Here is a 551,784-nt window from a genome sequence, read left to right on the forward strand (position 1 = left end):
CCAATGATGAAAATTCTGTCTTGGAACATCAGGGGACTTGGGCACCCCTCTAAGGTAGCAGCCCTAAGGGATCTTATCCTATCTGAGAAACCTGGAATTATTCTGTTACAAGAAACCAAGCAAGGCCAGCAGGAAATGAGTAGAATTATTGAGCAGCAGAGACAGTATAAAGGCAGCATCAGTGAAGCAAGAGGAGCTTCAGGAGGAGTAGCGACAATCTGGAACCAAAGCATATGGAATTGCACTTCGGAAACAGTAAATCAACATTGGATCAAAACAACCTTGGAAAATAAAGTAGATAAGCAAATCATAATCATCTACAATATCTACGTGCCTAATCATTTCAGAGACAAGGAGTGTTGTTGGCATGATCTAAAAGACAGTATAGATGCAGAAGAAAACTTTAATATTATTTTGGGAGGCGACTTCAATCTAATTCTTCATGCCAACGAAAAAAGAGGAGGCAGTTTTACTCCTGATCCATACAGAACACAATTGGAAAATATCATGCAGGATCATGATCTTATGGACATTCCTCCAAAAAACCGTAGATACACATGGAATAACCGCAGGATGGGTACAGGTAACATCATGGAACGGTTGGACAGAATTCTCATTAATGTCTCGCTTCTCTCTGCTTTCTCCGTTGGATATGCCAGCATACTGACGTGTTCAGCCTCTGACCATTACCCAATAACACTCACGCTAGAAAATCACAGCCTCCTTGGACCCATTCCTTTCAGGTACAGTTCCCTCTGGAACGATATGCCAGCAGTTGCAGGAATAGTCTACAGTTATTGGATCCAGCATGTGGAAGGGTCCCCCAGTTTCATCTGGGAAACCAAATTAAGAAAAACAAAACAGGCTATAAAAGAATGGGCCAAAACCAATTATCAAGAACCAGAGAAGGTTAAAAAAGAGATTAAGAATAATCTTGACAGTATTCAAAGAGCAATAGAGGAAAACGGCCTTTCCCAAGAGAACAAACAGCAGGAAAGTGACCTCTACCTACAGGTGTACCAAGCAAATAGAGAAGAGGAATTAAAATGGAGGCTAAAATCGAGGCAACTTTGGTTGCAAGGGGGAGACAAGAACTCAGCTTTTTTTCACAAACAAACTACAGCTAGAAAGATAAGGAATAATGTAAGCTCCATCCTAGATGCCGAGGGTAATCGACAAAGCACTCAGGAGGCCATTCGAAGAGTTGCTACAAAGCATTATCGAGATCTCCTAACTGAAACAAAAGAAGAAGAGGATTACACAGATCTGTTGCAGCACCTTCCTACAGGGATAAGTAAGGAGATGAATGATAGTCTAAATAAGGAGATTGATGAGGAGGAAATCAGAAGATCGATCTGGACTCTACAACCTGATAAAGCCCCAGGCCCAGACGGCTTCCCCATTTGCTTCTATCGAGCATTCTGGGGAATTATAAAAAAGGACTTGACAAAAATGCTCAATTGGATCCAACGAAAGGGTAAAATAGGGGGATACACCAATGCTACTCATCTAGCACTCATCCCCAAAGAAAACCGGCCCTCTTCTTTTGCTCGATTCCGGCCCATATCACTTTGTAACTCATCTTATAAAATCCTGACCAAAGTTATTGCAACACGCCTAAAGCCCTTGCTTCCTTTTCTCATTTCTAAAAATCAAGGGGGGTTCTTGGCCAATAGACAAATAACTGATTCCATTCTTCTTGTGCAAGAAGCCATTCACTCGAGTCAATCCAGAAATGAGAAAGGGTTTATTCTCAAACTTGATCTGGCCAATGCATTTGATAGAGTAAGACACTCCTTCCTCTTGGCCGTTTTGAAGAAGATGGGATTTGATGTAGGCTTTATCAATCTCATCAAAGCTTGCATTTCCAGGCCCTGGATCTCCCCTCTTGTTAATGGCAGACCAGGAGAAGCTTTCCAATCCTCCCGTGTCTAAGACAAGGTTTCCCTCTTTCACCTTATCTTTTTATTTTGATGGTTGAGTCCTTTAGCAGAGCGTTGGATTTCAATCGGAGGGTTGGCCTCATTACAGGAATAAAATTTAAGAACATAGTCAAAAATATAAATCACTCACAATTTGCCGATGACACCCTATTGATTAGAGGGGCATCCATTACAATAGCCAAACGCTTCAAGTCTCTCCTTGACAAATACATCAGATATTCTAGTGGTTTGGTAAATCAGCTGAAAAGATGCATTTATGGTTGGAACACAGCAACACAAGTTCTCCACAATATTGCTAGCGTTTTTGGAGTCTCATGCAAGTATGATTGGACCCATTTCTCTTACTTGGGCATGCTTGTAAGTGCAAGTCCTTTGAGGGAAGAAGTCTGGGACACAATAATCGACAAGATGAAAAGAAAAGTGCAGCAGTGGGGCTCCATTTGGCTCAACCCAGCTGGTTGCCTCATTCTTCTTAAGTCAGGTATATCTTCTCTGCCCCTATACCAATTTTCTCTTCTACAAGCTCTGGCCCCCTTCCACTATAAAATGGAAGTCATCCTCCACCAATTCCTGTGGCAAGGAGGAAAAAATGACAAAAAGAAATTCAACTTGATTAATTGGAAGCAGGTTATCCAGTCCCAAGACCGAGGAGGTCTTGGAATTAGATCTCCCAAATTTCTCAATTTAGCCTTCGGAGGCAAAATTTTTTGGAGACTCATTACTGGCCTTCCTGCCTGGTGGAAAAAGGTACTGGAAATTAAATATTTAAATTTTCCAAGGCAGCAACTTCTTGATCAAGATGTTCCCAATAGAGATTCCTCCAAAATTTGGCGATTATGCAAAAGAGAAATTCCTCTAATCGCTCAAAATACTTCAAAAATTCCCAAGGGAGGTGCAAGCATCAATATTGGAGCTGACAGAATCATGGGTCAGCAACCAATAAACAGACAAGGTGGAGTCAATCCTATCCTCTCCTTCTTTGAAAGAATAGGCATACACTTCCTGGACCAGATCTCCCAGTGGGATCCTCACACCCTTCTTTGGTCTGGTTGGTCCTTCCCAGCCATACCCAGTGGCCTCAATGTAAGCCTCTCTGCCCTCCAATGTCATTTGCATAATATAGCCCCTGTTAAAAAGAACGATTTAGATGGGTTTCGTTGGGATCCATCTGGATCCATTTACACCATCCAAGCTGCCCACCAGTACATTTGCAATATTAACTATCCCATGCCAAGCTGGAATCACTGGAAGACGGTTTGGAAATCTGAGGCCCTTCCAAAAATCAATTTTTTTCTCTGGACCCTTCTTAAAGGGAAAATTCTCACGACCGAAAATTTGCAAAATAGGGGAATCATTGGTCCTTCTCACTGCCCCAACTGTCTAGCTGCTGAAGAATCCATGCATCATCTCTTTATAGATTGTCCCTTTGCCATCGACTACTAGAGAAACTTATCTCATAACAATCAAATTCTGTGGAGCAACCAAAACACCATAGGAGAAATTATTCATAAATGGAAAAAGAACTATCCCTGGCAACAAAGGAAGAATAACATAGTGAAGAGAGTCTGGGATATTCTACCCTACAATATGTTATGGAACATTTGGCTGGCTCAAAATCGAAAAGTTTTTAAGGACAAGGATTCGACTGTTAGAAGTCTTTGCAACAAGGCAAGGGGTCTTGCCCTCGAAACTATCTCAGTTAAGAATCAGAGAAGCATAGACATCACTGAACTCAACGTTGAAGAACGAAGCTTCATTGGATACCTGTTAGATAAAAACACCAGCAATCAGATGGGCAGTGCTGCTAGTAACAGACATAATAATGTTCCCCCTAACTAGAAAATTAGGCTAAAGGAAGAAGAGTTTGCAGTTTGGATTAAAAACTGCAACAGGTATTATCTTTTCTTCGATGGGGCCTCAAAGTCGAATCCTGGGGCTGCAGGGGCAGGAGGAGTTATATTCAATGCTAATGGGGACAACATTCTGTCTTATGAGTGGGGTCTTGGCCACATCTCCAACAACAGGGCAAAAGCCTTGGCCCTTTACCAAGGCCTTATACAGCTTAGAAAGCTTGGTATAGACTCAGCCATGATATTTGGAGACTCGGCAGTTGTTATCAGTACAATGGTCCAAAACAGAGAACTCTCCAACGCCCTACTGCAGCAGATTATCAGACGGTGTCAAATTTTAGGACATTCTATGTCAGACTTGCACTATCACCATATTTTGCGCTCTCTCAACAAAAATGTTGACAATCAAGCCAACAAAGCTTGTGCCAGGCCATTGGGTTGCCTTGTCTGCAACGACGTGGAATCTCTTCAATACTTACCATGATGATGACCCTTTATGTCACCAATCAGATCCTCAGCATATCTAAAATTCCTGATATGATGGCTTGGTCAAAGATCGGTCTTATCCTCCTTGTGACTAAGATCCACATAGGGATTTGGCACCCTCTTGAAATTATCACTTTCTCGCCCCTCATCAGACGATCGACCGTCCTTCTTCCCACCAGCCATCCCCCCTGCACCTCCGAATCGCCTCATCGATTCTCTCTGTCCCTTCTTGGTTCTCCCCTCATGCCCCGCGAACACCCTTCCACTTTCTTTATATGCCCCTTCTCTTATCCCATTCTGCACCCCTCCAGTTCCCTGTTTTGTTACTCTGTATCCTAGGCCCGCTTCTTTTCTTTTGAGCTTTCTGTGGCCCTTTCTTCCTTTGTTTCAGGTCTCTCATCACTTCCTAGAACCTCTAGAACAGATAGTGATCCTGCCTTCCAGCAACATCTCCTGCTCGTACCTTCAAGAGCAGCGTTACAAGCCTGTATTTGGTTTTTTTCTTCTTTTTCAAGTCTCCCACCGCTTTCTGAAGCCTCTGGATCTTTTAGTGAACCTGCCTTCCAGCAGCAACTCCTGTCTGTGCCCTCAAAAGTAGCGCTTCAAGCCCGTCCTCTGTTCTCAAGCTCAACAATCTTCACCTATGGCGAGGAGCGAAGATTGCCTTCACTGCGCCGATCTCCAAGCAGAGTTAGAGCAGTTAAGAGCCCAACAAAGGATTTTGGACAGCAAGATGGATAGTCAACAGGCGATCATGGAAGCAAAGATTGATAACCAAAGAAGGATTATAAAAGAAAAATACGAAGCTGACATAAATCTGTTCCTGCACAGACTTTCTTCATTGCGTGAATAGTTCCGGCAACTCTCCAACATATGTGCTCATGCTGAAGAATTCATAGAAATACTAAGATACATGATGGAAGAGAAAAATGCCATACCGACAAGCTCTTCAAGTGCTAAGCAAGATAGAGAAGAGGATAAGCCTGAAGAATCGACCGCGAGGCATATCAACCACATAAACATAGATTGACGATGTTTTGCAAATGTTGTTTCTTAGTGTTTCAGTTTGTTAGGATTTATTTCTATTTAATCTTTACCTCAAAGCCTAGAAGGTAGGAACAAGGAGGATTTTGTTATTGTAACTCCTACTCTCCTCGCATCTCATGGCAACCCATTATGTATCTCAGGGGAACAACTCTCTCCTCTTTTTTTCGAAATATAATATAGCAACCGATGATGTTTAAAAAAAAAACAATAGTGGGCTTCTATGGGGCACAATAATAACAGTATGGGGACAACATGGGCGCAACAATAACAATAAGGGGTACAATGGCAATAATAATAAGGGAATATAGTAGCATTATGGGGACCTAACATTGATCGACAATGCTTTGTTGTCCCCTTTACAAAATGTGTTCCTTGATCGTTGATGATATTTAATGGACAACAAAATCTTGTAATAATATTTTAATAAATTATTTTTACATCTATTTCTTTGGCCATGGCTCAACTAGCTCTAATTCTACCCACTTTGTCAAGTATTCAAAAATTATAATAATATGCTTTGCTCCAATTCTTTTAGCAAGTTGAGGAAATGAATCAACAAAATCAAATTATCAAATTTCAAATGGAAAACATGAATTTATTGATTATATGGGAATCTCGTATTTCCATAACATTTGTTCCATTCATTGACAAATATCACATATTTTTTTATATAATATCAACAATCAAAATGTGATGTCAACCACCAAATTCTAGTATAAAGAATCTTTCAAGTCATTGTATCTACTTGGTAGCTCCCTCCTACTAGTATTGCATGTGCTTAATCTATTATCCCTTATCCTTCATGTTCTAGAACACATCATCGAAGGAAATCATCTGGTCCTATCTTGTATAAATATTCATTCATTAATGTGAATGGTGAGACTTTTCATGGCTAGGACTTTCTTTTTCTTATCTAGAAGCTCCTCAAGATCCTTTCCTTCTAGGAATTGTGTTATTTCACCTAAGTCATTTGTACTACCATTATTCGAAATAATGTGCATTAGGTAAATCATCATTAATTCCCATTTTCTCTTCCCCTGTATTAAGTTGGGACGGGTGATTTATTCCAACATTCTTTTTACCCAATTGAACAATAATGTAATATTCAAATTATTGGAAAGCAACAACCACTAGAAAGCTCTTCATTGGTGAATTGGTTTATTCACTAATATTTTAAGATCCTAATGATATGTAAAGAATGTGAATAGATTTTCAAATAAATAGTGTTGAAACTTCTGTAGAGTGAAGACCATTTCTAAGCATAAGTTTTTTATTATAGAGTAGTTTATTTATACTTTACTAAATTTTCTACTAGCCTATGCATTTGGGTGGTTGATTGTATCATCACTTGGTTGAGCCAAAATAACCCCAACTGCAACATTTAAAGCATCAACGTGAACATGAAACTTTTTCGTCCAATCGAAAAATCTTAATATCAAAGCTTTAACCAATTTTTATTTAAGTAACTCAAATGACATGTTGCATTCATGAGTCCATATGAATTCAATATCTTCCTGAAGTAGCTCGTTGATGGGGAATGTTATGTTTGAGCAGTGGTGAATTGAAGGTTTTAACCCTATCCAAATAATACCTACAAATGAATTCTTAAAATAACAGAAAATATACAATGATGAGAATAGAAAATACACGTAGATATTTTTCTCTTGGAACCCAAAACCGGGAATACCATATTGATTTTTCATTAAACTCATTTCAATGTTATAATACATGTTATACATGTTGAAGCATTCATAAACTGGAAATCCATTAACTCTGAATTAGAACATAATTGTAGTTCCTTTAACCAAATCTACAAAACCATGGGCAAAACCACCATACACAAAACCATAACACATACCAAACATTCTCCCAGTTTTTGTTTTCTTTGCACATAGGGGGAACAAGAGTACATAGTTACAGATCCAGGGCCGCAATGCCCATTATTTATCTACACAAGGAAAACTTCTCAATTCTCATAGACTTTATTAATGCATCTGCAACTTTCTTCAAAGTGTCCACCTTTACGATAACTTTTTTTTACGATGATATGTACTTTATTATACCTTGAAAACACATCAGTAAAATAATAGCATTCATGTTTCATGACTTCATTTATTATCTTGTTGGCAAAAGGTGTTGGGAATGGGTCGGTTACTATTACTTTATTTATACCGAAGTCAACACAAATTCTTAGCCTTTTTGTCATGCTCCTTTTCCTAAATGACCATTGGACCAACCCATTCTATTTTATCAATGGGATATATTATTCCTGTGGATAAAATCTATTTTATATATTCTAAAAAATGGTCTTACATTTTTGTGCTAGCTTATATCATTGTTTCTTTAATAACTTAGCACCTAGGATGAGGTCATTATTCATCTCCCCTATCTCCTTTACCAATCCTTTCAAGTATTTATAATCAAATGAAAATATGCCTTGATACTCAAGAAGAAGGTTACCTATTTTTGTTTTTTTCTTATCATAATAGTAGTCTCCTATCTAATCCATTTTTGGGTGGTCATCTATGGAGATATAAAATTCTTTTATTTTTATCATCTATTATGGTGGTTTTAATTCATCTTTTTTTCTTTTGCCTTCAATACTAGGATTATAAGTTGATGGCAAGTCAAGTATTTTCGATTTTCCAATCTCTTCACTAGATATTATCAATACAATTTTTTATTAGTTTATTCAAATCTGGATTATCTTTCCTCTATTTAAAGTTGATGTCAGAAAACTTACATGTTCAATATCAATCCAAAGTCCAATAGGCTTTTCCTTGCATGAGATTAGATTACAAGTCAAAGTTAACCCTATATTGACTTTTGACTTGCCTCTTTTCGATATTTCCTTGGGATCTGGTTTTCCTAAAAAGTCCTTTATTTCTTGTACAACCTTGAATCCTTTTGCCTCACTCAATGCAAATTTGAAGTCATTGATAAAAAAAAAAAAAAATTTATGTTGGACCAAATGAAAGTGTCTCCCCTGGCTTCTTCAATTTTATACAATTTGTATGGTATAATCTCTAAAGGGTTTGGAAACATTGGGGGATACACATGCTCGTCCTTGTAACTCCATTCCTTTTCATACTGGTTAATATGGACTATAGGATCATGTCCGATTTTGAATATTGGGATGTTAGCCCGGATAAACATTTACAACTACGAAATCTTTCTATAAAATATGTGGTTGCATTTTTCCAAGTTTACAGCCGCATGGCATGCACGTCTCGTCATCTTGTTGCTTGACTATTGAATGATTGGACCATGCTTTGCATCCAACTAGTCTCCCTAAGTTTTTTGAAACATCATTAACATGGGCCAATGAATACCTTCATTCCTTCAATTGGAGTAGTTGAGATGATGCCTCTTTTGAGTCCATTGGTAATAGGGTGGGCATTTTTCTACCTTTCTTCTTATATACAATCAACATTGCATTTGCAAAGAAACATGAGCAAGGTTTTTTGATGGGAATGGCCTTAATAAACCAACATGCCTTTGCACTCAATCATAGTTTTATGATTTTCATTCATATAGTACAGTGTCAAAATTGTGGCCTATTGATAATGAAGAACCTTGTAAAATTTATCTAGTTGCATTTGATTTAGCTATATCTTCATTTTGATGCATAAATTTATATAATTTTCTAATTTAATTTTCTTCATCCCAATATTCTACCCACGGCTTGCCATATTTAGGATCAAAGGGATTACTATCTTTCGATCTTTACCTTTTAGTTTAATAGTGGCCTTCATTTTCCTTCCCTGAGGTTAATGACCAATGTTGTATAGGTTGGGATTCCTTTGACTAATTTGATTACCTCAATGTTGAATTCAGTTGGGATTCCCATTATAACCATTTGCATATGTTGTAAAGTACCAATGTGTTCAACAAAACATAGATCTTATATCTTAAGATAATTTGTTTTTCTATGCAATTGCGGTCTTCCCAATTTCATCCAAGTCACCCTTGAGATAGTGTTCACCTTCGAGCTAAAGTCGACAACAACCCGATTTATCATGTATACTATAATTTCTAAGTTGACTTGTGGGATCATTTTCATCTTGCATCGTATTTTGTGACCATTTTATAAGGTTTAGGTGTGGTCTTTGTTATTCCTTATAGTCCTTTAGAATGTTTATTCTATAAATTGACCAATTAATTATTTATCTTGAAGTAATTGCAAGAGTGAGGCACCTCGAACTATTTTCCACACACACAAGTTTACATCTCTTGGATTCAATCTAAAGTTGGTAGAAGGGTGCAAAAGCCTTGAAAAATAAGGAGAAGGATAGTGAAGCAAATAAGAAGCCTTAGAAATTTCATAAGTTTGAAATCTGTCCATTTTCTAGTCACACGTGTGAGTACCCTTAGGATTTATAGGGTTACCTCAAGTTCAAAGTTGCAGGAGGTGTTGTAGGTTGCATTGACAATATCGAATGGCTAGAAGAAGCCCTAATCATGAAGAGATCTTGTTTCACTATTCTTGGAGATTGGTTGGTTGACTTGGTGGGAGGCCTAGTCTAGGTTTTTGGTCATGGAAGTATCCTTTGAAATTGATTCTATAAGAAGAGAAGTTCTTTCTAGATTTTTCCCTTGGAGGGGTTTTTCCCTGGCTTGGAGCCTATATCTTGTGTTCATGTGATCTGTTATTGTTTTGTAATTTATTTGATGATAAGAACATAAGCATAATTAAGAAGAAGAACATAATGTTGCAAATAAATGTCAAGTAAGGAAAAGATAAATTAAATGTTTCCTTAATCCAATTTTCTAACATGGGGTGAGAGCTAAGGACAAAGGAATTGGCAACTGGAAGATCACTATTGTTTGGAGACAAAGGGTTTCAAGTCTAGAAAAAAGGGTCTGGTTACATTAGTCTCCAAGATCGAGCCATCTTGAGGTCAAGCCAAGAAAGAAAAGGTCATTTTTAAATAGGAAAAACCTATGAAAAGTAGGTTGAATCCCTATATAATTATGTGAATGAAACCAAGGTTTTTGCGAAGGCCGAAAAGGTTCATCTCATGCATCATTCTCATCACTTTAAGAGATTTGAAAAGCAAGGTAATAAGGTCGAAGGTTTTGTAATATTAGAAGAGGTCAAAGATCACTCCTGAAGAAATCCTTTAAGTCATTGAAAGAGTCACCTTAAAGAGGATGGAAGAGCGTAGTTGGTAGAAGGATCCTTGCCCTATTTTGGAAAGTTTTTATAGTGAATATGAACCTCTAGAAATAGTCGAAATTCCTATGCAAGAGTTTATGGGTTCTGAGAACTAAGGTGCCTAGTGAAGGAGGCAGATAACACTATTTAGGCTTGTTTTCTTCATGATTGTCTAGGTCGAATAGGACGCAAATAGCCCGAGCTAGAAAAGGAGTTGTTCTATGCTTAGATTTGTGTGGTTTATCTTCCTTGAACATGTTGAAAAGGTAATATACCTATGGTGACTAGGCTGAGCTTCTAAAGTGACTATTAGGAGGGTCAAATATGCCGAAAGAGGGTGCTGAAGAAGTCTCTTTGGGAAACGAGTTAATAGGCTAATAAAAGGAAGAAGACTACGACTTTATGGAGGAGGTTTAACCAAGATGATGGGTTGACATGGGCAACAAGTGTGCCCTAACTAGTGATCAAGACTTTAGAAGGTATGTACAATACTTTTTAAGGTATGTATAATTATGCTTGTTTAGATAAAAACGAATAAAGGGTTGCATGCAGTAGGACTTAGGGTTTTTGGATTTCAATTTGTTGAAGGATTTTGGTGTCTAGGGATTGAAAACCGTATATGGAACTTGGAATAGAAAACCATAGTGAAAAACCCTAACCCTAATTTGTTTGTTCCCTTATAGAAGCCATAACTTTTATTATCTAGGATTTTGCAAGAAAAATCTAGGACATTGTAATCTTTAAGAAAGGGAAGTATTGAATTGAAATCTAGGATATGATATCTAAACCACAAGGTTGATGTTTCCAAAATAAATATCAAAGGAATTTAGGGTTTGTATCCAAGAATCCTAGGAGAATACCCTCTATGAAAACCATGGAAATCCTAGATCATCATCACTCGTGTACTTATATATATTTCGTTTGGTTGCACTTGTTGGTAAATGTTGCGGGAACATAATGAAAGAAGAAAACATGAGAAGGATGGATAAGAAAATAAGTCCTTGTGCTTATTAATGATGAGCATGATGGAAGATGTGATCTAGGGGATCAAAAATACGCTCAGAAATGAAAGTGTTCAAAATATCTCGAAACCAATGCCAAATCATAGAGCTCATCATTTAGATTCCAACGACGCTTGAATCGCCTCAAACTGACACCGTATGTGAAATTTACCACGTTCTGAAGTTTTTCGCAAACAACTAAAAAATCAGCTTGCAGGGTTGACTGGACTGCTGATTTGGCAAGCCGTATGGTGACGTAGTGCTGACATTGGCAGGCTAACTATGCAAGTATAATGGTCAAACAGGCCAATCCCGTGCTAACATGTGGTAGGATTGTATAGGTCAGGTTGGCGGATTTTGATTAGTTGGACCAATCGAGAGGGTTTCGCGCAAAATTTTGTTAAGGGTCTGACAGACCTTGCTGGGGTTCAACCCTGCGACCTCAGACAACATAACACAATGACTTAGTGCTAGACCGCATGTTACTTCTTCACATATAATGTGGTCGACTTATATTTAATGTGTAATGGGTGGCAGTTTGGGGGGAGGGCCACATATCACTTATCGTGATATGTGATATCACATATCATGATATGAGGGGGCAGGGAGTTGGCCCCAATCATTGGTTCCAACTGTTAACCGAAACCAACAAGGAAGCTGCAGAGGAGGGTTGGCACGTAGCGCCTAACCCATGGCCACATGGCCCATCACATGGCTAGGAGCACAAAAGTTGGAGGGCGTGTGGCCTCTAGCTCCGACCCCTTGCCACATTGAGCACCACATGACTATTAAAAGGGGCAGATGTTTAGGGTGTAGGAGTCAAGTTAACGACCCGACATTTTGCACCTATTTTGGTAGAATTTTGACCGCTCCTGCGCTTGTTTTTCACCTAGTGGTTTCACCAAAGGAAATTTCATTGCCAGTTTGCCAATTTGATCATTTTACAGGGCATATAGCATAGAAATTAACAAGGAGGCCTAACTTTGCCATTTTTCAACCTTTTTGAGCCCAAGAAGAGCCTACACAGTGGTTTTTGGGTGTTTTGGACACAATGGAAGCATTATTTGTGTGATTTTAGCATTGCATGTTGACATAACTGACATTTTGAGCATATAATTTAAAGGGCCAACATTGGAAGCTAGACCCGGAGACGTAGTCCGGGAGGGGTGAACTCCACCAATTGTTGTTTTGTGATGCCACATGTTGTCTATTTTTCTCTAGTTAAATCTACACAACTTAACTAAAATTACTAAGTTTATGTGCTTTTACAATTTCAGTCCATTTCCCACAAGACTCTTGGTAAATGAGTTGTTAAGATAAATCTATGCTGATAGAGTTCACCATTGACATTAATGATTTGTAAGTACATTAACCATATAGATATATTGTCACAAAACTTTATTCCAATTTAACCTCCTTCTAATATTGAGTGTATAAGGGTTTAAAAGTTATTTAAAGATCAACATTCCAATCATTATTTAACAAATTTGCAATTCTATTTTTATTTATCTTGATCTTTAATCTTTAAAAAAAAAAATAATAATCACAAATGTATTCAAACTTTAAATATTATTTTAATTTTTCAAAAAATATATCTCAAATATAATGCTAAATTAATGTAACCTTGGAAAAGCTAAACATCTTGATTACATCTTCAATCAAATTTTAAATATTATCCTTCAATGAAATTTTAAATATTATTTCAATTTTTGAAAAATATCTTGCAAAATTAATATAACATTGGAAAAGCTAAACATCTTGGTGAAATTTTAAATATTATTTTAAATTTTAAAAGGTATCTTTTAAATACAATGCTAAATTAATACAACATGTAAAAAGGCTAAACATCTTGCTTATATGATTGAGTAAACCTCAAATAACTCAATTTTCAATAATAAATGATAATATATTAAATATTATTTCAATTTTCTAAAATATATCTCTCAATTACACTATTAAATTAATATAACGGAATAATAAATTAAAATATATAATTTATTGAATTTAGGCGTTTGTGATCCATATCAAGTTTATAGAGAAGGTTTTCCGTTTAATTTCTCTAAAATTTGGCAAGAATTTATTAGAATCACAAACTTGATGGGTAACCTGTGCACATTCGAAGTGCCCTAGAAACTAAACATCTTGCATACATCATTAACTAAACCTCAGAGTAACTCAATTTTTTATAATAAATAATAATATATTAAATATTATATCAACTTGTTGAATTGAGGCTTCTATGAAAGAAATAAAGAAATTATTTTAACGTCCACGAGGCTAAAGATAGCCTATGGGACATATTGCTTCTTCATCTGCTTGATGTATTCAACCCTGTTTGTGTGAAGCTTCACAATAAATGCTCCTAGCTTCTCGACAAACCCCTCGCTAAATAGATTATCCCAAGAGCTTGCTGCCAGCATATCTGCATAACTTTCCCTGTTGTCTTTGAAGGCATCACATTCTAAAATGAAATGTTTTCCTGTTTCCACTTTTCAGGAAGAACAAAAAATGCATACCCTTTCCTCCCACACTTCCTTTGGCCTTTTCCAGCGCCCTGTTTCACAACGGAGTTGATGAGAATTAGTCCTTAACTGAGCAATAAGAATTTTGGCTCTCCAAGAGATATTGGCCTCTACGTATGCTTTTGGTTGATGATTATGAGTGGGATTAAACACTTCAATATAGTAATTTTTCTTTCTTCCTAGCTCCTTATCCCAAGTACGTTTGTGGAACATTTCCATAACAAAAGCTTTTATCTCTTTGTTGTTTATGAGACACGCGTTCAAGCAAATACCCCATTTAGTAAACCATTTGTTAGTTTTTTGCATCCAAGTTTTTTTGCTCTTGCATAATCTATCATTAAAGACAACCTTAGGCCATCTACCATCTTCCATTTGCTCAAATTTTTTTAAATATCTTATGACTCGCACCATAACAATTGCTTCAATAGGAGCAGTCCCTGTTTCACTTAACAAGATATCATAAGGAACTACACTTTTCATCTTAAATTTGTTTGTAATCAAACGCTTCTGAATTTTCTCAATTTGTCTCCACTACATGTCGGAGGTGCTGCTAGCCCACAATTCACAACCATAGATAATCACCGGAATCACTAGAAGCCCAAAAAGAGTTTGAGTGGTCTTCCAATCCCATAAATCTACCTCTCTACACCTATTTTGAAAAGCATAAAATGCTTTCCGACCCCCCAAAATTCTTTTCTTTCTACAACCATTCCAGCTTAGATTTTTGTTGAAGTCAATCCCGAGGTATTTGTAATCTGCAACTTCTTCCAAAATGTTGCCTTCAAAGCATAACTAATGTTGATTATGTTTTCTTTTCTTAGAGAAGACCACTACTTTCGTTTAGCTGATATTGACTTGCATCCCCACACTTCTACAAAAATTCTCAAGGGATAGTAAGTGCTCTTGCAAACCAAGAGCTGATTTAGCAATCAGAATAAGGTCATCTGCATATAAAAGAAGCCTTATAACAAACTAGCACAAATAGATACCATCACCCCCTTGTGAATTTAACCACTCCTCAAGCTTGTTGATATATAAACCAAAAAGGGTAGGAGACAGTGGGAAACCTTGCTTGACCCCGATATCGCTTCTAAAACTTTTAGAAATGCCTGTTGAAGTTCTAATTTTGACTTTCACATCTTCATACAACCTATGCACAACTGCTCTCAAATGTTTAGGAACCCCAAGTTCCTCCATTCTCTGCCGAAGTTTATCCCTAGGAACCGAGTCAAACGCTTTTCTGAAATCAACAAAGCAACAAAATGCTTCTTCCATTTTCTCCCAAACTTTTCAATGATGTGCCTTAAAGTTATGCAATGATCAACTATGGAATGTTTAGGTCTAAAACCTGCTTGGCCTTTAGCACGCTTATCTCTTTCTTCTGCCCACTTGCTAATTTTGTTTTCTAGCATGCTTCCAAATAGCCTTGCAAACAAAGGGTTTATCATGATGGTCCTATAATTGGAGGGATTATGGACGTCACCGCTCTTGAAAAGAGGTATTTCCAGACTAGTTGACCAATCTGTGGGGAGCCCTTGTTGTATGATGTTGTTGAAGATTTTTGCAATGTGAGGTGCAAGAATCTTTGAGCCCCACTTTAGATATTCTACTTGGAGTTCAACTCAGTCTTTTGATTTTCCAACACCCAACTTCTTGATACCCATCTCTACCTCTTGTACCGTGAAGAGTTCAGTATTAGTGTTGACCAAGGGGGGAGGGTCAACCTTGGGAACCTGCTCATAGAGTTGTCATGCATAATCAAACCATTTAGAACTGTAATATTATTTCCAATTTGTATCAATTTCGGTTGGAGCTCCTTCCAAAATAATTTGGGATTATTTTTCCCAAGGAAGATTAGTTCTTCCCTCCTTCAAACCATGAAATCGACCTTTTTCTTGCTTAATAACTGTTTGTACGATTTGAGTTTTATGTTATCCTTGTTTGACTCTTTCCACATTCTCCTTGCCTTTATGCATTCCTCATCAAACCAAGCATTAACCACAAAGCAATTTGTTTCAGACTTCTTAATTTTTTTTCTTTTGCACTTTACAAGTGCGTATTGAATTAAATGTGTTAATTCATGACTATGAAGGCTGTGAATTGTAATTTTCACAAAGAGCCTCTCTAGTGTCATTTTGAAGGTATTACAATTTTCTAGTGTCAAAAGAATTATGCCCTGTGGGAGATTTTGTTGGACATGCTGAATTTTTTACTCTAATTGTTTTTTTCCAATCTAAGAGAAACATAAATAAATTGGCTTGTGATCTGATTTCAAATCCCATAGCTGATCTCCAACCAAAACTTCTTCCATTTTCTCACACAAACCATGCAAGCAAATTACATAATCTACCACACTTGCTCCATTGTAAGTATTGCAAGCGAAATTACCAGACTTTTCCCATCTAGTCAAGCCATTACAAATGACTAAATCAAAGGCCCCACATAGAGAAAGCAATTGTTCAGCAAAGAGATTGCAACCCTTGTCCTCTGGAATTCTTTCCCACTGATGATTACTTTCTTCTGTAAGCCAAATAGGGTCACAATCATCTTTACAACAAAGAATGTTAGCTTGCTCACTTGCAGTCCTAGCATTGTCACCCACTATAAGGACTTCACCTAGCTGCGAATATGTTAAAATATCCGCTTTTAAGCTGCAAATGGATCTTTGTGGTCAAGCCCTCTACCTTTGTAGTTTGTTGAAACCTGTGGCGCAAAATAGCATGTTGCAATTATGATGTGGTTTCCATTTTCTGATATTTTAAACCAAATGAATTGCTTATTTGAGTCTTCTTTTTCTAACTGAATAAGACGACCTTCTTTCTCCCTTACTAAAACAATGATACCCTCGTTCCCTTTGCCATTCCCTGCTGCCTTGTTCCACACTGCCATATTCCAGTATCCTTCAAACAAAGGTGTCTTGCACCCTTCATGCTCATGTGTTTCTATGAGGCAAATTATGTCTCTATTTTCCGTAATAGGCCCTAACCCAGGTCCTCGTCTCCATGGATAACCTCTGCAGTTCCAACAAACTAATCTTAAGGAAACCTAGGTATGACTTGATTGCTATTTATTTTAACACGCAAGACTCTGATCCAGGTGGATATTGGTGGCCACCTGCCAAGTCCACCTGGACCCCCACCATTGTCTTTCTCAGCATTTTCAGTTTCCTTAATTGTAGCACAACTTACTATTTTTAGCAGTTTTTCGGGTCCTGAACTTCCGGAGCCGTTTTGAGGCCCTAAACGACGTTTTTTGGGAAATCTGGGGGCAACATGGGTCCATGGACCGATGTTGCCCTTCCCAAAGTGGTAGTGCTCGGATAGATCTTTCTAACGAGCTATTGTACGCGTCAAACAGAGATCGTATGCCAAAGTTACGACCCCGGGAAATTGATGTACCAATTTACCCAAACGGGGCCCACAGTTTGGCGTTTCATCTCCTAGGGTTAGGTTTTGGAATGTTAAGGGTTGTCCATTGTTTCTCAACAATAAATAGGCCTTCGAGCCTCATTGTAACACAGTTCAGAGGCATGTAGCCATCACATCTCTTCTCAGAGATAAGCTACCATCGCCCTAGCTAGTTTATTGCCATTTCTGTTTGTAAGCATATTTCAGTATTTTCCATTAATGAAATGAAGTATTATTTCCGCTGCATCTTTGTGTATATGGTTATCTCTGTAATTTGTTGCGTTCCTGTTTAAATCCGGATCAGTGGTATCAGAGCGGTCTGCTTTTTCTCTGTTTTTCTTTGCATGTCCCCAACAAGGTCGGGATATAAGGAGTTAGGGCTTGAACTGGTTGAACCTTTGCAAGACCAGCCTCGCAAATCCCGACGGCCTCCCATGGCGGACGAGAAGAAAGACGAGGGGGCAGGAGATCCCATCAAAATCTTGCTCGAAGAAGCGCTCGAGCGACAACGGAACGCGATGATGGACAGCTTTGCGCAGATCCTTCAGCGGCTACCCAGAAGCGGCGCATCGGCTTCCAGTAGCTCCTCTGGAAACACCACACCCTTTAAGGTACAAGTTAATTTTGAAATCCCCATATTCGAGGGTCAGATAGACGCCGATGCCGTAGATAAATGGTTAAATCTGCTGGAGGGTTATTTTTCTGTTCATGAATTTTCGAGTCGGGAAAAGATTGTTTTTGCTCTTCTCAAAGCAGCCCCCCACGTCAAGGACTGGTGGGAAACCTACTGCGAGCAGAAGGATGAAAGTACTGGCTCACTATTTTCAGCCGCACCCACCTGGGATTCGTTCCGGGATGCCATCAAGGAGCAGTACTACCCTGTCGGAAGCTATGAGGATGAATACATAAAGTGGACCACGCTGCGGCAGGGAAGGGACCAAGACGTGCCGGAGTTCACCAATCTTTTCCATACCCTTCGCACAAAGTTGGGTATCAAGGATTCGGAGCAACATTTGATACTCAAATACCGTGGCTGCCTGCACAAGTACATCCAGGAAGAAATACAGTTCTTAAACATCCCCTCGCTCGGCGCAGCATACCGGTATGCCGTCAAGGTCGAGCAGAAGTTTAAACAAAAGAAGCGAGACTTTGGATCTGCGAATCCAAAGCAGGGGAAAGGTGCCCCTAAACCACAGAACAAAGGACAAAGCCAAGGCGGGACAGCCCAAGACAACCAGCCGAAGCTGCAAGCAAAGAGCAACGCCGCGAAGCCGAGAAAGGACACTGGAAAATGGTGCGAGTTCCATAAGAGCTCCACTCACAACACAAGTGAGTGTCGGGCCAAGCAGTCACTGGTGGCTGAGCTAAAGGTTTCAGAATCAGATGCATGTTCCGACTCTGAGTCAGAACCCGATAAGGGGTATGAAAAAGGGAAGCAGATCATTGATGCGGATCCCAGCGCCACTGTTGCTACCGCAAAGATCCAGAAAAATGAACCCGAAGATCCAGAGGAGGAGGAGCGTCTCTTCCACTCCCAGATGTGGGTAAAGGGCTCCCCGATACAGTTCATTGTTGATAGCGGGAGTCAAAAGAACCTCATTTCGGCAGAGGTCGTGAAGCGGTTGGGCTTACCGACCACAGCACATCCACAACCATACACCATTGGGTGGCTTCACCAAGGGCGAGATCTTCGCGTGAGCCAGCAGTGTCGCCTTCCATACAACATCAAGCCCTTCACGGATGAGGTATTGTGTGACATTGCTCCCCTTGAAGTTTGTGATGTATTACTAGGACAACCATACTTGTGGAAGCGACATGCTGTGTATGAATCAAGGCCCCGTGCTGTTATTATTACATTGGGAAATAAGTTGTTCAGGATACCAGAGGTAGCACCACCTGCCGCCATCTCTTTGATTACTGCAAAACAATGCAGTAAGATCATTTCCAAAACCAGGAAATTTGTTTTCCTGATGATACGCCCTCAAGGGAAGAAGAAGACAGTGGCCGCGGCCTCCAAACGGGGTCCCTCTGCACGGCAGCTACAGATGGACAAGATTGTGGAGGAGTACGAAGACATCTTCACCTCCCCGGCAGGGGTTCCTCTGCACTGTCAAGTCAAGCACTCCATCGATCTGACCCCAGGTGCGCCGCTACCCAATGGACCAATTTATCGGCGCTCCGTTCTGGAGAACAATGAAATCAAGAGGCAGATTCAGGAGCTCCTGCAGAAAGGTCACATCCGTCCGAGTTCTTCGCCCTGTGGGAGCCCGATAGTGTTGGTACAGAAGAAGGATGGGACGTGGAGACTCTGTATTGACTATCGGGCGCTGAACAAGATCACTGTCCGTAATAGGTACCCGATCCCGCGGATTGATGACCTCCTAGACCAACTAAAGGGGGCGAAATATTTCAGCAAGATCGATCTGAAGTCAGGATATCACCAGGTACCAATTGAACCCTCAGATGTGTGGAAGACTGCCTTCAAATCCAAGGAGGGCCTCTTCGAATGGTTGGTCATGCCTTTCGGATTGACGAATGCTCCTGCAACCTTTATGAGGCTAATGGATGACATCTTGCGGCCATTCACCAACTCCTTTGTAGTAGTATACTTGGATGACATTCTGATCTTCAGCCAGAGTTGGGAAGAGCACCTCCACCACATCCGACAGGTTCTCCAAACACTGCGGCAACACAAGCTATGTGCCAATTTGGAGAAATGCACTTTTGGCATGACCGAGGTTCAGTATCTGGGATACATCATTGATGAACAGGGGGTGCATGTCGATCCAGCCAAGGTCCAAGTCATTCGGGATTGGCCCTCTCCAACCACTCTAACAGAGCTCCGCAGCTTTCTAGGTCTTGCCAACTTCTACCGCAGGTTTGTGTTGGGATTTTCTCATATTTCTTGGCCCTTGAGTCAAGTCACCAAGGGCGGGGCGAAAGCAAAATTCTTTTGGTCTGAATCTCAACAGAAGGCATTCAGGGAGTTGAAGGATCGCCTCTGCACGGCACCAGTGCTCGCGTTACCAGATTTACAACAACCATTTGAGGTCGAGACAGATGCCTCTGACTATGCTATTGGGGCAGTCCTTACTCAACATGGACATCCAGTGGCATATCACAGTGAAACACTTTCAGACACAGTCCGGAAGTACCCCACTTATGATAAAGAGATGTATTCCATTGTACAGGCCTGCCGACAATGGAAGCATTACATTTTGGGGAAGGAAACGGTCATCCACACAGACCACCGACCTCTGCAGTTCATACAGACCCAAGGGAAATTGCAGAATGATCGCCATCAGAAGTGGTCTACATACCTGCAACAGTTTCACTTGAATATCAAGTATAAAAAGGGCAGCACCAATAATGTTGCAGATTGCCTCAGTCGACCACCGATCATGGCGCTAACCACCGTGCTCAACTCTTGCGGGCACGAGACTTCTGATTGGCCACTTCTCTACAAAAGCGACCCAGAATTCGGCCACACATACCAGACACTCTTGGAGGGTCGGCAAGTTGCAGATTTTCACCTCCAGGATGCCCTATTATGCCACCTCGGTCACCTCTGTGTTCCTTCAAGCGAGCGTGCCAAGATGATTTGGGAAGCACACTACAGTCGGGCTGCTGGGCATTTCGGGGTCGAGAAAACAGTGGCAGTACTGCAAAACTATTTCTATTGGCCGAATCTTCGACAGGATGTTGGGAAGTACATCCGATCATGTACTGCCTGTGCCATTGCCAAACCGACCATTAAGAAGCAAGGCCTCTATACCCCGTTGCCTACCCCTAGTCGACCTTGGGAATCCATCTCCATGGATTACATGTCAGGCCTTCCTTCCACTAAGCATGGAAATGACTGTGTTTTTGTGGTCGTCGACAGGTTCTCAAAGATGGCCATTATGATGGCCTGCAAGAAGAATATCACAGCAGAAGCCACTGCTAAACTCTTCTTTGAACGAGTGTGGGTGCACTTTGGGATCCCACAGTCTATCATCTCAGATCGGGACAGTCGGTTTCTCAGCACCTTTTGGTCCAGTCTCTGGTCAATGCTGGACACCAAACTCACGAAGTCCACAGCCTTCCATCCTCAAACTGATGGCCAGACAGAGGTTGTCAATAGGATGATTGTGCACATTCTGCGCATGTATAACTCAAAGCATCCACGCACATGGGACGAGAGCCTCCCCTACGTTCAGCACAGCTACAACCGAGCTCTTCACAGCTCCACTGGCCATAGCCCTTTTCAGGTGGGTTTGGGATTCCAGCCACTATGCCCCATTGATGTGGCCATGCCACTTGCAGCTACTCACATGAATTCAGCTCATGTCCAGTCCGAAACAGATAAGGCCACCAGCTTCATTGAGCGAATCCAACATATTCGCCAGCAGGTCCATGACATTCTTGAGAAATCAAATGCCAAGTACAAGCAGCGACATGATCAACATCGGGTGCCACACAAGTTTCAGGTGGGCGACAAAGTCTGGTTGCATTTGCAAAAGGAACGCCTTACTGGAGCCTATCGAAAATTGAGACCACTCCGATATGGTCCTTACACCATTACTAAGGCTATGGGAGACAATGCATTTGAGCTCAGCATTCCCCCATTCCTTGGCCTGCACCCAGTATTTAATGTGGACCGCCTTCGGCCATACTTTCCACCATTGTTAGACACATCCGACATTGCAGAACAGCTCAAACCCACAGAATTAAATCCAGATTGCATGGAACAAGCTGCAACTGATCGGATCATGGACACACAGATCAAGAACACTCGCCAACAGAATATCCAACTGTATCGAGTTGTCAAAGCGGGCCAACTCCTTCAGCAGGGCAAGTGGCTCACCAGGGAACAAGTTCAGCAGAAGTTTCCTCATCTCATGGAGGAGCTCAACGCAATGGGGACCATTGCTTCCTAAGGGGGGAGGAATGATCCAGGTGGATATTGGTGGCCACCTGCCAAGTCCACCTGGACCCCCACCATTGTCTTTCTCAGCATTTTCAGTTTCCTTAATTGTAGCACAACTTACTATTTTTAGCAGTTTTTCGGGTCCTGAACTTCCGGAGCCGTTTTGAGGCCCTAAACGACGTTTTTTGGGAAATCTGGGGGCAACATGGGTCCATGGACCGATGTTGCCCTTCCAAAGTGGTAGTGCTCGGATAGATCTTTCTAACGAGCTATTGTACGCGTCAAACAGAGATCGTATGCCAAAGTTACGACCCCGGGAAATTGATGTACCAATTTACCCAAACGGGGCCCACAGTTTGGCGTTTCATCTCCTAGGGTTAGGTTTTGGAATGTTAAGGGTTGTCCATTGTTTCTCAACAATAAATAGGCCTTCGAGCCTCATTGTAACACAGTTCAGAGGCATGTAGCCATCACATCTCTTCTCAGAGATAAGCTACCATCGCCCTAGCTAGTTTATTGCCATTTCTGTTTGTAAGCATATTTCAGTATTTTCCATTAATGAAATGAAGTATTATTTCCGCTGCATCTTTGTGTATATGGTTATCTCTGTAATTTGTTGCGTTCCTGTTTAAATCCGGATCAGACTCACATTTGAGTCTTTGTCCCTTTTTCCCATACCGACCTTGCTTTTTGATTTCCTGTTGAAGAGTTTGTTGCCTCTTCTTTATTACCATCTTGCTGCTCTGTTCTGGAAGAAGGTCCAAATTGCGCTATCACAGCTTTGCCTTTATAAATCCATGCTCTCTTTCCTTCATCTCTTGCTACCCTAACCTTTAAAATTTCCTCCCTTCTTTCCTCCCGTTGTTTTACAGTTAAATCTTCTTCTAGGAAAAAACGAGAACCCCTCAAGAGATGTTTCTTGCTTAGAATAATATATTTATCACGCAAGCTAGGCATAATGACTTTTATGGGCCTAGCTCTCTCCCTGTTAAACTTACCCACCCTCCATGCTTGACATATTTGCCCTTGCCATAACAACTTGTCTTTCAAGAAGTCTCTTGCAAGGTCAATATTACATTCATTTTTCCCATAGTCTTTCACCCCTTTAATAATTATGTTTGCTGCCTTATTTTGTCTTTCCTTGCCTTCACTATATTGCATGTTGTCAACCTGAATATTTGTTTCTCCTTCCTTATTAGCAGAATTGCTAATAACTTGAGCCTAAGTTTTGGAAACTTTGGTGGAATCTCCTTTCATTTCTTCTCTTGCGTTCTCTTCATGGTTGTTTATTTGGGCAATCATTTTCCCTTTATCCCGGGATGATTTCACATTCACCACCTCTGTACTTTCCACTACAGATTTCTTTATGTTTTGCACATCCGCCTTCATGCGTTGACATTCTGTCTTCCCTATCAAGAGAGCTTCCTGTAGCAATGCCACTTGTTCTTTTAAAATTTTATTACTTTTTGTTAATGCATTGTTCTCAGCCGTTATAATATGAATTTTATGATCTCTTTCCCGCCCTTTAGCTTCTAAAACCTCCAACCTTTGTTTTGCATTTAACAATTCTTTCACATAAAGATTAGATGACCAGGTGAGAGGTGTGGATGTGGGACTATATAAGACAAAATCATCAATGAATTTTCCTTTGGACTTCTTGTTTCCACGTGCTTGTGGAGGAGACTTGTTTGAGTGCTTTTTGAGAAGGGCTCGATTACTTTTCTTTTGAGACCGCTTCTTCCTTGCTTGCTCCCATGTTAGACGGGCTATTATTCGTTTTAAAATGCCGCGATATTGTTTGGCATTGACCCAAACCCACTACTCAGCTTTGGCGGATGAGGCAATTTTCACTTGTCCTTAATCATTTGTCTCCACATGTTCTGAAATTTCTGGTTCCTTTGTCATGTTTGAATGCATTTGCTGCTGCTTGCTTGCTGCTCGATACTTCTGCTGCACAAAAACTCCCTGCTGTCACACTGCTCACTGCTCTCATTGTTGCCCACATTGCTGCTGCAAAATGCTTAATTGCGGCAAAATGCTTAAGCACATATACACACGCGAACTTTATCAAGTTTATGAAAATAATTTTTCGACATAAATCACATGAAGATACATTTGTCGACGTGTTTCGAACCAACGAGTGTGGTTCATCATCCAGACAAGTTGAAGAATTAGACCAAACTTGTCTTGACAATGAACCACACTCGTTGATTCGAAACACGTCAACAAATGTATCTTCATGTAATTTACGTCGAAAAATTCTTTTCATAAAATTATTTCAACTTCCTAAAGAATATCTCAATTACAATATTAAATTAATAAAAATAAAAAATAATAATACATTAAATATTATTTCTAACTTTTTAAAATATATCTTACAAATATAATATTAAATTAATATGGGAAAACGTCAAATATCTTAATTAGATTCCCATTAAATTTTAAATATTATTTTGATTTAAAAAAAACATCTTCCAAATACAATACTAAATTAATGTAATCTTGGGAAATACTAAATTAATGCAAACATGACTCAATTTTCAATCCTAAATAATAATATATTAAATATTGTTTTAACTTTTTAAAATATATTTCTTAAATACAATACTAAAAACTAAGCATCTAAAATTTTAGATATTACTTCGACATTTAAAACAAAATCTTTCAAATACAATACTAAATTAATGTAACATGTGGAATTTGGAAAGACTAAACATATTACTTCGATATTTAAAACAAAATCTTTCATATACAATATTAAATTAATGCAACATTGAGAAATATTAAATTAGTGTAACATGTGGAATTTGGAAAGATTAAACATTCGATATATTATTGAGATCAATTAAAAAAAAAAAAAATTGAGTCGAAAGGTTCATTCTATAGATCAATATGAGAGACTTCGTAAATTTATCTATCCGTTTCTTTTAAAATAAAAATAAATTTATGTTGTAAATAGAAAAATAATATTCGTTGTAATAAAAAATGAATATGTTGTAAAGTAATTAGAAATAAAAAATGTGTGAGTAAAGAATTAATATTAACATATACTTAAAAATACATTAATAATAAAAATAACTATTTTAATTTGGATGTACATGCTATATAAAATATTTTAATGTCAATTATGTATATATTATATATCATTAAAAAATAATAATATACATATCATGAAAAAAATGAAAAAAATCAGTTTTATGATTAAAACTTTTACTTGCTCCTATATGTTCTTTATTTAGCTTTTAAAAATACAATTTATTGAGCCTAGATGCTCATTCTACAACCGTAAGGGAATGTGTAAGCTTATCTGTTCATCAGTTCCCTTTAAAATAGAAATAATAATTATGTTGTAAATAGAAAAATAATGTCCACTATAATAAAAAATTTGAATATGCTCTAAAGTAATTAGAAGTTAAAAAAATGTGTCCGTGATGAATTAATATTTACATATACTTAAAAATACATTTTTTTTAACAAGATCGAATAGTTGTTATATTATCAAAAAAGTTTTTGGAGCAAGCTCCATTTACATTTCGTTGTTCTGATATGATAGACTGAGTGGTTAAATATGCACACAAACCTTTCTTCTGTGCTTGGTATCAAAACTTCAGAAGTTTTTTTAGCTATTCTAGAGTACTGTTTTACATATTGACCTGCTAAGAAAACAAATTTACATAGCATATTTCACATAAATTTATGGTTTGTAAATTGGAAGAGTATATTCTGTGGCCTTTTCCATATGTTTTGCATTTTGTTGTTCCTTAAGTTTGTTGTTCCTTGTGTTGTTATTCATTCTGCTTGCTGTCCCTTGCTGCTGTTCCATTGACCTGCTGTTCCTTTGGTCTGTTTTTCTTTTGTCTGTTTTTCCTTATGCTTCTGTTCCTTTTTCTGGTTGTTGTTCCTTCTTCTGTTGTTTGTTTTGCTTGTTGTTCCTCTGGCCTATTGTTCCTTTGTTCTGGTGTTCCTTCGACCTGCTATTCCATCGGCTACTGTTCTTTCTGTTGTTGTTCTTTTTGGTTGTTGTTCCTTCTAGCGTTGTTCCTTCTACTGTTGTTCTTTCTGGTTGTTGTTCCTTCTATTGTTGTTCCTTCGTCTTCTTCCTGTTCCTTTTGCCGTTGTTCCTTCGGCCTGCTATTCCTTCGACCTGCTATTCCTTCGACCTATTGTTCCTTCAGCCTGTTGTTCCTTCAGTTGTTATTCCTTTTGGTTGTTGTTCCTTCTGGTTGTTGTTCCTTCTATTGTTGTTCCTTCGTCTTTTTGTTGTTCCTTCTTTTGTTGTTCCTTCAATCTGCCCCGATTTTCCCCAGTGCCTCTGCTTTTCTCCTAAAATTTTTGATCCGAGCTGCCATCACTGACATCTTTCATGTGCTATTCCTCGCTGTCATGATTTTTCCATTGACTATCCAAGTTTTTTGAATTTCCCGATGGCTGCGGATTTCTTGTTGCGTTGTACATTCTCTTCCTTGATGTTTCTCTCTACTTCTTCTGCGCTATCCTATTGTATACCAAAACTTCATTCTTATCATTTTTCGATGGGAGTTATGACACAATGAGATAGTATTCCTCCCGATTCTCTCTGACAATTCTTTCCTCCTTCTTCACAGCATGATTTGCATGATGATCTGCTTGCTTATTATTCATCCTCAAGACGTGTTTGAAGGTTGCATTTCTGAATCCTGCTAAATTCCTTCTAGTTCTTTGAATGATTCGACACATAAACTTGTTGTTGGGGTTCCTGTTTCGAGCCATAATCTCGATGATGATGACTGAGTCTCCTATGATGATAGGATTTTGAATTCCTTTTTTTTTAATCAGCCTTGTTCCCATCAGTAAATTGTATGCTTCCGCATGATTATTTGACATTTGTCCCAATCCCCACTCATAGGTGGTTATTTTTTCGCCATTTGGATCATAAATTATTCCACCCGCTCCTGCTTTTCCGGGATTATTCTTTAAGGCTCCATCAAAATACATACAGTGTCTATTTTGAGTTTTCTTCCAACTTTCCAACTCCTCTTCTGTCATTCTTAATTTCCATTTTCCTTTTGTATTTTCTTTTCTCTGACCTTTCTGCCCATTATTGTCTATTATGGCCTTGCTAAGCCAATCCCTTTCCTCTTGTTGGAGATTGCTATAGTTCGTTGGTGCAGTTGCTTTTGCGTTGAGAATTTTGGTCATTCCCCAAGTTTTGGATAGTGTTTTCCCAATTCTTGGGTTTTGATTTTTGAAAATGCTCTTGTTTCGAGCCAACCAGATTTGCCAACATAACATTGTTGGTATACATTTCCATATTCTTATAATCGTGGCTTTCTTCTTTGTTTCATAAGGGTAAGCTTTCTCAAAGTTTCCGAGAAATTCCGGCAATGATTTTTCAAAGCTTAAGTTAATTTCCAATGCTTGTATTAGCTACTTCCAGCATTCCTTTGAGAATTCACACTCTTGGAATAAATGTTGTATGTTTTCTTTCACTTGCGTGCATAAAGGACATCTTGATGGCCCTTGAATGCCCCTTTTTTTTAATTTTTCTGTAGTCAAAATCTTCCCTTTTAACAAGTTCCATATGAAAATTTTTATTTTTGGCAGGCTTTCTGACTTCCAGGCTAGTTTTCAGGGTCCCATTCCTGATGATCAATCTGCTCTTGGAGGATATTATATCCAGATTTTACTGTGTACTGCCCATTGTTTGGATCCCATAGGTAGTTGTCTTCCTCATCATAGTGGGTAGGAGCTGCCCCTTTTAAATTTTGTTTGATTTTTTTCCATTGTCCTTCTAGGTTTACTAGAACGGCTAGAATTTTCCACTCCTGCCACTCCTTCTGGTTCCATAAAGAGATTGAATGGATAGTGTTGTATCCATTTTCTTTTAGCCATTCTTGAATGCCTTCAACTTTCGGGTATTTTGGATTTGATCTTTCCCCATGACCATGTCCTCCCATATCAAAGTGGTTTTCCCGTTACCTGGAATTTTTGAGATGTGGCTTCTCATTAATGGAATTACTTTTTTGACTAGCTTCCATACTTGGGAACTTTGTTTGATTGGGTTGGTTCCTTTCAACAACTTTTCTTTGGATCCATCCATGTATTTGTTAATTAGGATTTTTTTCTGCCAGCTTTCTTTGCCTGTTATGAGTCTCCACAGTATTTTCATACCCAAAGCTACATTCATTAGTCCAGGCAGTCGAATAGATAGCCCTCCTTTTTCATATGGTAACACTACTTGATCCCACTTGACCAGGCTGAACTTCTTGTTTTCCTGCTTCCCACCTTGCCATAGAAAGCTTCTTATAATTAACTCCATCCATTTATGGGCGCTTGCTGGTGCCATGATTATAGCATATTGATAAATCAATAGTGTTGCAAGAAGAGCTTTAATTAGAGTCACCCTTCCAACCATATTTAACCACATCATTCCCCAATTTTTTTTATCTTAGCTTGCATTTTTTCGATCCGTTTTGTCCATATTTCGGCTTTCATGCTCTTTTTGGAGATTGGGAGTCCCAAGTAGAGGAAATGCTCCATCTTTCTTGTGTTGGGATATCCTTTACATAATTCTAGGTGGAACATTCCAACCATAAATCCTGCATTTAGTGTTGTTCAATAGCCCACCTGACACCTGCAGGAATTTATCCCATGTTTTTTAAATCTTTTGGCTATTATTGTTGATGCTCCTCCCAGTAGTAGAGTATCATCCGCAAACAAGGAGTGATTTATGGTTTTTATTCCCTTTGCTATTCTTATCCCTGTTATAGCTCTTTCTTTCCTCTAGGCTTCCAGAGCTCTACTTAAAGTCTCTTGCCATTATTATGTAAAGAAAAGGGGAAAGAGGGCAGCCTTGTCTGAGGCCTCTTGTGCTTTGGAAGAAATTGTTGGGTCTTCCATTTATGAGAGGGGCTATCCATGGAGTGGAGATGCATGCTTGAATCGCACCTGTTATTTCTTCTGAGAAGCCAAGTTTCTGGAGGATAGCCATGACATAAGGGTGGCTGACCCTATCAAAGGCATTTGCCATGTCTAGTTTAACTATCATGCCTTTCTCTTGCTTCCGGATACTAGAATGGACAGCTTCCTAGACAATTATGACATTATCAATGATTTGCTGGTTTGGCACAAACCCTCCTTGGTTTTCAGATATGATTTGAGGCAACACTTTCTTGATTATGTTTGCCACTAATTTGGTTATTATCTTATAAGATGAATTACATAGAGAGATGGGCCTGAATCTATTGAAAGTAATGGGATTTGCCTCTTTTGGGACAAGCGCCAGATAGGAGGATTTTGTATTGCCTCCCATCCCTTTTTTTTGAAGGTGTTTTTCACCATTCTTATGAAGTCTTTTCTTACTGCACACTAGTGATTTCTGAAGAAAGCTATGGTGAAACCGTCTAGTCTTGGTGCTTTATCCGGGTGTAAACTCCATATGGCCTCCACTATCTCTTCCTCTGTTGGCTCTTTACACAAATCTGCGTTTCGTTCTCTCTTTATTTTCTTTTTTGTGTGCTGCAAAATTTCTTCATACTCAGCCGTTTCATCTGTGGCTGACAGAAGATCTTTAAAATGCTTGTGGGCTGCTTTTTTTATTTCTTTCGCTCCTTTAATTTCTTGATTTTCCACTTAGATCTTTTCTATCTGATTTTTGGCTCTTCTAATCTTCATAGAATTATGGAAAAAGACGTGTTTCTATCACCTGCCTTGAGCCATAAACTCTTGGACTTCAATCTGGCCTCTTCTTCGTCTTTCCTATTTTCCCTATAGATTTCCCAAAAGATTTCTCTCTCTTTTAAATAGTCCTGCCTGCTTTCCTCTTTGCCCTCTTTCTCCATTTGCATGTTGTCCATTTTCTGTTGGAGCTCTTTTTTCTTTTTTTGTTCCTCTGTTCTTGCCCATTCTTTTAACTTGGCTCTTAAATTTTTAATTTTTGTCTCCTATATGTAGTGGGGTGAACCTTTTACTCTTGGTTCCCAAACTATTTTAACTAACTTGCTTATTTTTATGTTGCTGTCCCAGGTTGAGTTGTATCTGAAGGAGAGCAGGCCCTGGTTCTCCAGCTTATCCAGAGCTATTAAAACTGGTTTATGATCTGAAGCAGAGGTGTGGATGATTTTTGATTTTATAGAGTTGTACTCTGTTGCTATACTTTCTTGAATTAATATCCTATTCAACATTTCTTTGATATTACTTTTACCTACTCTTTTGTTGTTCCAGGTGTATTTCCTGTTATTTGGGGGAATGTCAAGAAGGTTATGCTGTTCCATAATTTCTTCTAGAGAGTTCCTAGAGGGGTCCGTTTGATAATTTCCTCCAAATTTTTCCTCAATACTTCTTACCAGATTTAAATCTCCTCCTAAAATCACCTTCCCTGCTTGATTTTCCTGTAAGATTTCCTTCAAAGAAGCCCAACACTGTTCTTTGTCCTTATAGTGATTGGGGGCATAGATGTTTATGACCTTTGTACCTCTCTCTTGTATTGATTTTCTTAAGGTTTGTTATTATCCAATGCTGATTTGTTTTCTTTTGAATCAATTCCATATTCCTTTTTTCCATATTGTGCATATGCCTCCGGATGCTCCTACTGCCTGCATGGCTTCCCCTTCATACTTCCTAAACTTTTTTTTTGAGATTTTAGGTGTCTTGATTACCTGCCTTTGTCTCCTGGATCATTAGAATATCTGGGTTTTCATTTATTAATATATCTCTTGTTGCATTTTCCTTAATGGTTGACCCCATTCCTCTACAATTCTAGGAGACTATTAACATTATTTAACTGTTTGGTGGTACACGGTGCCCTTCCCCTTGGGTTGACTTCTCTCATTGTTCCCTGTGCTCTTCCCTAGGAAAGTGTCCATCAGTTGCTGTGTTCCTAGAGCCATTTCTTTTACTGCTACTTCGTCCCTTAGTTCATTGTTTGTCTTCCTTCCCACTTTTTTTTTATTTCCAGTATTAGGGAGTGCTTCCTTTGCTTGCTTTCTCGTTAAGATTTTGTCTATTGAGGGGGGCAGAGAGAGGTGGGGATTTGAGATTCTAGGGGAGTGGGGAGAAGGGTTAGGGGAATAAGGAGATATAGATCTAGATTTGGAACGAGGAGATGGGGGAGCAGAGAAATCCAATGGATCGAATGGGTTTGCAATTGCAAGGTCTACATTCGGCGAGATAGGCTGGGCTTTTGTGGATGTTGAGGGCTGCAAAGAAGAGTGGTTTGGATGTTTGTCTGCAGTTTTTTTCTTATTAACTTGTTCCCATTTATTTTCCAGATCCTCCTTTTTTTCACTTTATTTTTTGTGTACATCTATTTGCGAAATGACCGTATTCATGATATACCTTGCATTTGAAGGGAATCTGCTCGTAGTCCAGCTGTTGTATGTGCGTCCACTCGTCCACTTTGATTTTGATAGCTTCCGGGAGGCCTCTCCCTAGATCCGCTTCGACACATATTCGGGCACATGCATGCATATTTTCCTTTGGCTCGCATCGGTCGATGTACTTCCCCACTGCATTTCCTATGGCTTTAACTGAGTCGTCTCCCCAGCAGTGGAGAGGGAGGTGTGACAATCTAATCCAGACAGGTACAACGCTTGGGATATCCATTTTTGGATCAAAGTACGGGGTCCATTTGTTCAGATACAGCCCCCTCGTATCCATGAAATACAGACCATTCCTAAAAATCAAGTCTCGATCCTCCTTGGTCTCGAAGTGAAAGGTATAATATCCTCTGCCACAAAACATAATCGAGATCTTCTTGTTTATTGAAGTTGACCAGTTTCTTTCTACCCATTTTTGGACAGTCCTCGGTGATGGCCACAGCCCCGTGAACTGCCCTACTAATCCTCGTTCTGCCAGGGAAAGAGCTGCTTTTCATGGGAGGGCCAGAGGAAGAGATATCTCTGGTATTTCTTCCATTCTTTTAACAAACTTTGAGACTGCTGGTCTGTTCTTTGCCGGTCCCATTGCCGAAATGAGGGAGGCAAATGCTTTGGTTGTTTCTTCTGATTCCTGATGGAGGACTGAATGATGATCTTCCTTCTCTGGTGGATCCATTTTCTCGGCAGCAACGAATTGCTTGCTGCAGGGAGGTGCGCTATCTCTCTAGTCCAGAAGAGGTCGATCCTCAGCAGCTGGAGGCCGCTGAGGAGAAGCAGGCCTGTGTCTCTGAGAGCTGTAATAGCAGCTAGGGCTGCGCGCGGGCGGCCTCAGGAGCTCTCATCTCTTCCCCATACATGCACATTTACTCAGTGGTGAATGTAGAGAATATGAAACTCTATGAACCTTATATACTTAACAATACATTAATAATAGTAAAAAAAACTATTTTAATTTGGACGCACATTCTATATAAAATATTTTAATGTCAATTATTTATATATTATGTATCATTTAAAAAAATGATGTATATATGATGAAAAAATTAAGTTTTATGATTAAATTTTTTTATTTGGTCCTATATATACTTTATTTAGCTTTTAAAAATACAATTTAAACAATGAAAAATAACATTGTATTTTGCACTTTAAAGAAGTTTCCGCCTGAAAAAATTTGATCCCTCTTGGCTCATGTTAAATCACTTAAGATGAATTTATGCTGGTATATTAAAATCTTCCACCAAACTCCTTACCAGAAATTTTAATTCTTTCATTCCCATTATTTCCCATATCAAAAGTTCTAGTTGCCGAGTGATGTCTAGAGAAAATTTTAAGGGTGGTAATTTATTTTAAGGTTTAGAAACATTAGCAAATCTTAATAGTCTCTAATATGCAAACTACAAAATGTTTGTAAAAATATTTAAATTTATAATAATTTCATATAATCTCTATAAAAATTTCACTTTTTAAAATAAAATAATATTATACTATAAATTTTGAGCAAATCATTTAAAAAAAATACAAATTTACAATTATTATTATTATTTTTTTTAATTTAATTTTTATTTAAAAAAACACATGAAAAATTAACCAAAATGTAAATATTAACCACTAACATGTCTATATCAAATAATTCAAACTCCATGTCACTCCTTTTATCAAATAATTCAAACTCCATGTCACTCCTTTCATCTCCATGTCGTTCAAAATCCATGTATGGGAGGTGGCAGAATTTGACGTGTACACCTTTGGGAAGAGTACACGTTTCTAATTATATTATCTGATTCGATTGGGCCTACATGAATTTGTGTGATTATTAAATCATGTCTATATCAAATGATTCCAACTCCATGTCGCTCATACTCCATGTCTTTCAAAATCCATGTATGGGAGGTGGCAGAATTTGTCGTTACACGTATTGGAAGAGTAACGTTTCTAATTACGTTATCTGATTCGATTGGGCGCACGTGAATTTGTTTCGAGGAATTCACAATAATTATTAAATTATGTGGTTCTATTGGACTCCGATAGCTTGTTTCGAGGAATTCACAGTAATTATTAAATTATGTGGTTCTATTGGACTCCGATAGCTTGTTTCGAGGAATTCACTCTATCCATTTAAGTAAAACCATCAACTGAGAATCCCAAGACTGATAATTAGATATCTTTACTAATAATTTTTTCCATACGAGACAGACCTCCGAAAGTCGTGCCCAAGGAGCTCTAAAAGAACTTGAGGGCATAATACCCGTTCTAACTATTACCCCATTCCAGTGCTTTCGGCCCTTTGATCGGCAAAATGTTTTCTTCATGCGCTCGTCGATGGCTTATCTCAGCATCAGCCAAAAGAACACACGAATGCTGTTGTTTTCCGATTAAAATTCAGCCGGCCAGCCTTTCGTCGTCTGCGGAGGAATCAACTCCATTATCGCAGTCGCAGGAATGTCCTAAGGGAAAACTTCTTGAATGGGACAAACATAGACTCACCCCTGATCAACTCAATTTTCGAACTCTAGCATCTGTAATTCTCTAACTCCATTCTCTTTTATTTATCACTCTCGATCGTCATTTACCTGCCAAAACCCTGTAGAGAAAGCACCGATCATAATATGGACTTAACATGGCAGATTTTCGAATGTCTGCAAAAGATAGGTTTCGTACATTTTCTGTTAAAGAGGATAAAGGTTTTTCCATTTTTTTTTCGGGGAGGGGGGCGGCCCCGCTGAAGAAGCTATTGTCAAATACATTCTGTACATAGTACATACATCACTTGGCAGCGCAGCTCTGCAGGACTCATTACTGGCCGGGGGATTTACTTCCATGGAAAGAGCTAACCAGCCATATATTAGGTATTTAATGCCCTCAGAGCAGCACCCGACTTAAAGCGATAACATGGGAGTAGGCAAATTCGGCATTAAATAATATTTGCCCGCTCCCGTGTTATCGGGCTAAGTGGCGTGCTGCTCTGAAGGCATTAAATACTCAATATATGGCTGGTTAGCTCCAGCCAACTTCCATGGGCAACGAAATGATTCATACATTTTTTGATTTAATTTAATAATCTGTAGCTCCATCACTAGCTGTTAAAATCACTTTGGACCTTAATAGCTATATTCTGCCCAAAAAAATCGAGAGTACTAGCTAAGTCAATTACTGTCAATGGGTCATAGTTAAACGGTGAAGAAACCTGTATGTCAGGTTACTCATCAAGGTTTAATTTTTGGGAGACACGAATAAGTGGTTAGTGGTTAGGGTCACGAGCATGTGTCGGGTGACTTTCGATTAATATTGCTTGTATTCAATGGTTGGCAGATGCTCAACACCCCGCGCTTGTGTTTAATGGTTGGCCCCTAAACTTTCAGAAAACAAAATAGTTCTTAAATTATCCTTGGAGATATATTCAAAGGGGCTCAACACCCCTAGCCTCTCTCAAATGCAGTTACAAGCCCTGGAAATGAGTGGATAACTATAATGGATCTGGCAATGGAAAATAAGCCTTGTGATTTCGTTGCAATTAATCTTGAATTAGGCCAGAGAAAGTCTGTATCCACATGACTCACATGTTTTATGCGAGTAGCTACGAGCAAGGATATAAGCACACAATTACTTTTGTCTTTCTGGTTCAGGAATTTTGAATAAGACCCCAGGATATAGATTACTGGGACACTGCTCCTTTTCACTGAAGACAAGCATAAAGTCCTGCAGTTAAGACTAGAAGGGTGTGGAAATTTTGAAATCCATGCTTAATGCAAATTCAAAAATTTTACTTCATTTACTTGGGGGTTCGTGGATCTATTTTTTGTGAACTTTTCAACCTTATGGCTGAATTACAGTAGCGTGTATTCCAGCAGTCCAACCAAACACATAAGGCAGCCTGAGAAAATAAACACCGAACACATGTACTTCAAGGAAACTTTGTTTCCATGCCTAAGGACACAATCCCCAACATACAACAGATCTGAAAATGACATATATGCATCAAATTTGTTAAAGCTGTAAATCCGCCTTCATGCTTTTGTTTACTTGTCAAATTACTTAATGGAATCTGCTTACTGTTATGTTAAATCAACTAACCAGCACTAGAAACTAGGTCAATCACCAGGAGAACATCAACTGAAAATCAGATCTGCATTTAGACAAAGTTTGGACAACAAAGTATTCATATATACATAAGAATGAAGTTAGAAGTGCATACCAACATCATACCACAAGTTGGTACAAGATAGCCCTTCAAACTTATCACAAGCTAGGACTCTCCATTGCATCCAAACCCAAGCTAGGGCATCCACATGTCCTCTCTTGTACCTGATGCTACTCTCATGTGTGGCAATATGGTCAGTAAATTCCAATGTTTCTCGTCAACATTTGTGTTCGGTTCCATTACCAACCTCCATAAAGCATGCTCCCCAACCCAAGCTTTTTGAAGTCAAGTGTCCAATGTCCAAGGTGTATATCACATGTGTTATTTTTGAAGGATCGGATGGTGTTCTAGCCTCAAACTTTGTGGAGATTGTAAAACACATGAGTTCTGTAGAACCTAGATATCGTTTATAAAAATTCCACCTAGAGATAGTTCAATTAAATTAATTAGTCGATAATTAATTATTTCCTAAGTTTAACTTGATTTTTGAGTAGTTTGGGAGGTGCTCCAAGCCCTAGGGTTCAGGGTTTGGAGGGTGAAGCACCACAAAAGTTGTTTGTGGGCTTGGAACCCAAGGTTGGGGTTTTGTATCCAAAGGAGTTGGGCCAAAACCATGAGACGTATGGGCATGAGAAAATTTGAGGTGATAGAGGATGGCGTGGCGAATCCAATGCTTCGAAAATCACTCAAATTGGCGCTGTAGACTTGAGATATTAATTTTTGAATGTCACTGTTGGGTTTTTCACAAGTCGACTTAGTGGATGAAGGCTTGTTGACAGGTTGTCAAGCCCATTTGGGCGACCAAATGAAGCCCTTCTATTGTGTATAATTAGAAAGTGAGGTTGGAGGCTAATTCATCATCCACAAGTGCACATTTCATAGAGAAATAACATCTGAAGCTAAGCCACAGCCAAAGAAGGAGAAACAGGGCCGAGTTTAGGTTACAATTGTGACTATTTGTAGGGCCGAGGACTAGGGCAAGGGAGCCACAACTTCAAGGAGGAAATCTGGGTGGTTTAGCATGGGTTTGAGGCTGTAGTCTCTTGTGAAAATAAGCCGCAGGTACGTTATGGAGATTAGGGTATGCCACAACCCTAAATCATAGCTTGTGAGGAGGCCGCATGTCATACTAGAGGGCTGGAAATAAGCTTAAATATCAGTGCAGAACAATAGTGACACAAGTGAAGTATGTCGTTGTTGTAGGAGGCTGTTAGTGTTGATTTTTGGGTAGCATCAGATGTGCTCTAGCTCCAAAACTTTGTGGAGGGGCTAGAACACATGAGATCTCCAAGACCCTAAAATTGTTTGGAGACATTCCACCCGGAGTGCATGTTATTCAAATAATTAATTATTTTTAATGGTGCCTATGTTAAAACTTTGGAAATTAAAATAATTAAAGTGAATTAATGTAAATATGGGTGAGAAGTTTCTAAGAGACGAGGATCAAGTTTAATTTAATCTTAGCTATTGATTAGAGATTAGATCACGACTATTGATATCTCAACAGAAAAGTATAAATGAACACTTGAGAGTCTTAGGAAAATAAAAATATTAATGTGTATTAATATAAAATGGTTGAGAAAGTTCTAAGTGACGAGGATCAAGCCAGTTCTAATCTTAGCCATTGATTAGGGACTTAATCTCGGCCGTTGAATCGTCAACAGGAAAAGTATAAGAGGAAGCTTGAGGGTCAGTTGGAGATACACCAAGAGAGATCAATCAGTTCGATTTTTTGGGGTGAGGTTTGTTGAGGAAATCGAGCAAGTGATTAGTGGCAATGAGGGGCAGTTCAGCAAAGGGATTTTCATCCAAGGCTGAAGAATGCATAACAGAGAGGCAGCACAGTGCTGGGAGAGACAGCGCAGGCCCTAGAAGGGTTGACGCAGAGGTCGAAGAGCTGACGCAGAGGCCGAAGAGCTGACGCAAAGGACACAAAAGGCTAACACAGGTGACGCAAAAGTCATAGAGGCTAACGCTGGGACTCAGAGGCAGCATTGGGGAGATTCTGTGGGGCAGGTTGGGAGCAGATCAACAGATTCTGACTCGGGAGAGGGTGATGCAACTCCTGAAGGAGTGACGTAGTTCCTGAGCAGTGCTTGGAGCAGCTTTCGCTATCCAGAATAGGGAACAGCGAGAGTCACTATGGGGTTTGATCATTCGGTTGCTGATTTGCCGAAATATCTGTCTCCGAATAGAGGTACTATTGCCGAGGATATTCTTTGTTGGGTGAGCCATTTCTGGCACCCTAGTTGTATTCACGAATCTGCTTAATAATACAAACCCTCTACATGCTGCACCGGTTATCATGAATTGGGTTTTTCGGGGACGATTGTTCAAAAATAATGGTGTCCCTTGTGTTATTGTCTCAGTTTATTTCAGTGCATGTTCTGTATATTTGTGAAGGCTGCAATAATGTTTACTGCGATGTTTATGCAATTAAATAACTTGTTAATGTAAAGAACAAGTAGGAGACTGTACACCAGTAATTGCAGTAGGGGTTTCTGATGTGTTAGATTCATGAATTTTCACACAACACAATGATCAAAATCTTCATCAGCCAAAGAGGGTCAAGTTTCATCAAGGGACATTTGATAAGCAACCCATTGATCTATTTGCCAGCAAGTAGACGTCTCAGATTGTGCCACACCGATGACATTTGATGCCATTAGGCGTCCTTTGTATAGTATCTCTAACCCTACTTCTTTTCATTTATGTCGTTAATTAGTTTTATTTTATACACTTATGTTTCATACCTTTATATTTTAGTTTCTTAGAGTAGACCTTTTCTATTCCAGTGAATTTTCTATGTATGCATGATGATTTGGATTTGAATGGATATCTATTTGATGGACTTTTATTTTTTTGGATGCAGGATTTTGGGATATCTATTTGATGGACTTCATGAAAGCAACGTGTTTCCATATGGAGCCAGATGTTGCACACATTTTATCAAAGTTCCAAGGAAGCAGTTGTACCAAATATTTCAAGGGATCAAGATCATCAACCATCAGCATTTTGAGTCATTGTAAACCCATTTTGCAAAATTGTTAATGTAAATGATGCTAGTAAGACCATGTATGTATGTAATAACCTAGGTAAGCCTATTATTTTGGCGAGGAATTTCATCTTAGGAGGTTTTTCTTCTCACAAATTCATTTATGTTTCTAAACATAGATGATCGACATAGTTTTTCCCTCCAACCTCACCCCAAATCTAGGATGGAATTTATTGTGAAAGTCTTAGGTGAGTCTTAGTATTTTAGTCGAGTCTTCTGTAAATTGATTTTAGAAAAATTTAAGCTAATTGGATAAATTATTTTATGACAAATCACTTGGTCTAGTAGATCATATTGTGTCGCAGAATTGGGTATGTCTTTTGAGGGTCTATAATAAATGAGTATTCCCCCTTTTAGGGTTGAATTTTGTAAATTTTATGTAAAAAATATTTTAGTGCATGGTCCTTCATACTTAGACACCATCGCTAAAATATTTGAGGGTGGAAAAAATAATTAATATCCTCATGTGTCAATTAATTATTTTTTTTGAAAAAATAAAATTAATCCTAAGCTAGAATATTAATTAATTTGAGTCAAAAATTAAATTGCCGGAGAAATTAAATTTTCCAAGTCGAAAAATTCGTGGGTTTTAAAGAAATTAATTTTAGAGGTGCCCCACCAAGGGAATATTGGAAATTTTAAGAAAATTTGGACCCCTAGGCCTTGGTGGTCAAGTCAAAGTCAATTTTTTTGAGGAAATTAGCTCAAAATAATTATTTTTGAGCTAATAAAAAGGTGTTTAATGAGAAAGTCGAAAATTCCTCAACAATAATTATTTCAATGACAGAGATTAAAAGATCATCAAAGATTTATTAACGACCGAGATTATTTTGACAGGGATCAAGCCAATTTGCCGTAATTTTCCACTTAGAGGATTTATATATAAATTAGAGATCATTTGTGTCTCAAGCCATCAGATTTTGCCTAATGTAACTCTGAAAAGCTGATGTAAATTACTGCCCCGCTGGGAACATTGGATTAATCATAATAAAGACTTTGGGGTACATTTCATTGTGTCTCTGATCTATTGATTTATGGTATGTGTTGGGTATGAAGATTCCTATATTGTGCTTTGTAATTATTATTAATCGTTATTTCATTGTAGGTGATAGAAGCATTCTGTTGGTACACCGTGGGCTTATCTTAGGTGATCCGATTCACTTTGTGTTCTAACGGTTATCTTTCATAAATATATAGTGTTTGCGGGTTCCCTAGCCCTTGGACTCCAAGTTCACAAACCATGGACAAACACTGACTTTGTTTGGATCCCAATAATTTTTATGGTTCTTTAACTTCGCTAAGGCTGTGGTTTCTACATTTATCTTTCGAAATACATTTAGCCATTATCAAAGATTTATAAAAATTTAATCTTTCAATATTCCTTCAAGCATTTTTCACATGTATATTTTGTAAATATATTCGTAAAATAGAGTTTTGTAAATAATTTATTTTCTAACATTTGTTTTGCAACTAGGATTTTTGGGGTTTTGAATTATTTTGAAATTTTTGTATATATTGGTGTTTTGGGTTATTATAAAATCATTTGTGCAGGTGAGATCAAGGGAAAAAAGCTAGATTAGAGCTAGATCTAGGCCCTTGAGGGTAATATCTAGCCTGTGCAATTTTTGCAGGGCCAACCATTGAAGATTCTAGCCTCCTTGGCACCCTACGTCAGTCTTCCCCCCCCTACGTTATCCATTCTTGGCATTTTAAGGTTGGCCATAAGCCCCTAAAGGCCTCGACCTCCCTTATTCCCCTTGCCATGGTATTTTTAGGGCCTTTTAGGCCTGGCCGTGAGGCCTAGGGCCTTCGACCCCCTTCCTTTCCCCTTCTTCCCTTAGGCCGCAACCAATTTGGGCTTGCGACAACCTCTTAGAGGCTTCCCTTAGGGTGCTGCAGACCTTGGAGCCTCAAAACCCTATGCCGCAATCCTTTGGGGCCTCTTGGCCCTCCTTTGGGGCTAAGTTGCACGAAACTGGGAAACGGGGAAGCGACACGAAACGCGGAAGCGAAACGAAACGCGACCTCCCCGAATTTTGGAAACGGGGAAACGCGAATATATATATATATATATATATATATATTAAAAACATTTAAAAATTATTAATATATATATGTGCAAGACTGCAATCATAAAGCATTAATGATACATTTACTTAAACATTTTAACATTAAGATTAAATTTACATCACAATGATCACATTTACTCATGAGTCATCACATAATGAAAATAAAAATATAGGAACTGGAAAATCCAAAATCAGCCTTTATTTATATTAGTATATGAGGCTACAAGTACAATAAAGACTATAAGGCTGCAAGAACTATAGAGACAAGTCACAAAAGACTAATCCTCATCATAACAATCCTCATCAAAAATAGAAGCAACAGAATGCTCAACAGTGGATGGTGGTGCTGAAGAAGATGATGCACCAATTCCACTTCCAGAATCCTCCTCAATATTCAGGGCAGCAAGAGAGAGATCCAAATCAGGATTTTCTGCATCCACATCCCATTCTTTAGAAGGACCACTGTTGTATTCTGGACCCCTACGAGATGCAAGGCGAAGGTTGGAGTGCACATAAACAAGATCCTCTGCTTTCTGTGAGCCCAACCTATTGCGCTTCACAGAATGAATAAAACCATAAGTGCTCCAATTCCTTTCTGCTGATGAAGAGCTTGCCACTTGTGAAAGAATACGAATGGCAAGGCTTTGCAAATGTACACCATTTGCTCCATGACAAATCCACTGTTGGCATTATGATTCAGGTGTTGTCCTTGATGGCAAACCCATTCAGGAGATAAATCAAGAAGGACGCAGGAAATATGTTCAGCAAGTGCGTCCCCGCAGGTATACCATACAGAACCCGCGTCCAGGGACGCAGGCCAGCCGTTCAGGAGGTGCGTCCGCCCAGTGCACACATTTCAAGGCAGAGAAAAGCACGTGGGGGTTTCTTGTGTGGTATCTAGCCGACGGTTTTGTGTTTCTATGGTGTCGGCTCGTGGTTTTGTTCCATGTTTTGGGGAGAAGCTTGCCTATATAAAGCAAAGGAGTTCATTTGGATTATGTATCATCTTGGTCGAATATCTTTTGGTGAGATCTAGTCCAGATCTATGAAGGCGAATCTTCTAATGGACTGTGATCTCTATGGCGCATGATCAGATCTGTGGATCTGAGTGTTTGGGTTGGTTCTGAAGTCCTCATATCTTTTATATCTGAAGGGACGCAGGTTCAGTGAAGGGAAAGTGCGCCGGGACGCAGTACAGTAAAGGCTCAGGTGCGTCTCTGAGGTAAAGGACGCGGCGCGACTGTGTTATTGGGTGCGTCTCTGAAGCAAAAGACGCGGCGCGATAGTGTTTCTGGGTGCGCCGGTCGCAGCAAAGCATAGAGGAACAGTGCGTCGGCACGCAGAACTGTGGAAGGTAGACTGCGTCCAGTCGCAGGTCACAGAAAGAAAATATGCGTCCCTGTCTTGAGATGATCTGTTGACTGTATATTTCTATTCGTAAGGTGTTCTGGGTTATTTCTGTAATTACTGATCTGATATCTGTAGTGGACTGTATCTGTTGTATACTTGTTGATCATTTGATTCTTCATGAAAAGAAGTAGGGGGTTGTAGCTCCCTTCCAGGAGAGACTGGAAAACGAGAGAGAGTTGTAGCTCTCTGCAGGTTGCAGCCTGCGTGCTGGTAAAGGACTGCACCAGTACAAAATCATTGTAAAAAGATTTTCTTGAAAGAAGATAGAGACATATTGCAGCAGGTGGTTTTCTCCCGCATTGGGTTTCCACCTTACATCTTGTGTTCTTTGGTGTGACTGTCTATTTTCTTTATTCATGCTCATTGTTTTATGGTACTGATATGCAAGAATAATTCAAAAGATCAAATAAGGAAGATTTGGTAAATTGCTAGATAATACTGATTCACCCCCCCTCTCAGTATTATTTTCAACAATTGGTATCAGAGCCAGGTCCTTCAGAAAAGCTTGATCGCTTGAAGGTAGATCGTTCATCATGAGCAACTACGAGAGAGAAGCATCAATCAGGCCACCCGTCTTCGATGGGACAAACTTCAATTATTGGAAGGTAAGAATTACTGCATATCTTCAATCTCTTGGTACAGAAGTTTGGAACATTGTAGAAACAGGCTATGCCTTTCCTTCAGTTACTCCTACAGATCCAGCTGAGAAAAAGCAGTATGAAACAAATGCAAAAGCAGTCAGTACTCTATTAGGAAGTATATCCCAAACAGAGTTCATGAAGGTCATGCACTTCAAATCAGCAAAAGAGATATGGGACAAAATGATCACTAGCTATGAAGGAGATGAACAGGTAAAAGAAGCTAAACTTCAAACTCTTAGGATTCAATATGAGACTCTCAAGATGTACAATGATGAAAGTGTGGCTAATTATTTTCTTCGGGTAGATGAGATTGTTAATTGTATGAAAAATTTGGGTGAAGAAATAAAAGAGACTATAGTAGTTCAAAAGATTCTAAGATCATTATCCCCCAAGTTTGAATCTAAAGTATCTGCAGTAGAAGAAAAGGAAAATCTCCGTGTTCTCACTATGTCTCAGCTGCATGGAATTCTAACTGCTTATGAAATGAGAAAGGGAGGTCCATCAGACAGAAGGGAAGCTGCTTTTAAAGCATCAGGCAAAGAAGATCACTATGAAGCAAGTCATGTTCCAGAAGAAGAGGAAGAAGAATCAAATTTTGTCAGAAATCTTCAAAGGGGTTCTGGAAGGTTCAGAGGTAAGCTACCTTTCAAATGCTTTGCTTGTGGAAGAGTAGGTCATTATGCTGCAAAATGCTCTTATAAGGATAAAGGAAAGGAACCAGTTAGATGGAATAAGAAACAGAGTGCAAATAAGAAAAGCTACTACACCCATGAAGATAGTGATGGCTTATCAAACAGTGATGAAGATGAACAAGGTAATAAATATAGGTTGTTAATGGCATTTGAAGATGATGATTATGAGGATGCTGTAGATGTGGATAACCTTTATGATGAAATTACTAGACTCAAGAGATGCATAGAAGAAAAGAACATGATTATTGATACTCTACAATTCCAAATTGATGAAAAGAAAAACATCTTGAAAAATTAGAAGGTGAAATTGTTGGTCTTAGAAAAGAAATTGAGAAAACAAAAACTATTAATCTCAAGTTTGTCAAAGGATCTGAAACTTTGGATGAGATTATCAGTGTGCAGCGGTCTCCACTAAATAAGACAGGTTTGGGCTATAATGGAGAAACTTCTCAAGCATCCACTTCAAAAAGTTATCTTGATGCAGCAAGAAGAAATGAGCAAGAGCACAAGGAAGATCATCAGGTAAAGCAGGGACAAATGTCAAACAGAAACTATCAAGGGCAATCCAGCTCAAGGGTGAACAAAAGCCACAACCAGCCACAGGTAAAATCTTCTCAATTTGGTTCAAGAATAGATGAAAATAGAAATTACAATCAGTTGGCTGGTAGATCCAATAATCGCAGAAGCTTCTTCAATGGACAATGCTTTTCTTGCCATAACTTTGGTCACAAAGCAGCTCAATGTGTTGCGTATAAAACAATCATGACTAGGGAAGCTCAAAAACAAAGAAGTATGACAGGGATTACAAAAAGGACCTATAACAACTTTTCAGCTCTTGAAAATGAAGTTGAATGTTCTATTTGCAATAATTTTGGACATAAAGACTTTGAATGCAGAAGCAGGTTTCCGGAAAGAAAGGTACAAGAGCAGAAAAAGGAACAAGCCTCAGGCGCCAAAACATGGAGAATAATGGAACCTCAAACAGAAAGATGTGGGATAGCATTTTATGCAGAAGGACAAGAAAATCTATGGTACATTGACAGTGGATGTTCGAAGCATATGACAGGTGATAAAGAAAAACTTGAGTCTTATTCTAATTTAGAAAAGGGAAAGAAAGTCTCTTTTGGAAATGATACTCCTGCAACTATAAAAGGAAAAGGTATTGCTCCTTTAAAAGAAGATGTTAAGGCTGGAAATGTTTTATTTGTTGATGGATTGAAGCATAATCTACTAAGTGTCAGCCAGATGTGTGATCAAAGAACCGAGGTTATATTCAGATCAAATGGATGTCTTGTTCATGATCTTGATACAGGGAAAACAGTTCTCAAAGGGAAAAGAACTCCAAATAATCTGTACATATTTGAAGAAGGACAACAACAATGCTATCTAAGCAAGGATGAAGAGCACTGGTTATGGCATCGAAGGTTGGGACATCTAAGCTTCTCACAAATAAGGAAAGCATGTAAATATCAGGCAGTTCGCGATCTTCCAGATATCAAAATTCCTGACAACACCATATGCAGATCATGTCAGTTTGGAAAACAAACCAGGACTAACTTTCCAGAGAAAGAAGGATCAGCTAGCATGCCTCTTGAGCTAGTACATACAGATGTATGTGGGCCATTCAGAAAAAGAACACCTAGAGGAGAGGAATACTTGATATTATTTATTGACGATTTCTCCAGGTTTGTTTGGTTAGGACTTATGAAGCACAAAGATGAAGCATTCGAAAAATTCAAAATCTTCAAAGCCTTGGCTGAAAATGAATCAGGTCACAAAATTAAGTGCCTCAGATCTGACAGAGGTGGGGAATTTACTTCAAATGAATTTTTCGATTTCTGTGATGAACATGGGATAAGGAGAGAATTCTCTACAGCTAGAACGCCTCAGCAAAATGGAGTTGTTGAAAGAATGAACAGAACAATCCAACAAATGGCTCGTGCTATGCTTGATGAATCAGGAACCCCCGCAACCTTCTGGGGTGAGGCTGCACATACTGCGGTTATTATTCTCAACAAGACAAATGTCCGGGTGAACAGCACTCAAACCCCTCATGAGCTCTGGAGTGGTAAAACTCCTTCGGTAAAGCACTTCAAAATCTTTGGGAGCAAATGCTATATCAAGAATACTGAGGAGCAGCTTGGCAAACTTGATCCTAGAGCAGATGAAGGCATTCTTCTTGGCTATTCTCCACATAGCAAAGCATACAAATGCTACAATAAAAGACTTGGCAGAATTGTTGACAGCATTGATGTAGTGGTTGATGAGAAGGGATACATTCCTAGGCAAATACATCGTGAAGACATCGAAGAAGATGAAAGCTACCCTCAAAGACAGAATGATGAAGAAGAAGAACCGCAAGAAGAATCTCAAGAAGAACCTCACGAAGAAGCAGAAGAACGAACAAGAATAGAAGAAAAGACTCCATCCAGATATGTTCAAAAGAACCATCCAGAATCTCAGATCATGGGACAAAAAGAAGCAGGTATACAAACTAGAAGAACAGTTGCAGAAGCTTCAAGTTATTTGGCATTACTCTCCTCTACTGAACCACAAAATGTGAAAGAGGCATGCAAAGATGAATGTTGGGTGAAAGCAATGGATGAAGAACTCGAGCAAATCGAAAAGAACAACACTTGGGAGCTGGTTCCTAGACCAAAGGATAAGAATGTTATCGGAACAAAATGGGTCTTCAAAAATAAATTGAATGAAAATGGAGAAGTAATTAGAAACAAAGCCAGACTTGTTTGTAAAGGGTATGCACAGCAAGAAGGAATAGACTTTGAAGAAACTTTTGCTCCTGTTGCAAGACTTGAGGCCATCCGAATGTTCCTTGCTCTCTCAAGTTCTCAGAACTTCAAAGTATTTCAAATGGACGTAAAATCAACCTTTCTGAATGGAGACTTGGAAGAAGAAGTGTACATTGAACAGCCAGATGGGTTCATTCTTGGAAATGATCCAAATCTTGTATGCCGATTGAAAAAGGCTCTCTATGGTCTCAAACAAGCCCCAAGGGCTTGGTACTACCGGTTGGACAAATATCTTCATCAACAAGGTTTTTCAAAAGGTTCAGCAGATAGCAATCTATATATAAAAATTGAAAATGACAAATTGCTAATACTTGTTGTGTATGTAGATGACATTCTTTTTGGCAGCAATGAAGAAGCTATGAGCCAAAGCTTTGCCTCAGTCATGCAGAAAGAATTTGAAATGTCCTTGCTAGGAGAACTGACATACTTCCTTGGTTTGCAAATCCAACAAAAGAAAGGAGGAATCCTTTTATCTCAAACCAAGTATCTCAAGCAGATTTTGAAGAAATATGGCATGGAAAATGCAAAACCAGTATGTACACCCATGGTCACAGGATGTAGTCTCAGTGCAAATGATGATTCTGCAGCAGTACATCAACCAACCTACAGATCTATGATTGGAAGTTTACTATATTTGACAGGTACCCGACCAGACATCATGCATGCAGTTGGAATAGTTGGAAGATTTCAGGCAAATCCGAAGGAGACTCATCTTCAAGCAGTGAAGAGAATTTTCAAATATCTTCAAGGGACTCAAAATTATGGCTTATGGTATCCTAGAGATACAGATCTTACTCTTCATGCCTATACAGATGCAGATTGGGCCGGAAGCGTGGATGACAGGAAAAGCACAAGTGGTGGTGCGTTCTTTATGGGTCCCAGACTGGTCTCTTGGTTCAGCAAGAAACAAAGTTCAATTGCCTTGTCTACAGCTGAAGCAGAATATGTTGCTGCTGCATCTTGTTGCACCCAACTCCTTTGGATGATGCAGAATTTGCAGGATTATCAAATCACTTGTACTCCTCCAATCCCTATCTTATGTGACAACACAAGTGCAATCAGCATCTCAAAGAATCCGGTTATGCATTCAAAAACCAAGCACATACCAATCAAGTACCATTTTCTCCGGGAACAAGTACTTGAACAGAAGGTCAAGTTGGAGTATGTTCCTTCTAAGGAACAAGTTGCTGATATTTTCACCAAACCGTTGTCCAGGGACACTTTTGAATACCTCAGGCAAAAGCTGGGGGTTGTTGATGCATCATCTTACTGTTGATCATCTTCCTATTGGTGGTATAGGCTCAGGGGGAGCACATAATGCATTGTTGGCATTATGGAAAAGAAGATCTTGGAAATAGCTGCAATATGTCTCTATCTCCTTCATGATGGATTTCTGGTTACAGATCTGGAGATGCATGAGCATAGGGGGAGCATACCCTTTGCCCTTGATGTCAAAGGGGGAGAATGAAGCTGAAGATTATGTGGTTGCCATCAAGTCCAAAGGGGGAGATTGTTGGCATTATGATTCAGGTGTTGTCCTTGATGGCAAACCCATTCAGGAGATAAATCAAGAAGGACGCAGGAAATATGTTCAGCAAGTGCGTCCCCGCAGGTATACCATACAGAACCCGCGTCCAGGGACGCAGGCCAGCCGTTCAGGAGGTGCGTCCGCCCAGTGCACACATTTCAAGGCAGAGAAAAGCACGTGGGGGTTTCTTGTGTGGTATCTAGCCGACGGTTTTGTGTTTCTATGGTGTCGGCTCGTGGTTTTGTTCCATGTTTTGGGGAGAAGCTTGCCTATATAAAGCAAAGGAGTTCATTTGGATTATGTATCATCTTGGTCGAATATCTTTTGGTGAGATCTAGTCCAGATCTATGAAGGCGAATCTTCTAATGGACTGTGATCTCTATGGCGCATGATCAGATCTGTGGATCTGAGTGTTTGGGTTGGTTCTGAAGTCCTCATATCTTTTATATCTGAAGGGACGCAGGTTCAGTGAAGGGAAAGTGCGCCGGGACGCAGTACAGTAAAGGCTCAGGTGCGTCTCTGAGGTAAAGGACGCGGCGCGACTTTGTTATTGGGTGCGTCTCTGAAGCAAAAGACGCGGCGCGATAGTGTTTCTGGGTGCGCCGGTCGCAGCAAAGCATAGAGGAACAGTGCGTCGGCACGCAGAACTGTGGAAGGTAGACTGCGTCCAGTCGCAGGTCACAGAAAGAAAATATGCGTCCCTGTCTTGAGATGATCTGTTGACTGTATATTTCTATTCGTAAGGTGTTCTGGGTTATTTCTGTAATTACTGATCTGATATCTGTAGTGGACTGTATCTGTTGTATACTTGTTGATCATTTGATTCTTCATGAAAAGAAGTAGGGGGTTGTAGCTCCCTTCCAGGAGAGACTGGAAAACGAGAGAGAGTTGTAGCTCTCTGCAGGTTGCAGCCTGCGTGCTGGTAAAGGACTGCACCAGTACAAAATCATTGTAAAAAGATTTTCTTGAAAGAAGATAGAGACATATTGCAGCAGGTGGTTTTCTCCCGCATTGGGTTTCCACCTTACATCTTGTGTTCTTTGGTGTGACTGTCTATTTTCTTTATTCATGCTCATTGTTTTATGGTACTGATATGCAAGAATAATTCAAAAGATCAAATAAGGAAGATTTGGTAAATTGCTAGATAATACTGATTCACCCCCCCCTCTCAGTATTATTTTCAACATCCACCACCTAACTGGATTCATGGTGCTTCTCTCCTCCAAAGCTGATATATCTGCATAATCATCTATTCCTGCAGCAAAACTGGCAAATTCCTCCTTTACCTCCCTATGTAGGTGAGAAGGAAACATTCTCATTAGTGCTTTTTTCACCCCAGTAGCCACCTCTCTATCCTTATGGGGTGCCTTCCTCTTCCCATTGCTTTTAGCAATAAGCTCCTCATCATAAAATTTGGGGTTCAAAGCATGTGCTAAAGTGTGCAATGGTGTATTGAAATTGTTCCACCGGTCAACAATGATTTTCTTGATCAAACCAGCAAAATGATCATCAACAAACAGAAGTTGTGGAGACTCCTGCGAAATGATTTCCATAGTTTTCTCAACCATGGAATCCATGCCATCATATACCTCTCCCAAGAAAGGTTGGTCAGTGTCAGCACTCCGGAGAAGCTCAAATGCAGGGGTTGTGAACTTTAGCAAGAAATCTACCTTGCTCCACCAATCCTCATCAAGGCACAATCTACGCACCATAGATCCCCGCTCTGAATCTGCTTGTCTCCACTCAATCCACAGTTGACTCACCACCATAGAAACTAATGCATGCTTAACCTCAACAAGGCGGCGCAACATCACGAAGTTTGAGGCATATCTTGTCTCAGCAACTTTTAACAACTCCAATTTGGAGTACTCTCGAAATATGGCCTGAGACTGGTGGTGGTTGGTGATGAATTTGATAATCTCCCTTGCATCCCCTGTGACTTCCTTTATCCAGGAAACTTTGTTGTCGATCTCCTCTAAGATCAGATTCAGATTATGGACAATGCATGGTGTCCAAAATATGTTGTCATACCTCCCCTCAATAATCAAACCTGCAGCTTTGCAAACTGGTGCATTATCCGTGATAACTTGCACCACCCTGTTAGCCCCTATTTGTTCAATAGCTTTTATAATAATATCAGCAATGAACTGTGCATCTTTCACCTCTCCTGAGCAGTCTTCTGCCTTGATAAACATTGCTCCTTTGGGGGAAGTGGCAATGATATTTATCAATGGTCTGCGCCTCATATCTGTCCAACCATCTGAGACTATGGTAACCCCAGAGCTACTCCAGGAAGAACGAATTGGAGCTAAAACGTCCTCCACAAGTTCCTTCTCATTTTTGAGAAGCTGGGTTCTGACTTTCTCATAGTTGGGCCCCTTGTACCCTTGAGGAGCTTTGTTAACTGCCCTCAACATATCTTGCCAGTAAGGAGAGCGAACAACATTGAATGGGATACCACATGCATAAATGCACCTGGCAACTCTGGAATCAGCTTCTTCTCTTGCTTGCACATTCACCAATCTAGCAATTCTGCTATCCTGAACTGATTGGGATGCCCCTGAGCCTTTGGTATGTTTGGGTGCTGCTTGTTCATGTTCTTGACTGTGACCCAGACCACCTCTCCTCTTTCTTGCTTCAACTACAATCCTTGGCTCAACGTTAGATGTAGCCTGAGTATGCTCATCATGCCTCCTCTTAGTACCATCCGCCTCATCTTGCTCTCTTTGATATGCCCTCCTTACCAACGGATCTGCTGTTTTTGTGCAACCCACAATCCCCTGTCCTCCTCCATGCAACAGATGCGCCTTCACTCTTGGGTAGGAGCCCTTGTACGTAATATTGCAAAGAGTGCATCGCCATTCCCATGAGCCACCACCTCCACATTTTTGAAGCTTCACGACATGCCTCCAAAGAGGATAATATTCAGCCCTTGGGTTGGCCCTAGGGTTTGAATTTGCAGCTGCACTTTGGCTGGAAGCCATTGCTGCAAAAATAAATTAAAAAAACAAATCTGTAAATAATAAATTTATAAAAACGTTTTTCATATTTTTGGCTGTATAAACCCTAGAAAAATTAAAGAAATAGTAAGGAAAAAACTAAGAAATAAATGTGGCTTACCCAAATGAATTATCTGTGGCTGAATCTACCCTAAAATGCCAGAAAAGAGGAGAAATATGGCTGTAGCTGAGCCAAATCTGCTGCAAAAATAAATTTAAAAAACAAATCTATAAATAAAAAACGTTTTTCAGCAATTTAGCTGCTTAAACCCTAGAAAATTTGAAGAAATAGTAAGAAAAAACTAACAAAATGAATGTGGCTTACCCAAATTAATTTTCTGTGGTTGAAACTACTCGGAAATGCCAGAAAAGAGAAGATAAATATGGCTGTAGCTGAGCCAAATCTGCTGCTACAGAAATCTCTTGCTGAAATCTCCTTCTCTTGCTGCTGAAATCTCTTTCTCCCGCTGCTGAAATCTACTTTGCTCAATGCTCAAAACACCAGCTACTGAAACAACTGCCAATCTCCAAGAGAAACTCCTTGCTGAATAGTGTGATGAGAGAATGAGAGGCACAGCTCTTTTATAACTTTAGAAACGCTTTCTAGAAGTGATTAGAAACCCTAAGCTAAACCCTAAACTAATTAGGAATTTTTTTTTTTTTAAAAAACAAGTGCTTTTTTACAGGAAACGGGGCCCGTACGGCGTGGAAACGAGTTTCCGTCCGTACGGGCGCGTTTCCATCTCGGGAAACGCGCCCGTACGGATGGAAACTCGTTTCCACGCCGTACGGTACGGGGAAACCCGTTTCCGTTTCGTTTCCGTACGGAAACGGACCCCTGCCCAGCGTTTCCTGCTACTTAGCTTTGGGGCATTTTGAGGCCTTTTGACCGCAGCCATTACCTTACTTACCCTTGTTTCTTTCCCCTTTGGCCTTCTTCCTTGCCCTCATTGGCCCTAACCTACCTCTATAATTTTTGGACTGAATATTGGTGATTTTTGCAGGAAGAAATTGGTTCAAGATTGGTGTTTTTAGGGGCCAAGTGCATTGGAATAATTTTGGCAACTTGGGCAAGTGATCTACAAGGCCTTGGGTCTAGGGTTTGATCTCGAAACTCTCATTTTCTCTCACTGTTTGCTACAACTTTGATAAATCTTTCATAATAGTGATAAAATTTATGCTTAAGTGCCCTAAAAATCACATCTAAGTGGTCTAAACACACTAAGAAACTCATGGTAAAAATTTGCTAGTGTTTTGGTAAATTGGACTTTGATTATTGGGCATAGATCTACTTGTTTGTTGACTGAAATATCTTTGCATAATCAGTAGATCAGATCTAATATAAATCTGAAATAACATCTTAACAGGGCTAAAATCTCATAATTTCATATTGGCAAACTTGTCTTTGGCATTCAAAAATTGTTGGACACCTTTTGGCACACACCCTCACATTGATAGCTCATTGTTTTCATGATTTTAATACTTCTGTAATAAGTGATTTCAGATCTGATATAACAATGAATAACACATCATAAGAGGATTAGTTAGCTTGTGTTTTCACTTGGCAAGTCACTTAACATTTCATTGATCATAATTGGTTTTTCCATGCTTGATAATTTCTTGATCTAGAGTAATTTTTCTTGCTGCTGTCCGATAGGTCTAATGATTGCTCATCTGAATGTGATTTGGCTATAAGTAACACAAGATCTCTCTTTGTTCATGGTTCATGGTTTTATAGCAGATTGGATTCTAATTATTGCAATTACGCTAACACGTTTGTTGTTGTGAGTTGATCCATAAGTTCACATCTAATAAACACTTACTAAAACACTCCAATCTTAATAACTCTTGGTATCGAATATCTTAAGTCTCTTTGGGCATATTGATATCTAATGATCTAATTCTTGTTGTTTCTTGATATCTAATTGTGTTGTGTTGGCAAGTGATAAATTGGCATCTTAATTGTGATCCAAAGCATTGAAGAATCTATTTGGTTGTTTTGACATTTAAATTTAATCAAGTATCTCTTAAATAAGTGGCATTGTCTAAAGAACATAATTTCTGGCATTATCTTTGGCATAAGATTGTTGATAATCATCATTGGAATATCTTGAGCAATTGTGATTGGTAATCATTGGCTAATTGTTAAGTAATTCATTTATATTCTTTTAATTGCTATCATTGGTTAAGCATGTTGTGGATTGGTATATTGTTTACATTGGCACTAAGAAAATCGACACATTCTTGGTTGTAAGATTGTTTTATAATTCATCATTAAGTACTCTTGTCATAAGAAGTAATCATAACTTAAGTACTTAAATGATTAAACAATCTCAACTCAAGGTTCACTCACATCCTTTGCATAAGCATTCTAGGCCTAGTTGCATTAATAATTTACCTCCAAGCATAAGCTTGGTTGATAGACTTCTAGGGCCACCCTTCTCATCTAGCTTGAGGGGCTTAGCAACTCTTCAGTGGTTAACACGGTGACCTTGCAGTTGTCAGAGCCACAGTCTCTGCAGCGTCGGAGGCATCGGGTGATAGGAGCCTAACAAAAGGTATCGTTAATCAAGCCTTTGCTTGTTTGCTGTTGGCCTCCTTTCCACAACCTACCTTGAAGCCTAGCTTCAAAACAGTTAAGGGAAGGTCATACTTAGATTAGGCATATAACTAAAAGTAACCAGGATCTTTGCATCACACCTAGGTTTTAGGATTTGCATCGCATATAGGTTAGTGAAGGATCTAAGCAATGATTTTCTATTTGGTTAGTTGGTCTTAATTTAATAATAAGCAAGTGTTTTGACTCCATAAGGCACTGGTCTCATATTTGAATTTAATCTAATCCTTAAGATCTTGCTACATATAACCAAGTAGCTAGGCCACTCAACTGTGTCTCCCTTACTTGTTGGTTAGCAACTTGTCCCTCGCCTTCACATTTCCATAGGGACTACCCCCAATAGACTGCTGTTGGGAGACAACTAGAATAGAGAGGTCGGGGACCAAGGTGATAGCCCCCGACTTGAGTCATTGTCGCAGTGCTTGTGCAATCTAAGTGACAATACGTCCAACATTATTCATCACTGTAGTGTACTTTTACTAGTTGTTATTGCATTGACATGCACGTGGAAATAAATTTCGAGCACATGCAATCAAATATGAACTTTGTATCTCATCATATTCTTGCTATAAAATCACAAGGATGATAGACATGATTGGAAACTAGAAAGATAAGTCACTTTCAGCTTACTATTAGTATTTGGTCAACATGTATTACCAAGCTCCTCTCTATTGTGTCAAACTGGCTGAAAAACATGTTAAACATAAAAAATGCAAACCTGGTGAAGTTCCTCCCCTTCTAGAGTTAGTTTGTGACATTCCGGAATTTTGAGACAACCAAAAGCCCCCTGTTTCTGTAGATTGCTGGACTTGCATACAGGCCTAAGGTTTTGTATGCAAGTTGTCGTATTCCAATCAGAAGATGAGGAATAAATGCAAAATTCTGTAGTATATACCCTTCCTAGCCCAGCTGCTGTATTCTCTGTCAGGCTGTTACCTTCTACTCACAAATTCTAGTAGGATAATGATGAAAAACCAAAATAATTTCCTCCACCAAAAGCTGCTACACAAATTAAGTAGGTTGTTGTTCTCGAAGATAGTACTTCTTCTAAGCCAAAATAATGGAACAAATAGGATGTGATAATGATATGAGAAGAGGATATGGATATCTATGAAATTCTGTGCATTCTAGTCAGCATGCATGATGTTTAGCCAGTACCCTCACCTCATGGACACCCTCAACTGTGCTATACACTAATGACACTTGTAGAAAATCCAATACCTTTTACCACATGACACCTATAACTTTTTCTAGTCATATGTGGATCCTATCTTGTTGCTAATTTGTCATCTTGATTAAGATTTTAAGTCTTATTAATTAAACTAAAGACTATGGATTTCACTTGGGCATTTATGATACATTTTATTTGTACAGAATCTGGGCTGTAATGAATGTCCTGAAATTTTTATTCTGAGATAAGCTTGAAACTTCGCTGAGACAGTGTAAATGGATTTGATAAGGGAAACCATTTAATGAAATAATGGCTCTTAAGGTTGCTGCAGTCGTTGGATTTTATAAAGAGGTAAATTATTTATGCATTCATGTGTAGGGAGAAAATCATGTGCCAATTCTATAGAACTCTGTTACTGTAAATATAAATCAACAACATGGTTGACTGCACTCTGCACAGCATACTAAGACTCAATAAGGTGATTCCGAGACACTGGGCAAAGATTATGTGTTTTTCCAAAATGCACGAAGTCTTTCTAATATTATCTTTTATAATTTTGAAATTTGAAAATTCAAATGCCAAATTCACATTTCTAGAAATTTTGTATTTGGATGAATGTTCTTTATCATAGACACGTACAATGTACATTGTCTCTTGCAGGATTTTTCCAAGCGTGAATTTGTGCCATTTGCATCTGAATGGGATAAGCGGGAATATTTTCCAGTTGAAGTGCTTCGGAAGGCAGCATCCTTGGGTTTTGGTGGACTCTTCTGCAGTCAAGATGTTGGTGGTTCTGAGTAATGTCTACAAACGCTTTTTATCTTTTACCATTCCAATTTGGTATTGTTAAAACTATCAGCTTTCAAAGTTTCAAGTACAACTAGCAGTTTTCTCAAACTTCATTTTTTCAGTTTTCAATTCTTGTCCATTTGGATGCCCTTCACACTTCTTATTTTACTCAACTAGTTTCAATTGGATTTCATTTTAAGCCTGTTAACTCTTGAAACCGTCTAGTTCCAAGGTAACTACGAATAGTACACTGTCACCACATACTCTTTCCCTGTACTTTGGGTTAGTAATTGCTAACCACAGGGGGGATCTCTAGATGACTCTAGGAGTCAACTACAATGCAATAAACAATTAGTGATACTTGTTACCCACCATGTTGTGGGTGATATCCCTAGGAGAATTTTTTTTTCCGAGATGGTCCTTAGCCGGCAGCCAGCAGCCCCTTGCAGCGACCAACTAGCTCGTTGTGTCACTTCTTTGCTACCTGAGTCAGCCATGTGGTCCCTCACCCATCTGCCATGATTGTATGTTTGAAGGTGGGCCTCCCGAACCTAAAGGTATGCCTTGTAATTTGGTAATTGAGTATTGTAGTTTGCTTATCATGGACACTTCTGGGCATGGATTAATGGGGAGATTCAGCAGAAAGAATGGTCCAGGTTTGTGCTCTTGTCCCTTAGACCCCTTTTGGATGTTAACCTTGGATTCTAGTCCTGTGGGATCTCTTTTATTGACCCTTTGGCTTTAGGGATGATGCTTCATGGGAAGCCCTGATTTTGGTTGTGGTCTCGCTCCCCCATCTACATAAATTGCCCCCTTTCCACTCATTATAACACCATTCATCATTTTTCCCACCTGGGTCCACATTCCTCCACTAGGTCCACATGGGGCTAGTTTTCCCCTTCCCCTTGCCCACACCTTGGGTTAGGTCTGGAATGATGCCCCGGAGGTTGATGTAGCTAAAAAGAAAAGCAAAAGCATAATTGGCCATATCCGACAGGAAAATGTTCCACGAAATGCAAATGATGGCCGGGACAAACACATTTAGCACATGGGCAAAAGCCAATACATGAGCTCTACCCCATCATCATGGGTATCACCCTGGTTCCTATAGGCCCTAGATGAGCCTCCTTTATCATTTAAGAACCCATGATTGTCCCAACCTTTGGTGGGAAATGAACCACCCTATCTTAAAAGGGGTATCCACTGCTATATCTCACACATCATGCTCTTACCCTTTGAGCTACGAGCAGTTAATTAAAGAAAAATCATAAAAGAAAAAAGGCATATGAAGAAGGGTGGAAAAATCAAGGCGGGGGCACCTCATGTACCACGATTGCTCCCTCTTACACATTACATACCCAAGTGTGGGCTTCCCTTTTTCTAGCTACCTTTGTACCCCAACATGTGGCCTAGGGCTACCCCTTTTCATTCCCTACTTCATTCATCTCTTTATCACATGCTACCACCTTTTAAAGGGTGTACCTTGGACATACTATCCCCTTTAGAAGTAGAAACCACCTAATAGGATACTTGGTTAACCCCATTTGGAGCTTGGAGACATTAGCACATGCCAAATCCCATTATGGAAGGGCATGCCATTATGAAGTCCCCACCTGTTGTCCATGGTTTGTAAGCTCTTTTACTCGATTTCCTTGATGACTTGTTGTACTGGAAAGCTAGGGGACGCATTGGATCTTATGCAGGATTGTAGGTGGTCTCCATCTTGGGTTTGGTCTTCCTATACGAGGTCCTAACCCTCCATAGGGCTACATTGGCATGTGTAAGGTATGTGTTGAGAGCCATGGGCCAACATAGCAGTAGGAAACACTCCATGGATCCTCAGAGATGTTCAAAGATTGCTCGATATTCACCTATTGGACGAGGAAAATGCACATGGTTCACCTTTGCCCAGACAGCCCTACAGTTGTACCATGCACTTGGCAGATGACCCAAGACTTGTATGTTGATGTGGCATCACTTACACCATCATCTGAGCCCTTACGGATGGTCTATAGGCTTCTTCGACTTACGTGGAGACCCATGAGGTCACTTGTGTGCCCTCACACCCATTGGGAGCACTACAGGTTTATTATGTGGAGAACAAGAGGCAATGTTAGTTTTTGTAGCATCGGATGTGTTCTAGCCTTGAAATTTTGTGGGGAGGCTAGAATACAGGTGATTTCCAAAACCCAGAAATCGTTTCAGGAAATTCTGCCTAGAAATGACTTAATTAGATTAATAGTCAGTTTTTAAATATTTCTAAGTCTAAACTTAGGGAATATGGTTAATTAATCATAATTAATTAAGTCAAGGCGTGAATGATCTAGAAATTCGCACGGATCGACTTCAAGTTAATCCTAGCCATCGATTAAGATCTAATCTTAGTCGTTGGAGTCCCAACAGAAGATTATAAGAAGAAGTTGATGGACACTTGGAGAATACACTTGAGAGGTTCGATTTCATGATCAGATCGATTTCCAGAGTAGTAGCAGTCAGTTGCTGGAGAGAGAGTTAGTGAGATCGAAGCAGTGAGAGAGGGGCAGGGACAGTGAAGCCGGAGGAAGGATTCCAAATCCGGTGAGTGCATTTGCAGAGAGGCAAATGAGCCACAGAGAGGCTGATGCAGAGCTGCGCAGTAGCCTCTAGAGGCAAAGTCGATTTGTTGGGAGAGACTGACGTTTTTAGTTCCAGAGGTCAGGAAGGAGTCGTAGAGTGTTGGAGAAGCATCTTTCTGGTCAGCAGAAGGCATAACGACTTCATCAGAATCCAGCAAAAGGCAAGCCGTCCAGCCAGCTACACAGAGCAGCGCAAAGGCTGAAATAGTGCCTCAGAAGGCCAAAATTCTGAAGGCAGGTTGTGTCGGGAGATTGCTTGTGGGGTGAGGGAAATTCCTCTCCAGATTCTTTCCAGTATTTCTCTGTAGGATTGTCAGTTTCGGCATCTAGTTGTACTCAGATTATTTCACTGTTGCTTAATATTAAAACCCTCAACTGCTGCACAGGTTTTCCCAAGTTGGGTTTTTCTAGGGACTTTTGTCCAAAAATAACTGTGTTATTCTATGTGTGTGTGCAAGCATTTCTTCCAACATTTATTCTTCCGCAGTTTTATTTATGTAGGTTGCAGTGTGATTTCCTAAGTATTTGTTGTAGAAAACAACAAATAAATTGTTAAATTAAATTAACAATTAGGAGAATAACTTCCAGTCACTACAATAGGGTTCCAGTTTGGAATTTTCACAGGCCAACCCCTTGTCCATTACTTTTGGAAGTCCTATTCATCATTATGGCACTTATAGACTTCATCAAGTTTCTTAGAGAGGCCAACGATATGTATTATTGATCACTCGACCTCTTGAGAGGCTTGTTATTTTGTTTATGAGTTAGTTTGGTGGGATTGTCACCAAAATTTAGTTATTTGCACATTATTTCTATTTTAGGGGCTAATGTAAGCTCAAATAGCTAAATCGAACTCCTTAGAGCTGTATAAATACAAATGATGAGAGTTCATTTCTCACCATCACTTGGTTTGGACTTGTATCTTTCTTGAGATTTTCGCTATTCCTTCTTGGTGGACGAAATTTTGGAGTATGGATGAATTTTGATGTATGGATTATCTTTTCTTAACTTGGAGCTTCTTGATTGACAAGTTTATTGGTGGTTGGATATATTCTCTTACATGTAAGTACACATTTAATGCTATTTATTCTTTTACTTTGTCACATACATTGATGATGAAATTTTCGCTATATGAGGGCTAGTTTCTATAGGCATTTACTGCGAAATTGTGGAATTATTTTTCTATGTGGCATATCTCTATGTATGGGCCATGTATGTTGAACGAATTCTCCTAGGGATAATTCTATGGTTGAATTTATCTTGATAAGCCTCTTCACCTTGCAAAAAGAAGTATAAAAGCCTTTAAGGTCACTTTCCTTTGCCCTAATGACAAGCGAAGTTGATCTTAGAGCCTCCTTGACCTAGAAACAAAGTCTATCTTCATATTCTTCCTGACTCCAATCTCCCCAAAGGATTAGGCACTGGTTTACCATAAGATGATCACTTAAAGAAACATTTTTCTTCACCTCTCCTTCTTTAGTCTAGCTCTAGCCGCATTAGGGCTCCTAGGGAATCATTTTCCCGACAAACCACCTATAGAAAAACTTCTATCTCTTGGCATCTACTGCGATAGTGTGTCTCCTAGGTCTCCTCCAAATTTGAGGGAACTCCAACAGTGGGGTTGTGAGATATCCTAAGCCCTAGCCGCGAGATTGGATTTTTCCCTAAGGTTCCCTAGGGTAGTTCCTCATAGGGATCATTTTGCACCTTTAACTGAAAATCAATTCTTTGATCCCCTTCTCGTCCTTGTTTAGGTCAAGTCTATCATTGGTTGCTAAACTCCTTCCTCTTGACCTAACCTGGGTCCACTTGGTCCCGTGTGGTTCCATACCTTTGAACAGTCAACTCTTCGAAAACCACTTGGGAAACCAATTTCAACAAGGATTTTAGGGTTTTGGAAGCTCTTTTACAATTCCCACTCCTAAAGCCTAGCCCTTAAATCCTCATCCCCTTATCCTAGAAAGCCTTGTACCTTGCTTAAGAAGCAAGCAAGTCCCATTTTTGACCCTCCCCTAGGAAAGGGTCTCTGAGATCACATTACATCCATCTTAGTTGATTTATCCTTCATAAGTGATTTTCTATATATCGAGCCTCCTCCAATCAGTGAAAGTCTGTAAAGAGTAGGAAGCTTTAGCTGTGCTGACAGTGGGCTTTAGCTTCATTGTTGCTCTTGACCTAGCAAGTGCCCCTCTAGGACCCCCTGCTAGTTTGAGCGGTAACAATACTTGAACCAAACCTACAACTTGCTGCTATAACAAAATCTGTGCATAAATATGTAAAAACAACTATAAATGATTGGAAGACTGAAAATTCACATGGTAAACGATGCAACCTTTACCGATGATTTTGACAATAAATCTAATGCAATTTATGCTATGAAAAAAACACTGATAAGGCCACAAAACAGAGTTTACAACAAACTGTAGGTGACTGTTTTGAGGCTAAAAATGGTGTGGAAATCTAAGTAAATAAATCAATACGAAGCTAGGTATGCAACCCAAGGTAATTTTATGAAAAACACATTTTTTTATTTATTGTTAAGCTTGGTAGATCCTTCTTTTTCATTATAAAACAAGCAAGTTACAACCACATAGAATCAGGTTAGGTGGTCTCAACTTGCCTGGCAGGAAACCAAGTTTGTTGACCACCTACCCGCATGATAAGCCATCCAGTAACAAAAAATACTGAGTCTATCTATCCAAGCTAGATAAGTTTGATTGTCATGTCCACATCCATATTCTATTTGCCTATATATATGTATAACTGTAAACTGGAAATTAAAAGCTATTCGCATGAAAACTAATAAAAAAATAACTGAAAATCAATGTTCTATCCATCCTTCTCAGCGAAGGCCGATGCAACCATGGCTGGGTCTTTAGCACTGGAGCTAGGTAGCGTAGTCTGCGCGAACTTGCAGGGGAAGTGTCTCTCCATGCGGCTAAGGCGACTGTCCTATTTCTGCAATTGAAATTGCAGCTTCTGAAACTCTTGCTTATAATCTGGGAAATCCTGGATGGCGGTCATCCAAATTTGCTCCATAGCCTTGCCAAGGAGGCATTTCATTAGCCAATAAAGATGCAGGGTTTGTTTAAATTGAGTCCCTCTTCCTCTCGTGTTGCCCAGATCTAGAACCAGGAGCTTCTAGTCCTCCAGCTCAGCTTCATCCATGCTCGCTTGTTGATTTATGTCTTCCTCCCATTCTGCTATCAGCCGCCTGATCTCCTCCTTGGTGCCTTCCTTGTATGTAGCGGTCGCTTCACTTATCAGGTTGGCCATAGGTTTTCTACCTTGGCGTTTACCCGAGGTGCTTGGTTCAGTCTCGGCCTTGGTCACCCGTGGCCTCTTTCCTCAACCCTTACCTTTCGCCATTCTGCCCAGTGTCACCTTGTCACAGTACTTGCTGGCCAAATCCTTAGGATGGCTCGAAGCTAGCCTCTGTGCTCTTCGCGTTCGAGAATGATTATCGTTTTGCGGACCTGCTAAGGGGACAAGAAACCAAGATTGCCATAACATTATGATTTGAATTTCCAACACCCAAAGGCTCTGCCTTTTCACAAAATTCGCCACCCTTGGTTCATTTGTATGACCCCCGAAATGTAGGATCCCCCACCCAGCATGACCATGACCCGCACCCTGGTAGCTTTGCCCCAACAGACGCCCCAGCATGCCCATTACTTTGCAAATGCTTCGGCCTCGACCTTGGGAGTGAGGTGCCAGCAGCTGGCCAACTACAGATCCTGTAGCCTGGTAGCCAAGTTGACGGTTCCAAGTCCCGCACCTCCCTTACCCACCTCTGTATGACCATACCCCCATCCCCCCTGACTCATCACCATTTTAGCCTTGCCCTAACCAGCACTACAGCGCGAAATCTGACCCTGGGCTCCAAGGTGCCCCCAGCCCAAACTCTGCGTACCTCCCGACTTCCCCTCATGCCAATTCCCAGACTTCATAATACCCCTACCCATGACGACCTCCCCACTACTAGCTTTCCTCAGGTAATTGGTGCCGACCCTCAAGAGTTATTCCTGCCAATTATCCTCAGCACCCATGGAGAAGACTAGGAAACAGAGCTTCACCAAGACATAGGCAATGACAACATCCTGTTGGAATTTCTAAGCCTAACTGTTAGAAACCCTTCATATACTTTACTGATTTATTCCTGCCTACTTGTTCTGTTAATTAACAAGTTGTTTACCATGTAAATACTAGAAATAAATACAAGTACATGCTCAACATATTACAGATCCTCAACTGAAGGAAAAACAAGCACACAAGTGAGTTATTTTTGGACCATTGTCTCCGGAAAAACCCAATGCGGGAAAATCGGTGCAGCTATCTGAGGGTTTTATTATTATGCAGTTTCTGAATACAATTTGGGTGCCAAAACTGGCTCACCCAACAAAGAATAATCCCGGCAGTAGTACCTCTTGACTTGGAAGCCGACTAAAACCCTAGATGACCAATCCAGCAGCTCTCAGCTCCAATCTGCCCCACAAAAATCCTAGTGTCTGCCTCTAGGGATTGCGTCAGCCTCTCTCTGGCTCAGCGTCACCCCTCCTTGCCCTGCGTCAGCCTCTGGAGGCACTGCGTCACCTATGCTGGCTCTTTCAAGCACTGCACAGCTCCTGGCTGCCTCTGCGTGGGCCCTGGCTGGCTCTGCGTCCCTTTGTCTCGGCTTCTACGCTGCTACTCTGGTACTCTCTCTGCCTCTCTGCTTCTGTATTCACTGCCCCTCAGCTGCAACTTAGATCACTTCACTCAATTTCCTCAACAAACCTTGCCCCATAAAATTGATTTCTTGATCTCTCTCTGTGTGTTCTCCAAGTGACCCTCAAGTCTCCTCTTATACTTTTCTCGTTGACAATTCAACGGCCAAGATTAAGTCCCTAATCAATGACTAAGATTAATTCTGGCTTGATGCATGACTTTTGGACCTTTCTAACACAGTTTTATATTAATTCACATTAATATTTTATTTTCCCTAAGTTTAGACTTAGGGATTCCATTAAAATATTAATTATTTTAATATCTCCCAAACTGTTTAGAATCTGCCCAAACCATTTCTAGTTATTGGAGATCTCATGTGCTTTAGCCTCTCCACCAATTTTCGTGGCTAGAGCACATCCGATGCTACCGCAAATCAACACATCCTAGCCCCCAACCCCTAGGATTTCCATGCAGACAAGACAGAGGTATTCCCCCGGACTGTCACCCTCGTCACCAAGCCCGATAGGCCCCATGCGAGAAAGGTAAATCCCATAACGGATTGACACTAGGGAGGAACCCATGGAGTTGGGATTATTCCAACAGATGCCTGACACCATGCATCTCTCCCAGCTCGAATTACTTTCACCCACAAACCCATTGCCCCCATACATACCCCAATTATCAAACCAGATGTAGGGAATCATGGTGTAGTGGAGGAGAAGCCAATTTACATACCCGGTAGACAACGTTTGGAGCTGATGGAGCCCCCATTCCTTCCGAAGCCTCTACTCCACTCTCGCCTTTGGAACCTCTGCTCTTCCAAACCCCATCTTTCTATCCTTCACCGCAGTTGGTAAACTTGCCCAAATGTTTTTGCCACCTTCCCGCATTCCTGTTGCCTTAAGCATGCCGAAGGCCACCGCACCCTTCGCTTCAAGCGCGTGAGGGGCAATGGGAACATTCCTCTGCATCCTTATCATAATTATTAATCACTGCCTTAATGGCTCTGTCCAACAGTTCACACCCCAATCGGGGGGAAAAACATGCATTTTTAAATATGCAAAACAAAAATAATAAAATTAGAGTGAGGAATTATGACTGTCTTTATGAATTAAGTGCTTTCGTTTTGTTTTTTTTGTTGTTGAGTTTTTTAATGTTTTTTTAATGCATGGAAATTGAGAAAAAGGAAGTTTTTCTCTGTTTCTACAATAAAATCAAAATTATGGCCAGCTTGTCTTGCTTTAAAACAAAATGAAAACAACCTAAATGCCTACTTAAATGTGGTTGAGATGCATTTTATCCAATGTTGTGATGTGAAAATCTGTTTTAAGTGAGAAATCAAGAGCTAAGAAGCAGTAAACCAATTCCTTTACATGGAGTTAAAAAACATAGAAAGAAGAGAGTGAATATGGTGGAAGACAATCCAAAGCCTATCACTCAAACCCTATTGAGATAGAGATTAAAGACAAGTGAAAACCTAAGAAAATAGAAGTTTCTCACACAAAATATTTTTGGTAGTCGTCAATGAAACTGTGTATTTTTATCATAAAAAAATGTAGATTGAACAAAGCACTGAAAAGTTTGGATAGCGAGGCTCCAAGGTACAGACCAGCTCCGTGAAATGGGACAGTACTAGTCATGATCCAGCGAAACAAATCCATCACCATAGGTACCTCCTTGTTAGCAGTTACTCTCAATCTCTCTAGGGGGACTAAACAAAGTAGAAGTGGAAGAAAAAAAGCACGAGCACGAATGCCCAAGGTTTCACACAAGAAAGTTGACCCTTTCTTCTCCTTGAGTCCTTGCAAAGTAAAATATATAGGAAAAGGAATGAGGGATGGAATGGATAAGTATAATCCACTTCAAGTATATCATCCTCCTGTCTAGTAATAGCTGCATGCAATAATAACCATGAAAAAATCTCCACTATACAATAGTCAAACGTCCTTGTCTACCACACACTGAAACCAGGGATAAGGCACGAGTGAATCATGTAATGTGCAAACTCCTCCAGTGATCCAAGGACAAGGTGAATCTTCAAGAGAGAGTCAATTACAAGAAAAACTTAAATCTGTGGCTCATACAATTCTTCTAAGATCAGGCCAAAGGTAAAGCTTTAAATTACAAGAGAGGAACCTTAAAAATAGGAAAGAAGATTCCTCACCTAGGGGTAACTAGAGGATATTTTTTCGATGATCCACATTGTAGACAGTGGTCCAGTGATGACTTTTAGTATTCTCCACAAGAGAATGGCTAGCAGATGCCTCATATATCATGCTCAGCTCACTCATTCGATCACCACAAAGCAGGCTTCCCAGTGACCACATAAAGGTTATTCTAGATTATATGGCTCAAGGTGACGTAGATATAGACTAGGTGAAGACACTTTTTAATGGACAAAGACACAATTCTTCTTGTAAAAGTAGCAACATATCACACACCAAGCATAGAGATGACACATATAGGGTAGGGTTTCATGACATGTAACAACAAAGGGGTTTCCTAGGCATACAAGCAACAAAGAAAGGGTTTATAAAAGATATAATCAACAAAGTGTTGATTTCTGGTAGCATCGGATGTGCTCTAGCCTCAAGATTTTGCAGGGAGGCTAGGACACATGTGTTGGAATTTCTAAGTCTAACCCGTTAGAAACCCTTCATGCACTTTACTGATTTATTCCTACCTACTTGTCTGTTAATTAACAAGTTATTTACCATGTAAATACTGGAAATAAATACAAGTGCATGCTCAACACATTACAGATCATCAACTGAAGGAAACAGAAACAAGCACACAAGTGACACCATTGTTTTTGGAGTAATGTCCCCGGAAAAACCCAATGCGGGAAAACCGATGCAACTGTCTAAGGGTTTGATTTATTAAGTAGTTTCAGAATACAATCTGGGTGCCAAATCCGGCTCACCCAATAGAGAAAAATTTTGGCAGTAGTACCTCTCTACTCGGAAGCAGATATTCTGGCTGAAACCCCGAATAAACACTCCGGCAGCTTCACAGCTCCAATTTGCCCCGACGAAACCCCAGCGTCAGCCTCTCTTTGGCCCAACGTTAGCCCAACGTTGCTCTGGCTTAGCCTGCATTAGCCTCTGGAGGCACTGCATCAGTCTTCTAGCCCTCTCTGTCCCCCACGCTGGCCTTCTGAGGCACTGCGCAGCACCTGGGTGCCTCTACGTGAGCCCTGGATGGCTCTGCGTGAACCCTTGGATGCTTCTGTGTCCCTCTTTCCCGCTGCTGTGCTGATCCTCCCGGTGCTATCTTTGCCTCTCTGCTTCTGTATTCATCGCCCCTCAGCTGCAACTCTAATCACTCTTTCGACTTCCTCAACAAACCCTGCCCCAGAAAATCGAAATCTTGATCAACTCGGTGTGTTTTCCAAGTGACCCTCGAGCCTCCTCTTATATTTTTCTCGTTGACAAATCAATGACCGAGATTAAGTCCCTAATCACCAGTTAAGATTATATCTGGCTTGATCCATGACTTTTGGACCATTCTAACACAGTTTTATATTAATTCACATTAATATTTTATTTTCCCTAAAATTAGACTTAGGGACTCCATTAAAAATATTAATTATTTTAATATCTCCCAAACTGTTGAGAATCTGCCCAAACCCTTTTTGGGTATTGGATATCTCATGTGCCTTAGCCTCTCGACCAATTTTCGTGGCTAGAGCACATTTGATGCTACCCCAAATCAACACTCCCTCTTAGTGAGGTCTGTGCTCTAGCAATACTCACTGATCATCGGTCCCTGTGCTGATGCTAGGCCTGCTGCCCATCATCTGCACTGCTGCATCCTGTATTGCTACCCGTGACCCTGCCATTGCCACTGCTGCATCCATAGTGCAACTCCCTCTCATCCTGTTACATCGTGCTACCCATAGCACTGTCACTGCTAACTGCTGCACTGCAACCCAGTTACTGAGAAGTAAGTAATTGATCTCCCAACTCTGACATCTCCATCAGGCTAGAGACACCCATGATGCTGAAGCTCCCTCTGTCGTTGACAAGTGCTCCCTCTCTGACCTGTGCGTTGTTGCAACTATTCCATGCATCTCGCACCGTTGCACACCTCTCTATGCCATCTTGCACTGGTGCAACACTCCCGTGCTTCTCGTACTGTTGCCTCACGCTGTCTTGAGAATCTTGCACTCTAGCTCCCTCTGTCGCTCCATTCACATCCATCTCTATTGACATCCGCTAGTACTACTATTTCTCTTCGGGGCTCTCGTAGCAAGGTCTAATCCAAGAGGCTGGGTACCTCGAAGACCCTGCCCCTTATCGCTTCTAGTCCGTCTGACTACAGCTTGATGTCTCCCCACTTCCGCTCAAGTGGTGTGTGTGCACTCATGGCACAATCATCATCTGTCTATACTTCCTTCTTTGCCCTTGCTAGCGCAGCCTTGGTCTCGGAGGCCTCTCTTTTGCTCTTCTTCCTCGGACACTGGCTCGCATAGTGACCCAGTTCCCCACAGTGGAAGCATTTGACCTTGGAGAGGTCCTTCTTCTTCTGTTTCTCCTGCTTTCCCTCAGATGCTAGGGCAGCATCCACCTCCTCCTTCTTGATTCTGATCCCCTTGCCGCTGCTTCCCGCCTTGCTCAGCCTTCTGATCTCTTCTTGGCGAAGAGCAACCCACATTTCCTCCCAATCTGGAAGGGTCGCCCTGCCTAGTATGCTCTAGACAAACACCTCCCAGTCTTCTGAGACTGCGTTCAGGGCTGTTCTCACCATCAATTCTTGATCCGGCGTGGCTCCTATGGAAGTCAGCTGATCTCGGATCTCCTTCAATCGACTGAGGAAGGGGTCGATCTGTTCTCCCTTCTGCATCTGGTATGATTGCAACTGATTTTCTAGTAACATCCTTCTCTGCACAGAAGTATGCTGGTACAATTTATTTAGGGCCTCCCACATCTCATTTGCTGTTTCCTTTTCAGCAATATGTGGTACCACATGGTCCTTTAACCCGTTAAGAATGATGCTCTTGGCCCTCGCCATTGCCTCCTCGTACTTGTCGTTATCAGCTAGGTCAACTCGGATAACTATCGTCCTCAAGGCGAAGTGCTATTACACGATTCCTGTCTAGAACAGATAAGATTCTGGCCTTCCAGACTGCGAAGTTTGAGGCTTCGTCTAGTCTGTCCTGGTCTCTTACCCCATTCACTGCCATCTTGCTGCTCCTTTATTTCCCTCCTGGAAGTTCTCGGTGTGACTCCCTTTGAGCCTCGATTTCCCTCCTGGAAACCCTTCTGCCAATGTCGAGATGCCCCCACTCTTATCGCTAGTGCAGCTGCACCACTGATCCGGATTTCTTGGCTAGAAACCCTCAATAGCAACTCCCTCCACCTTGATCTTGCCCTGTTAGGTACTGTTCTGACTATAGTACCCCACCAACTCCATTTGCAACTTATCCACCTCCTCCTAAGCTTCAGCAAACTGAAGGTTAGAGCTCTTAGGCTTTGCGCAATCCCGGCACTGGCAAATCAACCTCCTCAGCTAACTGTGTCAGCCCTCCTGACCTCTGCGTGGCTCTGCATGAGCCTATCTTTGCCTCCCTCAGCCTCTGCGCTGCCTCTTCCTGGCTCAATCTTGATGACGCAGGCACTGCGTCACCCCTTGCTGCTACTCTGCTAGGAACAAAATCTGTCACTCGGGACAACTGTTTTCTGCTGCTGCTGCTCTGCTCGGCTGATCTCCTCAGTTCTCCTGTGATCTGCAACCACGCTCCGATACCATGTTGGAATTTCTAAGTCTAACCCGTTAGACACCCTTCATGCACTTTACTGATTTATTCCTACCTACTTGTTCTGTTAATTAACAAGTTATTTACCATGTAGATACTGGAAATAAATACAAGTGCATGCTAAACACATTACAGATCATCAATTGAAGGAAACAAAAACAAGCACACAAGTGACACCGTTGTTTTTGGACTAATGTCCCTAGAAAAACCCAATGCGGGAAAATCGGTGCAGCTATCTGAGGGTTTGATTTATTAAGTAGTTTCAGAATACAATCTGGGTGCCAAATCCGGCTCACCCAACAGAGTAAAATCTCGGCAGTAGTACCTCTCTGCTCGGAAGTAGAGATTCTGGCTGAAACCCCGAATAAACACTCCGGCAGATTCATAGCTCCAATTTGCCCCACGAAACCCCAGTGTCAGCGTCTCTTTGGCCCAGCGTTAGTCCAACATCATTTTGGCTTGGCCTGCGTCAGCCTCTGGAGGCACTGCGTCAGTCTTCTGGCCCTCTCTGTCCCCCACGCTGGCCCTTTGAGGCACTGCGCAGCTCCTGGGTGCCTCTACGTGGGCCCTGGATGGCTCTGCGTGAACCTAAGTTGCACTGAAACGGATACGGGAACGGATACGGATACGGGGTTTGAAACGGATACGATAAATTTTCAAAATATGAGGATACGATACGGCAAGGAAACGGCATGCATATATATATATATATATATATATATATATATTTCATATTACCATTCATCTTTTAGAATCTAGAATCTAGAATCTATATCTAAAAATGCATAGTCATCGTCATGAATTCAACATAAACAAATCATCATCATCAATTCAGCATAAAAATTGTCATCATCATTAGTGATTATTATAACATTCAACATATTATCATCATCGTTAATAATGTAATCAGAAATGCAACAGCCTTTGTGCTTTCGGGTCCAACTCCTTCAAAGAACGTGTCATGCATGGCAGATGATATCTATCTTCCTTGCATGACAATTAAAAGGCCCATGGGATCATTGGGATATTCCATCAAGACCTATCTGATCATTTCAATCTTCTCAATGTCAGCTTGGTCTTGTGACTATATGCAGGCACAAGATTGGCTAGAGAAGATTTGTTATATTGGAGGGATTTATGAAATCAAAAGCAAAATCAATGACAATTAACAAAACCTTAACCAAAATGAAAATTAATCGCTCAAATAAATCTCTTTACGAAGACATTCATCAACCCCTTTATTTGCATTTTTGAACATCTATCTTTTTCTTAGTAAGAATTTTTGATAAATATATGGAGTGTTGTTGTTTTTAAAGATTTAGAAAAGATTTTATGAGACTCTGTTTATAGTGAGTTTATTTGCAAATCTGATTTCTTCATTTTTATTATTTATTTATGGCTATGCAAATTTTCAAGCTTTTTAACATTTTAAGGGTGGATTCTGATCAAAATTTTCATGGATCCGTTTTACTGGAAACGGATCCAAAAAAATTTAAATCCCTTGGAAACGTATCCAATTCCAAATCTAAAGTTTCCGATTTTTTGAAACGGCACAAAAACGTTTTTATAGTGTTTCGGACAAGAATCGTATCCGTTTATGTATCGGAAACGGGGATCCGCGTTTCTGGGAAATTCTTCAGGAGTTTCCGGTAACTTAGGCGTGAACCCTTGGATGCTTCTGCGTCCCTCTTTCCCGCTGCTGTGCTGATCCTCCTGGTGCTATCTTTGCCTCTCTGCTTCTGTATTCACCGCCCCTCCGCTGCAACTCTAATTACTCTTTCGACTTCCTCAGCAAACCCTGCCCCAGAAAATCGAAATCTTGATCAACTCTCTGTGTTTTCCACGTGACCCTCAAGCCTCCTCTTATACTTTTTTCGTTGACAAATCAAGGGCCAAGATTAAGTCCCTAATCAACGGCTAAGATTAGATCTGGCTTGATCCTTGACTTTTGGACCATTCTAACAGAGTTTTATATTAATTCACATTAATATTTTATTTTCCCTAAGTTTAGACATAGGGACTCCATTAAAAATATTAATTATTTTAATATCTCCCAAACTGTTTAGAATCTGCCCAAACCCTTTATGGGTATTGGAGATCTCATGTGCCTTAGCCTCTCCACCAATTTTCGTGGTTAGAGCACATTCGATGCTACCCCAAATCAACAACATGCATTCCATAATACCCATAAATCGTTTGGGAAATTCCACCCAGAAGAGGTTTAATTAAAATTATTAATTATTTTTAATGGATGTCTAAGTCTAAACTTAGGAAATTAAAATAATTAAAGTGTATTAATTAAACTAGGTGTGAATCATCTAGAAGAAGACGAAGATCAAGCCAAGATTATTTAAGCCATTGATTAGAATCTAATCTGGGTCGTTGATTGATCAACGAGAAGATTATAAGAAGAGGCTTGATGGGCATTCGGGAAACACATCGAGTGAGATCAAGAGATTGATTTCTCAAGAGAGCAGCGCAGCAGTTGCAGGAAACTTCATCGAGGAGATTTCTTGCAGTGAGGGGTAAGGATAGTTTTCTGGTTGGAGAGTTTCCTGATCCGGGGACACATTTTAGAGGAGGCAGAGAGAGATCCAGAAGAGGCAGCGTAGAGCCATGTTGGGCAGCGTAAAACACGCTGAGGCAGTGCAAAGGCCTTGAGGAGATTCACAAATTTGTTGAGCAGATCCAATCCAGTGCCAGGAACCGGGTTGTGAGAACGAAGGGCCAGAGGATAGAGCATCCAACCAGTAGATCAATCAGCCAGAGGGAGTGACGCAACCCCTATCAGTTGTGACGCAGAGCAGTGTAGTGACTGCACAGAGGCAGCTTGGGGCTAGCCATTTGGTGGCTAGATTAGTGTGGGATCTCCAATGATAGTGTGAGGTATTTCTCACTAATTTTCTGCCAGTCAGATTCTCTGTATCGGATAGCCAGTAAGGCATCCAAAGATTGTATTCAGAAACTACTGCATAATAATTAAAACCCTCAGCTGCTGCACCGATTTTCCCACATTGGGTTTTTCCGGGGACATTGTCCAAAAACAACGGTGTCAATTGTGTGTGTGCTATTTCCTTCTTGCTCAGTACTTGTTTCCACAATATTTTATGTTGTGAAGGCTGTAGTAGATTTTATTTCGATGTTTACTGTGTAACACTGTAAATAACTTGATTAAGAAATTAACAAGTAGGATAAATCTAATTAGTTGTTGCAGTAGGGAATCGGGTAATCGATTCTTCACATCGTATAAGAGCGCAGGTGAAATAGGAGAGTAGAGCCAGAAGAGCTCAATGCTAAGCTAAAGAGGGAGGTCGAAGAGCTGCGTAGGCAACAGATTGAATCCCTAGAAGGATTGCACAGTCCAGTGCTAGGAGGGCAAGATTCTCAAGGAAAATTCTCTCTCTGAGTGAGTCAACAGAGAGAGATTTTCTAGACCGAGATTGGTCAGCGGAAGAAGGAGTAGGTAGCAACAGCTTCATCAAAGAGCAGTCTTCAGGTGAGAGACAATTTATTTTATTTTATTTTATTTTATTTGTTTTTCTGCAACAGATGCTGGGTAGATAAGAGTCAGAAAAAGAAGGCACACTGAGGGAATTTCTTTCTCAAAGGACTTCCAGCCAAGAAGTCCGAATTTTCCAAGCGGAGCAGTAGTAGTTGTGTGCGGGATTTCTCACTCCAGAAGGGAGTGTGGATAGTTGGGCAGTAGCTGCGCAGAGGAGAAGAGGGAGCAGTTCGACTTTTTCAGGAGAAATGGTAGCAGCAGGATTGAGAGATCAATATCCGTTGGACGGAGCCCACAACTATGTAATCTAGAAGGCTAGGATCTCCTGCCTTCTAGATGAGCATGATCTCAAGATGTATGTCAATAGTGTGGTAGTTGTGCCCACTGATGCAGATCCACTCAAGAAGTACAAGGCTGATATGGCAAAGACTAAGAGGATCATTCTCGATGGAGTTCGAGATCATGTAGTATCCCATATAGCCGACAAGGACACTGCGCGACAAATGTGGGAAGCCTTAGCCACACTATACGAAGGCTCTTTTGGGCAACAAAAGATGTACTTAGAAGAGAAGTTGAGATGCACGAGGATGCAGAAAGGGGAGTGAATAGACCCCTTCCTTAAGAGGCTTCAGGAAGTCCGAGATCAGCTGGCTTTAGTAGGATCAAGGCCCCAACCTACAAAGTTTGTTCGATTAGTGCTGAATATCGTTTCTGAAGATTGGCAAGTGTTTGTCCAAAGCATCCTGGGCAGAGAAAACCTCCCTGTTAAATTGGAAACTAAGGCCAAACTCCATGTGGGTTAGCTTATTTCTCGCAGCTGATATTTTTATTGGATCCCTCTCGTCGAGAGGTGTAGGATTGATCCAAAGATCATCCGATTCCGATAAGTATTTATGGAGATATGAATTTATTTTGTTTATGTAATTATTATCAAGCCGACCAGCTCTTATGTAGGCTCTAGAAGCCCAATCGACGTGTCTATTCATCATCCTCGTTGTGGTATAAATAGATGAGGATTTGATATCATTTACACACAACTCTTGAGTGATCTCCTCCTCTCCACATCTTGGGTTTTGGGAGGAGGAGTGAGACATCAAGAGAAACACACGCTGGCCCTATGACTCTCCATATCGAGGGTTTCCCATCATCCACAGCAACAGTAGAAGTGGATCGCGTCTTGCACTAAGAAAACCTCAGGCATTCTCTGCCCTTTGGCCCTTTGCAACATATATTGATCTCGTCTGCAATTTAATCATCCGTGCGGAGCTGTGGCTAATACTAAAGAGAAGAAGAGCAGAAGAAACGAGGGTTTAATCCGTAGGATAGGATGGTCGGTGTGATTGGCTCAGTAGAGACGCGTCAAATTACTGAGTTATGGGTTGGGCCAAAACTGCCTGGCGCGTTAAGTAACTGTGCGCATAGAGGTAAAGCCGCTGACAGTCTGGGTCAAACTTGACATCGATGGAGTGTTACCTAGTGCGCAGAGGCTACGAATATGGTGCGAGAGTTATAAACATCGTTGTAGTTGCAAGGTATTAATGAAGGAAAATGTTGCGCTGCTGGGCGGAACTCATTGTCACGATAGGGGCCGAGCTTCTGAATGACCAACTGGGGCGGAGGCATTCTTGAGCTAGGATCGAATTTATGATCGCATTCATTTTATCGAAGCAGGGACGAGTTTCTCCAGGCGGCAACACCGATTGACTGAAGTCGCAGTCGGCGGAGTTATAACTAGATCTGGGAGAAGCATTTCTACTTCGAGTGGACGAAGCGACTTGCATGCGGTGACGGCAGAATCGTTATTGGATGAATGTCCGTCCACTATAATAATCAGTCAAAGGTATGACGCTGCAGAGAACCGCAGTCAAATCAAAGCCACAGTCAAGATCACGTATATGTTGGGTTAGCCACAGTTAGGTATATATAGAATTGCTGAAGAGGTCTATACGTAGTCAATGAAGACTCGTATACACAGTTAATAAAGATAGTTACACGAAATCTCCATACGAAGTCAATGAAGACTCGTATACACAAGATAGTTACACGAAGTCTCCATACGAAGTTAATAAAGACAATTACACGCAGTCTCTATACGCAGTCAATGAGGACTCGCATACACAGTTAATGAAGACAGTTACACAGTATTGGCCTCCTCATTATTTTGTTATAGTTTCAGCCTCCTCCCAGTCTCAATGATCTCCGAAGCACAAGTACAATCTTGGCATACCATTTATGAAGTAGATTCAGGTGGTATTCCTGTAGCTGTCTCAGCGTAATAGACAACAGTGGTTAGGGTTTGAAACAGAAGGGCCACGTTAATGGTGGTCTCACAAACTTGATCTAGATGGCACTAATGTGAATGTGCATCATCAATGATCTCAGTGACAAGGATCACATTAATTATAGATCATCATCATATATATGTATATGAGCATGATTAGTAATGGGACTGCATAAAGATGTAAAGGGCAGCATGATCAAGGAGCAGCATGATGATGCATGGGCAACATGAAGCATGATGATGCATGAGCAGCGTGAACTATGAAGTCATGGACAACTTGATGTATGCGCCGCATAGTGATGTATGAGCAGCATAAGGATGGCATGATGGTGCTACATAGCAAGGTGCAACAAATGGGCGAGATGTAGCTCTAAGATAGGTGAAGAAGTCACCGTAGAGAATCAGTTGAAGCAATATGTCTTCAATTGATCTCTATAGATATCAAAAGTCAAAGTGTTGACTTCTATTGTAATTGTACTCTCTCTCTCTCTCTCTGCTGAACTTTGAAGATAAAAGAAGATTTGATCAAAGGGTTTCCCCACACATTGTGGGGTTTGTCCCTGGCTCGCGCCATATCTTGTGTCCTCTTGCCTTGGCATGTCTTCTGTGTTTTATATTTATGTTCTATCTGCAGTTTATCATAATGCTGATGTGATTGCTAACTGTGAAAATATAAATAAATTGCTCTAGCATAGAACATACCTAATCTTAACATGGTATCGGAGCTGAGGTGAAGACAATGCCCAAGCAAGAGTGAAATAGCAATCATCGAAGACAGTTGGGACAAGACAGAAGGATCAATGGGTTCCTCATAATTCACCGAGGGTGAATTCAAAGCAAAGAATGTTATCAGAATGGCGCAACGGAAGATTTTGATGGTCCATCTTAAGATCACTTCATTGGGAAGTTCGGATCTAAGGGTGGAAGGAAAGGCGGATGCCTTGTTGAAATAAGTTTGGCCCTTATGCGAAGGAGTGTCCGAATGGCAGAGACACATCTCTTGATGAAGATAACAATCATTCCTGGGACATCTTCAATGATCAAAAGAATGACTGGTAACGCAGGTCATCAAGAAAATGGTCGACTCTTCCACGAAAGCAAGGAACCCCAAAATCTCTTTTATGTACCTGATCGAACCTGATGGAAGTCAAAGGTTGCAGGGTGGCACTTATCGATGGAAAGGTACGTGTTTGAAAATAGATTTTTTAAAGATGTTTTTGAGTTCAGGGTTGTATCAAGTTGCAGGAAGTCCACTGGGGACCATGTCCATTGACTCAGCTCTAGAGGTCTGTGAGTCAAATGGTGACTAGGATGCCTGAATTCAAAAAGAAGCATGAAGGTACATGTCTGAAATGTACTGAAGGAAAATATTATAAGAGGACCTTTCCCCTCATGCAGCAGGTTCACAGGTTTGGAACAACCCGAGGAGTTTGATGGAAGAAAGCCCTCTATGGCTTGAAGAAAAAACACCTCGGGCATAGTATGAGAGGATTGATAGCTGTCTAATGCAGCTGAGATTCACTAGGAGTGAAACCGATCCAAACCATTACTCGAAGGTTGTGGATGATAAACCTCTCGTACCGGCACCTATCTCTGACAGGTGCAGACCCTCTCATTTATAGGAGACAGAGGGAGTTGGATTCTGAATGTGAGAAGATAAGCTGCAAGCTTGTGACTGCCTCGAGGATCTTAACTTTCAGAAGTTATATGGTAATGATGTCGGACCAGATTTGGGAAATGCCTTTGAGTTTCATAAACTCATTCACTTTGATGTACTTGGAGAACCTCCGTCTGGACATATGGGATGCAGTTAGCATGGTGAGCTCATATTTGAGCCTCACTGGATTGGTGCCAAGAATCTTCTGAGATATCTTCAGGGCACAATCTCTCATGGATTGAGATACATTGCCGGAAAGATGAAATTGCATTATTATTCGAAAGCTGAATGGGCAGGCAGTGTGGAGGATCACTAGAGCACTTTTCAGTGTTGATTCTCTTTGGATTCTGCTTCGATGCAGGAAGCAGAAGTCGGTCGCTATAAGCATCGCCAAGACCGAATACATGGCTATGAGTATGATCTCGTATGAAGCTGCATGGTTGTGGAAGCTCTTAAGTGAGCTGTTTATCTCTGTGACAACCAGAGATGGGATTCGATTATTAAGGAATCCCGTATTTGACAATTGCTCCAGCAGATAGACATCAATTACTGCCTTATCTGGGATATGGTAAGTCGATGATCAAGGAGGCTCCATCACACTGAGATGATGTACAGGACAGAGCCCTGAGGAAAGATCAAATTTGTGATTTTCCCGAACGACTTGGAGTCGTCGAGAGACCTTTGTAAAAGGGTCCTGCATGCTACAGGAGCTTTGGGGGGGCTTGCAGTTCTATTGGAGCAACATATGACCACAGGGTGACTCACCCTCCCTTGGTGGTGCGCACTGAAACAAGATGATTCGCTCTCTTGTGCGACAAGATGATTCGCTCTCTTGTGGGAACGTGTATAAATTGCTCTAGCATAGAACATACCTAATCTTAACACTCCCAGATTGGGAACGTGTATGGGCTGATCTGCAGCAAAAGGAGATGAGGCATGACCTGGTGAAGGCCACAATCAGTGGTACTAGCGGCATTGGGGCGAAGACTGTGAAGGAATAGGAGGACGTGGCCCTTGCATCAAAAGGGCAACAGGAGCAGTGTAGGAGGAAAAAGGACATTTCGAAAATCAAGTGCTTCAAGTGTGCCGAGATGGGCCACAACAACACTCAATGTCCTCTCAGAAAGAGCGACAAGGAGGAGAAGCACGCTGCATCCGCATGTTGATAGGATTTCCTCGAGGCTGGAGGAAGAGTTTGCCATTATTGTTGAGATGCCTCTAGGGGTGAGGTGGGGTGATATAGAGTTGTAGCCTCAGAGAGATACATGATTGGCAGGATCCTTGAGGAGTCGACCTCTTGGATCAAGACCTTGCTACGGGAGCCCATAGTCAGCAGTAGCAGGATGGACCAGTGTCAAGTGGTGCAGTAAGGTGCCAGAGTGATAGATGTAGTGGCTAGTAGCGGTCAGATACTGAGCAGCGTAGAGCTAGTGTTGGCAGCAGTGTAGTTGGCACAAAGCAGAGCCAGCAACAACACAAAAGCTTCAGTGACAGCGCAAAATCTAGCAGCAGTCAGAACTCAGACGATAGATGCATCATACTGAACACTGTTAGTTCCGTATTTTGGATGTTTTGCAGCAACAAAAGAGTTGCAGTGGCAATAACAAAAGAGTTGCAGTAGTTGACAGCAGTTCATCGGAGTCAGCAGCAACATGGATGCAACACATATCAAAGTTGCACAGTAGTTGGTGGGCAGTAGAGCCAGACATCAACAACGCAATAGGAGGTGTTGCAGAATCAGAGCAATGCTTCAGTGGGTTGCAGCACTATAGCACATTCCTCGCTAAGAGGGAGTTTTGATTTTTGGTAGCATCGGATGTCCTCTAGCCTCAAGATTTTGTAGGGAGGCTAGGACACATGCATTCCACAATACCTAGAAATCGTTTTGGGAAATTCCACCTAGAAGAGGTTTAATTAAAATTATTAATTATTTTTAATGGATGCCTAAGTCTAAACTTAGGAAATTAAAATAATTAAAGTGTATTAATTAAACTAGATGTGAATCTTCTAGAAGAAGACAAAGATCAAGCCAAGATGATATGAGCTAGTGATTAGAATCTAATTTGGGCCGTTGATTGATCAACGAGAAGATTATAAGAAGAGGCTTGATGGGCATTTGGAAAACACATAGAGTGAGATCAAGAGATCGATTTCTCAAGAGAGCAGCGCAACAGTTGCAGGAGAAGTCATTGAGGAGATTTCTTGCAGTGAGGGGCAGGGATAGTTTTCCGGTTGGAGAGTTTCCTGATCTGGGGATACATTTCAAAGGAGGCAGAGAGAGATCCAGAAAAGGTAGCGTAGAGCCACGTTGGGCAGCGTAAAACCACGCTGAGGCAGTGCAGAGGCCTTGAGGAGATTCGCAAATTTGTTGAGGAGAAGATGCGATCCAGTGCTAGGTACTGGGGTGTGAGACCGGAGGACCAGAGGATAGGGCATCTAGCCAGCAGATCGATCAGCCAGAGGGAGTTACGCAGTCCCTATCAGTTGTGACTGAAAGCAGTGCAGTGGCTGTGCAAAGGCAGATTGGGGCTAGCCATTCATTGGCTGGATCAGTGTCGGATCTCCAGTGATAGTGTGAGGTATTTCTCACTAGTTCTTTGACAGACAGATTCTCTATATCGAATTTCCAGTAAGGCATCCAAAGATTGTATTCATAAACTACTACATAATAATTAAAACCCTCAGCAGCTGCACCAATTTTCCCACATTGGGTTTTTCTGGGGACATTGTCCAAAAACAACAGTGTCAATTGTGTGTGTGCTATTTCCTTCTTGCTCAGTACTTGTTTCCACAGTATTTTATGTTGTGAAGGCTACAATAGATTTTATTTCGATGTTTACTGTGTAACACTGTAAATAACTTGATTCAGAAATTAACAAGTAGGAGAAATCTAATCAGTTGCTGTAGTAGGGAATCGGGTAACTGATTCTTCACACAAAGGAGTAAGGCTAGCCCTCAAATTAAGCCTTGGCTAGGGTCAAGGTTTTCTAGGGCACAAAATGCTTAGAGAAGGAAGACATCAACCTTCCTAGGGTAAATTTAACCATGCAAAAGGTTAGACTATGAGTTAAATGGATCACCATGGTTAATTACCTCCAGCGTTCACCAACAAAAGCACTAATTGAATTTGGCCCTACAAAAATGCCCTAGTGGCTTGCGTTGAAAGTCTTCAAAAATAAAAGAAAAGGAAAATGTAAAGTTTTTGAAGTTTTTGATCAACACCAAGGTTGCTAGTGCCTATTCCTACTTGGGTGATGGACTCCTTAGGGCTAATTCAAGAGATAATGGGTAGATGCTTGGAGTAAGGGGGAAAACCTCTTGTTTTCACTTGTACAAATCCTAATTACCTTTTTTGTGAGGGGAGAAATTAAATAGGGGAAGCTCTCTAGGAAGTCCCTTATGGATTTCAAGGAGAGATTTAACATGCAATGATCAACCAAAATTTTCCATAAATAATATGCATTTAGACATGGAACAATTATAAACCCCAGCAATAATTAATTACTTGAAAAACAATAAAAATATGCAATAAAACTTACAATTCTTCCATGAAATAGCCTTCTTTCAATCCCAAAAAGACATCTCCAAGACAAAAATCAATCTCCAATAGCAATAGCACCATAAAGATCACATCTCCACAGGTAGTGAGTAACAAAAGGCTAAGTCGAGCTCTCAAGAAGAGGCTGAAATCCAAGAGTGATGATGAAAAGTACAAATGAGTGATCCTCAATATATGTGAGGTCTATCACTCATAGTAATTAGCCTAAAAGCCCTATGACAAATTTGCTTTTAGTATACATGAAAAAAATGGGTTACAAGCCTATGAATAGCTCAACATAACAAAAATAAGCCACAAATTCCCACACATGTAGATCGAAATTTTCCTCTAGTGTGACGTCATGCCCTTTTTGGGCAATAAATGGTCTAAAAATGCATGGAGTGGGCAAGGTGGATGTTGAATCACCATAATCAACTCAATCCTTGAGGGGAAGTCCTCAAGTCATGCCTCAAAATCCCTCCATGTGTCAAAACCTTGCTTTGTGTGACCTGCGTCATCTCCAAGGGGGCTAGAAGGATGACGTGGCACACTTCCTCTCAAGTGTTGGGATCCAAGTTGTAGTACAAGCCCTCCCTTTTCATCCTGGTGATGACCATCATCATCTGGACTCCAGATCAACTCATGCTTATCAAACAACGTCAAGGCCAACCTAAGAGCATGTTAGGTCCACTAGGTACATCATCAAGAATCTCCAACACCAAGAAAAGTGAGCTCAACATTTCAACATCTGGGCATGCTTTAAAGTGTCGTGGGTTCATTAAAGTGCCCAACACTATACTATAGAGGTACAACACTGCATCTGCAAGGTCATCACTACTCTTTAGAAGTGTGGTACATGTTAATTTGGCATCTTAGTGACAAATTGCAACCATGGGACGAGATTCCTCTTTTTAAGAGGTCCAATTTTGACTATTGAAGCACTCAATTTGGACAAGGGAAAATGTATTTTTGAATTAAATCGCACACGTGCATATTTGATCAAGTCAGCCTAAAAGGTAATTGGACATTGTTGGAAGCCTATAAATGTTAGTTTTTGTAGCATCGAATGTCTTCTAGTGACGAAATTTGGTGGAGAGGCTAGAATGCATGAGATCTCCAAAACCCATAAGTCGTTTCTAGAAATTCCACCTAGAGATGACTTAATTAAATTATTAACCCATTTTTTAATGTTTCCTAAGTCTAAACTTAGGAAAACTGGTTAATTAATCATAATTAATTAAGTCAAGGTGAGAATAGTTTAGAAACTCACACAGATCGACTTCAAGATGATCCTAGCCCTTGATTAAGACTTAATCCTGGCCATTGGAGTCCCAACAGAGGATTATAAGAAAGTCGATGGTCGCATGGAGAAGACACACCAAAAGTTTGATTTCTAGAGAGCAACAACAGTTGCCGGAGAGCCAAAGATTGAAGGAGAGACAGTGAGGGGCAGAGACAATAATGATTGAGTAATATTTCCAGATCCAGCGAGTGCATTTGCAGAGAGGCAAAAGTACCACAGTGAGGTTGACACAGGGGCTGTGCAGAAGCCTCTAGAGGGAAGTTCGATTTAGCTGGAGAGAAGTCGAGATTTAGTTCCAGAGGTCGGGAAAGTGTTCTAGAAGGTCAGAGAGACAATATCTCAGCTAGTGGCAAATAGGACGACTACAGGAGCCGCTGATTTAGGATGAGCATGGAAGATACTGTGCTAGGGTGACGCAGGCCAGCACAGAGGCAGTTTGGACGACTCACTTGGAGTTGTAGTCAGAGCCTGGATTTTCCTATGGGGCGAGGAAAATTCCTCACTAGAATTTTGCTAGTATTTTTCTCTGTAGGATTGCCAGATTCAACATCTAGATTATTGTACTATGAATTTCTCACTGTTGCATAATAATAAAATCCTCAGCTGCTACACTGGTTATCCCAAGTTGGATTTTTCCGGGGACCATTGTCCAAAAATAACGAAGTCATTTTTATTGTGTGTGTGCTAGAATTCCACAGAATTTTATTTGTGAAGGTGGCAATGTGATTTATTTGATATTTGTCGTAGCAGATGAATTGTTAAAATAATTAACAATTAGAAAAATAAATTCCAGTAGCTGGAATAGGATTCTAGTTTTGGAATTTTCACATGGTATTAGAGCGTGAGTGATCAATGAGGAAGCTCAGAAGCGGAGGAGAAAATTTCGTTGTTAAGAGGAAGCAGTAGGCCGAAATTTTCAGAGGCAACGCAATTCCCAGACAAGCAGGCCGAATTGCTGGGGCAAGAATTTGATTTTCAATTGCAGGGTTTTAGAAAAATTGAGTTCCCTGGGTTAGTGATTCCAGTAGTCAGAGGGAGCAACTACAGCTCAGATTTTCCCTGAGCAATTTCCTTGGTTGGACACAGAGGGTTTTGCAGCAGCAGAACCAACGTCAGGTGGAAGAGAAAAACACACACAACAAAGGGAAAATTTCTCTCAAGGGATCTCGAGTTTTAGAGATCTAATTTTTCTAGTTGCAGATTGGCAGTAGTTGTGAGCAGATCTTCTCACTCCAGAAGGGAGTGCGAGTAACAGATCCAACAACCGAACAATGGGAAACAGGGAGATTTTCGGGTTTATTTTCTCTAGTTTTGAGTTTCACAGTATTATAGCTTTGCAGGGGTGACTGTACGAGATTTCCAGAGGAGGCTGTGCGAGTTAGCCAGAATGCAGATTTGGGCAACAATTTGATTTCTAGTTGTTGGAAATAAGTGACGGAGGAAGTGCGAGTTGTTTAGTGCGAGTTGCAAAGAAAGGAAGGGTGCCTGAGATAGTGGGGTACTAGATCTAGGAGGAGGAGCATGAAACTGTAGTGTGCCAGATGGGTAGGGTCCTTGAGGAGTCCACCTCATGGATCAATATCTGGCTACAAGGGCCCACAATATTCAGTAGCAAGATGGATTAGTGGCAGATGATGCAGTCAGTACCCGAGTGACAATTGCAGACTAGTAACAGTCGGGTGTTGGGGAGCACAGTGCAGAGTGGCATAGTGTAGAGTTAGAAGCAGCACTGGTTCTTTAGAGGCAGTGCAAAGGCTAGTAGCAGTCAAGACTCGGGAGATAGATGCATCATACTGAACACAATTGATTCAGTGTTTTGGATGCTTCTCAATTGCAGTAGTTACAGTTGCAACAACAACAAATGAGAGGGAGTTGCAGTGCCGATGCAGTGTTGGTAGCAGTAAAGCAGGGTCAGTAGCAGCACAGATGCAACATCAGAGTTGCGTAGTGGTTGGTGGGCAGCAGCAATAGACATCAATACAAAGACAATGTTGTGGCGAGATGTGTGGCATTAGAGAGAACACAATCCTCACTAAGAGGGAGTGTCATTTTCTGTAGCATCGGATGTGTTCTAGCCACGAAATTTGGTGGATAGGCTAGAATGCATGAGATCTCCAAACCCCAGAAATCGTTTCTGGAAATTCCACCTAGAGATGACTTAATTAGATTATTAACCCATTTTCTAATGTTTCCTAAGTCCAAACTTAGGAAAACTGGTTAATTAATTAGAATTAATTAAGTAAAGGTGAGAATAGTCTAGAAACTCACACAGATCGACTTCAAGATGATCCTATCCCTTGATTAAGATTTAATCTTGGTTGTTGGATTCCCAATAGAGGATTATAAGAAAAAGTCGATGGGCACATGGAGAAGACACACCAACTATTCGATTTCCTTGGCAGATTGATTTCCAGAGAGCAGCAACAGTTGCCAGAGAGACAGAGATCGAAACAGAGATAGTGAGGGGCAGAGACAATGAGGCTGGAGGAATATTTCCAGATCCAGCGAGTGCATTTGCAGAGAGGTAGAAGTACCACAATGAGGCTGACGCAGGGGCTGTGCAACAACTTCTAGAGGGTAGTTCGATTTAGCTGGAGAGGAGCTGAGTTTCAATTCCAGAGGTCGGGAAAGGGTTCCAGAACGCCAAAGAGACAATTTCTCAGCTAGTGGCTGACAAGATGACTACAAGGGCAACTGATTTAGGCCGAACATGGCAAATACTGCGTTAGGGTGACATAGGGCAGCGCAAAGGTGTTGATTTTTGGTAGCATCAGATGTGCTCTAAGTCTCAAATTTTGCAGAGAGGGTTCGACACATGCATTCTCCAATACGCAGAAATCATTTTGGGAAATTCCACCCAGAGATAGTTTTAATAAAATAATTAATTATTTTTAATGGGACCCTAAGTCTAAACTTAGGAAATTAAAATAATTAATGGGTATAAATCTAAACTGTGGGTGAAATTTATAGAAGAAGGCGACGATCAAGTCAATATGATCCTAGCCATTAATTAGGATCTAATCTAGGCAGTTGATTGATCAACGAGAGGATTATAAGAGGAGGCCTGATGGGCACTTGGAGAACACACTACAGGCAGATACTCAGTTGTTTGAGTAAGATCGATTTTCTCACTGGTAGAAGTTCGACAAGAGAAAATCAAATCAGAGGGAGAGTTGTAGGTGGAAAAGAGAGTGAGGGTAATCAACATTAGTCGAGAGTGCAAGGGAAGAATACATAGAGTAGAGGGAGGACATCACAGAAGCTGTGACGCAGGGAGAGGGAGAGACAGGGCAAGGGCAGTTTGACGCTAGGAGAGATAGCGCAGGGGCAATTTGACGCTGGGAGAGATAGCGCAGGGGCAGTTTGACGCTGGGACTGCGTAGGGTAGTTTAGACGCTGGGACAACGTGGGAAAGTTGACACTGGGACATAGAGGGAGACGCAGAGGGAAGAGGAGCACTTCTCCTAGATGAAAAACTTGTCAGAAAGCGTTTGTAAATTCTCTCACAAAGAATCCTATTCTATTCTGCTGGTTGTAACTATTACATGAGATTTTCGCTGAAGAATAATAAAGAAACCCTAATCTATTGCACCTTTTTTCCTACATTGGGTTTTTCTAAGGACGATTGTCCAAAAATAACTGTCATTGTGATTGTATTTGTGCCAGTGTTTTCTTTGCATTTAATTTACGCAGTATTTTAATTGTGAAGGCTGCAGTAGAATTTATTTCGATAATTGTTGTAAGAACACAGTGAATAACTTATTTATGAGTTAATAAGTAGAAGAAATAATATTAATCACTGTAGTTGGATTTATATTTAGAAATTTTCACAAGGTATTAGAGCTGAGGTAAAGAAAGAAGAAAGGAAACAGAAGACCCACTGTTGAAAGGAATTCGAAATTCCTGCAGGGGCAGTAATTCGAAGCCCCCAGGGGGTTTGCGCAGTTCAAGCCAGGACGACTAGATTTTCATGGTAAAGCTTTCTCTAAGTGAGTCGACAAAGAGGTAAGATTTCTTGATCGAAATCTGTCAGTGGTAGAAGGAACAACGCAACAGAAGATTCAGCGAAGAGGGGTTTCTTAGGTGGGACGCAGTTTTTCCTGCAATAGTTGTTGGGACAGGGTAGCACCAGAAATCAGTTAAAAATAGGACAAAGATGGATACTCAAAGTGTCTCATAATTGTCTACCATATTAGAAGAAGAATTTGCATGCCTAGCAAATTTAGCGTCAACAGATGTTTGGTACATTGATAGTGGGGCTTCAACTCATATGACTAGAGTACGAGAACATTTCTCCAGCTATCAAGAAGAACAAATGGACTTCTAGATTACTATGGGACTAGGTTGCATGAAACGGGTAAACGGGTACGAGTTTCCGAAAAGGGAAGCGATACGAAATGCGACCTCCCCAAATTTTGGAAACGGGGAAACGCGAATATATATATATATATATATATATATATATATATAGATATAAGGACATTTAAGAAATATGTGCAATCATAAAGCATATATGATACATTCTAATTTATTACATTATGATAAAATTGTCAATTGTCAATGCATAAACTACAAGTCTCTAAATTTACATCACATTTACTCATGAATGATCACGTAATGAAAATAGAAATATCCAAAATCAGCCACGAGAAATTTCTAATTTCTGTAAAAATCTCTGTTTTCCCACCCCGGTTTTCAGTTTCTCCTTATTTCTCCCATGTAGTTAAATGCCCATTCCCATAACCATACATTTAACAGACTGAAAAAAATAAATATTGCTGAAAACACAAATTCTGGAAATTTTTCAGAATGCTGGAAATTGCAGAATTAAAAATCAGCAATCAAAAACAGCCATTAAAACACATTAAAACACTGATATTTTTGGTCAACTTGACCCTGGAAAAACCCCCTACAACTCTTGGGGAAAACTAGTTTGAGAGCTCTTCTTTATTTCTGAAAATTGCCTTTTTACAATGAGAATTATTCAGCAAAAATCAGCAAGCAAATTCACAACTTATCTCCTTTCCCGTGCCTCACAGCAATCTGGAAATTACAGCAAACAGGACAGCAATAAATGCTGTACGGCCTCCATTTTGTGTGCAGAAAAATCAGCAAACTGCTCCTCGATTTTTGTGCAAAAATCTGCCTTTCACTATGTGCTGAATCAGCTGTACAAATCTGCTCAACTGCTGCCTTGGAATGTGTGCCAAGCTGCTGTCTCCTTCTCCTCCCTGCTCAGAAATCTCTCTTGCTCTCCTTCTCCCAATCTGCTCATGAAAGAATGAATGACCTTTTCCTCCTTTTCCTCCTTTAATATAACTCCAAGTGACTTTTGGGTGATCCAAGTGACTTTTGGGTGATTTCTAAATCCAATGGCTGAAATATATTTAGATCAATGGTTGAGATTAAATGCTCATTTAAATCTCACTTTCTATTTTTTTAATTCACCCCACTTTAATAAAGACTCACTTAGTCATTTATTTCCAAAGTCACTTTTCCTTTCTAATTTTTCATTTACTTTATAAAAGTTACTTTAAAATTAGACTTAGTAACTTTATCATTTAAAGTCACTTTTAAATTAGATTTAACTTTATGAAATTATAAAGTCACTTTAGGAGAAAAATTAAATTCTTTTGGACACTTTTCCCTAGGCCAAAGATCAAAGCCTAAGGGAACCACCTGTCCTCCGGTACCAAATTTCAACACTCCCTCTTACCAAGGAAGGTGTTCCTCACCACACCCATCTTGTCTCTGAAGTAGACATGCTTGCCCCGTGGTAAGGCTTTGGTAAGGATATCTGCAACCTGCTCATCAGTGGAAATATACTCAAGCTTCACAGCTCCCTTCTGAACATAGTCTCTGATGAAATGATATCTGATCCTGATATGCTTTGACCTGTCATGAAATATTGGATTCTCCGTGAGTTTAATGCAACTCTGATTATCACAGTAAATCACTGAAGGTCTCAACGGCTGACCAAATAAGCCAAACAACATCTTGCGAAGCCAGATGGCCTCACAACTAGATAGACTGGCTGCCATATACTCTGCTTCCGCTGAACTCAGTGCTACTGACTGCTGCTTCCGGCTGAACCATGACACTACTGCTGAACCCAACCCAAAACAACACCCTGAAGTGCTCTTCCTATCAGAAGCACAACCTGCCCAATCAGAATCAGTGTATCCTGCCAATCTCACTCCATCTCCCTGCCTGTAGTCCAGACCATAATCCACTGTCCCCTGCAAGTACCGCAAAATGTGTTTTGCAGCCACCCAGTGAACCTTCCTAGGCTCACACATAAACTGACTCATCGTGTTGACTGCAAAACAGATATCTGGTCTAGTGTTGACCAAATACATCAAGGAACCAATCAGCTGCCTGTACAATGTGGGATCCACCAACTCGGAATCCGAAGCATGAAGCTTCTTCCAGTTGGTGATCATCGGTGTCGACATGGGTCTACTATCCTCCATGTGGAATCTGCTAAGGATGTCCACAATATACTTCCCCTGCCCCAGGAAGAAATGCCCCTCCTCCTGCCACACCTCCAAACCCAAAAAGTAATGCATCAAGCCGATGTCCTTCATCTCAAACTCCGCCGCAAGATCTCTCTTGCAGTGCTCTATGAGTCTCTCTGCACCTGTAATGATCAAGTCATCCACATACAGCACCAGAATGAGAGGCTCCTCACCAATCACAATAAAGTAAAGGTTCGGATCTGCCTCACTCTTTGTGAAACCCATCCCCTGCAAATATGTATCTATCCTGGAGTACCAAGCTCTGGGAGCTTGCTTCAGGCCATAAAGGGCCTTCTTCAGTCTGCACACATGGGACTCCTTCCCATGCACCTCAAAGCCCTGTGGCTGCTCAATGTACACCTCCTCCTGTATGAAGCCATTGAGAAATGCGGTCTTCACATCCATCTGGTGGATCTTCCAACCCATCTCTGCTGCTATCGATATAATGGAGCGGATCGAAGTATATCGAGCCACGGGAGCGAAGGTCTCCTCATAATCAACTCCCTCTACCTGTGAGAACCCTCTAGCCACAAACCTCGCTTTGAATTTCTCAATGCTGCCATTTGCAGCATGCTTTACCTTGTAAAGCCATCTGGAAGTAACCACGGATTTGCCCTCAGGCCTCGGCACCACCTCCCAAACATCATTCTTCATGATAGAGAATACTCCTCCTGCATGGCCTCTCTCCAGACCTGCTGGCTAGCTGCCTCCTCATAGCTAGAAGGCTCAGAGTCAGGATGCTGGTAACCATCGCCATATAGCTACAAAACCTCTCAGGTGGTCTACTCTCTCTGACCGGCCTCTTCGGCTCAGCAACAGATGTGGCATCTCTCAAGGTGTCCTGAAGCCACTTGGGCTTCCTCTTCCCTGAGCATGCTTCTCCCATAGGAGAATGAAACTCCTCCTCCTCATCACCATCAGTAGCCTGAACTCCTGACTGTCTGTCTGCTGTCCTCCTGCCTGCACCTGAACCTGTAGAAGCTGAGGTACCGTGTGAACTGTCCATCAGTGGACTCCCTAGTGAACTGCTCTGTGAACTGCTCTGCATGCTGCCCGGAGCACCACCCCTCTGGCTCGGCGAGCCACTGCTCACTGATGGACCTGACATCCTCATGGATGTACCTCCTGATCCCTGCCCACTGGATCCCTGTGACTGACTCAACTGCTGCTGAGGGTCTGGCTGATCCAGATACTCTAACTCCCGTGACCTCCTAAAGGCCCTGTCCTCCTCGAACTTCACATCCCATTTGACAACAACTCTCCTCTGTGCAGGAATGTAAATCCGAAAGGCCTTTGAGGTCTCACTGTAGCCCAAAAAGATACCCTTTTCTGCGATGGGCTCTAGTTTGGTCCTCTTCTCCTTGGGTATATAGGAGTATGTAATGCATCCAAAGATATGAAGATGACCAATATCAGGCTTCTTCCCAGAGAAAGCCTCCTCCGGAGTCATGTGCCCCAAGGCACGATGCGGACTCCTGTTCTGCAAGTAAACAGCTGTGTTGCAGGCTTCTGCCCACAAGAACAATGGCAACCCCTGATCATGTAACATGGCTTTGGCAGCCCCTATGATGGATCTGTTCTTCCTCTTCGCAACCCCGTTCTGCTGGGGGTTGTAAGGAACAGTGAACTCCCTCCTAATGCCTGCCTCCGCACAATAGTCAACAAACTCTCCAAGGGTGTACTCTCCTCCATTGTCCGACCTCAAGGACTTGATCTTTCGACCTGTCTGAGTCTCCACAAGAGCTCTGAACTCCTGAAACCGCTTGAAGACCTGAGACGACAGACACTGAGGGACGTAGAGGAGTTTGTTGGAGCTCCTAGAATTGAGAAAAGACAACATAGACAACCTGAAAGATACTAGACATTGGTAGCTCAGGTTGAAGAACCCTCTAGCTTACAAGAAGTTGTTCAACACCAATTTTGGGTGGATGCCATGGTAGAAGAATACAACTCTATCATGACGAATGATGTCTGGGGAGTAGTACCTAGACTAGAGGATAGATCAGTTGTAGGATCAAGATGGATCTACAAGATCAAGTATGCTGCAGATGGCAGTATAGAGAAGTACAAGGCTAGGTTTGTGGCAAAGGGGTAAGCTTAGAAATAAGGTATAGACTATGAAGAGACCTTCGCCCCAGTTGCCCGTTAGGCCTCTATCACATCTGTTATATCCCTAGTAGCTCAAATGGGATGGGAGATTCACCAGATGGATGTCAAGACAACATTCTTGAATGGGGTGATAGAAGAGGAGGTGTATATAGAACAACTCGAAGGCTTTGGAACTCATGAGAAGAGAACTCGTGTGCAGATTAAAGAAAGCCTTGTATGGGCTCAAGCAGGCACCCAGAGCATGGTATGGTCGGATTGGTAGTTACTTGCAGTAGTTGGGATTTGTCAAAAGTGATGCTAATCCCAATCTCTACTATTTGATGGTAGAGAATGAGCCACTTATTCTGGTATTTTATGTGGATGACTTGTTTTTAACAGATTCATCCAGGTTCATATAGGATTGCAAGAAGAATCTTGAAGCTGAATTCGACATGAAGGACATGGGGTTGATGCATTATTTTCTAGGGTCTGAAGTTTGGCAGAAGAATGGGGAGATCTTCCTTTGGCAAGGAAGATATACTACAGAGATTCAGAATACAGAATTGTCGACCCATGGTTACTCCCATGATCACCAACTGGAAGAAAACAGATGCATCAGGAGACATGGAAGTAAACCCCACTTGTATAGACAGTTCATTGGGTCGCTCATGTATCTGGTCAACACTAGGCCAAACATTTCCTTTGCTGTTAACACTCTTAGTCAGTTCATGGTGGAACCGAAAATGGTGCATTGGGCTGCAACTAGACACATTCTTAGGTATGTGCGTGGAACAGTCAGATATGGGTTGAAATACTCCCGATGGGAGGACAACAGATTGAATGGGTTAATAGATGCAGATTGGGCAGGTAGTTCAGTAGACCGAAAAAGTACCTCGGGGTACTGCTTCAGTGTTGGATTAGGGATGATATCTTGGTGCAGTAGGAAGTAGAAGTCGGTAGCTTTGAGCTCAGTAGAAATAGAATATATGGCAGCCAGCACAGCTACGTGTGAAGATATATGGCTTAGAAAACTGCTTGTGAGATTGTTCAGAAAACGATGGAAGCGACTAGGGTTTACTGTGATAATCAGTGTTGTATCAAACTCTATGAGAATATAGTATTTCATGATTGGTCGAAACACATTGATATAAGATGTCTCTTTATCGAAGACTGTGTTCAGCGTGGGGCAGTACAGCTACAGTATGTCCCCACAGGATATCAGGTAGCAAACATACTCACAAAAGGCTCTAGAAAGAGCTAAGTTCATTCAGTTCAGAGAGGAGATGGGTATGGTAAATAATCCATTTCAGTAGCAGAAACAAGTGATTTCTCAGTTACAGTGGTAGAGGGAGTTGCAGTACGGATGCAATGCTGACAAGTGGTAGGGTTAGCAGTAGTACAAATGCAACATTTGAGCAGTAGTTGGTGGGCAGGATGTCAGACGTCAACAAATGAGAGGGAGATGTTACAAAATAGGGTGATGCTTCAGCAGGTTGCATTACTAGAGTACATTCCTTGCTAAGAGGGAGTGTTGATTTCTGGTAGCATCAAATGTGCTCTAAGTTTCAAATTTTGCAGGGAGGCTTAGACACATGCATTCTCCAATACCTAGAAATTGTTTTGGGAAATTCCACTCGGAGACATTTTTATTAAAATAATGAATTCTTTTTATTGGGACCCTAAGTCTAAACTTAGGAAATTAAAATAATTAATGGGTATTAATCTAAATTGTGGGTGAAACTTCTAGAAGAAGGTGGAGATCAAGTCAATATGATCCTAGCCATTGATTAGGATCTAATCTAGGCCATTGATTGATCAACAAGAGGATTATAAGAGGAGGCTTGATAGGCACTTGGAGAACACATTAGAGGCAGATACTCAGTTGCCTGAGTAAGATCGATTTTCTCATTGGTCGAATTTCGACAAGAGAATTGAATTAGAGAGTTGTAGGTGGAAAAGAGAGTGAGGGTAATCAACATCAATCGGGAGTGCAAGGGAAGAAGATGCAGATCAAAGGGAGGACAACGCAGAAGCTGTGACGTAGGGAGAGACAGCACAGGGGCAGTTTGACGCTGTGATTGCGTAGGGTACTTTTGACGCTGAGACAACGTGGGAAAGTTGATGTTGGGACACAGAGGGAGACGCAAAGGGAAGAAGAACACTTCTCCTGGATCAAAAACTTGTCAGGAAGCGTCTGTAAATTTTCTCACAGGGAATCCTATTCTATTATGTTGGCTGTAACTTGTACATGAGATTTTTGCTGAAGAATAATAAAGAAACCCTCATCTGCTACATAGGTTTTCCCACATTGGGTTTTTCCGGGGATGATTGTCCAAAACTAACTGTCATTGTGATTGTATTTGTGCCAGTATTTTTCTTTGCATTTACTTTCCGCAGTATTTTAATTGTGAAGGCTGCAGTAGAATTTATTTCGATATTTGCCGTAAGAACACTGTGAATAACTTATTTCTGAGTTAATAAGTAGAAGAAATAATATTAATCACTGCAGTTGGATTTCTATTTAGAAATTTTCACAAGAGGCAGTTTGGATGGCTCACTTGGAGCTGCAGTCAGAGCCCAAATTGCCTGTGCAGTGAGGAAAATTCCTCACTAGAATTTTGCCAATATTTTTCTCTATAGGATTGCTAGATTCGGCATCCAAATTATTGTACTCTGAATTTCTCACTGCTACATAATAATAAAACCCTCAGCTGCTGCACCGGTTATCCCAAGTTGGGTTTTTCCGGGGACAATTGTCCAAAAATAACGGTGTCATTTTTATTGTGTGTGTGCTAGAATGTTCTAAGTGCATAGTTTTATTTGTGAAGGTTGCAGTGTGATTTATTTGATATTTTTCATAGCAAATAAATTGTTAAAATAATTAACAATTAGAAAAATAAATTCCAGTTGTTGCAATAGGATTCCAGTTTTGGAAATCTCACAATAAATACAAGTGACCTCAACCTCATTTGGACATCGTCATGGGATCATTCTTTTATTCTCTTCTTTGGTTTGGCTTGCACAGGTCCGAGGCATGTTTGTGGAGATTGGTTGTTATAGCTCCGAAATTGTAGGGTTCGGAGCTTGCATCTCTATTTTTAGGGTTTTGAGTCTCAGCCGTAGGGATGTCATGGAGAAATTTCGATTGCAGTCGCACACATGTCATGGAGAAATTTTCACTGAAGCCTTTCAGTCGCATGCATGACACGTCTTCCCTGCGAGTAGGACCTAAAGGTTGAATTTTTAGTTGACCGAAGTTTTCGCCTATTGACCGCAGATTTCGGTAGTTGACTACAGACAATGACAGTTGACTACAGGTTCTTGAATTAGGGTTTTGATTATTGGCATTGTTGGGTTCATCTCATGAATGTTGTTTAGCTGTTTTTGTTGGATAGATTTATGGTTGAAGATATGGATCATTGTACTCTCTCCTTGCTGAATCATTCAATGACAATCTAATAAGAAGAAGAATTTGAAAGGGTTTTCCCCATAGTGGGTTTTGCCCTGGTCTCCGACCAATCCTGGTGTCTTTATGTGTGAATTCTTTTCTTCTATTGTTCTTTTATGTTCTGCTGCATTGATGATGATATTGTTCTTTCTATATAGTTGCATATGCTGCTGAATAATGATGTAAATATGAATAATGTTATGATGCTATGGGGTGAATTTAATATGGAAATAATGAAATGCAATTATCAAAGCAAAGAACAATATAGCCATAAGAAAAATTAACAGTACAACCTAGACATCATGTGTAGTGAAGGCATGGAGTGTGTGCCCTCAAGGCCTTAGTTGCTCTGTGGCAGATCACCTAGCAAAACCATCTCAAACTCGAGTGAAACTTACTAATCATTAGAGACAATGACCACAAATGCATCATAGTGGACCATATTTAATTGTTAATGGCATAACAGGACTTCAAACTAGGATCAATTTCAAATATCTAATTAGATAAAGTCCCATAAAAGTGTTCCCTATCTTGTTAGGGATGGCTAGATGATCAACCCTATTAGGTGCTTCTAGCCCCTAATGTGAGGAGACATGTCCAAGGTCAACCCTTCATTCATAGGTGTTTATGATAGTGTGGCAACGAAGGGGGAAATGCTTCATGGCAAGGTGCCATGGTCACAGGACTAGCTGATGGAGGTCCATCATCCTGAGTGTATAGATGTATGGAGGGAGCAATTGTGGAGGCATGAGTTATCACTTTCTTCGACTTTCTTTTTCCACCCCTCTGGTGTGACTTTTTACTTATTTTTGATAATGCTTTGATGAGGAACATAATACAGATGTCCAAGCTTGCTTTGGTATAACATTGATTTACCCCTTAATGATGAGTCAACTTCTCGCTCATCAGGGTTGGGACATGCAAGGTTTCCTTATTATGTGGTGGAGCATCAAGTGCTCAGGAATCGGGCGATGGCTAATGAGGTGGGTAAAGCTCATGCTAGGTTTTTTCCCATGCACTAATTAATGTCTCAGCCATCTTCTGTATTTTGATGCAGGAGCATCATTTAAATTTTATTTCCCTAATTAAGATCTAAAGTTCTCTAGAATAATCTATGTAGGATGTGTCAGTTTCATGTAATGTAACAAATGTATAATGTAAGCATATAGTTGTGGGGAGTTGAGTACTTTTAGGGATAGTAGAGATATTCATGGGATTGGATTTGATATTTTCTAAGAATGGGGGAAATGAATCATTCTTTCATGGTTCAACCTATTCCTTAATATTTGTCGAGATATGATTGTTGAGGAATGAATGGACATGCAAAATTCAAGAAGAATTGGTTGTGATAGTTTTTGGAGTTTGGGTCTATATCATGTGGTATTAGAGCCACATAGACGATATACATAGTAGATTCATGAATGAGAAGACAAATTGATGATTTCGAGCCAAATTAAAGTGCCGAATCATGTTCTGGTGGGTCAATCAGAGCGTTGAGATCTCTTGTTGATTCTTAGAAAACAATTGGTAAAAGAGAGTCTCCAAATCCAACCATCAAGGGAGAGATCAATGGCCACATGGAGAAGTAAGCAACATATTATATTGTGCTGTAAAGTATGAACGCATGGAGAAGTAAGCAACATATTCTATTGTGCTGTAAAGTATGAACGCATGGAGAAGTAAGCAACATATTCTATTGTGCTGTAAAGTATGAACGCATGGAGAAGTAAGCACCAAATTATTTACTTGTTGTAAAGTATAGCCTCCATGCTTATTTTTCGGCTAAAAGAAACAATTGCAGCCACCATTTTTATGTTTGCATATTTTAAGAAAGGAGTTGCCATATCAAATTGGAAGAGCCTCCATGAGAATCGACTATGCAGTGGAGGTGGAGCTTGGAAAACATTGCTATGAATCTAAGACCCGCATAGATTAGTTGGGTTGAGCAAATTGAAAAAAAGGAGCACTCCCATGCCAAGAGAAAAAATGACATAGAATAAAGGGGCGATCACAAAATGAAGGAGAAGCCTACACTGCTATGGATTTCGAGGAGGAGAATGCCATAAATTCAATTTTTCCATGGAGCAAACATATGGTGATGCCTTCTGGAACAACTATTCATTATAATCTACATGGATGGCAGCAATGGGCCACAAATTTGAAGAACACCAAAGTTAAGGTGATGAGCTATGCCTTTGCCTCTTGGAGTCACTCTATTGACATGCAGAGGTTTGAGTGGCCATGGTCGATCTCAGGCTGGTAGTGTGAAGAATTTGTCCTTCCATTTGATGAATATGTATGATTGAAAGTGGGCCATGGTAGCGCAAGAGTTGGTAGGCCTTAATGCTCCATAGACATGCTAGTGGAGGTATCTCCATAATAGAAATAGTCATCATTTCCTATAGCATAAAATAGGGACCTTAGTTATCAAAGATGTCGGAGAACTAGAATTTCCATTGTTCAACTACATGCCATGGCTTTACAAAGGCACCTCCACTGAACAAATTTGGTAAGTATTGTGATAATTGAATAAAAGTGTATTGTTGTCTAGGATTTTGACCGATTAGAAACTGGGGGAAAGACAATGAGTATTCAAAACTGTATCTTTGTACAATGAGTCTTCATATTGAATTAGCATTGTAGATCTTTCCTATCAAGTATGCAAAGACAATGCTTTATCCTTGTAATAATTGGATACTAAATCTTGTGAACATAGACGTGTGGTGTGGAGTCAATAAAGGAAACAAATTGATCAAAGTCATAGTTGAGAAATGACACAGTTGTAGCTATCCTCCAAAAACAAAATCTAACCCGTGATTTTGTGATCACATAAAGAAGGATATAGAGGCAAACTTCCCAACATTTGAGAATTGGTCACAAAATTTTGTCCTTTACAAATTGAAGAAAGGAAATTCTGCTAGTAGATTTTCAAGAGAAATTGATGCAGAAAGTCATTCCATGTCAATGAAGAAGTTTTTATTTTGATGCGATTGAAGCTACCATCCTGTATGTCAAGGAAGGGTGAAGATTACTTTGTTTCCTTTGTTCTCTATTATTCACAATTTAGCATCAACTACTTAAAGCCAAATAATAAAATGAAGGACTTGGATTTCTGCCAAGTCTCCCTGTGTGCTAAGCATATAGAAAATGAGAACTATACAAGTTTTCCGAGTAGAGAAATAGTTGTTTCTGAGTGAACAAGAGGCTTTCAGGAGCAGAAGCCCTAGTGATACGTATGTTAATAAGGATGGACACTTTACTCCTTGAGGAGATATTTTAACATAGCGACAATAGTGCAAGTGCAAGGGCAGTTTAGATTGTCTCATTGTAGGTGTACTTTGTTGAAAAAGTGTAAATGAAAGATATGAATGAAGGAGACTCCATGAGTGAAGCAGATAAATGAAGAATGATGAAGATGCTAGGTGTGAAAATTCGCTTACCCGAATCACCACTGCAACAACTAATTAAGTTCCTTCTATTTGTTAATTACTGAACAAATTATTTACTGTTTCCTACAGTAAACATCGAAACTAATACACTGCAGTCTTCACCAATTAAATTATAAGTGAAAATAAGAAATTGAGCAAGAAAGAAATACACAACACATTACGCCGTTGTTTTTGGACAAAAGTCCCCAGAAAATCCCAATGCGAGAAAATCGGTGCAACAACTGAGGCTTTGTATTATTAGGCAGTAGTTTTTTCTGAATACAATCTCCGGATGCCTTGCTGGCTATCCAATACAGAGAATATCACTGACAAAATATTAGTGAGAAATACCTCACACTATCACTGGCAATCTTGACTGATCCAGCCACAGAATGGCTAGTCCCTTGTTGCCTCTACGCAGTCACTGCGTAGGCCCAATGTCATAGCTCCTAGGGACTGTGTCACTCCCTCTACTGATCGATTTGCCTCTCTGAGACTTCAATTTTGTCCTCTCGGTCTCACACCCCGACTTCCGGCTTCAGAAATCGATCTCTCTAGCAAAAATATGGATCTCCTCAAGGCTCTGCGCTGCCTCTACGTCAACTTACACTGGCCAACGTAGCCTCTGCGTTGCTTCTCCCGGATCTCCCTCTACCTCCTCTGCTGAGTATTCCCGGATTAGGAGAAATCTCCAACCGGAACTATCCTTGCCCCTCTCTGCAAGAAATCACTTCGAATCTCTCTGGCAACTATTGCGCTGCTCACTTCAGAAATTCGATCTCTAATCTCCCCCTCGATGTTACTTCCAAATTCCCATCAAGCCTCCTCTTATTATCCTTTTGTTGAGAACCAACAACCCAGATTGGATCCTAATCAACGGTTCAAATCATTTTAGCTTGATCCTCGTCTTCTTCTAGAAGTTTCACCCACAGTTTGATTAATACCCTTTAATTACTTTAATTTCCTAAGTTTAGACTTAGGCCTCCATTAAAAACAATTAATTATTTTAATAAAACTGATTCTAGGTGGAATTTCTGAAAACGATTCTGGGTATTGTGGAATACATGTGTCCAAGCCTCCTTGTGAAATTTGAGGCTTAGAGCACATCCAATGCTACCAGAAATCAACACTCCCTCTTAGCGAGGAATGTGTTCTAGTAATGCAAACTGCTGAAGCATCACCCTTCTCTGTGACATCTCCCTCTGCGCTGCTGATGTCTGACATCATTGCCCATCAACTATTGCGCAAATGCTGCATTTGTACTGCTGTTGACACTGCCACTGCGAACACTGCATCCGTACTGCAACTCCCTCTCAAATTTTGCATCCGTACTGTTGTTGTCCCTACCATTGCCAACACAGCATCTGCACTGCACCCTTCTCCAACTGTTGTTGCTACTGCATCAACAACATAAATGCATCCAAAATTACTGAACAGGTGTTCAACATGGTGCATCTGTTGCTGGAGTTCTGACTGCTGCTAGTTTTTGCGCTGACTCTCTGAAGCCTCTGTGCTGCTGCTGACTCTGCTCTGTGCCGATTGCACTGCTGCCAACTCTAGCTCTACATTGCTCAGTCTCTGGCGCTCCTAGCTACTGCAGTTGTCACTCCGATACTCCTCTGCATCAACTAACCTGATCCATCTTGCTACTTCTGATTTGGGCTCCCATAGCAAGGTATTGATCTGAGAGGTGGACTCCTCAAGGATCCTGCCCATCTGCAGTTCTTTCGAACTACAATCTATATCACCCCACCTCTAGGCGATCATGGCAAACTCCTCCTCCTCGATCTGTGTGGATGCATCCTTCGGATCATGCTTCTCATCCTTGTCCTTCTTCTTAAGAGGACACTATGTAGTGTAGTGACCAAGTTCGCCACATTGGAAGCACTTGATCTTCGAAATATCTTTCTTCTTCTTTTGCTGCTCCTGCTGCCCCTTAGATGCAAGGGCGACATTTTCTTCCTCCTCCTTTGGCTTCGTCCCATTGCTGCTGCTGCTACTGTCAAGTTTGCAGTTGACTAAGTCCCTCGTCATCTCTTCCTGCTGAAGAGTGGCCCACATTCCTTCCTAGGATGCTTTGGACAAATACTTGCCACTCTTCTGAAACTGAGTTTAGGGCCAGCCTCACCATCTCGGTAGGCTGAGGTGTTGACCCCACAGCTGCCAACTCGTCTCGGGTTTCCTAAAGCTTTGCAAGGAACGGATCAATGCGTTCCCCCTTCTGCATCTGCGTGGATCTCATCTTCTACTCCAAGTACATCTTCCGCTGCTCGGAAGATCCCTGATATAGCGTGGACAAGGCATCCCACATCTCCTTGGCAGTCCCTTTGCCTGAGATGTGACATACTACATGATCCTTCACTCCGTCAAGGATCATCTACTTGGCCTTCGCCATCTCTCCCTTGTACTTTTTGAGCGGATCTGGATCCGCAGGCTGAGCCACCACACTGTCGACGTAGATCTTGAGAAAATGTTCATCTAGAAGGCATGACATCCTCACCTTCTAGATCACATAGTTGGATGCACCATCCAACCGATCCTAATCTCGTAACCCACTAGTTGCCATCTCTGCCAACGAAAGTGTTGAACTGCTTCCTCCCTCTTCTACGTAGCACTGGGCTGGCCTACGCATTCCCTGCTGGAGTTAGTGGATCTTCTCCCCTCTACTGTTGCTCAGCAATAGAGAAATCAAATTCCTGGCTAGGAATTCTCTGAGGAAGAAATTCCCTCAACAATGTCTCCCTTCTTCCTTCTGATGATTTTCTGCCCCAGCAACTGCCGCAGAAAACTGCGTCACACCAGAAAACTGCCTCTTCACTGAAGCTGCTGTGCTACTTCCTCTGACACTGGCAAACTTCGATCTGGAAGTCTTACCTCTCTGTCGACTCACTTAGAGAGAGACCTTCCTCGAAAATCTTTGCCCTCCTGGCTTGGACTGCGCAATCCCTTTGGGGATTCGATTTGCTGCCTATGCAACACTTCGACCCTCCTCTTCAGCGCTGGGCTCTTTCGGCTCTGCTCTCTTGCTTCACTTGCAGCTCTGATACCATGTGAAAATTCGATTACCCGAATCACCACTGCAACAACTGATTAAGTTCCTTCTATTTGTTAATTACTGAACAAATTATTTACTGTTTCCTACAGTAAACACCGAAACTAATACATTGCAGTCTTCACCAATTAAATTATAAGCAGAAACAAGAAACTGAGCAAGAAAGAAATACACAACACATTACACCATTGTTTTTGGACAAAAGTCCCCGAAAAACCCAATGCGGGAAAACCGATGCAACAACTGAGGGTTTGTATTATTAAGCAGTGGTTTTTCTGAATACAATCTCCGGATGCCTTGCTGGCTATCCGGTAGAGAGAATATCACTGATAGAAGATTAGTGAGAAATACCTCACACTATCACTGGCGATCCTGATTGATCCAACGACAGAATGGCTAGTCCCTTACTGCCTCTGCACTGCCTCTATGCAGTCACTGCGTAGGCCCAATGTCACAGCTCCTAGGGACTGCATCACTCCCTCTGTTGATCGATTTGCCTCTTTGAGACTTCGATTTTTTCCTCTCGGTCTCACACCCCAGCTTCCGGCTTCAGAAATCGATCTCTCCAGCAAAAATATAGATCTCCACAAGGCTCTGTGTTGCCTCTGCATTAGCCTACACTGGCCAATGTAGCCTATGTGCTGCCTCTCCCAGATCTTTCTCTTCCTCCTCTCCTGAGTATTCCCGGATCAGGAGAAATCTCCAACTAGAACTATCCCTGCTCCTCTCTACAAGAAATCACTTCGAATCTCTCTGGCAATTGCTGCGTTGCTCATTTCAGAAATTCGATCTCTGATCTCCCCCTCGATGTGACTTCCAAATGCTCATCAAGCCTCCTCTTATAATCCTTCTGTTGAGAACCAACGATCTAGATTAGATCCTAATCAATGGCTCAGATAATCTTGGCTTGATCCTCATCTTCTTCTAGAAGTTTCACCCACAGTTTGATTAATACCCTTTAATTATTTTAATTTCCTAAGTTTAGACTTAGACCTCCGTTAAAAATAATTAATTATTTTAATAAAACTAATTTTGGGTGGAATTTCCCAAAACGATTTCTGGGTATTGTGGAATACATGTGTCCAAGCCTCCCTGCAAAATTTGAGGCTTAGAGCACATCCGATGCCACCAGAAATCAACGCTAGGTCCATGACAGAGACAAAAAGCAAAGAAAAGTGGAATTAGAGAGAAGAAGATTTTGGTGGCAAGAAGAAGCCCTCAACCTAGCGAAGCTTGAACAAAGAAGAGTAAAGAACATGAGAAGGTCAGAGTGAAGGTCCAAGGAGAATAAAGACTAATAGAAATACCCATAGACCAGGTTCAAAGGAAATCCTAGGTGAGTTATTGTGTTAGCAAAGTGAAATAGGCTTGCTATAGAAGAGAAACACATTGCAGCCTATAGCGAAGGTGAGCATAGTAAAGCTAAGGAAGTGAAGGGCTTGATAGAAGTCACTTGCCATAGAAAAGTGAAGGAAAAGTTGGCGAAAGAGAAGAACAAATGTGAATGAGAAGCTTATAGAGATAACACTTAAGATAAGAGGTATTAAAAGAAGTTAGAGAAGACAACCAACAATAGAAGTCACAACCACAAGTCCTCTTAGTTGTCTTTCATAGCTTGCATGGCTCGCTCTTTCCTCCGCATCTCGAAGCATTCTTACGGTATCACGGATCATGGAGCCATCTTCTCACTATAGATTCCAAGTCATCTATCTTCCATATCACTTTCATCTCGTCTTTATCAATGAAGGCTTTCTATTGGACCTTCCCAATCTTCAAGCTACTCATAGCTTCCTCATGAAAGTGATCACCCTTCTAGACCTTCAGGTTATCTTCATATTGCTACTTTCCAAATCCCAAGATGAACACATCTTGATTTTCATAGATGTTGGTTGCTAGATGTTGAGCTTTTCCTCATCATCCACACAGTTGAACTTGCCTCAACTATCATTATGTATACCTGCAACATCTTTCTATGTAGCACAATCAACATGTTAACAAGATAACCAATAACAGATATTAGACTTACGTCACCATGACAATGTTCAACAAAAAATCAACATCCTCATGGTTCAACTTCATATGAGTTTATCTTTATCAGAGTGCCCAAGGATCCAACTTGATTACCAGGTTACCATTCCGTGCATTCATCATGCTTATTATTTCTGAGGCATTATCCAGCACAATAGTTGCTTCGTTTCTTCCTCCTCATCTTGCTTTTACTTGCAATCTTTAATAGCAAGTACAACCAAGCAAAATATACAAGTACAAGTGCATGAGGACATATTTGTTAATTTAGGGTTTCCATGAAATCTTAGAGGGATAATTCCTAGGGTTTTTAGTTCCAAACCCTAAATCTCTGGTTATTTCCTTTTGAAATATCATTCCTAGGGTTTGAGCCTCAAATTTAATTCTACCCTTACTAGGATTTACCATTTGCCCTAGACTACCTACAAACCTTACAAACCAAATGTTAGGGTTTCTACAAGGGAACAAACATATTACAATTAGGGTTTCTCTCTTGGCTAGGGTTTCTAAGTACTAACGATGGTTTTTACAAAAATTAATGACCTTCATCAAGATGAAGACTACAAACCCTAGATGTTAAGAGATAGGGTTTTTATCAAATTAGGGTTATGATTTTCTCACTGACAAGGGTTTTCTACTTCAAGCATCATCTAGGTTTTTGTAATCCCTAGATTTCAATGATGAAGTCTACAAACCTTGTGATCAAGACATATATAGAAAATCCCAATACAATAAAAAAAAGACCTTTTATTCAACTATGCAAATGCACTTAGCTCATGACTACATATCAAGACTGCTTAAAGATGCTGCAAGGCCTTCTCCTTGATTAGATTGTCCAAGCTATTTCACTTCTACAACTACCACAATCTTCCTATTGATTCCAAGATGCCAAAGCCAAAATGTCATGTCCCCATTTTTATTCTTCTTCATAGAATAACCAGGGTGGATTTCCAGGGTAGGAGATGGCCAAGTTAGTGGAGCAGGTTTATGTCATCAGGGGTCCCAATGGAGTTTTGAGGAGTTTTTATGGGATTTGATGGCATTTGCTTGGCATATTCCATCATCAACGCAATTTGCCTTTCGTTTCCTTGCATTCTGACAACTTTCAAAAATCAACATTATTATTGAGCATAACTTAATTAATTATGCTCGAGGTGGCATTTCGGGGAGCTTAATTGATGGAACACCTCATTGTAATAACTCGTTGGAACTGAAACGAGAAGATCTACATGATGGGACTTTTGTATGGGAGTTTCAGTGACCTGAGGAGACATGGTAGCCAATTTACCCTTTTCCTGCATTAAAAAGAATATTTTAATTAAAATAAAAGAGGGAAAAGTGCTCCATGATTAAGATAATAATAAAATAGAAGATTCTAGAGGGGTCCATAAGATCTATAAAAGAGGAGGAGGAGGCCATTGGAGGACAACTTGGTTTTGACATTGTTTCTTGTGTGTGAGGTTGAGAACCGAGTTCTCTACTCCAACAGTAGCCCCAGGACAGAAACCCTCGGGTGATTCAGTGAGAGTGGGCGAGCACCCATCTGTTCCCTTGGTGAATCCATTTAAGGTTCACAAGTTGTAGTGTATTGTTTTTTCAGTTGTTTGGAGGCCGATTTGTGGCATTGTTGTAGATCTGTTTGAGGCCAGACTATCTCAGCTGTATGGGTTGTATGTGCATGTAAAACCCCAGTTATCTAATATAATAAATATGACAGTTTTTTTATTCATTGTGTTGTGAGATTGCAGTGTTCTATTTGTTTATTTTTACATGGCAATCTTCTGTTTATGAGTCAAATTTTTCTCTTGATTTTTTCTGTGTTAAAAATTAGAGCTTGTTCCCAATTTTTCTCATCTGGGGCATTACACAAAATTTTGACTCTAATGATTTTTAGAATACCAAGCAAGATTATCCTTCCAAGGGACTGTTTTTCTGCGCTTTTACCACTCTTGAATAAATGCTATTATAGGTATCTCCACTGGTTAGGGCTTCCCTTTTTCATTGTGAATCATTGACCTAATAAGATTTTCCAGGCTTCTTCCACACGATGTTGTAAGAAGCTTTCAATATGCTAGGTCGACCCACTCTTCTTAATGTTGTACACTGCTTCTTTCCTTGAGATGAAGATAATAATCTATCTCAACGATAGGCTGTGTACAAAGATCTTCTTATGTTGCCAATCTTAATGGATCTTTGAAAGATTAGACAAGTAGATAATTCCACTATTCCTTTTCAGCTTCTAGTTAGGACACAATGTAGGAGCTGCTACAAGACTTCAGATGGGATCCTTCTTTCATTGTTATAGTCAGAGATGAATAAGCTTCTCCTATTGTGATTATAATCTCTTCACAAGGATCTCTTTTCTTTGCTTTTTTAGTAGGATGTCTGTAGCCTCCTTTTCTAGACTGGATGCTTCCTCAAACACTGGAGAAGACTTCGTGTACCTTCTAGAACTGATATGCTTTGTAAGAGACTTATTAGATGAGATGAGGTCCGCTCCTTTGTCACTTCAGATTTCCTATATAAATGTGTACAAGTTTTTAATCATTTCAGACTTCAGAGAGTCTACTTTGTGTTGAGAAATCAATGCATGTAGGTACTAACATTTGATTCCTCTTTTCTTGATAATTACTTGTGATTTATGTTGGCTTCTTTTTATTTTTTATTATGTTGTCTTTCATCAAACAATTACCAAATTAAATGTATATGAAGATCACAAGAACAAGAGACACAAGATGTAGACACTCAGCTAGGGCAAAACCCCTATCTAGGGGAAACCAAGTCCAACTCTTCCACTAGTATATTCAAATCAAGATGAGACAATCCAAGACCCTTAAGACCTAGAGAAAGACCTCCTCCAATCTCCAAGTCAACCCTTCCTTCAAGTAGATGATCCCTGCCAAAGTCTCCAAGTGTCAACTCCTCAGATACAACTTCAATCCAGAATTTCACCCCCTAGCTCAGATTTTCGGTTTCCAGCTTCAGTATTTCAGACCTATTGTTGCCCAGATTGTACAGGTACCTTGACAACGCTTAGGATGGGAGTTGTCACTCTGATCCCCGCCCACTCCATTCTAGTTGTTTCCCAGCAACAGGCTATGGGGGGTAGTCCCTATGAAATGAGGTGAAGGAAGACAAGTTGGGAACCAACTTGTTTAGGAGACACAGATGAGTGGCCTAGCCACTTAGTTGAAATAAAAAGGTTATTGATTAGATTTAGATTTTCTATTATGAGATTAGTGTCTTAATGGGGTCACAAATTCTTGCTTTCTATCACCCAGATTGTACAGGTACCACGACAACGCTCAGGATGGGGGCTGTCACTCTGATCCCCACCCACTCCATTCTAGCTATCTCCCAACAACAGGCTATGGGGAGTAGTCCCTATGAAATGAGGCGAAGGAAGACAAGTTGGGAACCGACTTGTTTGGGAGACACAAATGAGTGGCCTAGCCACTTAGTTGAAATCAAGTAGGGTTATTGATTAGATTTAGATTTTCTATTATGAGATCAATGCCTTAATGGAGTCACAAATTCTTGCTTTCTATAAATTGGAACCAAATGACTAGATGGACACCCGTTGCTTGAATGCTTGACTAACCTATATGATATGCAAGACCTAGGACCTATGTGAGATGCAGTGATCTTGGTAAATTTTAATTAGATGCCTAGTCTAAATGTAACCTTTTCCCCAACTATTTTCGAGAAGCAATTCTCAAAGTAAGTTGTGGAATGGAAGCACACGGGAAGCAGACGGTGGCCTGATTAACGATACCTCTCCTTGTGTTCCACTCACTCAGTGCCTTCGGCGTTGTAGACTAGAGACTGTGGCTCTGACTACTGCAAGGTCACTGTGTTAACTACTAGAAGAAACTGAACCTCTCAAGCTAGTGTGAAAGGGTTGCCCTATATCTCTATCAACCTAGTTTATGCTAGGAGGTAAATTATTAATGCAAGCTAGATCTAGGACGCTAAATGCAACATAACGAGTGAGGTTATCTTGAATTAAATTTGTTTGAGTTTCTTAAGTACTTAAGTTATGATTACTCTTTATGCCAATAATATTTAACAGCAATGGGAAAAACGATCTTAATACAAAAGTGCTTAACGATACAAGTGATAAAATTCAACTATAGGTCAATCCACAAGATGCTTAAGTAAATCAACTTATCCACCAATGATTATCAACACAAGATATTATGCCAATTCAAATTTAGAAGCCTAAGATAATTCTATCAACAAGATTAACTTCAGATTTTGAGTGCAAAGTTATACAATCTTTAAAATCAAGATGAGATAAGCCAATTTTAGATTTATGATAGTCTATATCAGTGGTAATAATTCAGAAATTCCAGATTTTGTTAGTGTTATGACACAATGAGGAAGCCACTTTAAATCATGAAACTTTGCTCAACCATGAAACATAAAAATTTCCAATGACCAGCAAATGTAATTAACTTGTTTAGCCTACTTTATGATGAAGTATTCAGTGGTATTTTAGATCTAATGTATTTATAACAACAATAAATAAATCACAGATCAACAAACTAATGAGGCCAAAACAGTGCCCAAGATGTCCAAAAATAGTAAAATCTCACCAAAACTTAAAAAATTATTTTTTAGGGTTATTTAAAGGATGTGATTCAGAAATTTCAGTTCTGGTCTACTTATTAGAACAATAAATAGATGACAGATCAACAACCCAACAATGCTCAAGACAATCCCCAATATATCCAAAAATAGTAAAATTTTGTTGGAAATTGAAAATTCAAATTTTTTGGCTCTCTTTAAGTATTTGATTCAGAAAATTTTGCAGGCTTGATTCAACAATTTATGCAGAAAATTCCAGCAAACAAAAATTTAGATTTAGGTCAAATCCAAGATGCTCAAGTGGCCAAAACTGAAAATTAAGATTTTACAATTTAAGTGATTTTAACTGTTAAATATGTGATTTTAGGGTTTAATTGTTGTTGATTTGACTGCTGTAATAAAACTGAAGTAAAACAAGGGTTTAGAGGTCAAACCCTAGGCCCAAGGCCTTGTAGAAACACTTGCCCAAGTGACCCAAAATTTTGGATGAAGATGCCATTTGAAAATCAGAATTTTTGAGCCTCAAAACCTGCAAAACCACCAAGTGTTTAGCCTTAAAACTTCAGATGAGGGTTTCAGGTCAATTTAGGGCAAAAGAGGCCAAGAAAAGGAAAAACAATGCCAAGGAAAGCTAATTTGTGGAGATAAAAGGGTTGAAATGATAGATTGGGGGCTGAAATGGTAAGAGGAGGCCAAAAACTGAAAACTTGTGTCTCTATTTTTTTTTTGTTTTGTTTCCCGGATCTTCAGTAAATGTCCTCGCAAAATTGTCCAGATACTAGATCTTACCTTCAAGGGCCTAGATCTATCTCTTATTTTACTTGATCCCTTGATCCAACCTGCGAAAATGAAAATAAAAACACCCAAACCTCAAATATATACAAAATAGATCTAAAATCCCAACCTAAGTTAGAAAAATGATTTACACTTTAAAATTACAATTTTTTTTTACAAAATATACGTGGGTTTTTAAAAAAAAAATTGAGAATTTTTTTATGATATTTTTTCCTTGAAATAATGGCTAAAATGCTTGAAAAAAATTGTTGCTCACTATAACCCTAGCGAAGATTTATTCCACCATATAACAACTAGGAATCCAAGCAAGATGATCTTTTCCCACAATCTGTGAACTTGGAGACCAAGGATTGAGTACCTACAAACACTATGTATTATGTCAAAATATATCAAGTAATGCACCACATAGGAAGCCCATAGTAAATACGTACCACAGATCAACGAACAAAAACACCTCGAATTGCACTCTAAAGTTTTTTATTATAGTAGAAAAAATAGTTCCCTGCGGGACAATAGTTTACAAAATGCTTCAACAACAAGTCTAGCTAGATATCAAGATGACTAGAGACTCAAATGACTCTAATTTATAGATAAATCCTCCAAATGGAAAAATAACGGCTAGTACCACTAATCAGCCTTACTCAAAGACAACCAGAAGATTGCCAAAGCACACCCAATTCCATTTAATGCTGCTACCCAATCCTTCCGGTTGCCAACCCAAGTTCAAACAACCTTTCTAGAGAAGGTTGCAGAGATGGTCCAAAGCAATCCCGCAAACTCTTCAACAGAGCTTACTACAGAACACCAAGGTCAACACCAGTAGTGTCCAACCTGCAATCAGCTCATACAAAAGCTTAGTACTACTACGAAGCCAGAAAGACCTCACATTCTCATGCTCACTCGGCTACCCGAGAAGAAACAGCTAAAACTATCAAAGTTAGCACGGGAGAAGAATCCTACACTCCAGGAAGGAACCTGCCTTATATATCTTTCCAACAGTTTGATGATGATGGTCAAAAGAAAAGGGAATTCATCCCTTACGCCACAGTACCAACAGCCACTGCGTCTGGTACTAACACTGCACAACTTAACTATGCAAATCTCCACCTCAACCTTGAGTCAAAGAACATTGATGATTTGCACAGTGACATCCTTAAGGTTAAACATACAATTTCTGAAGAAAAAGAATTGTGCGAGAAGATTTTAGCAAGATTAGAATTGCTATCACAAGATAGCTGACATATCAGTCCTTACAACAGCCAATACAACGCTAGACCAAAGGCCGGCAGCGATATCTCAGGTTTTGTCCATAACTACCCCAATCATCTAGAAGTTAGGATCTAAGGTTCAGACCCCTGGCTATTCTATTTTAGACCATCAAAGTCGGCTATGTTTACAGATAATCCCCAGACCAAGCTTAGACACACTTTCATCTTTAGCATAGCTAGTCATAAGCTACCTACTTGGAATTTTGGGATTCAAACAGCCGAAGAAGAAGAGATCGAGGTAGCTACTTTGGTCACAGCATCCTTCTTGCAACAGGTGTAAGAAAAGGGTCTTGCCCTTTCAAAGGACCAAATAAATCAGTTCCTTGCTTATGTTAAGCAAGAACCAGGTATCCCTTTGCGGATTACCCAAGTTGGCGAAACATCCCGTCCTATATCAGTAACAACGACTAGAGTTTCAGCTATGAGTGCGGCCATCCAAGCTATGCCGCAAGAACCCATGTTTTTTCCAAATTGCCAGCCTAAGATCGAATTGGAGAATGCAATGAGTCTCCTCAATAGCTGGGCAATGAAAAAATAGATTGATGACCCTACCCTTTCTCTTCGCAGCATTGCACAACTCATTATCAATGGATTTGGTGGCTTAGCACATACATGGTGGCATTACGCCTCCACAGAAGCCCAAGAAGCCATCCTTAGCCATAACGATCCTATTGTTTAGTTGCTAGTTGCTCTACGTGCATAGTTTGTCGGCCTTACAATTGATGAAGATCTAGACCATTACAGTGAATTGTTTATGTCTAACCAGTTAGGCAATCTTGGTCTTATGGAAGATTATTTTTGTCAAATGCAGGATTGGCTCATCTGATCCAATTCCTATGCTAATACAGCATACCTCAAGAGGTATATCCAAAGTATGCCCGCATTCTTCCCACAGCCATCAACAAATATTTTGAAGACAAACATCTTTCCCTGTCAGGCATGACCTTAGCAATGGTCCATGGCCACATCAAGAAAGTCATTGAAGAACACTATTTAGCTAAACGTGTTATGACTGACTTCAAGGAGTACAACAAGATCTTTTCAAATAAGATTTGCACAACAGTTGGCCAGATGCCCAACTGGGGTAAGGGACCCTTCAATTGTGACCCCAAATGCTCTTGTAAATCCAAAGATCTGCACAAGAAGCATTGGTCCTCAGAGAGTAAGTTTCAGCCAAAAGCTTACAAGAAGCCATATCAACCTGGAAAGAAGCCTTTCCAGAAAAACGACCATTCCTTCGATACCGAAAGACTCTGGCTAAATCAGTCCGATGTTTTATTTGCAATAAGGAAGGTCATTGGGCAAATGAATGTCCACAAAAAGCACGAAAGCCAAAGCTAGTAGCTCTATTCACAGATACCTTAGAACCTACTATGTGGGATTTGTTCTACTGTGATTATGACGAAGACCCTACTAGAGAAATTTATTATCCAGAAGATGATTCCAAGGCAGAAGAAGAAGATGGAAACCACGTTCCCGGTTTCCATGGCAGTTTTGATGATGAAGATAATTTGTAGTCCTATCGCTTTTGTATGTTTTCTATGCCTAACAAGCGGCTTGCAGATTTAAGGCAAAAGCCCGAGCAAACACCACCATGGCAGATAAATCTCCACATGAACATTCATGATGAGATAAAAAAAATCGATGTCGCCATGACTACTTTAAACCATCTAGAACTTTAGTCATCCAGCCAGATGACGACCAAACAAAAGGAGAAGGAGATAACCTATTTTGTTCCCTCCTACTAGCATCTGGCTGAGTTATATGCTGACCATCCAGCCAAGCATCTAGAGCGACAACTTGTCAAGCGTGCCTCCTGCACATCCATGCGTATGCAGATCCATGACAAGCAAGCAAAGATCAGATCCCTTGCCGCAGAAATCCAGGTACTCAAAGCACAATTGCACCAGCTCGAGAAAGAAGTTGTTGAATCCTCTGATGATGATTTTGACCATCTAGCAACTAAGGCTCTAGACAGTCCAGAACAATCTTCCCCTGTCTCGCCTACACCAGATTATGCCCAATGGCCTGATTCACCTTATTTGTCTGCACTTTATCCTGGTAAGTCTCTCTCTCTCTCCAATCAACCTAAATTGTATATTCCTCTTACCTTTTGTCCCCCTGATTGTAAACCATATTCCTTAGATTGTTTACTTGATTCAGGCGCTCAGCTTAATTTAGCTCGCCATCTTTCTATTCCCCCTTTCTACTGGGAGAAATCAATGGAGGGCGGTGCCAACATTACTGGTTCAATGTTTTCTCTCCCACATCAGGTAATTGATTTCCCTATATCCATCCAAGACCATCCAGTTCAATGTACATTCCTCGAACTTGATGACATCTCGGCCAACATTATTTTAGGTTCTGAATTCTTTACCCGTTGGTCTCCCATTTCTATTGACTACCACCAACTCATATTTTCCATGACTATTTCTGGTAAGTCTGTACAGATTCCTCTCAAAACTTCTTGTACATTCTCCGTCCCTCACAAGCAAAAACTAGAACAGCCAAAGCCTGCAGAAGTCCAGAAAAAAGAAAGAATCATTTCTTTCGCCACAGCTCATCGTCAAGATTATTTGAAAGAAATTTTTGAAAAGATTATCCAACAGTGTACTTCAGATATCCCCAATGCTTTCTGGGCACGAGAAAAGTATGTGATCGATCTACCATATGCAGATGATATACAGATCAGACCATAGAAAGCATCAGCTGCTCTAATGAGTCCAACCGAGTTGGATTACTGCCAGAAAGAGATTATAGATCTCTTAGACAAGGGCCTAATCGAACCAGCCAAGAGCCCATGGGCGTGCCGAGCATTCTACGTCAACAAGCATTCAGAGATCAAAAGAGGCCAACCTCGCATGGTGATCAACTACAAGCCCCTAAATGCAGTGCTAAAAAATATGGCATATCCTCTGCCAAATCAAGCAGCGCTTCTCCAAAAACTGAAAGGATGTAACATCTTCAGCAAGTTCGATCTTAAATCAGGTTTCTACCAAATTGGAATAGCTGCTAAAGATCGTTATAAAACGGCCTTTGTTGTCCCACATGGACAGTATCAATGGAAGGTAATGCCTTTCGGTTTAAAGAATGCTCCTAGTGAATTTCAAAAAAGAATGGAAGATGTTTTCCGTGGCATAGATTGGTTAATTATCTACATAGATGATTTACTTGTCTGTTCCAAGAATATCCAAGAACATCAGAAACATCTCCAAATATTTTGTGAGCATTGTGTTAAACATGGATTAGCTTTGTCAAAATCCAAGATTGAAATTGGAGTAACAGATGTAAGTTTCTTAGGTTTAAAGATTTCTAATGGCAGTATCACACTGCAAGATCATGTTCTTCTAAACCTACAGAATTTTCCAGAGCAAATCCTAGACAAGACCCAGCTGCAACGATTCCTAGGCAGTTTGAATTACATCAGACGTTTCTATAAAGGACAAGCCCAAGATCTAGTTGTCCTGCAGCAAAGATTGAAGAAGTCACCAATCCCATGGAACCAAGCCATGACCCAAGCAGTGAAATCCATCAAGGAGAAAGTCCAGAACCTTCCTCCTCTCAAGCTCCCAACAGATGAAGGATTTTATGTCCTTGAAACAGATGCATCAAATTTTGCATGGGGAGGCGTTCTTCTTGAATGCATAAATGGCACTGAAGAGATTTGTGGCTACACCTCAGGAACCTTTCATGGAGCTGAACTCAATTATCCTTCAAGCCATAAAGAAGTACTCGCAGTCAAGAAAAGTATATCTCATTTCAGGCTTTATTTAAAACCTGTTAAATTCTTGGTCCGAACCGATCTCAAAATCATGCCGGGCATGATAAAAGCAAACCGTGAACTTGCCGATAATAATGTCCGCATCATGCGATGGGCAGTCTGGTTAGATGGTTATGACTTTGGTATCGAACATAAGCCCGGATACCTCAACTGCGTGGCAAACCTTCTCACACGTGAAGCAGTGGACCCTTGGCTTAAAGAAGAAGCAGTAGTGGGCCCGTAATAATGTGTCTGATTTAGTCCCCATATGTCAAAAGACTTTAAGGGATGAGATAATGCAAGTTGTCCACTTGTACTCGAATCTTTACTTTTAACCGGCACTCACTGGTCATGTAATAACCAAATACCGGATATGAATACTATAAATGAGTGGCTGCGTCCCTCATAAAATTCACTCTGAATTCTCGCAAGTATCTGACAAGAGCTAAGATTTCTTCTCTTCTCTTCTTCGAGAGATGCTAGATTGCGCCCAGAGATAGATTATCTCAGAAGGTGACTAAAGTATCAGTCTCTCATTCTGTTATCGAGTTTGGAATTTGAATATGTAAAGGTTGGTGCAAGTGAATGAAAAGATCTAGTCCTTAATGGTGGAGGACCTTTAAAAATTGACTCTTTTAAGACCCACGAATTTTTCCATTTGGAGAATTTATTTTCCTAAGACAATTTAAATTTGACTCAAATTAATTAATTTTCTGGCTTAGGATTTAATTTTATTTTGCCAAAAAAATTAATTAATTTACACGAGGGGATTTAATATTTTTCCAACCCTTTAATACATAAGATTTTACATTTATAAGACTCAAAGAGGGAATACACATTAGGCCTAGACCCATCTGCGACACATAACCCATCTACGAAACAACATGATCTAATAGACCATGTGATTTGTAATAAAATAACTAAGCCAACTAGCTTAAATTATTCCTAAACCACTTTTACATTAAACTCGACTAAAACACTAGGACTCATCTAAGATTTCGACAATAAATTTCACCCCAGCTTTGGGGGTTTAAGTTGGAGGGGAAAAAACTCTTCTAATTAGTTGTGTTTAGAAACACCAATAATCAGTGAGGTTAAAAAACCTCCTAGGATGAATTTGTCATGAAAATTATAGGCTTACCTAGGTTGTTACATAGACTCGAGGTCTCACTAGGATCATTTACATCATATAACTTGCAGAATGGGGTGACCATGACACATGGACCATTGATAAGTGATCTGATCTTGTTGGAAAAAATTGGCAATTTTGCTTCCTTGGAATTTTGATAATTTGAGTGCAACAAGACCTGCAAATTTGGTTCGTCAAAAAACTTCGCACGTGTGAAGAGAGAGATGGCCAAAAACTTGATTTTTGTCTTTCGCAGCTTCTTCCTTCTCCTCAACTTTGCTCTTCTTTTCTTCATCTTTCTCCTGCAGATCGAACTTGTTGAGTGTGTACTTCAAATAAGTCGAGTTGCCTCTCTATATATACTCCTTCTGCCAGGTTGAATAGCCCTAATCCAGGACTACTTCATGAGGACAAGGGTCAACTTGGTGTGGAGGTGACAAATGACACTTTTGACTCAAAAATAATTCTTTTTACATGATACAAAAGCCCAAGAAGGGTCTAATAAATGTGACAATGATTGTTTTGACTCTTGAAAAAACCTAGAAGCCTTGAATGGAGGCTATGACCTAGAAAATAAATGAAAGAGCATGAAACCCATGCTTCAATAATATTTTTCTCTTACAATAAATTTTCTTTTGACAAATACAATTATGAAGACCGACACTAGTTACATTCTTCAACACTTCGCTGGTTATACAAAGATCTTTTTGTGATGACTGTAGCTTCCTTAATTGTTGATTTCTGTAGCATCAGATGTGCTCTTGCCTCGAGATTTTGCAGAGAAGCTAAGACATGCATTCTCCAATACCCATAAATCATTTGCGAAAAATCCACTTAGAGATGATTTAATTAAAATAATTAACTTTTTTAAATGGTTCCTTAAGTCTAAACTTAGGAAATCTGGTTAATTAAAGGGTATTAATTAAATCAGGTGTGAATCTTCTAGATGAAGACAAGGATCAAATCCCAGTTATTCTTAGCCTTTGATTATGTTTTAATCTTGGCCGTTGGTGCCCCAACGAGAGATTATAAGGAGTTTGATGGGCACTTGGAAAACACACTTGTGCAGTTCGATTTTGCTGGGAAGTCTATTTCTTGAGTAGCAGTTGTGAGTTGCCGGAAGTGACTTAGTAAAGTCTAAGTAGTGAGAGAGGGGCAGGGATAGTAGACTGGAGGTGAGTTTTCCAAATTTAGGGAGTGCAAGGTAGAGAGGGTAGTGAGAGGTTCAAAGAGGCAGAGCAGAGCTTCAGAGGGAGTCCGAGATTCAGCTGGGAAAGTCGAATTCCAGAGACAAAATCCAGGGTGTGCGACCAGAGGGCCAGAGGATCGAAGTTCCAGCCAACAAGAGATCAAAGGAGGAGGTGACGCAGAGCCCAGACACTGTGACGTAGATCTGCATAGGCTGATGCAGAGGCAACGTGGGGCCAGCCATCCAAAGCCTGGATCAAATTCAGATCGACAGTATAGTGTGAGATTTTTCTCACCATCTCCTTGTCAGTATTTCTCTGTATCAAATTGTCAGTTTGGGCATCTTACGATTTGTACTCAAATTACTACTGCATAATAATAAACCCTCGGCTGCTTCAACGGTTTTCCCACATTGGGTTTTTCTGGGGAAATTTGTCCAAAAACAACAGTGTATATGTGTGTGTTTATTTCTCTCCAGTGTAGTATTTAGTTTCCACAGTATTTTATTTTGTGTAGGCTGTAATATATGTATTTCAATATTTGCTGTAGAAAGCTGCAAGTAATTTGTTTCAGTAATTTAACAAATAGGAGAAATATCATCAGTTTGCTGCAGTAGGAATCAGGTCACCGATTTTTCACATGGTATCAGAGCACAGATTGTAAGCAGAAGAGCTCGGTTGCAAGCGAAAGAGGGAGTTCGAAAACATTGCGTAGGCAACATTTCGAAACCCCAGAGTGACAACACAATCCATTGGCCATGAGGGCTAATTTTTGTGGAAAATTACTTCTCTGAGTGAGTCGATAGAGAGTAACTTTTCCGGATCGAAGATTTGCAGAGGTAGAGGGAGTAGCGCAACAGTTTCCACACAGAGCAGATATTTAGCTGTGACATAGTCATTTTGCAGCAGTTGCTGGCATAATAGCATTAGAAGGAGAGAAGAGCACATACTGAAGGAATTCCTTCCTCAGAGGACTTCTAGGCAAGAAGTTCGAATTTTCTTAGCAAATCAACAGTAGTTATGTGCGAGATTTCTCACTCCAGAAGGGAGTGCGAATAGTTGGGCAACAACTGCGTAGAGGAAAAGAGGAAGCAATTCGACTTTTTCAGGAGAGATGGCATCAGCTAAGTTGAGAGATCAAGATCGGTTGGATGGAGCCTCCAACTATGTGATCTGGAAGGCTAGGATCTCCTACCTTCTAGATGAGCATGATCTCAAAACTTATGTCGATAGTGTGGTAGTTGTACCCGCCGATGCAGATCTGCTCAAGAAGTACAAGGCTGAGATGGTGAGAGCTAAGAGAATCATTCTCGATGGAGTTCGAGATCATGTGGTATCCCATATAGCTGGCAAGGATACTGCCCGATAGATGTGGGAAGCATTAGCTATGTTGTACGAAGGATCTTCCGAGCAGCGGAAGATGTACTTAGAGGAGAAGCTGAGATGCACGAGGATGTAGAAAGGGGAGCGTGTAGACCCCTTCCTTACTAGTCTTTAGGATGCTTGGGACCAACTGGCTTCAGTAGGATCAGTGCCCCAGCCTACAGAGTTTGTACGATTAGAGCTGAACAACATTTATGAAGAATGGCAAGTTTTCGTCTAGAGTTTCCTGGGCAGAGAAAAACTGTCAAATTGGCAACGTGTGTGGGCTGCTTTGCAGCAGGAGGAAATGAGGCATGATTTGGTGAAGGCCACCATCAGTGGTAGCAGTAGAAGTGGGATGGAGCAAGTGAAGGAAGAGGAGGACGTGGCCCTTGCATCAAAGGGGCAGCAAGAGTATTGCAGAAGAAAGAAGGATATTTCGAAGATCAAGTACTTCAGGTGTGGTGAGCTGGGCCACTACAATGCTCAGTGTCCTCTCAGAAAGAAGGACAAAGAGGAGAAGCAGGATCAGCAGGCTGCATCCGCTGAGATCGATAAGCTGTCCTTCATATTGGAGGAAGAATTTGCCATGATCACCGAGTTACCTCCACCGGTGAGGTGGGGTGATTTGGAGTTGTAGCCCTAGAGAGAGCTACAACATGGGAAGGATTCTTGAGGAGTTCCACCTTTTGAATCAATACCTTGCTACAGGAGCCCATAACACGCAGTAGCAGGATGGATCAGTGACAGTTGGTGCAGTCAGTGTAATGACCCATTTTGGATTTTAAGCAAAAAGGTATTAGTAAACATACGATATATGCATATGATAGCTACATACGCATACATCGCATGTCTTACGCTAGTATACTTATTAGATAATTATGAAAGATGTTTAAACAAAGGATAAAGGGATTAAGTACCTAAAATCATTAAGAAGAGAAATATTTCCAAAAATTCAACACTCTCAAAATATATATATTTTAGAAGATTTTCGTACATATAAAGTTATTTAATAAAATTACACTTCCAACCCTGTTAATACAAATATGTATAAATATTCATTTTTAATATGTTTACTTTAAATCATATACTTAAAACTATTTGATGGTGATCATTAAAAATGAATTTTATGTCACTGGAACAGGGTATATGTTATTTGCTTAATTCTACTGGTACGTGGATACCAATATGAGATATGTTATTTAAATTAATATTGTTGAATTATGAATACCAATATGAAGTTTAGTATTTGATTAACTTTACGATGAAATCTAAATTATGAATTATGTTATGGATGAGAGAGCTATAATTTTATTTCATTTCTACATACTGATATGATTGATGAGATAGAAATAAAAGAATGACTACATTTTAATATGAAAGCTAATAACATGAGCTGGATAAGGCCAAGTATGTTATACCGTAGATAAAAACATGTATGCATTATACATAAACTATTTATTTTGAATATATTGATACATTTGTTATGATGTATAGATAAGTGTTTACATTGCAGATAACATCGTTACCAAATGACCACGTGATGACAAAAGTTTCAAGAACATTTGAGATTCAATAAGATTTCATGATAGGGTGATAACCCTGGTCTCACTGGAAGGGGTGGAGGCATTGGCCACCGTTATCCTCCAAAACCTGGAGTCATGGGAAGACTGTGCGAATCACGCTCCCCTAGACGTGTGATGATGACTGCCAGATGCTTACTGGGAAATCGGGTCGATATTGATCTGAAAATGGGGCACTTAAAGCTTCTTGTCTAACTTACAAGAACCTCTCCCACTTCCAAAGCTTTAAATTTTCCCAAGTCTTATTGATTAACCAATGCGGAATTAAGAAATGCTTGAAAATATGGGTGTATGCTTGTATTTGTTTTCAACTGATTACTTGCTTTAATTTCTGTTGTTGTGTTGTAAATTAGTGTGCTGACATTGATGTATAAATACATATAACAGTAAATAAAACAACAGAGATAATGCAACAATAAAACACACACAGAAACAACAATTTAATTAGGAGTTCACCCACACTTCTTGGGCTACATCTCCGTGAGCTCTAGTCAACTCAACTAGGCTCTCTAGGATTATGGTATAAGTCTTTTTACAAGCTCTTTGGCTCAACTCCTGCTGTTCTACACATAAACAGTGGGTTCAGACACCATTTTATCCCTTGGCTCTTGAAGCTCTAGTTCTTGGCTCTAGCTCTTGGCTCTGGCTCTTGGTTTTGACTCTTAGCTCTGACTCTGGCTCTTTGGCTCTTGGTTCTGGATCTTGGCTCTGACTCTGGCTCTGGCTCTTCGCTCTGGCTTCTTTCTGCCGTCTATCAGGTTACAGTTCTCTTTTCACTTGAACTCCAAGTGACTCCCTTGGCTGCCTTTTGATTCTGCGCTGCCTCCTTTGCCTTGGCTTCACTTTCAGCAACAAAACCCCCAACAATCAACAACAACCAATAGTCACTCAACAACCATCAACAACTCAGCTAGCCCCTCTGTCTTTGACATTCATGGCTTTTAAGCCAAAACGATGCTGTTGATTCATTTCCCTCTCGGGCTCTTCGTCTCCCTATTTTGGTCTGCTCGAATCCCTTCTTTGAGCGTTAGCAATCATTGCTAAACACCCTCGGGGATGAATGCCACCTATTCCACAACGGAAGGAGCCATCGACACTTTGAATCCTTCAGAAACAGTTGCTCTGTGTTTACACAGAGAACATTGTAAAACACGGGAAAGTCCGCAGAAAACACAGTTCCGGACTTCAAAGTTTCATAACTGCGCCTTATTTTCCTATCGGGTCCGCTCGTAAGTCGCCATCGCATGTCGCAATGCCTGCTCCATGGTTTTCCCCTTTGTATTTAAAAATACACTAAAACATGGAAAAATCCCGCTTATCGGACTTGAATTTATATGCAACAGTGTTAATAAACCCTTTCGGGTCCGTAATATCGCATCGGGGCTTTATCCCTTTGTATTTCGTTTAATAAACGAATTACACAATTACAAAGGAAATTGATGTTTTTCGGATTTAAAAATATATAGAATACAGTCTATATTTCCATCGGGTCCGGCCATCGCCGATACCGATTCGCCGATCCGATCATCGGCGATTGGCATATCGCACCGCATATATACATAGGCCCCGCTCCATTGTGTTCGTCGATTGCGATCCGCCGATATCGGTGATCGCGGTATCACATCGGCCCGGTTCCATCGCGTTATGCCTCCGACTACCTTCGTCTGTCACCGCCAATTGTGATTGTCGATCAGATTTGGATCGTTAATCGGCCAGATTCGACGGCCCCTGTGCAAACACTGTTCAAGCCTCTGATTGACTCATTTTTGCTGTTTTCTCATGTTTTTAAGGTTCTGATAGTGTAATCTGATATCCTTAAGACTTCCCCTTTTCAGTGGTTCTGACCTTTTAGGAGATTGATGAAGACTTAGAGGGTTTTAGGACCCATTATCAAGGGATTTTGCTTCTTTTTCCTTTGAAAAAGGGTAGCTTCATTTTATGATTTTTAAAATTGGAAACTAGGGCCAAACTCCATGTGGGTCATCTTATTTATGGCAGCTGATATTTTTATTGGATCCCTCTCATCGAGAGGTGTAGGATTGATCTAAAGATCATCTAATTCCGATAAGTATTTTTGAAGTTATGAATTTATTTATGTTAGAAAATAAATTGTCAAGTCGGCCAACAAATAGACATGTCTATTCATCATCTATGTTTAGTATAAATAGGAGAGGACTTGAAGTCTTTTGTGACAATACTCTTCATGTGATCTCCTGTCCACGTCTTGGGTTTTTGGAGAAGGAGAGACACTAAAGAATACGCTGGCCTAGTATGATTCCCTAGCTACAGATGATGCCCTAATCCAACGCAGCCATTTACTTATACTTTTCATAAGGAGACCTTATACGCTGTTCATGAGGAGACCTTATACACTGTACATGGATACCTTATACGCTGTTCTTGAAGTCATTTATACAGGGCAGAGAGACTCCTTACACGCAGTGACATTCATATGGAAGAAGCTGCAGTCATAATAATGTCAAGGAGATCTGGCCGCAGTTAAAAGGAAACTTGTCGTTGCCAAGAGGAATACCAATACGCAGTGTGAAGGTTTACGCAGCCCTAAACTACAGCCACTTGAAGCCCCAAACGTTGTAAAGGAGAAGACTTTATGAAGACCTATATGCTGTCATAAATAGGTTCTAATCACTGTACAGAAGAGCCCTAATCTAAGACGCTGTCATGAAACAAGGGTTCGAATATTGTCACACTCTAACCACAGAGAAACCTAAGCTCTGTCCCAAAAGGAATCATGGTTACAGCCTAACGTTGTCATGGTGAGGACCTATGGAAATGATTAGCACAGTCTCCTAGCCGCAGCATTTAACATTGCCCTAAGCTGTAATACATGAGGATATATACGCAACACCAAGGATAGGATCTAAGCCACAGTCATCTAAGGATCTAGCTGCTATCATAATATCGGATTGCTGTAGGTGACAGCATGAAAATAGAAGGATAGTTTAAGATGGGTCTGCTGGAAGGAATCTGGAACTATAGCCTAGCTGCTTTGCTAGGCTGTAAGCCATAGCAAGCAGCTAAGGCTAATATACTTATTGCTGCATTAATAAGGCTGCATGATGATAGAAGATGCAGCATAATGAGCAGCATGATGATGCATGAGACAACATGCTGATGTATGAGACAACATGATGATGCATGGGATAGCAAGCTGATGTGTGAGACAACATGATGATGTATGATGCAGCATGATGGGCATGTTAGTAAAGAATAGTATGATGATGAGAACAGATGAGAGCAGCTCAGTCATCTATGTCCAACACTGTGATGGTACAACATGATGCTACATCGTAAGGTGCAGGAAATGGACGAAATGCAACATTACGATAAGTGAAGTCGTCACCTTGGAGAATCAGTTGAAGTAGAATGTCTTCAACTGATCTCATCGTTATAGGAGATGATCTATGCTCAGATCTAGATAAGTCAAAGTGTTGAATTCTGTTGTCAATGTACTATCTCTCTGTGCTGAACTTTGAAGAACATAAAAGAAGAATTGATCAAGGGTTTCCCCACATTGGGGTTTGTCCCTGGCTAGCACCACATCTTGTGTCCTCTTGTCTTGGCTTGTCTTCTGCGATTTATAGTTATGTTCTATCTGCAGTTTACTTTAATGCTGATGTGATTTCTAATTTGGAAAAGATATTGAGCTAACTATAAAAATTGAAATAAATTGCTCTAGCATAGAACATACCTAAAATTATCATGGTATCAGAGCTGAGGTGAAGACAATGTCCAAGCAAGAGTGAAAGAGCAATCACCGAAGACAGTTAGGAAAGGACAAAAGGATCAATGAGTTCCTCATCCCTCTTCAAATTCACCGAGGGTGAAGTGGAAGCAGAGACTATTATCGGAATGGCGCAATGGAAATCTCTAATGGCCTACTTAAAGATCACTTCATTGGGAAGTTCGGATCTAAGGGTGGAAGGAAAGGTGGATGCCTTGGTTGCAATAAGTTCGGCCATTATGCGAAGGAGTGTCTGAATGGCAGAGACACATCTCTTGATGAAGATAATAATCATTCCGGGGACATCTTCAATGATGAAAGTAATGATTGGTAATGCAGGTCATCAAGGAAATGGTCGACTCTTCAAAGAAAGCAAGGAACCCCAGGCACTTCATCGGATAGAAGGGTGCACTCTCTAAATTGGTAGAGACAGAAACAATTGTGGGATTATACTTGGAGCTGATGCCACCTATCCCGAAAAGGGTGTAGGGAATGTTACCTCTCAATTGAATGAGGATAACTCGATTCATTTACAGAACCTCTTTTATGTACCTGATCGCACGAAGAACCCGGTGTCCATTTCAACAATTGAAGTCAAAGGTTACAGGGTGGCACTCATCGATGGAAAGGTACGTGTTTGAAAATAGAATTTTCAAAGATGCTTTTGAGTTCAGGGTTGTATCAAGTTACAGGAAGTCCACTGGGGACCATGTCCATTGACACACAGCACCGGAGGTCTGTAAATCAGATGGTGACAGGGAAGCCTGAATTCAAAAAGAGCATGAAAGTACATGTCTGAGATGTACTGAGGGAAAAATATTACAAGGTGACCATTGCCCTCATGTAGCAGGTCCACAGGTGTGGAACAACCCGAGGGGTTTGAGATTGATAATCAAGAATCTCGCGTATGTAGGTGGAAGAAAGCCCTCTATGGCTTGAAGAAAACACCCTGGGCGTAGTATGAGAGGATCGATAGCTATCTGATGAAGTTGAGATTCATTAGGAGTGAAACCAATCCAAACCATCCAAAGGTTGTGGATGATAGACCTCCCATACCAGCACCTTATGAGGATGACCTATTCCTGACAGGTGCAGACCCTCTCATTTGTAGAATTAAGAGGGAGTTGGATTTCGGATGTGGAATGATAAATTGCAAGCCTGTGACTACCTCAAGAATCTTAACTTTTAGAAGTTATATGGTAGCGATGTCGGACCAGATTTGGGAAATGCCTTTGAGTTTCATAAACTCATTCACGTTGATGTTCTTGGTGAACTTCCGTCCGGACATATGTTTTGCAGTTAGCATGGTGAGCTCATATCTGGTTGAGCCTCACTAGATTGGTGCCAAGAATCTTCTAAGATATCTTCAGGGCACAATCTCTCATGGATTGAGATACACTGTCGGAAATATGAAACTGCATGATTATTCGAATGCTGAGTGAGCAGGCAGTGTGGAGAGCACTTCTCAGTGCTGGTTCTCTTTGGAATCTGCCTCGATATCCTGGATGAGCAGGAAGCAAAAGTCGGTGGCTTTGAGCACCGTCGAGGCAGAATACATTGCTGCTAGCATGGCCTCCTGTGAGGCAGTCTGGTTACGAAAGCTCTTTAGTGAGCTGTTTGTACACATGATGAATAGCACTGTGATTCTCTGTGACAACCAGAGGTAGGATTCGATTATTGAGGAATCCTGTATTCGATGATTGCTCCAGCAGATAGACATCAGATACTGACATATCTGGGATATGGTAAGTCGATGAGCAAGGAGGCTCCATCACACTGAGATGATGTATAGGTCGCTACACTTTGTCAAAGCCCCGGGGAAAGATCAAATTTGTGATTTTCCCGAACGACTTGGAGTCATCAAGAGACCCTTGTAAAAGGGTCCTGCATGTTGCATACATTGAGCTCTGGGGGCTTGTGGTTCTTACTGGAGCAACATACGACCACAGGGTGACTCACCCTCCCCTGGTGGTGCGCACTGAACAGGATGATTCGCTCTCCTGTGGACAAGATGATTCGCTCTCCTGTGGACGGGATGATTCGCTCTCCTGTGGGACAAGATGTTTCGCTCTCCTGTGGACAAGATGATTAGTTCTCCTGTCAAGGCATCCTACCCATGCGGTCCGGGACTCATGGGAAGTACCTCTCATCTAATCAATGAACAGGGAAATGAGGATAGGGACCATAGTAGTACTGATGGACGCATCGTTGTATCTACCGTACTCCCTATGCTAGGATGACCTTCACTGATCTGGGATTAATGATACTGGTCTGGGACCAGTGGTAGGATTTGTACCCACTATGACACTGACTTCGGGTCAGTAGAGGACTGGTCTGGGACCAGTGGTACATACTCTGAGACTGACTTCAAGTCAGTAGAGGACTGGTCTGGGACCAGTGAGAGTGGTACATACTATGACACTGACTTTGGGTCAGTTGAGGACTGGTCTGGGACAAGTGGTACACACTCTGAGACTGACTTCTGGTCAATGGAGAATGGTATGACACATTCTCAATCAATTCTTCTTCTTCATGGTCCAGCAGAGCAGAGCAGAGCAGTGCAAGGCACTGATGACAAAGATAGCACAGTCGGATATATGGATCAACGGATGGAGTTCTCCCTAGTTGAGAGGGAGTGTTAAAATTGGCAACTAGGGCCAAACTCCATGTGGGTCATCTTATTTATGGGAGATGATATTTTTATTGGATCCCTCTCATCGAGAGGTGTAGGATTGATCTAAAGATCATCCGATTCTGATAAATATTTATGAAGTTATGAATTTATTTATGTTATAAAATAAATTGTCAAGTTGGCCAGCAAATAGACATGTCTATTCATCATCTACGTTTTAGTATAAATAGGAGAGGACTTGAAGTCTTTTGTGACAATACTCTTCATGTGATCTCCTCTCCACGTCTTGGGTTTTTGGAGAAGGAGAGACACTATAGAATACGCTGGCCTAGTATGATGCCCTAGTTGCAGATGATGCCCTAATCCAATGCAGTCAATTACTTATAATTTTCATGAGGAGACCTTATACGCTGTTCATGAGGAGACCTTATACGCTGTACATGGAGACCTTATACGCTATTCTTATATGCTGTTCTTGAAGTCATTTATATGCAGGGCAGAGAGACTCCTTACACGCAGTGACATTCATATGGAAGAAGCCGCATTCATAATAATGTCAAGGAGTCTGGTTGCAGTTAAAAGGAGACCTGTAGCTGCCAAGAGGAATACCAATACGCAGTGTGAAGGTTTACGCAGCCCTAAACTACAGCGACATGAAGCCCCAAACGTTGTAAAGGAGAAGACTTTATGAAGACCTATATGCTGTCATAAATAGTTTCTAATCACTGTACAAAAGAGCCCTAATCTAAGACGCTGTCATGAAAGAAGGGTTCGAATATTGTCACGCTCTAACCACAGAGGAAACTAAGCTTTGTCCTAAAAGGAATCATGGGTGCAGCCTAACGTTGTCGTGGTGAGGACCTATGGAAATGATTAGCACAGTTTCCTAGCTGCAACATTTAACATTGCCCTAAGTCCCAACACATGAGGATATATACGTAGCAACAAGGATAGGATCTAAGCCACAATCATCTAAGGATCTAGCTGCTGTCATAATATATTGATGTAGGTGATAGCATGAAAATAGAAGGATAGTTTAAGATGGGTCTGCTGGAAGGAATCTGGAACTATAGCCTAGCTGCTTTGCTAGGCTGTAAGCCATAGCCAACAGCTAAGGTTGATATACATATTGCTGCATGATGATAGAAGATGCAACATAATGAGTAGCATGATGATGCATGAGAGAGCACGCTGATGTATGAGACATCATGATGATGCATGAGAGAGCACGCTGATGTATGAGACAGCATGATGATGTATAATGCAACATGATGGGCATGTTAGTAAAGAGCAGCATGATGATGAGAACAGATGAGAGTAGCTCAGTCATCTAGGTCCAGCACTATGATGGTACAGCATGATGCTACACGGTAAGGTGTAGCAAATGGACGAAATGCAACACTACGATAAGTGAAGTCGTCACCTTGGAGAATCAGTTGAAGTAGAATGTCTTCAACTGATCTCATCGTTATAGGAGATGATCTATGCTCAGATCTAGATAAGTCATAGTTTTGACTTTTGTTGTCAATGTACTATCTCTCTCTGTGCTGAACTTTGAAGAACATAAAAGAAGAATTGATCAAGGGTTTCCCCACATTGGGGTTTGTCCCTGGCTAGCGCCAAATCTTGTGTCCTCTCGTCTTGGCTTGTTTTTTGCGCTTTATATTTATGTTCTATCTTCAGTTTACTTTAATGCTGATATGATTGCTATTCTGGAAAAGATATTGAGCTAACTATAAAAATTGAAATAAATTGCTCTAGCATAGAACATACCTAAAATTATCAATGATAGCTTCTGCATCTGAAGTCCATTTTCGCCCATTCAAGTTGCGTTGGATTCAGAATGAAGGGATCTCTGCAATGAGACTATTTCTGACAGCAGCCAATGACCTTCATTTTCCTCTGATTTACAAAGGATTTGTGCCATTTGACACCTTTTACCTCTTATATGAAGTCTTTTAGACTTAGAGATTTATCTAGGATCCATTTTTGGATCAGATATAGTCGACGTTGTTATCCTTAATTATGAATGGTTAGATCAACATAACTGACGCCATAGCATACTCCAGTAGAGGACGGATAGGATGGGAGCGGAAGAGAATAGGAAGGATAGGATGATTCTAGAATAGTTTAAGAACCTAGTTGGGACAGTGCATAACTATTAAATTTATAAACCTATTAAATATTCAAACAAAAATTCAATCTTGAGGTGCAATCCTTACACAATCACACTAATCACTAAAAAAATTACTAATATATTATATAAACCCTAACTTCAGGACGAAGTTTTTTGAAGGGAGGAAGTAATGTAATGACCCATTTTGGATTTTAAGCAAAAAAGGTATTAGTAAATATACGATATATGCATATGATAGCTACATAAGCATACATCACATGTCTTATGTTAGTATATTTATTAAATAATTACGAAAGATGTTTAAACAAACGATGAAGGGATTAAGTGTGAAAATCTCTGAATATACATATCAGAAATCCTACTGCAATCATTGGTTTATCATCTCCTACTTGTTTTTACAAGTTATTTAATTATATAAATAGCGATGAAAACACTATTGCATACTACACATACATACAGATCATGAACTGAAATAGAACGAGACAAATACACAAGGGACACCATTATTTTTGGAAAATCGTCCACGGAAAAACCCAATGCGGGAAAACTAGTGCAACATATAGAGGATTTGTATTATTAAGAAGATTTCTGAATACAACTAGGGTGTGAAATCTGGCTCACCCAACAAATAATAAACACGACAGAAGTACCTCTATCTAGAGACAGATGAACAAACCCCACAAGTGACTACGCTGTTCCCAGTGCTGGGCAGTAATGGCTGCTCCAAGCTCTGCACTGGAACTGCGTCACCTCCTCTAGGAGTTGCGTCACTGCATCACTCGACACTGCGTCATAGCTCTCCCTTTGTGTCACTGCGTCAAAGTTCTCTCTCTGCGTCACTGCGACACTGCGTCACTGCGTCAGAGCTCTCCCTCTGCGTCACTGCAACATTGCGACATGCAACACTGCTTCAGAGCTCTCCCTTTGCGTCAGAGCTCTCTTGGTGCTTCTCTGCCTCTCTGCTATGTATTCTCGGCCTTGGACTGAAGTCCCTTTGCCGAACTACCCCTCTCACTGCAACAGATCACTTGTTCGATTTTCTCAGCAAACCTCGCCCCAGAAAAATCGAACTGATTAATCTCTCAAGTGTATCTCCAACTGACCTTGAAGCCTCCTCTTATACTTTTCCCGTTGATGAATCAACGACCGAAATTAAGTCCCTAATCAACGACTAAGATTAAAACAGACTTGATCCTCGTCACTTAGAAGTTTCTCACCCATATTCTTATTAAAACCCATTAATATTTTTATTTTCTTAAGTTTAGACTTAGGAACCCATTAAAAATACTAATTATTTTAATAACTCCTCATCCGAGTGGAATTTCTCCAAATGATTTCTGGGTTCTGGAGATCTCATGTATTCTAGCTACTCCACAAAATTTCGGAGCTAGAGCACATCCGATGCTACCCAAAATCAACACTCACTCTTAGTGAGAAATGTGCTCTAGTAACACTTCTCAACACAAGTACTACACTGATCCATTGCATCGGTCATCTGTGTTGCTGATGCTTGGCCTGATGCCCTTCATCCACTGCACTGCTTCTTCCTGTACTGTTGCCCATGACTCTGCCACTACCACTGTTACATTTGTACTACAACTCCCTCTCAAAATGTTGCCTTATGTTGTCCATAGCACTGCCCTTGCTAACTACTGTACTGCAACTTAGTTGTTGAGAAGTAAGCAACTGAAAAACACCCAAAAACTGACATGTTGGTCAGTGTGGATGCCTCGTGATGCTGAAGCTACCTCTATTGCTAATCTGTGCTCACCCTCTGCTGCTATTGCGCTGCTGGAAACTGCTCTGTGCGTCTCGCACTGCTACAACATCCACTGTGCTCTCAGACTTTGGTACTCTATCTCTGCCATTGTCGCTCCATCACACCTCGCTCCAACTGACACCCGTCATTTTGCTACTGTCGTTAAAGGCTCCTGTAGTCGTATGTGATCCAAGAGTTTGGGCACCTCAAGTATCCTTCCCCCATGTAGTGCTCTCGACTACAACTCCAAGTCACCCCACCGCTTCTCCAGAGACGCATGAGCACTCATGGCAAAATTGTCATCCTCGCCTTCCCTGTCAGCTTTCGTTGGAGTAGCCTTTGATTCAGAAGCTTCTTCCTTGCCCTTCTTTCGGGGCACTGAGTGGCATAATGTTCAAGTTCCCCACACTTGAAGCATCTGACCTTAGAAATATCCTTCTTCTTCCGCTTCTGCTTCCCTTGCTTTCTCGATGATGCAAGAGCTGCATCCTCCTCCTCCTCCTTCTTGACCTGAGCTCCTTTGCCGTTACTTCTTGCCTTGGTCAACCTCCCGATCTCTTCTTCTCGAAGAGTTGCCCACATCTCCTCCCAACTAGGGAGAGTCGCTCTGCCCAAGATACTTTGGACAAATGTCTCCCAGTCCTCGATGACTGCATTTAGGGCAGTCCTGACCATGAACTCAGGATCTGGTGTAGACCCCACAGAAGTCAAATATTGTGAATCCCTTGCAACCTGAGGAGGAAGGGATCGATCTCCTCTCCCTTCTGCATATGGTACTGTCTCAACTGATTTTCTAATAGCATCTTTCCCTGGATGGAAGTGCCTTGGTACAAGGTGGTCAACGTCTCCCACATCTCCCTTACTGTGTCCTTCTCAGCAATGTGTGGTACTACATGATCTCTGTCCCCATCTAGGATCATGCACTTGGCCTTCGCTTGGGCCTCCTCGTACTTCTTTAATGGATCAGCGTCAACTAGAACAACAACTACTTTCAAGGCATAGTCCTTGATACGATATTTGTCTAGGATTGCCAAGATCTTGGCCTTCCAGATGACAAAATTGGATGCTCCATCCAATTTGTCCTGATCCCTAAATCCATTAACCGCCATCTCTGCTCAAAAAATAGGACTGGTTTTCTTCTCCCTCTCCTGCTGTTAATCTAGCAAGACTGGGATCTGGATTTCTTTGGCGCTAGAAACCCTCTAAGAAACAAGCTCCTCTAGACTCCCTCTGAGTCCTGATTTCCTTCACAGAAATCCTCCGGCGAAATGTCGAATCACTCCTCTCCAATCCTCCTTTGCTGTTGCAACTCGGATCTAGATTTTTTTGGCTAGAAATCTGTTTAGGTAGTGACTCCCTCTACCCTGTCTCTGTCTCCACAGACATTGTTCTGCACCAACAACAACAACATCCCACCAGCTCCTTAGATCGAATCTGCTCTGCTCCCCCAGCCCCGACAACTGAAGAATCTGAGCTCCTCTGGCTCTGTGCAATCACTGCGTGAGCTAGATCAGCTCCTCCTGGCCACTGCGTCACTCCTTCCTGGTCCAGAAAGATGACGTGGCTCTGCGTGAGCCTGATCTGCCCCTCTCTGCTTCTGCGCTAGCCTAGACAGCTAACGCAGCTACTGCGTCACTCTCACCTAGCTCAGAATGCTGATGCAAGCATTGCGTGAGACTCTGCGTCACCTCTTCTACACTGCGTCACTCTCCCTTTGCGTTTTTGGCTTTGGAACAACGCTGTCACTCGGGACAGCTGCTTCTTTGCAGCAAATTCTCTGGATCTCTCGGTTGGTGTCTTCAGTGTCCTATGATCTGCAATCCTTTGATACCATGTGAAAATTTCTGAATCTACACATCAGAAATCCTACTGCAATCACTGGTTTATCATCTCCTACTTGTTTTTACAAGTTATTTAATTATTTAAATAGCGATGAAAACACTATTGCAAACTACACATACATATAGATCATGAACTGAAATAGAACGAGACAAATACACAAGGGACACCGTTATTTTTGGACAATCGTTCCTTGAAAAACCCAATGCGGGAAAACTGGTGCGACATATAGAGGGTTTGTATCAGTGTTGCAGGAAACGTGCCCCCCCACCCGGATCAAAACCCCGATCCGCGATCTGTACAGATGCGTGGGGGAAGCGTCGTTCGAAACGCGTTTCGGGTTGATAAACATGCTTCCTCGAAATTTCAAGAAGTGTGTGCTCGAAATGCGTTTCGGATGGTGCTTCGGTCGTACGAAGCGTACGGATCGCGAGCTTCCTCCATGTTTTTTTTTGTATGAATTTTTTGAGCGATTCTAGGATGATGATGATCATGTTGAGATGCCACCCCCATCCGGTCCCTTGGTTCCTAGGTTCCATGGTTCAACACCAACAGCAGGGGGTTCGTCTTCATCAATTTCAGTGCCACAACTTCCACAGGCACCATCTTCTTCATTTCCACCACGTGGAGGCCCCCCGCCACGTTCTCTTCATGGTGGAAGGAGGAGAGATTAGTAGATATATTTACAATTTACTACTTTTGTCATAGATTCATCATTAGACTTGTAGGCTTGTGAATTTGAACCTTTTTGGCTTGGCGGTGACCAAGTGACCTATTTTGTAAACTTTATTATTTGAATTTTGGACATGACAAATGTTGATAGCTGCTCACTTGCTATATAAATCATAATTTTATGTTTTATAATATGCTTAAATGCTTTGTGTTTTATAATATGCTTAAAATTTTGATGTATGTTTGTAATTGCTAGAATATAGATGGTTGATGCTCGAATAATTACTCATTGATGTACATAGTACATACTACATACTAGTAACTACAATGGAATCATGGATGCCATATCTATCTTGATTTATGCAAAAATATGCATGCTTTCATGTCTTCTACAACTAATTTGGTATTTGGGATGTTTGTTTTGAATATAAATGCAATATATATATATAGCATATGCTTCTGCAGACGCTTCTCTTCCTAGATTTTTGGAAAATGATGCTTTGGCTTCCCCGCTTCCAAAAAACGTCCCCGCTTCGTGCAACATTGGTTTGTATTATTAAGTAGATTTCTGAATACAACTAGGGTGCAAAATTTGGCTCACCCAACAGAAAATAAACTCGACAGAAGTACCTTTATCCAGAGACAGATGAACAAACCCCACAGGTGACTGCGTTGTTCCCAGTGCTGGGCAGCGATGGCCGCTCCAAGCTTTGCGTTGGATCTGCATCACCTCCTCTAGGAGTTGCATCACTGCGTCACCACGACACTGCGTCAGAGCTCTCCCTCTGCGTCATTGCGTCAGAGTTCTCCCTTTGCGTCACTGCGACACTGCGTCATTGCGACACTGCATCACTGTGTTAGAGCTCTCCCTCTGCGTCATTGCGTCAGAGCTCTTCCTCTGCATCACTGCATCAGAGCTTTTCCTCTGCGACACTGCATTAGAGCTCTCTTTCTGCGTCAGATCTCTTCTAGCGCTTCTCTGCCTCTCTGCTACCACATGAAGAAATTTAACACACTAATAATAAAACACTCGTAAAATAAATAGCAGAAATATACAAAAACCAGACATGGCGGAAAAGGCTTCAGCCCCACTATTTTCCTCTCATGATCAATCCAATCCAATGTACAAAGAATGATAATAGTACAAATAAATACATGAGGAAGTTGGTCTCAAGATAGTACGTCTATCTTGGACAAACTTGGATGAGATATTTATTCAACAACACACTAATCTAGGAGAACTAGTTGGAGAGAATCTCTCGTCCTAACTAAACTCCCTAGTTTGAGGAACTAACTCCTAATTCTCAAGATTTGATTTATTTAATTATGATATTTGGATTTATAATTGTTTTATTATGAGAGTGAGGCTAACAATATATATTAAAAGATTTTCGTAATTATAAAGTTATTTAATAAAATTACACTTCCAATCTTGTTAATACAAATATGTATAAATATTCATTTTTAATTTAAATATTATAATGAAAATGTTAAATGTTAAGAATTTATATTAAATGTAACAAACATTTGATAAAATACCAAGTATAACAGTCATTATATTTAAAGTATATAATAAAAAATGTAAAAAAATTAGTGAAAGTTATGTATACCATCTAAATAAATATTCACTTATATGAATAAGCACTTGGAGGTTACACGTAATACATGACTAAGTGAATAAAATCTGGGGAGGGTGGTGGATGAGACGACAACCGCTTAAGGATAACTATTTATCCAAGTACACAGGGAAATAAGGGAGAGGAGTGAAGGAACTTGGGAACTGAAGACTAAGTTGCTGAGCAGAGAGATTGGAATTGAGAATCGGAGATCTGAGCAATTGTTCTTGAATATTTTGGGCACGGGGTTCAGAGTACTTCGATTACGAAGTATTTTGGCGCTGGGTACCAAGTATTGACCCAGTTTGGTTGGGAATTGTTCTTAAAAATTTTGGGCACGGGGGTCAGAGTACTTAGATTACAAAGTATTTTGGAGTTGGGTACCAAGTATTGACCCAGTTTGGTTGGGAGGTTTCGGTCATTTGGTAACAAGAGAAAAATTGGGAATGAGGACAGCCTGGGATCGATATCAAATTCAAAGAAAAACAAACAGGTATTTTCCTAAATTTCATTTTCTGCAAAACTAGAAGTAATTTCATAAATTTCTGTACTTAGAGACCTTACTGTCAGGTTCTAGAGTGACAGATGCAATAGCTAGTAGTAGGTTAGATAATGGGCAGTGCAAAGTAGAGTTGGTAGCAGTGTAGTTGGTACAGTGCAGAGTCAGCAGTAGCAACGCAGAGACATCAGTGACAACGTAGAGTCTAGCGGTAATCAGGACTCGGGTGAGAGATGCATCATACTGGCCACAGTTGGTTCAATATTTTGGATGCTTTTCCATTGTAGTTGCAACAACAACAGATGGAAAGCGTTGCAGTGCAGAGGCAGTGTTGGCAGCAATTCATCAGGGTCGACAACAACACAGATGCAACTCACATCAGAGTTGCGAAGTAGTTGATGGGCAGTAGAACTAGAGAGTCATCCTAGTCTAGGCTTGTAGCCTAGCACTTTGGATTCCACAAACAGTGCTTGAAATCTCTTCGCTCTCCTAACTTAGACTTGCGGTCTAACCATAGAGAATAAACCCAAGTTTTTGGCCTTGTATCAAAGGTCTTATAGCCTTAAAAAATGTATCCTTTTAGCTTGGTTTATCTACTAGAAAATTTGATTTGAGCAGATCCTCTTGTAGCCTTTTTCCTTCATTCGTGACCTTTTACATGCCTCAATCCATTGCCCTTAGCTCTGATACCATGTTGGAAAACTGGTTAGGGAAGCTTATTAATTTATGTTTTCCATACATGACAGTCATATGTGATTATGCTCTTTTTATTATGTGTGTATTCTTTTATCATCAAATAAATGCCAAACAAACAAAGATCACAAGAACATAAGATGTAGACATCATGCCAGGGAAAAACCCCTCCAATAGGGGAAATTCCGCAAGAAATTCTCTTCTTATCAACTTCTAATGAGACTTCCAAGACCATTGACCCAAGACCAACACACTAAGACCATTGACCCAAGACCAGGGCAACCACCCAACCAAGAGATCTAGTCCTCCAACAAGGTCTGCTGCTATATTTTGTAAGATTCAGACCTGTGGAAACCCTAGTCTCCACAAAACTTCGCATATCACTTCAGAAAAACATGAGATCTTCTTTCTTCCTTCTTCATTGGCTGCTTATAAGACCCTCATACCTTCTTTCTTGCCTCAAATTAGAGTAGATGAATGTACTCCAAAAGTATGTCTAATGGAGGTCGAATTTCTCCTTTATATAGGCTTCTTGTGGGTTGGAAGGGTCTCCTCTAGGCCGAATTGAAGGGCTGGTTGACTTGATCTTTAGTGGACTCTAGACACTTATTTACATAAAATAAAATTTCTTTTTCTTGTTACATGAGCCTCAATGGGTCTATTACATCATGACTTTGACTTTGACTCAATACAAAAACCCTAGAGCACACAATGGGTGCTTTGACCTATTGACCAATGACCCAACCATGAAACCCATGCTTTAATAAGTCAAATTTTCTTTCTTCTTTTGATCATTACGTAAGAGTTGCATTATGACATAAGACATATGGCAATTATGAAGACCGAAACCAGTTACGATTTCCAACACCTATTTGGTGTTCTCATCCCTCGAGGGGAAGTGACATGTCCTTGGTCCACCCTTCAATTGATAGGCACCATGTAAATAATGATGGCACAGAGGGGAAATGACTCCATGGCCAAGTGCCATGGTCAAAAGGATTGACTATGATGGATCATGGAATAACTCATCCTAAGTGTATAGATGTGGGGAGGGAGTAATTGTGGATGCATGGGTTACCTTGGCCTTTGTTTTTCCATCCCCTCTATATTGCCTTTTACCTTTTCTTGATTTTTCCTTGTGTTACTGCCCGTAGCTCGAGGAATAAGAACTTGCTTTGTATGATGTATAACAGTTATTGCCCCCTTTAGGATGGGGTAGTTCATCGCCCATCAGGGGTTGAGACATGAAAGGGTTCATTGTGTTGATTTGTGGTAACATTGTATGTGCTCTAGCCATGAAAATTCGTGGAGAGGCTAAAGCACATGAGATCTCCATGACTCAGAAATGGTTTGGGGAGGTTCCACCCAGTTAGAGAGATATTAAAATAATTAATATTTTTAATGGGTTCCTAAGTCTGAACTTAGGAAAATAAAAATATTAATGGGTATTAACATAAAACTAGGTGAGAAGGTTCTAAATGACATGGATCAAGCCAAATCTAATTTTAGCCGTTAATTAGAGACTTAATCTCAACTGTTGAAGACTCAACAAAAAAAGTATAAGAAGATATTTAGAAAGACTGGCAGTAATACCTTGCTGTTTGGAAGCAGATATTCAGAAAATCTGCCCCACGAAACCCTCTCCAGACTCCAACACAACTAAGGCATTGCGTCAGCCCTTCTGGCCTCTGCGTCAGCCTCAAAACCCTCTGCGTCAGCCCTCCTGGCCTCTGCGTTAGCCTCAAAACCCTCTGTGTCAGCCCTTTGAGGCACTGCGTAGCCTCTACAGCCTTCTGCGTCACTCCTGCTGCCCTCTGCGTGGATGACGCAGGCCCTTCTGGCCTCTGCGCTGTCTCAACTAGCCTCTGCGTGCCCTGCTCTGGCTTCTGCGTCTACCTCTCTGCCTCTTCATTGGTCTCTCAGCACTATCTATGCCTCTCTGTCTCGTACTCACTACCCCTTGTTGCAAACTGATCACTGATTCGACTATCTCTTAGCAAACCCCGCTCTAGAGAATCGAATGACTAATCACTCTGGGGTATTCTCCAACTGACCCTCAAGCCTCTTCTTATACTTTTCCTGTTTGTCCTTCAACGACCGAGATTACATCTCTAATCAACGACTAAGATTAGATTTGGCTTGATCCATGTCATTTGGAACCTTCTAACCCAGTTTTATATTAATACCCATTAATATTTTATTTTTCATAAGTTTATACTTAGGAACTCCATTAAAAATATTAATTATTTTAATATCTCCTTAACCGGGTAGAATCTGCCCAAACCATTTCTGGGTCTTGGAGATCTGATGTGCTTTAGCCTCTTAACCAATTTTTATGGCTAGATCACATCCGATGCTACCCCAAATCAACATGTGGGTGACGCAAAAGGCTAGAGAGCTGACACAGAGAGGCAGAGGGCTGACGCAAGGGGGTTCCAGAGCTACGCAGAGGCTGGCAGGGCTGATGCAGAGCCTTGGAGAAGTGCTAGAAGGATTTTCGTGGGGCAGACTTGCGGAATATCTGCTTCCAAAGGGAGGTATTATTGCTAGATAGAAATCTCTGCTGGGTGAACTAGTTTGGCACCATAGTTGTACTCAAGAAAGTTGCTTAATAATAAAACCCTCAGAACTGCTGCACCGGTTTTCCCAAGTTGGGTTTTTCTGGGGACGATTGTCCAAAAATAACGGTGTCCCTTGTGTGTTTGTCTATTATTTCAGTTGATGATCTGTATATGAGTTGAGACTGCATTTGTGTTTATTTTCAATATTTATATGGTTAAATAACTTGTTAAGGAATAAACAAGTAGGTGAAATAAATCAGATAATGCAGGAAGAATTTCTGACGTGTCAGACTTAGAAATTTCAACATGGTATCAGAGCATTGCAGATCACAGGAGAACTGAAGGCACCAACTTAATCAGCGGCATTTGCAGTAATAACAGCTGTTCCGAGAGACAAAGTTGCTCCTAAGCAGAAAGAAATAGAGAAGGAGTGACGCAGAGGGCCTGTGTCATCATTTCAAGCCAGAGAGAGGGCCAACGCAGAGGCAGAGAGAGGTACAAGAGGTTTACGAAGATCCACGCCATCCTACTCAGCTAGGTAGGTTTGATGTAGTTGGCCAAAGGAGTGATTCAGTCTTGCCGGGATTGCGCAGAGCTAAGAGGCTCTGTTTCTTCCGCTGCTCGGGCCTAGGGTGCTGTGGGCAGATTGTGGATTGGGAAGCTAGTGGGGTGCTGTTGCTGTCAAAGTAGAACAATACCTAACGAGACAGAACCGAGGTAGAGGGAGTTGCTGCCTTGAGGGATTTGTAGCCAAGAAATCCAGATCCGAGTTGCAATTGCAAAGAGGATCGGATCAACAGTTGGTGGGAAGATTTCCAGTAGGGAAATCGAGACTCAGAGGGAGTCTAGGAGAGAACTTCTAGGAGGGAAGTTGTGACTAAGAGGGAGTCCAGTAGAAGAGCGAAGATGGCAATGAACGAACTGAGGGATCAAAACAGGTTGGACGAGGCCTCCAACTTTGTCATCTGGAAGGCCAGGATCCTTTCTGTTCTAGATAGACATCACATCAAGGGCTTCGCCTTGAGAGCCGTGGCTATACCAGTCAACCCAGCTAATAATGAAAAGTATGAGGATGCAATGGCGAAGGCAAAGTGCATAATCCTCGATGGGGTCAAGGATCATGTAATACCGCATATTGCCGAGAAGAACACGGGAAAGGAGATGTGGGATTCCTTGACCACATTGTATCAAGGCACTTCTGTGCAGAGGAAGATGCTGTTGGAGAATCAGTTGCGGTTGTATTAGATGCAGAAAGGGGAGTAGATAAATCTATACCTCAATAGGTTGTAAGAGATTCGGGACCAACTTACTGCCATAGGGGCCACACAAGACCAGGAGTTCATGGTGAGGACCGCCCTGAATGCAGTCTCCGAGGATTGGGAGACATTTGTCCAAAGCATTTTGGGCAGAGTTGATCTCCTAGGATGGGAAGAGATGTGGGCAACTCTTCCCCAAGAAGAGATTAGACGGTTGACCAAGGCGGGAAGTAGCAGCAAAGGAGGTCGAATCAAGAAGGAGGGGGAGGAGGATGCGGCTCTGGCATCTGCGGGACAACAGGGGAAGAGAAAGAAGAAGGACATCTCCAAGGTAAGGTGCTTCCATTGTGGGGAGCTGGGTCATTATGCAACCTAGTGTCCCAGGAAGAAGAATAAGGGAGAGGCGTCTAACTCCAAGGCAGCTCCGACTAAGGTGGAGAAAGAAGTCAAGACTGATGACGACTGTGCCATGAGTGCTCATGCACCTCTAGAGAAGAGGTGGGGTGACATCGATCTGTAGTCAGGAGGACTGCAGGAGATGAGGGGCAGGATCCTTGAGGTACCCAAACTCTTGGATCATATTCGGCTATGGGAGCCCCAAGTGACAATAGCAAGATGACGGATGTCGGTAGGAACAAGATGCGGATGGAGCGACAAGGCAGTGCTAGAGTGCAGAGGTCTGTCGCAGCGCAGTGGAGGTTGCAATAGTGGGAGAGGCACAAAGATGGTTGTGGTAGTGCAGAAAGGCACAAAGGTGGTTACAGCAATGCGAGAGGCACAAAGGTGTTTGCAGCTACGCAGAGGCACCAAAGGGAGCACATGATAGCAACAGAGGTAGCTTCAACATCAGGAGGCTTCTAGATTGACAAGGATGTCAGAGTTGGGTAGATCAGTTACTTACTTATCAGTAACTGAGTTGCAGTGCAACAGTTAACAGTGGTAGTGCTATGGGCAGCACGATTCAGCATGTCGAGAGGGAGTTGCAGTACAAATGTAACAGTGGCAGTGGAAGAGCCATGGGCAACAGTACAGGAGGCAACAGTGCAGTGGATGTTGGGCAACAGGCCAAGCATCAACACAGGTACCGGTGTTGGATGATCAGTGTGATGTTCAGTGGTGGAGCATCACTAGAGCACAATGGCACATTCCTCGCTAAGAGGGAGTGTTGACTTGTGGTAGCATTAGATGTGCTTTAGCCATGAAAATTAGTGGAGAGGCTAAAGTGCATGAGATCTCCAAGACCCAGAAATGGTTTGGGGAGATTCCACCCGGTTAGAGAGATATTAAAATAATTAATATTTTTAATGGGTTCCTAAGTCTAAACTTAGGAAAATAAAAATATTAATGGGTATTAATATAAAACTGGGTGAGAAGGTTCTAACTTACATGGATCAAGCCAAATCTAATCTTCGCCGTTGATTAGAGACTTAATCTCAGCCATTGAAGACTCAATAGAAAAAGTATAAGAAGAGGTTTGAGGGTTAGTTGGAGATACACCAAGATTGATCAGTTAGTTTGATTTTCTGGAGCGGGGTTTGCTAAGAAAATTCGAACAAGTGATCTGAGTTGCATCGAGGGGTAGTGAGTACATAGCAAAGAGGTAGAGATAGTGCTAGAGGGCCAGCGCAGTGATTAAGGAGGCTACGCAGAGCCAACAGGAGCCACGCAGAAGGCCAAAGAGATTGCACAGAGGCTAGTAGGGCCTGCGTGGGTGATGCAGAAGGCCAGAGAGATGAAGTAGAGAGGCAGAGCGCTGACGCAGGGGGTTCTAGAGCTATGCAGAGGCTAGCAGCGTTGACGCAGAGCCTTGGAGAAGCACTGGAAGGATTTTTCGTGGGGCAGACTTGTTGAATATCTGCTTCCGAAGAGAGGTATTATTGTTAGATAGGAATCTCTGTTGGGTGAATGGTGTCCCTTGTGTGTTTGTCTATTATTTCAATTGATGATCTGTATATGAATTGAGACTGCATTTGTGTTTATTTTCAGTATTTATATGGTTAAATAACTTGTTAAGGAATAAACAAGTAGGTGAAATAAACCAGATAATGCAGGAAGAATTTTTGACACGTTAGACTTAAAAATTTCAACACATTGTCTTCTATGAGATAGGGCAACATTGGCCCACAAACCGGGTGATGGCCATATGATAGAGGTAGAGTTCATGCTTGGCTTTTGCTCACGTGCTAGTTTGTAAGTCCTGACCATCTTTTGTATTTTGATTTTTCTTTTGTTTTTCTTGTCGCTGTCATATGATTTTTCCTTTTTTTTAGCTGCATCAACCTCCTAGGGTACATTTCCAGGCCCTACCCAGGTATGAGGATGTGTGGGTGCCAAATCCCAATGAACCAATGGTCAGTTGACCCAAAGAAGGGAGGTGGAATAAGCGTTTGTAATGTAAGATGGAAAGTTGTAAGTATGGAATAGGGATAGATGGGGCTATGCTATTTCAATCATGGTTTCCCAAGTAGTGCCCCTTCCTAAAGCCATGGGCTATTAGGGGAGGTCCAACTAGACTAGGATTCAAACTTAACCTCCCATTTAAGGCGAGGGAACAAGACTATGGCCAAGACCCTTCTTTCTTTCAAGTTACTCCATAATCCATGTCAAAATGCCCAAATACAAACAAACATAAGCACCTGGTTGCATAATGAATAAAGTACCTTTTGATTTGAAGCCCACCTTCCAAAATGTGCTCTTGAAAATGGGCAAGTAGACACATGACTGATGCAGGTGGCGGAGATATGAATGGCACGTCACATCGGCTACAAAGTGGCTCTCAGGGGCTGCTGGCTGCCAGCTGGAAGAGATGAATATGAGAAAAGCTTCTCCTAGGGGTCACCCACTTTTGGTGGGTAACATGACACAATCCCACCTGTGTGATATCCTTTTTCTTTGGGAGGGTGTGCATTCTTGATCCAGTAGCTCATTCCCATTTGAGGGGCAACATCTATAAATTAATGATGTTTGTTTCTCCCAATCTGAACTCTTCTAATGCATTGTTATTTAACTACGTTTCTTGTGCCTTAATAATCTTAATCACAATTAAAATCAAACCTTAGCTAAACAAACTCGCATCTATGCAGCATTTGCTTGTAGACATAAGCCAATACTTTTGGCTGTAAACAAATAACTCCACATATAGGTGTGTACGTTTACTTGTAAGCACAAGGGCTGTAACATTGCAGGCATATACCTATACTTGGATGAAAACAATTCTTAGTCTCTGAATAATTGAACATGTAAGCATGAAGGCTGTAACATTGCAAGCACATACCTCTACTTGGATGCAAACAATTCTTAGTCTGTGAATAATTTAACATGTAAACATTAGGGCTGTAACATTGCAGGCATATACCTCTACTTGGACGAAAACAATTCTTAGTCTTTGAATAATTGAACATGTAAGCATGAGGGCTGTAACTTTGCAGGCATATACGTCTACTTGTATGAAAACTATCATTGGGCTCTAACATTGTACCATAACAAAGGCAAGGGAATTATGACTGGTTCTAAGAGGATCCAATCTTGATGGCTGTATTTTAATGGTTTTTCCAGAATGGAGTTTTGAGAAGCTTCCATCTTAAAGTTAAAGTGGGAACTAACCAACGAAATGTGTGAAATGAGGATAGTAGACTTTTAAATTTAACTCAGATATTCATCTATATGTCAAACATAGATTTGTGTTGATTTTATCTTTCTTCACCAATTGAGCAGTTAATATTTTCAGATAAAATAACAACTATACTTGATTAAAATAGCTATACCATGTTATTGTAATAGCTATACCCTTGGGTATAATGAGCACATGTAATTCCTAACAAATTGTTCATCAGGCTGTCAATCCAAAAAAATGTTACACCCATGGTAAGAGATTCCTATGAAGCAATACCCATCATTCACATGATTAAATCCATCTGCATTTTTCTTTTCCTTTTTTAGTTGGCAAATGCTTCTTATATTACAATGTAGAACAACTGACTTACATTCAAGTAATCAATATTACAGTTGTAGGCTAAACTCTAATGTTGGCCGCCTTGGCCAACATATATGAGAGTTGCCATATCAGCCTCAGCTCCTATATTTAATGAGTCTATACCGGATCTCAGAATTATCTACTCTATGTGCCACTTAGCTGATTCAGCCTTGTAAGCTGCCTTTTTATGAGATTAAATTTGGAAGAGTCACTGTTAAAACTTAAGTATCTCCAATTCCTATATCTTATTTTCCGTAATAAAAAAAGACCTTTCAGATGGATTAGCATAGTATTTCAAATTTCTCTGCATTGCTGTCTGATCATTGGATTCTTTCACTGAATTGCACTTTTCAACTTCAGAGGATCTGCAAAAATAATTGAGTAGTTTTCTGTTATGCTTTCCCAGCAAGCATGTTCCTCCTTACAGCTCCAAATGGGATAAAATAAGCTTCATAGACTCCTGGTTGTGAAAAAACGCCCAAAGTCCATTGGACAGCCTTGCTCTCTGCAGCCTGTATTTAATTGCCAGACTGATGAATTTCCATCCAACCTAGCACACAGGAATGGAAATACCCTTGGACTTTCCAAACAGACTAGCATCTGTTCAGCCACTTGTCCTTGGTGGCTTGTAGTCCCCATCTTGTATTAAGTGTGCTTGATATAGTAAGGCTTGGCCTGATTCTCTAGTATAATTTCCTTGTGTAAGGACCACTTATGATAGCTGCATGTCTAGTTTTTCCAGATCATGGCTCCGATTCTGAGATTACTTTGGGAAGCTCAAAGAAGAAAGATTGTATAGATAAGCAGCACATAATACCATGAAACTTGATTGGATGATGTCGTTCACAATCACCCAATCACAGTCTTCTCATGCGATTCTCTAGTATAATTTCCTTGTGTAAGGACCACTTATGATAGCTGCATGTCTAGTTTTTCCAGATCATGGCTCCGATTCTGAGATTACATTGGGAAGCTCAAAGAAGTGATTTTTATGTGAATTAATGAGATGCTTGGATCAGCGCAGTGTTCCCCAGCCTGTCCAATCTTGACTGTTTTTATCACTTAAATCTTGCTACACATGTAAAAACTTTCTTCATAAATGTCTTCCCTTAAGAGCTTGCAAAGATACCCACTTGAGAAGTGATATGCAATTTTTTTATTATTATCTATTTTTGGTACTTTACTATTTAGAGTGTAGGGATTCTGCATAAGGGTAATCTCTAAGACTAATTGGCTTCTACAGATTGTCCAGGGCTGATGGTGCAGTGATATTTGAGGCACTAGCATATGGAGACGTAAGCACCACCGCATATCTTTCTGTACACAACATGTGTTGTTCCATAATTGACAGGTATGCATTTTGAACAATTTGTAACTAAATGGATTTTATGTTTTCAGGTTTTCTGAACATAATTTCCTTGTCTTGTTGAATCAATAATATTGAATGCTCAAATTTGCATCCAATTGCTTTTAGAAAAATAATTGTATCTATTTAGAGTTTGGAAGATTGTATACATAAGCAGCACATAATACTATGAAACTTGATTGGATGATGTCATTCACAATCACCCAATCACAGTCTTTTCATGCTTTTAGAAAAATAATTGTATTTATTTAGAGTTTGGAAGATTGTATACATAATCAGCACATAATACTATGAAAATTGATTGGATGATGTCGTTCATAATCACCCAATCACAGTCTTCTCATGCGATTTTTATCAAATGTGATTTCCCTTATTCTAAAGATCCTAATAAAAAATCTTCCATTTGATATGCTTGTTACCCACCAAAAGTGGGTGACCCCTAGGATAAAATTTTCTCCTATTCATCTCATCCAGCTGGCAGCCAACAACCCCAGAGTGCGACCTTGTAGCTGATGTGACGTGCCATTCATATCTCTGCCACGTACATCAGTCATATGTCCCCTCACCCATTTTTCAGGATCACAGGTTGGAAGGTGGGCTTCTGGTCAAAAGGTACTTTATTCATTTTGCATTCAGGTGCTTATGCTTGTTTGTATCTTGGGAATTTGGCATGGATAATGGGGTGACTTGGAAGAAAGAAGGGTCTTGGCCATAGTCTTGTGGTTAAATTGGATGTTAATTTTCTATCCTAGTCCAGCGGGACCACCTCTAATGGCTTATTGCTTTAGTAAGTGGCACTACTTGGGAATCCATGATTGAGATAGCATGTTCCATCTATCACTTTCCCATACTTATCACTTCCCTCCACACATTATGAGCCCTTATTCCACCTTCCCTTTCTAAGTCCACTTGACCATGGGGCCACTGAGATCTAGCATACCCCTCACCTTTTCCACATATTTGGGTCAGGCCTGGAAACATTGCCCCGAGAGGTTGATGCAGCTAAAAGAAAAGAAAGATCATATAATGGCCACAAGCAAGAAACAAAAGAAAGAAAATTATAAAAATGCAAAAGAAGGCCGGGACATTAGTATTAGCATGTGGGAAAAAGCCAAGCATGAGCTCTACCCCCTATCATTATGGCCATCGCTCGGTTCTTGGGGCCAATTTTTCCCTCTCACAAGAACCCTTGCATGTCCCAACCCCTGGTGGGTGATGAATTGCCCCAACACTAAGGGGGTAATCGCTGCTGCATATCATTTAAAGCATATTCTCATTTCTTAGAGCTTCGAGCAGTAATATAGAGAAAAATCGAGAAAAATTAAAAGGCAATAAGAGAGGTGGAAAAACAAAGGCTGGGGTAATTCTTGCATCCACAATTGCTCCCTTCTCACATTTGTATGTCCAATATGTGAAATTCCTCGTTATTGCTACCCCTTTGACCATGGCATTTGGCCTTGAGACCCCTTCTCCCTTCCGTTCCATCATTATTCACATGACACCTATTGATTGAAGGGAGGACTGAGGACATGTCACCTCCCTTTGGGGGTTGGAAACACCTAATAGGGTCGTCTTTTAGCCACTTCTACCTAGAGAGGTAACATTCTTACATGACTAAGCCCTAATTTTAAAGGAGAAACCTTGTATGAAGTGTCACATTGCCCATTACTTGCAAGCATAGTTCACTGAGATGCAAAAATGATTAAATGTACCTAATGTCAGAAATTGCAACACTGGATATTGTGTGAAATCAGCAGGTGGTTTCATTATGTGTTGGGAAACTTAACTGGGGCCCAAGTCCATTAGAGAATCATATTGATACCTACAGGTGAGGCGTTGAGAGCCATGGGTCCTCGAAGATTCATAGATTATCACTTGCATTCATGGGCACCTTTAACACCCACTATTTTTGCACTTTGCCCTACATTATTCATGGGATGATGCACTTGGACAGTTTGTCTCCAACTGACTTCGCACGTGTACATGGTGTGGTTGCTGATCTGAGGCCCATATGAGATTTGTCTTCTTCATTGAGACATGGGAGGGCTAGCACCATCTTCAGTGCCCTCAACATTGGAGCAAAGACAAAGATTCAACCACATGGAGACCCATGAGACCCAGTTTTGTGCCCCAAATCCACATTTGGGGGCCACAGGATGATTTGCACCGAGACAAAGGGGCCAACCCATCCATCATGATTTTAGCGGGCCTCTACATCACACATGACACCATTTGGCCTCAACACCCTCCCTTTGGAGGCCTATCCATGCATGACATCAACATTTCGATCCTCCTTTAGGATATTGTATCATTTGTTGCATTAGTTACTAGGTCGACCTGTGACCTAGAGGTGTTTTTAACACATTACTTTATGATTTTAGGGGCTTTTAGGCATAATTCGGTTTAGTAGCTCATATATATATATTTGTGATCACTCATTCGTGGTCAAATCATCATCAATCTTGTGAATTTCGAACCTCTTAGAGAATTCACACTTGCTTCTTGTTGGTGATTTTGGAGATACTTGGATGCGTTTTGATACATGAAGCTGATTTTGACATTCTTTGGAGTTATTTCTTGGTCTAATAGAATGATATATTGCATGTTATCTTGTAAGTGGAATCTTTTGTTGAGTATCTTTTTCTTGAATGTCTAATACATGGAACTATTGATTCTAGGTCGAAATTATGTGCCCTATTTTGTTGAAGATCAATTTATTGAAGAATATCTTGATGAATATTGTATGCATTACTCAGTGTAACATGTAATGAATGTTCCTAGTGGAGTACTTGTTATTCTCCATCAAAATCCATTATTCCATTAAGTGGTAATTGTTGAAATTTTGATAGCTAGGGCATCAAATTTCGACCTCCTTAGAAGGAATTTCGCTTATCTTAAACATCCTAGACTCCATATCCCCATAAGATAAGGCACTGGTCCTCTCATTGTGAAATTTGCACAATTGCAATAAACAGGAGTTTAATCTTCTATCTACTGGAGATTATTATATTTTTTGTAATTTACTTTACGACAAATAACAATTAAATCATTATTGCAATCTTCACAAATAAAATATGTTGCAGAATATAAAATACGAAAATGAGAAATGATACACACACATAAAATATGACATCATTGTTTTTGGACAATTTTCCCTGGAAAAACCCCGAAGGGAAAACCAATGCAATAAATGAGGGTTTTATTATTATGTTCATCAATTTGAGAAATTACAACTGGTTGCCTTTAACTGGCAAACCTCCGACAAATAATGATCTCCACAAAATAATCTAGAGGCTAACTATCTCCCTCTGCAACTTGATTTGGCCTCTCCAAGGCAACTCACACTCTTCAGGGCTTCTCACACTGCCTGACTGGAAACGCGCATTGTTGCTCTGGAAAATTTGTTCAACCTTTGGAATCACCTCCTAGCAAGTCGTCTTGCCTCATGGACTACTCTAGGCCCACTTGCTCTGCCTCTGGATGATAGACCTGGCCTCTGTCTCACTGAACGTGCTCCTCTTCCACTTGCATTAGCTGTTTTCCACCTCCTCTGCAGGTAATTCAACTTCCTCTTCTTGTCCCCCGAACACTGGAAAATTCTGAGGAAATCTCTGTTGAACCCTTGCTACCGATGCTTCCCTAGCTTCTATTGTGCCCTTGCTGAATACTTGCAACTGGTTAGTCGAATTGCTCTCTCAATAAATTGTCTTGATGTGTCTTCTCCAAACCCTTCGATTGGCTCTTATAATCTCTCGCTGGATGCTCAATGGCCATGATCACATCTTAACGGATGGCTAAGATCATCTGGACTTCGTCAATTAAATTTTCCGAAAGTCTCTAGAGAAAAATCGAACTTCCTCAATTAATTCACTTTCATTAACCAGTTTTCCTAAGTTAGACTTAGGAAATATTTAATTATTGGCTAATTAATTTAATTGAGGTGTCTCCAAGTCTTTTCTTGTGAAACCTTTTTTGTGTTTTCGAGATTTTGTGTTCCTTAGCTTCTTAGAGACCATAGAGATTAAAACACCTGTTCGTTGCTAACCCAAATTCCAAAAATCTAACACGCACTTGGTGATTAACCTGAACTTTTCTCCATATTTTTCTCTTCTCAAATTTTGTCCTTTTAAGGCTAGGAAGGAGAATCTAGGGCTTGGAGCGAAATTTTAAGGAGGAGGCATTTGGTGGTTTGAGAGCCTAAACATCAAGAGGTAGGTCTTGACTACATGACCTATCAATTTGGTGGGCATCCATTTAAATTTCGTCTATAAAATCTCTTGCCCTTGGTGTTGCCCTAAGAGGGAAACCTTAGTTTCTTCTCCCTCAACTTGAGGATTTTGTTGAGGGTTTCATGAGCCTTGGAATAGCTGATTATCATTGTAAGAAACCCTTTCTCTTTGGTCTTGACCTTGTGAACACTTGTTTCTCACCAAAAATCTCAAAACCCTAGGTTGTGAACCTTGTTTTCTAGAGATTTTCTTTAAGAGCGTTTTTCTTATTTTAAACCTTGAATCATTATTGAGCCTCTCTCTTGAATGAGCTCTAGCTTGATCACTTTGTGCCTTATATCTAGCATATCTATTTTAAGTGACCCCCTCCCTACTGAGACTCCTCCCATCAATGAAAGTTCGTAAAGAGAAAGGGGTTTTGGTTGAGGTGACATTGGGCCTGTTGCACCCATTTTGTTACAGTTCCAAGGAAGCAATTGTGCCATTCTTTCAAATATCAGGATCATCAACCAGCAAACTTATTATGTCGTTGTAAACCCATTCTGCAAATTTGTAATGTAAATGATTCTAGTACGACCATTAAATTATGTAACAACCTAGGTAAGCCTATGATTTTGGCGATGAATTTAATCCTAGGAGGTTTTTTGTCTCACTGATTATCTGTGTTTCTAAACATGAATGATCGGCATAGTTTTTCCCTCCAGCTTCAACCCCAAAGATAAGGTGGAATTTATCGACAAGGTTTTAGGTGAGTTAGTGTTTTAGTCGAGTTTATTGTAAAAGTGATTTGGGAATAATTTAAGCTAATTGGCTAAATTATTTTATTACAAATCATTTGGTCTACTAGATCATATTGTGTCTTAGAATTGTGAAAATTTCTAAACAGAAATTCTATTACTGCAGCAACTGATTTATTTTACCTACTTGTTTCTCAATAAGTTATTTATGAAATTCCTTCAGTAAATGTTAAAATAAATTCTACTGCAGATATCACACCATTATACTGAAACAATTATATGCACAAGAATCAAACATTGACACAATATTTTTGGACAATTGTCCCCGGAAAAACCTAATGTGGGAAAACGGTGCAGCAGAGGAGAGTTTTATTAATCTTCAACAACAATCATTTTACAAAAACGTTTTGCATAGACACTGGGAGAAAACACCTGAGACTTTTCTTTGAGACTTTCTGATACCCTGGAGCACTTCGTTTCCCTACTGCGTCAGCCCTGCGTCATTCTGCATGGCTCTGCGCTGCTCTGTCCTTCTCTGCGTCATCCACTGAGTCTCTATGATCTACATCTCCCTTTGCGCTCTCTCAAGGTCCCCGCGTCACCTCTTCTGAGCTTGCTGACTGCTGCTAATCACCCCTCTTCCTCTACCCTGCAACTCTCCCTCTGAAATCGATTTCACTCTCTTTGAAAATTGATTTTCCATAGGATACTGAGTATTTGCTGGTGTGTCTCCAAATGACCCTCAAGCCTTCTCTTATACTTTTCCTGTTGACGAATCAAGTCTCTAATCAACGGCTAAGATCAAAACAGACTTGATCCTCGTCTCTTAGAAACTTCTCATCCTTATCTTTATTAATACCCATTAATATTTTTATTTTCCTAAGTTTAGACTTAGGAACCCATTAAAAATATTAATTATTTTAATAACTCCTCATCCGGATGGAATTTCTCAAAACGATTTCTGGGTCTTGGAGATCTTATGTGCTTTAGCCTCTCCACCAATTTTCATGGCTAGAGCACATCCGATGCTACCACAAATCAACACTCCCTCTTAGCGAGGAATGTGCTCTAGTAATGTTCCTCCATTGAACATCACACTGATCCTCCAACACTGGTACCTGTGCTGATGTTGGGCCTGCTGCCCTACATCCACTACACTGCTGCCTCCTGTACTTCTGCCCATGGCTCTGCCACTGCTACATCTGTACTGCAGCTCCCTCTGCATCCATGCTGTTGCTGGTCCTTCTTCCCAACACTGCATCTGCATTGAAACTCTCTCTCAAATGCTGCATCATGCTGCCCATATCATTGCCACTGCTAACTGCTGCATTGCACCCCTGATACTTATCCATTTCTGCTACTAAAATGGATTCTTTACCATCCCCATCTTCTCCCTGAAATAAACGAACTTTGTTCTTCCTAGGGCCTTGGTGAGGATGTCCGCCACCTTTTCTCCTGTAGTAGTGTAACTCAACTGTACTGCTCCTCGTTGGACATAGTCTCTGACAAAGTGACACCAAATATCAATGTGCTTTCACTGATCATGAAATACTGGATTCTCAGAGAGCTTGATGCAACTTTGATTATCACACACGATCTTGGTCACCTCCATCCTTCTTCTGAATAGGTTCACATGCAATTTTCTAAGCCATATGGCTTCACACGAAGCTGTGCTAGCGGCCATATATTCTGCTTCCGCTGAGCTCAGAGCTACAGATATTTGTTTCCTACTGCACGAGGAGGTCATCCCCGATCCAATGTTGTAACAATACCCATAGATACTTTTCCGATCTACTGAACTTCCAGCCCAATTTGCATCAGTAAACCCATTCAATCTGATGTCATTACTTCTGGTGTACAATAGTCCATACTCGACTATTCCCTATATATATTTGAGAACATGTTTGGCTGCTGCCCAATGCACCCTCTTAGCTTCCACCATGAACTGACTGGGGGTGTTGACAACGTAACAAATGTTTGGCTTGGTATTGACCAGATACATCAGGGACCCTATGAGCTGCCTGCATAAGGTGGGATCAACATCTTTGTCTTTTGATGCATCAATTTTCTTCCAATTGGTGATCATTGGAGTAGCCATAGGCCTACAGTCCTGCATCCTGAATCTCTTCAGGATTTTTGTAGCATATCTCCCTTGTCCAAGGAAGATCTCACCCTTCTGCTGCCAAACTTCCAACCCCAGGAAATAATGCATCTGTCCCAAATCCTTCATGTCGAATTTTGTGACTAGATTCTTCTTGCAGCCCTCGATGAGCCTGGATGATCATGTTAAGAAGGGATTATCCACATATAATACTAGGATTAGAGGCTCATTCTCTACAACCAGATAGTAGAGATTGGGATCTGCATCACTCTTGATGAACCCCATCTTCTGCAAGTAGCCATCAATTCGACCATACCATGCTCTAGGTGCCTGTTTGAGCCCATACAAGGCTTTCTTCAATCTGCATACATGAGATTTCTTTTCATGTGTCTCAAAGCCTTCTGGCTGTTCAATGTATACTTCCTCTTCTATCACCCCGTTCAAGGATGTTGTCTTGACATCTATCTGATGAATCTCCCACCCCATCTGTGCTGCAATAGATATCACGGTTCTAATAGATGTAGACCTGGCAATTGGGGCGAAGGTCTCTTCGTAGTCCATTCCTTCCTTCTAAGCATACCCCTCAGCCACAAACCTGGCTTTGTATTTTCCCACACTGTCGTCTGTAGCGTATTTGATCTTGTAGATCCACCTACCACTGATCTGTCCTGAGGCATAGGTACTACTTCCTAGACATCCTTCACCATTATAGAGCTGTATTCCTCCACCATCGCATCCATCCAAACTTGATGCTAAACGACCTCCTAAAAATTGGAAGGTTCCCCAACCTAAGTTAATAAGGCCTGATATCTGTCTAGTTCTCTTCGCTCCCTTTTACTGTCCCTGGGTGCACCAATGAAATCTTCTGCATCCCATAGAATTTGTCAGAGTTCCTAGATTGTTCTTCCTCTGGTAGTAAGTACGCCTCTTAGCTCTTCCTCTTCCTGTGATTCCTCCTATTCTGAAAGATAATTTCTGGTACTGGCTTCCACTGGTTGAAGTGGTTTGACCAACAACTCATCTTTTGACTGCTCCTCGGAAGGCATTTCTCAAGATTTTCTGAAGGCCCTATCCTCCATGAACTTCACATATCGCCGAACTACTACCTTCCTGATAATATGAAAAACATTCCCGGATTCCTGTCATATGTCAGGAGGCTCCACTGTCTATATACCATACCCTTGATGATGCAGAGATTGCTACGCAAGCAAATTCTTCTTCCAATCTGGAAGCCAGCATAGAGAAATCAAAATTCTATCTCTTGTGCATTCTTCTGAAAATCTGCACGAGTCTCCTGTCGTGGATGCCTCTGCATCATGCCTTTGACCCATAATTGATTTTCCCTTCTTGTCTCCAAATCTTTGCTCTGATACCATGTGAAAATTTCTAAACATAAATTCTATTACTGCAACAACTGATTTCTTTTACCTACTTATTTCTCAATAAGTTATTTATGAAATTGCTTCAGTAAATATTAAAATAAATTCTACTACAAATATCACACCATTATACTGAAACAAATATATGCACAAGAATCAAACACATCGACACAATTATTTTTGGACAATTGTTCCCGAAAATACCCAATGTGGGAAAACTGGTGCGACAAAGGAGGGTTTTATTAATCTTTAACAACAGTCGTTTTTACAGAAAAGTTTTGCATAGACACTGGGAGAAAACACCTGAGACTTTTCTTCGAGACTTTCTAACACCCTGGAGGACTTCCTTTCCCTATTGCATCAACCCTGCGTCATTCTGCGTGGCTCTGTCCTTCTCTGCGTCATCCACTGAGTCTCTATGATTTGCGTCTCCCTCTGCGTTGTCTCTTAGGGTCCTTGCATCACCTCTTCTGAGCTTTCTCACTGTTGCTAATCACCCCCTCTTCCTCCACCCTGCAACTCTCCCTCTGAAATCGATTTCACTTTCTCTAAAAAATCGATTTTCCATGGGATTCTGAGTATCTGCTGGTGTGTCTCCAAATGACCCTCAAGTCTTCTCTTATACTTTTTCGGTTGACGAATCAACGACCAAGATTAAGTCTCTAATCAATGGCTAAGATTAAAACAGACTTGATCCTTGTCTCTTAGAAGCTTCTCATCCTTATCTCTATTAATACCCATTAATATTTTTATTTTCCTAAGTTTAGACTTAGAAACTCATTAAAAATATTAATTATTTTAGTAACTCCTCATCTGGATGGAATTTCTCAAAACGATTTCTGGGTCTTGGAGATCTTGTGTGCTTTAGCCTCTCCACCAATTTTCATGGCTAGAGTACATCCGATGCTACCACAAATCAACAAGAATTGGGTAAGTCTTATGAGGGTCTATAATGAACGGGTATTTCCCATTTGAGGGTTGAATTATTGTAATATCTGATGTAAAAATATTTTAGTGCATGGTCCCTCATACTTACACACCATGGCTAAAATATTTTGGGGTGAAAAAATAATTAATGCCCTCATGAGTCAATTAATTAATTTTTCTGGCAAAAATAAAATAAATCCCAATCCAGAAAATTAATTAATTTAGAGTCAATTAAAATGTTAGAGAAATTAATTTCTCCAAGTGGAAAAATTCGTGGGTCTAAAAGAAGTTAATTTTTGGATGTCCTCCACCAAGGGAATATTGAAAATTTTAAGAAAATTTAGACCCTTGGAACTTGGTGGTTGAGTCAAAGTCAAATTTTTGAGGAAATTAGTTCAAAATAATTATTTTTGAACTAATAAAAAATGATTTTAATGAGAAATTCGAAAATTCCTCAAAAATAAGTATTTTCGACGGTAGAGATTAAAAGTTGATCAAAGATTTATCAACGGTCAAGATTATTTTGATGGAGATCAAGCCAACTAGCCGTTATTTTCCACTTGGAGGGATTTCTCTATAAATAGAAGGCATTTTGCTTCTATTGATCATCTTGATCTTTGGTTAGATGTAATTTTGTAAATGCTGGTGTGAAGCCATTGTTCTACTGGGAACATTTGAATTTCGTAATGAAAGACTTTGGGATACAGTTCATGGTGTCTTTGTCTCATTGATCTGTGGTATGTGCTGAGTATGTGCGTTCCTATATCGTGCTTCAAATATTATATAAATTGTTATTTCATTTGTAGATGATAAGAACATTCTATTGGTAGGTTTTGGGCTTATCTTAGGTGATCTGATTCATTGTATGATCTAACGATTTTTCTTAAGAAATATATATATATATATATATATATATATATATATAGAGAGAGAGAGAGAGAGAGAGAGAGAGAGAGTTTGCAGGCTCCTAGCACTTGGGCTCCAAGTTCACAAACTGTGGGCGTAGACTGACCTTGTTTAGACTTAGGATATTTTATGTGATTTTTTTACTTCGCTAAGGCTGTGGTTAACATCTATTTTTTGAAATAAATCAAGCCATTGTAAAATATCATAAAAATTATTCTTCCAAAAAATCCTTCAAGCATTGTATATTTGTATATTTTGTAAATTAATTTTTTAATCTTTGTTTTGCAGCTGGGGTTTAAGGTTTTGAAGTTTTGTATATATATTGGGGTTTTGGGTACTTGTATTTTCATTTGTGCAGGTGATATTCAAGAAGATTTGCTAGATTAGAACTATATCTAGATAACTGGATTCGTCCTATAGGCCCCACGAATCCCGAATCCAGCGTGTCTGACGCGATTCTGCTCTGATTCGTGTCCAAAAACCTTGACACGTCGTGTCCTTTCCTGACTCGTCGAATCCGATGTCGTGTCACAATTTTGGCAGCGTGTCCTGTTTTCCAGGACTCGTTAGGCGGCAAAAGTGACCTGCACAGGTATGAAAAGGCCGCATTTGGTCATTACAACCACGCATATTTTCATTTGGCAAGCGTTTTGGCAGCTTAATAATCAAGTCTAGGCCTTAGTATTGATATGCTATTCATGGTAATGTTAAATTCTTAAAGTAAAGGTGACATTCTCCTTAGTCTTCATTTTCATCATTTTACTTAAATTTTTAACATTACCATGAAATGACTCAGGATGTTTGAGAGTGGTTCCGGCCTCATTGGATTTCATATGGAGAAAGTAGAATTTTAGATTTCATTCAAAATCCAGCAGACTTATCAGTTTTTCAGGATTTTAGGATTGGGGGATTGCAATGTTTCCATTGAATTTTGTCATGTATTAGGGTATGGAACTTGTATTTAATCAAGAGCACCAATCCCTCTATGTACCTTGATGTTAGTGACATTAGTTGTCGAACTCCTGTATCATGACCCTCCTAAAAATGTACGCATCACTCAAACAAATTCTTGACTTGACATGTTATGCTTTTTCTATCTTATGTTAATGCTTAAAGGGTGATATTAATGACAAAGATCCCTATACAGATACAGAGGTAATGACAAAGATACCTCTGGATATTAATTCTTAGAGGGTGATATTAATGACAAAGATCCTGATTTTCCAACAAGACTAAAAAATTAGACATTTCTCGTGGTGGCAAGAGGGCCAAGCATAAGAAATAGATAATAGATTGACATGTATTTGAATTTTGTATGTACTATGCATGCTAATAGCTATAGATGAAGTTCTATATTTGAAATCAATAAATTTGTATCATTAATTAAAATTTGTGTAAGAAATATCTAAATTTTAATATATATATAATTTTTTTTTAAATATATATATATATATATATATATATATATATTTAATAAAATAATATATAACGAATCCTACGTGTCCTGTTCCGGGGGGTCAACGTGTCCGAATCCGACACCACGAATCTCGAATTCTACGTGTCCCGAATCCCCGTGTCAGGTGACTTAGAACTAGATCTAGGCCCTTGATGGTAAGATATAGCCTCTAGAAATTTTTGTAGGGCCAGCAACAAGGAATTTTGTAGTAAAATCAAAGATCTTAAGCAAATTCAAATTTTGGGCAAGGGTTTCAAATTTTTAGAGGTCCTTAGGTCCAACATCCTCCTATCCTAGCTGTCTACCCCTCCTAGCCTAGCCGTTGCCCTATTTTGGCCCTTGAAGCCCTAGCGTGGCCCTTTTTAGGGTTGTCATAAGCCTTTTAGGCCTTCTAGGCCTAGCCGTAGGCCTAATTAGGCCTCAACTTGTCTTCCTTGGCTTGGCCATGAAGTCTAAGGCCCTCGGCCTCCCCACCCAGGCCTGCTGCAGGCCTTCCCTCTCCTTCGCGCCCCTTCTAGCCCTTGTTTCCCTTTATCCGTGCCTTTTGCTCATTGTTTTCGGCCCTCTTAGCCCCTCCGTTAACCCTCCTCTCCTCTCGGCCGCCTCTTCTCCCCAATTCGTTGCCTTCTAAGGCCTCTCAGCCCCTTCCTTAGCCAAGCAGCAGCCCTTTCAGGGCTTGCCGTGAGTCTCTTTGGCTCTTTTCCTTGAGCTGTAGGCCTAATAGGCCTTGCAGCCCTTCCCTTGGCCCTCTTGCTTCCCTCATTTGTGAAAATTTCAATCTATCACATCAATTGGAAATTATTTTTCTAATTATTAATTTATTTAACAATTTATATGCAGTTTGCTACGACAAATACCAAATAATTCACACTGTGATTTTCACAAACAAATATTGCGGAAGAAAAATAACACTAGAATCTGAGAAAATCTATAGCACACACATAAAAATATGACATTGTTATTTTTGGACAAATGTCTCTGGAAAAACCCAACTTGGGAAAACCGGTGTAGAAACTGAGGGTTTTTATTATTATGCAGTAGTGAATTCTAGGTACAATCTATGTATGCCCAACTGACAATCCAAACAGAAAAAATATTAGCAAAAATCTAATCAGGAATTTTCCTCACCCCACAAGCAATCCGACACTAAAGACTAGCCTCTGAAACCCCTTTACGAATTGCCCTACGTCACCCTTTGCGTGGGCTCTGCGCAGGCACTAATTCGTACAACCTGGATCTCACACTGAGCTGCCTCTTTTTCTTGCCACTGACTCTCGAAACATTTCTCCTGGTCTCTGCGAAATTCTTCTCCACCAAATCTCTAAAACTGTGAGACTCACTCTAACAAATTAACCAGAAACCAGAATTGTGCCTTGTTGTCGCCCAGATTGTATAGGCATTACGACAACCACTCAGGGCAAGCGATGTCACTCTGATCCTTGACCACTTCGTTCTAGCTGTCTCCCAACAATAGGCTATGGGGGGTAGTCCCTATGGAAATGAGGTGAAGGAAAACAAGTTGGGAACCAACTTGTTTGGGAGACACAGATGAGTGGCCTAGCTACTTGGTAGAATTTAGCAAGATTAATGATTAGATTAGATTTTAAGTATGAGACTAGTGCCTTATGGAGTCACAATTCTTGCTTAATGTAAATTAAAACCAAGTAATCGGATGGCCACCCGCTGCGTAATATGATAGACTAACCTATATGAGATGCAACTCCTAAGAAGTAGGTGTGATGCAAGGATATTGGTTAATTTTGGATTAAATGTCTAGTCTAAATTGAACCTCCCCCTTAACTGTTTTGAAAAACAGTCTTCAAAGCGGGTTGTGAGATGGAAGCCAACGGGAAGCAAGAAGTGGCCTAATTAACGATACCTGCACCTGTGTTCCAACGACCCAGTGCCTTTGGTGCTGCAGAGACTGTGGCTTTGACGACTGCAAGGTCACTGTGTTAACCAATAAGAAGGGTTGAATCCCTCATGCTAATTGGAAAAGGGTTGCCCTAGGAATCTACCAACCAAGCTTATGCTTGGAGGTAAGCTATTAATGCAAACTAAGTCCCAGGATGCTTGTGCAATGATTATGAGTGAAATTATCTTGAGTTAAGATAGATTTATGTTACTTAAGTACTTAATGTGAATTATGTTATAACAAGAGTACTTAACAAGGACGAGATAACAATCTTAAACAGGGCAAGTGCAAGCTTCAACTATAGATTAATCCACATGATGCTTAACCAATTTTTGACAAGAACTTAGAGCAATTTATCCACTTATCAAGTAACCACAATACTATAAGATGCCAATCACAATTACCAAAGATGTTTCCAAACAAGATTATGTGTGATCTTATTACTCAATGCCAATTATTAAGAGAAACTCAATCAGATTCACAAGATACCAATATGCCCAAGAGACTTATCACCAAGATGATTTATGATTTAAGTGCTTTAGTGAGTGAGCCTATTAGATGTGAAATATGAATTCTTATAATACATAAACTCACAAGAAAAACACAATGTTAGCCACTTCCACAATGTAAATGCTAGGAACAAGTAACAACAAAATATAGAACTATGAAAACACTTATGCACTTTATGTTCCAATGATCTTTTTATGAGCAATAAGTGACTATTATGACAGTAGTAAGAGACTTATGACAACAACAAGTAAATTCTCTTTAGATATCAAATTCAAAGTGTATATGCTTGCCTAATGTCATAGAGAGACACCCAACTACCAAATAAACTCAAGAATTAGATGTATTAGCCCTCTTAAGGTTTATTTTGCTACTGTTATATTAGATCTGAAATGTTAATTACAACAGTAAGACAAATGTGTGAACAGTGAGCTATTAATGCTTGAACCAATGCCAAAATTGACCCAAAACTTAGAAAAATTTACCAAAACTGAAAATTTGAAATTTTGAGCCTTTAAGTGAATTATTCAAATCCAATATATTTAGTTATGCAGTAAAATTCCAGCAAGCAAAAAAAATCATATATAGGCTAGATAACCAATGGCCAGGTGGCCACATTTTTAGGAAAATTTAGATTTTGCAATTTAAGAGTATTTTGACCAACTTAATGCGATTTTAAGGTTTATGTATCATTGATATAATGATGAAATTACAGCAGTGGCAAAATAGTGAGAAAACTAGAGTTTAGAGAACAAACCCTAGGCCCAAGGCCTTGAAGATCCTTTGGTCCAAATTTGTTGAAACTTTGGGATCAAGTTGCCACTTGAAAAATAGGTCTTTTGAGACTCGAAACCTGCAAAACCACCAAGTATTCAATCTAGAAAAATCAGAGATGGATTTAGGGCAAACTACGCCTAGGAGATGCTAGGAAGAGGGTCAAGGAAGGCTGGAAAAGGCCTTGGAGGCCTAGCGGCTCAAGGAAGGGACCTAGGGAGGCCTACGACAAGCCTTAGAGGGCTGCCGCTCGGCTAAAGAGAGAGCTGAGAGGCCCTTAGGGGCTGCGGCCTAGGTTTTTTAGGCCCTTAAGCCCTGCCTCGCCCTAAAGGGAGCCTCAAAGGGCAACTGCAAGCTCTTTAGGGACACTGAGGGGAGGAGGGAGGCCAAAGGCCCTAAGCCTCACGGCTAGGGCTAGAAGCCCCTAAAACCACAATGTAGGGGGGAATAAGAGGAGGCCAAGGCCTCGAGGCCTCACGGCTAGCCTCAGAGAGGCTTAAAACTCAGACGCAGGGGTAGAACAGGCTGACATAGGGGCTGAGGAGGGGGACGATGGCCTTGGAGGGGCTAGATGTAGGCCTGGGAGGCCTGAAACTCGAAAACATAGCTTTAGAAAATTTTTCTTTCTTCAGATCTGAAATTTACTGCAAAATTTTTAATGTCTGGCCCTGCAAAAATTTCTAGAGACTAGATCTTACCCTCAAGGGCCTAGATCTAGCTCTACTTCAGCTTCTTCTCTTGGCTTCACTTGCAAAAATGAAAATAAAACACCCAAAACCCCAAATACATACAAAATCTCAAAAGCCCAATTAGCAAAAAATAATTTACAAAATAATTTTAGAAATATACAAATATACAAAGGTTTTGAAAAATAAAATTTTGAGAAATAGATTTTTTATGGCCTATTTTCTTTAATAAATGGCCAAAAATATTTTAGAAACCCCGTGCACGCTATAACCTTAGCAAAGATTAAATCCTCCACATAAATATTCAGGATCCAAGTAAAGTTGGTTCCAACTCACAATTTGTAAACTTGGAGACCAAGGACTGAAGTACTTGCAAACACTATGTATTTATCTCAAGAAAATCTGTTAAATCATATAGTGAATCAAATCACCTAAGATTAGCCCAAAACTATCAATAGAATGATTTTATCTCCATCTAATGAAAAACAAAGCTTACCATTTATTAGCACAACATAGGAAAATCCGTAGTCAGTACATACCACAAATCAATGGACATGGAACGCCTTGAATTGCACACCAAAGTCTTTATTATGATAGTGTTGTCGCGCAGATTGACACGACAACGCTCAGACCGGGGGCTGTCACTCTGATCCCCGATCCCTCCGTTTAAGCCTGTTTCCCGCGGCTAAGGGGGGTAGTCCCTGTGAGATGATGAGGCCAACTGTCGACCAGTTGGTTGGGAAACACGAGATACGATATAAAAAGGGCTCGATGGATTTGGTTAATTTAGCAGACCAGTGCCTTGTGGAGTTAATGTTTAAATGATTACTTGTTAAATGATATAAAAAGATAGACCATGAACAGCAATCATCTATCATCAGCTAAAAACACAATGCTCTTAGAATGACAAAAACGATATCCGGCAACTGAAAATTTTAAAAAATGAATGCTTTAAACCACCACGCATCATAACCATTAACCAGATATTATGTTCGCATCTCGGCTTGAAAATTTTAGATTTCAGCATAAAAGATATAACGTGAAAGCAACTGAAACTGGGAAAATAAAATTTCCGCAAAATTTTTATTTTTTCAAAATTTTTTAAAATTTTTTTTTTTTTTTATGGAAATTAAAAATCTAAAAAAAAAAGTTAAAATTCTAAAACTAAATTCTAATCAGCTCTAACCTAAACCTTTTTATTTTCATTTTTTAAATTCATTAAAAATAAAACCTAAAATACATTTTTTGATTTTTTGATTTTTTATATTTTAAAAATCCTAAAATGTAAAACTATACTCCAACTAAAAAAAACTAAAGAATATCCAACTTATGCCAATCTTATTTTTTTTTTTATATTTTTATTTTAAAGAACAAAATCAAAACAAATCTAAATTAAAATTAATTAATCTAAAAACTGAAGCCTAACATTTAACAAACATATAAACCTAAATCCTAAAAGACTAAAAATAAAAAAAGAAAGCCTAAACGTAATATACGAATTATAAACAAAGTGAAACTTTACAACTAACCAAAAACTAAGTGAACAATGAAGAAAAGCAAAATCGTATTTTATCACCTACGCTAACCCTAAACCGACGCATTTACAAATGAAACAAATTCACCTTTTCTGACTGCGTTGAAGATGAAAACCCGACCAGAAGAAAATCAGCACGCAGAAATGGAAATCGGAATGAAACGAATTTACCTGTTCTGAATGACAGGGTTTCGAAGGCGAGGTTGAGGGTCGAAAATCGTTCTGAAGATGCGGATAACCCTGTCGACGGCTTGGAAATTGCTTAGTTCTCTGCAAGCGATGGTGAACAAATGGAATCTCGAAGGTTCTCCGATGGCAAGAAAGGGGTCACGGCTTTACTGCTATCTCCTTACAGCTGAATCGATGATTGATACAAAGTGCAGGCATGTAAGAAATTTACCTGAACTATCGATTGCGTGATTGCTACCTGCGGTGGTTGATTTTCGATGCCTGGCGATTTCGATCCAGTTTCCAGCTGCTCGACTTATCCAAAAATTCATTCAACGAAGACGCAGTTACCTGGCCCGTTAACCCAACGTGTTACCTGGCATCGATTCCGCATTTTCCCTTTCTTATCGTGTGCAGATCCGTGAGATTTTAATGGAAGAAACACAGGTGTAAAGGAGGGGCGATAGGAAGAGACTGCCACTGCAGCCTTGGACGAGTTTTCAATGGCAAACGATGGCAAAAGAAGTGCAGCGGGGCTATGGAAAGAAATGCGGGGAGTTTGCAGGTTTAACGTGGAAGAGCAGTGTTCTGGCTGTTGTTTGCAGGTTGGGTAACTTCTGCAAGAGGCATGCAGCGAAGAGAGAGCTATAATGGTAATGTTTTCCTTGCGTTTTGAAAGGCAGAAGAGGAATAACTGCGTGGAGAGGAGGGATAAGCAGAGAAATGCAGCATCGGACGGCAGCAAGAGACACTGGCTGCTTCAGGTTTTGCAGCTAATGGAATTGATGTGAACCTTTTTTTTAGATCTGCAAAACCCTGGACAGCGAAATGACAACCCTGCAGAACTTAATTTTTCCTCCAGATCTTATCTCAGGCCTGTAGCCTGCAAAATGGAAAACAAAAGCCCGGCAGATATATGCAAAATTTTGGAGTAAAGCCCTTCGAAACTAAATTAAAATCACAAAAAAAAAAAGATTACAGCTCTAGAACAAAATCAAACCCTAATGAAAAATTTTGAAACTCTAAGACAACTAATAAATTTACAGATTTGGCCCCTGAAATGCCAGATTTAACAATAATTGCAGTAATGCTTTCAGAATATCAGAAAATTTGAACTTCACTGTGAACAGAAAGAAAAATCTCTCAATGTAAAACGTGAAATAAACTTAAAAGATTAACCCAGGGCACAATCAGCTGGGCTCTGCACAGAAAGTGCTTGCGGGAGTTGGCTGGTTCAGCCGAGAACTTCCCCGAACGCCCACAAAATTTCCTTCAAAAAATGTTTTCCTGCACACCTCAATCAAACATCAGCACAGAGAGAAAGAGTGCTGCTAGATCTCAGAAAATAATGGAGATACCTGCCATTATTTCAGAAACCCTAGCAGCCCTCAAACCCTAGCAGGTGAACAAGATACCTGTGCTCACACTACTCTTAAAAAAAACAAGCTATGATTAACGGCTAAAAACTGAAATATGCAGAAAATTAAAGATCTCACAGCAATCCCAGAGAGTAACACCAGCACGATTTGGACCCCAAAGTCTTTTTATTAACCAGAAAATCAGATTACAAGAGAGCTTTTTCAGTACAGACTCACAGATCAGATGATCTGAAATGACCCCCTAAGACCCTATATAAAGGAAATGATCCCAACGGCTAGTTTTGGGTGATCCATGTAGAACTGATCTCGACCGTTGATGAGGATCAAGACATCTCTTGATCTCATCCGTCGATTTATTAACTTAAAATATTATTATTTTATTAGTTAGGGTTTTTGCTTCATTTTTTAATTTTTTATTATTTTATTATTTTTATTCATTTTTTTTTTAATTTTTTAATTTATTTTAAGATGGATCATCAAACTAAGCCGTTTGGATCATCACCTAGGACCTAGGACTTAGGACTCATGAGGGGATTTACAACATTTTCAACCCTCAAGACACAATTCATCATGATTTTTACAATTTACATCTCAAAGGGATGAACCCACTTAATACAGACCCTCATAGAACACCCAGTTCTGCGACACAACTATAATCTAGCAGATTGACATATAAGACTCTCCTAAAGTTCTGATGACGAAATCCATCCCGGCTTTGGGGTCAGGTTTGAAGGAAAACTCTGCCGATCCGTGGATCGGTGAGACAAAAAACCTCCCGGGACGCAGATTATCATCAGACAGTTAGGTCCACCTAGGCAAATTACATACATGACTTCATGTCTGCTAAGATTATTTACAGTTAATACATGCAGACTGGGTTTACAATCAAAAAGATCAAGCTGCTGATGATGGCAGGATGGCACGGACATGCTGATCAGGTGCTGCTTCTTTCTGTCAAGAAAAACGGGGCGCACTGCATGGGCAGTTGACCAGTAGTGGTCAACAGATAGAAATAAAAGTTCCTAGTGGGACAATAGTTTACACAAGTGCTTCAACAACTATATCCAGAAATCAGATTGCTAAAGACTCAAATGACTCTTTCATTTATAGATAAATTCTCTAAGTGGAAAAATATTGGCTAGTTTGCTTGATCGTTGTCAAAATAATCTCAGTCGTCGAAAAATTCTTGATCATCTTTTAATCTTAGCCATTGAATTTTTGTTTTTGAGGAATTTTTGAATTTATCATTTAATTCAATTTTTATTAGCTCAAAATTAATTATTTTGGACTAATTTTTTCAAAATTTTGACTTTGACTTAACCACCAAGGTCAAAGGGTCCAATTTTTCTTGAAATATTCAATATTCCCTTGGTGGAAGACCTCCAAAATTTAATTTTTTTAAGACACGAATTTTTCCACTAGAATTTAATTTATCTAGGAATTTAATTTTGACTCTAAATAATTAAATTTCTGGCTTAGGATTTGATTTAATTTTGCCAAAATTTTTAATTAATTGAAACATGAGGGGATTAATTATTTTTTCCACCCTCTAATATTTTAACCGTGGTGTCTAAGTATGAGGGACTATGCATTAAAATGTTTTTTACATAAGATTTACAATTCAACCCTCATAGGGGGAATAGCCGTTCGGCTTAGACCCTCAAATTACGTACGCAATCTGTGACATAATATGATCCAGCAGGGCAAGTGATTTGTAATAAAATAATTTAGCCAATTAGCTTAAATTATTCCCAAATCACTTTTACTTAAGACTCGACTAAAATGTTAGGACTCACCTAAGACTTTGATGAAGAATTCCACCCTAGCTTTGGGGTGAGGTTAAAGGGAAAAACTGTGCTGACTATCCGTGTTTAGAAACACAAATGAATTAGTGAGACAAAAAACCTCATAGGTGAAACTCTCGCCAAAGTAATAGGCTTACCTAGGTTGTTACATACATTCATGGTCGTACTAGCATCATTTACATTACATAACTTGCAGAATGGGTTTATAATGACACATAAATTGTTGATAGATGATTTGATCATGTTCAAAAAATTTGTACTTCCGCTTCCTTGGAACTTTGACAAAAACTGTGCAACATCTGGCTCCATATGGGGACACGTTGCTTCCAAGAAGTAACGTGAGAATCCCAGAATCTTGCATCCAAGAAAACAAAAGTCCATCAAATAGATATCCATTCAAAATCGAAATCATCATGCATACATAATAAATGTTGTTGGAATAGAAAATTCTACTCTATGAAACTGAAACATAAAAGACATAATATAAATGCGTGAAATAAAACTATCTAATGGCATGAAATAAAAGGGAGTAGAGTTAGAGCTACTATACAAAATGATGCCCTATGGCATGAAATTTCATCAATGAGGCATAATCTCGGGAACTGATTGGTAGATCAATGGGCTTCTTTTTAGATGCCCCTTGTTGAAATTTCACCCTCTTTGGTCGGTGTAACTGCTCATCACTATGCTGCATATCTCTTGCAAACTGAAATCTATTTCTCTTTTTGTTGGGAGGAGGGGATGGGCCATGGAATGAAAAAAAGTGACAGACCCGTTGAACAAATTCCGACTCGAAGTGCAGTGGATGACCCTGTGGCATGACGTCTTCACCATTTTCCAATCTCTTTCGAACTTCCACATGAAACCTTCTCTCAACTTCTTTGTATAATCTGACCACGCCACCTGCTGCTATTGGAATAGTGGCTTAAGATGATCCATTTGAATATGTTAATTTTAGGTATGTTCTATGCTTAGAGCAATTTATTTCAATTTTCACAGTTAGCTCAATATCTTTTCCAGATTAGCAATCACATTAGCATTAAAGTAAACTGCAGATAGAACATAAACATAAATCACAAAAGAGAAGCCAAGACAAGAGGACACAAGATGTGGCGCTTGCCAGGGACAAACCCCAATGTGGGGAAACCCTTGATCAATTCTTCTTATATGTTCTTCAATAGTTTGGCAGAGAGAGAGAGATAGTATGTTTACAACGGAAGTCGACACTTTGACTTATCTAGATAAGAGCATAGATCATCTCTAAGAAGATGATACATGAGATCAGTGGAATACATACTGCTTCAACTAATTCTCCAAGGTGACTCCTTCACCTATCGTTGTGTTGCATTTCGTCATCATGTTGCACCTCACCGTGCTGCACCATGCTGCACCCATCATCACTATGCTACATCTCATCATGCTTCATTAATCATGACTGCACCCATCACTGTACTGCATTATGTGCCATTGCTGCACCATGTTGCCATACTGACCTATGTGCTGGATGCATCTTGCTTGCTTGTTGTCTCTAGCATGCTTGTTGTCCTTTGCATGCTTGCCGTTGCATGCTAGCTGTCCCTTGCATGCTAGCAATAACATTGCATGCTTGGTGTATTCGCTGCTAAGTACCATACAACTGTCCCAATGTTAGTTAGTTGTCCCTTGCATGCTGCTCTCCTTTGGAGACAGATGCTCTCGCTGTTTTGGCAGTTTCGGCAATTTCGGCTGTTCCAGGCAGTTTCGGCAATTCCGGCTATTCGCGACAGTTTCGACAGTTCCAGCAGTTCCGGCTTTTCGTAGCAATTCTGACAGTTCCCGACAGTTTCGGCTTCTGCCCTCTGCGTCAGCTTTCCCGACAATTCCGGCTGTTCCCGGCAGTTCCGACAATTCCGGCAATTCCGGCTATTCCCGGCAGTTCTGACAGTTCCCAACAATTCCGGCTATTCCTAGCAATTACGGCTATTCCCGACATTTCTTGGTAGTTCCGGCTTTTCCCGGCAGTTCTGACAATTCCAGTGATTCCCGACAGTTCCGGTAGTTCCGGCAATTCTTGCTATTCCCGGCAGTTCCGGCTATTCCACCTATTCTCGGCTGTTCCAGCAGTTCCCGACAGTTCCGACAGCTCCCGATAGTTCCTGCTTTTCCCGACAATTTCAGCTTTTCCTGGCGGTTTCGGCAATTCCGGCAATTTTGGCTATTCCTGGTAGTTCAGGCTTCTGCCCTCTAGATTAGCGCAGCGTTATCCCTTAGGATCTCTCCTCCTACTAAAATCCAAAGACAAGTAGAGAGGAAGATATCCCAAGTGTTGAAATGACTTGAAGGCCACCTCTATTTATACTAAAACGTTGAGCACAAGTGGGGTTTATTTGGTTGCTGGCCGACCTTGATGAATTGTCCCATAACACAAATAAATTCATATCTCCATGAATACTTATCGGAATCGGATGATCTTTAGATCAATCCTACACCCCTCGATGAGAGGGATCCAAGAAAAATATCAACTTCCATTAATAAGATGACCCAGAAGTAGTTTGGCCCTAGTTGCCAATTTTAACACTCCCTCTCAACTAGGGAGAACTCCATTCGCTGATCCATATGTCCGACTGTATTATCTTTGCCATCAGTGCCCTGCATTGCTATGCTCTGCTTTTCTCTGCTCTGCTCTACTGAACCATGAAGAAGAAGAATTGATTGAGAATGTCTCATACCCTTCTCTACTGACCCGAAGTCAGTTCCATCTAAAGAGAGTGTGTCACATCACTCTTACTGGCCTGAAGTTAGTTTTATTGACCCCAGATCAATATCACAAGAGAGTGTCTCAAACCACTCATACTGATCCCAGATCAATGGAGGTCATCCTAGCATAGGGAGTACGATAGATACATCAATGCGTCCATCGATAGTACTGCTATGCTCCCTAACCCCATTTCCCTGCTCATTGATCAAATGAGAGGTACTTCCCATGAGTCCCAGACTGCATGGGTAGGATGCCTCGACAGGAGAACTAATCATCCTGTCCACAAGAGAACGAATCATCCTGCCCCACAGTCACCACGGGAGAACTAATCATCCCGGCCCACATGAGAACTAATCATCCTATTTCACAGTTGCCACGAGAGAACTAATCATCCCGGCCCACAGGAGAACTAATCATTCTGTTCCACAGTTGCCACGGGAGAACTAATCATCCCGACCCATAGGGGAACTAATCATCCTGTTCCACAGTTGCCACGGGAGAACTAATCATCCCGACCCACAGGAGAACTAATCATCCTGTTCCACAGTTGCCATGGGAGAACTAATCATCCTGGCCCATAGGAGAACTAATCATCCTGTTCCACAGTTTCCATGGGAGAACTAATCATCCCGGCCCACAAGAGAACTAATCATCTTGTTCCACAGTTGCCACGGGAGAACTAATCATCCCGGCCCATAAGAGAACTAATCATCCTGTTCCATAGTTGCCACGGGAGAACTAATCATCCCGGCCCACAGGAGAACTAATCATCCTATTCCACAGTTGCCACGGGAGAACTAATCATCCCGACCCACAGGAGAACTAATCATCTTGTTCCACAGTTGCCACAGGAGAACTAATCATCCCGACCCACAGGAGAACTAATCATCCTGTTCCACAGTTGCCACAGGAGAATTAATCATCCCGACCCATAGGAGAACTAATCATCCTATTCCATAGTTGCCATGGGAGAGCTAATCATCCCAGCCCACAGGAGAACTAATCATCCTGTTCCACAGTCGCCACGAGGTATCACAGGGGAAGGTTGAACCTGTCATCTTGTACATAACGCACCACCAGGGGAGTGTGAGTTGCCTTGTGGTCTTATGTTGCTCCAGTAAGTACCCCAAGGCCCCTAGAGCTCCCAGAGCTCAATGCATGCAACATGCAGGACCCTTATAAGGTCTCTCAACGATTCCAAGTCGTTCGGGAAAGTCGTAGATTTGACCTTTCCCCGGGGCTTTGATAAAATGTCTGCGACCTGTACATCAGTCTCAATGCAATGGAGCCTCCTCGCTCATTGACTTACCATATCCCAGATAAGGCAGTATCTGATGTCTATCTGTTGGAGCAATCATCGAATACGAGATTCCTCAATAATCGAATCCCCCCTCTGGTTGTCACAGAGAATCACAGTGGTATTCATCCTGTGTACAAACAATGCACTTAAGAGCTTCTGCAACCATGCAACTTCACACGAGATCATACTCGTAGCTATGTATTCGGTCTCGGCGGTGCTTATAGCAACTGACCTCTGCTTCCTGCTCATCCATGATATTGAAGTAGAATCCAAAGAGAACTAGCACTGAGAAGTGCTCTAGTGATCCTCCACACTGCTTGCCCAGTCAACATTCAAATAATCATGCAGTTTCATATTTACGGCAGTGTATCTCAATCCATGAGAGATTGTGCCCCAAAGATATCTCAAAAGATTCTTGGCACCAATCCAGTGAGGCTCAACCAATTATGAGCTCACCATGCTAACTGCAAAACATATGTCCGGATGGAAGTTCACCAAGAACATCAACGCGAATGAGTTTATGAAACTCAGAGGCATTTCCCAAATCTGGTCCGATATCACTACCATATAACTGCTGAAAGTTAAGATCCTTGAGGTAGTCACAGGCTTGCAGTTTATCATTCCACATCCGGAATCAAACTCACTCTTACTCCTGCAAATGAGGGGTCTGCACCCGTCAGAAATAGGTCGTCCTCATAAGGTGTTGGTAGGAGAGGTCTATCAACCACAACCTTCAAACAATGGTCTGGATCGGCTTCACTCTTAGTGAATCTCAGCTTCACTGACAGCTATCAATCCTCTCATATTACGCCCGGGGAGTTTTGCTTCAAGCCATAGAGGGTTTTCTTCCGCCTACATATGTGAGATTGTTGATCATCAATCTCAAACCCCTTGGGTTGTTCCAAACCTGTGGACCTGCTACATGAGGGGAATGGTCCCCTTGTAAGATTTTCCTTCGGTACATCTCATAGATGTACTTTCATGCTCTTTTTGAATTTAGGCATCCCTGTCACCATCTGACTGACAGACCTCCAATGCTATGTGTCAATGGACATGGTCCCCAGTGGATTTCTTGCAACTTGATACAACCCTGAACTCAAAAACATCTTTGAAAATTCTATTTTCAAACACGTACCTTTCCATCGATGAGTGCCACCTCGTAACCTTTGACTTCCATTGCTGAAATGGACAACAGGTTCTTCTTGCGGTCAGGAACATAAAAGAGATTCTGTAAATGAATCGAGTTACCCTCATTCAATTGAGGGGTAACATTCCTTACACCCTTTCCGGGATAGGTGGCATCGGCTCCAAGTATAATCCCATGATTGTTTCCATCTCTACCAAATTAGAGAGTTCACCCTTTTATCCGATGAAGTGCCTTGAAGCAATATAATCAATAAGCCAGATTCCCAAAGAATCTGAAGGAGAGGGCCAATACAAGATAACACTTCTTTATCTTATCAAAAACAACATTTGATTCTTCATACCTGGGGTTCCTTGCTTTCTTTGAAGAGTTGACCATTTCCTTGATGACCTGCATTACCTGTCATTCCTTTGATCATTGAAGATGTCCTTGGAATGATTGTTATCTTCATCAAGAGATGTGTCTCTGCCATTCAGACACTCCTTCATATAATGGCCGAACTTATTGCAACCAAGGCATCTGCCTTTCCTTCCACCCTTAGATCCGGACTTCCCAATGAAGTGATCTTTAGGTAGGCCATCAGAAACTTCCGCTGTGCCATTCTGATAATATTCTCTGCTTCGACTTCACCCTCGGTGAATTTGAAGAGGGATGAGGAATCCATTGATCCTTTTGTCCTTTCCCAACTGTCTTCGGTGATTGCTCTTTCACTCTTGCTTGGGCATTGTCTTCACCTCAACTCCGATACCATGTTAATTTTAGGTATGTTCTATGCTTATAGCAATTTATTTCAATTTTCACAGTTAGCTCAATATCTTCCAGATTAGCAATCACATTAGCATTAAAGTAAACTGCAGATAGAACATAAACATAAATCGCAGAAGACAAGCCAAGACAAGAGGACACAAGATGTGGCGCTAGCCAGGGACAACCCCAATGTGGGGAAACCCTTGATCAATTCTTCTTATATGTTCTTCAATAATTCAGCAGAGAGAGAGAGATAGTACGTTTACAATTGAAGTCAACACTTTGACTTATCTAGATAAGAGCATAGATCATCTGTAAGAAGATGATACATGAGATCAGTTGAAGGCATGCTGCTTCAACTGATTCTCCAAGGTGACTCCTTCACCTATCGTTGTGCTGCATTTCGTCATTATGCTACACCTCACCGTGCTGCACCATGCTGCACTCATCATCAGTATGCTGCATCTCATCATGCTTCATTAATCATGACTGTACCCATCACTGTACTGGATTATGTGCCATTGCTGCACCATGTTGCCATACTGACCTATGTGCTAGATGCATCTTGCTTGCTTGTTGTCCCTAGCATGCTTGTTGTCCTTTGCATGCTTCTTGTTGCATGCTAGCTGTCCCTTGCATGCTAGCTGTAACATTGCATGCTTGGTGTATTTGCTGCTAAGTACCATACAACTGTCCCAATGTTAGTTAGTTGTCCCTTGCATGCTGCTCTCCTTTGGAGACAGATGTTCTGGCCATTCCGGGAGTTTCGACAATTTTCGCTGTTCCTGATAGTTCCGACTATTCCTGGCAGTTTCGGTAGTTCCAACAGTTCCGGCTTTTTGCGGCAGTTCGGCAGTTCTCGACAGTTTTGGCTTTTGCTCTCTGAGTCAGCTTTCCCGGAAGTTCCGGTTGTTCCCGGCAGTTCCAGCTATTCCCGGTAGTTCCGACAGTTCCGGCAATTTCGTCAATTCTCGACAGTTCTGGCAATTCCCAACAGTTCTGGCAATTCCCGCAATTCCAGCTATTCCCGACAATTCCGGTTATTCCTGACATTTCCCGACAGTTCCAGCTTTTCCCGGCAGTTCTGTAAAAAATTCTGTTTTCCCACCCCGGTTTTCAGTTTCACCTTATTTCTCCCATATAGTTAAATGCCCTTTCCCATATCCATACATTCAACAACTGAAAAAATAAATTTTTGCTGAAAACACAAATTCTGGAAATTTTCAGAATGCCGAAAAATGCAGAAATAAAAATCAGCAGGTACAAACAGCCATTTAAAACATTTAAACATAGTGATTTTTGGTCAATGTGACCCTGGAAAAACCCCCTACAACTCTTCGAGAAAACCAGTTCGAGAGCTCTTTCTTATTTTTGAAAAAATGCCTTTTATAGTGAGCAAAAATTTCAGCAAGCAAACTTTACAACTTATCTCGTTTTCGTGCCTCACAGTCAAGCTGGAAAACTGCAGTACGGATGGCCGTACGGACTGTACAGACAGACCTCGATTTTTGTGCAAAAAATCTCCTTGAAAATCGTGCCCAAAAATCTGCCTTTCACTGTTTGCTCATTCAACTGTACGGATTTGCTGAAATGCTGCCTTGGAATGTGTGCCAAGCTGCTGCCTCATTCTCCTTCCTGTCCAGAAATCTCCCTTGCTCTCTTGCTCTCTCTCTCTCAATCTGCTCATGAAAAAATGAATAATTTTTTTCTCCTTTTCTTCCCTTAATCCAACCCTAAGTGACTTTTGGGTGATCCCTAAATCCAATGGTTGAAATAGATTGAGATCTAGGGCTGAGATTAAATGCTCATTTAAATCTCACTTTCTATTTTTTAATTCACCCCACTTTAATAAAGACCCACTTAGTCATTTATTTCCAAAGTCACTTTTCCTTTTTAATTTTTCATTGACTTTATAAAAGTCACTTTAAAATTAGACTTTAGTAACTTTATCACTTAAAGTCACTTTTAAATTAGATTTAACTTTATAAAAATTATAAAGTCACTTTAGGAGAAAAAATTAAATTCTTTTGGACACTTTTCCTTAGGCCAAAGATCAAAGCCTTAGGGAACCACCTGTCCTCCGGTACCAAATTTCAACAAGTTCCCGGCAGTTCCCGGCAGTTTCGACAATTTCGGCTATTCCCGGCAGTTCCGGTAGTTTTGACAATTCCGGCTATTCCCGACAATTCCGACAGTTCCGGCAGTTCCGATAGTTTCGACAACTCCCGGCAGTTCTGGCAGCTCCCGGCAGTTCTGGCATTTCTTGACAGTTCCGACTTTTCCCCCTCGGTTTCGACAATTCCGACAATTCTAGCGATTCCCTGCAGTTCTGGCTTTTGCCCTCTAGATTAGGGCAGCGTTATCCCCTAGGATCTCTCCTCCTACTAAAACCCAAAGACAAGTAGAGAGGAAGAGATCCCAAGTGTTGAAATGACTTGAAGGCCACCTCTATTTATACTAAAATGTTGAGCACAAGTGGGGTTTATTTGGTTGCTGGCCGACCTTGACGAATTGTCCCATAACACAAATAAATTCATATCTCCATGAATACTTATGGGAATCAGATGATCTTTAGATCAATCCTACACCTCTCGATGAGAGGGATCCATGAAAAATATCAGCTTCCATTAATAAGATGATACACAGGGAGTTTGGCCCTAGTTGCCAATTTTAACAGCGGTGGAATGAAAAAAAGTGATAGACCAGCGGAACAGATTCTGACTCGAAGTGCGGTGAATGACCCTGTGGCATGACTTCTTCACCTTTTTCCAATCTCTTTGGAACTTCCACATGAATCCTTCTCTCGACTTCTTTGTATAATCTGACCACGCGACCTGATGTTATTAGAATAGTGGCGTAAGATAGATCCATTTGAATAGAACCACCAAGATCGGCTGCAAACTTCCTAGAAAAAAGCATTCCCTACACATCTGGCGCATCAATTACTGCTATGTCCATGGTGATGATCCTTTATGGGTAATCAACCAATGAGATTCGTAGATCTCTAACCACACCAAGGACTTCAAATTTTCTAGAATCCTTTGAGCAAATGTTATGATAAGGCCTAGAGATTCTTAAGTTCAACTGTTCCATAACTTTCTTAGTCATAACATATTTAGATGCAGCAGAGTCAAGCATGCAATTGTGGAGCAAATGATCATTTATGTCTAATGTCAGGAAGAAAGGCTGATGGTCTTCATTAGTCATATAGCAATTTAAGTCTTATAACTTGATCTCTTTATCTTTAAGCTGAGTATCAAATCTTTCTTGTTGAGCAATGCTTAAGGCTTTAAAGAATGAAGCTCTTTGTGATGGAATCTTCAACAATTCTAAGACTAGAACGGACATCTTAATGTTATTGATCCATGCTGCCCAATCTACCTTTAAGACTTATACCTTTCAGATGAAACTTGTCTATTTTGACTTTGATCCTTACCTCTCCTGGTATAACCTTTACTTTTTGCAAGCTCTAGAATCTTCTCCTGAGATTGCTTCTCACCGTATGCTGTGAAAATTTCTAACCCAAAATTCTACTACAGCAATTGATTTATTTCACCTACTTATTCTTCAAAATAAGCTATTTACGAAATCCCTTCAGCAAACATTAAAATAAATTCTACTACAATTATCACATAATTACACATAGAAAATAACAACGATATACATGCACAAGAGGCAATCACATCAACACAGTTGTTTTTGGACAATTGTCCCCAGAAAAATCCAATATGGGAAAACTGGTGCAACATATGAGGGTTCTATTAATCTTCAACAATAGTCACTTTACAAGGAACAATTTTATAGAGAAATTGAGAGAAAATACCTGAGACTTTCCCCTGGAAACTTTCGGACACCTTGGAGACCCTTCTCCCACTACTGCATCAGCCTGCGTCTCCCTCTGCCCTGCTCTCCCTGCCCTTGCGTTACCTCCTCCTCAGTCACTGACTACTGCTGATGCCCTCCTCTTCCTCCACCCTGCAAATCTCCCTCTGAAATCGATCTCCTTCTCTTTGAGAATTGATTTTCTTTGGGATACTGAGTATCTGCCGGTGTGTCTCCAAATGATCCTCAAGTCTTCTCTTATACATTTCCTGTTGATGAATCAACAACTAAGATTAAGTCTATAATCAACGGCTAAGATTAAAACATACTTGATCCTCGTATTTTAGAAGCTTCTCACCCTCATCTTTATTAATACCCATTAATATTTTTAATTTCCTAAGTTTAGACTTAAGAACCCATTAAAAATATTAATTATTTTAATAAATCTTCATCTAGGTGGAATTTCTCCAAACAATTTCTGGGTCTAGGAGATCTCATGTGCCTTAGCCTCTCCACCAAATTTCAAGGCTAGAGCACATCCGATGCTACCCAAAATCAACATCTGCTTGAGTAATGGAGTCTTTCTCTTCATTGAAGGTATTGATGGCGAAAGTTAAAGATATGATGTTGGCACATCGGCTTTCCTTGGAGTTATCTTGACTTGTGTTATGATCTTGCTGGTTTCTACTTTACTCCAAGATTCTTCTAGCAAAGGCACATGTACTCTCTTCATGGAAACTCTCACAAGGTCTGTAGAAAGGAACATGCTCATCAATCATATTAGCAGACTCAAGTGGTGTAGGAGGCCTTTGATCATTTGGTGGATTTGTTCTCGGCCATGGGTTGCTGTTGTTATCCCTGTTGTTACTATTATTTCTAGGCGGCACAATCTGCATTCAGGACCTTTCCATCTGTATTAATTGATTTTGCATCTTGCCCATTTGTCTGCCATGTGCAACCTTCATTTCTTTCATTAATCGCGTCAATTCTTTAACTGTTTCAATTCTTGTTCTTTAACTTCTTTCCCCTTAGACTTAATTTGGACTCCTTCAAAACCATGGATCTCTAACTTTCTTGAGGCTTTCTTATCTTTTTCCAATTCCTCGGTTGTGCTTTGGGCAATAGCTAAAGTGTTAGGACGAGCACGTCTTATCTCATACTGCGTCTTTGCAGGGTAAGCCTCAATATATTGTTCCATAATTGTCTTGTCCGGAGGCTTGTAATCTTGAGTCATATCCCTCAATAGTTTATTAAATCTTTGGTTAAATTCTTCAACCATTTCATTTTCTCTTTTCTTAATAGTGTTGAATTCCTTAACCAAATACTTTCCTTCCCTCTTATCTCCATACTTATCTCTAAATGCATAAAGAAGGGATCTCAAAGAGTCGAAGGCATTGTCATCTTTGTCTTGAAACCAATCGAGGGCATCATCTTCTAGAGAAAGCACAAAAAGCATAAATAATTTCATTCGAATATCCTCGTGATTATAAGTAGTAGCATGAGCGAATCTTTGGATAAAGCAGTTGAACTTCTTTGTGTGATTTTCAACATTAATAACATTGTTCCCTTGGAAGAGAGGCATCTTACTCATAGTGGACTCATTCGGCAAATCATGTGGATATCCCCGAATGTTGGTGAAGTTGCAAGGGCCGTAGAAGTTACCCATGATGTCTTGATTTATAGGATGGTTGAATAAAAGAAAATGGAGATCAAGAGAGTTTCCTATCCGAGAAAATTTAAACAATCTCTAGAATGTAATTTGTTTAATAGGGTTCTTAGAACTTTTTCAGGATCGGGAGAGGGGTTAACCAAGCTACCAGGATTTCTTCTAGAGTACGTTCTTGTGAATGGACAAAAAAATGGAGTCGCCACCCAAACAGGGAACCAACCTAAATGTTCAGGTGCTAATGGTGTGAATGAACAAGATGAGAAGATTAGTGATAAAACAAAAGATAAGGCTATGAGAAGATGAAGAATTATGCAAGAAGGGTGCCAAAAAGTGTGACGTTGATGGGACAATGAATGAAGAAAGATGGAAAGATTGACAAATTGAGAAATTGTCGTAAACCTTGGGAACGGAAAAATCTATCCTCAACAACAACACCAAAAAATGTTGTCGCTCGGATTGTACAGGCACCGCGACAACTGCTAAGGGTGGGGGTTGTCACTCTAGAGTCTGATCCCCGCCCACTCCGTTTTAGCTGTCTCCCAACAACAGATTATGGGGGGTAGTCCCTATGGAAATAGGGTGAAGGAAAACAAGTTGGGAACCAACTTGTTTGGGAGACATGGATGAGTGGCTTAGCTACGCAGTAGAATTTAGCAAGTTTAATGATTAGATTAGATTTTAAGTATGAGACCAGTGCCTTATGGAGTCACAATTATTGCTTAATGTAAATTAAAACCAAGTAACGGGATGGACACATGTTGCTTAATATGATAGGCTAACCTATATGAGATGCAACTCCTAGGAACTAGGTGTGATGCAAGGATATTGGTTAATTTTAGATTAAATGCCTAGTCTAAATTGAACCTCTCCCTTAACTGTTTTGAGAAACTGTCTTCAGAGTAGGTTTTGAGATGGAAGCCAACGGGAAGCAGGCGGTGGCCTGAATAACAATACCTACTCCTGTGTTCCAAACGCCTAGTGTCTCTGGCGCTGCAGAGACTGTGGCTTTGACGACTGCAAGGTCACTGTGTTAACCACTAAAAAGGGCTGAATCCCTCAAGCTAATTGGAAAAGGGTTGCCTTAGGAATCTATCAATCAAGCTTATGCTTGGAGGTAAGTTATTAATGCAAACTAAGTCCCAAGATGTTTGTGCAACAATTATGAGTGAAATTATCTTGAATAAAGATTGATTTATGTTATTTAAGTACTTAATGCGAATTATCTTATAACAAGAGTACTTAACAATGACGATATAACAATCTTAAAGAAGATAAGTGCTTAAAAATACAAGTGCAAGCTTCAACTATAGATTAATCCACAAGATGCTTAACCAATTCTTGACAAGAACTTAGAGCAATTTATCCACTTATCAATTAGCCACAAAACTATAAGATGCCAATCACAATTACCAAAGACGTTTCCAAGCAAGATTATGTGTGGTCATATTACTCAATGCCAATTATTAAGAGATTCTCAACTGGATTCACAAGATACCAATATGCCCAAGACACTTATTACCAAGATGATTTACAATTTAAGTGCTTTAGTGAGTGAGTTTATTAGATGTGAAATATGAATTCTTATAACACATAAACTCACAAGAAAAACACAATGTTAGCCACTTCCACAATGTAAATGCTAGGAACAAGCAACAACAAAATATAGAACTTTGAAAACACTTATGCACTTTATGTTCAAATGATCTTTTTATGAGCAATGAGTGACTATTATGACAGTAGTAAGAGACTTTGACAACAAGAAGTAAATTCTCTTTGGATATCAAATTAAAAGTGTATATGCTTTGCCCAATTTCATAGAGAGACACCCAAGTACCAAAGAAACTTAGCCAACTCAAGAATAAGATGTATTAACCCTCTTAAGATGTATTTTGACACTGTTATATTAGAACTGAAATGTTAAGTACAGTAGTAAGAAAAGTGTGTAAATAGTGACCTATTAATGCTTGAACCAATGCTAAATGTGTGACCCAAAACTTAGAAAAATTTACCAAAACTGAAAATTTGAAATTTTGAGCCTTTTAAGTGAATTATTTAGAAAAGTCCAGATCTGATATATTCAGTTATGTAGTGAAATTCCAGAAAACAAAAAAAAATCAAATCTAAACTAGATAACCAATGCCCAAGTGGCCAAATTTTTAGGAAAATTTAGATTTTGCAATTTAAGAGTATTTTGACCAACTTAATGTGATTTTAAGGCTTATGTCACTATTATAATGATGAAATTACAGTAGCGGAAAAACAATGAGAAAACTAGGGTTTAAAGAACAAACCCTAGGCCCAAGGCCTTGAAGATCCCTTGGTCCAAATTTGTTGAAACTTTGGGATCAAGTTGCCACTTGAAAAATAGATCTTTTGAGATCCAAAACTTGCAAAACTACCAAGTATTTTGTCTAGAAAAATCAGAGATCGATTTAGGGCAAAGTAGGGCTATGAGAAGCTAGGAAGAGGGTCAAGGAAGGCTGGAAAAGGCCTTGGAGGCTTAGCGGCTCAAGGAAGGGACCTAAGGAGGCCTACAACAAGCCTTAGAGCGCTGTTGGGGCTGCGGCCTAGGCTTTCTAGGCCCTTAAGGCCTGTGACACCCTAAAGGGAGTCTCAAAGGGCAGCTGCAAGCCCTTTAGGGTTGTGGCCTTAGGGAAACTGAGGGGAGGAGGGAGGCCAAAGGCCCTAAGCCTCATGGCTAGGGCTAGAAGCCCCTAAAACCAAGACGTAGGGGGGAATAAGAGGAGGCCAAGGCCTCTAGGCCTCACGGCTAGCCTCAGAGAGGCCTAAAACTCAGACGCATGGGCAGAATAGGCTGACGCAGGGGCTAACGAGAAGGACACTAGACCTGGAGGGGATAGATCTTGGCCTGGGAGGCCTAAAACTCGAAAAACCGGCTTTAGAAAATTTTTCTTCCTTCAGATCTGAAACTTGTTGCAAAATTTTTAATGGGTGGCCCTACAAAAATTTCTAGAGACTAGACCTTACCCCCAAGGGCCTAGATCGAGCTCTACTTTAGCTTCTTCTCTTGGATTCACTTGCAAAAATGAAAATAAAACACGCAAAATCCCAAATACATACAAAATTTCAAACCCCCAAAACACCAATTGGCAAAAAATGATTTACAAATTAATTGTTATACAAATATATAAGGGTTTTGAAAAATAAAATTTTGAGAAATAATTTTTTTTATGGCTTATTTTCTTTGATAAATAGCTAAAAATACTTTAGAAACCCCATGCACACTATAGCCTTAGCGAAGATTAAATCTGCCAGAAAAATATTCGAGATCCAAGCAAAGTTGGTTCTAGCCCAGAATTTGTGAACTTGGAGACCAAGGACTGTAGTATTTGCAAACACTATGTATTTATCATAAGAAAATTCCTTAAATCATATGGCGAATCAAATCACCTAAGATTAACCCAAAACTATCAATAGAATAATTTTATCTCCATCTAATGAAAAAACAAATCTTACTATTTATCAACACAACATAGGAAAGCCCGTAGTCAATACATACCACAAATCAATGAACATGGAAGACCTTGAATTGCACCTCAAAGTCTTTATTATGATAGAAATAAAATTTCTCAGCGGGACAATAGTTTACACAAGTGGCTTCAACAACAATTTCTTAGCTAGAAATCAGATGGCTAGAGATTCAAATGACTCTCTAATTTATAGATAAATCTTCTAATTTATATATAAATCCTCTAAGTGGAAAAATAATGGCTAGTTTGCTTGATCCTTGTCAAAATAATCTCGGTCGTCAAAAAATACTTGATCATCTTTTAATCTTAGCCGTTGAATTTTTATTTTTGAGGAATTTTCGAATTTATCATTTAATTCCATTTTTATTAGCTCAAAATTAATTATTTTGAGCTAATTTCCTCAAAATTTTGACTGACTTAACCACCAAGGTCCAAGGGTCCAATTTTTCTTGAAATATCCAATATTCCCTTGGTGGAGGACCTCCAAAAATTAATTCTTTTAAGACCCACGAATTTTTCCACTTGGAGAATTTAATTTCTCTATGAATTTAATTTTGACTCTAATTAATTAAATTTCTGGCTTAGAATTAAATTTAATTTTGCCAGAAAATTTAATTAGTTGACACATGAGGGGATTAATTATTTTTTCCACCCTCTAATATTTTAACTTTAGTGTCTAAATATGAGGACTTTTTGACCATTAGAGTGGCACCTGATGATTATATGAAGACTCCATGCCCAAGAATGATCCAGAGGACACTTGTACCATAAGATATCGTCAGTGAACAGAGTTTTTTAACTCTACTTCTATCTTCTCATCATCTATCTTGTACCCAGATTCTATATCCTACGGGGAATTGTAATAAGTGATACTAGTAATGATGAGTTTTGAGTCTGTAACAGGCCTAGGATATTGGGACTCGATCAGCAAACGAGTACACCTTGGAGTGTTTTTTTTATCTGGGTAATTATCCCTTCTTTTCGAGAGACGGATAATTTTCTGGGTTATTTCACTCATGTTTTACCTCAAAGCCGGGGTGATGGTTTGAAGATTGAGCCCCTGACACATCTTAGTGTCTAGAGTCGATGTATATTATCATACTAGATCACACAAAAATTTCGTGAAATTTGGTTAAGTCTAGGTAGTCATTTTTTTTTTAGACTTTCCGCAGGTCAAAAATTGCAAATAAAATTGTATTTAAATTGTAATAAGTGTAGTCTAGAGAAGTTGTATGGGGTATGAGTAATCAAAAATACCTCTCACCCTCAACTTTCTAATATGACACACTTTGAGGGGTTAATAATGTGCTTTGGACCCTCAAAACCCACTTTTCCTAAGTTTAGTGGGAAATCTGGCAATTAATTAAGCCAAAAATTAAATACATGGAGAAAAATAAATATCTATACATGCTAAATGTTGTGGAAATGAGGTGGAAAATTATGGGGGAGTTAAAGTGAAGTCCCAAGGTGATGTGGACTCCTAAAATCAAGGAAATGACATGTGCTCAAATAAAATCGAATTTCTGGCATTAAATGAAAAAGCTGCTTGGAAATTCGAATTTGTGAAGTTAATGCACATTTGGGAGGATTTGGGAGAATATTTGGTGGAGATTTTTGTGGGAAATTGTCCCCACATGGGTTACCACCCATATACACTTGTCATTCCACCATAAAATTCGAATTTGGCACATAAGGGAAGAAGAAAATGATGTCCACTTGCCAGAATTCGATTTTTACACTTGGCATTGGAGCTCCATTCAACAAATTCGAATTTCTCTTTGGGATTGTCACCTCATGTCACTTGTTTAATCACTTCTACATTGGGATTGGCTCCAATGCCATTTGTCATTGTCATTCTTCATTGGGATTTGTCTCAACTCTCTGTATAATAGAGCCATGGGCTCTCACATTGTAGAATATTGTTACTAGCTATTGTGCTTGCAGAAGCGCTGCTGCCTTGTATACTTTTAGAAATATCAATAAAGACTTTGAAGTTTGGGGTTTCATTCATGAGGTGTTCCTCCTTTTCGAGTGTCATGAATTGTTGAGCATTGGTATAATTCCTTTTACTCATGCTTTGATCTAATTTGCTTCCATATGCTCTTGTAGATTTGTTAATATAGAGCTATCTTGCATTGACATTTGATTTAGAAGTATGCTCTAGGTATAGAATGCTCTAGTTGGTTTTAAATAAATCTCTAGAGTTTCTTATCATTGTTTATTGCTAAATCTATATGGAAATAATTTTTGATTGAAGTTTTGTAGAGGGAACATCATGTTGGGATTACAGAATCAAACGTGAAGGGAAGTCTTTGGAGAGACCAACCCACTCTTGATACATTCTTAAAGGAGCTCTCATTTGTTCTTTGAACCTTCATAGTCTTATCTTACAGAGTGGTTTTGCAGGGATTTCGGCACATAGCTTGTACACAAGCCGAGAACATCTAAATTTAAATCTCTTTTAAAAAACATTGTACTTCATTTCTTTCAATTTCTATCTAAGAGTTTGAAGATGGCTAAGCAAAAACGAGAGTTTACTCTCACTCTTTAGCTTAGCCTTTGTAAATTATAATTGTACATATACATTTTATTTTGCTGATTTTTCCATTAATACTTAACTTATTTTGCAGCTATTGTTTGGATTGTTTGCTAACTCTTGTGTGTCAGATTTTGAAGAGCAACTTCCCGCAACATTTAACAAGTGTTTGCAGGACCTTTGGCAAGTGTTGGGGGTTCGATTTCCAAGGATGTCGTGAGCCCTTTTGAGGCTTATTTTGGCCAAATCAAGTTCACTAGAGGGCTGCCCATTTTCCTCTTTAAGCCGTGGGCATTTGGAGGAAACTCATACCTTGTTTCCCTTGAATAAGCTTTGTGAGATCTTGTCACTACTTTCTCAAGAAAGGAGGTCTACTGTCCAAGTTTCATGCAATTATTGTGAGGACTCTCCTTGAAGTATAGTTGAGAACTTTGAAGGGCCCTCTTTTCATTGTGATATTAATAAAAGATCTAACTTGCTTCTGGGAGCTTGGGATTTCTCCCATGGTATTCTATCTCCCCATTTAGAGGGAGACTTCTCTTGGGTGGATTGACATTTGCATGGTTTAACCTTTCATGCTTAACTCACTTACATGCATGCTTTAATTGGGAATTAACACAACTTCACTATCACATTTCATTAAGATAAAGTTTGTTACAATTTCATTTGAGCTTTGCATTCTCTATCTCATTGTTGCTTGAAGCTACAAGCTTACATTTTACTTTGGGAAATTCATCCTTTACATGCAAGCATTTTATATTCTTAACAAACTTTGATTTGTTTCCATATACCTTGGTAAATTGTTTCATGAGCACTTGAATATAAGCTTCAATTTTATGCTACATTGTTATCTTGAATATTGGAGCAATTTATTGTCATTGTCTATTTAAAACAAATTTTACTTTCAACCAAATTATTTGTATCATTTTAATTCATTGATGAAACGCATGCAACACTTGTAAGCTAATTTTATTCCTCCAATTGAAGTTATAATTACAACTTAGGTTGAACACTATTTCATTTTCAAGCATTGCAAATTAATCTCTTTGAAGCATCTGCATGTATCATTATTTTAATTTGGGGAATTAACACAATTTGCATTTCATCTAGGCATTTTAGTGTAGGAAAGCCCCTAGTCTCATTAGCATTTTACCTTCAACATAAGTTGGTTGAAGTAGACATTTTAGGGATCCTCTACTCCTCTATTGACTCCTCACTGTGAGATCCATATCATTGGGTGAGGGTGAGGTCTGAGGATTGAAGAGTTAAATTGTAATCTTGTTGTAGAGCTAATTAATAAAATTAACCAAGAGCACTTTCCATTACATTTACTTTACTTGTCTCTTGATGGTTTGAGTTTTCATATGCAAAGTCTATTCCAAAAGCAAGTATTGTAATTATTTCAAACAAGTGTTTTCTTTTCATGTTTTAAGTCTAATTGCATATTGATGTCTTGGTTTAACACTTCCTTTCTTTTACATTTCCAAGTTAATTACTAATTTTTGGGTTTTGGCAAGATATGTTTCACATGTTTTGATTTATAAAGTTGATTATCTCAAAAGCATTTTGTATCTTACATATCTTGTGCTAACAATTCTTATTTACATTTCGGGGTTACTTTGTTTTCTCTTTTGAGAGCATTGCATTTTACTTTGAGCAAATATATCTTTAAATTGTTGAGAAAATTCCTTATAAGGCACTGGTTTTATGGTTTTTAATCATATTAATGATTGGCATTGTTATTTCAAGTTGCTCACTTCATATTTTCCCATAAATCCTTAAAAGTAATCCATTTTCACTATAACACTCTCCTAGAAACTCACATCTTTTAACTTAACTTTTCATTAGGGACCACCCCCCCTCGCCTTAGGTAACCTAGGAGATAGCTCAAACGGAGAGAGTCGGGATTAGTGCGACAGCCCCTTCTCTGAGTTCCCTGCCACCAACCACACCTTGTGGGGTTGAAGGCTTTTTCTCACAGACTTGTAGGTAGGTGTAGGCGGCAGGGCCTTCCAGATGATGAAGTTGGATGCTCCATCCAACCTGTCCTGATCCTGTAATTCGTTGACTGCCATTTCTGCTCAGATGAATGTCGAAATGGTTCTCTTCTCCCTCTTTTGCTGTTGCCCCAGCAAAACTCGGATCTAGATTTCTTTGGTGCTAGAAATCCTTTAACGAACAAGCTCCCTTTGAATTTTGATTTCCTTCTCGGAAATCCTTCTGCCAACTATTGTCGAACCACCCCTCTAATCTCTCTTTGCTGGTGCTCATCACTGGATCTAGATTTATTTCGCAAGAAATCTTCTGAGGAATTGATTCCCTCTACTGTGCTTCTACCCCACTAGGTACTGTTTTGCACCAACAGAATCAACACCCCGCCAGCAACTCCCAATGAAATCTGCGCTGCACGTCTAGCCCCAACAACTGGAAAACCGAGACTTAACAGTTTCTGTGTTGGCCCAGTAATCACTACGCTGCCCTCTGCAGCAACAACGTCACCCAATCAAGATGACGCAGAATCTGCGTGAGCCTCCCTTGGTGACTGCGCACCCCTCCTTTTCTCTCTCGGCCAGAAACTGTGCTCTCTCAAGACAATTGTCTTCAACAAAGATTTTCCTCTGTCCCTTCGCCCATGGCTTTAGTTCGCCTTGATCTGCAATTGCTATGATATGGTGTGAAAATTTCTGAATTGAACAAACCAGAAATCCTACTACCAAGGTTGCACGAAACGGGGAAACGGGTACGAGTTTCCGAAACGGGAAGCGATACGAAACGCGACCTCCCCAAATTTTGGAAATGGGGAAACGCGAATATATATATATATATATATATATATATATATATATATTAGGAATTTAAGAAATATGTGCAATCATAAAGCATATATGATACATTCTAATTTATTACATTATGATAAAATTGTCAATTGTCAATGCATAGACTATAAGTATCTAAATTTACATCACATTTACTCATGAATAATCACATAATGAAAATAGAAATATCCAAAATCAGCCACGAGAAATTTCTAATTTTTTGTCTCGTGGTTGATTGGGAGTCTCCTCCTACATAGTCGAATGACCTTAGTGCTCTTGATCAAATACAAGTTTCATACCCTAGTACCCTACATTCTCTTGATTATTGGGAGTCTCCCCTGCATAGAGGGCTTTGTTCTCTCGATTAAATACAAGTTCCATACCCTAGTACATGATAAAATCCAATGGAAACATTGAAATCCCCCCCAATCCTGAAATCCTGAAAAACAGATAAGTCTGCTGGATTTTGAGTAAGATCTAAAATTCTACTTTCTCCATATGAAATCCAATGACGGCGAGACCACTCTCAAACATCCTGAGTCATTTCATGGTAATGTTAAAAATTTAAGTAAATGGATGAAAATGAAAAATAAAGGAGAATATCACTTTTACTTTAAGAATTTAACATTACCATGAACTGCATATCAACACTAGGGCAAACAAATGTAAGAGATCTACATTAGAAAAAAAAAATTAAAAAACAAATGTTTTTTTGGGGGAAACGTGGCCCGTACGGCCTGGAAACGCGTTTCCAGCCGTACGGCCACGTTTCCGTTTCGGGAAACGTGGCCGTACGGCCGAAAACGCGTTTCCAGGCCGTATGGTACGGGGAAACGCGTTTCGTTTCGTTTCCCCTGGCGAAACGCCCCCTAGGGCCACGTTTCCTGCAACTTAGCCTACTACAGTGAACTAATTTGCATTACACACTTGTTCTTTAGATTAACAAGTTATTTTTAGAACTATTCAAAAAAATATTGATGCAAACAAACTGCAGTGTACACCAATATACAAATCAAGTATTGAAAAATAAATGAGACAATCACACAAAGGACACTTATTTTTGGACTAAACGTCCCTGAAAAAACCCAATGTGGGAAAACTGGTGGAACAACTTTGAGGGTTTTATTATTAAGAATATTTCTGAAAACTACTAGGGTGCCAAATACGGCTCACCCAACGGAGAATAAACTCGGCAGAAGTACCTCTATCCAGAGACAGGTATTTTGGCCAATCCAGCAACTGGATGAACAAAGCCCACAGGTGACTGCGTTATCCCCAGTGCTGGGCATCGATGTTTGCTTCAAGTTCTGTGTTGGAACTGCGTCACCTCCTCTAGGAGTTGCGTCACCCTCCCAGTGAGCCTTCCTGGCTTAGAAATTCGACATGATGAACAACTGCTCGATCTGTCCCACAGAAACCCTAGTGTTGCCTCTAAGTGACTGTGTCAGCTCCACTAGCCTCTGTGTCACCCTTTCTGGAGCTGCGCTGTTTGTCTTGGTGCTGCTCTGCCTCTCTGCTATGTATTATTGGCCTTGGACTGAAGTCCCTCTGCCGAGTTGCCCCTCTTTGCTAGAGATCTCCTCATTCGATTTTCCTCTTGAGAACTTCTCACTTCAGAAAATCGATTTTCTCTCTCTTTGTGTGTTCTCTCCAACTGATCCCAAGCTTCTATTTATACTTTTCCTGGTGAGAAATCAATGACCGAGATTAAGTCTCTAATCAACGACTAAGATTAAATTAGACTTGATCCTCGTCACTTAGAAGCTTCTCACCCATATTTTCATTAATACCCATTAATATTTTAATTTTCCTAAGTTTAGACTTAGGAACTCCATTAAAAATATTAATTATTTTAATAAAATACAATTCGGGTGGAATTTACCAAATGATTTCTGGGTCTTGCAGATCTCATGTGTTCTAGCCCCTCCACAAAATTTCGGAGCTAGAGCACATCCGATGCTACCCAAAAAATCAACACGACCTCTTAGCGAGGAATGTGTTGTAGCAATACCTCCCAACAGAAGTATCACACTGATCCATGGCATGGTTCCTCTGCGCTGCTGATGCTCGGCTTGCTGCCCTTCATCCACTGTGCTGCTGCAACCTTTACTGCTACCCATGACACTGCCACTGTCACTGCTGCATCTATACTGCAACTTCCTCTAAATATGCTGCATCACGCTGCCCATAGCACTGCCACTGCTAACTACTGCACTGCAACTCAGTTGCTGAGAAGTAAGCAATTGAAAATCCACCCAAAATGTTGACGCGCTGATCAGTCTAGATGTCCTTGGACGCTGAAGTTACCTCTGTTGCTAATCTGTGCTGAGCCTCTGACGCTACTGCGTTGTTGTTGTATCTGCATTGTGCCTCCCGGACTGCTGCGACACTCCACTGCGCTGCTTCAGTCTTTGGCACTCTAGCTTGCCACTATTGCTCTATCATCCCTCACACCAACTGACTCCCGTCATTCTGCTACTGTCATTAAGGGCTCCTGTAGCCGAATGTGATCCAAGAGTTTGGGCACCTCAAGGATCTTGCTCCTGTGTGTAGTTCTCCTGACTACAGCTTGATGTCGCCCCACCTCTTCTCTAGAGGTGCATGAGCACTCATGGTGCAATCCTCATCGTCCTCCTTGTTAGCTTGCACTGGAGCAACCTTTGAGTCAGACTTCTCTTCCTTGCCCTTCTTTCGAGGGCATTGTGTGGTGAAATGGCCCATTTCTCCACATCTAAAGCATCTAACTTTGGATATGTCCTTTTTCTTTCTCTTCTATTGCCCTTGCTTTCCTGCTGATGCGAGAGCTGCATCCTCCTCTTCCTCCTTGACTCTGATCCTATGTAGCAGGAAACGTGGGGTAGGAGGGCGTTTCCGTACGGAAACGAGTACGAAACGCTGAAACGCGTTTGGTACGGCCCTGAAACGCGTTTCAGGCCGTACTGCCACGTTTCACGAAACTGAAACGCGTCCAGTACGGCCTGAAACGCGTTTCAGTGCCGTACGACCCACGTTTCAGCATTTACTTGTGTTTTTTTAATTTTTTTTTTATATTATTATTTGTTTTTTAATCTATTCTTACATTAGCCTAGTGACTTCTAGTTGCTTCCAGATGCCTGTCTAAAGTTATAAAAGTGAAATTCTTAAAGTAAAAGTGATATTCTCCTTTATTTTTCATTTTCATCCTTTTACTTAAATTTTTAACATTACGATGAAATGACTCAGGATGTTTGAGAGTGGTTTCGCCCTCATTGGATTTCATATGGAGAAAGTAGAATTTTAGATCTCACTTAAAATCCAACAGACTTATCTGTTTTTCAGGATTTCAGGATTGGGGGGATTGCAATGTTTCCGTTGGATTTTATCATGTACTAGGGTATGGAACTTGTATTTAATCGAGAGAACAAAGCCCTCTATGCAGGGGAGAGTCGGGAGACTCCCAATAATCAAGAGAATGTAGGGTACTAAGGTATGAAACTTGTATTTAATCAAGAGCACTAAGGTCATTCGACTATGTAGGAGGAGACTCCCAATCAAGCACGAGACAAAAAATTAGAAATTTCTCGTGGCTGATTTTAGATATTTCTATTTTCATTATGTGATTATTCATGAGTAAATGTGATGTAAATTTAGATACTTATAGTTTATGCATTGACAATTGACAATTTTATCATAATGTAATAAATTAGAATGTATCATATATGCTTTATGATTGCACATATTTCTTAAATGTCCTAATATATATATATATATATATTTGCGTTTCCCCGTTTCCAAAATTTGGGGAGGTCGCGTTTCGTATCGCTTCCCGTTTCTGAAACTCGTACCCGTTTCCCCGTTTCGTGCAACCTTGCTCTGATCCCTTCGCTGCTGCTTCTTGCCGTGATCATCCGTCTGATCTCTTCCTGTCGAAGAGCTACCCACTTCTCCTCCAACCTAGGAATAGAAGCCCTACCCAAGATGCTTTGGACAAAGGTTTCCCAGTCTTTAATGACTGCATTCAGGGCAGTGCTGACCATAAATTCAGGATCTAGTGTAGCCCCTACGGAAGTTAGCTGGTCACGAATCCCTTGCTACCTGAGAAGGAAGGGATCAATTTCTTCTCCCTTCTGCCTATGAAGCTGTCTCAGCTAACTCTCAAGCAACATCTTCCATTGAACGGTGTTGAAGTTTCTAAGTCTACCAGTTAGAAACCCTCCAGGCACTTTATTGATTTATTGCTACCTACTTGTTCCGTTACTTAACAAGTTATTTACAATGTAAATACTGAAAATAAACACTAGTGCATGCTCAACATATTACAGATCATCTACTGAAGGAAACAGATACAAGCACACAAAATGACACCGTTATTTTTGGACCAATGTCCCCAGAAAAACCCAATGCAGGAAAACCGGTGCAGCGATCTGAGAGTTTTATTATTAAGCAATTTGATAGTACAATCTGGGTGCCAAATCCAGCTTACCCAACATAGAATGCCCTTGGTAGTAGTACCGCTCAATTTGAGACAAATCTCTCAGCTGAAACCCCGGATAAACCCTCCGGCAACTCCTCAGCTCCAATCTGCCCCAAAAACCTCAGCGTCAGCCTCTTTGGACTGCGTCAGCCTCTCTCCGCCTAGCGCTGGCCCTGCGTCACCCTGAATAGGCCTGCGTTAGCCTCAGGAGGCCTTGCATCAGTCTTCTGGCCCTCTGCGTCAGCTACGCTGGCCTCTTTGAAGCACTGCGCAACTCTTGACTGCCTCTGCGTGAGCCCTGGCTACTACTGCATCACTCTCTCTGGCTCTTGCGCGGATCTCCTGACACTATCTCTGCCTCTCTGTCTCTCTGTACTCACTACCCCTCAGCTGCAACTCCGATCACTGATTTTATCTCTTAGCAAACCCCGCTCTAGAGAATAGAATGACTGATCATTTGGTGTGCCCTCCAAGTGACTCTCAAGCCTCCTCTTATACTTTTCTCGTTGACATATCAACGACCGAGATTAAGTCCCTAATCGACAACTAAGATTAGATCTGGCTTGATCCATGTCTTTTGGACCATTCAAACACAGTTTTATATTAATCCACATTAATATTTTAATTTCCCTAAGTTTTGACTTAGGGACTCCATTAAAAATATTAATTAGTTTAATATCTCCTAAACTGTTTAGAATCTGCCCAAACCCTTTCTTGGTATTGGAGATCTCATGTGCCCTAACTTCGCCACCAAATTTCGTGGCTAGAGCACATCTGATGCTACCCCAAATCAACACTCCCTCTTAGCGAAGAGCGTGCTCTAGTAATACTCCTCACTGAGTATCGCCCTGATCATCCGACATCGGTCCCTGTGCTGATGCTAGCCCTATTGCCCACCATCCTCTGCACTGTTGTATCCTGTACTGCTACCCATGGTTTTGCCACTACCACTGCTGCATCTGTACGATAGCTCCCTCTGCATCCGTGTTGCTGCCCATGGCTCTGCCACTGCCACTGCTGCATCTGCATTGCATTTCCTCTCATCATGCTGCATCATGCTGCCCACTACTGCACTGCAACTCAGTGATTGAGAAGTAAGTAACTGATCTCCCAACTTTGACCTCTCTGTTGTGCTAGAGACCCTCCTGATGCTGAAGCTCCCTCTGCCACTGACAAGTGCTCCATTTCTGACCTCTGCGCTGCTGCAACAACTCCCTGCATCATGCACCGTTGCACACCTCTCTGTGGCATCCTGCACTGGTGCAACACTCCTGTGCCTCTCGCATTGCTGCAGCCTGCTAGCCTCGCGCTGTCTTGAGACTCCTGCACTGAAGCTCTCTCTGCTGCTCCATCCGCATCCATCTCTACCCACATTAGCTAGTCTTGCTACTCCTCTTCGGGGCTCCTGTAGCAAGGTCTAATCCAAGAGGCTGGGTACCTCGAGGATCTTGCCCCTCATCACCTGTAGTCCGCCTGACTACAACTCGATGTCTCCCCACTTCCGCTCAAGTGGTGTGTGTGCACTCATGGCACAGTCATCGTCTGTCTCCACTTCATTCTCTGCCCTTGCTGGTGTTGCCTTAGTCTCGGAAAACTCTCCCTTACTCTTTTTCCTTGGACACTGGGTCGCATAATGACCTAGCTCCCCATAGTGGAAGCACTTGATCTTAGAGAGATCCTTCTTCTTCTGTTTTTATTGCTTTCCCTCGGATGCTAGGGCAACATCTTCCTCCTCCTCCTTTTTGACTCTGATCCCCTTATTGCTGCTTCCCGCCTTTGTTTGTCGTTTGATCTCTTCTTGGTGAAGAGCCGCCCACATCTCCTCCCAAGGTGGAAGGGTCCCTTTGCCTAGCATACTCTGGACAAATACCTCCCAGTCTTCTGAGACTGCATTCAGGGCTGTTCTCACCATCAATTCCTGATTTGGTGTGGCCCCTATGGAAGTCAATTGATCTTAGATCTTATTCAGTCGACCGAGGAAGGTGTTGATCGATTCTTCCTTCTTCATCTGATATGACCTCATCTGATTTTCTAGTAACATTCTTCTCTGCACAGAAGTATGTTGGTACAATTTTTTTAGGGCCTCCCACATCTCATATGCCGTTTCCTTCTCGGCTATGTGTGGTACTACATTGTCCTTGACCCCGTCAAAGATGATGCTCTTGGCCCTCGCCATTGCCTTCTCGTACTTGTTGTTATCAGCTAGGTTCATTGGGATAGCTATCGTCCTCAAGGCGAAGTGCTTGACACGATTTCTGTCAAGTACGGATAATATTTTGGCCTTCCAAACTACAAAGTTTGAGGCTCCGTCCAGTCTGTCATGGTCTCTTAGTCCATGTAGTGCCATGCTGCTCTTCTACTTCCCTCCTGGAAGTTCTCGATGTGACTCCCTTTGAGTCTCGATTTCCCTCCTGGAAATCCTTCTGCCGATGTCGAGATGCCCCCTACTTTGATCGACTGTGCAACTGCACCACTGATCCGGATTTCTCGGCTAGAAACCCTCGGTAGTAACTCCCTCCTCCTTGGCCTTGCCCGGTCAGGTACTGTTCTGACTAAAGTACCCCACCAGCTCCACTTTGCATCTTTCCCACAGCCTCCTAAACCCCAGCAACCTGAAGGTGAGAGCTCCTAGGCTTTGCGCAATCCCGGCACCAGCAACTCAGCCTCCTTAGTCAACTGCATCACAACTCTTTGGCCCTCTGCGTGGCTTTGCATGAGCCTCCCTTTGTCTCTGCGCTGCCTCTTCTTGGATCACCCTTGATGACACAGGCACTACGTCACCTTTCCCTTGTTGCTGCTCTGCTAGGAACAATTTCTGTCAATCAGGACAACAATTTTCTGCTGCTATTGCTCCGCTCGACTGATGTCCTCAGTTCTCCTGTGATCTGCAACCACGCTTTGATACCGTGTTGAAGTTTCAAAGTCTACCAGTTAGAAACCCTCCAGGCACTTTACTGATTTATTCCTACCTACTTGTTCCATTACTTAACAAGTTATTTAGAATGTAAATACTGAAAATAAACACTAGTGCATGCTCAACATATTACAGATCATCAACTGAAGGAAACAAATACAAGCACACAAAATGACGCTGTTATTTTTGGACCAATGTCCCCAAAAAACCCAATGCGGGGAGAATTGGTGCAACTATCTGAGGGTTTTCTTATTAAGCAATTTCAGAGTACAATCTTGGTGCCAAATCCGGCTTACCCAACAGAGAATGCCCTTGGCAGTGGTACCTCTCAGTTTGAGACAGATGTCCCGGCTAAAACCTCGGATAAACCCTCAGGCAACTCCTCAGCTCCAATCTGCCCCAGAAACCCTAGCGTCAGCCTCTCTCTGCCCACCGTTGGCCCCGCGTCACCCTGAATAGGCTTGCGTTAGCCTCATGAGGCCCTGCATCAAGCTTTTGGCTCTTGCGTCAGCTACGCGGGCCTCGACGTGGCCTTGCGTGAGCCCTGGCTGCTACTACGTCACTCTCTCTAGCTCCCGCGTTGATCTCCCAGCACTATCTCTGCCTCTCTGTCTCTTTGTACTCACTACCCCTCAACGACAACTCCGATCACTGATTCTATCTGTCTTAGCAAACCCCGCTCTAGAGAATAGAATAACTGATCATTTGGTGTGCCCTCCAAGCGACCCTCAAGCCTCCTCTTATACTTTTCTCGTTGACATATCAACGGTCGAGATTAAGTCCCTAATTGACGACTAAGATTAGATCTGGCTTGATCCATGTCTTTTGGACCATTCTAACACAGTTTTGTATTAATACACATTAATAATGTAATTTCCCTATGTTTAGACTTAAGGACTCCATTAAAAATATTATTTATTTTAATATCTCCTAAACTGTTTAGAATCTACCTAAACCCTTTCTGGGTATTGGAGATCTCATGTGCCCTAACCTCTCCACCAAATTTCGTGGCTAGAGCACATCCGATGCTCCCCAAAATCAAGAAATGGAAGTTCTCTCTTACAATGTGGTCAAGGCCTCCCACATTTCTCTTGTTGTGTCCTTCTAAGCAATATGTGGGATTACATGATCCTTGACCCCGTCCAAGATCATGCACTTCGCTTTAGCCTGAGCCTCCTCGTTCTTCTTGAGAGGATCAACATCAACCGGAACAACAACTATCTTCATGGCATAGTCCTTGATGTGATTTTTGTACAAAACGGCCAGGGTCCTGGCCTTCCAGATGACGAAGTTGGATGCTCCATCCAACCTGTCTTGATCCCTCAGTCCATTGACTGCCATCTCTTCTCAAATGAATATCAAACTGGTTCTCTTCTCCCTCTTTCGTTGCTGCCCCAACAAAACTCGGATCTAGATTTCTTTGGCGCTAGAAATCCTCTAAGGACCATGCTCCCTTTGAATTTCGATTTCCTTCACGGAAATCCTTCTGCCAACTACTGTCGAACCACCCCTCTGATCTCTCTTTGCTGGTGCTCAACACTAGATCTAGATTTCTTTGGCAAGAAATATTCTGAGGAACTGATTCCCTCTACTTTGCCTTTGCCCCACTAGGTATTGTTCTGCACGAACAGAGTCAACCCCCCACCAACAGCTCTAGATGAAATCTGCGCTGCACCTCTAGCCCCGGCAACTGGAAAACCGAGACTCAACACTCTCTGCGCTGGCCCAGTAATCACTGTGCTGCCCTCTGCAGCAACAACGTCACCCAATCAGGCTGATACAGTCTCTACGTGAGCTTCCCTTGGTGACTGCGTCACCCTTCCTTTACTCTCTCGGCCAGAAACTGTGCTCTCTCGGGACAGTTGTCTTCAACACAGATTTTTCTCTGTCCCTTCGTCGATGGCTTCAGTCCTTGATTTGCAATTGCTTTGATACCATGTGAAAATTTTTGAATCGAACAAACCAGAAATCCTACTGCAGTAAATTGATTTTCATTACCCACTTGTTCTTCAGATTAACAAGCTATTTTCAAAACTATTCGAAAAAATATTAATGCAAACACACTGCAGCCTACACCAATATACAGATCAACTACTGAAAAATAAATGAGACAATCACACAAAGGACACACTTATTTTTGGACTAAATGTCCTTGGAAAAACCCAATGCAAGAAAACCGGTGCAACAACTCTGAGGGTTTTATTATTAAGCATATTTTTGAATACAACTACAGTGCAAAATCCAGCTCACCTAACATAGAATAAACTGGGGAGAAGTACCTCTATCCGGAGAAACATATTTTGGCGAATCGAACAACTGGATGAACAAACACCACAAGTGACTGCGCTGTCGCTAGTGCTGGGCAGCGATTGCTGCTCCAAGCTCTGCGTTGGAACTGCGTCACCCTCCCAGTGAGCCTTCCCGGCTCAGAAATTCGATATGGGAAACTGCGACTCGATCTGCCCCACAGAAACCCCGGTGTTGCCTCTAGGTGACTACGTCAGCTCCTCTAGTCTCTATGTCACCCTTTCTGGAGATGCGTTGTCTCTCCTGGTGCTGCTATTGCTCTTTGCTTTGTATACTTGGCCTTGGATTGAAGTCCCTCTGCCGAATTACCGCTCTTTGCTAGAGATCTCCTCAATCGATTTTCCTCCCGAGAACTTCTCATTTCAGAAAATCAATTTTCTCTCTCTGTGTTCTCTCCAATTGACCCCAAGCTTCCATTTATACTTTCCTGTTGAGAAGTCGACGACCGAAATTAAGTCTCTAATCAACGGCGAAAATTAAATTAGATTTGATCCTTGTCACTTAGAAGCTCCTCACCCATATTTTCATTAATACCCATTAATATTTTAATTTTCCTAAGTTTAGACTTAGGAACCCCATTAAAAATATTAATTATTTTAATAAAATACAATCCAGGTGGAATTTCATCAAATGATTTATGGGTCTTGGAGATCTCATGTGTTCTAGCCCCTCCACAAAATTTCGGAGCTTGAGCACATCTGATGCTACCCAAAAAATCAAAACTCCCTCTTAGCGAGGAATGTGCTCTAGCTATACCTCCCAACAGAAGTATCACACTGATCCACGACATGGTTCCTCTACGTTGGTGATGCTCGGCCTGCTGCCCTTCATCCACTGCGTTGCTGCAACCTGTACTGTTGCCCATGATACTGCAACTGTCACTGTTGCATCTGTACTGCAACTCCCTCTTAATATGCTGCATCATGCTGCCCATAACACTGCCATTGCTAATTGTTGCATTACAACTCAGTTGCTGAGAAGTAAGCAACTGATAAGCCACCCAAAAGGCTGACATGTTGGTCAGTTTGAATGTCCTTGGACACTGAAGCTACCTCTGTTGTTAATCTCTGCTGACCCTTTCATGCTATTGCGCTGCTATTGTATTTGCTCTGTGCCTCCCACACTGCTGTAACACTCCATTGCACTGCTTTAGTTTTTGGCACTCTACTTGTTAATCTCTGTTGACCCTCTGATGCTGCTGCGCTGCTATTGTATCTGCTCTGTGCCTCCCACATTGCTGCAACACTCCATTGCACTGCTTCTGAAAAGAGGTATTACTGCCAGATTGATATCTCTCGGGTGGGCTAGTTTGGCTGCTCGTTGTACTCAAGAAAGTTGCTTAATAATAAAACCCTCAGAATTGCTACACATGTTTTCCCAAGTTGGGTTTTTCCAGGGACGATTGTCCAAAAATAATGGTGTCCATTGTGTGTTTGTCTATTCTTTCGATGGATGATCTATAGATGGTTGAGACTGTACTTGAGTTTATTTTCAGTATTTATATGGTTAAATAATCTGTTAAATAATTAAACAAGTAGGTGAAATAAACCAGATCGAATCCTTCTGCCAACAGTCGAATCACACCTCTCCGATCCCCTTTGCTCCTGCAACACTGATCTAGATTTCTTGGCTAGAAATCTGCCTAGCTAGCGACTCCCTCTACCTTGGTTCTGTCCTGTTAGGTACTGTTCTGCTTCGATAGCAACAACACCCCACCAGCTTCACAATCCACAATCTTCCTACAACTCCCTAGGCCCCAGTAACTGAAGAAACTGAGCCTCTTAGCTCTGCGCAATCCCAACGAGGCTGAATCACTCCTCTCGCCAACTACGTCACTCCTACCTTGTTGAGCAGGATGACGTGGCTTTTCATGAGCCTTTTTTGCCTCTCACTGCTTCTGCACTGGCCCTCTTTCTGGCTTGATTTGATGAAGCAGGCCCTCTGCATCACTCCTCTACTGGTTTCTGCTTGGGAACAACTTCTCTCTCTCGGGACAGTTGTTTCTGCTGCAAATTTTCTGATTTGGCTGGTGCCTTTAGCTCTCCTGTGATCTGCAACGCTCTGATACCATGTTGAAATTTCTAAGTCTAACACGTTAGAAATTCTTCCTGTACTATCTAGTTTATTTCACCTACTTGTTTAACTACTTAACAAGTTATTTAACCATATAAATACTGAAAATAAACACGAGTATAGTCTCAACCATCTACAAATCATCAACTGAAAGAATAGACAAACACACAAGGGACATTGTTATTTTTGGACAATCGTCTCCGGGAAAACCCAACTTGGGAAAACTGGTGCAGCAGTTCTGAGGATTTTATTATTAAGCATCTTTCTTGAGTACAACTGGGTGCCAAACTGGTCCACCCGACAGAGAAATCAATTTGGCTGTAATACCTCTCTTAAGAAGCAGATATTCAACACGTTTGCTCCACGAAAAACTCTCCAACACCTCTTTGAGGCTCTGTGTCAACTCTCCTGGCCTCTGCGTCAGCTTGGAACCCTCTGCGTCAACCTTCTGATGCTCTGTGTAGGTTCCTGGCCCTTTGCGTCACTCAGGCAGACCCTGGTAGCCTCTGCGAAATCCCTCTGGCCCTTTGCTAGTCCTTCTACACTATCTCTGCCTCTGCGTTGGTCCTTCTGCACTATCTCTGCCTCTTTGCTATGCACTCAGTGCCCCTCGCTGCAACTCTAATCACTTTTCGATTTTTCTCAGCAAATCCCGCTCTAAAAAATTGAACTCACTGATCAATCTTGGTGTATCTCCAACTGACCCGCAAGCCTCTTCTTATACTTTTTTTGTTGAGTCTTCAATGGCCGAGATTAAATCTCTAATCAATGGCTAAGATTAGATTTCGCTTGATCCATGTCATTTAGAACCTTCTCATCGAGTTTTATATTAATACCCATTAATATTTTTATTTTCCTAAGTTTAGACTTTGGAACCCATTAAAAATATTAATTATTTTAATCTCTCTCTAACTGGGTGGAATCTCCCCAAACCATTTCTGGGTCTTGGAGATCTCATGTGCTTTAGCCTCTCCACCAATTTTCATGGCTAGAGCACATTTGATGCTACCCCAAATCAACAACACTATTTCTCCATCATCCCTTACACCAATTGATTCCCGTCATTCTGCTACTGTCATTAACGACCCCCATAGTCGTATGCGATCCAAGAGTTTGGGCACGTCAAGGATCCTTCCCTTGTGTGTAGTCCTCCCGACTACAACTCGATATCGCCCCACCTCTTCTCTAGAGGTGCATGAGCACCCATGGCGCAATCCTCATTGTCCTCCTTGTCAACTTCCAGTGGAGCAGCCTTTGAGTCAGACTTCTCTTCCTTGCCCTTCTTCCAAGGGCATTGTGTGGCGAAATGACCCATTTCTCCACATTTGAAGCATCTAACTTTGGATATGTGCTTTTCCTTTCTCTATTGCTGCCCTTGCTGTCCTGTTGATGCGAGAGCTGCAGCCTCCTCTTCCTCCTTGACTCTGATCCCTTTCCTGCTGTTTCCCGCCTTGGTCAATCGTCTGATCTCTTCCTGTCGAGGAGCTACCCACATCTCCTGCAACCTGGGAAGAGAAGCCTTGCTCAAGATGCTTTGGACAAAGGTTTCTTAGTCTTCAGTGACTGCATTCAGGGGAGTCATGACCATAAATTTAGGATCTGGTGTAGCCCCTACGGAAGTTAGCTAGTCACGAATCCCTTGCAACCTGAGAAGGAAGGGATCGATTTCTTCTCCCTTTTGCATCTGAAACTGTCTCAGCTAACTCTTAATCAACATCTTTTGCTCAATGGAAGTTCCCTCGTGCAATGTGGTCAAGGCCTCCCACATTTCTCTTGTTGCGTCCTTCTCAGCAATATGTGGGATCACATGATCCTTGAACCCATCCAAAATCATGCACTTCGCTTTAGCCTGAGCCTCCTCGTACTTCTTGAGAGGATCAGTATCAACCAGAACAACAACTGTCTTCACGGCATAGTCCTTGATGCAATTTTTATCCAAACTGCCAGGATCCTGGCCCTCCAGATGACGAAGTTGGATGCGCCATCCAACATGCCCTAATCCCTCAGTTCGTTGACTGCTATTTTTGCTCAAATGAATGTCGAACTTGTTCTCTTCTCCCTCTTTCACTGTTGCCCCAGCAAAACTCGGATATGTATTTCTTTGGCGCTAGAAATCCTCTAACGAACAAGCTCCCTTTGAATTTCGATTTCCTTCATGGAAATCCGTCTGCCAACTACTATCAAACCACCCCTCTCTGATCTCTCTTTGTTGGTGCTCAGCACTGGATCCAGATTTCTTTGGCAAGAAATCTTCTGAGGAACTGATTCCCTCTACTTTGATTTTGTCCCACTAGGTACTGTTCTGCACCAACAGAATCAACCCCCCACTAGCAACTCCAGATGAAATCTACGCTGCACCTCTAGGCCTGATAACCGGAAAACCGAGACTCAACAGTCTCTACACTGGCCCAATAATCACTGTGGTGCCCTCTGCAGCGACGTCACCCAATCACGCTGACGCAGGCTCTGTGTGTGCCTCCCTTGGTGATTGCGTCACCCCTCCTTTGCTCTCTCAGCCAAAAATTGCGCTCTCTTGGGACCACTGTCTTTAGCACAGATTTTCCTCTGTCCCTTCGCCGATGGCTTCAGTCCTCCTTGATCTGCAATTGCTCTGATACCATGTGAAAATTTCTAAATCGAACAAACCAAAAATTTTACTGCAGTAAACTAATTTTCATTGCCCACTTGTTCTTCAAATTAACAATATATTTTCAGAACTATTCAAAAAAATATTAATGCAAACACACTGCAGCCTACACCAATATACGGATCAAGTACTGAAAAATAAATGAGACAATCACACAAAGGACACACTTATTTTTGGACTAAATGTCCCAGGAAAAACTCAATGTGGGAAAACCAGTGCAGCAGCTCTGAGGGTGTTATTATTGAGCAAATTTCTGAATACAACTAGGGTGCTAAATCGGCTCACTCAACATAGAATAATCTCGACAAAAGTACCTCTATCTATAGACAGATATTTTGGCGAATCCAACAACTGGATGAAAAAACCCCACAGGTGATTGCGCTGTCCCCAGTGCTGGGCAGCGATGGTTTTTCCCAAGCTCTGCGTTGGGACTGCATCACCTCCTCTAGGAGCTATGTCACCCTCCCAGGGAGCCTTCTTGGCTTAGAAATTTGATATGCTGAACTGTTACTCCATCTACCCCACAGAAACCCCAGCGCTGCCTCTAAGTGACTGTGTCAGCTGCTCTAGCGTCTGCGTCACCCTTTTTGGGGCTGCGTTGTCTCTCCTGGTGCTGCTCTGCCTCTCTGCTATGTATTCTTGGCTTTGGACTGAAGTCCCTCTGCCTAACTACCCCTCTTTGCTAGAGATCTCCTTAATCGATTTTCCTCTTGAGAACTTCTCACTTCAGAAAATCGATTTTCTCTATCTCTTTGTGTGTCCTCTCCAACTGATGTCAAGCCTCCATTTATACTTTTCTTGTTGAGAACCAACGACCGAGATTAAGTCTCTAATCAACAAATAAGATTAAATTAGACTTGATCCTCGTCACTTAAAAGTTTCTCACCCATATTTTCATTAATACCCATTAATATTTTAATTTCCTAAGTTTAGACTTAGGAATCCCATTAAAAATATTAATTATTTTAATAAAATACAATCCGAGTGGAATTTCACCAAACGATTTCTGGGTTTTGGAGATCTCATGTGTTCTAGCCCCTCCACAAAATTTCGGAGCTAAAGCACATCCGATGCTGCCCAAAAAATCAACTCTCCCTCTTAGCGAGGAATGTGTTCTGGCAATACCTCCCAACATAAGTATCAAACTGATCCACCGATGGTTCCTCTGTGCTGCTGATGCTCGGCTTGCTGCCCTTCATCCACTGCGCTGCTGATGCTCGGCCTGCTGCCTTTCATCCACTGCGATGCTGATGCTCGGCCTGCTGCCTTTCATCCACTGCGCTGCTGCAACCTGTACTGCTGCCAATGACACTGCCACTGTCATTGCTGCATCTGTACTGCAACTCCCTCTCAATATTTTGCATCATGCTGCCCATAGCATTGCCACTGCTTTCTGCTGCACTGCAACTCAGTTGTTGAGACGTAAGCAATTGAAATTCCACCCAAAAGGCTGACATGCTGGTTAGTTTGGATGTCCCTGGACGCTAAAGCTACCTCTGCTGCTAATCTGCGCTGACCCTCTGATGCTACTGGGTTGCTGTTTTATCTGCTCTGTGCCTCCCGCACTGCTGCAACACTCCATTGTGCTGCTTCAGTCTTTGGCACTCTATCTCTGCCACTGTTGCTCCATCATCCCTCACACCAACTGACTCCCGTCACTCTGCTACTGTCATTAAGGGCTCCCATAGCCGTATGTGATCCAAGAGTTTGGGCACCTGAAGGATTCTGGCCATGTGTGTAGTTCTCCCGACTACAACTCGGTATCGCCCCACCTCTTCTCTAGAGGTGCATGAGCACTCATGGCACAATCCTCATCGTCCTCCTTGTCAGCTTGCGCTAGAGCAACCTTTGAGTCAGACTTCTCTTCCTTGCCCTTCTTTTGAGGGCACTGTGTGGCGAAATGATCCATTTCTCCACATTTGAAGCATCTGACTTTGGATATGTCCTTTTTCTTTCTCTTCTACTGCCCTTGCTGTCCTGCTAATGCGAGAGCTGCATCCTCCTCTTCCTCCTTCTTGACTCTAATCTATTTGCTGCTGCTTCCTGCTTTGGTCAACCGTCTGATCTCTTCCTGTCGAAGTGCTACCCACATCTCCTCCAACCTGGGAAGAGAAGCTCTGCCCAAGATGCTTTGGACAAAGGTTTCCTAGTCTTCAGTGATTGCATTTAGGGCAGTTCTGACCATAAATTCAGGATCTGGTGTAGCCCCTACGGAAGTTAGCTGGTCATGAATTCCTTGCAACCTAAGAAGGAAGGGATCGATTTCTTCTCCCTTTTGCATCTGAAACTGTCTCAGCTAACTCTCAAACAACATTTTCCGTTGAACAGAAGTTCCCTCGTACAATGTGGTCAAGGCCTCCCACATTTCCCTTGTGTCCTTCTCAACAATATGTGGGATCACATGATCCTTGACCCCATCCAAGATCATTCATTTCGCTTTAGCCTGAGCCTCGTACTTCTTGAGAGGATCAACATCAACTGGAAGTTGGAACAACAAATGTCTTCAAGGCATAGTCCTTGATACAATTTTTATCCAAAACGGCTAGGATCTTGGCCTTTGAGATGACGAAGTTGGATGCTCCATCTATCCTGTCCTGATCCCTCAGTCTATTGACTGCCATCTCTGCTCAAATGAATGTCGCCTGGTTCTCGTCTCCCTCTTTCGCTGCTGCCCCAACAAAACTTGGATATGTATTTCTTTGGTGTTAGAAATCCTCTAAGGAACAAGCTCCCTTTGAATTTCGATTTCCTTCACGGAAATCCTTCTGCTAACTACTGTCGAACCACCCTTCTTTGATCTCTCTTTGCTGGTGCTCAATGCTGGATCTAGGTTTCTTTGGCAAGAAATCCTCTGAGGAACTGATTCCCTCTACTTTGTTTCTGCCCCACTAGGTACTGTTTTGCACCAACAGAGTCAGCGCCCCACCAGCAACTCTAGATGAAATCTGCGTTGCACGTCTAGCCCCGACAACCGGAAAGCTGAGACTCAACAGTGTCTGTGTTGGCCTAGTAATCATTGCGCTGCCCTCTGCAACAACAACGTCACCCAATCAGGCTGATGTAGGCTTCTGCATGAGCCTCCCTTGGTGACTGCGTTACCCCTCCTTTGCTCTCTTGGATAGAAACTGCGTTGTCTCTCGGGACAACTATCTTCAACACAGATTTTCCTTTGTCTCTTCACCGATGGCTTCAATCCTCCTTGATCTGCAATTGCTCTGATACCATGTGAAAATTTCTGAATCGAACAAACCAGAAATCCTACTGCAATAAACTGATTTGCATTACCCTCTTGTTCTTCAGATTAACAAGTTATTTTCAGAACTATTCAAAAAAATATTAATGCAAACACACTGCAGCATACACCAATATACAGATCAACCACTGGAATTAAATGAGACAATCACACAAAGGAAACTTATTTTTGGACTAAACGTCCTCGGACAAACCCAATGCGGGAAAACCAGTGCAGCAGCTCTGAGGTTTTTATTATTAAGCAGATTTCTGAATACAACTACGGTGCCAGATCCAGCTCACCCAACAAAGAATAAACCCGACAAAAGTACCTGTTTCCGGAGACAGATATTTTGGTGAATCTAGCAATTGGATAAACAAACCCCACAGGTTACTGCGCTGTCCCCAGTGCTGGGCAAATGGCTGCTCCAAGCTATGCATTGGAATTGCGTCACCTCCTCTAAGAGCTGCATCACCTCCTCTAGGAGCTACGTCACCTTCTCAGTGAGCCTTCCTGACTCAGAAATTCGATATGCTAAACTGCTGCTTGATCTGCCCCACAGAAACCCCAACGCTGCCTCTAAGTGACTGTGTCAGCTCCTCTAGCCTTTGCGTCACCCTTTCTGGAGCTGCACTGTCTCTCCTGGCGCTACTCTGGCTCTCTGCTTTGTATACTCGGCCTTGGACTAAAGTCCCTCTGTTGAATTGCCACTCTCTGCTAGAGATCTCCTTAATCAATTTTCCTCTTGAGAACTTCTCACTTTTGAAAATCAATTTTCTCTATCTCTCTGTGTTCTCTCCAACTGACCGCAAGCCTCGATTTATACTTTTCCTATTGAAAAATGAACGGCTGAGATTAAGTCTCTAATCAACGGCTAAGATTAAATTAAACTTGATCCTTGTCACTTAGAAGCTTCTCACCCATATTTTCATTAATACCCATTAATATTTTAATTTTCCTAAGTTTAGACTTAGGAACCCCATCAAAAATATTAATTATTGTAATAAAATACAACTGGGTGGAATTTCACCAAATGATTTCTGGGTCATGGAGATCTCATGTGTTCTAGCCCCTCCACAAAATTTCGGAGCTAGAGCACATCCAGTTCTACCAAAAAAGTCAACACTGCATAGTGCCTGAAGAACACAGTTCAATTTAGCTAGAGAGGAGGTCGTTTTAGTTTCCAGAGGTTAGGAAGCTTTTCTAGTAGGCAGGAGAGACACCTTCCTAGTCAGTAGCAAGCGAGACAACTTGATTAACATAAGTTCCAGGGTGAATGTGTGGTAGGTTGCGTAGAGGTGATGGAGAGCCTGTACAGAGAGTTTTGATGACTTTATTTTCAGTTGTCAGTTTGAGACGAGATGCTTGGAGACGAGATAAATTTCCTCAGGTGATTTTTCTAGTATTTCTCTTAGATTGGATAGCTAGTTGGGCATTCAAATTTATTGTACTCATAATTCATTGGTGCATAATAATAAAACCCTCAACTGCTGCACCGATTTTTCCACATTGGGTGTTTCCGGGACATTAGTCCAAAAATAATTGTGTCAATTTGTATGTGTGTGTGCTAGTATTTCTCAGTTCCTAGTTTTGCTTGCGCAGTATTTTATTTGGTGAAGAAATTGCAGTGTGAATAATTTGATATTTCGCTGATAACAAAATAAATTACATAATTGATTTTTTAGTTAGAAGAATTATTTCTAGTTGATGCATTTTAAGGAATTTTCACATGGTATTAGAACATATTTGACGGACAGGAGGCTCAGAGGCAAAGGAGAGAAAATTTCGCTGTTCAGAGGGAGCAGCAGGCCAAAATTTTCAGACGTTGTGTAGTGCCTAGCCAAGCAGTACGAATTGCTGGGAAAGGGTTCGATTTTCAGTTGCAAGGTGGTAGAAAAATTCTACTCGTCCAAGATGACGGTTCCAGCAAGAAGAGGGAGCAACAACTCTGTATTTTCGTAGAGCAAATTTCTTGTCTGGGCATAAAAGGCTTTTGTAGCAGTTTTCTAGAGCAAAATCAATGCTGGGTGGAATAGAAATAGCACACAGATTTGTACTCAGGATGTCTTCAGTAAATTCTCCAGAAATCTCCAGTTTGGCCATGGACATATTTGATATTCAGGGATGATATTTAGGGGGTTTCAGAATTGTCTTCCAGGTTGGAGGTCGAATTTGCTTGCTTAAATAGCTTAGCTTCACAGGGTGTCTAGTACATTGACAGTGGAGCGTTAGCTCATAGGACAGGGGTTAGAGAATATTTCTCTAGCTACAAATAAGAGAAGATGGACTTCCAGATTACAATGGGAAATATGACCAAGTGCACTCCAGTAGGGAGAGGTACCATTGATTTTTAGAGGGAGTCAGGAGTAAGTACCGGTGCTACAAATGTACTGCATGTGTCGAGATTGGTTATGAACCTGATTTCAGTATCCCATCTACAAGATAAGGGATATGATGTCCAATTCGTAGGGAAGAAGGTGTTGGTTAAACACCCGAGCTGGAAGAGGGTAAAACAGATTGGAGTTCGAAGCAACAGGTTGTATAGGTTGCAGCCCGTCCAAACCCCAATGTAGGCCCTTTGCGCAGTCCCTGTGCTGCGTCTCAGACATGTGGCTCGAATCTACCTCTGAGCAAGCCATCTAGCCTGTCTCTACTGCTGGAAGTGAATATTTGGCCCTCTGGAAGACTTTCTTGGCCTATGGAAGTTGAATCGATTTCCTCCCAGCTAAATCAAACTGCTCTACTTCAGCGACTGCGCAGTCCTTGCGCTGCTTCCGCGTGGATCACTTTTGTCACTCGCTGCTACCTCTCCTAATCTGGAAAACTTCCTTTGGATAACCGACTTTGCTTCCTCACTGAAGCTTGAACTCTCCAACAATTGGCTATTGCTGCTCTGGAAAATCGAATTCTCGAAGTGTCTCAAGTGTGTTCTGCAAGTGCCCATCGACTTCTTCTTATAATCCTTTGTTGGAGCACCAATTACCAAGATTAAAACTTAATCAAAGGCTAGAATCATCTTGAAGTCGATCCGTGTGAGTTTCTAGATTATTCTCACATTGACTTAATTAATTCTGATTAATTAACAAGTTTTCCTAAGTTTAGACTTAGGAAACATTAAAAAATAGGTTAATAATATAATTAAGTCATTTCTAGGTGGAATTTCTTGAAACGATTTCTGGGTTTTGAAGATCTCATGCATTCTAGCCTCTCCACCAAATTTCATGGCTAGAACAAATCTGATGCTACAAAAACTAACAAGTACATCATCCAGAGATTATCTAAAGATGAGAAATATGAGCTCAATAGCTTCCTTATATAGAGAATGAGAGAGAAAACCCCTCCAAGTGGAACTAACGGCTAGTTGGTTTGGTCCTTGTCAAAATGATCTCATCTATCGAAAATACCTTGATCTTCTTTTAATCTCCACCATTGATTTCTTATTTTTGAGGAAAAAATCGAATTTCTTTTGAAAACCATTTTTATTAATTGAAAAATTAATATTTTGGACTAATTTCCTAAAAAATTTGACTTTGACTTTACCACCGAGGTCAATGGGGTCAAATTTTCTTAAAATACCAATTTTTGGCTTGGTGGGGGACCTCCAAAAATTAATTTCTTTTTGAACCACGATTTTTTATTATTTTCCACTTGGAGAGAATTTAATTATTCTCAATTTATTTTTTGACTCGGAATTAATTAATTTTTTGGTTGAAGATTCTTATTTAATTTTGCCACAAAAATTAATTAATTGACTTTGGAGGGGATTAATTATTTTTCCACCCTCAAATATTTTAGACACAGTGTCTAATTATGAGTAATTATACAATAAAATATTTTTACATCAAATTATTACAATATCAACCCTTAGAAGGGGAAAACACCTTTAGAAATAGACCCTCAAGACATTACCCAATTCTACGACACAATATGATCTAGTATGAAACCAAGTATGTTTATAATAAAATAATTTAGCCATGGCATCTAATTATGAGGGACCATGCACTACAATTATTCCTAAACATATTTTTACATGGACTAGATAAACATTAGGACTCACCTAAGACATTGCCAAAGAATTCCACCCTAGCTTTGGGGTTATAGTTGGAAGAAAAACTCTGTCGATTATCCGTTTTTACAAACACACATAATTCAGGGAGGTTAAAAAACTTATTAGGATGAAATCCTTTTACAAAAATCATAGGCTTACCTAGGTGCAATTACATGACTCAATGGTCATATTAGCATCATTTACAATAAACTTTGCAGAATTTGGTTTTACAATTATATAACTGGGACGCTGAATGATGACATCGATTTAAAAAATAAATTATCTGTTGCTTTGTACTTTGCTTCTTGGACTGTTGACAAAGTGTGGTCAACATGATGCAAAATTAATAACACCATTAGATATAGGGATAAGGTATTTGAGTTCCCATTCATGAGCCAAGGGATTTCATCAATCATAATTTTAGCATTTTATCATCTTATGTTGTGGTCCATCATTCATAGCATTTGGACTTTCTACATTTAAAGTTTAAATTAATTTCATGTAAACTTTTACTCATTAAACTATTTGATGTTCATCGTTCAATGTTTAATCTTATGTCTAATATATTTCATTTGTTTAATTAGCATTTACATCAGTGTTATCAGAAGCATTATCAGAACTGGACCAGAACAGATGGAACCAGCTGGTCCGGTTGTTTTTGGCCCAAAACCGGTCTGAACCGGAATAGGCTGATTCGGTACCAAACTGGCCTATTTCACTGAACTGGTTCCATGCATAAAAAATTTGCCTTTTATTTTTTATTTTTTAGTTGGTTGGCCCACTTCTTATTCTCCCCTAGGCTAGCCTAATATTCAAGCCCATGGCCTTTAGCCTAATAATCAAGCCTATGGCTCTAGTATTGCTATGCAATTCATGGTAATGTTAAATTCTTAAAGTAAAAGGATAAAAATGTCAATAAAAATTTAAGGAAAATGTCACTTTTACTTAAATTTTTAACATTACCATGAAATGGCTCGGGATGTTTGAGAGTGGTTCCAACCTCATTGGTTTTCATATGAAGAAAGTAGAATTTTAGATTTCGCTCAAAATCTAGTGGACTTAACAGTTTTTCAAGATTTCAGGAATGGGGGGATTGCAATGTTTCCATTGGATTTTGTCATGTATCAGGGTATGGAACTAGTATTTAATAAAGAGCACCAAGCCCTCTATGTACTTTGATGTTAGTGGCATTGGTTGTCAAACTCCTCTATAATGAATCTACTAAAAATGTACCCATCACTCAAACAAGATCTTGACATGACATGCTACATTTTTTCTATCTTATTTTAATGTCTAAATGGTTATATTGATGGCGAAGACCCCAATATAGGGATTGATTTTGATGATATGTAGGCATTTGTTATAGCATGATATTTTTTTTTGGATGCTAGAGGCCATCTAGGACCTATTTTTTGATGTATTTTAGGTTTAGAGATGGATTGCACTCAATGCTATTTTGGTTATGTGTACCCTTACATACTATGTAAATGAGAACTTTTGCATATTTGTGTATAAATGGCTTGGATTCATATAGATGCACATGCATATATATGTTTTTCTTTACAATATGAATATTTTATGTGTTTTTGGTAAACCGGTTCGGTTCTGATAACATTGATTTACATGAGCTTATGTTGATGTTGTACAATCTTCTTAAATTCATCTTTTGCAATTTTGAATACTTTATGTATCTTTTAATATGCTGAATTTTTTTCTAGGGTTGTTGAGTTGACTTCTATATTGGGCTTGTTGATTCATTGTCAAGTCTTATTTGTGCGACCTTGATAAGTAAATATAAATGTAATATGCATCATCAATTCCCTCTCTACTTGGCAAAATAACTCTATACTTGAGCATTCAAAGTCTAAACCTATTAAAGCATTTTTCCCTCGCGATGTTTTTTAGCATATTTTCACTTTTTATCAATCCTATAACGATTCAATACTGAATTTTAATGCAACAGATATGGTACAGAGGATCAGAGAAAACTATGGCTGCCTCAACTTACAAGAATGGTGAGTGAGTCATTGTTTCGGCAAGTTGCTTTAGGAGATATCAACCTTTTAGTTATTCTCAAATAACTCTTTATTGTGCCCCAGAATGAGTTTTCTGAGGGAGTAGTCTGGAGTTTTTAATATATAGGGGGCAAATGTCTGTGATGCTTTGTTCTTAAAAGTTTGTGTGTTCATTTTGAATACTCTGTGTCAGGATCTTCTTGCATCTTACTGTCTTACAGAGCCATGTAGTGGGAGTGATGCTGCATCACTACAGGTAGTTCTTTACATACACGACTTTCTGAAGCCAACCACTTTCTTTTTTATATTTATAACAAACATTTTGGAAACATGTACATCCAGACATCTGCAAAACAAGTGGCTGGAAGTGGAGAGTATATACTAAATGGTACCAAGGTATATTTCTTTAGCCATGAAAGAGGGGAAGTTTTCTTTAAAATTTTCATTTAATGTTGCTTATTTTGGCTCGAGTATTTCAGTACTGTATTAAAATTGAAAAATGTATTATGAACTTAATTGGTTACCTGAACATGTTTTCCTGCAGCTTTTAATCCAGATATTGTTATAGTTCTCGTTATTTCTCATAATATTTTCCATGTATTTACAATTTAAAATACATTTTGAACGATGGACCTCAAGTCTTGTATGAGATGTTCTAAGGGAAAATAAGCAAAAGGGCGATTTCAAAAAAAAGTAATTAACAAAATCCTTGTTAGGAAAAGTTGTAAGAATTTTTTGTTTTTTGGATGTGCTTGAGCAACACCAGTTTAACAAATGGGGACAAATCAATTACATAGTAGAACATTTGGTGCTTGAGATGCAGATCATTTTATATTGGATTTATATAAAAGAAAATAAAAAATTCCATCAATGTAGCCTCAAATCATGTAGAAATGCTTTAAAAATTTAATTTTGAGCTCCAAGTAGTCATCTAGTCTCATTTGAAAGCATGTACCAATCTTCTCAGTGTTATCCCAAGGAATGTTGCCTAGTGGGACATTATTATAAACTAGGATCTGTTAAATTTTCAGATTGTTCTATGTTGTATCAATTACTTTATCCCAATTCAATACTTTAATTAGCAATCTTTCCAATTACAATTGGTCTTTCCATTCGTCAACAATCATTGAAGATAGAACAATAAATGCAATGACAAAGTAGACAATCAACACATCAACAAGAGACACCAGGTTTGGTCAAAGACCAGGGAAAAAGCCCACTAGGGGGAAAACCCTTTGAAATTCTTCTTCTATTAGATTGTCATAAAATGTCCAGCAGAGAGTACAATGAACCCAATATAATATCATCAACAAAACAACCCAACAAAATTCATAAATAAGTTTCCAACATCAGAATATATACGAGACAACTTTTCCTTTCTGCTGTCAACTATGGTATTTGGTCAAATCTGAGTCTAACTCCCTGGTCACATGCAGGAGGCGCTGTGCTAGTGATTGGAGGCTTCGAGTCTCACCCTTGATGCCTGCAAGGCAACGACTGTGGTTGATTTTTCCCTATGACGTACAAGCGACTATAATCCAAAAACCCTAAAACAGATGCGAGCCTCAGAACCTGTAATTTCGGATCTTTGCAAACATCTGTTGTCATCTCTGGCTCAGACCTATGCGAGCCAATCAATGAAGAAGAGAAGAAGAAGACACTTGGTGATATCCAAATGAGCTTGAGGTCACTTGTATTTATTGGCTCCCAAGGGTCACCAATTTGCTTTAGGGCCGACCTTGATCAAATGTGCATATGTGGGCTTTCCTTCATAAGTACACTTTCCCTTATCCGATTTGAGTGATCTCTAGGTTGATTTTGGTTCTCTCGAAAAGAGGAATTCAATGCCATTGTCATCTCCATCAAATGAGCTGTCCAAAGTGGAATTTAGCCGTAGTTGCATATTTTTAACACTCCCTCTCAACTAGGGAGAATTTCACCTGTCAATATCTGTCCACCGATCAACATGTCATCCTATCATTATATGTCCCATCTCTGCCCAACTTTATCTGCTGAAACATTCTCGAATCTAAAGAAGAAGAATCATTAGGTAGCAAAAGCTACCACCCTCTATCTCGTTGAAGAGCATTTCTCAATCCGAAACCACATCGGGGAGTACATCTCAACCCGATATCTCATGGGGGAGCTAAATGTTTCCGACCCCATATCGAGCAATAAGTGACATAGGGGAGCTAATACTTGTGAAAATTTCGTGATCCCAAATCCTACTGCAACAACTGATAATGTTTCTTCTATTTGTTAAATTAATCAACCAAATTATTTCTAGTTTCCTACGACAAATATCAAAACATATACACTGCAGCCTTCACAAAATAAATACTGCGGAAGAAATAAAAACATTGGAAGAATAGATGCACACACACATATATACAGTTATTTTTGGACCAATGTCCCCGGAAAAATGCAACTTGGGAAAACCGGTGCAGTAGTTGAGGGGTTTTATTATTATGCAGTGGTAAATCTGAGTACAAATATATGGAAGCTCAAATCTAGCTTTCCATACAGAGTAAATGATTGAAAAAAATCTAGTAAGAAAAATCTCACTTCCACGGTGATCCGACACTGACCTTAGCTCAAGATGAGCTGCTCCTTGCTGCCTCTGTGTCACCCTACGCAGATCTGCATCAGCCTTGCTTGGACCAACATCTCTCTCACTCTGTTGATCAGCTAATGCTCTGGAAACTTGTTCTTCTGGCCTCCGAGCTCCCACTCTGGCTCCTGTCCCTAAATCTCGACTTCTTAGCAAAATACGGATCTCCCTCTGGAGCTCTGCGCTGCCTCTCTGCACTCTGTTAGCTTCTCTGTGGAGTACGTTGTCTCTCTGCTATGCGCTCACTGGACTAGAAAAACTTCCCTCCGGCCTTACTATCCCTGCCCCTCTCTCACTGCTTCAAAACTATTGAATCACCTTTGACAACACATCGCTGCTACTCTGGAGTTCGATTTCCTAGCTATCGAATTCTTGGTGGCTCCAAGTGTGTTCTCCAACTCCCATCAAATTTCTTCTTATAATCTCTCGTTGAGGCTTCAATGGCCAAGCTTTAAAACATAATCGATGGCTAAGATTAACGAGAACTCGGTCCATGTCTTCTTCTAGAAGATTTCACCATGACTTAATTAATACCCTTTAATTAATTAGTTTTCCTAAGTTTAGACTTAGGCACCATTAAAAAAAGATTAATTATTTTAATTAAGTCGTCTCTAGGTGGGATTTCCAAAAATGACTTCTGGGTTTTGGAGAATACATGTATTCTAGCCTCTCCACAAAATTTCGTGGCTAGAACACATTCGATGCTATAAAAACTAACACTACTCAACCCATCCTATTGCCTATTGATCTTCCCAACAATGACCCTCAAGAGTCATGTGGTAGAACACCTGCATCATAATCTGAGCTTGGGCGAGATACCCGACTTACCAAAAGGTAAGGATCACATGCCCCCAAGCCTCCTCAACCTGTTGGTCAGACGGGGAGGGACAATCCCAACAAGCCTAGCTGTGGCTATGATGCCAACTGGGGTATACTCTGCAAAGACCAAGATAGGGGAGCTACTACTCCAACCTTATGGGTTACAGATAGGGGTGATGCCCTATTGTCCAGAGATCCCTCAACCCCAAGAGCCCTCTATCTCAATTCCACACCCTGGGAGCTCAAACACGGGGGAAGAGTTGGCTCGGTGTCTTCGATTAGCGATGTCCCTTATCAGGAGGGGTCGCATCCGTCAGTCCAAGCTGCTCTCTGAAGACCAAGAACTTCCCTTTCGGCAAAGCCTTGGTGAGAATATCTGCAATCTGCTCATCTGTTGATATGTGATGGAGTCTAACGGTTCCTCTCTACACCATGTCTCGAATGAAGTGATATCGGATCTATTAATTTTAGGCGACAATGGTATGTTCTATTCTTTAGAGAAATTTTGCTTCAATTTCTTTATTAGCCTAGTATCAGTATTCAAATTAGCAATCACATCAATATGATAGTAAAATGCAGATAGAACATAAACATAAACAGTGGAAGACAAGCCAATACAAGACGACACAAGGTGTGGCACCAACCAGGGAAAAACCCCAATGTGGGGAAACCCTTGATCAAATCTTCTTTTAGTCTTCAATAGTTCAGCAGAGAGAGATAGTACAATTTACAAATATGATAATTTATAATAGCAGCAAAAGAGCCCAACCAGAAAAGTCAACGTTAGTCAACGGTCAACGTTTAGCCTCGATTTCTATGCTCATATATGTGGCTTGCGCAAACAGACATAGCCCTCACAAAACGCAGTCAAAGACGGTCAACACATGCTGGTCAACGCTAGGTCAAACTGTCCAGAAATTTGGTCTCTTGAAATTTCGGCCTCTTGAAATTTTTCTCTCCTGAAATTTCGCTCTCCTAAAATTTCGGCCTCCTGAAATTTCACTCTATTTCGGATGTGTGGAGGGAGAGAGGCCTAGAAATACGTACCCAATCAATAAGGAGAGAGATAGAGAAGTGTGAAGATGAGTGTGTCCAAATGAGGCTAAGTCACCTTCTATTTATATGCAACATTGAGGATGAATAGACGTGATTGTTGGGATTCTGAGCCTACATAAGTTTGCTGGCCGACCTTGACAATTTGACCATAATCAAAATAAATTCATAACTTCATTTGTACATGTCAGAATCGGATGATCTTTAGATCAATCCTACACCTCTCGGAGAGAGGAATCCTAGAAAAATATCAGCTGTCATAAATAAGATGACCCATGTGGAGTTTGGCCCTAGTTGCCAATTTTAACACTCCCTCTCAACTAGGAAGAACTCCATCTGCTAATCCATCTGCCAATCTGTACTAGATCTGCACCAATGCACTACTCTGCTCTGCTGAACTATGAAAAAGAAGAAGTGATCGAGAATGTATCATACCTTTCTCTACTGACCTGAAGTCAGTCCCAATCAAAGGAGAGTGTGTCATACCACTCTTACTAACCCGAAGTCAATTCCAATCAAAAGAGAGTGTTTCATACCACTCTTACTGATCCGAAGTTAGTTCCAATTGATCCCAGATCAATATTGGTCATCCTAGCATAGGGAGTACGATAGTACACGATGCATCCATTGTTAGTACTATGGTCCCTATCCTCATTTCCCTACTCATTGGCCAGATGAGAGGTACTTCCCATGAGTCCCAGACTGCATGTGTAGGATGTCTCAGCAGGAGAAGGATGAACCACTCATCCTGCCTACAAGTCGCTAAGGGGTATCGCAGGGAAAGGTTGAACCACTCACCTTGTACACAAAAAACCAATAGGGGAAGGTTGAACCACTCATCCTATGGTTGCTCATCTCTCCAAGAAGTACCCCAAGCCCCCGGAGTTCGCAGAGCTCAATGTCCATCTCATATAGGACCCTCATAAGAGGGTCTCTCCACGACTCCAAATTGTTCTCGGAAGGCCAAGAATTGGACCTTCCCCAGGGGCTTTGTCAGAATATCGATGACTTGCTCATTAGTCCCAATGTGATGGAGCCTTATTGCTCCTCGTTGTACCATATCCCGAATAAAATGGTACTTGATATCTATATGCTTGGAGCGATCATGAACCACGAGATTCTCTGATAATCGGATCCCACTCTGGTTGTCGTAGAGGATCACGGTGGTATCCAACACATGTCCAAACAACTCACTAAAGGGTTTCCTCAACCAGACAGCTTCATAGGAGGCCATACTAGCAGCTATGTATTCGGCCTTGGCGGTGCTCAAGACAACCGATTTCTGCTTCCTTCTCATCTAGGATATCGAAGCAGAACTCAAAAAGAACAACATCCATAAGTGCTCTTACGATCCACCACACTGGCAGCCCAATCAACATCAGAATAACCATGCAGCCTCACATCTTCGATAGTGTATCTCAGTCCATGAGTGATTGTGCCCCACAGATATCTCAGAAGATTCTTGGCAACAATCCAATGTATATGATGAGGCTGAACCATATATTGGCTCAATGTGTTAACTGCAAAACATATGCCCGGACGAGAGTTCACTAAGAACATTAGTGCTCCTGTGAGTTGATGATACTCAGAAGCATTTCCCAATTCAGGTCCTGCAACACTACCACATAACTTCTTAAAGTTAAGTTCCATCAGAGTAGTCACAGGCTTGTAGTCCACCATCCCAAATCTTTCCAATATCTTCACAACATATTTTCCTTGAGAGAGGAAAATTTCACCTGGCTTTTGCCAGACCTCCAACCCTAGGAAATAGTGCATCGGTCCTAGGTCCTTCATCTCAAATTCAGAATCCAACTCCCTCTTACATTTGTGAATGAGAGGGTCTGCACTTCCATTAGTTCCATGCTTGATTTTGTAGAGCCACTTAGAGGTGACAACCGATTTGTCCTGGGGTCTAGGGACCACATCCCAGACACCATTTTTCATAATTGACTCGTATTCTTCATTCATAACATCCTTCCATTCTTGCTGCTTCACGGCTTCTTCGAATGATGAAGGCTTATTTTGAATGATAGTGGTCATGGTGGTCAAATATCCTTGATACACGTTCGGCTTCTTGCTTTCACGGAAAGTCCCCCTTGGTGCAATGTGTCTCTCGGCATCTTCGAGACTCTCCCTAAGCCATGAGGGTCTCCTTTTGGAGGAGGATCAATAGGATCCATAGGTTCATCAACATTAGGCATCGTTTCATCTTCTTTTGCACCTTGATTTCCGCTGTCAGCTTCTTTGTCCTTCCTTAGGATAGGAAGGTTGTTGATCTTTCTGAGGGCCATATCTTCATCGAAGGTGACATCGTGACTTATCTCAGCTTCCTTTTGACCAACCACATAAATTCTATATCCCTTGGAATTTTCACTATAGCCCACAAAGATTCCTTTCTTGCCAAATGCACCCAATTTTCTTCTTTTCTCTTTCGGCATATGAAAATATACGTGACTTCCAAAAATTCTAAAATGAAAGACATCAGGTTTCTTACTAGTGAACATTTCTTCAAGAGTTTTGGAGTCCAATGCTTGATGAGGGCATCAATTTTGAACATACATGATGGTATTTGCAGTTTCAACCCATAGGAACTTCGGAAGGCCTTGATCATGAAGCATGGCACAAACTACTTCTACAAAAGAGCGATTCTTCCTTTCAACCACACCATTCTGTTCAACAGTTTATAGCGTTGTAGTCTCCCTCTTAATGCCAGCTTCTCTGCAATAATCTTGGAATTCATTGGATTTGTACTTGGTCCCATTATCGGTCCTCAATATCTTCATTTTCTTCTCGGATTCGTTTTCGATCAAGGCTTTGAAGTGTCGGAACTAGGTGAACACTTCATCCTTCTTCTTCAAGAAGTAGATCCAAGTCTTGCTTCGATCTTTGGCTCTCTCTGGCAACTGACTGCTGCTACTCTGGAAATCAATCTGCCAAGAAATCGAACTGCTCAAGTGTCTTTTAAGATATCTCCATCACCACATCAACCTCCTCTTATAATCCTCTGTTGGAGCACCAACGACCAAGATTAAAACATAATCAATGGCTAGAATCATCTCTGGATCGATCCATGCGAGTTTCTAGATGATTCTCGCCTTGAATTAATTAATACTGATTAATTAACCGTATTCCCTAAGTTTAGATAGGAACTATTTAAAAATTGTTTAATAATCTAATTAAGTCATTTTTAGGCGGAATTTCCAGAAACGATTTCTGGGATTTGGAGATATCATGTATTCTAGCCTCTCCACCAAATTTCGTGGCTAGAACACCTCTGATGCTACAAAAACTAACACAGGTTTGGGAGGTGAATAGGATCAAAGGACAAATTTTCTTTTGAAATACAAATGCAATGACCCAAGTGAGCAAATCAACCTAGGGAGGGAGATGGTATTGTGGCTAGGGCTTGCTATATCTCAGGATTCCATCGTCGGATTTGCTTCAAACTTGGAGGACCTCTAGAGAAAATCCCAACGCATTAGTGGACCAAACTTTAAAGGTTTTGGATGGCTACAATGAATTTTGCTTGATGTCCTAGGTGACCTATTAGGGTTAAGCCTAGAAGGAGAAGAAAAGGCAAGAATAATATTCTCTTAGGTGACCACCAATGGTTAGATTAGTGCCTTGCCATTGGGAGAGATGGAGTCAAAGTGATTTTGTGATTTGGAAAAACTTAACCCGATCAAGGAGACCTCTAGGCAACTTTGCATGGCTAATTAGGGCATGAGAGCAAGTACCAGAAGATTTTATTCATTGTGCAAGAATCAATGACTTATCAAGGTCTATTCAGTAAAATTAATCCTCTAGGAACATTCATTCATCATACATGGCACATGTAATATATGCAACACTTCAAAAGTCCAAAACTTCCACAATTTCGCATAAATTAGGGAAAATTTCAGATCTAGAGAGCGAAAATCCCATACATTATTCATGTGACAAGATAAATGTAAAGAATAGACATGAAAAAGAGCACTTACATGTACAATGAGTATATCCAATCATCAAATCAAGACAAATTTGAAGCTCCAAGACCAAGAGAATAGTATCCAAACATCAAAATTCATCCATGAAACCAAACTCGTCCTCCAAAAAGGAATGCAAAATTCTCCAAAGAGCTACTAATCCAAACAAGTGATGATGAGAGGAATGAATGAACCTCTCATCAATTTATATCCTCTCTAAAGAGTTTGATTTTCCTAATTAGGCCTAATTAAGCCCCAAATAATTAAATAATGTGCAATAATAACATCCCTTGGTGACAAACCCACCAAGATAGCTCAAGAACATAAAAATAAGCCGCTCAAGAGGGTAGAATAATCAACATAATGAGTCGTTGGGCCATTGAGAAGGCCTAGTGGAGTGCAAAGTGTGCCATGGTGAGAGAATGGACTCCAAACATAGTGGATAAAGGATTGGCCCCTTGATATCCAAGCAATTCACATGTGGTGTTCCCAAGTGGGTGTGGGGGCACAATGACATTCTCATGGGTTCCCAAGTCGATCGATAATGCCTGTAAACCATCTGTAATGGCTAGGAGGATGACATAAGTTCTCCTTTTGTCTCCCGTGGTGAGACACATCCTCATTTGGACACTGGAACCTCTGTCGAGTGTGGGGTACAAGTGTGAAGCCAACTAGGCATGGTGTCTTGATTTGGGGCAGCATCGGATGTGCTCTAGCCATGAAATTTGGTGGAGAGTTTGGGGCACATGAGATCTCCAATACCCAGAAAGGGTTTGGGCAAATTTTGAACAGACCAGGAGATATTAAAATAATTAATATTTTTAATGGAGTCCCTGAGTCTAAATTTAGGGAAAATAAAATATTAATGTGTATTAATATGAATTTATGTTAGAGTGGTCCAAAAGACACCGATCAAGCCAGATCTAATCTTAGTCATTGATTAGCGATTTAATCTCGGCTGTTGAGATGTCAACAGGAAAAGTATAAGAGGAGGCTTGAGGGTCACTTGGAAAACACACCAGATGATCAGTGATTCTATTCTCTAGAATGGGGTTTGCTAAGAGAGATAGAATCAGTGATCGGGAGAGTATCTAAGGGGCATTGAGTACAGAGAAACAGAGAAGGCAGAGATTGTGCCGAGGGAGCAGCGCAACAGCCAAGGAGGGTGATGCAGAGCTAGTAAGGGCTCATGCAGAGACAGCCAAGTGCTGCGCAGAGCACTAGAGGGGCCAGCGTAGCTGGCGCAGGGCTAGCATGAGACAGAGAGGGGCTGACGCAGTCCAGATTGGGCAGACGTTGGGGTTGCAGGAGCAGTTTTGTGCTGAGGAGCTGCTGGAAGGATTTTACCAGGATTTCAGCCAGGAGATTTCTCTCAAACTGTAAGGTATAGCTGCTAGGGAAATTTTTTGTTGGGTAGGCCAGTTACGGCACCCAGATTGTACTCTGATATTGCTTAAAAAGAAAACCCTCAGATAGCTGCATCAGTTTTCCCCCATTGGATTTTTCCGGGGACATTGGTCTAAAAATAATGGTGTCATGTGGTGTGTTTGTTCTTGTTTCTTTTAGTTGCTGATTTGTAATATGTTGAGCATGCATTGGTGTTTATTTTTAGTATTTACTTTGTAAATAACTTGTTAAAGAAAAATAACAAGTAGGTAGGAATAAATCAGAAAAAGTGCATGAAGGGTTTCTAAACTAAGTAAACTTAGAAATTTCAACATGGTGATCCAGGTACATCATTCTCATCTAAAAGGTGGAACACAAGCAATCACTGAATGTTGTTGGGGATCCATGAAGTACTCTCTGCTATGGTGGAGGGCCATGGCTCTCTACGCTCACCCTACAAGTGCCAATGTGTCCATCTGGAGGGCTTGAACCTTGTATAGGGAGAATATGTTGAAGTTTCTAAGTCTACTTAGCTAGAAACCCTCCATGCACTTTATTTGATTTATTCCTACCTACTTGTTCCGTTACTTAACAAGTTATTTACAATGTAAATACTGAAAATAAACACTAGTGCATGCTCAACATATTACAGATCAACAACTTAAGGAATAGAAACAATCACACCAAATGACACCGTTATTTTTGGACCAATGTCCCTAGAAAAAACCAATGTGGGAAAACCGATGCAACTATCTAAGGGTTTTCTTATTAAGCAATGTCAGAGTACAATCTGGGTGCCAAATCCGACCTACCCAGCAGAGAATTTCCTTGGCAGTAATACCTCTCAGTTTGAGACAAATATCCCGGTTGAAACCCCAGAAACACCTTCCGGCAGCTCCTCAGCTCCAATTTGCCCCAGAAACCCCAGCGTCTGCCTTCTTGGACTGCGTCAGCCTCTCTCTGCCCGGCGCTGGCCCTGCGTCACCCTGAATGGTCCTGCGTCAGCCTTAGGAGGTCCTGTGTCAACTTTTTGGCCCTTTGCGTTAGCAACGTTGCCTCTCTGAAGCTCTGCGCAGCTCCTAACTACCTTTGCGTGGCCCTGCGTGAGCTCTGGCTACTACTGCGCTGCTCTCCTAGCACTATCTCTGCCTCTTTGTCTCTCTGTACTCAATGCCGCTCAGCTGCAACTCTGATCACTGATTCTATCTCTCTTAGCAAACCCCGCTCTAGAGAATAGAATGACTGACCACTCTGGTGTACTCTCCAAGTGACCCTCAAGCCTCCTCTTATACTTTTCTTGTTGACATATCAACGACTGAGATTAAGTCCTGAATCAATGGCTAAGATTAGATTTGGATTGATCCATGTCTTTTGAACCATTCTAACACAATTTTATATTAATCCACATTAATATTTTAATTTCCCTAAGTTTAGACTTTTAGGGATTCCATTAAAAATATTAATTATTTTAATATTTCTCAAACTGTTTAGAATCTGCCCAAACCCTTTCTCGATATTGGAGATCTCATGTGCCTCAACGTCTCGACCAATTTTGTGGCTAGAGCACATTTAATGCTACCCCAAATCAACACTCCCTCTTAGCGAGGAGTGTGCTCTAGTAATACTCCTCACTGACTCACTGAGTATCACCCTGATCATTCGGCATCGGTCCCTATGCTGATGCTAGGCCTGCTGCCCACCATCCTCTGCACTGCTGTATCTCGTACTACTGTCCATGGTTCTGCCATTGCCACTTCTGCATCTGTACGACAACTCCCTCTGCATCTGTCCTGCTGCTGGTCCTTTCTCCCAACACTGCATCCGCACTGCACCTCTTCTCATTATGTTGCATCGTGTTGCACACTGCTGCACTGCAACTCAGTTACTGAGAAGTAAGTAACTGATCTCCCAACTCTGACCTCTCTGTTGGGCTAGAGACCCTGCTGACGCTGAAGCTCGCTCTGCCGCTGACAAGTGCTCCCTTTCTGACCTCTGCGTTGCTGCAACAACTCCTTGCATCTCACACCGTTCGCACCTTTCTGTGCCATCCTGCATTGGTGCAACGCTCCCGTGCCTCTCGCACTGTTGCAACCTGCTAACCTCGTGTTGTCTCGGGACTCCTGCACTGTAGCTCTCTCTACTGCTTCATCTGCATCCATCTCTATCCGACTCAGCCAGTCCTGCTACTCCTCTTTGGGGCTCGCATAGCAAGGTCTAATCTAAGAGGCTGGGTACCTCGAGGATCTTGCCCCTCATCGCCTGTAGTCCACCTGATTACAACTCAATGTCTCCCCACTTCCGCTCAAGTGGTGCGTGTGCACTCATGGCACAATTATCGTCTGTCAACACTTCCTTCTCTGCCCTTGTTGGCGCTGCCTTAGTCTTAGAAGACTCTCCCTTACTCTTCTTCCTTGGACACTAGGTTGCATAATGACCCAGCTCCCCACAGTGGAAGCACTTGATCTTGGAGAGATCCTTCTTCTTCCGGTTCTCCTGCTTTCCCTCAGATGCTAGGGCAACATCTTCCTCCTCTTGCTTGACTTTGATCCCCATGCTGCTACTACCCGTCTTTGACTGCCGTATGATCTCTTCTTGACGAAGAGCAACCCACATCTCATCCCAAGGTGGAAGTGTCCCTCTGCCTAGTATACTCTGGACAAATACCTCCCAGTCTTCTAAGACAGCATTCAGGGATGTCCTCTCCGTCAATTCCTGATCCAACGTGGCTTCTATAGCAATCAACTGATCTCGGATCTCATTCAATCCTCCGAGGAAGGTGTCAACCGGTTCTCCCCTCTTCATCTGATACGACCTCAACTGATACTCTAGTAACATTCTTCTCTGCACAGAAGTATGCTGGTACAATTTCTTGAGGGCCTCCCACATCTCATACACCGTTTCCTTCTTGGCAATGTGTGGTACTACATGGTCCTTGACCCCGTCAAGGATGATTCTCTTGGCCCTCGCCATTGCCTCCTCGTACTTGTTGTTATCATTGGGGTCGACTGGGATAGCTATAACCTTCAAGGCGAATTTCTTGACATGATTTCTATCAAGTAAGGATAAGATTCTGGCCTTCCAGACTGCAAAGTTTGACGCTCCGTCCAGTCTGTCCTGGTCTGTTACTCTGTGTAGTGCCATGATGCTCTTCTACTTCCCTTCTGGAAATTCTCGATCTGACTCCCTCTTAGTCTCGATTTCCCTTTTGGAAATCCTTTTACCGATGTTGAGATGCCCCCTACTCTGATTGTCTGTGCAACCGCACCACTGATCCCGGTTTCTCGGCTAGAAACCCTCGGTAGCAACTCCCTCCTCTTGACCTTGCCCTGTCAGGTACTGTTCTGACTACAGTACCTCACCAGCTCCACTCTGCAATGTTCCCACAGCCTTCTAAACCCCAACAACCTGAAGGTGAGAGCTCCTAGGCTCTGCGCAAACCTGGCACCAACAACCCGACCTCCTTAGCCAACTGCATCAGCCCTCCTAGCTTCTGCGTGCCTCTGCGTGAGGCTCCCCTTGCCTTCTTTAGCCTTTACGCTGCCCCTTCCTGGCTCACCCTTGATGACGCAGGCACTGCATCACCCTTCCCTTGTTGTTGCTCTGTTAGAAACAACTTCTATCACCTCGGGACAACTGTTTTCTGTTGCTATTGCTCCACTCTAATGATGTCCTCAGTTCTCCTGTGATCTGCAATCACGCTCTGATACCATGTTGAAGTTTTTTAAGTCTACATAGTTAGAAACCCTCCATGCACTTTATCTGATTTATTCCTACCTACTTGTTCCATTACTTAACAAGTTATTTACAATGTAAATACTGAAAATAAACACTAGTGCATGCTCAACATATTACAGATCAACAACTGAAGGAAACAGAAACAATCACACCAAATGACACCGTAATTTTTGGACCAATGTCCCAGGAAAAACCTAATGTGGGAAAACCGATGCATCTATTTGAGGGTTTTCTTATTAAGCAATATCAGAGTACAATCTGGGTGCCAAATCCGGCCTACCCAACAGAGAATTTCCTTGGCAGTAATACCTCTCAGTTTGAGACAAATATCCTGACTGAAACCCCGGAAACACCTTCCGGTAGCTCTTCAGCTCCAATCTGCCCCAGAAACCCCAACGTCTGCTTTCCTGGATTGCGTTAGCCTCTCTCTGCCCAGCGCTGGCCCTGCGTCACCCTGAATGGTTTGCATCAGCCTTAGGAGGCCCTGCGTTAGCTTTTTGGTTCTTTGCGTCAGCAACGCTGGCCTCTCTAAAGCTCTGCATAGCTCCCGGTTGCCTCTGCGTGGCCCTGCATGAGCTCTGGCTGCTACTGCGTCACTCTCCCCAGCTACTGCGCTGCTGTCCCGACACTATCCCTGCCTCTCTATCTCTTTGTACTCAATGCCCCTCAGCTGCAAGTCTGATCACTAATTTTATCTCTCTTAGCAAACCCCGCTTTAGAGAATAGAATGACTGATCACTCTGGTGTACTCTCCAAGTGACCCTCAAGCCCCCTCTTATACTTTTCTCGTTGACATATCAAGTTATCAACGACCGAGATTAAGTCCCTAATCAACGGCTAAGATTAGATCTGACTTGATCCATGTCTTTTGGACCATTCTAACACAGTTTTATATTAATCCACATTAATATTTTAATTTTCCTAAGTTTAGACTTAGGGACTCCATAAAAAATATTAATTATTTTAATATTTCTCAAACTGTTTAGAATTTGCCCAAACCTTTTTTGGGTATTGGATATCTCATGTGCCCCAACCTCTCCACCAATTTCATGGCTAGAGCACATCTGATGCCACCCCAAATCAATAGACTAAACTCCAAATGGAGACCCACCTACAATCTTGCATAAGATCCAATGCGTCCCCTTGCCCTCCAATACAACAAATCATTAGAATAATCAAGTAAAAGAGCTTACAAATCATGGAAACAATTGGACACTTCATGGTGGCATGCCCTTCCATAGTGGGCTTTGGCATGTATAGGTGTCTCCAAGCTCAATACAGGTGGTTAACCAGGAACCTTATTAGGTGTTTTCAACCTTTAAAGGGGGTGACATGTCCATGGTACATCCATCAAGTGGTAGGTGGCATGTGATAAAATGATGGCATGAAGTGGGGATTAGGAAAGGCTCCAAGCCACATACCATGGTACAAGGGTAGCTATAATGAGGGAAGCTCACACTTGGGTATATGAATGTAGGAGGGAGAAAATCGTGCTACATGAGCTACCCAACCTTTGTTTTTCAACCCTCCTTCATATGCTTTTTGCCTTTGATTGATTTTTCTTCATTACTGCCCGGGGCTCCAAGGGACGAGAGCATGATGTGTAGGATTAAGCAATGGATACCCCCCTTTAAGGTGGGACAGTTTATTGTGCACCAGGGGTTGGGACAACCATGGGCTCCTTAATGTGGAGGGTGCTCATCTAGGGCCCATAGGAACTAGAGTGATGGCCATAGATTACGGGTAGAGCTGATGTTTGGCTTTTGCCCACGTGCTAAATTTTTATGTCCCGGCAATGTTTTGCATTTTGTGGTACATTTCCTGTTGAGAGTGGCCAAATTATGCCTTTTCTTTTTCTTTTAGCTGCATCAACCTCCGGGGCATCGTTCTACGCCCGACCCAAAGTGTGGACAAGGGGAAAGGAAGGATGATGCTTTGTGGACCCAGTGGAAAAATGTGGACCCAGATGGGAAAATGATCAATGGGGTTAAATTGAGTGGAGGGAAGTGATATATATGGTGTCGGGAAGCGAGGCCATGCAACCAAAATCGAGATTTCCTTTGTAGTGCCAACCCTAAAGCTAATGGCTAGTAAAGGAGATGCTACGGGACTAGGATACAAGGCTAACCACCAAACCGGGCAGACTAGACAAGAGTATAGAGCTAGTCCACTCTTTCCGCTGAATCCTTGCATGAATCTATTACCAAAAGCATCCACGATAAATAAACAAAATGACTCAACTATTCCAATGAAAAGGCATACCTTCGGGGTCGAGAGGCCCACCTTCAAACATACAATCATAACAGATGGGTGAGGGACCACATGGCTGGTTCAGGTGGCAGAGAAAGTGGCACATTGAGCTATCTGGTGGCTAGTGGCTGCCGACTAAGGATCATCTAGGAGAAAAAATTTCACCTATGGACACTACCCACAGGTGGTAGGTAACATGTTCCTAGTGGAGGAATTCTTATAACTTTCCATCAAACTCCATTTTCCTTAGAAGTGGGTAATTGCTGGAAATTGATACCTAGGGCATCAATTTTCGGCCTCTTGGAAATAAATTTAGCCTATCTAAAGCATCCTTGAATCCATATGCCTAAAGGACAAGGAACTTGTCCAAGTCTTTGGTGATCATTCTCACATCTCATCCATAAATCTATCTCTTGAAATTTAGGCCCTTTTAATGCTAGGTTGGCAAAACTAGGGCTTAGAGGCAAATTCTAGGGGAGAGGCCTTGTGGAGGCTTGAAAGTCTAAACATCAAGTGGAGGGTCTTGGCTACTTGACCTATAAACTTGGTGGGAATCCACATAAGTTTTCCTCCATAAAATCTCTTCCCCTAAGAGGGAAACCCTAGCTTTCTCTTCCTCGCTTGAGGGCTTCCTTGAAGGTTGTATGAAATTTGTACTTGTTGAAGTATATCTTAAGAAGCCTTTTCTCTCCATCGCCTTGACCTTGGGAACTCTAGTGCTCAAGCAAAATCAACAAACCCTAGGTTTTGTTCATTTTCTTCTTAGCTCTCCTAGAAAGCACATTGCTTCTTAGTGAAGTCTCATACCTCAAATTTGAGTCTTTATTAGGAGATTCTAACCTATCACCTTATACCTTAACATTAGAATACCTTTATAGGTGGTCCATTGGTGAAAATACGTAAAGAACAAGGGGGCCTTGGTTGTGGTGACAACTGGGAATTGCCCATTATTAGCACTTAGTCTAGCTTTTTATGTTGTAGGGTTTCCCTCTCCAAGGCTTGGTAGATTTTGTGGTAATAGGGTGCATTGCTATAACTAGAGATTTGTGAGGGCATTTTTACTGCGTCGAAAGACAAGTGGTTCATCTAGGCATAAACAATCAAATGGACACCCTCTTTGCCTCAAAAGACATAGCATGATGCCTTAGGAGGCGCAAATGCTTTGGGAACTGTGAGACTATCAGGATGCAGAGCCAAGGCCAAAGGGGAATGCAAACTACATAATGACATATGGCACATGTGGGGTAGGGGGTTGCGCCAGGATCATAAGGGATATCATCGAGGAAAAGTACATATGGTGATCACCCTTACAAGGCTTTATGATGTAAGTGCTCCCTTAAACCATGAGTCCTAGTAGTGTCTATTCTAAAATGCCTGCAACACCATCCCAGGGTGTAAGAATACCCATCAAGGCAGGGAGTTACCATCCATTAGGGGGAAATCAGTAGTGCCACAAAGGAAGACATACCATAAAATAAACAAAACCAAAAGTAGTCGTGGCCATTCACAGCAACAGGGATCTAAGATTCACACCCACATGGCTGTACAGGGTTATAAGGAACATCCCTTGGGGTTATATGGGGTGGCCAAAATGTTCTAAAGTACCCTTGCTAAAAGAAGGGTAACACCAACCCACAAAAATTCATGTTTATCTCTCATGCAACAGTAGGGGTAACACTAGGTATGTTTTTGCATTGGTTTTTTGGCAGATTTATGCAATAAGGATAGGAATTATTTTTGAAGACTTCTGAATTGTGTCATATTGGCTTTTGTTTTAGGTTGGTCATATATTTTTTTGTAGATTATGGTTTAATTTCATGGTCTGATTTGTTTTTTCACACATTCATGGTTATGAAATATTTTAATTTTTTTTGAGCTGCATTTATCTTCCATTGACATGTCAAATACTTTGGATCCATTTTCCAGTGTTGATAAGATCGCTGATTTTGTGGCCTGAAAAAATCACAATTTTTTCCTTGAGCGATTGTTGGAGATTTTTTCTGATTTTGAAAAAGTTGATATATTTTGTATTTTTTAGTGTTTTCCGTGGTTTGCTGATTTTGAAAAAGTTGATATATTTTGTATTTTTTAATGTTTTCCGTGGTTTGCTGATTTTTTAGTCTATGTTTGCAAAAAAATGTTTTGTATACCCTCGCCAATAGTTTGCCAATGCCAATGTTATCAACACTGTTTTGGACATATTGGGAGTCTATTTTTTCCCTTGGGTTGCATTTATCTTCCATCAACATGTCAAAGATGTTGATTCCATTTTGGAAATATAGGGAGTTTGGTGATGGGATTAATACCAAGGAGAAATGCAAATGTTTTCTCAAAGCTTTTGCATGGAAGGATTGACCATTTGAAAAATATGACCTTGCAAGAATTGTTGGTGGAGGCCAAGTGTTGTAAAGATGTCTCCCTAGAACTTCTACAACAAGCTTTTGTAACTTTTCAGTGACAAGCTTTTGTATCCCTTTAAATACAAATGCAAGCCCTTTCCACTCACAATCCTAGTTGACAGGTTAAACCTTTCAACTTCTCTGTTTCATTCAACAACTTTACTCTTCTTTTTGAAAATTTCAAATACATGTTTTATTCGTAATTTTGCACAATATTGTGATTTTTTAAAGAAATCATTATGTCTACATTAAACAATGATTTTATCATGCTCTTTAGTATAGAAGTTACCAACATTATTTTCTTCATAAGGTTTTAGTAAAACTTTTAACATGTGACTCTTACATAGGCATTTATCAGTGGAGGTGGTGCTAGTGACTTGTATTTGGTTATGGCTCGTACTGGAGTTCACAAGACAAAAGGGATCTCATGTTTCTTGCTGGAAAAGGTATAGGTCTTAGTTAAATTTAACATCCATGCTTATGAAATTTGACATTAGTTATAAGGTAGACAATTAGAAAATGATTACATTAAACTTTTATACCTATCATGTAGATCTGTATGGATTGTGTAGCATATGTTCTATGCAATTAATTTATAAACCACATTTTAACGTTGTTTACATGTATTGCTTTTAGGGCATGGGGGGATTATCATTCGGTTGCCCGGAGAACAAACTCGGTTGGCGTTGCCAACCAACTACAACAGTAAGTATGCAGAATATTATTTTTCACATCGCAAAACTAAGTTATAGGAAACCCCCCTTGAAAATATTTATATGGGGAGAGGAATATTCCTGTTCCTGTAAATGTTTCTTGACCTCTTCATAGAATAAAAATGCTAAAAAAATAGTTCTACGGTGTTTCCTAATAGTTTTTTGTTTTTGTATGTGTTTAGCAGTAAAATGGAAATGCTTTTCTTTTGTCTTTCATGTATCTAAACATGGCTGAAGATTATGAATTAGTGATAAAGAGATAAAGAAAGAGTGACAAAAAGAAAATTCCAAACCCTAAAATGCATACAAAACTTGATATAAAACCTGTAAAAAAAATAATCTATGTTATCGAGTATGATAAATCAGCAAACATGAATTTATTTGTATTTTAGAGCTTCTGTTAGGGTGCCATTCTTAAACATCAAAATATCATCCACAAAAAGCAAATGGTATAAAGTCAAGAGCCTCACAATCTTGATATCTTTGATATATTTACTCCTATTGTTTTCATTCCCATCCTATGTGGACTTTTTGCTACAATGAAGAATAATAGAGGGTACAAAGGAAAGCGTTGTTGAAGACCTCTAGGAGGCTTAGAAAAGCTTGAGGCAGATTTCATTGATCATGACCAAAAAGGAACCATAATTGAGACATCACATTATCTAATTGATAAATGGAACATTGCACCTAATTTGGATGAGATTAAATGAATATGCAACCAATTTACCCTATGAAGAGCTTTTAAAAGATCAATCTTAATCACCATAGCTTGCAATTTTTTGGCTTTTGCTAGGTCAGGGGAGTCTTAGACAACCCCAAGAGTATAATTGATTTCTTTATTTTCTAGAAAACTAAATTGTTCTCTGAAATAGAATCAGAAAAATCCCCTTTCAATCTTTTTGCAATGAATTTCAAAATTCTTTTGTATAGGCCATTACATAGAGAGATAGGTTTGAACTCTTCAAAAGATAAGGGCCATCTCTTTTGGGGATCAGACCTATGAAGGTAGATTTAATGGATCTAGGGACTTGTCTTGACATCCTTGATTCTTCAAGTAATTTCAACATATCTTCCTCTAGAAAATCATTAAGAAAACAACTAAAACTGCCAACCATCTTGTCCAAAAATACTATATTTTTGGAAGGAGGCCACCACAAATTTTTAACTTAGGCTTGGTTAATTCAGATATAAGCTCTTCGTTGGCTTATTTGTTAGTGAAGCTTGGGAAGTAAGCAACCAGCTTAATAATCTCTAGCATATAGTATCTTTTAGTCTCTTTGAAAAATGGTTTTAAAATGGAAGACCCCTAGGTCTTTAATATGCTTGAATATTATAGTTGTTCTCCCATCTTCCGCACTAATTTCCTAGAGAGTGTTGTTATTTTATTTTGCTTAGTGTAAGTCTCGAAAACTTTGTCTTCTCATCTCATTGTGCTGTTGAAATTCCAATGCAGGGGGGAATTTCTCAACATGATAGTTACTTGTGAATTTATTTATTGTTCTTCTTTTATTTTTCTTTTCTTATTCATCAAGCAATTACCATTCAAAAACAAAAATTAGAGATCATATGCACAATAGACAAGAGACACCAGAAATTAGGCTCCAAGTGTAATGTCCCTTCATAGAATAATTCTCCTTGACTTTATTATCACAATTTTGGCAATTTTGTTTTCTATGGGACTCACGAAATTTTAGGCTAAGACTTAGGAAAAGGGAGGCCAAAAATCTTTGTACTGATGGGATGTGGGGGTCACAACCACTCGAAATATGCATTTCCTTAGAAGGGAGTTCGATTTGCCAAGGAAGGGGGTCGAAAAGCTTGATGGAGGGGCCCACATGGGAAGGCAGCTCAAAAATTATAAATAGAAGGAGCTTAGCAACTTTTGGGGCCTTTTGTCAATTACACATTTCTCTTGTTGCTCGAGCTGCTTAGCTGGGTCACAATGTTGTTTAGCGCAGAGCTTTCCAAGGGGATAGCTCACCCTTCTTTCGGTGGACTATGAGTGCCACCCTAGGGAGGTAAGATTGTACCAATTTGGAGGGGAGATTGGAGGAGTTTCAGAGCACATCGTACAACCTTCTCTCAGCCAGTGCGTACTCCAGGAGGACGCAGTAGAGGACCACGTACTGCCCATTTCAGCTATCTTCCAAGAGGTGTTTTTCGGGAGAGATTTTGCATAGTTGCTCCAGGGGAAAACTGAGCTAGTGGAGGAGTTTGGGGCTAGGGGATTGCTGTTTGAAGGCAGAGTGAAGTTCACTCACCTAGGGCCTGCGCAGAAGCCATTTCCTGGGCACACGTGGGAGATTGGGGAAAAGGTTTGGGAGCTGGATTTTTGCTAGGAGACTTGAGGGAATCTTTGGGGTGGTGAAACTCAACATTTTGGGAGTGATTGGAGGGCTTTTTCAAGGGAATTACAGATAGGCCGTATTTCCCAGCCAGTTGAGGAGGATGTGGTAATTGGGGCCAAATTTTGGAGGTCAAAACTAGACCAAACCCTTTCTGGATTTTGGTGGGTTATTTGAGAGGAGCTTGAGGCTAATTTTGCAGAATTTTCTGAGCATTGGAGGTGGGTGTTAAAATTGGCAACTAGGGCCAAACTCCATGTGGGTCACCTTATTCATGGCTGATAATATTTTTCCTAGATTCCTCTCATGAGGGGTGTAGGGTTGATCTAAAGATCTTCTGATTCCGATAAGTATTTATGGAGATATGAATTTATTTTGATTATGGAATAATTATCAAGCCGACCAGCAACTCATGTAGGCTCAGAAGCCCAACAGACGCATCTATTCATCATCAACATTTGTATATAAATACAGGAGGTCTTTTCCTCATTTGGACACACACATCTCATCACATCTCTCTCTCTCTCCTGCGCAGAAAAGAGGCTCTTCTCCTACTGCGCAGAAAGGGACTCTTCTCTCACACGTGTGGAAGGAAGGACGCAGAATTTAGGGCTGCAACTGCAGATCGGAAGTTTGACCAGCGTTGACCATCAAACTCTCTCAGAATTGCGTTGTAGGTGGAACTGACTCTCCTCAGAAGGCCGCATTTTTTGGTGAAGGAATCAAGCCGATCCGACAGTCAGTTTGCAAGATATTGTCTGCCCTAGTTTAGGGCTGATGCCACTGATGCCGATGATGTTGATGCCGGTGATGCCAATGATGCTGATGCCGTTGATGCCGATGATGTTGATGCTGGTGATGTCGATGATGCTGATGCCGGTGATGCCAATGATGCTGATGCCAGTGATGTCGATGACGTTGATGCCGATGATGCTGATGCCGCTGATCTAGGGTTTGCTGCTGTTGATATAAATCAGACTTTTGTACTATTTCTCTCTGCTGAATTATTGAAGATAAAAGAAGATTTGATCAAAGGGTTTCCCCATATTGGGGTTTGTCCCTGGCTAGCTGCCACATCTTGTGTCTCTTGTCTTGTCTTGTTTTCTGTCGATCGTTTAATGTTCTATCTGCACTTTACTTATGTACATGTGATTGCTAATCTATGGATATAATAAGAAAGATAAGTAAACTGCTCTAAGCATAGAACATACCATAATTTAACATGGTATCAGAGGTGAGGTGAAGACAAAGCCTGAGCAAGAGTAAGAGCAATCACCAAAGAGAATATCGGCAAGGCTATCCTAAAAGAACTATGGGGTCCTCAACACTCTTCCTTGCCGAAGACAAGTTCCATGAGAAGTCTGACTATCACAGATGGAAGATGTCTCTCGATCTAACCTTAGAAGATCAAGGAGTGTTGGACCATGTGAGAGGCAATATTGTTGAGCCTCCATCAAATGCACCCACTGTTGCTAGGAACAAATGGAAAACCGGTGAAGTCAAAACAAAGAAGATCATCCGGGACTCTATCGACAAGCGCTTTGTGGCCTCCATTCAAGAAGGCTAGAAATTCCAGGTATGAATCTAACACTGTTGACAATAAACAGGATGAATATTATCTACCAGCTGCTCTATCTACCTCTGCTCCTTCGGACTCGCTGGGAAATTGGCTTATTGATAGTGGTGCCTCAAGGCACTTCACTGGTTACAAAGAAGTTCTCCATAATCTGATAGAGAAAGAAACTAACCTGGAAATTGTCCTTGGAGATAATATGAAATATCCCGTGAAAGGTGTAGGCAATGTCTCTCTTAAATTGAATCAAGGTAATACGATCCACTTACAGGATGTATTATATGTACCTGACCTCAAAAAGAACCTGGTGTCCATCTCGACAATGGAAGACAAAGGCTACAAGGTGACCTTCAGCGATGGCAAGGTACATGTATGGAAAAATAATGTTAAAGATGCCTTTACTCTTGGGTTTCGAGTTGATTCATTATATCAGGTTGGTGGAAGTCCGCTAGGCGTCATGTCTTGTGACACATCTCTTCAGTCCGAACTTTGGTATCGAAGGTTTACCCACCTTCATTATAAAGCTCTACTTGATGTAAGACAAAGGGTGACAGGGATGCCCGAATTCCGAGTAGAGAAAGAAGGTGTATGTCTGGGATGTGCCGAAGGAAAGCTCAAAAGGGGACCATTCCCCTCAAGCCAAAGCAAGACCTCCGATATATTACAGTTGGAAACATAGCTAGTATGATGCCTGTGAACTCCTTGGGAGGATATTCATATTACCTTACTTTTACAGATGACTATTCTCGAAAGAATTGGATATACTTCTCAAAAAGGAAGAATGAAGTGTTCTCTTGGTTTCGACACTTAAAAGCCTTGATCAAGAATCAAACCGAAAAGAAGATGAAGATCTTAAGGATTGATAATGGGACTGAATATGAATCTAACGAGTTTCATGACTTTTGTAAAGAGGCTGGCATTAAGAGGGAGACTACTACACCATATACTCCTGAACAGAATGGTGTGGCGGAAAGGAAGAACTGTACGATTGTGGAAGCTGTCCGTGCCATGCTCCATGATCAAAGAATTTCGAAGTTTCTATGGGCTGAAACTGCAAACACCGCCATATATGTACAAAACCAATGCCCTCATCAAGCATTGGGTTCCAAGACTCCTGAAGAAATGTTCGCCAGTAAGAAACCTGATATATCTCATTTTAGAATTTTTGGAAGCCCTGTATATTTTCATGTGATGAAAGAGAAAAGGAATAAATTGGGTGCATCTGGAAAGAAAGGAATCTTCGTGGGCTATAGTGAAAATACTAAGGGCTATAGAATCTATGTAGCCGATCAAAGGGAAGTCGTGATTAGTAATGATGTCACCTCTGACGAAGATATGGCTCTCAGCAAGGTGAACAATCTTCCTACAGTGAGGAGCTCTCAAGAAGCTGACACCAGGGAACCAAAAGAAGAAGAGTATGACGAGATATTTGCACCTGTTGCCAGATATACCACCATTCGCTCGATCATAGCCCTTGCGGCTTCACAAGGATGGAAACTACATCAGATGGATGTTAAGATCGTGTTCTTGCATGGTTTGATCAAAGAAGAGGTCTACGTGGAGCAACCCGAAGGATTTGAGATTTATGATCGAAAATATCATGTGTGCAGGTTGAAGAAGGCCCTCTACAGGCTGAAGCAAGCACGCCGAGCATGGTATGAGAGGATCGATAGCTACTTGATGAAGCTGGAATTCATTGGGAGTGAAGTCGATCCCAACCTTTACTTTAAGGTTGAAGATGACAAACCTCTCACACTGGTGTTGTATGTTGACGACCTCTTTCTAACAGGTGCAGACCCTCTCATTCACAAATGTAAGAGGGAGTTGGCTTCTAAATTTGAAATGAAGGACCTAGGACTGATGTACTATTTCGGATTTCCTAGGACTTGGAATTCTGGCAGAAGCCAAGGGAAATTCTCCTATCTCAAGGAAAATATGTGGTGAAGATATTGGAAAGATTCGGTTTGGTGGACTGCAAGCTTGTAACTACCCCGATGGAGCTTGAATTTAAGAAGTTAAGCGACAGCGCTGTTGGACCTACTTTACAAAATACTACTGAGTATCGTCAACTCATCGGAGCATTAATGTTCTTAGTGAACTCTCGTCCAGATATATGCTTCGCAGTCAACACGTTGAGTCAACATATGGTTGAACCTCACCACATACATTGGATTGGTGCGAAGAATTTGTTGAGATATCTTCGTGGCACAATTACTTATGGGTTAAGATACATTGCCAGAGATGTGAGACTACTTGGATACACTGATGCTAATTGGGCAGGCAGTGTGGTGGATCGTAAGAGCACTTTCGGGTGCTATTTATCCTTGGGATCTGCTTTGATATCCTGGATGAGCAGGAAGCAGAAGTCGGTGGCTTTGAGCATCGTCAAGGCAGAGTATATTGCTGCTAGCATGGTCACCGTGAGGCAGTCTGGTTACGAAAGCTCTTCAGTGAGCTGTTTGGATTTACATTGGATACCACTGTGATCTTGTGTGATAACCAGAGTGGGATTCGTTTATCAGAGAATGATCGCTCCAAGCATATCGATATCAGGTACCACTATATTCAAGATATGGTGCAGCGGGGAGCTATAAGGCTCCAACATATCGGTACAAATGTATAGGTCGTCGACATTTTGACAAAGCCCCTAGGAAAGGTGAAATTTTTGACTTTCCAAGAACAACTTGGTGTCGTTCAGAAACCCTCTGATGAGGGTCCTGTATGATGTATGGAACTCTTGGAGCTTTGGGGGGGTACTTCTTGGAGCAACATATGACCACAAGGTGACTCACCATCCCCTGGTGGTGTACGTTTACGGGGTAAAAGAATCAAAACTTTCCCTGTGATACCTAGTGGCGACTATGTAGCAGGATGATTAGTTCTCCTATGAGGTCTGGATGATGTGTTCTCCATGACGATTGTGTAGCAGGATGATTAGTTCTCCTTTGAGGTCTGGATGATGTGTTCTCCATGACGATTGTGTAGCAGGATGATTAGTTCTCCTGTGAGGTCTGGATGATGTGTTCTCCATGACGATTGTGTAGCAGGATGATTGGTTCTCCTGTGAGGTCTGGATGATGTGTTCTCCATGACGATTGTGTAGCAAGATGATTTGTTCTCCTATGAGGCTTGGATGATGTGTTCTCCATTGCGATTGTGGAATAGGATGATTCGCTTTCCTCTGGGCCGGGATGATTAGTTCTCTGTGGCATCCACTGAACAGGATGATTCGCTCTCCTATGGACAGAATGATTAGTTCTCCTATCGAGGCATCCTACCCATGCAGTTTGGGACTCATGGGAAGTACCTCTCCTCTGATCAATGAGCAGGAAAATGAGGATAGGGACCATAGTAGTACCGATGGACGCATTGTTGTATCTACTGTACTCCCTATGTTAGGATGACCTTCATTGATCTGGGATCAATGATACTGGTCTGGGACCAGTGATAGGAATTGTACCCACTATAACATTGACTTCGGGTCAGTTGAGGATTGGTCTGGGACCAGTGGTACACACTCTGAGATTGACTTTGAGTCAGTGGAGGATGGTATGATACATCCTCGATCACTTCTTCTTCATAATTCGAGCAGAGCAGAACAGAGCAAGAGCAGAGCAGATCAGCACAAGGCAGAATAGAGCAGAGCAGAGCAGGGGTCAAGCTATACAGGGCAGTGCATTTGATGGATGAATAGTAGCGACAGACAGATGAATTGCTGATGAAGTTCTCCCTAGTTGAGAGGGAGTGTTAAAATTGGCAACTAGGGCCAAACTCCATGTGGGTCACCTTATTCATGGCTGATAATATTTTTCCTAGATTCCTCTCGTCGAGAGGTGTAGGATTGATCTAAAGATCATCCGATTCCGATAAGTATTTATGGAGATATGAATTTATTTTGATTATGGAATAATTATCAAGCCGACCAGCAACTCATGTAGGCTCAGAAGCCCAACAAACGCATCTATTGATCATCAATATTTGTATATAAATATAGGAGGTCTTTTCCTCATTTGGACACACACATCTCATCACATCTCTCTCTCTCTCTCTCTCCTGCGCAGAAAAGAGGCTCTTCTCCTACTGCGCAGAAAGGGACTCTTCTCTCACACGTGTGGAAGGAAGGATGCAGAATTTAGGGCTGCAACTGTAGATCAGAAGTCTGACCAGCGTTGACCATCAGACTCTATCAAAACTGCGTTGTAGGTGGAACTGACTCTCCTCAGAAGGCCGCATTTTTTGGTGAAGGAATGAAGCTGATCCTACGGTTGGTTTGCAAGATATTGTCTGCCCTAGTTTAGGGCTGGTGCCGATGATGCTGATGCTAGTGATGCTGATGATGTTGATGCCAGTGATTGCTGCTGGTGATGCCGATGATGCTGACGCCGGTGATGCCGATAATGCTGACGCTGGTGATGCCGATGATGTTGATGCCGCTAATGCTGACGCCGTTGATCTAGGGTTTGCTGTTGCTGATATAAATCAGACTTTTGTACTATTTCTCTCTGCTGAATTATTGAAGATAAAAGAAGATTTGATCAAAGGGTTTCCCCGTATTGGGGTTTGTCCCTGGCTAGCTGCCACATCTTGTGTCTCTTGTCTTGGCTTGTTTTCTGTTGATCGTTTGATGTTCTATCTCCACTTATGTACATGTGATTGCTAATTTGTGGATATAATAAGAAAGATAAGTAAATTGCTCTAAGCATAGAAGATACCATAATTTAACAGTGGGTCTTTCACTAGTATCTTTCGAGCAGATAGTGCAGTTTTCTGGGGCAGTGCAGGGCATATTTGGAGTAGCTCACTCTCTCATTTAGGCATTGTGTTTTCTCACCTGGGTCTTTTCGTGCTTGCCATTGAGGCAAGCCCAAGTGCATTCCTTCCACACCATTATACTCTTGCTTCATATATTTAATAAAATGGCTCAATTGGATGGTATTTTTGGTGGTCTCATGGGCGTTCACTGATTTGTTTGAATTTTGTGCTTGCATGTATTATTTTTCTTTGCATATCACTGTTTTTCCTAATTAGGAACATTACAGTGGTATCAAAGCTCAGATCTTGGCTTAGCTATGGGGGATCTTTCCTATGAACAAGGAGGATAGGTAGAATGTTACTTGCCGAAGGCAGAGGCACTGGAGCAGGGAGAGGGAGTTGGGGATTACACCTGATACTGAGGCACATTTGAAGGAAGTAGTAGTGGCAAATATGGGGGAGCCAAAGAACAAGGAGGAAGAAGCATTTGATAGCCTCTTGAAAGCCCTAAGATGTTGGAGGAAATCAAGCAACAAAATAGGCATAAGGGCATCCATCGTGAGTTCCTATTTTGGGAGACTTCAGGGGCCTCACAACAGCACGGCCACCCATCACCAACCACTCAGCGACCAACTTTTAGTGGGCCAACCAGGACCATGTTGCCTACCTTTCTACCCTCAACACCTAGTGAGCAGGGTGGGTCAGATGATCAGATGCCCATGGGAGATTATTTCAGAGAATGGCAGTCCATGGGGGAAGATTTCAAAGCAACCTTGTCCTTCAGGGATTACTGCCAGCTCAAGCAGAACGAGAAGGGCAGGTACAGTGGGGGATCTAGCACACAGAGTTCAGAGTTGCAGCGTACCATTGGGAGGATGTATTTTCCCACGTATGATGGATCTACCAAGTGCACAACTCGAGCTTGGGTGGAGAAGTTGGATACCTATTTCTAGCTTAATCGGATGACAAAGGTGGAAGCCATCAAAATGGCTACCTTGCACTTGGAGGGAGAGGCACACGATTGGTGGTTTCATGGCTTGACCACACTAGGGCATGCCAATGTGACCTCTTATGAGGACTTTACACAGAGAGTGGTGGAGCATTTTGATAGGAGGGACCTAGAGGCTCATTTCAGAGAGCTGACCCAGCTTAGGCAGACTGGCCATCCAGAGCAATATATATCAGAGTTTTTGAGGGTCTTAGTCATGGTGCCAGATTTGTCCGATGCTAGGAGGGTGTACACATTTGTAGAGGGCTTGCTTGAGCCATTGCGTGGATTGGTGAAATCCCGCAGACCCACTACTTTGCAGGAGGCTGTGACTTGTGCCAGGGATTTCCAGGGGGCAATCCCTAAGATGCGAGGGCTACATTCTCATCCACCTCCTTTGGCTTCGTCCCACTGCTGCTGCTACCATCAAGTTTACACTTGACCAAGTCTCTCCTCAACTCTTCTTGTTGAAGAGCGGCCCACATTCATTCCCAGTCTGGCAATTTCTCCCTGCCCAGGATTCTCTGGACAAATACTTGCCGCTCTTCTAAAACTAAGTTTAGGGCCAGCCTCACCATCTCGGTAGGCTGAGGTGTTGACCCCACAGTTGCCGACGAGTCTCGGATCTCCTAAATCTTCGTAAGGAACAAATCAATGCATTCCCCCTTCCGCATCTGCATGGATCTCATTTTCTACTCCAAGTTCGTCTTCCGCTGCTCGGAAGTTCCTTGGTATAACGTGGCCAATGCTTCCCACATCTGTCGAGTAGTATCCTTGCCAGCAATGTGACACACTATATGATCCCTCACTCCATTGAGGATCATCTCCTTGGCCTTTTCCATCTCTCCCTTATACTTTTTGAGCGGATCTAGATCCGAGGGCTCAACTATCACACTGTCGATGTAGATCTTGAGAAAATGTTTATCCAAAAGGCATGACATCCTTGCCTTCCAAATCACATAGTTGGATGCACCATCTAACCGATCCTGATCTCGCAATCCACTAGCTGCCATCTTTGCCAATCGAAAAAGTCGAATGACATCCTCTCTCCTCTATGCTACTGCTGGGCTAGACTACGGACTCTCTGCTGGAGTCAGTAGATCTGTTGCCCCTTGTTGCTGCTCAACAAATGAGAATTCGAATTCCCTGGTTGGGAATTCTCCAAGGAAGAAATTCCCTCAGGTGTCTCTCTTCTTCCTTCTGACGTGTTTCTGCCCAGCAACTGCTTGCAGAAATTGTCACACTAGAAACCCATCTTCGCTGAAGCTAATGCACTGCTCCTTTTGCCACTGATAAATTTCGATCTGGAAATCCTACCTCTCTGTCAACTCAGTTAGAGAGATATTTTCCACGAAGATCTTTCCCTCTTGGCCTGGATTGCGCAAATCCTCTGGGGATTCGATTTACTGCCTATGTAGCATTTCGACTTCCCTTCTTCCTTCAGCACTGGGCTCTTCCGGCTCTGTTCTCTCGTTTCACCTACAACTCTGATACCATGTGAAAATTTGGAAGCCCAAATTTCTACTACAGCAATTGATTACGTTTCTTTTATTTGTTAATTACTAAACAAATTTATTTACTGTTTCCTATAGTAAACACTGAAACTAATACACTACAACCTTCACCATTTAAATAAAATGCGGAAACAAGAAACTAAACAAGAAAGAAATACACAACACATCTACACAGTTATTTTTGGACCAATGTCTGCAGAAAATCCCAATGTGGGAAACTGGTGCAGCAGCTCAGGGTTTTATTATTATGGAGTAGAAATTCTGAATACAATCTCTGGATGCCATGTTGGCTATCCAGTACAAAGAATATTACTGAGAGAGAGATGAGTGGGATTACCTCACACTATCACTGGAAATCTTGGTTGATCCAACCACTGAATGGCCAGCCCCTAGCTACCTCTCCGCAGTCTCTACGCAATCCCTGCGCAGGCCCTGTGTCACTCCTCCTGACTGATCGATTTGCCTCTGAGACTTCGACTTCTGCCCTTCTAGTCTGACCTTGGTTTGTGGCTCTGAAAATCAATTCTCTAACAAATTTACGGATCCTCTCTGGGCTTCTGCGCTGCCTCTGTGTGGCTCTGCATCAACCTCTCTGGCTCTGCGCTGCCTCTGTTGGATCTCTCTTTGCCTTCTCTGTTGAGTATTCTCGGATCAGGAGAAATCTCCAACCGGTACTATCCATGCCCCTCACTGCAAAAGATCACTATGAATTCTCTTCGCGGCAACCGCTGTGCTTCAGAAATTCAATCTTCTGATCTCCACTCAATGTGTCTTCCAAATACCCCTCAAGCCTCCTCTTATAATCCTTCTGTTGAGAATCAACTGCCCAAATTAGATCCTAATCGATGGCTCAGATCATTGTGGCTTGATCCTCGTCTTCTTCTAGAAGTTTCACCCATAGTTAGATTAATACCCTTTAATTATTTTAATTTCCTACTTAGACTTTGGCACCCATTAAAAATAATTAATTATTTTAATAAAACTGTCTCTGGGTGGAATTTCCCAAAACGATTTCTAGGTATTGTGGAATACATGTGTCCAAGCCTCCCTACAAATTTTGAGGCTTAGAGCACATCCGATGCTACTAGAAATCAACATGCAACTCATGTCGTCTCATCTCACTAATTTGATTGTCACATAAAATTTGTCTAGGGGACATCGCCTCCCTCTCACCAACATGTGCTACAAGCCCCATCTATGTATGTTTGAAGAGGGTTGCTCCAATGCTCTAATGTGCACTCTAGCTGTGCCATTAGGGATCCAACCATTCCCCAATGTGAGTCAGTTTGGCTGCTGACTCGGCACAAACTGCTCTCATGCCCTCCAGCTCCTCGTTTTGCTACAGAATGGCCTCTCGCACTATCGTGGCCTTCCTTTTCAATGTTAGAATGTCAGTCTAGAACTGATTAAATTGCTGTGGAGGCCATCACCTAATACCACTGTATCTCTTAGCACCTCATCAATGGTGGATATATCTCTTGGCACCTTGTCAATGGATGGACCTATGGGTGTATGCTCTACTCTTTCCCTCAAGGTGTCAGTTAGAGATATCAAAGGAATCTCTAACAACAGTGATTCTTATGTCATGCTTGGTATATCTACGTGCTCCTCACAACCCTACGTGTCGTCAGCCTCATGCTCAACCTCCTCCTCAATCTCATGATATCTAAAGCTAGGTCTGCACTAGCAAAAGTGCCTCTTGGTCTTACCCTCTCACTGTCCCTATCCTGTCTACTCCTTTTGAGGAGATTTTTTGCCCTAATTCTGTCGACTTTCCCCACATGGTGTAGATGGATGCACCCCCACGGCCTGTGCATGTCTAGTGTCTCTGCTAGAAGGATGAGGATGGATTTGGTCTGTCACCCTCCTCAACTGGGCCAACCTCTCATCGTTCCAGTGGTTTCTGTGAAAATTCCTTGAAATGCAGCGACTGGAATTAATTCTCCTAACCGATTATTCAATTTATTAATTTTCTAATTAATGTCGAATTAATCACACTGCAATTTCTTCACAAAATAAAATAAACGCGGTGGAAACAAAAATGTTGGAAACTAAGAAATGCTAGCAAAATTTTTTTTTGCATTGTTATATTTGGAAAAATGTCCCTGGAAAAACCCAATGTGGGAAAATCGGTGCAACAGTGAGGTTTTTAATTATTATGTAGCAACAAAAATTCTGAGTACAATAGAATGTTGCCAAACTGGTGACTCTATCCAAGAGAAATACTCGCAAAAATATACTGAGGGATTTTACCCTCTATCCAAGCAATCCTAACACCTGACTGCCTTTGAAAAGAAAGCCATCGACCCTACTCTATGTAGGCCCTGTGTCACCCTAGCGCAAACCCTCTCACGCTCAGCTCGAAACTCTTGCAAATGAAGTTGTCCTGCTTGCTGTTGACTGGGACGCTATCTCTCCAACACTTTGGAAAATCTTCCAGGCCTCTGGAACTGAAAACAAGCTTCTCCTCAACTAAATCGAACTGCTCAAATGAGGCTATGCACTGCGCCTGTGCAGCCTCCTGGAGATAAATTTCGGCCTCCCATTTTTGACTCTCTGGAACTGGAAACTCCTCCGGAATACTGTTATGTTGCCCCTCTGCCACTTGCCACTCGATCTACTGGCTCGATTTTTCTGTTGAATCACCTGCAATGGAAAACAAACTACCCAAATCACTGAGTATCTGGGCTAGTGTTACTAGTACTTTTGTGACTACTCCTGCAGCTACACTTGCGTACTTTTTGGCTCGAACTTCTCTGCCCGCTCGATCTCTGCAATTGGGTAGCTCGATCTGCCATGGGACTTGCTGTTGCTACTCTGCTGCTACTGCAGCGCCCCTTCTGGCCCGGACTTCTCTCCCTTGCTTGATATATGCAATTGGGTAGCTCAATTTGCCAAGGAACTTGCACTGCCGATGTGTTTCTCCATCTACCCAGCAACCTCCTCTTATAATCTCCAGTTGGGATTCCAATGGCCAAGATTAAAACTTAATCTATGGCTGAGATAATCTCCAAGTCGATCCGTGTGAATTTCTTGAGAATTCTTACATTTTTCAATAATTACTATCAATTAACCATTTTTCCTAAGGCAGACTTAGGAATTATTTAATTATGGGCAATTAATTTAATTGATCCATCTCTAGGTGGAATTTCCAAAAACGATTTTGGGTTTTGGAGAATCCTTACTGAAGCTCGAACTCTCCCAGCACTGCTGGTTCTTTGGAAAATTGAACTCTCTGTGGTTCTCACAAGTGTCTCAAGTGTGTTCTCCATCTATGCATCGATTTCTTCTTATAATCCTCTGTTGGAACACCAACGACCAAGATTAGAACTTAATCAAGGGCCTAGATTAACTCCTTGTCGATCCGTGTGTGTTTTTTGAGAATACTGGCCTTATCTCAATTAATACTGATTGTTAACCATATTCTCTAAGTTTAGACTTGGGAAATATTTAAAACTCGGCTAATAATCTAATTGAGTCATCTCTAGGTGGAATTTCCATAAACAATTTTTGGGTTTTGGATATCTCATGTGTTTTAGCCTCTCCACAAAGTTTCGAGACTAGAACACCTTTGGTGCTACAAAAACTAACACCTCTGCCTGTTGGAATCACTATCCTGGACAAATCGAATTTTCTGCCACCCTGCAGCTGAAACTAGAACCCTTGTCCAACAATTCACACTGCCTAGCTAGGCACTACGCAACCCTTGAAATTTTGTCGTGCTGTCCCCCTGAACAACAAAATTTTCCTCTTCTGCTTTTGAGCTTCCCGTCTGTTAAATATCCTCTGATACCATGTGAAAATTCCTTGAAATGTAGCAACTGGAATTAATTCTCTTATCTAATTATTCAGTTTATTAATTTCCTGATTAATATCAAATTAATCACTCTGCAATTTCTTCACAAAAAAAGAAATAAACTTTGCCTAAATAAAAATGCTAGAAACTAAGAAACGCTAGCACACACACAAAAATTATGACAGTTATTTTTGGACAAATGTCCATGGAAAAACCCAATGTGGGAAAACCAGTGCACCAGTGAGGTTTTATTAATATGCGACATCAAAAATTCCGAGTACAATAGAATGTCGCCAAACTGACGATTCTATCCAAGAGAAATACTGGCAAAAATATACTGAGGGATTTTACCCTCTCTCCAAGCAATCCCGACACCTTACTTCCTCTGAAAAGCAAGTCATCCACCTTGCTCTACACAGGCCCTGCGTCACCCTGGTGTAGACCCTCTCAAGCTTAGCTCAAAACTCCTGCATATCAAGCTGTCTTGCTTGCCGCTGATTGGGAAGCTGTCTCTTCGACACTCTGGAAAATCTTCCCAACCTCTGGAGTTGAAAACGAGCTTCCCCTTAGTTAAATCGAACTACTGAAATGAGGCTCTGCGTTGCCCCTGCACAACCACCTGGAGATAAATTTTGGCCTCCCCTTTCTGACTCTCTGGAATTGGAAACTCCTACAGAAGACTGTTATGCTGCCCCTTTGCCACCTGCTACTCGATCTATTGGATCGATTTCTCCTGCTGAATCACCTGCACTAGAAAATCAAACTGCCCAGATCACTGAGTATCTGCACTAGTGTTACTGTTGCAACTACTCCTGCAGCTACACCCGTGTCCTTTCGGGCTCGAACTTCTCTCCTTGCTCGATCTCTGCAACTGGGTAGCTTGATCTACCAAGGGACTTGCTGTTGCTACTGCAACGCCCCTTCTGGCTCGAACTTCTCTTCCTTGCTTGATCTCGGCAACTGGGTAACTCAGTTTGCCAAAGAACTCACAATATTGGTGTGTTTCTCCATCTACCCATCCACCTCTTATAATCTCCATTTGGGATTCCAACCAGTGTGGAAAAAGTCTGGAAAAAATCCCGATTTAATCCTAAAAACACGATTTTTTCAACTAAATGATTTAATCCCCCGACTTTTTGGCGACTTTTTCACAAAGGAAAAAATCCCGATTTTTTCCTTATAATCGGGAGTCGACCCAAAAAGTCTGCCTCCCTTCCCAGGCCACGGATAAAGAGGCTGCAAAGGTGAAAAAATTGTAAATTGAAGCTTCCATCCATGCATTTTCAAGTTATTGCATTGTATTGTTTGTCATACTTCTTGCGAGCATAGCAGTCTCATTTGTAATCTGTTAGTTTTGAAGTTAAGATATGTTTTTGTTTTCCAAGGAAAAACAAATCTTTATACTTCATATTTCTAGTTAGAAAGCAAAGTATACATTGGCTAAGCCTCCAGGCTTTCAGTGATCCAGACTCTAATAGCCACTGCCCCTTCAAAAGATTACAAAAGTACCAAAAGGACAAGCATACAACAGTCTTTCGTAGAAAGAACCCCACACCATCAAAAACATTGTTACAGTTGTTGAATGCTTCCAGAAGAAACAACAAAGAGGAGGTCATGAAGATCAAATAGCAACAACCTGTCCAAAAAAAACAAAACCAGTGCCTCAAAAAAGAACCCATTTTTCAGACAGGAACAAAGTACCTGTGAAATCTTGTGACAACAAAGATCCTTCCTGCAATGGGAGCACGTTTTGAAAGGGAATCTTCTTTAGTGGTGAACTCCCTGTAAATGTGGGCAAAGGTTATGTATCAGAAGTGGATTTTACCTCCAAGAGTTTTTGAATAATAGATGCCAAGGCTAGGTTAGTAATCTGACATCTACTGTTTTCTCAGAAAATAAGTAGCTTGGAGTCACCAACCGTTAATTTTCACATCTATTGTGATACTCACTATTAATTTTCATTGGACCTACCACCTGACACCTTATTACCCAAGCAGATTACAATCTACTGAATAAATGCATGACTTATTTCTTAATACAATTAGCGGAAACAAAAATTAAAAGGGGAAGAGGATCTCAGTGACTGATTACTTGATGACTTTTAGATGACTCATGATATACATTTATTATATTTTTTGTTGATATTTTGACTCTTGAGAGTTGAGACTCAGACAGGACCCAAAATTCAGGAGTTGATTCGCTATTTTGATATGTGATGTAGCATTAGACTTCATATACATATTATATATTAGCTTTCTTTACATGTTTATGTGGAAATGCATTTATTTGATGTTGTGGATACTCTAGATGTTAAAAAAAATAAAATAAAAATGAATAATTTTGTGTTTTTAAATTTTGCCGACTTTTTGCCGACTTTTTCAAAAAACTCCCGACTTTGACGAGTTTTTCAACTTTTGAACCCTTGCCGAATTAATCCCGACTTCGACTTTTTCCACATTGATTCCAACAGCCAAAATTAAAACTTTATCTATAGCTGAGATGATCTCCAAGACGATTTGTGTGAGTTTCTAGAGAATTCTTACCTTTCTCAATTAATTACTATTAATTAACCATTTTTTCCTAAGTTAGAGTTAGGATTTAGTTATGGTCAATTAATTTAATTGAGCCACCTCTAGGTAGAATTTCCAGAAATGATTTATGAGTTTTGGAGAACTTGTGAAAATTTCAAGTCTGAAATTCTATTGCAACAATTGGAAATTATTTTTCTAATTTTTAATTAGTTTAACAATTTATCCGCTACGAGAAATACCAAATAATTCACAATGCAACCTTCACAAATAAAATTGCGGAAAATAATAGCTCTGGAAACTGAGAAATACTAGCACACACATAAAAAATTAACATAGTTATTTTTGGACAAATATCCCCTGAAAAACCCAACTTGGGAAAACTGGTGCAACAATTGAGGGTTTTTATTATTATGCAATAGTGAAATTATGAGTACAATGTGGATGCACAAAATGACAATCCACTATAGGAGAAACTGACCACAAAAATTAGTGAGACAATTTTTGTCTCACCTGACATTGATCCAGCTCCGAAACTAGCTTTGAATGGGCTTCATGAAACCCCTGCGTCAACCTTTGCGTTAAACCTGCGCAGGCACTAAAACGCTCTGCCTGGAACTACAATTGATCAAGTTGTCTGCCCAATCCAGCGTTTTGAGAATGACTCATTGGCACCTTCCGGAAATCTTCCTAGCCTCCAGCAGTTGAATTAACCCACTGTTTGGCTAAATCGAACTCTGCCTATGAAGCTTCTGCGCTATCTCTGCACAACCTCACTGAGGAAACTCGACCCTCCTGTAGCTGACTCTTCGGATCTAGAAAAATTTTCCTTCAGACTCACTATCCCCGCCCCTCACTGTCTCTGCTTCCTTCTCTGGCTTTCCAACAACTATTGTTGTTGTCTGGAAATTGAACTACCCAAGGAAATTGAACTCTTGAAGTGTATTCTCGATCTACCCATCGACTTCTTAAAATCCTCTATTGGAGCACCAACGACCAAGATTAAAACTTAATCAAGGGCCCATATTAATTCCTAGTCGATCCGTGTGAATTTCTAGAGAATTCTCACCTTATCTCAATTAATTTTGATAAATTAACCTCTTTCCCTAAGTTTAGATTTAGGAAATAATTAAAAAATGGGTTAATAATCTAATTGAGGTACTTCTAGGTGGAATTTCTAGAAACGATTTCTAGGTTATGGAGAGCTTATGAGTTTTAGCCTCTCCACAAAGTTTTGAGACTAGAACATCTCCCATGCTACAGAAACTAACACTCCCTCTTAGCGAAGAAGGTGTTCTAGTGTCGTAGTGCTATAACACCCTGTCTCTGTATCACCCTCTATCATGCTGCTGATGTCTAGCCACTGTGACTGACTGCCACTGCCCACCAACCCTGCGAAACTCTAATGCTGCGTCTGTGCTGTTGCTGACACTGCCATACTGCTGCCAACTCTGCATCTGCACTGCAACTCCCTCTCATCTATTGCTGCTGCAACTGCAACAACTGCAACTAAGAAGCATCCGAAATACTGAATCATCTATGTCTGCTACATCTATCTCCTAAGTCTTAACTGCTATTAGCATCTGCACTATCTACTGAAGAATCTGTGTGTTGCTGCCAACTCTGCACTGAGCCAACTGCTCTGCTATCAGCACTGCATTGTGCTCCTCAGCTCCTAACTGCTACTAATCTGCAACTGTCACTCTGGATCTGACTGCATCACTGACACTGATTTATCCTGCTACTAAACACTGTGGGCCCCCGTAGCAAGGTAATGATTCATGAGGAGGACACCTCAAGGACCCTGCCTGAACTCTGCAGTTCTGGACTACAATGCCATGTCGCCCCACGTCACTCCTGGAGGTATGGCAACCAGCATAGCGAAGTCTTCCTCCAAATTGAAGGACAACTTGCCTATCTCGGCTAACGCTACCGCATGGTCCTGATTCTCCTGCCTGTGCTTCTTCTTGAGAGGACACTGCATACTATACTGGCCAAACTCACTACATTTGAAGCACTTAACCTTTAACAGGTCCTTCTTCTTCTCCTTTCCCCCCTTCCCCTAATTGGGACCCTTGGATGCTAGGGCCACATTGTCCTCTTCCTTCTTAGTCTTCACGACCTTATTGCTGCTTCTGTTGATGGTACTCTTCAATAGAGCATGCCTCAACTCCTCCTGCTGTAGATCGACCCACATCCTGTCCCATCTTGGCAATGTATCTCGGCCCAAGATACTTTCGACAAATACCTGCCAATCCTCCGAGACACTGTTTAGTGCTAGTTGTACAAGCTTTGTAGGTTGGGGTGCCTCCCCAACGTCTACTAGCTGATCATGAACCACCTGAATCCTAGTGAGGAAGCCATCTATGCTCTCTCCCTTCTACATCCTAACACTTCTCAACTTCTCCTATAGAAACATCTTCTGCTGCTCGAAAGAATTTTGATATAGAGTGGAAAGACCATCCCACATCTCCTTGGTCGTGTTCTTTCCAGATATTTGTGAGACTATATGATCTCAGACTCCATCCAAGATCATCCACTTTGACTTCGCCATTTCTCTTTTGTACTTCTTTAGCTGTGTGAAAATTTCATCTATCACAACAACTGTAAATTATTTTCCTAATTGTTATTTTATTTAACAATTTAACTGTTACATCAAATATCAAATAATTCACACTGTGATTCTCACCAATAAATCGCGGAAGAAAATAGCACTGGAAACTGAGAAAATACTAGCGTACACAATAATTAACACAGTTATTTTTGGACAAATGTCCTTGGAAAAACTGGTGCAACAACTGAGGGTTTTATTTTTATGCAGCAGTGAGAGAAAATCTGAGTTCAACTGGATGCCGAATTTTCCTCACCCCCACAGACAATCCTGGCTCAATCAAGCCAATCGAACCGGCTTCCCAACTACCTCTGCGTCGGCCCTACGTCAACCTCTGTGCAGGCCTGAAATATGCTGGCTAGGAACTTCCTCTGATTTGCTTCTGATTGATTGCCGCTGGTATGGAGTCCTTTGGTTTGGATCTCTGGAAATTCTTCAGCCATTAGCTCCTGAAACTACCCTTCCTCCAGCTAAATCAAAATGCCCTCTAGAGGTTTCTGTGTCAACCTCACTGTGGCTATCTCTACCTTTCTACAAATACACTCGCCGGATTTGGAAAGCTTCCACTGGCCTCATTGTCTTTGCCCCTCACTATCTTTGCTTCCGTAATGAAGCTCTAACCCTTCCAGCACTGTTGGCTCTCTGCAAAATCGAACTCTCATCTCCAAGGAAATCGAACTCTCTGTGGTTCTCACAAGTGTCTCAAGTGTCTCGAGTGTATTCTCCATCTACCCATCGACTTCTTCTTATAATCCTCTATTGGAGCAACAATGACTAATATTAGAACTTAGTCAAGGGCCCAAATTAATTCCTTGTCGATTCATATGAGTTTCTAGAGAATTCTCACCTTATCTCAATTAATATTGATTAATTAACCATATTCCCTAAGTTTAGACTTATGACATATTTAAAAATCAGCTATCTAATTGAGTCATCTCTAGGTGGAATTTCCATAAACGATTTTTGGGTTTTGGAGATTTCATGTGTTTTAGCCTCTCCACAAAGTTTCAAGACTAGAATGCCTCCGATGCTACAAAAACCTAACACTCCCTCTTAGCGAGGAAGGTGTTCTAGTGTTGCACCACTGCCGCTACAACACCTTGTCTCAGTATCACCCCTCTGTCACGTTGTTGATGTTTGGCCACTGGCCACTAATCACTGCACAACTCTGATGGTGCATCTATGCTACTCTTGACACTGCCTTACTGCTGCCAACCCTGCATCATCACTGCAACTCCCTCTCATCTATTGTTGTTGCAACTGCAACTACTGCAACTAAGAAGCATCCCAAATACTGAATCAATTGTTTCAGTTTGATGCATCTGTCTCCTGAGCATCTGGTTGCTACTAGCCACCGCAGTGTCCACCAAGGAATCTGTGTTGCTGCTGACTCTGCATTGTGCCACTCTGCACTGCGCTCCCTAGCACCTGACTGCTACTAGTCTACAACTGTCAGCTGAAATTTGACTATATCTTTGACACTAATCCATCTTGCTACTGAATACTGTGGGCCCCCATAGCTAGGTGATGATCCATGAGGTGGACACCTCAATGGACCCTACCCTATCTCTGCAATTTGTTGGAATTTCTAAGTTTAGCCCGTTAGAAATTCTTCTTGTACTATCTGGTTTACTTCTTCCTACTTGTTTAATCACTTAACAAGTTATTTACTATGTAAATACTGAAAATAAAGACAAGTACAATATCAACATCTACAGATCATCAACTGAAAGAAAACAAGCACACAAGTGACATCGTTATTTTTGGACCAATGTCCTCGGAAAAACCCAATGTGGAAAATCAGTGCAACTATTCAGAGGGTTTTATTATTATGCAATTTTTAGAATACGAGGGTGCCAGAAATGGCTCACCCAACAGAGAATGCCCTCGGTAGTAGTACCTCTCCTTGGAGACAGATATTTCGGTTGATCAATCACTGGATGAATGATCCCACAACAACAATTGCAATTTCCACTGCTTTGCGTCACTCTGATTGGGATTGCGTCACCCTACCCGGCTCACCAGCACATAGTCTGCGCCACGAAACTCCTCCCAGCGCTGCCTGTTGGCCCTGTGTCGACTCTGCTAGCCTCTGTGCAGCTACTGAAGCCTCTGCGTCAACCCTTAGACCCTCTGCGTCACCCACGCTAGCCTCTTCTGGCTTTGCGTAGCTCCCAGCTGCCTCTGCGTAGCACCTAGCTACCTCTGTGTCAACCTCTCCAGGCTCTGCGCTGTCTCTCTGCTACTAACTCTGCCTCTCTGCTATGTGTTGATTTGGGGTAGCATCGGATGTGCTCTAGCCACGAAATTTGGTGGAGAGGTTGGGGCACATGAGATCTCCAATACCCAGAAAGGGTTTGGGCAGATTCTAAATAGTTCAGGAGATATTAAAATAATTAATATTTTTAATGGAGTCCCTAAGTCTAAACTTAGGGAAAATAAAATATTAATGTGTATTAATATGAAACTGTGTTAGAATGGTCCAAAAGACATGGATCAAGCCAGATCTAATCTTATCCATTGATTAGGGACTTAATCTCGGCCGTTGATATGTCAACAGGAAAAGTATATGAAGAGGCTTGAGGGTCACTTGGAGAGAACCCCAGAGTGATCAGTCATTCTATTCTCTAGAGCGGGGTTTGCTAAGAGAGATACAATTAATGATCGGGAGATGCAGCTGAGGGGCATTTGAGTATAGAGAGACATAGAGGCAGAGATAGTGCCAGGAGAGCAGCACAATAGCCAAGGAGAGTGATGCAGAGCTAGCAAGAGCTCACGCAGGGCCACCTAGAGGCAACCAAGAGCTGCGCAGAGCCTCAGAGAGGCCAATGTTGCTGACGCAAAGGGCCAGAGGGCTGACGTTGGGCATCCTAGCACTGACATAGACCCATCCGGGGTGACATAGGGCCAGCGTGGGACAGAGAGGGGCTGACGCAGTCTAGAGAGAGGCTAACGCTGGGGTTTCTGGGGCAGATTTGTGCTGAGTAGCTGCCAGAAGTATTATCCGAGGTTTCAACCAGGAGATTTGTCAGAAACTGAGAAGTATTATTGCCAAGGAAATTCTTTGTTAGGTAGGTCAGTTTCGGCACCCAGATTGTACTCTGATATTGCTTAATAAGAAAACCCTCAGATAGCTGCACCAATTTTCCCACATTGGGTTTTTCCGGGGACATTAGTCCAAAAATAATGGTGTCATATGGTGTGTTTGTTTCTGTTTCTTTTAGATGCTGATCTGTAATATGTTGAGCATGCACTAGTGTTTATTTTCAGTATTTACATTGTAAATAACTTGTTAAGGAAAATAACAAGTAGGTAGAAATAAATCAAATAAAGTGCATGAAGGGTTTCGAACTAAGTAAACTTAGAAACTTCAACACTATGTATTCACTGCCTCTCGTTGCTGATCACTGATTCACTTTTGCTTAGTAACCCTGCTCTAGCAAAATGAATGACTGATCACTCTGGTGTGTTTTCCAACTGACCCTCAAGCCACCTCTTATACTTTTCTTGTTGGTCCATAAATGGCTAAGATTAAATCTCTAATCAACGGCTAAGATTAGATTTGTCTTGATCCATGACTTTTGGAACCTTCTAACCCAGTTTTATATTATTAATATTTTATTTTTCCTAAGTTTAGACTTAGAAACTCCATTAAAAATATTAATTATTTTAATATCTCCCAAACCGGTTAGAATCTGCCCAAACCATTTTTGGGTCTTGGAGATCTCATGTGCTTTAACCTCTCCACCAATTTTCATCGCTAGAGCACATCCAATGCTACCCGAAATAAACACTCCCTCTTAGCGAGGACTGTGCTCTAGTAATACTCCATACTTAGCATCACCCTGATTATCCAGCATCGGTCCCTGTGCTGATGCTAGGCCTCCCCCCCCGAACATCTTCTGCACTACTGCATCCTGTATTGCTGCCCATGGCCTTGCCACTACCTCTGCTGCATCTGTACGACAACTTCCTCTGCATCCGTGCTGCTGCTGGTCCCTCCTCCCAGCACTGCATCCCCTCTCATCATGCTGCCTATAGCACTGCCACTGCTAACTGCTGCACTACAACTCAGTTACCGAGAAGTAAGTAACTGATCCACCCAACTGTGACATCCCTGTCAGGCTAGAGACACTCCTGATGGTGAAGCTCCCTCTGCCGCTAACAAGTGCTCCCTCTATTGACCTCTGCACTGCTGCAACAACTCCTTGCATCTCGCACCGTTGCACACCTCTCTGTGCTATCCCGCACTGGTGCAACACTCTCGTGCCTCTTGCACTGTTGTAGCCTGCTAGCCTCGCGCTGTCCGCGGACTCCTGCACTGTAGCACTCTCTATCGCTCCATCCGCATCCGTCTCTACTGACATCCGCTAGTCCTGCTACTCCTCCTCAAGGCTCCCGAGCAAGGTATAATCCAAGAGGTTGGGTACCTTAAGGATCCTTCCCTTCATTGCTTATAGTCCTCCCGACTACAACTCCATGTCTCCCAACTTCTTCTCAAGTGGCACATGAGCACTCATGGCACAATCGTCATCCTACTCGACTTCTTTCTCCGCCCTCCCTGGCACTGCCTTGGTCTCAGAAGCCTATCCCTTGCTCTTCTTCCTAGGACACTGGTTCGCAAAATGACCCAGTTCCCCTCAATGGAAGCACTTGACCTCGACTTGCCCAATATGCTCTGGACAAATACCTCCCAATCCTCTGAGACTGCGTTCAATGCGGTCCTCACCATCAATTCCTGATCCGGCGTGGCCCCTATGGAAGTTAGCTGGTCACGGATCTCCTTCAATCGACCGAGGAAGACATCTATCTGCTCTCCCTTCTGCATCTGGTATGACCGCAACTGATTTTCAAGTAACATCTTCCTCTGCATGAAAGTATGCTGGTACAATTTCTTCAGGGCCTCCCACATGATCCTTGACCCCATCAAGGATGATGCACTTCGCCTTGTCCATTACCTCCTCATACTTCTCATTTTTAGCTGGGTCAACTAGGATCATTATTGTTTTCAAGGCAAAGTCCTTGATGCAATATTTGTCTAAAATGGACAGGATCCTGGCCTTCCAGACCACGAAGTTGGATGCTCCATCCAACCTATCCTAATCTCTCAGTCCATTCAAGGCCATTATGTTGCTCTACTTTCGAATCCTCCGAGTGTCTCTACTTCCCTCCTGGAAGTCCTCTGTTCGACTCCTACTGAGTCTCTCAACTTCCCATCTGGAAGTTCTCGGTTTGACTCCCTCTGAGTCTCGATTTCCCTTCTGGAAATCCCTCCTCCTTGGTCTTGCCCTGTTAGGTACTGTTCTAACCATAGTACCCCACCAGCTTCGCTCCGCAAATTACCCGCAACCTCCTATACCCTAGCAACTGAAGGATTGAGCCACTTGGCTTTGCGCAATCCCGGCACCGGCAAATCAGCTCCCCTAGCCAACTGCGTCAGCCCTCTTGGCCTCTGCGTGAGCCTGATTTTGCCTCCCTTAGCCTCTGTGCTGCCTTTCTTTGGCCCAAAATGATGATGCAGTCTCTCTGCGTCACTCCTTCCTCTGTCGCCTTCTACACAGATCAGCTCTGTCACTCGGGATAGTTGAATCTGCTGCTACTGCTCCGCTCGCTGATGCCTTCAGTTATCTTGTGATCTACAACCACGCTCTGATACCATGTTGGAATTTCTAAGTTTAACCTGTTAGAAATTCTTCTTGTACTATCTGGTTTATTTCTTCCTACTTGTTTAATTACTTAACAAGTTATTTACTATGTAAATACTGAAAATAAACACAACTACAATATCAACATCTACAGATCATCAACTGAAAGAAAACAAGAACACAAGTGACACCGTTATTTTTGGACCAATGTCCTCTGAAAAACCCAATGCGGGAAAACTAGTGCAGCTATTCAGAGGGTTTTATTATTATGCAGTTTTCAGAATACAACCAGGGTGCCAGAAATGGCTCACCCAATAGAGAATGCCCTTGGCAGTAGTGCCTCTCCTCGGAGACATATATTTCGACTGATCAATCACCGAATGAACGATACCACAACAACAATTGCAGCTTCCACTGCTCTGCGTCACTCTGATAGGCACTGCATCACCCTTCTCAGCTCACCAACACATAGTCTACCCCACTAAACACCTCCTAGCATTGCCTCTTGGCTCTGCGTCAGCTCTGCTAGCCTCTGCACAGCTACTGAAGCCTCTGCGTCAACCCTTAGACCCGCTGCGTCACCCATGCTGGCCTCTTTTGGCTCTGCGCAGCTCCCAGCTGCCTCTGCGTAGCACCCAACTGCCTCTGCATCAACCTCTCCAGGCTCTGCACTGTCTCTCTGGTACTAACTCTGCCTCTTTGCTATGTATTCACTGCCCCTCTCTGCTAATCACTGATTCAATTTTGTTTAGCAACCCTGTTATAGCAAAATGAATCACTGATCACTCTGGTGTGTTCTCCAACTGACCCTCAAGCCTCTTATATTTTTCTCGTTGGTCCATCAATGACCGAGATTAAATCTCTAATCAATGGCTAAGAGTAGATTTGGCTTGATTCATGACTTTTTGAACCTTCTAACCCAATTTTATATTAATACCCATTAATATTTTATTTTTCCTAAGTTTAGACTTAGGAACTCCATTAAAAAGATTAATTATTTTAATATCTCCCAAACCGGTTAGAATCTGCCCAATCCATTTCTAGATCTTGGAGATCTCATTTGCTTTAGCCTCTCCACCAATTTTCATGGCTAGAGCACATCCGATGCTACCCCAAATCAACACAATCTCTAGGACTACAACTCCAAATCGCCCCACCTCTCTCCTAGAGGTATGGCTGCCAACATGGCAAACTCTTCTTCCATCTTGGAGGACAACTTGTCAATCTCCACGGATGTTGTTGCCTAGTTCTGCTTCTCCTGCTTGTCCTTCTTTCTGAGAGGACACCGCATGCTCTAGTGACCAAACTCACCACACCTGGAGCACTTGACCTTTGACAGGTCCTTCTTCTTCTTCTTTTGCTCCCCTTGCCCTTGATTGGGACCCTTAGATGCTAGGGCCACATTCTCCTCCTCACTCTTCAGTCCCTTACTGTTGTTACCGTTGATGGTACTCTTCAACAGAGCCCTCCTCAACTCCTCCTGTTGTAGATCAGACCACATCCTATCCTACTTCAGCAAGGTATCTCGACCCAAGATACTCTGGACAAATACTTGCCAATCCTTTGAGACACTATTCATTGCCAATCGTACAAGCTCTGTGGTTTGGGGTGCCTCCCCAATGGCTGACTGCTAATCGTAAACTTTTTGAATCCGAGTGAGAAAGGAATCTATGCTCTCGCCCTTCTGCATCCTGGTACTCCTCAACTTCTCCTGGAGAAACATCTTCCGCTGCTCAAAAGAACTCTGAAACAACTCAAATAAAGCATCCTACATCTCCTTGGTTGTTCCCTTGTCTGCCACATGTGAGACCATATGATCTCAGACTCCATCCAAAATCATCCTCTTTGCCTTTGCCATTTCCTTCCTGTACTCCTTCTGCCGATTAGGGTCCTGAGAAACTGCTACCACATTTTTTGCATAGGTCTTCAGGCCATGTTCATCTAGAAGGAAGGAAATCCTAGCGCTCCAGATGACATAGTTGGAGGTTCCCTCCAACCTGTCCTGATCTCAGAGCCTTGTTGTGTTCTGAATCTGTCGAAAAATTCCTCTTTCCCTCTGCTTGGCTGTTGGATATGCTATATGAAGTCCCTTCTTGAGTGAGGAAATCTACACTCAGTTATTTCCAATTTGCAACCGGAAAAGCAAACTTCTGAAAATCAAAGTCCCCTGAGAGAAATTTTCCCTTTTGTGTGCTTTTCTCTTCCATTCGAAACTGATTTTGCTGCTGCAAAACCCTTTGCGTCCAACCAGAAATCTACGCAACGAAATTCTAAGCTACTACTATTCCCTTTGACTGTTGAAATCAGTATCCTAGGCAAATCGATTTTTCTGCCAACCTGCAACTGAAGATCAAACCCTTGCCCAACAATTCGATTTGCCTATCAAGGTACTTTGCAAACTCTGAGAATTTCGGCCTCCTGCTCCCTCTTAACAACATAATTCCCTTCTCCACTTCTGAGCTCCCCACTGATCACTCACGCTTTGATACCATGTGAAAATTTCATCTATCATAGCAACTGGAAATGTTTTTCCTAATTGTTAATTTATTTAACAATTTATTTGCCACGACAAATATCAAATAATTCACACCGTGTTTTTCACCAATAAATTGCGGAAGAAAATAGCATTCGAAACTGAGAAAATACTAGCACACACAATAATTAACATAATTAGTTTTAGACAAATGTCCCCGGAAAAACCCAACTTGGGAAAATCGGTGCAACAGCTGAGGGTTTTATTATTATGCAGCAGTGAGAAAATTCGAGTACAACTGGATGCTGAATCTGGCAAGCTTATAGAGAAAGATACTGACAAGAATATTGTGAGGAATTTTCCTCATCCGCACAAGTAATCTTGCCTCAATCAAGCCAATAGAACTGGCTTCCCACCTGCCTCTGCGTGGGCCCTGTGTCAACCTCTGTGCAGGCCTGAAATATGCTGGCTAGGAACTGCCTTTTATCTGCTTTTGATTGGTTGCCACTAGTTTGGAGTCGTCTGGCTTGGCTCTCTGGAAATTCTTCCAGCCACTAGCTCCTGAAATGACCCTTCCTCTAGCTATATTGAAATGCCCTCTGGAGGCTTCTGTGTAGCCATGCATCAACCTCATTGTGGCTGTCTTTGCCTCTCTGCAAATGCACTCGCCAGATTTAGAAAGCTTCCTCCAACCTCATTGTCTCTGCTTCCCTACTGAAGCTCGAAGTCTTCCAACACTATTGACTCTCTGGAAAATCGAACTCTTCTAGGAAATCAAACTCTCTGTGGTTCTCACAAGTGTCTCGAGTTGATTCTTGATCTAACCATCAAATTCTTTTTATAATTCTCTGTTGGAGCACTAACGACCGATATTAGAACTTAATCAAGGGGCCATATTAATTCCTTGGTGATCCATGTGAGTTTTTAGAGAATTTTCACCTTATCTCAATTAATACTGATTAATTAACCATATTCCTTAAGTTTAGACTTAGGAAATATTTAAAAACCGACTAATAATCTAATTGAGCCATCTCTAGGTTGAAGAAACGATTTTTGGGTTTTGGAGATCTCATGTGTTTTAGCCTCTCCACAAAGTTTTGAGACTAGAACACCTCCGATGCTACAAAAAACTAACAAGTTGATCTGCGTCCTAGGTTACTACTACCACATTATCTATATAGGCTTTCACGCCATGTTCAACTAGAAGGAAGGACATCCGAGCCTTCTAGATGACATAGTTGGAGGCTCCCTCCAACTTATCCTAATCTCTAAGCCTAGATATGGCCATCTCAAATCTAGTCAAAAACTCCCTCTTTCCCTCTGCTTGGCTGTTGTTCTGCTATTCGCACTCCCTTCTAGAATGTGCAGTCTTGGTAGTTGCTACTAGCCCCTGCAACTGGGAAAATCGAACTTCTATAACTCAAAGTTCCCTGTGAGAAATTTTCCCTCTGTTGTGTGTGCTTTTCTCTTCCACTCGAATCTGATTCTACTGTTGCAAAACCCTCTACGTCCAACCAAGGAATATGCTCAACGAAAATTTGAGTTGTTACTGCTTGCTTTGATTGTTGGAATCACTATTCTAGGAAAATCAATTTTTCTGCCAAACTGCAACTGAAAATCAAACCCTTGCTCAACAATTCGATCTCCCTGCTTGGGTACTGCGCAACCTCTGAGGATTTCGGCCTACTGCTCCCTTTAAACAACGAAATTCCCTTCTTCGCTTTTGAGGTTCCCGACTGATCACTCATGCTCTGGTACCATGTGAAAAATTCAAGTCTAAAATCCTATTGCAACAACTAGAAATTATTTTTCTAATTGTTAATTAATTTAACAATCAATCTTCTAGGACAAATACCAAAAAATTTCACACTGCAACCTTCACAAATAAAACTATGGAAAATTATAGTGCTAGAATCTGAGAAAATACTAGCACATACATATAAAATATTAACACAATTATTTTTGGACAAATGTTTCCAAGAAAAACCCAACCTGGGAACACTGGTGCAGCAGTTGAGGTTTTTTATTATTATGCAATAATGAAATTTTGAGTACAATCTAGATGCACAAACTAGCAATACGCTACAGGAGAAACTAGCCGCAAAAATTAGTGAGACAATTTTTGTCTGAGCCAGCACAGATCTAGCTCTGAAATTGCCCTGAATGAGCTCCACAAAACCCCTGCGTCAGCCTCTACGTCAAACCTGTGAAGGCACTAGAATTCTCTACCTGGAACTGCCACTGATCAAGCTGTTTGGCCAATCCAACCTCTGAGAATGACTCGCTGGAACTGTCCGGAAATCTTCCCAGCCTTCGGCAATTGAATCGATCCTCTGTCTGGCTAAATCAAACTCTGTCTTTGAAGCTTTTGCGCTGCCTCTGCGCATCCTCACTAAGGAAACTTGGCCCTCCTGTCGCTGACTCTCTGGATCTGGAAAAGCTTTTCTCCGGACTCACTGCCCCTACCTTTCACTGTCTCTCCTTCCTTCTCTAGCTTTCTGGCAACTGCTGCTGCTCAATGGAAATCGAATTGCCCAAGGGAATTGAACTCCTGAAGTGTATTCTCCATCTACCCTTTGACTTCTTCTTATAATCCTCTGTTGGAACACCAACGACCAAGATTAAAACTTAATCAAGGGCCTAATTTAATCCCTAGTCGATTTGTGTGAGTTTCTAGAGAATTCTCACCTTATCTCAATTAATTCTGATTATTTAATCCCTTTCCCTAAGTTTATACTTAAGAACTAATTGAAAAATGGGATAATAATCTAATTGAAGTACCTCTATGTGGAATTTCCAGAAACAATTTATGGGTTATGGAGATCTCATGTGCTTTTGCCTCTCCACAAAGTTTTGAGACTAGAACACTTCTGATGCTATAGAAACTAACAAAAAGCCTGCGTTTTAGCCTCTCCACAAAGTCTCGAGTCTAGAACACCATCTGATGCTACAAAAATTAACAGATTCCACCCCAAAATTCCTGCATACTTTGAGCCATGGGTTGTCTATGGTTTAACTCGTCATTGTGCATGCATGCCCAAATCTTCCATGATCTTGCTGGCTACCCCACAGCTGGCCAAGATCATGTTCTGATACCACTGTAATATTCCAAATGGAAAAATACCGTAGATAATAGAAGTAATGAATAGGAGCAAAAACTCTGAGTCATTGTATTAGAGGAACCTAGGCTTGCCACTGGAAGCTATGGCAAGAACCCAAGAGTGACTACAATGCTCAAATGCTGGAAAGATCCCCTAGGAAGAAGTGTGCATGCCTAGGAAAAACTGCTTACTACTGCTAGAAGGAAACTGGAGGATTGCTTTGAAGAGTGCCCAAAATGAATTGAAACTTTGATGGTGGCTTCCTCACTAGATACCTAGCAAGACCCATAAGTATCTCACGAACCCAAGTGGTGGAAATGGTCCCAGGGTGAATTGCGCCCTCCTCCAATAATTTCCATTATTCGCTGTTGGATGGAACTAGGAATTCTGCTCTTAGAAGTGCTCAGAAAATTCTGCAAAATTAATACTAGCCTCCTCTCACCAAACCCACAAAAACCCAGAAAGGGTTTGGGATGAATCCACCAACTCCCCGTGACCCCCAACAAGTGCAAATTCCCTAATTTGGCCAAAAAACACCCCACACTTTTGATTTTACTAAATTATGCCGTAAATCTACCACGAAAATTTTTTCCTAGCTCTGGCTAATTCTCCATTAAGAAATAGCTCCTATCTCCAGCCCTTATCTCTCCACCAATTACTTTCCCTTCTTCCCTTGTGTAGGCTAAGCGAGAAACCCTTATGTAATGTTTAGAGTGAGAAAAATGGCTCCTCAAAATCCCTGCGTCACAACCCAACAAATTCGCTACAAAATCTCTGACAATGTGTGGGAAAAACTCCTGCAAATCCTCCGAAACTCTAGCAATCTATAGCTGATCTCAATTATGGTGCTTCGAACAACTTTTGCGCCCAAGGAAAATAGGCACCAGCTGGAAATGATCTGCATTGTTGCTGCTTTAGAAGTCCCAAGATAGACTTCTCTCTACTCTCCTAGGGTGATACTTAGAGTTCATTGAAGGTAGAGGTGGAATTCTCACTTGAGAATCCCTCGTGCTAAACAACACTAGTTGACTTGGCTAAATAGCTCAAGAAAACTTGTGTTTAGAAGTTAAATTGTCAAAAGATGCAAATGAAGGCCTCTATTCCTTATTTTTCTTGGCCTCCTTTTCTCCCTTGGTGGCCCCCACTTTTTCTCTCTTCTATTTCTCTCCCCCTCCTCTTTTCTCTCTCCTCCAAGAGTGTGAGTTCCCTTCTTGGGCCAAATATCTCTCTCTTGTGGGCCCCACATTTCACAAGAACTACAATTTCCCCTTTTTCCTCCTAAGTTTCAATGTTGGAATTGCCTCCTCTTCCAAAAATCGTTTTTAATGCGGAAAATCAAAATTGGGGATATTACATGATAAACTCTGCCTTAAAATAGTCCAATTGAACCAATTGAGCTAACACACTAGGTTATATCTATTTATCCATCTATCTATCTATTTGAATATTTTTATGTATTTTTTATTTGATTGTTTCTTTAATTTTATATTGGTTCTTCCACTAGTTTTGGTTTGGTTCAGAATTTTGGGCCAAATTGGTTCTAGTCCTTTTCCTGCTAGGACTACTTTGGTATACATGGGTGTATTCCTGGATATTAGATTAGATCATCTTTTTGGTTGTGGGTGTGCACCAAAGATCAACTTTTTGGTTGTGGGTGTGCACCACCTTCTATTTTGCCATCAATGCTCTGTAGTGGTCAATTTCTTGGATATTGCAATTGTCTAGAAGTTCAAAAAGACAAGCACATTAATCTTCTCCAATCCCCTAATGCCAATGGATCTACATACTAACCTCTACCAGATAGTCAACTGATGTTATTGACTCCCTACTATATAGGCATAAGTCTCAAACCTTGTGAGAAAATTCATAATGAAATAAAAAAGTGAACAACTTAACCCCCAAAGTCATCAGATTTGACTTAGCACAAGACTCATTTTGGCGAAGGGGTTAAGCTCGACATAGGACTTAACAAAATCTTGTATACCAACCCTAGAACGACTTGGCGCAATGAATAATGCAAATATAGAGTTTCAAGAAAAAAATGTGTTTAGATTATAAGTGTTTTAAAATTTGGCCGGACCAAATTGAATTCGGCCGAGCTAACCGAGCCAAACCCCTTCCTGGGCCGGCTCGGTAAAAAAGCCGGTTCATTGGCCAGTCTATTACCGAATCAGCCGAGTCGGTGAGTGGGGATCCAACTTATCTGGAGGGATTCCAATTTCTCCAAAATACTCAATATTAATTGTAAAGTTATGGCCAGATGAAGAATTGTTATCTCGGTTGATTTCAACTGTTGTGCCTCTATACAGGAGATTGAACTCAAAAATATTATATCTGAGAGCTCCTTCTTCCATTTCTTTCTGTAAGGCTGATAATGTTCTGTATGGGCTTCTGCAATCAAAATCTTGTTTCCTTGGGACATATGAAACCATTAGGATATCTATCCATTTACTCCAGTATCGAAATGGGGACTATTGACCACTACGTGTCAATGACCCATAGTAGTACACCCCCTTTTTTCGCAAAAGGGAAAGCACTTGATCGATGTGTTCTTGCCATCTAGCTATCATCATCAGCCTGAGGATCATCTTATAATGTAAACCCACTCTGCATGTGTATAATGTAAATATTCTCAGCAGATCCGTGTCGTGTATGTAATCACCTAGGTGATCCTACTTTTCTGGTGACGATCTACATTCCGGGAGGTTTTTTGTCTCACCGATCCATTTTTGGATGGTCGCAGAGTTTTCCTTCAGCTTTCCCCAAAGCCGGAATGGATTTTGTCATTGGGATCTTAAGGGAGTCCTAGTGTTCTAGATCGAGTCTATGTAAAAGTGATTTGGGAATAATCTACCTAGTTAGTTAGGTTACTTTATTACAAATTGCTTGATCTGCTAGATTATATTTGTGTCGCAAAACTGGGTACTCTGTGAGGGTCTTTTGCAAATGGGTTTTTCCCCTTGAGATGTAAAAAATGTAAAAATCATGATGTAAAGTGTCTTGAGGGTTAGAAAAATAATTTATCCCCTTATAGGTTAATTAATTAAATTTTTTGGCCAAAATTAATTAAAATCCTAAGTCAGAAATTTGATTAATTCTAGGTCCTAAGTAATTTTAAATTCTCCGAAGGCAAAATTCATTGGTCCTTAAAAAATTAAATTTTAAGAGGTCCAAGGACTAAGGTAAATTAATTATTTTGCTAAATTTTAAGCCTTTGGTCCCTGAGGTTAAGTCAAAGTCAAAATTTCGAGGAAATTAATTTAAAAATTTAATTTTTGAATCAATTAAAATGCATTTAATTGAAAAATTCGAATTTCCTCAATAATTTAAAATTTCGACGGATGAGATTAAAAGAAATTTTAATCCTCATCAACGGTCGAGATTGCTTTGACAATGATCACTTGAATTAGCCGTTGGAGGATTTATCTTTAAATATGAGGTCATTTGTCAGTCAGTATCATCCGATCTTTTGATCGTGTACTAAGTGAAAAGCTCTCTTGTAATCTTTTTATGAGCAATAAAGAAAGACTTTGGGTTTAATTTCTGCTGGTGTTACTCTTCGTGGAAATACTGTAAGATGTGTCATTTTCATGTATAGATTTCTTTTTAGCCATTGATGTAGTTTTCTGAAGAGTGATTTGAGTAAAGGTATCTTGCTCAGTCGCTGGAGTTTGAATGATAATTTAAGTTTTGAATATAATAGCAGATATCTCTATTTATCTGAATTTTATTATCGTTTTCTCGCTCTATGTTGATGGTGGAATTGATTTTTGCAGGAAAGTCTTGATTTTTTAGATTATTGGACATTCGGGGAAGTTCTCGGTTGAACTAGCTAACTCCTGATCCGTGTTTTCTGAAGAACCCAACTTAATTTGTTCCCAGGCTTATCATAAGATATATATATTTTTTTGGATGATGCATGAAGGGTTTTGAGCTCAGTACCTCCTCTAAAATTCAAAAAAAATATTTTTTTCGAGCTAAATCGATAGATTTGGCTGTTGAGAGCCTCAGATTATCAGATCTCGGAGCGGAGTTGGACTCACACTCCCTAAATCTGATAGATCTGCCATTTATGTACATAGGTCTGTAACTATTTTTGGTTTTCTGACTTGGGTTTTCTGGGTTTAGTTTTTTTTTTGGGTTATTGTATATATCGTTGGTGTGTTTCTTGTTGTCCTGCAGCTGCAGATCTGAAGCAAAAAACTGTGCAGAGCCTAGATCTAGGCCCTGGAGGGTAAGATCTGGATCTCTGGGTTTCATCAACAATTGTTTTCCAAAGATATTATTCAGACATTTTGCAGTCCAAGGTTCAAATTTAAATTCAGATTTGAAAATTTTTAAGGGTTTTACTGGTAAATCTTAAGCAGATGTATAGAATCTTAATCTGGTAAATTTATCTTCGGTTCTTGGGCTACAGTTTCTCTGCTGCCTGGGGTTTCCTAAGCAGAAAATTTCGAATTCGTTTTCACTGTCATTTTCTGGAAATTTTCGAAATTATTTTTCTTGTCTGCGTTTGGGTTTTTCAATTTATTCTTTTTATTTGGAAAAGTTATAAGGGTTTCTGGGTTTGCTGTAAATTTTCGATTTCTTTTAAAAACCCTCTATTTTCTGTTCTCTTCAGATCCTCAAACCCTCGCTGGCAGTGATCTCTGCATTTTGAAATTTCATCCATTGTTCTCTGCCTGAAAACCCTCACGCAGCCTTTACCCTCATCATTCACCCTCATCTCCACGCAGCTACTCTTCCGTCCTTATCCACTGCAGCTCAAACCTCCCCACGCTACCAGAACATCTGTCCAGCTCTCTTCACCATCGCTCATACAACCTGTAGCCACCTCGTTGAGCTACTCATTACCTCTCTGTTGTCCCTCCTCATCAACGTGCAGTTGCCTTACATTGTCATCACAACCTGCAAAACAAACGCTCCATAATCCTCCCGCTGCTCATCAAACCCTCCATCTACGCGCTGGCCATTCCTTGTTGTCTGCTCTCGAGTCCTCGGTCTCCCCTTCGTCCAAGCAACTCTCTGTTCATTGCAAGCCTGCAACCACTTTGTCGTTCTCCTTCCCTCCACGCAGCCTCATCACCGCTACTTGCATTTAATCTGCAGTCACTCCATCACACCCCTGAACACTACCTGCTCGATCCACGTGTTGCCTCCAACCCGTCGAGCAGACCTCCCTCGCCCTCCTCTTGTCTCTGCTCATCTGTCGAGCTTCAAACCTGCACACACGCACAACAGCATCAACGTTCGATTTTCTTTCTTTTATGTATTTTTTAGGTCGGTAGGGTTAGATTCATTTTTAAATTTTTTTGCAATTCGATTTTTGATTTGTTTCATTAAATCCCATTTCGGTTTGTTTTTCTTTTGGGTAGAATTTAGTTAGATTCATAATTGATAAACAAACAAAATTCAAAAAATTCGCTTCTGTTTTGGGTTTGATTTTTATTTTTAATTTGATTTCATTTGACCTTTTTCATTTTTTATTTTGGATTTTAAAATAGTTGTAAAATTTTAAACTTAAAAAAAAATATTCTAAAAACATTAAAAAAATTCCTAAAAATCTAAAACACTTTTAAAATTTTCTAAATCCTAAAAAAATCTAATATATTTAAAAATCTAAAAATTAAAAATTAAAAAAGTCTAAAACATTTACGAAGTTTCAAAAAATCTAAAAAATTCAAAAACTTTTAAAAAACTAACTTTTTGACATTTTTTTTATTTTTTTTTTTATTTTTCCGAAGGTGGCAAAACCTATCAAACTTAGGTGTCAAACCAACAGTGAGGACAGCCATCTCTGGCTGCTATCCGCGAATGTCGGTTTGACTCATCACCGTTATCAAGGAAAACCACGCCACCTGTAATAACCCGTTGGTGGTCCGTAAGGGAGCAGGCTTTCACTCCTGCTAGATGCCTCTGGGTCTTGGGCCGTTAACCTGTTTCCTTACGTCCGAGGAAGACGAGCTCTTAGCCAAGCAGAAGCAGTTTTACGGCATACTCCAGGCATAACAAATTAAAAAAAAGATTCTAAAAATTTAAAAATTCATGACATTTTTTTTTTGAAAAAAACCTAAAAATCCTAAACATTAAAAAATTCTAAATTTTTTAAAATTTGTGATTAAGGATTTAAAATAAGTTAAAGGCTTTGCGCTTAAACATTAAAAAATTTTAATGTGGAAAAATTCGATTTATTAACCCGTTAATTTGTTTTACTTCTTGATATTTTGCCTAAGGAATAATTGAAGCGCTAATCTAAACTTCCTTGGTGTTATCTGGTGATTAAATGCATTTTCATGATTTTTCTATGGTCAAAGTGTAACTAGTGCTTTAAATTATATTGGCTGTAGGAGAAAGTTAAATGTTCTAGATTTGGGCTAATAGAGAAAATCATTTTTTCTGGAATATATCGCATATTGCATCTTTGGGCATTTATATTGATTATTCATGATTGTCATTATTCGTCACACATTGGAAAATTGTCCTGGATAACTTGTTTTCTTACTTAATCGGTGGTTAATTGAACATAAATGCATTGTTCTATAATTGTTTCTATCTCGTGGTCGTGTTTTGGCTACATTAGTGTTTAATCTATTCATATGAATTAATCGACATTTGTTTACTTTCATCAAGTTGTTTATCATTAAAATCTCCTAGAGTCTGTTTTTCACAGGCTATCCTCATCCATTTACCTAGGGACTGCCCCCCTTGACTTGTCTAGGAGAGAGTCTAAACAGAGTAAGTATTTAAGAGTGACAACCCTTACTCTGAGCGTTGTCGCGGTGCCTAAACTCTTTGTGCAACAACATTTTTTGGCGCCGTTGCCGGGGACTGATTTATTGGGCCTTGGCTCTTCGATATTCATCTTTCATCTTTCTATCATTCATTTTAGCCAGCAATGCCAACATTTTTTGGCGCCGTTGCGGGGGATAGAGTTTTTCTGTTCTGGGTTTCTCGACATCGTTTTAATCATCTCATATTTTCTGCCATTCATTAGCCAGTCAAGCGACACAACATTTCCTGACGTCATTTGATCTTTTCATTGCCCTATCTTTCGTCACCTCATTAATCGTTTCATCTGCACCTTTAGCACTTGGACATATCGGTTCATTTCTTGTTTGAATGGCGACTCCACTTATTCATCCATTATTTCTCAAACAAGAAGCCCTCCCTTATATCCGGTTGTTTTTTTTGCCTTTTGGATCCTAGAGTTAGATTCATGTTCAAGTGGCGACTCCATTTCTTTCATTTCTTACAAGAATTTCTACTAGACCTCTTGATTTTCTTGAGTAGGGGTCTCTCTCTAGCATCCATTTGGTCCCTCATTATTCCTTCAGGCAAGTCATCATGGATGATTCGTTTACCCCGTGTCATTTTACTGATGTTCTCCATGATATTCCGGAAGTGGCCATTCATATATTGTCTTTGTTTCCGGGTGGTGATTCAGTCGCTGTTAGAAAGCATCTATGCAGGTTTAATCATGCAGTACTCAGATATTGTAGTTCTTCCCAGTATGATCATGAAAATGTCAAAATGCATCTATTTGCCTTTTCTTTAGAGGGTGATGCTTTGAATTGGTTTAATAATTGTCCTGAAGATTCTTTCGCTTCTTTACAAGACATCGTCAATGCTTTTACAGATAGATATGGTTATCAAGGTAGCTCACCTTGTGCCCCTAAAATTATGCAACAGAATGAAAGTGATCTTGTGAAGGATCCAGCTGTCAATGAAAGATTTCAAGACAATTCTCCATATCAGAATGTGCCATCCACTTGTACCATTGCAAGTCAAATCCATGACAGTGGAAAAACAGGGACAAGTTGTCAAATCAGTGTCGACAATGAAAGGGAAAATGATAAGAAAATTATAGAAGAACTAAAGCAGTTGGTTAAAGACATGCAGTTCAGTCAAACACAGCTGGTAAAAAATATGGAGCTTAATCAAGAAAAAATTGTAACTGATTACGTCAAGGATATGAGAACTTTATACGCTCAACTGGAAAAACGTGATGAGGAGATGGAAATCATGAAAATTAAACACTCTGATCACGTAACCACCGTAGTAGAAAAGTGTGCTCAGAATATGGAGGATATGAGGACCGACATGCAGAAGGAAATGGAAACCATGAAAGCTAATCATGGCAGAGAAATTAATTCTATGTAAAGCAAGTTATTAACTATGGATGAAGAAATGACCATCATGAGATTCAATTATAATAATCAATTAGCTACCATGCAAGCAAATCATAAAAAAAAGCTCAACTATATGCAAAATTGTTTCATGGGCATGAAAACAAAGAATGAAAAAGTAATAAAAGAGGTGGAAGCTGGTCAGATATGTCTTCTGAATAAGTTATTGACCATGGAGGAAAACCATACCAAGGAAGTCAATGCTATGAAGGTTGAACGCTCTAAACAGATGGATGCCATAAAAATATAGGTACAAAAATTTCAGCATCAGTCAGAGGATGAAAGAAACAAGGAGAAGTCAACAGATGAGAAGCCTCCTTATCTGCTGCAGCAAACTCCATCTTATTATGAGGAGGTCATTTGTTCCATTGAAAAGTGGTTAATTGAAGGTGACCTAGATAAAATTGAAATTGATAAGAATCAGGTTGACGCTCACATGGTTAATCCACTAGTCATAGAAAATCAAGTTATAACTCATGACACCTGTGAGATTGATCGATCATTCTTGACAGAGCAGATGCAGAATGAAGAGAGACATGTTATGCATATTTTACATACTTCATCTGAAAGTTTTGGAGCAGAATGTTCCACATCATCAGTGATACAACCTGTCACAAAGAAAAAACGCAAGAGAAAGAGAATGAGAAAGTGATTTGATGCATCTGATGGTCGCGAACAACTTGATTTTCGGATACGAAAAAGTCCTACCATATGCAGAATTGGACATGGCACATCCGAGAAACAGCAGACGGATTTCCCTGAAAGTAGGCAAATGCTCAATATGCACTATATTAAATGCATCTGATGCCATGGAGCATCTTTGTATTGTATTTCTAACCTTATGCCCTGTTATTTCAGTATTTCATTTTGTAGTTAGATTGGTTTTTCATGTTGTTAGAATAGTTAATAAATGAAGAGCTTATATCTTTCTTGTGCTTAATGTTATATGATGATTTTTGGATGGATGCTACTTATGTTTTGTTGTGTGTTGCGTGGATTCAGATCCTGGGTTCTCACATTCCTCCAGTGTAGCAACATGTCCCGAAGTAGAGCCAGATGTTGACCACTACGTGTCAATGACCCATAGCAGTACACCCCCTTTTTTCGCAAAAGGGACAGCGCCTAATCGATGTGTTCCTGCCATTCAGCTATCATCAGCCTGAGGATCATCTTATAATGTAAACCCAGTCTGCATGTGTATAATGTAAATAATCTCAGCAGATCCGTGTCGCGTATGTAATCACCTAGGTAGATCTACTTTTTTGGTGACGATCTACATTCTGGGAGGGGTTTGTCTCACCGATCCATTCTCGGATGGTCAGCAGAATTTTCCTTCAGCCTTACCCCAAAGCCGGAATGGATTTTGTCACTAGGATCTTAGGAGAGTCCTAGTGTTCTAGATCGAGTCTATGTAAAAGTGATTTGGGAATAATCCTAACTATTTGGTTAGGTTATTTTATTACAAATTATTTGATCTGCTAGATTATATTTGTGTCGCAGAACTCGGTAGTCTGTGAGGGTCTTTTGCAAATGGGTTTTTCCCCTTGAAATGTAAAAAATGTAAAAATCATGATGTAAAGTGTCTTGAGGGTTTAAAAATAATTTATCTCCTCATAGGTTAATTAATTAATTTTTCTAGCCAAAATGAATTAAAATCCTAAGCCAGAAATTTGATTAATTCTAGGTCCTAAGTAAATTTAAATTCTCCGAAGGCAAAATTCATTGGTCCTTAAAAAATTAAATTTTAAGAGGTCCAGGGACTAAGGTAAATTAATTATTTTGCTAAATTTTAAGCCTTTGGTCCCTGAGGTTAAGTCAAAGTCAAAATTTTGAGGAAATTAATTCAAAATTTTAATTTTTGAATTAATTAAAATGCATTTAATTGAAAATTTTGAATTTCCTCAATAATTTAAAATTTCGACGGATGAGATTAAAAGAAATTTTAATCCTCATCAACGGTCAAGATTGCTTTGACAAGGATCACTCGAACTAACTGTTGGAGGATTTATCTTTAAATAGGAGGTCAGTTGTTAGTCAGTATCATCTGATCTTTTGATCGTGTATTAAGCGAAAAGCTCTCTTGTAATCCTTTAATGAGCAATAAAGAAAGACTTTGGGGTTAATTTCTACTGGTGTTACTCTTCGTGGAAATACTGTAAGATGTGTCATTTTGATGTATAGTTTTCTTTTTAGCCATTGATGTAACTTTCTGAAGAGTGATTTGAGTACATGTATCTTGCTCAATCGCTGGGGTTTGAATGATAATTTAAGTTTTGAATATAATAGCAGGTATCTCTATTTATCTAAATTTTATTATTGTTTTCTCGCTCTATGTTGATGGTTGAATTGAGTTTTGCAGGGAAGTCTTGATTTTTTAAATCATCGGGTGTTCGGGAAACTTCTCGGTTGAACTAGCCAACTCCCGATCCTTGTTTTTTGAAGAGCTCAACTTAATTTGATCCCCGGCTTATCGTAAGATATTTTTTTCCAGATGATGCATGAAGGGTTTTGAGCTCAATACCTCCTCTAAAATTCAATTTATTTTATTTTATTTTATTTTATTTTATTTTATTTTTTTTTCGTGTTAAATCGATAGATCCGGCTATTGAGAGCCTCAGATTATCATATCTGGGAGCCGAGTTAGACTCACACTCCCCAAATCTGATAGATCTACCATTCATGTACATAGATCTGTAATTATTTTTGGTTTTCTGACTTGGGCTTTTTGGGTTTGAGTGTTTTTTTTTTGGGGGGGTTATTGTATATATCGTTGGGGTGTTTCTTGTTGTCCTGTAGTTGCAGATCTGAAGCAAAAAACTTTGCAGAGCCCAGATCTAGGACCTGGAGGGTAAGATCTGTATTTCTAAGGTTCATCAACAATCGTTTTCCAGAGATATTATTCAGACATTTTGCAGTCCATGGTTCAAATTTAAATTCAGATCTGAAAATTTTAAGGGTTTTACCGGTAAATATTAAGCAGATGTATAGAATCTTAATCTGGTAAATTTATCTTCGGTTCTTGGGCTACAGTTTCTCTGTTGCATAGGTTTTCCTAAGCAAAAAATTTTGAATTTGTTTTCACTATCATTTTCTGGAAATTTTCGAAATTGTTTTTCTTGTCTGCATTTGGGTTTTCATTTTTTTTTTTTATCTGGAAAATTTATAAGGGTTTCTAGGTTTGTTGTAAATTTTCGAAAATATTTTTTAGAAACCCTCTATTTTCTGCTCTCTCCAGATCCTCAAACCCTCGCTGGCAGCGATATATGCATTTCGAAATTTCATCCATCACTCTTTGCCTAAAAACCCTCACGTAGCCTTTACCCTCATCATTCACCCCCATCTCCACGCAGCTACTCTTCCGTCCTTATCCGCTACAGCTCGAACCTCCCTACGTTGCCAGAACATCTGTCCAGCTCTCTTCACCGTCGCTCATACAACTTGCAGCCACCTCGTCGAGCTGCTCGTTACCTCTACACCGTCACTCCTCATCAACGCACAGCTGCCTTACGTTGCCATCCCAACCTGCAAAACAAACACTCCATAATCCTCCCTCTGCTCATTAAACCCTCCATCCACGCTCTGACTATTCCTCATTGTTTGCTCTCGAGTCCTGGGTCTCCCCTCTGTCCAAGCAACTCTCCCTTCATCGCAAGCCTGCAGCCACACTGTCGTTCTCCTTCCCTCGATGCAGCCTCATCCCCACTACTCTCATTTAATCCGCAGTCACTCCATCGCACTCCTGAATGCTACCTGCTCCATCCACGTGCTGCCTCCAACCTGTCGAGTAGACCTCGCTCGCCCTCCTCTCGTCTTTGCTCATCCGTCTAGCTTCAAACTTGCACACACACGCACAACAACATAGGCATTCGATTTTCTTTCTTTTATGTATCTTTTAGGTAGGTAGGGTTAGATTCATGTTTTAATTTTTTTGAAATTCTATTTTTGATTTGTTTCATTAAATCCCATTTCGGTTTGTTTTTATTTTGGGTAGACTTTAGTTAGATTCATAATTGATAAACAAACAAAATTCAAAAAAATTCGATTCCATTTTGGGTTTGATTTTTTTTTTTTTTAATTAATTAATTTGATTTCATTTGACCTTTTCCATTTTTTATTTTTGATTTTAAAAACTTTTAAACTTTAAAACTTAAAAAAAAAAATTCTAAAAACATTAAAAAAATTCCTAAAAATCTAAAAAACTTTTAAAATTTAAAATTCTTAAAATCTTAAAAAAATCTGATATATTTAAAAATCTAAAAATTAAAAAAAATAAAAAAATCTAAAACATTTACGAAGTTTCAAAAAATCTAAAAAAATAAAAAACTTTTAAAAACTAACCTTTTGACATTTTATTTTTTTCCCCTTTTTATTTCTAATTTAAAAAATTCATAACAATTAAAAAAAAAAATTCTAAAAATTCATAACATTTTTTTTTTGAAAAAACCTAAAAATCCTAAACATTAAAAAATTCTAAAATTTTTAAAATTTGTGATTAAGGATTTAAAATAAGTTAAAGGCTTTGCGCTTAAACATTAAAATTTTTTAATGTGGAAAAATTCGATTTATTAACCCGTTAATTTGTTTTACTTCTTGATATTTTGCCTAAGGAATAATTGAAGCGCTAATCTAAAGTTCCTTTGTGTTATCTGGTGATTAAATGCATTTTCATGATTTTTCTATGGTCAAAGTGTAACTAGTGTTTTAAATTATATTGGCTGTAGGAGAAAGTTAAATGTTCTAGATTTGGGCTATTAGAGAAAATCATTTTTCTGGAATATCTCGCATATTGCATCTTTGGGCATTTATATTGATTATTCATGATTGTCATTATTTGTCACATATTGGAAAATTGTTCTGGATAACTTGTTTTACTTAATCTATGGTTAATTGAACATAAAGGCACTGGTCTATAATTGTTTCTATCTCGTGGTCGTGTCTTGGCTACATTAGCATTTAATCTATTCATTTGAATTAATCGAGATTCGTTTACTTTCGTCAAGTTGTTCATCATTAAAATCTCCTAGAGTCTGTTTTTCACAGGCTATCCTCATCCATTTACCTAGGGACTACCCCCCTTGACTTGTCTAGGAGAGAGTCTAAACGGAGTGAGTAAGGATTTAAGAGTGACAACCCTTACTCTAAGCATTGTCGCGGTGCCTAGACACTTTGTGCAACAACAGGGGCAGAACATCCTCACAATACATAATAACAAAGATTCTCTCAAAGGCTCTAGCATACTGGTGAATACCATAATATTCAATCCAACTAAGATTTGGGTCAAATATATAGAGTATCCTAGAATATGGAACTCTTGCTCGACCGAAGTAAACATGATCATTTTGTATAAGATGCCAGTTAATATCATAATTGTGTCGGCCTGCTGGTGAATTAAACCATCTTTCCAAAATCATCTTTTGAATTTCAACTGGTAAGGCATTTATCCTTGAAGAAAAACAATCCCAACAAAACGCATATGTACCACAGGGACAAGTCAATATAAGCATTTTGCTTGGACGAAGAACTTTCACCAATCTCAAATTTCTTTAATTCAAAACACTTTCTCGAGGCTGCTCCTTCTTTGGTGAGAAAGTCTGCTAAATGATTTTCTTTTCTGGACTTGTAGACAATGTCAAAATCAAAGCCTTCCAACCATAATGCCCATCTGAGAATTTTGGAGTTGCCTTGTTCAAGTAATCTTTTATTACTCAACATCCCTTTCATGTGCTTTCAACAACCTTAACAATGAAATGAACGCACTTAAGGAAGAGTCTAAAATGTTTAATGCCCTTTTTGACTGCAAGAATTTCTCTATGTGAGGAAGGGTATTTGAGCTGAGGATCTGAAAATATACATGATGCATAAGCACAAACTTCCTCTTTTCTGGGATGTTTTTGTAGAAGTATTGCAGCCCAACATGTGTCAGAAGCATCTGTCTCAAGAATAAATGGAAGATCTGGTTGGGGTAGAGACAATGGAAACAACCGCTGTATTTTTGCTTAATTATTTGGACAACTATAGTCATTGCAGAGGTCCATGAAGCTCCTGATTTGAGACGTTGTAGAACTCTGGTGTCGCGAGCTTGTTTGGCATAAAACTGTCTGATGTAATTCAGTGCGCCTAAGAATCTTTGCACTGTCTGGATATTTGGTAGTTGGTCAGGAAAATTTAAGAGAGCAAGCAATATGTGAGGCTGGAGTTGAATCTTACCTTGTGTGATTATCAGGCCAAGATAATCAATCTTTGTTTGTCCAATAATGAACTTATTAGGATAGCTAGATAAAACTAAACCATGCTTATATACAAACTGGTAGAATGTTTCTAAATGTTGTCTATGTTTCTGAATATCTCTACTAAAAATCAACAAATCATCTGTGTACACAATGACAAATGGTAAATCCCGAAAAATATCTTCCATCATTTTCTGGAATTCGGATGGGGCATTCTTCAACCCAAAAGGAATTACTATCCACTAGTATTGCCCTCCTGGTACTAGAAAGGTTGTTTTAAACCTGTCTTCTGGAGCAATGCCAATCTGCTAAAATCCATTTTTCAGATCAAACTTACTGAAGATATTGGCTTGAGCAATCTTAGAGAGAAGGATCTCCTTGTTTGGCAAGGGATATCTAATTGGGAGTAGTGCATCATTTAGAACTTTATAATTGATTACCAACCTTTTTTTACCCCTTTTTTGCTCTGAATGTTTGTTCACATAGAATGTTGGACGGGTCCATGGGCTTTTTCAAGGCTCAATGAGCTTTCTCTCAAGCAACTGTTTTATTTCATTCCTGCAAAGTTCCTGTTCAGAGGGACTCATGTGATTAGCGGATGTTTTTTGTGCTTGATGGGTCTGAGCATCTTTAAAAGTCAAATTTACAAAATATTTTTCCCTAAACCAGAAGGCGTCAGGATGTTCTGAAGTGCAATCCTTCTGGAGTTTGAACTTTGGAGACAATATGTTTTAACAATTCTTGGCCATGTGGGTTAGCATTCTTGATTATCTTTTGAATTTTTTGACAAGTCCTGAACAGATTCTTCAACAGTGTCTGCAGTATCCAACTTAATTCGGATTGCATATTTGCTTTTAACTAGGACTGTTATCTTGGCTTGCTGCACAGTGAATGTAATTCCATGTTTTTCAACTATGATAGGCATATATTTCTTCACAAAATCCTGTCCCAATAGCATATCACAACCAGTATCATAGTTATACAGAGTGACATATACAATAGTAGATGAAAACAATATAGGAAAATCAAGGGCAAAATAAGAAATCTTCATGAGCTGTTTGTTAACAGCTTTAAAATGCAACTGGGTGGACTGCCAAAAATAGGATGGAATGGATTTATACTTGCAACAACTACAAATAGCTCCTGTATCTATCTGTGCATCCAATTCATAATACTTATAACCATCAGTTTTGATCCCAATGGGGATGACCATCCGATCCCCTATAGAACTGATATCAAGAACAGGTTTAGGAGATGTTCCTTTTGCCTTAACTGCTGGTATATTTGCACGAGCCAGGATCAAAGCTGTAAACTTTGAATTCATTTCATCCAGTCTCTGAATTTGATGTTGAATCTGATCTGCTAATTCTATCATTTTCTTTTGTTTATTTTTTATATCTTCTTTTGTCTTTCGGATTTCTTCCAAAATTATTTCTTCTTGAGAACATGAGGAAGGAAGTGGTTCTAGGACAGAAGCATAGGAGGGTTTATACCATTCCTCAGGATCTAATTTTGCTTCATCATTCTGCAACATCAAAGACTCTTTTAATTTATTGATCCTCTCTTGGTGTCTTCGTCGGGGAACTATCAATCTTGGAGCAAGAGCATCTTTTTTTTTTTTTGGAGAGACTGAAGCATTTCTTTTGAACTTTGTACAGAAAACATAAGACAATCTGAAATATATGTACAATCATTACTGCTGGAAGAACATGTTATTATTTTCTGGAAATTGTTTCCTACTTTGGAATCAGAGTCACTATATACAGAAAAGTATTCATAGTCAGAATCTGATTGTGAAACCAGATCCCAATCAATAGGATTATATGTGGTGGTGAATAACTCAGATATTTTGTTTTGAACTTCTTTCTTGTTATCAGGACACTTGTTAGCCCAATGTCCACTTTTACCGCAGATAAAGCACGTGGATCCCTTTGTTGGTTTTTCTCTTTTCTTGAAGACATACTTGGATTTAGTAGACCTTTTAAACTTCTGAGAATCTTTCTTGAAATATTCTTTCTTTTGTCTAGATCCTTTCGAAGAACAATAACACCTATGGTTCTAGTTTTTCTGAGAACCCTTCTTGGAGGAGTTCTTATAGCCTCCAAACCTATAAGTCTCTGTAAAGGAGCCACAAACACTGGGATTAAAATTCAACTGCTTTTTCACATTCTTCTTTGTTTTATATGCGACACATTCATTTTTGAGAATAGTAAGTATATGTTGATGCAATGCAACCAATGAAAGTGTTTCCATAGAAAGTGTATACTTGAAGCCCTCTCTCATGAATTTCTTGGGATCATCCCAACTGATGCAGACCATTATGCTCAGCTATTTATGAGGCAAAGGTTGTGTAGTCTTGATTTGCTTTCAGACTACTATTGCACCATGCAAAATCTCTTCTACAAGATTCCTAATTAATAGGAAACACCATTCATTCCCTTTTGTTAACATTCCAATCTCTCTATTGGCTGCATTGCATCAATATCTACTCACTATTCTCATAAATGAATGTCCTGCATATAAAACAAAGAAAAATGTGAAAAAACAGTTTAATTTTAATCCCAGTGTTTGTGACTCCTTTACAGAGACTTATAGGTTTGGATGCTATAAGAACTCCAAGAAGGGTTCTCTGAAAAACCAGAACCATAGGTGTTATTGTTCTTCAAAAAGATCTAGATTCTAGACAAAGAAAGAATATTTCAAGAAAGATTCTCAGAAGTTTAAAAGGTCTCCTAAATCCAGGTATGCCTTCAGGAAAAGAGAAAAACCAGCAAAGGGATCCACGTGCTTTATCTGCAATAAAAGTGGACATTGGGCTAACAAGTGTCCTGATAAAAAAAGGAGTTCAAAACAAAATATGTGAGTTATTCACCACCACATATAATCCCATTGATTGGGATCTGGTTTCACAATCAGATTCTGACTATGAATATTTTTTTTGTATATAGTGACTCTGATTCTGATGTAGGAAATAATTTCCAGAAAATGTCTATAGCATGTTCTTCCAGCAGTGATGATTGTACATATATTTCAGATTGTCTTATGTTTTCTGTACAAAGTTCAAAAGAAATGCTTTAGTCTCTCCAAAAACAAAAATATGCTCTTGCTCCAGGATTGGTAATTCCCTGATGAAGACTCCAAGAGAGGATCAATAAATTAAAAGAGTCTTTGATGTTGCAGAATGATGAAGCAGAATTAGATCCTGAGGAATGGTATAAACGCTCCTATGCTTCTGTCCTAGAACCACTTCCTTCCTCATGTTCTTAGGAAGAAATAATTTTGGAAGAAATCCAAAAGACAGAAGAAGATATAAAAATAAACAAAAGAAGATGATAGAATTAGCAGATCAGATTCAACATCAAATTCAGAGACTTGATGAAATGAATTCAAAGTTTACAGCTCTGATCCTGGCTCGTGCAGATATACCAGCAGTTAAGACAGAAGGAACATCTCCTAAACCTGTTCTTGATATTAGTTCTATAGGGGATCAGATGGTCATCCCCATTGGGATCAAAACTGATGGTTATAAGCATTATGAATTGGATGCACAGATAGATACAGGAGCTATATGTAGTTGTTGAAAGTATAAAGCCATTCCATCCTATTTTTGGTAGCCCACCCAGTTGCATTTTAAAGCTGTTAACAAATAGCTCATGAATATTTCTTATTTTGCCCTGATTTTCCTATATTGCTTTCATCTACTATTGTATATGTCACTCTGTATAACTATGATATTGGTTGTGATATGCTATTGGGACAAGATTTTGTGAAGAAATATTTGCCTATCATGGTTGACAAAGATGCAATTACATTCACTGTGCATCAAGCCAAGATAGCAGTCCCAGTTAAAAGCAAATATGCAATCCGAATTAAGCCGGATTCTCCAGAGACTGTTGAAGAATCTGTTCAGGACTTAGAAAAATTCAAAAGATAATAAAACATGCTAACCTACATGGCCAAGAATTGTTAAAAGATATTGTTTCCAAACTCCAGAAGGATTGCACTTCAGAACATCCTGACGCCTTCTGGTTTAGGGAAAAATATTTTGTAAATTTGCCTTTTAAAGATGCTCATACCCATCAAGCATAGAAAGCATCCGCTAATCACATGAGTCCCTCTGAAATTTGCAGGAATGAAATAAAACAGTTGCTTGAGAGAAAGCTCATTGAGCCCTACAAAAGCCCATGGCCCTATCTGACATTCTATGTCAATAAACAGTCAGAGCAAAAAAGGGGTATGAAAAGGATGATAATCAATTATAAAGTTCTAAATGATGCACTACTCCCAATTGGATATCCCTTGCCAAACAAGGAGATCCTTCTCTCTAAGATTGCTCAAGCCAATATCTTTAGTAAGTTTGATCTGAAAAATGGATTTTAGCAGATTGGCATTGCTCCAGAAGACAGGTTTAAAACAACCTTTGTAGTACCAGGAGGGCAATACCAGTGGACAATAGTGCCTTTTGAGTTGAAGAATGCCCCATCCGAATTCCAGAAAAGGATTGAAGATATTTTTCGGGATTTACCATTTGTCATTGTGTACATAGATGATTTGTTGATTTTTAGTAAGATATTCAACAACACAGACAACATTTAGAAACATTCTACCAGTTTGTATATAAGCATGGTTTTGTTTTGTCCAGCTCTCCTGATAAGTTCATTATTGGACAAACAAAGATTGATTATCTTGGTCTGATAATTGCACATGGTAAGATTGAACTCCAACCTCACATATTGCTTGCTCTCTTAAATTTTCCTGACCAACTACCAAATATCCGGATAGTGCAAAGATTCTTAGGCGCACTGAATTACATCAGACAGTTTTATGCCAAACAAGTTCGCGACACCAAAGTTCTACAACGTCTCAAATCAGGAGCTTCATGGACCTCTGCAATGACTATAGCTATCGAAATAATTAAGCAAAAAATACAACAGTTGCTTCCATTGTCTCTACCCCAACTAGATCTTCCATTTATTCTTGAGACAGATGCTTTTGACACATGTTGGGCTGCAATATTTCTACAAAAACATCCCATAAAAGAGGAAGTTTGTGCTTATGCATCAGGTACATTTTTAGATCCTCAGCTCAAATACCCTTCCTCACATAAAGAAATTCTTATATTCAAAGGGCATTAAACATTTTAGACTCTTCCTTAAGAGCATTCATTTCACTGTTAAGACTGATCTAAAGCACATGAAAGGGATATTGAGTAATAAAAGATTACTTGAACAAGGCAACTCCAGAATTCTCAAACGGGCATTATGGTTGGAAGGCTTTGATTTTGACATTGTCTACAAGGCCAGAAAATAAAATTATTTAGCAGACTTGCTCACTAGAGAAGGAGCAGCCTCCAGCAAGTGTTTTGAATTAAAGAAATTTGAGATTGGTGAAAGTTCTTCCTCCATGCAAAAAGCTTCTATTGACGTATGTCCCTGCTGTACATATGCCTTTTGTTGGGATTGTTTTTTTTCAAGGATAAAGGCCTTACTGGTTGAAATTTAAAAGATGATTTTGGAAAGATGGTTTAATTCACCAGTAGGCTGACACATTGATGATATTAATTGTCGTCTTATACAAAATGATCATGTTTACTTTGGTCAGGCAAGAGCTCCATATTCCAGGATAATCTATATATTTGACCCAAATCTTAGTTGGATTGAATATTATGGTATTCACCAGTATGCCAGAGCCTTTGAGAGAATCTCTATTATTATGTATTGTGAGGATGTTATGTCCCCATTTTGACACTGGAGTAAATGGATGGATATCCTAATGGTTTCATATGTCCCAAGGAAAGAAGATTTTGATTGCAGAAGCCCATACAGAACATTATCAGCCTTACAAAAAGAAATGGAAGAAGGAGCTCTCAGATATGATATTTTTGAGTTCGATCTCTTGTATAGAGGCACAACAGTTGAAATCAACCATGATAACAGTTATCCATTTGGCCATAACTTTACAATTAATATTGAGTATTTTGGAGAAGTTGGAATCCCTCCAAATAAGTTGGATCCCCACTTGTCATTCTAATCTCTCTTTGCCTCTTTTGGTCATGAACCACCATGGTTAAGTAAAATTATACCCGACATCAATTTGGACTGGTAAGCCCAATATCATGATGAAGGTTTTGATCATTCAGATTATGATTTTGACTGGAGTCCTAAAGGATCTTATTCATTAAATCCTCAGGACAATAATTCAGAGCTTTTCCAGCGTTCGAGGGTTCTCCGTGATTGAACATCCTCTGTGTTTAAAAAGAAAGAGTACAATTATGCATGATTCTCCACTATGTATTTACTTTTATGAATAAAAGAACATGTTGGTTTCGTGGGTTTTCCGTTAAAACATCCATTGTGTAAAAGAACATGTTGGTTTCGTGGGTTTCCCGTGAAAACATGCACTGTGTGAACTATTCCTAGTACAAATGTTAGATATCAGATCTAGCTTTTGAGATTTTCTAGCTACAAATGTTAGATATTCATATCTAGTTTTTCAGATATGCAAAGATATTCATATCTACAAGATATTCTGGGTACAAATGTTGGATATCAGATCTAGCTCTTGGGATCTAGTGGATAGAGAGAATCCGAAGCTTTTGTAACTTCTCTATATAAGGGAAAGAGGACTCTTCCCTAACCACTTGTAATTTTTGAAGAATTTCTATAATAGAAAACTTGTCTTTGTGTTTTGTGTTTATGGTCTGTTTATGAGAATTGAGTTCTTGTGATCGATCTATTTTTGTGTTCTTGCGCATTGTATCGATCGATCTATTTTCGTGTTCCTAAAAAGTTCTGTCCAGACTAGCTCAGCCGATTCGGTAATAGACCGACCAGGGCGACTGAGTCCGACTTAAACTGGCTGAGCCAGTCAAACTCGGTCAGCGACGCGTTTTGGAGGGAATGCGGACCCCAAACTCACTTAAATTTTGGTTTTAGGTTTTCTGTTTGCCCATCTAACCTCTACCAAGCCTATAAACGTTACCCAACCCCCTCACATTTCCTCACAGTTATCTCATTGCATTTGTGTGAGAATTTGTGAGAAGTTTGTGAAGAGTTGGTTTTTGGAGCAACAGTGAGGAGTCTTGGACAATCATTGGAGCAGCAATGAGCAGCTTCTTGGGCAGCCATTGGAGCAGCATTGAGGAGGCATTGAGGAGGCTAGAGCCTAGAGGTATTTTTTTTTCACTTCTAAAATCTGCCTTTGCTTGTGTTTTTTTTTGCAAATTTGGAAATTGAAATGAGTAATTATTGTAAAAGAAATGAACATTGAAGAGTTCTTTTTTTTTTTCTTTTCATTTTCAGGTTTGTTTCCTTTCATTTCCAAGTCCAAATATCAGAAAATGGCTCTTAGAATGAAAGACTCTGCTTGGGCATATGCTGAGATGATTCATAACCAAATGAATTGCAAATTTTGTCATAGAAAAATTAAGGGAGGTGGAGGGGGCATTCATAGGTTAAAACAACACTTGGCTGGTATTAGAGGCCAAATTGCTCCATGTGCAGCACTAGCAGAACAAATTGGGGATATTAGGAAGGAGTTGATAGAAAAATTTGAGAAGTTTGAGGAAGAAAAAGCTAGGCAAAAAGAAATAGAGGTTGAAATTGGGAGGAAGAGGAGTATAAAACACATGATGGTTGCCAACCCCAATTTTGATTATGAGGGCTCTTCATTTATCCCTTGCACTGATGCATCCAACCCCTTTCACTATGTTCCTCCCTCTTTGGAGTCTATTCAAGAAAAGGGTAAGGGTAAAATTAAAAAGAAGGGTGATATCAAAAGTTATTTGACACCCTCATGTCCCTCTAATAGTGCACATGGCCCCCAAGCTAATATAGGTCAAATGCAACCCACTTTAGAGGACCATTGGAAGAAAGAATTGAGAGAAACTGCTTGTGATTACATAGCTAGATGGTGGTATGATGTTGATATCCCATTCAATGCTTCTCGTTCACCATATTATGAATCTATGTTTGATGCCATATTTGCTGCTAGAAAGGGCTTCAAAGGCCCTACTATGCATGAGTTAAGGGGATCTCTTTTGCAAAAAGAGGTTTTGTCCATTGATGAATATTTGAAAGATTTCAAAAGCTCATGGGCAAAAACAAGATGTACCATCATGTTAGATGGATGGACTAATCAAAGGAACCGTACCATCATAAACTTTCTTATCTTTTGCCCACAGGGAACCATGTTTCTAAAATCAGTTGATGCATCTAATAGGGTGAAAGATGCACACTTATTATTTCAGCTTTTGTATGAGGTTGTTGAAGAGATGGGGGTGGCTAATGTTGTTCAAATCATCACAGATAATGCCTCTAACTATGTTCTTGCTGGTAAAATGTTAGAGGAAAAACACAAAACCATCTTTTGGACCCCATGTGCTGCACATTGCATAGACCTCATGCTTGAGGATATTGGTAAAATAGATTGGATTAAGAACACTGTAGAGCATGCCAAAAGCATAACAAAATATATCTACAATCATTCATGGATTTTGAACCTGATGAAGAAACACACAGGGGGTAGGGATATTATTAGGCCTACTATCACTAGATTTGCAACTCATCTTTTGACATTGCAATCTATGCTTTCCCAACATAGAAACTTGCAAAGGGTGTTTTCCAGTGATGAATGGAATGAATGTCATTCGTCTCGCAAACAGGATGGAAAAGATGTGAGAAAGAAAGTTATTGAAGAAATATTTTGGAAAAAGGCAGCCAAGATTGTGAAGGTTGTTGAGCCACTGGTTAAGGTGTTGCGGTTGGTGTTTATTTTTGGTAGCATCAGATGTGTTCTAAGTCTCAAATTTTGCAGGGAGGCTTGGGCACATGTATTCAAAAGAACCCAGAAAGCGTTTTGGGAAATTCCACCTGGAGACAGTTTTATTAAAATAATTAATTATTTTTAATGGGACCCTAAATCTAAACTTAGGAAATTAAAATAATTAATGGGTATTAATCTAACTATGGGTGTAACTTCTAGAAGAAGATGAGAATCAAACGGAAATGATCTTAGCTATTGATTAGCTTCTAATCGGGGCCGTTGAATTTCAACGAGAAGATTATTTAAGGAGGCTTGAGGGTCATTTGGAAGACACACAGAGAGTTGATCAGTCAGATCGAATTGTTGAAGCTAGAGGCAGCACAGTGATTTGTAGTGATCATGCAGAGGGGCAGATGGAGTTTTGGTTGGAGGATCTTCTCCGGAGCCAAGAATACTCAACAAAGAGGCAGAGAGACACACAGAGGAGACAATGCAGAGGGCAGAGAGGGTGACGCAGAGTCAAGAACGACTCACACACGCCCCACGCAGAGCAGCGCAAAGCCTCCTACGTAGAAGTTCGAAATTTGCTGGGGATCTGGATATTTTGAGCCGGGAGGGCTTGAATCAACTCCAGAGGGAAAATCGATTCCCAGTAGAGGTGACGCAGTACCTTAGAGGCTAACGCAGGGCACACGCAGGGGCAACGCAGAAGTAGCCGGGAACTCATTGGTTCAGCTGCTAGAGCAGTCGGGACTTGCAATGTAGAGTGAGGTAATCTCACTAATTTCTTCTGCCGAGTGATATTGTATGTAACTGGATTGCCAGGAAGGCATCCAGAAGTTGTATTCATAAATACTTCAGCTTAATAATAAAATCCCTCAGATTTGCTGTACTAGTTTTCCCGCATGAGGTTTTTCCGCGGACATTTTTCCAAAAACAATTGTGTTATTTGTGTGTATCTTTATCTATTTTTCAGTTTCTTGTTTCGGCTATTATTTTTATGGTGTAGGCTGCAGTTTATGTATTTCGATGTTTGTCGTAGGAAATTGCAAATAACTTGTTCATGTATATCTAACAAGTAGAAGAAATATCATCAGTGTTGTAGTAGGAATTCACGAGTTTAAGGAATTTTCACAGTTGGTGGATGGGGAAAGATTGGCTATGGGCTTCATTTATGAGGCTATGGATCAAGAAAAGGAACAAATAAAGGCATCATACAAGGATAGAGTGGCTAAGTATGGGCCCATTTGGTAAATCATTGATCAAAGATGGAACAATCAACTCCATTGCCCTATACATGCAACGGAGTATTTTTTGAACCCAAAGTATCATTGTAAAGCTCTGGAGGTAGAAGCTTTGACTAGGGAGGTTAGAGATGGATTGATTGACTACATTGATCACATGGTCCCTAAGGAGAGTGACTAGCTGTGGATACATTGATAGATCACTTGTTTTAGCAGAGACACATGCACCTTTGGCAAGAACTTAGCAAGGATTGGAAGGGAAGCAGATGGGTCAGGTAAACAAGCAATTTCAATTTTCAATTTTTTATTTTGTTAAATTGCTTATAATTTGAAATTTGAATATAATTTGTTGAGCTAACTCATTACACAACTATGTTTTTTGTTGCACAATGGTGGGAGGCATTTGGTAGCCATTGTCCTCAATTACAAAAGTTTTCAATCTGTATTTTGCGTCAAACTTGCAGTGCTACTGGGTGTGAGCGCAATTGGTTTGTCTTTGAGAGCATTCACACGAAGAAGAGAAACTGTTTGGAACAAAAACGATTAAATGATCTAGTCTATGTCCAATACAACCTCTGGCTAAGACGCAACCAATTGCTGAACAAAAGACCTGATAAAGATCCATCAGAGTTTGATTCTGATGAGGATATTCGTATTGATTTGGATTTACAGATGGAGGCAGTGGGTGAACATCATGTTCAGTTAAATGCAGATCCACTAGTACCAGGCCCAACCCCAAGTCCTCCAGTTGCAAGCACTTCCTCTACTCAACCACAACGAAAACTCATAGCTTGTCTATCTCAGTGTGTAGTTGGTGCGCCTGCTAGTGCTACTACTTCTATAGTTGCAGTTGGAGATGGTGATGAGGAGGAGGAGCCATGGGTTTCCCTCTTTGACTTTGAGTCAAAATCTGAACCAGATGATGTTGGCTTCTCTAGCAGTAGTCAGTAGTGACTAGTGATGTTTTACTTTTGTTGTAGAGGCCATTTAGAGCGTCCTTGGTTATGTGTTTTTGTTCTGATCTCTATATCATGTATGTATTGGACAATGCACTAGGTGCCATTTTGATGGATATATTCATGAGCCTACTTTGATCATATGTTGTCTTCTCTCTATATTATAATGCTTTGTGTTTGGAAACATGAATGAAAATATTTAAAATTATGTTTTTTCATAAAAAAATAAATATTTGATGTATTTTTTACAACGACTGAGTCATTGAAATCAAACCGGCCAAGTCGATATCGAGTCGGAGTCGGAGTCAACCCTCGGTTGGTTCCAAACTCGAGTCAGAGTTTGAAAACATTGATTATATGTTACGTATTGCATTGAATATTGTGCAAAAATAACATATCCTGACGTAGCCAAGTATATCATATAGCCACGATCAATCAACATATGATCCAGGTGGATATTGGTGGCCACCCGCCTATTCCACTTGGACCCCCACCATTGTTTCTTTCAGTTTTTCAGTTTCCTTATTTCTAGCACAATTTACTACTTTTGGCAGTTTTTCAGGTCCTTAACTTCTGGAGCCATTTTGAGGACCTAAATGACGTTTTTTGGGAAAACAAGGCCAACATGGGTCAATGACCCATGTTGGCCACTCGAAAGTTGTAGTCCTCGGATAGATATTTCTAACGAGGTATTGTATGTGTCAAACGAAGTTTGCATGCCAAAGCTATGACGCCGGGAAGTTGTAGTAGCAATCTACCCAAACGGGGCTCATAGTTTGGCGCTTCATCTCCTTGGGTTAGGTTTTTGGATGTTTAGGGTTTTCCATTGTTTCTCAATAATAAATAGGCCTTCGAGCTTCATTGTAACACAGTTCAAAGGCATGTAGCCGCCACATCTCTCCTCAGAGATAAGCTACTATCGCTTGAGCTAGTTTATTTCCATTTCTATTTGTAAGCATATTCAAAGTTTTAAATTAATGAAATGAAGTATTATTTCTGCTGCATCTCTGTATTTATGTTTATTTTTGTACTTTATTGCATTCCTACATAAATCCGGATCAACGTATCATCGTTCATCCATCATGATTCAAAATTGCCTGGACCATGGCATGAAAATATGATTCTCAAATACTAAATTGTCAAATGTCAGGAGTCTGGACTGGAAGGTGTCAAATTGGAAAACATGTGATCTGGTTGTTTTATGTTGACTCAATGGTTCTTGCTTAGACTTAGTTGGTTCTACTAAAACTCAGAGGTACCTACTAGACCTAACAGTTTTTGGGAACTTTTGACAGTTTTGGGCAGGTCAACCATGCTCTAGGTAAGATCTGCCGGGTTTGAGACAAACCAACCTGTCTAGGGTCCAGTCACAAAGATTTGGCAGCTCATGAGTATATCCATAGAGTCCCATGACTATGGTTACCACTGTTCCTCAACAACCCTTATGCTACTATTTGTGGACTGGTGACGAATGACTTCCACTTTGCATTTCAAAGGACTTCCTCATGTCTGAGATTCTCTTAAAAGAACTACGAAGAGGTGGGGAAATACATTAATGATAGGCTTTGAGATGCTTGCGGACGAGATATACAATATTGTTGGAAAGTTTCTGTTAGACATGGATTTAAAGTCAAACAAGAGCATATAAAGCTTCGTTTTGCTCGCAAGAGTAGATTAAAAGCTTTTGCTAGGAACGTGTCTATCTGTCAATTAGACATTAGAATTAGTGATTGATGAAATTTACAGACTAAAGTGCTTATTTTGGGGTTGAGTGTCTAAAATACAACCAGATTGTAATAACTATTATAGATTCTTCACATCTTTCTCTATTAAATGATCTTTTGGAGGGACTTTAAGTTTTCATAGACATAACAATAGTGCTCCCAGGATAGTACAATGCTACTATAGTTTCCTTTTTTGGTTAATAATGTATTGATCATGAGATTTACTAATATTTGCCTTATTTAAGGTCATTATGGAAGATGTGAGAGTACCGGCTACAAATCTTGTTGGAAGTGAAGGTCTAGGACTTTCCATAGCTTTGGGAGCGCTTGATGGAGGACGCATCAATATTGCAGCTTGCAGGTTAGCAAGGACAGCTCATTGAGGCTGAATATCCCACTAAAATACTTTAAATACACCTTCAATGTAATTTTTCTGTTTTGACTATTCAGCCAACATCAGAGAATATTAGAATTTTAAATTCTATACAGCTACCAGACCTACATGGAATGTTTTCCTTTGTTGACAGTGTTGGTGGAGCCCAATTCTGTGTTGATGCTACCCAAGAATATGTGCAAACACGAAAGCAAGTGAGGCATATTCCCTGGATCTTGAGGATTGTATTTGAATTCCCATAACCAAAACTTATTGTTAAATCACTTTGCTCTAAAATTTATGCAAGTGTTCTTTGTTTATTTTAATCTTGAAACATGCAATTTCCTTGTGAACATTCTTATTTGGATGTTATGGAAAACCTGTTTTGTGGCAGTTTGGCAAGGCACTTATAGACTTCCAGAATACACAGTTCAAGCTAGCAGACATGCTAACAACAGTACATGCCTCTCGGTTGATGGTAGCCCATGCAGCTTCTTCCTTGGATGCAAAAGATCCAGGTGCAACAGCTTCTGCGGCCATGGCCAAAAGGTAAGTTGAAAGAATTTGCATATTAATACAATGTGTAAAGCTAAAAAACAACATTTCTCTTCAAGATGTTACATAAAATTCAATAAACAAAATGAATGAAACTATATTGATTCCTATGCATACACACTCTTTAGAACGTTTATTGCATCAGGTCAAAAGACATGAAGCTTAGTATTGATGCCAAGTTGGATGGATGGCTCATACAACCTATCTCAATCAACCTTCAGAGACTTAGGAAGTCATTCTTCAGACTGAGTTGGTGGAGTTTCTATAGAATTCTTGAAGTTTTCACAGTTTTTAATTTTACAACCCAGGCATTTGTTTAAAGAAAACAACATTCATAAATATGTGATAACTTCTGTAGTCTTGAATTTAAACAATAAGGGCTCTGGATATTAATTAAAGATAAACAAGTGCCCTCAGGAAAGGATTCTCAGACACAAGAAGTAGGTGCCACTTGGCAAAAGATACTAGATAAAACATATACACGATACAAAAGTTGGACACATCAGCAAGGAGTTTCCCTAGTGGGGGCTGACTAGAAACTGGTAAAATCCATTCGTGCCAACTGGAGACTACCTAGTTAATGTCTTAGAAATACTGTAGCACATTCCAAATGGGATCAATCAAGTGCAGAATAAGTGGGATTTTAGCAGAACAAAGATTGCATCTTTGAAGATTGCAACAGCTTGGCTAGAGATGTGGGTGACCTATATGAAAGTGGCAAATTTACTATATTGATAACTCATTTAACTAGTTTGACCTATAGACAAGGACATGGTATTCATTTCTTGATCACGAACTACTATCAGGGCTGAAATTACTGGTCTTTTGATTTTGCATTATGTTAATTCTCCTTTATGATTCTAGTGAAGAGTTGTCATTTTTCATGTCAGATATTTCTAATTAACTGTTCATTTTTGGTGATAAATATTCATCCATAGTAAACGATGTTGTAAGGTGAAGTGAGTTTTTTGGGCTGTATTCTACTGGCAAATTGGAGTGCTTGTCATAAAAGATGACCTAAGTTCAAATCTTGACAAGCATATTCTAGTAAAGGATTTGGATTTGACACTGGATGAAACTCCTGTCAAACTTAATGTTCGAACTTCCATATATGCAATGAATTCAAAAATGTAAAGTGATGATACAATCTGAATGTCTTTGGTTCTGAGTGCTAAAGCCAAATTTTTTCTGTTTTAAAAGAAACTTTATGTTGATGGATTCAATTGGTTTTTTTATTCTGGTACATGTTGGTCTCATGGGATCTGGCTAGTCGAACTAGTGAGTGTACATATATTTTTTATGTTTTTTCTGCAACCATTTTTGCATTAGCCTATGATCTATCATATTTCACCACCCATCTTGCACCATTTAGGGCGGTAGGGAATCTAGTCAGGGAGGGGGGAGTTGCACCTTGTTACCGCTCAAAGTGGCTGGGTTGGCTAGGTTCAACCGTTCAACCAAGACTGCTATGCAGTAAGCACTGTTAGGAGTATGCCCAATGTCACTTCAACATATTCCTCTCAGTTTAGGCCAACTCCCACAAAATGCCACGGGCAGTATCCCTACACAACAAATCAACAAAAGAAATAATTGACCAATGCCTAAATGATGTATATGGAAGAGGTAGGATTTAGTTAAATAACCAAATTCTGATCTGATTAATGATGTAACAACAAACCAATATTGCAGACCAACAAAGGAAAATACTCAATATGCCAAGGAAACAAGCTTGAAAATGCCACAAATTGAGTATGAAAACTTCTTACCACAATAGAAGACCAAACAGAGTTGTTATACATGTTCTATATGTAATTTCCCTTCCTAAATGATTTTGGAACACGATTAATTTCTACATTTTGGGGCTGATTTTCAAGGTGATGGAGCCCATTCAATTTTATTAGGAGGCTAGACTTAGTAGAAGTTATTTCGATGTGGTTATTTGTACGTGGGGGCCACCCACACTAGGAGAATACGCATTCCCTAGTTTGAATACATATCTAGGATTTCATGCACTAGCAATACACACCAATATCAATACATCAAAGTTAGATATAAAACAATTTTGATTAGGCTAGGGTTTCGATCAGAAAGATGAACAAATACCTAGGGAATCATTCATAGGATCTTGCTATAGATATTATACATGTTTAGTTCATAAACCCTAAATATCTAGAGTTTCAATACATCACTTAGATATTAACAGCAAACCCTAAAGGACTAGGGTTTCTATAACAGTTCCAAAACATCAAAAGAATAGGAATTCTAGATTTCATCAACAACCCTAAGTAGACTAGGGTTTCAATATTAGCATCGACATACCCTTAGGTTAGGGTTTTACAGTGAACCTTTTTAGGGTTCCACAAGAATGATAAGATAATGAGGGTATATTCGATCTGATGATTAATCACCCTAACAAGAATCTTTGTGATTCAAAATCCTAGACGTAACAATGTCAATAATGTAAAGCAAATTTAAAATAGAATGAACGTACCTTCTATGAAGAGAACTTTATAACAAAGTTTATAGTCTAAGGCATACCTTTGATTTGTTCCTTACCAAACCTTGTATAACATTAAATCTTGACAGGGTTCAATAGAACTTCTTTCATGCTTCAAGTCTATCGTTTGAAGTCTCCTCCATAACCCTTGAGCAATCAACAAGCTTTGCTATCCAAGGAAACAATAAGGAGAAAGGTTATTAGTATACAATACAAACAAATCTTGATGGAAGGAGGAAACCAAACATGAAAAGATGAAACCAAGAATAGAATACTTATCTTTTGGTAAAATGGTGGAGGCTCCCTCTTAACCCAATCCTTTTGAGGGATACCCACAACCTCTAAAAAATGAAAAATGTTCTAACAAGACATGCTAGACCCATAAACTCTAGAAATCAAACATAAAGGAAAACAATTCAAAACAAAAATAAAAGACTAAGAGGGCCATGTGAGAGAGAGAGGAATTAGTAGTATAAGTCTTTGACTTTTGATTCTTCGGTGTTGTTCTTCTTAGGTGGATCTTCATCATCAACATTTGGATGTTCCCTCTCTCTCATCTTATTTCTTGGATTCTCTGGACAATGCCTTTTGTAGTGACCTATATTGTGACAGTGGTAACATTCAATCTTGGATAGGTCCACTTTCTTCTTTGGTCCTTTGAACTTCTTGAAGGTTCCCTTCTTCTTGTGATGAGTAGAATAGGCATTCGATGTCTTTTCTTCTTCCTCCTTGTTGTTTACTAACGATATTCTGGGTTCTTCTTGACTACATGCATTCCACATTTGTTCAAATGTTGGAGTATCCTTCCAGTTGTCAAGTCCAGATGCAAAATCACTCCAAGATTTTGGTAGTCCTAGAAGGGCAGTAATTACGAGCTCCTTTTCTAGGATAACTTCATCTATTGCTTGGGGGTCATCTCTGATTCTAGATATAACTTATAAAATATGATGAAAAGGTATCATCATTTGTCATCTTAATAATTCTTAGTTCATTCTTGAGGTTTGGTATTTGACCAATGTTCTTGATTGTGAATAACTTGGAGAGAGCCTCATGCATTTCTTGAGCGGAATTTATGTTGGATATGTATGGATTAGGTTATCCTTAACTCCATCCACTGTTAAGTTCATAGCGACTTTTTCAATTTCTCTAAACTTTGCTTTCTCTACATCTCTTGATTCATCAATAGGTTTCTTGACTTTTCCTTTAACAAGATCCAAAACTTTGTTCTTTTCAAGAATGAGGTCTATCCTCTTTTTCCAGGCCCTATAGTTGGAGGCTCCTTCTAGTTTGTTTTCTCCCTTCATTGATTTTGTCATGGTTCCTATAGATAGTAGGCTTGTCTCTTTATATGATCCTTTTCCTTAATGACCTTTCTTTGATCTCATTTTCCTTAATAGATCTTTGACCTGCCTTTTTCCTTCTTCTTCACCTTAGCTCTAATACCATGTTAGAAAATCAGAAAGGCAAAAAGATTTTCTCTTGTTGATAATTACTTGTGATTATTATTATAATCTTTCTTATGTTCTTCTTTTATCTTAGTTTATCAAGCAATTACCAAAACCAAAACATGAAGATCAAGGACACTAGATGTATGCGCATATCCAGGGCAAAACCCCTATATAGGGGAAACCCAGTCAAGAACTCTTCCTTCAGTAATTCTAAATGAGATAGATCAAGACCCTAGATCGAAAGACCTTCCTTCTCCACCAAGTCAATTCTTCCTTTTGATAGATGATCTCTTCCAAAGTTACCAAGTGTCAGCTTCTCAAATGTAGCTTCAACCTAGAATTTTGATCCACAGCTTCAGAACTTCAACCCATCTTTAGGACTGCAATTTCGATCTAGCAACTTGAGTAGCTCCAGCCTAGCAGCTTCACACCTTCAATGTTGATGCAACTTCACAACATTGATGCAACTTCACAACTTCGACCTTGGTGTAGCTTCACAACTTTGATGTGGCTTCACAACTTCGATTCAGCTTCACAGGTTCGATGCAACTTCACAACTTCATTGCAGTTTTCCAGCTTAGATGCAACTTCAAAATTTCGTTGCACATGAGAGAGAGAGAGAGAGAGAGAGAGAGAGAGAGAGCCAAAAACTTCGATTCCAGCTTCCTTCTTGAACTTTGCACTTTTTCTGCTCCCAACTATTGCAATTCGAACTTGTGTGAGATGAGTGACAAATGAGGTCGAGTTTCTCCAATATATAGGCTTCTTGTGAGGTTAAATTCCCCTGTTGAGGCCGACTTGTCCTTCCTTGAGGCCAACTTGGTGGAGGAGGCCTAGAAGACCTAAAATATAATAAAATAAATTTCTTCTTTGACAAATAAATCCCAAGAAGGGTTCTTTACAATATGACATGGACAAGGACACTTGACATAAACCCTAGAAGCCTGCAATGGAGGCTATGACCTAAAAACAATTGACCCAAGCATGAAACCCATGCTTTAATAAGTCAATTTATTTAATAATAAAAATTATTTTCTTTCTTTTGATAAATATAATACATCATGACTCAAATACAATTATGAAGACCGACACTAGTTACATTCTTCAACACTAAAATGTTTACTACCATTTGCTTTTGTTGTACCAGTGCCCTTAGTTGTCATAGCTATTTGCATGACTTCTGTACCCTTTGTTGTGCAAGGATTGTGTCACTTTTCTCTTTGAAAAGTGTTGAAATTTCTAAGTCTAACCATTACAAATTTGTATCTGTACTCTTCTGGTTTATTTCTCCTACTTGTTAATTATAAACAAATTATTTAAACATATAAACATCAAAATAAACACAATACAGTCTCAACCATCTATAGATCAACAACTGAAAGAAATAGCAAACACACAAGTGACACCGTTATTTTTGGACAACTCGTCCCCAGAAAAACCCAACTTGGGAAAACTAGTGCAGCAATTCTGAGGGTTATTTATTATGTAGTATATCCTTGAGTACAACTGGGTGCCAAACTGGCTCACCCGATAGAGAAAAATAACCGACAGTAATACCTCTCTATTCGGAAGCAAATATTTAGAAAATCTGCCCCACAAAACCCTCTCTAGCATAACTGAAGCACTGTGTTAGCCCTCCTGGCCTCTGCGTTAGCCTCAAAACCCTCTGTGTCAGCGCTCTAAGGCACTGCACAACCTCTACGGCCTTCTACGTCACTCCTGCTGCCCTTTGCATGGATGACGTAGGCCCTTCTGGCCTCTGCGTTGTCTCAGCTAGCCTCTGTGTGGCCTGCTCTGGCTTCTGCATCTGCCTCTCTGCCTCTGCGCTGGTCTCTCGGCACTATCTTTGCCTCCTTGTCCAGTACTCACTGCCCCTCGTTGCAAACTGATCACCAATTTGACTTTTCTTAGCAAACCCTGCTCTAGAAAATCGAATGATTGATCACTCTGGTGTATTCTCCAATTGACCCTCAAGCCTCCTCTTATACTTTTCCTATTGGTTCTTCAACGGCCGAGATTACATCTCTAATCAACGGCTAACATTAGATTTGTCTTGATCCATGACTTTTGGAACCTTCTAACGCAGTTTTATATTAATACCCATTAATATTTTATTTTTCCTAAGTTTAGACTTAGGAACTCCATTAAAAATATTAATTATTTTAATATCTTCCAAACCGGGTAGAATCTGCCCAAACCATCTCTAGGTCTTGGAGATCTCATATGCTTTAGCCTCTACACCAATTTTCATGGCTAGAGCACATCCGATGCTACCCCAAATCAACAAAAAGTGCTACAAGTGTCCACTCGATTTTGCTTGCTCCATCTACGTTTCTTTGAATGATTTCTCTGCTCGATTCTCTCTTCTAGGCATTTCTATGAATTGTTGTTGGATCTCTCGTCTATCCACATTTTACAATTTTGTGAGGGCATAGAGAGCACTCATGGAGACCAATGACCATTAAAAACCATCTTCTAGCAAAATTGTGTCATTTTTGTCAAAGGTTTTCTTTTCCAATGGATTTTACCTATTAAATAGAACAATTAATCTAGGCTTTCTAACCTTATAAAATTTGCTTACCTTGCTTTTCACGCCTTTTCCTTTGTCTCTCTCTCTCATCTAAGAAAGACTTTTCCTATCTAGAACTTTCAATCTCAGATCCAAGGTCAATGTTGATCTAATACCATGTTGAATTTAGGGTACATTTGTTCATTGATATGATGTAGAGAGAGAAAATAAATGCGATATGTCATTCACATGCCTAAGTGGTTATGGTGGTTTAACCACCTAACCACTAACTTAAACATTTAAATATTACATTAGTCACATATTTAAAATAACAAAGTGATTTAAAATAATCAAGGGTTTGTAACATTACAAATAATTTGCTTGCCTTGCTTCTCACGCCTTTGCCTTTGTGTTTTTCTCTCATCTAGGTAAGACTTTTCCTATTAAACAGAACAAAGTGATTTAAAATAATCTAGGGTTTCTAACCTTATACAAAAAATTCTTGACTTGCTTTTCATTCATTTGCCTTTGCGTCTCTATCTCATCTAAGTAAGACTTTTCCGATCTTGAACTTTCAACCTCAGTTCCAAGATCACTGTCGATCTAATACGATGTAGAATTTAGGGCACATGCATTCATAGAAATGATATAGATAGAGAAAATAAATGAGATATTTTATTTACACAACTAAAGTGGTTATGGTGATTTAACCACCTAACCCCTAACTTAAAAATTTTAATGTTATAATAGTCACATATTTAACATGTGAAATGTCAAGTATTAATGACTCATAGCGACACTTTATTGAATCTTGCCACTCTAAGATATTTGATATTTGATGCTAGTAACCATACCACCAACCATAGATAAACTACACCTTCTTGCATGAGATCTAACAAGTTATTAATACAAGGGTTTGAGGGTTTCATTGTTTAGTGTTTGGTAGAACATGCCTGTCTACGTTGTGGCATTCTCCTGTACTAGGAGCATTGGAGTTCCAGAAGGGGATCTCTTATCTATTGATAATTTTGTGTTTCTTGATTTTCCAGATCCTTGTTAAAAATTTGACAAGTCTGCTTTACTTGTGCAATTGAGAATAATTCCTGTAATTACATTTTAAAACGGATGGATATTACTATACATTTTATTTTCTTTTTCTGCAGGTTCGCAACAGATGCCAGCTATAATGTTAGCAATGATGCTTTACAATTGCATGGGGGCTATGGCTATCTAAAGGACTATCCAGTCTCTCTCTCTCTTTCTCTTTCTCACACACACACACACACTATAGATTAAAAAATTAAGGAATAGTAAGAAAAAAGGCTCAATTAATTCAGTGGTATGCTTTATTTTATACACTTCTTTCTTTGGTTTCCTTGTTGAGAGAAAAAATATGAAAACATTGGTTATTTTATTGCTTTTGCTATGAACTTTTCCAATCTATTCCTGTACGAGCCCATTTTTAAGTATTTGTAAGAATTCACTTAGCAGACAGGATATATTTTGGTTTATGTTTCTTCGCAGGTTGAAAGATATTTAAGAGATTTACGGGTGTGCACAATAGTTGAAGGTACTAATGAGATCATGCGAATGGTCATAACAAAACAGATGATGAAGACCTGATGCCTCTGTCACTATGGCTCTTCTAAGATTCATTCATCACAAAGAACTTTGACTGAAATGAGATTTGACCTGCATAAACTGACTTGGAAATATACCGGTCCTGCTCATATTAAACAACTGATTCATAGATTGAAATTTCTCATCTTTCACTTGTTGACAATAAAAATTGATATGATAGGGGTTAAAATTTTTGAAAGATCACCTTTCAGGTTGTATATCAAGCAGCTGTGAACCTAAGAAATGGTTCAAACATAATTATTATTTTTTCAGTTGAGTTGTTCTACAAATAATTACTAACGCCTTGTATGTTTCAAGGCTGAAAATTGTATCTAGTCTTCTCTTGCAATATTGTAAGTTCTTTCACAATTATGGATCTGTATTATTTTGTTTTTTGTGTGAGAATTTATAAGAGTAATCAAGATACTCCCAAATCTAGAATGGAAACAAGATCGTCTTGATGACGACCATGTATGATAATGCCTAAAAGGATATTAAACATGCAATGAGTATGTAAAATTCTTTTTACATGAACACAATAGTCAGGGATTTGCTTATAAATCGGCTCTGCAGCTGTTCACTTCTAACTTCTTTTCCATGCTGTTGAAGACAACCAGTGATTTACTTACAAGCAAACTTGCAACATGACATCAGAAACACAACAAAAACTAGTTTAACAAGTCTTACATGCCAATATTAAGTTGAAAACCCTCCCCAACGTTGGTTTAAAATGATGAAAACAGAGTGCTTATGTGTGAGAAAGAGAGAGCTCTTTGAACTTTTAAGCATTAGTACACAACGATATAAGAATATTTATAACAAGTATGAAAGCAATTCATCATGTATACTTAGAGATTGAATCCAGTAGAGTCCGTACTGCCTTCTCAGCAAAATCATCCATAAATTCACTCGTACTTACAAGAAGGATCCATATATGTATAAGCTTTACTTCTGATCGGAAAATTACGTCTGGATGGAATTTTCTATAATTCCATGCCACACACACTTAAATCAGGTACTGATTCCTTTTCACGGCTAAAAAGTTGGTTTTTATAGTTTGAACAGTAATGGATACAGCTTGCTTCAATCAAATGTTCCTCTAATACATTGAGCGAAGGAAAAAGTTAAGGTATTAAGAGCAATCGAGTATGGTGAAAGTGCTCTTGCACTCGTGCATCAGAGAGAAAAACGCATAGTACAATTTGAGATCCAAACTTGTGCTATATGACCCTGATATCTACATTAAGAGTGACTCAGATCTGTGACATACTCGGTCTAATCCTAGAAAAGGCAACGAGGGAATCTAATGCGATTGCATCGAGCCATGCTACCCAACAACGTTATATTTGACTTTGAATGATTGGGCTCAAGACTAGTGAAAGAGGTCTTCGAGACCATTCTATCTAATTGCTAAATGATTATTTTCTTAGTCTTCTAGGTTGTATTAAAGTCAGGTACCTTAAGGTCCCATTATTTTCTCAAATTCCCATTTGAAAAGCCCCCATTTGTTTTAGAATATGAATGAATGAATGAATGATAATTTTGTGAAAATTTCTGAATCTTTACAAACAGAAATCCTATTGCAGTTACTGGTTTAACATCTCCTACTTGTTATTTCATTCAACAAGTTATTTAATTCGATAAACAATGATGTAAACACTACTGCAGTGCAGACTACATTGACACACAAATCATAAACTAAAACAATAGATGGGACAAACACACAAGGGACACCGTTATTTTTGGACAACACATTCCCGGAAAAACCCACTGTGGGAAAATTGGTGCAGCAGATAGAGGGTTTGTATTATTAAGCAAGCAGAATTTGAGTACAACAAATTGCCTCTCACACTGACTAACCTTACAGAGAAATCACGACAATAAGAAATACATTGGAGGGTTTACCTCTCTCCCCAAGTCACAGTGGATCCAATGAGTGATTTGACACCCTCCTGACAAACACTGTGAAGTCCCTATGCAATCACCATGTGGGCTAGCGCCTTGCCTCTAGAGGATTGTGTCACCCCTTCTGCTGGATCAATTTGCTGGATGAAGACTGTTGTTCAGCCCTCCCGGCTTAGAACCTCGCTTCTCCAGCAAAATCTCGAACTACTAACGAATACTCTGCACTGCCACTGCGAGAGCCCCTTTGGGTTGCGTTAGCTCTGCATGAGCCCCGCCTGTGCTGTGTAGGCCTCTGCGCTGCCTCCTTGATGCTCAAGCTGCCTCTTTGCTACGTACTCTTTGGATCGGAAGTTCCTCTCTGATCCAAATCTCTGTTTCTGCCCCTCACTGCAACTTAGATCACTTGTTCAATTTTCTCAGCAAACCACGCCCTAGAAAAATCGAATTGACTAAGCAACTTGGTGTATCTCCAACTGATCCTCAAGCCTCCTCTTATACTTTTCCTGTTGATGAATCAACGATTGAGATTAAGCCCCTAATCAACAACTACGATTAAATTAGGCTTGATCTTCGTCATTCAGAAGCTTCTCACCTATATTTTCATTAATACCCATTAATTTTTTTATTTTCCTAAGTTTAGACTTAGGAACCCCATTAAAAATATCAATTACTTTAATAAAACACAATCCATGTGGAATTTCACCAAATGATTTCTAGGTCTTGGAGATCTCATGTGTTCTAGCCCCTCCACAAATTTTTGGAGCTAGAGCACATCCGATGCTACCCAAAATCAACACTCCCTCTTAGCAAGGAATGTGCTCTTGCAATACTTCCCAGCAAAAGTATCACACTGATCCACGACATCGGTCCTCTGTGTTGTTGATGCTCGACATGCTACCCTTCATCAACTGCATTGCTGCAACCTGTACTGCTTCCCATGACACTGCCACTTCCACTGCCACTGCTGCATCTGTACTACAACTCCCTCTCAATATGCTGCATCGTGTTGCCCATAGCACTGCCACTACTAATTTTTACACTGCAATTCAGTTGTTGAGAAGTAAGCAACTGAAAAAGTCACCCAAAATCTAACATGATGTTTAGTCTGGATACCCCATGATGCTGAAGCTACCTCTGTTGCTAATCTGTGCTGACCCTCTGATGCTACTGCGTCGCTGTTGTATCTTCTTTGTGCCTCCTGCACTGCTCAACACTCTACTACGCTGCTTCAGACTTTGGCAATATAGCTCTACCACTGTCGCTCCATCATCCCTCGCACCGACTCCCGTCATACTGCTACTGTCATTAAGGGCACTTGTAGCCGTATGTGATCCAAGAGTTTGGGCACCTCAAGGATCTTGCCCTTGTCTAGTCCTCCTGACTATAGCTCAATGTCACCCCACCTCTTCTCTAGAGGTGCATGAGCACTCATGGCGCAATTTTCATCATCATCCTCCTTGTCAGCTTTCGTCGGAGAAACCTTTGAGTCATACTTCTCTTCCTTGCCCTTCTTCCGAGGGCACTGAGTGGCGAAATGTCCCAGTTCCCCACATCTAAAGCATCTGACTTTGGATATGTCTTTCTTTTTCCTCTTCTGCTGCCCTTGCTGTCTCGCTGATGCGAGAGCTGCATCCTCCTCTTCCTCCTTGAATCTAATTCCTTTGCCACTACTTCCTGCCTTGGTTAACTGTCTGATCTCTTTCTGTCGAAGAGCTGCCCACATCTCCTCCCAATTGGGGAGAGAAGCCCTACCTAAGATGCTCTGGACAAAGGTCTCCCAGTGTTTAGTGACTGCGTTCAGGGTAGTCCTGACCATGAACTCAGGATTTGGTTTAGACCCTACGGAAGTCAGCTGGTCTCGAATCCCTTGCAACCTGAGAAGGAAGAGATTGATTTCTTCTCCCTCCTGCATCTGGTACTGTCTTAGCTATCCTCAAGCAACATCTTCCGATTAACGGAAGTTCCCTCGTACAAGGTGGTCAAGGCCTCCCACATTTGTCTTGCAGTGTCCTTTTTAGCCATATGTGGGACCACATGATCCTTGACCCCATCGAAATGTTGAAATTTGGTACCGGAGGACAGGTGGTTCCCTAAGGCTTTGATCTTTGGCTTAGGGAAAAGTGTCCAAAAAGAATTTAATTTTTCTCCTAAAGTGACTTTGTAATTTTTATAAAGTCAAATCTAATTTAAAAGTGACTTTAAGTGATAAAGTTATTAAAGTCTAATTTTAAAGTGACTTTAATAAAGTCAATGTAAAATTAGAAAGGAAAAGTGACTTTGGAAATAAATGACCAAGTGGGTCTTTATTAAAGTGGGGTGAATTAAAAAATAAAAAGTGAGATTTAAATGAGAATTTAATCTCAGCCCTAGATCTCAGTGTATTTCAGCCGTTGGATTTAGGGATCACCCAAAAGTCACTTAGGGTTAGATTAAAGGAGGAAAAGGAGGAAAAGGTCATTCATTCTTTCATGAGCAGATTGAGAGAGAGAGAGCAAGAGAGCAAGGGAGATTTCTGGACAGGGAGGAGAAGGAGGCAGCATCTTGGCACACATTCCAAGGCAGCAGTTTAGAAAATCCGTACAGCAATTTATTTGTGGAGACCGTACAACAGTTGGGCACAAAAATCGAGGGATGTACAGCAGATTTTCTGCACAGAAATCGAGGGCCATATAGCAGATTTTCTGCACAGAAATCGAGGGCCCTACAACTGATTTTCAGCACAAAAATCGAGGTCAATGTTACTTGGGAGCGGGAGCGGGAGCGAAAACGGGAGCGGGAGCGACCATTTTCAGAAGCTCCCGGTTTGGGAGCGAATCCAGGAGCGATTTTTTAAAAATATATATATTTTTTATATTTTTTAATTTTTGATACATATATGTCAACAAAAACATGTAGAATGATGAAATAGACATAAAAAACATAAAAAAACATAAATTGATCATTGAACCATATCACATCAATCATCTAGAAATTATAATCGTCATCAACCATGTCCACAAGCTAAGTTGCAGGAAACGTGGCCCTAGGGGGCGTTTTGCCAGGGGAAACGAAACGAAACGCGTTTCCCCGTACCGTACGGCCTGGAAACGCGTTTCCGGTCGTACGGCCACGTTTCCCGAAACGGAAACGTGGCCGTACGGCCGGAAACACGTTTCCAAGCCGTACGGGCCACGTTTCCCCAAAAAAACATTTGTTTTTTAATTTTTTTTTTCTAATGTAGATCTCTTACATTTGTTTGCCCTAGTGTTGATATGCAGTTCATGGTAATGTTAAATTCTTAAAGTAAAAGTGATATTCTCCTTTATTTTTCATTTTCATCCTTTTACTTAAATTTTTAACATTACCATGAAATGACTCAGGATGTTTGAGAGTGGTTTCGCCGTCATTGGATTTCATATGGAGAAAGTAGAATTTTAGATCTTACTCAAAATCCAGCAGACTTATCTGTTTTTCAGGATTTCAGGATTGGGGGGATTTCAATGTTTCCATTGGATTTTATCATGTACTAGGGTATGGAACTTGTATTTAATCGAGAGAACAAAGCCCTCTATGCAGGGGAGACTCCCAATAATCAAGAGAATGTAGGGTACTAGGGTATGAAACTTGTATTTAATCAAGAGCACTAAGGTCATTCGACTATGTAGGAGGAGACTCCCAATCAACCATGAGACAAAAAATTAGAAATTTCTCGTGACTGATTTTGGATATTTCTATTTTCATTATGTGATTATTCATGAGTAAATGTGATGTAAATTTAGATACTTATAGTCTATGCATTGACAATTGACAATTTTATCATAATGTAATAAATTAGAATGTATCATATATGCTTTATGATTGCACATATTTCTTAAATTCCTAATATATATATATATATATATTCGTGTTTCCCCGTTTCCAAAATTTGGGGAGGTCGCGTTTCGTATCGCTTCCCGTTTCGGAAACTCGTACCTGTTTCCCCGTTTCGTGCAACCTTGTCCACAAGTTAGTAAAATACATATTACAACTGCAACATATTGAGTCTTATAAATCATGATTCATCAAATTCAATATTAAAGTTTCAACTTCAAGCTTTCAGAATTGAAAATTCAATAACATTTATCATCATTGATCACCAAAGTTGTACTTGTAAGCCAAGTTTAACCATTACAAGAAGTAATATCGAAGATATTTCTAAGTCCTAACTTCTAACTGTTAACATGATATGAAATGTTGAAAATTTATAAAATGAAACATAAATAATGAGATGAAATGAAACAACTTTAGTCTTTCACAAAGCATCATATTCATAATTCACAATCATTACCAATGAGTTATAATTGCCAAGGCCCAACTTCAAACTTCAAATTTTCATTGTCACAGTGATATAATGTTTACAAAAAATATCATAATGCTATGAAAGAGTCAAGAGTCAAGAGTCAAGGACTCAAAACTCAACAGTTATGAAAACTAAAGTCTAATAGAAACTAAAAAAGACAAGTAAACTGTAAATCTACAAGTGGCCCTTGCCACGAGAGTCTCCAGGAGTATAAGCAGGTCGTGGTGGTCTTCTAGGAGTCTCCCGCACAGACCAACGACCAGAACTAGAACCTCCACGCGAGGGTGTCGATGGAGGTGGCGACAGCAATGGAACAAGACTCGGGCCTCGAGCACTGCTACTGGATGGTGGAGGTGGAGGTGGCATGGCTGCTGCAACTGCTTCATTTTCATCCCTTACAAGCTCCTCTTCTAGTTCTTCAATATGTACAATGCCATCCTCCAAATTGTCGTCCTCAAGGTGATTGTCCCAAATTTTATATGTGGGATCTTCATTAGCCCGATCACAGTAATGGCTCAACAACCTCAAGTTGTAGTGCACATAAACCAAGCTTTCTGCTCGGTTTTCGTTGAGTCTGTTTCTTTTCACATTATGTATATAACTGTAGGTGCTCCAACACCTCTCTGTAGAAGAAGAATTTACAACCTGTGAAAGAACTTTTTTTGCCAATTTTGGCAAAAGTCCGTGGCCGCCATATGTTTCCCACCATGTGAGAGAATCAAATTTATGTTTGTCGTCCATTGCATGGAAGTTACCATACAAACCAGTGCCACTGAAGTATCTGCCTATTTCAAGGCGCACAGCTGCACATTCCTCCCTATCAGGCACCAACTTTTCTAATGCTTCCAGATATCCTTTAGTTACCTCTTGATCTAAATGGGGTTTGGTCCTAACCCCACCCCTTGCTGCAGGTTGGCCCAACCAAGATGTAGAGTAGTATTTTGGCGTAAGGATATACGCCAAGCAATGTAGTGGAAGGTTAAGCCTATTCCACCGTTCACACACACAATCATGAATCAGTTTGTACAAGTTGGGATCTTTATTATGAACAATGTCTTTTATTTCCCCCAACATGGTATCCATTTGCTCATACACCTCGCCAATCACTGGTTTGTCTGTATCTGCAAACCGAATCATGTGATAAATTGGCTTGGTGAAATCCAATACCTGCTTCACAGTTGTCCAAAACTGCCCATCAAGAGCGACCTCCTCCACCGTTTCAAAACCTGCCATGTCAGCTACATTTGTAGCCCTTTCCTTTAACACCTGCCAATGTGGACTTGATACCATGCTAGCTAATGCCTCTCTTACCTTCAAAAGACGCTTGAAGGTGAGGTAATAGCTACCAACTCTAGTCCTCGCAATCTTCAGCAACTCCAATCTCGAGTGACTGCGGAAAAGGCCATGGGTATTGCTATGATTTGTAATAAATTTTATCATTTGTTTTCCTTTCTTGTACAAATCACCAATCCATTGGTATTGTTCATTTTTGTTTTTGACAATATCATGCAACAGAAGGTTCAATGTGTGAACCAAACATCCAGACCAAAATATGTTCGGGTATTTATCCTCAATAATTGCTCCCGCTGCCTTACAATTAGGAGCATTATCAGTGCTGACTTGGATGACATTGTATGGGCCAATACGCTCAATTGTTTCAAGTAATGCTTCTGCAATGTTGATAGCGGTCTTGAACTTGTCTGAGTAATCATGTGCAGCTAGAAAGATGGGACCACTAACAGACACAACAAGAACACTTATCAATGGCTTGCCTTTTACATTTGTCCATCCATCAGATACAATGGACACCCCATTGTCAGTCCAAGAACTTGTCATTTTATTCAAAGAATGTGATATTTTTGCTTTTTCATGATCAAGGCCAACAGTTCTTGCCTTGTCATACCCAGGTCTCTTGTATCCTTTAGGGGCATCATTTATGGCAGAAACCATTTCGTGCCAATAAGGTGAGCGTAGAACATTGAATGGTATCCCACATGCATAGAGGAACCTGTAAACTTTTGAATCCACATCATTCCTACACCCCTCATCAAGGAAATCTGATATGGTTCTACGCCTTAAAGATGATGACCCTGTGCCTCCATGTCCATATCCACTGCCTTGGGAGGATGCTGAAGGAGTTCTTTGTGATTGTGAGCTTGGTTCAAAGAAACCCCTTGATCTTTTTGTTCTGTATTGGGCGTCCTCCTCTTTCTTTATGTATTTGGCTCTATCTGCTGTTGACACCGCTGCACAAGTTTTGATTCCTATTTGTTTCTCTCCATCCCATGGCCTTTTCCCGCAGAGGTGTCTTCTAGCACGGGTGTATGAACTTGTGTAATCAGTGTTGCAATGGGGGCAATGAAATTTAGTGGTTCCACCCCTTCTCCCTGTTTCAGCCCTGTGAACATATTTCCACAATGGAGTTTGGTCTTGTTTAGTTTTTTGAGGGTCATGTTCACCCTCCTCCACCTCCTCCTCACTAGGGTTTCCACCCATTTGACTTCCTCCGGCTTCTTCATCCACCTCTTCAGTTTGAGGCCCCCTCCGTTTCCTACTCTCCACCACCATAATAACCATAAAAGGGACCAGGAAGAGGAAAATGCCAATAAATATCCCCAGGTCCATGGTGTTTGATGTTTGTAGGGTTTTGAGTTTTGAATCTGCAAATTAATTCAGTTTATTGGGATTAATTCTTTTAATTTATTAATTTAATTTAATTACATGATTTTTGAACAGTTAAACTCAAACAACTAAATTAAATCAACTAAATTAACTACCTAACCAGCTAAACTAACTAGATTACTAAGTTACTTACCTCTGCAGGCTTGCTCCTCGCTCCTCAGCACTTGCTCTTCGCTCCAATGCTCTTGCTCCAGCTCCAACTTGCTCAATGAAGTGATAATGAATGTTTTTTTGGCCCATTGGCCTTATAAAACAAAAAAAAAATTCTAAAATTTTTTATTTTTTCGGGTCCGGCGGTTTTTTTTTCCGCCGAACCGCTCCCGGCCCAGCCCGATTCGCTCCCGGGCATTAAAAAACGCTCCTGGAGCGCGGGAGCGATCGCTCCTGAGTCGCTCCCTAACAGACCAGGGAGCGTAAATTTTTTTACGAGAGCGCGCTCCCGAAAATCGCTCCCATCCGGGAGCGATTTTGGGAGCGCGCTCCCGCCGCGCCCGGAGCGCGCTTCGGGAGCGGGTTCGAAGGGGGGGGGGGGGGCGCTCCCCCGCAACACTGATCGAGGTCCATACAGCAAGTCCGTGCAGTCCGTACAGTCCATACATCAGTCCGTACACTCCATACAACAACCGTACATCATTATTACAGCAGTTTTCCAATTGGCTGTGAGGCACGGAAAATGAGATAAGTTGTAAAAGTTTGCTTGCTGAATTTTTGCTAGACATTTTTCTCACTGTAAAAGCATTTTCAGAAATAAGAAAGAGCTCTCGAACTGGTTTTCCCCAAGAGTTGTAGGGGGTTTTTCCAGGATCATCTTGACAAAAAATCACTGTGTTTAAATGTGTTAAATGGTTGTTTGTACCTGTTGATTTTTATTTCTGCATTTTCCAGCATTCTGTAAAATTTCCAGAATTTGTGTTTTCAGCAAAAATTTATTTTTTCAGTTGTTGAATGTATGGATATGGGAAAGGGCATTTAACTATATGGGAGAAATAAGGTGAAACTGAAAACCAGGGTGGGAAATGAGAAATTTTTACATGGTATCAGAGCTTGAGTGTTGAAGTGCAGTTTGGGACAACAAAGAGGAAAATTACAGCCTGCTGATTTTTCACTCAGAAAATTCCAGCAAGCTGATTTTTCACAAACAACAGTTTTTATCTTTACTACAGCAGTGCTATTTTTCAGTTTTAGGACAGCAGGATGTCATTGGGATTGAGGGTGGAGGATAGGTTGGATGGGCATACAAATTACAACGTTTGGAAGGAGAGAATGCAGAGTATCTTTGAGGAGGCAAAAGTCTGGGACATCATGGTGCATACCACACAGAACCCTGTTGTTGTGCCTATTGATGCTATTCAGTTGGCTGAGTATAATAGAAAGAACAACAAGGGTAAGAGACTGATTCTAGACGGAGTCAAAGACCATTGCATTCCTCATGTGAGAGGAAAGAGAAATGCCCATGAGATGTGGACAACATTGTCCAATCTCTACCAGAGTACCAATGAGAACCGGAAAATGGTCCTGAAGGAGAAGCTGAAGACTATTAAGATGGGAAATGATAGTGCAGCTGGATATCTGACAAAGATTACTAATGTGAGAGATGAGTTGGCAGCAGTTGGAGAGGACATTCCACCCTCTGAGTTGGTGCGGATTGCAGTGAATGGCCTCCCCCGTTCATGGATGAACTTTGTTGATGGGGTTTGTGCACACGTGAGACCCTTCCCACATGGGAGAGGTTTTGGGATGATTGCATTCAAACAAAGATCAGGAAAGGTCAGCTTGGGGCAACCAAGCCAGTTGAGCAGGATGAGGATGTAGCACTGTCGGCAGGAGGCAAGAAAGGCAAAGGGAAGAAGCAGGCTTCCACAAGCAATAGTGGGGGTAAAGGCAAAGGTAAGGGTAAACAGGGTAACACACAGAAGGACTATTCCAAGGTGAAGTGTTGGAATTTTCAAAAGATGGGACACTATGCAGCTGTGTGTCCGGAGAAGAAGAAGAAGAAGGTGAAGAACCAGAGCGTGGCAGCTTCAGCAGAGGTTGAGGACTTTGCAGTTCTCTTTGACCGGGAGTTTGGGTTCACTGCGTATGAGTCCTCTAGTGCAGGATCACCTGCCACACAGGTTCAGAGGGAGCATGCTTTTCCCTCGATTAGTGGAGCATCTCGGGTATCTGGTATGTGGATAGTGGGGCTTCACATCACATGACAGGAGTCCGTGAGTACTTCTCAGAGCTTTCAGAGAGTGGCACTGATATAGAGGTAGTACTCGGTGATGACATAGTTGTTAGAGCAATCGGTGTGGGGACACTGACATTTCAGAGGGAGTCCAAACCTCCCTTGAAGGTGACAGATGTTCTTTATGTGCCAGGGATGAGGAAGAACCTCATATCCGTCTCAGCTTTGGAGGACAGAGGATATGAGGTACTGTTTAGGGGAGGACAGGTGTTGATGTATTCCAGAGGCACTCCAGCTGATTCAACTAGAGTGATAGGTGTACGCCATGCAAAGGTGTACAAGTTTGCATTCCAGTCCCTTGTGGCATTGAGCAGTAGTACCGATAGCAGAGCTAGCAGTTCTGAGCTGTGTGAGATTTGGCACCGCAGGATGGGACATATGTATCATGGAGCCTTGAGGACATTGCGAGAGATCACTACAGGTGTGCCAGATTTCAGTACTGATCACTTTGATACTTGCAGAGGATGTGTGATGGGCAAGTTTGCCAAATCCCCTTTTCCGAGCAGTGACAACAGAGCGACTGGGATACTTGATTTGATTCATTCCGATGTGAGCGGTCGGATGTCTCATGTTTACTTGAGTGGATATGAGTACTATGTTTTATTCATTGATGATCACTCCAGGAGGACCTGGATTTATTTCTTGAAGACCAAGAGTGAGGTCTTCAAGCGGTTTCAGGAGTTTAGAGTTCTTGTGGAGACATAGACCGGTCGGAAGATCAAGTCCTTAAGGTTGGACAATGGGGGAGAGTACACCCTTGGAGAGTTTGTTGACTATTGTGCGGAGGCAGGCATTAGGAGGGAGTTCACTATTCCTTACAACCCCCAGCAGAACGAGGTTGCGGAGAGGAAGAACAGATCCATCGTAGGGGCTGCCAAAGCCATGTTACATGATCAGGGGTTGCCATTGTTCTTGTGGGTAGAGGCTTGCAACACAGCTATTTATTTGCAGAACAGGAGTCCGCATCGTGCCTTGGGGCACATGACGCCGGAGGAGGTTTTTTCTGGGAAGAAGCCTGATATTGGTCTTCTTCGTATCTTTGGGTGCATCACATACTCCTACATACCCAAGGAGAAGAGGACCAAACTAGAGCCCACCGCAGAGAAGGGTATCTTTGTGGGCTATAGTGAGAGCTCAAAGGCCTTTCAGATTTACATTCCTGCACAGAGGAAAGTTGTTGTCAGGCAGGATGTGAAGTTCGAGGAGGATAGGGCCTTTAGGAGATCACGGGAGTTAGAGTATCTGGATCAACCAGACCCTCAACAGCAGTTGAGTCAGTCGCAGGGATCTAGTGGGCAAGGATTAGGAGGATCCGGAGGTACATCTATGAGGATGTCAGGTCCGTCAGTGAGTAGTGGCTCGAGCCAGAGGGGTGGTGCTCCGGGCAGCATGCAGAGCAGTTCACAGAGCAGTTCACTGGGGAGTCCACTGATGGACAGTTCACACGGTACCTCAGCTTCTACAGGTTCAGGTGTAGGCAGGAGGACAACAGACAAAGAGTCAGGAGTTCAAGCTCCTAATGATGATGGGGAGGAGGAGTTTCATTCTCCTATGGGAGAAGTGCACTCAAGGAAGAGGAAGCCCAAGTGGCTTCAGGAGACCTTGAGAGATGCCACATCTGTCGCTGAGCCTAAGAGGCCGGTCAGAGAGAGTAGACCCCCTGAGAGGTTTTGTAGCTATATGGCAATGGCTACCAGCATCCTTGACTCTGAGTCTTCTAGCTATGAGGAGGCAGCTAGCCAGCAGGTCTGGAGAGAGGCCATGTAGGAGGAGTATTCTTCTATCATGAAGAATGATGTTTGGGAGGTGGTGCCGAGGCCTGAGGGCAAATCCGTGGTTACTTCCAGATGGCTTTACAAGGTAAAGCATGCTGCAGATGGCAGCATTGAGAAATTCAAAGTGAGGTTTGTGGCTAGAGGGTTCTCCTAGGTAGAGGGAGTTGATTATGAGGAGACCTTCGCTCCTGTTGCTCGATATACTTCGATCCGCTCCATTATATCGATAGCAGCAGAGATGGGTTGGAAGATCCACCAGATGGATGTGAAGACTGCATTTCTCAATGGCTTCATATAGGAGGAGGTGTACATTGAGCAGCCACAGGGCTTTGAGGTGCATGGGAAGGAGTCCCATGTGTGCAGACTGAAGAAGGCCCTTTATGGCCTGAAGCAAGCTCCCAGAGCTTGGTACTCCAGGATAGATACATACTTGCAGGGGATGGGTTTCACAAAGAGTGAGGCAGATCCGAACCTTTACTATATTGTGATAGGTGAGGAGCCTCTCATTCTGGTGCTGTATGTGGATGACTTGGTCATTACAGGTGCAGAGAGACTCATAGAGCACTGCAAGAGAGATCTTGCAGCGGAGTTTGAGATGAAGGACATCGGCTAGATGCATTACTTTTTGGGTTTGAAGGTGTGGCAGGAGGAGGGGCATTTCTTCCTGGGGTAGGGGAAGTATATTGTGGACATCCTTGGCAGATTCCACATGGAGGATTGTAGACCCATGTCGACATCGATGATCACCAACTGGAAGAAGCTTCATGCTTCGGATTTCGAGTTGGTCGATCCCACATTGTACATGCAGCTGATTGGTTCCTTGATGTATTTGGTCAACATTAGACTAGATATTTGTTTTGCAGTCAACACGATGAGTCAGTTTATGTGTTAGCCTAGGAAGGTTCACTGGGTGGCTGCAAAACACATTTTGCGGTACTTGCAGGGGATTGTGGATTATGGTCTGGACTACAGGCAGGGGGATGGAGTGAGACTGGCAGGTTATACTGATTCTGATTGGGCAGGTTGTGCTTCTGATAGGAAGAGAACTTCAGGGTGTTGTTTTGGGTTGGGTTCAACAGTAGTGTCATGGTTCAGCCGAAAGCAGCAGTCAGTAGCATTGAGTTCAGCGGAAGCAGAGTATATGGCAGCCAGTCTGGTTAGTTGTGAGGCCATCTGGCTTCGCAAGATGTTGTTTGGCTTATTTGGTCAGCCGTTGAGACCTTCAGTGATTTACTGTGATAATCAGAGTTGCATTATACTCAAGAAGAATCTAGTATTTCATGACAGGTCAAAGCATATCGGGATCAAATATCATTTCATCAGAGACTGTGTTCAGAAAGGAGCTATGAAGCTTGAGTATATTCCCACTGATGAGCAGGTTGCAGATATTCTTACCAAAGCCTTACCACAGGGCAAGCATGACTACTTCAGAGACAAGATGGGTGTGGTGAGGAACACCTTCCTCGGTAAGAGGGAGCGTTGAAATTTGGTACCGGAAGACAGGTGGTTCCCTAAGGCTTTGATCTTTGGCCTAGGGAAAAGTGTCCAAAAAGAATTTAATTTTTCTCCTAAAGTGACTTTGTAATTTTTATAAAGTCAAATCTAATTTAAAAGTGACTTTAAGTGATAAAGTTACTAAAGTCTAATTTTAAAGTGACTTTAATAAAGTCAATGTAAAATTAGAAAGGAAAAGTGACTTTGGAAATAAATGACTAAGTGGGTCTTTATTAAAGTGGGGTGAATTAAAAAATAAAAAGTGAGATTTAAATGAGCATTTAATCTCAACCCTAGATCTCAATCTATTTTAGCCATTGGATTTAGGGATCAACCAAAAGCAGTGTTTCACGGGGACTTGCCCCCCCCCTAGGGGTCTAGTTTCCTCACTCCACCGCGCTCCGGGGACTTGGGGACTAGAAGGGGACGTTTCCCCACACTCCCAAAAATGAGGAAACTCAGGGGGACGTGCCAAGGGGGCGTTTCCCTTCCCTGAGGGGGCGTTTCCTAAAAGGGGGACGTGGGGGGACGTGAGGGGGCGAGGGGGGGCGTGAGGGGGCGAGGGGGGGCATGGCACATTAAAAACCATTTAAATTAATTAAACGCTGAATTTAATCTTTAATTAAGAGTTAATTAACGTTTAGTGTTTTGGAAAATGGCGGTTTCATGTTATAAAAACGGCACCTGAGCCATGAACAACACACTCACAGCCTTTGCAAGTTTGCTGAGCGCTCCACTCACTGTTTCACTGTTTGGATTTCCGATTCATCATTCCAGAACTCCTCCCTCTCTCTGGTCGAGCGTCCTAGAAGCAACAGCTCCCATCGAGCATCGTGCGAGCAACACCTCCCTGAGCAGCGCTGCGTGTTGAGGAGCGGACTGCTACAGCTGAACAGGTTAGTAACAGACTAACAGTTCAATAAGTGATATAACAGTATAACTTATAAGTCTCCAACAGATCAATAGTGCGCATTGTTTGGTGTGTCTTGACGGCTGTTTTAACTTTTTTTTAAGCGACAATGCTATCGTAACTTCCAGCCATCAGTTCTCCCGTAGAGTCACCATGGTCTCGAAAGAAACCAGGTTTCCATGTTTCAGTTATAAATTAAAAATTTTAAATATATTATGCAGGGTTTCATATGACGCCGGACGGCCTTGTCTACGGCCACACTGGTTTTCATATGATGGCCTTGTCTCGATTTTACATATATTCTGCAGTTTTTATGATTTATCATTGCACAGTACATCAACCCTTTCCGAATCATTGGGCGTGTGAATGAAGTTTGGGCAATCATCAGAGTGTCTGTCTCAGAGCAGTGTCCATTGTCAACCAAATAGGCTAGCCGCTATTCATATATTAATATTATCAGTTGAAAATCTACGGCCTGCCTAACTAATATCAATATAAAATTTATTGTTGTGAAGTAGCCCTGAAAATTGAAATCGGTTTGCTTTTGTGATGCGTGTGTATTGTTGGTGTAGTTAGAGTTAAATTACAATGGTTATATCATAAATGCTGTAGAAATTTTGAATAATTTAACACATATTCAATGGAGATTATCCTGATTATGTACTATTGCGGAATACATACACAATACATAAGCTCCTCTACGTTGATCATCAATATAGCAACATCAATAACAATAAAACTTCAAGAGCATTCACACATTAACACAGTATGTAACCTGGGGAAAGCATCTCGCTAAAAACCCCACACTATCTGTATATTAATGATTGAGACCATGTAACATTACAAAGTACAATGCTTATCACAAGCAATCCAGTACCAGCTCCACTTGTTACACACAATACAACTAAGATCTGATCTCCAAATCTATTTCACTGCTTGCCTACCTCCACTGCTCAATACCTGCTCAAGAATGAATGAGAATGGTCTACCAAACTCGTATTTCACCTCCAAAGAATCACTCACAAGGTGTAAGACGTGAGCAGAAGCTACAAACTGGGCAAATACATGAGCAAACTCATTGGCATACTCAATCCTTTGATTGTGCAAGATCTGATGCACAACTATAGTCACAACTGATAGCAATCTGATTCTCTAACACCTGTCCCTGCTGAACTGAACATGCACTGACATGCAACTGAGTTAACTGATGTATTCTATAGTTGTATGATGAGTTAATAATTAGTTTAACAACTCATCATTAGTCTATCTGCAGTTAGACTAACTACAACTAGTTTAACCAAGTCAAAATGAACACAACTCCATCAACTCCACAATCAACTCCACCAAACTCAACTGATTGAGTTCTAACTGAAGTCATGCATGCAACAACTCAACTGACTCATAAGAAAAGCGTACTTCCTTCTGACAGCTGCATGGGCCACATCTGTAGCTCAAACTGAAGTGCTCCAAGAGAATAAGATCAAGTTTATAGTCCAAATATTATTATGAAACAATAATATTTGACTTTTCTATTTTTGACAGCCAGTCTAAAAATAGACTTTGATCACCCACACTTTGGTCACCCACATTGTGATCACTCACACTATGATCACCCACACTGTGATCATCCACACTGTGATAAAAAATAGAACTTGCACCATAATTTGCCTGCGGGCCCACTTAGTGAAGACGACTCTTTTCACTAAGCTCCATCATCTTGTTGCAATCTCAACACTCCCTCTCGATAAGATATGGATTATCAACAACCCCTATCCTGCCTCGGTGGTACTCGAATTTGCTCCTGGTGAGAGCCTTCGTCAGAATACCAACATCCTGATCCTCCATTGGAATGTATGAAAGCAACATGATCTTCCGCTGCACACAATCTCTGATATGATGGTACCTGATGTCAATATGCTTAGATCTATCATGAAATACAGGATTAGTCGAGAGTTTAATGCAACTCTGGTTATCACAGTAAATCACAGTAGGATCCAAATGAGAACTGAACAAACCAACCAGGATCTTCCTCATCCATATAGCCTCGCATGCAGCCAAACTTGCTGCCATATACTCGGCTTCCGCTGAACTGAGTGCCACGGATCTCTGCTTCCTGCTGTACCAAAAAACTGCTGTCGATCCAATACTGAAGACCCCTCCTGATGTGCTCTTTCTGTCCGTTGGGCTCCCTGCCCAATCTGCATCCGTGAAGCCACATAGCTTCACCTCATCCTCCTGTCTATACCACAAACCATATCCCGATGTGCCTCTCAAGTAGCGCAATACATGCTTGCCCGCCTTCCAGAAGAGCTTGGTAGGCTTAACCATAGCTTGTGAAAGCTGGTTAACTGCATAACATATATCAGGTCGTGTATTGACCAAATACATCAACGACCCCACCAACTGTCGATAAACAGTGGCATCCACTTCTTCTCCCGAAGTGGCATCCTCCTTCCTCCAACCTCCAGGAAGAGGAGTATCAACAGGCTTGCAGCCATGCATGTTGAACTTCTCCAGTATCTCCCGAGCATACTTTCCCTGAGAAACAAACAGTCCACCACTGCGCTGCCATATTTCCAATCCTAGGAAATAGTGAAGGAGGCCCAAGTCCTTCATCTCAAACTCTGTAGCAAGATCCTTCTTGCATGACAGTATCAACAGCTCATCACCCGTTAGAATCAAATCATCAACATACAGTACAATGATAAGCAACTTACCCTCCACCACAATCTGGTATAGGTTAGGATCCGCCTCGCTCTTGGAGAATCCAAGTCCTGTGAAATAGCTGTCTATCCGTGTGTACCAAGCACGTGGTGCTTGCTTCAACCCATACAACGCTCTCTTGAGCCTGCACACATGCGGCTCGCTGCTGAAGACCTCAAAGCCTTCGGGCTGCTCAATGTACACCTCCTCCTCAATGACTCCATTGAGGAACGCAGTCTTCACATCCATCTGATGAATGTGCCATCCCATCTGCGCCGAGAGAGCAAGAATCGTCCGTATGGAAGAATACCTTGCGACAGGTGCAAAGGTCTCCTCATAATCGATCCCCTCTATCTGTGAAAAGCCTCGGGCAACAAATCTTGCCTTGTACTTCTCCACACTCCCGTCAGCTGCCTGCTTGACCTTGTAGATCCATCTCGAACCCACCACTGATTTCCCTTCCGGTCTAGGAACAATCTCCCATGCACTGTTTCTGACAATAGAATCATACTCTTCCACCATGGCGTCTACCCATGCGGGATCCTCCACAGCTTCCTCGAAAGAGGATGGCTTAGTCACAACACACTTGCTCATCAGAGCCATGTATCCAGTGTACCGATCAGGTGACTGTCTCTGCCTGCTTTGGGCTGTAGGTGGTCCTACAACTTTCTTTGCATCTTGAGCCAGTCGCTCAGCTTCTGTCAAGCGCTTTCGCCCTCTGATGGTTGGCGCTGCATGAGTGGTCTCTTCCACTCCATGAACCTCATCCTGTGGCTGATCCACGTCCTGAAGCTCATTCTTAGGAACTAATAGCTCCTCATCTGCATGCAAGTGTAGCTCCCTCTCAAGCGAACACTTCATGGCTTTCTCCTCCTGAAATTTTATATCCCGTCGCACAATAGTTTTACCACTGTCTGGCAAATACACACGATAGCTGTGGGGCGTATCAGTGTACCCCACAAATATCCCAACCTCTGCGGTCGGCTCAAACTTCTTCCTGGCATCCTTCGTCACATGCATGTAAACGTTAGCACCAAAAATCCTCAAATGAGAAAGATCAGGCTTCTTACCAGAATAAGTCTCCTCAGGTGTACTCATGCCAACTATCCTATGAGGACAACGGTTCTGCACATAAACTGCTGTATTGCATGCTTCCGCCCACAAGTGAAAGGGTAGGCCCTGATCATGCAACATTGCCCGTGCAACACCCACAATCGTTCTGTTCTTCCGCTCAGCTACTCCGTTCTGCTGTGGGTTATGGGGAGCTATGAGCTCTCTACGAATCCCTTCTGCCTTGTAGAAATCCTTGAACTCGTCCGAGATGTATTCACCACCATTATCGCTCCTAAGAGCCTTCACCTTCTTCCCCGACTCCTTCTCGACCAGTGCTTTGAATTCACAGAACTTTGAATATGTCTCGCTCTTCTTCTGCATGAAGAAGATCCAGCACTTACGAGAGAAATCATCAACAAAAATCACATAATACCTATATTTTGCTGTCGAAGAAACTGAGAAAGGTCCACACACGTCTGTGTGAATTCTCTCAAGGATCGTCGTGGCACGACTATCCTTCTCGTGAAAGGTGGCTTTCACAAACTTCCCCAAAGTACACCCCTTGCACTGATCTGACTGCGCAAGTGTGCCTTTAGGAAGCCATGTAGTGATCTACTGCAGTATCTTCAAGGCTCCATGGTGAAGGTGACCCAATCTCCTGTGCCAAAACTCGCCATCATCCCGGCTCACCAATCCTTCTGCCTTGCCCGCCATTGCTGCACATCCATCTACATGCAACTGATAAAGGTTCCTCACTCGAACCCCTATCTTCCGGGTCTCACCAGTTGTCTTGCTCCGCAGGAAAGCCTTTCCCTTGCTGAAAACAACATCATACCCCTTGTCTTCTAACATCGCCACTGAGATGAGATTCTTCGTCAATCCTGGAACATGCATGACTTCCTTCAATACGAAGGGTTTACCAAACTCCCTCTCAAAGGAAATGGTACCGATACCGGTCGCACTGTATCTACCATCATCGCCCATCTCGATGTGCACTCCAAGATCTTTGTCCTCCAGATCAGAGAACAAATCTCTATCTCCCGTCATGTGAAAAGACGCACCACTGTCCAAGAACCACACTGATCCCATCACACTTGAAACCAAGCATGCGATCAATGAAAAATCAAGCTCAAACTGTGAGGCTAGAGCCTCTCCTGCTGAAGATCCAGCAACCTGCTTGTTATTCTTCTTCTGCGGACAATTAGTGGCATAGTGTCCGTGCTGGTGACAGTGAAAACACTTCACCTTGGACATATCCTGCTTCTTGCCTTTCGCACCGGAATGAGAAGCTTTCTTGTTCTTCCCCTTCTTTGCTTTGGCAGCCAAAGCACAATTCCCTTCATCAGATACCTTTGATGAAGATCCATTCTCACCTTTATTGTTTCTGAGTTTATCCTTGAGCGCCAGGTCGCTCTTGCTTTGGAATAACATTTGCAATCCGTTGAAAGACATTTCAACAACACTGCTGCAAATTCGATTTTCCACCAGCTCCAAACTCAACCGCTTCCGATCTAAAATTCGTGAGAACACAATATTTCTCGTACAGAGATTGACTGTATGGGCATTCAACGGATATATCACCTTCCAAAGGAAGGATGAATCCAGAGGCTACTTGGCCCGATTACAGACTCTGCCTGAAGAAATAGAATGTAAACACTTCCTGAATAGTAGATCTGATGATCAATTCTTGCTTGATATCCTGTAAAAATCTCTTCTACAAATCAAGAAGCTCTGATACCATGTAGAAATTTTGAATAATTTAACACATATTCAATGGAGATTATCCTGATCATGTACTATTGCGGAATACATACACAATACATAAGCTCCTCTACGTTGATCATCAATATAACAGCATCAATAACAATAAAACATCAAGAGCATTCACACATTAACACAGTATGTAACATGGGGAAAACATCTCGCTAAAAACCCCACACTATCTATATATTAATGATTGAGACCATGTAACATTACAAAGTACAATGCTTATCACAAGCAATCCAGTACCAGCTCCACCTGTTACACACAATACAACTAAGATCTGATCTTCAAATCTATTCCACTGCTTGCCTGCCTCCACTGCTCAATACCTGCTCAAGAATGAATGAGAATGGTCTACCAAACTCGTATTTCACCTCCAAAGAATCACTCACAAGGTGTAAGACGTGAGCAAAAGCTACAAACTGGGCAAATACATGAGCAAACTCATTGGCATACTCAATCCTTTGATTGTGCAAGATCTGATGCACAACTATAGTCACAACTGATAGCAATCTGATTCTCTAACACCTGTCCCTGTTGAACTGAACATGCAATGACATGCAACTGAGTTAACTGATGTATTCTATAGTTGTAGTATGAGTTAATAATTAGTTTAACAACTCATCATTAGGCTATCTGCAGTTAGACTAACTACAACTAGTTTAACCAAGTCAAACTGAACACAACTCCATCAACTCCACCAAACTCAACTGATTGAGTTCTAATTGAAGTCATGCATGCAACAACTCAACTGACTCATAAGAAAAGCGTACTTCCTTCTGACAGCTGCATGGGCCACATCTGTAGCTCAAACTAAAGTGCTCCAAGAGAATAAGATCAAGTTTATAGTCCAAATATTATTATGAGACAATAATATTTGACTTTTCTATTTTTGACAGCCAGTCTAAAAATATACTTTGATCACCCACACTTTGGTCACCCACACTTTGGTCACCCACATTGTGATCACTCACACTGTGATCACCCACACTGTGATCATCCACACTATGATCAAAAATAGAACTTGTGCCATAATTTGCCCGCGGGCCCACTTAATGAAGGCGACTCTTTTCACTAAGCTCCATCATCTTGTTGCAATCTCAACAAATGCCCTTCTACACCCTGCCCAGTCAACTTCGGTATGATTGAGCAATATTGCTAATAATGTATATGACAACGCTCATACTGATGCCAATTAAGCTAGAAGCTTTTATAAAAACATGATTGCGGCTCTAAAATATATGAACCGTTTCAACTTTCAAATATATTATATAACACAAAGGTTTGGATGAAGTTTATCCATCTAAATATGAAACATTGTTTCTCGCCTGTCTTAGAGCTTATCCCAATACTCCATTATATAGTCTTTTACACAGCCTGCAAACTTATGAAGATGTTGATTTCCACACAATACAAAAAAACAGAAACTTTGGTTTTATTGAAAATAATCCAATGTCAAGGCCTCCAATATTTCATCAAGTTCTTGCAATCCTTGCTTTAAATTTTTACCTTCCAAAGATTTAATGTAGGTATCATATTCCTCCACTTCTGTTCATCCAATAATCTGTTCATTCAATGTTCATAGTTGGAAGTGGAACATCAATATATGGTTTAAACTTTAAACTTGAATCATAATGCATGATCATTGATGTATGATTATAAATTAGAATTTTAAATTTATTATTTTATATGATATTATAAATTTAGATAATGTCAAATGATATTCATATCAATGATCATGCTTTGCAGCTTTTCAATTCAAACCAAATTGGCAAATTGTCATAGTGGACTCAATTAATAAATTAAATTTTATATTTATAAATTTTTAAGACCCTGACGCTCCCCCACGTTTCCTAAAAAATGGTAGGGAGCTTTTGCATAGGCTGCTCCCGCGCCCCCTCGCTCCCTCGCCCCCTAGTCTCGGAACCTTGGTGGAACACTGCCCACAAGTCACTTAGGGTTAGATTAAAGGAGGAAAAGGTAATTCATTCTTTCATGAGTATATTGAGAGAGAGAGAGAAAGAGAGCAAGGGAGATTTTTGGACAGGGAGGAGAAGGAGGCAACTTGGCACACATTCCAAGGCAGCAGTTTCACAAATCCGTACAACAATTTATTTGTGGAGGCCATACAGCAGTTGGGCACGATTTTCTAAGAAAACCATACAGCAGTTGGGCACAAAAATCGAGGGTCGTACAACAGATTTTTTGCACAGAAATCGAGGGTTGTACAATAGATTTTCTGCACAGAAATCGAGGGCCGTACAGCTGATTTTCTGCACAAAAATCGAGGGCCGTACAACAAGTCCGTAGAGTCCATACAACAACAGTACAACAATATTACAACAATTTTCCAGTTGGCTGTGAGGCACGAAAAACGAGATAAGTTGTAAAAGTTTGCTTGCTGAATTTTTGCTAAATATTTTTCTCACTGTAAAAACATTTTCAGAATAAGAAAGAGCTCTCGAACTGGTTTTCTCCAAGAGTTGTAAGGGTTTTTCCAGGGTCCTCTTGACCAAAAATCACTGTGTTTAAATGTGTTAAATCGCTGTTTGTACCTGCTGATTTTTATTTCTGCATTTTCCAGCGTTCTGTAAAATTTCCAGAATTTGTGTTTTCAACAAAAATTTATTTTTTCAGTTGTTGAATGTATGGATATGGGAAAGGGCATTTAACTATATGGGATAAATAAGGTGAAACTGAAAACCGGGGTGGGAAATGAGAAATTTTTACATCAAAATCATGCACTTTGCCTTTGCTTGAGCCTCCTCATATTTCTTGAGAGGATCAGCATTGACCAGAACAATAACCGTCTTCAAAGCATAATCTTTGATGTGATTCTTGTCCAAGACTGCCAGGATCCTGGCCTTCCAAATGACAAAGTTGGATGCTCCATCCAATTTGCCCTGATCCCTCAGTCCATTAATTGCCATCTCTACTCAAATGATTGTCGAATAGGTTCTATTATCCTTCTTTTGTTGTTGCCCCAGCAAAACTTGGATATGGATTTCTTTGGCACTAGAAATCCTTTAAGGAACAAGTTCCCTCTGGACTTCCTTTGAGTCCTGATTTCCTTCACAGAAATCCTTCCGCCAAAAATAATGTCGAATCACCCCTCTCCAATCCTCCTTTGTTGTTGCTCAGCAACTTGGATCTAAATTTCTTTGGCAAGGAATTTGTTAAGGCAGTGAATCCCTCTACCTTGGCTTAGTCTCCTCAGACATTGTTCTACACCAGCAACAACAACATCCCACCAGCACCTCAAATATAATGTGCACTGCTCCCTCTGCCCCAACAACTGAAGAATCTGAGCTCCTCAGGCTCTACGTAGTCACTGCGTGAGCTAGATCAACTCCTCATGGCCACTGCATCACTCCTTCCTAGTCCAGAAAGATGACATGGCTTTGCGTGAGCTTGATCTGCGCCTCTCTACTTCTGCGCTGGCCAAGAGACCTGATGCAGTTACTGCGTGGGCTCCTCTCGGCAACTGCGTCACCCTCTCTTGGCTCAGGATGATGATGCAGGCACTGTGTGAGCCTATGCATCACTTCTTCTGCACTGCGTCACCCTTCCTCTATGTTTCAGGCTCTAGAACAACGTTGTCACTCGGGACAACTGCCTCTCGGCAACAGATTTGCGGGATCTCCCGACGGAGGGCTTCAGTGTCCTATGATTTGCAATCGCTCTGATACCATGTGAAAATTTATGAACCTTTACAAATAGAAATCCCACTACAGTTATTGGCTTAACATCTCCTACTTGTTATTTCATTCAACAAGTTATTTAATTAGATAAACAGTGATGTAAACACTACTACAGAGTACATTGATATACAAATCATAAACCAAAACAATAGTTGAGACAAACACACAACGGACGCCATTATTTTTGGACAACATGTCCCCAGAAAAACCAAATGTGGGAAAAACTGTGCAGCAGATACAGGGTTTGTATTATTAAGCAAGCAAAATCTGAGTACAACAGGTTGCCTCTCACACCGGCTAAGCTTACGGAGAAATCGTGACAACAAGAAATACATTGGAGGGTTTACCTCTCTCCCCAAGTCATAGCTGATCCAATGAGTGATCTGACACCCTCTCGACAAACATTGCGAAATCCCTATGCAATCACTGTGTGGGCCAGCGTATTGCCTCTAGAGGACTGCGTCACCCCTTCTGCTGGATCGATTTGCTGGATGAAGACTGTTGTTCAGCTCTCCTGGCTCAGAACCTCACTTCTCCAACAAAATGTCGGACCACTGACGAATACTCTGCACTGCCATTGCAAGAGCCCCTTTGGATTGCGTCAGCACTGCGTGAGCCCCTCCTGGGTTGCGTAGGCCTCTGCGCTGCCTCCTGATGCTCAAGTTGCCTCTATGCTACATACTCTTTGGCTCGAAACTTCCTCTCCGATCCAAATCTCTGCTTATTCCCCTCTCACTGCAACTCAGATCACTTGTTCGATTTTCTCAGCAAACCACGCCTTAGAAAAATCGAACTAACTGATCAACTTGGTGTATCTCCAACTAACCCTCAAGCCTCCTCTTATACTTTTCCCCTTGATGAGTCAACGATTGAGATTAAGTCCCTAATTAACGTCTAAATTAAATTAGGCTTGATCTTCATCACTTAGAAGCTTCTCACCCATATTTTCACTAATACCCATTAATATTTTTATTTTCCTAAGTTTAGACTTAGGAACCCCATCAAAAATATTAATTTTTTAATAAAACACAATCCAGGTGGAATTTCACCAAACGATTTCTGGGTCTTGGAGATCTCATGTGTTCTAGCCCCTCCACAAAATTTTGAAGCTAGAGCACATTCGATGCTACCGAAAATCAACAATTTTAACGTCCATGAGACTAAAAATAGTCTATGGGACCACCAACCTCCTTGCTTTTTGCCTTTCGCAATTCAATCCTTTTCTTATTCAAATTGATGATGAGCTGACCCAACCTTCTAACACTGCCCTCACTAAAAAGACAGTGCCAAGGGACCGATGCTAACATATTGCCATAATTGTCCGTAATGTCTTTGAAAGCATCACATTCCAAAATGAAATCTTTTTCCAATTCCACTACCCTAGAAGTGCAAAAAGTACCCACCCGTTCTTGCCAAGATTCTTTAGGTCTTTTCCACCATCCCATTTAAGATCGAATTTGATGCGAGTTAGCTCTTAATTGAACAATAAAAATATTTACTCTCCATGAAATGCTAGCTCTAATGTACTCTTTTTGTTGGAGATCATAATTGGGGTTGAATTCCTCAACATAGTACCTCTATTTTCTACCCAACTCTTCCCCCCTTATACACTAGTGAAACTTCTCCATAACAGAATTCTTTGAATCCTTGCTATTTGTCGGATAAGCATTGAGGTAGATATTTCACAAAGGTTTTGAATTTGATTCCAAAATGGTGGGGGGACCACAAATTGTGGATTGTGGTGACTCAGATAAAAGTTAGTATACTTGGATTCGGAGTTGGGAAAGTATTTAACTCGGAGTGGACTTAAATTACATAAAATATTCAAAATTTAGGGAAAAAATATATATATTCATTCACAACGATATATCTACAAACATTTAGATACCAAATATACAAAAGTTTATCATTGATTATTTCTATTTTATTTTTTTCATTCTATTAAACCCAACCCCACTTGTATGTTGCCATGTTATCTTATGTAGACTTGAGTGTGTTAGGTTTGATTTTGTTGAGCCATCCATTTTGGGTTTAATTTGGTTGAGATTTTTTTATTTTATTCATATTCGAAGGAAAGATACATTCAAATATCCCATTATACCCTATTCAGGTTGCCAAAAGCTAAACCTTTCAACCTAATATGAAAACCCTAGGGACTGCACAAATAAACACTAGGCTCCAGAAGGGAAACCCAAAAATAGGGCATGCAGGCCCCTCGAATAATCCAAATGGGTGCAGAAATTACAACGGCCAAAAACCCCAAAAGAAGGCAGTGATCCCACAAGCAGGCCCAAGACACAAAGACGCTACAAAAACATGCAGCCTCGACAAGGACCACCTACAATAAACCTTAAAAATGGTCATATGTCATCTAGGTAGCCCAAACATCAAACCCTAAAATGGGCCATCATAAAACTAGGGCAAATAACTGAGAAGAACCTACGTCAAAACGCAATGCAAACCACAACAAACCTAGCCTCGAAATAGGGGGATCCCATGGCGGTGACAAGACAAAACAGGGTTAATGTAGCATCGAATAGAACCATGAGAAAGAACTAGGCAAGCAACAACAATGACCTCAGAAAGAACCACATGCGAGCATGAACAAAATTTCATCCACACCTAAGAAACGCCACCTGAGAGAGCACCAAATGGAGAACAATGATGAAATCATCAACTAAAAATCCTCGGAAGCATAAACGGGAGGCTAGGCCACCATGAAAACCATGCAAGAAAATCCCAAAACCAGGAAACAATAAACCGGGCTGAAAGGCCCAGAACAACTATTGGACATTGGATAAACCAATGCTCCCTATGTGTTTCGTGACATGGACTAACTGCCTCTCGTGGATCCTTATCTCTGGCGATGTGATCATTGACTAACATCTGTGGGTTTCGGTCTAACGACAATCATGATTCCCAAAAGTGGTATGAGAGCGTAGGTCACAAGTTTGATACACACCCGACTCGCGTTGGTGGGGGGGGGGCCCGCGGGGGGAGATTGTTGGACATTGGATAAACCAATGCTCCTCGTGTGTTTTGTGACATGACTAACCGCCTCTCGTGGATCCTTAGCTCTGGCAATGTGATCGTTGACTAACACCTGCGGGTTTTGGTCTAATGGCAATTGTGATTCCCAACAACAATCGACGACATCCACAAGACCGACAACCGTAGATGCGGCAACGAGAGGGCCACAGACAACGACAAAAAAAGATAGGGCAACAACACTAAGAGTCCTCGAGCATACAAGCCCCGGAGTAGGAACACTCACGGCAACATACCCTGAGGAAACCCCACTTATTTTGTCAACCTTTGATTTGGTCGAGTTATATGCTATCCAAACAAACAAAGGTTGAGTTGACATTTAGACAAATTAGTTTGGCCTAAACATTGTTTTGACTTGGTTGAGTCAATCTAACTTAACAAAGTCTAAACACTTCTATGGCTCACTTTCTTCATATATATGGTAAAAATATCATGACCATAAGCAGATACATGGATAAAGCGATGGTCGAAGAAGTTGGAAACAATAAACATGTTGCTTCAATCTTGGCCCTATGATGAAGATTTTCAAACTAACCTAAGTATATAGAGAAAGAAAGTAGAAGGACACAAGGATGAAGAATTTGCAAACAACTTAAACATATTGCTTCAATTTTTTCACTATGATGAAATTTTCAAACTAACCTGAGTACAAAGAGAGAGAGCAAGTAGAAGAACACAATAATGTTGAGGGTGTACATAATTTGGACTCAATATCACATGCATTTTAATAGGAATATGATCACATATAAACCACTTCACAAAGTCATGTTTGGTTAACAATATGTGCTAAAAGCTATTATTATAATTATTATAAGAATATATATTTTATTTTTACAAAAAAATGTACAAAAATGAAGGGTATATACAATTCAGATCATGGTCTCTTTCTCAAAGCCATTAGTGCTGAAATCAAATTAGAATGTTGACTTTCAAGGTTACTGCAAAAGTGTTTATACCATGTTTGGGGTGCTTCATGAGATTTGATGTACATTATGTATCATTATCCTTTGAATGATCCATGATTGATTTGCACGACAACGCATTCAATGGTTGCTTGACCTTAGATAAGTGCTTGCATGACATTCTTCCTTAGGGTGTTGTAGATCTTCAGACAACTTGGTGACATTCCATGTTGACCACATGGAGGAGATTAATTGTTTAAAGAATGTCTTGCAATGGAGGGCATTTGAAAAAGGGCTGAGGGCATTGAGGCCTGGATAACATGGAGTATATCATGGATGATTGCAAGGAGGCATGGAGTTGATCTGGGGACACCTACATCATGATAGTTTTCATGTAGGGGGAGTGGACCAAATGGATCACATGGCTTAGGAGGATTTTTGGAGTGCTTAGAATATTTAAGGAGTAGCATTGGGCACATCTTGTGGAGCACCCTAGCATTAGAGATTTGCTTGCATACAACATCACGATAGAGCTTGATATGTGTACTTTTGGAGTGTAGTGCCTCTCATGTGAACGTACATGTGGCTTTGTAGGTTGCTTGTAAGTGTTTAGGCACACATATGTTTTGGCATCCACCATTATCTCTCTTGTATATAGAGGAAGAAGAGAGTTCTTTCATATCATCTCATTGTTGATCACTCGTGTTAGTGTTGTGACTAGAGGAGCCTTAATATTTGTTTTCCTTGTTCATCTTAACTTGTACATTATCTCACTTAGTTAAGGTGGTAGGTTTCTTTAAAATTTGTAGGGTTAAGGGTTTTATGCTAATAAAATGAGTCAAGGTTTGGGATAAACCCTAGGTTGTACTTGTTGAAGTGGATAAGAAGAGGAAACATTGTGCCAAGGGAGGCTTACTAGTGTTGATGTTAGTTTGTCAATAATATTTGGTGTTGGCTAGGGTTTTTTTCTTGTTTTTCCCTAGCTAGGGTTTTGGAGAGCTAAAATATTGTACTAACCTTGGGATGAGGCTATGGTATGTATATGAACTTCGTCTTTATACATATAAATGAAGTTTTTAGCTATCCAAAATTTTCTTATTGCAAATTTGATTTCTAGCTATTTATTGCTTGATGGTTTGGTAATTTTCTATGTTAGTATGTCTTGCTAGTTTGACATAAGTTAGGGTAGAATTTTGAGGTGATTTAATATTAATGTTGAAGAAAATAGGGTAGATTCATTGCTATAATGACAATTGGCATAAAGTGATTTTTAGAGCTATTTTATGATAAGATTGCCCTAAAGGTTTGAAACTTGTTTCCACATTTTGATATGTTTTTCTTTTTTGGATTGGTTTGTCGATTGGGGTTGTTAAGAGGTGAAATAATGTCCAGTGTTGTTGTTGTGTTATTTATATTTCATAACAGTCGCAAGGATGAAAATTCATAAGGTTAAGATTTGGGAAACCTCTATGTTAGAGGTGAAATATTCGAAGCTACATTAGTTGCCCTAGTTTGGAAAATTTCTCCATAGTATTGGTGTTTTTGTTGCTAAAATCACTTTAGATGTTAGAGGAAGTTGGTATTTTAGTTGTGGTGTCCCTAGGAAGTGTCTCTAACCTTGTAAATGTTGTTTAGTGTGAAACCCTAGTGTTGACACCTAATCTTTGGGATTAGTTAAACTGATGTAATTATTGTAAATAGTAAAAATAAAAGGAAGTTGGAAGATGAAGAGACATTGAGAGATGAAACCCAATAGTCTCCCTCTCCTTGTATATATTCATATTCTCCCTTAATGCAAATAAATTCAAATTCGTGGAGTTACTCCTGGTCTGACATGAGCTAGCACCCATTTTTAGTATTTTTTTGCCACATAACCCCTGCATTTTCTACCATATTCCTCTACTCTCTGTCCCTATGCATTTGGTGTGTTGAAGACTCTAATGCGTTGATGGTTTGAATAGTGTTGTGTGTGCGTTTTAATGTGGAAGTTGTGGGTTGCATTTCGAGCAAGTCAGTGCATGCTTTAAGAAGACGTAGAACTCCGTTGAATAGGTAAATTTTGCAATGCGTTACCAAAACACTGTGCTATGAAATTCAGCGTTGAGTTTTAGAGTGATTATTTTTTCATGTGTTGAAGCATTGGGTTAGATCATGAAACAATGTCGTATGCATTGTTATGAGTGCATTGAATTTTGGGATTCCTGAACATTGGTCGAAACTCTGCTACGGTTAAGAACTTTCGACCATGTTACTCAAACATGAGGTACCCGAGCGTTGGAGCTAATGCTGTGAACTGTTGAATTTCATATGCAGTGGTGCAATGATCTTGCTGACTGGTATGTTCGTTTATAATGTGTTGAATGCTTGCACATCAATTGATTCAAACATCCCATTCCAATAGAGAATGAATTTGAATGGATATGACATTGGTAAACGCTTAGTATGACAGTGAATGACTTATGGGGTTGCCCGTTGAAAAGTTGCGATTGAATGGTTGTTAAATATATGGTTGGTGAATAGTGTTGGATCCTGCGTTGACTGTTGTGAGTGTGGATTTTAACATGTGCATTAGTGAGTGTGTAATATGAAGTGCACATCCTTTTTATAAGAGGGTATGGATTGTATGGTTTATAAGATGAAGTGAGTGCATATATGGTATGAGACATATGGCATAATATTAAAGTGCATTGTTATTTATGAGTGATATATAAAGGATTATAAAAAAAAAGGACCATGGCATATGAATAATGGCACTTTTAACTCCTCTTTAATGGACATATGGTATGAAATAACATAAGGTATATGTGGAGGTATAGTGAGAAGTTACATTTTGAGTTGATGATTTTTTTAAATAAATAGTCAATTATTTTTATTGCAAGGACATCAATTTTTGTTGCAAGTATTGTAATTTTTTGAGCCCAAATCGGATTTTTATGATGCATTCGCTCATCTCCATAGTGGGAGTAGTTCCTAGTGGCAAAGAGAACTATCATGAGTAATCTAGGAAGATAAAACACACCCTCATTTTCAATGAGCTTTGGAAAGGAATTTGTGAAGGAGAATGAGACAGTGCACCTGAAAAGCCCACTTTAGACAAGGAGCTTTCCATTTGGAAAAACAAGAACAACAAGGCCTATGCCTTGATTGCAGCATCCATAAATGAAGAGGTGAGTCAACGTATTTCACCATTTTCAAATGCCTTTGAAGCCTTAAAGATGTTGAAGGAATTGTATGACTCACACTCTAAACTTGAAGTTGTTCAATTGATGATTAAGTTGTTCAATCTTGAATTGGAAAATTATGCCCTTCTTGCCTTAGCACCAGAAGTAAGATCCATTATGCATGACATAAAAGCCATCGGTGTTGAAATATATATTCCTCTCATAACTTATGTCAAGGCACTATATCCCACTTTTTCACATTATCTTGAGTCATTGCAAGCAAGTTGAAAACTCAAGGAGATTACCTTTGATTCCCTTAAGAAGAAGTTTGCTGAAAGAGAGAAGGATTTTGGGAAGAAGACAACTACTCAATGTTCCAAAGAAGTCGTGTGCCTTGCATAGAAAGAGAAGAATTATGCACAAGATTCTTTTAGAGGAAGAGGTGGCCGAATGTTGATTTGGGGTAGCATCGGATGTGCTCTAGCCACGAAAATTGGTGGAGAGGCTATAGCACATGAGATCTCCAAGACCCAAAAATGGTTTGGGAAGAATCTAACCAATTTGAGAGATATTTAAATAATTAATATTTTTAATGGAGTTCCTAAGTCTAAACTTAGGAAAAATAAAATATTTATGTGAATTAATATAAAACTGGGTTAGAATGGTCCAAAAGTCATGGATCAAGCCAAATCTAATCTTAGCTGTTGATTAGAGATTTAATCTCAGCCGTTGATGGACCAACAGGAAAATTATAAGAGGAGGCTTGAGGGTCAGTTAGAGAACACACCAAGAGAGATCGAGAACTTGATTTTTTGGGGCAAGGTTTGCTGAGAAAATTGAGTGAAGTGGTTTGAGTTGTAGCTGAGGGGTGGCGAATACATAGCAGAGAGACAGAGTTAGTATTGGGAGGATCAGTGCAAAATCCGGGAGAGGTTGATGTAAAGCCAGCTAGAGGCTGACACTGGGCCAAATAGGTTGATGTTGGGTTGATGCTGGGTCAGAGAGGTTGACGCAGACCCTAGAGGCAGCACTGTGAGATTTTTGTGGGACATATTGGAGATGGAGAGTTGGATAGGGTGACGCAGTCCCTATCAGGGTGACGTAGAGCAGAAGAAGCTGTATTGTTGTTGTGGGATCGTTCATCCAGTGATTTAGCCCGGAATATCTGTCTCCCACTGAGAGGTACTACTGCCGAGGGCATTCTCTATTGGGTGAGCCATTTCTGGCACCCAGGTTGTATTATGAAAACTGCATAATAATAAAACCCTCTGATTGCTGCACTGGTTTTCCCACATTGGGTTTTTCCAGGGACATTAGTCCAAAAACAACGATGCCACTTGTGTGCTTGTTTCTTTCAGTTGATGATCTGTATGTGTTGATACTGTACTTGTATTTATTTTTAGTATTTACATGGTAAATGATTTGTTAAGTAACTGAACAAGTAGGAAGAAATAAATCAGATAGTACAGGAAGAATTTCTAATGGATAGACTTAGAAATACCAACACCGAAGAGGAAAGGAAGGAATAATTTTAGAGGCAGGGGGCAGAAATTTCTAAGGAGAAAGGTTTGATCTTCATTGCATACAATGCAATAGAGATGGACATGATGCATCCACATGTAAGCTGCCTTGGGGCAGAATTGAGAAGGAAAGAAATGAAGGAAAAGGTAAAACAATTGACAAAAGGAAAGGAAAAGCGCCCGAGTCCACTCATTATGTTGTGGCACATTGCAACATTGGAGTAACTAAAGACTTATACAATGTTTCACTTGTTTCATGAAAGATGCGTGATTTATTGATTCATGATCAAGTTGCCACATGACTTTCAGGAAAGATTTCTTTGAAGAATTCACTGACAATGTTGATGGAGAAGTATACTTTACAAACAAGTCAAAACTCAAGCCATCATGGCTTTGGCACCATCATGCTCAAACTACCTGGTCTTCTAGACTTTCTTCTACATAATGTTCTATTCCTCCCGAAGTTGAGGAGAAAGTTGTCTTTGGTCCACATCCACCAGCAAGGACACTCCATTAACATATTTGATGGCAAAGTTGAGGTCAGAAAAACATCAGATCACTCACTTGTCATGATTGGGATAGAAGAAGAAAGACTTCAGAAGCTACAATGAACCTCTATTCGTGCACATAACTTTTCATACAGTTCTCACTATGATGAAGGTGTGAAAATTTGGCAAACCCAAATTTTTACTGCAACAACTAATCAAGTTTCTTCTATATGCTAAACTACTGAACAAACTATTTACTGCATCCTACAACAAATACTGAAACTACACTGCAACCTTCACCAATTAATTTAAATGTGGAAACAAGAAATTGAGCAAGAAAGAAATACACAACACATGACACGGTTATTTTTGGACAAATGTCCCCGGAAGAACCCAATGCAGGAAAATCGGTGCAACAGTTGAGGGTTTGTATTATTAAGCAGTAGTTTTCTGAATACAATCTTTGGAATCCTTGCTAGCTATCCAATACAGAGAATCTGACTCACAGATATATGAGTGATATATACCTCATACTATCACTAGTGATCCATGACTGATCCAGGACATGGATTGTAGGCCCCACACTGACTCTGCACAACCACTGTGTCAGCCTACGCATTTTTGTGTTAGCCTTTCTGGGGATATGCGCCACTTCTTCTCGGATCTCTTACTGTCTGGAGATTCGAACTTCAGTCCTTCCAGTGTCACACCCCGACATCCTACACTAAAACTCGTCTTCCTGGCTGGAATTTTAACTTCCTTTGAAGCTCTGCGCTGCCTCTGCTTAGCCTTACATTGCCCAGCGTGGCCTCTGCGCTGCCCCTTTTAGATCTCTCTCTACCTCCTCTGCGATGTATTCCCAGATCAGGAAAACTCTCCAACCAAAACTATCCTTGCCCCTCACTGCAAGAAGTCACTTCGATCTTCTCTCTAGCAACTGTTGCACTGCCCTTTCTGAGAAATTCAATCTCTTGATCATTGTCTGATATATTTTCCAAATGCCCATCAATGTCCTTCTTATAATCCTCTAGTTGAGTAATCAATGACCCAGATTAGATGCTAATCAATGGCTCAGATCATTTGGAATCGATCTCCATCTTCTTCTAGAAGATTCACCCTTAGTTTGATTAATACACTTTAATTATTTTAATTTCCTAAGTTTAGAATTAGGCATCCATTAAAAATAACTAATTATTTTAATAAAATTGTCTCTGTGTGGAATTTCCGAAAACGATTTTTGGGTACTGTGGAATATGTGTGTCCTAGCCTCCCTGCAACTTTTGAGGCTTATAGCACATCCGATGCTACCAGAAATAAACACTCCCTCGTAGCAAGGAATGTGTTGTAGTAATGAAACCTGTTGAAACATCATTCTGACTCTGAAACATCTCCCTTTGCGCTGTTGATGTCTGACATTGTTGCCCACCAACTACTGCGCAAATGTTGCATCTGCACTATTGCTGACCCTGCCACTACCAACACTGCATATGTACTGCAACCCTCATAAGTTCTACATCTGTGTTGTTGTTGGCATTGCCACTGCCGACACTGCATCTGCACTGTAACCTTCTACAACTACTGCTGCTAATGTATTAGTAACGGAAAACCATCCAAAATTATTGAACAAGTGTTCAACATGATGTATCTGTTGCTGGAGTTTTGACTGCTTCTAGTCTTTACGCTGACCCTCTGAAGCCTCTACGCTGCTACTAACTCTACACTGTGCCAACTGCACTGTTGCCAACTTTGCTCCGTGTTGCTTAATTTCTGGCTGCGACTGTCACTCTGACACTCCTCTGCACTAGTTGACCCTGGCCCATCCTGCTACTTCTGATCTGGGCTCCCGTAGCAAGGTATTTATCTGAGAGGTGGACTCCTCAAGGATCTTGCCCATCTGTAGTTCTAGACCACCCCACCTCTCCCCTAGATGTATTTTGGCAACCATGGAAAACTCCTCCAACTCAATCATTGTAGATGCATCCTTCAAATCATGCTTCTCATCCTTGTCCTTCTTGAGAGGACACTGAGTAGCGTAGTGACCAACTTCACCACACCAAAAGCACTTGATCTTCGAGACATCCTTCTTTCTTCGTTGCTCTTACTACCCCTTTGATGCAAGAGTTGCATTCTCTTCCTCCTCCTTGGGTTTCATCCCATTGCTACTGTTGTTATCAAGTTTGCACTTGACCTAGTCTTTCCTCATCTCTTCCTACTAAAGAGCAGCCCACATTCCTTCCCAATCTGACAATCTTTCTCTACCCAGAATGCTCTAGACAAATAGTTTCCATTCTTTTGAAACAAAATTTAGGGCCAGCCTCACCATCTCGGTAGGTTGAGGTGTTGACCCCACAGCTGCAAATAAGTATCGAATTTCCTGAAGCTTTGTTAGGAATGAATCAATGCATTCCCCCTTCTACATTTGTGTGGATCTCATCTTCCGCTCCAAGTACAATTTCCGTTGCTCGAAAGATCCTTCGTAGAGCGTGGCCAATGCTTCCCACATCTGTCAGGTAGTATCCTTACCAACAATGTGACATACTACGTGATCTCTCACTCCGTAGAGGATCAATCATTTGGCCTTCACCATTTCGGCCTTGTGCTTCTTGAGCGGATCTGGATCCGTGGGAACAACTACCACACTGTCGACATAGGTTTTGAGATCATGCTCATCTAGAAGGCATGAGATCCTTGCCTTCCAAATCACATAGTTGGATGCACCATCCAACCGATCCTGATCTCCTAACCCATTAGTTGCCATCTCTGCCAACGAAAATGTCAAACTACACCCTCTCTCCTTTGCGCAACTCTAGGCTAGCCTATGCACTCCTTGTTGGAGTTACTAGATCTACTCTTCTCTGTTGTTGCTCAGCAATAGAGAAATCAAATTCTTTGGCTAGGAATTCTCTAAGGAAGAAATTCCCTCAACAATGTATCCTTCTTCTTTCTGATGCTTTTTTTTGCCCAAGCAATTAGCACTCCTCAGTGTCCCAAGGTTGAGAAAGGAGACTGACGAAGGTAACCACAAACCAACTTTGGATTTGGTAGTTAGCCCTACCAAATCAGAGAGGGCTATCTCTGCAATATCGAAGCCAATAAAATGACTGGGAGGGAAAATAGATCTTAGGCTAGATATTCAGCTTAATAGGGTTTGATTTTAGGGTTTGCTGGACCAGGGTCATAGGTCTAGGAACTAGGTTAGGGTTTCTAAAGATCATTTGCAGAGATACAATGGGGCAAGGTAGGTATGATCAATGACATATTGGAGTTGTCATTGTGGTATAGGGTTGAAATAGGGAAGGATCAAAATGAGCATAAACTTATGAATTCATTTATTAGAAGAAAGAACACATAACATGAAAATCTCATCAGAACAAAGCATAAGACTTATGAATTCTGTTAAACACCAATGAGATGATCACAAGAAAGCATAGATATGGTAGCAAGGAGAAATATATGTTCAATTTGATGATAAAACAAAGGAAAAACACTATCACAAAAGCATACCACAAGAATCCAAAGATAATAGATGCAACTGTATGTATTATTCCTGCAAAGTGTACACTAGCTCCAAACTTCTCACTTTCAAGTGTCCAACCCTTGATTTGACTTAGATCATGGTATATATAGATGAAAAAATACATTCCCCCTCTCACGGGTCGAATCCATCATCATAGGAAATGTTTACATCAAAATCTCTAACCATACCTAAAACTAGGGAGGTTAGAAACCAACTCCTTGTTTAGCCTAAAACTAACTTAGTTGACTTTACAAGCATTAATAACCATAAACTTTACATGAGATAATTTTAACCATCACTATGACACTTAATTTCATCATTTAAAATCTTTGGAGGAAAAATTACATCAAGTGGAATTGACTTTGATTGAGAAAAAATCGAAAATTGGCCTCTTTCACTGAAGCGCAATGCCCTTATCAAAGACACAACGTCTATTATTAGAAGCACAACGGCCTTATTGCAGAGCCATTTTGGATGACTTTTATTGATCTTTAGGCTGAATTGAAACCTAGTGGTGATATCCCTGGATGTCCTCTAGACCTTAGAACCTTTAAACTAGCAAAAAATTTCCTCCAAGCCACCTTAAATTTCAATCTCCCAAAGGTACTCCCATAAGCGCAGCACCTGCCTGAAAATAGTGGCATAAGTGTGTAAAACAACATGTTTTTGACCCTTTATGACAAAATTAGGAGTTTACATGGAAAACCAAGCACATATCTATTTTGTAGGGGTCAAGATCCATCCATCCATGTAAGCCACTTGTCAGTTGGAGGCTCTGAGTTGGCATTGTGCTTCTGTACAACTGAAATTGCCAGAATTGACCCAAAATTCAAAATTGACCAAATTTTTTCAAAATTTGCTGAAACTTCATATTTATCATCTCTCAGTGATGCCCTAAACAACTAGAGATGCATATTCCAGAAAATATAAGTTATCCCTCTTCTTTAGCTTGATTAGGGTTTTCTTAAGTCTCCTTTTCATACTTCTAACCCTAATTTTGGAAATCTAGTTCCTGGTGTAGTAATGTCTAGCCATGTGTCTCTGAAGGTTTGTGGCTCTGTTTGCCTTCCTCAGGAGCTTATCCAAGTGCTCATTGATCTTATTAAGAAAGTATTCCCTATCCTTACCAATGCTTGCAACTATAGGGTCAACAGGGTCTTTTTGTACTGATGAGGGAAATGGCTCCTTGTCTTTCTCCAACTCTGCTGCTATCATGTCATCTAGGTCTTGGTGGATTTGAGGAGGAGGTGAATGATCCTTTTGTCTAGTTGCTGATCTTGTTTTTGGCCTCCTTGGCTGCTCCTAGATTTCTTTATCCTCTATCTCTTTTACGTCTATGATTGCCTTGCCTTTATACTTCTCTACCACCAAATCTGCTTTGCTAGATGAATCATGATCTCCTTTAGGCTTACTTTGCAACAACAAATTTACCTTGAGCTTCCTATTCTCCTGATGCAAAAATGATACCATGAATTTTTCTTTGGCCAAGTCATATTTAAGTTCTCTAATTTCTGCCTCTTTCTCTCTGATTATCTCTTTAGCTGATTTGTTTTCCTCATGATGGGCTAGGTCAACCATGTCAAACTCAATAGGTCCCTGCTCTTCATTATGCTCTGGTGCACCATTTCCTCCACCTGACATCTCTGGTATCATAGTGCTGGGTTGGACTCTTTCCTTACTGATAGTCATCCTAGGTTGTAGTTTAGCTTGAGCCTTAGTTCTAGGTCTAGGCATGTCAGCTCTCTCAGGAGCAAACACTAGTCTTTTGCCTTGGTTGTAAGTCTTTGTCACTGATGGCCTACTTGATGAGCCAACATCTTGAGGCTTAGATGGTTCTAATGGAGTGCTTTGACTAATGATAGACATAAAAGGCGTTGATTGGTTGAATGTTTCCCATGATACATTAACTTGTGAAATTTGATGAAGAACAATGATTTGACCAAACCATGATGAATAGACTTTCCTGGTGATATTTCCCTTTGCTTTGTACCTTCTAAGTCAACTTGAATATGATTCTAAATAGGTAATGGGGTAAGTTCAGAGGTTTGATAGAAGTGAAGTGCATCTGCAGCCTCATGTGATATTGATACAAACTAGAAAATTTCTTCACAAGTAAAATACTTCATGATCACCTTCATCAAAGGAGTATACCTATCCAACAATTTCCTGAAAGGAAAGATGTTAGAGGGAGCATCTTTTTAATGTGGTTTCAGGAATTATTTGTAGTTTTCAATGTCTAAATCCATCCTTATAAACCCAATCTCTCCTTGGTTAGGGATACTTGTGGATGAGGCTATGGCATCTGTTGATATGATGAAGTCTATCCCTGCTATTGTGGCTCCCTTGAAATTTGTGGCAAAGAGGTTGGTCAATTTGGCATGGAAACCCACTTCCTGAATTCTTTCACAAAACCCTAGACAACTTGTTGTTTCAAAACAAATCTTGATGAATTGTGAGGCATTTATCTCCTGCATATGAGTTGGTTCATATCTAGAGACTTTTCCTCCCTTGTGGTTCTTCTTCTTTTTAGTGTCCATGGTATGGTTTTTCTTTACTTGGAAACCCTAATTTTGATAGGAAGTGAGGAAGGAAAACAGGGGGAAAGGAAGGAGTAATTTGGGGAGGGTAATAGAGGGGATAGTGGTTAGGGAAATTTGTGGAAAAATTTTAGGTGATAGGGATGGGTGTTAGGAGTGATAGGGTAGTGAAATTTGCTAGGATGGGTGAGGGGAAGGGGGTAGGAAATGTAAAACATAGGAAAAATATAGAAGCACAACAAAAGCGTAGCGCTAGCTTATTTTCTTTAGGAAAAATGGGAGAATGGAGCGATTGAGGAAAGGAAAAGGTTGGGGAGGGTGTATTTATTATTTTCAACAGTGTTTGTGCAGAAAACTTAGGATATTTCCCTTAAACACAAGAAAAAACCATAAATTTCCAAAAGCATAGCAAAAGGGTAGCGTAGAAACCCTAGGAGATGATTCTGATCATTTGAAGAAGAAATACTGCATGAGAGGGCTATGGAAGACTTCACTTACATGTTTGAGAATGTTGAAACCTTGTCTTGAAGAAGAAAACCCTGAGATGCCTTGATTTTCCCTCCAAAAGCCAAAAACACAGCCCTGGCCAGAAACGCAGCAGATGCACAACGTGCTAGGAGACAAAGTGATTTGTTAAGGGAAATGAAGGCTTTGATGGTTGAGATGAAGGAAAATGGTGATGAATAGCTTCTTAGAGAGATGAATGAGTAAATGAATGCTTTGGATGGTCTTTTATAGCTTGGAAAGTCGATTTTTGCTGAAGTATCGTATGACATCAGATATGCTTTTTTGAGGAATGATGAAATGTAATAATGCACTGCAGCTTTTTAACTTTATTATGCAAGGTTACATCTTCATGAGGTGATAAATGTACCTTAGAAAACTCTTTGAACATTTTTTCCCTAATTACTACTCCCATGATGATGACTATGGTGATGACATGGCTCCTATATGACTCATTGATGATATGACCTAATGATGACACCAAATGGATATCTAAGACCATGATTAAAGACCTTTGAAACCTTGCAATATGCATGACAATGATATGATGACCAATACACTCTTTTGGTGACCCATCACAAGGAGTGATGATAAGACCATGACAACATTTTATGACCTCAAGTATGGAGGGAGTAGTAATGACCTAGAACTGATCAATGATCAAATTTTATTTGAAAATTTATTTGAATATAACAATTTGACCTAGGACCCTATCAAATGACATTGAAAGAGTACATTTGATCACTGGTGACTCATAGACACTAACACCAGCAACTACTGCAGAAAAATTGCGTCTCACCAGAAAACTGCTCTGCGCTGATGCTTCTACGCTACTCCCTTTAACATTGGAAAAATTCAATCTGGAAATAGTTCTCTTTGTCAACTCACTCAGAGAGAGATTTTCCCATGAAAATTTTTACCTCCTTGCATGGACTGCGCAATCCCACTAGGGATTCGATTTGCTGCCTATACAACATTTTGAATTTCCTCCTTCTCTTCAGCACTAGGCTCTTTCAACTCTGGTCTCTTGCTTCACCTGCAACTCTGATACCATGTGAAGATTTGGTAGATCCAAATTTCTAATGCAACAACTGATTAAGTTTCTTATATTTTCTAAATTACTGAAGAAATTATTTACTACTTGCTACAACAAATACCAAAATTAATAAACTGCAGCCTTCACCAATTAATTTAAATGCGGAAACAAGAAACTGTGCAAGAAATAAATACACAACACATGGCACCGTTAGTTTTGGACAAATTTCCCTAGAAAATCCCAATGCAGGAAAATCGGTGCAACAACTAAGGGTTTGTATTATTAAGCAGTAGTTTTCTGAATACAATTTTTGGATGCCTTGTTGGCTATCCAATACAGAGATGAGTGAGATATACCTCACACTGTCATTGGTGATCCACGAGTGATTCAGGACTTGGATTGTTGGCCCCACGTTGGCTCTGCATAGCTACTGTGTCATCCTACGCAGTTTTGCGTTAGCCTTTCTGGGGATCTACGTCATCTCTTCCCGGATCTCCTACTGTCTGGAGATTCGAACTTCAGGGCTTCCGATCTCACACCCCGGCTTCCTACACTGAAACACATCTCTCTTGGATGGAATTCAAACTCCCTTTGAATCTCTGCGTTGCCTCTACTTGGCATTACACTTCCCAACGTGGCCTCTGCGCTGCTCCTTCTAGATCCTTCTTTGCCTCCTCTGCGATGTACCTGGATCAGGAAAACTCTCCAACCTGAACTAACCCTGCTACTCACTGCAAGAAATCACTTTTATCTTCTCTTTAGCAACTGTTGTGCTACTCTTTCTGAGAAATTCGATCTCTTGATCTCTCTCTGATATATTTTCCAAATTCCCATTGAAGTCCTTCTTATAATCCTCCAGTTGAGTAATCAACGACCCATATTACATTCTAATCAATGGCTTAGATCATTTGGACTTGATCTCCATCTTCTTCTAGAATTTTCACCCTCAGTTTGATTAATCCCCTTTAATTATTTTAATTTCCTAAGTTTAGACTTAGGCATCCATTAAAACAATTAATTATTTTAATAAAACTATCTCCAAGTGGAATTTCTCAAAACGATTTCTGGGTATTGTGGAATACATGTGTCCTAGCCTCCCTGCAAATTTTGAGGCTTAAAGAACATTCAATGCTATCAGAAATCAATAGAAGGTACATTTCCATCAAGTCTTTCATGGCATGCTAGATTTGTACACTTGAACTATGACAACCTTCGTTTTTTGAAGAAAAATGGTATTACTAGTTTGCCTACAATTCCTAGGAAACTTAAGCATTGTGATACTTGTATCTTAGGAAAGCACATGAAACAGTCTTTTCAGGATCCTCATTCTAGAGCACATAGAAAAATTGAACTCATTCATTTTGATTTATGTGGCCCAATTCCTGTTCCTTTTGCAAATTGTAATAAATATATGATGACATTTATTGATTACTACACCAGAATGTGTTGGGTTTATTTATTAAAGAACAAATCTAAAGCTTTTGAAACATTCAAAAACTTGCATGCATGGATTCAAAATGATAGACAATCTCATATTGACTCTATTCGTACTGATAATGGAAAATAATATACTTCAAATGAATTTGAAAACTATCTGTTGATTATAATGTATTTTGGACAAGTGGTTTCCCATGGGTTGGTCTCTACCTAAGGAAAAGTGTCCAAAATAATTATTTTCCCAAGTGTCACTTTATAAAGTGAAAGTGACTTTATAAGTGGTAAAGTCAATGTTAAATTATAAAGTGAAAAGTGACTTTAGAGAATGCAATGTGGGTACTTTATTTAATGGGTGAGTTAAAAAATAAAAAGTGAGAATGAAATGCACATTTATTCTCATCCCTTGATTTAAATGAATTTGAGCCATTAGACCTTATGGTTGCCCAAAAGTCATTTAGGGAAACAAAAGGGGGAAAGAAAAGAGAGACAACATTCATTCTTCATGAGAAGATTGGAGAAATGAGGCCGAGAGTTGGAGAAAAGTTCGGAAGGAGAAATTTTTTGCAACAAGATGAAGGAGTGATTTATGGGCAAAGCTAGGCATGAAAATCAAGGCATAGAAGACAACAAAAGGTACAGTACAAACAACATTGAATGCTGTGAGCTGCATGTCATATATATATATATATATATTTGAAAAAAATCCGTACAGTCCGTACAACCGTATCTGTACAATACATATTTTTAGCTTCAAGTGGGCATGAAAATTGAGGCAAAGTGGGCACAATTTTCAAGGAATTTTGGGCTGAAGAGATAAGTTGTATTTTGTTGTTTTGTTTTGTCTGCAAATGTATTTTTCCTAAACTTGAAAGATAAATAAATTTTAAGAGCTCTCTAACAGGTTTTCCCAAGAGAAGATTGAAGAGTTTTTGCCTGGGTCTAAGTTGAACAAAATATGTGTGTATTTTTAGGTTTGTTATTGGTCTAGTTATGTCCATATTTATTTTCAGCATGTGTTGGCAGTCCCATGTGTTTTAATCTGAAAATTTCATTTCCATAATTCTATATGTTGAATGTATGTTTATGGGAAAGGGCATTTAACTGAATGAGAGTGACAAGGTGAAATTAAAACCGGGTTGGGATTGCAGGAAACTTCTTTTTAGTCATCAAATTTCAACATGCTATCAGAGCTACAAGCTGAAAATTGCAGTTTGGACAATAGACAGTAGTTTGGGACAACAAACAGTGGTTTGGACAACAAACTGAAATTTTGGACAACAAACTGATATTTTGGGACAACAAAGTGAAATTTCACATAGACTGAATCTTTGGGACAACAAGGTGTGTTGGAAAGTTCATTTCTCCATTTTCATGGTTTTGTAAATTTTTGACAGCAGTCATGGCCATGTTCTTAAGGATAGAGGACAAACTGGATGGGATATTCAACTATGTCATTTGGAAGGACAAAATTCAGATAGTGTTTGAGGAGGTAGCAGTTTGGGACATAGTGCGGCAAGTGGTTGTACCTCCTACTACTGTAGATGAACTTGTTGAATTCATAAAAAATAATGCAAAGGAAAAAAGGACTTTGATGGACAGTCTGAAGGATCATGTGGTTCCTTAGATGAGAGGAAACACATATGCATATCAGATGTGGATAGCTCTAGCCACTCTTTATCAGAGTACCAATGGGAGCTGGAAGATGGTACTCAAAGAACAATTGAAGAACATTAGGATGACAAAGGCTGAAAGTGTAGTTCCTTATCTTGGCAGGGTCAAATAGGTAAGTGATGATTTGACTGCTATTGGTGAGGCATTTGCACCCACAGAGTTAGTCAGGATAGTTATAGCAGGACTTCCTAAGTCTTGGGAGGTCTTTGGAGATGCTATTGCCTCTAGGAAGAATCTTCCCAATTGGGACAGATTCTGGGATGATTGTGTGCAACATGAGATACAGAAGATTGGAAGTGGTGGGGTGAAGATAGCAGATGAGGAGGATGTAGCCTTGACATCCAGGGGGAAGAACAAAGGGAAGGCCAAGAAAGGGGCCTCATCAGATGGGGCTAAGGGAAAGGAGAAAAAGAAGAAGAAAGATACAGATATGTCCAAATTCAAATGTTGGGCATGTCAGAAGATGGGACACTATGCTGCTACATGTCCTGAGAGCAAGAATAAGGGGAAGAAGGGTACTGCATCTTCAACAAAGGTGGAGTAGTTTGCTTCACAGTTTGACCAGGACTTTGCATTTATTACTTCTACATCTAGTAGGAGTACATCATCCGATGTGTGGTACATAGACAATGGGGCTTCCCGCCATATGAAAGGTGCGCGGGAGTTATTCTCAAAGCTTGTAGAGAGGGAACTTGATATTGATATTGTACTAGGAGATGACGACACTGTGAAATCTGTTGGTGTGGGGACTGTGACCTTTGAGAGGGAGTATTTTCCTCCTTTGAAGGTCATGGATGTTTTGTATGTTCTGGGGATGAAGAAGAACTTGATTTCAGTGTTTGCTATGGAGGAGAAGGGGTTTGACGTCACTTTATTAGGAGGGCAGATATTGATGCATCCCAGGGGAGCTTCCATCACTTCGGCCAAAGTGATTGGAGTTCACTCTGGGAAACTATACAAGTTCAATTTTCGGTTGGCAAGAGCATTGGTGAGTAGCACATCTGGTAGCACTCACACTAGTACCACCAGCAGTAGAGACTTGTGCGAGTTATGGCACTAGAGGATGGCGCATATGCATCATGGAGCTTTGAGAGTACTAAGGGAGATCACTACTGGAGTTCCTGATTTCAGTGTCGAGCATTATGAGGTCTGCAGAGGGTGTGCTTTGGGAAAGTACACCAAGTTTCCATTCCCAGCGAGCGACAAAAGATCTATAGGTATACTGGACTTGATTCATACTGATGTTGGTGGCCGTATGTCTCATGTGTCTTTGGGTGGTTATGAGTATTATGTTATATTCATTGATGGCTTCTTTAGGAGGACTTGGATATATTTCCTGAAGACCAAGGGTGAGGTCTTCAGTCGCTTTAAAGAGTTCAAAGCTCTTGTGAAAAAGCAGACAGGTAGGAAGATTCAGGTCTTGAGGTCAGAAAATGGTGGTGAGTACACTGATGGTGGATTTTCTGACTTTTGTGCACACGAGGGCATTAGGAGAGAGTTCATGATTCCTTACAACCCCCAGCAGAATGGGGTGTCTAAAAGGAAGAACATATCTATTGTTGGGGATGCTAGAGCGATGATTCATGATTAGGGGTTGCCTTTGTTTTTGTGGGTTGAGGCTTGCAATATTGTTGTTTATCTTCAGAACAGGTGTCCTCACAGAGTATTGGGGAATATGAATCTGGAGGAGGATTTCAATGGAGAGAAGCCTCATGTGGCGCATCTTTGTATCTTTGGATGTATCACATATTCTTATATCCCCAAGGAGCAGAGGATGAAGCTATAACCCATGGCAGAGAAGGGTATCTTTATGGGTTACAACTAGACTTCGAATTCCTATCGAATCTTCATTCCTTCTAAACGGAGAGTGGTGATTAGGAGGGACGTGAAGTTCAAGGAGGAGAGGGTCTGTCAGAGATCACAGGAGTATGATGAGAGAGAGTCACAAAATTCTACTCAGTAGGGAGGTCAGGTACAGGGAGCAGGACCTCAGGGTTCTGGATCAACTGGTACAGGAGGTACTTCAGTGTCAGTGACATCTAGGACACCAGTGGCGAGTTCACCGAGCACTTCTTTAGGGATTCCATTGTTACATAGTTCACATGGTACTTCAGCTGACACAGGGATAGATACCAGTACAGGTTCTTCGAGGACATGTGCTGGTACAGGAACACCAGGGTCAGTTGGTAAACCTTTAGGTTCACCAAACTGGGGGGAAGAGGATAGTTTCCCTATGGGGAAGCTTCTTTAGGGAAGAGGAGGCCTAAGTGGCTTCAAAACACCTTGAAGGAAGCGGAGTCCATTGGTCCTCCGAAGAGGGTGAATAGGGAGAGTGTGCCAGCTGAGCGGTTTTGCAATTATGTAGCCAAGGCTACCAACATTGTTGACTTTGAGCTTGCTAGCTATGAGGAGGATTCCATCCAGGAGTTATGGAGAGAGGATATGGTGGAGGAGTATGCCTCTATCATTAAGAACAATGTTTGGGAAGTGGTTCTTAGGCCTGAAGGAAAGTCAGTTGTGACTTCTAGGTGGCTCTACAAGATCAAGCATGCTGCGGATGGCAGCATTGTGAAGTTCAAGGCGAGGTTTGTGGCTAGAGGGTTCTCACAGATAGAGGGAGTTGACTATGATGAGACATTCACTCCCATAGCCTGGTACACTTCTATTCGGTCCCTTATTTCTATTGCTGCAGAAATGGGTTGGAAGATCCATCAAATGGATGTGAAGACCACATTTCTGAATGGAGTTATAGAGGAGGAGGTGTATGTTGAGCAGCCATAGGGCTTTGAGGAACTTGGGCAAGAGACCCATGTATGTCAGTTGAGGCGAGAAATCTATGGACTTAAGCAAGCTCCGAGAACTTGGTATTCGAGGATTGATACTTACTTGTAGCAAATGGATTTCATGAAGAGTGATGTAGATTCAAACCTATACTACATTGTTATAGGGGATGATTTGCTCATTCTTGTGTTGTATGTTGATGACTTGTTCATTCTGGAGCAGAGAGAGTGATTAGTGGTTGTAAGGAGGATCTTGCTATGGATTTCGAGATGAAGGAAATTGGGCTAATGCATTACTTTTTGGGGCTTGAGTTGTGGCAGGAGGAGGGGCATATCTTTCTAGGGTAGGCGTAGTATGCTGTGTATGTGTTGAGAAGATTTCACATGGCAGACTATAGACCCATGTCTACACCTATGATCACCAACTAGAAGAAGCTTCATGCTTCATATTCTAGTTTGGTGGATCCCACATTGTATAGGCAACTTATTGGGTCCTTGATGAATCTCGCCAACACTAGGCCATATATATGCTTTGCCGTGAACACACTTATCCAGTTCATGGTTGAGACTAGGAAGGTGCACTAGGTAGCTGCCAAAGCACATTCTTCGCTATGTGCAGGGCACTGTTGATTATGGTCTGGACTATAGGTGGGGAGATGGAGTGAGGTTGGCAGGTTACACAAATTCAGATTGGGCAGGTTGTGCTTCTAACAGGAAAAGCACTTCAGGGTGTTGCTTCAGATTGGGTTCGGTAGTTGTGTTGTGGTTCAGTCGAAAGAAAAAGTCAGTTGCTTTGAGATCTTCTAAGACTGAGTATATGGTGGCTAGTCAGGCTAGTTGTGAGGCCATTTGGCTTCACAAGTTGTTGTATGGCATATTTGATCAGGAGTTGAGACCGATGGTAACTATTCACTGTGATAATCAGAGTTGCATTAAACTCACGGAGAATCCAGTGTTTCATGGCAAGTCAAAACACATTGACATCAGATATCATTTCATCAGGGACTATGTTCAGAAGGGGGCGGTGAAGCTGGAGTATATATCAATAGATGAGTAGGTGGCCGATGTTCTCACGAAGTCCTTGCCAAGAGGCAAGCATGTCCATTTCAGGGACAAAATGGGTGTGGTGAGAAACACTTTCCTCGGTAAGAGGGAATGTTGATTTTTAATGTACCTTGGACAAGTGGTTTCCCATGGGTTAGTCTCTACCTAGGGAAAATTGTCCAAAATAGTTATTTTCTTAAGTGTGACTTTATAAAGTGAAAGTGACTTTATAAGTGGTAAAGTCAATGTTATATTATAAAGTGAAAATTGACTTTAGACATAAAGTACAATGTGGGTACTTTATTTAATGGGTGAGTTGAAAAATAGAAAGCGAGAATTAAATGCACATTTATTCTCATCCCTTGATCTAAATGATTCTAAGCCATTAGATCTTAGGGTTGCCCAAAACTCATTTAGGAAAATAGAAGGGGGAAAAGAAAAGAGAGACAACATTCATTCTTCATGAGCAGATTGGAGAAAGGAGGTTGAGATCTACTGAAGTATTATTTCCATTGTAATTCATCTACATACACAAATGAATTAAAAAAAATTATCACCGATGTTGATTTCGATAGCGTGTTGTAAAAAAAAAAAAAACAACTAGTTTTACAAAAATAAAAAAATGTGTTTGTTTTATTTCTTCATTTATTTTATTTTCTCCACTATTCTACTCTTCTTTGAGAATTGAATATGTTTATGTATAAGAGTATTTCCAGTGGAACCATTTTAGAAATAGGGCTTCATGTATGCACATACCCAAATTTGAAAGATGCATATTAAAGAATATTAGGGTATGAGAAGCCAACTTCCCTTGAAAAGATGGTGCCAAAAATTGTTGAAGTATGGAGTGATGCTGCAAACAAATGATGGAGTGAAACTAATCTTCAAAATATCCTTTATTTTCTTGATTTCCCATATCCATCATGTCATGAAGTTATTGAGCTTTTAAAATGACTTGTTGATGCAAATTAAAAGAAATCTCATTTTTTCCCATAACTTCTATGATTTTTTAGTTTTTCCTGAGTCTGAGTTGACCAAAAACCTGTGTATTTTTATGTGTGTTGCTGGTTTGGTTATGTCCATATTTATTTTCACCATGTGTTGATAGTCCCATACGTTTTAATCTGAAAATTTAATTTCTAGAATTCTATATGTTGAATGTATGTTTATGGTTAAGGCCCTTTAATTGAATGGGAGTAATAAGGTGAAATTAAAATCGGGTTGGGATTGCAGGAAACTTTTTTTTAGTCATCAAATTTCAACACTATCTTTTCCAGCGTGAGACGAAACATCAAACAATCGTGCTTATAATCTGCAACAGAATGAGGTAGTTGAAAGAATGAACTAGACAATCTTAAATATGGTACTTTCAATGATGTTTTTCGATAATGTTAAGATAATTTTTTGGGATAATGTAGTTCTATGTGATATGTATATAAAGAATAGGTGTCCATCTAATGTTGTGAAAAACAAGACTCCCTATGAAATGTGGTATGGCTACATTCCTTTGGTGAGGCATCTTAAGGTTTGTGGTTCCACCTGTTATGCCTTGATACCCAAGGAATAAAGAAACAAATTCAGAGCAAGGAGTCACACATGTATCTTCTTGGGGTACTCAAATACCTCCAAAGCATATCGTCTCTACGATGAAGTGAATAAGAAGTTTATAATATCTGAAGATGTGATCTTTATTGAATCTTCCAAGACTGACAATGTTGTTGAATGACAACTTGATCACTTGGATAGATTTGGACATGTAAATTCTCTTCGAGAGCTTGATAATGAGATTCCACATCTTGAAGGGGAGATCCCTATACTGGATCAATATGTGGAATCTTCCTCTGAAGCACTCTTTCCCGCACATGAATCTCCAACCACTGATGACACTTTGAGTTATGTGATTGACAGAATTGGGAGACTAAATCTTGATTCAGCCCCATCTTAGTTAATTGAGCAACCTGGGCCATCTCATAAAGGTCCTCCAAAATGGCTGACAAAGATACTTGAAAGTGTTTGTCCTGATGAGGTTTGAAATTCAGGAACAAGAAGCTCAACCAAACAGAATGGAGGTGATGTAGATGATTCTGATTCACCTATTGATATCGCTGTTTCTTATGATTTTGAATCAAATTTGTCTACAGATTTTGAACTAACTTCCTTCAAAAAATTCACTTCTCATGATGAATGGAAAGAAGAGATGTAGAAATAATATGATGCTTTGATAAAGAATGGCACCTAGAAGCTGGTTGATCCTCCATTGTGAACCAAACCAATATATTGCAAGTCGGTCTTCAAGAACAATTATAAAGAAAATGGCTCTGTTGATAAGCATAAAGCCAGGCTTGTGGCAAAAGGTTTTGCATAGAAGGAAGGGGTCAACTATGAGTAGATTTTTTCTCCCAAAACAAAATTGGCTACCATCCAGACACTCTTTTCCTTGATAGCTCAGAACGGTTGGAAAGTCCATCAAATGGATGTAAAAATTGCTTTCTTGATCAACAATATGAAAGAAAATGTTTTTATGTCCCAACCAGAAGGATTTTTTGTGAAGGGTCATGAACATAAAGTATGCAAGCTTGTAAAATCCTTGTATGGCTTGAAGCAACCACTATTAATTGTTGTAGCATTGGATATATTCTAGCCATGAAATTTGTTGGAGAGGCTAAAATACATGAGATCTCCAAAACCCATAAATTGTTTATGGAAATTCCACCTAGAAGTGTCTCAATTAGATTGTTAACTGCTTTTTAGATGGTTCTGTTGATAGTGCTCGACCTGCAAACAAAGGGGATCTCCCCGATGTGAAGTCCCAACTAGAACTCACACTGTTTGGTGTAGGACTCCCATCTGGTATGAAGGCTCGGTTTCCATATACTTAGATATCTGCCTTGGCTCTAGCTGTTAGCACATGAGAGTGTTACGTTGGTATCTTCAAACAACAAGGTATGCGTGTGGTGAGTGTGTAATGTAACTGTGTCAAAGTTCTCTTACTACAAAGGGGGAGAGTAAAGTGAGCTTCTAAATGAGAGGTAGTAGTACCACCCAGGAAGAAACACACGCGAACCAGAAAGTTCTGTCCAACACCCAGCAGAATAGTCCATAACGGATGTGACAGTCGTTTAAACCGAGGTGAAGGGGACAACGCGTACACCATCCAACATAGTAGTTTACGCAGATGTGACGGCCGTTATAACTAGGAAACAAAGATGGTCTGTCGAGTATCCCATGGAGTAGTCCAAAAGGATGTAACAACAGTGATAGCCAATACACAAAGGTGGTTTGTCTAGTATCCCGTGAAGTGGTCCACAGGGATGAGACAATGTTGATAAGAAATAAAGCACATATTTAACAATGTAAGTACTGAAACAACCAAAGTAGTACAACTATCTTAGTATAGGTTAAGAAAACATGCATTACAAATGTTTAAAGAGTAGTCTTACAAACATCTAAAAAACATGTGTGAAAATGTGTTAGCCTTAATAGGCTTCTGAATTAAGAAAAAGTTCCAAGACACATCTGTACACCATACATCACTAGTCCCAGTAGTGGGAAATTGGATCCACTCCTCGCTCCTCTAAGAATAGACTACAAACTATTAAGGCTATGTGGGAGGAGCCATAGTGAAAATTCCTTACTCATACGATGGGAGGGGTATATATAGCCAAGGGTGATTCTTGACCCTTGTGACTCTTGGACTACCCTCATGACTGTTCAACTTCCCATGAATTTTCAACTAACATTACTCTTATACTTTTGTGTGCGTCCATTGGACTTCACTTTGCATTACATTCAGTTACAATGGATATGGCCCATAATGGTGATGTGGTAGAGACAACTCATGACATAACTCGACATGACACTGTTGACATGTACTGGTTGACTGTGGTTTCCATGTCTAGCTGCTGCATTGCTAAGTGATGGATGTATTCTTGGTGTGCTTTATCTTCTCCTCCACATGGCATAGTGTTGCGGGGTCTTCAATGGTCTTGTTCTTGCTTGATGGTTCAATGTATGTGCTCCTTTGGCTTGTTGCTTGATATAGTTGCTACGTCTATCCAGTTGCAAGCAAGTCTTCTAGCATGTGCACTCCTTTTTCATCCCATTCATCATCTTTCCATGATCTACCAGTGTACATGTTCTTGCAATTAAATCATGACAAAATGACATCAAATCCAAAAACTCCTAGTCTAGCATGATGCATTGTTCTCGTGTTCCGGGTGACAGGGAGCGAGGACAACTCACTGAGACAGCGCAGAGCACAACACAGGATAGAATGAGGCATTCTGGGAGGAAAACCTGCACTATCATGAAAAAATGCACAGTGATCACTAGGAAGCAGGATTGCACAGTGAGAGTCACTAGTATCAGCTGCAAGTTGGGACCCTGAGGGAGGCAACTTCTGCATAGTTTTCAGGAGGACATAGCGATCTGCAGAGGGACTGCTGGGAAGTTCTACGCAGTTTCCAGAGGGAGGATAGAGCATGGTTGCAGAGGGACTGTTGGTCATGACTGCACAATTTTTAGAGGGAAGACAAAGCAAGGTTGTAGATGGACCTGCTGAACATCACTGTGCAATTTCTGGGGGAAGACAGAGCAAGTTTACAGAGGGACTGACTGAACATGACTGTGCAATTTCTGGGAATAATGTAGGACAATCAACAGGGGAACTATTAGACATGTCTACGTAATTTCTGGTGGGATGGCAAAGCGAGGCATCAAGGGTCATTTAGGCAGCTTTGCACAATTTTTTGGGAACAATGCAGAGCAAGGTAGTAGGTGACCAGCTCAACATGTCTGCACAAGTTTGGAGAACAGTGCAGACCCAGGTTTCAGAGCAGTGCAAGATTCCGGTGGGCAAGGAGGAGGGTTGATGACTGTGCTTGAGAAATGCATAGTTCAGTTGGAGAGGGAGGCATTTTTTGGCAGTTATGGAAGGAAGATAGGTTGCTCACCTCTAGCATTGTGCAATGCAGTTGACCTGGAGGACAACCTCAAACACTACGCAGTTCTGGGCAACAGAGCAGGGTCACTGAGGGCTGAGACTAGGCAGTGCAGTTCCGTCAGGGTCTAGTGGAAGAGGGTTGTCTGGTCGGGCAGATTCTCAAGAAAATGGCTAAGTGTCGAAAGCAAGAAAACTTGTGCAAACTGACATTGTGAACGTACACTTAGCATACTCAATGACAAGGCAACATAGACCACCATGACAACAAGACTAAACATTACCTCAGTGAGACTGCCTCGGAGTTGAGAGTGACAAGTGCGACACTTGTGATAGACCTTCGAACGACCGTGACGACACTTGGGAAACAATTCTTACAACTTTGTGTGTGAGTACAACGAATGTTTACATAGTGAAGACAACCCAAACACATCAAGACAGACCTTCAAATGCACCAGAAGAGGATCACAAGCATGACAAAGCAATCATCATTTCGAAAGATGACTGCTGGTCAAACAAGCAAAAAGATGAAAAAAACTTAACAAGAGATCATGGGGTGAGTTCGAGTGTTTGCAACCACCAAAGGAAAAACCAAGGAAGGCTCTGAAATTTGGATGTAAGCCAAGATTTTGGAGGGTGTTGTAGCCGCTACAACACTTGGAGACACACTGGTTGAATACCAACTTCTCTGTTTTGGTTCATTTTCAGTGCAGGGCCTTGACCTTTTGGGGATATTGATTCGTTGTGCAGATCACTTCAGCTTCCCCACTTACCCTGCGAAAAGACACGGTTCACCTTGTACCGAATCAGTTGAACACAACACAAAATTCAACTAGATCACAGTGTTTCAAATTAGGAGGGGTAATTTGGTTCACAAGCTTAAGTTTTTTAGAGTATAAGTTTTCATCTTTGGTGTTGCTCCGCTGCCAAAAGGCCTGGATAGTACCCCAACGAAGTAACGAAGGAACACAAACATTTCACCACTGCGAGCGAACCTGGACAATGCCTCGGTGGAGTTGCTTGCTTCACTTCTTTGCATAGGAAGCCTTTCTCTTCTTTCGCCTTTGTTATTTTTTGAAAGAGGACTATGCATAGGCACTTATTTATTTTTGGGGTGGAAGAGGGATCCAGACTTATTAAGAGTAGAAGAGGTTTTTCCTTCAGAGAAGCATCTAAAGACCTCTAATTTAGGGTTTCCCGTTTAGATTTTCCCCTTCTCCATTTCTACTAGTTGGATAAGCTTGAACACATAGAGTAGAAAACTGAGTATAGGCATCAGGTTTCCCAAACTGGACATGGGTTCATGGTTTGACCAAAAATTTCTTTATAGATGGATCATATTTTCTGTCAAGACTTCATTTGCCAGAAGTTACAACCAAGCACAAAGAAGACGGACACAGGACTAGCCAAGGGCTATAGTGTCACAAGACTCTTTGAACGTCAGCCACATACCATTCAGAAACCAGAATTGCAGGCACAACACTTATTCGCGTAGTGAAAACAAAAGGAAAACTTAAAACGGAAGGGAAAAAAGATGAGAGGAAGGGAGTACAAAACAAGAAAACAAAACTAAAATACAAGAAAGTAGAACAATCAAGGAAAAAAGGATGTACAACCGGAAAAAGAAAACCATGACATACTGTGATTGCAAAAAGAGTGCAAAGAAAGGAAAACTAAGATGCAACTAATCCTACTCCTATTCTAACTGCTAAATGGTCGGGATTATGTGAAATGAAATTTCCAGTGAAGCCACCATAGTTGCTCCCGACCTGCACCCACAAAGATACAAATAATTGAAACAGACAAAAAGTAGTATCCAACAGAAAATACAAAAACTTGAACCAACTGCACTTGGAAAGGAAGGTCTTGCCTTTGTGCAGAAAAATGTGTCACAACCACCCAATACACGTGCTTACATTTATGATGGATACCATTATTCAACAAGCCTCAGAAGCCTCTTGCGAGTGTGTCTTCGTCTGCAACGAGCTTCTTAGCAAGCATAAGGAAGGATTGAAGCTTGTTACCTGCAACATGGATTGCCAAGTAAGATTGTTCCAGCCATTGAGTGATTGGATCATAAAATTCATGACGGCTATTTGGACAACCTCATGCTCTATGAAAGGGTGAATTTTTTATTTGATAGACGGGATCACGTTGAGAATATTGTAAGGAAAAATATGTCTGATCATTCTCAATAGTCATGCCAAGACAATGAGGACCTTCCATAACCATTAGTACAGGCTGAAGTGCCTCATCTGCTTGACGAAAATCTGAAGAGAGAGATGTCAAATGGTGAAGATCAGAGAGCACAAAGAAATTGTCATTAGATGTGCTGTTAGGAAAATGATAAGATGAATGACAGTCACCCAAGATAGAGGAATGATCAAATGAGCTTGTTGAAATGTCAGATTCCCGGCTTAAAATGAACAAAGACAAATTCATTTGAACAATCTTGCGAACGCTTTGAACAATGGAACTAAGTTCGTTGTGAGCTAGACATGACAGAGCACCGTCCTGAAACTGGTGAAAAATTACACAGGCACCATGGTCATCACAGGAATGTAAAAAGGATTCCAGCATTGTGAATGTGTGAAACCAGTTGGGGCATGGCGAATGAAGAGGAACTTGATTCGTGTGATAGCTTGTGCATTCACCATCACTCATAGAGATTTATGGTGTGATGAGCGAATAAATTTGCAGTACAAGGATTGCAAGAAGACCAAGGAGCTGTTCATGAAAGGAAAATTCGATAAGTATGATCGTGGGGAAAGATAATATTTGAGATGATCAACTTCAAAATTCCATGATTTCATGAGGGACGGACACTCCCATCCCGAGTTTGATGCAAGAGATGTGCATGAAGATGGATGCACTGTGACAAATTTGTGAATTTTTGGTCATAAGTGAAATTTTGAAAATTTGAGAGATCACATACGGAATACCAAACATTTTTTACACGTGAATTCACATTAAGTGTAGCCATGCAGATAAACATATTGTGAGTGAGAAACCATATTTGATTGGGTTCTGGGGGCTTAACAGAGTCGCAAGGTCCTGACATAACCATCAACGGACGTTGAAGTGCCTCTACTCCCTGGTGCGTCTTGGAACTTTTGAGAATTGCAAAATCGTATTTTGAAGCTTGAACCAGATCATGCATGGCTTGAGGATGGCTGTTGTTGCTGATTTCAAAATTTCTCTTAGGATGGCAACCATATTTGTCGCAGGTTGCACTAGATTTTTCATATTTAGTAAGCTAACTTGAAGAGTTGTCTTCATGCAAGAGAAGAGATGACGGGGAATGGGAAGTATGCTTTGTGATTAAACTACTTTCAACTTCACCATGGATAATATCACTCCCTTGTGTCAATTAAGGAGATAACTCATCGGATGAAGAAGTAAGAGAACATGGAGTATCTCTAACGCATGTGGATGCGTTGTGAATGGTAGGACACACAAGCAAGTGAGGTGAAGAGGAATTTTTGATATGAATGCCTTCTTTGACCGGAGCACATTCCAGATCTGAGTTAGAGTCTTCATGAGAAAACGGAAGATCACATGATGTGCTTGGGCGTTCGTCACAACATATGGAAGCAGGGGAGTGATGACTGCCCAAGACTAGGGGTTGATCGAAAGAATTAATTGTACATGATGTTCCATCGAGATGGGCAGATTGAGAATCGTTCAAGAATGGAAGCTCATTGTTTTGATGGACAAAATTTTGAATCAGAGAGGGAAGATTGATAGTGTCCTCACCTTTCTTCTCCTTTGCCTTAGTGATGTCTGCCTTGCACATGATCTCAATTTGAGCCAACAACTGGAGAATTAAGAGAATGCTAACAACTGGCTAGTGAAGTGGCTTGATCAAGCAAGTCATAGTACAAAGAGTCAGGGCTTGTAGATGATGGAGGATGGGAGAGATGTAGATTAGATTTGAGACTTGAGTTATGAACGGTGACATCATAGGCAAGGAATGGAGGAGTGAGCCTTTGCTATAGGATTCCTGATCCATTCTGGAACTTCCTCCATAGAAGCAGGACACAAGTAAGAAGATGGGCTAAGGACATGCTGCGCAAATTTCTCAGTTATTTCAATCACCGCAAGGGGGAACCCACTATAAAGATTTCTCGTCTTTTCAATCACCAAAAGGAGGCACCCACCTCAGGACCGGAAAGGGAGGAGCACAAGGAACAAACGAGGTGTTGGCCTCCTCCTCTGCAATCTGAGGTGCCTCATGGTTCACAAGAGTTGATGCGGAAGAGAAATCAAGAGGTTCATTGTATTGAGAAACATGAACCAAGTGTTCAAACTCTTCTCTCAAGAAATCAAAATTCAAAAGTTGTTCAGGAATTTCGTAGCAAAGGTGAAGGAAGCAATCAACAAAATCTCGAACTGAATCGTTAGGATCTATTCTTAAATGACAATTTTTTTCGCAGAAATCCCGATGGCTATACTGATCGAATGTTTTAGTCATCATTTTGGCAAGCTGACTAAATGAATCGATAGAGGCAAAGGGTAATGTGTGACACCAACGTTGAGCATGACCTTCGAATGTGAGGGTGAGTAATACAACCTAGACATCTCCAGACTTTATTCCGTGATGCTTGAAAAAATGATAAATTGACACACATGTGCATGCAAAGATGGTTCACCCTCAGCCTGGCCCTCCTTCTAGCATCATTTTATTGATGGTGCTAGACCCTCCAACAAAGGGGATCTCCCTGACGTGAAGTCCAAACTAGACCTCACACCTTTTGGTGTAGGAGTCCCATCCGGTATGAAGTCTCGATTTCCACATACTTAAGGATCTACCTTGGTTCTAGTTGTCATCACATGAGAGTGTTACATTGGTATCTTCAAACAACAAGGTATATGTGCTTGGTGAGTGCATAAAGTAACTATGTCAAGGTTCTCTTACTACAAAGGGGGAGAGTAAAGTGAGCCTCTAAATGAGAGGTAGTAGTACAACCCAAGAAGAGGCACACGCGAACCCAAAATTTTTGTCCCGCACCCAATGGAATAGTCTAGAGCAGATGCAAAATTCATTAAAACCGAGGTGAAGGGGACAAAACATACACCACCCAGTGGAGTAGTCCACACGGATGTGACGATTGTTATAACCAAGAAACAAAGATGGTTTGTCGAGTATCCCGCAGAGTAGTCCACAAGGATGTGACAATGATGATAGCCAATACACAAAGGTGGTCTGTCTAGTATCTTGTAGAGTAGTCCACAGGGATGAGACAATGGTGATAAGTAATACAACACATCTTGAACAATGTAAGTACTAAAACAACCAGAGTAGTTCAACTATCTTAGTACAGGTTAAGAAAGCATGCATTACAAATGTTTAAAGAGTAGTCTTATAAACATCTAGAAAACATGTGTGAAAACGTGTTGGCCTTAACAGGCTTCTGAATTAAGCAAAAGTCCCAAGACACATCTATACACCATACATCACTAGTCCTAGTAGTGGGACATAGGAGCCACTCCTCGATATTCAAAGAACAAACTACAGACTCTCAAGGCTATGTGGGAGGAGCCAAGGTGAAAGGCCCTTGCTCATACGATGGGAGGGTGTATATAACCAAGGGTGATGCTTGACCCTTGTGACTCTTTGACTACCCTCATTACTGTTCAACTTCCCATGAATTTTCAATTGACATGACTCTTAGAATTCTGTGTGTGTCCATTGGACATCACTTTACAATATAGTTACAATGGATATGGCCCAAAATGGTGATGTGGCCTAGACAACTCATGACACAACTTGACATGACACTATTGACATGTACTGGCTAACTATGGTGTCCATGTCAAGCTGCTGAGTGATGGATGTTCTTGGTGTGCTTTTTCTTCTCCTCCGCATGGCATAGTGTTGTGGGGTCTTCAATGGTCTTGGTCTTGCTTGATGGTTCAATTCATGTGTTCCTTTTTCTTGTTGCTTGATACTTTTGGTATGTCTGTCCAACTGCAAGCAAGTCTTCTAGCATGTGCACTCCTTCTTTATCCCATTCGTCGTCTCGTCATGATCTACCAGTCTACTTGTTCTTGCAATTCACTCATGACGGGACCAAATCAAATCCAAAACCTCCTAGTATAGCATGATGCATTTTTTTCGTGTTCTAGGTGACAGGGAGGGAGGACAACTCACTGAGACAGCGAAGTGCACAACTCAGGATAGAATGAGGCATTCTGGGAGGAAAACCTAAACTGATGGGAAAAACTGCACAGTGATCATTGGGAGAAAAGTTTGTGCAGTGAGAGTCACCAGTGTCAGCTATAAGGTCGGACCCTGAGGGAGGCAACTTCTATGCAATTTTCATAGGGAAGACAAAGCGGGCCGCAGAGGGATTGTTGGGAAGTTCTACGTAGTTTCTAGAGAGAGGATAAAGAAAGGTTGCAAAGGGACTGTTGGTCATGACTATGCAATTTTCAGAGAGAAGACAGAGCAGGGCTTTAGAGGAACTTGCTGAACATGAATTCACAATTTCTGGGGGAAGACAAAGAAGGGTTGTGGAGGGACCTTCTGAACATGACTGCATAATTTCTGGAAACAATGCAAGATAGTCAGTAGGGGAACTTCCAGACATATTTGTGCAATTTTTGGTGGCAGGGCAGAGCAAGGCAACAAAGGTCATTTGGGCATCTCTACACAGTTTTTGGGAGCAATACAGAGCAAGGCAACAGGTGACCAGCTGGGTATGTCTGCGCAAATTTGGAGAATAGTGCAGATCCAGGTCTCAGAGTAGTGCAAGCTTCCGACAGGCAAGGAGGATGATTTATAACTTTGCTTGAGAAATGCGTAGTTCAGTTGGATAGGGAGGTAGTTTCCGCGCAATTTTGGGAGGTAGACAGGTTGCTCACCTCTAGGATTCCGCATTCTAGCTTACCTGGAGGATGACCTCAGGCAATGCCTAGTTCTGGGCAGTAGAGCAGGGTTAGTGAGGGCTGAGACTGAGTAGTGCAACTCAGTTTGGGTCTAATGGAAGAGGGTTTTTTGGTCTGGTAGATTTTCAGGAAAATGACTTAGTGTCGAAAGAAATAAAACTTGTGTAGGCTGACATTATGAACATACACATAGAATACTCAACGATGAGACAACATAGACCACCATGAAAACAAGACAACACATGCCCTCAGTGAGAGTGTCTTGGAGTTGAGAGCGACAAGCGCGACACTTGTGATAGACCTTCGGACGACACTTGCGCAACAATGCTTAAAAATTTGTGTGTGAGTATGACAATTTTTTACATAGTGAAGACAACTGAAACACACAAGTATAGAAACTCAAACTCACCAGAATAAGATCACAAGCATGACAAATAAATCATGATGCCGAAAGACGACTGCTGGTCAAACAAGAAAAAAGGTGAAAAAGACTTCACAAGAGCTCATGGGGTGAGCTCAAGTGTTTGCAACCACCAAAGGAAAAACCAAGGAAGGCTCTGAAATTTGGATGCAAGCCAAAATTTTGGAGGGTGTTGCAGTTGCTACAATAGGTTCCTAAGTCTAAACTTGGGGAATATGGTTAATTAATCAGTATTAATTGAGATAAGGTGAGAATCATCTAGAAACTCACATGGATCGATCCAGAGATAATCCTATCCATTGATTAAGTTTTAATCTTGGTCATTGGTGCTCCACTAGTGGATTATAAGAGGAGATCAATGTGGTGATGGAGAACACACTAGTGCAGATACTGAATTTCCCACGCAGTTTGATTTTCTCAGTGGTAGTAATTCAATAGAGAAAATAGAGCCGGTAGCTGGTGGAATAGGAGGGTAGCATCATTATGGGAGGAATTTTTTCGATTCCAGGAGGAGGCAAAGGAAGGAAGGTTGAAATCCCCACAGGGTCTTAGTAAGATCTGCATAAAGGGTGATGCAGGAGGCTCAGGGCAGAGGCTAAGGAGATAATTTTGGAGGCATAAATTAGTTGTGGGGTGAGAGAAAATTTTCACAATAATTTTGCCATTATTTTCCTCAGATTAGATTCTTAGTTGAGCATCTAAATTATTGTACTCAGAATTGATGCTGAGAATAATAATAAAATCCTCATTTGTTGCACCAATTTTCCTGCATTATTTTTTTCCGGGGACAATTGTCCAAAAATAATTGTGTGCCAGAATTTCTCAGTTTTTAGTATTTTATTTTTCGTAGTATTTTTATGGTGAAAATTGCAGTTGTGATTTTATTCATTGTTTGTCATAGAGAATAAACTGCATAATTAAATTTACAGTGAGAAGGATAATTTCCAGTTACTGCAATAGATAAAAATTTCACATGGTATCAGAGAGTAGTTAATTAGTTGGAGAGCTCAGAAATGAAAGAAAGGAATATCGATACTGTGCAAGGGCAGCAGTCCAAAATTCCCAAGGATAGCACAATATTTTTTCCAGGAGGCTGGGTTGCTTGAGGAAGTTCGATTTTTCTGAGAAAGGGGCAGAAAAATTTGATTCTTCTAGTTTGAGTGATTCTAGAGGTAGAGGGAGAAACTTAGTTATTTTGTTGGGCAGATATCTAGTAAGATGCATAAGGTTTTGTAGTGTATTTCTAGTGTAGAACCTGTGTTGGGTGAAAGAGGAATAATACATTATAAATTACTCGGCATAACCATGGGCATAAGTGACATTCAAGAGAATTCATATTTTTGTTCCATGTTGGAGGACAAATTTGCTTGCTTATAAGGATCAACTTCACAGGGTTTCTGGTATATAGATAGTGGAGCATAAGCTCACATGATGGGGGTTAGAGAATAATTTTGTATCTACAAGGAGGAGCAGATGGACTTGCAGATTACTATGGGAAACATGAAGAAATGTACTTCAGTGGGGAGAGGTACCATAGATTTTGAGAGGGAGTTAGGAGCAAGAACCAATGCTACATATGTATTTCATGTGCCAGGATTGTGTATGAACTTGATTTCAGTATCCCAGTTATAGGATAAGGGGTATGGTATTCACTTCATAGGGAAGAAATTGTATGTCAAACACCCAAGTTGGAAAAATGTAAGACAAATTGGAGATCGAAGTAATAGATTGTAACAGTTACATATTGACTCTCAAATGGAATTAATAGGCAGTGACAATAGCAGTGGGAAGGAGTTGAATGCATTATGGCATAGGAGAATGGGACATCTCCACCATGGAGTGCTTAGGATGTTCAGAGAAACAGTAACAGGGGTTCTAGAATTTGGCACGGAACACAAAACTAATGGAGTGTTAGGACTCATACATTCAGATATTTGTGGCCCGATGTCCACTAGAGCTCTTAGTGGTGCCAAATATTTCGTCACCTTCATTGATGACCATAACAGGAAAACTTGGATCTACTTCTTGAAGACCAAAGATGAGGTCTTCGATTGTTGAAGAGAGTTTAAAGCTCTCGTGGAGAATGTGATAGGGAAGAAGATCAAGGCACTTCGCTCAGATAATGGTGGAGAACATATTGATAAATACTTCATATATTTCTGTGCAAAGGAATGCATCAAGAGAGAATGGATAGCTCCATATAATCCACAACAGAACAGTGTAGTGGAGCAGAAAAACAAAACCATTGTTGGAGCTGCAAAGGCTATGTTATATGACCAGGATTTACCCATATTTCTATGGGCAGAGGCATGTAACATGACGATATATATTTAGATCAGGACTCCTCATAGAGAACTGGGAAAGAAAATGCCAAAAGTAGTCTTCATAGGGAAGAAGCCAAAAGTTAATGACTTCAAAATTTTTGACAGCATTTCTTATTTCCACGTGCCAAATGAGAAACGTACCAAACTGGATCAGGACGCAGAGAAGGGGTTCTTCGTTGGGTATAATGAAACCTCAAAGGCATACAAGATCTACATTCCAAGCAATAGGAAAGTTGTAGTAAGGTGAGACATGAAGTTCATGGAGAAACGAACTTTCAAGAGATCTTGTGAGATGCCTGTAGGTGTTCAGAACTAGTCAGCAGAAGCTCTTTTGGTCCAACAACAGGGGCAACTAGTGGGACAAGCAGGAGGACAATCACAATGATCGAGTACTATGACCAATACTAGTATTCCCTTAGGTGTAGGAAATCTAGGAAGTTCTCAATAGATGGAGTAGTAGAGGCAGGATGAGGAGGAGCTGGCTAAACCACCCACAATTAGTGGTCGAGCCAGCAGAGAGGTTCGTTAGACATTGAGAGATGTAGAGGAGTTTATTGGAACTCCTAGGATGAACAAAAGATAGTTCAAACAACCTGACTAGTACCAAGCATTTGTGGCTTAAGTTGCAGAACCTTCCAGCTTTCAAGAGGATGCACAACATCAAGTATGGGTAGATGCCATAGTAGAAAAGTATATCTCCATCATGACAAATGATCTTTGGGAGGTAGTACTAAGGCTAGAAGACAGATCAATTGTAGCTTCTAGATGGATCTACAAGATCAAACATGCTGCAAACGATAGTGTGGAAAAATAAAAGGCCAGGTTCATGGAAAATGGGTATGCACAGAAAGAAGGGATAGATTATGAGGAGACATCCACCCCAGTTCCCAGATACACTTCTATCCGGTCAGTTATATCCCTTGCAACTCATATGGGATGGAAGATTCACCAGATGGACGTCAAGAAAACCTTCTTAAATGGGGTGATAGAGGAAGAAGTGTACATAGAACAACTAGAGGGCTTTGAGACTCATGAGAGGCACACTCATGTGTGCAGACTTGAAGAGAGATATATACAGACTCAAGAAGGCTCCCAGGGTGATGAGCACCAGTATTGCAGCAAGAATGTTGCAACTCCTGCAGCTACCAACTTTACTTTATCAACCCAGTGTTCGTACAAACTTGGAGGTGACAGTTCTATATACACAAGTAAATGTGATGGGTCTGCTCTTTGTCACTGCTAAACTGGTGATAGACCACTAATGTTTTTCAAACTAGACCTCTATGGATTCAAAAGAAGCTTGATTACCAATGAGGAAAAGAGAAGTCTACACTAAGAGAAAGCTTGTCTACTACAGTAAGGAAAAAGACTGAAATCAAATGCTAAAACACACCACTTTTCTAGCTAACTGCTAAGAGGATTTGATTCAAAAGGATGCTAAGTTAACATGGATGAAATCCTACTATCCTAGGCATGCAAATTAAAACATCAAACATTCTACTACTATGAATGTCAATGAACAAAATAAATCTGTTTTTCTTTTTGTCTTTTTTATGTGAAAGTGTGAAAGCTAATTTATTTTGGTGATGTCGAAGGTGGCTTAGGGATGATGGTGAATGGTTAGAAGGATGGAGAGACTAGTAGGGGTCATTTTCTAGCTTCCTAGAGGATTTTTCCTCAATTCAGCCTCAAAACAAGCCATTACAAGTAAACCTACAGGATGTCCTAATGCGTTCTACAGGATGTCCTAAAAACCTACAGGATCCCCTGTATTTCTATAGGATACAGCTGAGAGAAAAAGGAGGGATGTTGAAGGTGATGGAAGGCTTAGGGAAGGTGGTTGGTGGATGGAATGAGGCAAGGGAGTGCCTAGGACCACTTCAGAACTCAAAACCAGAGTGTGAGATGGTTGGATTTGCTCAACAAGCTTGGAGAAGTATTCTTGTGAAATGATGAAATTGGTGAGGGTTTTAGTGAAGGAAAGGAATGATCATGGGTGGATGAAGTTGGAATGAGGTTTCTGATCATGAAATCTCTATGTACTTCTGAAACACCTGCACTGCATCAAACATTGACATTTACCCAAAAATCATGTAAACAAGAAGGATTTCAATTAACTAGGGAAAACAAAATTTCATGAGCTAGTTGCCTACTTCATGCATGAGGAAAACTTGCAGAATGAGATGAAACATTGATGAGATCTAATGTAATACTAAAGATACAAGAAATTATAACTAAATCCTACTCTTGTAAACAGATCAAATGCTGGCTTAAGTACAAAAAACCCTAAATTCCATGAGAATGTAGAATTCTGTCTTTTTGGGGCTGCATAGGAGTTCCTTCCTCAAACCATGATCCTTGAAGGAAGGAGTGAGGTCAAAACCACATGATGAAAAATTTTTGATGTTCCTTTATCTCTTCTAAGCTACTACTGAAGTAAAGCACGAATGGAAGCAAACTAATCAAACCTACAACTACTTGCAATGAAATAATTCTGAAGACAATTCAAATATGAAATAAACTAAACATACAAATACAAGAAGAGGAGCCTTTGCTGCTAGGGTTGTGCCCTAACCCAAAAGATTCAGCCCTTTGAGTCAAATCAGTGTTGGATCAAGGAAACGCTCATTCTCATTATCAAATTAGAAAATTACATAACAATGTATTCCACAAGTCTTGAACTTGAAAATGACTAGTGTTTTTACAACAACAATTCGAATCCTAATGAGGCTTTAGGCCTCTTTATTTATACAACTGAAGTCTCCAATGACTTCCTTAAATCTAGGGAGGCTCGACTCCCAAACTCGAGATAAACTAACTCTTTAATTGTCACTTGCTCAGTTGCCTTTTGATCTCCATGACTTGGTTTCTTGTACTCCGAGCTAGTGTGATTGATGGAGAAATATTCAAATGAGGGAGGAGTAAATGAAGAGGATCTACCTCCTAAAATATCTCCTCCTTGTCTCATTTGAGTTTTAGCCCTTAATTAGCCCAAAATTCCATGATTTTCTCTCACAAACCTACAATCAATGCACATTAGTCCACTAGGCATAATATCTCACTTTGAATCATATCATTAAACAAAATACAATCAAAATATGTAATAAAATGTGAGAAGAGTTGATTTTGACTAAGCTAGGAGATGGATTAAGGTCCATATAGTTACACAATGATGAGGCTCATCATCACCCCCTACTGAAAATGTTTCTCATCCTCTGAACAACTCAATCAATATCCATGCCTTTCATTGCTCTAGTGGCCTCCCTGACATCCCATGCTTTTGTTGTAGTTTCCTCTTCCTGTGCATAGAATCCTACCTTCCTTTCTATCTCCTCCCACTGCTTTCTTTCTTCCTCTTCCTTCCTTCCTTCTAACATTCCTAAGAGCAGTGGTGGACTGAGTCTCAAGCCAATCCAATTGACTTTGAGTCTTTGGAGAGCTTGCTTGTACATGGGTGTCTTGTTCAGTGCTTCTCTCATTCTTTGAGGAGAATGGTACTCTCTGATTTTAAAACTGTAGGGCAAAGTATTCCATCTCCTTTGACAAGATTGTATGTTGTCATCTCCTAACAATCTGAACATATCCTCAAAGTTTGTGATTGCTTTCTCTTGGGAAACAAGGTACCTAGGTGCAACTTGAGGGTCATTTGCAATCAAGTTATGTGTACTGATGACATCCATTGGATTTGACTGCTCAACTCTTATAATGAGAGACTATGTTTCTTCCCTTGCCATTATTTTCTTCATTTCTACAACCCTTTCTTCCTCATGGTTCATCCATGATGCCAAAGACATCAACTATAAGTCCCATAGTTTTGAATTAGGGTCCCATACATTCAGATCTGTCAAGGCTAAGTTATGTAGGTAGAACTAAGACAACTTAGCCCTATCCTCCAATGTGCTTTAATCACAAAGATCAATGAACTGTCTATAATCTTGGAATGGCATAGTGCATCTCTGTGCTATGGTCTTGATTTGGAACTACATCCATTGTTCCTTAAGGTATAATGCATAGGACTTAGTTGGCATCCTACACTAGATTTCCTCTAAGGATAGACTGGCCATGGATGCCAATTGATTCTCTCTTTCTTGTAGCTGTCCTCTTAACCATGCATTTTCTGCCTCCAACTGGGCTTTCATCATTGGCTCTTTGTCCCTTAGGCTACTCAGTTCTCTACCTATCTCTTTAACTTTATCCTCCATGTGACCTATGTCCTGCACTCCTTTGGATCTGACAATCTGCATCCATCTATGTGTCCTTGCCTTTTCTTTCTCAAGCTCAAAGAATAAAGGGATGGGAAATTTATGTGGAATGATCCTACCCCCTTCAATGAACTTGTAGTAGGAGTCAATATTAGGTTGAGGACGAGGTTCCCTTAGCTCTGGATCCTCCTTTGTTTCTTGCTGCACACTCCCTTCTTTGTCCAATTCCTGAGTTTCCTGTAGGTTTAGCAGAGTTTCGTGTAGGATTGCCTCTACCTCCTATAGGTCCTTCTGTGTATCCTGTAGGAGGCCTTTTCCTTTGGATGAGGCAGATCTAGTGACAAGCCTCCTAACATAAGTGATAAGAGACTTAGGAGAGTCGTGTCCTGGTGATCCTTCTCCTTGATTTTTCATAAGAGGAGCCATCTTCTCCTGCTGTTTGGGAAAGTCCTCGATGACAATAGGAACCTTGGTGGGAGTTTGAGGTTTTCCTTGCCTTATTCTTTACTTTTTCTTGTCCTAAAATACAATGGAGTTTGTCTCTGTCTTTTCCCTTTTTGTTTGATAGGGGTACTAAGGGCAGTGAGGGAAGTTGCTGCCTCTTTCTTAGTGGATTCTAGAGATACTCTGGGTTTTTCCTCCTTGTCTTTTGCCTCCCCTTTTTCATTTTACTTTTCACTCTTGTCTTTATCCTCTTCTTCTCCCTCTAGTTCCTCACTCTGTTCATCAGTTTCCTCTTCATCCTCTTCTGTCTCTTCACCACTTTCCTTCCCTTTTTCTTCCTCTTCTTCCTCATCTATTTCCTCTTCATCCATATCTGTTTCTTCTTCCTCCCTTTCACTGGTAGTGGGGCTCTTGTTATATTCAAGGGCTTTTATAACTTCCTATGTCTGCATGTCTTTGAAAGTTGCCCATGTGATAGGGAGTCTAAGCTTTTTGAGGGCATATTCTATGATAAGTCTAATTAACCCATGATGGGCTGGTTGTTGATGGTTTCCTTCCTGCACCTTCATGCTCATATCTATCACTGATTGAAGAAGAAAGTAGGGTATGTTGAGTCTGTTTTGAGGAGGTGTGTTTGCTCCAAACCTCAATTCTTGGAGAAGCCTAAAATGGTATCCATATACCACACTGTACCTACCTTCACATGAGATATACTTTATAAGGTGGTAGCTAATTTCATTCCAAGGATAGGGTAGGCTTTCTCTTCTAACTCCATTTTTATCTTCCATTGCCTCCTCTCCTTCTAAAAATAATTTCTTCTTTGTAGTTTGGATATTTCCCTTATCCTCCTTTCTCCAAGGCACTCCTAGAGGAAGGGTGGTGATTTTGCCTATGGTTTCAGGGGTGAGTTCGATGGAGAGGCCTTTCACCACAACAATGGCATGGGTCCTAGTCAGTGGAATGAGGGAGAGAGAAAAATCTCTAGCTACTTCATCATCATATCCCCTCAATTTTTCAAAGAAACCCATCCAATTATGCCTTGTGAATATCTCTAGTACAGGAGGGTGTTGATGAATCCTCACTGTGTTGATGGGCTCCCTCTTATTAAATCCCCCTGTCATTTTTCTCTGATGGATGGAGGGGTGTATATGTCTGATACAAAATTTAATGAATGAGGAATTTTAAATGAAAATTTTGTGTATGCAATTCCCCTAGACTGCAATCTTTTTCAATAAAATAGAAGGATTTTCTATATTCTTTTCACTTAGAAAATGTGGGGAAGTATAGAGCCTACCTCCTTATCACTGCTTGATGAGGCCAATATCTGTTTTTCCCTTTTAAAACTACTCACTGCCCATCCTGTAGGTTCTGGTCTGTATCTTGTAGGATCCTGTAGGTGGTCTTGCGCTGGAAAAAAATGAATTCTGCCTTTCCTGTAGACTGCTTGAGGGTCGAGAGCAAGTTTTCTAGTGTGTAGCCTTGAGAATGTGAATGCCTATATGCATGGGGATCAACATTTATTTCCTCATATGGGTGATTTAAGTGGGGTTGTGTGTTGGTAGTCGAGGTACAAGTATCCATTTTTGGACTGTTGGTCCCACTACCACATCATCATTCTCCTCACCACGAAATCAACTCCCACTTTGGGCATCCATAGCTTAATCACTTTCAGCCTCATCTCTCCTTTTCCTTGACTTGATTGCTGCCACGTATGTAAGGGCTGACTATCTTATCCTCACTGACTGATCGAAGGTGGCCAAGTTAACTGGCCACCTTTTACTTATAAAACAACTCTTTCACAACTTTTACATGTTTGATCATATTATTCTAATGAGAAATTGGAAGCAAGATACTTACCTGTGGTAATGATGCCTTGATGGTGTTTGTTGAAGAATGAAGTCTTTGCTGTGTGTTTACTGCATGTGCTTTTCTCCTTCTTTTTTTATTGTTCTATGATGATTTTATTTGATGTGCTGGTACTTGGATGTTGATGTCGATGATCCTAATGCTACTGCTAGGCTCTGGATGAGCTTCTTTGACCTCTGGATCTCCATGCTTGAAGCTGATTGCAACCTGTGATTTTTTGTTTTGTGGGATAGGCTACTACAAGATGTCCTGTAGCTGCTTCTCCCTAAAAAAAATTTAATCATTTTCCACTTCTGGAGCATGAGGATGGTTGGCATGGGAAGAGAAGGGGTCTATGAATTTGTGAATGAGGAAAATAGCCTGCAGGTGTTGTCCCCTTATTCTTTGTCTTCATCCTCTTTTCTCTGTTTCTTCTTTGAAAACTATAATTTAATTTTTTTTGAAACTGACTTTTTTTGGATGAATGCAGGGGTGATCATGGTGGAGAGAGGTATGGTGATGAGATGGTGAAGTAGATTTTTTTTGTTTTTATTTTTTTGACATTAGTAGGTCATTCCCTTGCTCTAGGGTTACTTCCTTTAGGATTGCCAAGCCACTGCAGGGAATCTTGTAGAAAACACAAAACCCTTGCAAACTGAGGTAAATGAGAAGAAAAATGGAGGGAATGATGGAATGATGAAGGATAATGAATGGAGAAATAAAAACATGAGCTGGATAGGTCCCTTTTGATTCTCTCCTGTTTCTCTGATCCTCCTCGACCTACAAACAATATATTCAAAGTTTTCTTTTCTCCCTTTTTCTATTTTTCCTTTTGAAAGAAACTAGTTTGCCTCCAAGAGGTTTTCATCCTAGCTGCTTGCCGTGGGCGCCTCAAAAGAGGTTTTCACCTAGAGATCTTTTTATTTCTCTTTTTTTGTTTTGTTTTGGCACCATTGGGCCACCTCAAGAGGTTTTCAACCCAACAATGGGACTCAGGTGCCTCATGGAGGTTTTCACCTGAGTCTCCTTATTTTTCTCTTTTTTGCTGATACCATCAATGAACTTTTGTTTTGACAATGGCTTCTTGTAAACCTTCAATCTGTGCCCATTAACAAGTAAAGGAATAGCCTCTGCATCTATGGTTCTAATATGTACTGAACCATTATCATGAAATCTCTCTATGACATAAGGCCCTAACCATCTAGTCCTTAACTTGTGCTTAAAGTCTTTATATATGGAATCATATAACAAAGCCCAATCACCTTCTTGAAATTATTTATCCTTGATGTTCTTGTCATGCCAGATATTCCTCTGAATTTGTGTCACCTCTGTGTGCAGGAGGGCCTACATTCTAAACTCATCTAACCATTCAACTAGAGAAATATCTCTTTTTGTGCACTACTGAGATCTAGATCTAGTTGGGCTGCCATCCTTAATGTATTGTACTCAAATTCAATGGACAACAGGGCCTTCTTCCCATAGACCAACTCATAGGGTGTGAATCCAGTGGTAGTATTATAGGCCCATGTGGCCTCAACTAATCTATCAGCCCAATCTTTTCTATTGCTGCTAATCACTTTGGTTAGAATTCCCTCCAGCGCTCTGTTGGTCACCTCCACTTGCCCATTAGCTTGTGGGTGATAAGGAGTGGATATTCTATGCTTGATATTGTGATGGCTTAACAAGTCTTCAAGGATGTTGGATGTAAAATGGCTGCCTTGATCAGTGATCAGTTCTCTAGGGTACCCAAACTTGTAAAATGCATTTTCCCTTAAGAATTTAGCTACCATCTCCTCGATTCCTGCCTTGATTGCATTGGTTTCAGCCCACTTGGTCAAATAGTCAGTGCACACAATGACGTACTTCTTTTTCCTAGATGAAGGGTCGATAGGTCTAATGAAATCCATGCCCCACTTGTCAAATGGTTTGAAGTCACTTGAGGTTGCACAGGCATTTCATCCCTTGGAGTAGGCTTCCCCATCCTTTAGCACTGATCACGCTGACTAGTATACCTTCTCACATCCTGATGAAGAGTGGGCCAATAATAACCAACTTGTAACACTTTGAATGTTGTCCTCTTCACTGCAAAATGACCTCCACAAGGCCCATCATGACAGGTCAGAAGGATGCCAATGAATTCCTCCTCCCTGACACATCTTCTCAAAATTTGATCCGGGCCTAGTTTGAAGAGGTTTCCCCCAATCCAAGTGAATGGGGCACTCTTCCTCACAATCTTTCTTTTCTCTTTAGAGGACAAATTCGGTGGGAACTATGCAGACACCAAGTAGTTTTCTATGTCAGCAAACCATGGAGAGAGAACTGAAATGGCGAATAAGTGTTCATCTGGTAACTGATCATCAACCATTCCTTCCTCCCTTGCAGGCAAAGTTAATCTGGAAAAAAATCTGCAAAAGCATTTTCTTTGCTGAGTTTATCAACAATGGTTAGATCAAACTACTATAATAAAAGTAATCATCCAATAATCCAAGAATTCACGTCAGTTTTATTCATTAAATATTTAATTGCAGCATGGTAAATATGTACAAATGTTTGATAACCTGTAATGTAATGCCTAAATTTGTTCAATGAATGCACAACATCTAGGAGCTCCTTTTCAGTCACTGTGTAGTTCAGTTTGGCCTTTGATAGATTCTTACTGATAAAGTAAATGGCATAAGGCAATTTGTCATCTATCTAGCCTAGAGTTGCTCCTATGGCTTTGTGTGAGGCATCAACATGTATATGAAAAGGAAGGGCCCAATTTGGGCCTTGGAGAATAGGTGCAGTGGTCAACTTGTCCTTCAGGGTGTCCAAGGCCTCTTAACAACTTTTTGACCATACAAATTCAGAGTCTTTGGCCAAAAACCCAAATAAAGGAGAAGCTAACTTGCTGAAGTATTTTATAAACCTCTGATAGTATCTAGCTAAACCTAGAAAACTTTTGACATCTTTCTATCTTTGCGGAGTTGGGACCCTTTGAATGATGGCTATTTTGTTTAGGTCCACCTGTAGTTCTCGTTGGGATATTGAATGCCCTAGAACAGTCCTTGCAGTAATCAAGAACCCACATTTTTCAGGACTAAGGGATAGGTTCATTTCAATGCATTTGTTTAGCACCTTACCTAAGTTGGATAGAGCCTCCTGGAAATCACACCCATAGGGTGTGAAATCATCCATATAAATCTCTACTGCATCATGGACTAGCTCGACAAAGATACTCAGGACTGCTCTCTAGAAAGTGGCAAGGGCATTGCATAAGCCAAAGGGAAGGACCCTATAGGTGAAAGTACCCTAAGGAAAAGTGAAGGTGGTTTTATCCTAGTCTTCTGGGCTGATTTGGATTTGATTGTGCCCAATGAACCCATCTAGGAAAGACAAAAAAAATTTCCCTGCCAGGCCATCTAGCACTTTGTTAGGCCCCTATACTACTAGTGTAACCCCTTATTGTTATTAGTATAACCCACTTATTATATTGATGTACCCATGTAGTGCCCATATTGTTACAATTGTGCCCCATAGAAGCCCACTATTGTTATTATTGTGCCCTTACATTATTATTGTTATGTCGGCTCTAATTATGTTATGACCCCTTAGACTCCTATATATAGAAAGGAGGTCTTTTCATTTGTGTCATCAAAGAATTGTTCATTTATGTAATGTAAAGGAGGTTGCCACCTCGAAGAGGCTGAATTCTAAGGCGTTGATCTATCTTTTCTATCTTTTCTTGCGCTGGTTTCATAACATTTGGTATCAGAGCTTTGGATTCTAGGGTTTCGCTGCTGCAAACAGGTCATCGTGGCATTTTCGCTATAACTTTTTTCTGTGACGTTTCAGAAGTCACAAAAAAAAATCATTTGAGAAGAAATCGTGCTGAACCTTGGGTCCAAATTTCAGAGCTTTTCGTGCGATATTTGCAGAGATATGATCTGAGGAAGTTGGCCTTTTTCCAGACTCCTGAATTACATTCAAAACAGGTGACCTGGGGAAAATCGTCATAACTTTCTCTCTCGGGATCGGATTGAACTTTCGTAAGAAGGTGTAGAAAGAGGACAGACTGTAGTTTCTTTTTATGCATTTTTTAGATCCAAAGGTTGAAACATTGACTCGTGGCACGTCGTACAATTTCGCTCTATTGAACTAGTCTATAATCAGGTCATCTTGGGAGATTGTGCATAACTCTTTCTTGGAGAATCCAATTTGGATCAGACTGGTGGCATTGGAAAGAGGACACAGAAGGCTACTATAGGTCACAATTTTAGAACTTAAAGATCCGAAAGTACAGAGTTACAGTTGTTTCAAGGTAGAGCTCCTAAATCAAGAAAAAGCAAGATGAGGAAGTTTGATGGCAAGGATCCGGTAAATTGGATACTTTAGATGGAGAAATATTTTGATATACATGGTGTACAACTGTTACAAAAGGTATGTATTACATCTTCATATTTAGAACCAGATCAATTTTTATGGTACAAAGGGCTTTGTTCTCGTAAACAACTTGTTACGTGGTCAATTTTCACGAAGGAAATGATAGCACATTATGAGGATACAAAGAGAAACACCTTCTTTAGAGCAACACCACAACAATTGGAAAGAGTAAAAGGGCTTTGTGACATAGTGGAAAGAAAAATTATGGAAACCAGGAAGTGTACCCCTCACAACTATAAAGATGGAAGTGTTTTTTCTCCTAGCCTTCCACAACCTACAAGGGTTACACCACAACAATTGGAAGAAAAAAGAGAAAAAGGGCTTTGTTACAATTGTGATAACAAATGCACTAAAGGTCAGAAGTGTGCTGAGAAGAAATTATTTTACATAGAATATGAAGAGGAGGAAGAAAAGGATCAAGAAACAACAAAAGAAGAAGATATACGCCAGGACCCCACCCCAGAGAAAGAAGAAATGAATCCAACCATATCTTGTAATTCATTGGTCAGAATTACCACTCCTCAAACTATCAAGATAGAAGGACATATCAAGAAGAAAAATGTTCAAGAAGTGAAAGATCACATCGAGCGTCAAGAAATGAATCTGACCATATCTTGTAAAGGATTGGAAGAAACTACCACTCCTCAAACTCTAAATATAGAAGGACATATCAAGAAGAAAAAGGTTCAAGCAGTGAAAGATAACATCGAGCATCAACAACAAGTTCTCCAACTTTTAAAGGATAACACCACTTCGGTGCAAAATCAAACGAAACAACAGGTAGATCAACATCGTAGTAAAAAATGTTTTGATGTAGGTGATTGGGTATTTTTACTACTACATCTCAAGCAAGCTATTTATGAGAAGGAAATGTTGGCCATACTACATGCACTTAAAAAATGGCGACCTTACCGAATGGGAACACTCTTCAAGGATGAGGATGTGGAAGCATTGTTTTGTGCTATTTCTATTATCCAACTAGATTGGATAAATGAAGCAAGGGATGAATGGAAGAAGGATGAAGAAGTATGGCCACTTATTCAAAAGTTGCAAAAGATCCCAATTCAAACAATATTGCCAGTAATTGAAGAGGAAGGAAAAGTCATAGTGGAACCTGGAGCAGTCACAGAAACAAGAACCCGACAGCTACGAAATCGATCAATTTCAGAGTATCTCATCAAGTGGAAGAACTTACCCGCTGAAGATTCCACATGGGAGGACAAGAATTTTATACAGAAGCATCAAGAACTACTCAAGCGTTGAGGACAACGCTTTTTGAAGGAGAAGGGCATGTTAGGCCCCTATACTACTAGTGTAACCCCTTATTGTTATTAGTATAACCCACTTATTATATTGATGTACCCATGTAGTGCCCATATTGTTACTATTGTGCCCCATAGAAGCCCACTATTGTTATTATTGTGCCCTTACATTATTATTGTTATGTCGGCAGTAATTATGTTATGACCCCTTAGACTCCTATATATAGAAAGGAGGTCTTTTCATTTGTGTCATCGAAGAATTGTTCATTTATGTAATGTAAAGGAGGTTGCCCCCTCGAAAAGGCTGAATTCTAAGGCGTTGATCTATCTTTTCTATCTTTTCTTGCGCTGGTTTCATAACACACTTGGTCAATGAAAGGTTGTTGGGTCCCTATAATACTAGTGATTACCCCATTACTATTGTAGTTATACCCCTTATTTATATTGTTGTGCCCCTATTACCCCCATATTGTTATTTCTGTGCCCCATAGAATCCCTCTATTGTTATTTTTGTGGCTTTATATTATTATTGTTAGGTCGGCTGGATTATATTGTGACTCCTTAGACTCCTATATATAAAAAGGAGGTTTTGTCATTTGAATTGTCCAAGAAATGTTCATTTATGTAATGTAAAGGAGCTTGCCCCCTCAAAGAGGCTGAATTCTAAGGCATTGATCTATCTTTTCTATCTTTTCTTGAGCTGGTTTCATAACATTTGGTATCAGAGCTTTGGATTCTAGGGTTTCGCTGCTCCAAACAGGTCATCGTGGAATTTTCGCTATAACTTTTCTTTTGTGACGTTTCAGAAGTCGCAAAAAAAACCCATTTGAGAAGAAATCGTGTTGAACCTTGGGTTCGAATTTCAGAGCTTTTCGTGAGATATTTTTGGAGATATGATCTGAGGAAGTTGGTCTTTTTGTAGACTCCGGAATTACATTCAAAACAGGTGACCTGGGGAAAATTGTCATAACTTTCTATCTGGGAATCAGATTGAAATTGCGTAAGAAGTTATAGAAAGAGGATAGGCTGTAGTTTCCTGTATATCATTTTTAGAACCAAATATCGAAAATGGTACACTTGGAACTTCATACAACTTCGCTCTTCTGGAAAGGTCTATAATCAGGTCATCTTGGGAGATTGTGCATAACTCTTTCTTGGAGAATCCAATTTGGATCAGACTGGTGGCATTGGAAAGAGGACAAAGATAGCTACTATAGATTACAAATTCAAATCTAGATGATTGGAAAGTACAGAGATACATCAGAGGCAATATCAAGCTCCTAAAAAGTGAAAAAAGGTGTGTAGATTTTTTTAAATTTTTGCTTAAGCCTGGTTTGAAAATTTATTTTGAAGGAATTCAAAGGGCATAGTAGAGCATTATTATCGGTAATTGATGCCCCGAGGAAAGAAAATGCAAACACCTAGTAAGGAACCTGAAAGCTCTAGCATGACTCATGAAGAAGAGGAAGAAATGCTACATGATATATCAAAATTACAAGAACAAGTGCAACAAATGTCACGCTCACAATAGTTAACAGAAGCTAAGATAAATGGCATGGAAGCTAATATAAATGGCGTGGAAGCTAAGATGAATGGCATGGAAGCTAAGATGGACAATTTGAAGATAGGTTTGAACACAAATTTTAAAGACAGGCATGGCAGATTTGAAGACAGATTTGACAAATTTTCTACAAGAAATACTTACTAATGGTGAAAAGGTAGTAAAGGAAACTCATGATGAGAACAAAAGAAATGTTAATCATGATTCCATAGATGCTAATGTTGGATCAAAAAATCACCATATTCCAAAAATCGATAGGAGGAATTTTGATGGCAAGGATCCCGCCACATGGATATTACAGATGGAGCAATTCTTCGATCTCAATAATGTGCAAAACGCACAAAAGGTACGTATGGCAACTGTATATTTGGAACCAAATCAGTTTGTATGGTATCAATGGCTTTGTTCTCGTAAACAATTTATCACTTGGGCAATTTTTACGGAAGAATTGATAGCACATTATGAGGATACAAAAAGCAACACTTTTTTTAGCCAATTGATAAGTCTCAAACAAAAGGGTTCAATAATGGAGCACATTGAGGAGTTCCAAAAATTGAACATAAGGGTAAAAGATATTCCAGAGGAGCATAGGATTGATGTGTTCATAGGGTCTTTAAAGGATAATATCCAACATGATGTTTGCCTTTGGGAACCTGATTCATTAGAGAAGGCATTCAGGTTAGCAAGAAAAATGGAAAGCAAAATTATGGCAACTAGGAAGCATACCACTCACAACTATAAAGACGGAAGTGTTGTTGCCCCTAGTCTTCCACAACCTACAAGGTTGACACCACAACAATTGGAAGAAAAAAGAGCAAAAGGGCTTTGTTACAGTTGTGATAGCAAATACACAAAAGGTCATAAGTGTGCTGAGAAGAAATTATTCTACATAGATTGTGAAGAGGAAGAAGAAAAGGAGCAAGAAAGGTCAAAAGAAGAGGATATACTCCAGGAACAAAGCCTAGATGAAGAAAAAATAAATCCGACCATATCTTGTAATGCATTGGCGGGAATTACCACTCCTCAAACCATCAAGATAGAAGGACAAATCAAGAAGAAAAAGGTAATAGTGTTGATTGATTCAGGAAGCACCCACAATTTTATTCATTGTAGGGTAGCAAAAGAATTGAATTGCTTCCTATATCCAGCACCAGAGTGTCAAGTGATGATTGCAAATGGAGGAACAATAAATTGTTCTGGAAAGTGCCATAATATCAAGCTATCCATGGGAGAATATGTATTGACTAGCCCAATGCTTTCCATTCCAATGGGAGGTGCTGATGTTGTACTAGGAGTCCAATGGCTACAATCCTTGGGTACAATAGCTTTTAATTTTCAAGAACTTTTCATCAAATTTTCTACGGAAGGAAAGGAAGTTGAATTAAGGGGTATTGCAGGGAAACCAGGAAAGATAATCAGCTCTAATGGCATGACAAAGCTTCTAAAAAAGGAGCAAAGAGGTGTAATTGCACAATTATGTTCGCTAGATGTTTCCACATCAGAATCATCTATTTCTCCAGATCTCCAAAAAGTCCTGGACAATCATTCCAAGGTATTTGAGACTCCCAAAGGTCTCCCACCTATGCGTGATCATGATCATGCTATTCATCTGATTCCAGGAAGTGTTCCTCCAAACATCAGGCCGTACAGATATCCCTATGTCCAAAAAAGTGAAATTGAACGTATGGTTGCAGAAATGCTAGAGGCTGGTATAATTCAACTGAGTCAAAGTTCTTTCTCAGCTCCAGTAGTATTGGTGCACAAGAAGGATGGATCATGGCGCATGTGTCCGGATTATAGGGAGCTCAACAAGCTCACTATTAAAGATAAGTTCCCCATTCCTGTCATTGATGAATTACTGGATGAATTGCATGGATCAATTTACTTCACCAAGTTGGATTTTCGTTCGGGATATCATCAAATCAGAATGAAGATTGAAGACATTCCAAAAACGGCATTTAGAACTCATGAGGGTCATTATGAATTTTTGGTCATGCCTTTTGGCCTTACCAATGCACCTTCAACATTTCAAGGTTTGATGAATTCAATTTTCAAACCATTCCTTAGAAAATTTGTGTTAGTATTTTTTGATGATATACTAATCTACAACAAGTCTTGGAAGGATCATGTTGAACATGTTGACAGGGTGCTACAACTATTGGAGGAGAAACAATTATATGCAAAAAGATCCAAATGTTTCTTTGGAGTCCAGGAGGTGGAATATTTGGGTCATATTGTATCTCATGAAGGAGTTAAGGTAGACCCTAGCAAAATTAAAGCCATTAAGGAATGGAAAATCCCCACATCCATAAAGCATCTGCGAGGATTTCTTGGGTTGATAGGGTATTATCGCAAGTTTGTTAAGAATTATGGGAGAATAGCAGCACCTCTAACAACATTATTGAAGAAAGATTCATTTTCATGGACTCCGGAAGCAACAAAGGCCTTTGAACATCTTAAAGAGGCAATGTGCCAAGCACCGGTCTTAGCTACACCAGACTTCACAAAAACCTTTATTGTGGAATGTGATGCTTCAGGAAATGGAATTGGTGCTGTTCTAATGCAAGATGAAAGACCCATTGCTTTTGAAAGTCGTCCAATCAAGGGAAAGTTTTTAAGCAAAGCTATTTATGAGAAGGAAATGTTGGCAATACTCCATGCACTTAAGAAATGGCGACCCTACCTAATGGGAAGACACTTCAAGGTAAAAACGGATCATGATAGCCTTAAATACTTTTTAGAACAAAGATTATCCTCTGAAGAGCAACAAAAGTGGGTCACAAAGATGTTGGGTTATGACTTTGAAATCATCTACAAAAAAGGGAAGAAAAATGTGGTGGCAGATGCACTCTCAAGAAAGGATGAGGATGTGGAAGCATTGTTGTGTGCCATTTCTATTATCCAACCAGATTGGATAAACGAAGCAAGGGAGGAATGGAAGAATGACGAAGAAGTGTGGGCACTTATTCGAAAGCTACAACAAGATTCCAGTACTTCTGATACATTTAGCTGGCAAAATGATTCATTATGGTACAAAGATCGCTTATACCTCTGTAAGAATTCCCAGCTAAAACAAAAGATTCTTATGGAATTGCACACTTCTCCCTTAGGAGGGCACTCAGGATTTTTAAAAACTTACCACAGGGTTAAGAAGGAATTTTTTTGGGATGGCCTTAAATCAGATATTCAAAAGTTTGTGGCGAAATGTTTGGTTTGCCAACAAAAAAAAGTTGAAACAATTAAGACACTGGGTCTATTACAACCTTTATCCATTCCAAGCCAACGTTGGGAGGAGGTTTCAATGGATTTTATCACAGGTTTACCCAAGTCTGAGGGAAAGAGTGTCATCATGGTGGTAGTTGACAGACTTACCAAGTATGCACACTTTTGTGCATTATCACATCCATTTAAAGCCAGTACAGTTTCTACTGCATTTATGGAAACAATTCAAAAGCTACATGGAAACCCAAAGATTATTGTAAGTGACAGAGATCCCATTTTCACTGGAAATTTTTGGACATAATTATTTTCTTGTCTTGGTACTCAGTTAGCTCATAGCTCATCTTATCATCCTCAATCTGATGGGCAAACTGAGATAGTAAACAAATGTTTGGAAGGATATCTTCGTTGCTTTGTATCTGATAAACAGACACAATGGGTCAAATGGTTGCCTCTGGCTGAATGGTGGTATAACAATTCCTTCCATACAACAACAAAAATGACCCCATTTATGGCACTTTATGGGTATCAACCACCATCCATCACATCATATTTAAGAGAAAATTCTAAGGTTCAGGCAGTGGAACATCACATCGAACATCAACAACAAGTCCTCCAACTCTTAAAGGATAACCTCGTGTTGGCACAAAATAGAATGAAACAACAGGCAGATCAACATCGCAGTGAAAGAAGTTTTGATGTAGGTGATTGGGTATTCCTATGGCTACAACCATATAAGCAAATGTCCCTAAAGCAAGCTAAGAAGGATAATAAATTATCACCAAAGTATTATGGTCCGTACAAGGTGTTGCAAAAGATTGCTACTATGGCATACAAATTGGAGCTTCCTGCAACTTCTCGATTGCACCCAGTTTTCCATGTTTCATGTTTAAAGAAGGTTATAGGCGACAAGCTCCCAATTCAAACAATATTGCTAGAACTTGACGAGGAAGGAAAAATTATATTGGAACCTGAAGCAGTCATAGAAACAAGAACTCGACAGCTACGAAATCGATCAATTTCAGAGTATCTTATCAAGTGGAAGAACTTATCCACTGAAGATTCCACATGGGAGGATGAGAATTTTATGCAGAAGTATCCAGAACTACTCAAGCGTTGAGGACAACACTTTTTTGAAGGAGAGGGGCATGTTGGGTCCCTATAATACTAGTGATTACCCCATTACTATTGTAGTTATACCCCTTATTTATATTGTTGTGACCCTATTACCCCCATATTGTTATTTCTGTGCCCCATAGAATCCCTCTATCATTATTTTTGTGGCTTTATATTATTATTGTTAGGTCGGCTGGATTATATTGTGACTCCTTAGACTCCTATATATAGAAAGGAGGTCTTGTCATTTGAATCATCCAAGAATTGTTCATTTATGTAATGTAAAGGAGGTTGTCCCCTCGAAGAGGCTGAATTCTAAGGCGTTGATCTATCTTTTCTATCTTTTCTTGAGCTGGTTCCATAACAAAGGTAGAGGGAAGTGGTACTTCTTTGTTGCTTTGTTTAACTCTCTGTAATCAACACAAATGCTCCACTTCCCATTTTTCTTTGGAACCAACACCAAAGGAGAGACCCACTCACTGTTTGAGATGGGGTAAATGAATCCTGCATCTAGCAGCTTTTGTAGTTCTTCTTTGACTATATCCTTGAGAGCTAGATTCATTCTCCTTTGGGGTTGTTGGACTGGTTTGCAACCTTCTTTTATATAAATGTGTTCAGTACACACCAAGGGGTGCACTCCCTTCATTTCCTTGTAACTCCAACAAAAGGCATCCAGATGTTCCTTTAGCATGTTGCACAACTTTTCTTCTTGGTGTACAAAAAGAGATGGGTTGATTTTCAAGGTTCTCTCTCAAGGCTGAATTCTATGATTTTGACACGGGTAGGGTTTAAATCAGCTAAGCATAGATCAATCTAATGGTTGTTCTAGGTTTCCTTTATTACTTCCTCTAAAGACAATGTGTTGGGAGTTGGACTTTGGAGTATGTGTTCAATCAAATCATCTTCGTCTGGTTGTCCTCCTCCCATGGCTGTTTCTAAGTTATAGAATTGGCCTGAATAAAATTCATCTTATTCCTCCTCTTCCAGCCATAAAGGTAAGTCATGTTCTAGAGATGGCTGAGTAGGAGGGTACATGATTAACTACTTGGACATATGCCCATTTTTAATAGCCATATTTTCAGCCCTGCAACTGATGTATGCATCGACAGTGGCTAACCAGGGCCTCCCAAGGATGAGAGGGTAACTAGTAAGCTTAGCCTTAGGCTGGAGGACTAGGAAATTTTGGAGGGTACTCCCAAGAGTCAATGGAGACCATCACATCCTCCACAATCCCCTCAGTGGTCACTGTGGAACGGTCTGCAAGTTGCAAGACTGTTTTTGTCTTTCTCAATGAACCCTGGAGATTGAGCTTGAGCATGGTGTCCTTAGTCATCACATTAATGGTTGCCCCAAGATCAATCAAAGTGTGTGGGACAATGATGCCATTGATGTGCACATCTACTACAAGACTTCCAGGGTCCAAATGCTTTGGGTAAATTACTTGCCCCAACATTAAGTCAGACAACTGTCCAATGACATTAATGGTAGGGGTGTCTCTTTTTTGCCTCCCTGGATGTTTGAAGCACTTCTCCTTAATCAACTTGTTGTAAATAGGTAAATCTTTTATGGCTTGGAGAAGTGGAATTTTGACACTGTATACTTGTTGTGCCTGGAATATATGAGTTAATCTCTCAGGAAAGGGTGGTGGATTTACTTTAGGCATGCTTTCCTCTCTTTCTTCCTCATTCTCCCTAGGTGGAGGTAGAGGTTGGTTTTTTGGGATTACTCTCCCAGATCTCAGGTTGATTTCCTGAATCTCCACAACATAAGTAGGATAGGATGTCTCTCCACTGTATACTTGTTGTGCCTATCTATTGTTCGAGTTCGAAGTCGACTGGGCAAGTAACCCCGGTTGTTTAGGTGGAGCAGGGTGTAAAATATGTGGTTGAGTACATGGTGAAGGCAATAAAGCTGGATCATTATTGTATGGGGGCCTCCACCCCTGGGGTGGTGCATTCCACTGAGGCTGTGGCGGAGCATATGGCTGAAATGACTGGCTGGTCGGCTGGGAATGATACTAAGGTGTAAATGACCAAGGAGGAGGTGTAGACTAAGAAGGATGAGAAGGGGGGGGCCCAAGAGGGAATGGATGTGGTCTGGTTGGGGTTAAAATAGGCATGGGATGACCCTTGCATGCCCTGCTGGTATGGCCGAGGCCTGTGAGGTATCCTTTGATTTATGTAGCAGAACTATTTAGTCACCCCTTCAGCTCCCTGATACACAGCTTGTAGTCCAGGTAGAGAAGGGAACTTGTATGTGGAGTGGTTTTCTTCACATACTGAGCATAATTCAATCAAGTTCAATGGACATTCATTTCTTGGGTGCCTCCTGGTGCATCTAGGGCAGAAAATGGCTAAGGCTCTTTCTGTTTCCTCATGTTTTCTCTTAATGTGCATAGTGTCCATCTGAAGGGCAAGGGTTTGCAACATCTCACTCTTGAAATCTTCCAACATGTTCCCAATTTCACCCTTGATGGATGTAGTGGAAGAGGATGGATTGGCCATTGGTTGACTACCCCTACCCTTCTTCCTAGCTACCCTAGAATGGTTCCTAAAGACAGTCTTGATATCTTCATAGGGTATCTGGTAGATGTCCCCTCCTACTAGAAAGTTTAGGGTATCCAGAAGATATTCCCTTACCCCTCTAAGCAGGACTAGCTTCAGTGACTCAGGGTCAAGTGTGCACTTGGCCCTTTTGTAGCTAAGCTGGAATCTTTCTTCATAATCCTCTAGGGATTCATCATGCCCTAAGGTCATCCTAAAAATTTCCTCTTTAGTGTATTTAGACCTGCAGTAGTCTCGATACTTGTTGTTGAAGGCTTGTTGCATTTGGTCCCAAGTTTTAATGCTATCCCTAGGTAAACCCATGAACCAAAGCAAAGCTGTATCCTTGAGAGTGGATGGGAATAGTTTCAACTTCTGCTCATCATTGGTGTAATCATAGGTTCTGCATATGACAACAAACTCAAACAAGAAAGTGTCTAGATCTTCTGAGGTCAGGCCATGGAAATGAGGAAGAGCATAGGGGCTTATATTCTTCATCTTGGTATCCCCATTAGTTTCTCTGATGGGGAATGAACCCTCAACCCTTTCTCTATTTCGTCCGTCATTTCTATTTTCAGCCATTGGGTCAGTTGGAATGGGTTCTTCTTCTTCTTCTCCCCCTATAGGCTCTTCAAATATCTTTGGTTGTTCAACTAAGGGTTCCTCTAATTCATAACCATTGAAGAAGAGGGAAGGTTGGCTATTTGAAGTGGTGGGGGTATTTGGTAAAAATTTCCCTAAGTTATCCCTATTCCTACAAGGCATGAGAGAAGTGATTTTGTTTTGTTTTGTGTTTTTTTCAAGCTTTGAAAATAATTGCAGAACTGAAATTACAAACTGAATGGAAACTAACTGACTGAATCAAAACTAACTGCTTGAATGAAATATTACTTGCAGAGTGGAAAAGAAAGCAAAGAATGTAGAATGGAAAAGAAAGCAATCTAAATTACTTTTGCAGAAATGAAGCTAATAACAGAATATCATAGACAAGAAATGGAAGAAAGAAAGCAGTAATCACATATTTCTCAGACACCTCCCTGACACCGTCACCAAAAAGTGATGAGCACCAGTATTGCAACAACAATGCTGCAACTCTTGGGGTACCAACTTTACTTTATCAACCCGGGGTTCATACAAACTTGGGGGTGACAATGCTGTATACACAAGTAAATGTGATGGGTCTGCTCTTTATCACTGCTAAGCTAGCGATATACCACTAAGATTTTTCAAACTAGACCTCTATGGATTTAGAAGAAGCTTGATTATTAATGAGGACAAGAGAAGTCTACACTAAGAGAAAGCTTGTCTACTGCAGTAAGGAAAAAGCCTGAAATCAAATGCTAAAACACACCACTTTTCTAGCTAGCTGCTAAGAGGATTTGATTCAAAAGGATGCTAAGTTAACATGGATGAAATCCTACTATCCTAGGCATGCAAATTAAAACATCAAACATTCTACTGTTCTGAATGTAAATGAACAAAATAAATCTGTTTTTTTGTTGTCTTTTTTATGTGAAAGTGTGAAAGCTAACTCCTTTGGGTGATGTGGAAGGTGGCTTAGGGATGATGGTGAATGGTTAGAAGGATGGAGAGACCAATAAGGGTTATTTTCTAGCTTCCTAGAGGCTTTTTCCTCAATTCAGCCTCAAAACAGGCCACTACAGGTAAACCTACAGGATGTCCTAATGCGTTCTACAAGATGTCCTAAAAACCTATAAGATCCCTTGTATTTCTACAAGATACAGCCGAGAAAAAAAGGAGGGATGTTGAAGGTGATGTAAGGAATAGGGAAGGTGGTTGGTGGATGGAATGAGGCAAGGGAGTGCCTAGGACCACTTAAGAACTCAAAACCAGAGTGTGAGATGGCTAGATTTGCTCAACAAGCTTGGAGAAGTATTCTTGTGAAATGATGAAATTTGTGAGGGTTTTAGTGAAGGAAAGGAATGATCATGGGTGGATGAAGTTGGAATGAGGTTACTGATCATGAAATCTCTATGTACTTTTGAAACACTTGCATTGCATCAAACATTGACATTTTCCCAAAAATAATGTAAACAAGAAGGATTTCAATCAACTAGGGAAAACATAATTTCATGAGCTAGCTACCTACTTCATGCATGAGGAAAACTTACAGAATGAGATGAAACATTGATGAAATCTAATGTAATACTGCAGATAGAAGAAATGATAGCTAAATCCTACTCTTGCAAACTGATCAAATGCTGGCCTAAGTACATAAAACCCTAAATTCCATGAGAAAGTAGAATTCTGTTTTTTTGGGGCTGCATAAGAGTTCTTTCCTTAAACCATGATCCCTGAAGGAAGGAATGAGGCCAAAAACACCTACTGAAAACTTTTTGATGTTCCTTTATCTCTTCTAAGCTATTGTTGAAGTAAAGCACAAATGGAAGCAAACTAATCAAATCTACAACTACTTGCAATGAAATAATTCGAAAGAACATTCAACTATGAAATCAACTAAACATACAAATACAAGAAGAGGAGACTTTGATGCTAGGGTTGGGCCCTAACCCAAGAGCTTCAACCCTCTGAGTCAACTCAGTGATGGATCAAGGAAATGCTCATTCTCCTTATCAAATTAGAAAATTAGATAAGAATGTCTTCCACAAGTCTTGAACTCGAAAATGACTAGTGTTTTTACAGAAAAAGTTCGAATCCTAATGAGGCTCTAGGCCTCTTTATTTATACAATTGAAGTCTCCAAGGACTTTCTTAAATCTAGGGATGCTAGACTTCCAAACTCGAGATAAACTAGCTCTTTAATTGTCACTTGCTCGACTGCCTTTTGAACTCCATGACTTGGCTGCTTGTACTTCGAGCTAGTGTGATTGATGGAGGAATATTCGAACGAGGGAGGAGTAAGTGAGGAGGATCTACCTCCTAGAATCTCTCCTCCTTGTCTCATTCGAGTTTTAGCCCTTAATTAGCCTAATATTCCATGATTTTCTCTCACAAACCTACAATCAATGCACATAAGTCCACTAGGCATAATATCTCACTTTGACTCAACTCATTAAACAAAATAAAATCAAAATATGTAATAAATTATGAGAATAGTTGATTTTGACTAAGTTAGGAGGTTGGTTAAGGTCCATATAGTTACCCAATGGTGAGGCTTATCACAGGGCATGGTATGGTAGGATTTACATCTACTTGCAACAGATGGGATTTTTCAAGAGTGATGCAGATCCCAACCTTTACTATTTGATGGTAGAGGGTGACCAAGTCATCCTATTTTTGTATGTGGATGATCTCTTTTTGACAAGATCATTAGGGCTCATAGAGGACTGCAAGAGGAATATGGAAGTAGAGTTTGACATGAAGGATTTGGGGTTGATGCACTATTTCCTAGGATTGGAAGTGTGGCAGAAGGACGGGGAGATATTCCTCAGGCAAGGAAGATACACTACAAATATTATAAAGAGGTTCATAATGCAGGATTGCAAACCAATGTCTATGCCCATGATCACCAACTGGAAGAAGATAGTTGCATCAAATGACAATGATGTCGATCCCACCTTGTATAGACAACTTATTGGATATCTCATGTATCTAGTCAATACTAGGTCAGATATTTGCTTCACAGTCAATAGCCTTAGTCACTTCATGGTAGAGCCAAAGAGGGTACATTGGGCAGTAGTGAGACACATCATGAGGTATGTGCACGACACAGTTGAGTATGGGTTGAGATATACCTGAGGAGATGATGTCAAGTTATGTGCATTCACAGATGCAAATTGGGTAGGTAGTTCAGTGGATAAGAAAAGTCCCTCTAGGTACTACTTCAGTGTTGGATCAAGGATGGTTTCTTGGTGTAGTAGGAATAAGAAGTCAGTAGCACTGAGCTTTGTAGAAGAAGAGTATATGGTAGCAAGCACAATTATGTGTGAAGCTATATGGCTTCAGAAGATAATAGTGAGCTTGTTTAGGTAAAGGATGGAGGTTATCAGTGTCTACTGTGATAATCAAAGTTGTATAAATCTCTCTGAGAATCCAGTGTTTCATGAAAGGTCGAAACACATAAATATTCAATGTCATTTCATCATAGATTGTGTACAACGTGGAGCAGTCCAACTACAGTATGTTCCCACAGAAGTGAAGGTTGCAGATATACTCACGAAATCTCTAGGAAGAGTTAAGTTTATCTATTTTAGAGAACATATGGGTATGGTGGAGAACCCATTTCAGTAGCAGAGGTAGAATGCCTTGAATGATTCTTAGCTGTAGCAACAATAGATGAGAGGGAGTTGCAGTGCAGATGTAGTGTTGGAAACAATGTGGCAATGTCAACAACAACACAGATCCAACGTATATCAGAGTTGCGTAGTGGTTGGTGGGAAGTATGGACAGACATCAACAACATGACAGGAGATTATGCAGAGACATGGTGTTGTGGAAGGGAGTGCAACACTATAACACATTCCTTGCTAAGGGTGAGTGTAATTTTGTGTAGCATCGGATGTGTTATAGCCATGAAATTTGGTGGAGAGACTAGAATACACGAGATCTCAAAAACCTAGAAATCATTTTTGGAAATTCCGCCTAGAAGTGGCCCAATTAGATTATTAATCATTTTTTAAATGGTTCCTAATTCTAAACTTTGGGAATATGGTTAATTAATTAGTATTAATTGAGATAAGGTGAGAATAATCTAGATACTCACACAGATCGATCAAGAGATATTCCTAGCCATTGATTACGTTTTAATATTGGTCGTTGGTGCTCCAATATTGGATTATAAGAGGAGATCGATGTGGTGATGGAGAACACACCAGTACAAATACCCAGTTGCCTAGGTAGTTTGATTTTCTCAGTGGAAATAATTTAGAAGAGAAAATAGAGCCAGAGGGTGAGTAGCAGGTGGAAGAGGAGGGTAGCGGCATTCTGGGAGGAAGTTTTCCAACTCCAGGAGGAGGCAAAGAAAGGAAGGATGAAATCTCTATATGGTCTGCCTAAGCTCTACACAAAGGGTGATGCAAGAGGCTCAACAAAAAGGCTAGGGAGGTAATTTCAGATTAAGAAATTAGTTGTGGGATGAGGGAAAATTCTCACAACAATTTTTCCATTATTTTCCTTAGATTATATTTCCAGCTGAGCATATAAATTATTGTACTTAGAATTGCCGCTGAAGAATAATAATAAAACCTTCATCTGCTGCACCAATTCTCCCACATTAGGTTTTTCTACGAACAATTGTCCAAAAATAATTGTGTCAAAATTCCTGTGTGTGCTAGAATTTCTCAGTTTTCAGTATTTTATGTTTTGTACTATTTTTATGGTGAAAATTGAGATTGTGATTTTATTTGTTGTTTTCCATAGCAAATAAATTGCATAATTAAATTTACAATTAAAAGAATTATTTCCAGTTACTACAATAGATAAAAAATTCATAAGCACCACGAGCCTGGTATGAGAAGTTAACTGAGCATCTTCTAAAACTCAATTTCAAACATTATTATCTTGATGATGCAACTTTGTTTGTCAAGAAAGTTGGAAAAATAGGTGTATATCTTTTGGTGTATGTAGATGATGTTTTGATGAAAGGGAACAATGAAAGCTACATTGCATCAATAATGAAAGAACCAAGGAAAGGTTTTGAAATGATAGATTTGGGCTATGTTCACTACTATCTTGGTATTGAAGTTACTCAACATCCAAAGTTTATATTCCTCTCTTAGAAGAAGTACATTGGAGATCTGTTGAACATGTTTGACATGGTTGAGTGCAATCCTTTGACTACTCCAATGGAACAAAATTTAAAGCTCACATACACTAAAGGAAAATAATTTGAGGATGCAACAAAGTGCAAACAACTCATAGGAAGTCTCAACTACTTGACTACTACTAGGCCAAACATTTCATTTGTTGTTGGAATCCTTTCCAAGTTTATGAAAAATCCTTGTGAGGGTCACCGGTATGCTGCAAAAAGAGTTCTAAATTACTTGAAGGGAACTCAAGACTTTGGACTCAAGTATACACAAGTAGATGACTTCTTCTTGATTGGATACTCTGATTTAGATTTCGATGGAGATAAAGAAACTGGAGTATCTACTTTAGGTTGTGTTATGAGTCTTGGATCAGGAGATGTCTCTTGGAGGTCATGCAAATAATTAGTTCTAGTAGATTCCATAACTAAAGCATAATATGTGGCAACAACTAAAGAAACAAAGGAATTTGTATGTCTCTAGGAAAATTTTGGAAGATTTGCAGGAGAAACAAGTCCACTCAATTCCTCTTTTGATTGAAAACACTTCTACAATAAAGTTGTCCAAGAACCAAAAGTTCCATGATTGAACCAAGCACATCAATACAAAATACCATTTGATTCGATATAATGTTAAGGCCAAAACAATCCACCTATGACATTGTTCCACAAATCAACATATTGTAGACATCTTCACCAAAGCGCTTGGAAGGGAAAACTTTGAAAGATTCAAAATGATGCTTGGACTCACCAACATCCCTTCAGATTAAGGGGGGAATGTTGACACCTAATATTTAGGATTAGGTAAACTTATGTTTGTAAATAGTAAAAATAAAAGGAAGTTGGAAGATGAAAAGACAATGGGAGATGAAACCCAATAGTCTCCCTCTCCTTATATATATTAATATTCTCCCTTAATAAAAATCAATTCAAATTCATGGAGTCACTCTTAGCCTGACACCTAAGTTGCTTGAGAGAAACACTTGAACCCTTGGAAGGATTATCTTTTCTTCATATTGCAGATTCTTAGGATGGATGTGTCTGTATTTTTCTTTTCCTTCATATTTCATATTCTTAGGATGGATGTGTCTAGTGTTAAATTATATGTGGAAAGTAGAGTTTTGACACATAAGGCACATGACATGTCATTATTTAGTAGATTTCAAGAGTAATAATGTATGCAACCAACTCACCAAAATATAAGAAAATATAATTCAATGACTTAAAAAGTAGCCTCTTCGAGGGGGAAACCTCCTTTACATTACATAAATGAACAATTCTTGGATGATACAAATGATAAGACCTCCTTGATATATCTATATCTATATCTATATCTATATCTATATCTATATATATATATATATATATATATATATAGGAGTCTAAGGGGTCACAATATAATCAAATCATACATAATAATAATAATGTAAGGGAACAAAAATAATAATAATGAGTTTCTATGGAGCACAACAATAACAATATGGGAAATAAATGGGCACAATAATAATGATAGGGGGTTATGCTAACAATAAACATAAAGGGGATACACTAGTATTATAGGGATGTAGCATGCCTCTCTCCTTAAAAAAGTGTTGTCCTCAATGCTTGACTAGTTCTAGATGCTTTTGTATAAAATTCTCGTCCTCCCATGTGGAATCTTGAACAGATAGGTTCTTCCACTTAATCAGATACTCTAAAATTAATCGATTCTATTGCTGTCAGGTTCTTGTTTTCATGATTGCTTCAAGCTCAAATATGATTTTTTCTTCTTCGTCAAATTCTGGAAACATTGTTTGAACTGGGAGCTTGTCATTGATAACCTTCTTTAAGCATGAAACATAGAAAAATTGGTGTACTTGGGAAGATGTAGGAAACTCCAATTTGCATGCCATAGTACCAATCTTTTGCAACACCTTGTAAGGACCATAGTACTTGGGTGATAATTTAATATCCTTCTTATCTTACTTGAGGGACATTTGTTTGTATGGTTGTAGTCGTAAAAACACCCAATTCAAAACCTCTTTCATTGTGATGTTGATCTTCCTGTTGTTTCTTTCTATTCTGTGTGAGAGTGAGGTTATCCTTTAAGAGTTGGAGAACTTGTTGTTGATGCTCGATGTGATCTTCCAATGCTTAAACCTTAGATTTTTCTCTTAAATATGATGTGATGGATGGTGGATGATGTCCATAAAGTGCCATAAATGGAGTCATTTTTGTTGTAGTATGGAAGGAAGTGTTATACCAACATTCAGCTAGAGGTAACCACTTGAACCATTATGTTTGTTTATCTGATACAAAGAAATGAAGATATCCTTCCAATCATTTGTTCATTACCTCGGTTTTCCCATCAGATTGAGGATGATAAGATGATATATGAGCTAATTGAGTGTCAAGGCAAGAAAATAATTTTGTCCAAAAAATTCTGGTGAAAATGGGATCTCTATCACTTACAATAATCTTTGGGTTTCCATGTAGCTTTTGAATTGATTCCATAAATGTAGTAGCAATTGTACTGGCTTTAAAAGGATGAGTAATGCACAAAAGTGTGCATACTTGGTAAGTCTATCAACTACCACCATGATGACACTCTTTCCTTCATACTAGGGTAAACCTATGATAAAATCCATTGGGACCTATTCCCAACGCTGATTTGGAATGGCTAAAGATTGTAACAAACCTAGGGTCTTAATTGTCTCAACTTTATTTTGATGGAAAACCAAACATTCTGCCACAAACTTCTAAATATCATATTCAAGGCCATCCCAAAAAAATTCTTCTTAACCATGTGGTAAGTTTTTAAAAATCTCGAGTACCCTCCTAAGAGGGAAGTGTTCTATTCCAAAAGAATCTTTTGTTTGAGTTAGGAATTATTACAAATATATAAGCGATTTTTGTACCATAATGAATCATTTTTCTAGTTAAATGTATAAGATGTACTGGGATCATGCGTCAATGTTTGAATGAGTGTCCACACCTCTTCATCATTCTTTCATTCATCCCTTACTTCGGTTACCCAATCAGGTTGGATTATAGAAATGTCACAAAGTAATGCTTCCACATCCTCATCCTTTCTTGAGAGTGCATCTGCAACGACATTTTTCTTCCCTTTTTTGTAGATGATTTCAAATTCATAACCAACATCTTTGTGACCCATTTGTATTGCTCTTCTGAAGATAATCTTTGTTCCAAAAAGTATTTAAGACTATCGTGATATGTTTTTACCTTGAAATGTTTTCCCATTAGGTAAGGTTGTCATTGCTTTAGTGCATGTAGTATTGCCAACACTTCTCATAAATAGGTTTGTGTAAATATTTTCCTTTGATTTGACGACTTTCAAAAACAATGGGTCTTCCTTCTTGCATTAAAACAACACCAATTCCATTTCTTGAGACATCACGTTCCACAATAAAGGTTTTTGTGAAGTCTGGAGTAGCTAAGACCGGTGCTTGACACATTACCTCTTTAAGACGTTCAAAGGCCTTAGTTTCTTCTAGAGCAAGAAAATGCATCTTTCTTTAGTAATGTTGTTACAGGTGTTTCTATTCTCCCATAATTCAACAAACTTGTAATAATACCTTGTCAACCCGAGCAATTTTCGAAGATGTTTTATGGTAGTGGGGATTTTCCATTCCTTAATGGATTTAATTTTATTAGGGTCTACCTTAACACCTTCATAAGATACAATATGACCAAAATATTCCACCTCCTGTACTCCAAATAAACATTTGGAGGTTTTTAAATATAATTGTTTCTCCTCCAATAGTTTGAGCACCTTTTCAACATGTTAAACATGATCCTTCCAAGACTTCTTGTAGATTAATATATCATAAAAAAATACCAACACAAATTTTCTAAGGAAGGTTTTGAAAATGGAATTCATCAATCCTTGAAATGTGTAAGGTGCATTAGTAGGTCCAAAATGCATAACCAAACATTCATAATGACCCTCTTGAGTTTTGAATGTTGTTTTTAGAATGCCTTCAGTCTTCATTCTAATTTGATGATATCCTGAACAAAGAGCCAACTTGGTGAAGTAAATTTCTCCATTTAAATCATCCAACAATTCATCAATAACATGAATGGGAAATTTATCTTTAATAGTGAGCTTGTTTATCTCCCTATAATCTAGACACATATGCCATGATCCATCCTTCTTGTGCATCCATACTACTGGAACAAAGAAATAATTCTGACTAGGTTGAATTCTATCGACCTCTAGTACTTCATCAACCATACATTCAATTTCACTCTTTTTGATGTTTGGAGGAACACTACCCGGAGTCAAATGAATAACATGATCATGATCACGAATAGGTGTGAGGCCTTTAGAAGTCTCAAATACCTTGGAATGATTGTACAAGACTTTTTGTAGATTTGGAGAAATAGATGATTTTGATGTTTGAACCTCTAATGAGCATAATTGTGCAGTTACACCTCATTTTTATTTCTTCAAAATCTTTGTCATACCATTAGATATCATTATCTTTCCCGGTTTCCTTGTGATACCCCTTAATTCAACTTCCTTTCCTTCCCAAAAAAATTTCAAGAAAAGTTGAAAATTAAAAGTTATCATCCCTAAAGATTGTAATCATTGGATTCCTAGTACACCATCAACAACACCAATTGAAATGGAAAGCATTGGAATATTCAATAAATATTCCCCCTGGTTAGCTTGATATTATGACACTTTATAGAGTAATTTATAGTTCCTCCATTCACAACCATCACTTGACACTTTGGTGCTAGCTATAGGAAGCAATTCAATTCCTTGGCTGTGTTACAATAAATAAAATATGGGTACTACCCGAATCAATCAGTACTATTACCTTTTTCTTCTTGATATATTCTTCTATCTTGAGAGTTTGAGGAGTGGTAATTCCTGCTAATGCATTACAAGATATGGTCAGATTCATTTCTTCTTTCTCTGGGGTAAGTTCTTGGTGTATATCCTCCTATTTTGATGTTTCTTGTTCCTTTTCTTCCTCCTCTTTAGAATCTATGTAAAATAATTTCTTCTCGGCATACTTATGACCTTTAGTGTATTTTATGTCACAACTGTAACAAATCCATTTTTCTCTTTTTTCCTCCAATTGTTGTGGTGTCAACCTTGAAGGTTGCGGAAGGCTATGAGCAACAACACTTTCATCTTTATAATTGTGAGTAGTAGACTTCCTTGTTTCCATAATTTTTCTTTCAACTTTTATTGCCACCTTGAATGCCTTCTCTAATGAATCAGATTCCCAAAGGCGAACCTCATGTTGGATGTTATCCTATAAAGTCCCTATGAATACATCAATCCTATGCTCCTCTGGAATATCAATTACCTTGATATTCAATTTTTGGAAGTCCTCAATGTGCTTTGCCATTGAACCCTTTTGTTTGAGATTTATCAATTGGTTAAATAAGGTGTTGATCTTTGTATCCTCATAATGTGCTATCACTTCTTTCGTACAAAATGACCAAATAACAAGTGGGTTACGAGAAAAAAGCCATTGATACCATCAAACTTATTAGGTTCTAAATATAAAAATACAATGTGTACCTTTTGTGTGTGTTACACATCATGGAGATAAAATATTTCTCCATTTGTAGTATCTATGTTATATATTCCTTGCCATCAAACTTATGAATATCGATCTTTGGAATGTGGTTGGTCTTCAATCCAAAGTTAGTGTTTGTAAATTTAATTTTCTGAAATTTCTACATAAATTATCGATCGGAGTTGGTAAACTTGTGAAGTGAAAGTGCACTATATATGCTAGAAGCCTTCATATTATTAATGTGTATGATTGAGTTATTGAAAATTGATTTCTAAGGATGTTTTGTGTTCCTATTTTACTCTTTTAAAGAAAATAAAATTAACATATTCAATCTTAATTACATTCCTACTCACTCCTTTCTAATGAAATCGAAAACGCTATTCACACTTGCAAAATGAAACGAAAGAAAACTCATACTATATCATTAAATTAAGAGAACTTAATCAATCTATTGCAACACAAATTTAATCTCTAAAAGAAGAATTATTCATCTAATATTCTAGCAATCCTTTTCATAAAAACCAAAATGAATTTGACTTCTAGTTAAAATTAAAACCACAGATTTTCTCATTATCAATCATTCATGCTTTGAAATGAAAACTATAAAGAAATAACTCATGATCTGAAATGAAATACTGTAAAGAAATCACTCATGCTCTCAAATGAAAGACTGTAAAGAAATCACTTATGCTCTGAAATGAAATACTGTAAAGAAATCACTCATGCTATGAAATGAAACTATAACGAAATCTATGAAAAGTTATTACACTACAATTATCATCATTATAAATCAACTTGAAAAGAATGATTAGTGAAATCTTGTTATTGCTATCTAATTGAAATCAACACTGCAAAATGATTCTAAAACATGTAAATAACTACAACAAATGATAAAGAAAAGATATGAAAATGAAGAATCTTCACTGTTTGCAGGGACCCTCCACAAACAGGTGGTCACAAAACTTTAATCATATAGTCAACTATGCATCAAAACTCCATTCTTCATTAACAGGTAAAAACAGAGTTTAAAAAAATACTGTCGCATATATCAAAATTAACCCCTCGTTCATGTTTGTTGCACGATAGTTATAAAATCGCATGTCAACCACTATTTGAGGCTTTCACGCCTACCTAGCTAATAGAGTTCTAATTTTAGATTCTAACATATATCAAAATATCATTTGTTCATGATTTTCTATTTGGCAAAGCAAATCATGAAGCGCAAGGATTTCAGACTCTCGCTTGCCTGTTCAGAAACATGTCAACTTTTACCCTTTGACCACACAATCAAACAATCCTTTGATGATCTGGTTTAGATGAATATGAGGAAATCATTAAAGGGATCAATCTCCACCTATTCATATCTTTCTCCTCTTAGCTAGCACTTCAGATCCTGATAAACCTTGGAATCAGATACATAAACATAGATTAGCTACATAATTGCATGAATTCGGTAGCTAATACAAACATTACTTCAATAATAAGGAACATTATTAAATATGAAATATAAAACAATTAAATACCTTACATTCCAAATACCTTGTATTTTGATGCCTTTTAAGTTGATGATGATGGTCAAAGAGAGGAAAAATTGGTAAGGGAGAGTGTTGAAATGAAGCATTCATGAGTCTCTACATTCCCCCACACAGAGGCCATTGCGTGTCCTCATGCAAAAATTCAAAACTGGAAGTCTTTCTTTGTCACTGCTCTCTCTCAGAAACTTGGGCAAGAACATCCAAGTTTATCCTTACCTTTTTTCTTGCCACTATCATTCTGGGTTTCTTCATCAAAATCTTGCATTTTAGACTCATGACCTTCCTTTTTAGAGTTTCATTCTTTTTCTTTAAATTCTTGTTCTTTTCATACCATAAACCCATATGTAAAAGAATGTAATCATTCTCAGTCCTTTGTATCTCATTCTGATTCTTTAATGTCTCATGTTCCTTCTTCAGATGTTTATTCATTGTCTCCAACTCAAAGACTTCTTGTTTCAGAGTTTTCATGAGTGGAGGTTCTTGTGGACTATTAGACTGGATTTTTTTTCATGGATTGTAGAACAAGATGCCTTTTCTACAACTCTCTTCTCCAGAGACTCAATGTAGTCATAGATTTATTGTTGTATTGGACCTATTTTTGGTGTTTTTCGGCTTGGGATATGGATAGGTGATATGATAGTAGGTGATGGAACTTCCATTTTTTCTTCTTTCTCCTAGTTAACAACATCTACATACTGTTGAGATGGTTTTTGATTAAGCCTGGTGCTTCTTCTTACATTTGATGGAATAGGGTTTTAGTTTTATCTCTTTTCTTCTCTGTTTTACCTTCTTCTATTTTATTGGATGAGCTTTCTTCCTTTTTGTTGAATTTCTTTCTTCTAATAGATTGCCTTTTAATGCTTCCAAATTTTTTTGCATTAGGAGTTTCATCTTCTGACTATTTTTGTAGTTGTTTTTGAGGTAAGTTTTTAATAGGATTCTCAAATTCTTTTCCTTCCTCTTTTTTCTTTTCTACTTCTAGGTGGCTCTTGATCCTCCTTAAAATGATTTCTAACTAAGAAGTGATCCCAATTATCTCCTAGTCTTTCAAGATGAAATTCAATGAGTATTTTTATAAGGTCATGGTGATACATGGTGTTTTCTATGAATTGGATCCTTTTCTGAACATTCCCAGACATTTTCCTTAAGCTATTCAATAGAAAATAAGGAAGATTGATTTCATTCCTTTCGAGAAAATGCATCATCAAACAAATGTGGTAAAAGAACATACAACCAAATCTTCCTTAATATGTGACAAATTTATGAATTACTAGCAATAAATTCCTCCATTTACCCTTAAGTGTTGTACTGGGAATTCCTTTCTTAAAAATAGTGACATCCATACTTGGGTTTTTCAAGAAAGTCTTTCATTCTTCCCCTTCAATGCCCTATTCTTAAAACCATCTCTCTCTGATTCTTAATAGTCCGGTGGCTTCATCAATAAGAGATTCTATCACTGCAAACTTGACATCTACAATTTCAACCTCTGCGCCATCAAAAGCTTTGGAAAATGATTTGGTTACTTCCTTATTAAAACCATCAAACTTTTCCACGAATTGTAGCCATTGTGCTTTCTGCAACATTTCCTTCACATGCGGATATCCTTCCATGAATTTTCTTCCATTTGGTTTTGTTCTCACTATGACACCCATGGTTGAGAAGTTTCACCTCATAATTCGCTTATTGATAAGGTATGAGTCAAGGTTTCGGGATGATGCCTTAGGTGAGAGTATGAACGAGAGCGAGAGGAAAAAAAAGTGAAGTGATCGTTAGGGTATGAATGAATGTGGGTTGGGCGATTTCAACATTGAATTCATAATTTTGAGATGAGTGTTGTGTAATGATGAGGGATGAATTGGTGGTTTACAACTTTTTATTTGATATGACAAGATATTTTCATCTCATTTTCGGCAATGATGGTTTTTGAACAGGAAGTATATTGTCCATATAATTCATATACTAATGTTTTGACCCTTATTATTAAATTAAATATTTGCATACCTTTTGAATTGATGATTCTAACATTTGATTTCTCCTTTTTGCATTGTCTTCAAGTGCTTCCAAGGGTGGATTTGATCATTTCTTCAATTGCTCCAATTAGTGGTTCCTGTCAAACATTAGCTGCAAAATTCTATCAAAGCTGCAAAATCTCATTAATTTTGTAGCTAATTATTCTAAAAAGAAGAAGAGGGATAAAAAGAAAATAGGAATGGGAAAGAAAATTTAGGATGCCAAAATTACTTGGTTTTCACCCTGAATTTTCTGTATAAACATGCCAACAATGTTGGTTTTCATGTTTATACAATATATATATATATATATATATATATATATATATATATATATATATATATATATATATATATATATATATATATATATATATATATATATATATATATATATATATATATATATATCTATATCTATATCTATATCTATATCTATATCTATATATATATATAGAAAATAAAAAGGCTTGCAAGTCAATTTGGAGGAGAAGGAAAATCCTTCTTAACTAACTGGAAATCAAATTTTTCTTGCAAATGTTTGATAAACTCCTTCTTTGCCAATGGCTTATTATAGATTCTCAATTGATGACCATTCACAAGAAAGGTGATCCTTTATTCATCAATAGTTCTGATTCTAACTGCACCATTGTAAAAAACTGTTTCAATCTCATAGGGCCCAAGCCAATGAGTTTGAAATTTCCCTTGCAAATCCTTGAACTTTGAGTCAAAAGGTAATGCCCAATCTGTTGGCTGAATTTTTCCTTCTTTTATGTATTTTTCATGCCACCTGGATCTTTGCTGTTGAACTAGGTTGGTTCTTTGGATATAATCTTGTCTTATCTCATCAAGTTCATTTAGCTGCTCCATTCTTTGTTTTTGTGCCTTTGAAAGATCAAGACCCAATTTAACTATTGTCTTGAAGGTTTTTACTTGAAACTCAATAGGAAAAAGAAATTTCTTCCCATAAACAATTTCATAGGGAGTATGCCCTGTAGTGTTTCTCCATGTGGTACAGTGTGCCCATAAAGCTTCTGGAAGCTTCTCTGCCCAATATATTTTGTGTAGATGCACAATTTTGGTGAGAATTACTTCAACTACTTTATTAGTGGACTCCACTTGTCCATTTTCTTGTGGATGGTATGAAGTGAACTTTCGATGTTTGATTTTGTATTCCTCCCTTATATTTTGTATCAACTTGTATGTGAATTGAGTACCTTGATCTATTACAATTTCCCTTGGGACACCAAAACAAGCAAAAATATCCTCGAAAACAAATGAAACTACAGAATTTTCAGTATTAAAAGGAAGTGCTTTAGCTTCTACCCATTTTAACATAATCAATGCAAACGAGAATGTACCTTTTCTGTATTTATGGTGGATTGATTCGACCAACAAAATCCAGAGCCCATTTTTCAAAAGGCTCAATAAGTACCTGAGGCTGTAGAGGCATTTCATTAGATGGAACAAGTTTCCCCATTCTTTGGAAACTATCACATCTCTTAACATATTCTTTGGCATCCTTAAAAAGGGAAGGCCAATAATATCCTAAGAGAAGGACTTTGTAAGCAGTTCTTTTATCAACAAAGTGTCCTCCACATGGCTCATCATGGAAAAATTTCAATATTTATGGTACTTCATCCTCTCTTACACACCTTCGAATGATTAGATCTAGTCTTGTTTTATACAATTCTTCATTTATCCATGAGTAATATGCACTAATTTGAATTACCTTTCTTTTTTCTCGAGGAGACAAATATGATGGTAACTTCCCTGTAGCCAAATAATTATCAATATTTGCAAACCATGACAATTTAATAGATACTACAAAAACATATTAATAAGGAAAATTGTCTTCTACAGGTACATCATTATTATCATTTTGAATCCTAGACAAAAAGTCAATAATTGTATTTTGTTTCCCAGGTCGATCCAAAATAGTGATGTTAAACTCTTGCAACAACAACAACCATCTTGTAATTCTTCCATTAGTGACAAGTTTATTCATTAAGTACCTAATTGTAGAATGATCTGTATGTAAAAAAGTTTCGTAGCCGTAATGTCTAAATTTATTGATGGCATGGACTACAACTAAAAACTCATTTTCTGTTACAGTGTAATTGAACTCTGCAGGAGTCAAATTTTTAGTTGTGTAATAAATGACATAAGGAGTTAAATCCTTTTGTCCTAGTACAACTCCTAAAGCTGTGTCTGAAGCATCAGTTGAAATGTGAAAAGGTAGTTTCCATTTTGGTCCTCTAAGAATGGGTGCTTTAGAGATTTTCTCCTTTAATGTTTCAAAGGCCTTTTGGCAATTAGAATTCCAATTGAATTCACAGTCTTTTGTGAGTAGTTTGAAAAGTGGGGATGCAATTTTTGTAAAGTTTTCTATGAATATTCTATAGTAACCAGTGAAACCAAGAAAAATTCTAACATCTCATTGACAAGTTGGAATTGATAATTTAGAAATAACTTCTACTTTATATGTGTCCACTCTAATTCCATTTCCTAAAATATGGTGTCCTAAAACAATTCCCTCAGTAAACACCATAAAACATTTTCCATCGCTTAATGAGAGGTTTTCCTCTTTACATCTAACAAGAAAATTTTCCAAATTTTTAAGAGCTTCTTCAAAAGAATTTCCATAAATTGTAAAATCATCCATATATACTTCCACAAAATCATGAATTAGATTAGAAAAATGCCTAATGCTGCTCTTTGGATTATTGTAGGTGCATTAGATAATCCAAAAGGAAGTACTACGTAAGCATAAGTTCCCCATGGGCAGGTATAGGTAGTTTTATCTTGGTCTTCTGGGACTACTTGGATTTGATTATACTCGCTAAAACCATCCAAGAATGAAAAATATTTCTTTTCTGCCAATGTATCTAAAAATTGATCTATAAAAGGAAGTGGAAAATGATATTTTAAAGTGGCTTTATTCAATTCCCTATAGTCAATGCATACTCTCCATTTTCCATTCTTCTTAGGAACAATTACTAAAGGTGAAACCCACTGACTGCCTGATATTGGATAGATGAAATTTACATTCAACAGTTTTTGTAGTTCCTCTTTAACAATTTTCCTTAGATTTGGATTCATTCTTCTTTGAGGTTGTTGAATTGGTCTGGAATTTTCTTCAGTGTAAATATGATGTATACAAGCACTATGATCAATTCCTTTTATGTCAGTATATTCCCATGCATAAGCAAATGAATGTTCTTGTAATATCTTTCTTAGTTCTTTCTTTTGAAATTCTTCCAAATTATTATTGATATTCAAAGTTTTTCCCGGAAATATTTCACTTGTGGAATTGCCAAATTTTTCAATATTGGATAGTTGACGAGATGATAAATATTCAATATTGCATTGTTCTTGAAAACTCTAACTAGATTCACAATATGATGAAGATTCATTGTTTTACATTAAATTCAAAATTTGATCTTCTTCATCTATTTTTGAAGTAGCAAAGATTGGTCTTATATCAATATCATCATCTATCCATTCTTCATTTAAACTTCTATTGTTGTTTTTGTAGGTGGATACAATGTGAATTTCTTTGTTGGGCTCCCAGCAGAAATAAACATATTACCAGATCTACAACTTATAAAAGCATTGGTTGTATCTAGCCATGGTATTCCTAGAATCAATGGATGCCATCCTAAGTTACTCTTGGGTGTTAAAATCATAAAATCGATAGGGTATTCACAAGAATCTAAGGATACATATATATCTTCTAATAGACCATCGGGTTTGATTATAGATACATTTTCCAATTGTAACAATGTAGGTGTATATTGAAGATTAGAAAGTTTTAATTGATTCATAGTTTGGTTACTCATGAAGTTTATAGCTACTCCTAGATCAATCAATGTATTTGGTATCTATATACCATTGATGTGTGTTTTCACAATGGGACTTCCTGGATCAAGATATTTTTGAATTGTTGTTTTACCATCATGATATCTGCAATTTTTCCAACTAGTTGGATTGTTTTGAATTTTTTTATTTTTCTTCATGGTATTTTTATGCTCAATTCTCTAATTGTATTTGCAAAAATTGGTATTTCCTTAATGGCATGTAGCAAAGAGATTTTTATTCAAACATTCTACAGTTCATCTAACATGTCATAATCAGGCAATAAAATCTATTTTTCTACCCCTTCATCAATTTTAATCTCTCATGAAAAGGTGGTTTTGAAACAGATACTGAATGTTGTTCCATAATAGGAGTTGAGTTATTTGAATGTGTTGGAGTAACTTGTTTTTGAGTTTTTTTTTCATTAAACGACTTCTCTTCTTCAGAGATATTTTAATTTTCACTTTCTTGAATAACAACTATTGGAGATATTTTTTCTAATATTTACCAGATCTAAGTTGAACATTGTTTAGATGCAATGGAGTTATCATGTAAGTTTGGAAATTTTGTCTTTCCATATTGTAAACATGTTGTGAATTTTTATTATTATTTGGATTTGGAAATGGTTGGGCAGAGAATTGGTTTGGTCTTTGAGGAAATGATAATGAAATTTGTGGATTCAAATTATGGGGTTGAGTTTGTTGAACATGTTGATGATAACATTGTGGAGGAAAAGTAGGATATGATTGTTGAAATTGTGCAAATTGAGGATATTGAGGGTACTTTCCATAAGGATTTTTCCATCCTTGTGACCAATTTTGTGGCTAAGATTTCCAAGGCATTGGGGAATTCCAATTACTTTGTGATGATTGTGCAAATGGTTGAGTGTTAAAACCTTGAGTTGTATTTGGTTGTGGATTCTGCCATGGTATTTTAGCAATAAAACAAAGAGGGTCTACCTGATTTGGTACTTCTTCTTCTTGCTAGACACCTTTAGGACCTAGTATTGATCTCATTTAGAATATTAGATTGTTGTTCTAAGATCCTCCTAAGATTAGAAACAAAATGCTTTCATTGTGCTTAAGGATTCATAAATTTTTGTAAGTGAAATATGTGTTTTTTTTGTTAATTTTATGAGAAATTTAACATAAATAAGAGACTAAACAAGAACATAAATATGTACATAACATCATAAAAAACAAATTAAAATAGGAACATGATAAAGGAGTTCACACCTCCTGGGCTACATCTCCTTGGTCCAGCTTCCAATGGCTTGGGCCTCTCTATTATGCTCAAAAGTGTAAAACGATGTGTTTACAATGCTCAAATGCTTCTGAAATCTACTCCAGTGAGTCCAAAATGTCAAAAAATGGTTATCCAGCCTCTTTTTTCTTCCAATTTGGTGGAAAACTAAAGAAGTTATGACTTTTCCTTGTTTTCCTAATATTCGCTCCACAAATTTCCCCATTTCCGGCATGATCCTACAAATTAGCTCCCAAAAGCGCTAACTGAGAATTTTTTTTTCCACGTGGCGGTCCATAATCTATCAGCACTGACTATCCCATAACAAATCATTATCGGCAGAAAAAAGATGGTCTAATGGTCTGTGAATGCGGCGGGGCAATGTGTAATTGCGATATGATGGACCCAACGGTACTATTAATTGTAACCCTTAGTCGCGTAGCATCCAGGATCCTTTCACAAATTGCAATCGATGGAGAACGAATGGGTAACATAATGTGGGAATCTACCTTCTGTGGTGTGTGATTTTGCTCTGCAATTGTGATTATTGCATCGCAACCCAAGTATGTTGGGGGCTGATTTCTGTAATGCCTTCCCTATTGCGAAGTGTGATTTATTGCATCGCAACATTGACTTGCTTGGGGCTGATTCTTTAACACGTCCCACCTGTGATGTGCGATTTGTGAAATGCAGGGGCCAATGGCGGCTTGCCACTTGGCGCTTCCACATTCGCTGAAGGGCCTTGCCACATCATCTTTTCCTGACATCTATCCAAGTTAAACCTGAATTTTTACTTTCTCTAACTTCTTCATATGAGCTCAGTTTCGAGTGTCATTCACACCGTTGGAATCAAAATGATGAGCTCTTCAATCTGAGACAAAGTTTATCAATATTATGAAACATTGAGTTTTCAACCTAATTTTGAGCACCTGATCACTCCTCCCCACTGGAAGCCTTTTGGACTCCAAAAGGATCACTCTCAATTGTCTAGTAGGTGAGGGTATAGTTCCCTCACCTTTCCAACCTCTATTCATTTGTATTTTAAAATATTTGTACCCTTGAGCCCCACTCGAAGATAATCGATACTTCCCCTTTTTGATGTCCTTGTTCTTCTGTCAAGTATAGTGTCTTGCTGAAGCTCATCAAGGAATTCTAGAGAAAGGTCTTCAATAGATGGAATTTGACTATTCTCTCCTTGATATTCAATCAAACGAGGCTCATACAACCTTAAATTATATACATTAACAACAACATAAATTTGCATATATGAAGGCAAATCCAACTTGAAGGCATTGTTACCAATCTTTTCCAAAATTCTGAATGGACCATATCTAATTGGTTTTAACTTTTTACCTTCTCCTTGGAGCCTCTCTTTGTTAATGTGAAGCCAAAATTCATCACCAACTTGGAACTTGTGATCTTGATGATGCTTGTCGTGCCTTGCTTTGTACTTGCATTGGCTTTTCTCAAGTTGTTCTTGAACCTTTTGGTGTATTAATTGGATTTGTTCAATGAAATTCTTACTTTGTCTATATCACTATGACCTTCAATAGAAACATCTTTGCCAAAAATAAAATCCAAGGGAGATTTAGGCAAGTATCCCAAGCATGCCTCAAATGGTGAAGTTTGAGTTGAAGAGTACTTGGCTCGGTTGTAAGCATGTTGAATATAGTGCAAATGTTCATCCCACAACTTAGGATGCTTGTTGCAATACCCAGGAAGAAGATGTATCATTGTTCTATTCACCACTTCCGTTTAACCATCTGTTTGTGGATGAAAGGTTGTACTCTTTTTCAATTTGGTGTTCATGAATCCCCACAAGCTTGAAAAAAAATTCCCAACAAAGTGAGAATCTTGATCACTAACAATAGATGTGGGAAATCCAAAATGCATCCAAACATTCTAAAAGAATAACTGAGGAGTTTGTTTAGATGTAACTTGCTTTTTACATGGCATCAAAATACACATTTTTCTAAACCTATCCACAACTACATACAAATAATCATAACCTCTTTTTGACAATGAAAGACCTCCTACAAAATCCATAGAAACACTCTCCCACGGTCGTGTAGGAACCAGAAGTGGTTTGTACAATCCTAACTTCCTATTGCTAGGCTTACTGATTGCACATAATGAACATCCTTTAATAAAACCAGAAACACTTTCAAGCATACGAGGCCAATATAAATATCTCTGTAGATGTGACATCGTCTTACATACACCAAAATGACCAACAATAAGAGATGTATGTGGCTCTCTTATGATGGTAACTCTTTCTCCCTGTGGAATACAAAGCTTGCTAAGATGGTATAGCAAGTTATCATGCAAATGATAATCCAATTCCTCTACTTGGTTACTTTGAATCAAGCTTGCATAAACATCTTGAAAGTCATTATCTGATGCATATTTTTCAATATAACTTTCATGTAAAACATAATTATGCTTGATTAAAGTAGCTGCACCAACAATAGGCCTAGAAAGCATATCACCAAACTTATTGTAGATACCTTTCTTATACCTCATTACCAACTGGAATTGTCGAAGAAAACCCATCCATCGGAAGTGCCTTAATTGTTGCAACTTTGATTGTGATTATACGTATTGCAATGGTTGATGATCAATGTGAATGACTGTTTCCTTACCCATAATGTAGTGTTTCCATTTTTTCACACTTTTCACCAATGCACACAATTCTTTGTTATATGTAGGATAGTTAATCACTGCACCATTAAAAGTTTCCGAATGAAAACAGATAGGCTTACCGTGTTGCACGAGGACTGCACCCATAGCGTAGTCACTAGCATCACTCTAAATCTCCAATGAATGTCTCAAGTATGGAATTGAAAGTACTGGAGTTGTACTGATATTTTCATTTAATGCATCAAAGGCGTTTTGTTGTTTTCCTCCCCAATGAGAAACCTTTTTCACACTTGTCAATGCATGCAAAGGAGATGCTATAAGAGAGAAATTAGCAATGGATTTCCCCCAATATTGGGTTTCTCCCAAAAAAAATCTTACCTCTGTAAGTGTCTTGGAACTTGGCCAATTCACAATGATGTCAACCTTGGAGGGATCTATTTTCAACTCACCTCCTCCAACAATATGACCCAAGTAAACTAAAGAATTTTTTCCAAACTCACACTTTGACATCTTAAGATACAACTGTTCCTTTTTCAAGACATAAAGTACTTTTATTACATGCATGACATGTTCATCCCAAGATTTACTAAAAATTAAGATTTCATCTAAGTAAAATATGACAAAATTATAAAGAAATGGCCTCAATACATCATTCATCACACACATAAATGCAGTAGGAGCATTACATAAAGCAAATGACATAACTAGCCATTCAAACTAACCTTGTTTTGTTTTGAACGTTGTCTTCCAAATGTCTCCTTCAACTATTCTAATTTGATGGTAGAAACTTCTTAAGTCCAACTTAGTAAAATACTTTACGTATTTCAATTGATCAAGAAAATAATCTATTTTGGCAAGTGGGTAACGGTTCTTTACCATAATTTTGTTCAATGCACGAAAGTCCACACACATGTGCCATGTTCCATCCTTCTTTGGCACCAAGACAATAGGTGACCCACATAGTGAAGAAGATGGTTTGATGATCCCTTTATTCAACAACTCTTGAATTTGTTTCTTAATTTCTACGCTTTCCATCACCAAAATCTTGTACATGCCAATGTTAGGAAGAGGAAAATCTTGCTGCAACTGTATCTCATGTTGGATTCCTCTCTTGAGAGGTAATCCCTTTGGTTCCTGAAACATCTCATCATATTGGTTAACTACATCAACCAATTCAGATTTAAGATTTGAATCACAACCTTTAAAATCTTCATTATCAACATCATTCCTGGGTTTGATCCTTAGAAGCACAAAATTCTTGCTCGAATTCACTAGTCTTTTCATCCACCCTGCGTTAAGAAGAGAAAGATTTGTTTTCTTGCTATGATCTCTCACAATATATTCTACTCCATCTTTGAATAAATGATATTTCTTTTCATGTCTATGGAAGAAAGCTTTTCTATCATAAAGGCACGAGCTTCCCAAAACTATGCCACAGATATCTAACAACACAACGTCAAGCTCCACTTCATCTATGAAATTTGCAGTAATAGCGAATTTCAGTTTACACTTCCTAGTAATCTTCAATTGTGCATTTTCATACACCCATCCAAGTGGATACAGTTTATGATGTGGAACGGTTTCCAAGTTTAAAATTTTGACAATGTTTTCAAAGATAAGATTGGCTCGAGAGTCGCTATCAAAAAGTGTATCAATCTTGTTGTCTTTTGGTATCATCCTTATGTGAAAAAGTTCTATTCTCCTCTTTTCGTTTAGAGTTTCATTTTGCGAGTCTGAAGAACTAGTGTTGGCAATGGATTCTTTTCCTTTTAACCCCATGGTTGTGATTTTAGTTTCATCACCTGAATCGGATCCCAAATCTTGTTGAGTGGTTGTAGTTGTCTTTTGTTTTCCCTTGTTGTTGTTTCTCTTTGGTCTCATTTCGGGATGAAGCTTCCAACGATGACCTTCATTGTGACCCTCTCTGGAACAATGTTTGCACGTAACTTTCTCTCCTACTTTTTTGATAGAAACATTTTTCTTTGCCTTCCCTTTGAAAGCCTTTTCATTTCCTTTACTCTTAAATGGATTTTTACTACCTTTTTTGGAGTGTTTTTCTTTCTTGCCCCAAGATGAGTGGCTTGCACACACACATAATCTAGATTATTGGAATTAAACATTAAGATAGTATGCCTAAGGTAACTGTGTGAACCCCCTATGTACTTTAGCAATGTGTCCTATGATTGCAAATATACACCTAACATCAAAGACATTTTTTTGAATTCTTGGGTGTAATTTTGCACATTTTGACCTTTAAGCTGTCTAAAGTTCCGCCAATTCATGATGGATTTCTGCATATAAGCTAGAGGGTAGAATTGAATTTTTATTGCAACAATGAAATCATTCCAAGAAATTGAGATCCTACCATGTTTTTTAATCTCCTCTTAAGTCTTTGATTCCCACCATACTAGTGCTGCACCCTCCATTCTCAAGGAAGTTAACTGAACTTTTATGTCATCCCCTTGAAGGTTTTGAATCTTACAATAGACCTCCAATTATCAAGCTTCTTTGCATTTACTTCACCATTATACATGGGCAACTCAAATTTATCATCAATTTTAAAAAAGGTGATTTACCAGTTCCTTTTTAAGTATGATGATGAGTATGAGTAAGCATTGTGTTAGTGGAAAAGGGTGAATTTGCTCGTGAAGAAGAAGATGAAGAATATGGTGGAGAGGGTGGAGGTTTTTCTCCATTTACATTACCTCCTCCTGAAGAGCCTTCTCCTTTGGGAGGTTTGGAACTTTCCCCTTGCAACTTTCTATTCCTCTCTTCATAGAGGACCTTCACCATCTCTGTCATATCAAAGAAAGCCTTTTTGAAGGTATTCTAATCTTCTGTCATATTTGTAGGTTCTCCTTCATGAGACATGATCTCTGGAGTCTCAAATACAACTCGAAGCTGAACTGGTATTGGAGATTGTGGAAACCTTTCTCTCCTTCCCCTTGACCCAACTTTAGGGCTTCAAACTAGCTTTCCTTCACCTCTTTTGAGTTTTAACCTTGTAAGCATGACATAAAAATGCAAACAATTAAATCCTTCTTTCACAATGAAAACCTATAACTATGATACCAAATTGATCTAATTTAGATTATTAGATTGTTGTGCTAAGATCCTCCTCAGTTTAGAAACAAAATGCTTTCATTGTGCTTAAGGATTCATAAATTTTGGCAAGTGAAATGATGAGTTTTTTTTGTTAATTTTATGGGAGATTTAACATAAATAAAAGACTGAAAAAAAACATAAACATGCATAGAACATCATCAAAAACACATTACAACATGAACATGATAAAGGAGTTCACCCCTCCTAGGCTATGTTTCCTTGGTCCAGCTTCCAATGGCTTGGGCCTCTCTATTATGCTCAAAAGTGTAAAACAATGTGTTTATAATGCTCAAATGCTTCTGAAACCTGCTCCAATGAGTCCAGAAGGTCCAAAAATGGTTATCCAACCTCTTTTTGCTTCCACTTTGGTGGAAAAATGAAGAAGTTATGACTTCTCCTTGTTTTCCCAATATTCGCTCCACAAATTGCCCCATTTCCGGCATGATCCTACAAATTAGCTCCCAAAAGCACTAACTGAGAAATTTTTTTTCCACGTGGTGGTCCATAATCTATCAGCACCGACTGTCCCATCACAAATTGCAATCGGTAGAAAACCGATGGTATTATGGTCTGTGAATGTAGCGGGGCAATATGCGATTGCAATGTGGCAGACCTGATGGTACTATTAACTATAACCCTTAGTCACATCGCATCCGGGATCCTTTCGTAAATCACAATCGATGGAGAATTGGCAGGTAACATAATGTGGGACTTTTCCTTCTGTGGTGTGTGATTGCGATTATTTCATCGCAACCCGGGTACGATGGGGGTATATTTCTGCAATGCCTTCCCTGTTGTGAAGTGCGATTTATCGCATTGCAACCCTGACTTACTTGGGGTTGATTATTTAACATGACCTGCTTGTGATATGCGATTTGCAAAATACGGGGGCCAATGGTGGCCTGTCACTTGGTGCTTCCCCATTCACTAAAGGGCCTTGCCACATCATCTTTTCCTGCCATCTGTCTAAGTCAAACTTCAACTTTGACTTGCTCTAACTTCTTCATACGAGCGCGGATTTGAGATTCGTTCGCATAGTTGGAATAAGAATGACGAGCTCTTCGATCTGAAGCTAAGTTTATCAAGAATATGACACTTTGAGTTTTGAGCCTAATTTTGAGCACCTGATTAGGTATTGAGGGACATTCTTTTGTATCATGGTTTTTCGCATATATAACACAAGTTTCTACACTCTTTAAATCAAGAGGAAATTATCTCAAGACATGTTTCTTTCTGCACTTAGGGAAAAAATGGACAATACAACATTTTCAGCTTTTTTCTTGTTTTGTATTTTGAAGGTGCCAATTTGTTCACTAAGACTCCCTAAAATATACTTTTTAAAACTATCAAGCAAATTACCTAATTCTTCTCTACTTACTGTCCCAGCTACAAATTTATTAATCGTTGATAAAAGAGGATCTCTTAGAGTTTCCCAGTTCTTGCTTTGCCTCTTGAAATGTGTATGCATAACTCACAAATTTCTCTAAGTGATAATTGAGAAATGTATCCCTTACCCATTAGATTGAGAAGATCAATCCACTCATTTCTAATGTATTTTAATATGAGAGCTTTCAAAGTTTCCTCATCTAGATTATTAATTTTTTCCCTTTTGACATTATAAGCAAATCTTTCGATGAAATCTTCAAGATTTTCATCTTCTTTCTGTACCATTTTAAAGACTTCATCCTTAATATTATGGGGCATACAATAGTCCCTATTTTTCTCTAAGAATGTAGTTTTCATTTGTTCCCATGTTCTTATGGAATTTTTTCCTAAACCCATAAACAATTTTAATGTTACATCTTTAAGGGTTGCAAGGAATAATTTCAACTTTTGAGCATCATTCAAATAATGATATGATCTACACAAGACTTCAATTTCAAAGAGAAATGTTTCAGGATCTTCACTCCTTATCCCATGAAAGTTTGGAAGGATAGAGGGTGAGATATTTTTCATTGTCACAGTTGTATCTTCATCGAGTATAGGAAATCCAAAGGCTTCTGGATTTATATCTTCTCCTCTCCCTCTTCCTCTTCCACCACCTCTTCCACCTCCCCTATTTCATCCTCCTCCTCCAATCCTAGGTTGTTCATCATTCATATTATGTACCTCTCCTTCCCCTTCTCCAGCCATTGTAGAATCTTTAGAACTAATATAGGGTTCTGGTTCCAAAGTTAAGTTTTCAACTTCCTCTAGTTCCTTTGGTTCTTCTATAATGGTTTGTTAAAATAGGTTTCTTCTTCCTCTTCTTCAGCAGGAACTTCCAGCTCTTGAGATAGAAGTAATTCTCCAGTTGAAGATAGGAAAATTACTCCTGTTGTTGGAGATGTGGGATCTTCTTCTTCTATTGATGAAGTTGGTGAATATCTAAGTCTGATTTCGGATCTTAATACCTCAGGGAGTTTATGTTTTCCTGCTATGGATGGAATTCTAGTTTGTGTGGGTGGTGTGGCACTACGAGGTCATGGTGGGGTGAGTGATGTTGTTAGAGTTAAACTCTTATCTCTACTTACAAATCTACCCCTAGAGTCTCTTTCCCTATGCATATCATGTTTTTGCTTTTGTTGTTGTTGTTGTTGTTTTTTTTTTTTTTTTTTTTTTTTATCAAAATGAAAAGATAAAGAATTCTATTTACACTTCCCCAGTAATGGCACCAAAATATTTTTCAATTTAATTGTCTTAAATTTCTACATAAATTATCAATCGGAGTTGGTAAACTTGTGAAGTGCAAGTGCACTATATATGCTAGAAGCCTTCAGATTATTAATGTGTATGATTGAGTTATTGAAAATTTATTTCTAAGGATGTTTTGTGTTCCTATTTTACTCTTTTAAAGAAAATAAAATTAACATATTCAATCTCAATTACATTCCTACTCACTCCTTTCTAATGAAATCAAAAATGCTCTTCACACTTGCAAAATGAAACTAAAGCAAACTCATACTATCTCATTAAATTAAGAGAACTTAACCAATCTATTGCAACACAAATTTAATCTCTAAAAGAAGAATTATTCATCTAATGTTCTAACAATCCTTTGCATAAAAACCAAAATGAATTTGACTTCTAGTTAAAACAAAAACTACACATTTTCTCATTATCAATCACTCATGCTTTGAAATGAAAACTGTAAAGAAATCACTCATGCTCTGAAATGAAATACTGTAAAGAAATCACTCATGCTTTGAAATGAAAAACTGTAAAGAAATCACTCATGCTCTGAAATGAAATACTATAAAGAAATCACTCATGCTCTAAAATGAAACTATAACAAAATCTATGAAAAGCGATTACACTACAATTAGCATCATTATAAATCAACTTGAAAAGAATGATTAGTGAAATCTTTCTATCACTATCTAATTGAAATCAACACTACAAAACGATTCTAAAACATGTAAATAACTGCAACAAATGATAAAGAAAAGATATGAAAATGCAGAACCTTCACTGTTTGCAGGGGCCCTCCACAAACAGGTGGTCACAAAACTTTAATCGAACAATCATCTACACATCAAAACTTCATTCTTCATTAATAGGTAAAAATAGAGTTTAAAATAATATTGTTGCCCATATCAAAATTAACCCCTCGTTCATGTTTTTTACATAATATTTATAAAAGCCTGTGTCAATAATTGTTTGAGGCTTTTATGCCTACCCTAGCTAACAAAGTTCTAATTTTAGCTTCTAACATATATCAAAATATCGTTTTCTCATGATTTTCTATTTGGCAAAGCAAATCGTGAAGCGCAAGGATTTCAGACTCTCGCTCGCCTGTTCAGCAACATGTCAACTTTACCCTTTTGACCACACAATCAAACAATCTTTTGATGATCTGGTTCAGATGAATAGGAGGAAATCGTTAAAGGGATCAATCTCCACCTATTCATATCTTTCTCCTCTTAGCTGACACCTCAGATCCTGATAAACCTTGGAATTGGCTACAAAAACATAGATTAGCTGCAGAATTGCATGAATTCGGTAATTAATACAAACATTAATTCAATAATAAGGAAAATTATGAAATATGAAAGATAAGACAATTAAATACCTTACCATGCCAAAAAAATTGTAGTTTGATGCCTTTTAAGTTGATGATGATGGTCAAAGAGAGGAAAAATTAGTAATTGAGAGTGTCAAAATGAAGTATTCATGAGACTATACAATTAGAGTCTTTAGAGTCATTATTACCATTCATTTTATTCTCATCATGAGTTTCATGGAATACCTTGTCTCCATTAGGAATCATTTCTTGTAGCAACTTTGTCAAACCTTCCATATCCACCTTCAAACCTTCCATCTCAACTTTCATGCCATTATTCAAATCTTCCATGTTTTCTTTTAGACCATTCTTTAAAGCTTCCATTTCATTTTTGGTTACTCTTTATGAGAGAAAAATTTGTTGCACTTGGTCTTGTAATTTTGAATCATATATCATGTTGCATTTCTTCCTCTTCTTCATGCATTAGATTACAGCTTTCTGATTTCTTACTAGGTGTGTCCATTTTTTTCTTTGAGGCATTTTGGAATCAAACAACTATATCTATACTTCACTATTCCCTTTGAATCACTTTAAACTATTTTTTCAAACAAAAGTTATGCAAATTAAAAGAAAAATACACACTTTTTTCTTGCTTTTTAGGAGATCAATATTGAAATTGTTGTATCTATGTAATTTCGATCCTCCAAGGTATGACATTTCGTGCTATGGTAGCCCTATGATTCTTCTTTCTATCCCTACAATTCAAACTGATATTGGATTCTTCAGGAAAGAGTTATGTCCAATCTCCCTCGATGGCTTTATTATAGACTAGTTCAGTAGGGAAAACATGTACAGAGTGCCACATGTCACTTTTTCAACCTTTGACCCTAAAATTCATACATAAAAAACTAAAGTCTGTTCACTTTTAGCCACGTTTTATGAAATTCAAATATGATGCTCGGAGAGAATGTTATGACGATTTTCCCTAGGTTGCCTGTTTGAGATGGAATTTTGGAGCTTGCAAAAACCCTAACTTCCTCTGATCATATCTCTGAAAATATAGCGAACCAAGATTTGAAGTTTGTAGACAAAGTTCACCAATATTTCAGCTCCACATGCTTACAATTTCAACTTCTGAAGCCTCGTAGAAACAAAGTTATAGCGAAAATTCCAAGATGACATGTTTGAGTAATAAGAGAAACCCTAGAATCCAACGCTCTAATACCAAATGTTATGCAACCAACTCACAAAATAGAAGAAAATATAGATCAACAACTTAAAAATTAGCCTATTTGAGAGGGAAACCTCCTTTACATTACAAAATGAACAATTCTTGGATGATACAAATGATAAGACCTCCTTGGTATATATAGGAGTTTAAGGGGTCACTATATAATTAGAGCCTACATAACAATAATAATGTAAGGAAACAACAATAACAATAGTGGGATTCTATGTGGCACAACAATAACAATATGAGAAATATATGGGCATAACAATAACAATAGGGGGATACACTAACAATAAAAATAAAGGGGGTAGACTAGTATTATAGGGACCTAACAAACAATTAGGCATGAGTGTGGAGCTTGATGATGATGCTACTTATCCTATGAGAGGAATTGGTTCCATTTCCTTCCTATTGTCTGAAAGTAAAGTTCCTGAGTTGAGTGATGCTTTATTTATTCTTACTTTTAAGAAGAGCCTTATCCCACTTTCATATACGAGAGATATTCATTTTATGTCTAAGTTTCATTCTTAGAAGGCCATGTTTTGTAACAGACCCAACCCCCTAGGAGTCATTAAGGAGGCGGGGTCTTGGAAATTTTTCCTTTCAAGCACTAACTGAAAGTTGTTTTTGAGCTCATAATCATATTCTACTTGGCAAGAGCTTTCCAAACATTGAATTCTTGCTAAATTATGAGTCTTGGGCATAAGATAATGGTCTTTGGAAGTTATAGTCTTTTGAAGTTTCTTAGGAATTCCTCCTCTCTCTCTATCAGGACATTATCCATACAAGTGATGTGGTAGATTTCCTACATGGAACTTGTACAATGTCGCATACTTTGTACATATCCCCCTTGAGTTTCACAACTACTAAGGCAAATTTCCCTTCCTTTTAGTCTCTTCTTAGCCTATCACACAAGGAGAAACTTCTCTCCAATGCTTTATCACAATCCTGGAAATTTTCCTATCACATCCCAATCTTAAATCCTACACCATTTCACAATTAAAAATATTTTCTTATATGACATAATGCATCTAGGAAAATATCTAGCTTGCAAAACATCCTTTTGTGTCATCCTTTGTCTCTCTTTATCCTTGGTGATACATATATTTCATGCTTAATCCCTTGGTCATACACAAATTATTTATTGAATTTTCATCCCTTTTGGTTTTTCATCATAAAAAATTATGCCTATGTGACATGTGACCTTGAATAAAAATTCTAATGTGATGTGCCACACCAAGAAAATTTTTATACTGTGCAACATATATTGCTTTAGGAACAATTTAAAGTTTGTAATAAATTATCGGGTGGAAAATTTTAAACATGAGACACTGGTATTACATTGCACAAATTTTGGTTTGTGACCCACTCTAACCACTATCTAAACTCCTCTTTTCTTATGCCCAAATTATTTAAGTGTGTTGCATCACACCACAAATGTTTTTTGGTGCAATACATCACACTACATGAATTTTTTGATGGCACAACCACCAACCAAAACCTGCCACATGGACTCTGTTAGTGTCAGTCTTTCCAGCCTTCCTCCAGTGATCAAATATGCTCTTACAAAGTGGTCTCAGAGTTTCCAAATCAAATTTTGTCATTTCAAAGAGTTTTCAAGCAAAATTTGGTCACTAGGCATTAGGTCTAGGGTTTGCTTTCACTCCTTCTAAAGTTGTCCAAATGTCGGTCCATGTCATCATTCAGCTGAGTCTATCATCATTCATAGGGTTTTCATTATCATCTCAGTGTCTAATGGGTCATGTTACACCTTATTCACGCTTCAGTTGTGCTTAGGCAAGGTCATTTCCCTCTCCTAGGGTTTGGAAGGCAATTTCTCTTGGACGGTCAAATCATCGGCGAAAATTGTATCCTGATGTTCATACACCTTCCCCTATCCTTACAATACCCTATCAAATTCTTCCCATCCTTTAGATCCCCAAAATTCCTCATTTTTGCACAAACCCTAGTTTCTAGCTACAACGTGGCAATTTTCTAGGTTTGGCCTATGTTTTGCCCTTTTGGACCCCTTCCCCTCGCTCAATCTCTGAGATTCCACTTTCCCCTACTTCCTAACATCCCTCCCCACTCCCAAAAATTTCCCCAAGAATTTAGAAGCCCCCTATCCCCTTCATCTCGCTTCATTTCGACAAAATTCCTTGTTTCACACATCGGGACAAGTCGCACTCAAATGATGTTCCAGAGCAATCAAAGATGAATTTTGGAAAAATGAGAGAGGTTTTTGTCCATAACATGCCAAAGAATAAAAACCTCCTTCACTTTTTGCACAGGTGTCATGTTTTTAGAGAAATGTCAAAATTACAATCGCCGGATCCAAGGAGGTTGGCCAAGGCACTAAAACGACGGAAAAGGCCCGATCCACTCAAAATTTTGGCCAAAGCCTCTTTGAATGAGCATGGTACTTGATTGGGGACTCCAATCCCAAATTTCAAGAAATTTGGAGAAAATTTTGTCATTTGTGAATTTTTTGTGCAATTTACAGGTTTTCTCCATTAACGGGTCTCACCCCCCGTGCGACCCTTCATCCTGGAAACTCCATTTTGCAAAAACTCAGCATTTCCAATTTTTTCATGAGAATTTACATATTCTCATCAATGGACTTGAGATTTTATGAAGTTTTAGGCCTCCAGAAAGTCAAAAAACAAGCAAAAAATGACTTTCTGCCACATTTTTGAGTTGCAGAAAGCAGTCTTGGGAGATTGCAATTTTGGAGGGGCAAATGACCACCAAATTCAGAAATTCCAGTTGGGTTGGAAATTAGACTCACAGAAATTTCCAACAAGCCTACTCTTTCTCAATTTGGACACCTGGAAGTGCCCCAAAAGTGGTCCCAAAGGCGCGCGACCCGTTAGGCAGAGGCGCGCGACCCGTCAGGCAAATTTCTCCAAATTTCAGTGCACAGCTCAGAAAAACGCAGTTTGACCCTGTTTGACTTTTTGGGGTGGATTATTATGCTCTTTGATGTAATTAATGTACTTTTATGACACTTTTTACACTTATGTACCTCTTCTAGAAGATTCATTCATGAAAAAGGTGAAAATTAAATGAATGAATTGGTTTCCTAGCTTATAGAGGCAAGTTGTTTTGACTGCCTAGTTTGTAGTGCTTAGTTTAGAAGTGGTTGAAACAGCTCCTAGGATAGTGAGCTCGCCCCATGGAGGCAGGGAAAGAGGTTAGATGATCTATATTATGTACTTTCTTGCTCATTTTCATGGTTGGACTCTTGAGGGAGAAGCTATCATTGTATTATTCACTGTATCTCTGCAATTTTTGGCTAAGGAAGACCAGGGTTTTGCAGTCTTTTTTGGGATTCTTGTGGTTACATGTATTGATGGTGTGTTTCTCTATGTACCTGTAAGTGTGTTATGTGAAATCATTTCCTTTCTTTTCCTTCTGTACATTAAGCAAACAAAGTGTTAAAGTAAGAATTCATGACTGTCATGCTCTGCTTTTAAGTTTGTTTAATTTCAATGTTTTCTACTGTTTAAGGAGAATTCAAAGTTATTGTTTGCTCTCCTTAGCTCCTCACCTGTCATTCCTGACCATCCACCTCAATCAAAGGCATCAATATTGTCTCCTACCTCGCCCCAAAGAACCCCCTGCAGAAACTGTGTCCAATCCCCGCACCCAAAATTGCCATCCCCTCAATTTGCCACCAAAAACCCTAAAAACCCCAAATCAACCTTTTTGATCAGTTTACTAGCCTAAAATCAGTGTTACCCTATTGGTCATCTCATCCATTGAAGATTTCACCGAGATAGACCGGAGAGAGCCCTCTCCAGCCCCGTAGGGCTAGCTACGAGGCTAAGTGGTTTGATGTTGCCTTGAGGTTTACATTTCTCAGCCTGAGGTGAAATTTCAAGCGCTAACAAACTCCAAAAAACTATCCCAAGTTGTGATATCATGCCATGTGTCTTCCAAGCACTTTTCTCAAGCTACTACCATGTGTTGTGTGTCCTCCTTGAGCTTTTGTCATACTGTGACAACATGCCACGTGTCCTTGAAATTTCCTCATATTATTATAGTGTGCCATAAGTCCACTAACAAAATATTTGTCTAGGTTGTGATTATAGAATCAAAATATGCCACGTCCTTGGGTGCTTGTGGCCTCTGGCCATATTTCATGAAGATATTTTTTGTGCATTCCATCTTGTATTTGCATGAAAAAAATATTCATCTGAAACACCCAAATTTCCTTAAAACTTAACCAAATCATCTCCAAACTTTTCCAAAATTTCTCTAAAAAATTACTAAGGCTATATTCCCCCCTAGAAGCCTTGATTATCTTACTCAATGCATTAGGATATGGTTTAAAGGTTCTTCAAACTCTAACTTGCGCAAGTTCAGGACAAGGAGGCTAATATTTAACCATTTGTTTCTTGAGATGGATGGCTATGAATTTATATTATTTGGGCTTCATACATATAAGAACATCCTTCCAAAATTGGTTGGGGATGCTAGTTATCTCAAGTTCCTAAGGAAATTATCTAATCCATTATACTATGTTAGCAAGTTACTTTGGTTAGTAGTTAACCCTCCAACTTCAAGGATTTATGTCTCTCTCATCATGACAACATTTAGTCCTTCCTTGAGAGAAAGAGCATAGCCATCACATAAGGAGAAACTTCTCCCTAGTGCTTCATCACAATCCTAGAAACTTTCCCGCTGCATCCCAATATTCAATCCTATGTCATTTCACAGTTAAAAGTACTTTCTTATGGGACATATTGCATATGAGAAAATTTCCTAGCTTGCGTTCTTATTTTCAACTTTTGCATCCGTCTTTTTATCCTTGATGATATTTATATCACATGTATAATCCTTTGGTCATATGCAAGGTGTTTATTGCATTGTCAAACGTTTTAGTTTTGCATCCTCAAAACTTATGTCTATGTGAAATATCACTTCAAATAAAACTTCTAATGTGATATGTTCCACCAAGAAAAATATTTTGTTGCACAACATATATTGCTTTAGGAATAATTTTAAGTTTGTGATTTATTATTGCTTGGAAAATTTTAAATATGCGACAACTGTACTGCATTGCACAATTTTTGGGTTGGGACCCACTCTCACCACTAACTAAACTCCTCGTTTCTCATGCACAACTTCTTTGTGAGTGTGGTTCTTCACACCACAAACATTTTGTGTGTGATACATCACACTACATGAAGTTTTTGGCTGTGAAACAACCAACCAAAACCTGCTATGTTGACTCCACAAAACTACCTCAAGTTGTGATATCATGCCATGTGTCTTTCAAGTGATATCCTCAAGTTGTGACCGTGTGTTTTGTGTCCTCCTTGAACTTTCATTATACTCACAATGTGAAAGTGTGCCAAGTGCCTATAAGAGAAATATTTTTCCACGTTGCAATTACACAATAAAAATGTGCCACATGTGCTCGAGTGCTTGTGGCCTCTGGCTATATCGTATGAAGATTTTATTTTTTGCAATACAAATTGTATTTCATGAAAATAATCCTCATGTGATATATACAAATTATATTAAAACTTAACCAAGTCGCCTGGACCAAATTTTCTCCAAGGCATTACTAAGGCTAGATTTTCCTGTAGAAGCCTTAAATGGATTACTCAAGGGGTCTAAAGGGTCTTGAAACTCTAACTTGCTCAAGTTCAGGATAGGGAGTCTAAGTGATTGCCATTTATTTCTTAAGATGGATGGCTATGCATTTTGGGCTTCATAAATATAATAGCAACCTTCCAACGCTAGGCAAGGATGTTAGGGATCTCAAGATCCCAAGAAACTTATCCAATCCATTATATTATGTTATAAAGTTACTTTGGTTGCTAGTTAGCCGTATATATTCAAGGAATTATGTCTTTTCCATCATGGAAACATTTAATCCTTCCTTGAGGGAAAGTGCATGGCCATCACACAAGGTGAAACTTCTATCTAGTGCTTCATCACAATCATAGAAAATTTCCCATCGCATCCCAATGTTCATTCCTACTCCATTTCTCAATTAAAAACATTTTCTTATGCAACATATCACATATAGGAAAATTTTGTAACTTGCAACACATCCTTCTTTGACATCCTTTGTGTATGTATGTTTATTGTTGGTGATATATATCTCACATTGTTGCCTATTTTAGTTTTGTGTCCCTGAAATTTATGCCTATGTAACATATCACATCGAATAAAACTTCTAATGTGATATGTCGCACTAACCAAAAGTTTATGTTGCACAAAAATATATCACTTCAAGAACAATTTAAATTTTTCAATGAGTTATTGCATGGAAATTTTTAAACATGGGAAACTTAGACTATATTGCACCATTTTTGGGTTGTGAACCACTCTCACCACTAGCTAAATTCCTTGTTTCTCACGCCCAACTTCTTTATGAGTGTGTTGAATCAAATCAATAAATTTTTGTGGTGCGATGCATAACAATATATGAAGTTTTCGGTGGCGCAACAACCAACCAAAATCTACCATGTGGACTCCATGAAACTATCCCAAATTTCAATATTGTGGCGCTCGTCTCCCAAGAAATTTCCTTAAGTCATGACGATGCGTTGTGTGTCCTCCTGTTGAGGGCCCCGAAATCGGGTCAACAACATATGGGGGATACCCACCCGGTCGGGAACCTGGTTGGCGGCTCCGTGCCCGTTTGGTGTAGCGGGTCCAACTGGGGATGACGGGACCAGCTTCCCGTTCTAAGGGGTGTGTGTGCGTGTAGAAAATAGTGATGTGTATGTGTAGAAAATGATAGTAGAAAATCTGTAATTATTCCTTAACTAATCTAATTCTAAATTATGAAATGACTTTATACTACTTTAATCTAACAAAAACAATACATCTAATCTACACTAACCGGGGGCGGATTTTTCCATTATGCAATCTAAAAAGATTTCACAGAATAACTGGCAATGAAGATTATTCAGCTATTATGAGAATATAAATCAATTAAGATGAACCATCTTGCGTAAAAAGTTAAGCAAAACGGTTGTGAACAGCATATTGCATAATCAGCTATTCATGTATTAAGCACAAATCAATGACTCCACCGTACAAAAGTGCCAAATGGTAGTTCACTCATTCATACATTAACATATAAATAACATCAGCTGTATATTACTCTAAGAATGCAAGCAGAAACTAGTCAAGAGATAAAAGTACCATTTATGACTGATTTTAAACTTACAGACCTTAAGCAATAATGATCTACTTCTACTTGCTTCTAATGCCTACTAAGAGTACAAAAGTGCAACATCAGTAGCAGGTATTAAAATGCAAACGTAAATAAATCTTGATCCGTCCATTCATCAAAAACCCCCTCCGAGGGTGCAAAAGTGCATGTTCTGAGGACAAGTTTTTTGACAAAATTTCGGACCCTTCTCCAATGCAACGAGAAGGGTTAAATACTAGTAACCGACTAATTTACTTTACACAAATTCAGGGAACGGCTTCAAATGACCGCCCTTTTACTAAAAACAAATTTATTTCTAAAAACTGAATCTAATTTCTAACCGTTTCTGTATCTGCTCCTTAGTGCTGTAAGCAATGCGCTGTTCGCCCTGAAAGAGTCGGCTGGTTGTCCTTTCCTTTTGTTCGAGCTTGAAAATTAGAAACAACAAGCGCTAGCACTTCTTTCTGTTAGATTAGAAGATATTTTCGAAAACCTTTCTCTAGCTGGGTGTATTCGCTGTGCGCACACTTAGTACAACCCAGTTTCTTTTCGAACTGATTTTGCTGTTGCTATTTTGGTTTCCGGTCGTGCGAATGACTCAATGAGTTAGAAGTTGCGCTGTATGGACAATCCCCTGTTTCGAGAATTGTTTCCGTTCTTTGTTCCAGGCTTTTCTGGAGCGTCTTTCTTCTCTTGCGCTTCTTTCTCTGCTTTACCAAGTCTGAGCTTCAGGATCTTTTGTAAACACGCTGCTTTTGTGTGCCTTTGACTCTGAGTCTCGGACAGTCTATTTTCATCAGTGCCTGTTGGGCGATACTCTGGAATCCGCGGTTCTGCTGCATGCGTCCTCCAATTGCGGAGGCATCTTCTCTCTGTTGTCTTATTGGCGCTTTTCCCTTCTCCTTAGATGTTTCCTGCATATAGATTTATATCAGTTTCATGTCTTGCAGTTTACGCAAAGAAGAAGGGAAATGACGAAAAGATTGACATGAAAGCATTAAATTCTAATGAATGCGAAATTAATGACATTCATCATAACTTGACTCTTCGATAAATGCGATGCAATCATTTCTGGATATTCAAGCATGCGGTAATTAATTCCCCTTAAGGCGTGCTTTCAAATTTGGATCTACCGTGTATGTTGGAGAGTTCTTGCGATGAGTCTTTTCTGCGATTGGTATTGCAATATCGATGGCTGCGACATTAGTGTTATCGCAGATCGCTAATATCGCAGATCGCAGATCGCAACATCGCAAGGTTTTTACTTTGTCATTTGTGCTGCTCGTGTGACATTGCGACGTGCGACGTCGCATATCGGCCGTCGGCGTTTCTTTAGGTTCTCCTTTTTCAAATGCTCTTAACGCGCGCGATGCGATGGTTTCTCGCGTCGCTCCTTTTTCCGTCGCGACGCGATATATAGCTTTTAGGGAGCTGATACAAAAGATTTTTTACACAAAAATATTTTTTGGATTTTTGGCTAAGGGTCCCCCTTTGCTTGATGTTATTACTAATATCAAGCAAAGAGGGGGGTTGTTGGTGACCACAACAATGGCGATTCATTGCGAAGAACCAGTTATCTCTCCTTTTCTATTGACCGTTCACTTCCGAAACAACAAAATTCTTATATGTCTAAATTTTGTTATGAACAGATAGAGTAGATTACCCCTCACCTTGTCAACGATACTTTGTCTCAACCTTTTTATATCTCAGTTGCTTGCTTCCTCATGGTTTTTTCTTGCATTCGCACCAGACATTACTTGGTCTTGGTTAAAGATAAAATAAGGTCTTCTCTGCGTACTGGCTTAAAAGTATACTCATTTGTCGTAGGTAGAGCCTCTGCTGCCCGCAAGCGTCCATAGCCTCGACAGGGTTACCATGTTATCCAGCAATGATCCTTTTTCCTGTTTGAGGTTACTCGCAACATTCCAGAGAAAAATCCTTTTTGACACACTTTTCCTTTTCTAATTCTCTAAAGAACAATGTCTTGGTTTGGTGGCCAAATTATGACACAGTCATTCACTTGATTTACACTTTTGCTGAACAAGCCGGCTCGTGATGAGACCTCTTGTCTTTTGATTGCAACAATCTTAAGTCGTTGCCTTGTTTTGATAGACAGTATTGGAAAAGTCAGCAAGTTATAATATCTGTGATCATGATAAGCCGGCTCGTGATGAGACCTCTTATTCTTTGAGATATAGTGTTTTGCTTGGATTATTTCTCTGAATGTTGCAATTCCCTTTTAGCTTGGAGGAAGTCATTGTTTTTCCTTAAGAAAGCTCTGGACGACAATAATAGAGTTTTTTGAAAACAACAGCTTTGCAGAGAGTACTTATTTTATTATTGATGATACCTTTCATGGTGCTGATACAAAACAATTTTTTCACCAAAGGTTGCCTTCGTCAAAGTTATTTGAGGTTGAAACTAATATCGTAATCAAGGTGAAGTTAACTCTATTTGTTAATAATAAAATTCAGATTTTTCAAAAATTTTGCTATTTGTACAAGCGAAATCAAAATCTGATAGAGAATTGGCGTGCTCTTTTCATGAATCCTTTTCACATGATCATCTACAACGGGTTTTATTCGTAAAAGAGAAAGACAACATTAAATGAAATATAAAAACTAAATCTATCCTACAAAAATTAGAAGAATTTCTCTTCTATGGAAAATATAATTTAAGAATCAGTCCATTGACAGGTAAAGAATCTCTCTTTCCTGCCAGATCCTGCAACACGAATGTGGACGGGCCTATGACTTCTACAATCTGAAAAGGGCCAAGCCACAGCTTCTGGAATTTCGTATGTTTGCCCTTTTCTTCATGTGCCTTATCCCATTTCAAAACTAAATCACCCATCTGAAAGTTTTTTCTGGTTATGATGCTTGAGTCAAAAGAAGATTTTATTAGCGCTTGGTGATGTGCATGGGTTTTCCTAGCTTGTTCTCTTTGTTCCTCTAGTTTGATTATTTCCATTTGTCTTAATTGTAATGAGGAAGTAGGTACTTCATCGATGTATTGCACTAAAGACAAAGAGGGAATGACTAAGTGAGTTGGAAGAACCACTTCCCTCCCATAAACTAAGTTAAAGGGAGAAGTGTCGATCGAAGCTTTCTTTGTAATTCTATCAGCCCATAAAGCATTTACCAGCGCTTTGTGCCAATTCTTTTGGTTTTGGTCGACTGTTCTTTTGATAATTCTGATTAGGTTCTTGTTCGTTGATTCAACCAATCCATTACCTTGTGGATAGTAGTTGGCAGAATATTTCAGTTTGAACCCTCTTTTGAGCGCAAACTCAGTCATAGCATTTCCAGAAAAATATGAAGCGTTATCAAACATTAAGGCCATCGACAATCCAAACCTAGTTATGATAAATTGGTCTATGAATTCAATAATGTTTTCAGAATGAACTGTCTTGAGAGGAACTGCTTCTACCCATTTGGTAAAATAATCAGTTGCCGTAAGGATATACTTATGCTGCTTAGAAGAGTGAGGAACGATCTTACCTATTATGTCCAAGCCCCATTGACTGAATGGTTGGTCGATGTTGACCGGTTGTAGCGGCATGGACGCTTTCCTTTGTTTTCCTGCAGCAGTCTGGCAAACTTGGCATTTCCTTACGTAATTGTATGAGTCTTTGAACAACGTGGGCCAATAATATCCTGCACGCAAGATTTTGTGTGCAGTCGCATCTCCGACATAGTGTCCACCTGCTGGTCCATCATGAAGTTCCTGCAAAACCTTTTCGGCTTCAGTTTTCTCAAGACACCTAAGAAGCACAGAATCGTAATTCCTTCTAAACAGGACATCATTTATGAGCTGGTATTGTTTAGCTTTTAATCTCAGAGCTCTTTTCTTGGTATGATCCAGACGTGATGGAGCATACCCGTTCTTAAGAAAATAAATGGTGTCAGCATATAATGATTCTGTGTCGTTTAGGCTTACCTCATACGTGTGTACCTCTTCAGACGAGTTCTCAGGGATTTGCGATGCTCCAGCTTGTTAGTGCCAGTCTTCCCAGCCTTCCTCCAGTGATCAAATATGCTCTTACAAAGTGGTCTCAGAGTTTCCAAGTAAAATTTTGTCATTTCAAAAAGTTTTCAAGCAAAATTTGGTCACTAGGCATTAGGTCTAGGGTTTGCCTTAACTCCTTCTAAAGTTGTCAAAATGTTGGTCCATGTCATCATTCAGTTGAGTCTATCATCATTCATAGGGTTTTCATTGTCATGTCAGTGTCTAATGAGTCATTTTACATCTTGTTCATGCTTCAGTTGTGCCTTGGCAAGGTCATTTCCCTCTCCTAGGGTTTTGAAAGCCAATTTCTCTTGGACGGTCAAATCATCTGCAAAACTTGTTTCCTGATGTTCATACACCTTCCCCTATCCTTAAAGTACCTTATCAAACACTTCCCATCCCTTAGATCCGCCAAATTCCTCATTTTTGCACAAACCCTAGTTTCTAGCTACAACCTGGCAATTTTCTAGGTTGGGCCTGTGTTTTGCCCTTTTTGACCCCTTCCCCTCACTCAATCTCTGAGATTCCACTTTCCCCTGCTTCCTAACATCCCTCCCTACTTCCAAAAATTTCCCCAAGAATTTAGAAGCCCCCTATCCCCTTCATTTCGCTCCATTTCGACAAAATTCCTTGTTTCACACATCGGGACAAGTCACACTCAAATGATGTTCCAGAGTAATAAAAGATGAATTTTGGAAAACTGAGAGAGGTTTTTGTCCAAAACATTCCAAAGAAGGAAAGACTCCTTCACTTTTTGCACAGGTGTCATGGTTTTAGAGAAATGTCAAAATTACAATCACCGGATCCAAGGCGGTTGGCCAAGGCACAAAAAAGGAGAAAAAGGCCCGATCCCCTCCATATCTTGGCTGAGGCCTCACTGAAGGATCAAGGCACTCATTAGCCTAGCCACAGCTCAAATCCCAAAAAATTTTGAGAATTTTGGGTAATTTTGGCATTTTTTGGAAATTTACAGGTTTTGGCTCCTCAACGGGTCTCACCCCCGGTGAGACCCTTTGTCATGGCAACTCCTCTTGGAAAAAACTCAGCATTTCTAGATTTTTCATGTAAAATTACATATGCCTATGGATGGACTTGAGTTTTTATGGATTTTTGGGCCTCCAGAAGGTCAAAATATATGCAAAATTTGACTTTCTGCCCCTTTTTTGAGTTGCAGAAAGCAGTCTTGGGAGAATTGAGTTTTTACTGGGCAAATGAACTCCAAATTCAAAAATTCTAGTTGGGTTGGAAATTAGACTCGCATACCTTTCCAACGAGCTATCCTGCACCCAATTTTGACACCGGGAAGACCTCCAAACAGAGCTCCAAAGTGCGCGACCCGTTGAGAAAAGGGGCGCGACCCGTTGAGGAAATTTTGCCAGATTTGACCAGTTCAGCCCAGAAATTGCAGATTTGACCCTTTTCGACTTTCTGAGGTTAATGATGATCTTCATGGATGTAATTGTGACACTTTTTGGATACATTTACTCTTGTTTAACATTTCTAGAAGATTTATGCATGTAAAAGGTAAAAATTGAATGTATGAACTGGTTTCCAAGTTTATAGAGGCAAGTTGTTTTGACTGCCTATTTTGTAGTGCTTAGTTTAGAAGTGGTTCAAACAGCTCCTAGGATAGTGAGCTCGACCCATGGAGGCAGGGAAAGAGGTTATATCATCTATATTATGTACTTTCTTGCTCATTTTCATGGTTGGACTCTTGAGGGAGAAGCTATCACTGTATTATTTCACTTATATCTCTGCAATTTTTGGCTAAGGAAGACCAGGGTTTTGCAGTCATCTTTGGGATTCTTGTGGACTCATGTGTTGATGGTGTGTTTCTCCATGTTATTGTAAGCTTTGTTATGTGATTCATTTCCTTTCTATACTGCTGCATATTAAACAAATGAAGTGTTAAAGTAAGAATTCATGCTTGCCATGCTCTGCTTTTAAATTTGTTTAATTTCTATGTTTTCTACTGTCTAAAGAGAATTCAAATTCATTGTTTTCTCTCTTTAGCCTTCTTATCTTTCTTTCCTAATCATCCACTTCAGCTAAAGACATCAATACAGGTTCCTACCTCGCCCCAAAGACCCCCCTGCAGAAACTGTGTCCAATCCCCGCACCCTAAATTGCAGCTCCTCAATTTGCCACCAAAAACCCAAAAAATCCCAAATCAACCCTTTTGATCAGTTTACTAGCCTAATATCAGTGTTACCTTGTTGGTCATCTCATCCCATTGAAGATCTACCGAGATTGACCGGAGAGAGTCTTCTCCTGCCCCGTAGGGCTAGCTACGAGGCTGAATGGTTTGATGTAGCCTTGAGGTTTACCTTTCTCAGCCTGAGGTGAAATTTCAAGCGCTAACATACTGGCGACCATACTGGGGAGAACAAATTAATCGTTTGCTCATTGACGTGTTATTTCATAAGTCTTAGACGGAGCCTGAAGTTACGCCAAGTAGCCTTCGAAACGCTTTTGCTTTGCATAAGCGGAAGTAGATAAACGCTGCTTCAGTCAATCTCCGTGAGCTTGTGAATACAACACTTCATTTGCATTTCACCCCAGTACATGTATCAAGTTCAGATCTGATGGTTGATGGTGGACAACGATCAGACACTTGAAAGGCTGAAATCATTCACCTGGCGACTCTAAATCAGTTTTGAGATCAGATCCAAAGACTCCACTGGAGGATGATCCTGACCAGCAAAAACATGAAAGGACAACATGGACAGATCAGGTACTCAAGTTGGAATTTCATCCAAGACATTTTGTTCTTTGTCATAAATTATTTCTTCTCTTTTCCCAAGAATGTCAAGAAGGCTTTGCAAAGTATATTGTATTTGAGAAGAGATCCTCGGCCTGCAGTTGATTCTTTCCCTTTGAAGATTGTGAATACCAAAGATTTGCATGCCTTTGAGCTTGATCAAGATCCTTTTTCCGAATTTTGTGATGGCTATCTTCAAGTTGATGAACCTCAAGTGACCAAAACTAATTCTATACCTGCTGTACATACCCCTATACCTTGTAAAATTCCAGATCGGTATAAACCTCTTGTTTTACCTTCTGTTCTTCATGCTTTCCCCAAAAACTATGATCTATACTTGCCGATGTTTGATGGTGAATGTAAGAATGTCAACGCTGAGCAACATGTGCAAAATTTTGAGAATTTTCTAGATCTTTTTGAAGTTGATGAAGAAGATGTTAGTATAAGGCTTTTTGCTCTTTCTTTGCAAGCCAAAGTGAAGAGTTGGTTCAAAGCCCTGCCTGATGCAAGCATCTCAGATTTCCAGCAGTTTGTCAAAGTTTTTCTCGACAGGTGGATGATCGGACAGAACCTTCTCTTGATTGTAGAAGAGTATAACCAGCTGAAAAGACTGCCAGGTGAGACAGTACAACAGTTTTCGGCCAGATTTAATCAAGTTTATTATTCGATGCCAGTTGATATAAGACCTTCTCCTAGATCTGCTCTCTTGCACTATCCGGGTGCCTTTGATCCGGAGATGGAGTTTCAGCTGAGAGAAAAGAATATTGCAACACTTCACGAGATGCAGAACAATGCAGTAGATGTAGAGGCTCATTTGCTGATCCGAAGGGCAAGAATGAAGGAAGAAGAGATGAAAAACATAGATCCGGCCGAATCAACATCTTTAGAGGTGAAACTTGACATTTTGGTAAGTGCAGTGGAAAAGATGATGGACAAGATCAACGCAAGGAATGATTATGATGTTCAAACTCATGGCTCGCTGATTGAAGAAGAACAAGTTGCTGACCCAAAACATTTTGTTTCTGATCCCAGTTGTCATAGTGATTGTTTTATAGATCATTGTGAAGAAGAAAGAACTGTTGATATGACCTGCATGCTTGATGATGTGTTTTATAGTGATGATTTGCCTCATTTTGATCAGTATGATGATGATTATGTTCTCCAAACAGAAGCTAATCTTGCAATCAAACAAGCGGCTAGTTTGTGGGAGGAAGAATTTCATTTTCAGCAGCTTGAATACAATGTTCAGCCATCACATATCAGCTATGACAGTGACAAGGAAAGTGCAGCAAATTCTGAAGTAAGTGAAGGATCTTTACCTTTTTGTTTTGATTCATGTCAGTTCATTAAAGAAAACTTCCATGAAATTAGAAATCAGCTGTCAACAAGTCTTGATCTAGACCATCTTGAAGGCAATAAAAACCTTGTTCCAGACTTTACATATTCAAATTTGCAGCCCCCAAATGCCATTGGTTGTCAAGTTGCAGATGAAAGCATGGAAGCTGACATATTTGATCAAATGATACAAGAAGGTTCCCTACCTTTCTGTTTTGAATCATTTCAGTATTTGAAGGGAAATTTGCATAGTCCATCTTCAGTGAAGAATGAGCAGCATGTAGGTAATCATGTAATCACATTGGAACCAATAGAAAATGGGTTGCAACAGTCTTTTCAAGCTTTTCATGATCCAATAGCTGATGTTTTGGATGAGGTTTGCAGTCAAAGTCTTTCTCCATTGACCCCATGTGAGCTTGAAACATGTGCTGATATGAATTTGATCCGGCAGTCAGTTTCTTTGTCATTTTCAGCAGAGGTCACGTCACAAGGCTCAGATCAAAGTGTGCATTCATGGTATGAGAAGAAGAGAAGTAATCCATTGGATGAGCTAAGTTCTAGTGTGCTTGAATTTCAAGATCCTTATGCAGTGTTTTTGGAGGCGGATAGAGAATTTATATCATTCAATGGATCTGTTTCTAAGTTGTCATGGGAGTTGCCTTTCAGTAGTTCTCTCTTGTTGGTCATAAGTGAGAACTTGCAGAGATTTCAAACAGCAGATGAGATACTTACTTGGTTGCATTGGTTGTTTCATTTCACTTGATCAGGTGATGAATGAAACTGTTAGAGTAGGTTGTGATGAATAAGCTCCACTTTGAGCATCATTTTCAGTTGGTCGATTGTGTTTAAGTATTGAGTCAGTTTTTAGTTGAGTCATGAGTCCTTTGTTAGTTAGCGCTTGAAATTTCACCTCAGGCTGAGAAAGGTAAACCTCAAGGCTACATCAAACCATTCATTCTCGTAGCTAGCCCTACGGGGCAGGAGAAGGCTCTCTCCGGTCAATCTCGGTAGATCTTCAATGGGATGAGATGACCAACAAGGTAACACTGATATTAGGCTAGTAAACTGATCAAAAGGGTTGATTTGGGATTTTTTGGGTTTTTGGTGGCAAATTGAGGAGCTGCAATTTAGGGTGCGGGGATTGGACACAGTTTCTGCAGGGGGGTCTTTGGGGCGAGGTAGGAACCTGTATTGATGTCTTTAGCTGAAGTGGATGATTAGGAAAGAAAGATAAGAAGGCTAAAGAGAGCAAACAATGAATTTGAATTCTCTTTAGACAGTAGAAAACATAGAAATTAAACAAATTTAAAAGCAGAGCATGACAAGCATGAATTCTTACTTTAACACTTCATTTGTTTAATATGCAGCAGTATAGAAAGGAAATGAATCACATAACAAAGCTTACAATAACATGGAGAAACGCACCATCAACACATGAGTCCACAAGAATCCCAAAGATGACTGCAAAACCCTGGTCTTCCTTAGCCAAAAATTGCAGAGATATAAGTGAAATAATACAGTGATAGCTTCTCCCTCAAGAGTCCAACCATGAAAATGAGCAAGAAAGTACATAATATAGATGATCTAACCTCTTTCCCTGCCTCCATGGGTCGAGCTCACTATCCTAGGAGCTGTTTGAACCACTTCTAAACTAAGCACTACAAAATAGGCAGTCAAAACAACTTGCCTCTATAAACTTGGAAACCAGTTCATACATTCAATTTTTACCTTTTACATGCATAAATCTTCTAGAAATGTTAAACAAGAGTAAAAGTATCCAAAAAGTGTCACAATTACATCCATGAAGATCATCATTAACCTCAGAAAGTCGAAAAGGGTCAAATCTGCAATTTCTGGGCTGAACTGGTCAAATCTGGCAAAATTTCCTCAACGGGTCGCGCCCCTTTTCTCAACGGGTTGCGCACTTTGGAGCTCTGTTTGGAGGCCTTCCCGGTGTCAAAATTGGGTGTAGAATAGCTCGTTGGAAATTTCTGCGAGTCTACTTTCCAAACCAACTGGAATTTTGGAATTTGGAGTTCATTTGCCCAGTCAAAACTCAATTCTCCCAAGACTGCTTTCTGCAACTCAAAAAAGGGGCAGAAAGTCAAATTTTGCATGTATTTTGACCTTCTGGAGGCCCAAAACTCCATAAAAACTCAATTCCATCCATAGGCATATGTAATTTTACATGAAAAATCTAGAAATGCTGAGTTTTTGCCAAGAGGAGTTGCCATGACAAAGGGTCTCACCGGGGGTGAGACCCGTTGAGGAGCCAAAACCTGTAAATTTCCAAAAAAGGCCAAAATTACCCAAAATTCTCAAAATTTTTTGGGATTTGAGCTGTGGCTAGGCTAATGAGTGCCTTGATCCTTCAGTGAGGCCTCAGCCAAGATATGGAGGGGATCGGGCCTTTTTCTCCTTTTTTGTGCCTTGGCCAACCGCCTTGGATCCGGCGATTGTAATTTTGACATTTCTCTAAAACCATGACACCTGTGCAAAAAGTGAAGGAGGTTTTTCTTCTTTGGCATGTTGTGGACAAAAAACTCTCTCAGTTTTCCAAAATTCATCTTTTATTTCTCTGGAACATCATTTGAGTGCGACTTGTCCCGATGTGTGAAACAAGGAATTTTGTCGAAATGGAGCGAAATGAAGGGGATAGGGGGCTTCTAAATTCTTGGGGAAATTTTTGGAAGTAGGGAGGGATGTTAGGAAGCAGGGGAAAGTGGAATCTCAGAGATTGAGTGAGGGGAAGGGGTCAAAAAGGGCAAAACACAGGCCCAACCTAGAAAATTGCCAGGTTGTAGCTAGAAACTAGGGTTTGTGCAAAAATGAGGAATTTGGCGGATCTAAGGGATGGGAAGTGTTTGATAAGGTACTTTAAGGATAGGGGAAGGTGTATGAACATCAGGAAACAAGTTTTGTCGATGATTTGACCGTCCAAGAGAAATTGGCTTTCAAAACCCTAGGAGAGGGAAATGACCTTGCCAAGGCACAACTGAAGCATGAACAAGATGTAAAATGACTCATTAGACACTGACATGACAATGAAAACCCTATGAATGATGATAGACTCAACTGAATGATGACATGGACCAACATTTTGACAACTTTAGAAGGAGTTAAGGCAAACCCTAGACCTAATGCCTAGTGACCAAATTTTGCTTGAAAACTTTTTGAAATGACAAAATTTGACTTGGAAACTCTGAGACCACTTTGTAAGAGCATATTTGATCACTGGAGGAAGGCTGGGAAGACTGACACTAACACAGCTAACATCTTGCAGAAGCCTTGACCTCTTACGATGTGTGCCGGCTTGATCTCAAGGTTGTATTCTTGTAAGGCGGTGATCCAATTCGCTCTCTTTTCGCCCACATCCTTCTGTATCAGGAGGTTTCTTACCGCTGGAAATAGTACTATGACTTTGGTATGGGCTTTTAGCAAGAAAGGTCTGAAATATTTGATTGCTTTGAAAACGGCATACGCCTGTTTCTCGACGTCAGAATAATTGAGTTCAGCACCTTGTAAGTTCGAGCTAAAGAATGCGATTGGGGCCTCTACCTTTTCGTGATTTGCTTGAGTTAAAATCGCAGCATAAGATTTTTCTGAGGCAAACGTGTATAAGATGAAAGGTTCTGAAAAATTTGGGGTAGCCAAAGATGGAGCGTTGATGATGGCTTGTTTGATTAAGTTGAATGCTTCGTGCTCGTCTAGACCCCATTTGAAATTTGAATTCTTTTTTATCATTTTTTGTAAGGGTGAAATAATACGTGAAAAATCCGGGACAAATCGTTTGACAAAATTGATCTGTCCAAGGAAGGATTGCATGGCTTTCTTGTTATGAGGTATGGATATTTCGGAAATTTCCTTGATTCTGTCAGGTTCTATGTGAATACCAGATTTAGATACTATGAATCCGAGCAATTTCCCTTCGCTTAATGCAAAGAAAGATTTCTTTGGATTGAGCGAAATCCCATACCTCAAGCATCTTTGAAAGATTTGCTTCAAATCTTGGAGATGGTTGTTTCGTTTTCTGGAGTACACTGTTATATCATCCAGATAAATCACTACTGATTTATTGACCAATCCTTTAAACGCGATGTCCATGGCTCTCTGAAAGGTAGCTCCGGCGTTGATCAGACCAAATGGCATCTTCCGATATGCATAAGTGCCCCACTTGGTTCGGAACGTAGTCTTTAACTGATCATCGGGATGCACCAGTACTTGATTGTATCCTGAAAATCCATCCAGGAATGACATTAATTCTGAGCCTGCTACTGCCTGTAGAATTTGCTCCATAGGTGGGAGGGGAAAGTTATCTTTCTGACAGGATTTGTTGAGATTTCGGAAGTCGATACAGATTCTAATGTCTCCATTTTTCTTCCTAACGGGCACCATATTGGATACCCATTTGGAATGCCTAACGGGGAAGATTATTCTAGCTCTCAACAACTTATTAAGCTCAGTTTTTATCTGGTTTTCTAGGTTAGGGTGTATTTTTCTGAGCTTCTGCTGGACAGGTTTCTCGTTGCTAGTCATAGGGATAACCTGCTGAATGATGGAAGTGTTGTAAGTATTCAGCTCATCGTAGTTCCAGGCAAAGACGTTTTTGTACTGTCTCAGAAGGCAGATATATGCTGATTTTTCTTCAGGGGCTAGGCCTTGTCCTAGATTAACGTTTTGCGGCTTTTCGTCGGTTCCTAGGTTGACTGATTCGTAGTTCAGAGTTGAACTATAAAGCTTGGCATTAGCCGACCTTTTGAACCGACTTTTCAAGTCATATAAGTCTTCTAATTTGACCACCGATTTGGGTATAGCATTATCAGTGCTACTTTGTTGTATTTGGTGATCATGACAGTCTTCGTCAATTATCTGGTTTGTGTAGGATCCTTCAGAGGTGAGGAAACTTATGATGTCTGGGTCGTCGTTGAACACTCTCCAGGACTAAAATCTTCAGAAGGGATAAGTCTAGAGGCTACGTTAGCTAACAGGTCTGCGCTTGCGTTTTGAATTCTTGGAATTGACGAGATGTTGAATGCTATGAAATGTGAAGTGAGATCTTGCACTAACGATTGATAATGCTTTAAATGACTAGACAGGTAATGTATGGTGTTACGTACCTATTTTATGACGATCTCAGAATCTCCAAAGACTTGAAGATACTTAACATTCAATCCGATTGCTTTGTATAGGCCTTGAACCAAGGCTTCGTACTCCGCTGTGTTGTTCGTGCAATCGAACTCAAGTCTGCATGTGAGCATAATCTTGTTCCCGTCTGGGTTGATCAGAACGCATCCTGCTCCTGCCCCCTCGTTGGATTTAGATCCGTCAAAATATAATTTCCAAAATAAAGAAGTATTTACAGAATTATCTAAAAAACTAAAACATTTTGAGTCATCAGTTTGGGAGAAATTTTCAACTTGGGATAAAACTGAATTCTCTAAGTATGGTGAAACATGAGCACTGAAATTGCCTAGGAAAGAATCTATTGCGTAATTGCCTACAATGCTGCTATTGTATGTGATGGCTTCATTTTCTCCTTCTAGTTCTGTCACTATGTATTTTGGTGCAACTCTCGTTCAACCTTTATCTGATTTGGTTTACCATTGTATGGTAACCACATGTGCGACTAGTCGGTTGAGAAATATCTGTGCAGTTTCTCTGACCAATCCCTGCTAAGAATCAAGCCATAGAACTCAGGGATATCGGCTACCAGAATATCGATAACCTGACACACTTTTGGGTTAGTCGACAATCTTATGGTCACCTGATTAAGTTCACCAATCACTTCGACCTGGGATCGATCAAGTTGAACTATACGTACTACAGATTTTTGAGGTTGCACATTCAATTTGGCACATATTGACCTGGGTAAAATATTCGTTGAAGCACCAGAATCGACCAAGCGATTGTGCACGTTTTTGTTGAAGATTTCATACGTGAGAAGAAAAGGAGGAGTATGAGACCTTGATCTTCCTCCAATCAAGGCGATGTCATTTGGATCAATTTTATTTATCGTATTGGTTGGAGGTCTTCCCAGATTGTGGGAAGCCACAGCTGTAGGTAAAGATGTAGTAGGCACAGCATGTAATTCTTTCATCATGATTTTCTGCTGGTGTTTCAGTTTACTCAATTCGTACAGAGTGATATTAGCCCTAGTCTTCTTCATGTCGTCAATGATGTTATAACCCATTTCATCCGACACTATTAGTGTTCTTGATGGAGGTGTTTGTTCAGATTGGACTGGACTAAGCGGGGTCGGTTTAACAGTTGTCTTTTTGGTTACGACCCTTTCTTTTGTTGCAGGGCTTGCGCCCTTTTGTTTTGGGGTAGTTTGGGGAGGATCAAGCTGATTTTTGCTTCTTGTGCTAACAGGAAATGCTTCATGATCCTCTTCCTGTGGGAGGATGAAATCCCACATTCCTTGAAGTTCTACAACTTCTTCCTCATCGGTCTGCCCTTCAGTGGTATTCTCTTCTTCTTCGTCTTCTTCAGACTCAACGTTTGAGACAACACTGGGTGGTTTTACCTCCATGGGAGGATTTCTTTTAAAAGTCCTAAAGGGCTTTTTCGAAGAAGTCTCTGCTACTTGTTTCTTGATATCGACCATCTCATTGGACATGGCTTTCAACACTTTTTGCAATCCTTCCAAATCGAAAGGATCTTTCGTTTGCTTCTTCTTGGTGTCTTCTTTGAAAGAGATCTTCTTTGATTTGCATTCTTCTATAGCAGATCTCTTTTCTAGGGCTACCACGCGTTTTTCCACTGCTAACACTTCTATCAAGTTGTCAACTAATGTGGTCTTATTTGCCCTATCTACGAAGATAGCCAAGTTTGGAGGTAAAGCCGTGATGTACCATTCACATCTTACTTCCTCGCTGGGTTGTGAGGCAGCGGGGATTTTGTTGAGGATCTTATTGAACCGTAAGTTAAAATCTTTAATGGGTTCTCTAGCCTCAGCCTTAAGATTAGATAGGTCATTAATCAATGTCGCTGTGGATCGGTCATCACCAAACTTAGTGAGGAACTGACTTTGAAAAATGTCCCAGCTTGTGATGGATCCGGAAAGTAATGAAAAGTACCATGACCCGGCTGTTCCTTGCATTGTATAAGGGAAGAGTCGGACAACAGCGTCTTCGTTAGTAACTCCGTTGAGATTAACAGAAAGCATGAAATTATTGATATGTTCTTCGGCTAGCATACCTGCTTCTGGGTTGAATTTAGGTAGCCATTTCTCGGGATGGGCCGGTATAGGGCTCAGGGGTGGAGGCATTAAAACCGCCCCAGGATTATTCCATGGAGACTGGGCCATCGTGGAGCTGCTAACTAATGGAAGTGCAGAAACTGACCCCTGATGCTGAGAAGGTGAAGAAATCAGGATCTTTGATGTTCGAAGAGGGAGGTTTGTGGAAGACGGGTGAGTGAGTTGGAATGGAAAAGTGGGTGGTTGACTTCGCGGTGAGGGAGTTGATATGGACGAAGTGGATGAAGGAGTCTTACTGTCAGACTCTTGAGGTGTTTTCCTTGCTCTTTTTCTAGTAGGAAGAGGGAGTTCACTTGGTTGTATGCCAAATTTTTCACTCTTTAATCTAGTAAGGGGATGAGCAGGGTTGTACTGCGAAGTCACACTGCTTTTAGATTTATCAGACTTCTGGTTAAAAATGGAGAATCCCTGGAGTTTACTAATCAAAGTTTGAATTTCAGGGGGTTCAATAATAGATTGGTCTGATATATTCGAATATGTAGCAGTGGTGGATACTCGAGCGACTTCAAATTCCGGGTTTAACCGTGTTGGAGAAGTCGAAGGAGTTGATGAGGGTGTATTACTCTCAGAATGGTATTTGGATATTGCCTTAGGTGCCATTCATAGTTCGTGCCCTCCTTCTAGCGCCAAAATATGTTGAGGGCCCCGAAATCGGGTCAAAAACATATGGGGGATACCCACCCAGTCGGGAACCTGGTTGGCGACTCCGTGCCCGTTTGGTGTAGCGGGTCCAACTGGGGATGACGGGACCAGCTTCCCGTTCTAAGGGGTGTGTGTGCGTGTAGAAAATAGTGATGTGTATGTGTAGAAAATGATAGTAGAAAATCTGTAATTATTCCTTAACTAATCTAATTCTAAATTCTGAAATGACTTTATACTACTTTAATCTAACAAAAACAATACATCTAATCTACACTAACCCGGGGCAGAATTTTTCCATTATGCAATCTAGAAAGATTTCACAGAATAACTGGTAATGAAGATTATTCAGCTATTATGAGAATATAAATCAATTAAGATGAACCATCTTGCGTAAAAGGTTAAGCAAAACGGTTGTGAACAGCATATTGCATAATCAACTATTCATGTATTAAGCACAAATCAATGACTCCACCGTACAAAAGTGCCAAATGGTAGTTCACTCATTCATACATTAACATATAAATAACATCAGCTGTATATTACTCTAAGAATGCAAGCAGAAACTAGTCAAGAGATAAAAGTACCATTTATGACTGATTTTAAATTTACAGACCTTAAGCAATAATGATCTACTTCTACTTGCTTCTAATGCCTACTAAGAGTACAGAAGTGCAACATCAGTAGCAGGTATTAAAATGCAAACATAAATAAATCTTGATCCGTCCATTCATCAAAAACCCCCTCCGAGGGTGCAAAAGTGCATGTTCTGAGGACAAGTTTTTTGACAAAATTTCGGACCCTTCTCCAATGCAACGAGAAGGGTTAAATACTAGTAACCGACTAATTTACTTTACACAAATTCAGGGAACGGCTTCAAATGACCGCCCTTTTACTAAAAACAAATTTATTTCTAAAAACTGAATCTAATTTCTAACCGTTTCTGTATCTTCTCCTTAGTGCTGTAAGCAATGCGCTGTTCGCCCTGAAAGAGTCGGCTGGTTGTCCTTTCCTTTTGTTCGAGCTTGAAAATTAGAAACAACAAGTGCTGGCACCTCTTTCTGTTAGATTAGAAGATATTTTCGAAAACCTTTCTCTAGCTGGGTGTATTCGCTGTGCGCACGCTTAGTACAACCTAGTTTCTTTTCGAACTGATTTTGCTGTTGCTATTTTGGTTTCCAGTCGTGCGAATGAATCAATGAGTTAGAAGTCGCGCTGTATGGACAATCCCCTGTTTCGAGAATTGTTTCCGTTCTTTGTTCCAGGCTTTTCTGGAGCGTCTTTCTTCTCTTGCGCTTCTTTCTTTGCTTTACCAAGTCTGAGCTTCAGGATCTTTTGTAAACACGTTGCTTTTGTGTGCCTTTGACTCTGAGTCTCGGACAATCTATTTTCATCAGTGCCTGTTGGGCGATACTCTGGAATCCGTGGTTCTGCTGCATGCGTCATCCAATTGCGGAGGCATCTTCTCTCTGTTGTCTTATTGGCACTTTTCCCTTCTCCTTAGATGTTTCCTGCATATAGATTTATATCAGTTGCATGTCTTGCAGTTTACGCAAAGAAGAAGGGAAATGACGAAAATATTGACATGAAAGCATTAAATTCTAATGAATGCGAAATTAATGACATTCATCATAACTTGACTCTTCGATAAATGCGATGCAATCATTTCTGGATATTCAAGCATGCGGTAATTAATTCCCCTTAAGGCGCGCTTTCAAATTTGGATCTACCGTGTATGTTGGAGAGTTCTTGCGATGAGTCTTTTCTGCGATTGGTATTGCAATATCGATGGCTGCGACGTTAGTGTTATCGCAGATCGCTAATATCGCAGATCGCAGCTTCGCATGGTCGCAGATTGCAGATCGCAACATCGCAAGGTTTTTACTTTGTCATTTGTGCTGCTCGTGTGACATTGCGACGTGCGACGTCGCATATCGGCCGTCGGCGTTTCTTTAGGTTCTCCTTTTTCAAATGCTCTTAACGTGCGCGATGCGATGGTTTCTCGCGTCGCTCCTTTTTCCGTCGCGACGCGATATATAGCTTTTAGGGAGCTGATACAAAAGATTTTTTACACAAAAATATTTTTTGGGTTTTTGGCTAAGGGTCCCCCTTTGCTTGATGTTATTACTAATATCAAACGAAGAGGGGGGTTGTTGGTGACCACAACACCTCCTTAAACTTTTTTCATGATGTGAAAACATACCACTTGTCCTTGAACTTTCCTTCTAGTATGATAGTGTGACACGTGCCCACCAAAGAAATGTTTTTCCAGGTTGCAATTACAATATCAAAATATGCCACATGTCTACCAAAGAAATGTTTTCCCAAATTGCAATTATAATATCAAAATATGCCACATGTCCTTGGCTACTTCTGGCCTCTAGCCATATCACATGAACAATTTTTTTGTGCAATACAACATGTATCACATGAAAATAAAAAGATAACCTTAAAGAAAATACTCAAATTGCCTTAAGACTTAACGAAATCACCTCCAAACTTTTCCAACTTTTTTCCAAGACATTACCAAGGCTAGATCCTCCATTAGAAGCCTTCAATGGCTTACTGAATGGATTAGGATAGGGTCTAAAGGGCCTTCAAACTCTAACTTTCTCAAGTTCAAGGCAAGGAGGCTAATAATTTACCAGTTGTTTCTTGAGATGGATTGTTATGCATTCATAGGATTTGGGCTTCATGCATATAATAACATCCGTCCAAAACTATTTGAGGATTTTAGTGATATCAGGATCCCAAGAAACTTATCTAATCCATTATACTATGTTAGAAAATTACTTTGGTTGTAATTTAACCCTCCAAATTCAAGGATTCATATGTCTCTCTCATCATGAAAGCATTTAATCCTTCCTTGAGGGAAACATGACCATCTAAGTTTGAATGCATACACTTTTGAACTACACACACACCCACACCCACCCACCATCATCATGCTCATATAAACTAGCAAATACTTTGCAAGTAACACCATAGGTACATGTATGAATTCAACAACAATTATTACAAAGTAAACATACAACCCTCACACAAGTCATCGTAATAAGAGGACTTCCCATGCCATTTATTCACATAATTATTTCCAAGACCTATTCCATAGCTTTCCATAATTATATCATTAAAGAGGAACTATAGGGAGGAAAAGTCATTTTCCATAACAATACTCTAAACTTGGTAATAATCATGGTCCTACAATTACCTCCTAATGACTCTAGTAGATTCCATTAGCCCAATTATGTAGGTAATTCAATCCAAATCATAATAGTAGATTGTTGATTTGATACTTTCTTTATGTGCCATATGCAGGGAAAAAAAAATGGTGCAAGGAAAACATTAAGCATTTAAAATGAATTTCCCACATATTTGAAGACATCGAGGTAAGTAAGAAAATAGGCCATTAAAGGTATAAGTTATTGACTCCATTCAAACAAAGAACTATCACCTTATATAAGCATTGTCATCATGCTCATATAAACTATCAAATACTTCGCAAGCAACCTCATAGGTAGATGTATGAACTCATCAACAAATCTTAGAAAGTAAACATACAACTCCCACACAAGTCATCATAACAAGAGGACTTCCCATGCCAATTACTCATGTAATTATTTTTAAGACCTATTCTGTAGTATTTCACAATTTGATCACTAAAGAGGAAATATAGGGATGAAAAGTCATTTGTCATAGAAATACTCTAAGGGTAATAATCATGGTTCTACAATTACCTCCAAATGACTCTAGTAGATCCTAGTAGTCCAATTATATAGGTAATTCAATCGAAAGCATAATAGTAGATTGTTTATTTGATACTTTCTTTATGTGCCATATGCAGGGACAAAACAACAGTGCAAGTAAAATAATTAAGAAATCAAAATGAATTTCCCACATATTTCGAGACATCGAGTCAAGTAAGAAAATAGGCCATTAAATTTATAAGTTATTTACTTTAGTCAAACCAAGAACTATCACCTTAGTCCAAACTATGATCATGCATTAAAAAGGAGTGGATGGGTTTGTTCAAGAATTTAGACATAAAATCTAAAGCTTATAGGAGTAAAAATACATCCATAAGTGAATATATTTTTATGTCATTATAAATGTTTTGTGAAGATTGGTCAATTTAACAATGGTTCAAATTATCAATTAAAATTGGAAAGTAGGACTACGCTACATGACCAGAAAATACCTTCGAGGAGAGAAACGGCTGCATTAGGTGTTATGGCCATTTTCATTTGAACCTCTTGGATGACAAGATCTCTTAAATGTAGTAGGAACCCTGATACCATTATCCTCAGGGAGAGTTATGCTACTAGAAGAGGAGTAAACTTCTAGCGTAGAAACACGAGAGCAGATATGGAAAATTTCTTCCTTCATCCTGTTCAGAGAGAAATCCATTTCAACATGATGAACCAATATTTTTTCTTCCAAGAAAATTCGCAAGGAGTTTCTTTCACATTCCACTATATCTTCCAAGTTTTGAATGGAGGCTATCAGACCTTGAGAAGAATCCAACATTTTGTCGATAATGCCAGAAGGATAAATATTTTACAGAGGAAGAGATATTTCCTCATTCCTATGAAGAGAGACCTAAGCTCCAAAAATAGGCACAAAATATTTTTCAACAACTTTGACCATCATGTAGAAAGAAGGTGAAACCAAAATATGAAACACATAGAGACACCTTGGCGAGAGCATGTTCCTCGGAGATTTTGATAAATAGGAGGAGAAAGGACTCCAACATGAGCCAACCTGCAATAATAATCCTAAAAAATCCATATATAAATCGCTTAAGCAGAGATACGGCAGGAGAAGATCACAACAAGACAACATAATTAAATTCATACTCTCTTGAAATGTTGTGGTCACTATAGTTGAGAGAAGGCATACTAAATCTAGCTTGAAGTGGAATAAATGGATGTAATCACTCAAAGTTGAAGGAAGTTGGAGAGCGTTCCAATTGTTTATTGGTGTGTGACACCTGGGGATGGTTATGATATGAGAAGGCCAGAAGGGAGACTTTGTCCATCGAAAAATTAAAGTTTCCTTCCAGTGAGACGCCAGAAAACTCATATGTGATCTCCTACCAAAGAATGAAGCCATGTATGACCAAGGAGGGGGGCATGAAGCATTATCCCAATGGGGATTAGAAATTTTTGAGAATCCGACCATGATTAAGGAATAGGGGAGATACTCAAAACTTGATTAACTACAATATCACTTTGATTCACATAGGATCCTTTTTTGGAAATCTCATCAAGTATTCAATTTAGCTGAGGTTGTAGACATGTAAGAAATGCACCTTGTCAAACTGAGAAATTAGGGCAAGAATCCTTTGACAAAGGTATGGAGAATTAGGACTAATTGTCATCTTGGCTTTGGCGAATTGGCATATGACCAAAATAGAGTCCCCAAAGACATTGACTTTAGAAATTTTTAGATCTCTAGCTAACTCCAAACCTTTCCAAAGAGAAAAAAATTATGCATGTTTATTTCTTGTTATTCCAAGGCCCCAAGCAACCTAAGATAAAAAATTTTCTTCAGGGTCATAAATGACCCCTCCCCCTACCTCCCCACTACTCTAACCTCCCCAAACTATACACAAATTACATTCATTGTTGTATAGAATTTTTTACAACCATACAATTTGCACACCATCAATTTTAATTTGTGCAACAAATAATGAAAAATATATACGATTTCGATTGTACAAATAATTAAAATTTGATATACGAATTGGAAGGCACCCATTTCAAATTTTGTATAAAATTGTTGTACAATCCAAATTTGATCTTTGTCATTGATTTATTGTACAATTCTTCCTGTAGAACTACCACATAACAATGATCCACCTAATGAATCCATCATTTGTACTTTCTCTTGTACAATCCATTATCATCTACCATTTTTTCATATTTTTATTTCCATATCATTGTGCTGTCTTGTCCATAAAAATGCATTTGTACACTTGCTAATTAGTTAGAAATTTTGAAGTGTTAAATTACGAAATTAGAAGAAGGAAAAAAAAAAACAAAAAGTAGGTCATAAAGGTAATTAAAATCCAAAATTACCATTTTTATTATATTATTATTTTTAATAGAAATGGATATTTGTATTGCATTAAATTTGTGTTTGTTCACAATGAATACTCAAGAATATTGTTTGTCATTCATCATGCCTCTTATTCTTATACATACTATAGAATTCTATGAATTCTAATGGACTACATAGTTTCACAAAATTTGTTACATTCCGATATGGATACATTCGACAAAAAGTTCCTAATAACAAGCAAAATTTGCAACAATACATATCTCATTTGGAATCCTCACCCTCCTCCTCTAAATTATGTTTGATATCGGGATGTTGGTTCACCTCCTTCTAACCTCCAAAGCTTGATTTTTTTTAAGTTGGTGTTTAGTAGTTGAATTTGTTCATGTAGCTCCACAATATGTTGGCAAAGTGCCTCTATTTCACCCATTTTCTAAGTTATCTTATATTACATACTTTGAATCTCCTCTATCACATTAAAACTTTTTTACATCTGCTTTTGTTGTCTCATGTTCATCACCATCATGCCAATTTTGAGGGCATCCATTTTCTCTGCTAATTGAGTGACTTAGTCCTTGCATTTGCAATTATTTTTCCTTTCATGGTTACTATCAGCCCAAGATTTCTCTTTATCTCACCTCATATTTTCCTATCCTATCCATGGAAACCCACCACCTTCTTCAATGTACCACACAATCACTACCAAGTCTTTGTCCCCAGGGTACCACATAGTCTTCCCTAGGCCTCCTCTAGTTTTGTTGCATGCCACTAAAATTGATATACAATGCTCGTTATTGTCCAACCCAAAGCTTAGAAGTTCCTTTTTTGCACATAGGAAGATCCAAATTTTCACCCTCTCAATTGATTAATGATATGTCTATGATTATGGGTAGTGCCCCACAATCTAACTCATTGTTATCAAGCTGGGCCATAGAGAGGGCTTGTAAGTCAGTCTGAGACCCCAAGGAAGGTAGGTATACCTAGTCCCAAGCTACCCGTTGCCTCAAATTCTCTAGTCTTTGGGCCCAATGCTAGACTTTGTGCAGAGACCATACTATCATTCTTGGAGTGAAATTCAAGCCTATACAACCTTACACCCACCTATTCTATGCGATGAGAGAAGAACTATGCAACCCGAGCTCCCAAGGTGTTTATCCTACCCACCATGTCCAAAGGATATTCCATCTGATAGTTAAAATATTCCTACGTACATGCATCCAAGATATACAAAGAAACAAACACGGACAAAAACCAACCTGGAGGTCGAAAGTATTAATAGAGGAGGATGGCTCACCAAACAAGTTGTCACTCCACGATACCTACCAAATTCTTTAATCATTCTCCCAATTTTCCATCACCTGATATCCTCTCAAATTTGGAACCCACAACATTCTATTATGTTATATTCAATACAATTCACACTGCTTCCCTTGAATCCCACATGCGACCAAAATTATTGTTGCATGCCTATTTGTAATTGTCTTGCCTCCCAAAGAGTTCATCATTGGATTCGGGGGTCCATTGGAATAAATATTTGTTGTCTAGTGGTTTTCATCCTACTTATGAGAAGGTCATGTGGGTCTACCTTCTATATGTGCCAGATTTACTAGGGGTGCCATGACATCCATCATACCCCCTAAGCAATTTTTGTATTAGAGACCACTCCTTTCACTAAACTGATCCATATTTTTTATTTTATTTTTTGTTTTTTAAATGACTACACATTTCCATCCAAGTTATGGAAGACACTACCATCCCAAGGTGCAATTTACTTCTAAGTTCCTTGCTTGTACTTGGAAAGATTGGTTATCACATTTATTTGCTTCTTTGTTTTGAGTTATGAAAATATAAAAGTACCCTTTTTATGGATTGCCTTCAAGGAACCTTCTTATTCTATTTAATAGGTTCATTGAGTGCTTATCTTGGTGTAATGTTCATTTGAATAAATGTTGTATAGTTATAAGTGAGTCTACCAAAATTATATGTTGGACACCTGTTTGGTAATTTAATTAACCATAAATTACTTGCATAAATTATTGTCCAGGGCTAGTAAACTGATGAAGTGTAAGTGCATTGTATGTGCTAGAAGTCCTTGATTATTCACACCAATTCTAAATTAAGCTGAGTTATCAAAATATAAATTCTAAATTAAGTTATTGAAATGCACATGAGCAAAGAAATTATTCCTAGAAAATAAAATGATCATACTCTTTTATCGGAGACTACCTATGGAAAATCTCACACTCTTCTTCAAAAGAAAATATCACAACTCTACATATAAGTAAATCAATACCAAACCTATTGTAAGTGAAAATTAATTGAACTATTATAAAAATTATATCTAATTATAAAATCCACACAACTAATAAAAATCTCAGACTTGTAAATCAATCTCACACTTGTAAAATGAAATTCAATTCATAAGACACACACACACTATGTTGTATATCTGTAATATGTTATGTAATAGTCAACTCATCTATCAAGATAAGACACTCTTGCATGAAAAACCAAAGTAAATTGAATCTCTGCTTAACTATGTTCACACTTTCTCATTTCTTATAAGTCACTCATGCTTGAAATATAACCTGCAAACAAATCCTCTGTTTTACTAAATACAGTTAAGTACAAACTCACACTATTGCTGTCACTACTGATAAGCTTAATTCACGTGAATTTATAAAAAAAAGATAAGGTTAGTAAATCCATCATAATTTGAATCTAAAATAATAAAAAAAACACATCTACTCAATTGAATAGGGCATAAAGCTTATAAAATTATACAAAAACTCTATCTAATGAAAATTAAAAAAAATCCTTACTGCTTGAGGGGGGCCTCCACAAGAAGCAGGTAATCAAGCTATCCATCAAACAATCAACCACACATGGAAATGAAAAGGTTCTTCATAAACTGAAATTAAAAACAGAGCTTTAAGTCTTCGCTATGCATATATAAGTCACTGTGTTTGTGTCTGCTGCGAGGTCTTTTTATAAAGCTTGTATCATTAAATGTTTAGAGCTCTATGCCTAACCTTGCTAACAAAATGATAAAATTAATTATGAAAAGATAACATAACAAAATTCGCTCATGATTTTCTATTAACAAAGAAAATCGTGAAGTGTATATCTTGTTCCTCGCTCTCTTCTTATAGTTGATAGAGTTGACTTTATCCTTGACCATGTAACTGGAAGCTTTGTTTATCAACATGGTTCATGAAAGTAGGAGGGAATCATTGAGTGCATTGATCACCACCTTTCCATATATTTCACCCTCTAGCTGGCACCTTGGAACCAATCAAACCATGGACTTTGATGCAGAATTAGACATTAGCTGCAGAATCATCCCAATTCAGTAGCTAAAGAAAATATTAGACTAATAATAAAGCACATTACCAAATTTTGAAATACAAGACAATTATATACCTTCCATGCCATAAATCTTGTGATTTTATGCCCATTGAGTGATTATGATGGTCAAAGAAGAATAAGATAGGTGAAATAGGCTGTCAAAAAGATGCAATTATGAGGCTCAACATTCCCCCACACGAATTTCATTGCATGTCCTCATGCAAAAATTCAAAACTGATAGCCTTTCTATGTCACTGTACTCCTTCAAAAACTTGAGCCAGAACATCCAAGTTTGTTTTTTTTACCTTCTTAGCAACTTCCATCCTGGGCTTCTTCATCAAAATTTTGTATTTCAAACTTATGACCTTCCTCTTGAGAGACTTTTTATTTTCCTTTAGCTTCTTATTCTTATCATACCACAGTGCAAGATGTAAGAGAACATTACCATTTCGAGTCATTTGTATTTCATTATGCACTTTCAATGTTTCATGTTCTTGTTTTAAGTGTCTGTTTAGTGCCTCCAATTCAAAAATTTCTTGTTTGAGAGTATTCACAATTGGAGGTTCTTGTGGACTATCAGTCTAAATTCCTTAATTTGAGGATGAAGTGGAATTTTCTGTAGCTTTCTTCTCCAGAGACTCAATGTAATCATATATCTCCTGTTGGATTGGGTCAATCTATGGTGTTCTTCTCACTGTATTAGCAATTGGTGATGAAACTGATCATAAAGTTGGTGATAAAACTAGTGATGGAACTATAGGCGATGGAATCTTCAATTCTTCATCTTCCTCCAAGTTGACAAACTCTACAGATTTTCGAGATGATTCCTTTGTTGATTTGTAGAGTCTGTCACTTCTCCTAATAGTAGATGAAGATTAGTAAGAGGAGTTTTCTTTTGAACCTTTTCTTGTTTAGTTTTTTCCTGCTCCATTTCCTATGATTCCTTTTTAGACATATTTCCTTCCTTGTCATTGGTTTTCTTTGTTTCCTCTATTTTCTTTTAGGGTGTATTTTCTTCTTTTTTCACTAGCTTTCTTTCTTCTAACACGTTTCTTCGTTATGTTTTCTAAAACTTACAAGGGGAATTTCATCTTCTGAATGTTGCTCTAGTTGTGGAAGTGGGTTATCAGTAGGGTTTTAAGACAATTTTCTTCTTCTTCTGTTTACCTTACTGTTACTAGGTTCTTCTTTCTCTATTTCCTTAAAATGATTTATGATTAGAAAACTCTCCCATTTATCTCATAATCTCTCAAGATGGGCTTCAATAAGAATTTTTATAAGACCATGATGATACACCATATTTTGAATGAACTGTATTTTTCTTTGAGTATTTCTAGACATCTTCCTTAAGCTATTAAGTAGAAAATATGGTAAATTGATTTCATTTCCTTCAAGAAAGTGCATCGTTAAACGAACATGGTAGAAAAATATGCTACCAAATATACCCTCACAAGTAATGAAATTCTGAATAACTACTTGTAAATTCCTCCATTTACTTTTGAGAGTTATTCTTGGAATACCTTTTTTAAAGATAGTAGTATCCATACCTGGGTTCTTTAGAAATGCATTCCATTAATTCCCTTCAATTCCCCTATTTTTGAACCACCTCTCGCTAGCCCTGAGCAATCCAGTTACCTCAACCATGAAGGATTCTATCACCACTATTTTGATGTCCCTGATTTCTACTTCAGTTCCATCCAAGGCTTGGACAAAAAATTTGGTTACTTCTCTATCATAGCCATCGAATTCTTCTATAAAATCCAACCACTACGCTTGTTGGAGAATCTGCTTGACCTGTGGGTACCCTTCCATAAATTTCTTCCCATTTGGCTCTGTTCTAACAATGACTCCCATGTTGGTGAAGTTTTTAATCCAAAATTGCTTCTTTGACAGGGTTTTGGAACGATATTAGTTTCAAAAATATGAGTATGGATGAGAGTGAAATGGTAGATAGAAATGAGTAGAACAACTCTTGAGAAAACAAAGTAGAAATGTACATGAGTGAGAAAAATTATCAGTGAAATAGGGTTTCGAAAATGAAGTGTTTGTGTAATGATGAATGGAAAGTGGGATTTTTCGGCTAACTTCATTGATATGACATGATATTTATACTCAGTTTGAAGTAATCATTATTTCGAATGGCGATACAACATCTATATTATTTCATAATCTATTGTTTTTACCTTTATTATTAAATCTAATATTTACATACCTTCAAGTTTTTTATTCTAATACTTGATTGTTCTTTTTGAATTGTCCTCAGGTGCTTTCAATTGTAGGCTTGATCATTCCCTTCTGCTAAAATATTCAATTATCCCAGTCAGTGATTCTTCTCAATATCAACTACAGAATTTTGTCAAAGCTGCAGATTCTAAAATTTTTTGCAGCTACTTATTCTGAAAAGAAAAAGAGGGATATAAATAAAATGGGGATTAGAATAGGATTGAAAAAGAAAATTTAGGGTGCCAAGTATACTTGGTTTTCACCCTAAATTTTTTGTATAAACATGCGAACAAAGTTGCTTTTCATGTTTATACAATTTATTTTTATTTTTCTATTTTTGTTTTTCCATTTAAAAAACAAAAATATTTACAAATCAAGTTGGAGAGGAAGGAAAATCCATCCTAATAATCTTAAAATCAATATTGTCTTGCAAATTTTTAACAAATTCTTCCTTTGCCAATGGCTTGTGATAAAATCTCAATTGATGGCTATTTACAAGGAAGGCCACTCTTTCTTCTTCAATGGTTCTAATCCTGACTGAACCATTATCAAAGATAGTTTCAATCTCATAAGGCCCAAGCCAATGAGTTTGAAATTTTCCTTGAAAATCTTTAAACTTTGAGTCAAAAAGTAATGCCCAATCTCCTCGCTGAAATTTTCTTTCCTTTATGTACTTGTCATGCCACCTAGATATTTGTTGTTGAACTATGTTGGTTCTTTGAATAACATCTTGTCTTATCTCATCTAGTGCATTTAGCTGCTCCATTCTTTGTTTCTGTGCTTCAGATAGATCAATGCCTAATTTAACTATTGTTATCAAGGTCTTTACCTGGAACTCAATAGGAAATAAGACTTGCTTCCAATAAACAAGTTCATAGGGAGTATGTCACGTAGTGTTTCTCCATGTGGTATGGTATGCCCATAAAGCTTCTGGAAGATTTTCTTCCCAGTCTATTCTATGCATATGTACAGTCTAGGTAAGAATTACTTCAATTAATGTATTAGTGTATTCCACCTATCCATTTGCCTGTGGATGCTATGGAGTGGATTTTTGATGTTTGATTTTATATTCCTCCATTATCTTTTGTACCAACTTGGATGTAAATTGAGTTTCTTGATCTGTCACAATCTACCTTGGGACACCAAAACAAGTAAAAATATCCTCGAAAAGAAATGAACCTACAACATTTTCAGTAGCAAAAGGAAGTGCTTTAGCTTCTACCCATTTTGTAACATAATCAATGCAAACAAGAATGTACCTTTTTTGTCTAGATGGTGGATTAATTGGACCAACAAAATCTAGAGCCCATTTCTCAAAAATTTCAATGAGTACCTGAGGTTGCAGAGGCATTTCATCTGAAGGAACAAGTTTCCCCATTCTTTGACAACTATCACATCTCTTTACATATTCTTTGGTATCCTTGAAAATGGAAGGCCAATAATATCCTAAGAGAAGGATTTTGTAAGAAATTATTTTATCAACGAAGTGTCCTCCACATGGTTCATCATGAAAAGCCTTTAATATCTCTAGTACTTCATCTTCTCTAACACATCTTCGAATAATCAAATCTGGCCCTGTTTTGTACAATTCTCCATTTATCCATGAGTAAGATGCACTAATTTGAATTACCTTTCTTTTCTCTCGAGGAGACAAATATAATGGTAACTTCCCTGTAGCCAAATAGTTAGCAATATCTACAAACCAAGGAGATTTAGTAGATAGTGCAAATAAATATTCATTAGGAAAATTCTCTTCTACAGGTACATTATTATTATTATTTTGAATCCTAGATAGAAAGTTAGAAAATATATTTTGTTTCCTAGGCCGATCCAAAATAGTAATATTGAATTCTTGTAACAACAATAACCATATTGTAATTCTACCATTAGTAATTGGTTTATTCATTAAGTATCTAATTGCAAAATGATCTGTATGTACAAAGGTTTCATATCCCGTGATGTAATGTATGAATTTGTTGATGGCATGGACACTAGCTAAAAAATTCTTTTCTTTTACAGTATAATTTAACTTTGCAAGAGTCAATTTTTTACTGGTATAGTAAATGGCATAAGGAGTTAAATTGTTTTGTCGTAGTAGAACTCCTAATGTTGTATATGAAGCATCAGTAGAATTTTGAAAAGGTAATTTCTAGTTTGGCCCCTCTTAGAATGGTTGCTTCAGAAATCTTTTCTTTCAATGTTTCAAAAGTTTTTTTGGAAATTAGAATTCCAATTGAATTTACAATATTTTATGAGCAATTTGAAAAGCGAAGACACAATTTTTGTAATTTTTTTTATGAATCTTCTATAGTAACTAGTAAAACCAAGAAAACTTTTAACATCTCGTTGACAAGTTGGAATTGATAATTTAGAAAACTTCTACTTTAGATGTGTCCACTCTAATTCCATTTCCTAAAATATGGTGTCCTAAAACAATCCCCTTAGTAAACATGAAAAAACATTTTTCATGGCTTAATGAGAGATTTTCTTCCTTACATCTAATGAGAATTTTTCCAAAATTTTAAGAGCTTTTTCAAAAGAATTGCCATAAACTGTAAAATCATCCATGTAAAATTCCACACAATCATGAATTAGATCAGAAAAAATTCCTAAAAATTCCCTTTGAAATGTTGCAAGTGCATTACACAACCCAAAAGGAAGTACTCAGTAGGTGTAGGCTCCCCATGGATAGGTAAAAGTGGTTTTATCTTGATCTTTTGGAGCCACTTGGATTTGGTTATATCCACTAAAACCATCTAGAAATGAGAAATAATTTTTTCCTACCAATGTTTCTAAAACTTTATCTATGAAAGGAAGTGGAAAATGATCTTTTAAGGTAGCTTTATTCAATTCCATATAGTCAATGCATACTCTCCATTTTCCATTCTTTTTAGGAACAATTACCAATGGTGAAACCCATTGGCTATCTGATATTGGATAATTGAAATTCACATTTAACAATTTTTGTAATTCCTCTTTAGTTTCCCTCAAATTTGGATTCATTATTCTCTGAGGCTGTTGGATTGGCTTAACATTTTCTTCAATGTAAATATGATGTATACAAGTATTGTAATAAATTCATTTCATGTTAGTGTATTCCCATGCATAAGCAGAGGAATGTTATTGTAACATATTTATTGAATCTTCCTTTTGGAATTCTTCCAGATTATTATTGATATTCAAGGTTTTTCTGGGAATATTTCTATTGGAGAATTGCCAATTTTTTCCATAGATGTAAAGATATTGACGAGATGATAAATATTCAATATTTCATTGTCCTTGAAAACTTTGATTAGATTCACAATATGAGGAAGAGTCATTATTTTCCATTAAATTCAAAATTTGATCTTCTTCATCTATTTGTGAAGTAACAAAGATTGGTCATATATCAATATCATCATCTATCCATTTTTCACTTTCTACTTCTATTGTTGTTTTTGCAAGAGGATATAATGTGAATTTATTTGTTGAACTTCCATAAGAAATAAACATATCACCAGATCTACAACTTATAAAAGCATCAACTGTAGCTAACCATGGTCTTCATAGAATCAATGGATGTCCTCTTAAATTACTCTTAGGTGTTAGAATCATAAAATCAATAGGATAATCCCAATATTCTAAGGATACAAATATGTCTTCTAATACACCATCAAGTTTAATAGTAGATATGTCTGCTAATTGCAACAATGTAGGTGTATATTGAAGATTAGGAAATTTCAATTGATTCATAGTTTGTTTACTCATGATGTTTATAGCTGCTCCTAAATCAATCAATGTATTTGGAATTTCAATACCATTGATGTATGTTTTCACAATGGGACTTCCTGGATCAAGATATTTTTGAATTGTTGTTTTTCCCATCATGATATCTGCAGTTTTTCCAACTAACTAAATTCTTTTGACTTCTTTTCTTTGCCTTCCCAGTTTTTTAATACTTAACTCCCTAATTGTATTTACAAAAAATGGTATTTCCTTAATGGCTTGTAGTAAAGGAATTTTTATGCAAACATTCTTCAGTTCATCTAGCATATCATAATTAGGGAATAAAATATGTTTTTCTACCTCTTTATCATATTTTCATCTCTCAGGAAAATGTGGTGTTTAGACAGATACTGAAGGTTGTTCTATGAGAGGAGTTGAGTTTATTGGAATATCATTAGAATGTACAAGGGTGGTTTGTTTTTGATATTTTTCATCTTGACTAAGAGACTTCCCTTTTTAAGAGAGATTCTCTTTTTCAGATTCCTAAATAACAAATGATGGGGACTTCTTTTCTAATACTCTAATAGATTTAGGTTGGACATTGTTTAGATCTAGTGGATTTATCATGTAGGTTTGGAAATTCTATCCTTCCATATTGTAAACAAGTTGTGAATTTTTATTATTATTTGGATTTGGAAGTGGTTGAGTAGGCAATTGATTTGGTCTTTGCGGGAATGGTAATGAAAGTTGTGGATTTGGATTCTGAGTTTGAGTTTGTTGAACATGTTGAGGAAAATATTGTGGTGGAAAAACATGATAAGGCTGTTGAAATTGAGGATATTTTCCATAAGGATGTTTCCATCCCTGTGCCCAAGTTTGAGGCCAAGATTTCCAAGGCATGGGTGTAGTCTAATTGTTTTGTGATGGTTGTGAAAATTCTTGAGTGTTAAATCTCTGAATCATATTTAGTTGTAAATTTTTCCATGGTCTCTTAGAAATAAAATAGAGGGAATCTATTTTATTTGCTATTATTTCCTCTTGATAAACAACTTTAAGACTTGTTTTTGAAGGAAATTCTCTTGTATCATGATTTTTTTCACATATAACACATGTTTCTACATTTTTAAGTCAAGAGGGCATTCTCTCAGATCATGTTTCTTTCTACATTTGGGACAAAAGATTGATAATGCAACATTTTCAACATTTTGCTTGTTTTGTACTTTAAGGGTATATATTTGTTGGCTAAGACTTCCCAAAATGTATGCTTTATAGTTGTCAAGCAAATTTCCTAATTCATCCCTAGTTAAAGTCCCAATTGAAAATTTATAATCCTAGACATGAGAGGATCTCTTGGATTTTTCCTAGTTCTTTCCTTACCTCTTGAAATGTGTATGCATAACTCACAAATTTCTCCAAATGGTAACTGAGAAATATCTCCCTTACCCATGAAATTGGGAATATCAATCCACTCATCTCTGATGGATTTTAATAAGAGAGCTTTCAAATTTTTGTCATCTAGTTCATGCATTTTAGCCCTTTTAAAATTATAAAATATTTCAATGAAATCTTCAAGATTTTCATCTTCTTTTTGCATCATTTTAAAAAATTCATCCTTAAGATTATGGGGCATATAATTATCCTTATATTTCTCTAAGAATGTATTTTTCATTTCTTCTCATGTTCTTATAGAGTGTGCTTCTAAGCTCATGAACCATTTTAATGTTGCATCCTTAAGAGTTGCTGGAAACAATTTTAACTTTTGAGGGTCAAACAAGTAATCATAAGATCTACACAAGACTTCAAACTCAAAGAGAAATGTTTCAGGATCTTCACTTCTTAATCCATGAAAATTTGGAAGGATGTAGGGTGAGATGTTTTTCATTGTAGATGGTGTATCTTCATCGAGGATAGGAAATCCAAAGGGTTTTGGATCTCCTCTACCTCGAGCTCTCCCTCTTCCTCCTCCAATCCTAGGTTGTTCACCATTAACATTATGTACCTCTCCTTCCCCTTCTCCAACCATTGTGGATGCTTCAGAACTAATCTAAGGTTCCAAAATTAGGGTTTTTAGTTCTTCTTCTAACTCTTCTAGCTCAGGTTCTTCTATCAATGGTAAGTTAAAATAAGTTTCTTCCTCTTCTTCTTCACTAGGGATCTCTAGCTCTTATCCTAGAAGTATTTCTCTAGTTAAAGATAGGAAAACTACTCCTTCTGTTGGGGATGTAGGATCTTATTCTTCTATTACTGCTTCTGTTGTTGAGGTTGGTGAATCTCTTGGTTGGATTTCAGATCTAAGTACCTAGGGAAGTTTATGTTTTCCTGCAAATGATGGAATATGAGTTTGAGTGGGTGGTGTGGCACTATGAGGTCATGGTGGGGTGAGTGATGATGTTGGGATTAAACTTTTACCTCTACCTACAAATATACCTCTATAATATCTTTCCCTATGCATATCATTTTTATTTATTTTTAAATAAAAATAAAAGACTCCTATTTACACTTCCCCGATAACAACACTAAAATTTTTGCTAATTTAATTAACACTAAATTACTTGCATAAATTATCATCCAGGGCTAGTAAGCTGATGAAGTGTAAGTGCATTGTATGTGCTAGAAGTCCTTGGTTATTCACACCAATTCTAAATTAAGCTGAGTTATCCAAATATAAATTCTAAATTAAGTTATTGAAATTAAAATGAGCAAAGCAATTATTCCTAGAAAATAAAATGATCATACTTTTTTTTATCGAAGACTATGTATGTAAAATCTCACACTCTGCTTCAAAATAAAATCTCACAACTCTACATATAAGTAAATCAATCCCACACCTATTGTAAATGAAAATTTAATTGCACTCTTATAAAAATTATGTCTAATTATAAAATCCACACAACCAATACAAATCTCAGACTTATAAATCAATCTCACACTTGTAAAATGAAATTCAATTCATAAGACACACACACACACTCTGTTATATATCTGAAATATGCTATGTAAGAATCAACTTATCTATCAATGTAACACCGTCTTGCATGAAAAAGAAAAGTAAATCGAATATATGCTTAACTATGTTCACACTTTCTCATTTCTTATAAATCACTCATGCTTGAAATATAACCTTCAAACAAATCCTCTGTTTCACGAAATACAGTTAAGTAAAAACTCACACTATTGTTGTCACTAGTATCAAAAACTAATTCATGTGCATTTATAAACAAAAGAGAAGGTTAGTAAAGCCATCATAATTTGAATCTAAAATAAATTAAAAACACATCTACTCAATTGAACAGAACATAAATCTTATGAAATTATACAGAAACTCTATCTACTGAAAATAAACAAAAAATATTACTGCTCGAGGGGGGCCTCCACGAGAAGAAGGTAATCAAGCTATCGATCAAAAAGTCAACCATTAATGGAAATGAAAAGGTTCTCCATAAACTAAATTAAAAACAAAGTTTTAAGTCTTCATTGTGTATATACAAATCACTATGTTCGTGCCTGCTGCGAGGTTTTTTTATAAAGCCTGTATCATTAAATGTTCAGAGCTCTATGCCTAACCTTGCTAACAGAATGCTAAAATTAACTATGAAAATATAACATAACAAAATTCGCTCACCTGTTATAGTTGACAGAATTGACTTTATCCTTGACCATGTAACTAGAAGCTTCATTTATCAATCTGGTTCATGAAGGTAGGATGGAATCATTCAGTGCATTGATCGCCACCTTTCCATATATTTCAAATACCCGTGGGCACCCTGGAACCTATCAAACCATGGACTTTGTTGCAAAATTGGACATTAGCTACAAAATCATCCCAATTCGGTATCGAAAGCAAATATTAGACTAATAATAAAGAATATTATCAACTTATGAAATACAAGAAAATTATATACCTACCATGCCATAAATCCTGTGATTTTATGCCCATTGAGTGATTATGATTGTCAAAGAAGAATAAGATAGGTGAAATAGGGTGTTAAAAAGAATCAATTATGAGGCTCAACAACACGTGTGAAGCTCTGGCCAAGATCAGACCTTGTAACAAGCCATGCATTTCTACTTGATTATTTTTCATTGATCCAAATCCCCATGCATATGAATTAACTAGGTTTCCTTGGAGGCTATACAAGACCCCTCCTGCTCATGCCACCCCTACCATTTTTATTTATTATTAAAAAGATAAAAATGTTATATTAAAAAAATAATATCCTAAGAAGAAATTAAAAAGAACTTTTATAAGTAAAAAGTGAAAGGAAACACACACACACACACACATATAATTTTCTAAGTTTCAACTCAAAGGGAAAGTTGAGTTATAAAAAATATATTCCTTCATATTAATAAAAAATGGGTGGTTAATTTTTTTTGAAGTATTTAATTATTCAAGATCAAGAATGGATTATAACTAAAAAATGAAGGAATATTCTCCTATAATTTTTTCCAATTACAAACTATATATTATTTATATTAAAAGGGAGTATTCAAAGAAAATATATAGATACCATTATCATAATGAGAAACAAAGGAAACTGCATGAATATTAATTTTTCAAATCAGTTATTAATTCCATAACCATATATAGGTGAAAAGGAAGATATTTTTCACAAGAAATTGTATGGAATTAAGGACTTACAAGTTACAATTTATGGTTATGAATGTATATCTCAATTCAGTGTCATAATTATGTTTGAAGAACAAAGAAACATAATATTTAGTTTACCCTGAATTGAAAAATTGGGTACCTTCATATTAAATACAAAGAAAAGGTTTTGCACTTTTCTTTACAACAAGAAGAAAGTGACACTTCAAGACATTATAATGAATTTATATTTGATAGTAGTGTCATCCAAAGACTAAACAATATATAAAAGATAATCAATCATGAAAGTTAAAAGTCAATATCAAAAATGCAAAAATAATTTGTCGAAGTTATCTCAGATAAAAATGAGGAAATTTATCTCTTAATATATCATAGTAAGGAATTACTTACACAAGTAAAAACTACCAAGGATATGAAGAAGAAATTAGAATAAGAAAAGGAATATCACAAGAATAAACTCAATGAAAGCCTATTACAACAGGATGAATAAAATTCCTGCTTAAAGGACCTGAACCAAAAGTTGTTGGAATTAATTAAAACATCAAAAAATAAGAAACATCAGTATTTGAAAATTAAAAATAAAGTTAATGAATCATAAGATGAATAAATTTCACATTTTTGGACATTTTAATCAAAATATACTTACACAAATTAAGAAACTTAAAATGGATAAGAAGTTGCAGAAAAAAATACAACAACTGATAGAAAGAGGAAAATTAAAATCTTTATATTTTAAAATTCAGGTTGAAGAAAAGGGAACAACTATAAATCCCATTTCACACAGTTAAGAAATATTTCAATCCAATTGAAGTGAATAATTACTCTGATTCTGTAGGACAAATAACAAAAATTTCAATTGAAAGTCTAGTGTGTGAAGAAATTCATTTACCTTAAGTAATCTAATAAAACACTACAAGTATGATAAGGAAAATTTGAACTCCTTATTGACATCATAATCACAAGAGCAAGTAAATTAATTAGTCAGGGTACCAATGTAAATCAAAAGGAAAACAATTAACATATCTTCCAAAGCATATTGATTCCAGTATTATTGAGTATCATGATAACAAGTCATCGTGGGAAGCCTATAAGTGCAAGTTCCATAGATAATTGAACTAGGACGGTCATATCATTTTTAGTATTATTGCTTTGTATAATTGAAGATGAAAACTCCAAGAATTGAGAAACATGTGAAGACATTACAAGACAAAGAAGAATATATCAAGCCTTTCCATAATTATGTCTTGAAGACAAGCATTTCTAAAGGGGAAGGTAATATTATGAACATAAATATATAAAGTAATTTAGTTAAATAATTCATAGCCAAATAATAATAATAAGATAATTAGTATAATGAAAAGACATGTCTCAAGGAACATGACTAATTTTCAAAAGGCATCTTGAAGATATATATATATATATATATATATTGATTGTAGGTTTTAACCTTGTACATAAATTACCTGCATACAAATTCTAAAAACAGAAACCAAACAATGGCGAGAGAATAACACATAAAATAAATATACATAGAGATTTTCCCTTGGATCCCAAAACCGGGACTACCAGATTGATTTTTCATTATTTTCCTTTCAATGTTACAATACATATATATACATTCCGAAGCATCCATAAACTCCAATCCATTAACCCTAGATTAGAACATAACCATAGTTCCCCTGAATGGATCTACAAAATGCCATGGACCGAACACCATCACACCCAAAACCATGTGCGAAAACCATGCACACAACCATAGGGAGGTTCGCCCACCTAATATAGGGTCCCAAAAAAAATTTCCCAGGGCAGTGCCCTGAACCCCATAGAGGGGGGCAGTAGCCCCTCTCAAACCACCCCCCCCGCTGCACATTGGCACAATGAAAGAATATAACACAACCCAACATATATGTGTGTGTGTGTGTGTGTGCGCGCATGTGTGTGTGTGTGTGTGTGTGTGTGTGTGAGCCCCCATTGTACAATTAATCATCATATTTTGTACTATCAATTACTTATATAGAATTTTTATATTGTCTACATGAATTTATTTATTTCCAAACATTTTAAATATTTTGTATGATAACAAAATTTGTTTGTCTCATATAACATCATCTTGGAGCTTGACATGTCTACCCTTAGACTATAGCAACCGATATGTGTGAGTTTATTTATGGCTTTATAGGGTGCTTGTATGGTTTTAGTCCCTAATATGTTGTTTAGGATCCCTTACCTCACACACGCGCACGCGCGCGCGCGCGCGCACACACACACACACACACACACACACACACACACACACAGAAGAAGGAATGATTTATTTCACATAATATCATTCTTGATCACTATTGTGTTGGATATTTGGCTAAAGGAGTGATACACTATCTATATATTGTTCATCTTCATTTATACTTTATCTCACTTATTTAAGGTTCTACGATTTCATGGTCATTTATAGGGTTAGTGTTTTCATCTTAAGGAAACAAAAACTAGGGTTTGTGATAAACCCTAGGTTGTACTTGTTGAAGTGGGGAAGAATACAAGATATCTTACTAAGGAGGCTTGATAATGTTGATGCTAACTTGTGGAAAATGTTTGGTGTTGGTTAAGGTTTTTTTTAGTCTTCCTTGGTTAGGTAATTTGAGAGCTAGAGGATTGTACTAGATTTGCAATGAAGATATGATATGTACATACCTCTATCTTGATACACATATATGACGTTTTCAATTGTCTAAACTTATTTTATCACATATTTGATTTTTAGCTATCTATTTCTCCATGATTTGGTAATTGATAGCACTAGTACACCTTTCTAATTTGACACAGGTTGGAATTATTAAGTGATTTAATATTAATATTGAAGAAGATATATAAAATTTACTACAATAATTATCATAAAGTGGCTTGCATATATGCTTTATGCATGATAAAATAATAGTAGAGCATTGAAACTTGTTGGCATACCTTGTTATGTTTTCACTTGGATTCGATTGGGTTGAACATAGTTACTGGCATGATGAGAACTATGATCTCAAAATAAGAATGTTAGGTATATAAACCCACTTTTTTGAGTTAATGTACCAAAATCGAGACTTGAATAGAAAAATGGTACTATTGGTAGCATGCTTTTTTCTTTGGGGCTAATATTACCATCATTTGGAATTAGGGTATTAACAACCTCATACCTTTTTCAAGAAAAACCATTAAAATCAACCCCCAAAATAAAAATTGGTGCTTAGAGTAGTAAATTTCTTCGGCTCTAAAATTACAATTTTTTGAAATGCTAACCTTAACAACTTGTAAAAATGAGAACTCTAGATAATCTTGTCAAGTCAATAATTATGTTCTTATTAATTGGAAGTGTTAAAAGATAAAATATTTTTTTTGTTGCATGTTTGATGATTAGGTGATTAGTAAGTTCAAAATTTAAATTCTTTATATAATATTTCCTTTTTTACAAATCTAATTATCAATGCTTTTAAATTCTCACTAATTATGGGAGGTGTCTTCTCAGCTTGTAATGTACTCTAGGAAAACGAAGTGTACAATATCATGTGATCATTTAGTGTTCATTATGTGTTTAATTTGATGTGTTAATTTTTATTATGTGGATGAAATAAATTTGGACCATGCTTATGTGGAATAATTATTCTTGTATCTGAGTTGCAATAAATAAAAAATTAAATAATTTCTTTCTCACTTTAGCGCATGAGATGGATCTTAATCAAAATCTTTTGAGGGTCAATAGTACTCAAAAATATCTAGATGCTCTACCTAAAAGCAACCCATTAATACTATTAGTTTCTTCTAGTTTGTGAGAATTTACGATCTAATATTAGTCATTTCAACTCCATGTAATAATACATTATGATGAAATATATGTTCAACACACTCAATCTTTAGTGATAATTAATATAATGAATGAAAGGTTCAATATATGATGTAATGCGAGAAATGATTGTGACTAATAATAGTTTTAGCTAGTTTGTGAGATTTTAGGATCTAATATTAGTTATTTCAACTCCATGTAGCAGTACATCATGACAACATATATGTTCAACACACTCAACCTTTAGTGATCGTTAATACAATGAATGAATGATTCAATATATGATGTAATGTGAGAAAGGGTTGTGACCCTTTTGTTATTTTTACAATAATAATACAAATACATATTAGTGATGATACAAGCATGGGTCAATATTATACATTAATTCCCTCCTTAAGATTGACTTAGAGGGACAAAGTAAAAAATGACATCCTGAACACTTCCCTTAACTTTGACTTTAGGTAGGAATATACAAATAATCAATGTACATGAAAAACTTTAACCATATAATGAAGTATAATTGTAATCTCTTTTGAGATCCCCTATAGAGTAGCAACCTCCAAAACACCTTCACATAGTCTTGTTCAGAAAAAATGAACCAAATGAAAATGGTTGAAATCAAAGCCCAAAGTTTGAGGAATATATGAGATTTGTATTTGATACATAGTGATGTGTTTGATTTATGATTATTGTTATAAACATTTGGTTACCCCTCCAATGGATTGTTTTTGAATTCATGCTATGTAGTAGTGGCATCCGTTTTGAGAGATAAGCATTGAGGGCCTGCACTTTTTTATTGACATGTACATTGAAATGATTTTCATTTCCAGTAAGTTAGTAAGATGGGATGGTTCTGTAGTTTTTAACCCTGTACATAAATTACCTGCATACGAATTCTAAAACACAAAAAATAAATAATGCGAGAGAATAACACATAAAACACATATACACAGAGATTTTCCCCTGGATCCCAAAACCGGGACTACCAGCTTGATTTTTCGTTATTTTCCTTTCAATGTTATAATACATATTTATACATGCCGAAGCATCCAATACGATGGACCGAAAACCATCGCGTCCAAAAAACATGTGCGAAAATCATGCACAAAACCATAGGTGGGTCCGCCCAACCTAACATAAGGTCCAAAACCAAAATTTTCAACCCCTTGTGACCCCCCCCCCCCCAAACTACACAATAAGCACAACGAAGTGGGGGCTCCCCCCCCCCCCTAACTCCCTGATTAACTACGTGGGCTAATCATGGAAAGAATATAACACAACCCAACATTCTCCCACTTGTTGTTTTCTTTCCACAGGGGGCCAAAAGAGAACTTAATCATTTATCCAGCCCTGCAATGCTCATTGTTTCTCTACACCAAGATAACTTCTCAGAGCTCAAAGATTTCATCAATGCATCTGCAGTATTCTTCAAGGTGTCCACCTTTACCAGCAACACCTTTTTTTCTTCTATCATATCCCTCACAAAGTGATACTGAACATCAATGTGCTTTGTCTTTGAATGATATGCGAGGTTCTTTGCCAAGAAAATTGCACTTTGGCTGTCATAGTATATCCTTATAGCTCCCTGTATTAACCCCATACTTGAACACAATATTTGCAACCAAACTACTTCCTTGCTTGCATGAGTGGCTGCCATGTATTCTGCCTCTGTAGTTGATAGTGCCACTACAGATTGTTTCTTACTCATCCAACTGACTGCACCTCCAAATAGGTTAAACACATACCCACTTCTCTAATCCAGATCTCTATCCCAGTCTGCATCAACAAATCCACGAATATCCAACACTCTGTCCAATCCTGGTCTTCCTTTGTAGCACAAACCATAATCACTAGTGCCACACAAATACCTAAAAACCCGCTTCACTGCTGTCTAGTGCTCCTTCCCTGGTTTTGACATAAACCTGCTCAATACTCCCACTGCATGTGAAATGTCTGGTCTCGTACAGGCCATTGCATACATCAAGCTACCGACTGCCCTTGCATATGGAACATGGGAGATGTCCTCTTCCTCTTCTTGTGTCTTCGGACACTGTTTAGCAGATAAACTCACACCTACAGGAATAGGAACCTTCACCGGTTTACTATCCTACATATTAAACCTTTGCAGTATTGTTTCGACATACTTCCTTTGGTTTAATCAGAGCTTTCTCTTTTCCCGGTCTCTTTTAATTTCCATGCCCAAAATATAGTTTGTAGCACCAAGATCTTTCATGTTGAATTTGGAGGACAAATGGGTCTTCAAGTCCTGGATATTTTCTTTGTCATTTCCAACCAGCAACATATCATCCACATACAAGACCAGATAAATAACATGGTCACCAATTAATCTAAAATACACACAATGATTTTCTTTGCTTCTAGTGAAGCCAAGTACCTGTATAAATGTATCAAATTTCTGATACCACATCCTTGGTGATTGTTTTAACCCATACAAAGACTTCTTTAACTTGCATACCAGTTCTTTCTTACCCTTCACTGCAAATCCTTTAGCTTGCTTCATGTAGATCTCCTCTTCCAGATTTCCGTGAAGAAATGTTGTCTTCACATCCATTTGTTCTACCTCAAAATCAAAAGCAACAACAATAGATAAAAGTAACCTAATAGAAGTGACCTTGGTAATAGGAGAAAAAATATCACCAAAATCAATTCCCGGCACCTGGGAATAACCTTTTGCTACCAACAAAGCTTTGTATTTCTCCACCTTTCCTTCTAGATTTGTCTTCTTCTTGAACACCCGTTTGTTGCCAATGGGTTTCCTTCCAGCTGGCAACTCCACCAGATCCCAAGCCTCATTTTTGTGCAAAAATTCCATTTCATCAACCATGGCCTCTTTCCAAAGTTTTCCATCCTTTGAATCTACTGCTTCCTTCACAGTTCTGGGATCATCATCAGTAATAGATAACGAAAAATTTGAACAGAAAGCAGATGGACTATACCTTTCGGGCTGCCTTCTTTCTCGAACTGATCTTCTTACACCCAGAGTTTGTGGCTCTTCATCTTCTGATTCCTCCTCTGCTGTAGAGTCTGATTTTTCCTCCTTAAGCTCAAACTCTATATTCTTAGGTTCCTTTGGTTAGAATTCATGTTTAATAACATCTTTTACCTCTCTGAACACCACATCTTGGTTATACACAACCTTCCGTTTGACTGGGTTCCAAAGCTTTTAACCCTTTAAACCATCCTTATACCCAATAAAGATGCACTTTTCAAATTTACTATCCAACTTGGTTCGTTTCTCCTTTGGAACATATACATATGCATCACATCCAAATATCCTCAGATGTGAAAGAGAGGGTTTCTTACAAGTCCATACCTCTTGTGGAGTCTTATCCTCCAATGCTAATGAAGGTGATCTGTTGACTAGGTAACATGCTGTCTCCACTGCCTCTGCCCAAAATTCCTGTCCTAACACGACACCTTGAGCATGCTTCTTTTCCTTTCCATCAATGTCTTGTTCATTCTTTCTTCAACTCCATTTTGCTGAGGTGTATATGGAGTAGTCTTCTGTCATGCTATACCACACTTCTTATATAATTCTTCAAATTCCTTGCTGCAAAACTCTCCACCATTATCTGTCCTCAGCACATTTATCTTCTTCTCTGTCTGGTTTTCCACCAGAGCCTTAAATTCTTTAAACCTGTCAAAGACTTCAGATTTCTTCTTAAGGAAATATATCCATGTATTCCTTGAAAATTCATATATAAATGATACATAGTACACAGACTTACCCAGTGATGGAATCTTCACAGGTCCAAACACATCACTGTGCACAAGCTCTAATATCTGTTTCGCCCTCTTACCACTAGAGGGGAAACTAACCCGATTCTGCTTCCTGTATACACAATTTTCACAGAAATCAAAATCCAGAGAGCTATTACTCATACCTTCTACTATACTTTTACCATGAAGTATTCGAAGGCCCTTCTCTCCAATATGTCCAAGCCTTTGATGCCACAACATGGTCTTCTCTCCAGAGACCACTAGATTTTCTGCTCCACTTTCAGAAACCACAAAACTGTTGCACCCATCAACAACAGTGCTACCTTGCAGCTTGTACTGAGTTCCAGTTCAAACTCCCTGCATCAATACTAGTTCTCCCCAAACCATTTTGCAAGTATCCTTCTTGAACACTGTTTTATACCTACATCATCCAACTTGCTTACAGAAATCAGATTTCTGGCCAATGCAGGAATATGCAGAACACCCAGAAGTGTTCTAACCTTTCCACCTTGTAACTTCAACTTTACTTTTCCGCGACCAACGATTCTAGCCTTCCTGTCATCCCCTAAGAAGACATCACCGCCATCGTATTTCTCATACTCATAGAACCACTCTCTATGGGGAGTGAAGTGAAAGGATAAACTTGAGTCAATCAACCATGCCTCATGATCTACATGTGTACTTGAAGAAGCCAAGTACACATCCCCACCTTCATCTGAGATGGTTTTCGCCTCTGTAGAAGAAGCATCATCAGATCCCTTTCCTTTATTAGGAGCTTTAGATTTACAGTCCCTTTTGAAGTGCCCTTCCTTTCCACATTTCTAGCACACTATCTTTACGGGTTTTCCTAGAGATTTAGATCTCCCTCTAGATTTAGATCTCCCACTCGATGAATTATTTTTGTTTCTATTCTATGACCGTCCTTGTATAGACAAGGCATCACCATTCTGGCTCTCCATATTTTTCTGTCTCATCTCCTCCGTCAGAAAGGCTGAGACTATTTCATCAAATTGCAAGGCAGTTGCATTGCTACCTATTGCAATAACCAGACTATCCCATGAATCTGGTAGAGAACAAAACAAACTGATGCACTTACCTTCATCTGAAATTTTAATATCAACAGATGCTAACTGACTTACCATAGTATTAAATGTGTTTAGATTCTTTGTCACCAAGTCACCATCTTCCATCCTCAGGTTATACAACGTTTTTCGCAAGAACAATTTATTCACCAGAGACTTAGATTGGTACAAAGTCCCTAACTTGTCCCACAAAGCCTTCGCCGTAGCTTCCCCTGATACATTCAGCAATACTGAATCTGAGACACACAATCATATTGTGCTTTTTGCCTTCCGATCCAACTTCTTCCATTCTTCATTGGACACTCCCGTTGGTTTAGTACCCAGATCTACCGTGATCCATTGATCTTTATCCACCAACAGATCCTCCATCTTGAGTTACAACTCAAAACTCTAACCATTAAATTTCTCGATCTCTATCTTTCCACTGCTCGCCAACTTCTTTTACCACTAGAATCGATCTCGCAGATCTCCCACTGAATAGGGTCTACCACAGGCCCGAGCGAAACCTCTCAGCAACAAAAGCGTCCCCTTGAAGCAAAAACTACTCTGATACCAAATGTAGGTTTTAACCCTGTATAGAAATTACCTGCATATGAATTCTAAAACACAGAAAATAAACAATGCAAGAGAATAACACATAAAACACATATACACAGAGATTTTCCCCTGGATCCCAAAATCGGGACTACCAGATTGATTTTTCATTATTTTCCTTTCAATGTTATAATACATATTTATGCATGCCGAAGCATCCAATACCATGGACTGAAAACCATCGCGTCCAATACCATGGACCAAAATCCATCGCATCCAAAAAACATGTGCGAAAATCATGCACAAAACCTTAGGTGGGTCCGCCCAAGCTAACATAGCGTCCAAAACCAAAATTTTCCAGGGCGCTGCCCTGTACCCATAAATTGGGGTTACAGGTACACCTCAAACTCCCTGTGACCCCCCTCACTACACAATCAGTGCAACGAAAGGGGGGCTCCGCCCCCCCTCTAACCCCTTGGTTAACTATGTGGGCTAGTCGTGGAAAGAATATAACACAACCCAATAGGTTCCTCATGAAAAGTGGCCTTATGAGGACTCTTAATTTCTCCATTTTTTCAAAGTAACAACAAATCATGCTATCAAAGAAACATTTCCCCATAAATATAGAAGATGGTAAAGAAGCTCACGATCATACTCTTGTGTCAGTGAAATAATGTTTTCAAGTGTTCAATATCACATGCAACAATATGATTTTCCAATCAAAAATGAAAAATGAAACATGAATGAACAACCAAAATCCTAAATGTAAAATTTTCTTCTCATCGGAGACCTCATGCAACAAAATGGGCTTCTTATAAAACAAGCTAAGTGAGCCAACAAATGTTGCGTCCACAAAAAAATTCCCGTGGGAGTTTGTTGCTATAGTTTATCAATCAAAGGTAGAAAGGGGGTATATAATGGACATCACACATATATATGATGTCCTAAAACAACTACAAAAATATCATCATGACCAATCATCAAACCTACCACAAGAAACCTTAGTAGTTGACATTGATCTGAGGTTGTCTTCTACCACTATTCTGTAAAAGAGATAGAAGAAGAATTGTTACCATTCCACAAGGAATTTGGATGATATGATGAGTTACTAGAATTATAATTATTAGGGTGTTGATATTACATATATGTTGATGGAAAATAATATGTGGTTTCCTAAGTAAAAGGTGACACATGATGTGGCTCTTTCTGAACAAAAACTGCATGATTTTATTTTGATGAATCAATAGAATAATATGAAGCATTAGATCCAATATTTGACATATCATAAAAGGAAAAATAAGTATATGGTATAGGGTTTGGTCCCTTAAAACAATTGTAAAATGATGACTTCCATTAGCAATGAAATCTCAACATATCCAAGCCTTACTCACTTTAGTCTTATCTATGGTTCAACCAGGAGTAATAATTCATTGTCCATATTTATCAATTCCATATATTATTTTTTTGAAATATTATGGAGCCAACTCCTTTATCATTGGTGATATGTATATCACATATATAATCCTTTGGTCATATGCAAGGTGTTTATGACATTGTCACCCCTTTTGGTTTTGTGTTCCCAAAATTTATGCCTATGTAACATATCACATCGAATAAAACTTATAATGTGATATGTCACACTAGACAAAAGTTTATGTTGCATAAAATATATCACTTCAAGAAAAATTTCAATTTTGAAATAATTTATTGCATGGAAACTGCTAAACAGGTGAAACTTGGATTGTATTGCACCATCTTTGTGTTGTGAACCACTCTCACCACTAGCTAAATTCCTTTTTTTTCACGTCCAACTTATTTATGAGTGTGGTGCATCAAACCAATAATATTTTTGTCGTGTGATACATCACACTACATGAAGTTTTTGATGGCACAACAACCAAACTAAATCTGCCACGTGGACTCCACGAAACTATCCCAAGTTGTAATATCGTGGCACTTGTCTCCTTAGCACTTTCCTTACATTGTGATCATGTGTTGTCTGTCCTCCTTGAACTTTTTTCATGATGTGACAACATACCACTTGTCGTCAAAATTTTCTTATAGTATGATAGTGTGCCACGTGTCCACCAAATAAATGCTTTTCCAGGTTACAATTACAATATCAAAATATGCCACATGTCCACGAAAGAAATATTTTTCTAGGTTGCAATTATAATATCAAAATATTCCATGTGTCCTTGGTGCTTGTGGCTTCTTTTCATATCGCATAAAAAATTATTTTGTGCAATACAACATGTATCACATAAAAAAAACTTATACCAAATCATTCAAATTTCCTTAAGACTAAACGAAATAACCTCCAAGCTTTTCCAAATTGTGTCCTAGGAATTAATAAGGCTAGATCCCACCCTAGAAGCCTTCAATGGATTATTGAATTGATTATGATAGGGTTTAAAGGGTCTTCAAAGTCTAACTTTCTAAAGTTCAAGATAGGGATTCTAAGATTTCACCATTTTTTTCTTGAGATGGATGGTTGGTTGTGCATTCATAGGATTTGGGCTTCATGCATATAAGAACATCCTTCCCACACTAATTGAGGATGCCAGAGATATTAGGATCTGATTAAACTTATCTAGTCCTTTATATTATGTTAGAAAATTACTTTGGATGTTAGTTAGTTAACCCTCCATCTTCAAGGATTTATATGTCTCTCTCATCATGAAGGCATTTAATCCTTTCGTGAGGGAAACAGCATGACCATCTAACTTTATAAACTAGTAAATACTTCACAAGCAACCTCATAGTTACATATATGAATTCAACAACAAATCTTAGAAAGTAAACATACAACTCTCACACGAGTCATCAAAATAAGATCAATTCCCATGCCATTTACTCATGTAATTATTTTGAAGACCTATTTCGTAGTATTTCACAATTTGATCACTAAAGAGAAACTATAGGGAAGAAAATTCATTTGTCATAGCAATACTCTAAATGTAACAATGGTCCTACAATTACCTCCTAATGACTCTAGTATATTCCATTAGTCCAATTATATAGGTAATTCAATCCAAAGCATAATAGTAGATTGTTGATTTGATACTTTATTTATGTGCCATATGCAGGGACAAAACAATGGTGCAAAGAAAATCATTGAGCAATCAAAATGAATTTCCCATATATTTGAATGCATCAGGTCAAGTAAGAAAATAAGCCATTGTTGTCTTAGGGGTTCTTGACCCAGGTTCGGAGTTAACTGCGTCAACCAAAAAAACCCTACACTACTAGCCCTTTTGGCAATAACCTGCATAACGCGGGCTGCAAACTCACCCTAAGTAGTATGGGGGGATGCCAGAACCAAGTTTCTACATCTAGAGACTAGTGTGATGTCTTTCAACTCCTTAGATCTTCCTTCGTGCAGATCGGTAAATTCTTAGGGCTCGTCGCTGCAACTCTGTTAAACAACCTTCAGATCTTTGCGAAGGTCTACGATCAGTCCTTACGAACCTTTAACAATCAATTTTCCTACTTACACACATCGAAGAGAAGTCCTAAATTAGTGTACGCGCAAATTTACTTAGATTATTAGTAAACATAAGAGAATTCATCAGAGTCTTCGTGAAAGTACTTAAACATGCATTGCATATATTATTAATATTTATTCAAGAGAATCGTGTAACATTAAGAAAATATTTCATAAATAAATCATTCATAGGGGACATATAACATTAACAGAGATAAACAAAAATACTCAAGAATTCTTCGGAAAATTGTCTTTATTGATCTTCAATTCAAGGTTACAAACTCAAAACTACCCTGCGCACTTAGCTGCAGACTCTACCTAGGCCTCCGTGCACTCAGCTGTAGAGCCTTTCTTCTTCTTTCCTACCCACTTCTTCTCACCATCCCTTCTTAGTCTAATCTACTTGTCCCTTTGCTAAGACTCACTGTTTATATACTTTTCATACAATGCCATGGTTCACAAACCATGGGTGAATCTCAAAACTGACTCAAAACTTTACATAAAACAAGGGGCTAAGCCCCTTTGACTCTTATTCATCTATGCGCTCCGCATCCACAAATCTTGGAGACTTTACATTATTTACAAAACTGTACCAAAAATTGGGTTATCTTAACCTCAAACTAACCCATGGGACCCCATCTCAACAAGCCCCCAACACAAAGATCACAACTCGCCCTCGAGTCAAACTACTAGCGTTGCAATCTTACTACGAAGACCCCCCAACTCCATCTGGATCACTGCAACTTCAGTAGCGCTCTGTGCCACTGCCTGTTGAACCTCTTCGACCAATTTGTTAATGGATGGTCCATCTACTACTAGAAATATCGTTTATTATGTCTACTCCAATCCTTTAAGCTTATCGTGAATGAATGTTGTGACCTGATAACTTTCCTCCAACCAAAGCTTCAACTTGGTCTTTAGCAAGGCCTCCTTCTTTTGTGCTTCCTCCACCTATGCCAGTAGCTTTTTTCCTTCCTGTAATTTGGCAAGGTGTTGTACTGGTGCTAACGAGCATGTAGTTGGCCTCACCTCATCATATTGGCATTGCAGCTCCCTTACCTCTCTGTTCAATGTCTGTAGGTTCAAATCCTATTATAGATTGGTCACTCTCTCCATAACCTACTCAAACAGTGTCACACAGTCAATGATTTTGGCATCCAAGGTAGCCATGCCTTCCTTTATTGTGGCTCTACACTTCTCCCAGACCTCAAGCAGAGTTGTGGGCTGCAACTTTAGCTGCAGCTCTGCAATCTTCATGTTGAACTTGAAAGTGACTCGTCCAACTTTTTCTTTAGCCTCTCGCACTCCAGTGGCTAGTTTTCTGATTTTGGCTTCTGGCTATGCATCCTCTGAGATGTGAAGCTTGAGTACTGTCTTGGATGCCTCCACTACTCTTGACTCCAGTCATAAACTATGCGCTTGTAGTGCCTCCTTTTCCTTCAGAGTTTGCATCTTTTCAACGAATAATTGCTGATTATTGACTTTAATTTCACTAATAACAATGAGTGATCACTATTCTCTGATCCTGAGCTCTTCCATGACTCCTTGAAGTAATGCATGTAAAGATTCCAGTGACAGTGCGGAAAGGTTTGTTGGAAATAACACTGAGAGGGGGGGCGAATCAGTATTATCAAATTCTTTTCAATATATCTTCCTTATTTATATTTTGAATAATTCTTCAAATATTGATCATTACTTTGTATGTCAGTATCATAAAATAATGAGCATGAACAAGAAAAACAGATAGTCACACCAAAGAACACCAGATATAAGGTGGAAACCCAATGTGGGTGAAAACCACTTGCTGCAATATGTCTCTATCTTCTTTCAATTAAAAACTCCTGTTACAATGATTTTGTACTGGTGCAGTCCTTTACCAGTACGCAGGCTACAACCTGCAGAGAGCTACAACTCTCTCTCGTTTTCCAGTCTCTCCTGGAAGGGAGCTACAACCCCCTACTTCTTTTCTTTCAAGGATTACTTTTCATAAATTTTCACGAAAATCAAATAATCATCAAGTACATGCAAATCACCCAAACTCCTTATGCAATCACCCAAATTCTTAGAATGCTGTAAACAGAAAGATAGTACCAGAAATATAAACCCAGAACTCTGCAGCGATAAATAAAAGATAACCAATAAATGTTTTAAGACAGATCCGCAGTTTTTCTTTATCTGGACTGCGTGACTCTGCACCCCGCCTTCTGTTTCCCTGTGTATCCACGCAGAGCGACTTCTGCTTCACTGCGTATCACCGCAAATCACCTACTGCCTTTCTACGTACATTTACTGTGCCAACGCACCTGTTCCTTCTATCGCGCCGCGTACTTCTATGTACCTCCGCAGGCTTTCCTTCTATCGCGCCGCGTACCTCTGATCTTGTTCCGCACTTCTTCTTCTGTCTCTCTGCGTGCGTCCGCGCTGTGCCCTTCTGTTACGCCGCGTACCTCTACTGTATCTACGCACTGCGTCTTCGATCGCACTGCGATCCCCCGCACTGTGCCTTTCTGTTAACCGCGTACCACCGCACTGGACCTTTCACCGAGCTGCGGTCCTCCGCACCTGAACCGTGAAATACCTGCGGACCTTTGATTTGAACCAAATTAACAAACCTCCGAAGAGCCACTGACAGTCAGATGCCCAGATCTGATCATGCGCCCGAGAGAACACACTTCATAGATTCACTTTTAACTTCACTTTTATATAGATCAAGCCTTTTAAACCGATAAACCAATATTTCAGATCTTAAGATATTCAATTTCTAAAGATGCCTTGGCCAAGTGATCTCCTCCCCTATTTATAGTCAAGCCCTTATTCACACCATGGGGCAAAACCATCAAATAACTAATACAAGGGATCCAAACAGGGGCTAAAATAGATCCTATACCACGAGCCAAAACCATAGGATCATGAACGATGGGCGAAATACCACGGGCCAAACATAAGAAACCCAAAGTGGGCGCGCTTCTCTGCCTTGAAGTGAGTGAACTGGGGGACCGCACCTTCTGAATGGATAACCTGCGGGTATGACCGCACTTCCTCAACGCAGAACCTGCGGGTTCGCACCTTTTGAACCATTCACCTGCGAACCTCTTAATTTCCATCATTTTGAGAGCATGAACAGAGCATTTCCACTTGAGTGAGTTGCCATCAAGTACAACACATGTAACACCTGTAACATAGAGCCATACCAGAATCATAATGCCAACAAGGTTCGGTCCCATGTTTGTGACTTTGTGAAGCAGTGTGCTATGTTCATCTGTGTCGGCGATGACTGAACCTTCAGGTAAGTGGAAGACTCTCACATCCTGCGGCCAAGCCATCTCTGCAACTGTACTTTTTCCTCATGCCAAATTTCCTTGCGCGCCGCTCATTTTCCCAATATCTTCCTGGATTCTAGTTTCTTGGAGCTGCAATTCACGCAGATTCTTCTGGATGCCCCCAAGTATCTGCATGTATTGCTACTCGAACTGCTGCAACACTTCTGCGGCAGTGTCCCAAATTTTATCACCAATCTCATTGAGATCGTCCTCTGTTAGTACCATGGGATCAACTCGTGTTCTATCAGATTTATGCTTCTTCCATGTTCCACCATTCTGCTCCTTGCTCGGTCTTTTAAAAATAAATGGGGTGCTCTTCCCCTCATCTCCTTTGCCTCCTTGTCCTGAAATCTCTTCTTCCTCTGTCTCTGGCATAGTTGACTAAACACCTTTCAGGGACGCACATTGCTCTTTTTCTGCTTCCTTCATAGCAACGCGTTCCTGCTCAATGCAAGCGTTTTCTATAGTTTCCTTCTTTCGCTACTCTACGAGTGTATGCGCAGCTTGCTTAGCTACGTCCTTTCTTTTCTGCATAGTAGAACTTCCTGTTCTCGTGCTTGTTCCAGCATTTAAGTCTGATAGGGCATGCCACTCTGTAGGCCATTTTGCGACAACCTCCTGCACATTCGTTTCTAACACCAAATAGGGAAACTGGTGCCATTTCTTCTCTAGATCCTTCTGCACTTAAATATAGATTCTGTGGAAGTCATCCTTGAACGTTGCGTACGCTGACAGTTGCATGAACAAGGTTGGGGATAACCTCAGACGCTAATTGATTTCCATACGGAGATCCATTTCCACAAGGACCCAAAATATATTCATCTTTGAAATCCACTCGACATCCTATGTAGACCATAAGGAAGCGAATTGCATTGCCTCTAGCAATCCTTCCTAAAACAGAGGAAACTCGCTACCCTCCGGCAATTTCCATGCGACGAGCACAATTGACAGCATGACTTGGTTTCATATTGGGCCTCTCGGCAGTTCACTAGGAACTCCGGACAGAGGTATCTTGCCCAATTAAATTGGATTCCTTTTGCACACTGTGCAGCAAGGGAAACTACAGGCACTAGAAGTTCATCACCCGACATCTTCTCATCACCTTCCCTGCTAAAATCTAGGCAGCAAATTGAATTTCCTGGTCTGTTATGGAAATAATGGAATACCCTCTCGACTTCTTGAGGAGGTCGTAATCCCTCTTCATCCTCTCTGGAAGGCCTTTCTCCCTAGTCTTTCCTCCAAACTGCTTAGCTGGGTTCGCGCCTTTATAAGGCAGGTGTGTGATTTTATGAATTAGCATGTCTGTAATGGGGATAAGACCTCCTAGTCATAAACATCCATCGTACATCAACCTGAGGAGCTAGCGCACACATATCATATTAATGGGGGTGCAGTGATAATGTGACACCCACAACAGATTGAGTAACCCTAATTGCTCGACACCATGGACCCATTCCTCTGTTTCCAATGCTGTAACACCTATTTCTTCATAATAGACCCTCCACATATATTTTTCCTTCACCAAATGTGGAGACTTAGCGTGGTTTGTGAGGTCCCAATCCTCCATTTTTAACAATGGGGTCCTTGTGAACCGAGGGCCTTCAAAAGGGACCTGCTCGGTTAGCAGGGGCATGGATATTGTAAACTTCTCAGAATTTGGGTCCTTCATGACCTTCTCTTTTCCCTTCTGTGGAGGGATATGCTGAGGTAGCCTTGCCATGGGTTCCACGCCTTCAGCATCAATATCCTCTGTTCCCTGGAATTCTTCTGCCTCCATGTCCACTACTTTCTCTGGATTCTTATCTTTCTTCTACTTCTGTGTTTCAGTATGCTTCCTTAGGGATGCACACACCGGCATCGACTTTTTCTACTTTTCCTTTGTTGCAGGTTGCTTCTCTTTCATTGTAGGTTGTTCGTCTTTTGTCATGGTCTGTTTTAGCCAGGTGACCTCGGCGCTGTGGGAACCACAGGTGTAGCCTCTACACTTGACACTTCCAGTCCTGGTGCGTCGGACACAGCTACTTACGAACTCAGGGCTTCGGTGGGGTTGGTGGTAGTCATTCTATCTATAAACAACTCACGGGCTACAGGAGAAATGTTTTCCTGTGACAGGAATTCCTCCCAAAACGCTCAACTCATTAACAACGGGGAGCGAAGTTCACTAATAGCTCTTAGAGCACAAAGTGTTTTCTGTTGGACTAGCACGCGTAATTTATAGGGGGTTTTGAATTCAAATCCGACTGTTCCCCCCAATTTCTGATAATAAATGATGTTTTGGCAGTAGATCTTCAAATATTTTTTCCTTAAATGTCGCCACCCTGCTCCACTTAACCATCTTCTGGCCATCAAGTCATGAACAGTAACTCCAATGGTCATTTTCCTGCTGCGCTGCACAGTACCTTCCCCCATGGCGCAATTTCTTGAGCGCGGCTTCCTAGATTGCATCTCTGCCATTCTCCATGCAGCCTGCTTGCTGCGTTGTCCTTTAAGTTGGGCAACATTTTTTATAGTCCCGCGCTCCCTTGCAACTACCTAGAGCACTAAGACTATCCTGCTACCATATAGTCATTGTGCAGGATCCCCTGTATACAATTTCAACCTGGTCCATTCAATTTTCCCAGGAAGGGTTCCCCATTCAGCTTCGTGAGCTAAACTACACCGCCATTTGTAATCTCTTTAATAATATATGGCCCTAACCAATGCATTTGGAATTTACCCGAAGATTTAGTGAATTTACTATCATATAACAAGACAAGATCGTTTACCTTGAATGTGCGAAGCTTAATGTGGCGGTCATGCCATGCTTTTTTTCATTCCTTCTTCACTTATTGATGGAATCCTTCCAAAAATCGATCTTCTTCAAGCTCCATCAGCTGCGTGAGCCGATCCTCCAAGGCCTCACGATCTACCATACCCGTTAGAGATACTATGTGCAGACTAGGCACAATGTACTCCATTGGCATTACATCTTCGATCCCATATACTAATCTAAACAGTGTCTGCCTTGTCAGCTTTTTACAAGTAGTCCTGTAAGCCCATAGTACTGCAAGTATGTGCACATACTAGTCATTTCGCTGCGTGTTACAGATCATTGTCAGCGCGTTCTCCAAAATCTTGTTAAAATATTCAAGAGTCCCATTGGCTTGTGGGTGATATGGTGTACTCTTCTAATGGTAGACATGGAATTCTTTAGTCAATGCATTGATCGTTGCATTTAGAAAGTGTGTACCCCTATCTCTCATCAACACTTTTGGGCAGCAAAATCTAGTTAAGAAATAGTCAAACAAGAATTTTGCTACCGTATCTCCCGTACAATCTTTAATTGATTGTGCTTCAGCCCATCTGGTTAGATATTCCGTTGCGTTTATAATATAGAAAATACCTATTTTCTTCCCTAGGGGCTGAATTGGCCCAACAAAATCAATCACCCACTTCTCAAAGGGCTGCAAAGATACTTGCGGATGTAGTGGTAACTCATTTCTTTGCGATGGTCTGCCAGTTCTTTGACATGCATTGCATGCCTTAAAATACGCCTTGGAATCCTTGTGCAATGTTGGCCACCATAGACCTATGCGCAAAATATTCTGCCTAGTTTCCTTGCCTGCATAATGACCTTTCACAGCTCCCGCATGAGCTTCAACGAGAATGCTATCCCGCTCAAAGTCTAGAACATATCTTCACAATATTTCATCTACACCCATATTACATAAATGTCCTGTAATGGCTGAAAAATCGGCTTGGTCATCTGCTACATGCATCGCAAGGAGCTACGCATCTTTCAACCCTTCCTCCAGATTACTAGGCTCCTCTCCAGTTTCGATCCACAACAGATGGTCATGTCCTGCATTTAAACTTCATGGCTTCATAATGACTTCCAAGTGATACTCCTGAAATAATAGCAACCATTTGCAGATTCCCCACCCCAACACAGGCTTGTTGACCAAGTATTTCAAGGCTCATCCCATAGGTTATTTTGGCATTCTGAAGATAACCGCCTTAATCTCTTGTAGCACTTCATCGATGCTTATGAAGCTGTCTTCAAAGATGAACGTCAATAAGAACCCTTCCTTCAGTACATCCCATTCCTTGGTGCCATGGCAAAGCTCCTTTTCCATATACCAGTTCATGGGAATTGTATCCAAATTATGGAAAAATATGTATAGCCATTCTAGCTACGGTTATGTTCCCCACGCTTTAGTCCATTTCGCTAAGTGATCGCATGGATCATCCCTTCCATTATATTTCTCAGTCATTCTGGTGTCAGTGTACCCAAACCATAGCTTCATCATTCTTCTGTAATCTCACCATCTAGAAAAACTATCCTTATGTGTACCCCACCATCTTGCAAACATAGCGCGCAGTGCCAACTCTAATGCTTGGAAGTGGTGATCCTCAGGGACTTCTTTCTCAAATTCATCCAAAAACAGATCTACATTAGTTAAACCATCATAATAGGGTAATTTCCTCTGACGAAACACAATGCATCAATTTCGTCATCATATTGCATCACATTGTAAACACTTCATGCAAGTAATTATGCCAATGCTCTAACTCCTCATTTGAATCAAAGTTTCACGAACTCTCCCTTTCCCATGCAATCCTCCCATCTGCCATTAGATTTATCCAGTCCTGATCTCCCACTGTGATTTTGTAGATTTGATCCAGTTCATCATCACTTTCTTCATAATCTTGGACTGGTTCAGTATATCACACCCCTTCTGCAGGATCCAGTGGCATGTGTTGGGCAGTGGGTCCCCCATGTAAGAGCTTTGGGGCTTAAAGTTCACAATTTTGGGTAAAAAGTATGGTAAAGGTTCCGCAAAGTGCACGGAGCACGAATTGTAATGAGCCAAGTCAAAGGGTTGTCCACCTGAGAGAAATGTAAGATAATAGAAAGTGAGTCAGCCTACCCATGGTTGGTGGACCATGGGAACATATAAATAGAGCAGGGCTCTAGGTTTAGAAGGTAGTTTTTGATAGCTTTGGTTAAGATCTGAGGTGTATGGGTTTGTAAAGCAAGAGTGCTCTAAGTCTGTGAGTCCAAGTCATGGTTGGTAGTATTTAGAGCAGGCTTTGTAGCTGTGTGCGCAGAGGCCTGGTAGAGTCTGTAGCTGTGTGAGCGGACCCCTGCAGCTGAGTGCATAGGCGGAATTGGATTGTACTGAACAAAAGGTTAATAAAGATAAGTGTTCTAAATTATTGTGCATCTGATCGCAGATCTATATGTTTATGCTTATGTTATGGTTTTATGCGTATCTTTAATATTTATGGTTGCACACGCTGGTTTTAACTATTGAATGCTCGATTAAAGACCTTAAGGAATAGATCAGATCTGTAATAACTGCAATAATAATAAGAATCTAGAAAACACCCTGTCCTGGATCTTTGCGAAGGCTAGAAAGCTGCGTAGAGTAGCGCGAGTGTGTAGTTCGGTTTGCGACCCATCCAGATCTCATCAAGACATCCCTAGGATGTGGAAACCTGGTTCCAACACCCTCCCATACTACCTCGGGTGAGACTTCAATCCGCACTCTGCGGATTGTTGCCGAAAGGAGTGGTAGTGCGGGATTTGTTTGGCTAAAACTTTTTCGAACCTGGGTTAGGCCCCAATAAGCCAACAAATGGTTCCTTTGCTGGGACCGGGATCTACCTAAGGGATGTCTGATGTCAAAATGTTGGAACCCTATGAAGAAAGAGATTGAAGATTGGTTGGATCAAAAGCTTCACGAGTTCGTGGTGTAGGAAAACAAAACCCCACAGATATCTGAGAAGAGGTGGCTGGATCACTACATATACATGGAAATCCACAAGATCTTCTTCGCATCCTTCTTTTCAGAATTGTATGAGTGGATCATGAGGCTAGCTGACAATCAAGGAAGGTGAAAACTCGATCAACCATTAGTGTGGACTGCAGAGTTGGCATGTAGGCTAGAGGCATCTGAAGGTAAAATCGCATGGGTTGTAGATCATTAGTTGGATCGGATAATGGGAGGGTTTATCACTGAGTTCACGATAGATACAACCGTGAGCTACATCGAAGCAGAAAGACATTTTCTCAAGGGATCGTAGGGTAAGTACATCAAATCATTGAATACCTGGATTAAAATGTTGTTATGTGAAAAACGGGTTATGTGAATCCATTGATGTCTGGGGTAACACGGAGCGGAAGAGGCTACCAAGGGATCGAAGGATTAGAGAACAGTCCCCTGATTTCACTTTCATGGGAAAGTGAGGAGGAGCTCACTGGGTTCTCTCCGAGAAGTACAGTCTAGTTGATAAAGCAATGCATTCCACAATTACCACCTCCATCCATGCCATCACCATCTTCCCCTACCTCCACCCCATCTTCACCAACCTCACCTCCACCACCTCCAAGGGATAGAATGGTGAGTGTGATCAAGTTGCCCATACTTAGAGGTGTAGGAAATGAGGAACCAGACCAATTCTGGTTTGTGGTAAAGGTGGTATGGGAAGCCTAGGGCGTTACGGATGATAACATTAAAAAGGCCACATTGGTAAGTGCGTTGCAGGATTGCGCACTGACTTGGTATATCAAACACTCAAATAATCACCCGAATGCCAGAATAGTAGAAATTCAGAGTGCATTGAATAAAGAGTTTAGTCAACCGAAATCGGAGACGCAGCTGATTATAGGATTCAAGGAGATTGTTATCTCAAAATCAAGCCCTGGAAGGCTGCAAGCCAGGAAGACTTCAAGTAACTGTTTCAAACCAATCTTTTGACTAAGGCTTAGCCTCCTTAGCCTGAGAGGGCTCTCTCAAAAAGGGTTATTGATTTTGACTATTAATAAGATGGCTAACTCTTGTGGAATAACATTGACAAATATGAAGGCTGGACCAACATTACATAAGTTTCCATCGGGCCTATGGAGTCAATCATACTTCAGTAAACAATGATACTACCTTTACATAGAAGTCAGGGCATTTAGCATTTAGATGCTCAGAACACAACTCATATAAAACCATAGTTTACAAGTGCATACAGGAAATCAGAGCACAATCAATGAATTTTGAGTGATTATGCATTTATACAACTGTAAAAGACATGAAGGAAAGAATAAAATCACCATTCTGAACATGGAAATCCTTTATGAATCCTGAGAAGAAAAGCAGCCAACTTATATTACTGAACTCTGTCTTTACATAAGCCAAAACAGTACTCTGTTTTATAAAATATCCAACCCTCATTACATTGTTGTTTCAGCTATATATAGAATCCTTATTCTAACTAATTCGAGCTTCCTCCTCCAGCATGAGGGGAATTCGATAACTACTTCTAATGACACCTATCAGCTATGCAACTAACTATTAAATACATAAAGTGCTGACTGGAGTTTTAAAGAGTTCTAAATTAACTATGACTCTAACTCTATTTTCTATGCATAATGACTTCTCCTTGTTCTTTGACACCTGGTCTCTTTTTCAATTTGGCTGAGCTGGATGTTTAATACTCCATATCGACCTTGAAAGCTGAATCTTTAACTGCTCAGTAGTGTTAGGAGATGTCCCTTGCTTCTCGGTTCCAGTTTTCCTCAAATTGCTCGAATGTACAGCAGCATGTCTTCTAGCCTTTAATAACCCAAAATATGGAACACTGCCACGTTCTTGATGTGTTGTAGGCTGCATCGATGAGCATGTGTGCAGGCAAAAGTTCCTTGAATGCAAATCATTAAATACCCTTTGAACGGTGATAAAGGGACTTTACAACAGAAATTTGAACTTGGGTTAAAATATTCCACCTTTATAAACGTACACCTGTCTTGATCTGAATGGCTATGGTAGCTCCATCTGATGTCTTGCATATCCTTTAGGTGTCTCCTTTTCAAAATTCCCGCTCATAATACCAAACTGCCTGTCTGTGTTAAAATCATCACCTACAGCAGTTTCGTAGCGCGCTACGAAACTGCTGAATTATTTGAAACAGCTTGCCTTTAACCCGAGACCTTTATCACCGAAACATTTGATTGCCAAAAACTCCCTTCGACTTTTCATATATATAGCAGGGATTTACATGTCCTCAAAAACAATAAGACTAAGCAAATTTGACAAAAATTTGGAACAAAACCTTTCTTCGAAAAGAAAATTCATTTAGCAGCTAACTGGCCTAGCTATGCCTTCAAGTCTTCAATTTTCTTCTTCATAGCTTTATTCTCAACTCTTAGGTGCATATTTATCTTTCTAATGAATCTGGCCTCTTTAATTGCTGGTACTGTCTATGTGTGAAATTGTGCATGGCCATCAACTACTGAATTCAACTGGTTTTCATAGGTTTCAGTTCCTTTCCACACAGCTTTACGATAATTTGCATACACGACTACATACTCCCTAGCGGCTTTCTTCAGTTTGGCAATCTCATATTTAGCTGCTTCTAATTGGCTCTTTATGGCTGCTATATTGTCTCCTTGAGATGTGATGACTGTTCTGCTTGTATCCTTTTGCCTAACTTTCTCGGTTTCCTCTGTTCTGGGCAGCGCTTCCTTTACTTGCTTCCTTGTAATAGGTCTTCTAGGTTTAAAAATAAATTCTTCACCTGGATCATCGAATTTAAGCCTTTTTGAGGCTTTAGACTTCTTGGCACCTTCTGGTGATGACTGTGTCAAATCAATATGAACTGGTTCAGATTGCTCGAATTCAATGGCCTGTAATAGATCTTTCAAGCTTGCCTTAGACACTGGGCTCTCTTCAACAGCTATGGCTTTACCTTTTTCCTTATTTGTTTGGCTTCTTGTCCTTACCCTTGAGACTGCTTCAGATCTGCTTGTTTTAGGTACAGTCTTCTTATCCTGAGTTTTTCCCTTTGTTGATTGCTGAGGTTGTTCTTGAATGATCAGTGGCTTCACTGGTTTTCTTAGCTGTGATTTGGTTTGCTTTTTAGCTCTTGCTTCTTTTTGAAGCTCAGCTATTGTGAGTTCTCTGGCTGGTTGTGGAGTAAGGCCAGTCTTGCTTTGGAATCCAGCCATGAAAATAAACGAATTCCAGTCTCTGCCTATCTTTTGGAGGCCATCTAAAACTAATAACTTGATCAAACCATGATGAAACAAAGAGGTTTCACAGTCCTCTTTCCTCAGCTGCACCTTATCACACATCTTACTCAAACTGCGAAATAAATAAAAAGGAATGTCTATGGAGATTTTCCCAGTGAAATGCAAAAGCAGTTTGAAATGGTAAGAATAGACCTTATTGTACCTTCCTTCACAGGTCAAATATTTCTGTATGCAGGTGAGAAGAAGAGCATAATGTTCCTTGACATAATTTCTGGGCACTGCTTTTGTTAAGTATTCGTTTACATATGCCTCCTTTAAAAACTCTTTACAAGGATTCATATCAAACTTAAAATTTTTAAACCATTCTTCTCGTCCTCTTGGGATCTCTTTCACAGCGGATATTGCTTCTGGAGAAACTTGTACTTCTAGCATAGCTATCTTTGAATTTAAACCAGTGAAGTTTAGCGCAAATTCTTTGGTTACCTGCGCATGTCCTCCTTGTAGCTTTTTACAAAAGTTCCAGCACCCGGCATCTTTGAACGCTTTCTTCACGCCTTCATCCCTCAACGCTATATCCAGGCCCTCAGGTTCAGTCCTCTGGCATTTACCGGATCTGTGTTCTTTCCTCTCCATTTTTCCCTTTGAGATCTTCACACACAAAGTCTAACAGCTCTGGATGAAATGGTGATTCAGCTCTTTTTTTTTTTTTTAAATCAGGCTCGCTTGTAATCAGGCTCGCTTGAAATCAGCCTCGCTTGAAATTCAAATTGTTTCATTGAAACACTTCAATACATAATCAGGCAGACTTGTCACTCATGCAGCACTTACGACCATCATTAAGGTCTATGCACGGTAAAATCTCTTGGGAATGATATTTCTGTGTATATCAACAGATCTATTGGTGGGGTAGTGGCAAATGAGCTTTCAAACGTGATACGAGAGGTACACAAACTGACATGAGTGGACACAATTGGTGACTCACCTACGGACTTGACATTTCGGGAAAGATTCGCTGCGAAATGCACGAATCCACGATTTCGCAGCGCTGTTAGTTTTAAATTCTAATGATGCGCTGCGAAACTGCCTAATCATAACGCGCTGCGAAATTGCTTAACCATGATTGCGCTGCGAAACTGGCAAATGGGATTACGCTGCGAAATCAGTAAAAGACACGGTGACTTGGATAAGACAAGACATGACTATGGAACCATGATGGGTGGAGGAGAACCAATAGGATTCGAGTATAGTTTAAATCAAAAACTTTTAAAACTCCAAATCCTAAGTAAGACATATAAAACGAAATCAACTTGACACAGACCTTTGTCGTTGGACTAGGACAAACAACTATATGCATAAAAAATTTAGTTCTAAGTGATAACAGTGGCTCCACTTGGGATAGTGTGCTCCTGTAGTACACTAAGAACTCGTAGGTCCAGTGCTTTGTTCAATTTCTGAAAACATAAACGGAGTTGACAAGCATTCCTTTCTAGCTTTGTGGGCCTTCACCTCGGGCTTAAGCTTCCTGTTCAGCTTGTCATTTATTTTTAACAAGAAAGACTAATAAAACGGTTATATACAATGTTTGTGAGACACTTGGCCGAGATTCAATCAATTGTAATGCTTTAGGAACCTGCCATTAACAGGTCCTCCAGCATATGGTGTTCCATCAATCTCCTGCAGAATGTAGGTGTTATTCCCATGGAAAGCAGAAATTTGATATGGCCCTTTCCACAAATTTTCGAATTTACCATGTTTACCTTTCTCTTCAATTCTAGCTTCCCATTTCAGGACTTTATCATGAATCTGAAATGTAACCTCTTTGATCTTTTTGTCAAATGCTCTCTTGATCCTGTTCTGGTTTTGTTGATGACTGTCAAACACCTCATTTCTTTTCTCCTGCAAAGCTATTAGCTGATTGATCCTTCGCTGTATAGCATTTGGTTCCTCCTCTAATCCTTGAATCAGCTTCATTACTGGTACCCCGAGAGATGTTGGGAATATAGCCTCTGCTCCATACACAAGCTCATATGGTGATGTTCCAATGGACCTCTTTGTGCAAATCCGGTCAGCCCACAAGGCATATTTCAGTTTCAAATGCCAAGCCTTTTTATTTTCTTGCAGCAGCTTCTTAATGATTCTCACAAGACTCTTGTTTGATGACTCAGCTAAACCATTTCCCTGTGGATAATAAGCAGTGGAATGTCCAAGGGAAATGTGATACTGATGACAAAAATTAATCATTCTTTTGGACTTAAAAGCTTGAGCATTATTTGTAATGATCTTGTTTGGGCAACCAAATCTTGATAATATATTATTTTCTAAGAAAGAAATAATCACAGAATCATTTGCTTGCCTTGTGGGTATTGCCTCTATCCATTTTGTAAAGTAATCGGTGGCTGTGAGAATCCAGCGATGCTGTCCTGATGAGGGAGGATGGATTTCCCCTATAAAATCTAATCCCCACTGCTGGAAAGGTGCTTCAACATAAATAGGAACCAAGGGCATTGGCACGAGCTTCCTCTTTCCTTCAAACACTTGACATTCATGGCATGTGGCTATCTTTTTATAAATATCTCTAAACATGGTTGGCCAAAAATAGCCAGCTCTCAAAACCTTGTTTGCAGTGGCTTTCCAATAGTGATGACCTCCGCAATCCCCTTTATGAAACTCATCAATTACTTTATCAGCTTCTTCTTCAATGAGACAGTTTAATAATATTCCTCCTGCATCTTTCCAAAACATATTTTGGTCATACACAAAATATCTGAGAGATTTCAACTTGGTAAACCGAGCTTTGGATTTTGAAAGGTTATCAGGAGCTCTATTATGCTGCAAGACAAATGCTATATCCTTATACCATTCTGAGATCAAGAATTTCTCATTTATTTGGACCCACTCTTCTTCATTTTCAGAAATTTCTGAGATTTCTGTGCTTAAATTAATATCAATACAGTCCAGATTTGACTGAGTCAACAATTTGGCTAGGCCTTGACCCTTTACTAACTTGGTGGGTTTGATCTCAATGTCATACTCCAACAGTTTTGCTATCCACTTTCCCCTTTTTCCATCTGGATCGGCTTGTGTAAGAATATCTTTTATAACAGTATTTGGCACGTATGCAACAATGTGAGAGTGCAAAACATAAATCCTGAAATCCTTAATGGCTTTCACCAATGCATAAGCCTGTTTCTCTAAGATATTATACTTCAATTCAGCATTAGCCAATGTCTTGCTAAAGAAAGAAATGGGCTGTTCAGTACCTTGACTTCCTTTTTGCAATAAAACTCCAGCAATTGTGTCTTCAGAAGCAAATGTGAAGATCAGAAACTCCTTGGTAAAATCCGGGCTGATGAGGACTGGTGCTTGAGTAAGTGCCTTCTTGATCTCTTCAAATGATTTCTTTGCTTTAGCTGTCCATTTAAAATCTGCTCCTTTTTTTAACATCTTTGTTATGTTCTTAACCACGTCAGCAAAGTTAGGAATGAATCTTCTAACAAAGTTAACTTTCCCAAGAAAGGATTGAATCTCCTTCTTACTCCTTGGTAAATCTAACTTTTGAATTGCACTAACTCTATTAGGATCAATCCTAATTCCTTCTTCAGAAATAATATGTCCAAGCAGTTTGCCAGAAGTTAAAGAAAAAATACTTTTGGTTGGGTTTAGAGAAATACCAAACCTCCTACACTTCAGTAGGACTCTTTCAAGGTGTTTTAAGTGGTCTTCTTCCTTTTTTGAAAAAACTGTGATATCATCAAGATAAACCACCACTGATTTATCCTTTTCTTCAGCAAAAGCAATATCCATTGCTCTCTGGAAAGTTGCTCCTGCATTCATGAGGCCAAAGGGCATTTTTGCATACATGAATGTTCCCCATGGTGTAGTGAAAGCTGTCTTCTCCTGATCATCTGGGTGAACAAGGATCTGATTGTACCCTGAGAAGCCATCAAGCATAGACATCCTTTGTGAACCAACAATGTTTTGCAGAATGAAATCCATTTTGGGGAGAGGGTAATTATCTTTCAATGAAGCTTTGTTTAAGTTCCTGAAGTCTATACAAATTCTAATCTCCCCATTCTTTTTCCTGACTGGTACCAAGTTAGCAAGCCAATTTGAGAATCTGATTGGAACAATAATTTTGGCATCAAAAAGCTTTTTCACTTCTTTTTCAATCAGTGGCATTAGAAGAGGATTAATCCTTCTTAGCTTCTGCTTAAAAGGTTTCTCATTCTGCTTAATAGGGATGGTATGTTGTATGATTGAAGAATCATATTGTTTCAAATCAGCATAGCTCCATACAAAAACATCAATGAATTTTTTCATCATTTCAACATATTTGGTCTTCATATCAGCTGAAAGGAACTTTGAAATCTTGACTATTTTAGGCACAACTGAGTCACCTAAATTACAGTTTTCTACTTCCTCCTCATTAGCTTGCAATCTTGGTGCTTTGAACACATCATTTTGATCAAATAATTTTTCCAAAGGAATGAGGCCTTTAGGGATTAAATTGTTTTGTAACTGTAAGACTTCAGAACTTTCCTTTGACTCTATTAACATGTTCTGCTGATCTATCTAATTGTGCTCAAACTCTTCCTTTAATTCAATGAAATTCCTTACATGCTGATCATCCTCAAAAACTTGCCAATTTATGATATTATCCGGTATGACTGGTCTATGGCGAACCTCTACTTCATAACTATCAGAAGAATGCTTAGGAATGATGAATAGGCTAGCTGAAACAGCAAGAGAGTCTGCAACAGAGTTTTGGTCTCTAGTCTTGATGCTAAAAGAGTAGGTTTGAAATTTTTCTAACATCTCCAACACTAAATTTCTGTATGCTCTCATTCTTGCATCCTTGGTTTGATATGAACCTTCTATTTGTTTAATTACCAATTCAGAATCTCCACAAACAACAATATTTTTGGCTTTCAACTTTATCAAGGCTTCCAAACCTAAAACTAGAGATTCGTACTCAGCCATATTGTTGGTACAATCAAAGTTTAATTTGTATGAGAGAAACCTACTTTCTTCAGTTGGACTAGTGATCCAAATGCCAGCTCCTGCCCCTTCTCTTCCTGCTGATCCATCAAAGTACAATGACCAACAGCCCATGATGTCCTTTTCATCTCCTTGCTGTCCTTCTTGACTCTGATTTTCTGCAGGTTTATCTTCTAATTCTCTCCCAACTGATTCATTGAAAAGGATAGCTGAACCAAGACCAGTATCACATGAGTAAATAGGAAAATTCTGAGGCTTTTCTTTGCTGCTCACCATGTAGGCCATCCTTGTTTTGTGGTACAACCTCCTTTGTTCACCAAACACTGGAATGGTAGCATATGTAAGATCCATCTGCATTGTGCCCTTGATTTTTGCTGCCCATGACCTTGAAAGAAGCATTCCAAACTTCGGTGGAATGTCTGCAACAACAATGTCCATAACAGTTGTTTTTGCTGGAATTTGTGTAAGCCCCACAACAACATCTTTTATCAAACCAATGCAATGGAATCTCTTTGAATCAAAGGAAAATAAATCCTTATATGGCCTAGTAACCTCTAACCCCAGTCTTTCCATGATTACTTTAGGCATGAGATTATGTGATGCCCCCGAATCTAACATAGCATTATGTAGAGTCATGTCATGAATGGTAATGCTTATGTAGAAAGGAGGAAATTCTTCATTTTGTTCATCCTCAAGTCTTGGACCCAAACAGATAATAGGATTATCTTCTTGTACATTTAGGATATCAGCCACTCCTGGTTGTGAATTAAGCATTTCAACAATTTTACTTCTGTATTTGTCTACCTTGAGAATTTCATTAAAAGGGACTGATATTTTAATTTTTGCAATCTCATTCTCAATATTAAAAACAGAAGTAGTCTTGTCAATTTCTTTGGGAGGAGAAGGAATTTGAATGTCCCTTTTGTCAAGAGGAGGATCATCTTTACTTTCAACTACCTTTGCTTTTTCCTTTTTATCATCAGCTGTCCTTGAGGTATTCTTCTTGAGCTGTGCTTTGTTTGCTGTAATAGGAACATCTCTATTCCTAAGATTATACTACTTTTGCATCTCAAAAATAGCATGTTGATAGCCCTTTAAAAAATCTGAAGGCTCTTCTTCTGATTTTATCATGCTGGACTCATCATGTTCCTCCTTGGTCAAGAAAATTCCTGACCCTTCTTCATCAAAACAGTGAATTGATTCCTCAGGGACTTCAGGTTCATCCTCTTCATCTACCAAATTTTGCTGGAAAGGAGGTCTCACTGGAGGATCTGCCTGCTGATTTCGGTTGTCTCTTGGCCTTTGCTGATTTTGAGGTCTTCTAAACTGAGGGTTCCTAAATTGAGGTTCTTGCTGTGCTGGAGGAGCAGAAGCATTCCCAAGAGCTAATCTGTCCATCAATTTCTCCATGGTTTTCATCATTGTTTCAAACTTGTCTTCTTGAGCAGATGTGGAAGGCTTCTCTTCCTCCTTCAACTTAGACTTTGCCATCTTTGATTTCTTAGCAGCAAGCATATTCACCTCTACCTTAATTGCATCATTTTGCATGTCAGCAAGAGAGGCAGACTCCCTTTCTCTGAGTAAAAGAGAAAAATCTGAATCAAATGATTCAGCATATCTCAACTGTGCCAAAGCTCCAGGAGGTTTCAAATGAGCTGGAATAGAATTATATACTTTGTTAAACCTCTTAGAGAAATTTTGAACAGTTTCCTCTGGAGCTCTCCTAAGATTGTTATATTCAGTAAGGGCTTGGACAGGGTTAGTTCTGTTTCCCCATTTCCTTAGAAAGCTGTCTTCAAACTCTACCCAACTATGAATGCTTCCAGCTCTAAGGGCTTTAAACAATTTTCTAACTTCCCCAATAAAAGTTTGAGCAAACAATCTTAGTTTTACATCTTCATCATCTACTTCTTCCCTGTCAACAAAATCATTGAACCTATCCACATGTTCCTCTGCTGTAATATCTTCATCACCTCCCCATGTTGGAATCCTAGCAGCATATTTGCTAGGAAGATCATGTAAAACAGCAGGTAGAGCCAGGGGAGCATACCTAGCAGGTATAGCCATAATGAAAGGAGGAGCAGTGACAACAGGTATTGTATGACCAGTGGGAGCAGATCTAGTGTGAGATAGGGTCTGAGGACTATTTGGACTTGTTAGTGTCGGTCTTGAGCCCTCCATCGGTGATCAAAAGCTCTTTTCATTATGCATAGGTAGGTGTCTCATCAGTGTCAGTTTTGCATCCCGTTAGGCATGCCATAAAACTGATGGAGGAGCTGGTCCTTGTTCCCTTCTTGGCTTTGCGGATCAGGTCATATCATAATGAGGTTGGGTCATACTTGTTTTTATTTTTGTCTTGAGGTCCCAAGTCTTAGGTCTAGGGTTTTGGTCAAAAATCACTGCAAGGTCACGAGTCAAAGGTCCATGAGTGCCCAGCAAGCCAGAAGGAGGTCTGTACATATGTTCCATTGATATTTTTCATCAGGTACGGATCATTTATACCTTGGATTTAAAAACCCTGTTTTTAAACCCAAGGTCATGTAATATTTGTAAAAAATAAGGAAAATTTCAAAAGTCTTCAAAATGCCAGCAATAACCCTGGTCTCCTCGCCAGAGTCCATCAGATGGTCAACCTGCAAAAAGAACGGAGTCAAACGCCTCAAAAAGCTAATTTCAGGACAAAATCAACTCAAAAACAGTGTTAAAAAGAATGCAAAAGTGAAAACATTATAAAGTGGGTTTTTCAAGTTAATTTTTTCAAATGTGAGCATATAAAGGCCAATTCCCTCTCAAAAGAGACTCATTGTGCATTTGAAGGCAAGAAAACACAAGGAGAGAGGCAAGAGGGCGAATTTGGTAAGTTTTAGCAGTTTTCAGGCTTTTTGAGGGTGCACGACCACTCCACCAGGGTGCGCGACCACCTGGGAGGTGCGCGACCACTCCAGCAACATTTCCCTGTGTTAATTTGGTCGGGCGCGACCACTCGAGGGGGGCACGACCACTCGAGACTGGTGCGCGACCACTCGGCCAACTTGCTCCAGAACGCATCAAAACTTCAAAAATTTTTGTGATTGCTCGTGAATTCTCTGAGGTAGGCCTCCCTTGCATTGTTAATGATTGTGCCATGGATTCAATGGATGATTATGGTCATTTTTATCATGAGAAATTAATAAAAAGATAGGTTAAGTGATTGTTTGTTTTGCAAGCATTATGCTAGGGTTATTGTTTGTTCTTCAAGGTTTTTTATTCCTTCATTTCCCTCCATGGTTTCCCATCATTATGCATAAATGTCAGATTGTTAATTTATTCAATCTCATTTGCAAGTAATGCTAAACCCCAGTTCACTTTCCTAAAACAAAACCCAATCCCTCCCTAAAACCCTATTCAAATCCTAATTTCTCCCATACAAACTTACCCAAACCCTAGTACTATGTCATACAGCAAATATATATGTAAAAAAACACAGCAAAAAATGAAAAGAAACATTTTGAAAAGAAAAAATATGATGGCAAGAGGCATGCACATGAATATCATAAAAAAAAAACAGAGTAATGTAATTATGCATAGCCTAGTAAAAGACATGAGCAAAAAAGGATATGTTGCTGTATAAATATCAGAGGTTAGATAGTTGTGGGAGTGTCCATGACAAAGTTTATCAATGTACTAGTGGTCAAAATGAACAGTTTGCTGTGCTAGGGTTTGCACAAGGGCATGATACATCTCCCTAATACCCTTGATACAAAATATCCCTTTTCCCTTTCAAACTGTCATAAAAACCCTTCCCCTCCCCTATGATCAAATAAGTAAAGATCCCTGTTTCCCATTAAGCATCAATGGCCATTTTAAATGTTGAAAAAACAAAGTATGCTCATGAAAGGCATTCAAAGACAAAATAAAAAGGGAGCAGCCTGTTAATTGCTTGTGGTTGATGCTACCTCATACCCTGATGATCATACCCTCATTCCTTCCATGATGAAAATTTATATTGTCCTTTCCCTTGGTGACCATAACACCTATTTTCCCTAATAAAGTATTTATTGGCAAATGATGAGAGATAGAATGACATATTTGACATTATGTGATTATTTCCTTCAAAGTTCCCTGTTGTTTATATATATTTTCCCTTTCCTTATGTAAATTCCCTCCCCTAACATTTCCCTCATGATTTTTCCCCTTGAAAACAGCATACTTCTCAGCATTTTTGCAGGCAGGGCAGCAGTCATCTTGGCTTATTTGTTCCACCTTGCTCAATAACATCATGTCAACCACTGAAACTAATGAGCAAGGTGATGACCGATCTTCATCCACGGAGGTTGAGACACAGCGGAGGCCTCGTAAGGGTGGCAAAGGTGGTCACCACAAGAGAGAAGAGCCCACATCCTTGGCAGAGTTGCAGGCTTGCCCATTGGCAGTGACTGGCTTTCAGTACATGTCATGCTATCAGTTTTGCGAGAGGCTTGCACAGATTCAACATCATAGGGAGCTGGCCCGGTTATTTGTTTTACACCTTCATGACGGGCAGGTCACCCTTGCAGGGGTGAATTTTGTGTTTTCTCCGGAGGCTATTTCACTGGCTACCGGGATACCCAATGTGGGTGAGGTGTGGCCAAAGCGCAAGTGGCTGGATTTTGTTTACTTTGAGCCATATGTCAGGCCAACATACATACACAACTTGTCAGGGAACTTTCCTTTCAGATTCCTCCGAGAGGAGTATGCTCCGATCATGCGGCTTATCATGCATTACTTCACATGTGAGGGAAGGTTTTCACGAGTCTTTGCTTGTCACATTCGCCTATTGATGCACTTTACCCGAGTGAGGATGATGAACATCCCGATATACTTCTTCCAGGATATTCAGAGGATGGTGTCCGTGTTTCAGAGGCAGTCCCCAGCTCAGCAGCTTAGGAGCTTGTGTCATCATGGTCTCATCCAGCTGATTGTTTCCCATCAGCTGAGCCAGCAGGGCATTCCTTGGGCAGATTTTATCTCCCATGAGTTCTTCACACAGCCACAGCCACAGCCACAGCCAGAGGCAGTTCACGAGGAGGGAGGGCCATCACATAAGCCCGAGGCTAGTATTTCGAGACATATGGCTTCTTCTCCTCGGGTCACTTATCAGAGAGGTCATAGGACCTTATTTGCAGCAGCTCGACGAGTACTTTCTCCACAGCAGGTGGAAGGGGTCTCGTCATCCTCTTCAGATCAGCGAGTGTTATCTCCACACCAGGTGGAAGGGGCCTCGCATCCTTCAGCAGCAGAGGCAGTACGAGAGGGAAAGCAGCCCATGGTTGAGGATGAGGCAGTCGGCGAGGCACATCCTGATTTCATTGATCTTGATGCTCATTCTCCTTCCTCTTCAGATTTCTATGAGCTCATTAGGCAGAGAGAGGAGGAGAACCTTGTGTTGCAGCGGAAGCTTGAGATGGCTCAGTGGACTATCACTTATTTAAAGCAGCGGAACAAACAGCTAGAGACGGAGAAAGAGCTGGATGAATTATGGAGAATCCGCGGTAACAGAGGCTTGAACTGCAGGAGGCCCGGGGACCCATTGCCCGCTGATAGGGAGTCATTGCTCATCCAAGCAAATTTTCGCTTGGAGAGATTGTTGGAGAAGGCAAATCATGACAAAGAGCTGCTACGCAACATGAAAACACACTATTGGGCAAGATTGCATGTTTGCAAGGCTAAAATGAAAATTCTTCGAAGGAAGCTGTCCGAGGCCCAAAAGAGGAAGAAGAGGACCAACCCACTCCGTATCTTGGCTGAGGCCTCTCTTACTCACCATGATACTCACTAGCCTTCTTCTAGCAGCAAAACCAAAAAATTTGAGAAGTTTTGGAGCATTTTTGACATTTTTGAGAAATTTACAGGTTTTGGCCGTTGGAGTGGTCTCACCCCGCGCGCGACCACTCGGGTGGACAGCTCAGAATGAAAAAAACTTTGAATTTTTGGAATTTTCATGCAAAAATACACTTGCCTATGCATGGGGTCAAATTTTTATGGATATTTGGGCCTCCAAAAGCTCAAAATACATGCAAATTTTGACTTTCTGCCCACTTTTTGAGTTGCAGAAAGATGCCTTGGGAGAAATAACTTTTGAGGGGTCAAATCAACTCCAAATTCAGAAATTCCAGTTGGGTTGGAAGGTAGACTCACAGACCTTTCCAATGAGCTATCTTGCACCTGATTTGGACACCAGGAAGGCCCTCAAACACAGCTGCCAATGCGCGCGACCACTCCAAGGCAGGCGCGCGACTACTCAGGGAAATTTTGTCAGTTTGACCATTTCGGCCTGCAAAACTCAGTTTTTACTATGGTTGACTCTTAATGCTTGTAAATGATGGATTTTTGGATAATTTTCATGGCACATGGATACATTTACTCTCCTTTAACCCTTCTAGAAGTTTCCTTGATGTAAATAGTGAATATTAAATGCATGGATGGGTTACCTAAGTTTTAGAGGCAAGTTGTTTTGACTGCCTATTATCTAGTGCTTAGTTTAGAATTAGTTCAAACTGCTCCTAGGAAGCTGAGCTCGACCCCTAGAGGTGGGGAAGGGAGTTAGATGATCTATATTATGCCTTCTCTTACTCATTTTCATGGTTGGACTCTTGTGGGAGAAAGTATTATTGCATATTGTACATCTATTACTGCAATTTAAGGAAAAGGAAGGCCAGGGTTTTGCAGACATCATTGTGGATTCTTGTGGATTGTTGTGTTGATGGTGTGTTCTCTACATGTTATTGTAGGTGTGTTTATGTGTTCCATCTCTTATTCTATTGCTGCTAATTAAACAAAAGAAGTGATAAAGTTTGAATTCATGCATGCCATGCTCAGCTTTCAATTTTGTTTAATATTTATGTTTTCCACTGTCTAAAGAGGATTCAAAGTCATTGTTTGCCCTCTTTAGCTCCCTCTCTTTCTTCCTTGATCATCCATCTCAGCTTAAGGCATCAGCACAAACTCCTTCCTTGCCCCAAAGACCCACCTGCAAAAACTGAGCTCAATCCCCACACCCTGAATTGCACTCCCTCCAATTGCCACCAAAAACCCCAAAAACTTTAAATCAATCCTCCTCATCAGTTTACTAGCCTAATATCTTTGATCCTAATTGGTCTGCTCACCTCATTGAGAAAATACCTTGAGTCTGATCGGAGAGAGCCTTCTCCTTCCTCGTAGGGCTAGCTACGAGGTGAAATGGTTTGATGTAGCCTTGAGAGTTTGTCTATCTCAGCCTAGGTGAATTCCAAGTGCTAACAGGACTAACAGAGGCAGAAGATAAAGTATTGGTACGAAAAGGGCTGTTTGGACTTTGCAAACCACTGACAAAAGAACTCCAATTTGGGAGAGGTAAACCAGTTTTAGATTTGAGCAAAACTTCAAAAGGATCAAGTTCCTTGAGCTGATTTAAGTCCTCTTCCTCTAATAGCAATTCCGAAGTAACAACCTCCCAAAACTCTTCCTTATCTTTTTGTGACACTAAAGATGAAGTATCAATGCCTCTTTTTTGTAAATCTAAAATAATTCCAATAAGCTCTTCTTCGTTTTCAGACCTCAACAATACCTCTTGAATTTTTTCATCAACAATTTTATCTTCAGGACTTCTAGAAAATTCAGGAAACAAAGATTTTGAAATGGTTGAAGTACCTGGTATATCAGAAAATCTTTGCTTGCTCCTTGAGATAATGTTGGGATTATCCACAGGACTAGGTGGGTTTGGGTCAGGATTACTCCTTGTATATCTTCCTCTCGAAGCCACCTTTTAAACTTTAAGATTGAATGGAGTCACCAAGGTAGAATGCAGCCTCGAAAACCTTTCTGAGCTCCTGCTACCTTCAGAAGTTCAGCTTCATAATTTCGGGAATGAGTAATCTTCAGGCTCCCGGCAGACGCACCAAAATGTTATCTCAAAATCAAGCCCTGGAAGGCTGCAAACCAGGAAGACTTCAAGTAACTGTTTCAAACCAATCTTTTGACTAAGGCTTAGCCTCCTTAGCCTGAGAGGGCTCTCTCAAAAAGGGTTATTGATTTTGACTATTAATAAGATGGCTAACTCTTGTGGAATAACATTGACAAATATGAAGTCTGGACAAACATTGCATAAGTTTCCATTGGGCCTATGGAGTCAATCATACTTCAGTAAACAATGATACTGCCTTTACATAGAAGTCAAGGCATTTAGCATTTAGATGCTCAGAACACAACTCATATAAAACCATAGTTTACAAGTGCATACAGGAAATCAGAGCACAATCAATGAATTCTGAGTGATTATGCATTTATACAACTGTAAAAGACATGAAGGAAAGAATAAAATCACCATTCTGAACATGGAAATCCTTTATGAATCCTGAGAAGAAAAGCAGCCAACTTATATTACTGAAATCTGTCTTTACATAAGCCAAAACAGTACTCTGTTTTATAAAATATCCAACCCTCATTACATTGTTGTTTCAGCTATATATAGAATCCTTATTCTAACTAATTCGAGCTTCCTCCTCCAGCATGAGGGGAATTCGATAACTACTTCTAATGACACCTATCAGCTATGCAACTAACTATTAAATACATAAAGTGCTGACTGGAGTTTTAAAGAGTTCTAAATTAACTATGACTCTAACTCTATTTTCTATGCATAATGACTTCTCCTTGTTCTTTGACACCTGGTCTCTTTTTCAATTTGGCTGAGCTGGATGTTTAATACTCCATATCAACCTTGAACGCTGAATCTTTAACTGCTTAGTAGTGTTAGGAGATGTCCCTTGCTTCTCGGTTCCAGTTTTCCTCAAATTGCTCGAATGTACAGCAGCATGTCTTCTAGCCTTTAATAACCCAAAATATGGAACACTGCCACGTTCTTGATGTGTTGTAGGCTGCATCGATGAGCATGTGTGCAGGCAAAAGTTCCTTGAATGCAAATCATTAAATACCCTTTGAACGGTGATAAAGGGACTTTACAACAGAAATTTGAACTTGGGTTAAAATATTCCACCTTTATAAACGTACACCTGTCTTGATCTGAATGGCTATGGTAGCTCCCTCTGATGTCTTGCATATCCTTTAGGTGTCTCCTTTTCAAAATTCCCGCTCATAATACCAAACTGCCTGTCTGTGTTAAAATCATCACCTACAGCAGTTTCGTAGCGCGCTACGAAACTGCTGAATTATTTGAAACAACTTTCCTTTAACCCGAGACCTTTATCACCGAAACATTTGATTGCCAAAAACTCCCTTCGAATTTTCATATATATAGCAGGGATTTACATGTCCTAAAAAACAATAAGACTAAGCAAATTTGACAAAAATTTGGAACAAAACCTTTCTTTGAAAAGAAAATTCATTTAGCAGCTAACTGGCCTAGCTGTGCCTTCAAGTCTTCAATTTTCTTCTTCATAGCTTTATTCTCAGCTCTTAGGTGCATATTTATCTTTCTAATGAATTTGGCCTCTTTAATTGCTGGTACTGTCTATGTGTGAAATTGTGCATGGCCATCAACTACTGAATTCAACTGGTTTTCATAGGTTTCAGTTCCTTTCCACATAGCTTTACGATAATTTGCATACACGACTGCATACTCCCTAGCGGCTTTCTTCAGTTTGGCAATCTCATATTTAGCTGCTTCTAATTGGCTCTTTATGGCTGCTATATTGTCTCCTTGAGATGTGATGACTGTTCTGCTTGTATCCTTTTGCCTAACTTTCTCAGTTTCCTCTATTCTGGGCAGCGCTTCCTTTACTTGCTTCCTTGTAATAGGTCTTCTAGGTTTAAAAATAAATTCTTCACCTGGCTCATCGAATTTAAGCCTTTTTGAGGCTTTAGACTTCTTGGCACCTTCTGGTGATGACTGTGTCAAATCAATATGAACTGGTTCAGATTGCTCGAATTCAATGGCCTGTAATAGATCTTTCAAGCTTGCCTTAGACACTGGGCTCTCTTCAACATCTATGGCTTTACCTTTTTCCTTATTTGTTTGGCTTCTTGTCCTTACCCTTGAGACTGCTTCAGATCTGCTTATTTCAGGTACAGTCTTCTTATCCTGAGTTTTTCCCTTTGTTGATTGCTGAGGTTGTTCTTGAATGATCAGTGGCTTCACTGGTTTTCTTAGCTGTGATTTGGTTTGCTTTTTAGCTCTTGCTTCTTTTTGAAGCTCAGCTATTGTGAGTTCTCTGGCTGGTTGTGGAGTAAGGCCAGTCTTGCTTTGGAATCCAGCCATGAAAATAAACGAATTCCAGTCTCTGCCTATCTTTTGGAGGCCATCTAAAACTAATAACTTGATCAAACCATGATGAAACAAAGAGGTTTCACAGTCCTCTTTCCTCAGTTGCACCTTATCACACATCTTACTCAAACTGCGAAATAAATAAAAAGGAATGTCTATGGAGATTTTCCCAGTGAAATGCAAAAGCAGTTTGAAATGGTAAGAATAGACCTTATTGTACCTTCCTTCACAGGTCAAATATTTCTGTATGCAGGTGAGAAGAAGAGCATAATGTTCCTTGACATAATTTCTGGGCACTGCTTTTGTTAAGTCTTCGTTTACATATGCCTCCTTTAAAAACTCTTTACAAGGATTCATATCAAACTTAAAATTTTTAAACCATTCTTCTCGTCCTCTTGGGATCTCTGTCACAGCGGATATTGCTTCTGGAGAAACTTGTACTTCTAGCATAACTATCTTTGAATTTAAATCAGTGAAGTTTAGCGCAAATTCTTTGGTTACCTGCGCATGTCCTCCTTGTAGCTTTTTACAAAATTTCCAGCACCCGGCATCTTTGAACGCTTTCTTCACGCCTTCATCCCTCAATGCTATATCCAAGCCCTCAGGTTCAGTCCTCTGGCATTTACCGGATCTGTGTTCTTTCCTCTCCATTTTTCCCTTTGAGATCTTCACACACAAAGTCTAACAGTTCTGGATGAAATGGTGATTCAGCTCTCCTTTTTTTTTTAAAATCAGCCTCGCTTGTAATCAGGCTCGCTTGAAATCAGCCTCGCTTGAAATTCAAATTGTTTCATTGAAACACTTCAATACATAATCAGGCAGACTTGCCACTCATGCAGCACTTACGACCATCATTAAGGTCTATGCACGGTAAAATCTCTTGGGAATGATATTTCTGTGTATATCAACAGATCTATTGGTGGGGTAGTGGCAAATGAGCTTTCAAACGTGATACGAGAGGTACACAAACTGACATGAGTGGACACAATTGGTGACTCACCTACGGACTTGACATTTCGGGAAAGATTCGCTGCAAAATGCACGAATCTACGATTTCGCAGCGCTGTTAGTTTTAAACTCTAATGATGCACTGCGAAACTGCCTAATCATAACGCGTTGCAAAATTGCTTAACCATGATTGCGCTGCGAAACTGGCAAATGGGATTACGCTGCGAAATCAGTAAAAGACACGGTGACTTGGATAAGACAAGACATGACTATGGAACCATGATGGGTGGAGGAGAACCAATAGGATTCGAGTATAGTTTAAATCAAAAACTTTTAAAACTCCAAATCCTAAGTAAGACATATAAAACGAAATCAACTTGACACAGACCTTTGTCGTTGGACTAGGACAAACAACTATATGCATAAATTTTTTTAGTTCTAAGTGATAACAGTGGCTCCACTTGGGATAGTGTGCTCCTGTAGTACACTAAGAACTCGTAGGTCCAGTGCTTTGTTCAATTTCTGAAAACATAAACGGAGTTGACAAGCATTCCTTTCTAGCTTTGTGGGCCTTCACCTCGGGCTTAAGCTTCCTGTTCAGCTTGTCATTTATTTTTAACAAGAAAGACTAATAAAACGGTTATATACAATGTTTGTGAGACACTCGGCTGAGATTCAATCAATTGTAATGCTTTAGGAACCTGCCATTAACAGGTCCTCCCGCATATCGTGTTCCATCAATCTCCTACAGAATGTAGGTGTTATTCCCATGGAAAGCAGAAATTTGATATGGCCCTTTCCACAAATTTTCGAATTTACCATGTGTACCTTTCTCTTCAATTCTAGCTTCCCATTTCAGGACTTTATCATGAATCTGAAATGTAACCTCTTTGATCTTTTTGTCAAATGCTCTCTTGATCCTGTTCTGGTTTTGTTGATGACTGTCAAACACCTCATTTATTTTCTCCTGCAAAGCTATTAGCTGATTGATCCTTCGCTGTATAGCATTTGGTTCCTCCTCTAATCCTTGAATCAGCTTCATTACTGGTACCCCGAGAGATGTTGGGAATATAGCCTCTGCTCCATACACAAGCTCATATGGTGATGTTCCAATGGACCTATTTGTGCAAATCCGGTCAGCCCACAAGGCATATTTCAGTTTCAAATGCCAAGCCTTTTTATTTTCTTGCAGCAGCTTCTTAATGATTCTCACAAGACTCTTGTTTGATGACTTAGCTAAACCATTTCCCTGTGGATAATAAGCAGTGGAATGTCCAAGGGAAATGTGATACCGATGACAAAAATTAATCATTCTTTTGGACTTAAAAGCTTGAGCATTATTTGTAATGATCTTGTTTGGGCAACCAAATCTTGATAATATATTATTTTCTAAGAAAGAAATAATCACAGAATCATTTGCTTGCCTTGTGGGTATTGCCTCTATCCATTTTGTAAAGTAATCGGTGGCTGTGAGAATCCAGCGATGCTGTCCTGATGAGGGAGGATGGATTTCCCCTATAAAATCTAATCCCCACTGCTGGAAAGGTGCTTCAACATAAATAGGAACCAAGGGCATTGGCACGAGCTTCCTTTTTCCTTCAAACACTTGACATTCATGGCATGTGGCTATCTTTTTATAAATATCTCTAAACATGGTTGGCCAAAAATAGCCAGCTCTCAAAACCTTGTTTGCAGTGGCTTTCCAATAGTGATGACCTCCGCAATCCCCTTTATGAAACTCATCAATTACTTTATCAGCTTCTTCTTCAATGAGACAGTTTAATAATATTCCTCCTGCATCTTTCCAAAACAGATTTTGGTCATACACAAAATATCTGAGAGATTTCAACTTGGTAAACCGAGCTTTGGATTTTGAAAGGTTGTCAGGAGCTCTATTATGCTGCAAGACAAATGCTATATCCTTATACCATTCTGAGATCAAGAATTTCTCATTTATTTGGACCCACTCTTCTTCATTTTCAGAAATTTCTGAGATTTTTGTGCTTAAATTAATATCAATACAGTCCAGATTTGACTAAGTCAACAATTTGGCTAGGCCTTGACCCTTTACTAACTTGGTGGGTTTGATCTCAATGTCATACTCCAACAATTTTGCTATCCACTTTCCCCTTTTTCCATCTGGATCGGCTTGTGTAAGAATATATTTTATAACAGTATTTGGCACGTATGCAACAATGTGAGAGTGCAAAACATAAATCCTGAAATCCTTAATGGCTTTCACCAATGCATAAGCCTGTTTCTCTAAGATATTATATTTCAATTCAGCATTAGCCAATGTCTTGCTAAAGAAAGAAATGGGCTGTTCAGTACCTTGACTTCCTTTTTGCAATAAAACTCCAGCAATTGTGTCTTCAGAAGCAAATGTGAAGATCAGAAACTCCTTGGTAAAATCCGGGCTGATGAGGACTGGTGCTTGAGTAAGTGCCTTCTTGATCTCTTCAAATGATTTCTTTGCTTCAGCTGTCCATTTAAAATCTGCTCCTTTTTTAAACATCTTTGTTATGTTCTTAACCACTTCAGCAAAGTTAGGAATGAATCTTCTAACAAAGTTAACTTTCCCAAGAAAGGATTGAATCTCCTTCTTACTCCTTGGTAAATCTAACTTTTGAATTGCACTAACTCTATTAGGATCAATCCTAATTCCTTCTTCAGAAATAATATGTCCAAGCAGTTTTCCAGAAGTTAAAGCAAAAATACTTTTGGTTGGGTTTAGAGAAATACCAAACCTCCTACACTTCAGTAGGACTCTTTCAAGGTGTTTTAAGTGGTCTTCTTCCTTTTTTGAAAAAACTGTGATATCATCAAGATAAACCACCACTGATTTATCCTTTTCTTCAGCAAAAGCAATATCCATTGCTCTTTGGAAAGTTGCTCCTGCATTCATGAGGCCAAAGGGCATTTTTGCATACATGAATGTTCCCCATGGTGTAGTGAAAGCTGTCTTCTCCTGATCATCTGGGTGAACAAGGATCTGATTGTACCCTGAGAAGCCATCAAGCATAGACATCCTTTGTGAACCAACAATGTTTTGCAGAATGAAATCCATTTTGGGGAGAGGGTAATTATCTTTCAATGAAGCTTTGTTTAAGTTCCTGAAGTCTATACAAATTCTAATCTCCCCATTCTTTTTCCTGACTGGTACCAAGTTAGCAAGCCAATTTGAGAATCTGATTGGAACAATAATTTTGGCATCAAAAAGCTTTTTCACTTCTTTTTCAATCAGTGGCATTAGAAGAGGATTAATCCTTCTTAGCTTCTGCTTAAAAGGTTTCTCATTTTGCTTAATAGGGATGGTATGTTGTATGATTGAAGAATCATATTGTTTCAAATCAGCATAGCTCCATGCAAAAACATCAATGAATTTTTTCATCATTTCAACATATTTGGTCTTCATATCAGCTGAAAGGAACTTTAAAATCTTGACTATTTTAGGCACAACTGAGTCACCTAAATTACAGTTTTCTACTTCCTCCTCATTAGCTTGCAATCTTGGTGCTTTGAACACATCATTTTGATCAAATAATTTTTCCAAAGGAATGAGGCCTTTAGGGATTAAATTGTTTTGTAACTGTAAGACTTCAGAACTTTCCTTTGACTCTATTAACATGTTCTGCTGATCTATCTGATTGTGCTCAAACTCTTCCTTTAATTCAATGAAATTCCTTACATGCTGATCATCCTCAAAAACTTGCCAATTTATGATATTATCCGGTATGACTGGTCTATGGCGAACCTCTACTTCATAACCATCAAAAGAATGCTTAGGAATGATGAATAGGCTAGCTGAAACAGCAAGAGATTCTGCAACAGAGTTTTGGTCTCTAGTCTTGATTCTAAAAGAGTAGGTTTGAAATTTTTCTAACATCTCCAACACTAAATTTCTGTATGCTCTCATTCTTGCATCCTTGGTTTGATATGAACCTTCTATTTGTTTAATTACCAATTCAGAATCTCCACAAACAACAATATTTTTGGCTTTCAACTTTATCAAGGCTTCCAAACCTAAAACTAGAGATTCGTACTCAGCCATATTGTTGGTACAATCAAAGTTTAATTTGTATGAGAGAAACCTACTTTCTTCAGTTGGACTAGTGATCCAAATGCCAACTCCTGCCCCTTCTCTTCCTGCTGATCCATCAAAGTACAATGACCAACAGCCCATGATGTCCTTTTCATCTCCTTGCTGTCCTTCTTGACTCTGATTTTCTGCAGGTTTATCTTCTAATTCTCTCCCAACTGATTCATTGAAAGGATAGCTGAACCAAGACCAGTATCACATGAGTAAATAGGAAAATTCTGAGGCTTTTCTTTGCTGCTCACCATGTAGGCCATCCTTGTTTCGCGGTACAACCTCCTTTGTTCACCAAACACTGGAATGGTAGCATATGTAAGATCCATCTGCATTGTGCCCTTGATTTTTGCTGCCCATGACCTTGAAAGAAGCATTCCAAACTTCGGTGGAATGTCTGCAACAACAATGTCCATAACAGTTGTTTTTGCTGGAATTTGTGTAAGCCCCACAACAACATCTTTTATCAAACCAATGCAATGGTCTCTCTTTGAATCAAAGGAAAATAAATCCTTATATGGCCTAGTAACCTCTAACCCCAGTCTTTCCATGATTACTTTAGGCATGAGATTATGTGATGCCCCCGAATCTAACATAGCATTATGTAGAGTCATGTCATGAATGGTAATGCTTATGTAGAAAGGAGGAAATTCTTCATTTTGTTCATCCTCAAGTCTTGGACTCAAACAGATAATAGGATTATCTTCTTGTACATTTAGGATATCAGCCACTCCTGGTTGTGAATTAAGCATTTCAACAATTTTACTTCTGTATTTGTCTACCTTGAGAATTTCATTAAAAGGGACTGATATTTTAATTTTTGCAATCTCATTCTCAGTATTAAAAACAGAAGTAGTCTTGTCAAGTTCTTTGGGAGGAGAAGGAATTTGAATGTGCCTTTTGTCAAGAGGAGGATCATCTTTACTTTCAACTACCTTTGCTTTTTCCTTTTTATCATCAGCTGTCCTTGAGGTATTCTTCTTGAGCTGTGCTTTGTTTGCTGTAATAGGAACATCTCTATTCCTAAGATTATACTGCTTTTGCATCTCAAAAATAGCATGCTGATAGCCCTTTAAAAAATCTGAAGGCTCTTCTTCTGATTTTATCATGCTGGACTCATCATGTTCCTCCTTGGTCAAGAAAATTCCTGACCCTTCTTCATCAAAACAGTGAATTGATTCCTCAGGGACTTCAGGTTCATCCTCTTCATTTACCAAATTTTGCTGGAAAGGAGGTCTCACTGGAGGATCTGCCTGCTGATTTCGGTTGTCTCTTGGCCTTTGCTGATTTTGAGGTCTTATGAACTGAGGGTTCCTAAATTGAGGTTCTTGATGTGCTGGAGGAGCAAAAGCATTCCCAAGAGCTAATCTGTCCATCAATTTCTCCATGGTTTTCATCATTGTTTCAAACTTGTCTTCTTGAGCAGCAGCAAGCATATTCACCTCTACCTTAATTGCATCATTTTGCATGTCAGCAAGAGAGGCAGACTCCCTTTCTCTGAGTAAAAGAGAAAAATCTGAATCAAATGATTCAGCATATCTCAACTGTGCCAAAGCTCCAGGAGGTTTCAAATGAGCTGGAATAGAATTATATACTTTTTTAAACCTCTTAGAGAAATTTTGAACAGTTTCCTCTGGAGCTCTCCTAAGATTGTTATATTCAGTAAGGGCTTGGACAGGGTTAGTTTTGTTTCCCCATTTCCTTAGAAAGCTGTCTTCAAACTCTACCCAACTATGAATAGGGACTGATGCTGTTGAGACCAAAGGCATAAGTAGGTCTGAATGCGTCTGCCGCTCTCTGGTGCGTGATTTGTCAGGTAGGAGGAAAGCACACAATAGACAACTGTCACCTATTGTCGAAATACACCTAGACTTCGTAGCAACTGTACTGTAATTTCTGTAGATCAGTGGGTCATGATGAGCGAACATGTCAAAGTTATGAACTAATGATGGATAGGACCCCAACCTATCGGATGCAGACAGAAATGCGAGGCCTCGATCCAGCTACAACAATAGCGCGGGGTGGCTTCCAAGGGCGAGGTCGAGGGCGTGGAGGGATGGGACGAGGACGAGGACGCAGATAGTTAATTTGCTACAACTGTGGAGGACCCGGAAACTACATGCATGATTGTATGAATCTAACCAGAATATGTTGCTCGTATTGCTATCAGTTTGATCATGAAGCAGTAGATTGTCGGACGTTGATAGCACAAATGCGCGAGAAAGGGGTACTACAACTTGCCCCAACTCAAAATATCCAAATGATGAGGTTGGAACCACGCGAAGGAGACCCCAATGTGAATATGGTGCTTATAAGTGGCGTGAATATAGGGGAGGATAAGGAAAAGAAACCTAAGGATGATACATGGATCCGCAAGGCCCCTACAAAGGTCTCTGAACTTGACTCAGAACGTGCAAAGGAAACAGATATGGGAGCTACGAAGAGCTTCGTGGAGGTCTCTACTTCAGGTAGTAAGGATCAACTAGAACCAGGAATGGATCCGTTTATGCTTACTACCTTTCTAGAGTCTTGCATGAAGCTGATATGGGAGAGCATACTTTGCATACTGGGAGGGAAATGCAGTTGGCAGCACAAATTGGTGAATATGAGATTGATTAGGTAGTTCTCGACCTGGGTTCAGACGCGAACGTGTTACCAAAACAGACTTGGGAGCGGATGGGTTGGCCCATGTTACAATGGTTTCCTATTCAGTTAAGGATGGCAAATCAACAAAAGTTCATGCCCATGGGAAGACTGCAAGGGGTAACTGTGGATATTGATGGCGCAAGCACACAGACAGATTGTGAGGTAATAGAGATTGTGGATGACACTAACCCTTACCCCGCATTATTAGGGATAGATTGGGCTACAGACATGAATGGAGTCATCAACCTGAAGAAGTGAAAAATGATTTTTGAGAAAAATTCTCTACGCGTCGTTGTTCCGCTGGATCCAGCTGAAGGAGTAAACTACACTGAATCTGTGTGCAAAGATGATAGTGATGATGAGTTGCACTGTATTTACCAGATAACAGCATAAGATCAGGATCAAGTAAACCCGACTAAAGATTGAAGAATATCAAGGGAGAATGACAACTCCTGTACTTCGGATTTTTATGAAGAAATAGAACATTGGCAGAATCGGTTGCATGAGGTATCTACGCTAAATTGAAACATGATGATTAGATCACTACGGTACGTAATGACTAAAGCCAGTGAATTACCAACATGTGATGGGAACAAAGGAGGGGACGAACTCTTAAACAAGAGTGGCAGGTTAGGACCAAAACAGTAGCAGTGTGACACACTGGATTGGGTATTGTGTGTGGCACCTGCACAAGGGTGGCAAAAGCACCAATAGAATATTGGGAGCTGGCATCGACACAGAAGAAGGATGCATTGGCGGTTTCAAAAGTCCCTGTGTCAAACACGGGTTGGGAAACTAGGGAAAAGTAGTTTGCGCGCCCACCTGTGTCGGATAGTGTAGTCGCAGGCTGGGCAGACACAACCTTGGCTAAGGTTCAAAAATCAGGACCCTAAGCGGCAGCGGAAAGAGCGATGTGTAGTCGCAAGGCCATGCGAGATCGTGAAGACAATTTACCTGGTGAGACAATCGGATGGAGACCTACGCACCCTAGTGGTTCAATGGGAGGATAAGAACATAAGCACGAACCGAGGCATGGAAATGACTCCGATGATGACAAGACAAGAAGAAATCAGGAAGGCAGAGAAGCATCCTCAGGCTACGGCTCCCGCAGTAGGAACATGATGTGGGGACTTGGTTAAAAGAATTTGGAAACTACAAGAAAAGCTTCGGCACTGGAGCATGAAACTTTGAAAACTCAATGACGAATGGGCATGGCTGAGGAAGAGAAGTATGACATGGGATGAAGAAATTTGCAAACTAGAAAACGAAGTCATGCAAGTGGGCTGCGAAAACAGGAATATGAAGCGACCAAGGCCAACCAACTCTACTACGGCGTTCAAAGAAATTGTGACCCTGCTATTATGGCTGCAACCGCACCTCACTAACAAAGGGGAGGTACCAGACAAAGGGGGATGTGATGCGACGGCATGTGGAAGGTGCCAACAGCCTAGGCTAGCAAGACAAGCGAAGCCTCGCACCAAGGGTGCGACTACCTGACTATTTGTAGAAGGCACAGTCTTAGCGCCTCAGGCAGTTGAAAGAAGGTGCGGGACTATAAACCAGGCTGCAAGAAATATGCATGGAAAAGGGGGTCCACGTAGAACCTATCTGGCACAAAGTTCGTAGTCGCACTTAAGAGGAGGAACTGCCATGTGCAGAGGCTTAGGGATGACCGTTGATGACACTGTTCATGACAAGAAGGCTAATTTAATGCGGAAAGGAGTGGGCGGCGGACCATTAAGACAAGTATTACGAGCTATATTTGGGGAGATCTACCACCAAGAAAGTACTAAGGACTCAAAAATGGAGGGAACGACTGAATTCAAAACTTACTGTTACTATAAAATCCCACAGGGTAGTTTTCAAGCAGCTTTAGGGGTGTTAAGAATTGAGGTATAACTGCGTAGTGAGTCTAGTATAAACACAATGTCGAGAACCAGAGTGCGAATTATGGGAGGTAGCCAAGAACCACAGGTGACCCAAGAGGAGCCTGAAGAGGCAACAGGCACACCAGAGGTCCCGAAGTCCCCACGCACACCGCGACTGCAGAAGAACAATGTTATGAAACCAACTTACAAAAAGATAGAAAAGATATATCAACGCCTTAGAATTCAGCCTCTTCGAGGGGGCAACCTCCTTTACATTACACAAATGAATAATTCTTGGATGATACAAATGAAAATACCTCCTTTCTATATATAGGAGTCTAAGGGGTCATAACATAATCAGAGCCGACATAACATAGTAATGTAAGGGCACAATAATAACAATAGTGGGCTTCTATCTGGCACAATAGTAACAATATGGGCACTACATGGGTACATCAATATAATAATTTGGTTGTAATAATAACAATAAGGGGTTATGCTAGTAGTATAGGGGCCTAACATGCCCCTCTCCTTCAAAAAGCGTTGTCCTCAATGCTTGAGTAGTTCTTGATGCTTCTGCATAAAATTCTTGTCCTCCCATGTGGAATCTTCAGCGGGTAAGTTCTTCCACTTGATGAGATACTATGAAATTGATCGATTTCGTAGCTATTGGGTTCTTGTTTCTGTGACTGCTCCAGGTTCCAATATGATTTTTCCTTCCTCTTCAATTTTTGGCAATATTTTTTGAATTGGGATCTTTTGCAAATTTTGAATAAGTGGCCATACTTCTTCATCCTTCTTCCATTCATCCCTTGCTTCATTTATCCAATCTGGTTGGATAATAGAAATAGCACAAAACAATGCTTCCACATCCTCATCCTTGAAGAGTCTTACCATTCGGTAAGGTCACCATTTTTTAAGTGCATGTAGTATTGCCAACATTTCCTTCTCATAAATCGCTTTCTTGAGATGTAGCAGTAAAAATACCCAATCACCTACATCAAAACATTTTTCACTATGATGTTGATCTACCTATTGTTTCATTTGATTTTGCACTAAAGTGGCGTTATCCTTTAAAAGTTGGAGAACTTGTTGTTGATGCTCGATGTGATCTTTCTCTGCTTGAACCTTTTTCTTCTTGATATGTCCTTCTATCTCTAGAGTTTGAGGAGTGGTAATTTCTTCCAATCCTTTACAAGATATGGTCAGATTCATTTCTTGATGCTCGATGTGATATTTCACTTCTTGAACATTTTTCTTCTTGTTATGTCCTTCTATCTTGATAGTTTGAGGAGTGGTAATTTTGACCAATGAATTACAAGATATCGTTGGATTCATTTCTTCTTTCTCAATGTGATCTTTCACTTCTTGCACCTTTTTCTTCTTGATATGTCCTTCTATCTTGAGAGTTTGAGGAGTGGTAATTCTTGCCAATGCTTTACAAGATATGGTCTGATTCATTTATTCTTTCTCTGGGGTGGGGTCCTGGCGTATATCCTCTTCTTTTGATGTTTCTTGATCCTTTTCTTCCTCCTCTTCATATTCTATGTAAAATAATTTATTTTCAGCATACTTATGACATTTAGTGCATTTGCTATCACAATTGTAACAAAGCCCTTTTTATCTTTTTTTTTTCCAATTGTTGTGGTGCAACCCTTGTAGGTTGTGGAAGGTTGGGAGAAAAAACACTTCCATATTTATAGTTGTGAGGGGTATGCTTCCTGGTTTGAATAATTTTTCTTTCCACTATGTCATAAAGCCCTTTTACTCTTTCCAATTGTTGTGGTGTTGCTCTTTGTAACCTTATAATGTGCTATCATTTCCTTCGTGAAAATTGACCACGTAACAAGTTGTTTACGAGAACAAAGCCCTTCATACCATAAAAATTGATCCGGTTATAAATATGAAGATGCAATACATAGATTTTGTAACAGTGGTAGACCATGTAGATCAAAATATTGCTCCATCTGGAGTATCCAATTTACCGGATCCTTGCCATCAAACTTCCTCATCTTGATTTTTCTTGATTTTAGGAGCTCGATCTTGAAACGACTGTAACTTTGTACTTTCAGATATTTAAGTTCTGAAATTATGACCTGTAGTAGCCCTCTGTGTCCTCTTTCCAATGCCACCAGTTTGATCCAAATTGGATTCTCCAAGAAAGAGTTATGCACAATCTCCCAAGATGACCTGATTATAGACCTTTCCAGAAGAGCGAACTTGTATGAAGTGCCACATGTCACTGTTTCAACCTTTGGCCCTAAACAATATATACAAGAAACTACAGTTTGTCATCTTTTTGTACCTTCTTACAAAATTTCAATCCAATGCTCAGAGAGAAAGTTATGATGATTTTCCCCAGGTCACCTGTTTGGAATGTAATTTAGGAGTATGCAAAAAGACCAACTTCCACAGATCATATCTCCGCAAATATAGCGCAAAAAGCTCTAAAATTTGGACTTGAGATTTAGTGCGATGTATTATAAAATGGGTTTCTCTTTTAGCTTCTGAAACATCGTAGAAATGGTGTTATAACGAAAATTCCATGATGACCTGTTTGGAGCAGCGAAACCCTAGAATCCAAAGCTCTGATACCAAATGTTATGAAACCAACTCACAGAAAGATAGAAAAGATAGATCAACGCCTTAGAATTCAGCCTCTTCGAGGGGGAAACCTCCTTTACATTACACAAATGAACAATTCTTCAATGATACAAATGAAAAGACCTCCTTTCTATATATAGGAGTCTAAGGGGTCATAATATAATTAGAGCTGACATAACAATAATAATGTAATGGCACAATAATAACAATAGTGGGCTTCTATGGGGCACAATAGTAACAATATGGGCACTACATGGGTACATCAATATAATAAGGGGGTTGTACTAATAATAATAAGGGGTTATACTAGTAGTATAGGGGCCTAACAAACAAACAGCCGATGGGGCCCATCTGAGTATCATCGTGACACCCAAGAGTTAGTAAAATCTCGTTGGTCGAAAAGGGTAAAGCTGTCACTATTGAGCCAGAAGAGGAGGAGGAAGATATACAAGACCTAATAGCTCAAATAGAGGCACATGATGATGAGGAGGAAAATATCTCCCAAGCACCTTCAGCAATAGAGTTACCCTCCTACATTTCCCCATGGAAAGGGACAACGAAGATACCAAAGGACTTGGAGGCCTCAAAAAGTTCACTCCAAACTCCGCTTCTTCTGGATGATATAAGGTTTGACGGACCGCCACTGGGCTAGGTACCAAATATAAAATTCGAAGACTGGGACTTAGCGGATAGCGAGAAATTTTCATAGTTGACCGTGGACAAACTAGAAATGGTTGTGAGGTGTGGAGAAGGCTGGGTTACTATATCTGCGGTGGATACCCCACTACCACCGCACGCCTATCACTATATTTGTCATCCAATAGCTACTATGTCTAGTACATTATGGGTATCTGTGGCTGGAAGAGCTGATTCCCATCATGACCGACTTAATTCACTGAATCTCGCGGTTGCCGATTAAAGGAAGCATTCCCGTAGACATCGTCGGAAAGAGTAGTGACTTGGGCCTTACAGAAGCTATCAAGGCCAAATATAAGCTAGAGAAAAGGAAGTGAGGTTACATAATCGTAAGTATCAAAGATCGAGGGGTGTGCATTGACACCCAATTGCTAGCCAGCAAGCTCATGAGGAAATGTCATGCAGACAAAGTACCGGCATCTATAATTGCGTTGGTAGAATAGTGTGCAGAAGGGGTCCAATTCAATTGGACACAGTTTCTGTGCGATGAATTTTTGATGAACTATAGGGAAACACAGGACCAAGGTAAGACCTTCCACTATGCATGGGTGCTCTTATCAATCCTGTTGATTGCCAGAGAGATGCCGGCAGACAACCAGTTTCCCGTCGTGGAGCAGCACATACCTGAGGCTGCGAGGAATACCTTGCTCTGGGCGACCATAGATGCAGCAAGGATCTGGAATATAAAGGTATTTTGGACATTTGTAGAGGCATGCTTACAAACATGGATCAACCATAGGTCATGCCTGTCCCCAACTATATATAACACTTTACAGAGTGTGGTGGAATTCAAGGCAGATATGCATAACTTGTATATTCGAGTGTGCAAGGATCCAACCCAAGCATGGAAAAAGTTGTCGTTTAATGCCAAAAATGATGCAATATTTGAAGTAATGGTGTCATGGTCTCTGGAGTGGTGCACCCTGGACTTGGAAGAATTGGAAAAATTGTAGTGGAATAGAAGAAGAAGGAGACCAAGATGCGCCTTGCGAAGCTAGCAGAAAGAATGCGTCAAGAACAGGAAGTGGCCATGCTACAGATGATGGTTGAGGCAGCCATGCTAGAGAAAATGACATAGACCACAACCGCGGTTACAAAAGAGGTCGAGGAAAGCCAAGAAATGTCCATGGAACTGAATTTACAGGAGGAGGTGGAGACACAAGAATGCACGAACCTTACAACAAATGTGACCCAACTCAAGCGACCGCGCGACTAGGAGAAACCTTCCATGCGAAAAAGGACAAAAGTAATAGAGTCCATGGTAGGAACCCTTATTGATAAGGACGCCTTGGTAGAATTGATCATGGAGCAAATGACCGTGTTGGGGGCGCTCAGAGCGCAGCTACAGGAATTACAGGTGTGACCCCCAGGAGGGACAATACTGAACCTAGCGGACGACACATCCGCAGCTGAGTAGATGGTGTGCACCCACATAATGAACACTTTAGTGTTACCAACAGGCGCCATCATAGCAAAAGCTGAAGGTAATGTAAGGAGTTGGGGGTTGAATTTGGCTGCGCTTCCCAGAGAGACCCTATACTAGCTGCAGGATGGGGTAACCGCTGAGCTCCGCACCAGGGAAGGCCACACCCTTTAGGTCTTGACAGAGCAAAAGGGAAATTTGGACTAGGTTAGTCTACAATGCAATGACTTGGTTGCATGCAACCAAGAATTGGAATAGGCCATGGCGGAGGTCTGTAGTAGTGTACCAGAGCTGGTTGTGCTAAGCAGAACTCCTAGCAGCCAAAAAGATTCATCACATGGCCATAGGATTCTGTAACGCCCAAGAGGAGGCTACCAAAGCTTAGTGGGAATTGAACTTGTAGATCGCGGAGCTAAGGCTGAAAGCACAGCCCCCTACACCACTGGAAGTCAGAGAGTAGTGCCTCCACACCCTTTAAGCAAGATTGGTAGAGATAGAGCCCGCTATATAGGATTGCACGGGATTGTTGGATCAGTCCCTTCTTACACTCACATCACTGCAAGAAGACCCAACATTTCAACAGGTAGAGACAGAAGTCCAGGAGTTACAGCAAGCTTATGACAATGTCCGGGGGACTGCGCAAATAGTCACCCTCAGTCAGCGCTTAGCCAAGATGAGGGAGGCCCAAGCCATGAAGGAATAGGTGGATGTCGTGCGCCAAAAGGAAGTCAGGCTTAAAGCACACATCCAGCCTTGGCTGGAGGAAGCATTCACGATCACCACTACGATTAAGGGGAAGCTGACTCAACTGCAGGACACATATGCCCTAGGGTAGGAAGGTACCCCTAATAATGCATTAGAAAGCTACGCACAAGTGATACAATAGACAGCCGAAGAATGTGTGGCATATATCAGCACAGCGTGCACGTTGCTGGATGGACTCCGAGCCAATATCACCACACCAGTCGAGTGACTCGGGACGAGTCACGATGATTGTGTTGGGGGCCTGTTGGGTAGCGGTCCCCCACGTAAGAGATTTGGGGCTTAAAGCCCACAATTTTGGGTAAAAAGTATGGTAAAGGTTCCGCAAAGTGCGCAGAGCGTGAATTGTAATAAGCCAAGTCAAAGGGTTGTCCGCCCAAGAAAAATGTAAGAGAATAGAAAGCGAGTCAGCCTGCCCATGGTTGGTGGACGATGGGAATGTATAAATAGAGCAGGGCTCTAGGTTTAGAAGGCAATTTTTGGTAGCTTTAGTTAAGATCTGAGGTGTATGGGTTTGTAAAAGCAAGAGTGCTCTGAGTCTATAAGTCTGAGTCATGGTTGGAAGTATTTGGAGTAGGCTTTGCAGTTGTGCGCACAGACGCCTAGTAGAGTCTGCAGCTGTGTGCGCGAACCTCTGTAGTTGAGTGCACAGGGTGGAATTGGATTGTACTGAACATAAGGTTAATAAAGATAGGTGTTTCTGAATTATTGTGCATCTGATCGCAAATCTATATGTTTATGCTTATGTTATGGTTTTATGCGTATCTTTAAGATTTATGGTTGCATGCACTAGTTTTAACTATTGAATGCTCGATTAAAGACCTTAAGGAATAGATCGGATCTGTGATAACACCCTGTCACGGATCTTCGTGAAGGCCAGACAGTCGTGCAGAGTAGCGCGAGTGCGTAGTCAGTTTGTGGTCCCTCCAGACCTCATCATGACATCCCTAACGTGTGGAAACCTGGTTCCAACACCCTCCCATACTACCTTGGGTGAGACTTCAGTCTGCGCTCCGCGGATTGTTGCCAAAAGGGGTGGTAGTGTGGGATTTGTTTGGCTAAAACTCTTTTGAACCTGGGTCAGGCCCCAATAAGCCAACAACACTATAACTCAAAGCAATTTCCTTTCAAACGACATTATCTTCTTCTTTATATTAATGATCCCATTCATATCAATGGCCTAGTTAATTCCCAGGAGCACAGGGTATAGATTACTGTTATCAAAAATTTCTATAAGTTTAAGGTCTTCGATCGCACTCGCACCTTCAATATCAACTATTACTCCATATAACAGTCCCATGGGGTTGATTTTCTGATGGTTCGCCATTTTGAGTTGAATTAGAGACCACTGCAGTGCAGGCCTCCCCATCCTTTTCCATGTTTGTTTCAAAAAACATTCGCATCGAACCTTAGATCCAAAATGACCTGGTCCATCTCATAATCACCGATATGCGTGGTGAGCCTTATCTCTCACCCTGTTCGTGCCTGATGTTTGCCAATTGTTCTGACCACCCATTGTCCATCAAAGAATTTCTCTTTGATGGCGCATTTATTTATTAATTCCTACAGGCCTTCCACAGCTTTTCTATCGCGCATCAGTTTTATGCAAATCTCCAATATCGTAGTGAGTACAGAGGGATCAACCTCTACAGGTGCGTGGATTTCTTGTGTCTTGTCCTGGCTCTCTAAGGTGGAGGCCTTAGCGAAGCTCTTCTTGGCTTCCATAAATATTTCCTTAGCGCACTCTAGATCAAAACTGACTTCTTTCTCTGGAGCTTTGTGGACCCATCCTTCTTCTTCGGGTTGTTTACCCTTATCAGTGCCAGTCGTCATTCCAATTCTTAGCACAATATTAACGCTTTGGTCTTCTTCAGGGGGCTCAACCCTCATCATCTATAGATTCTGCATAAGTTGTTGAGGTTGTGTTTTCGTCTCTTGAATTTTAGCTATTAGCACCAGAATTCTTCTATAGTATGGTCAAACTGTCTGCAGTATTGACACGATGGGTGTGTAGGATTCAGGCACTCTCACACGTAGTTACATGGTTGTCCACAGTTGTAGCAGATAATTTGACCGTGGCCTCTACCAGGTCCTCCTCCTCCTTCGCAGCCCATCCTCGACCCTGATAACCTCCGCACACCCCGCCGGTGCCCTGATCTCGGGGCCGCGTTTCTTCTTGCATCTGATATGTAGGTTTCCTCTCCATCATTAGCTCATAGCTTCAACAATGGTGTTCATCGTGGCCCACATATTTGTAGAAGTTACAGAACACTTGCTGGGGTGTCTGGATGAACTTTTAAAGTAAATGGTAATTATCCATCACATGTTGTCCCATAACTTCCCAAATAGCACACCATAGCACATCCCTCACGTTCGGCCCTGCTGGGGCTTCTAGCTTTAGGGGAATTGGAACCCCTCCTGTAATATAATTCATGTACACTGGAAAATGGTCTTTATCGTGCCAATGGATCTTGCACTTCAAACACTAGACTTCCGCGCACACTTTTGATTTAGTCTCCTTGTCTTTCTTCAAACTCTGTAACTCTAGGTGTAAGCTACTGATTGGATCTGTTGTACCCTGAGGTTCATATCCTAAATAGGCGATGCATGTAGCCTCATCACGATTTCAAAGGTTTCTGCCTGTGTTTCTATCTTCTGTTGTGATAGAGAAATTCTCAATTGGGGCAAGAGAGACCCTATAAATCATTCACGATGCTGGATATCTATGATTTGCATGTTAGCTTCCCTGATATGACACTTCAACCTACGATCAAATTCCTAGGGTGTCTCATCGACCCCCATCATGATTTCTTTAAATCCAATTACTGACTGTGAGTCAGACTTAGGCTTACTAATTTTTTTGTTTAAATCCGCCTTAGTCTCTGCTAGCGTTGCGAGGGGATTATCAAAACAATATTTAATGTACTAGGTTAGCACGCAATCCAAAAAAGTAGTAACCAACTATGCCTTCTTTATATTTTCATCAATAATATGTTGCGTTTTCCATACAACGTTCACAACAAACCAAAAATTCTTTGCATCTTCACTTCCTATACCCTTGAAGATCGAAATCTTCATTGCGTTCACCATGTTGAATGGTGGTGGTGGAGGTGGAGGTGGAGTGGAAGGATGATTTTATCGAGGAATCCCCTGAGTGATGAGCTAAACAATGCTTCATGATAGAGTTTACCCCACCCCTTCATCGTCACTTGGAGGAGGTCCAATCAATGGCTTATACTCTGGTCCTGATCCTTCGTGATTTCTAAAGAACTATTCACTTCGCATATCTCTGAACATCAAGGTAATGGCATCACCCATTTTTCACATAACAACATTTTAATCCAAGTATTCAATGATCTTAAATACTTACCTCACTTTCCTTTGAAAAATTTCCGCTCTGCTTCACTATAGCTGACTGAGGTATCAATTGCAAATTTTGTAACAAATCCTCCCAAAATCCAATCGAGCCAATGATTGACAACCTGTGTGATATCATTTTCAGAAGCTTCTAATCATCACACTCATTCTGGATTCCACACGATAGGACTGTCAAGCTTTCACCTTCCTTGATTTTCTATTAATTTTTCTAACCACTCATACAATTCAATGGGGAAGGTGCAGAAGAAGATCTCATGTATTTCTGTATACAGATACCTATTCAACCGCTCTTTCTTCAACGGGCACAGATTCCTGTTTTCTTGTGCCACAAACTCATGAATCTTTTGATCCAACCACTTTTCAATTTCTTTGTGCACTTAGCTACAGACTCTACCTAGGCCTCTGCGCACTCAGCTGCACAGCCATTCTTCTTCTTTCCTACCCACTTATTCTCACCAACCCTTCTTAGTCTAATCTACTTGTCCCTTCATTAAGAATCACTATTTATAGACTTTTCTTAAAACCGACTCAAAAATTTACATAAAACAAGGGGCTAAGCCCCTTTGACTCCTATTCTATACGCACTTCGCATCCACAAATCATGGAGACTTTACATTATTTACAAAATTGTACCAAAACTTGGGTTATATTGACCCCAAACTAACCCAGGGGACCCCATCCCAACAACCATTAACGTTATAAGCTATTGAATTTGGTCAAATGAATAACTATAACCTTAATCCAAACTATGATCATGCACTGAAAAGGAGTAGATGGGTTTGTTCAAGAATTTAAACATAAAATCTTCAGCTTATAGGATTAAAAGTACACCCATAAGTAAATATATTTTTATGTCATTATATTTTTTTTTGAAGATTGGTGAATTTAACCATGGTTCAATGACCTTGGAATCCTTCCCCTTGTATTCATCTCCTTTACCTACCTGAATTAGTTTAGTTATAGAGATATAATGTTCATGCTACAACCCACTAACAATACCACTTAACATGGTCATTTAGTATATAATATAGTGTGCACAGTGGCATGGTAACCTTATTTGTAACAATGAAATGATTGCATAGAAAATTCAATGAAACTCTCTCTCTCTCTTACAATCCAATATATAAGTGACTAAAATTAGGTTATTCTAGTCATTAAATTTGAAGTCAACTAACTTCTTAGCTTAGATCTCAACTAGTTCATTACACTACTAAATGTTCATTATTCCTCCACTTAGAATACCATTGTCATTCATGCCATTCCATGTCATTAGAAATAAAAAAATAAAATACAATTATGCTTGTAATGCTTTAATTCACTAAAGGTGTGAACACAATTAAAGGTTTTCATTCAAAGAGCAACATTCAACATTCCACTACAATTATACATACATAATTATTTCACTCATTTGATTTGCCATAGTTAGTCACATGTCACAATCAAATTCAAATATAATAAACAAAGAAAATTACATGTGATCTATGAACTAGGCAAGACCAATTTTATGAAACTACAGTTGTCAACAAATTGACTGAGGGTGAGCACTTATCCACCCAACCATAGTTTCAACTACACTTAATATTTCTATAGTTGGTCACCCCCTATCCAGGTTGTGGTATTGTACAGGAAAGATCATCAACACTCAGAAATATGATGGTCAATAGATGAACTCTCTCATAGGTATGAGTTCAACATGGATTCCTTTCTTTGCTAGACATGAGGCCTCCATGACTTAGAGGTTCTCCTCTATTGGCTTGCATGAAACTTTAGGGAATCCATTCATTGATCCTGTTAGTGTCGGTATCTTCATCCCTCCATCATTGATCAGCTGCATTCCATTAGGATCATGGATCATCTCATGGCAGTGGCATATCACAAATTTTCCCTCATGATCTTTACCTGCTGGCCCATTTTCATACATTCAGGTCATTTACAGTTTACAACTGCAAAAGTCATTTTTAGGGTTTTAGGTCTCATTAAGTCTAGGGTTTTGTCATTAAAGTATTGTAAAAGCTCAATAATGGTTAGCAGGCACATGAGGAGGTCAAATAAGGTTTCATAATAAAAAATTTCAATAATCACATGTTCAGTGATTGATTTTTCCCCAAAACCCTGTTTTGAGGAAAAACAAAGTTTTTTATTCTATGTATATAAATTTCATGTAATTTCATTTTTCCTATATGTAGTAAGTCCGAGATGTAGCCCTGGTCACCTTGCCAAGCTCTTGAACTCCAGCTCCTGCAAAAAAGTCCAAAATTCAAAGTATTAGTCCATCAAAAGGCAAAAAGCAAGTCAAACTGCCAAAACAGAGTTTTAAAGATAAAGTGAAAAGGCAAACATTAGAAAAGTGGGTTTATTTTAAGTGAAAAATTAAAGTGATGGGTATATAAAGTATTTTTCATGTTGAAGACATCATTTGTGCCCAAAGAGTGAAAGAGAACAAAGCCAAATTGTGTTTGAGGCCGAAGGAGCGAATTTGCAGCAAAAATTGTGAAAGTTCCTGGCGCGACACACCTGGGTTGAGGCGCGATGCACCTAGTCAGTGTGGCGCATAGAGCGTAGGTTTAACATTGAAAACCTAATGGGTGCGATGCACCTGTTAGTGGGTGTGATACACTTGCCTTCCAAGCCCTAACTTCATCCAAATCACTTCATCAGCCTCAAATCTTGCAAACTTCTTCCTTCCGAGTAAGTCAAGCATCCCAAAGTCCCTTTGCAAGAGTTTTCATCAACTTTTATGGTGTGAAAATAGGTGAAAAGGAAAACCCTAGTTGTTGGACAGTTTCATTGAGAAACTGCCTAGGTTTTGCAAAGTTGTAATTTTTGTTGTTGTCCCCTACACCATTTTCCTCTTCACTACACTCCCCTCATTTCATTTTCCCTCCCCTTTCTCATTCACACTCATTCATTCCCTTATCCCCAAAACTAAAAACCCTAATACCTAATCCCACTACTCCCAAACCCTAATTGGCATCTCTAAACCCTAATCCTCATTCCCCAAACCTTGCCACTCCCAAAAGAAAAACCCTAAAGTCATCACAAAATCCCTCATTCACAGTCCCGACTCATCAATCCCTTTCATTGAACAACAAACACCTATTTTTGATATAAAATCTCTTCATACTCATCATAGAACATCAAACAATGGCAAACATGGAGACAGATTCACCTTATGAAAGGGATGAAGAAACAATAAGTGATTCCTCCCAAGAAATTCATGCACCAAGAAAACCTCATAAGGGAGGAAAACACATCCAGGAGGAGCCCACTACACTTACTGAGCTATTGGCTTGCCCTCTTGCTGTAGCATGTTTCAAACATCAATCTTTCTACCAGTTTTGTGAAATGGTGGAAAGAGTCAAATATCACCATGAATTGGCTAGATTATTTGTGCTCCATCTTCACAATGACCAGGTCAATTTGGCAGGTGTTACATTCACTTTGACACCTGAAACTATAGCTGAAGCAATAGGTATTCCAAATGTGGGTGAACAATGGAACAAGGGACACCTAGTGGACAAAGAGCATTATGAGCCTTATATCAAGGTTGGCTATTAGAAGCAAACCAGTAGGGTCTTCCCTTTTAGATACCTACAGGACACATATGCTCCAGTTATGAAACTCATAATCAAATACTTCAGTTGTGAAGGAAGATTTTCTCGCTTGTACACCTATCATGTTAGACTTTTGATGCATTTCACCAGAATGAGGATGATGAACATCCCCTATTTCATATACAGGAATATTGAGAAAATGACCACATTGGTGCAAAGGAAACCTCCTCATCAACAGTACAACAATATCTATCACTTTGCATTGATCAATATTGTGGTTTTGCATCAGCTGAGTTTACTAAATGTTTCATGGGATGATTTCATTTCACATGAGGACTTCACAAGCCCTCAAGTGACCCCATCAGTTTTTCGTGAGGCAGGAGGGCCTTCACATCAGCAAGAAGTGCATGAGACTCAAACTACTAGTGTGCCAGTGTTTATCACTTATCAAAAGGGCACAAGGATATTATTTGCAGCAGCCAAACGAGTACTATCTCCACCTGGGGTGGAAGCGGTCTCGTTCCCTTCAACAACAAAGCAGGTACAGGAAAAAGGTAAACAACCATTGCATGATGAGGGACCTTCAGAAGGTCAAGAGATGGAGTTCATTCTCATTCAGGTTGATGACACTGATTTGGACTCCCAAAGCTCAAAGCTCAAGGAGATCATCCAAGAACAAGAAGCTGACATTCATGACTTGTCTCTTAACCTAGAAAGAGCTAAGTGGGTAATAAACTATCTTGAGCAAAGAAACAAATAGTTGTAATACTAGTAAACTATCATGGAGCTGCAAAACATAAGAGAAAACAAGCAAGCAGCCAAGAGGAGGAAAATCAAGTTGACACCACTAGAGCAAGAGATTGAAGCTGATCGAGAATCTTGGCTAGAGAGGGCAAACATGCACTTGGATAAGCTACTGGAGAAGGCCAAAAAAGAGAAAAATATGTTGAGGCACATGGCCTATCACTATTTGGCAAGAAACAAGGTTTGCAAAGCGAGGATAAGGACCTAGAAGGCCAAGTTGAGGAAAACTTTGAGGAGGCAGAAAGAGAAAGACAAGCTCAAGATTTTGGCTAAGGCTTCCTTGGCCCAACATAGTACTTGATGCAGGTCACTCAGCCAAAATTTCAAGAAATTTGGTGCACTTTTTGTCAATTTTGAATTTTTGAAGTAAAAAACAGATATTTCTGCCTGGTGTGTAGCGCCACCCGGCACTCGCTTTTGCTAGGGACCTCCTCTGGAGGAAAAAATTATATTTTTGGATTCCTCATGCAAAATTATGAATACCTAGAAATTACTAGAAAGTTTTGTCAAGTTTTTGGCTTCCAAAAGGGTCAAAAACACCTCAAAAATGCCCTTTCTGCCCCTTTTTGGCCACACAGGAAGCAATGTTGGGAGAACTCACTTTTGGAGGGGCAAATTGACACCAAATTTATAAATTCCATCTGTTTTGGAAAGTAGATAGATAGACCTTTCCAAAAATCCCACTTGGAGAAAATTTGGTGCACGGAAAAGCCTCTAAAATCAGCTACAAAAAGGCGCTATGAACAGGGATATGGTGTGGTGCATAGGATGGAAAATTGCCATTTTTGCCAAAAAACTCTGTTTTTTCGCCTAGTTTTTTCTCAGTTTGACTTTTCTCTCTCTCATGGTCAAAATCATGTTGTAATTTGATGTAAATGGATGGAATTTGATGTAAAAATGTTGAAAATTCACTCATGGAGGTAGATACATCATGAAAAGGTAGTTTTGAACTGAATGAATCAGTTTCCTAGGTTTTAGAGGCAAGCTGTTCCACTGCTTACTTTTCAATTCTTAGTTTAGATCTTGTTGAAATAGCTCCTAAACTCATGAACTCGACCCCTAAAGCTTAGCATGAGTTGTTTGTTGCCTATATCTAGTACTTCTTCAGTCATTTGTAAAGGTTGGACTCTTGTGAATGTTTTGAGCATTATTGTACATTCCTCTCAGCAGTTTGGCAAAGGAATAGACTAGGGTTTGCAGCATTTTGTGGGATTCTTGTGGCAAGTTCATTTGGTATTGTTTTTCCTTCTATACTTCAAGTTTACATGTGTTTATGTATGCCATCATCTCTCTCTGTTCGGCTTAACTAAATGAATCAAGGATAAAGGTAGAATTCATTGATGTTGCAGTGCTCTACCTAGGGTTTGTTTAGTTATTCATGTTTTAAATTGTTTGAAGTGGATTCCTGAGACTTTCATGCCCTCTCCAACTCCTCACCAGTCTTAAGACTCTCCATTTCACTTAATCTAAAGTACTAAAGCATTTGCCTACCTCGCCCCACAGAAACCTCTGCAAGACTGAGTCCATTCCCCAGACCCAAATCTGCCCTTCACATTTGAGCTAGAAAACCAACATTAAATTCAATAAAACTCCTCAGAGAATATACCTAGCCTAAAATTAGTCTTTATATCAGTCATATCAAGCTTTATTGACCATATTTTCCTAAGATTGACAAGGAGAGAGTGTTATAGACATTTTTGTGCCTTACAGCTTTAAGCATGAAATGTCCATAAACCAAGGGATCCTAAGTCCCTAAAAGTGTTGTTCCGACCCCTAAAGGAACAAGGTCAACAAATTACAGCTTCTCCCAGAAGTTCTCCACCAGAAACTGCTCAGAATCAGTCAAATCAGGATCATTTCAGCCGCTCCACTGGCTAGCTGCGTTGGATAGCACCCAAGTACACTAGCTAGGTGCGTTGCAACGCACCTAAATGCACTACCAGGGTGCGTTGAGTGGGAAATGACAAATGGCAGTGCCATTCCGCGAGGTGGAAAGACAATGGAAGCTTCCAGAATCTTCTCCAATGACACTTGCCTCACTGAGTTCGACCAAGGATGAGTAAGAGGCTCTCAGTCTCCAAGTGGAAGCAAGAACTGACAGAGAGAAGCCATTAGTCAAGTCATAAGCTGACTCATCCTCTTTGCATACATCTATATATGGATCCCTCATCCCAGAGATCCAGAGGCTAGAATTTTGTACATTGCAGAGAATTGCTGTTGGTTTTGAGATAGATATCAGAGTATTGGGTGATTTATGCTTTGTTGGAGGTGAAGAGGGGCTTCTTTGCTAGGAGGTTGATGCTGGATCAGGAATCATTGGTTGTAACTCCTCCTGGATCTTCTTGTTATATCAATAAAACTATTTGAGTTTCTCCTACATGCTTGTGTATCATTGATGTTTGTTACATTTGTATGTTTAGCTTAAATTTGATCCTAAGCTATTTATGAATATAAATCCATGTCTTTGTGTAGTTTTCTTCTTCTGTGATCTTACAGGAACTTGGTGAAGCTGGGCAAGTAAGGGAGCAGGTAGCTGGAAGTTGTCAAAGAGGAGAGAGAGATTGGATCAAAGGACTAGCGCAAGACACAGGTTGGTTCATCCTATTCCTCTTCGTTTATAGTTCATAAAGAAGAATACGAAAGTAGTTTTCTCTATTTGTTTCTAAGGTCACTGTCACACCTTAGTGGGATAGGGTCGTTCTGAATAGACACTTTTCCCGTTAACAAAATGGCGACTCCGCTGGGGACGATTGTCTAGTTAGTTTGTTTGTGTTTCTCTTGTTGTTTGTTTCATAAACTTAGAAGTAGCAAATTGAACTGCATTTGCCACTAACAAATGCAAAGTAGACATCTGCTGCTTCAATCCATTCACTGGATCTATTTATGATTTGAACAGCCGATTCACAAATGATCTGATTGCCCTTTGTGATAGCTCTTACACCTCCTTTAAATCTACCCTCTGATTGTGCATTACTGATCGCTTTTACTCGGCCAAAAACCATAGATTAAACTGCAAACCGTGACCCAGAACCTGGATAGAATTCTCGTTTCTGCCCCAGCGCAGGCTCTGTGAAGAGGTTCTGCATTTCAACGCACTTCCCGAGAGGGCTACCTGCGCTGAAATGTAGTTTCTCTGTGTAACAGGTGCGTTGATCAGCCTAGCCTTGTGCAGCTGAGGTTCTTTGCTTCATTTTTTCAGTTTTGTCTTTGATTTTTGCAGCCTGTGATCAGTGTATGTGTCTGTTTAAAAAACCCCTTTTCTTTGCCGTAATTCCGCCTCCTTTGTACAAAAAGACTGTAGATGTTTTTGTGTGTTTGTTACATCATTTACAGTTTTCCATTGCAAAAGTAGAATAGTCATACTGTCGTCCTTTGATTTAGATCTGTTGCAAGTGTCGATTTTGATCATGAGAAAGTTTATTTGCTGTTGACAGTCGATTATGCTTTTACTTTTGCCTTTGGTTTGAATTTGTAACTTTCTAGTGTCAAAACGAGTATTTATTTCAAAATCATAAAGTGTCATAATCATCTCTACATTTTGATTTCGAAAAGAAGCTTGTTTGTGTTGGTCACTTGAAAGCAAATTCAGATTTGTACATCAATTTTCTTTTTAGGCATCAATATTAAGAAAGTGAAAAACAAATACATGCACATGTGCATTTGCATATTGGCAGTCTATTTGGCTTGATTTAGGAAAGTGCATTTACAGTGTGCTCTTTGCTCTTTGCAAAAAGATTGTGTCTTTCTTTTCCCCTTGTAGCTAGGATTTTCATTGCTGAAAAGAGATAAAAGTTTGCTTATCATCTTTAGATTGCATTTTAGGAATTACATCTACATCTTGTGGTGATCCCAAAAGGCAAACTTCATAAGAAAGATCAACTTAAAATAAATTTAATGAATCTAACAACGCTTTGGAACTTAACGCACAACATTTAGAGGTCTAGGCTAGAGACGTATTCCGGCGTCATAAAGCCTGGTAACTATTGTCCTCACTGATGGTTGGGTGATTCCTCCACTTTGAGACGATAAGTGCCAGTACGGACTTGTGCTCCCACGTACCGTCGAGTATATATTGGGAGACCCCTATAGGCTTAAAACCTTTTATCCATAGGAAGTCGTGTCGGCCGCCCTACTGATTGCAATGCACCGAACACAGCATTCGGGAAGATTGACTGCCGTACCGTAAAAAGTATTCTGCAGTTTTGCGATTGGTTTGGTACTCCCTCTACCTAGATCTCCAGAGCAGTCCCTTTCGTTCCTTTTCAGACTCCTTAATGGAAAAGGTCCATCTGAGCACTTGTCACTTCAGGCTCATTAAAAATCAAAGAAGACTAGAGTCATCTTTTGTTTTTTTCTCGACTCTTAAAAACTGAAAAAACAAGTTGTGTCAAAGCGTCTAAAAATTTATTTTAAACGGAATATTCATTACCCTTTTCCTACGTTGATCTTAGGTTGAGAAAATGGAGTCTACCAACCAAGGAATTCCCCTTGGTGGAAATCCTAGTCCCTTCTCCTCTTGGGGAGATGTTGGTGCACCCCATATGGCCACATTGTCGCTTCCAGGACTGACAATTGGCTTGCTAGTATGGCTCTTCTCAACCAGTGTCGTTTAGAACACCACTATTCCTGAACAATCGAATCAGTAATTAGACGAGTCCAGAGTTGCCCACCAACCTTCTACTTCCTCTAATTCTTCCTCTCCTCCTTCCTCTTTGCTTGATGGGGCCGGCAAAGCCAAAAGTCAAGTGCCTAAGGAGAAGAAGGAAAAGAAGAAGAAAGGGAAGAAGAAGAAGGACCCAAAGGTGAATGGGGGAAAACGAGTGTTGTCTAACAAAAATCCACACACTGCACTGACCAGGCCTAAATCACCATGTGTCATTTGCAAAGGAGACCACTTTCACAGAGATTGTCCTTGCATCCCCCGGATACTAAGGGACTGGTCTCCTCGTTTTCACAATCCGGTGTCATCAACCTCTAGTGATCATGTTGAAAGCACACCGTCAACTAGTGAAAGTGAAGCCCCAGGACAAAAAAGGAAAGCTAAATTTCCTTGTAAACTGTGCGAAGGCAATCATGCCGTCCACCGTTGTCCCTTCTTAGATGAAGCGAAAAGAGTTTTGGATGATCGTCCGGTTTCACCGTTACGACTTCCTCCTGGATATAAAAAACTCTTTCCGAGTCCGTCACTAGCTGAGAATCCAGCTGGCCCGCTCAGGTGGTCGGCTGAAGCGCCTATCATTGAAGATAAACCAACTGAATCCATACCAGACGAAAGTCAAAAGGTCGAGGCGGCAGTTGAACCCGTCTTGCCTTCAGAGGTTTTATCTTCGGATGATACAGTCACTGAAGAGAACAAAGATGACACCGTCCAAATTCTCTTCATCAACACAGACTCCGACGAACATGGGGGCAATCTACCCATTCCTTTACCGCAGGAAGGAAGTTCGTCAGAGCCATACCCGACCGTCTACTCGGTCCCACCTCCAAGCAACCTAGTTGTTTCCTTCGACTGGAATCAACTAGGCAGACCCCGTTTACCAGCAAGTGTACCATTCTGAATTATCATTCAAATATATAGAATGGTCATGGCTGGTACCATCATAGATGAGGGGGCTTCTGTGAGTATCCTTTCATCTATTGCTTGGAAAGCGCTTGGTTCGCCATCGCTTTTTCCTGAAATGAGAAATCTGACAAGCTTTGATAAAGGAACCAATCGACCTTTAGGGATCCTTCCCGATGTGCCCATAACATTGAGAGGGAAGACAGTTCACATGAACGTAATGGTAGTTCAAGGACCCTTGGATTATAACCTACTCCTTGGACGAGACTATATTTATTGCATGGGAGCCATCATCTCCTCACTCTTTAGAGTAATGTGTTTTCCGCACGAAGGAAGAGTGGTCAAGCTCATGGACCAGCTTTCATTTCCCGGATCATGCATAGCAAATAGTCATATACCGTCCCTAAATGGTCTCTTCATGCAAGAAATGTCTCAATCCCCAGTCTGTCCTCCCGATGAGCGCGAGTAATTCGGAGGGATATGACTGAAACCCAGGGGGCATGCATCCTGGTCTGCTTCGGCAGGAAAACTTCGGGTATAGGGTAGGTTTCCGCGGGAGAATATGTCAGTGGAAGAGGGGTTATTCTAGAATAAGATTCTCTTGTCAAAGTTATGTGAGTTGGCGGACGTCGTCGCTCACCTTTGTTTATCTTGGTAGATATCGCCGAAGAATTGTTTTGTTTGCACCGCGAATAGAACAATCTTTGGGTAACCTGTAAGAGGTAGGCCTCTCCTGATAGAACAAATGTTTTGTCTGCAAATTGAGGGGTAACCTTGAAACCATATTTTATACCTGGGGGCATGCAAACCTTTTGGAGTGCAAGCGAGGGGCGGCTATTTATTTTTTAAATTTTTAGGACCTCTGACCCTTTAAACTCGTAGGATTAGTCGTCACCTAACTTGCATAAAGAAAGGATGTGGGGCAAAAATAAAAAAGTTGCCGTTTTATATGAGACATTCTTATCATATGACTGGATTAATCGAGCAGTTTTAGCACATAGTTCAAGCTCGTTAAAAAATAAACATAAGACATGAGCAAATGTTTCCACCCGCGTTTAAGCTCGTTAAAAAATGAACTATTCCCCGGTAAATAACCACCGTGAATGTAGCATTTCAGCCATTAAAGCCTTGGTCGTGTTTGCACCATCACCTCCACTTTTCCATTGGCCGATCATTCATGTCCATTTGATTGTTTACCCATTTTGAGGAACAGCTACGAAGAGTGATTTCACTAGCCATCCTTGTGACACTGTCGTGATTGGAAAATTCCAACCCTTACCTAGAATCAATTGCTACCCATTTTATCACTCGTTCCTCAAAAGACGAGTCTTCTTTAAGCTCTTTTCAACTAACTCGTAAAATATGAAAAGATTGCCGATTTTTGGCCTTCCAGCTCGTTAAAGCGACCGGAAGTGCTATCCCTCCTCTAGATTTTAATCTTTTTGGACTTGAGGGAATATTGCACAAAAAGATCGAGCGCTTGTTTTGTTCGGCTCGTAAAAACTATCAAAAATTCATCCCTTCTGTATTGTTTTATACTTTTTCGGACTTAAGGGATTAGATGACAAAAAAGGAATTTTGGAGTTACCTTTACGTACCTTTTCAGACTCTCTAAAAATGAAAAGGACCGAGTTATCTTTGTCGTTAAACTCGTTAAAAAGATTAATAGCGACAAACTTGTCTTTAGACGAGAACAAGTTTCACTATCGCTAGGCTCGTTAAAACATAGCGATGGGTTTGCCCGAAGGGAAAATTAAAGAACAAGCATATGTTATCCTCCTCAAGCTTGTCAAAATAAAGAGGTACTGGTCAGCAATGACTGGGGAAAAATTGGGAAGAAAACTCAAAGAATCTTTATTGGTAGCAAGTCGCTCTTGAACATGACACTTCCACTCCGTGTCCGAGTCGGGTTGGGTTGTTTCATTCACCGGTCACATCACCATGGTCACGCCATACCGTCCACATTTGGGGTAAATGCTACCAATCCATCACATAAGTGTCGCCGACATGTTCAAGAGAAGTCATCCAGAGAAGTCACCTGTGTCCCATCCACTACCATACATTATACTTCATTCTTTCATGACCGCCACCCTGAACCATATATCATCAGATCGTTTTCACCTCCATCAAAATCATTTGCTCCGTTCCATGTCATTGATGTGGGATTCATTAAGGCCCTCCTTTGACGGATCGCTTCTTGTCGACATCAGCTCATTATCCAGGAAGTTGATCTAGGAACACCCCATTCAGTACTTTGAAGCTTGCATGCCTCAATGGCAAGTTTCTCACTTCTGGCTACAGGTATACATCAATGACCTTTGACCGAAAGATTTTGTGTGGTGTTCGACGCCAAGTCCTTTATTCACACCACGTGAATTGTACTGCAGTACCTTGAGGGTCATTATCATTATCGGTGATTCCTCTCGCGCTTGTTAACAGTTTACATCATTGACTGGTAATCAAGCGATGTCTTTCCATGTTCGACTTCAGAACATTTCTCACATGGATGGACTTGTACTTCGAGTGAAGATCGGACGAGATTGAAGACCCCGGATCTAGTTTCATCCATCCGGGATGCGATATATATTCAGGAAAATAAAGACATTGAAATGTTCAGCATTGCAGCACAGATAATCATCCTACCAAAGGATGATGGCTCTATCAGAATCATCAGTCTATCATCAGATGATTGTCTGTCCTATGTACATGAAAATGAATTTATAAAGCTGAGCATGTGAATGCCCGCCTCAGCTAGATCATGAAAACAGTATGAAGATAATGTATTGTATTGTATCTTATTACAGGTCTCCTCCCAGCATTGAAAGAACTTCGGATCCTCCTAATAAAGCATTTCACCCGATAAACGGCCTCATACTTTAGGGGGCAACTGTTATAGACATTTTTGTGCCTTACAGCTCTAAGCATGAAATGTCCATAAACCAAGGGATCCTAAGTCCCTAAAAGTGTTGTTCCGACCCCTAAAGGAACAAGGTCAACAAATTACAGCTTCTCCCAGAAGTTCTCCACCAGAAACTGCTCAGAATCAGTCAAATCAGGATCATTTCAGCTGCTCCACTGGCTAGCTGCGTTGCATAGCACCCAAGTACACTAGCTAGGTGCGTTGCAACGCGCCTAAATGCACTACCAGGGTGCGTTGAGTGGGAAATGACAAATGGCAGTGCCATTCTGCGAGGTGGAAAGACAATGGAAGCTTCCAGAATCTTCTCCAATGACACTTGCCTCACTAAGTTCGACCAAGGATGAGTAAGAGGCTCTCAGTCTCCAAGTGGAAGCAAGAACTGACAGAGAGAAGCCACTAGTCAAATCATAAGCTGACTCATCCTCTTTGCATACATCTATATATGGATCCCTCATCCCAAAGATCCAGAGGCTGGAATTTTGTACATTGCAGAGAATTGCTGTTGGTTTTGAGATAGATATCAGAGTATTGGGTGATTTATGCTTTGTTGGAGGTGAAGAGGGGCTTCTTTGCTAGGAGGTTGATGCTAGATCAGGAATCATCGGTTGTAACTCCTCCTGGATCTTCTTGTTATATCAATAAAACTATTTGAGTTTCTCCTACATGCTTGTGTATCATTGATGTTTGTTACATTTGTATGTTTAGCTTAAATCTGATCCTAAGCTATTTATGAATATAAATCCATGTCTTTGTGTAGTTTTCTTCTTCTGTGATCTTACAGGAACTTGGTGAAGCTGGGCAAGTAAGGGAGCAGGTAGCTGGAAGCTGTCAAAGAGGAGAGAGAGATTGGATCAAAGGACTAGCGCAAGACACAGGTTGGTTCATCCTATTCCTCTTTGTTTATAGTTCATAAAGAAGAATACGAAAGTAGTTTTCTCTGTTTGTTTCTAAGGTCACTGTCAAACCTTAGTGGGATAGGGTCGTTCTGAATAGACACTTTTCCTGTTAACAAAGAGCCCTCTCCCAACCTGGTAGGGCTAGCTACCAGGTTAAGCATGGTTTGATGTTACCCTAGATCCTGCCTTTCTCAGGTTGAGGTAGATTTAGGCCATAATAGATCCATAGTCCCTTAGCTATTACCTTCCCTATGCTACCCATGTGAACCCAATGAGGCACAAAATCATGAACCTCACAATAAACAAGTTCTAGAGCTTCCCAAAACCAATTGAAGGTAGAAAAACTAGTTTTTACTCAATTGGTATCTCAAGAAATGGTTAACTCACTAATGGCTCTCTCTACATGTATACACACACTCCTCTTCCCACTCAGGTACTTCTATTCTTTATCTTCTTGAATTTTCATGATTTTCTTCTTTCCCCCATGCAACCTGGATCATTTGCAAATTTCAATTTGGTTTCTCTTTCCCACTATACATTTTCTATTGAGATACTTCTCAATCACCCTCCCTTCACTAATTTTGGCATGAGGGAAAATGAGGGAAATATTTTCAAATTCAAAGATTATTAACATGGATTTAGGAAAGTTGATCTAGAATTGTTTACAAGGTGAACCCCCCAAACCCCCTTACCATTCCCCACGCATGGTATCATGGTTAGTGTAGGTGCTCATGCTTCAATTAGTTGATTCGAATTTTCGTTGATTAAAATAAGTTGAATATACATGATATTTGATTTATTAAGCTCAACATGGCTTAATGATGGAATATTCATGAAAAAATAAATAGCGTTAGCATAATTAATTATAGTTTAAAACAAAGATGAAAATGGGGATGTTACATCTTTATAAGGTAAACCGATGTTGTGGAAAAAGGGATTTATCCTGGAGGAGTGTGTAGGTTACATATCGATCTAGTGAGGCACAATTATTTGGTGCATGGTAGTACGGAGTTGTGTGAGCTATGGCACAATTATATTGTTAATTTTCTTTATGGATCACTTCCTATATTAAAAAATCTTGGTGTAGGAATTGGTAGGATTGAAGATAGAGAAAGAAGATGTTTGTAAAGGACATGAAATAAAAGGAATTGATTGGTTTAGTACCAAATGTATCACATATTAATATCTTTTGTTGTCTAGTTTATATTCATGTCTTAGAGGAGAAGAGGATAAAATTGGAAGACCAAAGTGACAAGGGTATTTTTGTTGGTTACAATTAATATTCCAGGGCTCATAAAATCTATATTCTAAAATAATGGAAGACAATTATAAGTAGAGACGTAAAGTTTGTTGAGTATGAGAAGTGTTGAAGCTCTTAGGATTCTCCCTTGGTCATAGAGAAGAATTAGGAGGTGGTCATTCCAAAGATTGATTCAAAAAATCATGATGAGTTAGATTCAGGGGTGGGGGATGTTATATTAGAGATGATATTCTCTCACCTTCCACTCTAGCATGTGGTAGACCAAGATTTCTCACCTAGACATTGAAGGGGGCTAGAGACATCTAGAAGTTTACATATCATTAGTGAGGGTTAGTATACCACCTAAGAGATTTGTTAGTCGTATTCTGTCAGTTTCTTCAGGTCATGAGACTTCTACTTATCTTGAGGATGAGAGATGTGATACCTTGATGTAGGATGACACTGTGAATGATTGCTTATTTTCAACATATGGGAGTATTATAGAATACAAGGACAAGGTTGTATTCTCTCATATAAATGGAGTTGATCATGATGTTACTCCCACTTTAGTATACCTTTGGGATGATATATTTGACCTATTTTAGGTTTTTTAGTTATGGTAGGATTTGACATGCATGGGGGATTCTCGTGCTCATGGGTTATTGGTAGCTCTACAAATTTTGTTACCCATACCATCAGTTTGATATTTTAGGGTCAATAATTTGACTTGCACAAATTTTTATCTTCGTGATTTTGATATATGTGATTCACTTACCTTTGTATTATATGGAGATGAGATTATTTTCATAGGAAATCCTAAAAATATCATGATGTGTTGTCTATTGTTTTTATTTCGTGATGTTGACTTGAGGGATGTTGAAGTTTAGCATGTTGCTCATCATCTAGATTTATGTTCCCCCAAATTCATGGTTCCTTAGAATTCTTAGAAACTACAAGATGCTATGATAGCATCATGTGATGGATGGGTGACAATTCATTTTTAGGAGATAGTAGTTGATCCCCATATTGTAGAAATTATTATTTGTAGATGGAATGTTTAGTGGAGTTGCAAAGGGAGTTTGAAAGGGGTGGTGAAAATACTTCCTTTGTAAAGAGGGAGTGTTATCTTTTGGAAATACTTTGAAAGTGTTTACACTATGGTTGGGGGTGCTTCATGAGACTAAGGGAACATGGTACATGATTAGTCATTGGATGGTTCGTGATTGATTTGTACATTGGAGATGTTTTTGTCAATTATTTATTGACCACAATTAGGTGTTTGCATGACATTATTACTTAGGGAAATGGATATCTTTAGACATTTTGGTGGTTTTCTACACGTTTTTCACATGGAGGAGGTTGTTTTCTTCGCAAAAAACTTGAATTGAAGGAGTGTTTGGCATTTTGGAGGAGAGTGTTGGGCCCTAGATAACATGGAGAAGCTTGGATGTTTTCATGGAGACATGAAATTGACTTGGAGATGTTGACGTTGTGATACTCTTCATGTAAGGGGAATGCACCTAGTGGAGCATGTGACTTAGGACAAGTGTTAGAGTAGTTGGAGGATTGGAAGAGGAGTGTTGGACACATCTCATGGAGTGCCCTTGCATTGGAGCCTTACATGTGTATGATGTTATGAACATAAATATAAAAAATTATATGATTAAATAATAATTATTATAACTAGTATGATGAGAGGACACATCTCAAGGGACATGACTAATCATGAAAGGGAATCCCTTTCAAGTATATATGTTGATTTGTCAAGCTCAATAGGTACAAGCACAATATTTTTGAAATATTGATAATTACTTCTAATGATATAGATATTCTTTTAAAAATTCCAGTTTATCATTAAGCAATTACACTTCAAAAATTCAACCATAAAACCATACGGATAGTAGATTTCACAATGCACAAAAATAACACAAGATTTACCCTGGGAATACCACTTAGGGGAAAATCCAAACAACCTTTTTCTTAGAGAAATTATTTAGTTCAAAAAGAGACACACCTAATGTTGTTAGTCAACTATGAGGTCAAATTGACTAACAAAGCTTATGGTTAAACTTGGTATAAAACTCTCACGTCCTACCACCAATCTTCCCTGCAACTTGGTTTGATCTGATCTTCCCTAGGAAAAACTTCTGCCTCCTAGGAACTATCCATAAACCTAGAAATTTGGCCTCCTAGTTTGCCTAGAAATTTGACCTACCTAAAATATGATACCCATAAAATTGTCAAGAAACACACATGCAAGATAGAGAGAGAGATGTGAATTAGATAGAGAGAAGGATGATCTTCATCCTTCTTTTCCTTCACTTGAATGACCAAAAGTTGTCTTGCTTGTGAGAGGTTGAATGGTGCCTTTGTGGAGGACATTTAATGTCTTTATATAGTGTTATGCCTTCAATAATGGATGTGTTTATTCACTGGGGCCGTCTTGACTTGAGGGAGGGCCGAATTGACTATTTTGGAGCCAAAACTTCAAAATTAAAGTTTTGAAATTTTCCCTTTTAAACACGACATGAATAACACCTTTTACAATAATTATTTATACATTACAAGGGATAAATTATAGATTATGAATATCGAACATAGCTACAAAATTCAACACTCCCTCTTAGGTAGGGAGATATTCATAATGGATAGACAAATGTTCTTGTGAACACATTTCTCTAAGAAAAGGTTATAACAAATCATCACTATATAAAATCATATAGCTACCATAATTTTGGTCAATAACTTTGACACATGGTAGATGAACCATATTTCTGGTTGGTACCTCTAACATGTGGCACATCATTAGCATCAACTAGTTACCATAACTCTTGTCTATTTGTCACATAATATACAAACTAGTCTTGGTTACACATTATTTTCATCGGTACATGACACATGGTGAATCCCTGAAGGACACACTCCATTTGAGTAATTATGGGCATGATGCTAATGAACTTGATGTTGAAAGGCCACACTCTATCTGAGTAATTATGTGCATTTAGGACCATTATTCCTATTTTTGGTCAATATACTTGACATGAGAATATTGTTTGTCCTCTACCAGATCATTCTCCCTAATTCTGGTTATATATGACACTGGGAGAATGCCAGTCCATGATGTTATCTCATCAACACTCACTCTCAATGAGAGAGGTGTTCTAAAAAATTCCAAGCTTGTCCTTGAAGTATACAAAATTTTCACTGGAGAAAGGCTTTGTAATAATATCAACAATATGCTCATCAATAGAGACATATGGGAGCTTCAATACCTATTTCACCATGTGATGAATAAAGTGGTACATGATCTCTATGTGCTTTGACTTGTCATGGAAAACTGAATTCTCTAATAGCTTCACATAGCTTTGATTATGATAATATATCGCGGTCATTTATAACACATGATCAAATAGTCTGACAAATATCTTCTGAATCCACATTGCTTCACAACTCACTAATCTAGTTGCAATATATTCTACCTCAACAGTGTTGAGTGAAACAAATGTTTACTTATTGCTCATCCATGAAATCAAAGTGAAGCCCAAATTAAAGCAACATATGGATTTACTCTTTTTGTCTTCAGCACCGACTGCCCATTATGCATTTGTATATCCCTACAATTGTATATCATCAGTTGAGACATATCTAAAACCATTATAGCACATAAATATCTCAATATGTTCTTTGCTACAATTCCATGATCGTGTATTGTTTCCACCTAGAACTGGATCAATGTGTTTACTGCAAAGAAAATGTTTGGACTGGTATTAACTAAATACATCATCAAGCAAATCAACTTCCTATACATGTGTGGATCTACCAAATTAGACTCAAAGTGTCTCAACTTTCTTAGTTTTTTCACCATGGGAGTCAACATCAGCTTACAGTCCATCATTCCAAACTTCTATAGGATCTTGATAATATATTTTTCTTGACCAAGCAAAAATTCACTAGGCTTTTGTCATACTTCTAGCCCCAAATAGTAGTGCATTAATCCAAGATCCTTCATATCAAATTAAAAATCCAACTCCCTCTTACATTGAATAATGAGATGCTCCACTCCTATAAAAAATAAGTCATCAACATATAGTAATAGAATCATAGGCTCTTTTTTCTCAATATTGAATTACCGGTTTGGATTAACATCTCTCTTGGAGAAACCAATTCTTGTTAGATAATATTCAATTCGTGTATACCTGGCTTTCAATGCTTTCTTAAGCCCATACAAGGTTTTCTTCAATCTATAAACATGAGATTATCTTCCATGAACCTCAAAACCTTGAGGTTGTTCAATTTACACTTATTTCTCAATTACATCATTAAGAAAAGTAGTATTTACATCCATTTGATGTAAAATTCAACCCATAGAGGAATAAATAGAAATAATAGATCTAATGGTAGTGTACCTAGTGACTGGAGCAAAAGTTTCATCATAGTCTTCTCCATCTATATGGGAGGACCCTCTAGCCACAAATATCACCTTATATTTGTCAATACTTCCATCCACTGCATGCTTGCTCTTGTATACCCATTTGGAGGACACCATTGATTTTCCTTCAGGTCTAAGCACAATCTTCCATACATCATTCTTCATAATTGATTGATATTCTCCCAACATCGCATCCTTACGAACTTGTTGGTTTACTACTTCTTCAAAGTTTGAAGGTTCAACATCAATAATATTAGTCATTAAAGCTAATTATCTAGAATACCTATTTTCCCTCTTGCTTTCCCTTAAGGAGCCAAATGGTGTTGTGTGCCATTCTGCTTCATGAAAATAATATCTCAGTCAATTTGGCCTCTTCCTAATTTCAGGAACAACAACTAGGTCCACTGGGTCGCTAGGCATTTCTAGATCTTCTTGATGATAAACAAGATGTTATGAAGGATTTGATGGACTAGAACCTTCTTCTTCCTTGGGAGCATCATGTTCTTTGTCCTCATTAGATTCCATGGGAACTTATTTGGATTTTAATCTTATTTATAAGAGGAAACAAGCTCCTTGGAGGTATATTCTCATCCATTATCAGACCTCAAGATATTGATATGTTTTCCCTTTAGGTTCCCTACTTCAGTCTTGAATTCCTGAAACTTGTCAATGACTTCATCCTTTGTCTTCATGATGTAAATCCATGTGTTGAGAGATAAGTCATCAATAAATGTTACATAGTACAAGAAGTCTCCAAGAGATTTTATTGGTATTTGTTCGAATGGGGTTCCCTGGGGTTAGTTTTGGGGAAAAATCCCAAGTTTCGATGTAAAAAGATGAAAACTCTCCACAAATGTGGTCATGGAGTGCGTAGCTAGTTAAGAGTCAAAAAGGGTTTTTACCCTCCTTTATGTAAAGATGAGTCGGCTTTTTGAAGATCTTCCCATGGTTCAAAGACCATGGGATTTTATAAATAGGTGTGTCTTAGAGAGTCTAAGAAAGAAAGAAGTTTTGTCTATGGGTACGAATGAAGAAGTCTAGTGTAGAGATAGAAGTCTTAGAGGGGAAAGGCTCTGCAGCTGAGTGCGCGGAGGCCTAGAGTAGTGTCTGCAGCTGAGTGTGCAGACCCCTGCAGCTGACTGCGCAGGGAAGTTTTGAGTCTGTAAACCTTTGTTGAATATCAATAAATAAGATTGTTCTAGAAATTCCCATGTTTATTCGCTTTACTTCCGTTATGTATGAATGCGCTATATGCTATGATGAATGATGGTTTTATAAAATATTGATGTGTTTATGCATGAATTTACTTGATCTGTATTGTTATCATAATGCAATTAATGTTAAGTGATTACGCAAAGATCATAACGCTTTCTATTAAAATTATCGAACACTTAGGTAATTCTGAGTAATCACTGATCTAAGGGTAATCTAAGGTGCACGTAAGTAGCTAATTTGCATATTCACGGTTCACAAAAGCTAGTAATAGACCTCCGCGAAGGTATAGAGGCTGATTGGAAGAAGTTATTTCCATAAGACATAAGCGCTTAAAGATTTGCACGAAGGCAGATCTAGGTCACAGAAGGAAATCACACTGATCTCTAGGTGCAAAAACATGGTTCCATCATTGCCCCATACTGCTTCGGGTGAGACCTCAGTCCACGCACTGAGGATTGATGCCAAAAGGGCTAGTAGTGTAGGAATTTGTTTGGCACAACTAAATCTGAACCTGGGTCAGGACCCCCTAATCCAACAAATGGTTCTGTTGCCGAGACCAGGATCTGGATAACGAGATGTGTGATGTCGCATCATTGGAATTCGACCAAGAAGGAAACTGAGAAGTGGTTGGATAGAAATATCCACGATCACGACACAGGAAAACATGAATCTGTGGCTATCAAGGGAGAAATGGCTGGATAGATATTTGTACATAGAAATACACATAATTTTCTTCTTCACCTTTGCGATTGAACTATACGAGTGGATAGCTAAATTGGCAGATGGCCAAGGGAGGTGGAAGCTTGACGGTCCAATAGTGTGGACTCCAGAATTACTATGAAGATTGGAAGCTTCTGAAGATAAGATCACACGCGCTATTGACCATTGGCTTGATCGGGTTATAGGAGGATTTGTTACAGAGTTTGTAGTTGACACCTCAGTAAGTTATAGCGAAGCAGAGTGACGTTTCTTAAAAGGACCACGAGGTAATTATCTAATATCTTTGAATACTTGGATTAAGATGTTGTTGTGTGAAAAATGGGTTATGCCACTACCTTGATGTTTGGTGCTATGCGAAGTGGGAAGCTCTTCAGGGATAGGGGGAGAACAGGCCCCGAATATAGCCCATTGATTGAACCTCCTGTGAGTGACGATGAGGGAGCAGCATAGGCTTCATTGCAGAGCACTGTCCAATTGATAAGGCAGGGTTTTCTGCAAATACCTCATCCATCCACACCACTTCCACCTTCACCTCCACAACGTACACCTTCCCCCACATCACCACCACTACCGTCACCAGTCAACATGTTAGATATGATGAAGTTGCCAGTTTTCAAGGGCTTATGAAGTGAGGATCCCAATCAGTTTTGGTTTGTTGCGAAGGTTGTGTGGACAACACAAGAAATCATGGATGATAATATAATGAAAGTGCAGTTGGTCACTGCTTTGCAAGACCACGTGCTAACATGGTATGTTAAGTATTGCACTGATAATCCATTGACATCATTGACAGATACTCAGACTGCTTTGAACAAGGATTTCAGTAAGCCTAAATCTACCTTGAAATTGGTAATTTGATTTAAGGAAATCATGATGAGGCCTGGTGAAACACCATGGGATCTAGATCAAAGACTAAAGTGCGGGATCCGTGAAGCTAATATGAATCTCACAAATAGTCAGCATCACGATTGGTTTATAGCAGTGTTCTTGCCCCACTTAAGGATTTCTTTATCACAACAGAAGATAGGAACTCAAGCAGAAGCGCTGGAAATTGCGATGAGATTGCATGAAACTCCTATTCAATATGATTCATTGCGGGTTCCACAGATACATGTAGAGCTGCAAAACCTTTGCTTGGAACTACAGAGCTTGAAGAAAGAAAAGGCAACGAGGTCAAAGGTACGCAAAGAAGTTTGGTGTCTCAAGTGTAAAAACTAGGGGCATGATAAATATCACTGCCTTGTCTTCACAAATTATATTATAGGAGGCGGGCTAATGCCCATAAGGCAGGATGCTCTAGCAGGACCAAGTGCGAGGCCTGTGCTATGGTGCGCTATTTGTCAAGTGGCTAGAAAACATGTCACAAATAATTGTCATTTGCTTCAAAAGTTTGTGCAGACACCACAATAATTGTTCTACGATTTCTTCAAATCAGTGGGCCATGATGAGGGCCACTGTTGAAGCTATGAATTAATGATGAAGAGGGCACCTACGTATTGAATGCAAGTGGAAAATCAGCCTCCATATTAGGGTGCTGGGAGAGTGTGCGGAGGATATCAGGGATGCAGACAAAGCTGAGGAGGAGGAGGACTTGGTAGGGGTCATGGGTAGGTCATTTGCTACAATTGTGGAATGCTAGGACACTACACATGGGAGCGTATGAATTAGACAAGCTCATCATGTCAATACTGCACTTAGTTTAACCACACAATCGAAGAATGTCTTGTGCTTATGGCTGAGATGTAGGAGAAGAAGGCGCAACCTCAACATCCTACCGAGAACTTAAATATGATGAGGTTCGAGCCCCACAAGGAGGACCCAAATGTCAATATCTTGCTATGAAGTGGGATTGCAGCTCGTGACTATAAGGGAAAATAGCTTGAAGAAGGTGGATGGGTCCGCAAGGCCCCAGAAAAGGAGACTGGTTTTGATCTGGAGTGTGCGAAGGAAATGTTCATGGAAGCGAATAAAATATTCATTGAAGCCTCCACCTCAGGGAGCTAGAACAAACTTCCAAACACCAGCGTACCTACAGAGGTTGACCCCATTGTGCTTACCACCTTCTTAGAGACATGTATGAAACTACTACATGATAGTAAGGTTGTGAAAGGACTACAAGAGTTGATAAACAAGTGTGCTGGTAAGGATAATTCTCCTAATGGACCCTACGTAGTTAGAAAGATTGGTAAGCATAAGGCAAGAATAGGGCACGAGATGAGTCTTACCGCACAAATAGGAGACTATGAGATGGACCAGATTATTTTGGACTTGGCGTCTGACACGAATGTATTGCCTCAACAAACCTGGGAGAGAATGGGGAGACCTACACTACAGTGGTCTCCAATTCAACTGAGGATGGTGAACCAATAGAATATTATCCCTATGGGATGATTGCAGGGAGTTACTGTAGATATAGAAGGTGCAAGCACGCTGACTAATTTTGAAGTGATAGAGATTGTTGATGATATAAATCCATACCCCGCACCCCTTGGAATATATTGGGCTATTGATATGAATGGGGTATTAAACTTGAAGAAGCAGATGATGTCATTTGAAATAAAATTTCTCAACGTTGTAGTACCATTGGACTCTGCAGAAGGACCACAATATACTGAATCGGTCCACGACTACGAAGAAAGTGATGATGATTTGGATTAGATCTATAAAATAATAGCGCGAGACCAAGATTGGGTGAATTCAATGGCTGATGGATGATTTCATGGGACCGCGAAAGTTCCTATACCTTGGATTCAGATGAAGAGTTAGAACATTGGCAGAACGGGCTGCACGAAGTATCCACACTGCACTACAACATGATGACCAAATCACTACGTTGTGTGTCGTCAGAGGTAAGAAATTTACTTTATTACGATGGTTTAACTGATGTAGATAAAATTTTGGATTCTTTTGAAAGAGAAGTTCCAGAGGATTACCGCTTTTAGGCGCTGGACTTGGCAACGTATGCTACGCTTGCTCGGTGGTGGGGTACGCACAAAGACAACTTTGATGTGTGGTGCGATTACAAGAGGATGATGTGGATGCAATCTGGTCATCCTAAAGTATGGTTAACGAAGAAGTATGATGGGAGGAATGATCCACGTGATCATTTTGCCAAATGGACTAAGGTGTATGGAATAGAGCCGTAGCCAGAATGGGTGCATTTATTCGGTCAAACTCTAGACATAAAACCTATGAATTGGTATTTGAAATACAGCTCTGCCATGGCACCATGGAGTGGGATATCTTAAGAGAAGGATTTTTTATGACCTTCAGCTTTGAAAATGGGTTTAAAAGCATTGATGAGGCATTGCAGGAGGCTAAGGCAATGATCTTCCAAATTCCGTAGGATCCTTTAGAATGGGCTCGACCGGATTGGAGCACCCAGCTGTGCCATGCGCTAGAATGCTATAATGCGACTGCTGAAGAGGAGGATGAGGATCCAAGGAATATCAATATCCCAAAAGCAGAAGACCACTGTGAGGTTGAAGGTCTGCATATAGAGAACACGGATATCACCGGGCCGCTGAAGACTAGGCAGGTAAACATTGGTACTGAAGCGGAGCCTAAATTCACAAAGATCAAAGATTATTGGGATGATGCCATAGTGGATAAAGTTGCTGAGTTACTCTGCGAGTACCAGGATATTTTTCCTACCAATTTTTTGGACTTGAAAGGCATCATAGGCGATTTTGGAGTGATGAAAATAACTTTGAAACTGGACACAAAGATTGTTAAGAAGAGGCCATATCGCTGCAATCCCAAATATAAAGAAAAATTCCGCTTGGAGTTGGATAAGATGCTTGAGGCATGCATTATCGAACCAGTGGAGGAATTTGATTGGGTGAGCCCAATGGTAGTCCAAGAAAAGAAGTAGAAGGGAGAGATACATATTTGCATAGATCTTGGGAAGCTTAACGATACCTGTGTTCATAATCATTTTCCAATGCCATTTACAGATGAAGTACTAGACGATGTTGGAGGGCAGAAGGCCTATTCATTTACTAATGGGTTCTCTGGATACCATGAGATCAGGATCGTCCCAGAAGACAGGAGTAAAGAAACCTTCACAACGGAATGGGGGTGTTTTCAGTACACAGTGATGACCTTTGGACTCAAGAATGAGCCAATAATATTATCTCTTGTAGTCATCGCGGGGTTCAAATAATTTATTCACAAATTCTTGGAGGTATATTTTGATGACTGGACAATGTTTGGGTTAGTAAAGCGTCATGTAGCCAGTCTACACTTGATCTTGGATATGTGACGAAGGTATTAGATCATGTTGAACTTGAAGAAGTGCTTTTTATGTTTCCCTTTTGGGATTTTGCTGGGTCATGTGGTGTGCAAGCAAGGACTAATGGTGGACCCTGCTAAGATCATGGTCATTATCAATATGGAGGCTGTAAGGAGTGTTAAACAATTGTGCGCAATGCTGGGCCATACAGGATATTATCGAAATTTCATCAAGGTGTATGCTCAGATTACTGTGCCTATGGAGAAGCTATTAAAGAAGGATGCTACATTATGTTGGGATGAAGAATGTTAGCATAGTTTGGATGTATTGAAAGAAAAGATGGTCACTGCACCTATCTTGGTTTTCCCAGATTGGAAGAAGGAATTCCATGTGCACGTTGATGCCTCATGTATTGCATGGGGAGCAGTGTTGACACAGCATGGTGAATGAGAGATGGATCATCCTATAGCATTTGTGAGCAGAAAGTTGTCAAAGGCTGAAAAGAATTATTTGACAACAGAGCGCAAAGGATTGGCTATGGTGTACGTGCTCCAAAAATTTAGACACTATCTGTTGGGCAGACATTTCAAGATGTACACAGACCATTATGCATTGAAGTATCTAGTCAATAAGCCTGTGTTGGGGGGAAAATATACAGGTGGTTGTTGTTATTTCAAGAATATGATTTTGAGGTAATTGTGAAACCAGGAAGGTTGAATGCAAAACCTGACCATCTATTGCGCATTGAGACAGGAGAGGAGCCTACTAATTTGGAGGAAGGGTTGCCCGGACATCAACTCTTCATGGTGCACATACCGGATAATTACTTTGTGAATATTATCCACTTCTTGACTACATAAACGACTCCAGAAGGGTACACCAGTCAATAGAAAAAAGAGATGGTAATGCACACTATAGATTTCTCTGTAATTGTCAAACATTTGTATAAGATGGGATCGGGCGAAATACTCCAACATGTGCCTAATTTTGAATGAAATAGCATCCTCATTGAAGATCATAGAGGAGCTACGAGAGGGAATTATGTAGGAAAAGAAACAACGCATAAGGTTTTGTGCACTGGGTTGTGGTGGCCAACGCTACATCAGGATTCTAAAGAATATTGTAAGGTATCTAATGCATGCTAGAGAACGGGTAGACCATCGCGGAGGGGTGAGCTACCACTGAATCTGCAGGTGTCATTGCAGCCATTTGAGAATGGGAAATTGATTTTGTAGGGTCGATTCATCCCCAAGGCAAGAAAACAGGTGCGCGTTATATCATCACTATGGTCGAATACCTGACCAGATGGGTGAAGGCACAACCTATGAAAGACTGTACAGGGGAAACATCAATAAAGCTTTTGTTTGAATATGTATTAACCAAGTTTGGTTTCCCAAAGGTATTAGTGAGTGATCGTGGTACACACTTCCTTAGTGAAATGATCAACGCGCTGACAGAAGAGTTCTAGTTTTACCATCAGAAAAGTACACCATATCATCCTCAGGCCAATGGAACAGTTAAGGCTTTCAATAAGATATTGGAAAATGTGTTGACAAATATTTGCAACATGCAGCAGAATGATTGGGACGTGTGCATACCGGCAATATTATGGGCGTACAAGACTACTTGCAAAAATCTAATAGGTCAGACACCTTTCTGGTTGCTCTATGGAGTAGAAGATATGATGCCTATGAAATATATCATGCCTAGTATACGTATAACGAATTTCATAGGGATGGCAGACTACAAAGCCTTAGAAGAATGGCTCACGTAGTTGATGGAGCTCGAAGAAGATAGATTCTTGGCTGAATTTCATCAGCAAGTACAGAAGGAATGTGAAAAGGCATGGCATGATCGACACATTAAGTTGCGCACATTTAAGGTAAATGACCTGGTTTTATTATATGATAGTAAGTTTGCTAAATTCCCAGGGAATTTTCAGATGCAATGGCTGGGACCATATGTCATCAAAGAAATCACAGATGGGGGTGTCTAGTCAATTTAACGTCTTAAATTGCTCTACATAAATTATCAATCCGGGTATTGTAAACTGATGAAGTGTGGTGCACCATATGTGCTTAGTGTTAACGCTCAAATCTGCCTCAAGTTGAGGAAGGCAAAACTCGAGGCAACATCAAACCAAGCTCAGCCTCGTAGCTAGCCCTACGAGGACAGGAGAGGGCTCTTTCCAGTCAATCTCGGCAAAAGGTAATCAAAGAAGCTCGAGATGACTGAATTGATGACTAATTTTAGGCTAGGTATGAAGTACAAGGACTATGGAATTGATTTTTTGAAGTTTTGTTGAATTCAAGGGAAAGGCAATTTTGGGTGCGGGGATGAGGCATAGTTTTTGCAGAGGTCTACTTGGGGCAAGATAGGCGATTGTTTTGATGCCTTTAAAATGATTGAATGAATAGATCTAACATGTGAGGAGCTAAGGAGAGCAAGGAAGTCTCAAGGATTCTCCTTAAACTGAAGAAAACATGGAAAATTAAACAAATTTAAAGGCAGAGCATAGCAAATTTATGGATTCTACCTTAACACTTCATTTGTTTAATTGCAGAAGATTAAATAAGGAAAGTGGTACACATACACAACTTACAAGTACTGAGAGAAACACACCATCAACACATAAGGCCACATGAATCCCAAATAGTGCTGCAAAACCCTGGTCTATCCTTTGCCAAAATGCAGATAAAATATGTACAATAGTGTATCAAGCTATTCCCAAGGGTCCAACCCTGAAAATGACTAAGAAAATACATAATATAGGCAAGCTAACACATTCCCTTGCCTCTAGGGGTCGATATAATCATCCTAGGAGCTGTTTCAACCAATTCTAAACAAAGCACTACAATCTAGGCAGTCAAAACAACTTGCCTCTATAAGCTAGGAAATCAATTCATTCATTACTTTTTTGCTATTTTATGAATGAATCATCTAGAATAGGTAAATAAGTGTCAAGTCAACATAAAGTTCCATTAATTACATCAAGAAGGGTGAAAAATCCCATCACAAGTCAAAATTGGTCAAACTGGCTTCGTTTCCTGAGCTGAAGATGAAAATTACGCCAAAAAACCCTGATGCGTCGCGCGCCTGAGCCCTATGCGCCGCGCGGCTTTCCACCTGCATTTGTGGCACTTCCCTGCATCCAAATTGAGCTCAGGTTGGCTTGTTGGAAAGCCCTGGATGTCTACTTTCCAACCCAAGTGTAATTTTCCAATTTGATGTCCATTTGCCCCTCCAAAAGTGCATTCTCCCAAGGCTGCTTCCTGTGTGTCCAAAAAGGGGCAGTGAGGTCATTTTTTGCATGTTTTTTGACCTTTTGGGGACCCAAACCTTGATGAAATGCCTTGGCAATAGCTGAGCAGGTATATTTCATCATGAAAAATCCAAAAATGCAAACCATTTGTGATTTGGACCTCCCAATCTTATGGGTAGCGCGCGGCGCGCTACACGTTGAGCCAAAAAACCTGTTTTTTACACAAAAATTTCAAAATTGACAAAATTTTCCCCAAACTTGTTGAAATTTGGGCTGGGGGTCCCCAATCAAGTACTATGCTTAGTCAAAGAGGCTTCGGCCAAAACCCGAAGATGATCAAGTTCCTTTTGTCTTTTTTGCTTCTTGACCGCTTTCTTCAATTTTGCCTTAAGACTCCTAATTTGCGCCTTGCAAACCAGGTTCCAGACCCTGTAATGCATCGCCATATGTTTCAATAATGCATGGTCTCTATTGGCCCTTTTCAGCCGTTCCTACAAGTAGATGTTGACCCTCTCGAGATTAGCCTCTCGATCCTCATTTACCTGTTGCTCTAGAGAGGTGAACTCAATTTCTCTATGTTGGGCAGCTTGCCGATTCTCACGGATGTTTTGTAGCTCTATGATCACGAGCTGGTCTTCAAGCTGTTTATTCCGCTGCTCTAGATACCTGATATATTGGGTCTTCTCTGATTCTGAAGCTGTCTCATCATGAATAGTAACAAAACCGGATGGCTCACCTGAAGGCCTCTCCTCATGCTTGGGCTTCTTGCCCTTATCCTGTACCTGCGGTGCTGCTGTCGAAAGTGAGGCCTCTTCCACACGAGGTGGAGATGACACTCGCTGTGCTGATGAAGTCAACGAGATCCCTTCCACCCCGGGTGGAGATAGTACTCGTCGTGTAGATGCAAACAATGCCCTGTGACCTCGCTGTTATGTCACATATGGAGGAGCACTTATATGATCAGTCTCAGGAATGTTTGGCTGGTGTGAAGGTCCTCCCTCATCATGAACTATCTCGGGAGGTGGTTGTAATGGTGCAAAGTAATCACGGGACATGAAATCTTCCCAAGTAATGCCCTGCTGTGCCAACTGATGCATCACTACAATTTTAATCAATGCATAATGATAGATGCTCTTATGCTGATGTGTTGGGCTCTTCCTTTGTACTAAAGGCACCATCCTCTCTATGTTGCGACACATGAAAAATGGAATGTTCATCATACGTACCCTTGTAAAATGCATCAACAAACGGACATGGTACGCATAGAGACGTGAGAATCTGCCCTCGTAACTGAAATATCGAATGATGAGTTTCATCAATGGTGCATACTCATCCCTTAGGAATTTGAAAGGAAAAACTGCAGTCAAGTGTCTTATATACCCGGGCTTGATATATGGCTCATAGTAGAATCTGTCTAACTGCTGGCGTTTACTCCATTCCTCCCCTACATTTGGTATCCCAGTGGCCTGAGCAATAGTCTTGGGTGACAAGGTGAAATTCACTCTGGCAAGGTTTACATGACCATCTTGCAAATGTAGAACAAATAAACGGACTAGTTCCCAATGATGCTGGATTTGTGAGATCCGCTCACAGTATTCAAAACATGATTGATACGAAAACAGTCCATTGCAAGTGGACAAGCTTGCAATTGAGCCAAAGAAGTAGGCTCCTCCCTGACATGTTGACCACCTTTTCCACCTTTGTGATACCTCCTTGGCACGTTTACCTATGGTGTAGAATCACTATCATAATCCTGCTCATAAGTTGACTCGGTCTCTGACATGTTCTTTAAAAACAAGGTAGCTCCAATATATATATGCTGATATACAACTGTGTGCAAAATTGACTGTAGACTCTTTCTTTTTCTCAAAATGCTGTGATTTGATGCGTGAGAAGAGGTGTTTGAGTGTGTTTTGGACAAAGTCTGGGCATAAACTTCAATGCGCCGCGCGCCTCACCCAATGCGCCGCGCGCTCCTGATGTGCCTCACGCGTGTAAGATAGCACTGGAATTTGTCGCCTGATGCGCTGCGCGCCACTGATGCGTCGCGCGCCCAACCTGATGCGTCGCGTGCCCTGGAAACGGCCCAATTTGCTCACAAACTCACAAAATCGCCTGAGAACAATGCTCTTTGCTCTTGGAATGTGGAATGGGTTGCAAATGAAGAGAAATATCTTCATATAGACTCCTTGTTGATTTTTGCTTAACCCAAAACCCCTTTTCTTATGTTTGGTTGTTGACACTTTTTCAAAATTAATAGGCTCTGACCTTTTTGGTTTCCCCTTTAAAATTGGTTGAAATAATGATTTTCTCTGATAATTTTTTGCAGGGATAGCTCTGATATGCTCTGGCAAAGGAGACCAAGGCTGCACTTGAACGATTCAAGAACTGAAAATTTTGACAATTTTTACAAAAATGAGATGGCGACTTATCTTCAAAACAAAGTTTTGAAGAGAAGTCCTAATTCAGCTGTATAATGATGAAAATTATTGAAGTGATGATCTATCAAAGACATCCCTCTGGCCTACTGGTCTTCTAAGACTTTTCAAGACAAAATTGACTCAACCCTAGACCTAAGACCTCAAAATTTAAAACATGATTGTAAATGACCTTTGAAGACTTATTTCAATAAACAGGCCTGAACCAGCAGTACCAAGCACGAGGGGAATGAATGACACAAACCTCTCCATCAGATTTTATGGCATGCCTAACGAAATGCAATTGATCAAAACTGATGGGACACCTAATCATGAAATGCAAAAGAGCTTTGATCTCTGACGGAGGGATAACTAGACCGACTCTAACACTTAGTTAACCTTTTTCTTACTTCGTTGTTTTATAGATTTTATTTTGTTTTGGGGTTTTGTTTTTGTTGGTTTCCTAAATTGTCTAATGCAAATGGAAATCCTATTCTAAGGTCTTAAGAATACTTTTAAAGGACAAGTATGGATAGAGATTTCAAGACAAGGCCTAAGGCCTAAGTCCCTAATGGTAACTTCCAAAACTTTAGCACTTCAAAAGATCTCAAAACATGTTATTGGTGGAATTAGTACTTGAACAAAAGTGTAAATATGCAGCTACTTCAATCAAAATGGAATGCAACAACCAATCAATGAGCTAGTGACTATGAAACCCAGTATCCTTGCTGCTGTATGAAAAAGAAAGTAAAAACTAAACTTAAAGCAACTCAAAGACTGAAAGCAAAGCAACTAATTCATCACACTACTTCAACTCTTCTGATCCTTTACCCTTCAGCTCAATCTACCTTATGGGAAGCAATCATGAACAAGTGAAGCAATATGATATCTAAATTGCAAGAAATTAAATTTCATAAAGGAAACTAATCACACTACTTCAACTCTTCCGATCCTTTACCCTTCAGCTCAATCTACCTTATGGGAAGCAATCATGAACAAGTTAAGCAATATGATATCTAAATTGCAAGAAATTAAATTGCATAAAAGGAAACTAATCACACTACTCCAACCCCTGTTCTGATCCTTTACCGTTCAACTCAATCTGCCTATGGGGAGTAATCATAAACAAGCTGAGTAATATGATATCTAAATTGCAGGAAAGCAAACTAAATCACACTACTTCAACCCCCATTCTGATCCTTCTCCTTTCAACTCAATCTGTCTATAGGAAGTAATCATAAACGAGCTGAGTAATATGATATCTAAATTGCATGAAAGTAAATGAGCAAAACAAAACTGATTGAAATAACAATGCTGGAATTAGAACTCAAAAAAAATAAATCAGCAGAAGGACAAGATGATTTTGTCATGTCATTAGTCATTAAAAAGCTATGTGCATTACTAACCTACAATCAACCAGTTGAACACACTTGCATGAATTAAAATTGCATGAATGAAAAATCTAACCTATCAAACTTGAAAGCAATCAAATGACATAATGAAATCAAAGCAAAATTTACAAAATGAAATCTACTCTACCTTACATTCTAACATGCTCCATGACATTTACTTCACATCTCCTTCCATGTTGAGAACATCAAAGCTTTATTCAAATTCTTCAAAATTACAAAGTACAACAAAGCTCTCCAAAGCTTTCAAAAGCCATCAAGGAAGAACTACAAACTCCAAGCTAAAGAACTCACAAGCTAAAAGACTTAAGAACTCCAAACTCTAAGCTAAAAAGGACTAACAAATGAAGGAGAGAGATCTCCTATTTATACAAAAAGATGAGAGCCATCTCATTAATGAGAATCCATGAATCTCTCCCTCTACCTCTAGAGTCCTAATCAAAATAGGAACTAATAAGATACATGTCTTCTTAGAGTTACAATACAATTAGGAGATGTGACACATATCCTCATGATCCCATGATTCTTTCCATTCAAATTCGAATTTTGCCTTAGAGTGCCACATAAGGGTCTTCTAGAAGCCTCCTTTCAACCTACACATGTCAACAATCTCAACCCATTTGTTAGGTATAAGCGTATGCACATTACTTTCTAATTTTTAACCACAAATTCACTTAAAAGGCTTAGAATTAATAAAGATTGGAAAAACATAAATGTGGCCCAATGATAATGAAAGTGGGATGAATGTCGTGACATAGTAGTGAAATGGAGGTGAAATGGAGGTGATATAATGGACATAATAGTGAAAGTGTAATGGAAATGAATGACATTTTCAAGACTCAACAGGGGGCGCGGTTCAACTCGCAAAGATGAATGGGGAACCTTTCTCGGGAAAAGTGAATGGAAGCCAGTTTAAGCCCTAGACAGCAGACCCGACTCAATGACTACATGATGGAAGGAGAGTCTTAGTGCTATAGGTAGCTGCAAGGGAGCGCAAGACTATAATTTACACTGCTTGGTTTGTGGAGCTATGTGGCAGATGAGCTGTGTGAAAAAGGGTGATGTCACAGTATCAAAAGGTGCGCGAAGTGAACTGCGTTATAGGGGCAGATACCATGCAGCATAGTCAGAAAATGACCGTTACAATAATTGTTCATGATTTGACAGCCAGGAGATGGTTAAGAGGAGCGGGGAGGGGGCAGTGGCATTTAAGGTTGAAATGTTTGAAGATCTAATGCCAAATCAACATTTATGGACGGATTTTGGGGGGAACGGTAACATTTGTATTTAAAATCCCATATAAATTATGTGTGGCTATCTAGCAAAGAACATTTTGCATCCTTACAATTTTTGCGTTGTGCTTTCTGTCATTTATGAATCCTCAGTTTTTCGCAGATTTGGTCACAAGCTTTGTGTTTGATACTTTACTTAAGGATACCCAGCAGTTTATTTTCAAAACTATGTCAGGACTAGGTGAGACTGCAAGCACTGAAGGAACAGTGTCGTCCGAAGAAGTGGCTCCAAAAGTTGTGAGCATGGAGGCTCTGGTGCCTGTGCCTATGGTGCCAAGGTCACCTAGGTTGAAGCCTACACCAGTGCATGAAAACCCAAAGCCAAAGAAAGACAAGTAGAAGAGGCTGATTCTAGTGTGCGAGTCGCTGAGAAAGCACTATGCTACCCAGGACCAGAAGAAAGATAAGCTGCTAGCAAAGGATAAGGAGAAGGTGGTAGATTTAGAGGTTGAAGAGGGCGCGGAGGATATAGATGCTGAGGACATGGAGCCCATCTCCAAGTTGCCAGATTAGATCCCTGCACGTAAGGAAAGGTGAAGGTCAACAAGGACCTAGACGCAGAGAAATTCCTCATTCATACGCCCCTGCTACCAGAGAGAATCACCTTTGAAGGCCCGCGCCTAGCGCGGATTCCCCATTTAAAAATCGAAGACTAGGATTTGGCTAACCATTTGAGGTTCCCCCACCTCGTAATGGAGAATTACATGAAGCAGGTGTATTACAAAGAATCAGTTGTCACTACATTGGAGCTAGTTGAATGGATTCAAAGAGTAAATCAATCGGTTTTGTTGAACCTGCTATGGGTGCCCCACTACCACCGCTCCAATATCAATATCATCTGCATAAAGCAACTATTGACTCTGGTGCATGATGGGTGTTTATGGTTGAGCATGCCTATCCCCATCATGGACATGTTTATCCATTGGATCACGCTCTTGCCACATTTAGGCTTGAATCTGGCTAAGGAGTTTGGCAGAAAGACTAGTGAGCATGACTTGGCAGAAAAGATGAAGAAGAAATTTGACCTAGTCAAGAAGCCGCACGGGTACCCCATAACATCCATCAATGACCCCAGGGTACAAATTTCCACACAGATATTAGCCGGTAAAGTCATGAGGAAATTTTTCATAGACAAGGTTCTGACACCTGTGATCTCACTAGCTCCACTGTGCGTGGAGGGCGTGCAGTTTAACTGGTTGCGCTACCTCTACAGTGAGTTCCTTATGAATTGCCAGGAGGCTCAGGATGAGAGAAAAACCTTCCACTATGCATGGTTGTTGCTCTCCATTGTGCTAGTTTCTTGGGAGCTGCTGGAGGACAATCGGTTTCCTCCCTTGGAGAAAGGATTGCCGGATTTGGGCCACAAAGGACCCCATGTGGGTCATGGAGACAAAAGTTTCTCGGTTTTAATGGAGGTGAGAATTCACATGGCCATCAACCGGCGGCCATAGTTGTCCCCAACTATGTATGAGAATTTGTCGACGTATGCGGAGTTCAAGGCAAACTTCCACCGTGTGTATATCAGGGCGTGGAAGGATCCACAGTAGAAGTGGGTTGATCTACCCCATCCTACCATAGATGATGCCATTCAGGAAGTCATCAAGCACTCACTAGAAGATTGGAACTCTCGATTAGACTTGGTCGTGGGTACCAGCAAAGGCCCAGGGATTTCCATGGAGAAGAAGAAGAAGGAGGCAGAAAAGCAGGTAGTCTAGAAGTTGGCCTCACAATGAAGGAAGGAGGCCGAGGAGAAGGCCTGGCTGGAAAAGGAGCATGCTAAAAAGTAGCAAGTTGAACAGGAACATCGTGACTCTGAGTGAAGTAGTAAATCCCCTGCACCCTAGACTGAGGAAGAAGAACAATCAAAGTAGGGATGTGGCGGTGATGAAGGAAAAATCACTCCATTCTAGGTGAAAAGGTACTGGAAAAAACAGAAGGAGGGGCCTTGGAAGATGTCAAAAGTGACGAAGCCATCGCTCGATCCCATTATGCTCACAAAAGGTGATCTCGATGAGATCGAGGATAAAGTGTGTGACACCACTATGGAACTATTGCAGAAGTTCAAACAACAACACCTGTTGTTACTAAGAACTATTCAGAAGGATCTGTGTGAACTATAGATCCAGATCAGTAGGATCCAGGTGGGAACAAGGTAGGTGAGTGGTGCACAGACGAGCCTAGCACCAGGGACTAGTTAGGCTGCTGAGATGGTCAGGTCAGTGGATCTCTGGGCAATTGAGCTACCAGAAGGATCCTTGAGCATAGAATTGATCGATGACAAGGTCATCATAAGTAATCTAAAGAAAATTAGCCTCAACCTCGCAACACTCCCCAATGAATATATTCACATGCTACAGAAAGGTGTGACGATGGAATTAAGAGCATCGGAGTAGTGTGCTCTCAACTTAATAAGTAAATATCGGGTGAACAATGAGAAAATGTTCGCCGACAAGATGGAGGCCTTGAAGGCAAAGGAAACAATCCAGGCGCAAAGAACCCAGCTAGTGGCCTTGGTTGCAGAGGCATGCATGATAGTGCCAAAGTTGCACATACTTGAGGAGGCACCACTTGAAGCTAAATCCAAAATCTAGCTACGGGCGTCCACGATGCTAAGGCAGAGATGGCTAGAGTTCAGTTTGAATTGAATATCAAAATCACATCATAGATGGAGCTCAAGTCACAACCTTTGACTTTTCCAGAAGTCTGGGAACAACGCGAAGCTGATGTTAAGGAAGGAATTGCTACTGTGGATGTCGCGGTTGTTGACTGCATATCTCCGTTTGAACAGGCCATGGAAGTGGTGACGACCTTGCAGGAAGATCCCACCTTGCAGATATTAGGTACAAAGATTCGCGAGCTGCAGTAGCAATATGATAAAGTAAGGGTGAAAGCGTGCTAGATTGCTACAACACGACGCCTCGCCAAGCTGCAGGAGGCTAAGAAACTCCTTACATAGGTGGAAGAAAAACGGAAAAAGGAAGTCATCCTTAAGGCCACGTTGCGGCCTTGGTTTGATGAAGCCTACCTAGTTTTGACCAACATATAGGAAAAAATGGCAAACTTTCAGACTACATAGCAGAAGACTAAGTGCATCGGCGAAGGACCAGCACAGAGCACCTGGTAGAGAAAGTGAAGCATGAAGCCACGCAGAGCGCGACCGAAGTAGCTGTTGTACAGGTCGAGATGGGGGATCTTCATAGCAAGATCACCGTGCCAACTAAGTGACTCAAGGGCGAGTCATGACCTTTGTGTTGGGGACCTATTGGGATGGGGTCCCCTAGTGTCAGTTTTGGGGCAAAAGCCCAAGTTTTGATGTAAAAAGATGAAAAGTTTCTGAAAATTGTGGTCATGAAGCACGTAGCTAGTTAAGAGTCAAAAATGTTTTTTACCCTCCTTTATGTAAAGATGAGTCGACTTTTTTAAGATCTACCCATAGTCCACAGACCATGGGATTGTATAAATAGGTGTGTCTTACAGAGTCTAAGAAAGAAATAAGTTTTGTCTATGGGTACGAACGAAGAAGTCTAGCATAAAGATAGAAGTCTTAGAGGGGAAAGGCTCTGCAGCTGAGTAAGCAGAGGCCTAGAGTAGTGTCCGCAACTAAGTGCGCGGACCCTTACAACTGAGTGCGCAGGGAAGTTTTGAGTCTGTAAACCTTTGCTGAATATCAATAAAGAAGATTGTTCCAGAAATTCCTGTGTTTAGTCCCTTTACTTCTGTTATGTATGAATGCACTATATGTTGTGATGAATGATGGTTTTATAAAATAATGATGTATTGATGCGTGACTTTACTTGATCTGTATTGTTATCTAAACGCAATTAATGTTAAGTGATTATGCAAAGATCATAATGCTTTTTGTTAAAATTATCGAACACTTAGGTAATTCCGAGTAATTACTGATCTAAGGGTAATCTAAGGTGCGCATAAGTAGCTAATTTTCCTGTTCAAGGTCCACAAAAACCAATCGCAGACCTTCGCAAAGGTCTAGAGGCTGATTCGAGGAAGTTACCGTCATAACCCATAAGCGCTTAAAGATTTGTGCAAAGGTAGATCTAGGTCACAGAAGGACATCACACTGATCTCTAGGTGCAGAAAATTGGTTCCAGCATCCCCCCATACTACTTCGAGTGAGACCTCAGTTCGAACACTACGGATTGATGCTGAAAGGGGTAGTAGTGTAGGGATTTGTTTGGCCCAACTAACTTTGAACCTGGGTCAGGTTCCCCTAAGCCAACATTATTGGACCATATACATCCAAATGGACAAGATCTAAGATTTAATTAGATCTAATTTCGCTTCTTGGAAAAGTCTTCTTGAAATTCTTCCCAAATTTACATCCTTTACATACTCCTTCATGTTCTACCTACAACTCTGGAACACCTGTAACTATCAACTTTAAGGCTGACAAATCTCTATAGTGAAGGCGAGCATATCTTCTATGCCAAATTTCACATGGAGTAATATCATCATATACAAGTTCTTGGGTGGTATTTTTCAAAAGTATATACAAACTTCCTTCATCAACTCTAATCATTCTGGTTGAATTATACTAGAGCCTTTGGGCTTATTACTGCGCAAACTAGCAGGGATCCTAGAAGGGGATCCTAGAGTTGGAACTAATAGGTCAAGGGAACCAATGGAGAAATAGCCCAATTTTACCTCATCTAAAGCTCCCTACTCTTTACAGAATTTCACCGATGGGAGGAGACCTAATATGAAGGGAATAACCTAGATAAATGAGTCAATAAAGGGAAATGAGTGATTCCTAAAGGCCTATTCATAAGAGATACTCAAATTTTGGTTTGCTCGCTTTAAAAGAAAGGTGTAAGGATCTCTAACAAGGGCCAAGGAAATTTCAAGGGATAGGGTTTTCAAATGAGACTTGTAATGGAGGGGCCTATTCCAAGAAATATTTATGGAAATTTGGATTCCATGTGGTCTTTGAAGAATTACCTTCCAAAAGTTATGGGACCACATGGGACCAAGTGGACCCCAAGTTAGGTCAAGTGGATAGGATTGAGAAACCAACAATTTACTTGACCTAATTAGTGAGGAGAAGGGAACCAAAGAATAAGTTTTCAACGAAAGGCAATGCAATGATCCCAATTAGGTTATTAGCCTAAGGAAACTAAGGGAAAAATTTGGTCTTAGAGCTAGGGCTCAGGATGTCTCAGGATCCAACTGTCAATATGGCTTCAAATTTGGAGGACACCTAGGAGGCTCACTAACACAGTAGATGCCAAGAGATAAAAAATTTTGAGTGGATGGTTTGCAAGCAAATTGATGCCTTGGGAGACCTGATGGGGCTAGACCTAGAAAAGGAGGGAGGTGAAAAATAAAAATAAACTTTAGAGTGATCACCAGAGGAGGACTAGTGCTTTATCCTTTGGGAGAGATGGATTCATGGAATATATATGGTTTATATTGATTTCCACTTGTTAATGAGGCCTAAAAGGAAACTTCACTAAGCATTGGGGCTTAATGGAAGCAGCTTCAAGGTCATTTACACTTTGTTTAGGAATATTTGGTGACTTATGAAGAAAAATTCAACAATATTATCTCTAGGAACATTCATTCATTCAAACATGGCCCATACATGATACAACACTATTTAGATATTCAATTTCCATAATTTCATTCTAAGAAAAGCAACAAATTAACCTGAGAATAGTGAAAATCCCAACATAGTGAAGCAACAAAATAAATAACAAGAATAGAATCAAAGTAGTACTTACATGTAAGAAGAATATATCTAATCACCAATATATTCCAATCATATAATCTCCAAGACAAATAAGATTATCCAAACATCGAAATTCATCCATTCATCCCAAAAATCTCATCCTCAAAAGATAGCGAGAATCTCACAAGAGAACATGATCAATACAAGTGATGATGAGGGAATGAGTCAAATCATCATCTATTTATACAATGTCTAATGAATTCAATTTAGCTTATTTTGGCCTAATTTGGCCCCTAGAATAAAATAATGTGCCAAATAACAAGTACTTTTGGTGACAAGCCCACCAAACTAGCTCAATAACAAAGGAGTAAGCCTCTCAAGAGGGTCGAATAATCAATAACATGAGTCATTGGGCCTAAGAGGAGGCCTTATGAAGTCCATAGGTGCCATAATGTGAAATATGACTCCAAAAATAATGGACAAGGAGTTGGCCCCTTGTTCTCCAAGTAATAAACCTGTGGTGCTCCCAAAAGGATGTGGGGGCACACGAATTTCATCATGGGTCTCCAAAAAGATTGAAGATGCCTATAGACCATATATAAGGGCTAGGATGATGATATAAGTAATGCCACATCATTATAGAGATCATGGACCATATGCCAAGTGTATGGTGCGACTATGGAGCCAGATGGACATGGTGATACAGGTGCATCTTCCGTGTCCAATAAGTGAACCACACAAAATATCTGAATGACTCTTGAGATCCATTGAAATTTTTTCTATTGTTGTGGAGGCCCATGGATCTCTACACACACCCTACATGTGCCAATGTATCCCTATGGAGGTTTAGGACCCCGTGTAGGGAGACCAAACCAAAAATGGAGACCATTTGTAATCTTGCATAAGATACAATGCATCCCCTTTCCTTCTAGTACACCAAGTCATTAAATAAATCAAGTAAAAGAGCTTACAAACCCTGGAAAATAGGTGGGAAATTCATAATAGAATGCCCTTTCATAGTGGGCTTTGGCATGTGCAAATGTCTCCAAGATTAAAGAGGGGTTAACCAAGCACCCTATTAGGTTGTCTCTGCTTCTAAAATGGGTGGTATGTCCATGGTACAACTTTCAAATGGTGGTGGCATGTGATAAAGTGATGGAACAAAGTAGGGGATGAAGGGGAAAACCTAGGTCACATGCCATGGTACAAGGGTAGCTAATGAAAGGGAAGCCCATACTTGGGTAAACTATGTGTAGGAGAGAGAAATTGTGGTACATGAGTTAACCAACCTTGATTTTTCCACCCTTCTTCATATTCCTTTTGCATTTTATGTTTTTTCTTTGGTTAACTGCTCACGGCTCAAGGGGATGAGAGTATGATGTGTAAACTAGAGTAGTGGATACCCCCTTTAAGGTAGGGAAGTTCATCGCCCACCAGGGGTTGGGAATATCATGTGTTCCTGAATGATAAAGGAGGCTCATCTAGGGCCTATTGGAACTAGGGTGATGGCCATGGAAGGGGGTAGAGCTCATGTATTGGATTTTTCCCACATGCTAAATGTGTTTGTCCCAACCATATTTTGCATTTTTGTGGTACAATTTCCTGTTGAATGTGGCCAATTATGCTTTTTATTCTGTTTTCTTTTACATCAACCTATGTGCATCATTCTAGGCCCGAACCAAGGTGTGGGAAAATGGGAGGGGGTGGATGACCCTTTATGGACATAGTGGAGGAATATAGACCCAGGTTGGAGGAGTGATGAATGTGATTATAATGAGAAGAATGAGGGTGATATATGTGGATTGGGGAGTGGAACCATGCAACCAAAATTGGGGTTTCTTATGTAGTACCATCCCTAAAGCGCAAAGGTAAGTAAAATATATCCCATGGGACTAGGATCCAAGGTTAACATCCAAGAGAGACCTAGGGGACAAGAGCACAGAACTAGTCCACTCTTTCTGCCAAATGGCCCCATTAATCCATGCTCAGGAGTTTCCATGATAAGAAAAATAAAATACTCAATCACCAAATGATAAGGCATACCTTTAGATTTGGGAGGCCCACCTAGAAAACATACGATCATGATATATGGGTGAGGGACCACATGGTTGGATCAGGTGGTGGAGAAATGGCACAATGAGCTAGTTGGTGTCTGCAAGGGGCTGCTGGCTGTTGGCTGAGGACCATCATGAAGAAAAAAATTCTCCTAGGGATATCACCCACAAAATTGTGGGTAACATGGCCAAACAAGAATTTTTCGATCAAAAAATGCTACTCTATCTACTTTATATTCTAGGCATGAAATGGAAACCAAATTCTTCTTCAAACCTAATACATATAATATGTTGTTAAGATGAATGTTATCACCTAATTATAGCTCAATGGATGTTTTACCAATGCCTTTAACCACATAAATATTGTTGTCTCCATGTTTCTCCTTTTTTTATAATATTATTCCCATTATACTTTTGAGGTTGTCTTGATCTCTTGTCATGTGTCTTAAGGCACCACTATGATCTAGATCTTGGGGGGCCAAGATTTGAGAAGCTACAACACCTAGAAAGGAGAAGAAAACAAATAATGAAATTATTTATTAGAGTAATGAGAAATAACTGCCACTACATTGTGGTGGAAAATTTTGTCCTTTTATAAAATGAGGCCCAAAATTTATATCCTTTCGAGATACAATACTGTGGGTAATTACAATGGATTGATACCATGGGTAAATACCATGGGTGGATGCGAATTTCCATTCAAATAATTACTCCCTCCTTAGGAAGGAATGGTGTCCATTGCATAGAGTTCCCTCCTGAGAAGATTTTGTTGAACATGAGCTAATGAAGAGAAGGGTTTTTTGGATGACCCATAAACAAGGGTTTGTGGATGACCCATAACCATGATGAACAGAAATCCAAGGATATAGATATCTTTTAATGCTTGTAATCCAACTGTGATAGTGACATTGTGCAATGTAGAAAATGGACTTCGATAGAAATGGTTTTGTGTGGTTGACCCATAATTATGACGAGCAAAGATCTGAGGATAGAGATACCTTGTAATGATTGTGGCCAACTATGATGTTGACAATATGTGACCGAGCAAATGGAATTTGGTAGAAAGGGTTTTGTGTGGTTGAGCCATAAACAAGATGAAATAGTTTGCTTTCCTGTTTTCCTAGTAGAAATATGGTGATTTATCTTTATAAATTCTCACTATCCAATGAGATTATGTAAATGCTTCCTCCAAGTACTCAAATTTCACATTTTTTATCCCAATTTTGAAAATATATGGTAGTTTAACAAATAATGTGCCACAGTAGAAAATTTTATGGCCACTCTATAATATGTAATAGCTCCAAGGATATTTGATTTATTATCGAAAATAAAGTGCTACAAGAAACCCAAGCACC

At 39.7% G+C, this 551,784-nt stretch overlaps 1 protein-coding gene across 3 annotated transcripts; it reads left to right on the forward strand.

Annotated features, from left to right (window-relative positions):
- The first annotated feature begins 33,776 nt into the window (after positions 1-33,776).
- On the forward strand, positions 33,777-293,125 carry LOC149158608 (uncharacterized). Of its 3 annotated transcripts, XM_089436271.1 has the most exons (13): positions 33,785-34,197; positions 55,470-55,606; positions 141,818-141,925; positions 206,343-206,394; positions 206,588-206,650; positions 206,737-206,790; positions 224,960-225,058; positions 225,249-225,317; positions 283,997-284,112; positions 284,279-284,339; positions 284,519-284,673; positions 292,297-292,378; positions 292,658-293,125. In XM_089436271.1, exons 1-13 carry the CDS (start codon positions 33,976-33,978, stop codon positions 292,754-292,756), a joined length of 1,317 nt encoding a protein of 438 aa, XP_089292397.1. In that variant the 5' UTR covers positions 33,785-33,975; the 3' UTR covers positions 292,757-293,125. The 3 variants fall into 3 exon arrangements, with proteins under 3 accessions (XP_089292399.1, XP_089292398.1, XP_089292397.1); XM_089436272.1 differs by lacking the exon at positions 292,297-292,378 and having other exon boundaries at positions 33,783-34,197; XM_089436273.1 differs by lacking the exons at positions 283,997-284,112; positions 284,279-284,339 and having other exon boundaries at positions 33,777-34,197.
- The last annotated feature ends 258,659 nt before the right edge of the window (positions 293,126-551,784 follow it).

The sequence above is a fragment of the Pinus tabuliformis genome, chromosome 5_2 (genome assembly GCF_031772625.1).
Source record: "Pinus tabuliformis cultivar Carrire ecotype Pingquan chromosome 5_2, CPIR1, whole genome shotgun sequence".
NCBI lineage: Eukaryota > Viridiplantae > Streptophyta > Pinopsida > Pinales > Pinaceae > Pinus > Pinus tabuliformis.

Excerpts from the sequence above, each read along its gene's own strand:
- LOC149158608 (XM_089436271.1), top strand. The coding sequence starts at position 33,976 with ATGTTTTCTTCATGCGCTCGTCGATGGCTTATCTCAGCATCAGCCAAA. Across the intron at positions 225,059-225,248 it reads CATGTTTCTTGCTGGAAAAG|GGCATGGGGGGATTATCATT; the intron begins GTATAGGTCTTA and ends TATTGCTTTTAG. Across the intron at positions 292,379-292,657 it reads GCTATCTAAAGGACTATCCA|GTTGAAAGATATTTAAGAGA; the intron begins GTCTCTCTCTCT and ends GTTTCTTCGCAG.